The 557,634-nt window shown below is 47.8% G+C and overlaps 4 protein-coding genes, 2 long non-coding RNA genes, 1 other non-coding gene and 2 pseudogenes across 40 annotated transcripts; 3 read left to right on the forward strand and 6 right to left on the reverse strand.

Annotated features, from left to right (window-relative positions):
• Nucleotides 1-31,713: 31,713 nt before the first annotated feature.
• XXYLT1 (xyloside xylosyltransferase 1) lies at nucleotides 31,714-265,077 on the reverse strand. 8 transcript variants are annotated; one of them, XM_077884071.1, is made up of 5 exons: nucleotides 264,562-265,077; nucleotides 244,657-244,804; nucleotides 188,399-188,531; nucleotides 112,619-112,757; nucleotides 67,300-67,580 (listed from the first exon to the last, which is right to left on the reverse strand). In XM_077884071.1, exons 1-5 carry the CDS (start codon nucleotides 265,060-265,062, stop codon nucleotides 67,536-67,538), a joined length of 966 nt encoding a protein of 321 aa, XP_077740197.1. In that variant the 5' UTR covers nucleotides 265,063-265,077; the 3' UTR covers nucleotides 67,300-67,535. The 8 variants fall into 8 exon arrangements, with proteins under 8 accessions (XP_077740196.1, XP_077740197.1, XP_077740195.1 ...); XM_077884072.1 differs by lacking the exons at nucleotides 67,300-67,580; nucleotides 112,619-112,757 and adding exons at nucleotides 134,181-134,407; nucleotides 184,826-184,911; XM_077884070.1 differs by lacking the exons at nucleotides 67,300-67,580; nucleotides 112,619-112,757 and adding an exon at nucleotides 31,714-31,930.
• LOC144305034 (cytochrome b-like) lies at nucleotides 56,547-57,792 on the reverse strand (annotated as a pseudogene).
• A 4,117-nt stretch (nucleotides 265,078-269,194) lies between the features above and the next one.
• ACAP2 (ArfGAP with coiled-coil, ankyrin repeat and PH domains 2) lies at nucleotides 269,195-399,924 on the reverse strand. 8 transcript variants are annotated; one of them, XR_013372261.1, is made up of 25 exons: nucleotides 399,656-399,924; nucleotides 354,367-354,424; nucleotides 347,044-347,163; nucleotides 346,198-346,251; nucleotides 323,810-323,868; nucleotides 322,527-322,710; nucleotides 318,691-318,735; nucleotides 316,465-316,560; nucleotides 311,935-312,009; nucleotides 306,861-306,973; nucleotides 302,467-302,487; nucleotides 298,519-298,570; nucleotides 297,177-297,277; nucleotides 296,511-296,616; nucleotides 288,864-289,072; nucleotides 288,466-288,535; nucleotides 286,828-286,919; nucleotides 284,774-284,958; nucleotides 284,261-284,365; nucleotides 283,795-283,887; nucleotides 282,574-282,761; nucleotides 282,055-282,164; nucleotides 280,615-280,725; nucleotides 273,899-279,390; nucleotides 269,195-273,705 (listed from the first exon to the last, which is right to left on the reverse strand). XR_013372261.1 is itself a non-coding variant. In XM_077883870.1 (25 exons), exons 1-25 carry the CDS (start codon nucleotides 399,706-399,708, stop codon nucleotides 273,605-273,607), a joined length of 2,463 nt encoding a protein of 820 aa, XP_077739996.1. In that variant the 5' UTR covers nucleotides 399,709-399,924; the 3' UTR covers nucleotides 269,195-273,604. The 8 variants fall into 8 exon arrangements, 6 of the variants coding, with proteins under 6 accessions (XP_077739996.1, XP_077739998.1, XP_077739997.1 ...); XM_077883870.1 differs by having other exon boundaries at nucleotides 279,329-279,390; XM_077883872.1 differs by lacking the exon at nucleotides 399,656-399,924 and adding an exon at nucleotides 357,313-357,353 and having other exon boundaries at nucleotides 279,329-279,390.
• On the reverse strand, nucleotides 310,866-311,027 carry LOC144305654 (U1 spliceosomal RNA). The gene has a single exon (XR_013372669.1). It is a non-coding gene; the product is annotated as a U1 spliceosomal RNA (small nuclear RNA).
• Nucleotides 399,925-400,218: 294 nt separating the features above from the next.
• LOC144305021 (uncharacterized) lies at nucleotides 400,219-401,457 on the forward strand. Its single transcript, XR_013372047.1, has 2 exons — nucleotides 400,219-400,359; nucleotides 400,999-401,457. It is a non-coding gene; the product is annotated as an uncharacterized LOC144305021 (long non-coding RNA).
• Nucleotides 401,458-435,164: 33,707 nt separating this feature from the next.
• Nucleotides 435,165-464,889, reverse strand: PPP1R2 (protein phosphatase 1 regulatory inhibitor subunit 2). The gene is made up of 6 exons (XM_077884279.1): nucleotides 464,667-464,889; nucleotides 450,251-450,358; nucleotides 447,277-447,354; nucleotides 446,306-446,400; nucleotides 440,098-440,265; nucleotides 435,165-436,712 (listed from the first exon to the last, which is right to left on the reverse strand). Exons 1-6 carry the CDS (start codon nucleotides 464,786-464,788, stop codon nucleotides 436,666-436,668), a joined length of 618 nt encoding a protein of 205 aa, XP_077740405.1. The 5' UTR covers nucleotides 464,789-464,889; the 3' UTR covers nucleotides 435,165-436,665.
• LOC144305443 (POU domain, class 5, transcription factor 1-like) lies at nucleotides 450,799-451,840 on the forward strand (annotated as a pseudogene).
• Nucleotides 464,890-465,116: 227 nt separating the features above from the next.
• Nucleotides 465,117-507,643, forward strand: LOC144305492 (uncharacterized). Of its 20 annotated transcripts, none has more exons than XR_013372494.1 (9): nucleotides 465,117-465,585; nucleotides 466,440-466,658; nucleotides 468,232-468,381; nucleotides 469,363-469,420; nucleotides 479,673-479,762; nucleotides 492,162-492,246; nucleotides 503,725-503,805; nucleotides 504,191-504,235; nucleotides 504,981-507,643. It is a non-coding gene; the product is annotated as an uncharacterized LOC144305492 (long non-coding RNA). The 20 variants fall into 20 exon arrangements; XR_013372491.1 differs by having other exon boundaries at nucleotides 468,246-468,381; XR_013372501.1 differs by lacking the exon at nucleotides 479,673-479,762 and adding an exon at nucleotides 484,548-484,620 and having other exon boundaries at nucleotides 468,246-468,381.
• On the reverse strand, nucleotides 485,621-505,575 carry APOD (apolipoprotein D). Its single transcript, XM_077884340.1, has 5 exons — nucleotides 505,417-505,575; nucleotides 501,751-501,879; nucleotides 491,961-492,082; nucleotides 488,918-489,006; nucleotides 485,621-486,109 (listed from the first exon to the last, which is right to left on the reverse strand). Exons 1-5 carry the CDS (start codon nucleotides 505,456-505,458, stop codon nucleotides 485,874-485,876), a joined length of 618 nt encoding a protein of 205 aa, XP_077740466.1. The 5' UTR covers nucleotides 505,459-505,575; the 3' UTR covers nucleotides 485,621-485,873.
• Nucleotides 507,644-557,634: the final 49,991 nt, after the last annotated feature.

The raw sequence follows: 557,634 nt of genomic DNA on the forward strand, positions 1-557,634 counted from the left end.
GTCCTCACATCTGCCCTCTAATGTGATGTGGATGGATTCCTCCTTTTTCTATCTCTTGTTCTGGGGACAGGACATCTAACACAGCCCCCAACGCCCCGCAGACAAGAAAGCAAGAAGGCGGGGAGGGAAGGGAGGGAGACTGTGTTCTGAACAGGCAATCGATGTGACATTTCCAAGCCCTGCTGTGTCTCTGGCTGATCTGACCTGAGGTACCAAGTGACGCGACGTAGGGTGGAGGCTCCACTTCTCAGCATCTGGTGTTATCAATCTAGACCCTGCTGGCAGCACTGACTACTTCCCTTGAAAAACATTTTAAAAAGAAAAGGTCAGAACCATTTGTTTCTCTGTGTGAATGAATTCACAGAGTCCTGGCAGCTTGTCCCCAGAAGACTCAACACAAACCCAGATGACTCCTCTAAAACTTCCAGAACAAGCTTTCTGGACAAAGTGAGACTTTCTAAGGCAAATCTCCTAGATCTGAAGTTCCCGACTCACCTGCATCTAGTAACAGAGCAGACCACGGTGTGACCTCGATGAGGTCTAGGGTTGCATTGTTGGGGTTTGAATCCTGACTTCCCACCCACCAGCTGTGTGACCTTGGGCGTATTACTCGGCATCTTGGAGCCTTTCTCATATGTAAAGTAGATACAGTGAATAATAATAAATGCTGTCTCATGGGGTTCTGATGAAAATCAAATGGAATAATAAGCGTAGAGCACTTAGCATGGCATCTGACACATGGCAGGCATTAATAAAGATGGTCACAATGACTGCTAGAGACAGCATCGTCCTGACACCCGACTGTTTCGGTCATCCCCGTGCAATAAACAGCTCGAAGACTTGCGCATTTCAAATAAACATTTCTTCCTCTTTCTCACGATTCTGAGGGTTGACTGAGCTCCGCTGGGTAGTGTTTACCTGGGGTTCCTCCTGTGGTGGCAGTCGGGTGACAGCTGAGGGGCTGGAGTCATCTGAAGACTTGACTGAATGGGAACATTCAAAATGGCTTATTTACTCCCCTATTTTTGTGCCTCAGTGGGGATGGTTGGAACACCCTGGGCGGCTGCGGCCTTGTTCTCTCCCTGCAGCCTCCACCTGCTAGCTTGGGCTTCCTCCCAGCATGGCGGGCTCGGAGACGTCAGACTGCCGACAGGGTATCTGGCTCCTGTTGCGGAGGACGACCTCTCCTCTACCCTTCAAATGTTTTTCCTGCTGGTCTAAGAATTAAATCAACATGAGACAGTTTGAAGGAAAAAATAAAATCTAATCTCACACACACAGGAGCTCCACATACACGAGAGGTTGAAAGACAGAAAGGTAACATGAGGTGCACACGCCATCCTGAGACAGGAGTCGGATAGGCTCCGGCAGGGAGGTGCTCGCACGGCAGTAGGAGAGCAGGTGCTTGGTAATTCGATGCTTGCCTTGCCATGCAGGTGGGTCCTCTAGGTACAACTTGCCTCTGGTAATAATTCATATTCTGGGAAAGGCGTCCCCGTTCAGATTCCAGCGAGCTAAGGGAGGGGCGAAATCTCCCAGGCTTGCAGGGTGTCAACTGCCTTCAGCGCCAAATAGTCCACATGCCAAAGTGGCACATTCAGTGTGTGTGTGTGTGTGGGGGGGGGGGCTCTTGCTCTGAATCCCTTCACTGTTTCCAGGACAAACATTCCAAAGATCAACAAGCTGAAAGACTTCTTATGACCCAGCTTTAGAAGCCACGCAGCGTCGCTCCTGCCATATTTGTTTGGTGACACAGGCCAGCCTAGATTGGGCATGGAGACACCTGCACAAAGGTGTCCACACAGATAAATGAATTGGGTCCATCTTGGAGACTAGCAGTAGCCGCCAGCGTCTTCTAATGCATCATTTATTGAAAATAGCTCTGGATTTTGAACTGGAGACTTGGGTTTGGGGCTTCAGGAGTGACTATCACCCTGGAAGCCCCCACCTGCTCACCTGTGAAATAGGGGTAGTGATACGCATCTCACAGGCTGTAGTGGAGAGCAAGTGTCCTCACTTACGGACGGCTCCTAGCACATTGCCGGGCACACGGGGTGCACTCAAGTTCCCCTCCCCGCTCAGGGCAAGGAAACACCGTCAGCCACACTCTCCGTCCTCCTCAGAGGGCTCACCTCAACACTAGGCTGCTGACACCCCCTCGTCTCTGAACTCTGCAGGCGTGTGCCAGGAGGTTTAATTTAGCTCGTCACCTGTTGGGTTCATAGTTGGCACTGAATAAATAACGCATAATTTAGAAGGAGACTTGTCAACTCATGCGGCTATGCCACAGTCCTTCTGAATGGAATTTCTAGAGTGAGTTATTTAAATATAATTAAAAAAAAAAAAAGGTTAAGCCACCTGATCTAAGAAATCTCAGAAATGCTTTCATTTGCTCTTGACCTCTATTTTTTTGAAAGCTGCCAGGAAGCCGCACACATACTCATTTGGGATTTAACACGAATTACCGAGCGCTGGCGAGAACTCAAGGTGACAAATGAGTGACATTGGTTCTTAACGCTGCACTTAGGGCACGGGAGAAAGCCATTTACCATCTCAGTGGCTGCCTCTGTCTCTCTGCTCGGCTTTGGGCCTGCCTGGGTTGGGAGGAGTCAGAGAACTCAGCAGACGCTCTACCCAGCCTGGTGCACCTTGGGTGGGGGAGACCCTGCGGTGCCAGTCACGTATGCATCTTCTTCTCCCAAGCTCTCCCAACTCCGAGGAAACTCTTTATCAAGACAGAAAGCAGCAAAGAGTCTTGCTGCTCCTGGACATTTGGTCATCGGCTTCTCGGGGCAGGGAGGGGCAGTATTATATCATGAGACGGATGAGATGTTGATCAAAGAAGGTGTAGACTATGAAAACGTGGGACGGAAACTGAGGAGGTTTCTGTGATGCTGTGTCATCTTCCGTTGGGAATGTGGCCTCATGGAACAAACAGACCCAGGAGATGCTCTGGCTCTGCTCTTGCACGGCCAGGGGCTCTCCCTACCAGATCCTCCCTCCCATGAGTTCAGCTTCCAGAACATGTTGGTGGAATTCCACATCTCATGTTCGGTCCCGTGCTCTGAGCTTCGGGTCACACATCCCACTGCCCACACATCCCAAACAGGCTCTTCTGGGCATCCCATAAATATCTCCCCTGATGTGTATAGAGCTCATGGCCTATCCTTCCAGATCTCTACTTCCAACCCATTCCTGGTCCTGGTTATTCACCCAAGATGAATGTCTATTTACCCAGCAATCAAGTCAGGAGCTCCGAAGTCTGTCCTCTCTCTGACTCCAGTCACTACGCCGCATCAGTTCTCTCTTGGAATGGTCTTTGCATTCAAAGTTTAGCCCTCATCTTCCCTATCCACCTTGCATCCACCCCCGCACCCCATCACATCTCACCTGAACTATGGGAGTGGCTTCCAATGGAGCCTTCTTTTCTACCTCTCCTCTGCCTGAGCCAGCCCAGGCTCCTCCTCCCCAGGACCAAGGTCCAAATAAAAGGAGAGAAACTGCTGGGGCAGCTGATTAGCTGGATTTCCTACTGGCTGGGGCACATGACTTCCCCACCCTGGTCCTTTGTGTCTTCATCTGCAAAGTGAAGGAACTGGACAAAACTCTTCTAGAAGCCCCTTCCTGCTTCAAGATCCTGTGAATGTTCTGAGGAAGCTTCAGCAGAAGAGATAAAATAGCTTAGCTGATTATAAGCTTCAGGAAGCCTTGTCATATCCAAAGGGGGAAAATCACTAATGTCTCCTCAGTGCCAGTTAATGTCATTGATCCTCTCAATCTAGTTCAGCTCAGCAGAAGACAATGAATTTGGGGGAGAAAAAGAGGCTGACTTTTTCCCTTTAGAAATAGCTGATCTTTCAGAGGTATGGTGGTGAGCAGAGAGAGGCCTCTGTATACATCAAAGAGCCTTTGGGGGGCTTACGGAGCGGAGTCAGCACCTGCTCGGAGAACATGGAGCTGACTGGGAGCCCCAGGCTGTAGGGTTGGCTTTGCTGTGGGACCTGGGTAAATTATTCCCCTTCTCTGGGTCTGCTTCTCTGTCTCCGGTTGGAATCACTGATTTCTAGGCTGATACTAAGTCATCTCAAGGCAGGTAAGTGAGCATTAATGGGGTCCTAAAGTCCGTTTCAGGCCTATGGGAAGTTAAGAGTATTTCCATTTCTCTCAAAGCCTTGGTTTGAATCCAGAATACTTAATAAAGAAGAAAAGTAGAAGAAAGTACCTATGGTGCTTAATATTATGTGTCTGTCAACTTAGCTGGGCCATGGTGGTGGCCAGATATTTAGTCAAACGTTATTTTGGATATTTGCTGTGAAGGTGTTTTTGGGGAAGAGATTAATATTTAAATCAGTGGACTTGGAGTAAAGCAGGTTGCCCTCCACAATGTGGGGGGGGGGGGGGGGCTCATCCAATTAGCTGAAGGAGGGCCTGGCAAAGACTGGCTTCCCCTGAGCAAGAAGGAGCTCTGTTGGCAGACTTCCTTTGGTCTAAAACTGCAACCCTCCCCTGGGTCTTCAGCCTGCTGACTTACCCTGCAGATTTTGGACTTAAAAGGCCTCCAAAATCACATGAGCCAATTCTTCAAAATCTCTTGTATCTATCATCTATCTGCCTATCATCTATCTATGTATCGTATCCTATTGGCTCCATAGAGCCCTGACATATACAGGAGCTATCCCTACCACCTATAGTGGAATGATAGGCCTTAGAATTGTAAAAAAAATCACAGGCTCAGCCGCAGTTACCAAAAGAGTCCGGTCACACCTCCCCAACCACTTCCAGGCTGGAGAGAGATGCTCCCTACAGGGACGTGAGACAGCATAAAAGTCTGGAATCCGGGACCTTCCTACACTAAAGGAGTCTCCTTCCCACAGGTACGTGCCACAGGTAAGAGAGGAGGCCTAGAGTAGGGATGGAACACCTGTTCTGGTAACAAATAGCATTGACGAGGTTAGGTATTATTCTATGTACTCTCTTCACACCGTATGATTTGATCATCAAACTCTAGGATGCAGATCCATTAACATCCACACTCCACAGATGAGGACCCTGATGCACTGCAGGGTCAGGGCCCTACCCCTTTACCTGCAGCTGACACTGTGTGGTCTTCTCCTGGTGTGTGCCAGGAGCCCCACGTGTTAGCTTGCTTGCTGCTGACCACCCTCTGAGCTAGACATCGTTGTCCATATTGGGCACATGAAGGGCTAAGACTCAGAGAGGTGACATAGACTCATAAGGTCATACAGCTTGTAGTGGCACAATCAAGATGCGATTCCAAGTCCCTCTGACCACGTCCAAGCTCTTCCTAGCCAGCTGTTCTGCTCTCACCCATATATGTTATATGGGGACGACGGTACCTATAGGGGTGCAGGCTATCTCTGCTGTTTACAAGTCCACTGACCCTGCTGGTCACATTTCATTATAATTGTTGTCATAAATCACCATCATTTCTTTAGTAATCATACCTGTTTGCGTAATACTGTGCAGGTTGTCAGGGACCTCAAGGTACTGGCTTTACTCAGTGCTCATAACATAACATCCATAACATCCTCCATTCTGCAGGGGCTGGTTGAGGCCAAGGGCTGGAAGCTGATGTTTACCAAATACCTGCTGTATTCAGGACGGTGCTCTACAATATGCCTTCTCTAATTTATTTCTCTCCGCAATCCTGTGAGATGATTGCCTCCTTTGACAGATGAAGAAACCGAGCACATAAGAATATCCATTTCCAGGTAAGATCATGGAAAGAGTGGATTGTCCTATAAGATTTGTTAAAATTCTTTGCACTGTCCCACTTCTTGTCATTTCTGGGACCCTGGGGACCCTGCCTCCCATCGAGTTCACCCACCTTCCTTGTAAGGAAGTATTCCTAAGTCTCCCCTTCCAAATTCCAATTCCTAATTTGGTTATCTCAACTCATTGTTGAGAAGGAAACGTTGGGGATGAATGAATCCTAGAGGGGAGCAGAGAGACTGCTAGCCCCTTCCTTGTGGCTTTGTAGGGAGGAAGCACTTTCATCTTGAATCAGAAGTCATGTGACCATGTGGTTGGGAGCTGCTGAGACCATGTGAGGCATCTCCCTCACTGCTCCCCACTTCTACCCCAACTTCACTCAACCCAAAACCATAAACCTAGGGATCGTCCGTGACTCCCCCCTCTCCATCTCTGACATGTCTAATCCAGTACCACCTTGGCTAGATGTACCTGTTAGACTCTTCTAGAAGCTACAGCCCCCACCCTAGGACTGTCATCTCTCTCCAGGATTATGCCAACAACTGCCCTCAATCCCATCCCCACACACTTTACTTCTTTGTAAGCACCTGCTCCATCTGCCCTCTGGTTTGCAGTGCTGGTCGCTCTCTGACCTGTCCACACCTAGACCCCCGGCGCTCTATTCCCACCTATCTGCCTGGACGTTCACCTTGAGATTAACTTCATGTAAGCCTGTCTCACTAAGCTGAAGCCTTCATGAGAGCATAGCCATGTCTCTCTTATTTATCACTATACCCCAGGGCCTAGCACATGAAAAGACTCGATAAACATTTACTGAGTGGATGGATGAACAAATGAGCTAGCGGTATTATGGCAAGTATCTGAACACCTTGGGGTTTTTCTGCCTTCTGCTTCTTTAACCCCTAGTGAGCTTCTCTAGGACCAGGCCCCTCTGGGGACTGAGGCCTAGACTGTTGGTGTGGTACAGTTTGCATGCCACCGTGGGCCAGTTTCAGGCAACTGTTGCTCATTGAGTTTCCTTGTTCCACCCCCAGAGTATCTTGTGGCCAGCCCTCCTCCCTGCCTCTGCCCTCTAAATAGCCCAATTCATTCCCCTCCTCTGCACACGTCTCCCAACACCTGCCCCTCCTTGAACACTCAGCCACATCTCACACCCACATCCCTACGGCTGCGTTCAGATCTCTCTCCTGAGGACACACTGAATTCTATTCACTCCTCTTCCTCTTCCCCTGGATCTGATCCTCCTTGAGGCAGTTGTGGAGAGCATGCAAAGGAGACAAGTAGGTGGCTGAGAACTTTAGCAGTCGGGGCCCTCAATCCTTTTGTCGCTAATGGGTCGCTTCCCCAGGATGGCAGATGATATTTACCCCAAAGATGCAAATGTAGTGATCTGAAGGGCACTTGCACCCCGATGTTTATAGCAGCAGTGTCCACAATAGCCAAACTGTGGAAAAGGCCCAGGTGTCCACCAACAGAAGAATGGATAAAGAAGTTGTGGTCTATGTACACAATGGAATAGTACTCAGCCACCAGAATGGATGAAATCTTATCATTTGCATCAATGTGGTTGGAACTAGAAGGTATTATGCTGAGTGAAATACGTCGATCGGAGAAAGGTACTTATATTGTTTCACTAACATGTAGAATATGAGAAACAGTGCAGAGGATCATGGAGGAAGGGAGGGAAAACTGAATGGGAAGAAATCAGGAGATAAACCACGAGAGACCCTTAACTATAGGAAGGAAACAGCGTTGCTGGAGGGGTGGGGGGATGGGATAACTAGGTGATGAGCATTAAGGAGGGCACGTAAGGTGATGAGCACTGGGCGTCATATGCAACTGATGAATTACTGAACTCCACATCTGAAACTAATAATGTACTAGATGTTGGCTAATTGAAGTTAAATAAAAAAATCCATCTCTATATTATTCTCCAGCAATTTGTATCATCTCAGTTCTCTGCCACAGAGTCTAACTCCAATTGATGGAATCATTAGACACACAGCAGAGGATGATGTTCATGTTTGTGGAATGATGAAAGTGCTGAGGTCACTCTCGTTGCCCTAGGCCCTGGGCCCTAGTCTCTGGACCTGCATATCAGCCATGCTGCCATGAGATAGGGGCACTGGCCCCCGGCTCTCCCAATGTCTTGTTCCCTGCACATCTAAGTCTTGGGCTAAGGCCAGGATCGTGCGTTCTATTTTCTGACAATGACATAAGTGAGGCCATGGCAGCAGAATTACGCAACTCTTAAGCAACATGAAGAATTCTGCAATTTTCCTCCCGGGGGAAGAGAAACTGTAAGAACACACACAGGTCCTTCTCAGAATAGCCCTTAGTTGTCCCAGTGAATTGGGTATCACTGGGGTCGATAACATCAAAAAAGCATGCACTGAGTGCACTTGCCAAAAACTGCCCCTGAAATGCCCTCTCCAGGGGGATTGGTGGGAGAAGGAAGGAACATTTTAGGTTTTGCACACTTTTGTTTCACAGATCTGTTTCATTTTTATAATTTAAAACAGTAACATAAAATTTTCCTTCTCTCTTAGGCATAGAATCAGATAACTGCAGGATCTTAAGGGGTGGTAGGCCCTTGGAGACCCTCCGTCCCTGGCCCTCTTGGACAGAGGAGGAAACTGGGGTGACAAAGGGGAGGGACTTGCAAAAGGTCATGCAGCTCAAGGTCATACACCAGGCAGGAGGCTTTGGAATCCATTTCCTAGGATATTCATTTATAAAACCAATTGTCCTGCAGCTGGTCCAGTGGAACATGGGCAGCCCAGAAACTGTGGTCCGAAATTTCCCCCAAGATAAAAGAAAAGGCAATTAAAGGTGTGTTAAAAAAAACGGAGTGTGACCATTTTGGAGGCAGACTTGTTAAAGCTCAACATTGAGCGAGAAAATACTGAGAGAACATGAACAGGGTAAGGGAGGCCATTGGGACTAAGGAGCATCACTCTCTGTCTTTGTGGCTACTGGTATTTTTACACTAATTTATCTACTTTTATCTTGCTGGGCAAGAGTTCTCTAGCACAGTTCAGTTGTGTTGATGAGGATCGTAGAATAAATAACGTAGACCTTAAGCTGTGCGGGTGGAGATGGTTTCCATCTACATTGGGAAGACCACTCTGGAGTGTTATGCTCAGTTCTGGGCAACCAACTCTAAGGAATGTGAACAAATTGGGGCAGGTTCCAAGGTTAATGACCAGGACAAGGAAGCAAAGCCTGGTGGGAAATGACCAGAAGAATTGGGGGTATTCAGCTTTAGAGATTTGGGAAGTCTTAGACCCGCCCCATGGCAACGGTCTGCTGTGGGGATGAAGCAGTTGCCCTTGTTCTCTAGGGGCTTAGAAGGCGGACTTAGGACCAACAGATGAGAGACACAGAAAAAGGCCTTAGTTTAGCCTAAGAAAGAACTTTCTAAGAATTGGAAGGGTTGAGCTGTCTCAAGGTGCTCAGGCTCAGCTCTGCACCAGAAGACTACTCCGCTGGGTGATGCTGACACGACTGCAGAGGCCATTCTTGCATTTACTTATGGATTCTTCTCTTTTTAAAATACTACTCATACTTTAAGATCAAGCTCGAGGGGTGCCTGGGTGGTTCAGAGGTTTAATGTCTGCCTTCCACCTGGGGCGTTATTCTGGAGTCCCAGGATCCAGTCCCACGTCGGGCTCCCTGCATGGAGCCTGCTTCTCCCTCTGCCTGTGCTGCCTGTGTCTCTGCCTCTCTCTCTCTCTGTGTCTCTCATGAATAAATAAATAAAATCTTAAAAAAAAAAACGCTTCTATAAAAAAAAAACAAGATCAAGCTCGAATGCTACCTCTCCTCATGAAGCTGACTGATTCCTCCTCAACCAAAAATGATCAATAACCCTTATTGCCTATATTATTTCCGTGTCATTATCAGAGTCTGCTTTCCATCCTCGAGGGGCTCTGCCTCTGGCCCGCTGTGTGACTTTGAGCAGACCCATCCATCTCTCAGGCCTGGATTTCTCATCTGTAAGGTAATAGGTTTAGGTGGGAGGTTGAGTCAGCCTTGGATCAAGTGACCCGAAAAAGTAGAAAAAGCCAAGAACACAGATGGACGTGAAAGCTGTTCTCAGGGGCCTACAGAGAAGTCTTGGGAAAGAGGATGACTTGTTCTTTTTGCATCTGAAGGGCAGAAATCATGCAAGGACCTGATTCCAGTTTGGTATCAGAGGGGACACCCGCTGTTTCCAAAGGCCTCAGCTGCCTCAAGGCGAGGCGGGAAGGCAGTGAGCGCTCCATCCCGGGGGGTTGGGGTCTGGCGGAGGCCAGGGAAGGGAGTGTGAGCAACCAGGTCGAGTAGGAGGTTTGAGGCTGCAACGAACAGAATCACAAATTAGAAGTTGCCTGAACAATAAGGAATTTGTCTATCATAATAAGGAGTCCTGTCACCTAACATAATCCCGACAGGCAGCGAGTCCACTGGTGGATGGTGCAGCACATGAAGGACGTCGGGGCCCGGGGACAGCCTCTCTGGGATTCTCTGGGTTTTCCCAAGGAGGCAGCCACAGTTGCAAGTGACAGTTTCTTGCACAACTACACCCAAAATGGGAAGGAGCAAGTGTTGAGTCTCTTCTACAAATGAAGAGAATCTTCCCAGAAGCCTTCACAGGTTTCCCTTTCCACGTCACGGGCTCGGATAGAGTCACACTGGTGGGCCTTAGCCACTCACTGGCAAAAAAGACAGGAATTAGCTTAAATCAGTCCCTATGCATGGGGGGTACCCATGAAGTCACGGGCGCCCCGTACCTGACCAGGCTGGGGTACCGATAGCAAGGAAGGGGGGGCTACTGGGCCGCAGCATGAATTTCTGATTGGACAACTCCTGAAGCTGAGTCCAACTCTTTGATTCTATTTCTAGTTTTTTTTTTTCCAGTTTGAGAATCCTCATTTTTACAAGTAGCTGCTTAAAAAAAAACCCTCTGCTTTTCTGACTTTCTTACAGCCAAGTTTGCCTCGCCCACTCCCTGACTGTGAGGCTGCAGTTAGCCCCTGGTGACACATGGGGCATGTGAATGCTGGGGACACTGTCCTGATGGGCTGGGTGCAGGCCCAAGAGCAAATGAAGGCAGCTGATTACAGGTTTACTCTCTCCCTCAGCTTCTCTGCAAAAAAGAAAGAAGGGGGGGGGGGAGAGGGAGAAGGAGAGACGGAGAGAAGAATGGAGGGAGAGAGAGGAAAGGATGGAGGGAGAGAAGGAGGGAAAGAGGGAGAGAGAGAGGAAGGAAGGAAGGAAGGAAATTGGGAAGCCCAGCGTGAGCTGAGACAATGCTGTGTGCAGGGGACATACCCTCTTTGACCCAGCTCTGAACCACGTCCTTCTGGGCCCCAAGACAGGCAGACATTTCAGAAGCTGAAATAGGGTAGAAGGGTGCTTGATGGGCTGGTCCGTCTTACCAGTCTCGGATGCCCGAGATAACCGGAGACGGCCGGGGTTGTCCTGAGCAAACCAAAGCCAGCAGCCCAAAGCCAAACTCAGCCTCAGCATCCAGGCCCTGAAGGGCAGGACACAGAAAGGGGAATGGCTGGGCCTTTGCATGGTCCTCTGTGGGACAGAGCCCCACCTCCCAGGAAGACCCACACAGCCAGGATTCTTGGAGATGAGGAAGGGAGAGGCTAGATTCCGGGCAAGCAAGCAGTAAGGGGCCAGTGTCCAGCATGGGGCTTCCGAGGCTCTGGCTCTGCTCCCCACCAGCCAGTGCCCTTCACCCCGGCACACCCACTCCCTGCCCGGCTCCCTGAGTTCTCACGCGGGGACAGTCATCCACAGGGCGTGCATTTGCCAAACAGCAAGCAGGGGAGGAGGAATGCAGAACACGAGGCAGCTGTAATTTCTCCCCCATTCTGTAATTTCACATCCGAGCACACAGCCCGTGACAGATGGAGCTGGAAGGAAGGGCAGAGTTGCAGGCCGTGCTGGGGTGACGCGAGGACTGGCATTGGATCGACTGGTTGTATTGACGACGATAGGCTGCCAATGGGCATTGGTTGGAGACCCAGACACGGGAGCCTCGAGTGTGCTCGACCTTGTGCTAAGTGGAGTTGAAGTGACAGACTGGGGCGTGCCCTCAGCCGGCTGGGAGGTGAAACACACACGCAAACACGCATGAAAAAAATAAATCAGGCTGCGTGGGCTCTGGGAAGGCGGGACAACGTCCCACTGAATCACTATGGCTCCCCCAGCACTTACATGGAGATTTAATCCTTACTTATTTCTTAGTATGAGCCCAGCTCTGTGTCAAGCCTCTTACATGGGTGATTTCATTTAAACCTTTACCCAAACTCTTTGATGCAAGGGGATGCAAGACTTGGCCTGAGAGCTTCTGATTCCAGAGCTCGCAGCCTTATGCATTATACTGCGCTGCCTCTAGCATCGGGCATATAGTAGATCCTCAAAATGTATTTGCTAGATGCCAGACTGAATGCATGAGACACCAAAAGAGATGATTTTAGCAAAGCCACGTCCGTGGGAGCTCAGAAAAGAGAATTCTGGTTGGGATGGATTAAGGAGGCTTTCGCAAAATCCTATTTAGTCTCAAGGTTTGTAGAGTAGAGAGGGAGATGGAGAGAAAGGCACGTGTGGAAGAGAGATGCCAAATGGCCCCATAACCTCTCGCCTTGGTGTTCACGTCCTTGCACGCTCCCTTTCTCTTGATGGTGGGCAAGACTGGCTTGCTTCTAACCAAGAAAGTATGCAGGGGTGACTGCCCCGTGCTGCGTCCATGATTACATGACGTGGGTTGTAATGCCCGTCTTACCCGGACCCACTCCTTTGCTGGCTCTGAACAAAGGAGCCTAATGTCTGGGAGGCCCACGTGGCAAAGAGGCAGGAGCAGGCTCTGGCCAAGAACCACTAGAAATGAGGGCAGCGTCTCGACAGCCAACAAGAAGCTGAGGCCCTTCCCTTGGTCTGACCACCTGCAAGGGCCTGAATCCTACTAACAACCACGTAAGCTGGGAGGATCCTTCTCCAGGCGAATCTTGAGATGAGACCACAGGAATTATGAGACCACACGTTGTGCTGTTTGAAGCCACTGCATGTGAGGCAACATTGTTATAGGAGTGGATAAGCGTCATCGGCAGGGACAACGGCGGACGCAGAGGCCTGAGGTTGGCTCCCGGGGAGCTCCGAGGTCAATGGGAAGCCAGCAGGAAGACAGGGATCTAAGGGACCTAAGGGATCCGTGCAGGAGGCTCGGAGCACCAGGAGCACCAGGAGCACCAGGAGCACCAGGAGCCGCGGAGGCTACTCCGGGAGGAGCCAGAGAGCAGGGCCGGTGGTTGGCGGTGGCCGAGCGGAAGGCGACGGCTTGATGCAGGGGGTGGACGTGGAGGCGACGCTGGGAGGACGGTCGGGGCTACGCTGAAGCCCAAATCATATTTTCGAACAGATCAGACCACAGTCCTCCCCGCTCCTGCCCGCAGCTGTCGTGTGCTCCGGGGGAGCAGCTTGGAGGGGAGCTGGGAGCCCCAGGATGACGGGGCTGGCCGGCGTCTGCCCTGGAGCCCCTCCAGCGATGGTGAATGCCTCAGGCTCTCGTGGCTCCCGTCCCACTCCCCCTCCACACCTGGCCCAGGGGCTGGCTCCAGGGCAGCCCCGGACAAACGCGAGCTGGGCCATGACGGCCCTCGCCTTCCCCGAGCTGCGTGGCGAGGCCACCTGCTTTCCTGTGGGCCGCGCCGGCGCCGCTGCCAGCAAGGCACACACTCCTCTCCTCTCTTCTCGTCATTTCTTCTGCATCAACAGTGCCTTGGGCCTCTGTAGGGACACCTCTCGGCTCTGGGTACTCACCAGCGCTGGGGACCTTCTCCAAGCCGGGGTGGCCCTCAGGGGATAGGATGGTACTTGGTGGGCATCCTTCATCGGCAGAGCCCTGTGAGCAACGCCGACACATCCGTGTCCCCGGCGGCTGCCGTCCGATTCCCCAGCACAGGCTGGAAGCTTCTTCCTACTGGTCCCCAGGTGAGCTAAGTACCCCCTGTGAACTGAGCCTTTTCTAGGGCCGTGTGAGGCTACAAAGAGCACTTTCCTATCAAGCATCCCTTCCGAGGCTGTAAGAACTGGGATTGCTGGCTGAAGCCACGCACCCTCTTCTGCGTAGGGAGAAGAATCCAGTTAATGCCGGAGCAGCTCACGCTGTTGCAAGAACTTGGCCCTTCCCCCAGATCCCGGCCCTATTCACACAGAAGCTCAAGAGGCTCAAGAGGAAAGCCCGTGTTTTCCTCAAAAGCAAACATGAGCTCAATGGATCTTTGGCGCATCCGACGGAACCGCTAACAAGCAGGTGATTCAGAAGCGACGGGCTGAAGAGATGCCGGGAGACTGGACCCTGAGCCAGAGGCAGACGCTTGACGCCCTAGTCACCCCCTCCCCCCCCACACACCAGGGTTTCCCATTCATTATGGGAAGGTTAGATTAACTCGTGCAGGATTCGGGTGCTTCACATCACAGCCCCAATCATTCTAGTCTCATCCTCTGCTGTCCCTCTAAGCCATCGGCCACCTTGGGGCACTTGTGCTCCCAAGTAAGCCCAACTCATCACCCTACAGGTGTTTGTTCCAGCTACTGAAACATCCTTTGTTTTAGGGTGGATTTTCAGATCTGAGACATGGATTCATTTTTTTTTTTTTGAAGATTTTATTTATTTATTCATGAGAGACGCAGAGAGAGAGAGGCAGAGACACAGGCAGAGGGAGAAGCAGGCTCCACGCAGGGAGCCCGTCCCCAGCCTCGATCCCGATCCCGGGTCTCCAGGATCACTCCCTGGGCTGAAGCCTGCACCAAACTGCTGAGCCACCCGGGCTGCCCTGAGACACGGATTCAAATGCAAATATTTTGGGGAGGGAAGGTGGCGGGGATGACCGAGAAAACACCAGTGGGGATAGTGGGGAAAAGGCAGGAAATCAGTTAAGGGAATGTTAATGTGCTGATTCCTATTGTGGGCAACTAGGGCTTGCTTCTACTGGGGAACTCTGGGGTGCAATGTGCGACCCCTATCAGAGCTGTAGCCACCTGAGAGGGGGATCTGGTGTGTTTATTCACAGTCACTGGTGGTGGGCTCTGGGGGGAACGGGAGGCATCTACCTGCAGCAGCAAGTCCAGCGCGCACGGGAATGGAGTCTGCAAAGGGGATGTGAGCCAGTCATCCTCCCCCTTCAGCCCTTCTTCCCTCCCCTTCCACCCTCAGCTTCTCCAAACTGCAGACTCATGGGAGTAGTGACATCGCCTCCAAAAAGCTTTTCTGATCCTCAGGCAGGGCCAGCGGCTCCGGTATCCACAGTCACAGTCCAGCTGTTACGGCCTCCTCCTGTTCCAGCCCTTAGGTTTAGCCCTTCCCTTGGCCTGATAGCTGACGGCCGAATTGGCATCCGAGCAAGTGGTGACCCCGTGCTCCCCTTCTTTCCTCTCTGCTTTACTCACAGCCGCACTCACAACAGCTTTCATCCCAGTAAGAAAAAAAATACCTCTTTAAAGTACTATTGGTATTTCTGATGGGATCGATTCTCACTGCGAAAATGAACATTTAAGTGACGTTGTTTGAAGCGGTGCATGGTAATTGCCATGTTATTATAGAATATTACTTGATGGGATGAGCCCTGGGTGTTATTCTGTGTGGGCAAATTGAACACCGATAAAAAATAAATTTACAAAAAGTAAAAAAAAAAAAAGAATATTAACAGTTGTATTGGCAGGAGAGGTTTTAACTGTGGTCATACAAGAATAAGAATAAATAACTGAATCCAAGTTGCTCCCTCCAAGTTATCTGGAACTGTGATGTCTGCATACACTGAAACATCTACCCTCCCTCTGAAGAAAGAGGAGAGCATGCAAATTAAAAAAAAAAAAAAAAAAAAAAAGAAAAGAAAAGAAAAATAAGGAAGGGAAGAGCCTCCCCGCAAAGCACAGAGGGTTAAAAACTGGTTCATGTGGATAGTAGAGTGGGCTCTATGATCCCTGGAGTAACCCACAGAGGTGAAGCAAAGGACAGGCTGGTACAAGGCCACCTGAGTCTTCTTCTTCTTCTTCTTCTTTTTTTTTTTTTTAAGATTTATTTATTTATTTATTCGTGATAGACATAGAGAGAGAGAGAGAGGCAGAGACACAGGCAGAGGGAGAAGCAGGCTCCATACCAGGAGCCCAACGTGGGACTCGATCCAGCACTTCAGGATCATGCCCTGGGCCGAAGGCAGGCGCCAAACCGCTGAGCCACCCGGGGATCCCCCTGAGTCTGTCTTCTAAAAACAATTTCACAAAAATAAATAAAAAATAAAAATGAAATCAATGTCACTGAGTCTTGCAGTGAACCCTGGAAAAGAGCTAGGTCACCTACAGTCCCACAGAGAGAAAGAGGAGTGAGGGACGGTCTTAGTCCCCTCCGGCTGCTGCAACAGGACACAGTAGACCGAGTCACTTATAAACATCAGACGTTGTTTCTCACGTCCCGGAGGATGGAAGTCTGAGATGTGGTCTCTTGAAAGGACTTGCTTCCTGGTCCACAGACAGTCCCGTGATCTCACGTGGCAGGCGGTGTGGAGAGCTCTCCGGACCTCTTTGATAAGGGTGCAAATCCCACGCCCTCATGACCTAGTCATCCCCCAATGTCTCACCTCCTGATATCACCCATTGAGGTTAGGATTTCAAACATGAATTTGGGGCGGGGGGACCCGATCATTCAGTCTGTAGCAGGAGCCAATAGCTGTGGTCAATGGATTGATTACGAAGCTGGAACATCTACCAGAAGAAGTCAGAGACCATGTGTGATCAATAGGGGATCTGCTCACTAATGGATCTGGGTCTAACCCATGAGTTACTGTGCTTCCCCCGCTTAGAGGTTAAAGGTCCACATGACTGTGTTTCCTGAGGAGGAGCGTGGCTCTCACTCAGCTATTGACATTCCTGAGGATCAGGTCCACTGCTCACCAGCAGGTGGAAAGACCAGAAGGCTGATCAGCCCCTAAAACAAAGAAGCACCCCTGTCCACCAGGGCCACCCAGCGACAAGGGTGGCACAGAGGGTGGGTGAGCATGAGACTGGGAAGTTGTGGGGAAAGTTCTTATCTAAGGAAGGAGGCTGGACCATTCGTGTGGCCAAAAAAGATCCAACGCAAGGAGTCAAGGACTCCAGCTGAGTGGCTTCCTGTATGTGTTGCCACTTGCACTCGGAGTGAGTGACTTGCCAGCCTTACTGTCCACGTATCCCAAGCGATAGAGCGCATCAGCCCTCCTTGGAGTCGCCGTGGGCCTGCTGGTCTTCGTGGCCTTTCTTGCTAGTTGCATCCGTCTGCTTGGACCATGACTATTGTCCACAGACCCGCTATCCTCATCTTAGGGTACGCTGTTCCCAAAACAGCGCCTGTTGCAGGGAATCTTGTATTGGTGACATCAGTACGTACCACATGAGTCAGGTTTAAGCCCTTTGCAATCTCCTTCCTCTTCATGCCACCTGGCCTCTGCTGAAGCTCGAACCTTTCACCTCCTCGCCATTAGTCCCTCCACTGGCCCCTGTCCACAGAGCCCATTGATAGATGGGTTGGTTTTGACCTTAAAGGGGACAGTTACAAACACACACACCTTTTAGGGTGGGGAGTGGGTTCTGAATACCTGAAAGAAACAAAATCCACCAATACCCTTGTATTCCTAGTCATCCACCCACCCAGGAGAGAAAATATTTCCCAGAGGATTATAATAGAGACTCACATCGTCTTCCTTTTCTCCACCCAAAAATCCTACCATCGCTCAACACGCATCTCCAATACCACCTCGCATGGAGCACGTCTGATCCCCAGCCAGTCGTGACGCTGTGTTCTGGAGGCCCCCCACACACGTGCCTTGGTTATGGCACTCACAAATGGGTGTATACTCAGCCTGGAACTTTCCCTCCTGGGCTCTGGGCGAGAATCCAGCTGACCTTCCCTGTCATCTGGTAGCCCTGCCACACTCTTCAACTCGTCATATAGCTCTTGAGGAGGCTTCTTACACTTAAGAAGATGGGCTTGGGCAAGATGGCTGTAGAATCCCAGATGTGTAGAGCTGGAGGAGGGCTGTCACCCCAGAGTGCTGTCCCTTTGGCAGTGTGCCCAGTACATACACTACCAGCCTTGGCTCAGACAACCCCGCAGATGGGGAGCAAGTACCTCCGTCCTTGACCTGCTGAGCCTGGGGGAGGCTCCCTAGATACACATCCACCCTTTGAGCCCCATTCTACCCATGGGAGCTGCACAGAACAAATCTCCATCACCCAGAGCAGCCCATCAGATGTTTGGGGACAGCTCTCTTGTCCGTGTGAGTCTTCTTTCTCTCCAGACTAAATAACCCCCAGCTTTTACACTGTTTTTAGTCATCCCAATAAGGCCGTTGTTTTTAACTGCTCTTGAAAGAACATTCTCCTCAAGGTGAAATAGAAATGAGTAGTCATGTTGGTGTTGACCTGACCCTTGCCGCACCTAAGCAAGGATAAATACTTTCACGTCTCTCCAGTGGTGCAGAAATAATCGGCAAGTGTCGCATTCATACGCACACCCACTGAGGTCATGCCCGCAGGAGACCATGAGTTTGAAGAAGGTGAATGGTTTCTGGATTTGTAGAAAAACAGAAGGCTAGCCCTCACCTGAGTCTTTTTTTCCTTTATATGTAGACAAATATGAAGTGAAAAAACTCAATCAAAAACTCTCCTTTGAGAACTCTGGGGCAGGGTCTGTAGGACCAGAATGTGGGACAGCCAAGTAATAGATCATCTCAATAGGAAAAAAGGAAAACTGATGGTGAAAATTCCTGAAGGATTCCTGAAGAGGCTTTGTTATAGTGAAGTACTTGGGAATCTCATTTCCCAGAATCCTCTCTTCAGAGAACACTAGAAAGTGTTCAGTAGGTCAGATTTCTTAACCATGAATCATAAAAAACTGGAACCCATCCTTCCTTCCTCCCTCCCTTCCTTCCTTCCTTCCTCCCTTCTTCCTCCCTTCTTCCTCCCTTCCTCCCTCCCTCCCTTCCTTCCTCCTTCCTTCCTTCCTTCCTTCCTTCCTTCCTTCCTTCCTTCCTTCTCCTTCTTCCTTCCTTCCTTCCTTCCTTCCTTCCTTCCTTCCTTCCTTCCTTCCCTCCTCCCTCCCTCCCTGCTTCCTTCCTTTCTCCCTTCCTTCCTTCCTTCCTTCCTCCCTCCCTTCTTCCTTCCTTCCTTCCTTCCTTCCTTCCTTCCTTCCTTCCTTCCCTCCTCCCTCCCTCCCTTCTTCCTTCCTTTCTCCCTTCCTTCCTTCCTTCCTTCCTTCCTTCCTTCCTTCCTTCCTTCCTTCCTTCCCTCCTCCCTCCCTCCCTTCTTCCTTCCTTCCTTCCTTCCTTCCTTCCTTCCTTCCTTCCTCCCTCCCTTCTTCCTTCCTTCCTTCCTTCCTTCCTTCCTTCCTTCCTTCCTTCCTTCCTTCTCCTTCTTCCTTCCTTCCTTCCTTCCTTCCTTCCTTCCTTCCTTCCTCCCTCCCTCCCTTCTTCCTTCCTTTCTCCCTCCCTTCCTTCCTTCCTTCCTTCCTTCCTTCCTTCCTTCCTTCCTTCCTTCTTCTCTCATCTTATTCCAAAAAGTCTTTGAGGCAACAAATGCCTCAATGCTTCTGCAATCTTGCGCTTTGATTGCGTCAAATCATTTATTGCTTCACACAAAGCTGCTGATGTTTGGAGTCTGGAATCTTCTTGCAATAAAGAGCTTGTGTCAACGCTGAACCTGCAGTAATGAGGTCTAACCTGTAATCAAGCTAAACATCACAGCATTTGATTAATTCCATGCCTTACACCCACTGTGATTCCCTTCTAGTAATTCCTTAAGTTGGTACAAAAATCCCTCCCGAAAGTGAATTTTATGTAGACATATAATTTTTGAGGTCTAACGGTCTTCGTTATACCATCTTGAATCCAATCGGTGATGACTTTTGCAAAGGCGATAATGAGCTGATAACAACATCTTCACCTGTGCTTGCTCCCAAGCCCAGGGCCATGGAGGAGATGAGTACGTGCATTCAGACCATGCCAACCTTGAAGACTTTTGAAAAGCCTTGAAAGTTTTGAAAACAGAGTGTCTTCTATCTTTTTTTTTCCTTTTTTCACAATTTTTTATAATAATAAATTTATTTTTTATTGGTGTTCAATTTGCCAACATACAGAATAACACCCAGTGCTCATCCCGTCAAGTGCCCCCCTCAATGCCCGTCACCCAGTCACCCCCCCCACCCGCCCTCCTCCCCTTCCACTACCCCTAGTTCTATCTTAAACATCATAACACCAGAGCTTTCCCTGGCCTCGTCCTATACTCTCTTACAACCCCTGAAAGAGGAAGCCAGTTTTGCTGCCTGATTTAGGCTTGAGATAAGCCTGATTCATCTGAGCAACTTACAACATGTCAAAGCATGAGTCCCAGCCTGAGAGTCTGAGGAAAAGGTGCCAGAGGAGTCAAGGAAGGCTTCATAGGGCAATGGGTTAATTCCCTCCCAAGTTTCTTCCTAAGAAGCCTGGGTTTCTGGCTTGACCACACCGTCCCCCAGCCTGGAGGAGCCCCCCTAAGCCCACCAAAGTGGGGCTTAGATAATGGGTCCACCCCTTAGGTGGGGCTGCAGCCATGGGCCCTGTGCTTGGAAGGATGATGCGATGTGAGACACTCTGCCCTACTCTTTTCTGGACGCTGTGAAGTTCAACTTGAAGTGTCAGTCATGACTGATATTCCTGCGAAGGGGCCTGTGAAGTTGCTGATAGTGTTGTTTCCTTTCAAGTGCAAATACCCCGGGCAGCCCCACTGGTAGAGCTGCCCCCCAGCCCCACCCTTCTAAGGAAAGCAGCCCCTGGCAAGCCTTACACCAACATTCAGAGTGATTCCTGGGCTCCGCCAACATGACCTGGCCCTGCTCTGGGCCCTGACAAGTTCAGAAATCACTGATAATGATATTAATAGAATGGCTAATATAATCTATACTCAAAGGCCAGCATGGATTAGCTAAACTTTGATTAGCAAAGAAAGACATTGCGTGCAATCAAGGAAACATGATGCATGCAGCCGAAATGGTGAAAAGCCAAGAGGAGAGTGGTGTCCTAGCATGGGGCGTGGAGCAGCGAGGGCAACTACTTTGGGGTACAGACTAGGAGGCTGGGGAGGTGAGAACTTGCCTTGCTGTGCTAATCAGCCTAGTAACCACACAGAATCAGCTTTCTACACCTCTGTGAGAGGTCCACTAAGGCCAGGAAAGGTATATCTTAGTCCTCTGACTACGTGAGAGTGTTGTCTTATGAAAAATTTCCTAAGGAACAAGAAGATAGAAACTTTAACAGAGTTGCCTGAGGTTAGAAGAGATTTGCAGGGCCCCACAGTTCATTCCTCTGCCCCTTGCTTACATGCATCAGAACACTCTCAGACCAATTCCCATCTATCCCAATCTAGAGGAGATACCCCACCACCTTCACCACCATTACGTGCTCATCTTGCTCAGGTGAGTCTGGGGCTTCTCAACACTCTCCTCCAATTGTCTCTAATGGCAGAAGAAAAAGAAGATCCCGTGAAAGAGTCAACATCACTTCCTCTACCTGTAGGGGAGGAAAATAATTTTCCCTCTACCCTTCTGAGTTCTTGCCTGGGACTCCTGGTAATAAAAGACAGAATAATAAGAGGAAAACCAAACAGGCTTATTAACATGTATACCGCAGGTATACTGGGAGACACCCAGGGAAAAATGAGTAACTCACTGAGGTAGACTAAGCCACTGGTTCAAATACCATCTTTAGCTAAAGACAAAAGAAAGATGGGGGAGGAGGAGGCCAGTTACTACCGGAAAAAGCAGAATAACCAAGGTTAAGGTATAATTTGCAGATTTAAGTAGGAGCCTTCTCTTTGATTAGGGTCTCTCCTGATGGTCGTCCTGCTCTTCTGGTACAAGGGGGAGACACATTACAAATGGAGATTTCCTTCATTAAGTGTAAATGTCTTTTGCCAAAGGACAACTTCCACTTTTTTGTACTTCTGTTTTCAGAGCTCCTGTGTCCCTGTTTCTCAAAATAATCAGCTCCAAATAATCCTTATGCCAGAAGGCATATTTTGGGCTGGAATATTCTGCTATCCTTCATAATTGTCTTAGGTTCTCTCCAGCTGAGGCCCATAAATTAGACCGGCCACAGACAGATTCATGAGAAAAACAAACAGAAGTGTATTAACATTTGTATCACACATGTACCTACGGGCGCACTGAGTGGTGAGTCAGGGGGTGGTTAGAACTTGGGTTTAAATACCAACAAAAGAAAAGGGGTTTGGGGCTTCCTGCAGGGGGGAGGGAAGTTTTGGGAAGGTGACCAGGAAAAGAAGGGTGAGCAGATTTGTTTGGTAAGGTTTCTTATGCACATTTAAGTTGGAGCTAGAAAGTCTTGTGTTTGAGCCACTAACTATGACACTTACAGAGTGTGTGGCCTTGGGAAATACCCTTAACTTCTTAGAGGCTCTGTTCACCTGTAAAATGGGACAGTGATATCCAATTTAAGGTTGTTATTAAGATGACAGATATTCCATATGTCGGACAGATATTCAGCAAATGCTGGTGATTCCCTAATATCCACTAAAACTAATCTCTTGTTATGAAACGGAGAATAGACAGCGGATGGTGTCTGTTTCATATCTGTGAACTTCTCAGCTGAGATCCTTCTCTGGGCATCTCTAACCCCCCACCCGAGCACACAGCCCAGCTCAGGGCCTGATCCACGGCAGGTCTTAGATGAACACGTTGTAAACTCACCTCCGTCATGTCTGGTGCACAGGGAGACCCAGCAATCAAGCATATCGATTACTGCTCGCTAACAGGGTCAGGCGCACTGTCCCATTTTCCTGTGACACTGTGAGAGGGTTAGTGAAGGATGAGGCCTAGTGTGCAGACAGCTGGGAGACAAAGCACCCTGATCTCAGTAGAGGCACCATGAGTGCCTGAGGCAGAAGCTCCTCCAGCCGTATGCCTCACTCCCCTTGCACTGCTAAGCCCCCGGATGTGATGACAACCAGAATCCTGCACCAGGAATGAGTGGCTGGCATTTTCCACTGCAGTTGGGCCGACTGGCTTTTTCCTTCTTCCTTTCCCAGCCCTCTTCCCTATAGATTGCAAATGCCTAGAGAGGAAAGGCAGGGGCTCTCTGGACTAAGGTGGGGAGGAACAGGTACCTAAGCAGTCCCCAACCCCTCAGCTCCTTGGCCAGCACCTAGGAGAACATGGGGCAGCCACAGAGCAGGTCAGTGAGTGGAAAGGAAGGAAGGTCCCACTACACGGAGTGCTCAGGCCTGACTGCCCTCCACTGCTGCATGTTCATGGCAAATGACTGAGATACTGTGGATCCCAGAACCCCAGGGGTCTCGGTGACTGAAGGAGCGACAACCTTTCCAGAGTTCTGAGAAGGAGGTGGAGGGTGGAGGTCATCGCCTCTCCCTTCCTACACGGGCCATCGTTACATGACGCAGAGGTTGGTAGTGTTCATGCTTTGGAGGCCCCAGGACTGCGTCCCAGTCCCACTGCAGCCGCATGGTAGCTGCGTGGCCCTGGGCAGGGTCCTCAGTCTCTCTACGACTTCATTCCCTCTGTCATAAGGTGGTGTCAGCGATGCCAGAAACCTCCTGGGAGTATGGCGAAGTCAATCCTTCCAACTAAAGGCTGGGGGTCACCTGCCGGCTCAGGTCCTTGCTGCAGCCGCTGGCCGCACAGGTGCTGGGGGCAGGTCTGCCGCTCGGGAGGTTCGTACTCGGGAGGGGCAGCCCGGCCACGCAGCCGCTACGGCAGGAGCAAGTGTGTCAGGAACTCCAGAGATCTGCGTAGGCCAGCAAAGAGAAGCCCTGCCCAGACCGGACACTGGCCGAGTCCTCACACATTCCCGATTTAAAGTTTAAGCGTCTCTTCTGTCATAGCTTCTCCTCCACGTGCTATTCGTTGCCGAGTCCCCAGTGGTAGCCTCAACAGTTGAGCGGCTGCGCGCTTAGACGACAGATGCCCATGACGACACCCTGATGCCGCCCCCTCAACGTAAACAAGTTCATCCTACGTCAAAACAACTTCACTTAAGTCATCACCAAGGGAATTTGAACACCTAACGAACAATACACAGCAGGAGTCCACCTAAGGGCTGCGCAGCACCTGCACCTTCGGCGCAAGTTTGCGCAAGTGCTTCCCTAACGTTACTTCAGCTTCTGGGGTTCCCCCGGCCTGGAGCGATGCTCCCTGCCCCATCTCTACCAGCAAACCCTTCCTCAGTTTTCAGACCCCATGAAAAACTCCGCTCCTCTGTGATGTCTTCCACGGCTCCTCCCATTTCTCCTCGCCCCAAAGTCCCCTGCAAGTGTCCCCTCAGCGGCTATTGGCTGGCACCAGGGCCTGATCAAAAGGTTCTGAATGTAAAGGTTAAAACAAAAGCCATCCTTTCCCTTGAGAAGATCATAATCAGGGGCAAAACTGGCGAGAAACAGTTACAATCTAATATGAAAATCGCTTTGATGAAGTCACATGCAAGGTGTAGGGAGCTTTGGAGGAGAGTCACCGTGAATGCCGACAGCGGGCATCACGCCTCTGTCTGTAAGCTTGGCTTTTTAAGCTAAAGTTTGAGTTGCTCATGGATGGTGGTATTCATCTTTGTATCCTCTGCTGTGCTTGGCATGGTCCCATGTTTGATGGACGAGTGTCGCCCGTGAATGCATGAACAGATGAACAAATGAATGGTTCTTTAAAGCCTACTGCAGTGCGGGGACTTGGGTCTACCGGCCGGACCTGAAGCCCAGGCCCTGATTCAGGCTGAGGCATGCTTAATGGAGACCCACTCTGCACCCCCAGCAGATTCATGGACCATATAAAGAGTTCTGTTCCTGACTCTGCTGATGAGCATGTGTCTAAGCCTCAATTTCCCATCTACGAGGCCAGTGATGATACTTCTAGCGGCTGTCTAGCTCACGGCAGCATTGGGGAGTTCAAATGAGATTCACTCATCCAACAGTATTCACTGAGCACAGCCCTTTCCTGTTCTCTGTGTGACGGGGCATGGCCACAGAAGGCAAAATACAAGGAAGGCTACATGCAGGTGAAAAGTCAGGGTGATTTTGAAGGGAAGACAGGGAGCAGACAAGGCTAAAATGTGGCAACCCAGAACAAGACCAGTATCACCGATGGAGTCTTGGGATTCAGCCCGAGGGTCATAGCCTCCGATTTCCCCTTCTCCTGGCTAGAGCTGCTCGCAGCATGTGGTCTAGAGCCTTATCTGTTAGAAGGAAATTTAAGGGTAAGCTCCTAAGATGGGGATGCATCGAAGGGCCTAACGGGGAGTTTTTCCCAGAGTGTACTTGTCTCCTCCTTTATGCCTCTACCTTTCAGGAAGGAAGGAAGGAAAGGAAGAAAGAAGGAAAGAATATTTTTTGTGCCCGAGAGAAACAGCCATCAACAAAAAAACAAATGTTTATTGTATGTCCTTGTATAACAGGCATTGGGCTGAATGCAAGGTCAGGGAGCAAAACTGGGAAGGCGAGCGAGGAAATGAACCTGATGCAGCTATTCCTTTCCGGAAGTTCACATTACTTTAGGGGAGCATAAGACATGGAAATTCATAGGTTTCATATGAAAGAGAAAGAGGTACTTTATCTTTTTCTAACTTCTTGTTTAAATCTTGCTTTGTACGAGAAAGTATTACTACATAAAATATAACGAAGGCGCATAATTTGAAAGAAGGAATGAAAGAAACAAAATAGGGGTAAGGGCACAAAATGGGGCCAGGAATGCGACTTCACTAGAAGAACCAGAAACAAAAATACATATGCTCTGAATGAGCCACAGATCTGGCTCTAAACCTTCTAATAGCTAATAAGAAACACGAACCCGGTCAGTGACCTAGTTTCTGGTTCCGTAGAAAAAAAACTGACCAGTTGCTTAGCAGTGGTTCAGGCATCTCTCCTGAGGGTCCTAATTAAGACGGGGCTGAGCGATGAAGTGAGCGATGACCTCCTCCGTCCCCCTGATGAGGATTCTCATAGGAAGGTTGGTCAGGGCGCGTCCCAGCCCAGCCTGTGGCTTGCCCCACCCCGACCCTACCCCCACTACAACTGCACCTCACGGGGGAGTACAGAGTAAAATGTGGTCCCAGATTAGGGCACTGAGCCTTGTGGAAAGGGAGAGATGCTGACCAATTTAAGGAGAGGAGCAAGGTCAGATCCGGGCAAATGGGGAGTGGTTGGGGTGAGGGGGAGCACGCCGAGTGCGCAGAGGCCGAGAGATGAGGTTGTGCGGGTCAATAAAGAATGAATACCAGGCGACAGAGAATCGTTCGTTACCCCCACTGGCCTCCGTCAGCAGGAGCAAAGAGGGGGTCCTAGTGTCCTTCATTTTTCTGGCACAAACTGGGAGGGCCGGTCTTTCTCCAGAGGAGAAATCTAGGTCTTTTTTCAGTTTGGCCAGCAGGAAGGCTGAGGCCACCGCAGACCCGACCCCGTGAGTACCTCGTCTCTAGGACAATGTGGTGGCAATGGATTGCGGAAAACTTAAGGATGAGACTAGAGCAATTGTTTTCAACTGGGAGTAATTCTACCCCCGGGGCATTTTTGGCAATGTCTAGAGACACTTTTGGTTGTCGCAGTTGGGCAGGTGGTGCTGCTGGGATCTACTGAGCAGAGGCCTAGGGCGCTGCTAAGCATCCTGCAATGCATAGGACAGCCTGGACAACAAAGTGTTACCTGGTGCAAAATGTTAGAGGGACTGAGGTTGAGGAACCCTGGATTGGGAGAAGCAGAGACTCCGGTGGAGACAGGAATCTCTCTGCCAATCCCCTCAGTCTGCACTGTGCCGGGAGCCTGAAGACCCAAGTTCCACGCGGAAGAGAACGTTTAAGAAGATGATGTTGATGATGATGACAATGACAATGGCGACTCCATTTGTCCACGCTCTAGTTGGTAACAGAGTCTCACATTCATTGCCTCCGTGACTTACGGCAATTTGGAGCCTCCTCATGGAAGAGAAGACTGCAGCCCAGAGAACACAACTGACTTCTTCAGTGTCTGTTTTGAGCTATAGTGTTTCTTGTTTCTTCTCTTTCTCCTTCTTCCGAGATGCCAGGGTCTCACTGCCTCCTTCCACAACTACCTGTGTTGAGAGAATTCCCTAACATATACATCGGGACACTGAAGAGGACAGATACTCCATTTCCCAGTCTTCCTTGATGGTGGGGCAAATTCTTGTGATGGAGGTGGTGGTGGTGATGGAGGGGGTGGTAGTGATGGTGGTGGTAGTGGTGGTGGTATTGGTGGTGGTGATGGAGGTGGTGGTGGTGGTGGTGATGGAGGGGGTGGTGGTGGTAGAGGTGGTGGTAGTGTTGATGATGGAGGTGGAGGTGGTGGTGATGGAGGGGGTGGTGGTGGTGGTGATGGTGGTGGTAGTGGTGGTGGTATTGGTGGTGGTGATGGAGGTGGTGGTAGTGTTGATGATGGAGGTGGTGGTGGTGGTGATGGAGGGGGTGGTGGTGGTGGTGATGGTGGTGGTAGTGGTGGTGATGGTGGTGGTATTGGTGGTGGTAGTGATGGTGGTAGTGATAGGGATGGTAGTGGTGGTGGTGGTATTGGTGGTGATGATGGAGGTGGTGGTGGTGATGGAGGGGGGGTGGTGGTGGTAGAGGTGGTGGTAGTGGTGGTGATGGTGGTGGTGGTGGTGATGGAGGTGGTAGCAGTGGTGATGATGGTGGTGGTATTGGTGGTGGTGATGGAGGGGGTGGTAGTGATGGTGGTAGTGATAGTGGTAGTAGTGGTGTTGGTGATAGTGGTGGTGCTAATGGAGGTGGTGGTAGTGATGGTGGTAGTGGTGGTGGTGGTAGTGGTGGTGGTATTGGTGGTGGTGATGGAGGTGGTGGTGGTGGTGGTGATGGAGGGGGTGGTGGTGGTAGAGGTGGTGGTAGTGGTGATGATGGAGGTGGTGGTGGTGGTGATGGTGGTGGTAGTGGTGGTGATGGTGGTGGTAGTGGTGGTGATGGTGGTGGTATTGGTGGTGGTAATGATGGTGGTAGTGATAGGGATGGTAGTGGTGGTGGTGGTATTGGTGGTGATGATGGAGGTGGTGGTGGTGATGGAGGGGGTGGTGGTGGTAGAGGTGGTGGTAGTGGTGGTGATGGTGGTGGTGGTGGTGATGGTGGTGGTGGTGGTGGTGATGGAGGGGGTGGTGGTGGTGATGGTGATGATAATAGTGCTGATTGTCGTGGTGACGGTGATAGTGGTTGTGGTGGTGGTGGCAGCGGTGGCATCCAGTGTCCAAGACGGGTAATATTAGGGTCTGCTTAGCAGTCTGAGTTGGGCAGTGGAGGAGACAACGGGCTTCTCTCCAGGCTGGTTTCGTGTCTGTGGTTCCAGAGGTGGCTCTGGCTCAGTGACCAGTCGCGCGGCTGGCTGTGTGTGGGCCACGTGTTCCTTTACAACCTTCCTTCTTGGTTTTAATAGTCCGATTCAGTTTCTGTTGCCCACAGGGAAGAGTCCTGACTGCTACGCCCTGTGTATGACCCTGAGCTGGCCTAGCTAAAGTTGGGGTTTATTTTGGGTGTAGCTCCCCTAGAGCTCAAACATGAATCTAAAAAGAGACCTACGCAGGGGTCAAGTCAGAACCCAGATGCTGCTCCAATAAGACTTTGCCCCTCATTCAAGGCCCACATTCCCGGCTCCTTCTTCCCTTAGGACAGGTATTGGCTCCAGGAGGCTCCTCAGCTCCCGTCGCCCCGTCCTCTCCTGGGCCACCACTCCTCACTTCGCCAGGTGAAAGCAGGTGTATGTAAAGTCCGTCTGGGGAAACACCTCGAGAACTTTTCCCAGGAGCCATGTGGGCTCTATCACCGGCCGCTTCTAAAATTCTCCTTCTGGAGCTGAGGGCAGGGCAGTATCCAGGCCCCGCGCCCCAGGCCACTGCTCCCGGGAGGCCAGCAGCCTGTGGGTGGGGAGGGCCCAGGAGGGGGCTTGCTCTCTGCAAGGGGCGCTCGGGGAGGGGCAGCCAGCAAGGAATCGCTGGCTCCAACAGCAGTGCTCTCCCCCCGGGGCCTCCCAGCCGCCTACCAGTGAGCCCGTGAGGCACGTGGCCCAGGTGTTCCCCAGAACAGGTGGGATCATGTTTCTTGTGGGCACCGAGGCCTGGCACGGGGCGGGGGGCTATGAAGCCAGTGTGACACCAGATCCGTCCCTTATGCTCCCCAGGTGGTGAAGGCAGAACAGGAAAGACAAGCTCCCGCAGCTCCTGGGAGGGGGCCCAAGGGGCCATCTGGAGCCAGGTGGACCTCTTCATTCCTAACGGACAGACTGCCACGGGCTCTAAGTCTCAGAAAAGGCAAAGCAAACCTGGTAAAGGCTTTGTTGACAGCCAACAAGGTCGTCGCACACCTGGAGTGAGGGTGGGACAGGGCCGGACACGCACCGCGCTCAGGCTCCTCCCAGGGCACCCTCCTGGGGAGCCCGCGGTCCATCCTGGGCTGCAGGCTTCCCTCCCTCCTAGAGTTTTCTCTGAAGCTCCTGTCATCACCTCCTTCAGTAACGGGTCCAGCGTGACACGCTGAGATAATTAGGCTTTCCTACCCTTCCCTGAAGGGCTGATAGCACGCTGCGGAGTGTCTTTGGGGTCTTTGGGGTGTAGAATCTAAAAATACTTGTATGGTCAAATCTATCAGTCTCTTCCTTCATCGTAACGGCCCTAGTGTCATGCTAAGAGGGACTTTCCCGGCCTCCAGGGTCATTAGCAGTTTTATCTTTTTCTTCTAGTGCTTTTTTATTTCTTTCTTGAAACCATTTGGAATTCATATTGGTCCAGAGAGTGAGGTAGGGACGGAATGTTATTTACTTATTTTCTCAAACAGCCATTTGCTCCAGGCCTTCCGGGTGAATTTATTCTTTCTTCCCCGGCTTGAAATGTCACCCTTGTAATGAAACAACATGCTTACGTATTCTTGACTTTATTATTTATTATTTGGCTCCATTGATTTTTTTTTTTTTTTTTTTTTTTGTCTTAGCATCATTGGCTTGGGAAGATTTGTAAAGTCAAAGCAAACAGAACTGACTTAATTAGCTGGGAGTCTTTGCAAGGTTTTACAAAAGAAAAAAACACCAGCTGTTGGCAGTGTGACTTGGGGTGCTGCTCGGGGCTTCCCCCCTCCCCATCCAAGGCACTTGTCCAGTGCGTGTGAAGGGCAATGGTAGAAATGTCAGGCAGAGAGTCAGAGGAGGCTGGGGCTGGAAGGACATTTAGAAAGCTTCTGGGACGCCTGGATGGCTCAGTGGTTGAGCGCCTGCCTTCAGCTCAGGGCATGATCCTGGGTCCTGGGATCGAGTCCCGCGTCGAGCTCCCTGCAGGGAGCCTGCTTCTCCCTCTGCTGTGTCTCTGCCTCTCTCTCTCTGTGTCTCATGTGAATAAATGGATGAAATCTTAAAAATAAAAATCTTCTGGTTCAAGGTCATTAATTTCCAGCCACTGGAGTTGAGGCTCGGAGAGGTCAAGCAAGGCCCCACCGTGTAGGGCTGGCAGGTCTTGCCTGGGAACTCAGAGGGCTCCGTCTGTCAGCTGCACGTCTCGGACATCACCCTTGCCGCCTTTCCCACCCTCCTTGTCACTGCCACCCCTCTAAGTGTCACCTGGCCAGTCGCTTCTGTATTAGCCCACCTCCTTCTGGTCTCCATTTCCTGTCTGATCGATGGAACACCTCTAGGCTGGGATCATATCACTCCTCCTTGAAAATCCTGGGTCAGTGGCTCCTCATCAAAGATAAACATGGCCTGATGTTGAAGATCTCTACACTCTGGCATGCGCCTAAGTTACCTCTTATTTCTCTCTCTCACATAATTTGTGAGATCCAACGAGACAGGACTACTTGCCCCATCCTATGTGTTTCCCCATAAGCCCTGACTTGCCCCTTCCCTTCTTGGATCTTCCCCTAAACCATATCCACTCTTCAAAACCTGGTGCAAAGTTGTCCATGTTCCAGAAAGGTTAAAGAAATTGCCCGAATTCGTCTTTCTTTGTGATGCCCAAGCGAGAAGACATTCCCCTTCCCCTGGGTGTCACGTTTCCTTGGAGGTACTGCTTCTCAGACACGAAATGCTCTGTGTCTTATTGTCTGGTTATTTCCTAAAGTGTGTGCTCCACGGGGACAGAGGTGGTACCTTTCACATCCGCACATTCCATGGGGCCTCCTGTCATGGGTGCCAAGGTATACATGGCCTGCTACATAGCAGGTGCTGAGTTACATGGGACCAACGGTAAATGAAAGATTTCTCCTCCCTGCCATTCCCAGAACCTTTTTTTTTACCTCCCACAGGTGAGGATGGAATGCATTCCTCGGTTACTCAATGACAATGTGCTCGCTAAAGCACCTGAGATGATCTGGGGAGAATATGAAAAGGAGCTGACGTCCAGAAACGGCAAATCCTGCCCTGTTTTCAAAAAGATGGTGAGGAGACACTCTGAAATAAATTGATAGAAGAGTCTGAAGTCCCTCGTTCTGGACAAAGTTCTAGACCGTATTGTTAAAGGGATGGGTTAGGAGCCGTTAGCATAGGTTTATGAAGAGTACTCGGTGATGCTAACATTTATTGAAGGTTTGCTCTCATCCCAGTGATCTCATTTAATTTTCACGGCGCGGCTTATGAAGAAGACTTTGTGCTATTGTTACTCCCACTTTATAGATGAGAAAACTGAGATTCAGGGAGGTCCAGTAAGTCGCCAAAATCGCACAACTAGCAAGTAGAATTTGAATCCAAATGCTTTTTCCAAAGCCGGAGCTCTATCCGTCTTACCAGGGAAAGATAAAATCTTTGTCACACAGCAACGTAGTGCCAGAGCCACAGGAGTGATTCCCGCCTCTCGCACGGCCCTAGCAGAGGGCTCGGTACATGGTGCTTTATTTATTTATTTATTTATTTATTATTTATTTATTTATTTATTATTTATTTATTTATTTATTTATTTATTTGGTGCATGGTGTTTAGTTGGAGTCCTCCTCACTCTGGGTCAGTAATGTGAGATGCCAAAACAGTCTGCCCGCGGCTACCTTGAGAGCGGCGTTCTGGCTGGAGCAAGGAGGGAAGGGTCCTGCTCCTGGAACGCAGGCCGCAGAGGAGCCCGGCAAGCCGCGCGCGGGACGTTCCAGTCCGCCGTCTCTTGGGGCCTTCCAGGCTGGCCACCCTGGGCATCTCGCTTCTCCTGCAAAAAGTGGATGACGGTAGATGCCTCATATGGGTGAGTATAGTGACGAACCGAGGCAGTATAGAGAGAGCACTGGGCACGGCACCTGGCCCTTAGGAACCGCTCAACAAATGCTGGTCCCCGCACATTCGGGCGCTGAACCTAAGAGGGACTTGCCCAGGGGAACATGGTCAAATGAGGGCATCAGGCTGAGAAAGAGGAGCATCTCAAAACACGATTAATTGGGGAGCATCCCCTGCCGAGTTTCAGCCCGGAGGCCATTCGGATAGGATCCGACCCACATCACCGGAGCCATGAAATGGGTCCTCCGTGGCCCCAGAATCCACAGCTTCTTCCAAAGCTGCCTGGGACATAAAGGCCTCCCGGAACCCACTTTTCTCCTGGGAACTGGTGTGACTTTTTCTGGGCAACGCTAGACAAAATAACAAAGGTCTAGAAGCCAGTCATTTGTGATTGCTGATTTAATAATGCTAATAAAACTCTAATTAAAAAATTGACGCCCCCGCTTGGAAAGGTCTCTTCCAATGTTTCACAGACATGTACTTCACGTATGTTGATGTGTTTTGGGGTTTTCCCTTGCAACATAAAAATCTGGTTAGCCTGGCAGGACACCCATCCTCCCTGTGGACCCCTGCTCTGTTCTTCGCGGGGGCACAGAGAGCCCGCTTCCCTTCTAAATCCTCTTGCGAGCATCCAAGTAGCCAAGGACGAGGAAAGAAAATGTAAGGAGAAGCACCCCCCTAACCCACCCTCCAGTTTGGGGAACCCACAAAAAGCATGTGACACGTTGCAGGACAAGCGACAAATGTAAAACATCGCGTGTGCCTTCCTCCTCCTGGCACCACTTCTTGCTAATCCCGGAACACAGAGGAGACACAGCCCGTCCCCTAGAGACTCAGCCATCGACGCTTCAGTTAAGGAGAGGCTTTCGGCGCGGGAGAGGCATTTGGGACGCACTGGGAGCTGCCCCACTGGGCAGACCCTAGTGTCCGTGGCACCCGGAGGCCCCCAGCCCGCCCTGAGTGTGCACCCATGCACACCCATTCCTTTAAACTGAGTTTGGGGGAAAAATCCCTGCGTGGCTCAGTGGTTAGCGCTGTCTTCAGCCCAGGGTGTGATCCTGGAGTCCCGGGATCGAGTCCCACGTCGGGCTCCCTGCATGGAGCCTGCTTCTTCCTCCCCCTGTGTCTCTGCCTCTCTCTGTCTATCATAAATAAATAAATCTTTGAAAAAAACAACTGAGTTTGGTGTTTTACGGGTAACAGGGCTCCTCACACAGCACAGCTTGATATTGTCACTGCCAAACTTAATTATCGCTGTCACTCAGGATCACATTAAAAGTGAGAGAGGGGGGTCCCCTTTATCCTTATCATGATTAGTAGTCTTTCCGTCCGGAGTTGCCTCCCTTGAAAATGCTCACTGAAGGTATCTGCCCCGCACTAAATGGGTTCATATTAAGCTCCCGCCTCCTGTGAGGGCTGTGGGCTTCCAGTTAGAGGAGGTGAGATCATCTGCCCTCCTCCTTTCTTGGCTCCCTCCGTCCCAGGTCCGGTTACGGCCCTGACCGGGGGACACCGTGTGTGTCGCCTAAGTGCCTCCTGGGAACTAGGAGCAGTCACCAGGGGCAGGAGTACGGAGCTTTGGGGGAGCCGGCTCCATCAGGGACATCACCGTGCGACCCCGTGTGACCCAGGCGGCCACAGTTCTCTGAACCTCAGCTTTTGGTCTGTAAAACGGAGAGTCCTACCCCCCTGAGATTGTTGTGAGTATCCAAAGAGGAGAAAAAGGCATGGAAGTGCTTCAAACACCGTGAACTCTCATAAAATGTTATTTATTTCTGTTAAATGACCTCTGGATTACGAAGCGGATCGCTTTAGAAGGCTGCATGGGGGTCCGGGGCAGCCAGGCATCACTGAAAACGCTGGAAAATCCTATCCTCAGCGTCTCTGAGTCCCGGTAGAGACAAAACCCCAAACTGCCTTTTAGCAAAATAAGAGTAAGGAAAATAACACTATTAATACCCGTAACGGTAATGGGGACAGCTGATACCTGTTGGCGCTTCCTACGAGGCAGGCGCTGCCCAGGCCTTGACCCTGCGCCCCCCACTGCTGGGGGCCTGGGCGACCTCAGGGCAGCCGTCATCAGGCGCCCAGGAATTTCCGGAGCCCCCGTTAAACCAGGGCACATAAGGATTGGCCACGACGGCAGCGGGTCCACGGGAGAAACTGGGAAATGCAACGGGCCGGGGCTACTTATCTACTCAGGGAGTCTGGTTAGCACTCAGGCCCAGTCGTGTAAGAGGCGAAGTGCATGCACGAGTCTTGGGACATCACCCCTCCTCGGGGGAAGAGCCGCTCCTTCCTTCCAGGGACTCACCTGAGGTGCCGAAAGGTCCCCCAAGTGAAAGGGATGAGCAGGCACACGGTCCGCTCGGTTCACGAAGCTTCTACGACTGAAAAATAACCTGAGGAGCATTGGGAAGTCGTGTAAAAACCGAAGCCCGGAGAAGGCTTGTAGCAAATGACACGCACGGGGTAGCGCAGGGCCAGGGGTTCCCGGAGGCCTCCCCCCTGCACCCCCGCGGCCTCTCCCCCGCGCAGCCCAGAGTCCCTGCCCCCCCCGAATGTGCGTCCAGCTGCTGCTCCTGAACTTTCCCCCCTTTTCTCTTTCCCTTCCCTCCTCCATATCTCGAACGTCCAATGGCCATAGGACACGGATCCTGGCTCCCAATTCGTGCTCAGTAAATGTATTTTTGGATGGATGAACGAACAGATGATGCTATTCCTCACAGTTCTGGGCTCTGGAGTCCACATGAGTGAATGAGACATGGTCTCAGTCCTCAAGATGCCCAAAGTCAGGGGGTGGGGGTGACTGAGTGACGGGCACTGAGGGGGGCACTTGACGGGATGAGCACTGGCTGGGTGTTATGCTATATGTTGGCAAATTGAACACCAATAAAAAATAAATTTACAAAAAAAAAATATGCCCAAAGTCTAGGTAGGGTCCAGTTGGAGGTACTGGGGGTAAAACAACTACGAAAACCAGGGTCGCACTGGGCTAAATATGCATCGGAAGCTTGGCTCCACATGAAATGTGGGTAAAGGGCGCGACTTGCCTGTGCTCCAGCTTCCTCATCGGTAAAATGAAGACATTAGTGCCGAGGTCACGCGGCAGGGGTAAGATGGAAACGAGGCACGCGGTCATCTGGGGGTCCCCAGGGCGCCGTGGGGATGCGGCATTGTTCACGCCTTAGACCAAGAGTTGGGAAGCCCAGGAGCCAAGCAGACGGTCGTCCAAAGCCGAAGCCTTAAGTGGTGGCGTGTCTCGGAGAGAAATCCGAGTCATTTCCTGTGACGTCCTTTGTGGCACTTTCGGGCCAGGTGGCTACAGGCACACTCCCTGTTCAGCTGTTCTAAATGGGGCAGAGATGCTCAGACGATCCTAAATACCCAGAGACTTTGGCCCAGACCGAACTAGTGGATCTCTCTCCACACTACCACCTGGCACGTTTCCTCACTCAACGTGTAGAATTTCAGCAAACGTTTGTTAGGCAAAATGATCTTTTTAAGTGAATACACAAACGCACACACTCTTCGTCCTCCTTCCCCTTCCAGGAACACGCTTCTCTAAAATACAGATGCCCGATCCAGTGCGTAAAAATCGCTGGTTTTCCTTTTGCTAATGCTTAGCAGCTAGAGTAGCTGGGTAGGGGTTTGCCAGGGGACCCGCACCCTGTCAGTGTGTAGCACGCGCACTCATGCACACAATCGTCTATTACTGTCCTCTTGGGCTTCTTGGGTTGTTATTTTTACTGCCGCTGCAGTAGCACTACCCACGACGTAAAAGTATATGTTTATGTATTTCTAGTGTGCTCGGATTATAAGCTTCTCAAGGGGCAGCTGACTTGTCTGTTTTCTTTACCACCGAGGTGCCAAAGCCAAGCACGGAGCTGGCACTTGGGAGCAGCCAGGAAACCCATGTTGGATGAATGAGTGGGCAATGGGGCCAGGCGGGTTAGAAGCAGACGATGGTGCATTTCCTGAACTTTTGCTTTTTGAGCTGGGTGGACACTTGGTCTCCAGCGGCCTTCATCTACCTGGAGGGCCAGGTTGGGTTCCAGTTGAACATACCAGGTAGAGGGCACTGGCTTCCAAGGGCTTCCCACCCTGGGTCTGCATGAGACGATGTATTAGGGCACAAGAGGAAATATTAGGACTTCTGTCTACATTTATTTTTATCAGAATAAAAAAGGGAAGGAAGGAAGGAAGGGAAGAAGGGAGGAATTCGAGGTTTGCTGAAGTAACCACTTTACCGAGTGGCTAATCTCAGTAGGCTGCCAGCTGGAAACAGCTTCATTGTCCGCCCACTGCCGCCTTCAGCATGCCTTTGTTGGATCTCTTTTTTCTAGCCTCGATCGCATTTTATTTTATTTTATTTATTTTTATTTTTTTATATTTTTTTGATCACATTTTAGACAGATGCCTCAGCTTTCCCATCACTCTCAGCTTTCTAAATGGTCTCAACTTCAGGCCAGTTTATTTTTTTATTTTTAAAAGATTTTACCCATTTATTCATGATAGACAGAGAGAGAGAGAGAAAGAGAGAGAGGCAGAGACACAGGCAGAGGGAGAAGCAGGCTCCATGCAGGGGGCCCGACGTGGGACTCGATCCCGGGACCCTGGGGTCACGCCCTGGGCTGACACCGCTGGGTCACCCAGGCTGTCCTCAGGCCAGTTTAAATCAAGACTTTAGATTCACATCCAATTAAATAATCTTCCTCTTCCCTGTTTCAGGCCTAACTCCCGGCTTGAGGACCTGCAGGGGATTGCTTATGCTATTTTAATCTCACTGCTGGTGCCCTCTGTGGGGCTAAGCCGTCCACCAAATCCCATGTGTCATCTGGAGCTGTCCCTGTCCCTCTCTCCCTCCCCCCCCACAGTGAGACCCGCACCCCGCACTCATGCTTCCGTCACTAGTAGTGACCTCTCTGAATGACCTCTTGCAAAGCCCCCTTCTCAGTTCCCATAAATCTCCAATTTTTATCACTGGGATCTCATTAGCCCCATAGACCAGCCTCTTGGGAGATGTCCCTCCAGAAGCCTCAGCTCTGGGAGCCCTCTGGGGGCTCAGGCCCAGCCAGCCCGTGAGGCCCTCCCGCTCAGCCTCTCTCCTCGTCCCACATCACAGGCAGCCCCAGCCGGCTCCCACTTCACCCTTGTCCGGCTGCGTGGAAAGCTCCTGTCGTGGTGCTCACAGCGAGATATGCTGAAACCCCTTTCCCAATGTCCCCCTGTGACGGGGCTGTCCTCAGGAGCCCAGCAAGCCTGCGGCCAGACGGTGGATTCCACACCTCCCTTTCCTCCAGGTATTCCTCTTCCATCCCCTTCCCCACGGGGAGCAGACAGGAGGGCAAAAGACCTTTCTACTTTTATGAATTCCCAGACCACAATAACCTTTTTGAAATGTGTAGTCCTGACTTATTTAGGCCGCGAGCCTGGTGAACTCTGGACAAGTCTTGCCGTCACGAGGTCCCCCTTGAATATGTTCAGCAGCTTTCTTTAGAATGTGGGCTCCTACTCCACATCTCTTTGTGGATGCAATTGGGAGACAAGCAAACGAATAAATAAAACTTATCAAACGTGGATATTCAAACCGGTTTTACCGATAGGTGCTCATTCAGAAAGCTTACGGGGAACTTAGGGGGCTCAGTTGGTAAAACATCTGCCTCACACTCAGGTCATGATCCCAGGCTCCTGTGATGGAGCTCTGAATCTGGTATCTGGCATCTGGCTCTCCACGCAGCAGGGGGCCCACTTCTCCCTCTGCCCTCCCCTTGCCAAGCCCCATGCTAACTCTCTCTTGCTCTCTCAAAAAAAAAAAAAAAAAAAAAAAAGAAAGAAAGAAAGAAAAGAAAAAAAAAAAACAAGAAAAAAAAGAAAAAGCTTAGAAAGTCCTGGTCTTGAAAGCAGTTGCAAAAAGACATTTTGTGATATGAAGAACCAGAGTTGGTAGAAATATTTTGGAAAACACAAAATTCTGTGTCATGAATTCATTGACGATTCCATGTCACAGGTGACCCATATACGGCAGGAGACTCTTTACAATTTGAGACATATACATAACTCTTTTTGAAATGAAGAAAGTAAAACGAACTGGCTCTGACATTTGATTAAAGTTCCCAATAAATGCTCCCTCCATTTAAAGAGATGCCGTTTCTAAATATCTCCAAGGTCAGGCTAAATGATGTGCACATCCTGCTGCGGATTTCAGGGAACCATACCAAACAGATTTTGTTTTTTTGTTTGTTTGTTTTCCAGATTTTGGACACCAATTTATACATACTTGATGCAGCTTAAAGCAAAGGTAGTGAATAAATAGATGGTCCCTGGTGAGAACCAGACGAGAAAATATCAAGGATCAAGCCCGATTGAGAATCCCTGCTCAGCAGGGAACTGGTACACTGTTGTCACCAAGGGACAGTAGCCCCAAAGGTGGCAGGCCGAGGCAAACATCTTGGTAGGTCAGAGTAGAAGAACAGGCATGACATAAAAATGTTTAAAAAACAACACCAATTTTGGTTCTGGAAATACCTGCCAATCTTATAAAATATTGTGAGTTAAGTGTTCTTGTCTAGATGAAAGAATTTCGAATGGTAGGGTATTTATCCTTTTACCCCATGCCCCTGGCTGGGGACAGGGCACAGGATGGTATCTTATAAATGTGAGTGGTCAGAAAACACAAATAACATGTCAAGGAGGTGCAAACGCTGGCCTGAACAATGTCTTCCATGTGGATTACAGAAGATAAAACCATTTTGGTTGCATCTCCCCTGAAAAACACTTCACCTGAACTCGAAAATCACAAATGAAAAAAAAAAAAAAAAAAAGAAAATCACAAATGGTGACATTTATGTGCTTCTCAAAATGCGAATAAACCATTGACATTTCTGTAGACAGAAGGTAACCCCAGGGCACTTATTTCCAATCTAATCACTCCAGTTTCAGCAGGAGCATTAAGTCCACTTGCTGATGTGAAATGCTAAAAAGACATTTTTAAGAAGCAAGATCACCTAACTCTGACCAGGTTGATGTGAAATGTCTGATGTTTATTTTTTCTATGCTTTGCATTGAGTTAAAACTTCACTGCCAGAGAGAGGGGCCCAATAACCTTCTTTCACAGCTGTCTCTCTACAAAGCAATTTCACAAAGACAGGATGTTGTCCTAAAAAATGTTTTTTGGTTCTCTGCTGGGCAGGCCGGCAGCTGGATGGGTGTCACAAACAAATCGGAAAAGTATGTTCAGCGATGCTAGCCCACTGGGGAGCTGGCTGTGACTTCAAAGGCAGAGCAGCAGTGAATCCAAAAAAAAGGTAGTAAGTATCTGAGGGACATTATTGACTTCATAGCGAATCCAGGAAAGCAAAGGCTGGGAGGAGGAAGGGTCCTTGGATGGAGAGTGCCAGAAGATGGCTAGGGAACACGGGGTACACAATCAGGTGTGCATCAGGTCTCACAGGCACTTGGAAATGGAACGGAGCGCAGGTAACAGATGTTTCTCAGATCAGAAAAATCCCGTTTGACTTGCTTCCGCCAACATCAGAATTATGATCGGTAAACGTATGAAAAAGGACCTAATTATCAGCAAATGCAAATTAAAACCAACATGCAGTCTGACGACACACCCAACAGAATGGCCAAACTTAAAAAGAGGGGGGATGCCCAGTATTGGTGAGGATGTGGAACAACCAGAATTCTCAGGAGCTGGGAGTAGTTGAATCGATACGACGACTTTGGGAGATCGTTTGGCGGTATCTACTAAAGCTGAAGATACACATATGTCGTCGTCGTTGTGCACTTTTGCTTCTACTGCAGATCCAACAGAAATGTGTATATACAAATGTGTTCATCAAAAGACATATACAAGAATATTCATAACAACGCTATTCGTGACACCTGAAAAAAAACCAACTCAAATGCACATAACAATACAATGGGAAAATCATAAGTCAACAACAGAAATGCATGAACTCCAACCGCAGGCAGTAATATTTGGATCAGTCATGTACATGTGATGGTGAGTGAAAGAAGTTACATACAAATGAGTATATTCTGCATGTTTCCTTTATTTAAAGTAAGAAAACAGGCACAATTGCTCTCTGCTATTAGAAGTCAGGCTGTTAGAACATGAGAGACTCCTAACTCTGGGAAACGAACTAGGGGTGGTAGAAAGGGAGGAGGGCGGGGGTGGGGGTGACTGGGTGGCGGGCACTGAGGGGGGCACTTGACGGGATGAGCACTGGGTGTTATTCTATATGTTGGCAAATTGAACACCAATAAAAAATAAATTTATATTAAAAAAAAAAAAGGAGTCAGGCTGTTAGGTACCTAGAGAGGGGCAGAGTATTGGAATGGGGTACCAGGGAGTTGGGCTTCTCGGGTGTGATTGGTGCTCTGCTTTTTGATCTTGGTGCTGGTTGCAGTGGTGTGCTTAGTTTGTGAATATTTATTAAGCTGTGCACTCAAGATGTTAGGTGGCTGCCCCCTCACACCCAGAGGTAGACGGTCAGTATTCACTTCGTGTTGACTGGTGTATGGGTAGAGCTCCAGACGGGGCTCAGCTGGTCTTGACTGTAAGCAGTGGGATGAGGGCAAGGCTGTCCCACATGCCTTCCTCTTCCTTCAAACTGGCAGCTACTCAAGGCAAGCTCTCTAACGGTGATAGGCAGGAGCCCACAGCAGGTGGAAGGAAATACACGGGCCTCTTAAGCTCCGGGCTGGAGACTGGTATCCTCTGCTGCTCGTATCCCATTGCTTAAAGCAAGTCATACGGCCAGGCCCAGCAGCAGTGCGGTCGGGAGATATGCTTCTCTCATGGAGTCCAGGGAGACCAGCAAATATTTGGCGAACGATAATCTAATCCAGGATATTTATGATACGTACGGTTTTCTGTATCTCGTATTTCAAAAACATTCAGGGTAAACAAACAAAGAAAAAGACATAGGAACAGCTCTATTTCCCTGTCCTCACCCCTCCCCAGCCCCTAACGGAGAAGGGATATGCTTATGAAATTATTCTATACAAACGCAGGGACGAAAGGAAGGAAGAGCATGCGCTTCCTAGCACACAATGCACTTCCTGCCTGCTGGGCCTCGGAGAAGCGTCTCCTTGGTGGGCCGCGCCTGCCGCCCCTGCCGGAGAAGTGGCGCAACGATCCAGCGCTTCCTGTTGATGCAGCTGGAGGGGTCGCTGTCAAGGACTGCCAGGGTTTCCCCAGCGGCGGCTCCTTGCCTTCCGTAGTTCCCTAGGTAGTGCAGTTGCTTAACAGAGGTTGAACTTCTCTCCGGGAGAAGGAAAGAGCAGAATGTGTAAAAGGCTTGAGCCTTCTGCAAAACCAATTCTGGAACAGTCTCCCTTAGGGCAGAGGCAGCCGTTCTAAAAGCAGATCACAAATTACTGTAAGAACAACAGCCCCAGTTCCCCCAACATCCTTAACACATACACTGTCAGGGGGACCTGAGCCTTTGGAGAGGCCTGGTTCTCTCTGCAAGGACACCGGGGGAGGTTTGAGGACAGGTGCTGCACCTGCAATGTCTACGGTCAGCCCCACCCCATCTCCTGACCCCCACTCAGTACTAGGATCTGAAGCTTGTCATGGCTCCCTCAAGAGAAGGAAGAGTCTGGGATTCCGTTCCTCCTCTGCTGGTAGGTACCACCTGCATGTAACCCAGTGACAAATCGGCCCCATCACAAATTCTTGCCTATAAACACCGTCTCTGGGTTCAGACTGCTTAGTGTCAAATTCTGGCTTCTGTTATGTATTTGCTGTGTGGCCTTGGGCAGGTTGTCCTACCATTGTAACCCTCAGTTTCTCCAAATGTGATGAAAGAAATGGGATTCGTTTATTCATTCAATGGATCTTTCTTTTAAAAACCCCTAGGGCAGCCCGGGTGGCTCAGCGGTTTAGCGCTTCACCTTCAGTCCAGGGCGTGATCCTGGAGACCCGGGATCGAGTCCTGCGTCGGGCTCCCTGTGTGAGCCTGCTTCTCCCTCTGCCTGTGTCTCTGCCTCTCTCTCTCTGTCTCTCTGTGTCTATCATGAATAAATAAATAAAATCTTAAAAAAAAGAAAGAAAAGAAAATAAAAAACCCCTATGCATTGGGATACCAGGGTGGCTCAGTTGGTTAGGCGTCCAACTCTTGAACTCAGCCCCTGTCTTGATTTCAGGGTCATGAGTTCAAGTCCATGCCCAGCACGGAGCCTACTTTAAAACAAAAACCCCTGGATGTGTCAGACAGGCTGCTGGGCTCTAGGGATACGCTGACAAACGGGATTGATGCAGCCCTACCATCATGGAGTTGACATGGGGGCAGGTAGAGTAGAAAATCAAATTTATGTCAATGTAATCACAATCACGGCCATGCGCGTTATAAAGGAAACAAATCCTAAGCTGACGTGGAGACTAACAAGGGAGTCAAGGAGGTACCTAACTGAGAAGTGACGCTTCAGCTGAATCTCAGAGGAAGAGGAGCCAACCAGGCCAAGGGCCTGCCGGGTGAAGAGCATATATGCAAAGGCCCTGGGGCCAGAAAGAGCTGGGTCCTGTCAAGAAACTGAGGGAAGACCAGCGGGGCGAGAGAGGCGGAGTCCACTCCAGTCAGGAGGCTGCTGTGAGCCCTGAGACCACGGTGGCGCCAACGGAGGTGGGGAGAAGGGAACGGTCAAGTGTTGTCATGGGGGATAGACCCCTCGGGACTCGCTGACGACTGAGATAGATACGTCTGTGTTGGTGGGGCCTAAGCCAGTCGGTACAAGCAGATGGCACCTGCTGATAAGGCGGAGGGCATTTTGGGGGGAATCTAGATTTCTGATGAACCTCGTAAGTACCGAGATATTGGTGAGACAGCCAGAGGAGGCGACAACGACTGGCCGACTGGAGCCGGAGGATGGCTACGTGGGATCGAGTGACCTACACGTTAAGGAGGAGCTTCCTCTCTTGTTTTAGGCTGTTCAGGATGTTGCAGTTAGAAGGCCGTAGCCCGGGCGCTTCCACAACATTCCTGTCTCACAGCTCGGGAGGATCAAAGTCCAAGGTGAAGGCACTGATGGATTTGGTGTCTGGCGAGGACCTGCTTCCCGATCCTGCACGGCCCTCGCCTCGCTGTGTCCTCACAAGGAGAAGGCCCAAGGGGGCTCTTTGGGGTCCTAGTCTCACCACGGGGCTCTACCTTCATGACCCCATCACCTCCCAAAGGTCCTGATGCCATCGCATCGGGCATTAGGATGTCAATATATGAATTCATGCATACAGGGCTTTGGGGTGGGGGGTGGCTTTGGGAGAGAGTGCGAGGAGGGGCGGGGGAGGGGAGGGCTCAGTAACGCCCGGAAGGTCACCAGCTCTTAGACTAAGGAAGACAAAGGACCTTAGCAAGGATGACCAATTAGGCCAAAGAAAGGCCAGAAGGAGGGGTCGCAGAGAGGGGGTAGTTCAGGAAGTTGGGAGGCTCGTCTGGGTCCAGTGCTGCGGGGACAGGATGCAAGTGCCAGGATGTATTGAGAAGTGACAAGCAAGACACGGAGCCAAGTGCAATTTGTGTTTTCAAAAGGTGCATGCGTGCATGCGTGTGTGTGTGTGTGTGTGTGTGTGTGCTGGTGGCGGAGAGCACGTCAGCTGATTTGCAGGGTCACCTGTGGAGTAGCTCCGGAAGGCCCTGCAAGAACCCGGTGACAGCAGCGGCCCCGGAGGAGGGCGCTGGGTGGGCTTCGAAGGACACGGTTCACCGTGTGTCCAACCCGCCAGCAGCTCTCTGGGTCACGTGACCCCATCACTGTCCAAAATTGCCATGAAAGTGAAGGAGAAGGCCTACTACCTTCTAGAATCACGTGTCCTTGCGGCGCTGGCGGTGAGGGTCCAATGCCCGGAGGCCGCCCAGCGGGGACCTGGGCCCAGAGCTCGGCGGCGCTTGAGTGTTGCTGCTGCTTCTCAGCATAAATGGGACGAAGAGCCCCGGCCGGTGGGTTGGGGAGTCCCCGCGCTGCCCTAGTAAACTGGGGTGCTCAAAGCAGCAGAGGTGTGTTGTCCCCCAGTTGCGGAGGCCCAGAGTCTGGAGCAAGGTGCGAGCAGGCCACGCTGCCCCGGGGCTCTAGGGGGACCCCCTGCACCCCCACCCCACGTCACGTGCCCGCCCTCCCTCTGTGCCCTCCCGGGGCCCTGCTGTGAGGACGCCGCCTGGCCCTGGAGCCACCTTCCCGAGTGCGACCGCGTCTCGACTGACCACACCTGCACCGATGCCTCGGCGGGTCCCGGTCCCAGGCCCCAGGGGGACTTGAGTCTGGGTGACTCTGTTCCACCTCGTACCCGGGTCACATTCACACAGCCACACGCTTATCTCTGGGCCAGCTTGTTTTCTCCCGGGCATCCAATTCCCACCGGAGCCGTGAGGGGGGCCGTTGGAGGCGCCGCCAAGCCCCTGCAGCCACGGCACGTCGGTGGCCCTAGATGCCCCTGGAACCTTCTCAAGTGGGCACGTCAGGCAGCAGAACAGGACCAAGGAGGCCGAGACCTGCGAGTCCCGTGTTGCTTCAAGGAGGGGGGCTGTGACTGTCCCTGCAGAGCCCCCCCGAACAGGAAGCCACCGGGGCCTGACCTCAGCCCTTGGTGGGGCTTGAACCCTGGCGGGTCCCTCTGGCTTGCAGTCGGCAGGTGCAGTCCCACCTAGCGCCCTTGTCCCCTGGGTCACAGGGCGCCAGCCGACTCCCGTTCTGTCGGCAGAGGGGCAGCCCCCCCTGGGGTGGGCACAGCGGAGCCCGGGGCGCCGGGCCGTGGTGGGGCGACCTGCGGGGCCATCCCAGGCGGGACCGGGGACGGGGACGGGCTCGGGGTGGGTGGCCCTCCTGTGCCGACGCATGTTGGGCTGAGGCGAGTTCCCTCTGGAGACTGGGCAGTGACAGGCCTTTTCATTTGCACGGATCGTCCTTCCCGGCGGGGTTTGCACGACGTCCTCCCTCCGGGAGCTCTGCCCGGGCCCCTCGGAAGCCCCCGCAACGTCTCCAGGCCCGGGTCACCCCCGGAAGGCGGGGGCTGCTCTTGCGTGAGGACAGCCGTCTCCTCGTTCTCGGAGGGGTGTGAACCCTGGGTCTTCACGGGACCTTGACCGCGGGTTGATTCGGGCGCATCCGTGCAGGCGGGGCGCTCCGCAGGGGGAGGCTCCGGAGAGCTCGGCCCACCCCAGGTGGCCGCGGGGCGAGCGAGAGGATCAGGACTCCAGACGGGGGGTCCCCTCTTCATATTGGGGCACCGTGGCCTGGGCCTGCTCTTGGGCAGGGAAGACAAGACAACCAGGAATGTTTTCCGCAATAGCCTTGGCCCCACGCACCCTTGACACAGACCCTGAGCGTCAGGCCTCCCGGCCTCATCTGCTGGGGCTGCGGCTGCAGGGGAAGTTGGGCGGGAGAGGAGCGCTGCGCCTCCCCCGGGGAGGGAACGGCCAACAAGCTGCAGATCTGCTCAGCCTGCTACCTTGGCTTATTGATTCAATTTTTTCAAAGATTTTATTTTTTCAAAGATTTTATTTATTTATTATTTATTCATGAGCGACACAGCGGGAGAGGCAGAGGGAGAAGCAGGCTCCATGCAGGGAGCCCGATGCGGGACTCGATCCCGGGACTCCAGGACCACACACCCGGGCTGCAGGCGGGCGTCCAACCGTTGAGCCAACATTTTATTGAGCGTGTGCTACATGCACGACACTATCATTTTCTCAGATTGGCACGTTTACTCCTTCCTGCCCTAGGACGCAGGCGCCGTTATGATCTCTAGTTTACAGATGATGAAACTGATATTCTGAGACATTAATTACTGTGTCTGAGGCCACCTGACGCTTTTATCTAAGATCAGCCTATGGCAGATACTAGATCTCTGGGAAACCAAAGGAGGGGATCTTGGGGTGGTGTAAGCTGCTAGTGGGGAGGGAGGCGGGAGCCAGAGGGACAGAAGAGAATCGGGAAGGTTATTTTTTGGACAGTTGTCGGGGTAGATGGAAGTCACACGTTTTGAAAGCAAATTCAGACTTTAAAAACTCTGTATCTATTTCATGATCTCTTAAGAGCCTTAGCCCCTACTAGGGGATGCCCACGGAGCTTGAAGCTCAGGTGTGTCCCTGGGTTCACGGGCTATGGATAGAAGCAGACCCGCGGAGGAGACTATTCTGGAGCTGATGACTTCTAACGATAACGGGCTGTGAGGCCAAGTCTTTATGGAAAAGAAGCTCCTCAATTTAACAAAGTTTGGGGCCAGCTTTTACAGGCAGAGCCCCGCGATACTGCAGCCTGGGTCCCAGACTCCGCGGGACGGCGAGTACGGCCACCAGCAGGTGAAAGGGGTGTTTCGGTTTCCCGGGGCAGGTAACAGCTGTGCTTACGTGATGCTCTGCTCCACTGAGTGTGCAATGGCGTAAAGGCTGAGGGAACCAAGTCCAGACTTTAATGCAAAGATATTTTATTGCTAAAAAATGCTGACCATCATCTGAGCTCTCAGTGAGCTGTGGTCTGGTCACGGATCGCCATAGCGAATAGAATGATGATTTTTTTTAAAAAAAAGAGAGTTTGAAGTACTGTGAGAATTACCAAAATGTGACACAGAGACACGAAGGGAGCAAATGCTGCTGGGAAATGGTGCCGACAGACTTGCTGGATGCAGGGCCACCGCGGCCGTTGATCCACCTGAACCACAATTATCTGCGACGTGCAGCAGTGGGAAGCACAATGGAGTGGGGTGGGCCGGTGTGTGTGTGTGTGTGTGTGTGTGTGTGTGTGTGTGTTTACGATTTTCTTTATTTATTCCTGAGAGACACAGAGACCCAGAGAGAGGCAGAGACCCAGGCAGAGGGAGCAGCAGGCTCCATGCAGAGAGCCCGGTGCAGGACTCGATCCCGGGACCCCAGGGTCACGCCTGGGCCCAAGGCAGGGGCTCCGCCGCTGAGCCACCCCCCACCTCCCGCGCCCCATCTGCACCGTGTTCAGTGCGGCAAACGCTCTCAGGCCGTCGCCGGGCGCCCGTGTCTGGGCCACATCAGCTCCCCCCCAGCTCTCAGCTGGTCCACGCTGGGCTGAGCTCCGCTTTGTCTTTCCTTAGCTTGGAAAGCTCATTTGGATCTGAAGAAAGAACTGGAAAGAACCAGACTCTGCTTTACAAGTGGATTTCGAAAGACCGTCTGGGTGACCTTCCCCTGGAAGCTGAGGGGTCTGGCGGCTGAGAGAAGGCGTCCGTCAGCGCAGAGTCGCCGGGCCTCGAGGTCCCAGGGTCCTGTTCGGGGGCAGGCCCGGGAGCTGTCTTCTGACCGCGAGCCGTTTGTGGCCCTGGATCGGCCCCAGCTGCTGGGAGCTCGAGGTGGAGGAGCCGAAAGGAAGGCGCAGCTCTGGTCTAACAGCCGGGGTGGTGCCTCCCCCGGAATCTCCGATTTCTGGGTTAAGGTCAGTCGGTGCAATAGGGGAGAGGAAACCAGGGCAGCTTGGGAGGTGCTCCCTCACCCGGTCCCTGGTCTTCTGCAGAAAGCACGGCCCCCCGCAGGGGCTGGCCAGCCGCGGGGTCACTCTGCTGCGGAGCAGGAACCACTAGATCCGTGCGACAGATGAGGAACATGGGCCTGGCTGGAGGGCCCAAGAGGAGCCGTGGTGGCCCAGGCCCAGGATGCACAGCTCCTCTCATTGTCCCCCTCACTGCCCTTCCCCTGCGACTCGCATCTGAAACATGAGGCTGTGGCAGGGAGCTCAGGACACCCTGACTCCCCACCTGGACTCGGGCCCCGGGCGCAGGTGTCCCCCACGGGCACGGTGCTCTGAGAGCGGCACGCAGAGGTGGTGAAGGTGGAGACCCACGGGGAGAAAGTGCCGTTGGTCAAGACAGGAAAATGCTAGCTGGTGCTTGACCCACTGACCTGAAGCTGGGGAGCACAGGGTCTGGGGAAGAAAGAACCCAGGAGTGACTAATTCCAACCCCAGAGGCTCAAATCCACTTCCCTGTCACTTCCCCCTAGACCCGAGTGTTAATGCCCACGACCACGCAGAACACACCTCCCAGCGTTGCCAAGGGTTGGCCTCGGAGATGTGAGCCAGCAGCTCCGCCCAAGGATGGGGAGCTCAGGATGTGTTCCCTCCCACCAAGCGAACAGGCATCATGACCCGGAGCTGAACTCTACACAGTCCCTGCTCAGAGAAAACGCTTCCTAGCACAGAAATGACAAATCCACTTGGGATCAGGGGCCCCCGGGAAGGCCCAGGGAAGGCAAGGTGGGGGGGGAGGATGTACACAGACCCAGTCTTTGGCGTCTTACGTCTGTCTGTGGAATTGCTGTGTGTTTGGAAGCAAAGTGGGGTGTGGATCTGACCATCGCACTGAGCTCCTCGTTCAATCCTATTCTCGGGCTCTGGCGAAACGCGGAATCCTCAGGTTTAGGTTGTCCAGGAAGGATCACACAGAAAGGGCGTACCCGGTGTCGGGGCGCTGAGCGGCCCCCCTCTGCTTCCTGGGGGCAGTGAAGGGCTGATAAAGCTCTCAGAGCAACTACAGAGGCGGGTCTTATCCTTCGTTGAATCCCCAGGGCCTGGGCCACAGGCCGTATCCAGTCACGCCATCAGGACCCGTCTTCTTCCTCTGATCTCTACCTCCTTCCAAAATTCTAGGACAAAGTCCATTTTAGAAGTAACGTTGATGGTAAGCAGAGGCAAGTGGGCCTGCCCTGGTCCTTGCCCTCCCTCTCCACAGGCTGGCTCCCGTGAGAGCAGCGTCCCGACAGCCTTCCACTGCCCGCTGCCCACCCCCCGTCACCACACCACGTCCCCAGGGAAGCCAGGCTCCAGTGAGTCCCTTCTAGAGCTCCGCGTCCAGCTATGGATGTTAGGGGCCAGGACAAGGAGGCTGGATTGCCAGGCCCCGGCTTTCCCCTACGCGCACAAGCCCTGACCACACGGCTTCAGCAGCTCAGAGAGCAAGGACCAGCCGCCCAGCCTCCAGGACCACCTGTTTCTGGGACTTCCTGGTTCCCTCCTGATGGTGGGTTGTGAGAGGTTGCAGGGGGACGGGCACAGGTGGGGAAGGGTGCTAGGGGGGAGAGGCCTGGCTCCCCTCTCTCCTTCCAGCTCCCCCATCAACTCAGGGAACGCAGGATTTCCACAGCTGCTGCAGAAATGCCTCACCTTCAGGGACCCCAGCCGGCCAAAGCCCACCTAAGGGAAACCAAGTCCCTATGACAGAGCCTCTCTGTTTCTGTTGTCCCCAAGTCAGAAAGCAGCAGAAAACCTTCTAAAAAGTCAAAAGTTAATACTTTGAGGAGATTCCATCTTACTTCCTTGTTTCACCTGTTTACTCCCTGCTCCCCTTCTATTTTCCCCGTCTCCTGGTATATTTTCCTATAGTTCTAAATTCCCAGGTTCAAATTCTTGTAAAAAAAACCCAGCAAACTAATTGCTTCCTTTTGCTTCGTGTGTATGTAGCGTGTGTGTGTGTTTCCGTAGAGTCTTAAGCAACCTGGCTAAGAACATACACCTGGTAAGAGAAACACAAGAGCTCTCTGGAGAAACCCAGAAGGGAATTGGTAGAGGTGCCAGCCAGCGGGGCCCAGGCTCCTCCTCCCAATGCCAATCTGTTCCATTCTTCCCTCTATAGGCTCAAACCTTTCCCCTGGGGGTTTCCAAGGCTGAGCCCTTCTACCTCGATCCCACCTGTGACAGGTACAGAATGAGGCCGGGGGCCGAGAGGCCCAGACCCACACAGACCCAGCCTTCCCGCGTGGCACTCGAGGCCCTTCATAGCAGGGTTCCAACCCGCTCCTCAGCCTCTTCTCTCGATTGTGTGGACCCCTCCCCACTGTGTCTCATGCCCACCCGCCCCCCTTCCCCACTCCCTGTGCACTGGCTAGACCTGCCTACTTGCCAAACCTCTTCCCCTGCCACCCCCTCTCCACCTAAGCACCTCGAAATGTTTGTTCAGTGTTCATTCAGGGGCCAGCTGGATGTCCAGTCCCTCGGGAAAGCTTTGCCAGGCCTTCTCCCCCCGCAGGCGAGGTTCTGGGTGTTCCCACAGCCCTGGGCACACACCTTTCCCGTGACCCTCAGTGGCTGCCTCTCGGCTGTTCCATGCCTCTCTCTTCCTACTGGCCTTCAGGTTCTGTGACGCATGGCAACAGCTTGTTGAAACTCTATAAGTTGATTTTCCTGCTCAAACAACCCCCTGGTAGTGCATCGAAGAGCGTTGGAACGGATGCAGCGCCGCATTTTCAAGTCCACAAGCCAAATTGACTTTTCCAAGAACTTCATCAAATTTTGCATGAACTTAGTGGTTAAATCCGGCAGTGGCTTGAGAAACTACCAGGTCATGCTGTTACCACTTAACATTAGCATTTGCAGCTCAGAATCAGTCGCCGATAAACCTGCAAATCTTGGCAAGTCTCACATGATGCCAGCTTACCGGCGGAAGCTGGGGTGGGGGTGGGACGGGGACCCCCGGGGGAAGATTTTGTGCAATGGGTGAGCACCCTTGGTCAAGTTGGGGGCACGGAAGACACTCCAGGAGGGCAGAAAACACTTGCACGGGGTATTTATTTTTACTTTCTTTTGCTTGACTATATTTTCTTTCTTTCTTTTTTTTTTTTTGTCTATATTTTCTATGCCATACAGGTATCGCTTTTGTAGTAAGAAAAAGAAATACATTTTTTAAAGTACAAAATGATAAGCGATGAGTGTGATTAAAACTATAAAAGCTCGATGAGGAGGAAGGGAGGGAAGAAGGAAGACTCTTGATCAAAGACATTTCTGCCCCCAAGACCAAGATCTGCAGCCCTTTGCGAGAGGTCTGATTGCCGTCCCAGGGGTCACACCAAACTCCGAAGGCCAGAACCCCTGGGATGGGGGGGGCGCACACCGGGGATCGCAAGAGCCTTTCCGCTGCCCAGACAGGCTGCCGGCGGCCCCCCGGGGGGACCGGAGAAGTGGCCCATTTGGCTTTGGGACACGGCTCTGGACGTCAGGCGAAGGGCTGCTTCTTGGGGTCTTCACGTCTGCCTCCCGGGGTGTCCACGATGTGGCTCATAATCTGCACACGGGAGGGGTTCTCGTGAGTATTGTTGGCTCTGGAGGAAAGCGGGGCCGAGGGCGTGTGCGAGGAGACCCTCAGCTCCTTCTGCAGGTTCCTGGCCATTCCCGAAGCTGAAGAGCATGCGGAGCTCCACAACCGTTCAGGTAGATGCTACGATTATTCCCATTTCCCAAAGGACAAAACCGAGTCCCCAGCAAGCTGGGCGGACGGCCCAGCCTGCCACGCAGCTCGGAGCTCATGCCTGGCACCGCCTCCGGGGTCTGGCCGCATCCTGCAGTTTCAGCCTTGAATTTTGTTTCTTTAAAACCGAATTGCAAAAAAAAATAAATAAATAAATAAAAAAATAAAAAAAAATAAAACCGAATTGCCCCAATAAACTGCTATCAGTTTGCCTCTGGGGAGTGGGAATATGGGATCGGGGTGCATGAGGGGCTTCACTTTTCATTTTACACTGTTCTGTCCTGCTTCTATCCCCCTCCGTGAGCATGGGTTGTGTCTATAGAATTAATAAAAGGATACGCTGCTTCCCGTTGGTAGGACGGTGCTTCAAAACAGAAATTTTAAAGTTTAACGGAATCTTAAACTCCCTTGCCATTCACAGGTTGTGGAGCCATGTTTATCGAATGCCCCGGCTCATGGAGATCTTTCCAATTCATGTTGGAATCCAGCCTGGGTTTCCTGATTTCCTCACCTCCAGCTCTGGGCCTCAGCAGCCAAGTCAACCCAAGCCCTTCCTGTGGTTTGCAGCTCAGCCTGCCCAGTGGGAGGGAGGAGGGAGAGGGTGGGGGAGGAGGGCAAGGGAGGAGGAGGAAGATGGGGGAGGATGCCCTGCTGGGGAAGCCAGGGGCCCTGCTAGCAGGGACATCGTGCTTGATGGAAACAGGGCCAGGTCCTCCAAGACTTAATGACGGAGGCCCAGGGACAGCTAATATGCGGAGGGATCAGGATCTGAGGGCAGACAGGGTGAAAAAAAGGGAAGTGAGGTCTGGATCACCCCGTGGGAGGAGCAGGGGCCCAGCTGAAGGCACAGGGGCACAGCGTGCATCTCCGGCCTCAGCACCCTCGGTGCTGTCTCTACTGCTCTCCTTCCGGGCCCAGAGGAGTCTGAGGGGAAGAGTACACCAGGGGGGTAGATCCAGGAGGGGTCCAGGACCCTAGTCCCACCAGGCCTGAATCCGCAGGCTGCTTAAATCAGTTTCTGGAGGAACACAGACACACTTTCATGCCTTATTCCCTCAGAGCGAGGCTGTTGGGCAGGAGGGGAGAGAGGAAGAGGCCGGCCCCCTCCTGGGATGTGTACTCACTTCACAATGTCACTTTAATTTCTCACAAACATTCCCCAGCAGACCCCCTCTGAGTCCCGCTCGGGAGCCCAGCCCCGCCAACAGGCCAGCTGGGGGGCAGCTGGAACCTGTGTCCAACGTGCTTGAGGAGAATCCATTAGCCAGACAGCAGCTCTTCCGTCTCCAGAGAGCTCAGGGCTGGGGCATCCGGGTGCAAAGCGTTGAGCGTGCAGAACAGTCCCTGCCACGGGTCACAGAGCAGGAGTCCCTCCAAAGCTGAGGACACGCAGCCCCTTGTCGGACACCATCTTTGCAAAAGTTTGCACACCAACTCTGCAAAAGGCGGTTCTGAGGGTTTGGCTTTCTCCTCTGGCCACCTCCAGGGTGGTATCAGGGCTGGGCTCACCCGCTCCTGCTCTAAATGTTTGCCTGTCGGACGATGCTTAGTCATATTAACCAGGAAGCAATGAACCAGAAGCCTTTCTGCTCCCTTATTAGATGCTGTACAAGCAGGCTCTGAAATGTTATCTGCTCAAGACCTCAGATGTCTAAATATTTACCAAAAACGTGATCAACACGTCCTCATTCAGCACAGCCAGTGTCCACCGGGTGTGCAGGCCCGGGGGGGGCGGGGGACGCGGGGCTCCATCGGGAGACAGCTTCCTAATAGGAGCACCAGCTCCCTGCAGTCCTAGACCTGCCATCATACCGTCTTTGATGTACCTTTGGGGTCACCTCTCCAGCTGCACGTCACACATGGAACCCCAGACTCTGGCTACGTGCGATTTCTCCAAACACACAGGCCCTATTTCACTATTTGGGTCTATATTAATGCTCCACCTGGCATGTCCTTTCCGGAAGGCTCCTCTTGGCAGCATCAGGCACGTTTCTAAGTCAAGGATGGCAAGTGGTTGGCTTGTGGGCACGGATGGAAGCTTTGTAATGACCACGTCCACGCTGTGATGTGATTTCATGGATTTGTCATTGGTGTTTTCAATTACAGATGCCACCTCCTCCATACGCCCTCAGGACTCCCAGCCTGCAAAGCAAATGTCATCTCTTCCTCCCTACATTCCTTTGGCACCCGAGTCATTTTTCATTTTCCACCTTGTCTAACAATTATTAGAATAGCTTATTCTACTTCCCTGCGAGTCTCTAGGTTCCATAGGGTAGTGACTGTGTCCTACCTCTGCTGTCTCCTCAGAAGGGTGCGTTCCTTGCTTAGAGTCCGTGCTGCCGAGGGGGCTGGATTGAAGTTCCTTCCCGGGGACAGCCAGCTAACGGCCGACTCGTCTTGAGCACTTTTCCTGACGAGTGTATTTGGAAAGGGAGCTGGCTGATTCTGGGCTCTTGCACCGGGAGAGGCACTGCTCCAGGACAGGGATCGGGGCTACTGGGGGCCCAGGGCAGCCTCCTGGGGTGGTAGGGTTGCCAGACAAAAGACAGGCACCCAATTAAGTTGTGCATACGTATAAATGCATCCTAAGTATTGCATAGGACAGACTCGTGCTAAAAAAAAAAAAACCTGTTTGTTGTTTATTTGAAATTCAAATTTAACTGAGTGTCATGTGTTTTTAATTACTAAATTTAACCCTAGGTGGTGGTCCCAGGAAGAAGGCACTGGAGACTGGAGTCTTCACAGACTTTCTAGGACCAATTCTGTCCATGAAACTATGTCTTTCTGGAGGAATAGCCTGGGGAGACAGAGAGCATGAGTCCAACCAAGCCGACTCCCTTCTGGGGTTGTCCACACTCCCAGGTGTCCTGGTGCTTCTAGACGAGGCTCTCTGATGTCTCACCACCAGGTTCCTCATGGGCCTGGCTACCTATGAAGGCCAGCTTTAGCAAGACCCAGGTAGGGGGAAGCTGAGCATAGAAACTGTAGGAAGTTGGGACGCCTGGGTGGCTCAGCGGTTGAGCATCTGCCTTCGGCCCAGGGCGTGACCCCAGGGTCCCAGGATCGAGTCCCACATTGGGCTCCCTGCAGGGAGCCTGCTTCTCCCTCTGCCTGTGTCTCTGCCTCTCTCTGTGTCTCTCATGAGTAAATAAATAAAATCTTTTAAAAAAGAAACTGTAGGAAGCCCTTAAAAGGCATTTTTATGCCTTTAGTTGTAAGCTTCATTAGGTCTGGACCAAGCCTGTCTCATTCATCACTGCATCCCCCGCGCCTTGCATAGGCCCTGGCATAAAGCAGATACTCAGTAAATATTTACTAAATAAATAAAAAGCTTGGTGCTGCTGGGCCTTCTCCACCCATGATTGGGCTTACCTCATCCACAGTGATAAAAATGTGCAAGAACAACAGTTGGCAGCAAGCCTTCCTTTTTTAGGGGCCATCGCTAATTTCCATTACCCAGCAAAGTGTCCAAGCCTATTAGGCTGATCTGGATTTAAAATCAATTGTTGCATCCTCAGGGAATGTGGCTGCTATAAAAGCAGGATAAAACTACATCTTCCTAAGTTAATTTATTTCCATTTAAGGGTAATTAATACTTCTCATTGATGTGAATTTAGAAAACAAGGAAAAGTGCCATGTTGGGGATAAGCTCCTGCTGCCCCAGGACCACAGGCAGACTGAGTTACCAGGGTGACACTGAGTGGCACCTGTGCTTTGTGGTGTTGCCTCCTCACTTCCCTCTCCATGCAGAGTGGCTGGAAACATTCCTTTTCTCCTGTTTTCTTCTCTTCCACCTCTGCCAAAAACCCTGATGGAGGATTCAGCTGGCTTCTGGATTATGATCCAAAGGTGTTCATGGTTAAGAAGATCCCAGAAACCAGAGGAACCATCAGGCAGAGGAGAGAAGAAGTAGGCAAATGTAATGAGGGCCTGGCTTTGGATGGCTGTGGGGCCGTAGAGGTGACATCATGGGGTGGGATCAGTGGACCTCAGTAGACCAGAGACAATCAGAAAGGATGTCCAGCTTTCCGAGTTGGCGACTGAGGGAATGGTGAGGGTACCAGCCAGGACTCATTGCAAACAGTGGAAACTAATTCTGGACCTCTAAGAGGAAAGGGAATGTATTGGATATACATTAATTAGAGCTCATTGAATCAGTGTAAAGTTTGGAGAACCACACTCAGCCAACGGGCAGAAACCAGGAAAAGGTGAGATCCAGGTCATACCACAAGAGCAGCCTGGTCAGGTCATTGCCAGAGCATCCCACCATCAGACCCTTGCTCCGCTGCTGCTGGGAATAATCTCTAGCCTTGTGTCACTCTCAGGAACTAAAATCCTTTTTGGCATGGTCTGAATGGCCATGCCTGTCTTATGCTCGTGCCCCAGTCATTAGGAAGCAAGTATGGGAATGTCTGGCTCCCCTGAAACTCACACTTATTGGAATCTCCTCCAAATAGGATAAAGGATCCGATGTAGGAAATTCCCCACCTCCACCAAAAAAAGAGAGACAGCGGTGATGACATTAAAGTGGGAGAACACAGGAGGAAGAACAGGTTTGTACGGGGTGGGACATCCTTGTTTTGAGCATCCTGAGTGTGAGACACCCATCAGTATCCAGGTGGAGCTGTGGAGAGAGCTTGACATTAGAGATCCTGCTTTGGGAGCTGTCTTCAAAGAGGTGACAGGCCATTGGTATAACATCTTCCCTTGGTTTCCTGTGGCTTCTCCAGCCATCCTTGCATTCCACATCTTCAATAACTGATTTCTTCTGAGAGGCCCAACACTGAAGGCAAGGGCCCTGCAGGAGATGAAGGTTTGGCTGTGTCCTCTTTTCCCAGAAATCCCAATTCCTGGTTTGGGTTTCTAGTCATGGAACATGCCTAGCAAATGAATGAAGTTAAGCTGGCTGGGGCCAGGATGTAAGAGCAGCTTTGTCTACAGCTGATGGGAAATCCGCTAGAAGAATCTCCCCTCCTTAAGGCTCCATTACCTTAATTTCCAGGTTCAACTCATGCTTCAGAAGCAGAAAAAAACCTCAAGTTTAGCATAGGGGCTCTGGAATGTTCAGAGCCCTGAAGCCTATGAACTGCAAGGACATTTAGGGTTCGTTTATTTAGTTCAACCTCTTATTTTACACACAAGGGCCCACGGCTCAGAGGATCCCACAAACCATGGCATCCTTTAAAGTTCTCTGTGAAAAAGTGACACAACCTTTCACCCACACCTCTGCCCCATCCTGCCAACCCTGCCACCCACCTGGAAGGAAGGGAGACCTCGTGGAGGATGCAGCTGGGTGGAACACCTCCTCTTCCCCTGGAGGCAGTGACGTCTGTCACTCCTAGGAGAGGATTAAAATGCTGCTATTGTTAAATTTTGGTGAATAGATTCTGGGTTATTCTCCTATGAGGGCTGGTCATGAGTCACTATAGCACATCCTCAGGAAGAGGCTGGCTGGACTCCCAAAATGGGAGTGAACTTGGGGCCCAGTGAACTTAGGCTGTGAACTGGAAGCTCTTATGGCCACTCCTATTATGGGTGAGGGTTTGATTTACAAGTTGTATGCATGGGGCAGATCATTAATGTACAATTATGTGTAGCATGTAGTATGTAGGAGTGTAGGTATATGTATTTGTAATGTGGTAGGCACCAATGCATGAATTACCCAAGTGTGGTCTTTTTTATTGTTGGCTTTAATACTGGCATGGCACAGAGAGTAGTGCTTATCTATTTAAAGGCAAGTATCAGGCAATAGTTTAAGCAGAATTTCAGCTTTGGGTGATGGTGGAGCTGTTGCTTCTTCCTAGAGTCTCAGGGAGAATTATTGTCCTCCTCCATCACCAGTTTCCAAGACTCGTCATTTCCTAAGGAGGTGTTTTCAATGATACTTGTAATGGGTGTGAGAAATAGGATAATGAAAAAGTATAGGATTGATGCTAGTTGACTGATAATGATAAACGGGGACTCAACTAGTCCTCTGATTCATGTTAATGTTACTGGGTCTGTTATAAGAATCCGAATGAGTATTGACTTAGGGGTCAAAATATTACACTTTGCTGTTCTGATATGTGAAGGAAAGGAATAATTGCTAGAATTAAGATAGAGAAGATTGGGGCTAATAATCTAGTTTATTAGGAATCGGGTGAAGGATTGCATAGGCAAATAAGTATTATTCTGGTTTATTATGTCGTGGGGTATTTAGGGAGTTGGCTGGGGTGTAACTGTCTGGGTCTCCTATGCAGTCAGGTGGGAACAGTCCTAGAGCAGATAGTGTTAGAATAAGGAATAAGAGTCCTAGAATATATTTACTTGCGTAGTATGGGTGGGATGGGATTTTGTCTGACTCAGACGATATTCCTAATGACCCATTAGATCCTGCTTCATGGAAAAATAGTAAATGGAATGCTACAGCGGCTGAAATAATGAATGGGAGGATGAAGCGGAAGGCAAAGAATCAGGCTAGATCACTTTCTCCACTAAGAATCGTGTTCCTGTCCGTTCTACTAGGCTAGTATCCATGTAATGACAGTTGCCCCTTCGAAAGATATTTGTTCCTATGGTAGGATGTAGCCTATAACTGCTTTGGCTTTCACTATGAATAAGGATTATTCTGATGTTTCATGTTTCTGAGAAGGTGTGGGACCCACAGTACTTGCCTCACATATCATACAAAAATAAGCTGAGAAATATGGAGACTCCATCAGCATGTATGCTGATGTTCATCCGTAGTTTACATCTTGGCAGATAAGAGTTACTGATGAAAAGACGGTTATTTTATCTGATATATAATGTGTAGATAGGAAGAGGCTGTTAAAATTTGTAGAACTGAACAAACTCCTAAAAGAGAACCCAAAGTTTCATCACTCTAAGATGTCTGATGGGCTAGAAGGCAATGAAAGGTTAATGATTTTGATCAATGGGTAGGATTTTTAGATGTAGGTCGTTAATGTTCTTGTAGTTGACATACAATGATTTTTCATGTCATCAATGATAGTCAAGTTCCATGGGGGAATAATCATGTATATTGTACTTATTTTAAGTAATATTTTTATAATCGGTTTTGTAGGTTTTTCTCCAAACCTTTCTCTGATGTATGGTGGGTTAGGATTGAGGGGTGGTATTGGTTACAGTATTGTATTGCACTTGGGGGGGTTATTTTTTAGATCTAACAGCTTTTTAAATTTATTTAGGGGCAATGCTTGTGGTTTTTGGTTATACAGTGGCCAAAGCTACTGAGATTTGAATATCTAACAAGACCATTTTAGAAATATTTCTTTCAGGGATGGTAACAGATATCGTGGTAGCTCTTAATGTTTTAAAGGAAGATGATGTAGAGATTGTGTTTAAATTCAATGGTATAGGAGATTGAGTGGTCTACGACATGGGGATTCAGGATTTTAATGAAGAAGCTGTGGGGATCGCTGCATTATATAGTTATGGGACCATAGTTATGGTGGTATATAAGAGCATGAAAATATCCTAAGAGATTTGAGAATTTAAATAAGCTTGAAGGATAATAAAGTTTTGTGTTGTGAGGTTGAGTTCTAATGCCTATTAGAACTATGATTGTCACAGTGAGGGCTGTTGATTCCAGACAAAATGACATAGTTATCTGTTGAATGGTTGTTGGTGTAATATTGTAGGAGATTAAAAATCCTCCAAGGATGCTTCCACCTAGAAGGCATTTAATGGGTTAATTATGGAAGGGTTATTTTTATTGATTAAAACCCTTCTCCCCTGGGGCACCCTGGTGACTCAGGGGTTGGGCGTCTGCCTTTGCCTTAGGTCGTGATCCTGGGGTCCTGGGATCAAGTCCTGCAGGGAGCCTGCTTCTCCCTCTGCCTATGTCTCTGCCTCTCTGTCTCTCATGAATAAATAAATACAATTTTAAAAATAAATAAAACCCTCTTCCCCTCTTCCCAACTTTTATGTCAACAAACTGAATGTTTAGCTCTTTGGCAATCTGCCAGAGTTGATGAATTTGAAACCCTCAGCATCTTCTGTGGTTGCTTTCTCTCTCCATTCTAACCTTGCTTGTGCCTCTGTTAGACAAATCAGAGATTCCAGGTGTGTGGTAGTGACTGGCGAGCTGTTTAACCATTGGCTCCGTTTCTGGAGCTCAAAGTAAAAACCTTAAAGGATCTGAGCAGTTTCTGCCTTGGGTAGACATTGTCGAGAATAACCAACTTACTTTCTAAAAAGCTGGTGGGGAATTGGATCTACTGTTTCTCCAGGAACCACCATTAATCTTTCGGATGATGGTTTCAGAAACCACTTCAAGTACAGAAGTATTGGAATCTCGACTATTCATATAAGCTACCATGGAACTGCTAACAGTTCTTAGCTTCCCAGTTCTTACTGCAGTCACATTTTCAGAGAGTAAGGGGTCATGATCTTCATTTGGGGTGTCATCTGCATATTTTTGGCTTCCTTCAAAGAGTGCTAATGCCAAACCTGCTTTAACAACTTCATGACCAAAAATGACAGGGTGAGTTGACAATGAGTCCAAGCTGGTTTTCTTCGGCTTGAGTCTCTTGGATGGCATAAAGGTCTTTAAGTGAGAACTCCATCAGTTGGAAACCCTTTAAGCCTTGCAAGCTCTTGATTTCTATCCTTTGCTATTGCTAATATAATTTGCTTCAATCTACAAAAGGAATCTTTAGCATTTGAGACTTCGACAACTTCTCTTCCTCAATTCATTCAGTTCCACGTCTTTTTGAGTGCAGTTTTCCCACTAGTTCTAGAAATTATCGAAGACCTATAGTTGTCAAAAAATCCGTTCTATGAATTTTCTTAAAGCTGAAACACTTTTGCAAGAACATCAGAGTAAAGCGATAACCATAGAGGACAAGCCTCAATGATAACACAATTGACAAGGAAATTTGGTCACTACTCTGGCACACTTCAATAATTATGGTGCGACATAACAAAACCTTAGGAATTCCTGGAGCTGTTATATCTTTCACCCATACAACATAAACCAAGAAAGTTTATCAGTTATTTGACAGTGTTTCCCATGTAATTTGATATATTAAGTAAACAAGCCAGAAAGACTTCATTCGAAGTTGAATTTTGTGATATTGTCTGAAATATCAGAAAGTTTTAAAGCACATGCTAAAGAGTATTACAGATGATACAACTTAATACTTAATAGCCAAGGTAGCAATGAGGTTCAAAAGGCAATGTAGAGGGTTACATAGATGTTAATAAAATTTAACTCTTTTAATATTGAGAAGATTCAACTTTAAGTAGTCAAAGACCCAACAAAGACAAACCATCAGAACTTTGTTTTTCCAGGCAGATTAAAGATAAAAAAAAAAACCTTCTGTTCATAATTTAGACCAATATTCTAAGAAAACGGTCATTTTATTTTTTAAATGTTCAGAAAATTTTAAAAAGATAAATTAATAAATCTATTTATTTATTTATTTGAGAGAGTGCACACGTGCGCAAGCGTTGGGGCGAGGGGCAGAGGGAAAGGGAGAGAGAACCTCAAGCAGATTCCACACTGAGTGCGGAGCTCGAGGCAGGGCTCCATCTCACCTCCATCACCACCTGAGCGGAAACGAAGAGTCAGACAATCAACCAACTGTGCCACCCAGTCACCCCCTAGAAAACTGTCATTTTAACAGAAAAACCAAATTCTAATCTTATATGAGTATATATCAGATATTAAGAATCAATTCATTCCAAGAAGATGAATTTTTAAAAAAATCTATGCAGTCTCTCCTTTTTCCTCTCAGTCCTCTCCCATGTCCGTATGTCCTTATTGGGACAAAGACATCCAGGGACTGCGTGGATCTGAGTTCTCATGGTGGGCGCATGATACACTGACCAGGATCCCCATCAGGAGAAAAGGGCTCTCAGCTGTGGGGGATGCAGTCAATGGCCCTTACCTCTCAGACGCCACGGGTGTGGGGGCTGCCTTGCCAAGGGCATGCTCTCTTCCCAGGAGGTCACATCTCCAGTGATTCTTGCAAAAGTCCATCCCTTTAGCCCCAATTTAGGATGGTTCCGAAGGGTAATCTGACTTTTGGAACTCCTCAGAGACGCAGCTAAGACTTCTGTTGATATCGTATTAGTGCACAACGTTGACTAACCTTGCCCTCTGGTGTGTCCTTCTCTTTCCAGGTGTTGATCACATCCTAGTAAACGTCTTTCCATACTCCATAGTCTTAGTATCCCAACCACGCACACAAGTCCCTGCCAAAGATTCCCTTCTCACAAACCTTCTACAACTTTCCTTTTTACATTCAGATTTTGTTGTAGGTTTTCCTTCTTTAAATAACCAGTCTCATCCTCCTTGCACAGAGTCCTTTCCCTTATTATTTCACTTATTAAAATTATTCGCATCTGTTTTGTTCTTAGATTACGCATAGAACCTCATTAGACATTAGACAAAGTTTTAAGAGGTTTTTTCTTCTCTGAAAAGTTTGCAGTGGAGGTAACATGAACTTACTTGACTCTCAGTTAACAGGTGGAATAAGTTTTACATTTAATGCTGATAATTCTAAGGAAATGACCAACAACCTTAAGGTAGCTTTAATACTGCATATTTTTCAAGAGCTTGAAAAACATTTGGGTTAGTTTGTACCTTTGAGCTCTAGAATGCCCCATTCTTATAGGCGCTTGCCTTTAAATCAACTGAGTGGAGCCTTTACAAATTAGTTTTAGCAATACCGTCCAGAGGTAGAGAAAGTATTTCACATTTACAACATAAATGGACACACATAAAAATACACAAACAAGATACAAACAAAATTTAAAGGCCCAATTTCCAAATATCTCCCTTTTACACAACAAATATAACTGCAAGATGGAATTATAATTTATGGATCTATTAACTTGTCATTTTTCAATGAAGTCTAATGAATATTGTGGCCAGGCAGTGTTAAAAAATAAATAAGAAGATTGCCCAATTTTGGAGAAGACAGCCCAGAGAGAGGCATGTGGGGACTGAATGATCATTTCCTACTTTCCAATTAGAACATGGCTGGTTTTATTCAAAGACCCCAAAAGCTGCCACAACAAACGAACCAGCTGGGGCCCCGAGGACCTCCGTGAGCATTGGTTCCTTCCTAGAAGTTGGAGCTTCAGTGACCCCAACAAATGGCTTCCTAGTCAGACTTTTTTCAATCAAGCAAGTAAAGGAGGCTAAGAGAACCCAAAGCCCCTCTTTGGAAGTGACCAAATAGAAGAAACCTAAGAGAGCCAAACCAAACGGGAGGAAGAAACAAGCCCACGTACCTCGGCACCCGGAGTGCCCCCCAGGAGGTGTCTATGCAAACTGAAACCAAAACCTGTTTCCTTGCACAAAAATTATACCAGGCTCCAAAGGCGGGTGGCTCTCGGTCAGAATGGGGCCCGGGAGTGTCCCGAGGACAAGGGGCCTAGGCAGCTGCCGGACTCATCACTGGGCTCCGGTCACATCTGGGGGCCGACGAACCTCAGGCAAGGAGCTCCCGGCTGGACATGTCAGATGTTAACGGAACCCAAATCCGTGCAGCAAAGACCATCCCTGAGATGTCCAGGGGGCAGCACAGAAAGCGGGGTCAGACGGGCAGCCAGCAAGGACCCGCTGGCAAGCCTCGACTCCGCCTCGCGCCTCCCCCATGAGGGAGACTCAGGGAAATTTAAAGGCAAACAAAAAGGGGTCGGGAGGAAAAGTTGCAGCTGTGCTTATTATTATTAGGATGCAGCTGTGATTAGTCCCATTAACCTTCGGTTGCTGGTTCCACAGCCACTGTGCTCCGAGCCGCCCCCAAAGGCCTTGGCGTGTCCGTGGCCCATGCAGCCCCCTGACGGCCTCCCAGGCTTCCCAGGCCTCCCAGCGTGCGGACGGGCCTGCGCTTGGTGGCATCGGACGGTGTCAACCTTTCAACACTTCTGATTTTTGCCAAGAAACCATGAGTGTCAGGGGATGACGCCCCAGTGAAGTGGCCGCAGGTAGGAAGGAGCCCAGTGGGGCAGGGGGACCCCTCCAAACCTCCTGACTGACGACCAGTGCCCTCTGGCCTTGGCGGCCCTCCAGCCGGCTCCCCTGCCCGCCGACCATGGGACGGAACCCAAGTGGCACCCTGTCCTGGGGGCGCTGGCCTGGGGGCATGGCCGTGGCTGCCGTGGTGACCTGGGTGAGCCTTATCTCGCCCGACATCTGCTTCCCGGCCTGTGAAGATCAGGCTCTTGCTTCTGCATTCATGTGGCGTGACAGCTCTTTGTCGCATGCCTCGTCTGGGCTGGCCTGTGTCTTGTGAAGAGGACGCAGAGATGCTTGAGCCATCCTTGCCTTCCAGATGCCTGAAACCTGTGGACAAAACACTGAACGAGTAGTGACACGTAGGCCGATGTTGATGACAGAGGAATAGGGGGGCGACGGGAGTATTTAACAGGGAGGAGGCGCGGATTAGGGAAGGCTTCCTGGAGGTAGTGACCCTCAAGCCAAAGGAGGGACCTAAAGAAGAAGGCAGAGAAGAAAGGTGCTGTCGCTAAGAATGGGGATGTGCTTTCCCCAGAGCCTGAGCTTCTTTTTAAAAAATATTTTATTTATTTATTCATGAAAGACACACAGAGAGAAAGAGGCACAGACACAGGCAGAGGGAGAAGCAGGCTCCATGCAGGGAGCCTGACATGGGTCTTGATCCCGAGACTCCAGGATCAGGCCCTGGGCCAAAGGCAGGCTCTCAACCGCTGAGCCACCCAGGGATCCCCCTCATTTATTTCTAATATTGGGGTTTTCTTCTGGTTAGTCTGCCTAGAGATTTATCAAGTTTATTGATTTTTTAATCAAAACATCAGCTTTTGATTTGTTGGTTTTCTATATTGATTTTCTGTTTTCAATTTTGTTTATATATGCTTTAATTTTTATTTCTTTCCTTCTGCTTGATTTAGTATTAAATTGCTCTTCTTTCTCTAGTGTCCTACTGTAGAAGCTTAGATTATTGATTTTAAATCTTTTTTTTCTAATATATACATTCAATGCTGTAAATGTCTCTGTAAGCAGTCCTTCTTTTGCATCCCACACAGTTAGATAAGTTGTATTCTTATTCTCATTTGGTTAAAAATATTTCTCTTGAGACTTCTTCTTTGACCCAATCCATGTGTTAGAAGTGTATTGTTTAATCTTCAGGTATCTGGAGATTTTTCCAACTATCTTTCTGTTATTGATTTTTAATTTAATTCCATTGCGGTCTGAGAACACACACTGTATGATTCCTATTCCCTTACATTTGTTAAGGTTGTTTCATGGCCCAGGATGTGCTCTATCTTCACAAATGGTCCATGTAAGCTTGAGAAGAATATAAATTCTGCTGCTTTGGGGTGGAGTATTTTAGAAATGTCAATAAATCAAGTTGATTGATGATGCCATTCAGGTCAACTACACCCTTACTGATTCTCTATCTGCTTGATTTATCAATTCCTGAAAAAGGTGTGTTGAAGTCTCCAACTATAATAGTGGATTTTGTCTAGTTCTCTTTGAATTTGACTCACATATTTTGATGTTCTGTTGTTAGGTGCCCACACATTTAGGATTGTTATGTCTTGGAGAATTAATTGATCCCTTGACTATTATGTAATGACGCTTTTTATCCTTGATAGTTTTCTATATTCTGAAGTGTGCTTTGTCTAAAATTAATATAGTCATCCCAGCTCTCTTTCATTTAACATGAGCATGGTATATCTCTTTCCATCTGTTTGTGCTCAGCAAACCTGAGTTTTTATATTTAAAGTGGGTTTCAGGGTCCCTGGGTGGCTCAGTTGGTTAAGCATCTGTCTTCAGCCCAGGTCATGATCCCAGGGTCATGGGATTGAGCCCTAAGTTGGGCTCCCTGCTCCGTGGAGAGTCTGCTTCTCTCTCTCCCTTCTGCTCCCCCAGCTTGTGCTCACACACACTCTCTCTCTCAAATAAATAAGTAAAATCTTTTTTAAAATGTCAAAAAATAAATAAAATGGGTTTCTTGAAGTGACATAGTTGAGTCTTTTTTTATTCAGACAACCTTTTAATTAATATATTTAGACTATTCACATTCAAATTAATCATGGATAGCGTTAGATGAATATCTACCATATTTGTAACTTATTTCTGTTATTACATTTGTCCTTTGTTTTGGTTTTCTTTCCCTCCCTCTTTGTGGCTTTTCTGGTTGTAAATAAACATTTCATATGATTTCACTTTATCTCTTCTCTTAACATAATATTTCTTTATTACATTTTGTAATGATTGCCCTAGAGTTTGCAATATACATTTTTAAACTAATCTGGATATACCTTTATTATACCACTTTACATGTATGAGGGGTCTCTTATAACAGGGGATTCCTAATTTTTCTCTCCCATCCCTCATGACACTGCTGTCATTTGTTTCACTTACCCAGAGCTGTATCCACCCAATACTTCCTTACTATTACTACTTAAACAGTTACCTTTTATTTCACTTAAGAATAAGAAAAATTAAAGTTTTCTTTTGCTTTCATTTATTTTCTCTCATACTCTTCCTTTATGTAATACAAAACTATTTTAAAAAAATAGTGGCTCACCTTGCACCACCCCTTTCTTCTAAACGTGAATCCTCCTCCAGCTTCTATCTGCTCTTAGGTGTCTTCGACTATTATTCTTTTAAATATTTTCTTCAGAGTGTATAATTGTTGCTTCAGGAGCGTTGGCCCAATACGAGCTACTGCATTACCATGAGTAAAGCTCTTTGTTTAAGGCTATTGGATTCATTTTCATGAGAAGTGTTGGTTTGTAATGTTTCCACCTTGATCATTTTTCTCAATTAAGGTTATGCTGACTCCATAAGAAGAGTTTAACCATCATTTTCAAATATAGATTTGGGCTTTTTTTTTCTTACCCTAACTCAATTTCCTTGCATGTGTCCTCATTTAGTCATTCATCTCATCAGCATTCATTTAGATTCTACTACATGCTCCCTGGGCTAGGCGCTGGGGATCCCAAGGGGAGTAAACTCTACTCCCTACTCCTCAGGAGCTCCTGCTGGCAGCGACATGGTCTTGTTACACATGACATCATATTCAACCCCCAGAAAGCCTGTGAAATCAGCAGAATGAGTATTTTGCTCCCCACCTAGGAGCCTAGCCGGCCTCCCCAGTGTTGTTTGGAGAACCTTCAATCATTAAATCAGTGCTTCCCTGCTGCTGCTGGTCTGGAACACACTGCAGAGCCATGTGAGAAGTAGCTGGACTACAGATTAACAGTCGGAGCTCATATTTGATTGATTAATCTGTTTACGGCTTTATGGTGACTTAACATTGAGAAAATACTTCCACATAGATGGGCCCAAAGGCTGATCACTGAGCTTTTTTTTTTCCAGATGCTTTGGAGGATGAGTTCTGCTATAGACCGTGCTGCTGGTGGCCAGACATCTCACAGCCCCTCGTGTGATGCTCCTCCAGCAGGAGGACGGCACCTCCTTCCCCAGTAATGACAGGCATGGTCGCATGATTTATTTTGGCCACTGAGAAGCTCTAACACCCAGGATGTAGCTTGCCATCTCTGTTCCTTCTTCCATAAGACCAGCAATGTCCCACACAGGGGCTTTATTCTCCACCCAGGTCATGGAGTAAAGACAAGGTGAAGCAGGGCCATACCAATCCTACAAATATACAGTGTAAGAAAGAAGTTTGGGTTATATTAAGTCTCTGAGGTTGGGGAAGAACTTGTTACCAAGTCATCCCCAGGACTATCCTGATGGGTACAATGATTTCTTTGAGGTGCTCCTCACGGAGCTAATGTTACTAACATAACCTAAAGTGATCCTCCAATTCAGTGGAACTTCACCTGATTTCTTTTGTTTGATGCACTAATGACATAAATAGGATTTTTTTTGTCATAAATAGGATTTTATTTCTGGAGATGACAGTTCTGAAATTCAGAGAGGTAAATGGTAAAATCACATGGTCTATGAATCCAAGAGTTGGGTCTTGAACGCAGGTGCCCTGACTCCCAGTCCAGTCTTCTACACCATAATCTCCCTCGTTTTAAATTCCTCGGTCTTTATGGTGTGTTTTTAATGTTGTGTCATGTTTATGAGATGAGTTTGGAAAATGAGTTGTACTTTCGATCCACTTGTTTGTCGTCTCTATAAAGGAGGAAAGCAAATATGAACAGGACTCTTTCAAAAGAGGCTGGAGCAGCAGGTCAGTCCCTACCCAGAGAGAGATAGGAAAAGTCCACAGAGGCTCCCTCTAGGCTGGCCAGCTGGCCAAGTTTAATCAGAGAATATCATTAAACCAGTGAGGGTAATGAGGGCCTTCGATCCAATGTGAGTCAGTGTGGACAAGCAACCGGCCGGTTATCAACGCTGGGCAGCTGTATAAATGGACTAGTGCATTCCTGCCAGAGCAGTGCTGTGGATGGCTGTGGAATCCTGTCAGGAAACAGAGGGAACAGGGGAGATAAAGGGCACCATTATGTGAGCCAGTTCCTAACAGTATCTTTTTTATTTTATTTTTATTTATTTATTTTAACAGTATCTTTTTAAATTATTAGTATTTAGAATGTTGTCTCAATATACTCTTCCCAACTGAAATATATAGTAGTTGCAGAAGAGAAATCTGGCCAACAGCACCACGACGGAACGGTCACACGTCGCTGTCCTCTATAATGGGACAGACAGACATCTCAGTGCTGCTCCTCTCGTGAGACGCCAGCGAAGTAAACGGTATCAACCATGTACTATTCTTAAAAAAAAAAAAAAAAAAAAAACCATGTACTATTCCTGTTGAAAATGTTCAACATAAAACAAATCATGTGGAAATAAGCAGACACATTCAAATTCTCCAAAACAATTTGCCTAGACACCTCAAAAATGTCAGTGTCACGAAAGATGAAAACCCATGTTGAGGGGACTCTTCCAAATAAAAAGAGACTGGAGAGCATGGCAGCTAAATGCGGTATATGATCCTTGGTTGTATTCTGATATTTTTAAAATCCAGCTATAATGGCCACTGGGAAAACTTGAATATGGATTATACACTTGACAATAGTTTTGTATCAATGTTAAATTTCCTCAAAATGATATGGTCATGTAGGAGAAGGTCCTCCTTGTATACACAGTATAAAGGGGGAAGAATCATGATGTCTGTGACATACTCTCAAATGGTTAAACAAAATTGAGTGTGTGTGTGTACATATATACACTTTTTAATATATGTAAATGGGTATGTGTGTATGCAGAGAGAGAGAGACAAAGCAAAAATGGTAAAGCATTAAAAATTGGTGAATCTAGCTGAAGGGTATATAGGTATAGAAGAGTATAAGTATACAGCATTAGACTCTTCTTGAAACTTTTCTATAGGATTGAAAATTTTATTTTATTTATTTTTTCTTATTATTTTTTGGATTGAAAATTTTAAAATAAAATGTTTTGGGGCAAAAAGCACCAATCACAGTAGTTATATATACTAAAAACAAAAGTAGTTATACATGCTATTAAAAAGTAGGTCGTATACACCTATATACACTGTGACTTGCATGTGCTTCGGTGCACAGACCTGAAACTAATGTTACTACCACTACCAGGTGTTTCCTCTCCTTGGGGCAGATACCTGAGGCAGAGGTAAATTTCTCTGGAATAAATTTTGAGCATTAAAGTATTTGCCACAAGCCTCGAGTTCTCTAGTAAATGACACAGGAAAAATTCATGTCTCCTTGTGTCTTATGAGACCTTCCCACCACGGACACGGAATTCTACTTGGGAGTAGGGAAGGATTAAGCCTAGAATTAGTCACAGACTTGGAGATTTTCCAAATCAATCACGAGCATGTCCCTCTTCCACCCCACTGCCCTCTTCTGGGAAGGGGTTTGTACAGATCCAGGAGCCTCCTGGGGGGGAAGAGCCCCGAAGCACCCCTTGACCCTTCTTGCCTTTGAAGATCACATGATCAGAAGGTCAAGCTGAGATCCTGCAAGGACTCCAGGTAGATCCACCCCTCAGTCGGCTTGTAAGACTGCAGAGGAGCAGACCTCTCTCCTCGAGCAGAACCCTCCTCTCTTCAGTCCATACCAGGATCCTTCAGGCTAAGAATGCCGGAAAGTTCCTAGAGCATACCAGATGAGAAGACCTGAGTGGGGTGGGACTTCCCATGAATTTGCCGGCGGAGGAGGGGGGCAGGAGTGGAAAGGGGTGGGTGGCTGAAGCGATTGGTTTGGACATTACCAACACTAGTCACATTGCTCTTCCAAGCTGGTGAAGTCCATTTTTGATGCAGCAGGGGTCAAGGCATCTTCAAAGTCAAAAAACCATTATCAACATTTTCCACGTCTGCAAAACATGCACCCAAACACGTCCAACTCCAGGATATGTGTTCACGTTCTCACTTCCCCTTTTCCTGGTCTACGTGGACCTCTACACTTTCTTCTCCGCAGGTGGACGCAGGCACAAGGGCTGGGGTTGAGCCAGCGCAAGACACAGGAAGGGGAAAACTTTGCCTTCAGTCCAGTGACTCGGCTTTTCCCTACCCCATTCCCTTCCCTGCCTTTACTTCCCAATGAAAGAATGCTAGGGCTCAACGCTGCACAGGAAGCTGTGATTCAAAAAAGCGTTTCTTTCCTGGCTTCAAATAAGAGTGAGCTCTCTTTCGCAAAGTGCTTAGAGAGTAAGGATGATTCATTTCACTGACTTGATTGGGTTTTGCACTAGGTGTCTGAGCCGGGAGACATGCTTTAAGCAAAATCACACATACCCAAAGTATGTCTGTATAATTCAGTTTCCTCTGGGAAAGCCGACGACTGCTACATGAAGTGGGTTTTTTTTTTTTTGTTTTTAATTCCAAGGTGATGTATTTGGCGCTCAGTAGCCTCGAGGTGAGAATTATACTTTCCACTCTGCCTTTTTAATTGTTGACTTTATTTGTCATTATTGTGACCAATGTAAACCTATTTTAATGAAGAATTCGATCAACGGTCCATCCTAGACAGAGAAAATCACTGAATTTGACTCCCGGGAACCGTCTTTTGTTGCCAAGAACTCATCATGGGAAGAATATCAGCCAAAAGTAAAATGCTATCGAATACCTTATCGGCTTGGTGGAAGGCCAGTAGCACGAGGGGCACCGGTGTCTCCTGCCTGCCGCTGACATCGTGGTCTCCCCGTAAGACCAGGCGCGGTCCCTAGACAGAAATTCCACCCGCTGCGTGACGTCCTGCTGGAGCGTGGCTCGCCCCGGAGCCGCGGGATGGGGTCCACGGCCGGGCCCTCCGCTGCCAGCCCTGCCCCGGTTCCCTGGACGGCACCTGCGGGGCCTACGCCGCGGCCAGACTTGCTTTGTGGAGAGAAAAGCACCAGGAGGTCGCGGTGTCGACACCAGGAAGGTGCCCCGGTGTGAACAAGACTCATTTGCAGATAGACCACAACAAACGCTACATCCTTTCTTCTAGAGTGACGTGAAAAATGGCTCCATTAAAATACTGTATTTCACATTCTCGAAATAATTGAGCTTCCTGACAGGCATTCTTCTCAGAGCCGGGCAGGAAGCGTGGCTCAGCTGGGCTTTGGGGACACACGGAATCCTGAGGCCCACGCCAGCGGCAGGACGGACTTGGGCAAGACAGCGGCGGGGGCGCGGGCAGGGGCGGGCAGGGAGGAAAAGAGTGGGAAAAGCTGGACGAGAACTGATTGAAAGCCAAGGTCGTTGCTCAGATTCCGTCATTCCTTCCTGGAAAGAGCATTTTTTGTGCTTAACCTTGTGGCCCCAGATTTCCAGGATGTTGCTGGCTCTCTAGATCTCTCGGAGGCTTGCTTATTTACCAGGCTTCTAGGCCAGGGACAGAAGGATGTGAGAGGAAATTACTCAAATGGGACATAAAGAGAAGCCAAAGGCAAAGCAAGAGCTTTTAAAATGCTGCTCACACACGTTTCCCATGGGAATTAGAATCAATTAAACAGATGCCGTATTTTTATTGCCCACTACAGCATCAAAGTATATTGTATGAAGTTTCCAACTATTTTTTTTTTTTTCCTACAAGAATGCTGCTTGGAGAATGCTCTAAATGACAAAGCAGAGAGAGAAAAACAAATTTAAGACTTCTGGAAAACTCAGGTTAACATTTTGCAAACCCATTTCTGAATATGCTCAAATGTAGGCAAAATCTTTCTTAAAGTCATCAAGAGCAAGAAGGCAAAGTGTCTTCAAGGAGCCTTTCACAGTCCTCTCCTACTCAATTTTGGCTTTATCAGATCGAGTCAGGCTGTATTTTAATGCAGCACTTTGTTATCACTCAGCACGTGGGCAGGGATCTGTGAACAGATGCATCTGAGGATAGCAATGGGCATGTTGTTTTGGGCCACGGAAGCTGGAGAACCCCCAGAGTGTACTTAATAGAACTGAAGATGGGTGGGGTCTCAGCTCAAGAAGGGGTTGTCTGGTGAGAGGTCTTTCTGAAGAGAAGACCCAATCTCTGAAGATCTCCCCTGTGGACCAAAGGGCAGATTTGTGTTGTGTGGCCCCAGAGGACCAAGGCAGAACCAAAAGGGAAACAGGATTTGGTTCTTGCTACTGGGTACCTCAGGAAGTAGTGAAACCCCTGACCCTGGCGTATCAGTAACAAACACTAGATGGCCACTGCTGGAAAGCTGTAGAGGGGGCTCTTGTGTTGTGTGATGCCAGAACCAGATTAGAGAGTCTACAGGGCAATAAAAGAATATTTTCCCCTGGAAGGAAGTTTTCTGGTATCAGCATTTTGAGTTCCCAGCAAGGGCTCATTCTGAAAAGGTCAGAGCACATAAGCAAGGTGACCTCCTAAAGATGGAGACTTATCTGTTCTTATGCTCTTCTCTGGAGATTAGCACAATGTTTAATCAGTGAATGGATGGAATGAATGAATATTGATCTGCCCTGTAAGGAAGATGGTGAGGTATGTGATGCAAGCAGAGTAGTGGGGAAAGGCTAGATAAGTACGTTGGGGCAAGATTAAGAAGGACATTAGATGCCAGACAGAAGAACTTGCACTTAATATGGCAAGCTAGCACACATGTAGCCAAAACCTAGGAAATGGTTAGCTCATGCTCCCAAGTATCCCCAACTCACACATCACCTATCTTTTTGCTCACATCCCAAGTCCCCCTCATCTCACACTCTAAACTTCCCAAGGTCCCACTCCAAATATCTTCTAGCTCCAGATAGCTGTGAAGCATTTCTATGGAGTCTTTTCAAGATCTAATCCTTGCTAGAACCAACTGATCAACAGCATTGATCAGCTCACACAATCTCTCCAAGACTGTGACAAAAACAGCAAACATCAGCAAAGACTGATGTTCCCCTTCTACAGTAGAGCTGCTGCCAAAGCAGTATCTTTGTGAGAGGCTGTGTTTCCCAGTCTCTCTTTCATCTAGGAGGGGACTAGGGGATTTAATTTTCACAAATAAGACAATAAAACCAATATGTCTCACTTCTGTGTCTTTAAGTTTAAGAAGTAGGTGTGTCTTCTCCATGGTCTCTTTAATCATCAACCAGATGCGTGGAGAGGCCCTGAGCTCAACCTTAGAAAGAGCCTGGGAGGCTGTCACAGATGCCTCATTGAATTCTGCCATGAATGGGAAATAAATGTTGATTGGGTTAAGCCACTGAAAATTTGAGGTTGTTTATCAAGTTAGATTATCCCAACTCATAGACACCCAGTTGGACTCATATAGAGCCCCCAGTGGACTTAGGATCAAGGATCAAGGAGCACCTAGAAGTGCCTGGCACTAAGACAGAACTCAATAAAAACTTGGCAGATACATAAATCAAAATTCTCCGGGTCCTCAACACTTTGATAGAGTCTCTAACTGACTCATCCATTCCCCTCTGATAGATACAGCCTCAAATTAGATCCTAACTTTAGAGAAGGGCATTGAGGGAGGGCAAGCATAAATGGGCACAGATACAGGAATCTGAGGCACAAAAATTTCCGAAGACAATTTTGTGATGGTTTTTGGTCCTTCCTGGAACACTCTCTCTTTGCCAACATTTTGAGCTGCCTCACTGACCTCATGGCTGCCAGCTGCAAAGCCCATTTCATTCCACATTTAGTGATACCCTCCTCATGCCAAGTACTGAGGGTACAATAACTAAGACATGGCTCCCCAAGGAGCATGTAGATGAGAGGGGTGCATAAGCCTAATGCTCTAGAGAGACTGAGTACTGCTGAGTCATGCTGAGGAACTGGAAATAGTACTACTCCTATCCTAGGAACAAGAAGCCAGCCAAACTCCAAGATTATAACTTTTCCTAAACCCATCAAAGAGCTGAGGTTTCAAGGCAACAAAGTAGCCTGAAATCTAAGAAAACACAGAATCTTCAGAGAAGAGACAATATGGTCATTGGTTCTTCTGTGACAGGGTGTGGGAAGAAGACATACCAGGTATAAGAAGAATTCAGCTACAATTTTAAATAAATCACTGGAGCTTGAGTGTGGGCTAGCTTGGGAGACGTCGAGACAATCAAAACCACAGACATAAGAGGAATTCACACAAATTCACAAACTCTTCAAGAATCTCTACCAGGTGGTCTCAAGAAAGATGGGGTGGGGGTAGGGGACAGGTGAAACAACAGGAGAAAGTTTCCTCACTGCTGCAGTCATGAAGGTAGGAGCAGCTGATGCTACAGGGGAAAAAAGCTCTGTCCAGAACCTTTTACCCTGTGGCCTTAAGCCACCAAGGGAAGGGCAAATCCTGTCACCCCAGGGAACCCATTGTAACTGGGGAAAGAGTACAAGATGAAAACCTCTGCTTCTGAGGAGGGGCAGGAAACCAACTAGGGTCCAGATGATTAGAGGTCTTCTGCCCCCATGGGAGGAGAACAGGAAACTCTCTTTAGCACAGGAACAGTCTGAAATACATGGCAGGGTTTGGCTGCCACAGCAGGGAGGGACAAGATTACTGAGAAAGCTCAAATGCCAAAATCAAGGGGCACATCAAAACTGCTTAAGACTGAGGCTGGATCAGAACAATAAAAAAAAACCCTGCCCCTACCCCCAGCAGGCTACTCAGGCCGAGAGACACTGAATCACCAGAAACAGCAGTCTGCTGCTGAGGGGCGAGCAAGAGCATGAAGAAAGAAACTCTCTGAGGTACACAGGAAAGGCCCAGAGCTGAGGATGGAGCAGGAACGTTGAGAAAAACACTTACCCTAAGCACAAAGTAAAGCTAGAGAAATTTGAAGCCACTAGTGCACTAAAGGTAACCATGGCAACAGTAAGACCCAAAACCAGTTTAGCTAACTAGATTAATTTCAAACCCTACACATGAAGCCTAGCAGAAAAAAAGGTATGCCCGTTTCCTGGAATAAATATTATCTAGCTTCATATTTATTGTCCTGCACAGGATGTTCAGCCTTTAATCAAAGATTATGAAACCCCTGGAAGAAAGCAATAAAAAACAACTGTCAAGAAACAAAGCAATCAACAGTTTCCAAGATTACTCAGATGTTGGATCTAATAGACAAGGGATTTAAAATAGCTACAACTGATAAGTTAGAGAGTCTAATGGAAAGAGTGAACAATATGCATTAAAAAAATGGGGGAATTTCAGCAGAGAGATGGATATCTAAGGAAGAATCAGTTAGAAATGCTATAAATAAACAGCATTGTGACGGAGATGGAGAATGTCTTTGATAGCTCATCGATAGAATAGACACAGCCAAGGAATGAATCAGTGAACTTGAATATAGGTCACTAGAAATTACCCAGACTGAAAGAGAAACAGAAAAAAAAGGACAAAGAGGAATGAATGCATCTAAGAGCTATGTGACTATATCAGATGATCCCTTACATGAGTAATAGGCATCTCAGAAGGAGAAGGGAAAAATTATAGGGCAGGAAAAATATTTGAGAAGACAGCCAAAAAGAATTCTAAAAATAATGAAATACATTAAGCCACACATCCAAAAATCCTCAGGAACCTCAAGCGGAACAAGTATGAGCCTTCCAACACCGAAACTTATCCAGTCTTATAATGCAGGTCAGCTGGTAATGAATTCTCCCAGCTTTTGTTTAGCTTAAAAAGCCTTTCTGAATGTGTCATTTTAAGATGCCCCCCCCCCCATTGTCTTCTGGCTTACATAGTTTCTTGTGAGTGACCCGCTGTAATTCTTATCTTTGTTCATCTGTATTTAATATCTCTTTTTTTCTTGCCTCCTTCAATATTTCCTCTTTATCTTTGGTTTTCAGTAGCAGGAAGTAGGGATGAAGAGTGTAGTGAATTTTTTCCCACCAGTGCCTTACATTACAAATGCCATACATTCATTAAATATTATCTCCCAAACAACAGAGAAGTTGACAACAACATACAGATAGAGTCAGTAATGCATTCACGGGCATAGCACGCAGCAAGAATCAGGAGTGTGTGTGTGTGTGTGTAGGTATCTCAATTCTCAATTAGTACTCAAATCTGTTCTGAAAACACAGATGATCAAATCAAAGGATATATGTGTTTCCATCACCTATATAGAGTGAGGAGGGTAATAAGACAATCACAGTGCGCTGAGAAATATATTCAATTGAGAAATCAATAAAGGATCCTCCTGCTGGTATCACTGGGCATGTGGTGTGGTTATCCAAATTCAAGTAAGCAGTACGAAGATCTTCAGCGAGCTGCAAGTCACCCACGTCTTATTTATGGTCTGATTTGCTCAAAGTACAGGAGAGTATGTGATACTAAATATTAAATACTAGGAACGATTAAGCTGGCGTAAGGCAATGTTTCTTCTAAGGTTATGCTTTTTAGCCATCCCAAGTATCTAAGAACAGGAATGATTTCTGCCAGCTGACTAGAATGATTAAAAGGAAGGTTTTTTTTTTAAGATTTTATTTATTTATTCATGATAGACACACAGAGAGAAAGAGAGAGGCAGAGACACAGGCAGAGGGAGAAGCAGGCTCCACGCAGGAAGCCCGATGTGGGACTCGATTCTGGGTCTCCAGGATCAGGCCCTGGGCTGAAGGCGGCGCTAAACCGCTGAGCCACCCAGGAATCCCCCCCCCCTCTTTTTTTTTTTTTTTTTATATGGATCTCATTCTTGTCATAACAGATTGGATCCAGGATGGCTTGGTTTCAGAGCACCTCACATTCTTCTTTTAAGTCTTTCCATCCCTTGATAGTCTGTTTCCTTTGGAACTGGAGATCATCAGGAACACCAAATTCTCATGGTTATAGATGATCAAGTCTCAAAGGTAGTGTGCAGGTAAGGAACACCAAAGACTTCTCCTCTGCCTGTTTTAATTTCAGGTCAGTGGACATCACATGTGTCATGGAGAGACGGGCTAGGAGAAGGGCGTTAATACCAACCCATTACATTTTAACACATCAACTTTATAGGTCAGTGCTTCCTGCAGTTCAGTAAAAATATACCAAAAAAAAGGGGGGTGGGGTGGCAAAGGGCATGAGAAGTCCACAGAAAAATAAAAACAAATGACTAATAAATACATGAAAAGATTTTCAACCTCACTCCTAAACAAGGGAGAATAAGTTTAAAGAACCCAACAGCATTTTTTACTTTTCTGATTGGCAAGGATGAGAAAGTCTGGTGTTCCCCAGTGTTGACAAAGGTAGGGGGGAAATAGACCCTAGAGTCAGAAACTCTTAGTGGGAGTTTGAACTGATACGGTCTTTTGAGACAGCAATTCGATGTATCTCACAATCATTAAACCAAATTGCCATTTGACTTACTGATTTCACTCTTAGCTTCCAATGAATCTGTAGAGTCAGAGATTCATGGAAATAGCTATAAATACCTATGAATGCATGTACTGTGGGTATTCACTGCACATAGAAATCTGTAGAATCTCTTTCCAGATTGCCAGAACGGCAATAAAAGGAGAGCCCAGCCCTTTCGGAACCTCTGAACCCCCAGCCCCGCTGCACCAGCCCTGGGTGAAGGGTGACATGGAGCTTTGGTGAAAAGCTCTCTCCAAGATGGCAGGAGGAGGCCAAAAAGAGACTCTGGATCCTGGAGATTCGCTTCTTTGAAAGGTGGCCCCATCAGGGCGCAACAGGAAAGACAGCAGCAAAGGGTGATACGACTTCAGGGCAGAGCAAAAGATTATTTAACCAAATGGCCTCTAGCTAATAAGAAATCCCACCTTCTAATCAAGCAGATTTTCTTTGAGGAACCAAATGGAAATGCAGAAGCTTTGCCAACTTCCTCTCCTGCCTATTTTGGGAAGGGACAGGAGAGGACATGAGAACTTTGACAAGTGCCTTGGGATGCTCTGAAACTTAAGTCAGCACCGAAAACCTCAAGAACCCAAAGGCAGTCTCTCCACAACTGATCAATTCCCACAGCTAAAGTCTCAAGTTGTAGCTTTGATTAAACAAAAGTTTTAGCCTCAGGGAACGTTAGTTTTCAATAATTGCTAAAAAGTTCTTTCCATTGTTTTAAATAAGAGCATGTTAACTTCTTTTCCAGCTAAACGGTAATTTTTCACTCCAAATTAAAAAAAAAAAAAAAAGACCTTTTGGGAGATCTGTACTTATAAACTAAATATTAGGCATCTCCAACATCTCATGATCTCACCTGGAGACCAAATGAGTCAGGAAATGAAACAAATTAGTCTCCTGATGAGAATAACAGGTACCCTTCCGGCCTTCGGCCTGTAACTACACACACAAACCAGCTAGGGAGGAACTGGCTAGCTGCGTAGACGAGCAGCAAATTATCGACTGGACCAGATTCCTATCGTTTGATGATGTCTTTTCCTCTCATTTTCTGTCTTGCATAGGCCCAAGCTCGACATTGTACACGAACTCACCGCCTGACGTGACTCTTTACTTTCCTCTAATAAGTCCCAATTGATTTCTTACGCAGGAGAAAATCCAACACTGTTAAGTTCCACGAAGCTGGATATTGCTAGCAGCAAGAGACTAGCAGGGTAGCTGAGGACGTGGGTTTTGGAAGCAGACAGGCCTGGGTTCGGGTTCTGCTTCTGCCATGAATTAGCTTCTGTGGTTTTGGAAAAATTATTTCACCTCTTCGAGTCTCGGTCACTTCATTTGTTAAAACGAGCAATAGCCGCCTTGCAGGTGTCTAATCATAACGGCTTGAATTAAGTGAAGTCATGCAGCTTGAAGCAATCACCAAAGCTTCTGGAATGTAATAAGGGCTCCGCCTGTGTCAGCTGACGGTGCAATCCAAGGAAGATCCTGACCATTCCTAGGGGAGGTGCTTCTGCCTCTGTAAAGTCGAGCAGCCATACCAGATGGTCTGCAAAAGTCCCTCAGACCTGACACCTGAGAGGTTACTGTCGAGCCCCTTTCGGGATTAATTAACCAGATGGTCATCGTTCCCTCGTCCAGATTTTCGTGGTAGTGATTTTCCGCTGGAACAGTTAGTGTCTGGCTGTGAGAACCCTGAGGACCTGCCCTCTCATTGGAACTGACCTGCAGATACAGTGAGCTCCGCACCAGAGGTGGCATCCGAAGGGAGGCTGGAATGGGATGCGAAGCTTGCGGGGAATGGGATGGAGAAGATCCGAACGTTACCAGGAGTCAAACATAAAGTTTGGGGCAGCCCGGGGGGGCTCGGCGGTTTAGTGCCACTTTGGGCCCAGGGCATGACGCCCGGGGGCCCGGGATCGAGTCCCACATCGGGCTCCCTGCAGGGAGCCTGCTTCTCCCTCTGCCTGTGTCTCTGCCTCTCTCTCTCTCTCTCTCATGAATAAATAAATAAAATTTAAAAAAACCACCAACAACAAAATTTGGGCTTACTTCCATCTCAAAGCTCCTGTCATTCCAAGAAATAGGAAGTCACATGCTTTCAACTCTTGGAGGATCAGTGTGCTGTTAGGAGCACGGTCACCTAGAAGAGCCGTGAGTCGGGATGTACCTATTTGCTCACCCAGGCTAAGGAAACATTTCCACCCACCAAAGCCAAATCTGAGCCTTACAGGCAGGAAGGGGGTGACCAGGTCAGCTGCTTTCCCAAAAGAACCGCTGCCTCTTGCTGGGGCCCCAGCTGCGTCCCCCCGGAGATCAGAAGGGAATGCTGGGCCAGGCCTGGGGCACGGCGAGAAGCCTGCAGCCGAGCGTGGCAGCTGAGAGATGCGGGGGTGGGGGGAGTGGGGGACCTGAGAGTCTCATCTACCAAGGTGCTTCCCTCTCCCTGGAGACCCCCGACATCCTCAGGGGGAAGGAGCCCAGGAAGGCCTCGCTCGCCAGCACCCAGTCCCCAGCTCTGGCACCCAGCACCCAGTCCCCAGCACCCAGTCCCCAGCTCCGGTCTCCCTTTTCCTTCTGCACTGAGGCCTCGGGGAACCCCTCGGCACCCCGGGTTTGGTACCCTGCCCGGGCTGCTCTGTCAGCGTCTCCTGGCTCTCACCCCCACCCCACCCAAGCACTTTGCAAGATGCCCGTGCTGACTGTCACGGCAAGTGCCGGCCGGCGTCGCCGTCCTCCTGCTGACGGGCCCGGGCACGGAGGTGACGGGCTCAGGGCGGCAGAGCGTTCTCAGGCTGGTGGCGGCGTCTTGAACACTGGGCAGAAAGAGCGGAGCCAGTGCTGCCCTCGGGATCGGCAATGCTGGATCCACCCCTGTTCACCGGGTCATCTTAGACACGTCCCTCGATGTCTCGGGGCCTCGGATTCTCTAACTGTTAAGGGGTGGCAGTGGAGCCCGAGGGTTGAGAGGGGTCGAAGACGTGCGGAGGCCGGGACAGCGCGGGGCACAGGTGTCCTGGGCACCTCCCGGCGGCCGCTCCCGACCCTCGGCCGCCCAGCTCGGCGCAGACCGTGGGGACAGAGGGGCGGCCTCCGTGGCCTGTCCTGCCGTCGCTCCTGCACTTGTCCCCGCTGCCTTCCTCAGCGTCGCTGGGCTCGCCGGGCATCCAGCTCCCAAGGCCGGGCCGCTGCGGCCCGTTGACCAGTGTGGACTGGCCGAGGCTGCGCTGGGCCGCAGCGGAGAGGGACCGGGGGCGGGCCGGGCCCGGGGCTTAGAGCAGCCGCGCGCTGAGCGCGGGCACCGTCACTTCTGCTGTGGGGCCCGCAGGTCCTGGGGGAGCGGAATCTGGAATCCGGGCCGGGCCCCCACGGGGTCTGGTCGGGGCCGTGGAAACGCCGGGCTCCAGGACGTAAGGGCAGGACCCGGAAGGGCAGCTGCCCGGGGTGGGGCAGGGAGGCCTCTGGGGTCCCAGTAGCTTCGAGGACCTCCCTGCGTCTCCGCTCCTGGGCTCCCGATCCTGGTCGGTGACCCGGTGCCAGGGGACGCAAGAGGCCTGCAGGCCCTGGAGCTTTCGCATCTCATCCCGCCGGGCCCGTCCCCGCCCCCCACGCCATCCCCAGGGGCTCGGAGCAGCTCCAGGCCGCTCCCTCCTCCCACAGCGCAGGCAGGTGAGTGCGGAGGCCTGGGCCCCCCCGCTAGCAGATCCCAATGCGGAGAGGCAGGAGGGTTTCCCTTTGAAGCCCCTTCTCCGGGGTCTCTGGGTCTCTGGGACTGTGGCCCTTCGTCCCCGACCCAGCTGGGGACATGCATCTGGCAGAGTCAGGGGCGCTCGCGGCAGAGGCTGCTCTCTGCTCCGTCGATCTACGGTCGGACCCAAGCCTGGCATCTCCGGCATCCGGAGTCCAAACCTCAAAAGCACCGTCCCGGGCCCTCGGTCGCCAGCCCGCAGCCAACAAGCCATCCCGGGGGGCCAGGGGAATTGCGGGCACGCAGGATTCCGGCCCCCGTGTACTCAATTTGAATTCTGAATAAAAATTTCTCAGGTATAAATGGACCAGTATTTTTTTTTTCCAATTAATGTAAGTGCTACCGTAGCACAAATTTATGTAACAGTGTTAGAGCTCCGGGACGCCCGGGGGTGGGGGGCTCAGTCGGTGGAGCGTCTGCCTCCGGCTCGGGTCATGACCTCAGGGTCCTGGGATCGAGCCCCGCGTCGGGCTCCCTGCTCGGCACAGTCTGCTCCTCCGTCTTCCTCTCCTCCCTGCTCACGTCTCTCTCTCTCTCTCAATCCCCCTGTCTCTCAAATAAACAAATAAAATCTTAAAAAAAAAAAAAAAAAAGGTTAGAGCTCCGCGTAGCTTTTTGTAAGTCCGCAATAAATTGTTACAAGGAAGATCTACAATCACGAGGGGGTGGTCCCCAAACTGGAGACCGTGGGGGACCCTACGCTGGGACGCGCTGCCCCACGCACACAATTCCCGGGTTCCCGTGCAGAGAACAGCGCTTGCTGGGAAACTGCACGTCCCGCCTGACTGCACCCAGCTCCGCCGCCTGCCTTCCCATCGCTCCCTCCCTTCTGCTTGCCCAGCCCCGAGAGTCCCCCGCCTCCCGCCCGGGGGCGGCCCGACCTGCGCCCAAGGGACCCACCCTGGCACCGGTGAGTCGGCCCAGGGTGTCTGGGTGGAGTCAGCAAATCAGGGAGGACTCTGAAGATTGTTGACCGACGCCCTCTTCGAAAGGGGGAGACACTGTGAGCAGGGGGAGCGCGCAGCTCGGTCTGCTCCAAGTGGGTGGAACGGGGGCTTCCACCTGCCCGTCCTGTCCCCAGCCCACCACGGGGCACTGCAGGTCTCACCGTCCTCGGGCCCCCGCTAGCCTACGGTAGGCCTCCGAGCCGCCGGGCAGGGACAGGCGCGCCCATGCAGCGTCGCACTCACCCTGTGCCTGTCCCAGAGCAGCGGGGGTGACCCTGCGGCTGCACCAGCCCGCGTGCTGCCGTCCTCACCGGCCTTCAGGCCCCGCGTCCGCGCCTCCCTGGCCTCCCGCCACGCTCACCAGGAGGCCTTCGGCCTGCCCCAGCCGTGTTCTATGTTGGGCACCACCCGGCGCAACCCCGCGGAGGAGAGAAGGGGAGCCCGAGGGAATGGCCGGCAGCCGGGAGAGTCTGTCCGGCCCCGCAGACCCCACAGGCTCTCAGGGGCCGAGCCGGAGCCGGAGCCGCTGCCCCGAGAGCCCAGGGGACGCTCTGGGGCCAGAGGACTGTGCGGGGCCCGCGTGCGCCCCTCTGAGCCCCAAGGGGGCCTGGCGAGGCCGTGGAGGGACAGCGCGGCCGGAAAGGTCGGGGAGGCCCCAGGCCAAGGTCCCGCTGGACGCCTCCTCTCACGCTTTCCTCACCTTCCCTCCCTCCCTTTCCACAAATCCTCCCTGGTCTGTTTTCTCATCTGCCTTCTGGTTTCCTAGCCTCATCAATCATCTAGTCTGTTTGTTTCAACTCCAACTAAAACCTTTTTTTTTTTTTTTAAAGATTTTATTTATTTATTCCTGAGAGACGCAGAGAGAGGCAGAGACACAGGCAGAGGGAGAAGCAGGCTCCATGCGGGGAGCCCGATATGGGACTCGATTCCGGGACCCCGGGGTTACACCCTGGGCCGAAGGCAGATGCCCAACCACTGAGCCCCCAGGTGCCCCTAAAACCTTTCTTTATCCCCTTTTCTCTCTGGACTTCCATCTCTATTTGCGTGCCTGTGTTGAAAACGGAACGGGTAACGCATGGCCCCAAATCGAAGCAGAGGCCTTCTGTAGTTTCTTCTTGTCCTTCGAGGTGACCTGTGGCGTATGTGTTTGTATCTGGACTGACTTCTGGTCTAGGAGGATCTTTCTATTCTCCAACTATTCGTAGTATTTACTTATTCACCAAAATAACATATTCATTTGAGTAATGGTTAAGCATCAGGCACTTAGAGGCTAGTGACACAGAGAGGATGACCTCCTAGTCCTTGTCCTCAGAGAGGAACCTGCCTGGCAAAGGAGAATGGCAAATATGCAAGTACATTTAGATAGACTTTCGCTTACTAGTATATTTTAGTGAGCACACGCTGTGTGACAATGACTGGCACAGGTGTCGGGGTCGGTCATGGCGAAAAACGGCGAAACAGTACAGTAATTTAAAAAAGTGCTGACAATATATACCCACTGTTGCAGGCAAGCTTCTCCAAGCAAGCTGACCCTGAGATGGAGTTTCCTGTGCAGGATGTTTACTAGGAAGTAACCTTGGGATTAATATCTGCAGAAAGTGGGGGAGACCCCCCCAGTTAGAGAGAGGGAGAAGCCCAGCTACAAAACAAACCCAACCATGGCACTGGTCAACCCCAAGGGAACTGGAGCTGGTGACCCCCATGCCAGAGCTATGCTGTTTGGGGTCCAAATGACGAGGCCATAAAACTCATGGCCCGATCAGTCCCTGAATGCTGGCCGCCTCGGGAAGATGGTGACCTTGGATAAGGTGGCTCTTTGCAGCTGACGACAATTCCTACAGAGGCCGAGAGTTGAGGGCTGTCAGCAGAGAGCGCTCCCAGCAGCTGGGGCAACGGTGCTTCCTTGAAGGCAGAATTGTGTGTGTGCCCCGGTGTCCATCACACACCACGGGGAAGGAAGAGAGTGGAGAGGGACCGCTCCTGTGCGCCAATTTCCATCTTTGCATTTCTTCCTGGACTAACATAGACTGAGCTTCCAAGAGCTCTCACGTCTAGTGGGGCCACGTAACTAGGTCTTCCCATCAGTGGACAAGTCCTTGCAGGCTTGTCTTAGGAGCTTCCCACTAACTTCTTCATGATCTTCCTTCCCTCGATGCCAACCAGATGCCGTAATCCAGTGAAGTGTCTGTGGGACCCAGGAAATTTGACGACAATCCCCTACCCCTGGACAAGCAGAGCAGGACTGATTCCATTTTGTGCTGCCCCCGCCACCTCCCGTATGACCCCCACATGACCTGCTTATTGCTTAAGGCGCTGCCCCACCCTAGTTGAGCCGCTGGGCACACTCTAATCGGAAATCAGCTCATAACAATGTAACCCTGCTTTGTGCCCCCCAAAACTGTGCGCCGATTCTGACCAAAGTAATAGGCCAGCTCAAGTGGATCCTATAGGGTAAGGGGTAATTCAATCGGCTGCCTGCGTGTGGACCGACATGACTGTGCAACTTTCTGCGTATCCCATGGGCCACTGGCCCCTATAAAGCTGCTACGCCTCTTAGTCTCGGGGTCCAAGTCCCTGCTCCGCTGTGTCGGGTACACTTGGGCCCAAGCTCGAGCCTTGTGTGTTTGCATCGGTGTCGGCTCCTTGGTGGTTTCTCGGATTCGCGATCTTGGGCACAACAGTGTCTTGTGTCCTGACACATGCCTGAGCCACACAATGAAAGGATCCTGGGTCCCTAAGTGGCAGCATGGAGCAGAGCTCTCCCTCCTCCACCCCACCTCTCAGTCAATGGTTGTCCCAGGACATGAGAAAGAACAAACTTTAATATTTGTAAAGATTTTATTTATTTATTTATTCATAAGAGACACACACAGAGAGAGAGAGAGAGAGAGAGAGAGAGAGACAGGCAGAGGGAGAAGCAGGCTCCATGCAGGGAGCCCGACGTGGGACTCGATCCCAGGTCTCCAGGGTCACACCCTGGGCCAAAGGTGGTGCTAAACCACTGAGCCACCTGGGCTGCCCCAAACTTTAATTTTGTATTGACTTATATTATGTTCACTCAGATCTGGATGCTGTTTGTTTCACCAATTAGCCTTCCTTGATTAACACAAGTTTCTTGAAGTGAGGCACTCCCGTAACAAAAGCTAAAATACGATGCCATGCCGTAGTGGAGGAAGAAGGAAAGAGTTGTAGCAGGTAGGTAACTGGAGATCCATGTTGTGCTGAGACAAAACATTCAATAAAAACTGTTGCCTATGGGGGCCCCTGGGTGGCTCAGTGGTTGAGTGTCTACCTTTGGCTCAGATCATGATTCCCGGGTCCTGGGAGCCTGCTTCTCCTCCTGCCTTTGTCTCTGCCTCTCTCTCTCTCTCTCTCTGTGTCTCTTATGAATAAGTAAATAAACTCTTAAAAAAAAAACACAAAACTGTTGCCTATGATAACTTGGAAGTCAAAAACACAGGCTTTAGAAAAAGAGGATGGAAATTAATGCTGCGTCTTGGTTGTTATTGGCTGCATTCAACAAGATAGCACAAGAAAAAGACGAGCTCAGGAAAGAACTCACCAGTTTGCAAGACGAAAGGAAATGAAATAGAATCAGAAATTCAGGCCCTTGCAGCAGTGGAGAAAAAGTGTCTCTTCCAATGAATGTGTCCATTAACTTGATGGGGGAGTCCCTTCATACACATATATCAAGCCATCAGGTTGCATACTTTAACTATATTACAATTTTATTTGTCAATGGTATATTGATAATGCGATTAAAAATCCTTCCTTGGGACGCCCGGGTGGCTCAGCAGTTTAGCGCCGCTTCAGCCCAGGGTGTGATCCTGGGGTCCCGGGGAACGAGTCCCGCGTCGGGCTCCCTGCATGGAGCCTGCTTCTCCCTCTGCCTGTGTCTCTGCCTCTCTCCTGTGTCTCTCTTGAATAAATAAATGAAATCTTAAAAAAAAAATCCTCCTTTAGGAAACCATCTTTCCCTTTGGCATGTCCTTCTACCTCTTCCGATAAAATTAATCCCACTGTGTTAGTGGGTGCTGGAGCTAACTGCTATAACAAACAGTCCCAAACCTCCAGGGTTTAATGCATTGAAGGTTTTATTCTCAGACACTGTCCAATGCCTGATTTTAAAAACAAATGTCAGCAGTGTAGACCCAGTGAATCTCCTCAGCTGAACACAGTGAACCAGCAAAAATCAATCCGTAGGCTGTACCTTCCTACCAAAGCCTGACAGCCTCAGGGTAACCACCATTAAGCTGAGAAATAAGGGCATGAGGCAGCAAATAAAAACAAGGCAGTTGAGAATTGTGACTTGCAGAATGGGGGGGGGGGTTCCTTTACTGGCACACGGAATGGCCTAGAGGCAAACAGAATAGAAAGCTCCTCAGTTTTTGAGAGAATCCTATTGCCAAAGAAGCCGGGAGCCTGGACATAAAAGACCTTTGCCTACTCTAAGGCACGTGAAGATCCTAAATTTTGAGCTAGATACAGAGTGGGTGGGACTTTGCTCACGCTCTCGCTCTCCGGGGGAAGGATGAATGAATGGGAGGAGCTGCCAGTAGGTGCCTGGGGGAGAAACTGGCGATGCTCTCCCATGCTGGTGCGCGCTGGTGGAAAACAATATGCATTGCAGCAAAGTGCTACGGACGGACGGGTGGCTTAACAACAGAAATGCATCTTCTCACGGTTCTGGAGACTAGATGGCCAAGATCCAGGTGTCAGCAGGGTTACTGGGGACCCTCAGCAGGGTCCTCACGTGGCCTTCCTCTGTGCACGGTGCAGCCCTCGTGTCGGGGTGGCCAAATGTCCTCTTCTCCAAAGGACTCCAGTCTGATTGCATTACAGTCTATTCTAACGGCTTCATTTTAACTTTGTGTGTGTGCGCGTGTGTGTGTCTGCGTGTGGCATAACTGACACATAGCACCATATTAATATCAGGTATGCAGCATGATTCAAGATTTGTATATGTTGCAAAATGGTCCCCATATAAGTCTAGCTAACATCTGTCAACATATATAATTACAGAATTTTAAAAAAGATTTTGTGTATTTATTTGAGAGTGAGAGACAGAGAAAGAGACACACAAGCAGGGAGAGGGGCAGAGGGTGAAGCAGACCCCCCCTGCTGAGCCAGGAGCCCAGCATGGGGCTCGATCCCAGGACCCCGGGATCATGACCTGAGCTGAAGGCAGATGCTTAACCGATGAGCCACCCGGGCCCCCTCATTACAGAATTTTTGTCTCGTGATGAGGACTTTTGAGATTTATTCTCTTGGCAACTTTCAAATATGCAATATGGTATTATTGACGGCAGTCACCCTGCTGTCCATGACATCCCCAGGCTTCATTTGCCTTTATAACTGGAAGTTTGTACCTTCTTACTCTTTTCACCCATTTTGCCTGCTCCCCGCTCCCTGACTCGGGCAACCAGGAATGTGGTCTCTGCACGTATGAACTTGGGTTTTTTTGGTGTTGTTTTATTTATTTGTTTGTTTAGCTTCCACGTACAACTGAGACCATATAGTGTTTGTCTTTGTCTGACTTATTTCACTTAGCATCATGCCCTCAAGGTCCATCTACGTTGTTGCAAATGGCAAAATTTCATTTTTTTTTTTTTATGGCTGAACAGTATTCCACGATATATCACGTATGTCTGTGCACGTGTATATACGTCTGCACCTGTGAACGTGTGCAGGTTCCTTGTCCATTCAGCCATCGGTGGGCACCCCGATGTCTCCATAGCCTGGCTGCTGTAAACAATGCTGCAGCGAACATGGGGGAGCAGGCTCCTTTTCAAGCTGGTGTTTTTGTTCGATTTGGACAAATACCCAGTATTGCTGGGATTACTGGATCATGTAGTATTTCTGTTTTTCATATCTTGAAGAACCCTCCATATTGCTTTCCACAGCGGCTGGGCCAGTTTACATTCCCACCAACCGTGGGCGAAGGTTCCTTTTTCTCCACATCTCACCCACACTTGTTCTTGTCTTTTTTTTTTTTTTTTTTTTGTTCTTGTCTTTTTGATGCTCGCCATTCTGACTTGTGTGAGGTGACATTATTAGGGTGTTGATTTGCATTTTCCCCAATGATGAATGATGTGGAACACCTCGCCGTGTGTCTGTTGGCCATCTGTATGTCTTCTCTGGAAAAACATCTGATCAAGTCATCTACTCATTTTTTTTATTCTTTATTTTTTTGGTTGACATATACTGTATTATCAGTTTCAGGGGCAGAATTGGCATTATACCCTCTAGTTCCATCCATGTTATTGCAAATGGTAAGATCTCACTCTTTTTGATGGCTCAACAATATTCTTTATATATGAACACCACACCTTCTTGATCCATTCATCTGTTGGTGGACATCCGGGCTCTTTCCACAGTCTGGCTATTGTGGACACTGCCGGTGTGAACATTGCGGTGCAGGTGCCCCTTTGAATCACTGTTTTTGTATACTTTGGATACATCCCTAGGAGCGCAGTTGCTGGGTCATAGGGTAGCTCTATTTTTAACTGTTTGAGGAAACTCCATACTGTTTTCCAGAGCGGCTCCACCCAATTATAATCAGATTATTTGTGGGGTTTTTTATTTGATGTTGAGAATAGTGCTAGGGAAACTGGACCACTTTCTTGCAACATACAGAAAAAATAAACTCAAAATGGATTAAGGACCTAAATGTGAGACCTGAAACCATAAAACTCCCAGGAAAAAATAGAGGCGGTAAGCCCTTTGACATGGGCCGTGGGAACATTTTTCTAGATACGGCTCCCGAGGCAAGGGAAACAAAAGCAAAAATAAACTATTAGGACTACACCAAAGTAAAAAGTGAAGAAAACCATGAACAAAACAAAAAGGCAACCTGGTGAACGGGGGAAGTTTTTGTAAATGATACATCTGACCAGGGGTTAATATCCAAAATACAGTTTAAATGCTTTTAACTGCATATGTAATTGTGAATTCCTCGCATCCAGGGAAGCTTGCTGTCCCTTTCTGGTTTGGCTTCAAAGGCTGATGCTATAGAGGAGGCCCATCCGGCCCGGGTACGCAGCCTGGGGTTGAGACGTGCCCCAGGGATTAGCTGCAGGGGTCAAGGGCAGTTTCCTCAAGCAATTTCAGTCAAGTATGCTTTCCATAAACGGAAATCTTTATCATTTTAGCACCAATACGTACGTAAACACACATTACAAATGTTTGCCTTCTCAAAAAAAAAAAAAAAAAAAAAAAAAAAAACCAAACCACTTAACGGAGGGCGTGATACGGAGCAGGACTGAAGGGGAGTCAGTGCTCTGACGCCTCGTGCCTGGGACGTGTCGGGGCAGCGGGCACGGCGGCCACTCCCGGGGCTCGGGAGTCAGATCCCCCGGGGCCTGCGGAGGTCACTGCAGCTCTCCGGGCATCAGTTTCCCTGCTGATGCACGGACGCGGTGGAGGCAGCGGCATCACCCGCTCGGAAGCGGATGGGCAGGGGGGCACCCGGGGGCTCAGCGTGGAGCGCCCGCCTTGGGCCCAGGGCGTGACCCCGGGTCCCGGGATCGAGCCCCCATCAGGCTCCCTGCATGGAGCCTGTGTCTCCCTCTGCCTGGGTCTCTGCCTCCCTCTCTCTCTGGGTCTCTCATGAATCAATAAATAGAAACTTAAAAAAAAAAAAGAAGCGGGTGAGCGTGACAGTCGATCGTGCCTGGAAAGGGCGGAGGCCCGTGCGCAGCCGACACCCAGCATTAACCAGCATCACCTTCTGCTGCATCCGACGCTGCTTCCTCCACCTCCTCACTTGCTCCTGAAGCCTCAGCTGTCGCGGGGCTTGTTTGCAGCCCTGCTGCCCCCTGGCCGGTGGCCCCCCCGCCTGGGCCCTCCCCCTCTGCACAGACCCCGTCACGGGCCGTCCTGTGAACCCAGGTGGCATCTGCCCGGACACCACGCGGCCACCATTCAGGGAGCGTCCTCTTCTCTCTGGGCTTTCATTTCAGGCCATGGGAAAAACCTTTGTGCGTCATTTTATTTATTTCACAAGCGTTTAGTATGTGGGTGATGCAGTTCCGCATTTCTGGCCCATCATTGCCAGCACAGCACTTGAACTTCAATACGTCGTGTTTTTGCTGATTTTATATAAACTGTGTAATTGATCGATGAGCTGTGAACTGCCGGTTTCTGCTACGCTTTAGATGTGTTGGGCTTTGGAAATCTTGAAGAACAACCCAGCATGCTCACACAACATCAGGATATGCAAACAGGTACCTGGCAAATACAGGGGCGCGGTTGATCTCGGTCAGGGGCTCCCGGCCCGGGTCCGGTCCCCTGTGGGCGTTCATGCAAGAGGCCCCGGCGGGACGAGGTGCTCAGTCCTTGCTACCTCCCGCTCTTGCTCATCCTCTCCTAGCAAAATGGGCCGCCGTGGCTGTGGGCATCAGGCCAGCCGCCAAGCTGCAGCCCGACCCTGGACACGGGAGGACTCCAAGCAAACTTCTCACAGAATTTGCTGAAAGGGAGGAAGCAGCTTCTCCCTCCTTTAACCCTGTTGTTAGCAGCCCGGGGGGCCGAGCTCAGGGAGGGGCCACACGGGGCGCAGGTTTGCCCCTACTCTCAGGCGCGTGGATGCGGGCCAGGTTGCTCGGGGTCTCTTCGGCCTCTGTGCCTCTTACATCATTTGGCTTGCATTGTCCCGACACTCCAACCGGCGTCCCCAGGATCCTCAGCAAGGCCCAGAAAGCTGCGCTGGGAAGTCGCTCACAAACAGATGAAGCAGACACACAAGGGGCGGAGGCCGTCCCCTGACTCCCATCGTGGGGAAGGGATCTGGGCCCCGTGCACGCCCCTCCTCTCCCTTCGACCTCCGATTTCAAATAGCTTTGACCATGTCCTTCCCTGCCTGCGGCTGTGCCGGCTCCACGACAGCCGAGCTCCGACCCCCACGCCCCTACGCATCACGGGACTGGCCCCACCCGCCCCTGCACAGGCTCACTCGCCTGTTCACTGAAGAACCAGGGCCTGAGTCTTCTGCGAGGACGCGGAGCACGTGGGGGCCCGAGGGTCTGGGCCCATGGGAATAGGACTGGGAGCTGGGGTGCTGCGGGAGGGCTGGGGGCCCCGTCTGGAGGCAAAGGGGCCACTTAAGAGGCTGCTATCGATCCGATCCAGGGGGAGGAGGTTGTAGCAGAGTGGTCAGCGTGGTCGGGGACGCGCCACGGGACAAAAGGGCCAGATGCCGTGATTTTCGGCCCCGGCGCACAGTCAGACGCTTACCTCTCCCAGCTGCCCCCGCCCCGGCTGTGCCGGTTCCCAGCCTGGTGCCCCAGGCTGGGGGCCCCACCCGTGGTTAACAGCTCCTGCTCCGAGCAGCCCCTCCCAGGCCTCTGTGGTCCCCAAACCTCAGCACCTCGAGTTCACGTGGGTCTGGGGGTGCACGGTTCGGTCCGTGGAGCCGTCCTGAGGGCACTCAGCGTAGGAGGGCCTGGCCTCCCACTCCTGCTGTCCCCTGACCGCGCGGCCTTAGCTCCCCTGTGGGCGGACATGTGTGGGGAGGCGGGGGGTGAGTGGGGAGCACCAGCCCTGCCTCGAGCTTCGCCACTTGGACCCTCGCAGCTGCTGCTCACGCCTCAGCCCCACAGGACGTCGGCCCCTCTTTAAGGGCTTGGCGGCCGCATGACACTAACGGGCGACTTGGTTAAATGTCTTGAAGAGTAATCATTATTTTTCCTAACTCCTTTACCGAGGCATTTTGAAAGCCGTGTGCGTGGGTATGTGCACCCCAACCCCCCCGCCAGCCCGCCCCACGGCCCGGGGCCCTGCTCACCCCCACACACCTCCCCCCGGGCCGGGGGCCACGCATGTCACCTGTGCTTCCTGCTCTACCTCTCAACTGTCACCAGACCCGCCTGGCTGACGAGGAACCGGGCCTTGGGCCGTCAGGATCGCGGCAAAGGTCACGAGGCCGCCGAGTGCGAACCCGGATTCCAGCCCCGGCTTGTGTGAGTCCACGGCCTCAGGGCACCAGGCATCTGTGACCCCCCACGGCACACCTGGGCGCAGGGAAGGCCACCGGCCGCGGACTCCGGGGGGACAGGCGCCGCCCATGCAGGATGTGGAACCGCCACTGCCCGTCTACACTGCCCGTCACGGGAGGGAGCCGAGGGCTCATCCCCAGGTCACTGAGGCAGCGCGCAGGGAATCCACGGACGCGCACCCGTGGAGGCGCTGCCAGCGGTTCAGAAGGGACCCCAAGAGGTACAGGCAGGAGGCCCCCAGGTCCTCCCCGCACTCAGGGCGGCTGCAGCTACGTGGGCTCCGGGACGGACAGCAAGCCGGGGCGTCTGCTCCGTGCCAGGCCCCACTGCGGGTTCTGACCAGCTGCGTTCACGAATCGATGGGGTCAGAGCAGGTCCCGGGGCGCCTCGGGGGCCCTGAACCCACCCAACCAGCCCTGCCAGGTGCAGCTAAACCTGGGGCTCCTGCGCTGAGCACCCCGGCTCCCAGCCCCCCGGCTCCCAGCACCCCAGCTCCCAGCCCCCCGGCTCCCAGTCCCCTGGCTCCCAGCACCCCAGCCCCCCGCCTCCCAGCACCCCACCTCCCAGCCTCCCGGCTCCCAGCTCCCCGGCTCCCAGCTCCCCGGCTCCCCGGCTCCAGGAGCAGCGCTGGGCCGTGGCAAGGGCAGCCCGCAGTTACACCTGCAGGGGAGGAGGAGACACCCCGGCCTGTCCACCCCCAGCGTGAGGTCCGGGCCGAGGGTGCGGCGGGGTCTGGCTGCGGGGCAGCTGTGGCCTTGCAGGGACAGTGTCAGCCGTGGGGACCGCCACCGGACACCTCTCGATCGCGGCCTCGGGACAGCAAGGTGGCTGCCGATGTCTGGGCTGGATGGCAAGGCGCCGGCCCGGCCCGGCCCCGGGCTGCCCGCTGGGGGGACGGCGACAACGGCGCAGGCGGGGACGGGCGCATCCAGGGGCGCAGGTGGGGCAGCTGCCGATGCCGCCCTCCACGCTGCAGAGGTGCTACTGCCCAAGCGTTTCCCAGTCTGAAGTCACAGGACTGCGCTGAGCCCCCAACACTCCTCGAAGAGTCCCCAGATCACACTGTCACCCGCCTGGCCGAGGAGCCCCTTTTCTGTGTAACCCCCGACTCACAGTAACGTCCAGGACTTCCTGGGGGCGGCTCGGCGCAACAGCAAGCCACTACCTCCTGTGCCGCCCCAGGTGGGGGACCCGGGCTCAGGCCTTGGCTCCCGGCGCCGCGGTGCCCAGTGCCAGCCCGTGTGGCTCCTTCCTTCTCCCCCCAGCGCCAACCGCGCCCCCATCGCGACACCCGCCCTCGGTCAACGCGCACTGAACATCCCGCAGCATCCGGCCTCCCTTCCAGTCAGCCTGGTAACCACACGATGAGCGAGCGGGTCTCAATCCTGTTTTCAGATGGAGGAACCTGGGCTCGGCGCAGGCACCGGCCCTGGTCGGCGCACGGCGGCTCCCAGCGCTGCCTCCCAGCTTCTCCAGACACACGCACGTTCTTTGTCTTCTCTTCTGCTCGTCCCCGCACGCCTTCCAGGCCGCGATCTAGGACACCTGCAGGGATGGAGAACTCACTACGTCCTGGGGACACTGTCCCTGTGCTCCTTGCAGAAAGCTGAGGCCTTCCTAAAGGTCCCACCTGATCCGAATTCCAATGTTTGAGGCCAAAAAAACAAATCTGTGCCCTCTGACCTCATGGCACCCCCCCCCAAATGTTTGACGCGGGCTCTCGTTCCCCACATGGCTTTTTTTCTCTAGGCTGACCTGCCTCCCGTGCCTCTAGCCTCCCTGGGGGGACATGAATCCGCATTACTGTCCTGTGCCCTTCAGAGAGTCCCGGGATGCGCCATATGGCAAAAGACTTGGGATCTCTCAGGCAATCGGCTTTGTTTAAAAGTATTATATATCTTTTTTGTGTTTTGTTTTTTTTTTTAAAGAGAGTCTCTAAAGCAAAAAGTAAAATTTCTCCCCACCCATCCTCTTCCAAACCCAGCACCACTGCCCAGAGGACGCCTCTGTTGGAAGCTTCCATTTCATTTCTTATGACAGTTTCTGTTGTAAAATTTGAAAACACAACTAGACCTTGATTTGTTGGCTTATCCTTAGATGTCGTCTGCTGAGGGCCCTGCATGGAGGGTTGGGAATGCCGCACCCCGACGCTCTCCTCTCTCCTCCCACACACTTTGACCTCAAACTTTGGTTAGTTATATTAGTTATATTATATTAGTTATATTAGTTTTTAAAGTTGTTTTAGCACAACTGTTATATTACTATAAATAATGTGCCTAAGGAGCTGTCTCATCCATGAACTCCCCCCATCATCATGCAGGAGAGTAGTGAACCTCTTCCTTCTACTTCTCTCTTATGAACTCTCAATTTAATAATATATGTATATATATATATATATATATATATATATATATATATATATATAGACAATTGCAAGGTTTATAACATTTGCACTGTGTTCTGTAGCCATCAGTAAGCTTCCACATTTTGTCCATAAAGTAATTCTAAAAGTTAAAAGCCAATAGACAGCATCATTGTGACTCTATGAACACTATTCCCTGCAGATCCAAAGAATATGGCTGGATCCACAGGGAAGAGGAAATGTAATTCACTGCCTTGATACCTCTGACATTTGAAGGAGGCTTTGCTACGGAGCAGAGTCTAGTGGAGACTCAGTTCCCTATCGGCTCTCCTCACTTCTTCTGGGTCCATTCCACGTGCACTTTATTTTTCCTTTTTTTTTTTTTTTTTGTCTCTCATGCCATCCTCTTTTAAAATTCTTTTTTTAAGAATTTTTTTTTAATTTTTAAAAATTTTTTTGCTAGAGTGATCTTCATTTCCTGTGTATGATTGGTAACTGGTAAAGATAACCACATCTCAATCCCTGGAACCTGTGAATGTTATCTTACGCAGCAAAACAGGGGTCTTTGCAGATGTAATTACGTCAAGGATTTTGAGATGGGGGTAATAATTGCTCTAAATGCAATCATAGGGGGCCTTCTAAGACATGAGCAGATGGAGATTTCTCACACGGACACAGAGCAGGAGATGTGAAAATGGAGCAGAGAGAGATTCTCAGCCACACACCAAGGAATGCCAGTTACCACCAGAGGCTTGAAGAGGCAAGGATGGCTTCTCCCCTAGAGCCTCCGGAGGGAGTGCAGTCCTGCCAACATCTTGATTTCAGCCCAATGATACAGATTTCAAAATTCTTCCTCCATAACAGTGAGAGAATAAATGTCCCTGCTGTTAAGCCCCCAAGCTTGTGGTAATTTGTTGCGGCAGCCGCAGGAAGCTAATAGAGTAACATTTTAATTGCTTCTATCCCTGAAAATGACCGTTTTGGGTATGCCCTCTTGTTGACAGTTTGGCAAGGTATAAAATCCTATATTCTTTACTAAAAGCCATTTTCCCTTAGAATTTTGAGGACACCCGACCATGGGCTTCTAGCATCCAGGATACCTGCTGAGGAGAAATCTCACATCAGTCTGAATCTTGTTATTTTCAAAGTACCAATTTTTCCTTGCTCTACAAGCATTTGTGCATTTTCTCTGGGTCCTCAGAGTTCTGTCATTACATAAGAATGTGTCTGAATGTTGCTCTTTATTTCATAAATCCTTCTTGATATTCTGTGGCCTGTTTCAACCTGATGACTCCTGCTTTCTTCAGCTGAGGAAACGCTTCCTTAATTTTTTAAAGTGTCCATTTTCTGTTAGAACTCCTATTGGACAGATTATGGTCTGTCCTCCCTGTCTCTTGACTTTTCTCCGCTATTTAATCTCTTTGTACTTCCGCTCTATATTCTGGTGATTTCCTTTCCAAGTCACCAATTTGGTTCTCAGTCTTGTCCATTATATTATTCAGCTATCCCACCAGATTTTTTTTTTTTTTATGATAGTCACAGAGAGAGAGAGAGAGAGAGAGAGAGAGGCAGAGACAGAGGCAGAGGGAGAAGCAGGCTCCATGCACCGGGAGCCCGACGTGGGATTCGATCCCGGGTCTCCAGGATCACGCCCTGGGCCAAAGGCAGGCGCCAAACCGCTGCGCCACCCAGGGATCCCTCCCACCAGATTTTTAAATTTCATCAGTCATGCTTTGAATTACTAAAATATCTTTGTTCTAATTTTCAGATAACTTTTCACGTCTGGGAATCGAGTCTACTCTTGTTATCCTCTTGATATCTCTGAAGACACTAATTATAATTTTTAAAAAATATTCTTACTGGTTTCTGGAATTATGTTTGATTCTTCCAAGGCTAGCTGCCCTTTTTAATGACTTTAGTGCCTCTCAGTGTCAAGAGGAAGTAGGCAGAAGGGTGTGTGTTTAGAAAACACATTGACTCTCAAGACGGAGGGGCCTGCATATTTTGGAAACTGTACGTACCCTACAGATTGAAACAGCTCCAAAGATGATACTATTGTAAGTCATATCCTACCCCACACCTCTACACCATCTCCATGCCCACACTCTGAATGAGAACCACAGGGCCAGGTCAGCAATTCTCAATCCTGGTGGAAGATCAGAACAAACTAGAGAGCTTCTAAAAACCACCTGGGCCTGGGAGCCCCAGATAAAGCTTGTGTGCTTCTGAGGTTGTAAATCACTAGAACAGAGGTGACCTATCTCTAAGGTCTTGCTTTTGCAACTGTGGCCCAAGAACCAGCAGTATCTGCACCACGTGGGAACTTGTTAGACATGGAGACTCTTGGGACTCACCCCAGATGTTCTGAATCAGAATCTTTATTTAAATAAGCCCCTTGGGCAGCCGCAGTAGCTCAGTGGTTTAGCACTGCCTTCAGCCCGGGGCGTGATCCTGGAGACCCGGGATCGAGTCCTACATCGGTCTCCCTGCACGGAGCCTGCTTCTCGTTCTGCCTGTGTCCCTGCCTTTCTCTTTCCCTCTCTGTGTCTCTCCTGAATAAATAAATAAAATCTTTAAAAAAAATGCAAACAAGAGCCTCAGTGATTGGTAAGTACATTAAAATTTGAGGAACACTTCTTTACTTTATGGGGGGATCATAAGACAGTGTGGCATATTTGGGTGTGACCTCTAGAGTCCAACAGATCTGAACTTGAAGCCCAACTCTGTCTCTTAACTAACTCATGAGCACACTAAAGCTGGAGAAATGTGGCTATAGAGCACTCAGCACAGTGTCTGGCCAGTGGTAGAGTTTCAATAAATGGTCTCTCTTTCTCATTTACTTCTTCAAAGGTTCTTTTCCAGGTCTGTGACTCTTGGGCAGGCGTGCTTCTCCCGTACCTCCATTCCTCTCCTGTCTGTAAAGCAACTGATTAATCACACTCTTTGGTCTTTCCCCCTCCAGTACTGTCAGAGCTGTACCATCAAGTCACTCTTCTAGCACTGCCTTACGTGATGGCTTCTGGTCTCACTTGTAAAATTTAACAGCAAAATGCTTTTGATATGCAGCTTCTTTGAAGTTGACCCAATCTGTATCCCGGAGATAAAAAGCTGTTCTGCATCATAGCTTTTTCTCATATGAACTTTAAGTGTCAGTAGAAAAGACAGCTGTGCACTCTGCTCTGCTGGTTTCATTTTCCCTGGCTCCATTTGGAGTTCCCTGGAGAAGCATGGGGAATCGATTTTGTGTCAGGAGATGATGACACCATCCTGCAGCTGTGATTCATGTTGAGGACATCTTTGATTCATCACTAACTCCTCTTATGGATCTCACAGTGAACTTCCTCCAGGGCTTCCTAATTTGTCCTCACCACCCCCCACCCCCCAAAGCTGGGACACTTTCCAAAGAAGACACACGTGCACACACACAGTCATGATGCCTAAGTCTCTTTACCAGATTCAGCATCCCAAGAAAACTAGAGGAAATCCTGCCTCCAGCAGCTGCTAACCATAAAGTCCGGAGATAAATAACCAGCCAGCGTCCCTTCTCCAACAACTCAGGCACTTTGGCGGCCACCATCTGCTGTTGGTTGAAGCAAACTACAGGTGGCCTTCCTAGGAAACTCTCTTTTACTCTCCGCTCTGCTGTCCTCTCCATGTCACCTCAGGACACTCTTTCCCAGCCCACAGACACTGAGAGCTTGGCTTATATGCAGGTGCCAGATTACTTATGATAATTGCCCAGGGATGCTGAAGAGGCTCAAGCCCAAGGGTGCGATTCCCAGGCCTGCTCTATGTCTCTCTAACTCTGTCTGTCTGTCTCCCTCTCTTATACACACACAAACACCCTAGGACTTCTTTGAACAGCTCTTGGATGGGACTGGAAGGCTGCCCTGTTAATAAAAGAAACCGGGAGAAGCCATTATAACACTATGTCAGAGCCACGTTTCTAAGACTTTCGTGGTAATATGAATCTCCTGGGGTTGGGGTGGGTCTCGTTAAATGTCAGACTCTGATTCAGTAGGTCTAGGGTGGGGTCTGAGCTTCTGCATTTTGAATAAACTCCAATTATTCAGCGATGCTGAGGCTACTGGCCCATGGGCCACATTTGAGTAGAAGAGATTAGAATGACCTTTCCATCCGATGGGGATCTTCAGGGACCACTGGAGGGGGCGGAAGGAGTCCCGGATGGAGAGCCTGAGCGGGTGTGCCTGTTGAGGATGGAAATCCAGAAAACCATGATACTGCCACCATGTGTCTAACGGATCCACTCAGAAGACGGTTACTGAAGGAATGTTATTAATTTAATTTATTCAACACAGCATAGTAAGTATGCAGCACTGATAGTAAGTCAAAGGAAAAATTACATGAACGTGTCAGTAAGTGCTATTAAGACATTTGATGAAAGTCACATCAATTTCTGTAAAAAGAATATTCCTTTTATACAATAAAGAATATCTTTCTTAAACCAACTTCAAGCATAGTCCCTAATGGCAAGACTCTTAGAAGCAACCTTACTAAAGTCAAGGACAGACAGGAATGTTGGCTACCACCACTGCTATTAATTAAGACGTAAGATCGGGGGCCAACGCATATGACTCCGAAATAAGGAGTATAGCTTTAGAAAAGGAAGAAGAGACACAGCTAGCATCACGTGCAGATGGTCCAACCGTCAACCCACATGATTCATCTGAAAAATTTTAGCATACATAAAAAAGCTCAATAAAGTAGTAGAATATGAAACAAACACAAAAAGCAATACCTTTCATACACAAATACCCAAAAACCAGTTAGGAAATATGTGGAGGAATGTTTCCTTTCACATGTGACCCCAAAAGTAAGACCAAAATGTAGAGATTAACTTAATAATTTATGTGCAAGCTATCAATAAAGTATAAATAAATACATAAACGTTACAACGAGCCCTAAATGACTTGGGGACACAGTGAGATAGACCTTGTTTTTTAGTAGATCACAGATAAGAGTAAAGCAGAAAAATGCTGACCGTGGGCACTGAGTGTGTGATGGCTTGCTGGCTGTAGGATTCACTGTAAGATGATCTGGCTAGGCCATTTCTTGGAAAAGTCTGGATAACATTATGTTTAGGGGTTCTCCTGTCGGTCGGGTCCTGGAGAAGATTCATCAGCCTCCTGCCTGGAGTGTGTGCAACTGACTGCCATTTCCTGGGAGCTAAGTAGGGGAAGAAGGCTGGAGCGACTTGCATTCTCCACCTAAACGTTTGCAATCCAGCACCGTGCCTGCAGCTGGGCCTGAGCTGCCCCAGCCCGGCCCCTCGTGTTGCCCTTTCCAGAGATAAACAGTAGTCTTCAGGACGGGCGCAGAACCGATAGGCGTCAGGCTGCATGGAGTGAGGGAGGCATCTTGGGATCTATTCGCTTTTTAAATCAGTTTGCAACCAGTCCTCCCCTCCTCAGTGTTACTTTGCTGTCACTTTCAGAAGAATCAGGTGCCCCTCCTCCCCGGTACCACTCGGAATCCCCAGATTGGGCTGTTTCTTAGCTTCTCCCACTACTGACTCAGTATTCAGCTTTAGTGTATCTGCTAAGTAAGTTAGTGCTTGTCTAGGTGCTTCTCGGCTTCCAGATTTTGTCGCTGCAACCACGTCTCCTGGGCTATTGAATGCGTTCGTGTCTTTAAATAATCCAATTTGTTGTCCTGAATGTTTCCCAGATAGCAATCAACTCAGGGGCCCAGATGGGGAGGAAAAACTAGTGTTGACTGCATCTATTACAGTGAGAATCCACTTCCAAGGGTAAAACAGATTAGAGGAAAGGAGCGCCTAGTTTAACCCATAGGGGAATGGGGCATGTTTTTTTCTCTTAAAACATCTTTTGAGAGGCACACTGGTATATTTCTTCTGCATAGCAAGTGGCGCTAAGCATCAAAATCTAAAAAGTATTCAAGCACTTTCACCCAATAATCTCACCATTTGAACCTCTCCTAAGGAACAATCTTAAAACCTCAAGTCACCTTCACAACAAAGATGTTCATCAAAGCATATTTATGATCAGGAGAAAATGGAATGTCCAACATGTAGGGGATGTTTAAGGAGCATACAAAGCATCCACTTGGTGAAATACATGGTGTGATCATTAAAACGATATTTATCAAGAATGGAAAAAAATGTGGACAAAAAAAAGAGATAAAATTAAATACTTACTATGCTTAAAAATACATAAGATAGTTTTTTTTAAAAAGACTTTCCCTAGAAAGGGTGAAGGGAAATACCCCCAAATGATAACACTGAGTAGTTTCATTTTCCCTTCCTTTTGACTTTTCTATAATGAGCAAGTATTTCTCTTTAATAACAGCTCTATTGAGATATAATTCATATGCTATATGTACATTTAAAATGTACAACTCGAGGATATTGAGCATAGTCACAGATATAGGCAACCATTGCCACAGTTTAGAACATTTTCATCATATCAAGAGGAAATCCCGTACTCTTAAGCTGTCACTCCCCAGACCCCCAATCCCTTCTCAGCCCTAAGCAATCACAAACCTCTTACCTCCCTACAGATTTACCTACTCTGGACTAGACTCATATAATGTACGGTCTTTTGTGACCAGGTTTCTGGTCTCTTTCAACCTAGCATAATGATTTTAAAGTACATCTGTGTTGTAGTATATAGGAGTACTTCACTTCTTTTTTTTTTTTTTTTTTAGATTTTATTTATTTATTCCTGAGAGACACACACAGAGAGAGAGAGAGGCAGAGACACAGGCAGAGGGAGAAGCAGGCTCCATGCAGGGAGCCCGACGGGGGACTCGATCCCGCGTCTCCAGGATCAGGCCCTGTGCGGAAGGTGGCACCAAACCACTGGGCCACCGGGGCTGCCCGTAGTTTTGATTTTTATGTCTCTGATGGCTAATGACGTTGCCCAGTTTTGTCTGTGCTTATTGGCCATGTGTATATCTTCTTTGGAAAAATGTCTATTCAAGTCCTTTTCTGACTTTTGAATCGATTATTTGTCCTTTTATTACGGGGTTATAAACATTTCTTCTTGCGTTGATGTTAGTTTTCATTGGCCTTTTTTGTAGACATTCCTGTGATCTTTTAACAAGACAGCGCTGGTCAATTTTTCACATGCTTTCCAGGTTTTTTTTTTTTTTTTTTTTTTTTTTTTAAATGTCATTCTTCAGGCAGGAAATGTAGAAAGCATTTGTCCGTTTGTTGTTGTTGTTATTGTATGAAGGGCCCAGCATCTGGAACCCTTTCCATGCTTGTGAATTTACCACCTTCCGAGTTTTGATAGGAAGCAGAGCCTTCCTCCCACTGTGGAGCCAGAAAGGCCAGATTTGTATTTTTTCCAGCCTCCCTTCCAGCTAGGACAGGAGCACATGGTTTGGACTCAGCCAATCAGGTTCGCCTGCCCTAGACGCGAGCCAGGGTATGATGATGAAAAACAGGTGGGTCAGCAGAAGAAGCATTCAGGCAATGGCAGCCCGCAGCCGTGACATCCGGTGCCCAGGAAGGCAGCAGGGACAGCAGAGCCGCAGCATTGAGTGCTCGGTGTCCTGGGCCGGGGAGGGCAGTGGGGTCGCGGGGATGCCAGCTTGGCTTTGTGCTTCCCAGCACTTGCGACAGCGGCTCTTTCCCAGCCTGGTTCTGGGCTGTGGTTTGGCCGTGAAACTGGCCACTCCTAGTCTTCTCTGTACCAGACTGTTTTCCAAGCTCATAAGTTTCTTTCGGGTTTAAATCAGCAGAATTGCTTTCCACTGTTGCAATTAAGGAGTCTGACGAGCCAAAGATGATGTTTCTTTTCCTGAGAATGTGTCCTTTATCATGAACTCCCGTGCAATAGAACACTTACACTATAATGAGATGAGAGCCACCTGGGATCAGCTGTGTGAGCGGCTTAAACACATGTTGTGCCCTGATGATGCCCAGAAAAATATGCTTGTTGTCCGAGAAGCCCCCACCGGCACCGACGCAGGAAGCAGAGCCTCCAGCCTCAGACGGGCCTTCAGATGACTTCAGCCCTGCCTGACATCGACTGCAGCCTCAGAAGACTCTCTGAGCCAGAATTGCTCAGCCAACTGCTCCCGGCTGCCTGATCCAGAGAAAACCCAAGAGATATTAAATGATAACTGGCGTTGTAAGCCTGAGGTTTGGGTGATTTGTTTTGCAGCAACAGGTAGGTAATATGCCCACTGACAATCTATACATTTCCTCTCTATTTGGAGACCCCAGTAAATCCCACAGTCTGGGCAATGGGGCCACTCCAATAACCCCTCTCTGAGCAAGTCTATATATTTAAGAACACTGTTTTTCCAGTGTGGTATATTCCCCCACAAAATTAGCATCTCTTGCTCAATGTGAAGCTCTTAAATAAAATCAGGACTATTTCCCATATATGTTGCTGGAGATGTTCTGGGGGATTTTCCTTTTTGGGGGATGGGCCAGGGTATGTGGGTGCTGGAGCGAGGGATGCTATGAAAAGACACGACAAGGAGCCAGGGCTAAAGCCAACGGTGAGAGCCATCTGACTCAGTCAGGATCTCAGGCCTGGCCGAGACAAGTGGCCACAGACACACACCGAACACCATGAGGGCCTCTGGAGGGTCCTGCATCTGCTCCACCTCCTAAGACACAGCCATTCAATAAAACCCTTCCTAGCCCACAATAGCACACGGTAACCGTGCTCTTAGATTACTTACGCTATAAACTACTCCACATCCCCAGCCAAGAGAGTCCTCTTACCCACAAAAAAAATATATATATATATTTATAAAACTTCTAATCTCAGCCAACACTACACTTAGAAAAATGTCAACAGTGATTAAGTACATCTTACGCTGTCCTCAAGCAGCTGTGTAGGTTGGCAGGCGAAACGGTAATGAACGATCAAGTCAATCACCGAATAGGTATTTTGTTTTTAGAAATGCACCAATTTAGCGAGGCTCTAACACTGGTAAAGTACCGTCTTTAATTCACAGCCGCGCCCCGGTTGGCCCACTCCCATACACACCTAACACTTGGGGATCATTTGCAAAAAAAACCAACACAACAGTGTCTTTGCCTACGACACGAGACTCTGCAGGGACTGGAAGTAATCGTGGCCTTAGGGTACGCGGCGTGGTAGGCATCTGCCTGCTCCACGACCCCCCTCCTCTACGCACCCACGGCTGCTCCCGGGGTCCGCCCAGCAGAGCGGCAGGCACCACAGCTTTACACCTCCCACCCACTGCCCCAGGCCAGCCGCAGCAAATGGGTGAGGCTGCCTCCGCTCCTCACTCTGGGCTGCGCTCGTCCTTGCGGGTCCTGCCCACTCAGGTCCTCCACACCTTTGCAAGTGGTCTTCCCTGAAGTCCTTAAGCATCAGCACCCCCTTGCAGAGAAGGAAGAGACCCTCGGGCCTCCGAACCCTTCCCAGCTGCAGGTGCTTCGAGGACAAGCACCAGCACAGTGTCTCTTGTTGTGAGTTCCTCCGGTGGGAGCCCCGGGAGGGCCAACGGCAAGTTCTCGTCACCAGGCTGGGCTGTGCACGCTCCTCCTGGCAGCGGCAGCAGCATGAGGCCCATCCCGGCCCTTGCTCACCCCTCCACTCCCTAGACACAGCGCTGGCTCTCACCCCCCGGGGGGACCCCGACTCCGCCACTCCCATCCCTACCCCCATCCAGAAGGTGAGTCTGGTCAACCGAGAAGATGCCGGTTCACAGAGAGCGGAGAGACCAATTCACTGAGAGCCGATTTACAGAACTCAATTTGCCAAGCAAATCCTTGGCCAAATTAATTTACTTACTGGAATGTTCAGCAGGTACTTAGCACTGCTAATGGGAAGGTTAGATTTTAGTGACTGATGATGAGATACAGAGAAAAGTACATTTCAACAGCAGCAACGAAATACCAACTTTCCTATCAGAACTTTTTAGTTGTTACTGATATTTTTGGATGAGATTTTTACGGTAATCTTGACCTCTTCCTCCTCCTCCTCCTCCTCCTCCTCCTCCTCTTCCTCCTCCTCCTTCTTCTTTTTCTTTTTCTTTTTTTTAAGATTTTATATATTTTTTCATAATAGACACAGAGAGAGAGGCAGAGACACAGGCAAAGGGAGAAGCAGGCTCCGTGCAGGGAGCCCCATGCAGAACTCGATCCCAGGACCCCGGGATGATGCCCTGAGCCAAAGGCAGACGCTCAACCGCTGAGCCACCCGGGCGTCCCAATCTTGACCTGTTTCAAGCACTTTTGAATTTAAATTCGGATCACCACCCATTAGACGGATCCACCTCCAGAATTATTCAGAGCCTCCAGTCAGAGCCCATCCAGAAAACATGACTTCACGCCTCACCTCTGTGGGGTCTGCCTCTCCAGCACCTGTGCCCCGTAACTCTGTCGGAGGGGGGGGGGTCTTGGCAACAGCTGCCCAACACAGCTGGCTCTGGTAGGGGCCAGGGGTCTCCGCTGATGGTGAGGTAACTCCCAAGAGGCTGGGCCACAGCCGGGCCTGGACCTCCAGCTGCTCGGGCTGATGCCCCACCTGTGGGCGGACGGGGCTGAAGGACACAGCAGCCTAGCAGCCCCCTCTCTTGCCACTGCCTGCTGAAGGGGCTTGAGAAATTCCTGCTTTCCCAGCTACCCCTTCATCCAGGGGTGGCCAGGGGACCCAGCCCTGCAGTCAGGAGACAAGCACCCAGAGATCTGTCAATGGGGTGCTGTGGCGGTGAGCACAGTGCCCCATGGGTACAGAAGAAGGGGTGCACTGGCGTAGAGAACTTAGTGGCAGAGCTGACTGAGACCCAATCTGCTTCTCTGGCCTCCACGCACGGCAGCTCTGCACGGTGTCAGGACACGGTCCCTCCAGCGGGGGCGGACCTCGCCCCGTGCCATACGCAACCCCCCTCCACCCTGCCCGGGCTCCTGATCTAGTGCGGGACATAAATCCAGCACCGTATTAAGGGCCACAGGCTGTTCTAGATGCTAAGATGGAAGAAGCTCACCCCCTGAGCCACCCCGGTGTCCCAGGATTTGTAATTTCTTAACCACTGCACTCTTTAATCCACTTTGGATTTCAGTAGCTTGAGCTTACTTCAGAAGCCAAGATGGACAATGGAGGCAGAAGTAGCGCTTCCTCCTGGAGCAGGGTTATTTTCAGTGACGCAGCTTCTAATTTTGCCAAAGGCAACACCATTACCTGCCCAAATTATTGGGCAACTAGCACGTACGTGAAGTAGGTGCCAGTACTAATGCCTTTGTGGGTGCTGAGTGGAGCCCTGGGGGTTCACGTAGGCATTTAGCACAGGATCGAGGCAGCGCCAACCACAGAAACACAGTGATCGAGGTGAGCCGATCCTCTCCGGCAGCAGGAAGGGCCCGACTCACAAGATTTCTCCAGATTTAGGAGAAACACATGGCCTTCCATTGAGTGAACATACCAAGCCCCAAGTGGGATAAACATAAATCCGCATCTACGAAAAATAAATTACAAAGACAGAGAAAGACCTGCAACAGAATGGGTGTTGGATGCACGGCAGAGTTTCCGTCATCAACAGAGACGCCAGGAGACGATGGAATTGTATCTTCAAAGTGCTGAGGAAAAATACCTCGCAAGGGGGTTCCGGGGTGGAGCATTTCCTCTGCTCTCTTAATACGCTTAGGCTTAAGGGCATTGGTGTACGGTGTGAAGAAGCTCTTGCTGACTCCGGCACAGCCCGCTGAGCACGTGGGCTAAGAGAAGCATTCCTGGGAGGGTGGGATTTGGTGGAAGGAGGCTTACTAACCCCAGATGGCTGTGGGGCTACGAATTCTTCCTACAATCCTAGAACTCATGAAACTATCATTTAAGAGTAAGGCAAAAGAGATACTTTTAAAAAGATGTACTGAGGGGCGCCTGGGGGGCTCAGTAGGTTAAGCATCTGTCTTCAGCTCAGGTCATGATCTCAGGGTCCTAGGGTCGAGCCCCCCATCGGGCTCCCTGCACAGGGGGGAGTCTGCTTCTCCCGCTCCCTCTGCTGCTCCCCCTACTTATGCTCTCTCTCTCTCTCTCTCAAATAAATAAATAAAATCTTAAAAAAAAAGAAAGAAAGAAAGCTCCCAGGACAGTGGCCTGAGGCTGGGGCTTCCGACCCCACTCAGTTTGGCTCCCTGCCCTCTCCCCGATGCCCTCCTCACCTCCTTCCAGCGGCTGCCGCGAGCGCCCAGATCCAGAGCAGGCCCAGGTGCCTTCGTGTCGGGTCTGCCCCCGCCGAGCCTGCCCTGGCACAGACAACCGAGGATCGGCTCTGCCCCGCTCCCGCTTGTCACTCGAGGGAAAGCGCACGTCCCCCACATGTCCACGGCATGCTTGCTCCCTGCTCCCTGTGAACGTTACTTTGTGTGGAAGGAAAAGGGTGTTGTGGGTGTGATGAGATCAGGACCATGAGATGGGGGAACTACCCTGGCTTATCCGGATGCACCCAGAGTGCTTCACGGGTCTCCTGAGAGGGAGGCTGAGGGAGATTTGAAGCCACACGCACACACGTGCACACGCACACACACACCAAGGCCAGGTGAAGACAGACCAGAGAGAGATCTGCAGAGCCAGCCCGGAGGCCTGCAGCCCTAGACCAAGGAATGCTGGCAGCCGCGGCTCTCCTAGGGCCTCCAGGTCCTGGGGCCCTGCTGACACCTTGACTTTGAGCTCAGGAACTCCAGAACCGTGTGCAAGAAGTTTCCATTACCGTAAACCACACGATGTATGGTAATTTGTTAAGGCGCCCCCAGGAAACCCATGCACCCCCCTGCTCCTGACGGACTTCCCGGTGCCAAGTGCTGTGCCGCACCCTGAACCCTGCTGATCTCGCTGAAGCCTTGCCATAACTCTGATGAGGAAACTGAGGCACGGAGAGCTTAACCAGCTCGCCCAGGTGCCCAGCGTCAGGATTCCGATGCAGGCAGGCCACCGAGTCACGCGGCTCTATGAGCACGGTGTCCCGGAGCTGGTTCAGGCGGCCCAGCGGGGACGGGAAGGGGAGGTCGTCTCCCCAGCCCCCATGTGCCGGGGCCCCAGGAAGAAGCATCCAGAAGCCTGGACTCAGACACCTGTCCACCAGCCCGGCTCCCCCCGGCCAGTTCCGGGGAAGGGCAGGGGACCGGCTGGCGGGGAAGGTCTGTGCCCGGCTGCGCAGCGCGGGGGCTGGACAGGCCAGCGGCAGGGGGCCCAGGGCTGCCGGGGGACCATCCTGTCCCCTCCCGGCCCTCTTTTCTATACGTTGCCAGGCACTGGACTCTTCCTTCAAGACTGACTCGTTACAAATCAGAGTAGCAAAAGGAAGAAGGGAAGAGAGTAGAAGCCATTCCTCCTGGGCCTTGCGGAGGCGGCCGCCGCTTGGTTCGGAGGAGCCAAGGGGTCCAGGGACCGCGCCAGCCTCGGGTCCCAGTCGGCCTCCTTTGGGGTGGGGGGCACTGGGTTCGTGATGACCTTCTCTGGCGGGAAAGCAGGCCCAGCGCCTTGATCCGTCTCAGCCGCCCGCTGGGACCCCTCGCTGGGCCTCGGGACCCCCGGCCTGCCACCGCCGGGGCTGCCTCGGTGGCTCCTGGACCAGCTGCCCTCGGCTCCCTGACCCAGCGCGGGCCCCAGACACAGCCCGGCTGGAGGGGGGAGACATGGCCCCACCCCGGAGGAGCTCAAGAGGACACAAATGTGCGCACAACCCTAACCAGGCCGGGGGGCGAGCACCCCAGTGGAGCTGAGAGGCGCCATCTGCGGGCGGGGGCTTTCCCGTCCTGAGCACAGAGCTGCAGCCGGCCTGTCCCCCGGCCCCTGCCCCGCTGGCCGGCTGCTGGTGGTGCAGGGGGTGGGGGGCCCAGTGCCACGGGCCACCAGGGAGTCAGGGGCCGCAGGGAGGGGGTCAAGCACCATGAGGCTGTAGGCCACGGGGATCTAGGCCGCGAGGATCTGGGCTGCGGGGATCTGGGCCGCGGGGATCTGGGCCGGGGCCTGGCCGGTCCACCCTTGGGCTCTGCTGGGCTCCGCCGATGGGGTGCAGGAGGGCGACAGCCACCGGAGGGGGGAACCCGCTCTTCCCAGTTTGCCCCTGGCTTTCCTGTGCACCTCCCGTGTCTGAGCGCCTCTCCGGCCGCTGCGGTCCTGCCTGGTGGCCCACGCCTCAGCCAGGCCCCTGGGCAGCATTTCCAGCTCTGGCGGGACCGGTGTCACCCTGCCCTGCCCCCCAAGACACACCGTTGGGAGCTGGCTGGCACCCCTGCTCCGAGAGGAGGGCGGCTGGGCCCCTGGAGCGTGTCCTCCCCTCTGCAAGCTGAGCTCCAGCTCTGGGGGCGCCTCCTCCAGGCCCCTCAGTTTCCCCTTTGCTCCCACAGCCATAGGAAGGGGCCGCTTCCCGCGGGGGTGCCTCCGCTCCACCGTGGCGGCGTCCAGGCACCCCGTTAACGGCTCTATGCCTAACAGCCCCCTCTGCTGAATTCTCTGTGTCCCCTTTCTGGACACGGCCTGGTAGGACATCTTTAGCACGTACCTGTTGTTTTGGCCTCTCCCGGGACACCCCCTGACCCCCCGATAGCAGTATCCCCCTCATTTACAAAACTGCCCCTCCTGGGTGACCCATTCCCTCTATTTGTCCACCAGTGGCGGTCCCCTGTGGCCCTCACCAGGCCTGGATAGGCTGTTGGCCCCAGAGGCGGGTGCAGGGTGGAAAGCAGCCAGTTACAGCCTTGCCTGGCCTCGTCTACACTGAGGCCCCTTTGTTCCAGGGCCTTCCCTGGTGAGAGTCAGACCAGGCTACCTGCAGCTGCTGCTCCCTCCTCCCCCCTCCACAAAACACCCTTATCCATCGTAGAAAAGAATGAAGACCAATCCCAAGGAGAGGAATCCTTGACCGTTGGCCACGCGGCTGCGCCCGGAATCCAGTCGTGCCCTGTCCCCTCCACCCTGTCTTTCCCAGTTTCCTGAACCAAGAATTCCCCCCTTTGTTTTCAGACAAGTGTGAGCTGGGTTTCTGTCACAGTCACCGGGAAGGTCCTGACTCATGTGGCTGAGGCGAAGCTCCTCAGGTCCGAGTCGTCGCGTCGAGGTGACTCAGGACCTCGTCTCGCCAAATTCCTCCCCAGGTACAGCGGCCTCGGTGCAAAGTGTCCCCCACTTGACAGCCTGCAGCTACTGGAACACAGCTCACATGTCCCTCCGGCAGAAGCAGAGGCGCTCCGGAGAACCGAGCTGCCCGGAGCGCACCTGAGGTTCCAGGTGTGAACCTGCCCCGTAAAGGGCCTAAGTGCGGGACCAGCCATGGCAGTGCCAGCATCCAGGTAAAGACGCAAAGCGTGAGAGCAAACCAAGGGCAGGAGTCGAGAACACAGCCCGACTCCCATCCTGGGGCCCAGGGCCTAGTCCTGCCCCGCACACTCTGTCCGGCCTGCACGCGGCGTGCGATTATAGGATCACGTCGGTAACCCTGCGTGTCCTGTCGGGCCCCTTTTGGGCGCGCTTCAGAGTTTGCTAAGATAAAAGCAGTTTGAATCCAGAATATCTTTCCGCTTCCTTCAGGAAGAGCATCCCAGGGACCTCAGAGACCAGTCTACCCCCTACCCCAAGATTAGGACGTGGGGGCTCCTCACCGCAGTGCAGCTGGAGACTCGCTAGGTCAGGAGCAAAGCCCGGGTCTGCAGGGCTCTGGCTGGACAGAGATTCAGAGGAGGTAGAGGCGCTGCGGCCACCCCCGAGGCCAGTGGGCAGGGTCTTGTGCAAGGCCCTCACAGGAGGGACGGGCCGCTGAAGGCCCTGGGGTCAGCGGGCCCACAGGGCCATGCTCTCCAGCTGCGGTCATTTCTGGGGCATTTCCCAAGAGTAAGGACTTCTTGCCGTATGTGCAAAATTCTTCTCTGCACTAGAAAAACAAGACCCGATGGCACCAACCTGCTAACCCCAGCCCAAACCCGGCAGACAGGGAGATGACGAAAAAGGCCCCGGGCCAGCAGCTGGGCCCTAGGTCTGGCCCTGACTTAGTAGACGATTTGGGGCGAGTAACCTGGCCTCTCTGGGCTTCTGCTTCCCCCTTTGCCGCACGGGGAGGAGGGGAGGCATGATACTTCCGGCCTTCCTGCTTCCGAGGGCTGCTGTCTGCAACTCCCGCAGCTAAGGCACGGCCTTGACCCCGCCAGCCCCTCAGCGGAGGCCTCCCAGCCAATAGGAACGGGCCCATCGCTGGGTAGGACCCTTCCAGGGGTGCTGCTGAGGGGCACACAAGGCCCAGGGTCCACTGAGGGACACCCTGTGCCGACGCCACACACCTGCACCCCAGGCTCACCCGGTCAGGGGGCCTTGGCAGTTCCTTGTCTGCACGCACAGTGGGAGACCAGGGCGGGTGTCCGGGGGCTTGAGGGGCCGGGGTTTCCTTCCTGCCCTGCTGTGCATGCCCGTCACCGCCTGCACCACCTCGTCCCGTGTCCCGGTTGGATACTGCGAGTCAGAGGACGCCGGCCGGGCCCGTCAGAGCTGTGGAGGACAGCTCACAGGTTGTGGCCTCCTCGTTCCCCATCGCCTTCCGGATGGGGGGACGGGGAGCCGGCGGGGGAAGGGGCTCATCTGAGGCTCCAGCGGGTCGTGGCAGGGCAGGGAGCAGGGCCTAGTGCCCTGGTCGGGGCAGCTTCTCCAGGTCTAGACCTGCTCGCTCCCTTGGGAGGGTCACCGCAGCCCTGCGCCCACTTGCTCCTCCGCGGAAGCCCGGGAAGGAAGGCCGCAGGGGGTTAGCACGTGTGACATGCTTGGAACCGTGTCCGACACGCTGACCCACGACCGTGCGCCCTCGCCTTAGGGATCCGCTCCGTAAACGTAAGCTTCCCGAGCCTCGCGTGACACAAGTGCGTCTATCACACTTGGGCTGGTCTAACGCCGGCATTCCTGACCGTGGCCAGTTCCCACGCGATGCCCCAGAACCCACGCTCACTGGGCCGCGGGCTCCACCGTCCCCCAGGACCAGCCGCTGAGAAGCCCCATCAAGTTCCAAAGCCTCAGCCCCGAGGTGTTGCCCATCATTTCCCCCCAGACTCGGCGAGGGGGACCCCGTCACTCGGCCGTGCCTGCGGGCAGAGGGAGCCGGGGGGCGTCGTCACTGGCCGAGCGGCCCCCTCCCAGGAGCAGGAGCACGAACCTTCGTGAACGGGTTTCTCTGCAGCAGCTAACGGATCATCCCCAAACCTCGTGGCTTAAAACGACGGTCCACGCTTCACGCCTCCGTGCACCAGCAGTTTGGGCTGGTCTCGTGGGGACTCACTCGGGCAGTGCCAGCTGCAGCCGGGGGGGCTCACACTCCTCACACACGTGCCCTGGGCACGTCCTCAGCCAGGGGGTCCTGGGGTCCACGCGGCCTGACCGCCGGGTTAGCATTCACGGGACAGCGGAATTGCGAGGTAGCAGGAACAGGGACCGCAAGGCCTCTTGAGGCCTAGGGTGGGAACCCACGTTACATCACTCCTGCCACATGCTGTTGGCCGAAGCAAGACCTAAGGCAAGTTTTAAGAAGTAGGGAGACCTTAAGAAAGGAAACAGATGAACAGATGGGAAAGGGGAAAAAAAGGACGGAAGGAAACAAGCCGTGAGGGACACTAGATGACGGGGAACAAACCGAGGGTTGGTGGAGCGAGGTGGGCAGGGGCGGGGGTTCCGGAGGCCACTCGTGGTGAGCACTGCGTGCTGCCGTGAGCGCTGTCACGGAGTTCTACTGCAGAAACCAAGATCGCACGGGATGTTTACTAAATGGAATTAAAATAATAATAATAAAAAAAAAAAGAAGTAGGGAGACAGACGTCACTTCTTGATAGGAGGCGCTGCAAAGGGTCTGTGGTCATGAGCGATCTCTACACACAGTTGGAGGAAGAGAAAAGCAATCCCGGAGGAGGAGGGTGTATTTTAGGCCGACGGGTGACACTCTGTCCTCTGCAGGGTAGGATGGGATGAGACTGTGTCATATGCACAGGTAACCTGAGGAACCCACAAATCCACTGGGTGGGGTGGGGGGTGTAAAGAGAGAGAGAGGATTTTAAAAAAATTTTTAAAGTATGTATTTATTTATTCATGAGAGACGCAGAGAGAGAGAGAGAGAGAGGCAGAGACACAGGCAGGGGGAGAAGCAGGCTCCATGCAGGGAGCCCAACGCAGGACTTGAACCCGGGACCCTGGGGTCATGCTGAAGGCAGATGCTAAACCGCTGAGCCACCCAGGGATCCCCGAGAGAGAGGATTTAAATAGTGGCACTGATTCCAGAAAACCTGCCTTAGAGTCAACGTGAGACAAGGAAACTGGAAACTACCTCACTTGCCAAAGGATGATACTCCGTCTTTCTGGTTATCGACTGCCACTTTCTGGAAAGCGTACCAAAAGGGTTCTATTAGGACTGATGAAATGACTATTAATCACACCTGTCACTCTTTCCCTTAGAGGAACCTGATTTAAACTATTATTTTCAGGGAGGGTGGGTTTAATTTAATTAAGCCGTTACCACACAGTATTTTTTAATAAAATGCTTTTTTTAATTACCTGTTTTGAATGTTTCACGATACCTAGAAACTGCAAATTTAGCTCGTCAATCCCTGAAAAATATCTCTCAAACAAGTTGGCATTCTATACCTTACTGTTAAAGCTATCAACCAAATCAGACTTACTTCCTATCAGAAAAGTAACGCATCTCAAGGAATATCATAAAATCTACTGGAAAATAAGTTTTGGAATAAATCATGTAAGATAGTGTCCTAAAATTAGATCAAGATTTACGTGATTTGGGGGATCCTCGGGTGGCTCAGTGGTTTGGTGCCTGCCTTTGGCCCAGGGTGTGACCCCGGGGTCCCGGGATCGAGTCCCGCGTCGGGCTCCCTGCATGGAGCCTGCTTCTCCCTCTCCCTCTGCTCTCTGTCTTTTGGGGGAAAAAAAAAAATCATTAGTACTCCCGCCATCACACTCTTATCTACGGTGTCTGGATCCAGAATTTCCCAGCCTGAGCCCAGATTCCCCATTTATACTGCCAGGCTTCCCCCTTTCACAGAGGTGTGTGTAGGACCCAGAAAGCTTTATGGCCTGAGGGTTTGGGATGGTTTGATTATAACCTGGGAGGAAATCTCTTGCTTTCCTCCAGGAGGGAGAGTTAGAGTGAAGCCAGGTGCCTCCAGGACACCTGCTCTAGGGAAGAGTGCCCTGGACGTCAGGTCCTTTCTGACACCCAGTGCTGGAGCCCCCGTGGCTGCAGCCGCTACCTGCAGAGGTTTGTGTCCCTCCCTGTGAGCACCACTGCCCCAGAGCACGGGCGGCCAAGGCACCACCCAGCTCCTCCATCCGGGCCCGTGGGGCAGCCCCACCTGCCGTCCTAGGTCCAGTCACCCCTGTGCCTCACGCTTACTCAGACCCTTGGCTTCCTTCCTTTGGTCCAGACTGGGGCTGCCTCCCCGCCCGCTGGTGCAGGAAGATGACAGATGTCTCAGGTCACGTAGGCTGAATAGAACCTCCCTGGACCCAAGTGTCCTGGTGGGCAGGGCTGCTGCAGAGCAGGAGTCAGTCCAACCTTCAGGGCCTGCCCAGGGAAGGAGGGTGGGCACGGATTCCCCCTCGCCGACTCCACTAGATTCTCTGGGAATTCCTTCCTTACTACCTCTATTCCTTAAAAAAAAAAAAAAAAAAAGGAGTGTTTTATTCTCATAGCAGTGGAAAATCCACACTGTTTGGTTGTTCTACTTCCATGGCAGACTCTTGGAGCGTGCCAGGCTGGGCCGCATGAGTTCCTGGCAGTGGGGATTAGGGTACGTGCCAAGACACTGATGTCACAACAGCTGGACTCCAGGCCCAGCCCTGCTGCTCACCAGTTGTGTGACTTCGAATAAGTCGCACGGCCTCTTCGAGCCCTAATTTCCTGTGTCCAGAATGGGGATGCTAGCTTCCAACTCTCAGAGGTCGTGGAGGATTAAACGGGAGCGTACGCCTAAAGGGCCTAACACGGACACAGGAGAAGCCCCGTGCAGCCCCTGCATCCCGCTGTCCTCTGCTCCAACTCAGGCTCGGGATCCTCATGCACTCATGCCCACCCCGCAGGCGGCCTCCGCTGGGGCCGAAGCCAAGTGTCGAGAGAAAAACGCAAAGCACAAAGGAGAAGAATGAGGCCATTTTCATGTCCTTCCAGGACCATGAACTTCAGGGTAATTAGATAGATGTGAAATGAATATGGGGCCCTTTTTAAATCCTAGATCTACTTAATTGTGTCAGCTGGGAGAGTCATTAATAAATGATTAATGGAAATAGCTTCTGTAAAAAAATTGAATTATCTCAGCTGTGTTGCAACCTGCTGCCCAGATACCCTTGAGAGAACTCAGAGCTGTTAATAGCTTCAGGTGGACTATCTTTGCTTTCCATGGCAGATCATGCTTCAGGAAGATGGTCTCTCTCTCTCCCTGGAGCCAAGAATTTGGATCATCGTCAGAGGGAAAAACGAAGATCAAGGTTAAACCACTGGTTTGAAGTGCCAGAAGCAGCCGGTGTCCAAGCCCCAGCTGGTGTCCCTCCCACCCCAGGGCCTGGCCTCCCTGACCAGTAAGAGCCTGGCTGGCACAGGCTTGTCCAAAACACCTTCCCTGCCACCGTGCAGACTTCACGAAAGCCAACAAAACACCAGGCAGGTGAGGAAAAAAGACAGGAAGCATAGACCCCCCAAATGCAGCAGCCAGTCTTCAGGTGAGCCGTAGAGGCGACCTGCCTTCTGTTGTACTGTGCTGTTTTTCTGTATTGAGTCTGCATTACTTTGAAATTAGGTGGGGCAGGGCGGGGGGTACGTTTCTTTAAAGTCTACGACCCAAAGCATCTCCAAGTCCACCTGTTAATACAAAGGCAAACTAAACACAGGTGATCTGCTCAAACCATTGTTTGGGTCTGAGTAGGGCAGAGACTACAAGGACCCGCATCACATCAGGACCAGGGCAGGTGATGGCAAGAGAGTACAGACCCTCCCTGTGCTGTTTGCAGGGCTCTGTCTCATTCTCTGGAGCTCCCGCCGCCTCCAGGGACTGCCCAGCAGCTGGTTTGTGGCTGCTGAGCTAGAGAACCGCAGCTAAATGTGTTTTTAAAGTCAAGGGCAGGACTGCATCCACCTGAGCAAGCTGAGGGACATGGGAAGAACAGGAAGCCAGACACCCAAAAGTACAAGGAAGAAAAGTATTCCCTAACCAAAGCCATGCTTCCAAGGCACGCAGAGTGTTGACTGTGAAGCTTCCATGTTCAGAATTTCACCCCAGATGGCAAAGTTTGGACGGAGGCTATATGCTTTTCTGTATAAAGAGGTCACCTCCTATGTCCCTCGGTCTCACACTTTCCCTGTGATTAACTTAAGGTCCCGTTTCCATCCTTTAAAACATAATCCTGCACATTTGGAGTCAGAGAGTAGGTTAGTAGTTGTCTAGGGATGGAGATAGGAGTCAGGATTAAGTGTACTTGGTACCAGGGATCTTTGGGAGGCTGAAAAGGTTCCCAAAGTGATTTCTGCCGATACTTGTGCAACTTGGTAAAGTTACTAAAAATCACTGACTTATACATTTGTAACAGCTGAACGATGGGATGTGTGAAGTACACCTCAATAAAGCCAACAAAAAGATTGAAATTGCAAAAAAAAAAAATCCCCCCCCAAAAAACCACCTACTATTGATGTATCTCTTCCCCCAAAACTCTCCAGCTACCTTCCCTGCACAGAGCTGACTACTCCCTCCCAGAAGTCCAGAGGCCCGTGCTTGGGTCTGCTCCCACTTGATACCTTAAATTGTAATATTTGTGGCTGTGCCTGTTTCTCCATCTAGATCAGGCCTTATCATCTCCAACTGCCTCAGGTCCCCGTCCCAGGGTCACATGGGCCCTGTGCAGCAGAGAGATGCCAAAAGCCTGTCTGAAGGGAGGAGGAGCCCTGCAGGCTCTCCCTATGAGCTGCACAGGTTGCTCAGGACTTGCAGGGCTCCAGAAACTTAATGGTCCATAAGACCCATCCCTGCACGGACCTGGGTCACTGGTACCCTAAGCCACCCTATCCCAGGCCCAGTGGGACAGACAGGATCACCTGCCTTGTGACCCAAAATTCAGGGACCCTGCTGCTCCCAGGCGGAGCAGGAAGTGAACCTGAACGAAGCTTGGTATATTAAGATGTTCATCACCTTGTTATAGATAACTGTGAAAACCCAGAAATCTGAAAGACTCACCACTCAACCACTGAACCACCCAGACATCCCTAGATCTTATTTTCTTAAAGAGTGAAACAACAGGCTGGCTAGAAGCCCCTATATCCTCCTTCCCCAGTCCTAGTACCTCCCACCCTTCCTCTCCAGAGACAGCAGCTTTAAGGATGAGATGTGCATCCAGTGTTGTAGCACTTGTATTATATTAATTATCTAGAATTGGATTTTTAAAATTGTTTTTGAACTTACCAATACAACAGTTTTATACTATATATATATAACTCACACCCATCCTTACAGCTACCCATGCTGAAACAGACTTGTTTCATTCACTTCCCTGCCATATAATAATCCACTGTGTGATATGCCACAGTATCTTTCTCCTCGTCTCCACAGATGGACTTTGGGTTTCTTTCTCATATCTGCTATAAGAAATGGCATAGTGTCTGCCTTTGGCTCCGGTTGTGATCCTGGGGTCCCGGGATCGAGTCCCACGTCGGGCTCCCCGCACGGAGCCTGCTTCTCCCTCTGCCTGGGTCTCTGCCTCTCTCTGTGTGTCTCTCATGAATAAATAGATAAAATCTTTTTTTTAAATAGCATAATGGACATCACTAGGCAGGTTTCCCTGTGCACATAAGCAAGAATTTAACCGGAATAGTGGTTCTCCAAGTGTGGCCCCAAGACCAGCAGCGTCAGCATTGCCTGGGAACGAAGCAAAATGAGAATTCTCAGGCCCCACATCAGACTGAATCAGAAACCCTGGAGGTGGGCCCCGGGCACTCTGTTGTAGCGAACCCTCCCGGTGGTTTAGATGTGAACTATAGTTTGAAGACCACGGCTCTAGACTAAAATATGTATCTAGAAAGGGATCACGGTCCTTGGGTGTGCACATTTTAAGGTCAACCCTATACCCCCAAAGAGCTCTCAGTGCAGTTTACCAATTTGCCTCCTCCCTCCTGGCCCACGAGGGCCTCCCCCACCTCTTCACCAACACTGGCAGCATCAGGCCATTTGCTTTTAGCCCAGCTGATGGACAGAAATAGTATCGCATTGCTGTTTAAAGTTGCATTTCCACAATTATTAAAGAGGTTTTCATGTGGCCACTCAGGTTTCTTCTCCTCCTTCATTAGTTTTGTACTTTAAAAACCACAGATTTAAAAACACGTATACAAACTCCGAGCTGTACCTACTTGCCTCATCATCATGTTTATGAAATGGACACCTGGGCCAGACTCCAGTGCAACTGACTGCTCACTCACCTCCTGCTCAGTGCCAGGCGTCTCCAGGACCGCCTTCTGGGCGGAGGCTCACGTCTCCTGCCATAACCACGGCCATCCCATCCTGGGCCCGTCTGCCTGGAACAGCACCTGCCCCAGTTAACAGGAGAGAGAGAGACCTCCTCTCCCAGCCCGGCCCCATGGGGCACCGGGCCTAACTCAAGAGATCAGGGACAAGAGATGCTTAACAGTTCAGAGATCCACTCGTTCAATCATTTATTCATTCAGCCAAACTGGGATGGGCACAGTGATGAGCAAGAGCCACCATGTTACCTGCCTTCACAGAGCACACGGTTCCTTAGACGAGAGACATTAAATGAACAATCACACAGAATCACCTACAACTATGACAAGAGCCAGGAAGGAGAGGTCGATGTTATGATGAGACTGGCAGGAGGTCAGGGAAGGCTTCCCGCAGTGGTGATCCCTCGGCCAAGAGCTGGAGACAGCAGAGCAGCGCTTTCCAGGGGCCCAGAGTCCCCACAGCCCGCAGCCCACCCTGGCTTTGCCTGCCCGGCTCTGGGTGCACCGTGAGAGCAGGACAACAGGGCTGCCGAGCTGGGAGCCCAGACACGAGCTCAGGCCTTTCCCAGCCTCTTGGAGGGACCCCCACCACCTGGCCTCCTAGCCCGAGGGAGCCCACAGGCCTCGAGAGGACAAAGACTGCATTTTGCCAGCCACCGTCACAACTCGTGAAAGACTGTCGAGCTCAGGGATGGAAGGCCTCAGAGGCAGAGAGCCCCAGAGAGCTCGAGGGGAAGATGAGGTAGCAGCTGCCTGTCCAATCAGACGCAGTCTAATTTGTTTTAAAAGCATCATTTCTTTCCCAAGCCCTGACCACTTCTCGCGCTAGAGAGCTCTTTCTTCCCTGGGGAATTTACAATTTGCAAACGAGGCGAGGTGGAGGGGCTGATTCCCTGCTGCTCGGGTGACAGAGGACCAGCACTCATGCGGTCTCTCTCTCAATCTCTCGAGGATTGCCCTAAAACCCCGTGCCCCGCCCCCTTCCCCCGCCCCCCATTCTCCTGCACAGTGACACGGAGCATCCACGGCTCGGATTCGCAGCGGGCACACAAGGCTACCCCACTTCAGGGTCTAGAGTTCACATCTGAATGATCTTGTTTAAAACAAGTTGTTTCCGAAATGCCCACATTCTGCTCCACTGTGATGTAGAAGATCACACCTCGCCCTGCTTCTGGATGGAGGGTGCTGCTCACCCGACCCATGATGCCAAGGATCCCTGAGGAGAAGCCAAGGGCAGCAGGATGAGTTGATTCTTCTAAAGATGGTTTCATGAGACTGCATAGAAATGGTTGGAAAAATCCTCGTCTGGATTTTGGTGGTTCATGGTGACAGAGCAGAAAGAGAAATAGTTGGGATAGAGCACCTGGGTAGAGGCCCCGCGCCCACTTTACTCAGGCACCCTGACCCTTCACTCCTCTTGAAGCTTTAAATGCATTCTCTATAATTTAGGGAACAGGACCAGATCTTCTCTCAAAATTTTCCAGTTCAACAGAATGGACTATTATTAATCAATTTTCATTTTTTTGGTGTGTTCCATGTTTCATATGATTCTCGGAGGCCAACAAAACATAAATTTGGCACAAGATTTTAAAAAACTTAAGTGAGGAAACTGGAAAGGAGAGAAAAACCGGGCATGCTTTGTTAGGAGTGGACTGAAATTTGCCTCTGAGCTTCCTAGCAGCCAATTGGAGGAAGGAAATAGAGTTGGTTACAAGACTAACGGTATAGACATATGCTGGAGAAACCACTTGTGGGGGGATCAGCTCTTCTGGGGTCTAAGATCTGAGACAAATTTCTCCCGTAGGTCTTCATAGAATTTCTACTCTGTCATGTTCAATAAGATTTTTTCCAGAAACACATTAACTTTCTTATATAAGGTGACCCCGCGTTGGTCAGTGAACCGTGCCTGGTACAGTCTGACCCAGATCCAAAAACTGCAGTCCTCATCTGAAGTTCTCCGGGGGTCTTTATAAGGCAGAGAACAATAGCAGAGGACTTAGAACCGCACCTCAACTGGGGGCCCACTGACCCCAGGGCATATAATCCAGATGACCAAAGTCATTGGCTCACGGTGCGAATCTAGTATCAACATACTGGGACATGGTTGTCCCCTGGGCCCCCCGTACTCCAGCCGTCCCTCTCTCCCCGTCCTGGCACCTCCATGCTGCTGCTGTTGACCTTGCTACCTGGGGGTAATGGCAGACCAAAGACTAGCTGGGGTTGGTTTGGATAAAACAGACTCTCTTGGCTCCCAGGTGCCGCACAGAAAAAGGCTCGAACCTCTCCACCTGCTGTTCAAGGCTCTATGTGATCCGTCCCACCTCCTCCTGTGGCCTCAACAGAGAACGTCCTTGCCTTCCCCATCCGCAGGTCAGGCCCCCGGCACCCCCGGCAGGTGTTGACTTTCTTCATGTGGACACCATCCAGCCTTCCGTGTGTGTCCTTTGCTTCTCTTCCCCCACGTAAGCTTCTCTTTTGACATTTATCCCGTCCTCCAAGACCGGGCTCGGGGGCCACCAGAGCCAATCCTTCCCTACTTTTCCAGCAGACATAACCTCCACCTCTCCCCTAGCCCTTGGTCAATGCCACGTTCATTCACTCAGCCCTTGTTTCTGAGTCTTGCCAGCCCTCAGCCCACAAGAAGAATTTGAGTTTCTGGAGGTTTGGCCTCTCTCTCCAGCTTGATGGGGGGCTTCTTGAGGGTGAAGGCCTCAGTTTACAAGTCCTAGCTTTTGGGGTCTCAGCACCACTCCCCGCCCCCCCCCCCCCCCAGCAGAACTCCAGTATGTATCTGCAGAATTCACCTGCAGGAGAGAAGGGCATAGTAGGGCTGTATCAGGAGAGGGGAGACCCCAGGGGCGCCTTGCCCTGATGGATGGGGAGGAAGCCAGCAGGCAGGAGGCCACCAGCTAGGGGAGCTGGGGAGGAGCAGGGACTTCTCATCCCTTTGTCACAGCAGGGCTGGCCTGCACGGTAGCCAAAGGTGTGACTGCAGGGGTGATTGCTTCCCGGTAAATGAGCACCTGACATGCTTTGTGCTCATCAGCTTTCTTGCTGCCTCTGCCTATTTAGCCAAAGCACTCTTTTTTTTTTTTAAGATTTTATTTATTTATTCATGAGAAACACAGAGAGAGGCAGAGACCCAGGCAGAGGGAGAAGCAGGCTCCATGCAGGGAGCCCAATGTGGGACTCGATCCCAGTCACGCCCTGGGCCGAAGGCAGGTGCTCAACCCCTGAGCCACCCGGGTGCCCCTAACCAAAGTGTTCTGATCACAACAGCCATCAGAGCTTGTTGACATTTTTGAAATTGTGCATTCATGCAACTCAAGCTTCAGCCCTCCGTCCAGCAGCTGTGCCACATATTAATTACAGCAATGAATGAGGGGAGCCTGGTTGATCCTCCGGGGGAGGGTGGGGCTTATTTTTTCGGGGATATGGTTTCCACCTCAGGGTGTGCTGGTTTGCTTTTCAGGGTTCCCATGGGGCAACTGTTGAGCACCCACTGAGTCCAGGGCCTTCTGCTGGGTTCCTGAGCGTTCCCAAACACCTTGGTTCATGGGCAGGTACGTGTGGTTGTGTCCACGTATGGGTGTGTGAGGGTTTGTTAGTGTAAGAGCACACGCACGGCTGGGTCTGGACCCCTGGCAGGTCCGCGTGCCCCACGGCGCACCTCAGCGAACGCCCCGGGCGGGCAGACAGGTTCTATTTGCTCCTGACCGCATGTGAAGCACCAGGGAAGCTGTACCGCTCACGGGGGTCACTGGCGATTCAGAGAGACCTTGTGCTGGTGCCCAAGTGTCCAGGCCATCATTCCTGGGCTCTAATCTTTTGCAGCAGAACCCAACCTGGCAGGCTGGGAATACTTTATTTTGATTGTCACCAGCTCCTCACAGGAGGGTTCCGGTAACTTCCCCCAGATGAGTTAGTAACTTGTCTCTGGGCCTCGGAAGGCAGGGCCCCTGGGGCAAAGGTCTGTGGGGAAGGCTTTTACATGCAGTGGGAGGGATTGGAGCCCCCGGACCCACAAGAGGGGATGGAGCCCCGGGACCCACAGGAGGGAATGGAGCCCCCGGACCCACAGGAGGGGATGGAGCCCCCAGATCCAGGGGAGGGGATGGAGCCCCTGGACCCATGGGAGGGGATGGAGCTCCCAGATCCAGGGGAGGGGATGGAGCCCTTGGATCCACGGGAGGGGATGGAGCCCCAGATCCAGGGGAGGGGATGGAGCCCATGGACCCATGGGAGGGGATGGAGCCCCAGATCCAGGGGAGGGGATGCAGCCCCAGATCCAGGGGAGGGGATGCAGCCCCAGATCCAGGGGAGGGGATGGAGCCCATGGACCCATGGGAGGGGATGGAGCCCCAGGACCCATAGGAGGGAATGGAGCCCCAGATCCAGGGGAGGGGATGCAGCCCACATACCCATGGGAAAGGGATAGAGCCCCAGGACCCACGGGAGGGGATGGACAAAGGCAGACCCTTTTTTCTTCACACGTACAAGATGTTATATGATGTTTCATTCATTCTGCGACTCTTTTTGCTCCCAAAATGCGGTGTTTCCAGTTACCAAGACAGGAGCATCAAAAGCAAAGAGGCCTTTTGTGCCGCGGCTCCGCAGGAAGGATCGCACTGTTAGGACCTTCTGGTCCCGCTGACGCTCTGTGGTTCACCTACGCCCTTCGCAGCAACGCCCAGCGCCCAGCGGCTGGCTGAGGTCTGGGGTAGGACCCCGTTTGTCTTTGAGCAGGACACAGGCTGTTGCTGCACAGCCCCCCGCCTCAGCGGGGATGATCTCGTGATCTCTGAACGAAGGACCGCTGAAAGGTCCTCCTTCCAAGTCAGGTCACACACGCAGGCTCGAGGGATTAGGACGCCAGCGTGCCTTCCGAGGGGTAACCCAGCGTACACCTAGCGCCCGCATCTAGGACCCACAGCTCCTAGGACTGAGCTTTCGCCCGCGGTCGTCCTTCACAAAGTGCATCCTGCAAAGATCGAGTGATCTGATCCTCCAAGAGGCCCCTGAGGTCAGTAGCATCACCCCGTTCTAAACCAGGGGGTTTGAGTGATACGTCAAGATCACACCACGGGGAATCCCTCGGTGGCTCAGTGGTTAGCGCCTGCTTCACGCCCAGGGCCTGACCCAGGGGGTGATCCTGGAGACCCGGGATCGAGTCCCACATGGGGCTCCCTGCATGGAGCCTGCTTCTCCCTCTGCCTGGGTCTTGGCCTCTCTCTCTCTCTCTCTCATGAATAAATAAATAAAATCTTAAAAAAACAAACAAACAAAAAGATCACACGAGGAAGTCGGGCTCAGCCTGCCCACTGGCCCACGGGTGAGCCCAGCGATTCTTCTCTCTTTAGGGAAAGGTGCTGTTTCATTGCCAAGGAGAATGCTGGGGCTCGCGGCCTGCTGGGGGGCCTTGCCGGGGACTCGCCTCCTGTGTCTCATTACCTCCCGCCTCCCCCAGACGTGGGCCGCCTCCGGCAAGCCACCCCTCACCGCGCAAAGCCTGGGTGCAGCCTGGGTCGGTCGGAGGGGAGGTCTCGCAGGTAACGCTCCTTTTAAGAAAGAAGAAATGAAAGAATGGTCTATGCCGGTCGTCCCCCCGGAGGAGGGAGTCAGGCATCTTGTGGACCGAGCAACGTCAGGAAGACTTTTCCAGCAATTTGCATTGCCTTCCAACCGACTCACAGCGGGGGCAGTGGGGGCAGCGCCCCTGACTTTCAAGCAGAGTCCGATGGCACCCGCCAGGCCCCTGCCCCAGGTGCCGTGTGGCTCTACGTGACACCTGCAGGCTCTGGCAGCCGCGGGGCAGGGGATGCCAGCCGTGGCCGCAGCAGTGCCCTCCTGCCCGGGCCGTGGTGGCTCTTGTCGACGGGCGACCAGAGGGGCAGCCGGTGCAGAAACGCGTGCGGTGTGCGCTCAGGCCCCCTAGGAAGCAGACACCGTGATGGGTTTGGGTGTACGAGGTTCACTGGGCAAGGGTCTGAGAGGGCTCGGGAGGAGGCAGTGGGGATGGGGGAGCCCCTTCTGACCCCTGTGCAGGCCTGAGCTGGGAAGGGGGGCCCGGATCTCAGGGGACGTGCCTCCCTCCCCGTCGGTACCCGCGGCCAAAGACTGGACCCAGGCCTGTTCCAGGGTGACAGGGCTCCTCCTCCCGGCCTGGCTGCCGTCTGGGCCGTGAGGACACAGTGTGACCCACGAAGGCCTGCGGGGCTCTGGCTTCCATGGCTCTTCGAAGGCGGTTGACGGATCAATAATTCTCTGCAGAACCCATCAAGTGCTCTGAAGGCCTCGAGCGGATGCAAAGCGAGTCTCAGCGGGGAGCCCCACGCAATGACCCTCAACGGCCTGACGCTTGCTCCCTGACAGAAGCTTAGGTGCTGAGGGATTTGCAAAATTTCAAAATGGCTTAGAATTGAGCGAGTTGAGTTTTTTGCCAGTGAATTCTCATAAGAATATAAAACAGCTCCGTCAAGCTCCATCACGACGCCCTGGCCCGCGGCCTAAGCCCCACCGCAGAGCCTCCCCTCTCTCCTCCCAGACTCCGCCAATCTTTCCTGGTGCCCTGGGGTTCGGTGGAACCCGTGTGAGAACCACCACTCCCCTGTCGCCCTGTAACCTGGATTTGTCGGCCAGCGAGGTGGCCAACCAAGTCCTGCCTCACGCTCTTGCAGCTCCTAGAAGACAGGACGGCTCCGGCTCGGTGAGCCCTGGCACCGGGCACGACCGTAGGCGTTGCCTGGATGGACTGTCGCTGGACGGGGGAGGGAGGGGACAATGAGGCCAGACAGGAGAGAGGGCCCACGGAGGGCGGAGCGCAGGCGGCAGCCCGGCAGGGCAGGAAGCCAGGGCGGCGGAGGAAGAGGTGCCTTCAGTAAACGGGGGTGGGGGTACACTTCGGCCCTGGGCACGTGGCCACCAGAGACCCGCACTGGCCCCGGCCGGGCTCGCTGCCCCCTTCCCGCCCCCGTGCGCATCGAGGCCATTGCCATCGGCCAGCCCCAGCCGCCGCACCCGGCAGCAGGCCCCGCTCCAGCCGCTGTGGCTCCTGTCCTTGCTTCGCGTCGGGGGCCGCCGGGTTTCCTACCTGTGGCCACACTTGGATCTTCACTTAGGACTTTCGCCGCACGTCATCCGGCGCCTGTGGCCCAAGTGATGCTTAGCCGTCCCTTTCCTACAGTCCGTCTTCTCCCGGGACCTTCCAGAATGCGCATCGACGCCCCTGGCCACCCGCTGCTCCGCGGTACCTGTCCGATGACCCGCGCGATGACCACTGAGCTACCTCTTTGCCGCGCGGCATGCGGGGCGGTGGGGGCGGGTCTGGCAGATTGTAAGAGCCGCTGCCCGCTGCTGCAAGGCCTCTGCTCCAGCTAGGACCCGGGCACAGTCCTTTCATCTTTCCATTTGGCTGCCGAGCTCCTCCTTCCATCCTGGCTAAAGAGTCATATGGATTCTTGCTTTTTAATCGAAACCATTTAATTATACTTAAAAAAAAAAAAAAAAGAAAGAAACCATTTAATGCCCATCTTGGAAATAGCCGAGGATGGTGTCAATAAATAGATTCCCATTTTAATCCTGATGTTTTCAGGTGGAACATGGCATTTAGGGAGTTTAACCAACACGTTAGGTGGGAAAATAGGCTTTTGCTGCCTCCCCACGCAAGCAGGGAGTGATTGGAATTTTTTATTAACATTTTTGCCCTTTTGTTCTTGATCATTAGGAGCTATGAAGCTGTTTTTCAATGTCAGCTTGTTATCTGTAAACAGGGTGATAATCTGCTCTCCCTTGGATCTTAGAACATTTTCCCTGTACCTCTCCCCTGACACGTACGGTTTGTACCGTTTTGATATCCCCTAATCTACTGACCCCGGACTTGAGGGGGGCCCAAGCAGTATTTCTTAGGCCAAAGAGTGGCATAAGGCCCCACTCTGTATGGAAGTACTTCAGTTCTTTGGGCAGATGATTTATGTTGCAAGATGCTACACGCAGACTAGGAGACTGGAGACCTCCTGGGACAAACATCTCCAGATTCGGGCTGGGGCTTCTACGGGCAAGCTAATGTCTCCCAGTTCTCCCGAAAATAAATCTGCTGCTGGCCGTGGGTGGAATGGGCTGTCATGGTGATGAAGTAGTTGGGGAGAGTCAACGGAACTAGCACAGAAGTGCAAAATAGTGGTTTTGTGACCAATATAACGAGCCTTGGGGTAACCTGCTCAAAAGCTCGCCCCTTGATCTAGGCTGGGAACATAAAGCTCCACCCCAATATGAAGCAAGCATCCTGACCCTGGAACAGTCTTTGTTTCTTCCATATTATCCCAGGACTCATAGGGTAACCGGCGCTCAGCTAGGGGCCCACCATCGGTCGGAGATTCGTCAGACCCTTGGAGCCAGTGAGGACCTCGCCTCTCTCACCTGTTGCCTTCTTTGCAAATCTGCTTCCAAGATACAGGAGGTAAATACGACTCTCTAAAGAGAACGAAACTTGAGTAACACAGAGTCAGCAGGGGAAATGCTGAGTTTAGGAACAGAAAATTCAGAAAGTCACCAACAAACAAGAGGAGTACGTGTCAAACCGAGATGCCACCTCCAGCTGTTGCATCATGCCTGCTTCGTGCACACCGTGCCGGCCTGTCGGTCCGCAGGATGGTGCATCTGCTCCACCGTAATGATGTGACACTTAGGAGAAGCGGCCGGGAGGGAGGGAGAGTGCCATTCTGAGCGCACAGCACTTCTCATTCCATTCCCTTGGGGAAGCTGAAGGACAGGCCACTGGAATTTGCAGAGGCTGGAAGTCATTTGATTTGGTGAATCGGTTGCAGAATCGCGGAATCTCAAGGTTGGAAGAGAACTCGGAGGTTGTTTAGTCCATCCAGTTCGGGAATCTCCTCCACAATATCCCTACCAATTGGCTCCACGAACTCTGTTTCAAGAGCTGCCGTGATGGGGAGCTCAAGGGACCGTCTTTCCCCGCTATGAGGAGACAGAGATTTCCCGGGGAAGGTCACCATTTGCCAAAAACCAGATTTTCTACAAAATCATCCTAAACCATTGTAGCAGGTCCTCCCACTCCCTCCCAACCCTATGATTCACCCCTTGGGAGCTCCCCAAACCTGTCCCCTTTGTCTCAAAACCCTACCCTACTACTTCTCCCGTCTCTTGCCAAGGCATCCTCCCTCCTATAGTCATTGAGGAAATCAAGACAACCAGACAAAAACCATTAGCTCCCCCGCTCCTTCCTTCCAATTCTCTCTGGTGGCTTATGTTTTTCCTTCTTCCTGTGCCCGAGGAAGAAGTGTCTCTCTTCGTGTCCCAAGGTAGCCCTTCCTCTCATTGCGCTGGGGGTGGGATTTATTTTTTATTTATTTATTTTTTTAGAAGATAGTTTTTTTTTAAAAAAAAGATTTATTTATTTGTTCATGATAGAGAGAGAGAGAGAGAGAGAGAGAGAGAGAGGCAGAGGGAGAAGCAGGCTCCATGCAGGAGCCCGATGCGGGACTCGATCCCGGGACCCCAGGATCACGCACTAGGCCGAAGGCAAGTGCTAAACCCCTGAGCCACCCAGGGATTCCCCTGGGGGTGGGATTTATGGTGAGAATGTTTCTCAGCCTTTTCTACCCATTTTGATGTAGATATGTTCTTGCGCATCCAGTACATAGGAGTTGCTCAGCTGGTTTCTAGATTTCTTTCATAAAGAATTGCTCCATGCGTAGCTGCCGATTCGACGTGTCCACGGCAGAAGGTGACTTCAGGAGCCTCGTAAGTCACCATCTTGGACCAGAACCAGGAAACCTTCCCCTCTTGCTGGAAATCACACCCCCACTGCCCCCACTGCCCTGTGTCAGATCTGAACGACCAGGCAGGTCCTCGCTTTCCTGTAGCTCCAACTTCTCCGCCTCTTAAGAGCCACCCTCCTCGGCCTGTGAGTATGTTTAGGTCCTTCCTACACTTAAAAATAGACTCTCTTCACCCTGCTGCCTCTTCCATCCCTCTTGCCTCACCCTTCTTGTATTAGTTAGGATAGTCTAGGTTGTGCTGCTATAACAAACAGCCCCAAATCTAACACAACAAAGACTTGGTTTATTTTTCCTCATTCAGGCAAAGTCCACTACAGGTCAATGTGACTTTCTAGAGCAACTGTCTTCCAAGCAGGGCCCCAGCCAGGCAGGCTGCTTTAACCTTGTGGCTCCCTCTTCTCAACCCAAGACCTCCTCCACTTGGGGCAGCAGGAGAACAGATAGCCCCCTCCTATCTCCGTGGAAATAGGAAATGTTCTTCCTGTGTGCCAGGAAGGACAAAATCACAGGAAATAGAAAGTCGCTAGAAGCTTTTTACCACACCCTCACCAACCTAACTGAATGCGGATTTGGCCACGTCCACTTCCTTGCCTCCTTGTACGTTAACCGCTGAAAATGGCTTCTGCCTCCCTGCACACAGGAAATGCTTCCTCTCCCAGGGACCACCGATGAAATCTTAGACTTCTGGCTTCTCCTGCTCGGGTCACAGGAACTCAGCTCCTGCGGCATCCTCTTCACTGGTCTATGCTTTAATGTTTTGTAAAGATTTTTATTTTATTTTTTATTTATTCATGATAGACATAGAGAGAGAGAGAGACAGAGACAGAGACACAGGCAGAGGGAGAAGCAGGCTCCATGCAGGGAGCCTGATGTGGGACTCGATCCCAGGTCTCCAGGATCAGGCCCCCGGGCCAAAGGCAGGCGCCAAACTGCTGAGCCACCCAGGGATCCCCTATGCTTTAATGTTTTGTTCTGGATTATTTTGTTCACAGTCACTGTAAGAAATAACCAGAATTGATTTTGTGCATTTGCTACGAAATTTTTGCTGAGAAATTAGTCTATTATACGCCCCTATTTTCCTTATGGAAGTCTTAGGTGAAAAATAATTTTTAGGGCAGCCCCAGTGGCCCAGTGGTTTAGCATCGCCTTCGGCCCGGGGTGTGATCCTGCTGTGCCCTGCTGCACACTCGCCCCTGGAGCCCTGCAGGGTGCACGGCGTCTGACCCGGCCTTAAGTTGCCACTGGCTGGAAAAAAGGAAGAAGAGAAGAAAAAGAAACCACAATGAAATATTATACTTGTGCAGCCCAGGTGGCTCAGCGGTTAGTGCCGCCTGCAGCCCAGGGTGTGACCCCGGGTTGTGGGATCGAGTCCCACGTCGGTCTCCCTGCATGGAGCCTGCTTCTCCCTCTGCCTGTGTCTCTGCCTCTCTCTCTCTCTGTCTCATGTGAATAAATGGATGAAATCTTAAAAAAAAATAATTTTTAAATTTGGTGCCAACAAAAGTACCATCTCTCCTAAGGAAATATGTTCACACCTTTTATATAATGTTCCATGTTTTGCTTTTTAAGCTGGCCGGCAAGAAGCACAGAACCAAACCACACAGTCTGTCTTAATACTAATACTTATAAAGACCTCCCAATCAGACAGGCAGACCTAAAACCGTCTGCGTTTGCGGGCGATAGGATCTTTAATATAGAAAATCCTAAAGACTCCACCAAAAAAGTGTCAGACCTAATCAACTAATTCAGCAAAATGGCAGATTCCAAAATCAACATATAGCACACTTCTGTACGCTAGCAACGAAACTCTGGAAAAAAGAAAGAAAACAACCCCACTCACAATAGCATCAAAAACAATAAAATCCTTAGGAATACATTTAACCAAGGAGGTGAAAGATCTGTACCTGAAAACTACAAGACCCTGGTGAAAGAAATTGAGGACGCGAACAAATAGAAAGATCTCTTGTGTTTATGGATCAAAAGAATCGACGCGGCTAAAATGTCCATAGTGCTTGAAGCCATCTATGGACACAATGCAATCCTCTCAAAATTCCGGCGGCATTTTTCCCCCAGAAATAGAAAACACAATCTTCAGATTTGTATAGAGTCACAAAAGAGCCCCAACAGCTAAAGCAATCTTGAGAAAGAATAGGCTGGAGGCATCACACTGCCTGATTTCAGACCCTACAGTGAAGCTCTACAGCAGTGTGGCGCCTGGGCACCTGGGGGCTCACCTGGGGGCTCACCTGGGGGCTCACCTGGGGGCTAAGCTGCCCACCGTTGATTCCCACTCAGGTCATGACCTGAGGGCCCTGAGATCCAGCCCCATGTCGGGCTCTGTGCTGGGCAAGGGGCTTGCTTGAGATTCTCTCTCTCCCTCTCCCACGGCCCTCCCGCTCCCCCTCCCTCTCTAAAAAATAAAAATGTCTTAAAAAACCAGTATGAGGCTGGATAAAAATAGACACAAACACCGGTGGAGCAGAACAGAGAGACCAGAAACAAGCCCCTGCGTATATAGTCAACTAACAACTGGCGATGGAGCCACGAGGACTCAATGGGGAAAGGGCAGGGTCTCCGGTAACGGGTGCCGGGACGCTGGGCGGCCCCGCGCGGAGTGAAATCGGATCGCTATCCTACACGGCTCACAAACACGAACTCCTGATGCGGTGCAGACTAAACCCAAGACCTGACACGGTAAAACTCTCCGAGGAAAACACAGGGGGAGGCTCTTCGAAACTGGTCTCGGCAATGAGTTTTTGGGTATGACACCCGAGGAACCGGCAAAAAACGCGAACATCAGCAGGCCGGACGACAACAAACCGAAAAGCTTCAATGGGCAAAGGAAATCATCAACAAAATGAAAAGGCCTCTGTGGAATGGGAAAAAATATTTGCAAATCAGGATAAGGGGTTGCTATCCAAAGTATGTAAAGAACTCATGCAACGTAATAAACAATCTGATTAAAAAATGGGCAGAGGATCTGAATAGAAATTTTCCCAAAGACGTACAGATGGCCAACAGGTAGGTGGACAGAAATCGCAGTGTATTGACCGTCCGGAAGCGTCCGGCTGGGGAAGTGTGTCAGTTTGCTGGGACCACGGTACCCAATACCCCCGACCCCTGGGGGATGGGGGTGGGGCGGGGAGGGGGACTTAGCAGAAAGGTACTGTCTCATGGTTCTGGAGGCTGGAAGTCAAAGGTCAAGGGGTCTACAGGTTTGCTTTCTTCCTTTTTAAGAAAAAAAAATATTCAATTTATTTATTTGAGAGCAAGAGCACACGTGCGAGGGGCACAGAGGCAGAGGGAGAAGCAGGCTCCCCACGGTCTCACCCTGGGACTCGATCCCAGGCCCCCGGGGTCACGACCAGAGCCGAAGGCAGGTGCCTAACAAGGGAGCCAGCCAGGCGCCCCTGCAGGTTTGGGTTCCTCCGAAGCGTCCCCCCGGCTTGCCGAGGTCCCTCCTCACTGTGTGGCCACAGGGCCCTCCTCGGAGCACGTGCACGTCTGGTGTGTCCGTGCGTCCAAGTGCCCTGTTCTCACGAGGACAGCAATCGCGTCGGGGAGCGGCCGGCCAGCCGTGCACGTGTCCCGCGGGCCTCCCCAGCTGGGGCTCCGACCCCGTCCTCCGCAGGGTGAGACCGTGGGGGGCACGCGTCCTCTACTACGCGGCAGCGCCGGGGAGGGTCTTCGGGAGGTGGTGGCGTAGCCGAGCCTAGACAAGGCCCCGCTGTCCTCGCCATCAGGGCCCCACAGGCGGAGGGGCCGCGGCCCTGCATCCCTCACTGTGCCTGCTGGGACGTGGGGCAGGGCGCACACCTACCCCGTGTGCAAATCTCCATTTGAACGGTCACGAGTTCAAGCTGGAGCATGATGAGCCAAAGTCGGCAGGTCGCGCCTTGGATGTCGAGTCCCGACCACACGCACGCGTGAGCGCAGATGGGTGGTGCCCACACGTGTGCCGGGGGGTCAGCTCCAGTCCTCTGCACCCTGGTGTTGGCAGATGCAGAGGCTGAGCCCGGAGCGGGGAGGGCGCATCCCAGGAGCCCTGACCTCCCAGACGAGCCCAGGCCCCTGCAGAGTGGGGGCCGACAAACATGACCGCCTGCGGGCAAGCGTCGGGGCCCCCACCGGGCTAAGGGACGTGCCCCCAGTGGCTGCCATTCACCACGTGGGAAGAGTATTTTAAGCCGTGACCCTCAGAACCCCCTTGCGTCTGCGTGTCCTCCGCTTCCTGGGCTGGACACGTCCCGTCACCAGTGTCGACGTGGGTTAAGAGGTGGCCTTGGCTGTCCGAGATCGCCCGGCAGGTGAGGGCGCACACGGACTCAGGGGCAGGCCTCTGTCTCGGGTGCGAGGTCCTCTCCACCACAGGCCCTGCTTGCTCAGGGGCTTCTGCTTGCCTGCCGACCCCTCCCTGGGCCTCGCATGTGCAGACGGGCCTGGACACATCAGGAGGTGGGGTCGGTTAGTCGAGGCAGGTGCTGCGAGGCACAGCTCATGCGCTCTCCGAGCCCCGGCCCAGACTTCGGCTCTGCTCCGTCCGGCCGGCAGATGCTCCACAGGGAGTTTCCATCGGGCAAACGGAACGGGGCCCCGTGGGGATGGGGACGGGGACGGGACTCGAGGAGACTGGGGTTGGCTCCGGCCCATCTTCATCGACACGTACACGGTCTTTTCTCTGCAACAACAAAGGGCTCTCGTAGCTACAGAAACGCCTGAATTATTAGGGTCCGTGTAGGAAACACACCTCGGTTGTTGCCCGTCTAAAACCCTCCCGCGTATTACCCATGTTTTTCCCATCGACAGAATCGTCCGTTTTCTTTTCTGAATGTGGCCTTTAAAACACACAGTTTTCTAGGAGTTGAACTGATTAAATATAGAGGAACAGGCTCTCTTTTTACATAGACACACACACACCTACGACCTTCTGTACATAAGATCCTAGGTTTTGCATTCTCAGCACATTGTAAGCATTTCCCAAGGCATTAAATATTCTTGAAAAATAGGATTCTAATGCCTAGATTATTTTATTATATCGGTGTGGCATAATTTATCCACTCCCCTAGTCAACATTTTAGGTTGTTCCCAGTTTATTTTATTTTACTTTTTTATTTTATTTATTTTATTTTATTTTATTTTATTTTATTTATTTATTTTTTATTTATTTATTTTATTTTATTTATTTTATTTATTTTACTTTATTTTATTTTTTATTTATTTATTTATTTATTTATTTATTTACTTACTTACTTATTTAATTTTTGGTGTCTTCTATTTAAAAAAAACTGGTGTGATAATGACTCTGTCCACATCTCTTGTTGTTTTCTTACAATAAACTTTATTTTTTTGTGTTTTTTTTTTTAGTTTTAATTTTTTTTTTGTATATTTTTTTTTTATTGGCGTTCGCTTACAATAAACTGTAGGATTTCTGAATTGCCCCCATGAGGTTTTCACGAGCATTACCAAGGGTGTGCGTAAATCCCCAAAGACGATGCTCGCACACGGCAGGCACTCAGTGACTAGTGGCTCTAAATAGGGAATCAAGCACCCAGGAGGACAGAACGATTCCGTCAGAACAGAGTCCAGTGGGAGACGTGCTCCGTCCGTCAGGAGTTGACGTGACCGGAGGGTTCGGGGCAGGGCGGTGAGACGGGGAGGGGAGGGTGGGATTTGCTTCCAGGAGCAGCGGGGCTGGCCCATATGAAGAATGAAGCGACAGGACACCACTGTCCTCCCCGTCCCAGCCACGCTCCCCCAGGGCCCGCAGACACCCTCCGGGAGCTCGGCTCGCTCAGGCACGGGGACGCGGGGCCGGGCCGGGGGCTCTCAGGAACGGTGACCACACTCTTGACTCAGGCCCTCCGGGTGGCAGTAAACTGTGACCCGAGAACAGACGACATAGTCACTGTGTTCTCAAAGGTTGTTTATTAGCTATTCTCACTCACGGTGAAGAGAAATAATAATAATAAAAAAAAGTGAATGAAACCGAAATAAAAGGAGATGGAAATCCAGCGACAGTTCTTCCCCCAAGAACCCGACTAGACCTAATGGGCCGCCGGGGGCTTCCTGTCTGCATCCTGCGAGGGGACGCGCCCAGAGAGGAGCCTACCTCCTTCTAAGGTACGGGGTCTGATGCGCTGCGATACGAGGGTCACGGGATGACTTTGTAAAGAGCCTGAACGCTGGTCAGTCCTGGAGTGAACCGCGGGGTGCTCATGGAGGGCGTCTTCCGTGCACGCGACTCTGCTGCGTGTCCCCGCGGGCGGCCGAGCTCTGCTCCTTGAGGGTGGATCTGATTCCCGGGCCCCCGGGGTCCCCGAGGCCGACTGGGGGGAAGGAGGGATCGTGACGTTCTGGGGGGAAGCTGGGAGCAGGAGGCTGGGGAAGCTGCGGTAACGAGCCCGGGCTTCCATGGGCGCCGCTGCTGGCCCCCCACGCCGCACCCCAAGCCGGCAGCCGCCTTCCACCCGGGCCGCGCCGTGTGGGCATCTCGGGCGCACGCACGCAGCCTCCCGGGCGGGCTGGCATCCACGGGGCGCTGGACCTCAGAGCTCCCTGGGAGCGACAGCAGTGCTGCTTGTTCCCTCTGGCAAAACGGAAGCTTGGCCATTTAAAATAAATTCATGTTTGGTCTGAGAAAGGCCGGCTCTTGAAAGGATTTCAAGATTTGGGGGCCGAGGGCAGGGAATGGCATGTCCTGTCCGTTCTCGTCTCTAAACACCTGCTCTCTCGCCCAGAGGTCTGCGTCCGCCCTTCGCGGCGCCGCGCCCCCGGGAGCACCTGCAGCGCGGCCAGGCCTCGGGCTGGGACAGACGACGCCCCTAAGGCCCAGACGCTGCCCCGCGGCCCGCAGCCCGCAGCCGCAGAGGCTCCTAGGCGTCCGGGATGGGGGTGTTGCAGTTCCCGTGGTAGATCTTGACGTGGCCCTCGCAGCGGAAGTAAGCCTCGAAGACGTCACTGTAGCCGTGGTCCCTCCACCAGGTGCACAGCTGCCGGTTCCAGGTGCAGTCCAGCACGTGGAAGAGCTCGGGGTGCTCCATGCCGATCATGGTGAAGAAGTCCTGGTCCCCGAGGTGGCCGCGGAAGTGGTACTTGTCCGCCAGCCGCTGCACCTGCGCCGGCTCCAGCAGGCGGCCGTAGAGCAGGGACCGGCGCATGGCCTCCAGGTCCAGCAGCATCACTCCGCTGTTGAAGCCGGGGAGCCCCTCGGGGGGCGGGCCCCCGACCCGGGTCCCGGGGTTCTCGTGGCGAAACTGCCAGAATGTGTGCCTGGGAAGGGGAGAGAGAGCAGGTTTAGCCTCGCTGGCGTGGGTAAGAGTTCGCCGGCCCCGCGCTCCCGGGTCTTGACGACCAGCCCGGGGACGGGGAAGCCGTTTGCTCGGAGCCCAGCGCAGGGATGCACAGGTTCTGAGGGTCGGGGTCTGCGTCGCGGCACAGCCGTACGGGGACCCAGGCCTTCACCAAGCCTCGGGTCTTCTCAGCACGTGGCACCCGCAGGGTGACTGTGGCTCAGGCGGGCACAGGGCTCGGGGGGCAGCAGGCCGCGTGCCCACCTCCCGTGTCGCATCGCCGCTGGGGACACAGGTGCACAGAGAGGCTCTGCAGTCGCCCGGGGTCCTGCCACCAGTTAGTGGGCGGCTGAGGACTGCGGACCAGTAAACCTAGGCACCTGCCATCCCACTTTTTGGGGTGGCAACGATCCGGGTGGAACTTTCTAACACCTTGAGTTTGTGACCTTGGAGAGGAGAGGAGAGGAGGGGATGGGAGGAGAGGGGAGGAGAGGAGGGGGAGGAGGAGGGAAGCACCTGTGGGCAGCGACCTGCTGAGAGGCGGGAAGCCGAGCTCAGGCTGAAATAAAACCAGCCCCTGCTAGACGGAGCCTCCTTCATCGAGGCCCCAAGGCCGGGCGGGGGCTGCAGGCGTGAAGGAGCCCAGGGCAGGCGGCAGCGGTCGCTTGGAACCCGGCTGCCTGGAGGGAAGGTCTCAAGTCCAATTTCCCTCAAGGCAGACCTAGAATCTGACCCAGGTCTGTGGACCCTTCCAGTCCTCTGTCCAGACGCTTCCATCTGGAGAAGGGAAGACAGATCCAGAAGCCTCCCTGTGGGGACGTGGTCCGAGCGCTGACCACCCTGTCCTCCTGCCCTCCCGAAGCTCCCGGGCTGGGGCTGGGCTCTGCAGGGGCGGAGCGGGCTGGGCACTGCAGGGAGGGGGAGAGACGGCGGGCCGGGCCTTCGTGGGGACGAGGGCAGGACAGCACCCCCATCGTCAACACCCCCCTTCCCCCCAGAGGCCTCGGACCTGGAAGGGCCGTGCCTGAGCCTCCCTGGGTCCTCCCCACCCTCCTGATCCGGGGCAGGGAAGTGGGCGGTGGAGGGGAAGGCGGCGGGGGGCCCGGAGATCCACCCCGGTTCCCAGCCTGGCTCCACGGGGACTGGGGAGGCTCTGCATCACGCATCAGGAAGGGGAGGGGGAGCGCTCGCAGCGGAGGACAGGGGAGGACAGGTCTGTGGTCTGAACTCCGCCGTGAGCGGCCTGCGAGGAGCCGAGCTCCGGCGTCTGCCTGGAGATGACAACCTCGGCAAACAGAAGCTTCCAGAGCCCGGGAGAGGCTGCAGCCCCTCCAGCCACAAGAGCCTGCGGTGACGGACTCCCAGGGCCTCTGGCGGCTTGGTCCATCTGACCGTGTTTCCTCCAAATGGTCACCTTGGGTCCAGGCCGCAAGCCGCTGACATTTTACTGAAAGGATCTGGGCCGCCTGGCACCGGGAGGGGAGGAGGGGCGGGAGGGGGGAGGGGAGGGCGATGTGCTCCCCGCCACCACCTCTGCGGCCTCAGCACCGTGCACGGCGCCCCCGTGGCAGGGCCTCCCGAGCAGGGGACAACTCGACGGGGACAGGGACGCCGGGGATGCGGCTGGGGCTTGGGCTGGGGATCCTCCGGCGCCGGCCGGGGCCCAGGGCAGCTCGCCAAGGGGACAGGAAATCAGCAGGCCGCAGGGTGTGTGCAGAAGCAGCTGCACAGCCTGGAGCGGGGACCGGGGACCGGGGACCGGGCGCCCTGAAGCTCGCTGTCCCCAGGCAGGGCCACGGCAGGCGGGTCCTTGGCCTCCGCGTCACCTGTGCGGGTGCAGGAGCTGCAGCAGCTGGGGATGGAGCCCCGTGCGCCCGGCCCCGAGGGGATGCAGGGTCGGCGCACCCTGTGGTGTCCCCCGGGCAGCCCGGGGCCGTCACACCCCAACAGGGACGGGGCCGAGGCTCGCGGGCCCCACTGGGCTGCACAGCCCTGTCACCTGGGCCTTGGCTTCCCGGCAGCAGCGGCCGCATCCATGAGGCTGGCAGATGCCCCCGAGGCCGCAGGCTCTGGGGACCCGGCCGGCAGGGAGGCAGGAGCCGCGGTGCCCACCCGGACGGCGTCACCCGGGAGCCGGGCCGAGGGGCCCGCAGGGTGTGCAGAGGTACTGGCGGGGCTCGGCGGCGGCAGGAGCCTGGGTGTGAGCACGGGTGTCGGGCTCTGGGTCCGGGAGCCTCCAGACGTTGCCCCAGTCCCGGGCCCTGCGGAGGCTCGCTCCCACCCTGCAGTGTCACCTGGGACACGCGCTCGAGGGCACAGGCTCTTTCCTCTTCACACACGGCCTCGGCGGGAAGCAAGCCCTCGTGCAGGCCGAGCACTGTGAGCCCCAAGTCCTTCCCCAGCGCCGGGGCGGGGGGGCTGCTGGGAAAACAGATTAAGTGCATCCTTTCAGGTACGGGCAAGGCCTTCTCTAACTTGGTTCTACTCCCTACGCCCTAACTAACAATCACAAAAAGGACCATTTGAAAAACGAGTACAGGGGGCGCCCGGGGGCTCAGCGGTTGGGCGCCTGCCTTGGGTTCAGGTCGTCACCCCGGGTCCCGGGATCGAGTCCTGCGTCGGGCTCCCTGCGTGGAGCCTGCTTCTCCCTCTGCCTGGGTCTCTGCCTCTCTCTCTCTCTTCTCTGTGTCTCTTATGAGTAAATAGGTAAAATCTTTTTAAAAAAAGTGAAAAATAAAAAACTAGTACATTAATTTTCATGAAGAAAACCCATCTTTATGGAAAAAGGTATTCGAGACCCTTCTGGAAAGCAGTGGTTTCCTCCCTGGTGATCGCTGCCACGGCAACCAGAGCCTGGCCAGGGAATACAGAGCCGCGTGCCCGGGAAAGGACACAGGTTCTCGTGAATGACCCTTTCTCCTCCCAGCACCCCAGGGCCCTTGCACCTCCCCATCTTTGCACAATCTTCTCCTGGGTTGGTCTTTCTCAGCTTGTGAGGCTCAGCATTTGCCACTTTCGCTTCCAAGGGGGGAGAAGCAAGGACGGGAACATGCATCGGGCCTGGGCCGTCTGCATAAGGCTCCCTAAGAATGTTCCAGAAGCCCGTGCCAGCCCAGACCGAGTTCAGGCTGTTGGTTCTCCAGTAGAGAGGGCTCCGCCTCCTGAGGTTCCCGATGGTGTCACGGGCAGGCTCCTCCCTGTGGCTCGGCCCCCAGTGCTCATCGCTCAGCCCCAAGCCGCCGAGAGCAAGCGAGGCTGGGCCTCCGCCGGAGGAAGCGCGCCGTCTGGACGGTCTGACGGGCGAGGGCTGCGGTCAGGAAACACGGCTCCCTTCGTGCCCACGCTCGCCTCCCAGGACCAGTTCGCTCTTGTTTGCCTTGGAAGGGACGCTGTTTTCCAGTCCTCCGAGGGGGGAGGCCGGGGGTGAAGAGCGGCGCTCGGCGGCCCGGTGTTCCATCCCCCGCTCCCGGGGGGCGGCCGGGGGCAGCTCTGGGTGATGCGGGGCTGGGTTCAGAGCAAGGGCAGCGTCCCTCAGTCCTGCCCCGGGCCGAGGTTCTGGGAGTGGATTCAGGCCCTCGGGTTTGGGGAGCCGCCACCCTGGGGAGCCAAGCCGGAGACGACACAGGCTGCCAGGAGCAGGACGGCCACTGCGAAGCTTGACGGCCGACCCCTAGGGCGTTCCTCGGCGCCGGGGCCACAGCGGCCCCCACGGGCCCCTGACAGCACGTCAGGCCTCTGGCCCCGCTGCGCGGAAACGCTGCCGGAGTCCTGCAGGCTGGGGGTGGCGGGACCAGGAGAAGAGCCACGGGCGCCAGAACCCCAAGACGCACGGAGACTCTGAGCTGCCTTCCTATGGGGCGGACCAGGACGCTGAGGCCCGGAGATCGCCCGGCCTGTGGCCACGCGCGGGAAGGGCGGCCCCGCGCCCTGGCTGAGCACTTTGCTTTCCGCGAAGGCCTCTGCACGGAAAAGGCACCTGCTCCTCCGCCACCGCACGGGCCCCGCGGCAGCAGAGGCCACTCGGTGCCAAGCGTTCGGAGGCCCAGAGTGCACACCTGCCCTCCCGGCAGGCACGGCCTCTCCCGGCTCAATACGCAGGCCCCGGCCGCGGTGCCGGGCACCCCAGTGGTTGACGGGGCTGGCGAGGCACAGCAGGTGGATGGCGCAGAGCCTCAGAAGGAACGTGTGCTTCTTCTCAAATACCAGCCCTGTCTGCGGGCCGGCAACCTACTGTCCGACCGCCGTAGCACTCAGAGCTGGGAGGGGATCACAGGCCCGGGGAGGGGCAGGGGGCACGGGTGGGGCTGGGGGTGTTGGGGCCAGGCTGCCGGCAGGAGAGCAGGGGCATCCTGGGGCACGGGGGGGGGGGGGGGCGGGAAGGGAGGCAAGGCCCTCCGCCCGGAGGAACCAGCACCAGGCCCCCTGTGCAGCCCTCCCTGCACGGAGGCCACGGGGTTTCCTGCTAGGCAGCCTGAGGCCCCTCTGCGCTGCCCGCCCGTCTGACACAATGAGGCAGTGAGAGGCGCTGGGGGCCTGGGGGGCAGGGGGGAAGGGCTACGGTCACCCGGCACACCTGCCCGGACGCCGTTTCCCGACTGCCAAGCCGGCGGTCGCTCCAGGGTAGCGGTCATTGCCTGAGCCGAGTCTCCCCGAGAGCTCTTGGCTCCCAGCGACAAGACCACTGAGCCCCTGCATCCGTGGGCCGGGGCGGGAGGGCTCCCCAGGGCCGCGCCGGAGCTCCAGTCTCCCCGGCCTCTGGCTTCCTCCCAGAGGCCTCGCCGCCTCCACCTTCATCTTCACGCCTCCTGTGTGCGCGTCCAGGTCCAGCTCTCCGCCCTGTAAGCAGCAGCCACCCCACGGGCCGCCCTTCACCCCCTGCATCGGCGACGACCCTGCTTCCAAATAAGGCCTCGGGAACTAGGCCTTCAGCACGTGAACAGGCAGGGGGCCCACGATTCACCGAAACACGCGCCAGCAATGAGACGAAGGGAAACAGCACCCAGCCTACCTTCCCCTGTGTTCACACTGTCCAGACCAGGAGGGCGCCTCCGCGGATTCCCCACCCCCCGTGGGCTGAGACCCAGGAGACAGAGATGCCCAAAACCCCACACTGCGGTATCCCCTGGTTTCTTTCTTTCTTTTTTTCTTAAAGATCTTATTTATTTATTCACGAGAGACACAGAGAGAGAGGCAGAGGCACAGGCAGAGGGAGGAGCAGGCTCCCTGCAGGGAGCCCGACAGGGGACTGGATCCTGGGACCCCAGGGTCACGCCCTGGGCTGAAGGCAGCCGCTCCACCGCTGAGCCCCCCGGGGATCCCGTAGCTCCTAGTTCTCAGTGAGACATGCAGGAACCCCAGACAGCACACTGAGTTGAGGGGCTAATCGATCAGCAATCACTCAAATAGTTAATGGAGCGCGTACCCGACCCAACTGAGAGAATGGCAAGTACGGCATCCTGCCCTCAGGAAAGTGGTGGGCTAGCAAGGAGAGGAGACCCTGACGTGAGCGCACCTACCATGTCAGTCGTGGGATGAAGGGGCTGCCCCTGGACTCAGCAGGCCAGGGGCAAGGGCCTGGGTTTGCTCGGCCATAACGGGGTGGGGGTGAGACACCCACACGGCTGCCACGGTCTACAGGAGCAAACGTGGGCACAAACTGCCAAACGCATGCCCGTGAGGGGCGCCCTGACTGGCACAGGAGCGCAGACACCCCACCCCGCCCAGGCTCCTCCCACGGTGTGCAAGGACCCCAGATCAGCCACCTAGGCAGCCGCAAACCACCCGGGGGCTTCTGTTCCGACACAGCATCCCGCTTCATGACACCTAGAATAAAGACTGTGGCCAACACTGTCCCATCCCCAAGGCTGCACCAGCTAAGCCCAGCCATCTCTGTGAAACCTGGCACAGCAGTGGAATCACGGAGGGCGGACATCCTCGCCAGGAAGGCCCCGGGCCTGCCACAAGATGGCCCGACCCATCCTGAGCCTGGCGGCCCTCAAATGCCCACAGCCCTTCTTTCCTCCAGAGAAGGGCTGCTGATCTGTGCGAGGCCTCTGAAGGCTTGGCATGGCCAAGGCCCCAGAGCTTCCCATTTCCCGATGCCCACGGGAGGGCAGGATGCCCTTCTCTGAAGTGCCAGTCCTCTTCTCACACATCCAGGGAGCAGGCAGGTGTCCTGCCCACCCACCACGGCCCATGCCCAGCCTGCCCGGACATCTCGGCCACAGGGGCTCCCTGCCACCCCTGCTGCCCAGAGCTAGGAGTACAGGTGGGTGGGCTGGGGAGCGTGCGGTCACTCAACCTGATGGACAGGTGCAGAGCATGATGTGCTGGGCCCTGGAGGGCTGCATGGGGAGGGCTTGGAGAGGGACAAGGGGCAGATGATGGACGAAGGGGCACTGGAGGGCTCAAGCAGGCAGATGGAGCCCTGAGGGGCTGCGTGCCTGGCTTACAACAGGGGTGGCAGACGGTGACAGCCAGGGCAAGGCCGGGAGGATAAAAAGGGGAACGGCTTGTTCGGTCTTGAACAGATGCCAGCCAGAGGAACAGTGATGTGGGGAGCCCTGCAGGGGGCTGGATGCAGGTCACAGACATGAGGATGAGGCAGGCATGAGGGAACTGGGAGGTTCCAACATTCAGGGGACGGGAGAAGAGGAGCTGGGAAATGCACCCACAATAGTTCCAGTGGCTGCGGTGATGGCCTCATCACGGCCTCATGGGTCTTAGACCCCACCCGAGCTCCCCACTTGGCTGATCCTCCGTAAACTCTACTCCAGTGACGGGGAACTTGGATGGGTCCCCTGTGACTGCACTGTCCTGTGCGTGCCCCTTGGGAGCCCCTGGGAGCCACTGCTCCCTATTTCCTAGATAGTGTCCCCTGGATGCTCCTGGCTCCCCACCCAGCCTACCTCACTGCGTATGAGAATGTGATAGTACTTAAAGCTGCAGAGGATGGCAACTTGGAAACGCGACAGACTTCTGGCAGAGTAAGTGACAGAGACTAAGGAGCTGGGCACTAGGACGGAGGGACGTCCACCTGCCCAGGGAAGGGATGGGTATGCCAGACTACAGAGGTACGAAATACAGGGTGAGAGGTGGGGTGGGGACACTGAGGAGGGTAATCGCGGTGATGGCCAATACTGAGTGAGCGTACCCATGTGTCAGACCCAGTTTTAAGTCGTCATTTACTGTTGATAACAAACGAGATAAGTAGTATCACCTCCATGTTGCAGGTGAACAAAATACGGCAGGGAGATATGAAACACTGCCCAGGGTCACAGGAACCAGACAGAGGAGTTTCTCAAAATGAGGGAACTCTCAGGACACAGCTGAGACTGGAGGAAGGACATAAATGAGAAGATACAGGCTCTGAAATGGGAACTACAGAGACTGGAGACAGAGGGACCTGGGTACCAATAAAGGTTTGAGAAAGAGAAGTGGTTTACAAGGGCAATGAGGGATCAATAGAGATGGATAAAGGATCTGCCTGCGTGTGGAAGGTCTAAGTGGAAGCAGGAGCCCTGGCATCAATAACCAGCGTGTGTTATTCATCTTTATGACTTGACGGCCTGGTGTGGGCATTTGATTCACAGCAGGCCCTTGAGAACTCTAAGTTTCAAATGGATGGATGGATGGATGGATGGATGGATGGATGGATGGATGGATGGGAGGATGGGCGGGTGGGTGGATGGATGGGTGGATGGATGGATGGGTGGATGGGTGGGTGGATGGGTGGATGGGTGGGTGGATGGGAGGATGGGCGGGTGGATGGGTGGGTGGGTGGATGGATGGGTGGATGGGTGGGTGGATGGGTGGATGGATGGGTGGATGGGTGGATGGGTGGGTGGATGGGTGGATGGATGGGTGGATGGGTGGATGGGTGGGTGGGTGGGTGGGTGGATCAATAAGTGGATGGGTGGGTGGGTGGATGGGTGTGTGGATGGATAAGTGGATGGATAAGTGGATGGGTGGATGGATGGATGGAGGGGTGGGTGGATGGATAAGTGGATGGGTGGATGGGTGGGTGGGTGGGTGGATGGATGGATGGGTGGATGGATGGGTGGATGGGTGGGTGGATGGGTGGATGGATGGATGGGTGGATGGGTGGGTGGGTGGGTGGGTGGATCAATAAGTGGATGGGTGGGTGGATGGATGGGTGGGTGGATGGGTGGATGCGTGGGTGGGTGGGTGGATGGATGGGTGGATCAATAAGTGGATGGGTGGGTGGGTGGATGGGTGTGTGGATGGGTGGATGGATAAATGGATGGGTGGATGGGCGGATGGATGAGTGGATGGATAAGTGGATGGATAAGTGGATGGGTGGATGGATGGATGGAGGGGTGGGTGGATGGATAAGTGGATGGGTGGATGGGTGGGTGGGTGGGTGGATGGACGGATTAAAGAATGAACAAAGGAAAAAGGTACTGAAATCAGATGGTAGGATTTAAAGGAGGAGAATGGTGAATGAAAGTGGTACAGCAATAGTTCAGGAAGGCAGCTGGGGGAAGAATGTGCCTGGGTCCTGTGGGCTGGAGCCACCGGGGTCCTTACTGGGGGAAGCCAGGGCTCTGTTGGGAAGGAAAAACTTTCTTCTATCCTTCAACGGTTCTTCCATCCAGTCTAAGAAGTAAAGTGACGTGAAACAGATCAACAGGAGAAAACGACAATTAATTCTGTATGAACAGGAACCCGATATACACGAATGGTTCAGAGACAAAGGTGACGTGCAGGAGCCATGGCGTCCCGAGCTACAGAATGGAGCAGGGCTGGGGCATCAAAGGGGCGGAGGGTGCAATAAAAGAGAGGCGTTTAGTGATTAGAGGTTCACCGCCATACAGACGGATCGTTTAGATAAAATGTGTCCCTGGTAATGACGCTTACTGTGGGAAAGACTCTCCCTTTAGATTCTTCTAGGAAGTTAAGAGAGAAGCAAAATTTCCCTGGAGTCTGCAAATCTCAACCGCCTTCAGCCCCCAACAGTCCATCTCATCAAAGAGACACATTTGGAGGAGACTTGTTTTGCACCCCTGCGTTTCTCGCAGGGTGAGGACGGGGAAAGCGACATAGAAATGTTGGCCCCATGAGCTGAGGAATGCGTATCCACGGCAAGGTGCCACCGTGAGAGATGACCAATGAAGGGACCCGATGGTAACCCGACCCAGGCACGCCCGCGGTCCTCTGGCGAGGCCCCTCCTGGCCGGGGCGCTGGAAGATGTCCGGCCTCCAAATACAAGGCTTGTACCTCACTGCTAGGGAGGAGCTGCAATCTGGTGGAAGCCCTGAGACCTCCCCAGGGGGCTGTAGGGTATGCAGCCGGCCGGAGGGGCTGCTGAATACCCGCGTGCAGCTGGCCTGGCACGGGCGGCCAGGCCCCGGCTTAGCTCCACAGTCCTGCCCTTCCCCTGAACTGAGGCTGACGGAGGGACCTGCATCTGGGTGAAGACAAAGCCGGAGAGAGATGCCCTCAGAATCCCCCGTTAGCCCACAGCACCAGGGCACACAGAAAAGAAGTGCCCAGGAGGCACGCTAGGGCGCTTTCGGGGACAGTGGGCACAGCGCAGTCGTGTGCAGTAAGGCGGCCGGGGGAGCACGCGCGGGCCTGAGTCCTGGGCCCAGGATTAAGCCCAGGCAATCCAGCCCCACACCCTTCGCTCTACGGAGGGGCTGTTGCTACACGGGAGCTGGATGTTGGGGAGACTGTGGGCGTGGCTGAGCCAGGCACAAAGGCCACCGGGCTGCACCAAAATCTGTTATTTCTCAAGCCCAGAAAAAACAGTCTGCAAGCTTTCACACTTGCTTGAAGCTGACCTGCACCTTTGCTTGCCCCTGCTCGCTGCCATATGCCTTGGTGGCACGGGCGGTGGCACGGACTCGGTCGGGGTAAGGGCAGTGACCGCGTGGGGGCAACAGACGGAGGGCGAGGCCGTCCCCCTGGTCACCCACAGAGCAAGGGCGCAGGCACTGCCCTGCGGGGGCCTCTCCCGGGCAGACTGCACCCCGTGAGGGCTCCCTGGGATCTCGTCCAAGTGCACATTCTCAGTCAGAGGCTGCGCTTCTGCCAAGCTCTCAGGCAGTGTTGACGCTGCTGGCCCAAGGGTCGCGCTCAGAAGAGAAAGGACGGCATTGTTAGTGTTTCTATAAAGACATGAAAACCGCGGGAGTCGCGACGGTGCCATTTTATCCTGCAAATGGGTAAAGTAGGTACACGCACGGGCACTTAGAGATTTCAAAATTTCAAAATGAATGAATGAATGAATGAATGAATAAATGAATAAATAAATAAATAAATTTCATACGCAATTTATGCCGATACTTTATCACGGCCCTGGGAAGGGAGAGCGGGGAGGGGGAACTGGGCAACGGTTCCCTGGAAGCTTAAGGCACCAGGAGGGCGGCCCGGCCCTGCCGCCCTCCACCCCGGGGATGATCGGTCTGGGTCTGCGGTGGAGGGGGACGGTGCAGGGGGAGCAGGGGGACGAGGGCGGGCAAGCAGGTGTATACTAGTATCCCACTGCCTTGAAAACGTACTGGTGCATCACAGGGTGGAGAATGCGGTTCTGGGAGCAGATGCAAATCCCGACCCTCCGCTTACGAGCCCGGAAAAGGTACTGAAGCTCTTTGTGCTTCGGGGCTCCTGCACGGACACGAGGCTGTTGGAGGGGTTTTCTGGAGAAGGCACAAGATGACGGGAGCCGTGCACACGGGTCACACTTGGTGAGAAGCAATGTGGGTTCTCTGCGAACACACGCCTGCCCCCGCACCCGCTCTGCAACCGCATGTAGGGTGACCTTGCGCACGTCACTTCCCTCCCCGAGGCCCCAGTTCCTGCCTCTGTGACACAGGGTCATCAGCCCTAGGCTCCCCTTCTAATCTGAAAGCCTATGGTTCCATGTCCAGAATGATCACCGGACGTCAAGAGTTGATCTTCCTTTAAAGGTGGCACCAGGGATCCCTGGGTGGCGCAGCGGTTTGGCGCCTGCCTTTGGCCCAGGGCGCGATCCTGGAGACCCTGGATCGAATCCCACATCAGGCTCCCGGTGCATGGAGCCTGCTTCTCCCTCTGCCTATGCCTCTGCCTCTCTCTCTCTCTCTCTCTCTCTCTGTGACTATCATAAATAAATAAAAATTAAAAAAATAAAAATAAAAATAAAGGTGGCACCAGCGCGTGAGTGGATTTTGTTGTTTTGCTTTTAAAACCCGTTTCCGCATATCAACAGAGCAATGGGTGGAGGCTGGCAAGCTGGGGGATCCGGGAGTGAGGAGCAAGACTGCTGCGCTAGAGGCGGTCCTCGTGGGCACTGGGCTCGCGCCCAGGGGAGAGGCGCACAGAGGGCTGGCTGGGCCGGCCCCCTCCTCCAGGCAGCCCCCGAGCTGGCGCCCCGTCTTCCTCAGGCCTCTGAGCTGCTGGGACCTCCTACGGCTCCGTGATTCCCCAAGATGCAGGAAGACTCTTCTCAGCCTTTTAAGCCTTTCCTCGCCCAAGGGCAGTGCCTGAGGGGTCATCTGTGTATGGAGACTACATCTGGGCAAAATGTGCCTGGCCCCGGGCCACCCAGACACCCAACTTGCCCCTGGCCTGCCCGGCGCCCACACGGCTAGCTGCCCCTGGCCGCCGGAGGCCTCACCCTTGGCACTCTGCTGCATTGCCTTCAGTTTTGTTTTGTTTTTTTTTTTTAAAGAAAGGAAAAAAAGAAGGAAACCCAGAAAACAATTTGTCCTTCTGAGGCCAGCTTCGATCGCAGACACGCTAGGCTGGACCATCCCAGGGGCTTATCAGAGCTGCCTGATTCTGAAAGTAAACAATTCCTCAAAGGCAGCCTGGAGTCCCGGCTCCTCCCCCAAACCTCAGTCGCCAAACCGAGGGCCCTTCTGGTCCCTGGGCATGGCCGGCTCCGGCGGGGCCACAGGCCTGCAGGGGAGGCAGCTCCAGGCCCGAGCACAGCGTCCGAGCGGGGGAGCCAGGCGTGGGGCAGCAGGCCCGGACCAGGAGCATCCGGGAGGGCGCTCGGGGGGCTGCCTCGATGCCGGAGGGACCAAGGGGTGCGGCGAGGCAGCCGCCGGCGCAGGTGGGGGTGGCCTGCAGGAGGCAGGGTGGGGGCGAAGGAGAGGCCGAGCCGCTGCCAGGCCCAGGGCAGCTCACGGCTGGCTCCCCGACGAGGGTGGGGGACAGGGGCTCAGGGACTACTCAGTGGCAGCGTGTGGCCGCCCGGGGCCCGGCAGCAGCGGACGGAGAGCGGTCAGGAGCCCCTGCCTGGGCTTCCCTCCCGGGCACTCCGGGTGCAGCACAGGTGGCGAAGACTACTCCCCCATCACGGTGACTTCGGCACAGTGACACCGGCTGGGTCCCTGCCCCGTCTTCCCCTGCAGAACAGGGAGGCCGTCCCAGCTCGGATACGCTGCGGCTCTGGTTCTCGACACCCCGTCGCCCAGGACGGCCTCAGCACCAGCACCCGGGGGCTCTCTGTCGCCTCTGTGCGTCTCCCCGAATGCAGGGCAGGCTGGGGCTGGGGGCACGGGAAGGGGTCGGCCGTGAGGTGCCGGCCCTGCTTCCCCGAGGGCTCCACCCCAACGTGCCTCTCCCCGCTCCGTCTGCCCGGACGGCCGCCAGCCTGGGCCCCACCCGGCGCCGGTGAGCTCCTCTCCGCCTCCCTGCGGCGTGGCGCTGACTCCCCGGAGGGGTTTCCCCCTTCAAACTGGAGGTGGCCCCCGTCTAAGGCTCTCCTCCGCGCCCCCCAGACGGCTCCACGATCCCTGCAGGCTCCTCACGAGGGTCAAGGAGTGGCAGCGACCCTGGGGTGTCCTGCAGGTGCGCCTGGGCTGCCTAGACCCCTGCGGCTTCCCGGCTCCGGGGGGCAGGCACTGGGGCCTGGGCTCCCCCGCGACAGCCAACCAGGACTTGACGGGCGGGAAGAGCGGAACAGATGCTAGTCCGAGCCACCACCTGAGGACAGTGATCAGCATCCTCTGAAAATAAGAGCCGTTGTGTCGACGCTGCTCCTGGAGCCATACTTCTGGAATATTCTCCGGCCAGTCGAGGGGCAGCCCTTTGTCCTCGAGGGTTCCCGGCCACCTTCTCTCTGCCTCCTCCCCACAGCAGTCACTGGCCGCCCCCGACCTGACCCCATCCAAACCAGCTAGGTGCGTGTCTTCGCCCACTCGTACCCGGGAGGCACGCATCCCACGGGGCCCGTACCACACCCAGGGCTGCTCCGCTGTCCACTCCGCGGAGGCTGCGACGCTCCTGCTTGCTCTCAGCCCGACGGAGGAAGCGCAAGCAGCAGCCTCGGCTGCGGACACACCCTGGGAAGGGGGTGTGGGGGAGGTGGGGGGACGGGGAGGGCCCCTGTCACGGCGGCACCCGGCACGCACCCACGTGCACGCCCTGGGCAGCCCAGCGGCCCCTGTGCTCCCGTCCCCTCTCGCCAGAGGCCAGCAGACACCTGCCCACAGGTACGCAGGCCCAGCGGGGCCCTCACCGCCCACTCTGTCCAGACAGACGCGCAGGGCGGCCGGCGCGGGACGACCACCTGGCTCACCCAACAGCCCCTTCAGGGCCAGACTCCTCGTGGGACCTTGGGAAGCTCCCAGACTAAGCTCCTGGAGCCGCACGGCCCCCATGGGCGCGACACCCCAGAGGCAGGCGTCTCCCGGAGCGCGGGGTGCACGGCCTCTCCCACGGCCCCAGGCTCTGGCCTTGGGGACCATCCTCGCACGGTGGATGCCCTCCCACGTGGCGGGAACGTCGGGGCTGCGTCGTCGGGGGTTAACTAAATATTTTAGAACAGTAATTAGCCCCAGGGATATTCCTTTTGCACACTATACATTTCTGAGAGATTTGGGTAAGACGCGGTGGTTTTAGGTGTCTCTCTGATTAACATATTTTCTGAATGGAAATGAGAACCCTTGGCCCTTGGTCAAGATGAGACGTACGAAACTGAGATATGTCAGAAAATATGTCTGTTAGAGGGAATGTTTTCTGATTTTTGCCAAAGTTTTAGATTGCCAAGGAACGAAAAAGGCACGGCTCCGTTCACAGCCCGGCCCGACGGGGAGGCGGGGGCTAACCTGGCGGTCGGCGCCGTGGGCAGTGGAGGAAGGGGCAGCGGGCATGCTGTGTGGACGTGGGGGTTTTCAGGGACACAGCTTGGGATTTGGGGCCACAAGTCCGGGCCGAGCTCCTCAGCGCTGGCCACTCGATAGTTTGGTTGCAAAAAACAAAACAAAACAAAAACAGAAAACAAAAAACACAAAACAGGAGTGCAGGCCCGCGGCCCACCCGGCAGCGGCGCTCGTCGGTTCTGGATTGTCAGAGGCTGTGTGGGCCTCAGTCGCACTTGCTCAGGCCCCACAAGAACCCGTCCAGGTGAGGCGAGGAGTTAAATTTAAAAAGGGAAAATGTTCTTTGCCTTTTATTTTATTTTTAATCTTTTTAAAATATATTTTTTAAAGATTCCATTTATTTGTTCATGAGACACAGAGAGAGAGAGAGAGAGAGAGAGGCAGAGACACAGGCAGAGGGAGAAGCGGGCTCCACGCAGGGAGCCCGATGTGGGACTCGATCCCGGGACCCCGGGGCCACACCCTGGGCTGAAGGCGGCGCTAACCACTGAGCCATCCAGCGATCTCAGTTCTTTGCCTTTTAAAGGCTGTTGACATTCACTGCGTCCCTGCCTTTACCTAGATGGAGATAAACGGGGGGAAAGGCGATGATGCTCGAGACGTTTGGAATCCATCAAGGGGAAGGAATTGGGGAAACAACATAATCTTGTCACCTGACGGATCCCAGCAGCACCCTTTGACCTCAGGGAATAAAAGAGCCGTTAGGTCGCAGAAGAAAGCAGGCGGGGGTCGCGCCTCCCGAGCAGAGCTGAGCAGGGCCGCAGAGGCTCCGGGCACCTAAGGGCCCAGCCACACCGCGTGCCCCCGGCCTCCAGCCGCCGCAGAGCTCGATGCTCCAACAGCTCACAGCTCCAAGGCGTTTCTGGGACTTCTGAGCATTTTCCCATAAAAACGGTCTCCTAGTGTCATCTGGGTTCCCTTTATGCATGGGACCTTTATGCATCTGGGTCAATGGGACCCAGGGCTTGGAAGGGAGCCCATGGGGGGCGGGGGGGGGGTGGCACTCATGCTGGTGCTGCCAACAGGCCGCACGGCCCGCGTGAGGGTGGCGTGAGGGGTCCCCCACCCTGCGTGGCCCGTGTGTGCTGTTGTAGGGAGGACGGGTCGGTGAGAAGGCAGGGAAGTGGCTGAGAGACGAGGTGCCGGGCAGAGGCGACAGTTCTGTCCCCACAGCTGCTCTCGGACCCTCTTCCTGCCAGATGAGTCCTCTCTGTAAAACTGCGTCGGCCCTCAGGCGGGGACAGCGGCCAGCTGCTGCCTTGAGGCCGGGGACAGGCTCGGGCGCTGGCTCCCCGCACGGGGCGTCTGATGCAGCTTACGACGAGGAGTGCCGGGCGTGACTGCGGGGCCGCCGCGCAGGACGAAAGGCTCGATGGCCGGGAGGCCAGGCAGCAACGGGACGGGAGCGCTGGCCCCAGGAGGCCCAGGGCGCCCAGGGCCAGGCGTGCAGCACGGCGAGCCCAACACGACCCGACGTCGCACTGCGAGGAGACGCCGTCCAGTATCCTGAGCCTAGAGGCTGGCAGCACACGCACGTCAAACAAACACCGTTACGGGGAGTACAGCACCCTCCGCCCGGCCTGCTGGGCGCCCGTCGGCAGCCCCTTCCCCGGGCTCTGTGGCTTCCCGATCGCTCTGGCTGCACGTTCAGGAGGCACATCTGCAGGTCGCCCCAGCCAGGGGCAACGGGTGGGACCCCGACCCCCTCCCCCCCGCCGGGACACCTGCATGAAGGGAGCTCCCTGGGCAGTCCCGAGGCGCCGCACTGGCAGCCAGGAGCTGCGGGTTACTCCGCGTTTCTCCTTCCCTTGCATCCGCGACGATAACCACACTCACTCTGGTCCTGGACCTCTGCTCCCTAATAGCAAAGTGAGATCACAAGGCTCATAAAATGGTGCCACCCCACACGCACAGAAATACCCACCAGGGCTTCTAAAACACCCCCCGGGGGAGCGACAGGGGCCGGTGTGGAGGGACCCCAACACGGGCCGGCGCCGCGTATACAAACTTGTGACTTTTCTAGAAGATTTCTAAAACTTGGGGTGCCTGGGCGGCCCAGTCGGTTAAGCGCCTGCCGTCAGCTCACGTCAGGCCCTGGGATCGAGCCCGCACCCCGCTCCCTGCTCAGCGGGGAGCCTGCTTCCCCCTCTGCCTCTGACCCTGCCCCCTGCTCGGCTCATGCGCGCGCTCGCTCTCAAATGAATAGATAAAAAAATCTCTTAAAAAAGAGTAATAGGACTTTAACGTTCTGCTCTGTGATAGGCTCATCTGCAAGATTATAGAGCAGACTTCTATTTGAATTTCTGTTTTTTATAAAAGAATCATTAGGATCCCTGGGTAGCTTAGGGGTTTAGCGCCTGCCTTTTGCCCAGGGCGTGACCTCGGGGTCCTGGGATCGAGTCCCGCGTCGGGCTCCCTGCATGGAGCCTGCTTCTCCCTCTGCCTGAGTCTCTGCCTCTCTGTGTGTCTCTCATGAATAATAAAATCTTTAAAAAATAAAAATAAAAAACAATGAAACCAAAACCCTAATACTATTACTCCTCGATGAGCCTAAAGCCTTCCCCTTTCCTGGAGTGACAGCATTTCGGCGAGTGCGAGGATGGTTACTCTCAGGCCTCTCACTGACGTGGAGCATCTCACTACTGGAAGCCCCGGGTACTGATCCTGTAGGACAGGGGGCGTACGTGAAACGTGGGCTCCTGATGTCAACTGTCCAACTTGTCACCAATAAACTGATAACCAGGAAGACTGTATTATCACCATGAGAAAAACAGTCACACCTTGCGGAAGCCACATGTACGTCCGTCATTCACTGATGGTAACGGCAGAGACACGCTCTTGCTGGACTCTGCACCCCCCACCCCCCCACCCCGAGAAGGTTGGGGCCCAGCTTGGCTCCAGCACACCCCATCTCAGGGGATGAGCCTCGTCCTCTCTCGGATCCTCCAAACGGTGTCTCAGCCTCAGGCGCTGGAATGTTCCGGAGCCCAGGGATCCCAGCTGCAGAGGGGAGGAGCCCTGAGAAGCCGGCCCTCGGAGGGCACCCAGCTGAGACCCCTGCTGGGGAGGTGTGGACCCTCCTGGAGAGGAGGGGGTGGCCGCGCAGGAAGGGTCTAGGGTGCCCTGCACCGAGAACCTCGGAGGGTGGCCGCCCCCCTCGTCCTACTGCTGCCCCGCTGCCTTCCCAGTGCCTCGGCGGCTGCAACAGGCCGGGCAGTGGGTCCCCAGGGCGGACCCCAGGCAGCAGCGCTCCCGCCCCCCAAGGGCACTGCAGCCCCTACAGGGAGGGGAGGAGGAGAGACGGGAAGAGGACGCCCAGCCGGGGACCCACAGACCACAGACAACTGCCCCCGGCGGTACCAAGGTCAGAGGGCTCCTTAGAGTCGTCTTCTGTCGCTAACAGGATTAGAAAATAAAAATAAATCCTGAACACACAGAGCCCCCCGCCCGCCTGTGCACAGAGAAGAGAGCGTTTGTTCTGTTTTGCCGGGTCCGACCTTCCACCCACGCCTTCAGCTCAACGGGACGGAAAAGCGGCCTGCGAACTCCTTTCAAGGGGAGGCGGCGGCTCAGGCAGTGCCCAGGGGGTGGTGCCAAGGGGCAGATGAAGCCCGGCAAGCGGCATCCCCGCCGGCCCTCCCAGGCCTCCCGCCTCAAGCAGAGGATCCACATCTGGATTCCAGGGCACCCTCCCAGCCGGGGGGACGTGGGCAGAGGAAGCCCCGCCCGCCCCCGCTGCCGGCAGAGAGACCGTCGTCTGTCGGACGGTCCGACCCGGGTCACTCGGCTTAACGCCCCTCGCCCCGCGCACAGCTGCACCGCGCGGCGCTTGGGGGGAGCTGCAGCCGCCCCCTTCCCATCTCCGCAGCCCCCTCTCACCGTCCCCACGTGGGGCCCAGCCTCCTGGGGGGTGACCGGCACCCCAGTCCCAGGTCCGCGCAGGGCCCACCACACTGCCTTGCTCTGCCATTCACCCTGGGTTTTTTTATTTTTTTATTTTTTTTAAAGATTTTAATTTATTTATCCATGAGAGGCAGAGACACAGGCAGAGGGAGGAGCAGGCTCCACGCAGGGAGCCCGACATGGGACTCGATCCCAGGACCCCGGGGTCACGCCCTGGGCCTAAGGCAGGCGCTCAACCGCTGAGCCCCCCTGGGCGTCCCCATTCTGGGTTTTCTTCATTAAATATAACCGCACATTAAAACCCACCGAGGAGTAACATTAGTTAGAAACGCAAAGCACTACATTTATGAAAATGCATGCGCGTAGCGAGCTATAAAAGGAATCCTAAGAGCCAGATAGACTGGAATCTTTCCCAAGAACCTTCGACTGTTCTCAAACTGCTGACTGTCTTGCTTTACTTAAATCGAGACTTAGTAAAATACTTTTCCTTTTTGTTTTTTGTTTTTTTTTTAAAAATCAATTTCTTGGTTGTAAACTAAGTGTTCAAAGTAAAAAGGCCGAAAAATTTTATAAACCCATAAAGAAAAAAATAGCATTCTCGTGGGACGCCCTCGGTCTCGCACACGCATGTGCACGCGCGAGGCCGGAACCGGGGTAGGTCCGCCCAGACAGCGGACGGGAAGGCCCTCGCCACACGCCGCGGTCGGTGCCGTGCTCCGGGGCGCTGACGACCGCAGGGAAGGCAGCCAGCGTCTCGGGCGCTAGGTGTGCTCAGAGCTCTCCCGTAGTTTCTCCAGCTTTCACGGCCACCCCAACGATACAGCCAATCAGATGGCGAGGTCTCAAGGAAGTCAAGGATGGAAAAAAATCGCCGAGTCCAGATTTTAAATCACCGTAGTCCGTCTGCCCCTAAAGGTCATGCTCCCTGCGCTACGGCAGAGCCATTCCCTTTTCTCCGCGGATCTCCATCCCCCGCCAGGAGCTCAGGGTTTAAGAGGAGGGCCTGCGCCCGGGGCTCCCACGCAAGCAGAGGCGCCGGCCAGCCGAGCCGAGGGGCGCAAGCTGCAATGCTGAGCCCGGGGCCGGGCTGCGTGGGGGGGCGTGAGCCTGCCAGGGCTCTGTGTCCGGCACCGACGGTCTCGGGGGCTGGAGTCTGAGGTCCGGGGCAGGTGCGGTCGGTCGTCCTGGGGGCTGGAAGGAGCGGCCGCTGCATGTCTCCCGCCTCCTGCCTCGCTTCTGGTCGTGTGCCGACGCTCCCCGGCATCCCTCATGGGGCTCGATCCCGGGTCTCCAGGACCAGGCCCTGGGCCGAAGGCGGCGCTAAACCGCGAGCCACTGGGGCTGCCCTAAATTCCCCCTCTTATAAAGACAGCAGTTATCCTGGATTAGGGCCCAGCCTCATGACCTCGCCTGTGTCTGTGATGACTTCATTCCCAGGTACTGGCGTCAGGACTTCAACATACGAATTTGTAGTGAATGAGTGAATCGGGGAGAGAAGGGGTGGGGCGGGGCAGGGGGGAGAGGATGCCGGGGAAGCAGAGGGGAGGGGAAAGGGAGGACGAGACGGGGACAGGGGGAGGCCAAGCAGGGCTGCTTTTGGGGGCCCCGGGTGCTCCTGGGTGGGACAGCTCTCCAGGAGCAGGTGTGGCGGCGCGTCCGGCACCGTGAACACCTGTAGGGAAGGGACGGGCTGGCGGGACCAGCTCTGGACACCACCGTGCCGTCGCCGTCCCACCCGCCCACCACCGCCGGTGCCTTCGCACAACAGAAGCCTGCCGCCCCCAGGCCGCGAGGGCTGTCCGCCGGGCCTCTGGTAGATGCTGTCCCCACCGAGCCCTGGCGCCGTGTGACCCGCTAGAATTTTTGGAAATATAAACTCAGCTCCAAGACTTAAAATAGAGGTAAGCTGTCCTTTTTGCATGCTTCCTGGGGGCGGGGAGGGGGCGAAATATGTAAATATAAGACATCACTTGCTTGCTGAATGGCGGAAGCTTGCTTCAAATAGCGCACGCACGCCATGAGTGCAGAACGTACGTTAAGATGGGCTGCAAAAAAGAAAAAAATTTAAAAAAAAAAAAAAGATGGGCTGCAAATGCCTTAGGAACTCATTTCTTCTGCAGTTGCCTTGGCATTACTGTCGCCGCATAAACAAATCTGCTGTTATGCCAATGACGTGGGTGCTGATATCAATCACTCAACTGGCACGCTACGTCCGCTCCAGAGAGCTAAGGGTGGTTGGTTATCGTTATTCTTAAAGCCAAGAAGACAAAAAAATAAAGAAATAACTAAAAAATAGATAAATAAGAATAAAAAACCAACAAGATAAAAAAAATTAAAAATAAATAAATAAATAAGAAATTAAACAAAAACAAACAAACAAAAAACCCACAAGACCACTCTTGACTTGGAAGACACTCCCAGGTGACAGAGACGTTGGCGAGGGGCAGGCCTGCCCGGCAGCCACAGGACCAAAGGGCAGAAAGCGGAGGAAGCCAGGAGAAACGGAAAGAGACGTGCCCTGAGGGTCAGACCGGGCAAGAGGGCGCGCCTGCCGCTGCTGGACACCGAGCCTACGATGAAGGCGTGACCGAGCTGGCCCCGAAACACAGAGAGGACTGCTCAGGGTGGAGGTGGGTGAAGAGAAGCCCCCGGGTGACAGCACGAGCAGAGGTGAGAAGGTGAGAGCCCGGCACAGCCCCAGGGGACCATGAGCATCCCGTTTGGCTGGAGCCACTGAGCCACTTACACAGGCCCCGGGGATCAAAATTCAGAAACACACACACACACACACACACACAAATTCAGAGCACAGCCCCCAACCCACGTCACCAGGACGGCGCTCTGCCGCAGGAGCATCTCTGCATTCTGCTCCACCTTCCGCCCCGCACGAGCTCTGCCCCTTCCGAACGCTCCCCAGGAAAGCTGCGGGTGCCGACCTCCTGGTCTGTGCTCCACCCGGGGCCCCGCAGACGGCTGCCCCACCTCGCTCCCCCAAGACCAAGGGCCCGGGTCCTGGTGCCTGCCCGGGGAGCTGGGAGAAGGTGCCAGAGCCCAGTCTAGGGAGAGACCGAGGTCTGGCCTCCGCGCAGTCATTCGCTCGGGCGGGCGGAGGCTGGCTCTTGCCGGACAACGTGCCTGGGACACGGGGCGGGAAGGCGGCCTCTGGCTGGCGCTGCCGGTTCCAGAGTCACCGTCGCCCTGCACCGGGACGTCCTGCGCCACTTCCCGGGTATCAGGCACAGACCAGTGCCAGCCGCTTCTTGTCCAGCAACGTAAACCTCGGGCCCCAACGGACGGTGTCGACCCTTCAGGCTCCTGGAGGCCCTAGAAGCACCTACGGGGTGGGTGCTTGTCTGTCCCATCTAGGAGTCACTCAAGGCCCAGCCTAGAACCTGCGCCTCCAGCCCCTCCAACATGCTGTAAGCACCTGGTCCCAACATTCAACCCCTTCTGCTTGAAACACCTGGAGTCGTTTCTGGTTTTGTCCCTAGTCGACAAAGCAACTGCCGGGCCGCGGGCGTCCTGGGAACTTCCTGGGGCAGGCCCGGCTGCGTCTCCTGCAGGGCAGCCCGGGGCTGGGCCCGACTCGACAAGGCCCCAAGCGTCCGAGTGTGCGCCCGAGCAGCCGCGGGCTGGACGGGAGGCAGGCGGCCCAGAAGCCCCCCACCCTCGACGGCAAGAGGCCCCGGGTCTTGGCACGGAGTTCGGCGGCCCACCTCCCTCGCCCAGCGCCCGGCGGGTCCGGCCGCGACGGGGGGACCAGGGGAGGCGATGCCACCGGGTCCCCCCGAAGGTGGACGGGGCCCGGGCCCGACTCGGAATCAATCCAGGACTAGATAGACTCAGGGCTGGGGAGTCGGAACCCGCAGCCCGGGAAGAGCACGGGGTCCCTGGGGACGCGTGCCTCGGAGGAGAGCCCAGGAAGGGGTCTGGGGGCCCTGAGGGCGCCGCGTCCACACGGGGCACGTCACGGTCCCGCCGCGAGCCCTGCTCTGGTCTGAGGGTGAAGCCACGACGTCTACACACGACGCGGACACGAGGCGACGCTACTACCCAAGTGACGCACCCCGACCCAAGCAGACCTGGAAACAGCTGCGCGGCCGGGGACGCGGGGGACGCCACCGAGCCACCCCCTGGCCGACGAGGCCCCAAGTGAGGACCTGCGCCCTGCGCCGAGGGGAGCCCCAGGCCCTGGGACCCGCACATTCCAGAACCGTCGGCGGGATGCTCCCGAGGGAGGGGAGGCCGCAAGGGCCGGGGGAGCGTGCTGCGTCCCCTGAGCGCCTCTTTGTTCCACGGGCGCAAGGATCGCAGACGTTTGTGCCTCCCCCGTTTTCCTAGCCGCCCTGTTCTCCTCTCAAAGGCCCTGAGACCACAGGAAGGCTTCCAGGAACAGCAGCTGGGAGACCTGCTCCGGCCGCTGGAACAACAAGGCTGAGGGTCCTGGCCGAGGAGGGAAGGCTGGGAGGGGGCCGGGCCTGTCCCCACGCGCCCCGGGACTCGGGACGCAGGCTTCCTGCGGGGGGCCCGGGGCCCGGGCACATTCCTCCGGGATCAGATTCCAGTCCAAGCTCACACAGTCTCTCCGAACACGAGGAGCTTAGGTTTCTACCCCGACTTCCGTCTAGGGCCGACGCCGAGTCCGCAGGGACCATCTGTTCAAAGGCCACCGCCTCCCACCCTGACCCCGTGGCTGCCCCCTTGTCCCCGTGGGCCTTCCCTCCGAGGGCCACCGCTGCCCCTGGGGCTCAGATGCCCCCACGGGGGCCACAGCGAGGGCAGGCCTGGTAGGGAGCCCGACACTGTGTGCGGGATCCTAGCCCCATCACTTCCTGGCTCGGGGGCTGGCCTCGAGTGGGCTCACCAATCTGTGCCTCAGTGTTCTCATCTAGGAAATGGGGGGAGGGGGGCACTAATAATGACTTTATGGAAGCGTGATGACGGCTAAATGGCATTCCCCGGAGTCCTCAGCACAGTGCCTGGCGCGGGGTGCACCCCAGCAGCAGGGCCCATAGAAGCCACTGGTTCCATCAGCATCACTATTGCCCCTTGAGCGTCCTCCCAGAGTCCAGAGCCACGAACAGCACTTGGTAATTGCGAAAGCCAAGGCAAGCACCTGCTTCCATCATTCTGGTTCCATCCAGGATTTCCCTACGGCTCAGTGACTGAGCACCTGCTATGGGGGGGCCTGGGCAGCCCTGAAGGGGGAGCAGAAGGCAGCCGAAGCCGCAGGCCAGCACAGCTCCTCACGCCGTGTCCCTTCTCCAGCCCATTTTCCAGAGTCAGGGTCCCAGGACTTGCTTCCCAGGAGCCCCAGCCCCGGGGCCCAGGCAGTGCTCCCCTGGTATGTTGCAGGGGGTGGCCACGGCTGCAGCCGCCCGGCCGCCGCGTCCTCCCCTGTGGCCTGCACACCCGGCTGCCAAGGCGCCCTCAGCCCAGCCAGCACCTGTCCTTGGCGACACCCAGGGTCTGAGGCTACCAAGCCCACACACGTCTGTCTTTCCACCCGAGGGCACGGGCGACCCTCCACGGAGGCTGGCTTGGGCCCTGTGTGCATCTCCCTAAGCCTCTGGGCAGAAACGTGGCCAAGCACTAGCCCCAGCTAGAAATTAAAAAAAAAAAAAAAAAAAGGTTAGGAGACAGGAGGCCCCGTCTAGTGCAGGGGGGAGGCACAGAACGCCTGGGTTGACCCCTGCTTGCCTCGCCTCTGCTCCTTGACCTGCTCTGGGCCCCTCCACCCCCATCCCCCCGATCCCGCAGAGCCCAGCTGCTCCGGGCATTCGCTCCTCGGCCCGGGAAGGCTCCTCGGCTGCACGGCCCCAGCTGACCTTCCATCTCATCTCACCTGCGCTTCCCTGTAAGACACCCGTAGGCCGCACTGGAACGCCCTCTGCCCCTTTACCCTCCTCTGTACTTCCTAACCAGCGGGGTTTCAGCAATGAGACACACTGGTCCTGCCCCGGAGAACGGCACCCCGAACGAGGAAGGCTGAAGGTTCTGCAGCAGAAATACGGGAGGCGGCAGCGGGCAGCCTGGGCTTCATCCTCGCCCCGCTGTCGGCTGGCCCCGGGGTCTCGGGCCAGGGCCGCCCCCCTCCCGCCTTCATGCCCTCGTCTATAGCGTCAGTGCTGGACCCGGCCATCTCTGCAAGCACCTCTAGCACGGACTCCAGGAGAAACCCAACCTCCAGGGCCTCAGCAGTCATCCCCCCACTCTCCGCAGATGGGAGGCGGACCCCGCCCCCCGCCCCTCCGCCTTCTCTCCAGGCTCCAGGGAGAGGCGGACGAACCGGCTCAGTATCTAGCCAGAAAGGCGCCTCCACGGGAGCACCCCGGAGCCAGGCCCCGCAGAGCCTACGACGGGGTGGGAAGGCCTGGCTCCAGGCTTGCTTCCAGCTGGAGTCTGCGGGACGCCGGGGAGAGGGATGTGAAGAGGGCACGGCCAGCCCTGATCACAGGTCGGGGGGGCGGCGGACAGCAGCGCGGAGGGGGCTCGCTCTTTCATTTCGACCCTCTTGATGGCACGCAACAAACCCACCTCACGGCCCAGGGGTGTGGCGGCCGGGACAGACGTGCTGCCCCCGGCATCACAGAGCCACCGAGGGAAGCGAACGCCTGCATCCAACGTGTGGTGCCCGAGATGGGCCGCAGCACCCCCAGGAAGACGCCCTGGGACGGGCGGGGAAGGCCACGGGGCTGGAAGCCAGGGAGCCCGGGTACTGGCCTGGCTCTGCCTCGAACCAGCTGGGCGACCTTGAAGGAGTCCCTTCGCTCTGGTCTCATTTTCCTACGCTGAAAAATGCTGGAGTTGGAGGAGATGATTTCTATGTTCCCAGGCAGCTGCGACGTTCTATAATTCCACTAAATGGGGATGAGAATCGGATCTAATCAGCTAGAACTAATTCGACCAATATTTTTAGGTACCTCTAACTTGCAAAAAAAAAAAAAAAAAAAAAAGCCTCTATTTTTTTTTTTTTTTTTTCCTGAATGGCTGGGGATGCTGCAAGAGCGACCTCAGAGAGCCAGAGCCGCGTGCTGGGGCGCCCACCACCTGCGAGCCGATGCCATCAGAGCGTGATGAACCTGTACCAACCGTCCCTCCTCCAATGGGTGAGGCTTGGGGATGCGGGGCCAGCACTGGGGGCACTGACGTCTGTAGCATGGCCGAGGACCCCCCCCCGGAACATCTCTGGGGGCCCAGGACGAGTGAGCCCCAGGAGCTGGAAGGCCGGGGTCTGAAGAAGCTCGTCGCTTGAATTATTAATGGGCCTCTGAGTCCTGCTCAAGTGTCCCGTGACAGATGGTTTTGTGAGCTGGTCGTTCTGAGGCCAGTGACGAGTGATTGTGGATTCCGAGGCAGTGGCACCGCCGGTCGGTGTCTGAAAATGTCTCTGGAACCCACGGCAGGAAATTCGGTCAGCCGTCTCCCTGGACGCTGGCGGGATGATCGCAGGGGGAAGGAGGGCCGGGAGCTGCAGGGTCGGGGCCACTGCCCCACACGGGCTTCCGTCCCCAGCCCAGAGCATCACCACCGCCCTGCTCAGGCGGTGCCGGGGCGGAAGGGAACGCAGGGCACTCCGGCCCACCTGGCTGCCTGGGGCCTCAGAGCCTCGGGAAAGCAGGTGCCACGTGAAGCGAGTGATCCAGGTTCAAGAGAGCCAGGCCGGACGGCGTCCTCGCGGACTTCTGAGGGCCTTTAATGTGCTCCGGGAATCTAGAAGAGGACGGTGAAGCTCATATATTCATATGGAGAATTCACTTTCCCAAACCCACTCCATCACGAAGCCCTTTGCTCCAGTACACGTCCTGGGATCGGTATTCCCCAGAACTGACCCTAAGAAATGCGGCCCTAGACCACGGCCCTCGATCTGCAGACGAAGAGACGGCGGGCCGGAGTGGCCCCAGGGTGAGCCGGAGCTCAGGAGAGTGCCTCATGCTGGCTGCGCACATTGCAGGTGCTTTAGGGCAAACTCCAAGGCTTTCTCCAGGATCCGACCGGATGGCTGGGGACGGACATGCTTCTGGGAAACCAGTGGGTCGGGAATCCAGGCCCTGGGACCCACCTGCAGGGAGACGGTCAGCATTTACCGCAGGCGCGAGCCCCGACACCCTCCGGCTTGGCCCTGCACGTCATGTTTAATGCCGCTCTGTCCCCCCTGCTGCGCCGTGAACTCCGCGCAGCAGGGGCCACATCTTTTGTTCGCGAATGCGTCCCCAGCCCCTGGCGCGGGGCCTGGCAAACCGCGCTTGGCAACTCGCTGCCAACTGATAGACTAATGGACGCGCGCCTCAGTATGTACCTCCGAGGATCCAAGCCACCGTCAGAACGAGCCCTCTCGTTTCCAGATGCAGGAGCCCCATGGAGAAGTAGACGGAACCATTCGTCAGCACCGCGGGGAGGCCCCTCCTGCTGGGCATGAGGACAGCCAGGCTCCGGCCCCGGCTCGTCCTGGAGCCAACTCGAGTGTGGGAGGCGCTGGCTCCAGAAGGGCTGCAGTGGGAGCCAGCACGGGAACCACGTTTTCTGGACATAAGCCACATCTGCATTTCCTATCAATGATGCAGGGCGAGCGGGCAGCCACGCGTTGTCCGGAGTACGCAGCAGCAGACAGGGGCAGCAGGAACAGATGGCATCCCAGCTTCCTTTAGGCCAGCCCCGGATCCATGCCCGTCTTACAGTTTGCTAAGTAGTTACTCATGGGGCCTGGGGCGGGGGGGGGGGGGGGGGGGGGCGGTCCCTGCCTGCAGGAAGCTAAGAGCCTGGAACGAGAGAAAAGATGGGTGTAGACGTGACCACGCAGCAAGGAAGACACTGGTACCAGAGCCACACAAATAAACTCTTCCCCAAGAACAGGACGAGCAGCAGGACTTTTTTTTCGTTTGTTTGTTTTTTTAAAGATTTGATTGATTTATTCATGAGAGTCGCAGAGAGAGGCAGAGACACAGGCAGAGGGAGAAGCAGGCTCCGTGCAGGGAGCCCGATGTGGGACTCGATCCTGTGACCCAGGGTCATGCCCTGAGCCCAAGGCAGACGCTCAAGCCCTGAGCCACCCGGGCGCCCCAGATGGCACGGTGCTGATGGAAAGTTGCAGTGCTATGGAGTCTGGGTCCTGAAAAATGATGCTTTTCGCTTCATCAGTCACGACTCTGACCAGAACAGTCCCACAAAGGTGAGGGATGAGGGGAAGGGGGAGAAAGTTGGGGCCTGGGCTCCCTTCCTTCCCGTCAACATCCCCCCGGGGCTCAGGACGGAGGCAGGAGGCAGCCTGCGGACCGGAGGGTCCTCAGCAGGACGGTCCACACAAGGGGTGCATGGAGCGCTCCGCGGGCCGGGCCGGGGGCGGGGAGCGGGGAGCGGGCACGAGCCCCGGGCAGGATTCCGGGGCATCCGATCCCCGGCAGTACCAGATGGCCCCAGGCCGCCTCATGCAATTCATTCCAACAAACTGAAGGAACGACATTACTTTGCAACTGAAATCTGGGGTGAAACGGGCTGAGGTGCCCACAGTCCGAATCCGTGGCCAGGGGCGGGAGGGGGGCGGACCAAAGGGCTGTGACGATGCCCGTCCGGGGCCGGGGGCTGAGCCCCGCGTCGGGAAAGCTCCAGCGGTCACAGCAGCTTCTGTCCGTATGCACGGGTCGGACCACAGAGTCTCTAACTGGAAAACACTGGAAACAGGGCAGCCGTGGGCAAGACAAAGAGCCCAAACCACGCGTTTTCCCCTCGGTCCTGCCCTGACGTGGCGGCACAACCAGGAGCTGCTCGCTCCTGCTCGGGTGGCTGTCCACAGGTGAACACGGAATTATGGGGGCTGCCCTTGGGGCCTGGATACAGCCCTGGGGCCGGGGCTAAGCGAGCACGGCCCGAGGGAGCCCGTGCCCTGAGCGCCTGGATGGGGGCCAGGGAAACAGACGACGGCGCCCGGTGGACATGGGACACTGGGACTTGGTGTTCAAGCCCCGAGCTGGGCCCCCGGCTGACACCAGGAGATGCGCCCTTTCTCGAACAAAGTGCTCCTCAGCAGGCACAGCCCAGCGTGGTCCCCGCAGCCCGGCCACGGCGGCCGTCGGGCTCCCGGTCCCCTGTGCTCCGCTTATGCCCGTATCCTGGCCACGTGCTGTGGGGCGCGGGCAGGCGGGCGGGCCGGGGCACAGCGAGACAGGAGATTGGTGCACAGAGTGTGGGGTGATCCTAGGAGGCAGGAGAAGGGAGGAAGGGACGGAAAGGGAGAGGCCGACCCAGGGTCCGTCACCGACACGGCTGCCGTCGGCGTGGGTGCTCACTCCGGCCGGGACCCAGACGTGGGTGCGGATGTCTCCCGGTCCCCCCTCCCCAGAACAGAGCACCCGCCCCAGTTCCCAGGCTGCACGGGCCACGGGGGGGCGGGGGTGCTCAGCCTCTCCGGCCCCCGGGCTGGTCACCGGGGCGCCCGCGGCAGGTGCGGACGGGTCCCCGGGGCCCATCAGCTCTCCCAGGACTTCACCGCAGCTGCGGGTGGTCGGGAGCCGGCGAGGGCCTCTGACTGGGCGCCCAGGCCCCTGCTGCAAAACGGGCCACACGCTTCACCGTGTGTATTTTCTTTCTTGGCCTCGAAGATGCTAACAACGGCCGAGGTGAATCTTCAGTCAAAGCAACTACAACATCCAACTTTTTACTTGCTCTTTTTGCATCTTTTAATTTTATTCATTCATTCACTCATTCATTCATTCATTCATTCATTTATTATTTATTAGCATTGCCTAGCTCTCCTTTATTAGATGCCACCTTAAAAACGTTTGCCAGGGCAGCCCGGGGGCTCAGCAGTTGGTGCTGCCTTCACCCCAGGGCGTGACCCTGGGTCCCGGGATCGAGTCCTGCGTCGGGCTCCCTGCGTGGAGCCTGCTTCTCCCTCTGCCTGTGTCTCTGCCTCTCTCTCTCCCTGTGTCTCTCATGAATAAATAAATAAAATCTTTTAAAAAAAATATTTGCCAGTTGGGGCGCCTGGGTGGCGTCTGGCTTTGGGTTTCAACTCAGGCCTTGGTCCCAGGGGCCTGAGATCAAGCCCCACACTGGGCTCTACGCTCAGAACAGTGTCCAGTTGCGATTCTTTCCCTCTTTCTCTCTCTCTGCCCTTCCCCATGCTTGCAAGCTCTCTCTCTCTTTCTCTCAAATAAGTAAAATAAATAAAATCTTTAAAAAGTCTTTAAAAATAATAAAAGATGCCCTCTCCTCCTGCCCGCCCCCACCCCACTCACTCTGTCTACACATACTTACACAAAACCTTCACAACTGGGTGGGGGCTAAGGTATAACTCAATCAATAAAAGTATGTGAATTAGGATTTTGACTCAAGCAGCCATTAGCAAGTTCACAACCACCCCCGAGACCACGGGGAAAGACCCCGGGGAGCACCGCAAAACGTCCTCCAGGAACGACTGCTCCACCGTCAGCAAACGAAACACACCAGTGGTGGGAACAGCCACATCTCGCACACACACCCCCATATAGTTTTTTTTTTTTTTTAAGATTTTATCTATTTACACACAGAGAGGCAGAGACCCAGGCAGAGGGAGAAGCAGGCTCCATGCAGGGAGCCCGACGCGGGACTCGATCCCAGGACCCCGGGGTCACACCCTGGACCAAAGCCCAACCGCTGAGCCCCCCTGGTGTCCCCCATATGACTATTTTTAGATTTTTGTCCATCACAGATCTCCCCTGAGCAAGCTGACGCTGTTTTCTTTTTCTTTTCTGTTTTTCCAACGAGCGGGGTTTTACTCCTAATTCACGGAGGTGAGGCTGCCTCGTGCAGCCGGGCAGGGCAGGGGCGTGTGAAAGGCCGCTGGGGCCAGGCCCACGGAAGCGGCAGCAGCGACGTGCAGGGGCGTCAGGCCTGCGTTCATCCACCCACCGGGCGGGCCTTGGCCGCAGCCACGCTGTGTCCCCAAGAACGCGGAGCCCAAGGCACTAAGAGCTTGGGCCACCTGGTAAAGGCAGGTCGGGAGCCGTCCCCTGCCTGGGAAACCAGCTCGGCCGCCCTTCTGCTCTCCGCTCACTCACGTGGGGACCGTCCACGGAGACTGTGCCAAGGTCGTGCTGAGCGCTGGGGACACAAAGGTGCTCGAGATCCAATCCCCACTCTGCAGGGAAGAGCTCGCGGGTTGGGGCTGGGCCTTCCAGCTCTGACGTTCCTCAGTTCTGTGATAATCTTGGCAAAGGCCCCACAGGACGGAGCAGCCTCCAGGCAAGGAAGCTCGCAGGGACGGAATGTGCATTCTCGAGGGAGAGGTGAGGCAGGGTAGCAGGTCCCTCCCCTCCCTCGTCGGACGCCAACTCCGCTCTCCCTGGAGAAACACTTCAACAACCACGCCACGCTGCCCCCGCCGCGGGGACCCTCAGGCTGCCCTGCTCGCCCAGTGGAAAAACACTGGGAATCTGGTGGCAGAGGATTGGATTCTGCTGCCTGGTTGGGATGCAGTTACGATGCCATAAAGCAGAGGGGCCAAAAACCCCACCGGGAGGCAGAGGGGGCCCTTCCGACTCAGGGCAGTTCTCCGTGTGGATCTTCCGAACCAGGCCAAGAACTGAAATGAGGCGGGCCTGAGATGTAAACGTGGGGAAATGTGAAGTACCCCAGGCGAGCATCGCCTCTTAGGAGAAGCCTTTGCTTTAGGAAAAGCCCTCTCCGACCGCTTCCCAGTAAATCCAAATGTTCTGAGACTGGTGCTTGAAAGAGCGGCCTTGGGAAGGCAGGTGTGACAGCAAGACCGACATCTGAGCTCCGGGAATCCTCTACCAGGGAGGACAGGACCAGAAATGGATTCTGAAGCATCTCTGAAATGACCACGTACATCATCGAAAGGGGGACTCGTGCAAGTGCGTCATCTCCCACCATGAAGAACGACAGAGCATCAGAGCCGGAAGGAAGCCTGCAGATGAGCAAGCCCACCTGCTTGTACCAAGAGCCGGTGAACCTGGGGCCACACGTGTGCAGGAGTCCAGGCCTGCCAGGACCTGTGGGCTGGGTCGGAACCGCTGAAGCCAGCACGCACGTGCCTCACTGCTGGCCGGTGCTGGATCCAGTGACCACTGTCGCTTTCTGGCATAGGGTCCAGGGCTGGTGGCTCAGTGTGCACCGCCCCCCCCTCCCCACCCGGGAGGCGGAGGACCAACTAGCACCTCCCGGCTGACTAACAGGTACCATCACCCGCTGGAAGGTGCCGGCCAGAGCCCTGGGTGGCATCCTTGACCTGTGGCGCTCTCACCCGCCTACCATTTGCCCCTCCTTAAACCTCGCCCCCAGCCCGGGCCTTCACGTCTTCACTCCTCTGCAACCTGGTCTCCATCACGCGGCCAACGTGACCTTCCGAACGGGAAAGTGCAGCCAGGCCTCCCCGCCCACGACTAGGTAACGTCCAGGTGCTCTGTGTGGTTCATGGGGTGCTCCATGTCTGACCCTTGCTCTGTCTACGCCGGCACCCTGGACTGAGCTCTCACGGTGCCCCAAAGCACCTGGGATGCCCTGACCTCAAATGTCCTCTCTTCCTGGTCAACCAAACCCTGCCTGTCTTCTGATAAGAGACAAGGTGTCGGCCAAACCCTCAGGATACGGGTCCACGGCTTGCACCCTTGAGTGTCTTCCCCACTCACGCTGCATCCTGAGCTCTCGGCAGTTCTAAGTTCTTTTAATTGTCTCTTTAGCGACGAAGCGACCACCAGCACCGGAAGATTACTAGAGCCGTCATGTCCCGGTGGCCAACGAGGAAATCCAACTGCAAGCCGAGTCTTGGAAAGTAAAAGGGCAGCTAACTCACAAAGATGAAATAAAATTCTTAAAAAATGACCTCATACGGACCTGTCAGTGCTTATGCTTCCTGCATCCTGGAGAAAATACCGTGGGGGCGAACGGCGGGATGCTATCGCCGTCTCCTTCCAGGGCAACGGGCGCGGGCGTGCACGCTGAAGCGCGTGCTGGGCCGCAGCGACAGAACTCCTCCTCCTCATTTTTCTTCGATGACAGCTCTACGCCATATGACGCAGCTACTACGCGGTTCTTCCGTTCAATGGTTTTTATCATATTCACGGAGCCACGCACCTATCGGCACCATCCACCTTAGAACGTTTCCACCGCCTGAGAAAGGAGCCCTGTGACCCTCAGTCACCAGCCTCCACGCAACCCTCTGGGGCTCTTCTGGACGTTCCACGTCAACGGAAGCACGGAGGCGGTGGCCTTAGAAGAACGGCTCCAGGCTCCTCCACGTTGCAGCGTGTGTCAGAACTTTGCTCCTCTCTAGGGTCAGACAACGTGCCATCCCGGGAATACGTCGCCCCGCCAGCCCACCCGCCCTTCGGTGCTCACCCGGAACGCTGCTCCGTGCACACGCGCCTACAGGTTTCTGGGTGGGCCCTCGTGCGCCGTTCTCTCGGGCGTCTGCCCGGGGGATGGGACGGCAGCACCACATGCGAGCTCGGTGTCCGACTTTGAGGAAGAGCCGGCCGCTTTCCGAGGGGATCGCAGCGGTCGGAGTTCCCGCCGGCAGGGCGCGACGGCCCCAACTTCTCCACGTCCTTGCCGCCACCGTGACCCTCCCTCGTCGCAGCCATCATGCGGTGGCAGGGAGTCGCGTTTTCCCGATGACGAAGGAGGTTGAGCGTCGTTTCACATGCCTTTTGGCCACGTGTGGGTCTCTCCCGCCTTCCTGCCACCTCGGCGAATACTCAGTATGACGCACCCGAGTCCCAGGAGCTCCAGGTAGACCCCTGGGTCCCTCTGGGAGGGCTGCTGGGTAGGCTCCAGCGTTCCCCCCTGGGCAGGGCTCAGCCAGCAGCACCTCCACGGAGCAGCTGGAGCTGGCTCTCGAGGGACAGGGGCTGTGCAGCCTGTTGTCTTTGATCAACTGCTAGGCAGAGAGTGGCTGGGTGTAAGGCACAGAGATGAGGGACGTGGACCTTCTCGCATTCAAGGCCGTGGCCGTCGGGCGGGGGAGACACCAGAGCAAGAGGCAGTAAGCGCGTCCACAGAGCACAAGCAGGAGCTTCAGGGACAGAGTGAAGGGGAGGCGACTCCAGCTTCAGGGCGGGGTATGCACAGGGAAGGGCTCGCGGACGTGCCTGCGCCTGCGCCTGCGCCTGAGCTCGGCTCATAGAACAAGGAGGACTTCAATGTGGAGCTGGGGGGCAGGAGGAGGGCAGTGGATGCAGAGGAGTCTGGGGTACTGGGTCCAGGCCGGAGCCTTGGAGAACCTGAATGAATGCTCCTGTGCATACAGTTCCAGGGTGTGGGGAGGGGAGCAGGCCGGAATGGGTGTGAAAGATCGGGGTGAAGCAAGATTGAAGGGGGCCTCACACCGCCCCAGGCGTGGCTCTGTCCTCCAGCTACAGGCAGGAAGGAGGGCAGGAGCCCAGGGTGGCAGAACCCCAGGGCTCCAGGGCAGCAGGACCCCAGGGCTCCAGGGCCCCAGGGCAGCAGGACCCCAGGGCAGCAGGACCCCAGGGCTGCAGGCTCCCAGGGCAGCAGGGCCCCAGGGCTGCACCGCTTGGGAGCTGCAAGTACAACAGCCAGCCGAGGCCTGAAGTCTGCGGCTGGCAAGGCTTGGGTGCCACCCTTCGGGGGTGCACCCGGGCCCCTCGCTGCAGCCCGCCCTCCGGAGCGGCCACAGTAAGCGCTCTCCCTCATGCCCACCTGTTCCATCAGCCCGTCCTCCTCCGCGGCGGGGACAGCAGCCTCTCTCTGCCGCGGGCAACCTAGTTACCAAACGGCCGGCCTCACCTCACTCCATCGCCCCAGAATCAGAACCTGAACCAGCTGGAGAAGGTCGCTCTCCCCTGTCCTTCCCCATCCCCACGGCCTTCACGGGGGAAGGGGACACACAGGCCGCGGCCAGCCGGGCGTGCTCGCAGCCTCGATGGGGTTCTCAGCCCTAGTCCCGTCTTTCAGCAGCAGCAGCAGCAGCGGCAAGGGCAGGCCTTGGCTCCGCGGCCAGCGGTCCCAGACCCACAGCACCCGGCGTGCAGCAGCGGGACGCACCCATCGGCAGTCACAAAGGATGGCTTCGAATCTGCTGCGGCAACAAGACGCATCTTCAGAGAGCGCCGCTCCATTTGCAAGAAGGCACCGTCCCCACACTCCCTCCCCGACCGTGGCCATGCGTCCGCGGCGCAGCAACGGTTCCAACCCAGAAACGGGACCCTCCGTCAGGGAGGGCTGCTCCCTGAGCGCAGGCCGGGCAGGGCCAGGGCGGCCGAGGAGGGAAAGGGTTTGCCCGTGGCCCCGACACACGCAGACCATCCTCACCAGGGGACGCAGCACCGCAGCACAGAGCGTGTGGGCGAGGCTTGGGGCCTGCCTCCCCCATTTGCTCATTTTGCACAAATTCTGTAAAACGGATGGGGGGCAGAGACAGAGCAGCCCAGCGATGAGAGCAGCCCCTAGATTCGAACTCACGCCCACATTTACAGGCTGGGATACCCCAGGCGTGTGTTTTTGCCTGTGTCTCTGCTCCTTCACCTGTAAAACGGGCATAGAAACAGAATTAACCTCGTGGGGCCACGATAATTAAGCATCCAAGTACCATGAAGGGTGCCTGGCACACGGTGCATAATCATTAAGTATAAATTTTTCTTGTTACTATTATTATTACAAAGCATATTTGTTTTCCATTAATTTATTAATTTTTTAAAGATTTATCTGACAGAGAGAGGAGCAGCAGAGGGGGAGGGAGAAGCAGGTTCCCCGCTGAGCAGGGACCACCCGCCCCACCCCCCGATGCGGGACTCGATCCCAGGACCCCGGGATCACGGCCCGAGCCCGAGGCAGACGCTTCACCAACTGAGCCACCCGGGCGCCCCCGTTCTTCATTGATCTCAACTGCCACAGACGAAAGCGAAGTTTTGGAGGCACGACCGACATCAGCCTTCGCCGCGGTGATGATGAACGAGCCTGGGAGACGCTGCCCGTCGCCACTGCCTGTTTACTTGGAGATGTGCCGCTGCCCCCGCCACCCAGGAGAGCCCAAAAAGTTGAATTCTTAACGTCTAATAATAAAAATAACCTTCTGGAATGGAAGGTAGCTCTTTAAGGTTCCCCCTGGTCTTCCAACACGTCTGTGAGACGCACAGTAAGATTCTCATGTTGCCACTGAAGAAACCGAAGAAGACTGTAACTCAGTTTGCTTAATTCCATGAATAATTCCCAAACTGTACGTCCCGGGGGGCCTGGGATGGAGCCCTGCGCCGGCTCCCTGCTGGACGGGGAGGCTGCTTCTCCGTCTGCCCCTCCCCTGCCCGCGCTTGCTCTCTCGCTCTCTCTTTCTTTCTCTCTCTCGGTCTCCAGCAAATAAATAAAATTTCAAAAAAAACCCTGTATATTCTGATGAATGGGATTTTCTAATCGAATGAGGACAGAAGTAGCCACTTTCTATAAACCAAACCTTCCACGTGAGCTCTGGAAAAACAGAATCTGACAGCATCGTACCCAGATCTGCCGGCAGTGGAAGCGGAGGGTCGGTGTGTCTGTCCACCGACGGACACCGGGAGCCAGATGGGATGAGGATGTGCTGACGGGGAGCTAGCTTGGGGGGAGCACGGAAGGGAAGGAAGAGGCGGCTCAAGGTCCCGCTGGACGCACAGGTGGCTGCCCCCGTGGGGCACTGGCCAGGAGGGGACAGTGATGCTTCCGGAGCGACGCTAGAGTCCCGGCGGCCAGATGTGCAGGTGGACGGCTTTGTCAGCTCTGTGGGAGGAAAAGAGGGGCAGGGCCTTTCTCTCAAAGTAGGAAAAAGAGAAAATAAATGTTGGTGCATCCAGCAGGTGTCCAAGAGTTGGGCGGGAAATGTGGGCCCACACGTGACTGAAGAAATCGTCCCAGGAGTGACGGCATCTCCCGGACTCTAAAAGAATGTGCCTGCATCACGCAAAGTCATTTTTTCCGCCTCACGTGATAATGTTCCATATTTCAATCACCTCCGCTAGGAAAAACCACCACAGGCAGACGGTCTGGTGTGCAAAGGGCTCTCGGATGCAGATTCTCGGTGGACACTGTGTATTTTGGCGCAACGGCTTCACTTATTTTACGGATAGTCACACGCCGCATTTGCGCCAGCTGCTGTTCCGGGCACCCGACAACCCTTATTCATCCCTCACGGCCCCCACCCTCCACGAGGAAGTCTCTGTTTTGCAGATAATGCCAGGACACAGGAAGGCCAACGGCTCAAGGTCACGCAGGCGGTGAGCGCGGCACCAGGCACGGAACTCCAGCCTGTGGTGTGACCTGCCACGAGGCTGCGGCACCGCAGCCGAGACAGGAAGGAGGGGACCCAGCACCCCCCCCCCCCCGCCCCCGAGACGCTGGGCCCTTCCTAGTGGCGAGTGCTAGGACCCCTGCCCCCCGGACCTCCCAGTGGGCCAGGCTCGCGGGGCCCGGAAGGCATTACAGGACGACTGCCCTGCACCGCAACTCTGGGCACAGAAAGCTCCAGTTTTTCCAAATCCCTGGAGATCAGCCCAGGCGTACCCCAGAGGCATCTAGGGTTTCAGTTCACTTGCATTCCAATATGAAAGTTAACTTTTAGGTGACAAGAGAGGTGGAACGTTCTCAGAGCAGCCACGGAGAGACCCACCCAAGGCCGTGAGAAATGCCCGACGGCCACGGCTCCCAGCCCAGAGCTAACAGATGTGAAAATGCACCTCCCACCCTTGGCCGGGAAGCTGAGGGCACAGGCCCCCACCCGGACTGGCAGGGAGAAGGGAAGGCAGCTCTGGGGCACCACGGCCTGGAAAAGACCGGCCCGACTTGCACATCCCTGCTGGGAGCTGCGGACGCCCGTCTTCCGCGGGGTCCACGGTCTGAGATGGCCGAGCCAGCCCCTCCGCCAGGAACAAGGACGCAGCCACGGAAAAGTAGCTCGCTTTCCTTCAAATGGAGATGGCGACAGGACAAGGGAGGAGGGCAAGCAGGGGCACGTGGTCCGTGTGGCCAGACCTGGCGCTCAGCGCTGCTTTCGGGGATTCAGAGTCCCTGAGTCCGGGCGGCTCCCGAAAAGCTCAAACGTGTCCTCCAGATACTGGCTTTCCCAAGCCTTCCTTTTCTGTGCCTTCCTCCTTCCCGTGGGCCCAGGCATCCTGGAAACCGTGCTGGTCCCTGTGCCCCGAGCCAGGGCATGACCCTTGCTAGTCATTACGCGACGCTCCTGAGCTGCGTGCGCAGAGCGAGGCCGGAGACTGTGCCCCGCGGAGTCTGCCCACACTCCGTGTCCCTGCAGAGGACGAGGCCGGCGCGGGAGGCTGGGTGGGACACGGGCAGCTATGAACCGGGACCCTGGCTCCCCAGGGAAGACGTGTGTCTGCGTGGCCTTGCTCTAGAGAGGCCCTCTTCCTGCCTCCGGGCGTCTGCGTCAACAGCCAAGGCCTTCCACCTGCGTTTCCTACTTGTTGACGTTCAGAAGTCAATGCCCTTCCTTGAGGGGAGGAGACGGGAGGTGGTATGAGCCCGCACAAAAGAGGCCTCAAAGGGAATGAGAGCCTCCCTGCGACTCTGAGTCTCCGAAGGACCCCCGTGGGGAGGGGGAGGACGTGGAGAAACCACGGGGAAGCGGGTTGTTTGAATTTAATATACAGAAAAACACTCCAGTGAGCTTTGTCCAGAAAAGAAACTAATGGGCTATCTGGAAGCAGCAAGCTCCCCCACGGAAGGAGGCGATCAAGCTGGGACCTGGTAAGTCAGATACGCCGTCGGGGACCTCGGGCCAGAGGAAAGATGGGGGGTCCCCTACCCCCGAGGCTCTGCAACGATTCTAACAGGATCTGTAACTGTTTGCTAACGTTAGGAAAGACATTTCCATCCATCCTTCTCGTTTTATAAAAGAGGAAAACCAAGGCTGACGGGAGAGAATGTGGCCTGAATGAAGCCAGCCCGGGTCTGTGCCTCCGTCGTTGCATCGAACAAAAAGCACTCGGCAGGATGAAGGATGCGTGTCCAGCATCTCAGTGAGAGGAGAGCGGCCAGGTGCTGACGGTTCCGATATCCCAGAGCTGAGGACACACCGACGCCTCCACGGCTCCCTGGGGACCCCACACGGGCTCTGGACCCAGCCCCAGGAGGCCGAGACTCGTGGGAAGGACCCTACAGTAGAAATAGGCAATAAATAGCGGGATGGGGCTTCTGCAGGGTCAGGGGGGATGCTGAGGCTCATCAGAGTCGAAGAAACCCACAGCACCCCTTTCCCGTCGTCTTAGGGGGATGACGGCTGGATGGCGGGTGGAAGGCCGGCAGGCAAACATTACTCTGACATTTCCAAAACTGTAAGAGAAATTTTAATCCAAGTCAGGCTGCAGACCTAGCCAAAAAAAAAAAAAAAAAAAAAAAAGGCAGCCCATGTTCTTTGATAACTAGAACCATTCATTCCCTCTCTGGTGTAAAAGCCCTGGGGAGCCTGCCTCCATCCACCTGAAAACCTATACGACTGCGCGTTCCCCAACAATCAAAACCCCCAAGAAGAGACACCCGCGATGTCGTGCATTCCACACTCGTCGCAGCACCGCCGGGGAGGCCTGCGCACCAAGGAAGAAGCATTCAGGCTGTTTGTGCCGGAGGGACCGGACGTGCTGAAGCGGGAACCCAGCCTCTGCCAAATGTGACTGTGGACTGTAAGGTGCGGGGGGGACAGTCTGTACGGGGTTCAAACACCAACGCAGGAGTCTGGGTGCCCTGCGGTGTTTAAGGGGAAGATTGGGATTGTCGCGAACATGGAAGTACATTCTGTGAATCCCCAGAGAAGGGGGTGACCCGGCTGGGGGCTGGCTGCGTACGAAGCGGCCAAACTTCTCCTTACGGCTGTTTCACGACTCAGGAATTACAAAGGCGGGGGCCAGGCACCGTCCCCGAGGGTCTCAGGAGCTTAGAGGACAGGAGGGACCCCAGTTCTAGAACAGACTTAAGCGACACTGGGCAAAAGCTCACCTGCCCAAGTGCAGTCTTTTCTGCAAAATGGGATTCGGGACACCACCACCTGCCGTCCTCCTTTGAGCAATTAGTATGAGGAGCGAAGGTAAAAGCCATTTGTGACAGGTGAGCACTGTGCAAGCCTAAGGGGATGCGGCACCGTTACAACCACCGGCAGGAGCAGGGAGGCTGCAGCAGGAAGCTCAGGCCCCACGGCCTGCAGGGCAGCCCTGAGCTGCTCGGGGGTCAGCCGTTAGCTTGCCCGTCAAGGGTGTGCAGGCCCCAAAAAAGCAAATAACGCTCTTTGCCTCTGGAACGGAAGTGCACGGGACGACGAGATCTGAATCACAAGAGGCTGGATCCTGGGGCGCCCGGGTGGCTCAGCGGTTGAGCGTCTGCCTTCGGCTCAGGGCGTGATCCTGGGGACCCGGGATCGAGTCCCACGTCGGGCTCCCTGCGTGGAGCCTGCTTCTCCCTCTGCCTGTGTCTCTGCCTCTCTCTCGGTGTCTCTCGTGAATAAAAAAATAAATCTTGAAAAAAAAAAAACAAGAGTCTGGATCCAGAAGATACATTCTCCAAATGAGGACGGGCGCTAGGGAGCAAGCGTCTAGAAGGAGGTGGCCCGTCTTCAATTTGGCCAAGTCACGTGCGGCCTTCCATAGCTGCTCCGTCCCACGGTGCCCGCGTGAGGCAGACAAAGGGCTCCCACCGGGCGGCCTGGAGAAGCCGGGGCGCAGAAGGGGCCCCAAGTGACGAGAGAGCGTGGGGAGACAGACAGCAAGCGGGGTGTGACACCGGTGGGGCACGCCGGGGAGGACGCATGGGGACGGCCACGTTACAAGGAGAAGCCCGAGGCCTCTAGTAGCGCTGCTTCGGAAATCGTTGACGCCGTACCGCCGTGACCACTTCTCGGTGCGCAAGCCACGACGCCCAGGTGTACTCGCCGCTGGCTCCCGTCCGGCCACCTGCTGCCCCGCGGCCATCGCGCTCCCACACTGATCTTCTGCACCGCGGAACAGAGAAGCAAAGTCACGTTTTCCGTCACGGCCAAGGGCACACACCGGCCCATAAACCGTGAGGAGCTAAGGGCCCGGGACGGCTTCCCGGCTATGAGCACGTAGGGCAGGGGTGGCCTTCTTCCTGCCCGGCACGCTCCCTTCCCGAGTCAGGACACATCCTCTGGCTTCTAAAGCTGCACCCGCCGCCGCCACCCCCAGATGAGCAAACCGGAGCTTTAAATACGTCACGCAAGGTCACCTGGCTGGGAAGTGGTGGGACCCGGAGGCGCACAAGTTCCCCACCTTCTTGCGCACCCCGCGGTGCAACAGGAGCATGCACGTCCCCAGAAAAACGCGCGATCTGGCTTCACCCCGAAGGCTACGGGCAGCTCCCCCTGCTTCCTCCCGATACTTGGTGCCGTTATTTAAAAGTAGCCCAGCCTTCAAAATCCCAGCACGTTCTTAGCGACCCAGAGCGGGATGACGGCTGGAGGGAGGGCTGCAGTGCGCGGCCCCCAGGCCGGCCTTGTGAGGCTGGGAGGGGGGAGACGATGCTTAGCGCCGTCCTGAAAGAGCAATGAGCCCCGGCAGGGGAGACGTGCACACGCAGGAAGCACCTGTGCCCCGGGTCATGACCTGAGTGGCCTCAGAGCAGTCAGCGCTGAGGAGTGGGGGGCACGGCTAGGACCACCGAGGCCCTGGGGAGCTCTCCCGAGATGGCGGCTTCTCACTGCGCCTTGCGGGAGGAGGACGGCGAAGAGAGGGCAGGGTGGGGGGAGAGCCGCCGAGGCCCGGGGAGAGCATGCCCGAGGCCCACCCGGGAGACGCCTGGACGGCCCGTACGGTGGAGACAAAGGGTGCAGGGGAGCCAGCGGGAGAAGGTGGAGGTGGGGGCGCAGGCGGGAGGCTGCAGAGAGCCCTGAGCGGGGCCCACGTGGCGAGTGGGCTTTAGAATTAATTAATTAATTAGCACGACGCCAGTGGCCGAGCGTGGGCGCTCACAAGAGTCTGGGGGCGGGAAGTCGCATCAGCGAATCTGGGGGCAGGGACGGGGCAGCCGTCCCTTGGCTGCGGAGTGATGCGGAGCACACCGCTGGGAGCCATCCAGGAGACCGCCCGTCCTGAGACGAAACTGAAAGCCAGGTGGACAGCCGGGCTGCGGAGCCTCCGAGAGGCAGGAGCGGTGCGAGGGGGCCAGGGCCCCGGTGTCAGAATGAAGGCCAGGAGGAGGCAAGGTCCGGAGGCGCCTGCGCGTTCCGGTGGCCACAGACGCCTCAGAGGGTGCCCGGCCCTGTGCTGCAGGCAGGGTCAGCCCTCCAGGCCGTATACCCCTGAGGGAAGGCACGGAGACCACTAACGGGGACCCCCCAGCATTCTTCACAGCTGAGCCGTTGGCCACCGAGCCGGGCTGCGCAAGCCCAGATGCCCAAAGATGAGGGGCGAGGGCCACTCCCCAAAAGCATCCCGAGCTCACATCAACTGCCTACGGCCTTCTCTATCTTTTAATGCCAAGGCCGGGCCGCAGGGGCAAATCCGCAGTGTGGGCCTCAGTTTCCCTCCCCCTCCCAGAGGTGGGTTGTGCTGTCACCTGCGGCCCCTGCTGATCTCTCCCAGGACGTTCGGGAGATCCTGCTCCAGACGTACCCACGAGCCCATCTGGCAGGCACGGAGGGCATTTTCTGAGCCCTGCACCTCGGCCTGCGGAGGCCCGGCTGCCCTGCACGGGCCATCTGCTGGCTCTGGGCACGCACCAAAGCGCAGGGTCGCCTTTCCGGGCACGGGCTGACGGGGAGCAGCTCTGCCGAAGCGCTGACGTGCGGTTAATACGCAGTGAGGGGGGCGCTCGGGCGTTTCTGGGACCCGGCAAAAATCAATGGTGAAAACCAAGCATTTGCACTCCTGAGAGGCAGCTGCCTCGCCTCCACTGGTCTCCCCTGACTCCTTCTGCTTGCAAGTATGGCCCAATCCCAGTGGTGAGCCCTCGAAAGCAGCAAATTAGTCTCTCCGTGGTGTTAGTACCACCCCGCAGAGAAGCCTGAGCTTCCATTCAACGCTGGGCCAAGGGACAGCTCGTGGGCTCACCTGGACCACGGGAGAGGTGGGGGCAGGCGTGGGAGGTGCACTCAGAGACACCGGGTGCTTCTCCTCTTCCCCCTGGGAGTCCAGGCAAAGGGCAAACGGCAGCCCCGGAATGACCCGACATCCCCTCCCGGGCTCCAGCACATGGCAGGTCCTGACCCGCTGCCCAGCTCAGCCGCATCTCGGACCCTGGTACCTCGGCCTTCGTGGCCGCCTTGCCCTGCACCCCCCCCCCCCCCGGGTCTCCTCCCTCCGTCTCTCCCTGCTCTCCTGCTCTGTCCCCGGAGCTCAGTGTGAAGACGCGTCTCCGGGTGGTCCAGGAGAGTGCGCTTGACACTTGTCCCAGTGGAACCCCTACTAGTGTCCCAGGTCCACACCTGAAGGGTTGTAGCTTAAACAATGATTTATTGGTGAAATTAAACGGTCGCCCCACCTATGCTGTACTTCCCCCCAGAACCATTTCTCATGATGTTTGTCTTTACTTACTATAGTCAGGCAGATCTAGAAAACGGAATCTTTTCTTTTTTTAAGATTTTTATTTTTTTTTAATTTTTTAAAAAAATTTATTTATTCATGAGAGACACAGAGACACAGAGAGAGAGGCAGAGACCCAGGCAGAGGGAGAAGCGGGCTCTGTGCAGGGAGCCCGACGCGGGGCTCGATCCCGGGACCCCAGGATCACACCCCAGGCTGAAGGTGATGCTAAGCCGCGGAGCCACCCGGGCTGCCCTAAAGATGTTTGAAGACACAGGACACTTAAAGTAGTTGCCAGTTCTGATAACTGGTTAAGTCTGGGGATCTTTTTATTTTCTTCCAAAGTTATATTTCTGGACAAGAATTATGCTTGGCCTTGATACTTTACTATTAGGTAAGTTTGAGGCTGGTTAGAAAGACATTTGATGGAAAAAAAATTTTTTTAAGATTTTAATTATTTGAGAGAGAGCATGTGAGAGAGCATGAACGGCGGAGAAGGGCAGAGGAGGGACAGAGGGAGAAGCAGACTCTCTGCTGAGCAGGGAGCTGGACATGGGGCTCGATCCCAGGACCTCGAGATCATGATCAGAGCCAAAGGCAGACAGTTATCCAACTGAGCCATCGGGGCGCCCCCATTTGATAGAATTTTAAATTACCAATAAAATTCAACTACTTGGGGCAGCCCGGGGGGCTCAGCAGTTTAGCGCCACCTTCAGCCCAGGGCGTGACCCCGGGTCCCGGGATCGAGTTTTGCGTCGGGCTCCCTGCATGGAGCCTGCTTCTCTCTCGGCCTGTGTCTCTTCCTCTCTCTCTCTCTCTCTCTCACTGTGTGACTATCATAAATAAATAAAATTAAAAAAATAAACACCCAAACCTGTGGCCGTCAGCATCCAAGGACCAGACAACCAAAGTCTTCGGAAGGTCCAGGCCAAATGGTACAAGCCTTTGGTCAATTTTTGCCTCAGTGAATGTTAAACCCAAAGCCTCAACGTGGCAGTTCTTGGGCTGAATCTGGTGCACCACCGTGTCACTCGGCTAGCAGACTGTTGGTTTACCTATTTTGGTAATATTTGGTCAATATTTAATGATCAGAAGCTTTTACATTAACAACACAGATTTCTGGCTTCTCTTGGGAAAAAAAAAAAAAACACAAAGGTTTGGCAGCACTGGGCCCATATTCATGCAAAACAAACAAGAACATCAGAAACATCAGTCAAGACCCAAGACACAGATGGGGTTTCACTCAATTCTATCCTTCCTTGTCTTTCACAATCTGTTTCTGAATCTTCAAAAACTTGTATTACTTCTTGGAGGCATTTACCTGAAATTAAACTGCTGTGGCCTGTATCCTGAGTTTCTGAATCACAGATGGCCTCTTCTCGTGCTCGGTACAATGTGCTACGCTAACTGGATGATCCCCTTTTGAGAGCCTACCCAATACCCTCTCATGTTACAATTTAAAAAAAAAAATTTTTTTTTTTAATTTATTTATTCATGACAGACACAGAGAGAGATCCAGAGACGTAGGCAGAGGGAGAAGCAGGCTCCATGCAGGGAGCCCGATGCGGGACTCCATCCCGGGACCCCGGGGTCACGCCCTGGGCTGAAGGCAGGCGCTAACCGCTGAGCCACCAGGTGCCCCTCATGTAACAATTTTATACAAAACGACTACTCACTTTCACATGCTTTTGAATGTGATATGGCAAATGGACCGGAGACTGGGGCCCGTCTGGTCCGGTCTGGTCCGGTCTGGTCTGGGCAGGGGACTGGTGGGCACCTCCATGTGCAGCCCATCACATGCAGTCCGGATGCTGCATCTGGTCCACAAACCCCTCCCAGGTTTTGGCTGGACATCTCAGTCTCCTGGGGGCTCAGAGGCCCCAAAGACGGTCTCTACTCACTAGCTCATCTGTAGGATGCCTTTGACTTTGAGAGCAGCTGAAGGAAGGTGAGGTGTGAGGAGAGCGGTGACCTGAATGACCAAAACCACACCATAGTCTTTCCAAACCCCGATGACGTCTCGGCAGGAAGGAACAGGCAGAAAAAATTGGAGATGCTCTTCCCCCCGCTCTAGTTCTTCCTTCTAAAAAATGAGCCGACATTATGTCCCTACCTTGCTTAGACACTACTTCCCAGACTCTCTCAAAGCTCATCACCAATGAACAACCCTCACGTGGAGAACGTGAACGTCTTGTTTGCTGCCCAGACGAGTAGAATGCTACGATTACATCGCCCTCTTTAAACGGTTCCAAAGTCACGATTCTTGGGTCAAACCATATCAAACGGTCTGAGTCAGGGAAAGAGCTCCCCTTGCTTAGGGTCTGTGCAGATCCCAGGCTTCATTTTATGGAGGGTGGCAGTGTTTCCCAACAGGAACCCAGTGGAACCAGAGAAGCAGCCAAATGCACGGGTGCCTCACGCCACACAGACCGGAGGGAGGCCCCGGGAGCATCTCCCCGACCTCACATTTCTAGAAGTCTGTCGGGACCGGCAACCTCCAGCAGCAACGACATATCAAACGTTAGGGCCAAACGATACACAGAAAGCAATTCTGGTTCCTAAAAAGCTTCCTCTTTTACAAATAATGATAGAAAATTCTTGAGGACAGACACACCTGGGAAGGCTGGGTCCCTGGAGCAGTGTTCCTACGGGCAGCTCCTTGCTGTTGGGCTGAGTTACCCAGTTCAGGCCTAGGAGGCCAAGTGTTCATTTCAAACTCAGCTCCAGTTTTAAAACTTGGTATTTCTGCAACGGCTAGTTCTGCAGCGGACCCGGAGGCCGCGTACCCATTTCCCCTACGGCCGAAGGGCGGCTGCAATGCGTACCCGAGGGGCCCTGGAGTCACGGTGATCCCCTCCTCCCCCCCAGGAAGAGGCTTACAGAGGAGTCTTTTTTGCTGCCTAGATTGCAAATGAGACGTTTATTTGGCAAAAGAAACAAATTCTAGTAAGACCCTTTGGGGGGCCTCAGTGGGGAGCACCTGCCCGGGCTCATCTCCCGGTGGAGCGTCCCACCAACGGGGCCACAAACTTCCGACGGGCAGGGTTCAGTTTCCCTCTACTGCTTAGCCGGACCCTCGGCAAAAGCCGACTGCATGAGCGTTTTCTTGCGCGCAGAGCCGGGTCCACCCTGGGAGCCTCCTGCAGGCTGTGCTCACCCAGCAATCCCACTTCCCTTCCACAAATCCTTTCAGAAGGTGGACAGGGATTCGGAAAGCGGAACAGCCAGCCAGGGACGGCGTGTGCCCCACAGTCGGGGGCGCGGCTCTGCGGCAGGCATCTCCGGGCCCGGCGGAGGGAACCCGAGCGTAACAGCACCGACTCGCCACTCAGTCGCCACTGAGCTTCAGCGGCCCGACTGCCTGCATGCTGTGATCGCTTTGAAAGCAGGGACCGTGTCTCCTCCCTCGGAATTCCTCCAAGTTCACCCACGGGATGAGCCCAGCAAAACTCGAGAATAACCCTGTGTCCCCTGGACTGTCTTTAAAAGGAAGCACAGGGAAGCACTGTGTGTAGGAAGGGCGGCGGTGGGGCTGCAGAGCCTCCCCTGGCAGCGGGCACAGCTCGGGGAAGCAGCTCTCTCCGAATCAACCAGTGCTCCTTCGTGGACTCAGCAGGCATCTACTAGATGCCTGGGCCTTGGCCTGCACCCTGAGGAGAACGGGCAGTGTGCCCCCCCCCCCCCCGTCCATTCTCCCTCCTCCACGAGACATCTGCTCGGGTACCAGGCGACGGGTCTCCATGGGCTCAGCGGTGCCCCAGCACGGCTAACACGCAGGAGGAAACACACCGACCTGAGCTGTGCCTGCCGGGAAGGGAAGCCCTCCTGTGCCCGTCAGGACCCTCTACCCCCTGGGGCCAGCACAGCCCGCCCCCAGCAGCCTGCCCGCAGCCCGTGGCCCTCGGCGGGCGCTGGATGCCCACAGCTCCAGGCGCACAGCGGCAGACGGGCCACGGTTAACATTCCCAGGAACACAGCTCCATTCTGCGCTTCTGTAGACATCTTTTCCCTTTTATTTATTTATTTTTTGTAGATTTTATTTATTTATTCATGAGAGACACAGAGAGAGGCAGAGACACAGGCAGAGGGAGGAGCTGACTCCACGCAGGGAGCCCGACACGGGACTCGATCGTGCGACCTGGGGTCAACACCCTGGGCTGAAGGCGGTGCTAAACCACTGAGCCACCTGGGCTGCCCCTGTTGGGTCTTTATTTTTCTTTAATTTTTTATATTTTATGTATTTATAAGAGAGAGAGAGAGAGAGAAAGAGGGAGAGAAGCAGGCTCCATGCAGGGAGCCCGATGCAGGACTCAATCCCAGGACCCAGGGATCACGCCCTGAGCTGAAGGCAGACGCTCAACCACTGAGCCACCCAGGCATTCCCTCTTTTCCCTTTTAAAACACATTTTCCCAGTGGTGGGAGTAAAAAATGATCACCTCATAGTAGGTATTTTTATGTCGACTGCAGGGCAGGACTCTCCCTCCCCTCCTATAATTCCTGGGGGGCCCCCATCACCGCCTCTGGACCACACGGGTGAGGCCTGCAGGGGCCCGGGGACTTGAGGAAACTCTCAGCCTCTTTCTCAGCCACTATGTAAAAGGCAGCAGCCTTTTTTCCGTCACTCAGATTGAACTCTAATAGAAACTGACAGGCTCAATTTTGATTAATTAAAAAGAAAACAAAAAATAAAACAAAAAAACCACGAGCACAAGCGCCAAGCAATTCCTTTTCGGGTGTCAGATGGAAAGAGAAGCTACGATCGGAAGGGGTGGTGGCGGCAGGGCATCTCCTATGAAGCAGAACTTCGTGCCCAGTGAGGATTTCAGACCCAGGGACTTGAGGACAGAATGACACGATGAATTCACACAACCCTCCTCAGCTCCAGACCAGGCGACAGCTAATAGGATGCTTTAAAAAAAAAAAAACAAAAAAAAACAAATAATAGATGAGAGCTGACATTTACAGGTGCAGTGGTATGTACGGGCTGCGACGTGCTTCAAGACAACAGAGATCCAGAGGAGGGAGGAAGAGGAGAGGTGAGGAGTAGGGATGGAACCGGCCTGGCCACGGGCTGGGGATGCCTAAGCTCCATGAACACTGCAACACTCACGCACCCAGCGAACTGCGGGAGTCTGTCTCCTTCTGCATATGTTTGAAGTTTTCCCAGAAATACTGAGTTGGGTATAAGGGTGGCCAAGATACACTGGTAAGTGAACCAAAAAAAACATGCACAAGGGTATAAAGTATGAATCCACGTATACGCGCACATACGTGTTGGTAAATTGGCGGAAAATTTCTGGGAAAATAAGAGTCCTCATATACTTCTTGATTTTTTAATGAAAATACACTACTTTTATATAATGAATTTTTTAAATATTTTATTTATTTATTCATGAGCAACACAGAGAGAGAGAGAGAGAGAGGCAGAGGCAGAGACACAGGCAGAGGGAGAAGCAGGCTCCATGCAGGGAGCCTGATGTGGGACTCGATCCCAGGTCTCCAGGATCACGCCCTGGGCTGAAGGCGGCGCCAAACTGCTGGGCCACCGGGGCTGCCCTGAATTTTTTTTTCTTTTTTAATTCAAGCAGTGCAGCAGGGCAAAGGACAGCAGGGTTAAAACAATGAAGTGAACGTCTTGGTGGAGCAGAAAGCTCGTTGGTGATGGGTGAGCAGGGCTGGAGCCCTGGGGGGCACTGGGGTGTGGACAGCAGCTGGGCCTCTGCAGGGCACTGAGACACCCTGGTTGACACTGTGGGAAGCAGGAGGGGGCGTCGGCCCCCTTCCTTCCTCCCTGCTGGCTACCCCCACGCTGCCGTCTTCCACCTGCGCAGCTCCCCCTCTCCGAGCTCCTGGTTTCCCACGGACCAGACTGAGAGTTCCCTCCTTTATTGTGGACGGCTGATTCCTCCTTGTAACGCTGTCTTGCAAGTAGCCCACGCAGCTTCGGGTATACGGCGAGAGCATAAAACCTCCCTGCATAGACACTAAATTCACGGTGCTGATCTCAGGGGAGGGAGGGAGAGAGGGAAGGACGGTGCACAGCATCCAGCATCGCCACCCCAGCCGCCACCCCAGCCACCAGGGCAGGAAGTAAAGGATCGGCCCTCTTGTCCTCCAAAAAGGGCAGGAGGTTTATATGGCAGGGAGGTCCTACACACAGGCAGGGGGTTCAAGGGCCAAGACGCCGAAATAGTGGCACTAATTCCGCCGTCAGTCGCTCCTATTTTACACACGAGGGAACCACCCCAGGAGTTAAGGGACTTCCCTTGGGTCACAGCCCTAACTAAGGGGCTGAGCCGGGAGGAGACAAATGGCCACGACCAGTCGGGAGCGCCAGTCTCCACCAGGCACCCCGCACACGGCGGTTCCACGCTCCAGCCAACCCCACCGTGAGTACCGAGTGGCACAGGTGGGGCCGTCCCGCACGGCCGTCTCCCAGCCCTGTGCTAAGTCCTCACTCGCTCCCAGAGGCCCTCGATGGGTCAAGGCTACACCTGCGGAAAGACTGGGCATTCCAGCCACCCGGAGAGGGGCCAGGCGGGCACAGATGCTATCGATAAAAACTGCGTGGCCTAAAGAGCTGGAAGAGCAGACGTTATCACAATACCGGACGCAAAAGCAAATTCCTGCCTAGAGGTGTGTTATCAGCAGCTGACAGGACTAGCCTGCTGCTTCCACCTCATGGTGGGTTCGGGCTCAAACAGCACACAGCGGGCCCGCGGAGCCAACGGAGAAGGAGCCGGAAGCCGGCGGCCCCGCCAACAAGGCTCCCATTCAGCAGCTCCTCGGTGGCCAGCTCCACGACGGGGAGGAGAGGCCGTGGTCCCAGCTCCAGGCTCGCTCAAGCTCACGCTCACCCTCACGCTCACTCTCGGTCCAGGCTCAGCAGGAACCCCACGGCCCAAAGCCGGGCCTCCCAGCTCCAGCGCCCTCCCCGCGGACCCAGATCACAAGCCGGCCTCTAGCTGCTGCAGAGCGGTGACCCTCAGACCTGGTGCCTCGCGGAAACGTTGAGAGCGGCCGCCTACCCGCCCCCCGCACCCTGCACCCCGCTTTCCTTACAAGCTCCTGCTTCCATAAGGCTGTGCTCCTGCCCACTTGGGGATTTGTAGAGAAGCCGGATCACTCCCTTCTACTAAACAGAGGTTTTAACTCTTGGGTAGGGGTAGAGCTACCAGGTTTAGCAAAACATGCAAACCAACAAAAAACAGGGTGTCCGTGGATTTAAATTCCATATAAACAGCAAATAACTGCTCTGTAGAAGCATGTCCCCTGCAGTATTTGGAGTATACGTACACAAGGCAATTATTTGTTGTTTTTCTGAAATCCAACCTAAGTGAATGTCGTGTGCCTTAACTGACAACCCCGTATGGTTTCCTGGGGTAGAGCAGAAGTATCCAGTAGAACGAACCATCTCGAAAAGAAAACAAACAAGAGCTGGGAGGATTATGGGAGGAAAGTGAGCAAGTGCCCTCTACTGAGTGTCTCCCACGACCGCAGCTTTCCTGCACGTTGCTTCACGTACGTTCCCCAGTAATTCTATGCTTCAGGTGTAGTCATCCCCACTTACACGTTAAAAAATAAAACAAAACCGAGGCCAGGGAATCAAGTGACTTGCAAAAAGCCTCACAAATCCACAGCTTCTGAGAATGGCCCAAATGGGATTTCTTCGGCATCAAGAAGGAATCTGCATCTTCGGCATCTGCTCTGCCTGCGGATACGTATTTATAGTGTCGCAGGCTCTGCATAAGGAGGGTCCTACGGTCCTACGTTCATAAGGAAGCAGATTCAAAACGGTATCCTGGACTGACGTGTGTGTAAAATACAGCTGCCCGTTTGCAGAGAAAGCATCGGGCCCTTCTCCCCTTCGGCCGTGTATCCCAGAGTGAACACGTCACCTACGAGGAGTTACCTGTCCGGCGGTCTAGTTCTCCAACAAAGAGGCAGAGAAAGGGCCAAGACAGGGCCGTTCCACCCGAAATGACCGCGGCTCCCAATCTGCAGACAAGAAAGGTCACGGGATGTTTGACTCAACAGAATCCTAACGGGGGGCGGGGGGGGGTGCACCTGGCTGGCTCAGTTGGTTAAGTGTCCGTCTTTGGCAAACCAGGTTCCAAACCTGCTTCTCCCTCTCCTGCTCCCCCTGCTTGTGTGCTCAATCTCTCGCTTTATCAAATACATAAAATTAAGAAAAAAAGGAAAAAAAAAAAAAGAATACTAACAGGGACCCTCGAGTAAAAGGTGCCTCTACCACTAGTTCAGCATCCCACAGTCCGTCACTTCCCAGGAAGCACAGTGAGTTTATTTATTTATTTTTAAAGATTTTATTCATTTATTAGAGACGGAGACGGGGAGAGAGAGAGAGAGGCAGGGACACAGGCAGAGGGAGAAGCAGGCTCCATGCAGGGAGCCCGACGTGGGACTTGATCCCAGGACCCCAGGGTCACGCCCTGAGCTGAAGGCAGTGCTAACCACTGAGCCACCCGTGCTGCCCCGCACGGTGAGTTTAGTATACACGTGGGTGTGGAAGTGGGGGGGGGGAAGGGGATTAAAAAAGAAAAAGGCAAAGAAAGCTATTTGTCAAATGAATAATGAGAACTACTTTTTCCTCCACCCCCCTCCAAGCTGCTAACGTTCTTGGTGGCACACAATGGAGGGGAAACAACCATAAAAATGACTTAACGTGCGTCCTTTTGAAGTACAGTAACTGTCAGGCAAGGGCCTATAAACATAACACAGTCGAGGAGATGCAAGATTTATTTCTGCTCAGTGAACTTCCAGAGCAAGATGCACTCGGTGCGTCAGTCAAGTTTTTGCTCCTGTGCTGTTGTTTTGTTTCCGGATTTTCCTTTCTTTTCATAGAGGCTAGCAGATGTTGCTTATGATAAAGACCCTGCCCACCTCCCACTCGGCCACTTAGGGAGACCACGTGGTTGCGGGAACTCCCACTGGTTCCCGGTTCCTCAAGGACCGCAGGGGGTGGGCAGTGGGCAGACGCGGGCCGGGACGCCCCTCCGGCGGTGATGGCCAGGTCAGAGGCGTGGGGCCGCGGCGGCCGCTCCAGAGAAGGGCCCGGCTCCGTCTCCTTGCTACCCGTCCACACCCTGGGTCTCCTCCCACCCCTTCCCCACAAGCACCTGTACCCGGCCACAGGCTCCAAAGACACACACAACCAACACTTTTTCTTTGGGGCCACTGGAGTCTCCAGTTTTCTAGCGGAAAACAGCAAAAATTCCACAAAAACCCACAGTCCACTCCCCGTCTGACCCACCGGCACCAAACCCTTCCCAGCCCCAGCCCAAGATGGCAAAGGCTCAGAGGCAGCTGCGCCGAGCCAGTAGGGCGCACGTCTGTGCGGCGCGGTCGTTTGCAGACTTAGCTATTAAAGGCTTTATAAGCACTTCAGCGGGGGAGGGAGGGGGGAGTGCGTAAAGGGGTGTTTGTTTCTGGTGATCCTGAGCGCATGAGCCCCACAAACAGGCCAGACTCCTCCAGCAGCTGCAGGGGCCTCAGTTTTCTCACTGGACGTCATGATAATTAAAGACTGAAGGCAAGAAAAATTCAATTTCATTTTGGATCTAAAAATCTTTCTGAGATTTCTTTTGAGAAGTCCAGACAATTAAGCTGATTTAAGTTTCACTGTAAAATCCTAGATCTACAAAAACATGAATTCTGGCCAACTCTATTTAAATGGGATCATGTCTTCTCCACTTATATTAGATGGGAAGGTTCCAAGCCAGGGCTTGAAGGCGCCACTGCTCTGCCTGCATTTAACCATGGTGTGAGTATCCCGGGGACCCTGGCCCTTAGGGAGCGGCGAGGGGTCCACCAGCAGACACGCAGCCTCAGGACACAGGACAGACAACGAGGAGACGGCGGGTCAGGAGGGCGGCGTCACGGTGCCAGAGCAGGTGGACGGAGGGCTTGCGGCACACCTGCTCCCATCCTCACGTGGGAGGAGCCCAGGCCCCAAGCGCAGAGCGCAGGGCCGGCCCGTAGGGCTCTGGGCTCTCAGCTCGGTGCTCCCTCCATCGCCCTCCAGGTGTGAAGCCAAGAACCCCGAACGTAAGATCCACCTTGTATCAAGGTGAGGGAATGAGGCCCGGAGGCCGCTATGAGCTCAAGTGGCAAATGTGTGCCTGAGGCCTCCCCTCCTGTTCCCGGCAGAGTGCGAGGCTCCGCTGTGTAGGGGCGGCAGCCTGGGGAGTGTGATGTAAGGCTGAACAGCCCACAAGGCCCGGAGTTATCAGGCCACTCAGAGGCCTTGCAGGAATTTCCTGTTATGTGATCTGCGTCTTGCAAATAGTCACAAGCAAGCGAGCTGTCACTCCCCGCTCTCTTAGGGGAAGTGCAGGCTCCTGGGTCACTCGTCTCCAAAGACGGCCCGGCTCCAGGAACGTCTGCAGGGAGCTGGCAGGAGGCTCTGCTCTGAGAACAAAGAGGGCAGCGCGCTGCTGCTGCTGCTGCGTGGGCTCTGGCTCCACCGGAGGAGGATCCTCGGGGACGTGGAGCTCTCTGGACCCAGAACCACGGGTCTAGTTTTTAGCAAAGGCTTGTAGGGACTTCTGCTTTTCCTTTCCCTTGTTTCAGCTGTAAGACCTGCAGTGCACGCAGGAGAGTGTGTGCAACCGTGTGCACGGCCCCCAGGTGGAGAACTAACGACACTGAGGCGCCCCAGAGGCAGTGTGTACCCGAGGCCTGCCCCCTCCCTGCCCTCACCCCGCAGAGGGAGCGCCGTGCCGGCCCAGGGGCCCATCGCTGCCACGTGGGGTGCACCTAAGGGCCACGTTTAGCTGTGTCTGGCAGGGCGTGAGGCTGCCCCTGGCTCGTTTTTGCATTTGTACGGCACCCAGCTGGACAAACGTATTTTATGGGCCCGTCCTCTTAGCTACGGACATTCAAGTCATTCTCAGTTGTTGCCTACGGCGCACGACGCTGCAGCGGATACCCCCGACCACGTCTCCCGGCTCTCAGGCGCCGGGGTTTCTCGGGCGCGCACGTCAGGCCACGAAGCGCTGCGTCATGCATGATGCGTTCTCCTCTGCGACCAGGCATCGAAGAGCTGCGCGGCTTTCCCTCCTTCTGAGACAGAACCCGCTCTGCTCGCACGGGGCGGGGGGCGGGGGGGTGACCGGTGACTGAGGCAGGACACCTGGCTCCTCGTCAGCCCGGCAAGTCAGAGCTCCAGCCTGACACGGCCCTTACCAGGGAAAACCCGAGATCTCAAAACTGAGCTTAACCAGAGTCAACAACCAAAACAGCCCGGCTTTCTACAGGAAAAGTCTTACAAATTCCCCCAAGAGGACGAGGCGGCCTCACGGCTGCGGGGACCACCTGCCCGCACCACTGTCTGCAGCAAGTACAGGTGCGTCCGCTCGCCCACAGGTTTAAGCGAACTCCGCCTACCAATAAATCCCGCTTTGCCGTGGGCAGCAGGACACGGGAGGCGAGGGGGTGCGGCCGGGCCCTCACGGCGGCCACGTACCTGTACACCGGCTGCATCTCTCTCGCTATGCCGATGACGGCGCCCGGCAGGAAACTGTCAAACTCCTCAAACAATTCCCGGATGTTGGTCTTGTACTTCAGGTCTAGGTCCAGCTGAATTATCCGCAGGATCTCTGGAGGAAAGATAAAGAAAATGAGAGCCAGACACATATCCTGGGAGGCTCCACCACGGGCAGAAAATGAGGGAAGGCTGCAGAGACAGGTACGGGATCGCTCCCGCCGTCACCGCGCGATGCACAGTCGTCGCTGGACACCAAGGCCCGTCATCCGCCAGCGACCCACCCCGCTCCAAGTGTCCGTAAACAACTGCCCACCTTTCCTTCCACCGGCAGACAGGCCTTGGGTTCCTGACCCGGTGGCCCCATGCTCCGCGTCAGGCCCGCTGTCCGCACGATACGCTCCAGGGCCGCCCCACGGAAAGCCCAAGGCACACGGGGCTCCTCCTTGGGGCACAGGCGACCCCATAGGACAGAGGGCCGGCAACCCCCCACTCAGACTTTCTCCAGCCTACGTGTGCGTGTAGCCTGGATGCCACCAGGGCAGCTGAAAGGCCCCAGACACGGCTAGGTCCCCATCCCACGACGGAGAGACGGCGTGGCTCTAATCAGACAGACGGAGCCTCAGCATCACCCGTTTGCCCCTGTCGCCTGCAGACTCAGGGTGAGGAGGGAGGGGGAGGCACTGGCTCTGTCCGTCCCCCGCAAGCCTGACTCCGCTCTGGAGTGGCAGTGCTGGGGCCCAGCTGCCCGGGGCGTCCCCCACCAGCAAAGACACGCGGCTGCCTGGACGCAAGGAGACAGGCCCTAGTGCGGACGTGAAAAGGGAGGGGCTCCGGGGGCTCCAGGGAGGGGGCGCTCAGGGTCAAATGATGCCGGAGACCAAGGAGGGGGCCCAAGGTGGGGATCGGGGGCTCTGGAGGCTCCAGGGAGGGGGTGCTCAGGGTCAAATGATGCCGGAGACCAAGGAGGGGGCCCAAGGTGGGGATCGGGACACGCGGGTGCAAGGTCCAGCTCTGCTGCTGCTGAGCTCTGTGACCCTGGGAGAACGGCTCCTCTAAACCGTAGCTGCCTCATTTGTCAAAGTGGGGGGTGATACGATGGGCCTCCGGGGCCCCACGTCAGGCAGATGACAGGACAGGCGGGCAGCGTCCCGTATTCAGGCTGCAGGGCCCCGCGGGAATCCAGGGTTTGGAGAGCAGGGGCATCACTGACGCTGGAGGTAGTCAGGGGAGGTTTCCTGGAGGAGGAAGACATATGGGCAGGGACAGACAGATGAGGCCAGAGACCACCACCGGCCCCCGACGTGAGGCTCCGCCCGTGTCCTGAGAGGACAGCTGCCCACGGAGGCCCTGTGAGGACGGGGACCGTGTCTGTGGCACCTCGGCCTCCACCCACTCATACGCAGGCTTGGCAGTCGGTCAACGCGCAGGAATGTGTGTGGAATTCAATAGGCCCCCTCTCAATGAGCTTAGGAAGAAATCACAGCTTACGATTCCAGAAACACTGATTCATCTGTTCTTGTTCTCTTTTCCTTTGTGGCACAGCTGACGTCTGACCTGAGTGTTTTGAAAATAATCAGTGACGCTTGGCGAGAACGCAGCACCCAGGCCAGGGGAAAGGGTGGGGGTGCCAGACGCAGGCTTCCCGGGCCCCGCGGGAAGGGGCTGCAGGAGGTGGGCCGCCCACCGCGTGGACCCTGCCGCCTGCCTGCACCCACACCCCGTCCAGCAAAGCCGCTGCTCTCCCCCACCAAGCACAGCACCCAGCACTGCACCGAGGAGCCAGGGAGGTGAGGCCTCGGGGCCCCTGCAGTGGCTCGGCTGTCCCCCGGAAAGCTGCCCTGCACCAGCAGTGCAGGACGGGGGCAGCTTACAGGGCAGGGCCTCGGGCCCCCGCTGCTCTCAGAGGCGACCCTGCGAGGACCACCCACACCGTGTCCCAGGAGACGACGTGGGAACGAGAGTCCTAGCGCTCGAGAGGTCACGGTGGGGAGGCCCCGTGGCACACGCGCCGCCTGCAGTCACCGTTTTCCTCCCGGCTGCTCTGGTGCAGGGTGGAGCAGAGCTCCAATGAGACAGGGCCGGGGGCACTGCCATCCCGTCGTCCCGGGGTGAGGAACCCCATCATCGCAGGTTCTGTCGGTGAAGGGGGCGGAGGGGACAAAGGCCAAGAGAGGGGAGGCCTCGAAGAGGGACCGACGGGGCTATGGGAGGAGGGGTAGGTTGTCGTCCTGGCCCTGGGGGGACACTGTCGATGGCAGCAACGACAGCCGCAGGGAAGCACCCTCTGTGAGTGGGAGTGCCCGGCACGCACAGGCACCAGCTCAGTTCTCATTAACCACCTGAAGATGCGGAGTTGTTCTGACGTCCAGATGAAGAAACAGGCTTAGAAGAGTCAAAAACAATAGTCCGAGGCCCTGCGATAAATCGGCTGGGGCTGGGACCTGAACCTGGGTCAGCTTCGCCTGAAAGCCCAGCACGTCGTGTCTGGAGGCCTGGCATCTGCTCCGAGCAGAGAGAAGCTCCAGGGACGCAGGTCCGGCTCCCCAGGGACGCGGGTCCGGCTCCCCTGCCGCCCGCGCAGGCCCGCACAGCAGTGCCCAGGACCTTGACACACGGCAGAGCGACGAGCTGGCCACAGTGTGAGACTTAAGGCCGTCCCCACACGTAGTTCCGGGGACGCATAGAGACTCCGGGTGATGGGGAGGCCCGTCGTCAGCCTCCCTTGAGAGCCTGCCGTGTGCCACGCGCACTCCCCGGGCTCTGAGGTCACAGGAGTCCGACCTGCTGTACAAGGAGCAGCCCGAAGGCCTGGACGGGCCCTGCCCCGTGGCCCGCGTGCCCCCCGCCACAGGAGCACTCCTCGAGGACGGGGACGCACAGGAGGGCAGAGCTCAGGCACGGCTCCTGCAGAGGCCAGTCCCTTCCTCTGCGCAGAGCCCTGGCCTCGCCCTGGCCTCGCCTTAAGAAGCCCATCGGTCAGTCTGAGCACCGCCCTGCCCCTTGGGGACTGGCCGGGAGCAAAGCTGGACACGCCCGGGAATCCGGAGCCTTTTACCGTTTCACAACTCCCCACTTATAAAGTAGCTGCTTCTGCTACGAGTCGCTGCTGCTCCAAGACGGACTCCACGGAATGAGGTGAACTGGAAGGAGAAAGACAGCGGCTGCCCTCGAACGGACGTCTTCACGGCGGAGGGAGGGCCGGGCCCGGGGACACTGGCTTCTGCTCTGAGAGCCCGACCTGCGGCGCTGCACGGGCCTCTGTCCAGACGCTTACTCTGCTCTGTGACTGTGAAGATGCCAGGCTGTGACGGTCGCCGCGGGAGAGAGGGACATGCCTACGAGGAAGGCTGGAACGGCGTAGGGCGAGATTCGCGTAAAGGGCCCTGTTCCTCCGGCCCCTGGCTCTCCGTGGACTACGGGGCAGGGGCGGGGGCGGCTCCCCTGAGGAGGAGACAAGGTTGGTGCATGGTAGGAAAAGCACAGGGAGGGCCCAGGAGGGGGCTGGTCGGAGGCAGCTGTAACGACAGCCCTTAGGACCACGGAGATGGAAAGAACAGATGACTCCAAAGCGAAGAGGAGATGAAATCTCTAAAGCATGGGGAAGAACGTCTCAGAAAAAGGAGCAGACGTCTACAAAACTCAAAGCAGCGGCCGGCATCCAGGCTGTGTGAACGTCTGCCGTGTCAGGATCCCAAGAGAAAATGGTAATATTAAAAAAAAAAAAAAAAAAAAAAGACAAAGAGGACAGAATAATCTCGGATAACAGATCTGAAGGAAGAGCTGACCTACCCATTACACAGACGGGGAAACTGAGGTCCAAAGAAGCCGTGGGACTTGCCAGGGTCACAGTGTTGAGCTAAGTGGCAAAGCTGGTCCCAGAACTCGGGTGTCCCGACCGGCCGGCCGATGCTCTCAGGTCAGTCGGTGCCCCTCTTCCGCTACCCACGCCCACCGGGGGCCATGAACTCAAGAGCAGGAAACGCTGTGGCCCAAAGGGCTGTGCACAAGGCTCGCCCGTGGCTCATGGGGGATCCGCATCTCACACCGTGAAAACGCGAACCTGAAGACGAGCGGGAGTAGCTCAAGAAGAAAGAGGCCTCTGCGACCACGTCCTTGGGCGGCTTTTGGGAAACGGCCGTCCGCATCCTCGCATTAGCATCAGGCAGGGATGCTAGGAAATGAACAGGACCAAGGACTCTTCCCACTTCCCTGACAACGCACGCTGAGCCGTACGACGTCCCAAGGGAGGCAGGAGCCAGCGGCCCGGTGCCTGCGGCAACAAGCGCGGCACCAGGAGTGAGACTGGGTGCCCCTTCCCCGCCCCGCCGCTCGGCCCCCTCCTGTTCTAGGTGGACCTAAGGACGTGGGTGCCGCTACGTCCATCGGCTGGTGACGGGCCTGTCAACCGGGCCCTCGAGCCTACCGACCGCACGGCGAGGGTGGCCGGAAGCCGGGCGTGCGTTAGGGCGTGGAGGCATCTGGGGAACACCTTCGCGCTGGCCATCGTCCCGGGAGGAGTGTGGCCGCCGCCGGCCCGGCCCCTTGGTGGACACAGGCAGGGGAGCTCCTGGCAGCGTCACCTCGTGGGGCAGCCCTCAGAGCCTCAAACGCTGCTTCCCGCGTGGCACGGCGGTCTGGCAAGACCTCGGCAGGCTGAAACGGAAGACCTGCTGCGTCCCGGGACAGACCCCTCGACCCCAGGACCGGTAAACGTGCGACCGTAGGACGGGAGTCACTGATGTGGGCCGACCCCACGTGGGGAAGGACGCTGAGGACCTCGGCGGGCTTCTTGGTGGGAGACGCGGTTCCTGCCGAACGTCAACCCCAGAGGGCAGAGCCAAAGACGGTGGTGGGTACGGCCTTGCGAGGCGCCAGCCCGCTCAGCTCACCCTCCCGGGCTCCAGTTTCTAACAAGTGGCGAAAGGAAAGACGAGCCTCCAAGGGCGCGAGGAGTCCCCGGGGTTCGGGAGGGTTCGAAGCACCGGGCCACACAGCCCACGCCTCGCCCCGGCGCATCGCAACAGGCAACGCGCGCAGCCTCAGGGCGGCTGGGACTTGGCAGGTCAGCACTCCCCGGGGAAGGGCCCGCGACGGCTCCTCGCCAGCCTCCCAGGCACAGTCACAAGGCGGGTCATCTGACCACACACCACGGATGGAGTTACAGCCCAGAGGGAGTAGCTGGTGACAGCCAAGAACAAACAGAAGCGGGGAGCAGCTTCCCTTCCTCGCCCCGCCCTTCTCCCGTCCCCGGAGACTATTCCTCGCGGACGCGCCTTCCACACCGGACAGACGAGGAAAGGACGGGCACGCACAGGAGCCCGGGCCGGCACACGGGCTCACGCGGGCGCCTTCTTTCCCCTCCCGTCTCGCATGAGCGTCAGCTGCCCGGGGACGGACGTTTACGGCCCCTCAGGACAGCAGGCCCAGCTGTCGGTGACCGCGGGAGGGTGGGGGAGAAGGGGACGCCGTGACAGCCCGAGGTCCAGGGGGTGTCAGGGTGCTGGGGCCGGGCAGCCGCCTGGGAAGGAAGCTCCACGTCTCCCCGGCCGCCCGGGGACGGCACTGCTGCCTTCTCGCCCTCCGCGGCCTCGTACTTGCAGTCCGGGCCGCCCCGGCTTGCGGAGCCCAGGGCAACGGGGAACGGACCCCGTGCAGGACGGGCCCGAGGGGCAGGCCCAGCCGCAGCGGCCGGGCTCCTGCTGCCCGGGGTCTAGGCGTGCGATGGAAGCCCTGCCACCACCACGCAGACCTCAGCGGTGCCCCGACGGCGCCCGCACAGGCCCAGCTGCAGGACAGCTGGCTACCCCGGGGGACGGCTGCCACCAAGGGTCACGGTGGACCCCGGGGCCCAGGCCTGGGACAGACTCCTGGGGCTCCCCCCGCCTGCTCCAGTGCCTCCCGGGGAGCAGACACGGGGGTTTGTGGGCCAGGCCCAGGACGGGCGCTTTACACCTGCTGACATGGCCCACGAGCCCCTTCCCCGCTCACGCCACCCTGGCCCCCTGGCCACCGCACGGCCGGACGCGGCAGGCGGGCTCCGCTGGCTCTCCCCCGGCTGCGGCTGTGCACATCAGCAGCCCACCCCGCCTCTGAGGGCGGACCCGGGGTCCCTGAGAATGATTCATAGGACCTGTTAGCAGCCCTGGCGAAAGGTTTGGGGGCCCAGGCTTCGAAATTAATGACCACGGTCAGCTTTACGTATTAGCCGGACAACAGATTCTTTCTCCAGCCTTCCTCGCCCCCTCTCAAAATTAAGCATAGAAAACGGAGTGTGAGCTATGGCCTGGCCCTCACATTCTTTATGACCATCGGCTCCCGTTTTGTGGACAAGGCAAAACAAATTATTATGAAACGACAGGTTTTTGTGGGTTTTTTTGTTTTGTTTGTTTGTTTTTTGGCTTCTGCAGCAGCGTAAACATGCGTTTCTTCCTTCGCCCTCCTGCCTTCGGTGACTGGTTATATAAATCATATCTTTCGGGATAGGACACAATTTATTTCCAACTTGGCTGAAGAACTTTAGGGACGTATATAATGTACAACAACACACGCAGCACCGGGTCTCCATTTTCCTCTCATCTCTCTTGCCAGCATGAAATTATAGCTCATGTACTTCTTTATGAGTCTCAATCTGCAGAGGAAACTGGGTTTTAGGTCTGGAAGTCAGAACCGCCCCCCCCTTCTCTCATTTCCATGGCAGAGATGCCCGCGCCCCCGCTGGCCTCTCTGCAGCGTGGCTCCCGGGCGGGTGGGGGGGGGGGTGCTGCTAGAGACTTTACTTTGATCTGCAAAAGCTTAAGCCCTGCTTCCTACTGGGGCACGACCACATTCTGACTCGGGCCTGGTCTCTGCTCTCCACCAGCGAGCGAGCGTCCTTCACAGGCCCGCGGGATGGCAGCTGGAGAGCCGTCCTCCCGGCGCAGAATTCACAGGTGTCTTCTGAAAGCAGCGATACGGTTACCGCTGGTCCGCCCAAACGGTCAGCAGATCAACTTTCCAAGTTGCTCGCTCTGAGGTTCTTTATTGGAGCTGCGGGGGCCCCGGGCTCCGGTTTCTAATCTCCCCTGCCCTCGCCTTAACCTCCCCCAACCACCCTCTCCCTCTTTCCCGGCATTTGAGCCCAGGCCGTATCTGTGGATCCAAGTACAATGAGGAAAACTGACGAAGGTTCTATTCCGCCGCCTGCCACCCCCACCCCCGTGCCCTGCTGGCAAGCACTCGTGCCCGGCCCTGCCAGCCTGTCGGGGCCCGTCTGCTGCCGCCCTGCCCCCTGTGCTTTGCTCAAATGACGACGGCAACCAGAGGACTGACAGCACGTGGCAATGTTCACAGTGCATTTCCCACTCACAGAACTTTCTTATGCTTTTACCTCGCTGAAACCTTGCAACGACCCTGGGGGCAGGTGCATTCGTGTGGGTTGGGTCCAGCTGCTCTAAGGGAAGATGGAAAGCAACTGGCTTGAATAACACATAAGGGCAAAGCTAAGCCGTCCAGGGATGGCAAGGCTGCTCGGTACAGCTATCAAGGTCCCGACGCCCTCTGCGCCTCCACTCTCTTCTCCTAGATCTGGTTTCCATTCTCAAGGTCACTGCATGGCGCAGGACGGCTACTGGGATCCGCTCAATTTGGCTGCATTCCAGGCAACAAGGGGAAAGAAGGGAAAAGGTCCCCTCCCCCTGCCCCCTGCACTAAGGCAGATGCTTGAAACACCCGTCCTGGAGGTTCCGGATTTAGTCACATGGCCACACCTAGCTGCAAGGGAAGCTACGAAATTAATCCTTCTACCGGGCGCAGTGCTGCTCCCAAATGAATGGGATTTGCTTTATAAATGAGAAAGGAGAGAATGGACAGAGAGCAGCGGCCAGCAGCACTCCCAGGCTGGCACCAGCAACTGTCCCCACTGGACCCACGAGGAGACCGAGGCCCAAAGGATGAAGCTTAGCCCAGGTCACACAGGACCCCGTGCACGGCGCCTGACCCACATCCACACACCCTCCCCCGTTCACCAAGTCCCCGTGCTGCAGCGGAGCCGCAGGTGTGCTCCCGCCAGCACCCGTCTGCTCGGCCCTCACCTGTTCCCTACTGGCCCACCCCGAAGAACCCCTGCCCTCCATCTGGCCTCACACTTCACTTCCAGCCTGGCTCTCCACCCTCTGCCCCAATGTGTGTCTCTTAGAATCCAGACACGGTCACTAGGAAGGTGAACCGGGCCAGAGATGGCCAGACCCCACAGAGAGCCAGAAACACCTTTCTGAGACTTATTATGTGAAGAACTACCCGTTCCCTTACCTTTTGCAGCAGGAGAGAAAAAAAAAATACAGTTTTCTACGGTTTTCGTGTTTTCAGGAGCATGTCAAGAAACCCTCCTTCTAGCTTGTTCCCATCCCAGACCTTATGATGGAAAAGATTCTATCTACCGGACTGCACCTAAGCACTAATTAATCCATTTCCCTGCTTTAATTAAATTTTAATTTCATTTAATTAGTCCGTATTTTTTAATTAAGTAAAATTTAAGTTTTTTTGTTCTAAGTTTTAATCGAAGACATGAAACGTAATGACAAACTGACATAACTGCAGATGACGGCGAAAAAAACGGAAGCGAAACACAAAAAGAATTCAGGCTCTAAAATATTTCCGTGTGGGATCCCTGGTGGCGCAGCGGTTTGGCGCCTGCCTTTGGCCCAGGGCGCGATCCTGGAGACCCGGGATCGAATCCCACACCGGGCTCCCTGCATGGGGCCTGCTTCTCCCTCTGCCTGTGTCTCTGCCTCTCTCTCTCTCTGTGACTATCATAAATAAATAAAAATTAAAAAAAATAAAATATTTCCGTGTGTATTTCCTAAGAAACAAGGCCACCCTCATGATGACAGTACAACCCCCCAGGACCAGAAAAATCAACACTATACATTGCTGCCACTTAAGCCCCACTCGAAATCTGTCAATTGTCCAAAAACAAAAGGAAGATTTGTGGTTGGTCCAGGATGACGTACAGTTGTCACGTCTCTTCCGCCGTCTTTCCTCATTTTCTGTGGCCATTTGAGGAGCAGAGGCCAATATTTGGTAAAATCCCCCTCGACGGGCATCTGTCTGATGTTTTCTCGGGATGGGATTCAGGTTTTGCATCTCTGCCAAGAAGAGCTCAGAAGCAATGCTGTGTTCTTCTTGCTGGATCACAGCCGGGGGCACAGCATGTCAGTCTACCCCGTTATGGATGATGCTAACTCGGATCACGGTAAAGTTACCGTTGGGAACTGTGACAATGGCATAATGTGGGGAAACATTTCGAGACCAGGAAAAATACCTTCTTGCGGAACAAATTCTTGCCTGCTCTGGTTTAGCACCCACCCCTTAACGCTTCTCATCCGAATAAATTATTACTGTAACGGTTATCGCCAAATGGTGATTTTCCAAGGCCTTCATTCCCTCCGTGTTTATTTTTTTAATATATATATTTTTAATTTATTCATTCACAGAGAGAGAGAGAGAGAGGCAGAGACACAGACAGAGGGAGAAGCAGGCTCCATGCAGGGAGCCCGACGTGGGACTCGATCCCTGGTCTCCAGGATCACACCCCGGGCTGCAGGCGGCGCTAACCGCGGAGCCACCCGGGCTGCCCTCCCTCTGTGTTTATTAACTGGCATTCTACTGCAAGGAAGAACTTTCTGGCCCCCCCACTCACGGCAGGTCGTGCCAAGCAACTTCTTCCCTGGCTGGAAGGCGGGCTCTGGTGCAACCTGCCATGGGGGTGCTAGACAACGGCCCTCCTGAAAAACCTCCAGCAGCACCAGGCTAGGGGGCCCCTGCGCATCCCACAAAAGTAAGTGAAGAGAGAAACGAGCATCACGGAGAGTTTCAGAAGGGAACACCCCCACACCCACCCCCTGCACCCCGGCTTTCCCCTATTTTGTAAGACACGCAATGCCTGGGCTTGAGGAACTTTAAGGCAAGTGTGAGTAGACAGGGCACTGGGGCCGAGGCCGGGCTCCTGGGTCTGACTCTGCCCCTAAGTCCAGCCTCGGGCAAGCCGCCCCCCATCTGGGCACCAGTTCCCCTGGATGGTAAAGACAGAAGGGTTAGGACAGACGCCTTCCAAGACTCCCCGCCCTGCCACCCATGACTCTGAGCGGAGGCGGCTCCTCTCCCTCACTCAGGACCCAGCAGCTCGTGCTCACAAGAACACAAGGCCCGGAAGCTAGGCCTTGCCCTGTTGACCTCAGCCACGCCGGGCCAAGTAAGCCAGAGTCCCCTCGGTGTGCCAAGTATGTGACAGTGGGGAAAAGGGTCAGACACGGACGACGTCGTGCCGAGCCTCAGAAGTTGCAGACCCAGGAGCGTTTTCCTTATGTGTTTCCTGCTGCAGCCGCTGCCGCTGCTGTCGCCGGTATTATGGCCGTTGTCCACGGCGACAGACAGTGCATATGGAAATGACGGTGATTTAGCCCCTCCTACGTGCCGCTGCAATGCTTTTAAATCTCCAGGTTTCCATTTAACAAACGTGGAAATCGAAGGTTTATAGTAGCCGAGGACTTGCCCGAGGTCACAAAGCTAATGGGCGACAGAGCAGGGATGCACGGCAGGCCTCAGGGGTGCTCGGGTCTGAGCCCCTCTGTGTCCACGCGCTCCCTTTGAATAGGTTTACCTCGAAGTCTCCACACTCGTGCCGGGTTATCTGCGGCCGACGACAGACCCCCCCAGAGTCAGCGTCATCACACGGCGTATGCTCACCCCTCACGGATCTGTGGGTCAACTGCACTTCCCAGCAGGGCGGCTCCCACGTGGGCCTCTCTTATGGGGGCAGTGAAAGAGCGGCTAAGGCTGCATTCGGCCAAAAGGCTCAGCCAGGCTGAGGTAACAAGGCTGCCACGGACGGTCCCAGGACGGAGAGCGTACCCGAACCCCGCTCAGGGGCCCCTCTGATGACGGCAGCCCGGCCTGGGCTCCCCCGGAATGGAGTATGGAGAAAGCGGGGAAGCGGGCAGGAGGTCCCCGGGCGGCCCCGGCTTCCCGGACGCAGGCAGGCAGTGAGCCCTGTCCCGGCTCTCCCGGCAAGGCCACCCGCATCGGCGGCTCCAGGAGCCCAAGAGGCTCCCTTGTCGAGTCATGCGCCACTATTTTTACCCGGTCACTTTCTGACCATAAACCCACATTTCGAATTTCATTGTTCGGGGTGGATTAAGAAACTCAGCCTGGCCTTTCTTGTGGTTTAATTTCCTGCAAGCCTGTACGGGGGCAAGACTTGAGAATTCCTATGGAAACACGACATCTTAACCTGTTCTTGGCGGGATGGTGTCCAGGGCTTGGGCCGCCGGCTGTTGTCCAAACCCACGCTGCTCTATTCGGAAGGAGGCCTTGACCTGCCCCGTTCTCTCCTCCACTGAGGCAGACCGTTTCCCACTGTCCGTGTTTGCAGTCTGGCCACTGGAGGACTGGGTCAGGGCAAACTTATTTATGAATATTCCAGTCCGATGTCAAGAGACGAAGTCCACAGAGCACCCGTTGCGGCGTTCTTGGTGTCACGTCATTCGAGGTCAGTGACAGAAGAGCCGATGAAGCTTAAGACGACTCCCAAGTGATTTCGATCATCAAGCCGGGCACGACTCCGTGGTCACAGGAGCAGCGAACACATACCAGAAGGAAGAGGGATGTCCCTTTCCTGTGGAAGCCAGGACTCATCCTGTTTTCTTTTTAAGAAAACACCCTTTCACCCCCACGCATACCCTAAGCACAGCTGTGATGCCTGGCAACTTCCATTCCTTCGATATGAACGGTCTCTAAAACTCCAGGCTCTTCCCAACTGCCCCAAGCCCCTCGGCACAGGCCAAGCCACGACGTCCTGTTCAGACCTGGAGCCCCCTCTGCACCCGGAAACCCCAGAACTGCACCAAAGCTTCCTCCTGCATCTCACGAGAGGCTTGACCTGCGACAGGAGCAGCGGGAAGTCAACGCCGCTGCCGCAGACACGGCCCCAGGGGCTGACAGCGTGAGCTCAGCCGACCCCGCGCCGCACTCCAGCCACACACCGCAGCTCCGACACGCACGGCGACTTCCCTGTTCATAACGGGCGACGCCGCACTCGTTTGCTCACCCAGGAGTGTCTATTAGCCCCCGCCACGCGCCTGCCGCACCTGCCGCACCTGCTGCACCTGCCGCCGCAGACGAGCAGGGCCCCGCTTCCGTGTCACTCCCAGTCAGTAGGCGCTGCGGGGAGAAGCAAGCTGAGCAGGGGCGCGGCGGGGCAACAGGACTTGGGGGGGCAAGGGAAGCTGGGACACAGAGAAGGCCTTTGGAACAAGCAGCACTTGAGCGGAGACATGAACGACGGAAAGAGAAATGGCAAGATCCAGAGGAAGAGACAGAAAGGCCGCTGATGAATAACCCGGCCTGGCCCTATCGTATCAGAGTGAAGGGGGGCTGGGGGGGCAGGGCGCTCAGGGGGCAGGCTCCAGACCCACCAAGGGCCGCCGGCAGGGCAGGACGGGGCCTGACCAAACAAGCCCCCCCGCTGCAGACCTGGCGCCTCTCTGGGCCCCCGTCCTTGGCCAGAGGTCCTGGCATCGCGTGTGACGTGCGCCCCGGGCACCTGGCTCACAGGGAGGGTGCTCCATGCTCCACTGAGAGCTCCCCCGTCTAGGGGGCCGCTTCCGTCGGCGATGCACCTGTGGCCCCTCGAGGAAGGCCATACAGGGAGGGCAGAGGGACACAGACACCGTCCCCTTCCCCAGCAGCCCCTGTGGCTAAGGGCTGGTCCCGGCCTCGGCTCTCCTTTGTGCTGTCGCCAAAACAGCTGCCCGCCAACTAGGCTGGGAAAGCCACCCAAACCGGAGCATAATGAGGGTGGAAAAGAACGCTGCGGGGGCCCCTTCCTCCACCCCCGCCCCGCCCACATATCTCTCCACAGGAGGAATCCGGTTAAGGTTAAGTGGTCGTCAGGAGCAGGGACGCCAGAGAAGTGGCCATAAAAGTCTCTATGCAGCCTAGCAGCCACCTGGAAAGAAGCAGGCGTGGGGGGGGGGGGGGCGGTTAATTCATTCAACTTTCATTCAATTATTAGTCCGATATAATATCTGGCTCTCTGATTAGGCAAAGCAGAACGAGGCCTCTGCCCTGGAACTGCTCACAGCCCAGTGGTAGAGATAAAGTAACAGCAGCAACCACCACCCCAGATGCCTGTGGTCGGGACTGGGGGCTCAGGGGGACCTGGGGCACAGGGGGGGCAGCAGGGGGATCTGGGGCACAGGGAGACTTGAGGCACAGGGGGACCTGGGGCACACGGGGGTGCAGCAGGGGGACCTGGGGTGCAGGGGGACCTGGGGCACAGGGGGCTGCAGCAGGGGGATCTGGGGCACAGGGAGACTTGAGGCATAGGGGGACCTGGGGCACAGGGGGACCTGGGGCACAGGGGGATGCAGCAGGGGGATCTGGGGCACAGAGGGATGCAGCAGGGGGACCTGGGGCACAGGGGGACCTGGGGCACAGGGGGGTGCAACAGGTGGGACCTGGGGTGCAGGGGGTGCAGCAGGGGGACCTGGGGCACAGGGGGACCTGGGGCACACGGGGGTCCAGCAGGGGGACCTGGGACGCAGGGGGACTTGGGGCACACGGGGGTGCAGCAGGGGGGACCTGGGGTGCAGGGGGTGCAGCAGGGGGACCTGGGGCACAGGGGAGTGCTGCAAGGGGTGCTGCGCGTACAGAGTCGGGCACCCTGGAGGCTTGGCGCTCTCTCGGGCCTTGTCTTAACCAGCTCAGGCCACCGTAACAAAGCCCCACACACCGGGCGGCTTACAGGAGACGCGGATTTTCTCACAGTCCAAGAGGCTGGAGTCCACAGCCCAGTTTCTGCCGAGGGTCCCCCACCCTGTAGATGGCCACCTTCTCCCTGTGTCCTCGCCGCCCTTCCCTCTGTGGTGGCCAGAGACACCGTGCCCTGCGTCTCTCCCTCCTCCGTAAGGGCGCCAGTCCCATCTGACCAGGGCCCCCCCTTAGGAGCCTCGTATCCTCTCAAAGGCCATCTCCAAATACGTGACCTTAGAGGCTGGGCCTCTGTGTCTGAAGCTGAGGGGTGCACACCGCAGGCCACAACAGGCTTTGAAGCACTGACACGCACCAGAGGTCCTCTGTGTGGACGTGGAACTGTGGGAGAGCCTGGCGTCGGCGAAGGCAGGGCCGTGAGAGCCTGGAAGGCCGCTGGGAGGGCAGGAAGCAAGCCCACCGGGCGCAGTAAAGGACTTGCAGGGGGCACAGGGTGGTGAGGCTGGAGAGGTGGCCTGGGGGCCCGTGAGGGCAGGGAGCCAGAGATCTGCTGAGCAGAGGGGTCACAGGGTCAGGCCCGCGTCCCGCAAGCCCTTGCAAGCCACCTGGGGGGCCAGGCCGGGGAGATGGCTCAGAGGCAGTTGTCACAGTCGGGACAGGAGAGGACGCGGCTCCAGCGGAGGCCGTGGTTCAGCCTGGTGCGCTGCTGCCCACGGAGCTCCTCGGCCGCTCTGGACTGGCTGGTGGGAGCCCCGCCTGGGGGGTGGGAAACGAAGCTGAGGTCCCCATGCCCAGGGGTGCCTGGCCCATCCCCTCCCCGGGACCAGGAACCTGCCGACGTCGCACAGACAGACACGCCGGGGAGGGGGCCCGGCCGGCCCTGCGGGGACCGTATTCACTGAACCGGGGCCCTCTGTGCTGCTCTGAGGTCAGGCCACTTGGTCCCTCCTGACTCCTGGGACAGAGAAACCCAACAAAGGATAGCACCAGTGCTCACCAAGCCACCCACTAGGCCCAGCCTCCACACGGCCCTAAAGAAGGGCAGCCCCTTGGTCCACGCTGGGTGGGAAGGTAAGGGGAGCTTCCAGGTGTCCTGGAGCTGGACACGCGCCACTGACCCAATGGCACCTTCCCTGATTCCGCATCAGTGGCTCTGGTGAGGCCGGGGAGCGGCTGTGGCCCACGGGGTCCCGGTCACTGCGGTCGGCCTCGTGGTGGCCCCCGAGTCCACTTCCTCACCTGCAGGGCCAGGGGCTAGGCCTGGGGGTCCCTCGGGCCCGTCCCAGTTCCAGCCCCACAACCACCGACATGGCACATCCCCTGGGCGGGGGGGGGGGGGGGGGGGGGGGGGGGGGGTGGGGGGGGGGGGGAGTGGCGCGCGGGGGAGCAGCTGACCTCGGGGCTGCCTGATGCCAAACGGCCCAAAAAAGCACCACTTCTCAGGGCACACTCGACTTACGCCTAAAAACCTGGCATGAGATGGTCTTTTTATTACCCGAATCCTATTTTCTCAGTGATTAAAAGCATCATTTCAAAGCTCTTTCATTCTACTTCCTGATCTTCAAACGACCAGCGGGCCCTACTTCCCCAGAGCTCCCCGCTCCCGCATCTCTACCCTGGCGGCCAAGCGCCTCCGGCTGAACCGCGGGCTGCAGGGAAGCGCAGCTAAAGCAGCCTCTTGGGATGAAGTGGGCTTCCCTGCCTGCTCCCCACCAAGGGCGGCACGGCCCTGCCCTCCAGGACAGGCACCAGCTGTGTGCTGGGACGCCTCCCCCAGCTGGTGAGACCCCCTGTGTGGGGGGAACAGTCCTGGGCACAGTACCCGGGCTCCCTCGCTTTGCAGGCGCGCAGTCACTGTGCCAGGGGCTGGCCAGGAGGCCCGCGGGGCACTTCCCCGGGGACTGCCTATGAAGCCTGCGGACCGTCCCGTGTCAGCGTCACGCACACGCACACCAAGTCCCATGGCGGCCAGGAAGCCAGCCTTGCCAGCCGGTGTCAAGAAAACCTCACACACCCTACCCCATCTAGTCTCAGGTCAGCAGACCCTCAACAGATGCACCTTTCGGGGCACCCGGGTGGGTCAGTCACTTGAGTGTCTGACTCCTGATTTTGGCTCCCGTCATGATCCCTGCATCGGGCTCCTCACAGGATATGGGCTTGAGGTTCTCCCCCCCCTTCCTCTGCCCCTCCCACCCCCATGCTCACTCTCTCTCTTACTCTTTCTCTAATAAAAGAAAAAAAATCTGGGCAGTCCCGGTGGCACAGCGGTTTAGCGCCGCCTGCAGCTCAGGGTGTGATCCTGGAGACCCGGGATCGAGTCCCACATTGGGCTCCCTGCATGGAACCTGCTTCTCCCTCTGCCTGTGTCTCTGCCTCTCTCTCTCTGTGTCTCATGATAAAGAAATAAAATTAAAAAAAAAAAAGAAAAAAACATCTTAAAAAATGAAAATTAAAAAGATGTGTCTTTCCTTCCTTCCACAGGGCCAAGGAATGGGTCCTCGTATCAGGACCCTAAGGACCAAGCCCAAGGACTTGCTTATACACTCTTGCTCTAGGTACCCCCATTCTTTCTCTTCTTAGGACTTTTCACAATTTGTAATTATACACTTATTTGTTTACTTACTTATGGTCAGCCTCTCCCTGGAGACTGTAGGCTCCATGAGGGCGGATAACATTAGTGCTTGGCATATTCCACAACTATCTTTTTTTTTTTAATTTTATTTATTCATGAGACAGAGAGAGAAAGAGAGAGAGAGAGAGAGAGGCAGAGACACAGGCAGAGGGAGAAGCAGGCTCCATGCACCAGGAGCCCGATGCGGGACTGGATCCCGGGACCCCAGGATCACGCCCTGGGCTGAAGGCGGCACTAAACCGCTGCGCCACCCGGGCTGCCCCACAACTATCGTTTTTAAAAGGAGGAAATATAAAACTCTCCCAGAACCAGATTCGCCGTGGGGAAGCTATCCACTTAAGGAGCTGAGTGCCACAGAGCCTGTGTTCTCAGGGCCATAGAGGCAAATAGAAAATTCTCCTGCGGAGAGGGATCAGGGAAGGACACCCGGGAGGCAATCCTCAAACCAAGGACTTAAAAGACACGAGGCAGGACCTTCCAAGTAACAAGAGGGCCTACGGGTCACACAGCACAGAGTAGAGCCAAGCAAAGGATAAGTGGCTCCTGGAACGCCAGAGCAGGATGGGAGGTCGGGCTGGGCGGTAGGGGCTGCGTCAACGTACCAACCGGAATGTCAGGATTTCAAGGTTTACGGCTGCAGGAGCCCTGCGGTTTGCATGGACTGAGCACCAGCCAGAGCCGTCGAGAGAGGCGTGTGGGACCTGGTGAGACCATCCGACAGTCCCGGGGGAACGAGGGAGGAAGGGAAGGCTAAGGTGAACTCTTGGTTTCTGGCGCGGGCAACCCGTGATTTGCCAAGATGAGGAAAAGGCAAGCTTAGGAGAGGAAAACAGTCACTGCTGTGACGCATGTTGACTTTGATGTCCCCGTGGGACTTTCAGATGGAGATTTCTAGGACTGATCCTAATGGAAACTTTCTGAAAGCAGGTGTTTGGCAGAACCGGAGGTAGGAGCGCTGCTAGTGCTCACCCACATCCCGTTCTCCTGGCTCCTGGTCATCGGGCGGCCGTGTAACCAGTTCCTGGGGAGCGGACCCTGAGCAGCAAGGGTGGGTGTGACTTCCAGACTGGAGCAGTGAGCAGCCGCCCACGCCCCATCCGTCTTCGCCGGCCGTGAGCTCCAGGTGGTGCAGCGAAGGGACGGAAGTGGCCTGGACCCCGGGGGTATTGCCTGAGAGGAAGCTGCTGCCCTAGGGAGTCGTATATCCAGGACGAAATTTGCTTGGAGGGGAAAACAGTAGGTGTGAAAGCGCTGGTATTTGGTATTTCGGGGCACGTGTTACCACAGCCTGGCCCGGCCTCCCCTACTCGTGCGCGTGCATCAGCAGGTGGTAGCTCAGTCAAGGCGGAGGAGGTGAGCACGCAGGGCCTTGTACCTGCCCACACACCTAAAGACAGGACATAGTTTGAACATCAGGGTCGCACTCCAGTAGTGGCCTGTAAGGGAGGGGGACACCCTCTGCCCGCCCTGGAGTGCGTATCATAACCTTGGGTAGAGGAGGGCTACGCGGAATGTCTAAATCCCCTCCAGGTAATTCGGATGTTTTCGTGCTCCTCTAGCAGCCCTTCGATCTGAGAATAACCGGGAGGGGATGCGGAGCAGAGCCGACGTGAGTCCTGGTTCTGGGAGGCCACGCTTGGAGCCGTCGGCACGTGCCACCTCCGACACCCCGGACTGTCCGACGGGCCTGTTGTGTCTCTCAGGCTGCAGATAGGCTGATGGCGAAGGGGCTGAGGAAGCCGGGAAGCTATGACACCGCAGCCTTACGCCCACCCGGGGACTCCGAGCGGGCAAAGAGCAGAGGCCCGCAGCTGGCCCTGGCCGCACGAGTAAGCCACGGTCCCTCTGGCAATGGTCTGCACCTTGCGGGACACCCGCTGAGGATGCGGCTGCAGATACAGGACGCGGCCGCTCCGGACAACCGAAGGACGCCCAAGCCCCGGCCTGGAACCCAGTCCCCGGCCTGCGGACACAGCCGCGTCCCCTCTGCAGCACGTCGGGGCGGCCTGCACCTGCACCCGCACAGCCCGCGCCGGGCTCCTCCGGGGAAGCTCTGCCCCTTCCTCGGCCTGCGAAGGGCTCCCGCGGGCCCTCGGCCGCTGAGCGTGCAGACCTGAGGGATCCCCGCGCGCTCATGACCTAACTCGGCTGAGGCCGCCGATTCCCGCTGCAGCCCGTGGCGCCGGCCCCCGGGATCAGCATCCGGGGGCCCTGGGCGCGACCCCAGTGGCTGAAGGCAGCAGGCTCCCTGCAGAGCTGCCCGCTGACTACGCCCGCTGAGGACGCCCTGGGAGGCTCGCAACGGCCCGACAGCGCGCAGACAGGACCCGCAGCGGGATTCCGCTGACATGTCACTGCTCACGACTCCCGAGCCCCGTGCCTCCCTCTTCGCCTCCTGTCCCGAAACCTGGGCAAGCTGCTGGGTGCCCCCTTCTTGGGCACAAGCAGGAAGTTCAAGCGACGGAGCCCGGGCCTGCACACACCCTCACCCGACCCCACCGCCAACCACAAGAACCCCAGGCGGTCTCCCCTCCGTTATGTGGTCCGAGGCCGCCCGGCGGGGGCGGGGGCGGGGGCAGGGCTCTGCTGAAACCGCAAGCGCGGTTATCTCTAGCAGGATGAGCCCATCAACTACCGGTTGACACGCAGCTACATCAACAGAGGTATGGTGCCTCACACGTGGAGGTGAGGATACGGCCCTACTCCGCGCTCCAGGTTGCAGCTGTCCCTCTCACAGTGGCCACCCCTGAGGTCCTCTTGCATCCAGACCTGAGCCCCATACTGTAAGAGGAGCAGAGACCAACAGTCGCGTCCCAAAAGCGGGCGTCCGAGCCGTGGGCAGTCTCGAGGTGTCTCCTGTGGGGGACACACGGGGGAGCTGGGGCTGCTTCCCCTGACTGAAAGCTGCCTTCGAACTCCTGAAGGAAAGGAGCCAGGCTCCTCCGCCGAGGCGGAGTCGGTACAAGCATCAACAGCTAAAAGCGGGTTTGGGACAGTGCAAGAAAGAGGTTTCTGAGACGCAAACGTGTCCCAAGATGAAAGAGGCCGCCTTCGGCCGCGGCAGCTCCCCGCCTTAGGAGTCCAGGCGGTGGCTCTCGGGGTGCCCCAGGGAGACCTGAGAACCCACCGAGGCACCAGGATCCCTCCGGCCCTGAAGTTCTCGGACCCAACTCAACAGCTGCCGCAGCTCTGCCCAGAACCGCGGCGTCCGGTGGTCTGACAAGAGAAGGGTCCGGAAGTCCAAGGACGGCTCTGCAGTCCCGTCCCATTGAGGCTGAACGTGAATCCCGGCCAGACACCAGGGAGCTGAGGAGACCTGTGCGCGTGCACGGGCATGAGGGCACGGCCGGGCGACACAGAAGCCCCGGGAGGGCATCGCCGGGTCACGAGCTCACCATCAGCCCCAGGAAGCAGCAGACCGACGAGCCCGACGAGCCCGCTCACCCAGAGGAAGGCAGTTGCTAGGCGGGGACGGTCCGTCCTTCCTGCGAGGGGGCCGGTCAAGGTAGTTCCCCAGAGTTCCCCGAGGAGCAGGGGTAGGCACACACCGGAAAGCCAGCGGGCGGCTCTGGCCAGGAAGCCCGCCTGCACCCCCCGCTGAGTCACCGGGTATGCGCCCCTGAGGACGCCCCTCTGGGCTCCCCACGCTGCCTCCCACGTAGCCCGGGACCCTGCACTCCCCGGGCCTGGGAAGGGCGCAGCGCCGCAGCCGCGGGCGAGGGCCAGGAGCCCCTGAGCTACAGCAGGGCGATCCGGGGCTCCAGGGCCCCCAGGACAGCGCTCCCGACCTTTACAGAGGGGGCGGGGGGCAGATGGAGGGGTGCAGGACGGAGAGGCTGGCCATGCCGTTCTGGGGGCCCCGCTGCGAAGCCCGTGCCCAGATCTGTACACTGAAGCCGGGCTGCGAGGGGCACAGTCCCTCAGCGACCACAGGGGACACTCCCACCCTGCACACCCGGCTGGCCGGGCCGAGAGCGTCTGCAGGGGAGTCCTCCCTCTGGCCTGCCTGGTCCCCAACACTGATGTCCTCTGGCTGTAGCTTCCCTCGCTTCCCAGCTGTTTCCTGATGCTTTTCTCATCTCACTGTCCCCTTTTGAACAGTTCCTGTTCCTTTTTCTTCTTAAGGGGGCTGCTCCTCTTCCTGGCTCTGTAGCCCCGGGACTTTAGCAAACCGGGGCCAGCCCCACAGCCCCTGCGGGCCCCCAGGCACGGTGTGGCCCTGTCTGGCTCGAGGCCCAGGCAGCAGTTGTGAGGGCGGCCAGAGCAGTCGGCACCACGGCAACGGGACGGGGCTCACCTGCACCCCCCGACTGAGGGAGCCGGCTGGAAAGGCACCGTGCCCCTCCCCTGTGCATGTCAAGCAGTGTCACCAGAAGCACAGCAAGCAGGGTTTCTCCCTAGGAGGGACGGGGTACGAGAACCCTGCCACCGTCACAGGGCTTTGGGCCATTCCAAACATGAGGTGCTGGAAGACCCTTAGCTATTCTTTTTTTTTTTTTTTTTTTAAATGTGACACGGTTCAGCCCTGCCTGGCTAAAGAAAGTTGACCACAAACAAAAACATGACACCATCGAGCTGTTTGCACAAAAGAGCCGGGGGTGGAGAGTAAAGCAGGGAGCGAGACTTCCCGCCGACCCGGGCAGTGGGCCAGGTGTTTGTGACTTGGAGCCCATCTTCCTCCACCAAAGGAGAAACAAAGGTGCTCGTGTAGTTCAGGAGGCAAGGCCTGGGAAAGCTTTGCCTCCTCCTGTCTGGTGCTGAGCCGAGTAAAGGACGCGCTCCCCCTTCGGGGCTCTGCAGGGCGGACGACCGGCTTCCGCAAGCTCGCTGTCTCGGCGTCTTTCTCGGAGGGCTACGCTTCTGCTTGCTATACACTTAGCCATGGTCCTAAGCCTCCATCTGCTTTTAGCTCTTTAACTTTGTGTTATTTTAGTGAACATCTCAAATTCTCTGAGGGATAAGGGATTACGTAGGAAAATAATTATAAATATCAACAATAATAGGACTCCTTAACCATGTGCCAGGTACCGCTGTAAGCTACTCCTGTATATAAACTCATTCGGGGGCAGCCCGGCTGACCCAGCGGTTTAATGCCACCTTCGGCCCAGGGTTGTGATCCTGGAGACCCGGGATCGAGTCCCGCATCGAGCTCCCTGCATGGAGCCTGCTTCTCCCTCTGCCTAGGTCTCTGCCTCTCTCTCTCTGTGTCTCTCAGGAATAAATAGAATCTTTAAAAATAAAAACTCATTTGGTTGTCACAACAACCCTGGAGATAGGTATTTTATTACTATCCTCACTTCACAAAGCAGGGTGCTTGGGGCCTGGAGCAGTTGAGTGCCCACGGGTGGGTGCGGGCACGGGCAGGGTTTAAGCCAGTGTGTGGTTCTCACCCCCAAGCCGTACCCCGACCCACTGCAGTGTAGGTGTGAATAGGGGGGCAGATGAATGAATTAGCTAAGTAACTCAGAGACTAAGCTCCCTGGCTGACTGCGCAGGCCAGTTCCAAATGAGCTGCGGCATAGTTCTTGAGAGTCGTGGTCCTCCAAGATCTCCAGTGAAATACGCTATCACAAACACGCTTTCTACAGCAGGAGACGCCCTACTTCTCCAGTCTAATTCCAGGACAAGATGACGAAAGCCTGCTTCTGGCAGAGTTCCTGCCTTGGGCCAGACACTGTTAAGGGCACGTTAACCCATTAACCCAAATCTCTGATTCTTAGTCGTCTTCTTTCCAAATACTGTGCCAGCCACTCAACCAGGCGTATCCTCATGGGCAAGTCATCTGGCCTGTTTGTGCTGGATTTTTTATATTTAAGACGGGAAAACTCTGGTAGCCAGTTTCTGACCTCAGGCAGTGGCTGTGTGGGTCAGGGGTTCGCACTCACGGAGCACTTAGAGTAGCGGCTGGCATCTAAGAAGCGTTCGGGTAATACCAGCCATTGCTGCCGCTACTATTATCTGATGGCGACAGCGAAGCAACCTGTTTACTGGAGCAGCACTCGTGCTTCTACCACACAGGGAACTGGAACGTAGCATCTCCATTCTAAAAGTTTTAAGTCTCAAATCATCCTCCAGATAAATCAATTAGCCCTACGCTCAAGTAGGCAGGCCTCAGGCTGCAGAATCACGCCCACTGTGTTACTCTCACTGCCAAAAGCTTATAAACGGTTCTGCAGAAAAAACATCCTGCTTGGGTTTTGCATTCTCCTTCCGCCTCCTGGAAGCCTAAGCAATGAGCCAAGGTCTGCTTTCACCATCAAGGGGTGAAGATCTTAATACAAAAGTCATTGGTGGAAGGAAGGAAATTTAAAAAACATACACAAAAAGAACACACACACACACACAACAAAAACAAATAAAAAAAAGACCTTACATTTTTCATCCCTTTATGTGAAATTTATTTTTTTCCTCCCAACAATAGCAACTACCTCCTGATGAAAGGTCAGAATTTAAGGTGGTAGGTTGGGGTCTGCCAAAACAACTCCCTAAACCCAAAAAGACTTACTGAGAACCTTCTAATGTGCCTGATGCTAAAGCATGTATCAAGGACAAAAGAATTTCAAAAGCTAGAGAGAGAATAGAAAAAAAACGAACTATGTTTCTAAAGCGTGTATCATGTTTTCAGGTACTTCATCTTTGTTTTCTGGAAAACCTTGTGAGATATACATGATTATCCTCATTTTACAAATCAAGAAACTGAGGCTCAAGCATGACAAATCAGTGAAGTTCAAACAACCAGTTTGTTATGAACCTGGGATAAGAGGTTCGAGCTTGGGAATTCGAACTTCATTGCTGTTCCCACTGAACTCTTGGGACTCAGATTAGGACCGGTCTGCCCTGAGGTTCTCAGAGAAATTGGCTTCCATCTGCTGTAGCCACTGGAAGAAGGTCAAGGCATTTCCAGGAATCCAGGGGCCTCAAGTCCCTCCAGACTAGGGTCGGGGCTCTGCTGTGGTTGTGAACAAGACGGATGTGAAATTACCATGGGGCCCAGACCCCAACTGCTACTCACCCCAGTCCCCAGGAAAGGGGTGATCTGGATGGAACCAACTCAGGCCCCCACCCTCAACACGCCAAGGCTTGAACGGAAGTAGTGTGAGGGTTGAATGGCCAAAAAGTCTTAAAGGCCTGTGACTTCCCAGGGTCAAAGAGCTCTGTGAGGCATCTGTTTTGGGGAAAGGAGCACTGTCCTAAATTCTGGAATGAAAAATCTGTTGGAATATAGGCTGAGTCATCTTCTGGAGAGGAGGAGAAAGAGAAAACCAAAGATAAAAACGAATGGCCTAATTTATGCAACACTTCCTGACATTTACAAACTCCTTTCATGTCCATAATTGCCCTGTGAGGTCCAACAACAACGTTCAGACCAAGACATACAGACGAGGCCTGCACCGAAGCCACCTGTGAAGATCCCTGCCTGTGTTCTCCCACTGACGGCGAGTTAGTTCAGTGCAGGAACGGACGAGCATGGTCAGCGCTCCACTTTTACAATGTCAGGCTTCACAGGGTTTTCAGACAACACCTTCCAAAACACGCCAAGTGTGGAATGAAGAAGGGTCCTTGCACTTGGCACAACGTGGGGAGCCCGCCATATGCTTCTGCTGATTTCCTTTTGTATTTCAAACTGTCAAACACCACTGCATCATAGTAAGGGGACTAAAAGAATGGTATCCGTCTTCCCTGCCTTTGCCTTGAAGCTGAAACATGATTAAAATCCCACCTCCTCTCACTGGCTATCATCATACCCTCAGATCAGCTTAAGAAACGGCCTCCTAGGGGCGCCTGGGTGGCTGAGTTGGTTGAGCATCCATCTCTTGGATTCCGCTCAGGTCATGATGCACAGGGTTGTGAGCTGGAGCCCTTGTGAGGCTCCATGCTCAGCACGGAGTCTGCTTGAGATTCTCTCCCTCTGCCTCTCTCTCAAATCTTAAAGAGGAAAGAAAGGAAAAGAAGAAAAGAGGAGAGGAGAATAGAGAGAAGGGAGAAGAGAGAGAAGAGAGAAGAGAGAAGAGAGAAGAGAGAAGAGAGAAGAGAGAAGAGAGAAGAGAAGAGAAGAGAAGAGAAGAGAAGAGAAGAGAAGAGAAGCCTCCTAATTCAGGAGGTTAGGAAAATCTCCAAAATGATTCAGAAGAACCCCTACCCTCCACCGCCAGGAAACCTGATGAGCCTTTCTGACCCAGAATTAAGGTCACTCCCTCTTCGTGCCCCACTGGACAATCAACACAACCCCCTCCCCAACACCCACACAGCCTGTAAAACTTCCAATATTCAAATCAGCATCGACCCTGTGGGTTGAGAAAGTATTCTGGGAAATCACTAATACTGAGGGAAGTATCTGCCCTTCAGTTTAAGGAAAAAAAACTAAAGTTCCCTGTCATGTCAAGTCACTCTTACCTCTACCAATAAAACAGACATTAAAAAGAAGAGTTTTACAGTTTATCCCTGTGTCTTAATTCTTTCAGTTTCGTTTTTCCCAAAGCTGGCATCTCATGCAGGTCACTTTCTAGACTTCAGAAGTCGTAGCGAGGGGGCCTTGGCATCCTTGCTCTTGCAGAGCAGTGACAGCTCCACAAATAACTTCAGTTCAACGAAAAAGGCAGGCAGGAAGGAAATAAAAAAGGTGAAAAGGAAAGAAAGGATTAGGTGCGCAGGAGTACTGGGAAGAAAGGTCTGTTCTGGGAAACAGAGAACAACTGGGTTTGGGAATGTTCAGGGTCTTTGAACTAAGATCTTTATTCTTAGTATCTTCAGTCTTATGGGATAACAATGCCAAAGGGACATTCCCCAGACCCAACACCACAGGCACAGAAAGACTAGGGCAGAAAACAAGCCGCGGGGATCTTCTGGTCGTGCTTGGAGCACAGCTACGGTCTGGACAGGTTTTTGATCCATGTTTGTCTGAAGTCACTGAATGACCAGGAGTAATGAGGTCAATTTGTGCTGGTTTATAAAATCAGCCTTCTGACTTTAAAGCTGTGGCACAAGTCACATTAGCCCCTCACTCTGAGGTCCTGTGGTTTCCAGAACTAGACGGACCCGGCCAAGGTGGCAAGTCAACCCGCCCCTGGATGCTGAGGGACCCAGTGGGGTTGTGGCTTCACCTTCCTCCTTCAGGTCCCTCCCGAATGTTGAAAATGAGCCCTAACTCTTATTCCTCTGAGTAGGGGTTCACACACCCATCTCTATACCTGGAAGCCACCTCTCCTTTCGCAACAAGCCCTGATGCCCCCTTCCCTCCCGCTCACTCAGGTTTGCCACTCCTGGCTTCCCAGTGAAGCCCTCTTAGCATTCCAGCTCTGAAGACTCTCCAAGAGCTTCCCACTCACTATCCACATGTGCCACAGGGGTTAAACCTTCCCTCTCGCTTAGCCATGCCACACCACTTCTGTCCTAGAGTCCTCGGGCTGCCCTCTGGTACATACCAGGTCCCCCTGGACTTGAAAGCCACAGCAGAGCTGCTCCCCAGACTCTGCCAATCGCCTCTTCAAAACCTTCCAGAGCTGGCTTCCCCACCACAGCACCACACACAGAAATTCGGCTGGGCTTTGATGTGCTCTGCGGGATCCTCAAGTCCAGGCCACACTCTTGGGTCCATCCCACAAAAGAATGCACGAAGAGGCACTCAAGTCACTAGATGGAAATGCAAACCATGTTACTCCTTGGCTTCAAACTCCCATCAGCGGCTGCGAATCCCACCGTCCCCAAGAGAAAATCCCCAGCTCTCAGCACAGCTCTCAACGCTGCCCGGCCTGGCCCTGCCTACCCGAGCCCCCAGGAACACAGCGCCTGCAGTTCCCCTTCACTGCCCTTGTCACAGCTGTAATTAATTAACCATTTGCTCAATTAGCTGATTAACGTCTGTCTTCATGACACATTCCACGAGGGCTGAAACCACACCTGTCTTCCTAACCCCATATCCCTAGTGCTTGGGGCAGGGTTTGCTTCACAGGTGGAATTCAAGAAATCTTTGCTGAATGAATGAGGGGATGAAGTGCTGGTGACAGCTTCTCCGTCTACCCGAGTCCTGTCGCTGGCTGTGGAGGCTGAAGCTGTGCTCCTGATACCCCCAACTTTCTCTTGTTTTCCTTCTTTTGTGATCTGCCTCCACAGCCATTTGCCCCATTCAATTTTTTCAAGAAATTTCAAACTCTCCACGTAGCACTATGAGGAACTGTAAGAATATAGTCAATCAGAGACACAATCTCCCCCTAATATCTTGTTCTAATGTTTATTGAAATGACTTAACCAAGAACTGCAACATATAAAAGGAAAAAAGAAATGGAATACTGCCTCTGGAAACCATTTCTTTAAGCTCCTTTGATTTTAATTGCTTTGCGTGCAAATGGAAGTAGAGTCCCAGTTCACGGATATTTTTTTCATTTGCAGCCAGAGTGAATGATGCAGGCTGCATTCCAGTGAACATGCTCTTATTATAGGGAGACTTGGGGCTAAGGACATGCCTAGACATGATTAACAAAGTTGTGCACTTGCAAATTAGATGAATGCCAGGAAATATTTAAAACTTTCCTTTCTTACTAAACACTTCAAAGGCATGTCCTTGTTTATTGTCAACCTTTTACCCCCAATTTAAAACAAAAACAAAAACAAATCCTTCCTCTGTGAAAAGTTCTACTAAAGAATGTCACTGTGATATGAAATGCATCCCAAGAATAGGAGTTCAACTAATGCCTTAAGTTTCCTTAGCTCCACATTTAAAAGTAAGAGTACATACCTGAATCTAGGAAAGATCTGATCCCAGAGATAGCACTTCTAGACAGGGAAAAAAAACATCTAAGGGCCTGAATTAAACTCGTTTACTTCCAAAGGTATAGTCAATAGGAACAGTCTCTAGCCAGCAAACCACACATGTAGGACTTGACCTTTTACTCCTTGGGGAAGGAAATCCAGGAAGCAAGGCTGAAACAATCCTCTGTGCTGGCTGGAGAAGACTGTGAAGCAGCGGCGACTGCAGGGCTTACATGTTACAGCAACAGCTATATCTGATCTGCAAACTGTCTTCTGCAGTTTCCTCTCATTTCCTGAGCTGGGCAGACGGTGACGTAAGGTATGCTGGCCCCAGGGAGCTCTCAAGGAACCTAGACTCCTGTAAAGGCCCTGGTGAGATGAGCTGTGCCAGGGACTTTCCAGCCCAAGGGCCAAAGGTGCTTCCTGGGTGCACATGGTCTCCCCTACTTTAGATCCTCAGGAGTCTGAAATGCTGATCATCAGCACCAGGGGCCCATCCAGCTCAAGGGTCAACAGGTAAAACTCTTTGCTCCCATTTCTGTCCATTGAGCATTATCACAGAATCACAGAATCTTGGGGTTGAAAGGACAAAATTTCTTTCAATCCTCACTCCAGTGGTTGATTTTCCTCCACAACCAGGCTTGTGTAAACATTAAACATTTTGTGATTTAACTTGACAGAGACCTCTCAGAACCAGGAGGTGCTATTTTACCACACTGCATCAGACCGCCCTGATTCAAGCTCTGCTCTAGCTTTCAGAGATTTTGAGTCACATCTTATCCCTGAGCCTCATTTTACTCACAAAATAATAGAAAATAATAATGATGCTCACATGCATTAAGCACTTGCTATGCACCAGTCACTATGCTGAGTACTTTATACTGATTAGGTAATTTAAGCCTCCCAAGAACCTTATGAGTTGGGTACTATGTTATTCTCATTTAATATAAGAAAACCAAGATCTACAACATATGTGACATGCCTACTAAGCTACACAGACACAGGGGACAACCTCTATGAATCCAGTTTTAAAAATAAAAAAAAAAATAAGTAAAAAATACTAAGCAAACACATTAGTGGCCACACACTGGAGGTGAGACATTTCACAGATCTATCCCAGGCAACTTACTAAACAAAAAAAATAAATAAAATATAAACAGCAACCATAATGAGGAAAATATCAGAAACCAGAGTAGCTGCAATATGTTATTCAACATATTTGGTTTCCAACAAAAAATTATGAGACATGCAAAGAAACAAGAAAGTATGACCCATACTCAAGGAATACAGCAATTAGTAGAAACTATTTTTGAACGTACCCAGATGATAGATTTGGCAAATGAAAACTTCAAAACAGATATTATAAATATGTCCAAAGAATTAGGGGAAAAACATGCAAAAGGAACTTAAAAATATGAAAACCATGAGTCAACAAATATTTTCAATAAGGCTAAAAAAGTTTTTTAAGAACCAAATGAAAATTCTGGAGTTAAGGAGTTCAGTAACTGAAATGAAAAGCTACTAGAGGGGCAAATGGAAGATCAAGATGGTGAAAGAAAAATTCTGTGAACTTGTATAGAGAAAAGTAGAAAGCATCCAATCTGAAGAATAGACAAAAAAAAAAAAAAAAAAAGGGTTAAAAGTGAACAGTCTCAGAGACCAACATCAAACATACCCTATATATGCAATGAGAGTCCCAGAAGAAGTGGGCAAGGAAATGTAGAAGAAAAAAATATTTGTAGAAATAATGACTGAAAATTTCCTGAACTTGATTAAAAAAAAATCTACACATTCAAGAAGCTCCAAAAATTCTAAGTAGGATAAATATAAGGAGAACTATACCTAGAAAAAGCATAATTGAACTCTTGAAAGACAAAGAGAAAATCTTGAAGGCAACAAGAGAAAAACTCATCATGTACAAGAGAGCTTCAATATGCTAATTCACAAAACAAATCTCAAAAAAAAAAAAACCTCAATAAATTCAGAAGGTCTGAAATCATATCAAGCATATTCTGTGTTTAAAAGCTGAAATTAGGAGTGCCTAAGTGGCTTAGTTGGTTAAGCATCCAGCTCTTGTCCTCGGCTCAGGTCTTGATCTTAGGGTTGAGTTCAAGACCCATGCTGGGCTCCACACTGGGTATAGAGCCTACTTAAAAAATAAAAATAAAAATAAATAAAACAACCTTTATAAACATAGAAATTAACAATAGAAAGAAACTTAGGACATCTCCAAACATTTAGAAATTAAACTCTATACTTTTAAATAACCCACCAGTCAAAAATAAATAACAAGGAAAATTAGAAAATATTTTAAACTCAATGAAAATGAAAACACAGTATATCAAAACAAGTGGGATACAGCTCAAGCAATGCTTAGAGGAAAATATATAGCTTTCAATGCCTATGCAGAAAGGAAGTCTCTCAAACAAATAACCTAACCTTCATCTTAAGAAACTAGAAACAGAAAAACAAAAACTAAAGTAATTAGAAGAAAGGAAATAGAGAAGATTAGAACAGAAATAAATTAGAAAAAACAGAAAAACACTTGAGAAAACAAAAGTTGGTTCTTTGAAAAGATCAACGAAACTGACAAATCTTTAGCTAGGCTGATGAGAGAGAAAGGGGATACAAATTACAAAACGATGCAAGAAGGGGCACCATTACCACCCTACAGAACAACTTTATGCCACTAAATTACACAACTTAGATAAAATAGAAAGTAATGTATAGAAATACATATGTTACTAAAACTGACCCAAGAAGAAACAGATAACCTGAATAGATCTGTAACAAGAAATTGAATTTATAATTTAAAACGTTGCCACAAAGAAAAGCAGAGGCCCAGATGATTTCACAAGTGAATCCTATCAAATACTTAAAGGAAAAATAATATAGGACATCTGGGTGGCTCAGTAGATTAAGCACCCAACTCTTGATTTCAGCCCAGGTCATGATCTCAGGTTGTGAGACTGAGCTGCACTCCCCTCATCAGGCTCTGTGCTCACTGTGGAGTTTACTTGAGATTCTCTTTCTCCCTTTTCCTCCCCCCACCCCTCCCTCCATTCATGCATTTTTCTCGCAAATAAATAAAATCTTTAAAAATAAATAAATGACAAATAAAGGAGAAATAATGCCAATCTTCCACAAACCTTTCAGAAAATAGCAGGAAGAACACTACACAATTCATTGTATGAAACCAAATATATCACAAGAAAATTTTAAATCTTAACAAAATAGTAAACCCTATTTACCAACATATAAAAAAGACTATAGGGGATCCCTGGGTGGCGCAGCGGTTTGGCGCCTGCCTTTGGCCCAGGGTGCGATCCTGGAGACCCGGGATCGAATCCCACATCAGGCTCCCGGTGCATGGAGCCTGCTTCTCCCTCTCCCTCTGCCTATGTCTCTGCCTCTCTCTCTCTCTGACTATCATAAATAAATAAAAATTAAAAAAAAAAAAAAAGACTATATAAGACAGCCAAGTAGGGATTTATTCCAGGAATGCAGGGTTAGTATACAATTCAAATTTAATTAATGTAATATACCATATTAATAAAGGACAAAAACCACCAATCATCTCAATAGATAAGATAAAACTCCCAACAAACCAGGAAAATATGGAAATTTCTTCAACCTGATAAAGGGCATCAATCAGTTTTCTTAAGACCTGTAGCAATCATCATATGTAAATGCTGAGAGGCTGCTTCATCTTCCTAAGATTGGGAACAGGTTTGAGCACCTCTACTGGACTCCGTAACGTACTTATAACTAGTGAACACTGAACTTAGACCTAGTGTAATAGGGCAAAAATATTCATCATCATCATCATCATCTAATGAAAAGCATCTAGACTAGAAAGGAAGAATTAAAACTGTCTTTATTCACAGATTACATGAACCTGTATGTTAAAAATCCCAAGGAATGCAAACAGAAAAACTATTAGAATTGATCACCTCCTGCCACCTCTAAATATATTTGGAGATTAGAATTTCAACTTAAGAATTTCAGATAGACACAAACATTCAGTTCATGGTACCTAAAAACTTACCCAAGAAATCTGAAAACATATTCACACAAAAACATACACACGAATGTTCATAACAGCGTTATTCATAAGAACCCCAAACTAGAAACCATCAAAAGTCCATCAACTTGTGAATACATGAACATGATGTATATCCATACAATGGAATATTACTTAACAATTAAAAGGAATGAATGTGCTACAACATGGATAAATCTCAAAAAGATTATACTAAGTGAAAAACATCCAAATGCAAAAGGCTACATACTGTATGATTCAATTCATATGACATTTTCGAAAAGTCAAATTAATATAGAGAAAGAAAGCAGATGAGTGATTGCCTATGGGTAAGGGTAGGAGCAGGGATTAAGTGCAAACAAGCACAAGGATCACTTTCTGGAGTGATGGGAAGGTCCTAAAACTGGATTGTAGGGATAGCTGCATAACCCTATAAATTTACCAAAATCATTAAGCTGTGCGTTTATAATGGGTAAACTTTATATGGGTAAACTTATAATGGGTAAACTTTACGATATGTAAATCATATCTCAACAAGGCTGTTTGGAGAAAAAAAAGACAATGTGTGTAAAAATTATTTTTAAATCATAAAATACAGCAGCTGCTCTATTTAGCAACATCGGTTGCTGGTGTTAAATGCTATGGCTCTGGGCCTTCCCACTGGGAACCCTCCATTGATAAACTTCGTTTATTCTCATAAATGTTCTCTTAAATGAATTTCTATGAATCGCTTAGAATAGTGCCTATACTCAGAAAATATTATGTAAATATTAACTATTATCATCATTATTATTATTAATGTGACAGGCATGCCTTGAAGTGCTCAGAGAAGGCACAGCTGGGCCCTACAGGGACGGCCACGAGGGACGCCTTCTCCAGAGGCTCTCCGCTGGCCAGAACTGTTTCTGAAAAGTGGCCGTGCATTTCTTCCACTGAATAGAGCCTCTTTTAGCTTAAAAAAGGAAAAAGACCATCTTTGTCTTATTTGTCCCTTTGTTCTCGGAACCATCCTGAGTCCTGGGGGAAAGGCCACTCCTAGTGTAACTGCAAATCAAAGAGATTCAAGAATGACAAGTCTTTTATGTCTTGGTCTCCCAACTCTCAAAGCGTCCCCCACCCGCCCCCAACCGGGCCACCTCCACTCGCACAGCTCCCCGGGACAGCTCTCAGGGTCAGGGTAGTGCTGTCTCCCCTGCACGGCACATGGCACCCCTCCCAGCGGGCTCAACCCCTCTGGTAGGCAGGTTTCAGAACCCCCGGCTTCAGCTGCGGGGGTCTAGACCCAGTCTTAAAGGGTATCTCGGCTACTTCAGGAGGCCAGGGGCTTGTCACGACCTCAAGCTAGTCCCCTTCCCTCCGCAGCCAGCGGACCAGCGTGTGGGTGGTGCGGCTCAATTTCTTCACCTGGTTCTGCTGTTCCCTCCAACCTGAGGCCACAGCCTGCTTTCTCCACTTCAGGAAGCAGAACCCCACTCCCAAGGGGCTGCCAGTAAGTACCCTCAATGCTGGCCTCTCGGACCGCCCAGGAGACTGCCACACCCTCTGCAGCAGTGCTCACGGAACTTTCTGCAATGATGCAGGTGTTCCGTATCTGTACCAGTTGAGGCAGTAGCTACCAATCACGTTGAGCTATTGAGCACTTGAAATATGCTTTCTGTGACCAGGGAATTGAATTTTTTTTTTTTAATTTATTTATGATAGTCACACAGGGAGAGAGAGAGGCAGAGACACAGGCAGAGGGAGAAGCAGGCTCCATGCACCGGGAGCCCGACGTGGGATTTGATCCCGGGTCTCCAGGATCGCGCCCTGGGCCAAAGGCAGGCGCCAGACCGCTGCGCCACCCAGGGATCCCAGGAATTGAATTTTTAACGTTATTTATTTTTAATGAATTTAAATTTAAATGGCTGTATGTGACCACTGGGTATTATATCAGACAACACAGCTCAGGTTGTCGCTGGCGGCCAGGGTGGGAGCTCCCGAATCCCATTTCACCAACCCAGTCTCATCCTCCCACTGCACACAAGGGCCCTGGACTCCTCTCCATCCCTGCCAGCACTATCACCAGCCCAGCAACCCTGACTATACAAATACTCTCCCTGGGCAACAGGTGCACTCACAGAAGTCGGAGGACTCCTCCTGCAATCTTTCAGTAACACATCTTGGGTGCGGGGGGGCGGGGGAGGGACAGAGGGAGAGGGAGAGACCACAGAGATGAGCCAGCCCTGTGAACATGCAAACAGCTATACAGACATGAAGGATGGGAGAGGTCTCTGCTTTTTCTTTTTCTTTTTTTTTTTTTAAGATTTTATTTATTTATTCATGAGACAGACACACACACACACAGAGAGAGAGAGAGGCAGAGACACAGAGGGAGGGAGAAGCAGGCTCCATGCAGGGAGCCTGACGTGGGACTCGATCCCAGGACCAGGACCCGGGATCATGCCCTGGGCCGAAGACGGCACTAAACTACTGAGCCACCCAGGGATCCCCATCTGCTTTCTCTTTTTAAATCTGATAAATAACCTGCTTGGAATTTGGTCATAAGAATTAGGGCCCAAATTACATAAAACAAAACTTAAGAGTCACATCAGACAGGAAAAGGAGGATTATTATAAAATGCCTTGCAGGAACTAAAATACCAAATGAGGAATATTTGAGGAGATAAAACTAAGGTGGCTATAATTTCAAGTCATTAACTGTCACGTCATGGAAATTTTTTTTAAAGAAGCTCATTTGAAGACAGGCAGAGGAGCTAGCAGATGGAAAATCCTTTGCTTTGGGGCTGGTATGTTCTTTTAAAAAGCCAGGGTTGGTCAATTTACTTACAGCATAACCACGTTGGATTGAAAAAAATCAATATGCATCCAGGGAATTACTTTCTGCACATTCTGCTACTGAATTGGCAGCAAGTTTTCACGGCTCAATTAGCTTTTCACTTAAAATAACAGCCAGTTTCTATTTTTAATTGAAGTATTTATTAACAACAAAATGCAATGCTATTTCAAATTGTTTTTGAGAATCTGAAAAGAACAGACTGAGATTCAAATATAAATGGCATAATATTAAAATGTTTTAATAATTTGGCCCAACAATCTTACCACGATGATCACCCCTGGGAAATACGATTCAAAAGGAAAAACCGTGTGCCTAAAGATGTTCACAAGCATCGTCATCTAAAATGGCAAAAATTAAAACAATCTATACAAATTAAATGTTCTACAAAAAGGGAAGCGATTATATATCCACTCTATTCACGTTCACACTTGTCATTGCTCCAGAGAAGCCGCTCGTCAAGGTCACCGATAACTTCCACGTTGCTAAATCCAAGCCTCGTTGTACTTACCTACCATCAGCATTTGACACAGATGATCACTCTCTGTCTCAAAAAATGTTCTGCGCAGTGACCTCACTTACTCCCCTAACCTAACCAAGAGCTCATTGAAAGAAAACTCAAGAGTATTCCCCGCCCCCCCCCCCCCCCCCCCCCCGCAGGCCCCGCAGGCAGGGGTAGCTTGTCCTAGCCCCACCCGCCCACTACCTGCCACTCAAGCTGGAGACCAGCCAACCCAAGGGGACTTGGCTCACGTGCTCACCACAGGCTCACCCTTAGCTTTCCCCTGTCCATAAAATCAGACTAGCCAAAGTGTGACTAATCCATAAGAGCAGGTAATCCAATAAACATCCAACGGGGGCTGGGAGAATCAAACACATGCATGTCTGGTTCCCCCAACTATGTCTGGCCTAGATTATGAAAACTTGATGCACTTCCTGACTGCAGAGCAATGGTTGAGGAAAGCATCCCAGAAGTACGCTTGGGAAAGGAGGGATGCAAACTAAGGAGGCGGTATTTGGCCCAGATGATTCATAACCAAGATGAGCAACTCCAAGGAGGAAGTAGGCTCAAAGAGAGGAGTCATACAACACGAAACTTCTGCTCCCACTCCCCCTGAGTTCTAGAAACAAGTCAATTAGGAACAAGCCAAGCAGGTGTTTCATCCTGGGAAAGCCAAGTAAGTGCCTGGTGAAGGAGTTCTAGGTCATGGGAACTCCCCAGTAAGAAAGGTTATCAAGGGTCAGGGCCTGGATGTTCAGAGAGCTGACTTGTAGGACTATCCCACCTGAAGCCACACTAACAAGCACAGTGACAGCCAGCACTTAAGTAACACTTATTCTTGTCCCATGCCTCATATCAGCCAAGGACAGTATATGTATATTAACTCAATTAACTTTCACAAGCAGATACTATTAGTTTCAGTATTCAAACGGCGGCTGTGCCATTCCAGGGCGCTCCGTCATTATGCAAGACATAACAAAATCTTTAAACACAAACATCCCAGTCATCAGAAAGAAGTTACATGGTGTCCTCAAGGCCAGAGCATCCACAGTTCTTGATAGCCAGTTCAGGAAGTGACTCTTCCATCACGGGGAAACAAAATAACCCCTCCCATCTCCACTGAGTGCACTGATCCCTCCAGAAATTCAGATAAAAGCTGCAGAGTCCACAGGTGGAAGCGCAAAAACCAATTATTAAGTTGATGAGTAAAATTTAAAAAATAAATAAATAAAGGGATCCCTGGGTGGCACAGCAGTTTAGCGCCTGCCTTCAGCCCAGGGCCTGATCCTGGAGACCCCGGATCGAATCCCACGTCGGGCTCCCGGTGCATGGAGCCTGCTTCTCCCTCTGCCTGTGTCTCTGCCTCTCTCTCTCTCTCTCTCTATCATAAATAAATAAAAATTTAAAAAAATATATCAAGTTGATGAGTAAATATTGGTAGGCATTTTGCAAGGTGCACTGCAGAAAAGCAAATCTCTATAAAAATCAACTGACATAGGCTTTGCTGCTGGTAAATAAGTTTTGATCAACTGCATTACCGGGGACTGAAATTAATCTGCAAAGTGAATGAAGAGCTGGGATACGTGGCTGCTCCTGGGCTGGGAGTAGTGTGGGGTAGCAACAAGCAGGGTCCCCAGAAGAGGCCTTATCAGCAGGACGAGTGCAACCCATTTGTTTTCTTATCCTACCTGCTCAGAGTTCCCATCACCCTCGAGGAAGTCTGTATATCTCGAGATAGAACTAATCATTTCCAGTAAATCTTTAGGAATTTATCCAGCAAAATCCTGCATACATGTAAAATCACTTACGTACAAGAAAGTAACTCTAGCATTGTTTCTAATTAAAAAAATCTAAAAATAATCTAAAGGCACATCAACAGGAGACTAGTTAGATAAATTAAATACTGTACAATGAAATACTCTGTAGCTTTAAAAAAAAAAAAAAAAAAAGGCCACCCCCAAACATACTGATTTGAAACTACCAGCAGACATATTGTTAAGTGAAACAAAAAAATAAACAAGGTACAGAACTTTCCCACGGAGTTGAGAATTTAGTAGCAGGGGATGAGGGTAAGAAGTTTTATTTTCTTTGTATATCCTTTGGTATTTTCTGAATTTTGCACCATGTGGAGGTGGCTGCGAATAAAACAGCAAAAGCCAAAAAATAAATTTTAATGAGCCTCATCAGTGTGATACATCTATATGCACTGATAGCTACAGGTCTATCACACTGTTAAGTGGGGAGCAAAGCAAGTTGCAAGTCAAAATGTATAGTCTAAAAAAATAAAAATAAAAATAAATAAAAAATAAATTTAAAAAATGTAGAGTCTAATCCCATTTATATTAAAACAAATTTTTGTTGTGTGCTGGCCTGTGTGTTCATAAATGCATAGAAGAAGGCCTAAGATGAAACGCCCGTCTATTTACAGCGCTCACCCTTCAAGAGGGGAGTAGAATCAGGGTAGGAGAGAGGAATGATGCAATTTGCGCACTGATTACCATTAAAAATCTGCATTTTAAAGACTTTTCTAATTGACCACCCATAACTTTATTTTGATCCCTATGTTCCTCATCTCTAAAAGTTGTATTTGGTTATTTTTCAAACACGCAAGATTACTTTTGACAATTTCCTGCAGGTATTTTCAGGCCTGTCTTTTGTTTCTTTAAACATGGTTAGCAGACATTTTCTTAAGCTAGTGTCTGATAAGTCCAACAGCTGAAGTCTCTGAGAATCTACTTTTGCCGTCTCTTGTTTTTGCTGGTTCTGACTCATTGCACCTTGTTTTCTTTTGCTTGGTTATTTTTGGTTGTGCACTGTTCATTGTCCTTGAAGGTGATTTGTGAGTTCAACTAAGTTCCCATGATGTTTGTGGGTCACCTGGTCCTCTAATCCTGGTAAAGAGTGTGGGCCCTGGGTGGGGCAGTCCAAGTTCAGGTCCAGCTCCCAGTCAGGGCTGTGCCTTGGCCAATCTACTCAATCCCACTAGGCCCCATTTTCCTCACTGGTAAGCTATGGAATCGTACATCCCTCTGGGCTTACAGGGGATAAGACAGTACATGCAGTAAGGCACTCGGCACACGCCCAGCACAAGGTGAGTCTTCTCCAAATCATGGGACCTACTATTACAATCACATTGTAGAATAAAGATGTGACTGAAGGAGATGGCAGCTAGAATATGGGAAGAGGGAGGGTGGGTGAGAGAGAGTAACTGGGAACGGGGTCTCTCCCTAAGTAGCCTGTAAGCTCTGTAGGGTCCAGAACCATGGAGGGTCCAACCTGAGCACCTCTCACCGGCGACCCAGGCTGTGGTGGGCATTAATACATGGACGCCTGGGGGGCTCAGCGGTTTAGCACCTGCCTTTGGCTCAGGGCATCCAGGATCGGGTCCCGCATCAGGCTCCCTGCATGGAGCCTGCTTCTCCCCCTGCCTGTGTCTCTGCCTCTCTCTGTGTGTCTCTCATGGTAAGTAAGTAAAACCTTTAAAAAAACAAAATAAATAAAGAAATAAAAAGTGTTACAGAGCATAAGAAATGAGTTAAAGGGACTGTGTGATAAGGAATGTGCCCCCCAGGTCCTCAGGGCCTCTAAGCTTACTGCCCTGGTTGTGACTGCCCACAGAAGGGCTACTACTCATGACTGTCCACTCAGTCACAGGGACCCAACTTCGCCACCAGAGAAAGAGCCTGGCTCCTTGGAAGTCACTAGTGCCCCACGCCCAAAGACTGGAGACACGGCAGGGACAATGACACAGAAACAGCTAGGACAGCCTGAAAGAGACCTCCAACGGCCCTCTGGCTGCAGTTCTTGCTCACGTTACTTGCCTTAACATGAATGCTTATGCCAGGGTCCCACCACCCCCCGGATCTTCATCGACCCATTATTTGTTAACGGAGTGGCTTGTACCCACCCCTGCACTTCACTGAAAAACCCTTTTGGGGTCCACATATCCTCCACAAGAACAGCAGACATAATCCCAACCCCAGGCCTGTGATTAACAGCAATGTGTAAGAGGAGCATGCTGATGCTAGAGAAAACCCACAGAGGCCAATCCAACAAAATAAAAATCTCATTCTCTAAATTTGTGATTTGGCAACCACTCGGCATTTAAGTCAGGTGCAAATACCTGCTGTCTCTCCAACAGGATTCCTCTGCACAGCATTTGATTTTTTTTTCCCTTTAAGTCTATTACTTATTCCCCCCCGCCCTCCTCTGCGGTACGCTAGCAGTGTCGCTTTTGATGCTGATGAGGCCGGGAGGCCAGGAAACTGCTGTGCTTCTTGTCTGAGGTCACTAACAAACCTGGGGACGTTTAGTCAGGTCAGCCCCTGGAACAGAGGCTGCCACCAACGTCAAGGACATCAGTCAGCAGCGCAGCGAGGGAGAGGGAAGGATGACGACAGCAGAGGGAACTGCTGTCACGTTAGACACAGCACAGGGGAGGAGTCAAGGAAAACGCTTTTTAATGGCCTCACATATTTGCCACACATAGTGTCCTAGAAAACTGTCATCATCTTAAGCCGACGTGGCAGGGACCTGTGGCTACACACACGCTCATACCACACACCCTGGCATCTCTGTGTGGGCAGCAGAACTGCTGTCTGCCCAGGACGAGAAGGACGAGCAGGTCCTGGTAGCCAGAGCGGTCGTGCCAGAGCCTGCCTGGTGGTGGGCAGGGACCAAGGTCCCTGGGTTGCTTAGGCAACCTGAGTATCACATTCCTGACCCCGGTGTCTTTTAAAGCCAAGCCAAACCTGCCTGACTTGCAGCCACCCTGGTGACCCTGCCCTGTGTAGTCCGGCCAGCCTAGGAAACACAGGGGCTGTGGATAAACATCTGCAGGACTTCCCTCAGGTGCTGTGATGCCCCTTTCAGATGCTGCCGCGGGAGAAAAGCACTCAGAGTCCCAGCTAGGAACCGTCTCAATCGTGCAGGATGACCTGGGCACAAGTTTTTATCCACAGTTGGTCAGGAAACAGAGGCAAAGGGAGAGAGGACCCATGGATTAAAAGAGACTCAGGAAACACGTGTGACCAGCGGGTAAAATGGTACAGCCACCCTGCAAAAGTTTGGCAATTTCTTATAAAACTGAACGTGAAACTAGAAGACCCAGCTACTGTACTTTCAGGCCTTTACTCCGGAAAAATAAAAATGTACGGTGATGCAAAAACTCGTACCCAAATGTCAAAGCAGCTTTAATCACAAAAACCAAAAACTAGAAATGACTCGAATATCCTTAAACGAGCAAATGATTGAACTGTGATATACCCAGACCAGGAAAGACTACTCAGCAATAAAAAGGAATGTGTTGATGATATATGCAACAACTTGAACGAATCTCCGGAGAATTATGTTGAGTGAAAAAAGGCTAGTGCCAAAAGGTTGCATACTTTAGGATTCCATTTATATAATATTCTTGAAACGACAAAAGGATAGAAGCAGAAAACAGACTAGTGGTTGCCAAGGGTTAGGGGCGGGGGCAAGGGCTACAAAAGGGCCACATGAAAGATCCTTGTGATGGAAGGGTCTGTATCTTCACTGTATCAACGTCCATATCCCGGCTGCCACATTGTATTCAGTCTTGGAAGATGGCATGTTTGGGAAAAAGTGGGTAAAGGACCTCTATACCTGTACTGCTTCTTACAACTACATGTTAATCCACCTCAGAATTAAAGTTTAGGGGCGCCTGGGTGGCTCCGCTGGTTAAGCACCTGCCTTCACTCAGGTCACGATCCAGAGTCCTGGGATGGAGCCCCGCATCGGGCTCCCGGCTCGGCGGGCAGTCTGCTTCTCCCTCTCCCTCTCTCTCAAATAAATAAACAACATCTTTTTTTAAAACAACTAAAGCTTAAATGACAAAAAGAGAGGAAGAAAGAAAGACTTAAAGAGACATAGAGCCCTTGCCTGGATCCTGATTTGAACGAACCAATAAAAACACATTTCTAAGACAACTGAAGGGGATCCCTGGGTGGCGCAGCGGTTTGGCACCTGCCTTTGACCCAGGGCGCGATCCTGGAGACCCGGGATCAAATCCCATATCAGGCTCCCGGTGCATGGAGCCTGCTTCTCCCTCTGCCTATGTCTCTGCCCCTCTCTCTCTCTCTCTGTGACTATCATAAGTAAATAAATAAAAATTAAAAAAAAAAAAAAGACAACTGAAGAATGTGAATGATGCTTGGATATGAGATGACAGTCAGGAATTATGATTAATTTTGCTCAAAATGGTAAAGATACTGTGTTTATGGTAAGAGTACTTGCCTGTCCGAGATACTTATCAAAGTATTGAGAATAAAATATCATAAATGGTACTTGCTTTGAGAAACACAGGGTAGGGCAGCCCGGGTGGCTCAGTGGTTTTAGTGCCGCCCTTGGCCCAGGGCGTGATCCTGGAGTCCCCGGATCAAGTCCGATGTTGGGCTCCCTGCATGGAGCCTGCTTCTCCCCCTGCCTGTGTCTCTGCCTCTCTCTCTCTGTCTCTCATGAATAAATAAATAAATAAAATTAAAAAAAAAAAAAAAAAGAAAAACGCAGGGTTGAAGGACAGTGGGTGGGAAGACAGATAAAATGAGCCAGACCATGAGCTGCTAAGTACTGACCTGGGTGATGGACACGCAGGAGTTCATTATGCTAATCTCTCTATAGTTGTGTATGTATTTGTTAACATACAACAACAGGCCGAAGAGTAATTTTTAAAAAGTTCCACCAGGGCACTAGGGTGGTGCTGTTGCTTAAGCATCTGACTCTTGGTTTCAGCTCAGGTCGTGATCTCAGGATCATGAGACGGAGCCCCACCAAGGGCTCCGCACCCAGCATAAAGTCTGATTGAGATTCTCTTTCCCTCTCCTCCTCCCACTCACGCTCTTTCTCTAAAATGAATAATTAACTCTTTAAAAAAAAAAAAATGAAAAGTCCCTGAGAGGACACCCAGTGCCTTGTTTAAGGCCACATCATCAGTAGGGGAAACGGGGCTTTAACCCAGGTCTTCAGAGTCATCTAGCAGAGGCTGGGCCTGCCTCTTTCTGGAAGGGCCACTGAAGGCACAGCGAGAAGCTGGCCCAGCCGACTTTCAGACAGCACAGGTTCAGGAGCACCCGGGGGCCTGGCCGGTGCTCTCTAACCAGCATATGGGATGCTAAGCAGACTCGTGCACAGGTGACAGCACCGTGAATGGAGGCCACCTGGGCCGAGGAGATCCAGCCACACATCAGGCTAAGCAGGAGGCTGGATGAAACGGCCGATCCTGCCTTTCCTCCTGAGGACACGGGGGTTCCCAGAGGCCATACAAGCTGAGAGCGCTGGATCCACATCCTCCTCAAAGCCTCCCCAGGTCCCATGGCCAAGGGTGTGCCTCCTCTGCACCCCCACAGCTCTGTGCTCACACGCCCCCCAAAGCCGTCTCTCTCTCGTATTGCGGAACAAGTTAACCCCAAACTTAGCAGCTGGAAACAACAAACACTTATGATTTCCTGATCTCCCAGGTCCAGACGCACAGCTCGGCCAGGCCCTCCTGGCTCACAGGCCGCAGTCACCTCACGGTACATTCACGGGGCTGCTGCAGGCCTCCCGTCCTCCCGGCGGTTGGCCGGAGACGTCCCCCCTCTCCTGCCGGCCTCTCCACGGGGCAGCTCCTAACCCGACGGCCGGCTTCCTCCAGAGCATGAGCTCAGAGAGGGAAAAAGGTACCCAAGATGGAAGCCAGAGTCTCTTGCAACATGACCCCAGCGCTGTTACGCCACCACCTTGCACAGGCTGTTCACTAGAAGCAAGTCAACCAGCCCGGCCTGCTCCAGCAAAGGGCATGAACAGAAGGAGGAGGGGTCCCGGGAGCCACCTCACAGGCTACCTGCAACACCCTCTGTAATGCACGGTGGTTGTAGGATGGGTTTCTGATTCTTCCGCTAAAAATAAAGCCGTGAGAGCAAAGCCCCCATCCACCTACATCTCCCCCCAAGGAGAGGTATCAACCCCGCTCTGTATCCGAGGCCGCAAGCACGGGCCGGCCCACGGCCCACGCCCTTCACAAGGGGCAGGCCCAGGTGGCTGCCCGGGCACCTCAAGGCCCCACCTGCCGTCGTCCCAGCCGAATGGACTGGCAACCAAACAGCAAGTCGTGGCCTCCGGACCGGCCAGAAGAGTCTGCCGGGGCCTGAAGTGGAGAGAACCAAGAGAAGCCGCCTGATAAGGGGAAGTGCCAACAAACCGAAGCCCCCCGCAAGCTTCAGTTCCGTGGGAACAGGAAAAAACACATTTTTAAAAAGTGGCTGTAGAGACAATAAAATGGGGAAGTGCAGACAGAAACACAGAGACTAGAGAGACGGAAAGAGAAAGAGAATCGGCAAAACCGACTGGGTTTTCTCACTCCCCACCCTCCGGTAATAATCCCTTTAGAGCCTGACTTTCTCCTAAGGGAAGGGGAAGGGGAAGGGGGAGGGGAGGAGGGGGAGTAGGGAAGGAGGGCATCTAGAAGTCACACCCGGCAGGACCAGAAGGCTTGCGAGGGGGGTCACTCGAGGTCAGCCGCCCCGGTCGGAGCGTCCCGAACCTCCCAGGTCTGTGACTGAGGACTACGGACAAACTTTATTACGTGCTGGGCGATGCTTCAAAGAAAAATATCAATATTGTATCTGCCTACGCCAACTCAACACGGAAGGGAAGCCGTGACCCATTGCACCCCATGCCCACTCGTCTCTTGGGGGGCAGCTCTGTCCCCGAGCTTCAGGTGTGAGCGAGACCAGGGCAGGAGCCAGGAAAGCCTGGTTCAGGAGCGGGAAGCTGGTACGAGGGAGCCAAGTGGGAAAGCCAAGGCTGAAGGTGCGGAGGGCTCCCTGGAGACGAGACGAGCCGCCCCTCAAACAGCACTGGGTCATCAGAACCAGCCCCTCCGGGCTGAGGCTACACCCGATGGGATCACCTGGCTGCTGAGGTTCGTACCCACACCCGATGGGGATAGTCCTCACCCACCCCCCAAGCCTTTCAGATTCTATAAAGCCCAGGTTCACATCCTGTCACATGCCTGACTTGCATGGGATTTTCACGCCCCCAAGGGGCCAGGCCGAGGCCACCTGCTTGCAGAGCCTGCCCTCGGGGGCCCTGTGATCAGGCCAAAGGAAGCAATGCCCAAGCCCGGGAAGTAGGAAAGCAGCGTGTGCATTTGACCAAGGATAATTTAGGGCAGCCACTTTGGCCGGAGCATGGGACAGACGTGCAGAGCATCAAGAGGTGATGCTAAAGGGGGAACACAGGCCCGACAAGAGGAGCAGGGCCTCGATCCCTGCAGCTCTCCCACTGGAGGCCGAGGCATAGCCAGGAACACTGCCCAGAGGATGTGAAGCCAGAGTGAGTGGGTGGGAACAGAAAGGAGGAGCAGGGCCAAGGCTTCACCCAAGGTGGTTGAGCGACGGGCCCTGGCCACCCGCAAGCACACCCAGGGCTTGGAGTAGAGAAACGGGGTACTCTCCTGCCGGGGGACCAGGACAAAGCTAGGACGCGAGAAGAGGCACACACCCGTGCCGACCCCAGTCCAGCACCCTGGGCCCAGGGGTTCAGAGTCCCACGCCACCGAAGAGGCCTCTGGCCAGGCTGAGGCCCAGGCCGCCCGCCCAGCACACCCCTCGCCCAGGACGCTGGCTTCCTGCGTCTTCCCAACCATCGACTCCTCAGCCCTCGAGGCTGGCACAAACCTGCCTCCTCCTCCCCGGTGAGGCCTGCCCTCTGAAGTCTCACAGAACTGCCGGCGTCCGGTCCATTCTCCATGCAGACAACCCCACGCCATCTCCCTTAAAGCCAGGCCCGGTGCCACAGGCCCCAGCCCCTGGCTTGGTGAGCGTGCTCCCCCCCGGGCTCTCCCCCAAACCAGACGGGAGCCTCCCGAGGGCAAGGAGGCGGCACCCGCCCCGGTGCCCTGCATGCTGGGAGGACAGCCAACCCGTCACGGTGACGAGACGACGAGAGCACAGGCCGCCCGACCTCCTGGCCACAATGAGCACCGGCACTTGCCTTCGCCTGGGAGCCAGGGATTTCAAAGAGGGTCTTGAAACATTCTTTAAAAAGACAGAATCTAATAGAGGAGACCGAAACGGAAGAGATTACCGTTCGAAATCAGCTTGGCGACTATTTTTATTAGCTTACAGAGAGCTTCTGGCACCAGTGCAGAGCGGCCGACGTCACGGTACTATTCTTAGCATCTCATGACAGATTTGCTCAGCTGTCCCGCTTCAGAATAAGGGGACTCGAAGGCCTCAGATTTGCTCCATGGAGCTGCCAGAAAACAGTTTTCACTAGATCTCTAGACGCATGTTTATGACCTTTGCTCAGGACTTGCTCAGATGTGTCCACTCAGGCAAGCTCCTGCCCACGAGCTTCTCCTTTGCCTGCTTCCACGCGGGAGCTCCTGCACGTCACGCCAACCCGAGTGCAGGCATCGCGGCACCGTGTGATCCACCGGGAAACCCGCCCCCGCTGTGTCTCCTCGGGGCCTTGGGGGCCCGTCAAAAAAGGGTTGTCCAGAAAATTCAAGCTTTCGGGGGCGGCTAACCCACATGCGACATCCAGGTTCCATGGGATTTACTGGCAGCTGCCGGATCTCATCCCCGAGGTTTGGGACGGGCTTAAGGAAAAGCACTGGGGGGATCCCTGGGTGGCGCAGCGGTTTGGCGCCTGCCTTTGGCCCAGGGCGCGATCCTGGAGACCCGGGATCGAATCCCACGTCAGGCTCCTGGTGCATGGAGCCTGCTTCTCCCTCTGCCTGTGTTGTGTCTCTGCCTCCCTCCCTCCCTCTCTCTCTCTCTCTCTCTCTCTCTCTCTCTCTCTGTGTGTGTGTGTGTGACTATCATAAATAAATAAAAAATTAAAAAAAAAAAAAAGGAAAAGCACTGGGGCCGTCGGGCTGGCTCCGGGGTGTGGGGGGACCCGCAAAACAGACGCGTCCAGGTACAGGCCCGGGGAGAGCTCACTCACTCAATTCACTTGACAAATGTTTCTGGAATGCCTGCGTGCGTGGTGTTTTCTGGTCACCGAGAGCACAACCATGAACAAACACATAAGGACACCCTGTCCTCATGGAGCCTGCGTGTGGGTGGAGGAAGCAGGCAACCAGGGAAGCAGGTGGAAGGCGTTCTCTGGCAGACAGTGACGAGGACTCCTGGTGGAGCTGACCCCGGGGTCACCTGCTCTGAAGCTCTCTGGGGTTGGTGCCACCAGGGTGCCCTGCTTGCAGGGGCTCAGGACATGAATCTCCTCCTGAACGTCTCCATCCCCGGGCTCTCCCCATGGGTGGCGATCAATGCCCCTGGTTGGAGGCAAACGCTGAGGGCGACGCTGATGAGGCACCGATGGCCAAGTGCCCGGCCGCACGACGTGTTGGCCAAGCTGCAGGGCGAGGGGCCACACCGATAGGACAGGCCCCTGGCTGCGGAGGCAGAGGCTTCAGGCCCAGCGGGGGCCCAGCACACGCAGCCTCAGGACGTGAGCCCGTTCCTCCAGGGGCCCCTGAACCACGCTGCGCTGGGAAGTGCGCTCGAGGCCAGGCTGCTGGTGTCGCGGAGCTCTCCGGGAAGAGCACGGGCGCCATCTGGCTGAGGCCCTGCGACACCTCACGCAGAGCTGCCCGGTCCCTGGGTCACCAGCCCCACTTGCTAACAAGGCGGTGGCATCTTGAACAAGTTACTGCTCGCACAGGGTGCTCTTCGGGCCGGGGGCCCAGGACAGCGGGGGGACGTGTGGGGCTGGGCGAGGGCAGGAGCAGCAGCTGGGAGGGCCAAGGGCCGCCGTCTGATTAGCGGGGCGTCGCGGAGCACTCCCTGGCGAGCCGGGCTGCAGAACAGGGCTGAGGCCCAAGGTCTGGGAAGACGCTATCCTCCAGCAGAAGGGAGCAGGCGGGCCTCCCCCCTGTGCTGGGGCGCCCCTGCCTTGGCCCAGTTCCCCTGCCTCCACAGTGGGGAGGAAACTCCGCGGGAAAGAGAGCCACATGCCTACATGGGACCGTGTCCACCAGTAAGCGGGGGCCTGGATCCAGGTCCTATTCCGTCCTCTGGGGAGGATCAGGGAAGGGGGAGCCCCCGTCCCCCGACATCCGACGGCTAGGGTGGCACGGGGCACAGCGGGCCCTGACTCCCAGGGTGCTGGCCCCAGGCCCACCCTACACCACCCCGGTCTGTCCTCAGGCCACATGACCCCTGAAGGAAGCAGAGGCTGCAGAACTAACTATGTCCGGGCATGAGCCGGCCAGCACTTTCACGTCAAGGATTTCAGAGACTGGAAAATGAGCCGAAACAGCTCGCTGAGTTTAGGGGCCCTTTGTTTCTGTTTTTCTCCTAACACTGAGGCTGACGCGGGTTCGGGGAGAGAAGAGGCCAACATTCTCACTCCTTCTCCATCACACCCACACCCCCTACAGGGCCCTTCCCATCAGACCCCAATCTGCCTCGCTAATGGGTAACTCAAGGTTGATTACAGACTCCCGATTTGGTTTCGAACTGAACAAAATTATGGAGTTCCACAAACCAGCCCTTAAAACCCCTCTCTATTTTAGAAAGCTGCCATCTAGGAACAGTAGAGAACATTACAGACCTCCCGTGGTAGGAAGTGAAAATACAAAGAGCACGGAACAAAGAAATCCGAACTGAATATGGCTTTTACTACATTTGTCAAATTTCACTTCAGGAAAAACAATGAAATTTTAAAGACTTTCTTCGGAAATTTGTACACCGACCTCAGCATTTCAAAGTATGAATGAGTGAATCGAATGAACAGAGAGCCGCCCGCCCGGACTCCGCTGCTCTGGAGTCCCCGCCTGCAGGTGTCCGGCCCTGCCCCGTGCACCTGCGCTGCTTGTGCACCTGCGCTGAGCTGCACCTGCCCATGGATTACCCGACTTCCGTGCCAGCCTTTCCTTCCGGTGCCAGAGATCCAAAGTGGACCCAACACTGTCCTCCAAAGAGCCCAGCTGTGTGCCTCCAGCCTCAGGACAAGGCCCCAGAACAGACTGCTGAAATCAGGACCCCTGGGTGATGGCACCCAGGATGCAAGAAGGGGGGCAGGGAGGTCCGAGTCAACCCCTGATTCCAAACCAGCCAGTGTTTTTTTTCTTTCATTTTTAAGATTTTATTTATTTATTTGAGAGAGAGAGAGAGAGAGGTCACAAGCAGGGGGGAGGGGCAGAAGGAGAGGCAGGCTCCCCTCTGAGCCGGAAGCCCCATACAGGACTGGAGCCCAGGACCCGGGATCACGACCTCAGCGGAGGGCAGACCCTAACTGAGTGAGCCCCCCAGGCGCCCCTAAGCCCACGGCAGGTACTACCCCGCTGAACCTGTAACACCGCGTGACAGGTGAACGGCTACCTGCATTTTACGGGGGAAGGAAACCACAGACAGAGCCAAGTTCAGTAACTGAGCCAGAGTCGCACACAGCAGGCCCGCGACGGCGCTACTGGGAACACACGCAGGGGCTCCCGGCCCAGGGTTTCAGCCACGATCCCACGCGGCTTCTTTCCAGCAACTTCCTACGGTAGCGAATCTCCGGAGTCACAGGGCAGCCACCTGCACCCAGCTCGTCTGAGCCTTCACTCCTTTCCCCGTGATAACCCGACTCCCCTTCCAGCCTGCGTCCCGCCTGCCGGCTCGGGGGTCCCCGCGAACGCTGGGCCTGGGCGTCCCGGAGAGCCCCGCACGCTCACATGGGGACCGCGGCGGAGCAGGGCGCCCTCCGGCGAGGCAGCCTCTCTCGGCAGGTCCGGGCGCTCCCACCGCCCCGGCGCTCGGCTGCAGGGGGTGCGGGCCGGACGCCGCCCTCCAAGCGGCCATCGCAGTCCTTAACCGGGGCAGGGCAAACGAGAGCAACTCTGCGGTGGAGAAATCTGATAAAGGCCAGCTCCGCGGGAGCTCGAGGCAGCAGCCACCAACCACACGCCCTCCGCCCTCGGCACGCGGCACGCGGCAAGGCGCCCTTGATGCAACCCGGTGAAAGCGGCACTTGGCCGCCGCGCCCTTCCCATGGGGCCTAACTCCAGTCTCGTGACGACAGAAACGTTAGACAAATCCCGATTGGGGGACGCTCTAGATAAGACATCTGACCGGTACTCCTCCGAACCGTCGGGGCCGTCGAAAAACAATAAAGCCAGTCGGACAATGACTGCACTGCCGAAGGGACACGACACCTGAGCGTAACGGGGTATCCTGATGGGACCCTGGAGCAGGAAAGGACGTTGGGCTAAAACTAAGCTGAGCTGAATAAAGTAGGGCCTTCGGGTGGTGACAATGGATCAATGTTGGTTTATTAATTGTAATAAATGCACCACCCTAAGGTAATATGTTAATAATAACGGAAACTGGGTACGGAGTATGTGCCAGCCCTCCGTACCATCGTCATCATTTTTCTATAAATCTAAAATTTTTGCAAGGAATCCAAAACAGTGAAACGGACACGGAGGAGATGCAAAGGCCCACAGCGCCAAGGGCCCAAGGGGACTCTGAAATTAGAGTGAGGACGTATAAATAAAAAAAATAAAAATAAAAATAAAAAGGGATCCCTGGGTGGCGCAGCGGTTTGGCGCCTGCCTTTGGCCCAGGGCGCGATCCTGGAGACCCGGGATCGAATCCCACGATGGGCTCCCGGTGCATGGAGCCTGCTTCTCCCTCTGCCTGTGTCTCTGCCTCCCTCTCTCTCTCTCTGTGTGACTATCATAAATAAATAATAAAAAAAAAAATAGAGTGAGGACGTGCGCACGTGTGTGCGAATGGGAAGGGTGGACACAGCTCCAACAACTCTGGAGCACGAAAACACACACACAAGCTCCCTGGCCAGCACACCCGACACAGATCCAGAGGAGCGAGTGCCCAGGAACACTCGGAGGATGCCTGGCTGGAAGGACCTTCGACCAGCTGGGGACACGGAGGCTGCGAGAGACATGCAGTGGGACGACCTAGGTCCTACCTCTTAGTTACCAGGTGGCTTTGCTCAAGCCAACTCCCCTCTCCGGGTTTCACGTTGTCCTGTAAGACGGGCCTGTGGGATTCCTGCCTCCGCGCAGAGCGGTGAGGGGCCGAGACAGCCAGATCGAGGATCTGCTCGGCCACCTTCAGCTGTCTGTGCCCTGCAACGCAGTGTCAGCGTCCCTGTGGTATGTGCACCCCAGGCACAGGGCAGGTCCCCCAAGGCCCAGGCACAGGGCAGGTCCCCCCAAGGCCCAGGCACAGGGCAGGTCCCCCAAGGCCCAGGCACAGGGTGAGGCCCCCCAAGGCCCAGGCACAGGGTGAGGCCCCCCAAGGCCCAGGCACAGGGTGAGGCCCCCCAAAGCCCCAGGCACAGGGCAGGTCCCCCCAGGGCCCAGGCACAGGGCAGGTCCCCCCAAGGCCCAGGCACAGGGTGAGGCCCCCCAAGGCCCAGGCACAGGGTGAGGCCCCCCAAGGCCCAGGCACAGGGCAGACCCCTCCAAGGCCCCAGGCACAGGCCAGGTCCCCCCAAGGCACCAGGCACAGGGCGAGAGGCAGAGCTGGCCCGCAGCTGTTGGGTGACTGATGCAGGGCACAGAGAGAAGCTTCCAGAAGGGCACATGCCTGGAGAGCCCAGCCTCCCCAAGCCAGGGCCGCGTGGGGACCCTCTCAGTGCGCACAGGACTGAGGAGAGCGACTGTGGACAGCCCAGGCTGGGAGTCAGGGAGCCCCGGTCCTGCCCTTGCTCAAGCAGGTGCTGGGGCCCTGGAGAGTCTTTCCCCTCCCGGTGCCTCAGTTCCCTCGTCTGAAAAATGGGATCACAGTGCGTGCTGTGCCCCCTACAGGTGGACATGAGCGTCCTTCACGTAGATGAGGGGCGCTTCGTTGCTAGGCGGGCAGGGACACTGTCCGCATCCCAACGCCCCTCCTCAGGGTGGCTAAGCAGAGCCAGGCAGAGGGGCAGTCCCCACACGCCAGGATGACCCCACCTGACCCCTCCCAGGCGCACGGCACACCTCGCGGCCAGCGCCCACAGGACCCTGACCCACGGGGTCAACCCCGCCACAAACCAAGTCGGGAGAGGCCCCGCTCCTCAGCCTGCGGGGAGGCCGACCGGCTCAGGACGCCGCGGGCCCGATGGGGCAGCTGGCCCAGCCCCACGCGGGCCCAAGGTACATAAACCGCCGACGTCGTGCGGAGCTGGTTCTGCCCAAAGCTCCTCAGGGAGTCAATCAACTAGAATTTTTCTATCCCCGTCCCCCCGTCAGAAACCAGGGCAGAAAGGGTCAAGTGCCAGGCTGGCCTACAGAAGCCGAGGGGCGCACAGCACAGCCAAAGCCTAGCTCTGTCACCCGGGCCTGGGGACACCGCTTGTGTGCCCCTTGCAGAGCTCAGTCAGGTTGTTGGCCTCCCTCCCCCCAACTTCCTTCTGCCTGGACTCGGGGGTGTCAACAGAAGCCTGAGCCTCGCTCCAAAAGGCTGGGAAGTGCAAATTACCCTTTCTTCTTCACTTCTACCCTTCCTCAACCTCATTCATTTATCCAACAAATATATTTTTCATCCCATTCCCTAGGAGCATCTATCTCAGTTCAGGGTACAGAGGAAAGCAATCAGGGCTGATTCATACTAAAGTGCAAAGGACTGCTAGGCAAGTGGTTCTGTGATGGGAATATTTGCATGATTCTGCAGGCGTTTACAGTCCCCTCACTGGAGCTCCAAATGGAAGACGATCTGCTCTGTCTACTCTTAAAATTCTACTTCGCCTTGTTCTGGACCCACTGAGCTGCTGAGAGCTGCAAGTTCGGGGCTGACTTGCCCTCCGCGGCCAGTGCAATGCCGGTGTAGTAACCTGTGTGTCCCCCGGCTCTCGTGCAAAGGCGGGGTCTCACTTGGCTCTCGGCTCCCCCCATCGGGGCACACGTGTCCGGTAAACACAGGCATGCAGGCGCACACGGGGACACTGCAGCCTCGCTGCTGCCGGAAGCCCGGGAGGCCACCGGCGGGTCCCCTACAGCCCATCCCAAGTGCCCTGCCCGGCCAAGCCTCAGGACGGCTGTGCAGCTGGACCCCGGCATCTGCCTGTGACCCACTTCCCGTCTCGACACACCAGCCATCCCGAAGTACGGGTCTGCTCGGTTCCTCCGCGTCAGAAGCTGTTTCCTGTGGCCAAGGGCCCGCCCCTCGGCCTGGCATCCGGGCGCCCACGGCACAGGCCAACCTCCTGTGCCCATCTTGTCTCTTGCTACTTTCCAGCATGTGCTCTGATGCCGTCATCAAGGCGAGTGTCACTTCCCAAGCACACCCTGTAACTCCCCAACTGCCTCCACTGCTCACTACCCATTTCAAACAATAAGCCTTCCCCATCCTTCGAAGCCCACCTCAAGTACCACCTCCTCCATGAAGCCCTCCTCCTTCATGCTAAACCTAGGACTCGCCCTCCTCTAGGCTGGGGTCTCAGCGGTGTGCCCCTTGCAGGGCTCAGTCAGGTAGTTGGCCTCCCTCCCCCCAACTTCCTTCTGCCTGGACTCGGGGGTGTCAACAGAAGCCTGAGCCTCGCTCCAAAAGGCTGGGGAGTGCAAATTACCCTTTCTCTTGGGTAATTTGCTCTCCCTTGGCTCTCCCTTGTGGTTTTCTGGACCTCCCCCTATTGCCAGACCACACGACCCAGGCCACTGCTCAAGCTGTGACACGGCAGCCAGGCAAACATCCGAGGCACGCAGCAGCCAGACCTGATCATGCACACACAGGGCCCTTGGGAAAGGAGGTCTCGTAGCAAAGGGCTGAGCATGGGACAGGAGGACCTGCCAAGAAGGACTCCGGGGGCCTCTGGCCAGCCTCACCCACCCGAACCGTCTGGGCACCCGCCCTCCCCGCCCGGGGACACCACCACAAGCATGGGCCAGGTCTGTTTTCACAGCCCATGTTGCTAAGCTGGAGCTAACAGGTCCGTGGAGCTGCAGTCTGTGTCCCGCCGGCTCCAGATGGGCACACGATGCTTGCTTTCCCACTGCATACGGGTGCTTCCGAGGGTGACAAGCCTAACACCACAGGAGACAGAAGCCCTGTGAGGGGGAGTCAGGAGCAAGGGCAGCGCCGGCCGGGGGCGCGTGGGAAGCTAGGCATCCAGGCCATCAGGATGAGCGCGGGACAGGTCACCAGAAGCAAGGCTGGGAGGCCACCCAGAGGAGTGCCCTGACCTCGGCTCGGGTTTCCGGTCCGCGCCCACGGGGACAGCAACTGAGCTGAAACTCCTATGTGGCTGCCCACGGTCCCCTCGAGAGGTCAGAGGTGAAAGGACATTGAAAACTGCAGACCCTCACCTGTGCAGGCTGCCGACACTGGCTGGCTTTGTGCGGATCACCTTCGGCCCGGTGACTCCGCCCGTGGGGAGTTACCGCAAGGAAACCATCCTAATTAGAGGAAAACACCTTTCTGTACGTGGATACTAATCACCGTATAGTTTATGACTGTGGAAAAGAACACACGGCGCCAGGTAGCTGAGGACAGGGAAGTGATGAGGTTCATCTGCTCGATGGAACCACTCAAAAATCTTTCAAAGACCACGATCACACAAAAAATGGTGATGAGTCACAGTAACTGAGTGTCCTGACACAGCCTCACTTACTTGCACCGTTTCTTTTATTCTTTGAGCTTAAATGTTCGATTTCATATTGTGATGCACAGATAGACTGAGGATGTTTTAAATATACAGCATAACTCCTACGTCACCAGAGTCTTTAAAAGGCTACGTGCTGGGGAAGTATCAGGAGACACCAAAGGAGTGCAGGTTTATGCAGCAGCAGCAGCAGGACTCTTTTCTATTGTAATGTAGTTTTCAGATACTCTTATAAATGTTGCTTTTAAAAAAGAGTGAGTAAATGGGGCGCCCGGGTGGCTCAGTGGGTTAAGCCTCCGGCTCCGGTCCTGACCCTGGGGCCCTGGGGTGGAGCCCTGCATCGGGCCCCCTGCTCGGCGGGGAGCCAGCTTGTCCCTCTCCCTCTGCCCCTCTCCCTGCTGGTGCTCCTTCTCTCTGTCAAATAAATACATAAAATCTTAAAAATAAACAGGGGCATCCCAGGTGGCTCAGCGGTTTAGCGCCGCCTTCAGCCCAGGTCGTGACCCTGGGGTCCTGGGATTGAGTCCCACGTCGGGCTCCCTGCGTGGAGCCTGCTTCTCCCTCTGCCTGTGTCTGTGCCTCTTTCTCTCTGTGTGTTTCTCATGAATAAATAAATAAAAATCTTTAAAATAAATAAATAAATAAAGTAAACATGTTTTCAGGGCAGTTCTCTGCTTCAGAAGGGGAGGGCGAGGAGGGGCCTCCATATGAAGAGCTAACCGGGACACCTGGGTCAAGCACTGGAGAGAAGCTCCTGGGCCGAACGCTGCACAACGCGAGCTTTCGTGACCTGCCTTCCTAGGTGGAACCAAGGGCTTGTGACCCACCCCACTCCCTTCTCACTTTCTCAGAGGAGAAAAGAACTCTGTGAAGGAAATAAAATAACCAAAATAGCAAAAATGCACCAATTAACCAAGAACAAAACCAACAACAACGCACAAAACATCAGTAATTTCTATGATTTAAAAAAAAAAAGAAAAAGAATACCAAAAAGGCAGAAAAAAGAGCCGTGACCAACTCAAGGCGGCACTAAGGGTGAGCATCCTTCCAAAAGTTGCAGGACGTGCCGAGCTCCGGGCCGGGAGGAGCTGCCAGGGCTGTGCGGCGGCCAGACGGCTCCGCGGAGGCCCCAGGGGGCAGGCGCCCCGGCCCTCTCGCTTCACTTTGTGACCAGCAGCTGCAGTGACTCGCAGGGACCGTCTCCCTAGCCGGTGGCCTGTGGGCAGGTGGGAGAGTGACCGTCTGGCAGCACACTGTCGCTGCCCCGGAACCCAGGGAAGGATGCGGTGTTGGGCATGTCGGCTCCGCGCCCACCTGAGCCGGCCCCTCAGAGCCACGGCCGCACTTGGAGGCACGGACGTCTCGTCTCCCGCAAAGACGGCGAAGCCGTGGCTGAAGCCTCGTCCCCGCAGGCCCTGCGGCCCGGGCGAGGCCAGGCTCCAGGGCAAGGCAAGGCCAGAGAGCGCGGAGCGGCAGCTGGGGCCCCCGAACTCGTCATCGGCCGGGCCGACTCGAGTCCAGACGTCTCAGGTTCAGCTGCGATCCTCTGACCACACAGAATCCTGCTCCCAGGCTCTGTCTACGCAGCCAGCGGGACGGGCTGCCGGGGGGGCTGGAGGAGAGACCGATAGAGGCAGAAGCCCCCCTCCTCAGCTCCCCAGAAGCACAGAAGCCCCGGGGGGCTTCCTGGAGGCCTGGACTCTTCCAAATCTGAGCCAAACTAGCTCACTGGGTCGGCCCTTCGTTCTGTGGGTGGGGAGACTGCGGCCTGGAGAGGCAAGGTGGCTCACAAAGGCATGCAGGTGGCAGGCAGCAGGGCCAGGACTAGCACGTCCGTCCGCCTGCCCAGAGAAGCCCGGATGACGGGAACACCCTCCTTCCGTGGCCATTGCCCGCGGCGCCAGCACTGGTCCTACCAGAGCGACTGCTCACAGCACAGGGGAGGGAACAGGAGCTGCTGTTGGGAGAAGCAGGCCTGAGTCAGGCTGACCGGGGCCCACGCCTGGTGGTCACGTACACGGTGCGCAGCCCCGGCCCAGTCAGCTCCTTGGTCTCCCGGCTATGACGGTGCAGGGCCGCCGGGAGGACTCCCTGAGCTCCGAGCTGCACCAGCTTCCGGGGAGAATCACAGACGCTAGGTCTTCCCCACGCCCTCCTCTCTCCCTCAGACCCCACCCAGCAGATCTCCTGGAGCCCTTGCCCTCCTGCAAGGGAGCGTGCAGAGGCCCCTGGGGGGTGGACACAGGGCTCAGCCACGGGGGTGGGCTAAAACCCCCTGTGGCATCCCAGGACACCACACTAGCAAGGGAAACCCAGCTTCAAGCTGAATTCCCGCCTACAGGCCTCTGCCAACACGCGTGGCTCCGACTGCTCCCTCACTTCTGGTCCACTGGCCCGCAGCAGCAGGTCTCCTCCAACGGCCCTGCTGTGCCCCCAGCGATCAGGTTCTGCTGGCCTGACTGCTAGAAACCCGACCAGCCACAGTCAGGTTGCAGCCTCCCCAAGACCCCAGAACTCCCCTCCAGGCCCCTCGCAGGCTCAGGTCACGATGCACCATGGCCAGGAACAGGGGAATATCAGGACCACTGGGAGGAAGAGAAGCCAGCAGCTTGGGACACCCCACAACAAGAATCCTCCCCGGGTTCTGATCCCAGGACCACCAGGCCCGCCAGCATTTCCACACAAGCCCGGACCTGTCACAGACCAGCCAGTCCATCTCTTCTGCCCTGCGGGGGGGGACCAAGGCCCAGAAAATCCTCGGACCGTGCATCAAAGTGTCAGAAGGCTCTGGGTTCTAATCTGTACCTCTCACATCTGGATTGTCTGTTTTACAGGCAAGTAAGTGCAGGTACAAACTAGAGAGGACAGGGTCACAGATGCAGGGGGAGGACCCGCTAGCCCAACCTTCACAGATGAGCCAACCGAGTCAGGCGGGGGGCAGGGGGTGCATGCAGGAGCAGCATCAGGCCTGGAGCCCAGATGCCCTGCTGGGGTCTGGGGATACCACCCTGCACGGCCCCCTCTGTCCTTGGAGGGGGGCACAGCCACGTGCACCCCACTCGAGGGTGCGCAGGAAGCTCGGTCCCACAAGGGGCATGGCCGCCACCCTCTCCCCCGGGGGAGCTCTTCTCTTGGGTGCAGGGCACTCGCCACACTGGCGCCCGGGGGACAGACACAGACGTCCGAGCACAGGTTACCTTTGGGCATGATCTGATGCATGGCGACGGAGAGGAAGAAGATGGAGTCGCTGTAGTAGGTCCCCGAGCCAGCACTGAAGTGCTTCTGCATGGCCTCCACGACCGGGAAGAGCTTGTCCGTCAGCACGCCGACATCGTGGAAGACAACCTGCAGCAGGACACGAGGAGACCGCGCGGGTGAGAGGGCTGGCCCCGACCCCGGCTCAGGCTGCCTCCCTACCGCGGGCCACAAGCAGGGCGTCCCGAGTGACAGCAAGAACTCCTGGGCGGTGAGGACGGGGACCCTGCGTGGGGGCACGGTGTGGGAGACGAGTGGGGGCAGCCGGCTTCCTGCTTCTGATCCCCGCACCGGGCCTGAGATGACCAGGAAACCTGTGAAAACGTGTGGTCCTGACGTTCGGGGCCCTCTGCGCGTCTGGGCGGCTGGTACCTGCCCTGGCATCACCGCTCCCAGTGGCCCTTTGGGCGTCAGATGCTCCACCTCCTGGGCACTCGTGTGAGCAGGAGAGGACGGCACCCAGTGCCACCGCAGGCCCGTTCGGGTTCAGCCAGCGTTTCCTGGGCGTCCCAGACGCTCTGCAGGGACGCAGGAACCAGGAACCACTTCCTGCAAAAACGCTCGGGGTCTACAAGGGTCCCCAGCCCCTGAACACAGCTCTGGGGCACTGACGGGACGCTTGCGTGCACAACGATGCCCATGACGACTGGGACTTGGCGGGGGGGGGGGGGGGGGGGCAGGCGTCCCTATCACAGCTCGATCACGGCCACAGATGATTACAGCCACAAATGAGGAAGAGATGCTCAAGGGGTCACACTGCCCGAGGTCACGCGGCTCCCAGGTGGCCGGAGCTTCAGCTCTGCTCTCTAGATTCTAAGTCCCATCTGTCTCCGCCGTAAGTGCGTCCTCTTTCTCAACAGCAGCCACATGGGCACAACCAGCAAGTGGAGGCGATGAGGACCCACAGGCCCGTGAGGGGGTGCTTTTCCTTGTTTGATGTGGGTCTACGTGATAAATCCATCCCCCTGCCACCAGCCTACCAGGCACGTGCTCCCGGAGGTCTTCCGGGTCTCCTCTGCTGCTCCACATGCCCCCCAACGTCTAGAACACCCCACCGCACGCAAGAGGCATCGACTAACACAGCCCAGGCCAGAAGCTACGCGCTCCTCCTCCTCCGTGGTCAGCCCTCACAAGAGGCCGCCGCTGACCCCTCCGACCTCCCCTTGTCCCTGGGAGCGGACAGGACGGGACAGGACAAGCCTGTGAGGCCTCAGCGGAAGGAGAGCCCCCATCCCACGGCCTGGTCGGGGACCTGCCAGCAGGAGAAAAGACGGCTGTGGGCAGGCTGCCGGGAGGCCCTCAAGCAGGTGGTGGCGCGCCCCCCCGCCCCGACCCTGGCCCAGGCCCCAGGCCCAGCCCCCTCCCCGCCCAGCTACTGCGTCCAGAGCCCCAGGCCTCAGGTGGCACCCCGAGGACCAGCTGTCCAGGGCGATGGTGGTGGCGCGCGGCCCGGCCCGCTGCAGGCCCTGCTTTAGCAGAAGCTTACTTTTGTCCTGACTCCCTTACGTGTTGGCTTTGCTCTTTAGGTCGACTTGGATTTCGGCAACAGCCTTAGAAACCTCACGCTGAGCGGGCGCCACTGTTCCTACGGCTCTGTCTTTTTCAGATTCATCTCTGTTTCTCTCCTAATGAACTATTTTCCTTTATCCTTTCCCGACTCCTTTTCTTGATTTTTTTTTTTTTTTTTTTTTTTTTTTTTTGCTTCTTCAGGACGTCCCGCCAGCTCTGCTGGTCCCCGGTACAACTGCCAGAGGAGCCTCGCACCTCCCAAGCCGCCACGCTGCCCTCACCTGCCGCTGCGGCGTCCCGCTCCTCGAGCGCCTCGGGGCCCGGGCTCAGCGTCAGGTTCCTGGCTTCCCAGCCCGCTGTCCTGTGCCCTCCGCACCGGCCTCTGCTGTGCCTCCCAAATAACCTGCCAAATACCCACATTCCCCTCACCCCCTCCTTGGTCTCAAAACCTCCAATGGCTCCTGCCATCAGGACGGTGCCAACTCCCCAGCGAGGCTTCAGAGGCCCGGCCTGCGCCCCGCACTGCCTCCCTCCCCGGGCGCTGAGCAGACCCGAACCAGGCTGTCCCTATCCTGCCCCAGGGCTCTCTGCACCGTGGGGAACCCCTTCCAGCCCCCGTGTCCGGTAAACTCCTCCCCGGGCTGCCAACGTCGCTCAGACCCTGGCTCTGGCCCCGGCTTAGCCTTCCATAACTCATCACGTCCCCGTCCGCACCCTCCGCTCCCCTGCCTGACTCTACAAGACCCTGTTTCCGTGTCCGGCACATGGGGCATTCCCTGAGGCTGCGACGGCTCTGTGCCCCACGCCCAGCCCCGGGCCACAGGACAGGCCACCACAGAGCTCGTGGAACTAAATGAACTTCCTAATTTGGTAACGAAGTTACTAACCCACTGCGAGCCTCGATTACGGAAATGGTAACGCCTGCCTCCCACGTGCCTTTCAGGACTACCTGGGACAAGGAGACAACGCGCCTAGTTCAGGGGTGGCCACGCTGCACTCATTCCTAAGTGTGAGCATCCTGCCCCCGCCCCTCCCCCCGGGGCCCCTCTCCTCGCAGGACAGTCTTCACTCATAAGCCAGCCTTTCCCTCGGAGCCTCCTAACACCTCCAAGCACATCTGGAAGCGGGAATTTGACAAGAAGCTGACAAGAGGGCTCCCTAGAAATGGAAGCTTCATATTCATTAAAAAGGAGGACAGAGAGTGGGTATGCACAAGCAGACACACACGTACACGCTCAGACCAGAGCCCGCCGGAGCCGAGCTGGGAAAGACGGCTCTCAGCCGCCCGCTGGTTCCTCTAGCCGGGCCCCATCTCACCCCAGAGCTTCATGGGAGACAATTACATCCTATCAGCGCTAATAGATTTATGAGGACAAACTGTACTCGGTACATTGTTCCAAATGCTGCACAGTGAAGAACCCGCTCCGATGAATATTTCATATCATAAATCTACTCGAAGATAGATTAATATGTTCCATGGACACGTAGCAAGAGCAAACCACAGACGCTGCAAGGGAGAATCAAAACACCCAGGCCTCCCAATGTCTAAAACCAGTTTGCAAACGGTGACCTTCCAAGGGCACATTCAGAAGCCCCCGTCTGGTCCAGGGCCTGGTGTCTGGCAGGGGGCAGTGCGGCAAGAGTGACGGAAGGTGCAAAGCTGGGGCGGGGGGAGGACAGGGAAAATGTCACCCCTCCCACCCTTCCTCCCCCCTTTCTTTTTTTCCTTTTAAAGATTTTATTTATTTATTAATGAGAGACACACAGAGAGGCAGAGACACAGGCAGAGGGAGAAGCAGGCTCCATGCAGGGAGCCCGATGCGGGACTAGAACCCGGGACCCCGGGGTCATGCCCTGAGCCGTAGGTGGCGCTAAACCGTTGAGCCACCCGGGCTGCCCACCTTTCAAACGCCCGACCTCAGGGGCTGCACGAAGAATTACCATATAACCTAGAAAACCAGGAGGAATAATATAAAATAAATCCCATACTAAAGGCAATTAGCCAAGGAGAAGATCTCAAACAATGGTTTGGTTTGCACCAACTTGACTACACAATTTTGGGGGACTTAGATTAAAAAGTCAAATCACTGCTTGTGACTTCTATAAGTTTATTTATACATAAATACTTAAAATCCTATTAATCTTAAAGTATGATTTTTTCCCCACACTCAGCTTACAAAAGGATTTCTTTTTGAGCTTCTCAGGTGCATGTGCAGCATTAGTCCCCTTATCAACCTGGGTTGAGACATCCAGAGCCATACTCCGGAACACATCATCCTTGTCATCCACTTAAGGTGTTGGATACGGTTCCTTGTGAATTTATGTAGGACGGTGTCATTGGAAATGGTTCTCTAACCCACGAGAATCCACGTTCCTATCATGAAGCTGTTGGTTTTTTCATCAGCCTGTAATTACGTATTTGTAGCCACTTAGTGTCTTCCTTTTATTAGTGATCTTTAAAGGCTCACTGATACCAATATTCTACGCTTGTAATTAGGAAATCCAAACCCCAGGAATGATGACTAAATCTGTGTTAAATTTCTGCACATCCATTTATTTTTAATTAATTCTGTCAACTGACTTCCAGAAGCACTTAAATTCATCCAGGCTAAAGTGTTCTCAAGCTGTTCTTTGTGGTTCAAATAAAACACGCAGTTGAGAGACCACTGTGTACGAGAGACTCGAGAAAGACTCATCCGGGGATGCGGGCAGAGGGGGAAGCTTGCCTCGGATCCCCCAGGCACGGCATGTTCTCGGCACTTCCGACTGGAGGAGACCAAAGCACCTAGAATGGCACCGAGTCTGGAGCCGGGCAGGGGTACGTGTGTTTGCCAGCCGGGCCCTGGGCTTGCAGGCACGCGCGGCCCTGAAAAGCCAAGCCACAACTGCCCTCAACATTCACAGAAGACATAAAGCAATGCCAGGTCTTAGCTCAACTTGGTGGAGAAAACTCATTTGTCACGTGGGAGTCAGGTCACACCACGATCTGGGAGCCAAGAAACAAGGTGACAGGCGCTGGCTCTGCACACAATGCCAGGTTTCCAGGAAACACCGAGGCAAGGTCGGCCGGAAGAAGAGCAACCCCCCCAGCGCCGGACACAGTGCCACGGGATGGCGACACGGCCCGCTGTGCTCGGCTACACACTGTCCCCCGAAGTGCTGCTGGAGAAGAATGACGGCACAGAGCTGTGGGAGACCCCCCAAAACTAATATCCCTGGTGCACTTGCCACAGGCTGGAATCTATGTACTACGGGAACAGCAAATGGGTGTCGGCTTGTCCCACGGGGAGCCTAGAGCACTGGGTCGGAAGGCTTCTGCAGCTGCATCTGGACTCACGCCACCACCAGCACCAGCGTCGTCCACCAGTGGGTGGGCAAACTCACCCCCCCATGGAGCTACCCGCCCTGTGCTGCGGGTGTCCTGTTTCGGCTCCTACTTCTTAGGACGTTTAGCACTTCTGCAAGATGTCCTAGATGTAATTTAATTGTGCCAGGCAGAAGCACAAGCAGCTCAAGAAGAAAAAAACCAGCCTGCCCGTCTAATTCCCAAAGAATGTCCAATCCATTCCCGTGACCCACTTTACTAACAGCTCAAAAGCTAAAGCCGTCCTCACTACAAGGTGTCCAGTTGCTACAAAAATATCTTGTCTGGTTGCCTCCCCACCCTCATCTCCACCTCACCCCCAACTGCACCATCAGAAGTTTCCAGATAACCAGATCTGGCACTTAGGGTTCTGGAACTCACTTCTACAAGGTTCTCAGCATGTCAGCAGATTCCATTTCTCCAACAGCTCAATCTGGCCAGGTTAAGGGGGGGACAAGGAGGAAACACAATGTAGACAGACCAGACCCGCACGTCTGGAAAAGGCCCCACATGGTGGGTGACTACGGATCGAACCACAACCAGGGGGCTGCAGCTGCGCCAGCAGGAGGCTAGTAGGCACCCAAGGCTCTCCAAAGCCACTATGCAAAGGCTGTCGCTGGGGCATCCTGCAAAAATGCAGACTCCTGGGGCCTCACCCCAGGCATCAGGAGTCCGTTTGTGGGCAGGCTCAGGAATCTTCGTTGAGAAAAAACACCCCTGAGGGGCACCTGGGTGGCTCAGTGGGTTAAGCATCTGCCTTCAGCTCAGGTATGATCCCGGGGTCCTGGGATGGAGCCCCACAGAGGGCTCCCTGCTCCGTGGGGAGCCTGCTGCGTGCCCCCCTCACTCTTGTGAGCTCTCACTCTCACTCTGCTGCACCCTCTCTCTCTCCAATAAACAAACTCTTCAAAAGAAAGGAGAGAGCGTCCGAAACGCCCCAGTCACTGCCCACCTTTCCGGCACTCACCAAAGAATATGTTTCGCGAGCTCTTTAAGACAACCTGACACAGTGGTTGCTCACAATCATTCCTTAAAACTGCCTCTTTCACAAATGATGAGGTTTGGATTTTGTTTTTTGGCTTTTTACATCTAATGCTGTTTTCCCGACAGTACAAGCCAATTTACCATAATATCACGTTTCCCAGCCCAAAGGAGAAGGTAAGAGGCCAAAGGAAAGCAGCAGGAGGCTGGAAGAGGTGGAAGGGCAGAGAAGGCAGGACTGTCCTGGGAGGCCCCGGAGGAGCTGGGGGTGTCTCTGCGCCCCCAGAAGTCCGTGCCTGGGGACGTGCACAGTGTTCCTGACGGATCCCCCGGTCTCTTCCAGTCCGGGTGGTAATCCCCCACGACCTGTGGCCTCTGGAGAGCACTGCAGCTTTACCAGGAGCGACACCCAAGGGCCACACTGAGTTCCAGCCTCACCCTGGCAGGAGGAAGCGGCCGCGGGTGGGGACCAGCCCTACACCCTCTGCTCCCCCCACGGCCTCAGTCCCCAGCCGGCTCCCTGGGGCTGGGACGCAGCTGGAGCCCAAACGGGGACCCTCCACAGTCTGTGCCCCCAGCTCGGAGCAGTCAGCCTCTGGGACGGCCCCCACCACTTGCTGGCTCTCCTAGGCTTCAGGAACCCTCGTCCTGGGCTCTGCAAGCTGCAGCGACACCCGGGGGGGATGGGGGGGGTGGATACAAAAGAAAATTCTGAGAGGCACAAAGACGAACCACTCAAATACTTACAGACTGACTCTGGTGTGTAAAATACAAGAAAACACAAGTAAAAAACCATTTCAGAGCTATGATTTCACAGGTGATGGGTAAGGAGAGGCTGGGGAAAGACTCACGAAGTCGGCGTAAACTCCGCCTCGGGGGGTGATGCTGCAGCAGGTACGGGATTTGGGCAGCAGCCGCCAAGCAAACCTTCCAAGGACCAGACTCTGGAGACAGTACTCGTGCCCAGCTTTCCGGGAGGCATGATGCACTCCCAGCGCCCAGCCCGCGTGGACAGCCTGGTGCCGGCCCTCCCCAAGGCCTGCTCCCCAAGGCGGGCGTGGGAACTAGACCTCCCTGCTCCTCACAGGCTCCGCACCAAGCCCTCCTGCAGCCTGAGCCCCGAGTGCCCCGGGCACACGGACAGCACATGCCTCCGCCCCCCAGGCGCTGGCACCTGCAGGTCACCGCCCCATGAGGCACAGACACAAGCTCAGCCCACCTGGCCGTGCCTGTGCCTTCATAAAGGGGACGTCGCCTGCCCAGGGTGACCTGCTGGGCGACCCAGGCCTTTTTGATTCTAGAATGTGAACAACCTGTCTGTCCCTGGGGGGTCCCGGGAGCCCCTCTCCTCCCTCTGCTCCCCACCGCAGCCTCTTCCCTGGGCAGGACACCGGGCTCCTCACGGGCCTCGCAGGGCCTCCCCCCACCACATGCAAGGCCTTGCTGATCCCGCACAGCCAGGCCCCCCCACCTGGCCTACCCTCTTCCTCCCGGGGGCACGGCCAGCTCCCGGCCAGCTCCGCTCCTTAGGCCTCCACTCCGAGCCACCCCCAGCAATGACGGCCCTGCCTAGCGACTAGAAAGCTCAGCTGTCCCACGCTCCCGAGGCCTCTTATCCCATTAACACACCGTGTCACTTACTCGGACTCCTGGGACCCTGTACATCTTCCTCGTTTCCTGGCCATGGAGTGACACACAGGTGAAGCGGGCCCTAGCCCTTCTTTAGCTCCTCCTCCACGGTGTCCCAGGCAGAGAGCGGACACATGCGTCGGCCCGTTTAATCCCCTTCCTGCGAGAACACGAGCCGCACCAAGGCAAGAGCCTTGGCCTGTTCTGCATCTGTTACCCAGGGAGATGGCGGCCTGTCTCTGTGCCCCGGGGCAGTGCTGGCACCTACTAGCCCCGCTGCACAGTACGGCTCAGTAAGGGTTTCGGCCACGCTGCACAGGGCTCCGTGGACCTTCACTGTGTGCGTCGCGGAGAAAGCAGTGGCCCTCCTGGGCGCCCCAGCACGGCCAGCAGCAGCCTTTGGCTTCCCCTCTGTTGGCATCTCCCTGCTTTGGCCCTAAGCCCCCGGATCCGAGGATCTTCCACTCAAACTGCATAAGAGGGCAACCCAGGGAGCTCAGCGGTTTAGCGCCGCCTTCAGCCCAGGGCGTGACCCCAGGGTCCCGGGATCGAGTCCCACATCAGGCTCCCTGCATGGAGCCTGCTTCTCCTTCTGCCTGTGTCTCTGCCTGGATCCAGCCCCTGGGGCTCTGGGCTCAGCAGGGGCTCTGCTTGGGATTCTCTCTCCCCGTCTGCTCCCCTCCCGCTCAGTGCACACAGTCTCTCCCTCTAAAATAAATCAGTCTGTCTAAAAAATAGAAAGCAACAAAAAAGACGCATATATGTTTTTGTGGGCACGTGTGTATGTGGTAAAAGTACAAAAATACAGATTCCACGAAGCGTACCTGCTCCCTGTGTGTGGCAGTGAACGCTCCAAAGGGGAAGGATGGGGGAGGAGGAGGAGTGGGCTCTAAGTCAGATCTATAATGTCTTATTCCTTTAAAAAAAAGAATGTGAAAAATAAATAAATAAATAAATAAATAAATAAATAAATAAATAAATTGAAACAGATATGGCAAAACATTAGCATCTGTCTAACCCATGTAATAAGACCATAATCTATTACATTTTTCTGGGGTTTTCTATATTTTGATGGGTTGTACTTAAATTTTTAATGTATAAGAAAATAAAATACTGGGGCACCTGGTGGCTCAGTTGGCCCAGTGTCTGCTTTTGGCTCAGGTCATGATCCCGGGGTGCTGGGCCGGAGCCTCACGCCTGGATCCCACTGGGCTCCCTGCTCAGTGAGGTGTCTGGTCCCCCCCTTGCTCCCTCCTCACTGGCTCATGCTCTCCCTCTCACTCTCTCAAATAAAGTCCTTAAAAAAAATAAGTACTAAAAAAAATAAAACAGAATACTAAAAAGACACAAAGCAGCATCGTGCGATGTGAATGAGCTGAAAAACTCAGTATAAGAGAAAGCCAAGAGAGTGGGCCGTGGGTACTGAGGACGGCTGGGGCTGAGTCCTGATTTTCAGATACGACTTATGGGCACAGGACCCTTCCAACTGTGACGTGTCCCTTACGGAGAGTCAAGGAAGAGCTTTGAGAACAATCCAAAAGAGGGAAAAGAAACACGCAGACGTGGAGTTTATTTAGAGTGTGAAAAATCAGGAAGTCCCGGGACAACTTACAGGAGAAACAGGGTGACAACGGACAATACAGCCATACAAACAATAAGCACGAGACAGGGCAGAGAGATGGGAAAGCATCCTCGAGCTGCAACCCCACGCGTGGCTCTCGAGGGGAACGAGCAGACACCCACATGCCCCGGCTACACCAAAAGTCCGCCGTGGGCGGGCAAGATCCCGGTGCCAGCGGCAGAGTGACGTGGCTCCTGAGGGCGGGGCGCACAGCTACGCTACCTGAGGCAGTGGACAGGTTCTCGGGGCTCCGCTCCCTACTCCCGCCTGCCCACTCTCTCGCTCGCCCCACGGCCAGGCCTGGATCCCCGCGGAATGGAATGCTCTCAAGGGGCGGTGAGAATCCCCTCCCGCATCTCCAGGCTAGAACAGCCCCTCAAAGATTCCCATAAATCCATCCCAGGTGCTGCACAGGTCACAGCAAAGAGCTCCGGGGTCGGCGGCTCCAGAAACCAAGAGGCTCAGCAGCAGGGTCCTGTTTCACCTCCCGGGGCTTTTGCTTTAAGTAAAGAGAAATGTTCCCGTTTTGCGTTTGTTCTCACAGTTGAGCAACCAGGCGAGCAGGCCGCGTTAGGACAGACTCAGCCTGTGCACGTTTCTGCTCAAAGCGCAAGCCGTTCCGGGAGTTGGAGAAACAGACAAGTACACGCAGCCAAGCTCCGTGAACGTCTTCCTCTTCTGCAAATGCTGCTCACTAACCTCAGGTAACTCCTCGGCTGTTTGCTCTTCACCGACCAAGGGAGGCACCGGCCAGGTTGGGTGCTAAACTGGAACGCTCCGGAGTGACGCTCTCAGACGAGCCGGGGGCGCCTGCCCTGGGCTCACCGCACACGGGCTCCATGTGACTGCAGGCCCGAGGCTGGGCACCGTGTGGCTGTGCTCCCAGAGGGCGGCCGCACACTCCACCACCGGCTCCTCCGCGCAGGCACAGCTGCCCCCAAGGGGGATCAGGACCCGAGACTCCGGCGAGGACTCCGACATCAGCAGGGGCTGACCAACGCTGGCCAGTTCTCCGGTGCCCTGTCCCCAGGACCAGGGGTCACTCTGACCTTACCTGGATAAAATTCCACTACTCTGATCACAGGTCAAACTTACCTTAGAGCAGGTAGTCACCAGCCGAAATAACTACCAGAGGGCACCGGTCCCCTGCCCTGCTGGCATATTTCCAAGTCACTGTCTCCTCTGCACGAGCCGTTCTCTTCAAGTGAAGGCTTGTTCCTTTTCCACTGGGAGGAAACTGGGGACCACAGGGTCCACCCCAACAGGCTCCGTCACCATGTCACTCTTGCTTGGCAGGTACACGGGATACGATGAAGTATGTGGGCCAGGGCATCTCTCTGCCAAACTTGCTCTCTTATAAGACAAAGCTGAGCATCCATGGGCGCAGGCACCTGGAGCAGGATCCGACCTGAGAACCCGACGGGCAGGTGCAGAGGGGCAGGCCCATGAGGCGGTGCTCTAGGGCTGGGCCAGGCAGGACACAGGCCTGAGGGGCGCTCCTGGGGGTCGGGCAGCCGTGCACAAGGTCCCGAGAGGCATCTAGTATGTGCTGGGCACAAACAAGCCCGTCGTTTAATCTCATCCCCACAACGTTTTGAGGCGATGGTACTATTGTGCCCCCTCCGCAGATGAGGAAGGAGCTCAGAGAAGACAAACGACTACCCACCCGCTGCCTCCTTGACAGAGGAGATAGAGTCGCATCCCGACCCAGACTCCTCCAGAGTCAGCACCACGATCACTCAAAAAACACACGCGCCCCCTCCAGCAGGCTGCCCCCGGACGGAGATCAGACACAGACCGCATCCCTGGGCCCCGGTCCAACAGCAGCGGCCTCCGAGAGCCTTCAGCGGGAGCGGGCCCTCCAGGCAGGGTGCTTGGGCTCCCCCGTAACGGCACTACCTGCGTTCTGGGTAGCTCGGCTCACACAGTGGAGAGCCCAGGCTGCGGCAGGTGGTAGGCGGGGTGCAGGCCTGGGCAGGAGACAGCAGCGGGATCCCTTCCACCAGCACCTGCCCGAGGAGGCTGGCTCCGCTACGCGTGGCACAGCCGCTCAGTGGGCTGTGAAGCAACGCCACGGAGGGCCAATGGATGCAGGCGCGCACAGGGCACTCACGGGTGGGTGAGGCAGAGGACAGGGACAGAAGACAAAGCAGCAGAGGCCAGCACAAGCCAGAACTGGGCTCAGAAACACATAAAAGGGAAGGCAGGCGTGGCACGGCCTGGGCCCCAGACCCTTTGCCCATCGCCTGGCTGCATGAGCTCAAGCCGGTCGCTCGGCCTCCCTGGGCCCCCATTTCCTCCCAGGTAACATGCAGGGACTCCACAGCCTGCCCAGCTCGTCCGGTGCTGGCTTCCTCGGACTTGCTGCCAAACCCTGGAGGCCCTGGAGGTGGGGTTGCGACCAGCACGGTCCCGGAGGCCCCGGGCGGTTCTGCGGGGCACAACCTGGAGGAGTGAGACTGCCCCACGCAGGCTCTGAGGCTCCCCTGCTCTCCACCAGCCACCCAGCGGGCTCCCGACCTGCTGGCGGGGGGAGGATACGCGTGAGGGGCCCCAGTGAATCCGAGCACGTGCTACTGGCAAGCCAGCTCCCCGAGGGCAGAGAGCAGAGGGACCCCGACATCACGGGTGCCTGAGAGTCGGAAAGGCTGCTCCGGCGCCCTGGCCAAGGGCCCTGGGCAAGCTACTAAAGCTGCTCTGGGCTTGGGATCCTCATCTGCGAACACCTCCCCCTCGGGGGCTGACCGGTCTGAGGAGTACATAGGAGGCTGAGGGTGGGACGTGGCCTGGTGCCTGTCACTCACATGGTGGTGGCAGACGTGGAAGAGAGCTGTGGCAGGCCACACTCCGAGCCGGGGCACAGGCCCCCTGAGTCAGGACCTCGCCCAGAGACGGAGGGGAGCGTCAGCAGGGAGCACTGCTCAGAGCCATCCCGGGAACCACCCCAGAAAGAGGTGAACTGTGGCTTCAGGACCCACGGCCACCCCCATCTCCTACCCTGCCATTCAGGAAAGGTCTAGGAAGGGCCTGTTCTTTACACTCCTTAGCACCCAGGTTCCACAGGCCAGTGAGGGAGTCACACAACACTATTCCAGGCTGCAGTGTCCCTACCCATCTTACAGAGGAGAAACTGAGGCTCAACACCCTGAAAGGCCTTGGCAGAGGAAGTCAGGGTCCCAGGAACATGACCCCTGGCAGGACTCTGCCCACCGCACGCCAGCGAGTGCCAGCCCCAGGCACTGCCCACGGGCCGGGGGTCCTGGGCAGAGCACATGGCCAGGCCGAGCCTCCTCCACGTCCCTAGACCAGGATGAGTACGTCTCCTTAGTAATTCAAGGGGGAGCGTTCTGAAAGCCAAGATTCAGGACACGCCCGAATCTTCCCAGCTGGCCTCAGGCTGGATGACCTCCTGCCTGGAGAAGCTGCTGTTAAAAGCCACGAGGAAGTCTTCTCTAAATCCAGAGGCCTCCATAGGCGGTTAAGGACTGCAAATGTTGGCCAGCCACGTCCCACTCGTGTCAGAGCACGCTCACGGAATGGCGGGGAGGAGCACCAGCAGCCCACTGCCCGCCCAGAGGCCCAGGAGACCACCCCAGCGTGCATCGCACGGCGCTGCCCACCTGTGCTGGCCTGGGGCGGCCCAACCGACCCCAGCAGCTCCGCAGTCTGCCCAGAGCCCGGGGCTACACTGTGTCCAGAAAACACAGGAGGAAGGAAGACACAGCCCCGCCCTCCAGGAGCTTGCACGGGGCCAACTCCAGCCCAGCGGGAGCGCAGAGAAGAGGAACAGGTCCGGGAGGCAACCAGGGACGGCTCCCCCCACGGCTGACGTCCACCAGAACTGCAGCCTCACGAGCGAAAAGCCAGATCGATAAAGAAGGGAGGGATGCGTGTTCCGGGACAGAAAGTGGCTGAGCAAAGTCCCCGAGGCATGAATGGCTTGGGGTACAGCGGGGTCCAGGCGAGTGCTACCCCAGCCAGCCTGCGCGGCTCCTGCGGGGCTCCTGGGGGGCTCCTGCGGGGCTCCGCGGCCCCTCCCACTGCAGGGAGCCCTGCCGCCCAGGCGCTGACCACCCCAACCGGCCAGGGAGCCCCACAGACTCAGCCAGGTGGCACCCTCTCCTTCTGGTCATGACTCTCCCGGCAGCTAAAGGGGCCGAGGCCCGTCTGTGGGCCCAGCGGCCTCAGCTCCCCACCCTGTAAGGTTGGGAGGGTCACATCCTACCAACTTGCAAAGCATGTACCTCTCCAAAGTCACCCACAGGGCCACCCAGGCGCCCCGGGATTAGTGTTCTGAGGACACAGCAAGAAGCTGGGGTCTCCAACCCAGAAAGGAGCCTTGGCTGGCACCCTGGTCTTGGACCTCCAGCCTTCAAAACTGGGAGAAAAAACATCTACTGTTTATAAGGCGCCTCGTCGGTCGTGTTTTGTTACAGCAGCCCCAACAGACAGAAGCCTCAAGTAAAGCTGGGCAGAATGCAGTTTGGCAAGCTAGCTCCGCTGCCCTCCAGCCGGATCTGGAAGCTCTGCGCCTTTCCCAACTCCTCCCAACACACCTGCTCAGGTACCATGAGGAGAAGCCCCCGTTTGTTAGGCAGCCGCCTGTAACGTCGTGTGTTTGGGGAAAGAGGGCAGGGGATCACATCCAGGGCCCCACTGCTCCCAGACGTCAGGGGCTGCTTTTGGGCTCCAAGCCACGTGCTCCTGCCCTGGCTGGCACCGCGCAGAAGAGGTGGGGAGCTCCAGCCAGGAGGGGAAGGAGGCCAGGGCAGGGCAACAGGGCCAGCGTCCGACACCCGCTCCTACCCGCAGGACGGTCACTTCTTTGGAGCTGCCTAACAGTAATCACCCAATAAGTAAAACCAATGGCTTTAATTTAAAGCGCATTAGGTTAACAGCAGGCTTTGTGCCAGCTGACAGGGCTGGCTCCGCAGATGCAGGGGTGGGTGCACAGGTTGCCCACAGTAGCAGCCCGGCTCCCAGCAGCCCTGCTCCCGGCACCCCTCCCCTCCAGGCCACCCCCCACAGCTCCACCCGGCTGGGTCACCTGCAGGAGCTCCCGCAGCAGCAGGCGCCTCCCTGGTCCCGCAGGGCCCTCCCAGCTGGCTGTGATGTGGCAGGGGGGCGGGGGTGAACCCAGGAGGCGCCTGGGGGTGGCGAGCGCAGCCCAGGCCCCCAGAGGCCCTGAGGACCCCTGAGGACCTGCACCAGGGAGCCCGGGAGCAGCGGCCCGGCTCTGGCTCCCGCTCCGGCTCAGCGAGCACTGCGCCGACCCTGACCCCAGGGCTCCCCCAGGACAGACCCCGCACGGACCCTGACCCCGGGGTTCCCCCAGGTCGGACCCCACGCTGACCCTGACCCCAAGGCTCCCCCAGGTCGGACCCCGCGCCGACCCTGACCCCGGGGCTCTCCCAGGACGGACCCCACTGGGCTCAGGCACAGGGCTGCTGGAAAGCTAACGGCAGCAGCCAGCAGGGCTTGGCCTCCCCTCCCTCCGCAGCCAGAAGGCCCTGTGGGGTCACACAGGGAGGCCCGGGGGGACAGGTGAGCCCGGGCCCAGCACCTGGCAGGCACCTGCAGTGCACCCAAGAGGGAGCAGAGGCTGCGTAGCAGGGTCGCCCAGAGAGGACTCTAACCGCTGCTCTGTGTGGGCTACATGAGCCACTGCCCCCTCCACCCGGGTCTGTGGGCGCACTGGGAGGACACCACACCCCTAACGTCACAATTTCCTTCCAGCTCCAAAGCGGGGTGATCCTGCAGTGTTCTGGAAGGTGAGGGAGACCGTCGCTGCCCAGGCTCTATTCAGATTCATGTAATTATTTGAGGCTGCAGGGCAGGGAAAGCTAGATTGTGAGGTGGGCTACAGCCCAGCCCTCATGGCCCCCACTCTCCCGGGTGTCCCCTCTTCCCTAAAGCATGACACTGCCTAACCCCACGACTTACTTTGGGAGCTCAAGTAAGTCACATGATCTGTCAACCTTGGGGACCCCTTCACCTGTCACAGTGATGGTCAAATGAGATGTTTGTAAAGTGCTTTCTCAAACGTTACTATTTGTGCTGAACAATGTCACTATTATTCTCCTATCAAGTCTTCATAAAGGAACATCGCTCCACTGATTTTAGAAATAACATTTACCATATACATCAGAAATTACTACACTGGGGGCACCTAGGTGACTCAGTTGAGTATCTGCCTTTGGCTCAGGGCATGATGCCGGGGTCCTGGTATCGAGTCCCGCATCGGGCTCCCTGCATGGAGCCTGTGTCTCCCTCTGCCTGTGTCTCTGCCTCTCTCTCTCTCTCTCTCTCATTCATGTATAAATAAATGAAATCTTAAAAAAAAAAAAAAAATTCTAAACCGTATTCTTCAGAATGCAAGTGTTTCCAGAGATGCTATAACATCTTTCTGGGTAGGGAGGGGAGTCAAGGCACCAGTTTCTTGCAAAATGCATTTTGGTAAACATATAAGAAAAATATCAAATATATGTATGCAGTTGTCTTTATCGATATGTAATCATCTCACCATTAGTCATTAGGGAAATGCACATCAAAACCACAGTGAGATGCCACTTCCCACCCATGAGATCGGCTCTGATCAGAAAGATGCCGACACGTGCTGGTGGGCGCGTGGAGAATCTGGAACCCTCATACACTGCTGGTGAGAATGCAGATTGGTGCAACCACTTTGGAAAACTGCATTTCCTCAAAGGTTAAGAGACCTGAACACATACATCCACACAAGAACTCATAAACAAATGTTCACAATAGCCAACAAGTAGAAACCACCCAAATGTCCATCAAATAATGAATAAATAAATGTGGCATGGCCAGGCAATGGAGTATTCTTCAACCATTAAAAAGGATGAAGTACTATCCATGCCAAGAAAAGGAAGCCAGGGGATCCCTGGGTGGCGCAGCAGTTTGGCGCCTGCCTTTGGCCCAGGGCCTGATCCTGGAGACCCGGGATCGAATCCCACATCGGACTCCCGGTGCATGGAGCCTGCTTCTCCCTCTGCCTATGTCTCTGCCTCTCTCTCTCTCTCTCTCTCTCTCTCTCTCTGTGACTATTCTTTTGAGGGTGATGAAAAATGTCCTGGAATTACTCAGGAAGCACGTGTTGGATCCTCACTCACAGAGGCGAGGCGGATTACCCACCCAGCTAGTGACTGGCCAACCGGAGTTGAGACTCAGACCTCTCACTCCCTCAGGACCAGCTCATGCCCAACCTACTGAGTTCTGCAGCAGGACAGGATGAATGGGAGTGTGACGCTCAGCGGGGTGGGTTCCTGGATGGCAGGGGCTGTGCCTGACCCATGTCGGCGTCCCTCATAGCTGTGACTCTGGGGTCCCACATACAGCAGGTGCTCGGTCACAACCAGGCTGGGCTCCTAAGGGGTGGGGCAGGGTTGGCCAGTCGTCTACCCCCAAACCTGCTCTCCTCTCCTTATTAACTGAACCCCTCTTTTTAACTGAGTCCTCTTCTCTTGATTCTTCCTCCATCGTGCTACCACAACACAGATGTGATGGCTAACGCTGTAGCAGCCAGCCTGGCCAATGAGGACAAAGGGCCAGTCCCTAGGGACAGAGAAGCAGAGAGCTGCAAGGAGCCTAGGACCCTGCTGACTTCGGGAAGCCCCCATGCCACCAGAAATGCCTACCTCTGAACTTTTAGATGAGAAATAAAGCTCAATCTTGCGTGAGCCACCAAAATTTGGGGGTTCCACGGCATATTCTATCAAACCTGATACAGCAAGGAAGGCTATGGAAAAGGCAGGTCGCCACGTAAGGCTGAGAAGTGTAGGATTCCTCTTGACAAACAGAACGAGGCAACAGATGGCCCAGGAGCAGAGCAAGCAAAACCCCATGGGAACAGACAGCTTTTCCGCAGCCTAGGGAGGAAAGGCTGAGCAAGGAAACTGAAGCCACGCACAGTAGGTCTAGGATTTGGAATAACCTGAGAGGATGGTTAGCCAGGAGTCGGGAAGCTCTGAGTGGAAGCAATGGCATAAAAGCAGCATTTTAACAAGATGAACGTACAGCCTTTCCATGCCAGCAGAACCAGGGGAGCCAGGACAGAGAGTTGTTCAGCCAAATATTTGCTGAACACCCACTATGTGCGGGCACTGTGCTCCCAGGGAGGGCCGCACGGAAAGGATGGCTGAGCTGGGTCGGAGAGATCCGCAAGAAAGCCCCAGGAGCTCCTGTATCCCTCAGGGCAGTGACCTCCCACCTCTGCCTCTATAGCTCCATACAAATTCGGATCCAAGGCCCCAGGCCCCACCTGGGGGATTCTGATCCACAGGCTGGGGCAGGGCCCAGGATGCTGATTTTTTTTTTTTTTTTTTTGGAGGGATGCTGATTTTTTAATAAGTGTACCCGCGTGATTCTGACGCAGTATGGAGGCTATGGATGGACCGAGTATACAGGCTAGCGGCTCCTAACCCGGCAGGTGGGACACAGCACGTTTGGAGGTTCACTAAATAAGCGAAGAAATAACAGACTTCCATCCTGTTAGGAGACAAACCAGTAGATTTTGAAAGAGTTTCAATAATAATCAAAACAAGATTTTTCTGGTTAAGTGATTTTTTAATATAATATTTAGTTAACCAAAATGTAATCTAAGGTCACTAATGATGTTCTATGATCTATGTCTGCAACCATTTCAGCTAAGAAGTATTTTTATTTCACTTGAAAATAGCCTTAGGAGAGACCTCTGGGTGTGAGCACAACTTCGGTGGGGCTCCCAGGGCTTCACTGCAGTCCTGCCTTCCTCGCCTCTCCCCCTCCTCTCCGTATCTGCCCCGCCTTGGGAGGGCGGGAGGCGGGACGGGAAGTGGGACAGGAGGGGAGGACAGGAGGCGGGAGGTGGGACGGGAGGGGAGAGGAGGACGGGAGGCGGGACGGGAGGGGAGGGCGAGAGGCGGGGCGGGAGGCGGGACGGGAGGCGGAACGGGAGGGGAGGGGAGGATGGGAGGAGAAGGGAGGGCGGGACGGGAGGTGGGATCGGAGGTGGGACGGGAGGCGGAACGGGAGGGGAGGGGAGGATGGGAGGAGAAGGGAGGGGAGGACGGGAGGCGGGACGGGAGGTGGGATCGGAGGTGGGACGGGAGGTGGGACGGGAGGTGGGACGGGAGGTGGGACGGGAGGCAGAACGGGAGGGGAGGGGAGGATGGGAGGAGAAGGGAGGGCGGGACGGGAGGTGGGATCGGAGGTGGGACGGGAGGCGGAACGGGAGGGGAGGGGAGGATGGGAGGAGAAGGGAGGGGAGGACGGGAGGCGGGACGGGAGGTGGGACGGGAGGTGGGATCGGAGGTGGGACGGGAGGTGGGACGGGAGGTGGGACGGGAGGTGGGACGGGAGGTGGGACGGGAGGCAGAACGGGAGGGGAGGGGAGGATGGGAGGAGAAGGGAGGGGAGGAAGGGAGGGGAGGACGGGAGGCGGGACGGGAGGTGAGACCGGAGGTGGGACGGGAGGCAGAACGGGAGGGGATGGGAGGAGGGGAGGGGAGGGGAGGGGAGAGGAAGTGAGGGGAGGGGAGGACGGGAGGGGAGGACGGGAGGAAGGAGGACGGGAGGAGGGAGGACAGGAGGCGGGAGGGGAGGGCGAGAGGCGGGGCGGGAGGTGGGACGAGAGGCGGGACGGGAGGCGGGGTGGGAGGGGAGGATGGGAGGAGAAGGGAGGGGAGGACGGGAGGTGGGACCGGAGGCGGGACGGGAGGCGGAACGGGAGGGGATGGGAGGAGGGGAGGGGAGGGGAGAGGAAGTGAGGGGAGGGGAGGACGGGAGGGGAGGACGGGAGGAAGGAGGACGGGAGGAGGGAGGACAGGAGGCGGGAGGGGAGGGCGAGAGGCGGGGCGGGAGGTGGGACGAGAGGCGGGACGGGAGGCGGGATGGGAGGGGAGGATGGGAGGAGAAGGGAGGGGAGGACGGGAGGTGGGACCGGAGGCGGGACGGGAGGCGGGGTGGGGGAGGAGGGGCGGGCCAGGCCCCGCCCGGCCGGCGTCCTCGCGCCCGCCGAGCCCCGAGCCCCGAGCCCCGCATGTCCGGGAGGAGCCCCGCCGGCTCCCTGGGCACAGAGGCGGGGTCCAGCGGCCCCGCAGGCCCCGTGTCGCCGGCACCGCGCGGCCCCAAGGCCTAGTCTCGGTGCGAGCCGGGAGCTCAGCGCGGGGCCCGCGGCCCGACGGAGGCCAGAGCCCGAGGTGCGGCCCCGACGAGGAGCGAGGCCGGGGCCGGCCCTGCCGGTCTCCGCGGGCGGCGGCGCCTCCTAACGGGGCCGCGATCTGGGGCGTGGGGGGAGGCGGCGCTCCGGCGGCTCGGGCCGGGGGGTGGGCACCACGCGACTCCCGCTCAGGCGACCTCGGCAAGACCCCGTGCGGCCGACCCCGCGGGGCGACCGGCTGCGACCTCACAAGTCCGAGACCGAGGAGCCAGAGCTGCAGGCGCACAGGCCGCGCCCCCGCCCCGCGCCCCCGCCCCGCGCCCCCGCCCCGCGCCGGCCGAGCGGCCCCGGTCCGGGTCGCGGCAGAGCGCGGTGACGTAGGGGCGCACCGACGCAGGGGGGCACCGCCCGCCGCCCGCCCGGCCGAGCGCGGTGACGTAGAGGGGCGCCGTCGGCCGCCCGCCGCCCGCCGCCCGCCCCGCCGAGCGCGGTGACGTAGGGCCACAGGACGTAGGGGGGCGCCGCCCGCCGCCCGCCCCGCCGAGCGCGGTGACGCAGGCGCGCCGTCGCCCAGCCCCGCTCACCTTGCACTTGAAGCCGGCGGCGGGCGGCAGCAGCTCCCGCAGCAGGGCCTTGGCCACCTCGCGGCTGGCCTCCTCGCTCACGAAGTGCAGGTTGAGCACCTCGTGCGGCTCGAACTTGGCGAGACGCAGCAGCGAGCGCAGCGCCACGCGGGCCTTGGCCTGCAGCGCCGCGCTGTGCTCCGCCTTGGTGAACATCATGAGCAGGTGGTAGTCCACCGGCCCGGGCCCGCCGCCCTCCAGGCCCTTGGCCTTGGCGCCCGCGGCCGGCGCCGCCGAGCCCCGCACCACCTCCGGCGCGGGCGGCGAGGGCGCCGCGGGGGCCCCGGCGCGGGCCTCCTTCAGCCTCTTGGTGGCGCTGGAGAAGGTCTCGCGGCCCGAGCCCAGGTAGTAGAAGGCGCAGACGGCCAGCGCCGCGGCCAGCAGCAGCGCGCAGTAGTGGGAGCGCACGGCGGCCAGGCGCGCCATGGCCCGCGCGCAGGAGGGCCCGCCTCGCCGACCCATGCGCCCCGGGGCCCGCGGACCGGGCGGCGGCGGCGGCGGCGGCGGCGGCGGCGACCAGCACCCCGCAGCCGCTCAGGAGCCCGGGCGGCGGGAGGCGGCCATGGCGGGGGCGGGACCGCGCTGGCCGCAGCCAATCCGCGGGCGCTGCTGCCCGAGGGGGCGGGGCCGCGCGGCCGCCGCTGGGTCCTAGACGCGGCGGGGTTCGGGCCGCGGGGGCGGGGCCGGGGTGTGCGGCCGCCGGCCGTCCCGGATACCCGGCTCCAGGCGCCGAGCCCCGAGCGTGCAGACGCGCCGCGGCGCCGGCCCTCCGGGAGCAGGAGCCCTGAGCTGCACGCGCGAGGGGCGCAGTCGGGCTCCGACCCCCTCGCCCCCAAACGTCAGGAGGCTGCAGGTCCTCTGTCCGCCGACCCGCTGGCGCTGGGGATCCACCGAGCGAACCCCCGGCTCCTTCGCCGTCCGGGGGGCGCCGCGGGAGGGGGCGGGGTCCACCGGGGGCGGGGCCCGCGGGAGGGGGCGGGGTCTCCCCTCCCTGGGAGCGGGCCTACGTCCTGAATGGGCGTGGCCCGCGGGAGGGAGCGGGGCCTGCCGGTCCTGGATCGGCGTGGCCCGGGGGGGCCCACCGAGGGGGCGGGGTCTGCCGTCCGTGTGGGCGTGGCCCGCGCGGGGGGCGGGGCCTGCCGGTCCTGGATCGGCGTGGCCGGGGGGGGGTCCACCGAGTGGGCGGGGCCTGCCGTCCAGGTGGGCGTGGTCCGCGGGAGGGGGCGGGGCCTGCCGGTCCTGGATCGGGGGGGCCCACCGAGGGGGCGGGGTCTGCCGTCCATGTGGGCGTGGCCCGCGCGGGGGGCGGGGCCTGCCGGTCCTGGATAGGCGTGGCCGGGGGGGGTCCACCGAGGGGGCGGGGCCTGCCGTCCAGGTGGGCGTGGCCCGCGGGAGGGGGGCGGGGCCTGCCGGTCCTGGATAGGCGTGGCCGGGGGGGGGTCCACCGAGGGGGCGGGGCCTGCCGTCCAGGTGGGCGTGGCCCGCGGGAGGGGGCGGGGCCTGCCGGTCCTGGATAGGCGTGGCCCGGGGTGGGGCCCACCGAGGGGGCGGGGCCTGCCGTCCTGGTGGGCGTGGTCCGCGGGAGGGGGCGGGGCCTCGGCCTCCGGAGCCCCGAGCCTCGGGCCGCGCGGGGCGGTTCTGGTTCTGGGCTGCCGGGGAGGCGCGCCGGGGACCCGCCCGCGGCCCGGAGCCCCTGCGGCGCCGACGACGCGCGAGTCCTCACCCGCGGCCCGAGGACCGAGCGGGACGCCTGCGGCTGGAGGCTCCTGCGCGTGGCTCGAACCCGCCGCTTTCGGAGGAGACGCGGTGGGCGCCGGGGCCGCCTGACCCTCCCGCGGGCCGGCCGCGCCGGGGACCCCAGGTCCGCAGAGGCCCGGCGCGCGAGGCGGCGAGCAGGGCTCCCGGGGGGCCGCAGCCGCGGTGACGCCCCCGGGCCCCTCCCCGCTCGCTCCGGTCCTGAACGTGCCCCCAGACGCGGCGTCGTGGTGCCCAGAGGAGCCGCGGAGCGCCGGGCCCGCGCCCCCGAGAGCGCCCAACAGCGGGTCTTCGGCGGTCACGGCGGGAAGCGCGGCCCCAGGCCCGGCCCCGCCCCCCCCGCCCCCCCGCAAGCCCTGACCCAGGCCGCTGCCTTGAGCGGCCCCCAACACCCAGCACCACCCGGGGTCCGGAGAAGGCGCTGCCCGACGGCCCGTGAGGCCGCCCGTGACCCAGGCAGCCCCGTCTCTGTCGCACGAAGGCAGGACTCCAGGAAATAGCAAGTACCTCTCCCTTTCTCTTTTTTTTTTTTTGCCATAACATCTTGGATACCTGACCCGTTGAATGAACCTCAAAAATATACCCGCCCCTGACCAATCAGCGTTTCTACTTCTAGGAATTCATCCTGGGGATACAATATTTACATCTACTTATATATTCACATATTTAAATGTTGATATTAAATGTATTTAGCCAGAAGGATAAAGCAGAACTAGATTTAGGTCGGCAAGAGACTAGAATCAACAGTCGTCAATAAAGTGGTTAAACAAAAATAATGATGCTGTCATTACAAGGGATGTGTTCACCAGCTGCAAGTGGAGACATTTCAAAATAAACGGAGGAATAACTTGCAGGTTTAGAGACTCGAGATACTGATTAGCCAACTGCAATGAATGGAACCTCTATGAATTCTAATTTGAAGAATCTGTTTTTTAATTTTTATTTATTTTTTTGAAAGATTTATTTATGATAGAGAGAGAGAGGCAGAGACACAGGAGGAGGGAGAAGCAGGCTCCACGCCAGGAGCCCGACGTGGGACTCGATCCCGGGACCCCAGGATTACGCCCTGGGCCAAAGGCAGGTGCCCAACCGCTGAGCCACCCAGGGATCCCCAAGAATCTGTTTTTTAAAAGCACATTGATGACAGCCCGGGTGGCTCAGTGGTTTAGCACCACCTTCAGCCCAGGGCGTGATCCTGGAGACCCAGGATCAAGTCCCACATCAGGCTCTCTGCGTGGAGCCTGCTTCTCCCTCTGCCTGTGTCTCTGCCCCGCTCTCTCTCTCTCTGTCTCTCGTGAATGAATAAATAAAATCTTAATAAATAAATAAATAAAAGCACATTGGTACAATTGGGACAGTTTGAATAGACTGCGGTAGTTTTACAGTTCAAGGAAATACAATGTTGTGATTGGCTTTTTTCTTTTAGACATACATACTGATTTGTTAGTGAAATGTCTGAGATTTGATTCAAAGTAAAATCTGGGTAAGAGAAAAAAATGGGTGGGTAAGAGAAAAAATGGTGTTTTATTGATAAAACAATGTTAGCCATGAGCCATTAGCTATTGAAATTATTCTATTTTGTATATGTTTGAAATTTTCCATAATGAAAACTTTTTAAGATCCTCCCCCAAAGTGATGTACAACACTTGACTTAGAAATCTGTTCCCCCACCAAAAAAAGAAATCTGTTCCCCATGTGAGTGAAAGCAGCAGATAACAGTATGATCCCATTGTAGATCAACTTAAATACACACACCCAAAGTTCTAGAAAGATATATACCAAGAAAGTAAGTTTCCCCCTCAAAACTATTCAACAGAACTTCCTGCACTGATGGATGGCCATGTTCTACAATCTGTCCTGTTCAAGATGGCAGTCACTAGGCACATGGCTGAGTGCATAAAATGCAGCGGTGGAATTCAACTCTTAATTTTGTCTGACTTTAATTAATTTCAATAGGCACATGTGGCTAGTAGAGGCCATACTGGGAGCTCTGGCAGATGACGGAATGATGATCCTCTTTTTTACTTCTTGTTAAACATTTTTCTACAATGAAAGAGCATTGTTTTGCAATAGGGAGAAGTAGGTTATTTTCATTTAAAAAGATCACTATTGGTGTGGGTTCTCTTCTTCACAGAACTATTCTGAAAATGAAGTGAAGAGGAATAAAGCAAGTCACACAGAAAAGTTTTATGCGTCTGCTTTTAATTAACTTAAAAGGAAAAAGCAGATGATTCACTTCCAGGTCTGTTCTTTCAATCCTCCATTCCTTCTATCTCAATTCATAGAAAAACATGTTTTTGTTTGTTTACTAAAAGGATTGAGTGTGAATGTGCTGCCTAGATGGGGAACTTCAAAAGATGCCAATAATAATGGAAAATAATCAGACCTAGCCCCCACTTCCAGGGGGAAAAAAAAAAAAAAGCCTTTGTCATTTTTAGCTATTTTTTTTTTAAAGATTTTATTTACTTATTCATGATAGTCACACACACAGAGAGAGAGAGAGAGAGGCAGAGCAAGAAGCAGGCTCCATGCACCGGGAGCCCGACGTGGGACTCAATCCCGGGTCTCCAGGATCGCGCCCTGGGCCAAAGGCAGGCGCCAAACCGCTGCGCCACCCAGGGATCCCTCATTTTTAGCTATTGAATGCATATAGCTATGTGCTCATAGAGAAATTCTTTAAAAGATCAAAATGGATTTCCTGATTGAAGTACCAGCAAATGCGATCAACTAGGTCAATGTGACAGAGCTGGAAAGGAACAGAAGACCTTAAACAGGACAGTTCCTAACAGATATGTCTGCAGTTGTGGTTCACAATAAAGTGCAAGTCTGAGCATAAAAAAACTATGCCAGAGGTGAGATTTTTATTGACTTATTACCATAATTTTTCAGCATACAAAGTATTTTAATCCAGTATAATATTTACAATTCTTACATAATGTACATTTTAGAATGACTATAAAGATAATGAACTTTTTGCTCCATTTACAATGACAAGCTGCAGTAAAACTACATTCATGAATTAGATACAAATCCTCTACATACTAATAAAAAGTAAATGGAGTGTTGGTTATACATTCTTTAAAATGTCTTTTCACAGGTAGCAAGAAATATTACATGTAATAAGTCTTTATGACTGGAATGATCCAGAAATACCACAAAGCACAAGTAAACACATATAGAAAAGTAGCTCATCATTTTCAAAAGTTAACCTTTAGCCTTTGTGTAAAATAAATGGTGCCAGCAATCTTTATAATGTAGCAAGCTTTCCCTGTTTAACTCTCAAGGCAAGGGGCTGTTGAGGAAAAATAAGAAAATCTAAAACCTAAGACAGAGAAAAGACCAATGCAGAGAAAAGTTTATATTTAAATCAAGCCTTATTTCACTCCCCTTATTATTTCATTTTAAGTGGATAAATGTATGTAATTGGGAAAGGAGGGCCACAAAACCATGTTTACAGACTGACGGATTCAGCTAAACTGAATCCAAGCCCCTTTTAGTTACCTTTCATTTGGAAGCATCAAGAATTTGATGAATATATGGTGAGTTAAAATTACCATGTTTTGCTTTCATTAATGTTAGTACAAAAATGTAATATTTCCTACAATTTAACGTCTTCAAATCCTAATCTATTCCTTCAAGGTAATTTTATATCCAGGTTCTCCAGAACATTTGGAGTCTTTGTTATGAAAACACAAGGAAAGCTGGCGGTCATTATCAGATTTTGCTACTTTATAATAATTTCAAAACATTTCATGATACAAGTAAAGTGCCTCTGACTAGTAGTCAGTCAGACAGGGGTTCTGCTGTCGGCTATGCCACAACCAGCAAATCAATGACTCCCCTCTGTAAAACAAGAGGAGCAGCCCAGGATCAAACAAGAGAAATGCTGGCATTCTTAGATTAACATCTCAAGTCCTACTGTCAGAATCAGGTGAGATAATGTCCAAGTACACTGTGCGCAGAACAGTACACAAAAGAATGTTGTTATAGTGTCACCATGCTTCATCCACTCATTTTGTTTGTGAGGAGCTCTGAATTCAAAAAGCGTAATAACTACTAGTCAGTGCTCTTTCCACTATATCATGAAGGTGGAAGTCATTCTGGACATCATAATTCTATAAAAATACATCATTTTTTTCCTGCTCCCATCCATGATCAAAAGTGCTATCAAACAGAAAAATTAGTATGACAATATAAGAGTGCTATGGGAATGTCTTACTATTTAAAATGAGTAGTCAATTTAATCTTAAATACAATTTGGTTTGTTGTCACCACACTTTACAAGTATAAAATTATATTTTTAAAATATTGCTTAACACATCACAAACTTAAGTAGTCCAGACTGTAAAGGTATATATATATATATATATATATATATATATATATATATATTTTTTTTTTTTTTTTTTTTTTTTTTTTTTTTTTTTTTCAAAATGCACTCATGAAGAACCAAGGTACATATTCCAAATTAAATTGTATGTTTTGGAAAGTAAACATCAAAGTTCATTAAAATCTACAGTGAAGACCAGTAAAAATTAGGCAAACATTATAATGTACTGAATCCCTGGAAATTTCTGAATTTCTAAGGATTATGCCAAAGATAATTTTTAAAAGCCTTAGAAATCTTAAACATAAAAGTGTTACAAGGAAACACTGCAAATAACTACTCCATTACCTTTAGCCTAGTTCTAGCATGGGACTTCATTTTATGGGCTCTTCATAGCACTGCTATTCTTATTTTGATGTTAATCTAGCTTTTAAATTAATGTGCTAGTGACAACAGGCTAATAGAACAATGATAAGGAATCAGAAACCAATAGAAACAGATCAGTTAGGGAAAGAAAACAAAGGGCAATCACATTGACTTATGAAGCCCAAAAGCAGGATTAACATTGTTTATACTATAATGTCTCATAATGCATTGCGAATAGTTCACAGCATAATAAAAACCCAGGTTTGTTACATACTGTATAAAAGCTATTAGTTGACACAGCTAGATTCACCTTGGTAAGAGCCAATCTACTTTGTAACTACTTATAACTATTAATTTACTTTAAAGCCTTGCTTATATGTTCTGCATCATTTCTGCCAAATTTCATCCAAACTGGGTCTTGGCATATTCAAGAAGTCAAGCCACAGGAATGTATTTTTGTACTGCCAGGCTCCCTGTACTGTTAACGATTTAGTTTCTCTGAGGATATTTAGAATCATGATCATCTTCAAATATATCTCTAACCACTAAATTTAAGTAGACACTAATTACTAGCATATTAATAAAACTCATGACTCAAGCCAGAGGAGGTAAGTGTGTCATAAACAATCAATCGCCTTCACAGTCAGAGACCCCAGAGGCGATCTGAAGCACCAACCGCTGGATCCCAAAGCAAAACTGTTCAGGTTTCCTCAAAGGTTAGAAGCTTTAGAAGTGAAGCCCTAGGATTAACAGGAATAGGCACTACAAAGGAACAGGCACTCTTTCTTTCTGTTCATGTTTAACATATTTCCTTATCCTTGAATTTTTTGGACAACTTTAGAGTACACTCTGATAAAAAATGTTACAGACTAAACTTCTGCAAAGCCAGATGATCTGTGACTCTAAGGTGAAACAAGGAAGATTTAAGTTTCCCCTTACTGTTGCAATTAAAATACAAGTTTTGGAAATTAACATTTTCTTAGAAATAGTTCATAAATATATCTGATGCTTATCTAATATACAATGATTATTACAAAATAAGCATCATATGCGCACAATTTGGCCAAATATGGAAACTTCTCTGTGACATGAATTTACTTCAGTCTAATTCCTGTTTAGACAAATCCTGATTTGACATTCTATCAACTTATAAAACTCTAGCTACTAGAGGCATGGATGTTAGAAAATTTGTTTATCTACCCAATTAAATATAATTTTTCTACTTATTTGGTAACCCAAATTTTTAAAATTTATTTAGAAACTGAGTATCAGTAATACCACTTACATGTAACTTGTAAAAGAAGATTAAACTTAATTGCTGACAGTATTAGAAACAATAAGGCAAATTACTTATTTTGTACTCCTGACAAGATATATCAAAGATGGAATCAGACAAATTTATAGTGTTTATATGTAAATGAGTAGATCCATGTTTTGGAATTCCAAGATCAGTGTTTCATGTAACCACCCAATTTAAAGTAATGTACACTGTGTACAGATGTACACAGGATAAATGTTGAAAAAGTTAAAAAGCAACTTATCATTATGTATTTTAATATAAACTAAGAAAAAGTGGGCTTTTTTTCTTTTACTCAGTTCAACAGCAAAACTCTATCTTGAAAAGGAGAAACTTCAAATATAAAAATGCTCTACATTATTTTATAAATAAACTTTTCCTTTGAAAGTTACAATCTGATGAAAGCATAATTTTGCAACATTCAAGTAACCTCTGAACCTCCAATAAAACCTCATAGTTTTATTACATCAATAAATTTGTCAAGGTTTTAGGAAACCAACCCAGCTACAACTTCTATAAGTAAGGATTTTGGTTTTAAAAAAAAAAAAATTAAGGGCTTCTTTTTGCTTCATAAAATGAAATAAATCTAAAAGACTGAGTTATGTCTATTTGTACAGCCATTACACATACGTTAAAGTACATGACAATAACCAGACATCTAAAGAGTATCGCTACATTTATGAGCAAATGAGGCAAACTTACTCTCTAGCTATGGTAATTAAATTACATATTTTGTGTATGATATCTAGGACACCAGAAAACAAAACAAAAGATTGAACCACCAAAAATCATCAGGGAAGCTAAAGAAAAAACATATTCTTCAGACAGGCAGGACTGTTGGCTCCCACTTTGAAGCAGATATGTTTGGCTGAATGATCCTGGGCGTGATGCATAGAGAAAAAAAAAAAAATCAATGCTACCACTCACTGGCAAAAACCAGAGATTTTGTCCAAACTCTTAGCATCTTATAACCTAGAGATGGCCTAAGTCTAGATTTGACTTTATCTATAAAAAATAGCCCTTTAAACAGGCTTTTTTTGTTGTTTTTTTAATAACAGAGGTCTTAAAGTAAGTTCGTCTCCCAACTACTAGAACTCTAGGTTTTAATTTATAAAAATATCAGTGAATGGGTACCTTTTTTCCAAGCCATTCAATATCTACTAAAATTAAGTAGTATTAAAGCAGTAAAAATTTGTGAGATTTCAGATGTACACTTTAGGGGATCATTCAAATTAATATTTTCCCCTTCTGAAAAAAACTCAGAATTTCTGTGAATCTTGCTGGAAACGATTCAGTTTCTCTGGATTATTGGATGCCATTTGGGAAAAATCACGAAAAATATCCTGGTAGGTTTCATCACCTGCAGGAAAGTAAAATAAAGACACTTTTATAATGCATTCCATGAAAGTATTAATAAACAACATTCATTTTTTATGGCTAGTAACTATATTATAATTAATCATATTCAAGTTTTGCTCAGATGAGCATTTTTGGAAGAAAAAGGACTAATATAAATGCTGGAAAAGCATATATTGAAAGAAAAAAAGCTATACCTGAAAAAAGCACCTCAGATGCAGCCACAGAGGAAAGCTCAGAGTTAGAAAAGAGCAAAGATGCAAGTGTTTTAAAGCAATGTAAGGAAATACATTTATTTACACAGAAATAAAAGTCATTCTAAATGAGGTATAGTAAACAAGGCATTCTTTAAATAAATATTTCCCTTGATCAAGGCCAAAAGAAAAGACCAATAACAAATACTAATGCTTCTGATGGATGCAAGTTATTAATAAGACAAACCGATAATCAGGTAAGGGAAAAAAAAGCCTATTTTATCTTTTAGTTAAAAGGCATTTTAATTTAAATATCATGTGAAAAAGAAATTCTTTACTCAAACTTTAATGCTTAACTAAAATTAATGCACCTAAAACACTGCTTACTGAGCTTATGAAATAATAAAGCCTAGAAAATGACTATATAAAGTCAGTTTCACATTTAGTCAGAAGCTTTTTGTTTACTGTAGGTCACATGAGCAAGAGTGCTATGAGAAAAGGGGAATAGATACCAAAGACGTCTGTTATATTAGAGTAATACACATATGTATATACGTACAAATACGCTCGTAGAGAAGCAGAGTATAGATACTGATACTATAGCAGACTGAATACTGTTGTTCTTGCCGTGAGAAACTAAATATATGAATACATAGAGATTAATTCCCTGGACAAAGGGTTTGTATAAAGTAAAATCTTATTTTCAAGATGAATCTTTTATCATGAATATTTCCTGTTAAACATTAGCTTTACACAGAAGCTTAGCATAGTTCTGTTTTCAAGATTTAAACCATCAAATACCACTTTAAATGATTACTGCTGCAACATGGTTTTATAAGTACTTCCCATAAGATATCTTGCATCCATCTTATTACATACTCATTGCTACAGCTGATAATAGTGCAGCAAGTTTTGTCAGCTTCTAACAAGCGAGATTTTTGAGGCAATAGGTGTCATACCAAAAGCTAGAGAATCGGAAAAATGTTGGGGAAGGGAGATAAAGATCTAGTAAAAAGGTCTAACAGCATAACTCAAGATTTTCAATAAAAAAATTTTAATGTTTTTAATATTTATCACTTTTAGTATTTAGTCTATGTAAAAAGCAAATTATTAAAATCTCTATGTAGTTTTCATTTAGGCCTGGAAATTTTCTCATGACCTGTATCAATCAGTCTTCTCTAAAATGAAAAAATATAGTAAAAAGAAAATCTTAATAGGTTGGTTAAGAGTAGCATCTAATTCATATTATGTTATTAAAACAATAAAAATAAAATTTGATATACCAGAACAACTGTTAAGACAATCTAATCACACCCATGAATTCTTAAAAGCTAAACTCTCACATTAAAAGACAAACTACAAATCTATTCCCATTTTTAGCCATTCTAAAGATATAAAATAAACTGAGAAGAGACTGACATTAAATATCAATTAACAAAACATACAAAATATTAAAAAATTCTTATTCTTAGATGTTGAATTAAAATATTTAAAATATTTATTGTAAACATTATAAATATTTTTAAAATACTATTTAAACTTGAGAGTCTGGAATTTTACTTTCCAAGGAAGTGTAAAGTGCAGAATATAATACAAAAATAACACACTGATTTTACCATTCAACACCAGAAGTAACTTAAAAGGCACACATTATATACATTCAGGAAGAAACCGGGAGAAGAATCTAAGCAGACGCTAATGCCAAACAGTTTACAGATAGCACCAGATGAGCAGTCTTAAGTATTACAACAGTACAATGGCAATATATGGCTTCTACTAGTAGCAATGCATATTCTGTATAACAAACTGTGGGGTTTTTTTTCTTTTTGTGGTTTTCCGGCTTTTGTTCTTAAATCATCTAGTACCTATTACACAAGTACATTTTAGTGGAACCATTGTACCATGCAAAACAAATTATAAGATCTTTTATTCACTGAATTAAATGCTTCCTTGAAGGAAAGTGTTGGTGCTACACTAATCATTGGTTTCACGAATACATTTTAAGAGTTAGTACAATACAAAAGGAAGTCTCACCTTCACACACACAAAACTTCCTGTTAACGTTCAGTTTCTAACGAAACACTAATTAATGGACTATCAATAAAATACCTTTCTTAGGCCTCAAAATGTATTATCAAAAAGCAAACATTACAATAACAATAGTGACTAAGATATTTAGTATAGTTAACATAAACTGAACTTCAATGTGACTCTTTAAAATTTAAGTATAACTTTAATCATTTAGACTTTTGCCCAAGGCAAATATAACTTGTCTACACGAGAATACATGAACAGTAACCCAGAATATGCTGCCCTGGAAGGTTCAAAGAAGTACGTTTAATAGTTTATTACAAATGGTAAGCAACTAATCACCAATATTTGTAATGCTAAGTTATATGCTTTAAATTACTTAAATCACATTCTATTTCTCTTCGGATAGTTAACTTTTCTATGTGCCCAGACAGTTCTGAATTTTTAAAATGTGGACTGCTATATGTCCACGGATAGTTTAAAATAGTCTTTGATTTTTGGTATTCAGAAGATCTATTGCAACAGTGATTATGATGATCCAAGATTTTGTTGATTTTGCTCTTGAAACGCACTCCCCTCAAAGAGATGGCAGCACGTGAGACCCCACCCCCAGGTGATCAAGTATATGATCCCACCCTTTCTGGGCTGATTACAGCTTCCTTTTGAGAACTGATTAGATCAGTGATCAGCCTTTGCCAGCAACATATTCATATAACCAGCCCTGGTTCACTAAAGATCGTTAACTAACTGAGAAACTCTGCCAACAATCAAGAGGAGTCATAGAGCCAAAGACTGTGTGAACCACCAAAGTGGTTTCCAACAATTGAGAGCGGGGCGTGGTATTACATTCACTCACCCAGTCCTCTTAAGAGTTATAGGAACTGATACAAAGGGATCTATCTTCCCCGCAGGAAATGTGTGCTCTTATATCGCCTTGCAGAAAACAGGGAGTCTCAGGTGCTTATGGTTGTAGATAGAAGATTCACAAGTGGAGTTTCTTAGAAATAAGTCCATGATTCCCAAAAATTATATCTGAGACTTTTAAATGATAGCGCTATTTGTTATCAAAAGATTGAAAATACCTGCATTTTACCAAAATTCTGAGGTATTGCTAGGCAACAAAAAAAAGGATCTCAATAAAGCAACCAAAATTAATGAGAGAAGAGTGACAAGTGGAGGGAAAGAAAGACCTACTGCCTGAGCAAATATTTCTGCTCTCCAAAGATTCATGAAGGAAAAGAAAAGTAGCCGGAGAGCAATTGCTGTGCCATTTCACCACATCATGGCATAAGTATAAAATTGTTCCGCTTTACATATGAGACCCCCAAAATGCATTAAAAATCTATTATCAAGATCATCCTCTCATTTTATCTGTTGATACGCCATTTCCAGAATTCTGATCTATTTTAAACTCTAAAATTTGAGAGCAAGAGAAAAAATATTTGTTGTTTTTTTTTTAAGTGAGGCTTTTTTTTGTTCAAATTTTCAGTCAAATCAATTAGAAAAATTCATTTTTCTACTGAGGAAAGTAAAGTGTATACTCATAAACTTATACATAAAACAACAGTGAAAGAGACATTTGAATGCTCCTAAATGGTGGCAGCAGAAGCCCAAGCAATTTGGGTGGAACCAGAAGTTGCAAGAACATAGAGGCCCTGTCCTTTCAAGTTTCCCAACTCCAAAGGAAAGTCCACCACTGACCTTATGACTAATCAGTTGGGTGTAACTTCATCAGCAAATAGCTTAAGGAAAGAACAGCTGACCAAACATTTAATTTTAAAATTTCAGGAATAAGAATTATTTAACTTAAAATCCTGAAGTACACTCTTACCTCACAAATATCAGGTCATATCCTTTGAATAATTTTTATTTTTAAAGTGCTTAAACATAAAGGCCTCAAAAACGGCCTAGTAATACTCTCACTCAAGTGTATCTGTTACAAAATTATAACTTATTTAAAATCTAACATTCAAGTTTAAAACAAATGGGTGAAATTCAGAATTAACACTGACACTTCACCCTTAATCAGCACTCTTATATCTTGGTATATCATGATTCAATAGTATTATTTGATCCATAGGATTAAAGTGGGACACCCTAGATTAGAAGTATCTAGCTGAAGTGCCTCTATTCTCAAAGTTCTTACTTGTTCTCTATTAAACGAGACCAATAATAAATAGTAAATACAGTCCGCTGAGAAAAGAATGGCCCCCATATTTATATTAATTATATATTAATCCAATTAAAATAAAAGTTAATGGTTGAAGCTAGCATTAAACTACCAAAATTTCAAAACATAAACAGGAAGAATAGATGATATTACCAGGCCACTTTTAAAATAATACATTAATATTCATTTTTAAAAAACAAATATACTTATTGAAACTAATATTCTCAATTATTTTGGTCATGAATTGCTGCAATCTTTTTACTAATATGTGAATGAATTTAAAACAGATAAACTAGTAATTCATATACTCATATTCATGAAACTGGAGATCCAATTATTACTCTTTTCTTTGTGAAGAAGGTCTGATTAGGAATCTTAAAGACAGGAATCTGATTAGCAGCAACATTTCTTCCTTCTCCTGACATCTCGACTCAAAGGTGAAAATTACTCAAAATGAGACATGAACTGATCCTGAGTTGAAGTTTCTCTAATAAGTTTACTCGGTCATCAGGTTCATGAAATACTGTTCTAAATACTTACATTTTTCCAACAAATACTGTATAATTACTGGGGGCAAAGCTACAATATAAAGTGAGACCTTTTCTCTATACCTTTTAAACTAACTCCATTCCCATTATGGACTTCTTAAACTAATAAATTTTATTTTTAAACCTACGACTTATTTTTAGATCAGAGTACAAAACTCTTCATTCGATAAACTTTTTCTAGGTATTTTCCATACTGGCTTTTTATATGCCAAACACATGGTGATTTGTTTTTTTCCCTGAACACAATTTATAGAAATTCCCTGAATAACAAAAAGAAAACGACTCTGTTATATTCACTTGACAGCTAAAGAGAATTCCAAAATGAAAATGACTATTGTGCTGCTGTAAGGGTATAAAGATAGGTTATCATTCCGTTCGTATCACAGGAATGTATATGGAAGACATCTGTACAGCAGAAAAAGAAGTCAGCAGCCGAAGTTGGACACAGCAAGTCAATGTGTACTGTAGTTGGAATAGTTAAGGATTTTTAAAGGCTCGAGAGTTAGTCACTCCCAAGAATTCAATAGGTACAATACATAACAACTCACAATTTACAAGTTATAAAATCTCTAGAGTATTAAGTCAGTTTGCTAAAGAACTATGAGTCTTCCAACTGTAAACTAATAAATTCCTGAATGCATTTCTTATATTGCATTTCAGTATGGTTATTAGTAGAATATTGACCTGGCTGTCCATAAAGTCCTTCTGATTCCCGCATCTCTTCATTCATTCTTGCTAAACGTAACCTAAAATTAAAGGAAAGGATTTTTAGATGAAGTTCTGTAATATACTCATAAACTAGTAAATTATGTAAGCAGGTAAAAACATGCACTGATACAATTTTTTTCTTTTCCCAGCACTTGCCACTAAAATAGATGGGATTTTAGTTTTAGTTTTCCTTTATACAATTCTCATGAGAGAAGACAATTACAACATTTCTTTTTTTCTCTTTGAAGATTTTGTTTTGGAGGCACCTGGGTGGCTCAGTAGTTGAGCATCTGCCTCCGGCCCAGGGCGTGATCCTGGGGTCCCGGGATGGAGTCCCACACTGGGCTCCCTGCAGGGAGCCTGTTTCTCCATCAGCCTGTGTCTCTGCCTCTCTCTGTATGTCTCTCATGAATAAATAAATAAAATCTTTAAAAAAAATAAGATTTTACTTTTAAGTAAATCTGTATGCCCAACATGGGGCTGGAACTCACAACCCTAAGATAAAGAGTCGCATGCTCTACTGACTGAGCCAGCCAGGCTCCCTGACAATAAAAGATTTCTAACAAGAACATTTCAGCTCTGTTTAAGCAGGACCCTTGCAGCACTTCCAGTAGCTTACTTCCCTTCCTCCAGACTCCAGAGACTCTACAGCAAGCAACCTGCCATACTTTAATCGCCAACTATATAAAGTATTGTTTCTATGGTATGGAATGTCATTTGTACCTTATGAATTCATTCTGGTTCACCCTGAGGTGAGGTAGTTCTAGACATGTAAATAGCATGTGTTATGTCTAAACAGTAGAAATTTATTTTGATGTATTAAATGACCATAGGTTACCAAGATTTTCCCAAGGTTAACATTTGGTTATATATTCTTTTTTGGGTTATTCATCCTGGCAGCAGGAAGACATGCCGCACTGGATTAAGAAAACAAGAATTTCCTCCCATGACCTGAATTAAAACCGAGAGTCAGATGCTTAACTGACTATACCACCCAGGGGCCCCAAAAGGGACCGCTATTGTAAGAATTTCTTTCTCTATACCATCCCTATCTTTTATTTAATAACTTATCTTTATCCAATGGTGGATTATTTTATTTTATTTTATTTTATTTTATTTTATTTTATTTTATTTACTTTATTATTTTATTTTATTTTATTTATTTTATTTTATTTTATTTTTTATTGGAGAGGGGAGGGGAGGGGAGGGGAGGGGAGAAATACATCCTATGAGAAATAATCAAGTAAAAAGAAAACACTTACAAAGTCACTATATCAGCATTGGCTGCTTCCACAGCGATAGTCAAAGGGTCTTTCCCTTCTTCATCAGTGGCATGTTGATTGGCACCTCGTTTTAGAAATAAACATACCTGTCTGTTTAAGAAAATAGCATTTTTGAGATATTGCCAATAAGAAAAAAATTAGTATTCACCTTTAAAAAAAAAGCACTGCCTTTTAAAGAAATAACATTTTCATTAGGAAATTCTAGACTCATTCTACAACTATTTATTGAACACTGACTCTAATAATAAAAATTTACCATGATCAGCATTTTACAAATCTCAAGATGTTTTCACAATTAACTTGGTACTCTGTAGCATGGTGGGATGTATAAATTATGGCCCCTACCCTCAAATAAATAATACCAGAAAATGATGTATACACATATCCATAAGCTTAAATAAGACAGAAATCACTCAAGGTCATTATCTGGGAAAGAAGAAAGCCACAGCAATGTTAACATCATTTAACATCATATCGATCATCAATTCAACCAGCAAAGAATGGAAGGTAATCCTCCCACTGGATTCCACAAATAGCATAACTTGAAGAAACTGACAAAAATGAAAAAAATATGGAAGAATGAGCAAATGGGGTCTATGAAGAAAAATGGAAAGAAGAGTTGTTTAAGAAGAAAATGCGAAAGATGAATTAAAAACGAACATTTTTAAGCATACAAAAGTTTTTATGATGAAGTTATTGAACTCAATCTTTTTGCTAACGGACAAGAGTAAGCTATGATAAAAACAAAATGCTTTTAAAAATTGAAGATGTTTTAAGTAAACTTTAAAAAGAACAGCATCTTGCTTGTTGGAGTAATAAGAATTGGGTATCCTAAGGCAGTTTATTTAAAAACAATCACCTATGACACAAACTTTTCATTTAAGATCAACATTTTGACTTCGCTTGGATCTATTAGAAAATCCATGTTCATGGCTTTATTGTTCTGTGAATCTAAATATTGCTTCAGAAGCCTCAGCAGCAACAGTAGAGACTAAGAATTTACTTTAAAACTGGACATTAGGCACCCCATGGGAAAACTAAAATGTCCAAAGTTACAAAACTCTCCCCAAATATGTGTGCTATGCACATATGTGTGAACATGCATAAATACAAACACAGACTTAGTTGTCTGACAAAAGCACCATAATTTCAATGACAGTTTTAAATGCTAAAACTGATCTATATAAGTGGCAAGTAAAGTTCAAAATGGCTTTGCAACTTTCTTATCTGAAAAGCAACAGTAGCTTTTTTCTGCATGAGATTTCTAAAATTTCAAATTCCATGATGACAATAGAGGTCATAGGAAAGTATCATTTCACAGACTCCACTCACTGGCCTTAACTTGAGACAAAGCAAAACGTTATTTCAAAATAATTTTTCAAATAAAATCTACTTAAATATGTAAGTACTACGGTTTACCCTGTGTGTCCCAAGACAGTGGCATGGTGCAGTGGGCCCCGCCCTTGCACATCTCTCTGGTTCACATTAGCACCATTCTGTAGGAGAAACTCGCAGGTCACCAGAGAACCCTTAGCAGAAAACAGAAGATAACAATGTACAAAAAGCAAGCATCGATATATTTCTATTAAAAACAGGTATTTACTCTGATAGCCTGTTTCATTTTCCCCAAAAGAGAAAACACTCCTCAGTAAAAGCAGAGAAATTACAAATTATATTATTTTCTTTCCAAGAATGACCTCAATAGGGATTCAATTTGTAGTCTGTGATGTAGCAAAAGACAGTACATTCATCACCAAAATTCTCTTCCATTGAGAAAAAAAAAAAATTTGAACTTACGTAATCAAAAGTGATCCTCAGAAATAACTACTAGCTTTTTCTTCTACTTTCCAACCCGAATCTTAAAGCAAAAAATAATGCTAAAGCTATGTTCACAATGAATTATGATTTTTTTATGTTTTACTGTATATGAATTCATACCCCTAAGACAGCCTGAATAAGCGGTGTTGCTTTATTTTCCTCTGAATTAGCCCAGTTCACATCCGCGCCATGAGCCAAAGCCTCAGCCATTTTAGGAAGATTTTTTTCATATGAAGCCCTATAAAGCTGGAGTCCTGGATTAAGATGTTTAGAGTCGAGAAACACAGAAGAATCTTGCCTTTCTGCCTCTGAAAAGCAAACACAAATACACCAGTAAAAATAAGCAGGGTGGGCAAGGATAGGAAGTTACTGTTACTTAGGTACAGGGTTTCAGTTTCGGTAAGACAGAGAGAGCTACGTGGCTGGACAGTGGCGACAGCAGCACAAGGGTCAATGCTTCACAACTGTCCATTTGAAAATGGTGAAGATGGTAAATTTTATGTTAGGTATATCTTACCACAATTCAAAAACTAAAAATGAACTCTTACTACAGTAAAAAAATGTAAAAGAAACTACTGATTTAACAAAATGAGCGAATTGGAGATTTCCACAAAAGGATGTTATTTCCAACAGACTGATCACTTCCCAACCAGTCAAACTTCTTCTCTTATATCAATTGGTATGCTAGACCTTTGTGGTCCTGCCAGTATTCAATGCGAGATTAATTACTCTGTACTAGATTAAAATTGGGTGTATTTCTCTAAGCCTGGATTTAAGGACTCAACAAGAGCTGGTGTTGAAAAAAAAAAAAAAAAAAAAACCTGAAGAGTTTTACTACTAGACCAAACCTCGCTTTACTCCAAGAATGGTCCAATATCACCACAATTTACAGTACAAGCCATTCAAGTAATTCAAAAAATGTTCACTACTGAGTAATTTGCAAGATCAAAAATCACGGAAATCACGAAGGAGAGAATATAGGAAGACGAAACAGGTCAGAAGAAAAATATAATGTGGAAGGAGCTACTAATCTCTGTCCTGATAAAACAGCCCAAAAGCGTATTAAGTCATAGTTCATGTGCATTAGAAAGTATCCTCAAAAAAAAAAAAAAAAAAAAAAAAAAGAAAGTATCCTCAGTGACTGGGCACTTTTAGCATGTCTTATGAGGCTTAGAAGAACATACAACTAGAAGACAATGTCCAAATAGGAAAAGAAACAGCTGACTTCTCATTTGGCTTCCAAAAGGCTTCTTTAGAAATTATGTAATCAAGACTAAGGACAAAGCACATGCATTTTCCAGCCAATAGTCTCAATTAACATTGAATTTCACCAGAACTCACCAGGCTCATATAAACTATTGGCAGACACCGTGGAGGGTAAAGATTCTCTTCCATCATCAGAGCTCTGCTGGATCCCACTATCATTACTTTTGACTGTTTTAAAGAAAAATCAGCTAGTGATTAAAGTTCATGCCACTCAGAAACTAACAACAGGTTTGAAAATGAGCTCTGATACGTCAACATGAACTCAGCCACCACCAGAACACATTTAATACAATTTTAATCTTTTCAAACATTCAGCTTATCGAAATACGAATCAACCACAAAGCTGGAAAATAAACTTCTCTTCAGAGTCGCAACACATCTTATTACCCCATAATATGTCAGGCGTGGTGAAGAGCTTAATGTATTGTATGACTGCAAGTAATGTGTAATTCTGAGACAATGGGTAACATCAAGAGAAACGGCCACACTGCACAATGACCACTGGCACAGACTTGGAATGCTCCACAAGAGTAGTACTTACTACTACGTAGTTTTGAAGAAGTATCAAAGTAGGAGAAGAGTGAATCTAGCTCATCAGGACAGAACAGAGACTCCCGCCTGGCCTCGTCGCTATTTACAGCAACCACTGGGGACATGCAAGTTAGCAAAGCACAAAGCAGGCCATAAGAAGGGAAAAGGGCAGGAAAAAACATTACTGGGGGAAATTTAGGAGGAAAAAAATAGGAAGGATATTAGGTGGTTAATCAGATATTTAGGGCTTGTTGCCATGATAGATTTATAATTCCCATCTCCCCTTGCATTTTAAGCAGTTTTATTCCTTAGAATACACACATTACCTAGAGATGTGAATTACCAAGACACTATTCAATTTTAACTGTTTTAAGGCCATAGAAACCCAATTTTTCCTTAGAATACGTAGAAAGAAACAGATTTTTAGCATTTAAATAATCTGCAATGGCTACTAATTCAGAGATTAACAAAGTGACTTCAGTTTAAGAAAATATTTCTATACGCAACAAGTAAGCCATAGTACCTGAACTTTGGGGAGGCGCCCTGACTGGGTCACCCGGCCCAAGTTTAGAAATGCTCAGCCTCTTTTCTTCGCAACTTTTGGAGACCATCCTTTTTTCCTGCTCAGGAGGTGATGATGATATAGCATATTTATCCACAAATTTCCTCTCCACATATTTTGCTTTGATATATGCCTCTTTCTCCTGTCTGGTATACATAAAAATGTCATGATATTCTGTTTAATCTCTTAGCATGGCTGATACTGAAAAGAAGCCATTACATACCGAATTATTTCCCCAAAAGTCACTAAATATATTATTAGTTAAAATTAAATTTGTGATATTATGCAACATATTTCCCTTCCAAATATTTAATAACTATGATCTCATATTCAAATGAAATAACAAATAATAAACTAAATGAAAAATCACAAGTATTAACATGACACTCTCTTATTCTCTTAATTTCTGGGCTCATTCAGTTCTATATATAAATCCCCTGTGCTTTTTTACAAAATGGAAAATATTACCAAGAAAACTTTAAAAACTTATAGAAATTAACTTTGATTTCATTTTACTCCAATAGATAACATCAATAAATGAACTAGCACTACCGTCAGTCATGATTTTTCCTAGGACAGCTACTTTAAAACAACATAGCATTCTTAATTAAAGGAGAAGAAAAAAATGTCACATTTTAAACTTTTCTGATATGATCACAAAATGCCTAATCCATTCTATTCGTTTTCTTACTTATATCCTTTTAAAATAGTTAAATCTTTGCCTAAAATAGGTTATTCGAGGTCTGAAATAACTTTGGCCATACTTTAGCAAATAATCACACTTAAGTGATATTAATTCAGACAGCAATAACTTTAAAATAATATTGATTATGCATATGGATGCCTGGATGGCTCAGTTAAGCATCTGCCTCTGGCTCAGGTCATGATCCAGGGGTCTTGGGATCCAGCACAGTGTAGGGCTCCCTACTCAGCCAAGTGTACTTCTCCCTCTTCCTTTGCCCCTCCCCCTAACTTGTGTACTCTCTCTCTCAAATAACAAAATCTTTTAAAATAATAGTGATTATACATAAAGATTTAGTTGAACACAAAAACCCAACACAAGATTACGGCAAGTAAGATTTTAATGCTAAAAATAAAAAGCCATAAAGACTAAAAGCAACATCAACAATAAAAACTAATTATGTACTTTGAGGGCATTTTAGCCAACTTCATTCAATGAGCTTCCATATACAGAACTGGAAGTATAATTTCAAACACAGCAACTAAGTACTCTCCCCTACAAGAAGCTACCCTTTGACCTTTAATTCTTTACCATCATAATGCCATGTATAAATTACATGATTAACAGACACACACACACATACACATATATGTATGTGTATGTGTGTGTGTGTGTGTATATATATATATATTTTTATTTTTATTTTTTTTTAACAGATAAAGAGAGAAACAAGAGAAACAAAGCCCAGGAGGGGGGCGGGGGTGGGCACAGAGTGAGAGGGAGAGAATCTCTTTTTCTTTTTTACGGAGAGAATCTTAAGCAGTGTGGCTGCCACGCCCAGTGTGGAGCCAGAAGCAGGGTTCAATTCCTCAACCCGAACACCATGACCCGAGCCAAAATCAAGTTGGACACTCAACTGACTGAGCCACCCAGGTACAGATATTATTATTAGCAGATATTTACTGAACGAAGTCAAACAATGTAAAACCATTCATTGTTGGCAATAGAAACTTGATCCCTAGAGACATTAATGGACAGATTATCTCTTTTTAAAGACCTACCAATAACAAAATTGGTCTACTTTAACTGCTAAGAGCTTTTACATTCTATGTTGAGACTTAAGTTTTAAGATTCTCATCTGGAGCCTATAGTTGATTATCTAATCAACAAAAAAATAATTATCTAACACCTACCCAAGAAAGAGCCATATTTTAACAGAAACAGTACTGTTCTCTTCTAAATAGTCTGTCTCAATATTACATATCAAACATTACAGTGAAATAAAATCATAGCTATATTCCTGCTTATGAAAAAAAAAAGGAACACATAATACCTTTGTCCTGGTTGTGGTTTCTTTACTCCCATTTTTTCCACTTTAGCTTCATAAACTCGATTTATAACATCATTTCCCAACTCACACATAAGCTGTTTTGGCAGGAAAATACAAAAATAAGCTACAAATTCCTAAAAATGCTATAAAAGTGCTTAAAGCAAGTACAGTTAACTCACTCCTTCTGCATATTCTGCAAATGCTCATCCCACAAAGATGTTTAAAGTTAAAACAAAATAAGACAAGGACTAAGCAATATCATTTGCCATTAACAATACCTCCCGCTAGAAGACTATCACTTTTACAAGACAGGGTTTCTCCTCACTTACCTTCCCTCAACAATGGCTAGTACAATGCTGCATATTTTTCACAATGGTTAGTAAATTAAATGAAAAAAGAAGCCTAAAGCCAAATAGGTTAAGTTTTAAAATGGAAGTAAACTATTTTCTCCATATATTTATATATACAAATCTCAAAATATTTTGTTTAAAGCTCATGGTTATATTTTTTAATGTACCAGACTTGTTTCAACCAAATTTTAAAAACTGAATCTACTTGGACACCTGGGTGGCTCAGTGGTTGAGCGTCTTGCTTTGGGCCAGGGCATGATCCTGGAGACCCCGAGTCCCACATCGGACACCCTGCACGGAGCCTGCTTCTCCCTCTGCCTGTGTCTCTGCCTCTCTGTGTCTCTCATGAATAAATAAATAAATAATCTTAAAAAAAAACTGAATCTATTAAGTTCATGGCTACAAAAGTGATGTTGAGAAATTAGGTTTCTACCTCTCATCACCTACTTTCTTCTCCTTTGAATTCATAACAATTAATAGAATCGATCTAAATAGGGCTCTACTTTAGGAGCCAATTTATCACTTTCATCCAGGTGTTTATACGGTAATTTCACAAAGCAAATTTTTTACTTTACATAATTGAGAGGATTACTGGTTTTATCTGTGGATTGAAATAAAAATACAAATACATAAAGAACACAATTTCACACAAATAAATGCAGAGTATACTACAATCGTTAAACTAATATATATATTTTTTACAATATGACAAACTAAATGATGGGAATTAAAAGGAATGTATCATTAGCAAATATGAGTTTTATAAACCTTACCAGAAACCAAGTTGTGGTCTAAAATTATTTATGACATTTTCATAGATATGGATCCCCACACAAGGTGAAAGGATGTCTTAGTTGGATAACTACTACCTTGAGTAGTTACTACCTTCAAATGGTCCTATGCTAAAATGGCCCAATCATAACAACATGCTATACCCATCCATTCTGGAGCATGCTGGTATGTCTATTATATTTTCAACAAATTTATATAATCATAAAAGATTAAAATTAAGGCACAGAATTGATGGGGTTTTTTTGAGAAAACATAAAAATGTAGGAATACTGTTTTCCTTAAAAGGTAAAGTGACTTGCAATTAAAAGTGCTACATAAACTTCACAATTTAAAAAACCCATATGAAAATACCAGATTTGCCAAAATAGCCTCAGATGTGTTTCAACAGTTTAGTTTATTGTTAGCATTAAGAAGCTCATACATTTTATAAATCAAGATTCTAAAATCCTGATCTTTTATGTGAAAATTTGAAATATTTTTAAGCAATTATGTATTTTACCTTTAAAAGTTCAGGCTCCCAGGTGTCTAAAGTTAAAGATCGTACTTTTGAAAAATGAACTCCAAGACTCCTAAGAGGGAAAAAAATATATTAATATATAAAGCTATTGTCTTTATTCGCATATTATGCGAATTATTTCTCTTTTAATGGGACATAGTTACTATGTCCCCAACATATATGTAAATACGGAGAGATCGTCTGGTTAATAATAAATAGTAAAATAAAGTCCTCTAAAGCCCTCCACAAGCCAGAATTTTATTCACTTTACAAAAGTTACAAAGATACAAACAGCAGTCAAACTAAGGCAAGTGGAAAAGGTCCTCTAACCAATGAGACACGATAATTTACTATGTGTATTTATCCAAAAGACGTCTCCTACCCCGTACAGGCCTACCCACCTGTGAATCCCAGAGCACTCGATACACAGAGTGATGCCCAGGTTGATGCTGGCCCACCGTGGGTCGGCCAGACCACAGTCACAACAGCTGGCATTGCCAGGAATACACTGGACTCGCTGTAGTGCACTTTCTCCTTTCAATAATTTATCTTTTGACTCATTTCCAGAATCCAGGCTTCCTGTGGATGGAGATGATTTCTTATCCAGCTTCTAAAAAATTAAGAATTATTTGTTTAAAAAAAAAAGACTGTAATACTATGCTACACTTTACATGCTCCAAATAAAAGCTTCCAACCAATAAATTAAAGGGTTATTATGGGCCTAAGCCAGGCACTGTTCTAGGCATTACAGATTCAAGGATAAAAAGATACAGGTTTCTCCATCAACTGGCATTTAGTCTTGTCAGAAGAAACAAACATTGGAAATGACATATATACATATATATATATAAATATATGTATATATATAAGTGACACAGTGAACACATGTGCAAGATACAAGGGGACAGAAAAAGAGAAGCACTAAATTAACATGCAAGATCGTAGATAGATGGAATAAACATGAGACTATTAAGACTCTAGAATAAAATATTATTTTATACCAAGTTTTTCCAAGGTATTCAATGAACCGCAAGCAAATTGTTTCAGTTATTGTAGTGAATAACTGGAAATGGTATGGCCTTTTACCAAAGAATAAATCAATTACATAATTATAATTATATTCCCACCAAGGGAAGTGAGAGCCCCAGCAGGAAGAAGAAAACACTAGAGTGAGGTGCCTGAGCCTGAGTAGGGGCAGTTGGCAGCAAAGAAGGATGTTGGTTACATAAAGGGAGACTGATCAAATACGTAAACATGTTAAAATTAAAAAGGAGCCATTTATTTATATGGAAAGGGAGAGAATTAGAACAAACCCTGTCGTGTGTGATTAGAACTGGAGATAATAAGAGGCACATAGATGGTTTTCGTTATAAACAGATATAAAAACAAATATAAACATGTCTGTGCATATACACATATATATATTCCTTTATTTTTGTTTCTAAAACCCATTCACCAAAAAAGGAAGTTTCTTTGTAGAAACTGCTGATTGTAGCACTGGTACAGAGAAAGTGCAAGATGAACCTGGAACACCTCATCTTGCTAGAAAGTAAGGAGGAACTCAGATTGATGGGAACATGTCAAAAGGATACAGAAGCCAGGGCTCCACTGGCCAAACTTGGGTCAATTTGAACAACAAAACAAAAAATGATAGTAATGGGTTATAATACATTAAAAAAAAAATAGTGGCTTATACTAACATAAATAAAGTTTAAAGCCTGATGAGGAACAGAATATTCACATAGTCCCAAAATAACCTCCCCTACAAAATACTTATTACGTACAAAGGGAATGTAATAGTACATAAGTCTAGCAAACACCACCTTAATCAAGTGATCAAAGTTAACATCACCAATAGCAGGACAAGTCAGTTATGTGCCACCTGAGTACACAGTGAGAAGAACACAGCATCATTTATATGATACATCTGCCAAAGATGCATAACCTAGTGAGTAAACATCGGACTCACACTGAAGGACATTCTACAAAATAACTAGTTTCTATCTTCAAAACTATCAAGGTCAAGATCAAAGTAAGACTGAGGCTCTATTCCTGAGGGAGGGAAAATCAAGAGCTATGACACCTAATGTTACCTGTGCTTCCGGACTGGATCCTTCTGCTATAAAGAACAGTACTGGGACAACTGATAAACTTAAAGATGTTTGGAAATTAAATTGTAGCCATATATCCATGCTCATTTCCTCATTATGATGGCAGTACTGTGGTTTTATAGGAGAAATGTTCTAGGGTGAGGAAAGTAACACTAAAATAATGGATAACAGGGCATCATGTTAGAAACTTACTCTGAAATAGTTTTGGGGGGGCGTTATTTGTACAATACTTGGAACTTGTCTTTTTGAAATGATTTTGATATTTTTTAAATATTTGTTTTACTAGAACATGTTAATAATGTGAGTTACCCCATATGCAATTATCAGGTAGGAAAAAAGACGTCAATATAATACAGAAATCTTATTGGCTCATTCCTAGTTTATAAAAGTTAGTTTTTGTACCAAATTATAGAAGCTGAAAGCAAAGTACATTACACAGCAGAACCTGGGCTAGCCATCTTCAGGAACATAGGAATAATCATGACACTCATTCCCCCCATTCTTTTTGGCTCATTTTGGCCATGTGCTTGAACTACTTAAAAGTGTGTATTACATTCATTCTCTGATCTTTATGTATTTTGCCTTTGTCACCATGACTGAGTAATCTCAACCCTACTATATCCTTCCATGAAGCTATCTTCAACAATTTTTTAAAGTAAAGTCCTATCTATACTGTAGTATTCATTTATTATGAATTTAATTATGCTAGTATTTTTACTGAGATTCAAGTTCCTGCAAGTAATTTTAGTTACAAACTTACACAGATTGTTAGGGCAGCCCTATCCCCATTTTCCCTATAACCTCTATTATTTCAAATGTATGATTTTTCATAACACAGGTATTTCAGCAATGCCACCAGCTTCTTCATCAAGATGATCTGGATATAATACCTCTAATTTTGTTCCTTCTTAAAATTTTGCTAAAAAACATAAGAAAATATTAAAATGTATTATCCCAAGCCTTTATTGGACAAAGCTGTGATAATCTGAACATTAAAAAAAATGTACTGATGTTGAATATCTTTCTCATGTGTTTGTTGGCCATCTGTATGTCTTCTTTTTTTAAAAATAATTTTTTTAAAGATTTTATTTATTCGAGCAACACAGAGAGGAGAGAGAGAAAGAGGCAGAGACACAGGCAGAGGGAGAAGCAGGCTCCACTGCAGGGAGCCCAACGTGGGACTCGATCCTGGGTCTCCAGGATCACGCCCTGGGCTGAAGGCGGCGCTAAACCCCTGAGCCACCCGGGCTGCCCAACCATCTGTATCTCTTCTTTGGAAAAATGTCTATTCAGGTCCTCTGCCCATTTTTAGTCAGATTATTTGTAGGGTTTTTGGTGTTGAGTTGTATAAGTTCTTTATATTTTTTAGATCTTAACCCCTAACTGGATATATCATTTGCAAATACCTTCTCCCCTTCAGTAGGTTGCCTTTTTATTTTATTGTTTCCTTCACTATGCAGATGTTTTTTTATTTTAATGTAGTCCCAGTAGTTTCCGCTCTTCTTTCCCTTGCCTTTCTAGACATATCTAGAAAAATGTTGCTATGGCCAATATCACAGATATTGCTGCATATGTTCTTTTTTTAGGAGTTTCATGATTTCTGGTCTCGCATTTAGGTCTTTAATCCATTTTGAGTTTATTTCTATGTATGGTGTTAGAAAGTGGTCCAGTTTCATTCTTTTTGCATATAGTTATCCAGTTTTCTAGTACCATTTATTGAAGAGACTGCCTTTTCCTCCACTGTATAAAAGAGACTGCTTTTGCCTCCTTTGTCATAGATTAATTGACCATGTGAGTGTAGGTTTATCTCTGGGCTCTGTTTTCTATTCCTGCCTATTTTTGTGCCAGTACCATACAGCTTTGTAGTATGGCTTGAATTCTGGAATTATGACACCTCCGGCTTTATTCTTTCACAAGATTGCTTTGGCTATTCAGGATCTTTTATGGTTCCATACAAATTTTAATATTATTTGTTCTAGTTCCATGAAAAATGCTGTTGGTATTTTGACAGGGATTATACTAAATCTGTAGATTGCTTTGGGTTTTATGAACATTTTAACATTATTAATTCTTCTGATCCACGAGCATGGGATTTTAACATTATTAATTCTTAATAATAACATTATTAATTCTGATCCAAGAGCATCTTTCCATTTGTTTGTATTCTCTTCAATTTCCTTCATAAGTATTTTACAGTTTTCGGAGTATAGGTCTTTACCTCCTTGGTTAAGTTTATTCTTGGGTCTTTTATTCTTCTGGGTACAATTATAAATGGAATTGTTTTCTTCATTTCGCTTTCTGCTGCTTCATTATTAGTGTACAGAAATGCAACCAATTTCTGGGTATTAACGTCGTATCTTGCAACTTTACTGATTTCATTTATTAATCCTAATAGCTTTTTGGTGACATTTTAGGATTTTCTATATACAGTATCACGTCATCTGCAAATAGTGACAGTTTAACTTCTTCCTTACCAATACGGATGCCTCATCAGGGAAATGCAAATCAAAACCACAATGAGGTATCACCTTACACCTGTCAGATGGCTAAAATAAAAAAGACAAGAAATTACAAGTGTTGGTGAGGATGTAGGAAAAAAAAGAACCCCTGTGCAAGGTTGGTGGGAATGTTTAGTGCAGCCACTATGGAAAATAGTATGGAGATTCCTCAAAAAATTAAAAATAGAAATATGATGTAATCTAATAAATCCACTACTAGGTATTTACCACAAAGAAAATGAAAATGTTAATTCCAAAAAATATATGCAGCCCTATGTTTACAACAACATTATTTACAATAGCCAAGATATGGAAGCAACCCAAAGGATCCATTGATAGATGAATGGATATAGAAAAATATGTGTACACACACACACACACACACACACACACACACACACACACGAATATTATGCAGCCATAAAAAAGGGATGAGATCTTGCCATTTGTGACATCCTAGAGGATGGACCTAGAGGGTATTTTGTATGCTAAGTGAAATAATTCATACAGAAAAAGACAAATACCATATGATTTCATATATATGTGGAATCTAAAAAACAAACAAAAAGCAGAAACAGACCTATAAATAGAGAAAAAACTGATGGTTGCCAGAAAGGAGGGGGATGGAAGGATGGGCAAAATGGGAAGGGGAGTAGTAGATAAAGGCTTCCAGTTATGGAATGTATAAGCCACAGGGATGAAAAGTGCAACACAGGTAATACAGTCAATGGTACTGTAGTAACATTGTATGGTGAATATGGTGAGCACAGGATAATGAATAGAGTTGTTCAATCACTGTGTTCTATACCTGAAACCAATATAACAGTGTGTGTCAACTACACTCAAATAATTTTGTAAAAAAAGAATAATTAGTGTAATTAATTGGGACCTATTATACCTACAAAAATCCATGAGTCTATAACAATATCCAAAAAATTAGAGGCAGCTACTAAGGCAGCTAATAAACTAATCAAATGTGATAACTGAAAGCAAAAAATTGAGTATTTTATTACAGTAACTAAATAGCTCCAGCTGATAAACAAAAGCTATATTTAACATAAGAATTCAAGTTAATTAATATAGGTGGGATGACAGAATTAGAAAATTATCATTTTGAAATTCCTAATGAAATCATAAATTCATCTGTAAAACCATTAGATGAATGGTTGGAGGGGGAGTAGATCTTATGAGATCAAAGTAACACAAAGTAGACTTCTTACACCAAGCAACAAAGTAGACTGGGAAAAAGGGAGGGAATGTAACTTTACAGTCGAGGAGTCATATTGTCGTCTTTCTAATCCAATGGGTCACTTGGAATGTGTCACACAGAAGCCTGACAGCATTAGCAATGAATGGTTGGATAACCAAGTATTCTGTGTCTCCTGTTGCAACAGAAGTATACACATCACCTATGATTTAATTGTATCAGTCGAAATTCTATAGAACAACTAAACTTCTCTCTTCAGTAAGTTACTGTCACAAAAAAAAGGCCTTGCTCTAGACTGAAAGACGTGAGGGACATAACAACCAGATGCAATGCCCAGTCATAGATACGATGCTACTTTTTTTACAACTGGAAACATATGTGACTAGGTAATAGATGATATTAAGAAATTATTACTAGGTATGAAGTGAGATGACTGTAATCTAGTCTAGAAAGTTGTTGTGTTTTCCTTTAGTTAAAAAAAAAAAAAAAAGACATTTGCCCATAAAAATAAGGAGAACAGAGAAGCAAATAACAGCAACAAAATTTTGGAATCTGGAAGACGGATGGATGAACGGTAACTGAGCAGACCAAGGCCAAATCTTAACAACGGCAGTAGTAAGTAAATATGAGTTCATGAATTTACATGACACAGAGGGCTCCATCCAGGATTTATATAACGAGTTAACCATGGAAGTGGGAATCAAAGTGGGACAAAAGACTGTGTAAGGAGCAGATGGATCCCAAGGTGCCTTCCCCAACTCCATGCATTTTGGAACTGCTCCCACACATAAACACAAATGACTAGAATTTTATTTTATTCTCTGAGGCAGTAAAACAGAGTATCTCTCTGGACAGGATTTACCTGAAAGGTAGAAGGCAGAAGATTAAGTGAATATATACACACTGAATGCTGAGATCCCAGAAGCCCCTTACCCCTCTTCAGGAGACTGACTGATGAGACTCCTCTGGGAAATCATATCAGCTTAAAAGATTCCAAAGATCCTAACTTTCTAGTTGTTCCTCAGCAAATGGTCCAGACTTCAGAGAGGCTCATAGTCAACAAAGTCTTTACTATGTTCTTAGAGCATCCAAGAGGTTTTTAGTCTTTGACTTGTAATCAGAACAAATTACCAGATAGCCAAGAAAAACCTCTGACACAATAGTTCTCAGCATTGTGTATACATGGAAACCACCTAGAAAGCTTTTCAAGCTATTGATGCCTGGGTCCCAACTCCATTTAATTACCCTGGGGTGGAACCTATGTACTGGGATTTCAAAAAAATCCCTGTGTTATCATCACGGCAGCCAAGTTTGAAAACCATAGCTCTAACACTGTATCCGTGAAGAAAGAACAAGTTTACATGTATAAACATTCAACAAACAAAAAGAAACTCCTACAAATTTAATATGAGCTAACAGAACTAAAATATTCCATAGAAAGTTGTGAGATTAACTGAGAAAAGTCCAGAAAGCAGAGCAAAAACACACAAAAAAATCAGAAAAACTGTAAAATTAGTCCAGAAATCCCAGAAAAAGAAAACAAGAAACCGGAGAGAAGCAATACAAAAAGATCAGTAACAAGAAAGACTCCAACAGCAACACTGAAAACTAGAAAAACAATGCTGTTAAAATTCTTAAGAATAATTACTTCCAACCTATAAACTCCACACCCAACCAAACTATCAAACAAATGCAAGGATAAAATAAAGACATTTTCAAACATGTACAGACTCACAAATGCCTCATTTTCAGGAAGTTACTAGAGGAATTGGCAAGTTCCATTTCTCAAAACTTACTCATGGCGTTGCTCAAAAGTCTATAAAATCACTGGGAAGCTGAAGCCAAACTATGACCCACCACTCTATTTCAACTTATCTTCAGGTAGACTTCAATCCAGAGACAATTTGAGTTTACCTTTTTTTATTTTTACTAATTACTATTCATCCATTTTCCACTAATTTTTATTAATTAGAATAGTAAAATATTTTGGGAAAAATACTTAACACTAGAATGCTGTATGTCAACCTAGGACATATATTCAAATATTGAATTAAACATATATTAAAATGATAAAGTGAAGAGAAATAAAAATAAATCTAGATTTTAATAGTAAAACCTCTTTCAATTATAAAACTCATCATCCATTAAAAATGTTGTAACTATATAATGTTGCAACTAAAATTAAAAACTTCTGGCAATGTATCATTTTGTATTACAATATTGTTTACTAACCTCTGATTCATCACCCTTCTCTCTATAAGCAGTGGCAATACTGGTCTGAACAGCCTTAATCCATGCCTGGCGCAGCTTTTCAGAATCTGCCTGAAGCATACAACTTCTAAAAGGAAATAACATTGTTTTCTCAGACACTAAATTAACCCCTCAAAATAATAATAATGTTTACTTTGCTGTTCAATAATTTTCTAACATAAAATAATTTCTTTTGAATGGTTTTATTTCATCTATCTTTAGGACAGAGTATGTTCATGAAGAAATCAGTAGAAATGAAACAAATTGCTTAGTAGAAAAAAAAATTAAAAATCCCTGAACATTAAAAAATAACTTTAAATTTACCAAATATAACACTAATTTTTTCTATTGGGTACAAATATGGATTGATCTGGTATACGATGTTAATTCATCAACAAGGCACCCAAAAAGTTTTCATATAGCCACATCAATAATCTTTATGAAATTTAAAGAAAATGATACTGGGTAAAAGTTAACATAAATATCTCACTGTTATTACCTATAATCATTAATTATTAAAATTTACTTTTAAGGCACCTTTTTCTCTACCATAATCACAAGTAAAACAAATGTTTCTCTATTTTGTAAAGTTCTTTAAAACAAACTACAGAAACTTAAAAGCAACTCTCATTCTTTAGAACCACTTACTTTGTTGGAGAGACTACCTCAAAGCAGAAACGTCGTTCTATGTCTTCACAGTGTTTCACCGTGCAGAGCCTTAGATCTTCCACTACCACAGTGGGGTTATCCTACAAAAAGGAAACAAAACTCCTATGTTTATCAACTTAGCTATTAAGTACTACCACCAATAATAACACACTTAAAAATATTACTCAGAATGAATGGTCTAATTTTAAAGATTTATATTTATCTAATTTAGGATCAGAGATAGGAGTTATCAACATAGATACAACTATTAAAGGTAACTGTGTCCTGTTCATAATTTTATCTGTCTCATAAAATTGCTATACAAGGATTAAATGAAAGTATATGTAAAGAGCTTAGTCTAAAACATGGTAATTAATAGGTATTCAACAAATGTTAGCTTCCTACTAATTTTCTTTCATTATCCATTATTCTCCTGGTCCCCCTTCACATATAATAAAAGCTACTTTCCTCTAAAAAAGGAAGCTTATACAATCTTCTTAAAATACCTGAGAAATGAGAAAGCTTCTATCATTTTTCTAGTACTTATCAAAAATATAAAGTCAAAACCAAGTTTATCAGAGCAGAAGAAACCCTGAACTGAGTTAGAATAAAGGACTTCTGTGGAGTAAGCCTGCTAGCACAGAACGAAGCAAATAAAATTTCAGATTGTGTATCTCAAGAGTAAAGTGTGAGTACTTAAAATGTACAGTTGAATACATCATTCACAAAGACTAGGTAAAAATCAATTCATCTATTAAATAAGGGATTTTTTTCCTAATTATTTTTTAACAATTCTCAAGTCCCATATAATCTCAGTATGCCTTCCCAATAAATAAAAGTCCTCACCCTTAAAATAGGGTTCAGGAAAAGAAATGTTTAAAAACAACATTAACAAATTCAGAGGTTTCTATTTAAATCACTTCAAGCTTACATTTTAATGTCATCTTTAACAATTTTATAGTATCACCTCTGGCCCTAAGGTGATGTTTCTTAAAAGGTACCCTTTTCCTTCAGCCTCAAAATAGTAAAATGGAATGTAGTATTGTTCCTGTCACACAGCTGGTCAAAGAAAATGAAGAAATGAAAGCAATAATCCTGGGACACAGAAACACCCGTCTCAAAATTAGGAGTTAAGAATTCAAGATTCAGTATCACTCTGCTTTTAAGGATCAAAAATTGATGCTTTCCACTTTTGAGTTCTCTTATACATGCCTAAAAATAAAACTAATAAAAAATAATTTTGCACACATGAGTATTTATGGGCTTCAGTGCTTTATCAAGATGAACAGAGAACTGAAACAGGGGACTCACTGGGTTTTCACTTAATTAACAAAACACCTACCTTAAACTTTTTCTGGTAAACCAACTGATTGTTCTGTATTGAAAACCAGCGTCTAAATAAATAAAAATAGATTAAGTTTTCATAAACATAATTTATGTCAGTTGTTAGAAATATTTGGAAAAGTACTAGAAAATCAGTTGATAGTAATTATGCTTTGAGATATATATTGAGAAGTGCATTGTTTTGTTTTATATAAACTGATGTCAATGAGAATACTATTGAAAGTAAAGAACAACTTTAAACAGTTTTAAAACCACAGACTAGGAAAATAAAATTACTGTATTTTTATTAATTTTAGGTCAGAAATTTATATCCTGACAACAGCTGTTATCCTTTATGCTATCACCAAATAATAACTGTATTAAGGTAAAAATTTAGTTTTTTTGAGGTTACTCAAAAGTAACTAAAAATCTTTCCCCCAAAATAACTGTTTCTATTATAGGGTAGAAATGAATTTATGTTGCAAAAAAGACTATCCATTTGTACACAGTAAAACACTGAAATAAATGGTGCTTTGTTTTCAACTTTTCTGCAGCTAATTCAGCAAGCGTTTGTTCAACAAAACAGGAAATTAAATCATTTAGAACTGATATCAAACAAGAGATAATCGCCAATTTACTTGACCTCGCTTTAATTTAAAATACTTCTAAGCAGAATAACCAAAGTTATTATTAAAAATAATTCACCTAAATATCTACATTGTTCTGCCGCTTCTTGTAAATTATCAGGCAAACAATTTACTTGCAATCTTTTTGAAAGAAAAAGCTAAGCTATAAACGGCATATTTACTAATTCTCACTTATTAAGACAGTAAAAGAACCTAAAGATTTACAAAAAAAAAAAAAAAAATCACAGCCAAAAGCCATTCATAAAAGGAAGCAAAAATTCTCATCAAGCATGAAAGGTAAAACTATTTGAGACATTATTTCAAAATTAGTTTTACGTAAGATGATTTCTATCGTCAACATTAGTTATTAATCTATTAGCAGACAGAGATTCGACCTTTTCATTGATACTAACACAAAGCACTAGAAATTGTATTTAGACATATTTAGAAGTTCTATTTTAAAAAATTAAGTTAATTCTCCAAAGCTGTGAAAATGATTAGATGCTTTTCTATTTTTAAGCTAGACAGACTGTTAGGCTTTCTTGCTACTTAAAAAGGTATCACCTTTACCATTAAAATAGAGATTTGTTAAATAAGCATCTAAATAAAACCAAGTGACTTGCCTCTCGTGCAAATCAAGAGGCAGGCTAGAAAAGGAAGAACTCCTAGGTTTCTTTGCTCTGGGGCACACAGTTAGTTAGAAATGTTAAAGGAAATACCTATAAACAAAGAAAATGGAGCAGCCCTGCCACACGGGATGACGTGCAATGGAAACAATCTCTGATGTTGATTAAAGTAGGTCTTTAAAAATCATTTGAAATACGGCAAACTACACTAACAACAACTTTTTTTTTTTTTAACAACAACTTTTAAATAGCAAGGATATATAATTCGATGAAAAACTATAGTTTTACTGCACAATAGAAAAATACCCATATAATCACATAAACTTTTCATGCTTCTGAGGCTTTTAAAAAGTAAATTTCTTTTGAACTGGTGCATCTTAGGATAATAACCTTTAAAAATAATAACAAAATACTACATAACCCCCCCCTTTTTTGTCAAAGAGCATTTCCTCTGATAATTATTAACTTTATAGATCACATATATTTCTGAAACCTAGTTCCCCTGCCATCTATTTGCTTCTGGGTGACTCTTTCATATCATTTGAGTTTTCCCTGAGTTTTGTATACTCAAGGAAGACACTATAAATTCATCTTAATTTTGAAAACATTTCCTAAGGAACAAAATCACAATGTATCCTACATAGAAAAAGAACTTTCAATTACTAAGATCTGTAGGTTATATGACACTAACTCCCGTCTTCTGCCATTAAAAAAAAAGAAAAAAAAGAGCCAACTACGTTCATTTACATTGATCAAAACTCCAGTCAGATAAGTAAAATGGAATATAATTTTTTAAATTGCTCCTATAAAAAAATCCTAGGTATTATTAATATTTCTAATAAAAGGGGGCAGCCCGGGTGGCTCAGCGGTTTAGTGCTGCCTTCAGCCCAGGGCATGATCCTGGAGACCCGGGATCGAGTCCCGTGTCGGGCTCCCTGCGTGGAGCCTGCTTCTCCCTCTGCCTGTGTCTCTGCCTCTCTCTCTTCTCTCTCTGTGTCTCTCATGGATAAATAAATAAAATATTTTAAAAGAATATTTCTAATAAAAGGCAATATGAGACAGTTCATACCCTATGGTGTTTAAAATAATATTTCAAGTTCATGCTGCCTGCAATTTGGAGCTACTTTAAAATAATTAAATAGGGGTACCTGGCTGGCACAGAGAAGCCAGAGGAGGAGGAGGGTGGAGAAGAAGCATGCCGCTCTTCATTCTGGGGCTATGAGTTCAAGCCCCATGTTGGGTGTAGATTACTTAAATAAACTTTAAAAAAAATTAAGATAATTAAATAATAAAAAGACAAATTTTAGAAAGCACTATGCTGACAACTATTCTATATTCTACAAAATTCAGAAACTGACCACAAAGTCAAAATATAGATTTTTTTAAAAAGCAAAATTTATTGGCTCATTAAGAAAAATAATACACCACTTTATATCTATCCCAAATTGAAATAACTGAATAAATATTTTAAACCAAAGTTACTAAGTTCATAGACAGTTAGATATTACCGATTTTTAAATACATGTGAGAGCTTCCAGATAACCAAACAGGGGGGAGGGAGGAGGAAAAAATATATTAAAAAAATAAATCAGGGATCCCTGGGTGGCGCAGTGGTTTGGTGCCTGCCTTTGACCCAGGGCGCGATCCTGGAGACCCGGGATCGAATCCCATGTCGGGCTCCCGGTGCATGGAGCCTGCTTCTCCCTCTGCCTGTGTCTCTGCCTCTCCCTCTCTCTGTGTGACTATCATAAATAAATAAAAAAAAATTTTTTAAAAATCAAATAAATAAATAAATAAATAATAAATAAATAAAGTGTCTTTATCATGTTTATCATTAGTCCTAGACCTGTACTTAAAACCAAAAATAAAATGTAAAAGTCAAACTTCTAAATCTCTAGAGGCTTTCTCACTAAAACTATAAAAATGATAGATTCACGTACATATTTATTTATGTGCCAAATGGGTGAACATTTAACAAAATTAAAGGCTTTAGCACGTATGCTACAATTTTTCAAATTCAATTTAATTTTTCCCAAGGAAAAAGACCAAGATGTTAAAACAAAAAGCTCTAGGAAAATTTTTAAATTTTAAAAAAATTTTTACTTTCAGCAAAACTAATATGATTATTCCTAGCTACTGTTTAAAATTTGAAAAGTGGGGACACCTGGTGGCTCAGCAGTTAAGCTCTGCCTTTGGCTCAGGGCGTGATCCTGAAGTCCTGGGATCGAGTCCCTGCATGGAGCCTGCTTCTCCCTCTGCCTGTGTCTCTGCCTGCCTCTCTCTCTCTCTCTCTCTCTCTCTCTCTCTCTCTCTCGGTCTCTCATGAATAAACAAATAAAATCTTAAAAAAAAAAAAAAGAAAAGAAAATTTTGAATAGGGTTTCCCAGCTTATTTCCCTTAAAAAAAGATAGAAAGGCACCATATTACTCATATATATCTTTGATATATACAGATATGTAAATATCTATATATTTATTTGATAAATATATCAAATGTTATTTTCATTTTCAATTAAAACAGACTGAGGTGATTGGCAATGAAAGGATAATTCCATTTCTCAAATGAAATGTGTATATTTTCTTCCCAATTTAAAACAAGAGACATTATATCCATTGCAAGTAATCCAACTGAAATGCAGGTTAATTATGAGCTTTCTCGTGCCAAAGAGGAAACTGAAGTAAGGCAGGAATGAGGGGAAGGAAGCCATTTGGTACCTGATATGATCGGGCTTTTTCCTGTCATATGAAAAAATGGGGCAGGATTAAAACATAAAGGAAAGGTGGTAAAAGAATGAAAATGCAAATGTGCAAAATAAGCAAAGGACTAGCATGATATGAAAATAAAGCAAGAATTAAAGAAATAAGCTTAAGCTCGTAACCTAACAGAATAATCAAAAATATATTTTGCATTTTGTTCTTAAATTTATACATATATGCATTTACACAATTAATTCTAACTCTTAGGAAACTGAAATGCTAATATTTCAGAAATATTCAAAAATTTTCTTCAATTGTTATGGTATAAAAAGTTCTGGTAAGACTTAGCACACTTGAGCATACCTCTACTATTATTTTTCTGTCTCTATAGTAATAGCTATAAAATATAAATCATACTTTTCCTCATCTTAATAAGTTGCTCCTAAAAATTTAAGGGAAACAATCACTATAGATAGAGCTTCATAAACCTGAAACAAATGACAATTTTCATAGGAAAGTGGGATGACTAATTAAGAATTTCAAAGATTATAAAATATTATTAGCCAAATAAACCTACCTCCCACCTGCTCTCCCCCTTTTCATCAATGACAGCAGACACTCTAAGGCTATACACATAAGTAGGGCATCTTTAATATATGCATACATTTCTTATTTTAAAACAAAAAGCCAACAAAAGTTAAATTTATACCTGTGCTAGCAGCATATAGAATACTTTAAGAAACTGTTAATATATTTTATACTTTCAGGTATATTTACTTTCTCGTTCAACAAAGACTAATCATAGCATGCAATAATTCAGCTTCTTTATTCATTTTACCAGCTTACTACTAAATAATCGTAGAATTTAATTATTTTCCTTGTTCCTTCACCTTTTCTGAATTTATCATAGAAAGCAAAAGAGACATATAGGTATGAATAATCCACCTGGCATTGATCTGAGCCTGAGGTAAAGCTGCCAGCCACATGGAAAAAATGGCCTGATACGGAAAGATAATTTTGGTATTTCTCATGTTTTCAGAAAAATATGTATTACAGACATAAAAATCTGAGACACTACAAACTAGAAATCTGAAACCAACAAAAGACAAACTCAACAATTCACATAAGACATAGTGTCTCACTCCTTACACTCTTTCAATCACATCACACAAAATACGGTCTCTTTAGTTAAATTTCGAATTAGAGAATGATGTTTACGTTTTATGACGCACAGGGGCGAGGTTTAAAACTACCTGGGAATTCCTAGTCAAATTCACATTTCCCTCAAGAAGGAAGTCTTTTTTAAAATATGGCTTAAATGGGTGATGGGGATTAAGGAGGGCACTTGTGATGAGCCCCAGGTGTTGCATTTAAGTCTTGCATCGCAAATTCTACGCCTGAAACTAATATATTACACTGTATGGTAACTGGAATTGAAATTAAAACAAATCAATAAATGTTGGCTTTGAAAATATTACATGCCACTATTCCATAAAACTAAAGATAATGGCAAATTTGTCATCCTATGCTTGGTACCTTATAGTGACTACAAGAAAAAAATGCTCCCTAAAACTAATCTACAGACAGTCTAAAGATACTTAAACAGTAGGTAGAAAAATCATTATGCTGAAAGAGCTGGAATCCTGGATCTTTAAAGGTACAAACATTACAAATAGAGTCTTTTATTCAAAATCAAACTGAATATATGAAATCAAGCTGGATAGAGAACTAATTAGAGAAGGAGGGCAGAGATGCCTGGGTGGCTCAGTGGTTGAGCATCTGCCTCTGGCTCAGGTCATGGCCCTGAGGTCCTGGAATCGAGTCCCACATCGGGCTCCCTGCGTGGAGCCTGCTTCTCCCTCTGCCTGTGTCTCTGCCTCTCCCTGTCTGTGTCTCTCATGAATAAATAAATAAAATATTTTTTAAAAAAGAGAAAGAAGGAGGGCAGACTTTAAAGTCATATATGGGTAAAGGGAAGGTATCTGCAAGTATTTCCTGAGATTAGATTTTTTAAATAAACTTCACATAAGAAATTTAACATACATTCCAAATTGAAAAGCAGAAAAAAGTTCTAAATAATATTCAATAGATTTCTTTCTCTCCCTTTCACAGTTACTGACCTATAATCTAGAAAATATCTAAAACTTCTGTTATAAGGTTTGGAATTTTTTTTGTGAGAAGACTTTTATATAAAAAGTAATTTATGCTACATTCCTTAGAAGTCTGCTTTTTACTAGTATTTTCATTAAAATGCTCTTTTTAAAGGTATATGAAAATGAAATAATCTGCTGTTCATAATTTTTCCTAATAATGTAGACTAGGAAGTTGTTTTTAATAGTTCTTAAGCTATTTTTAAAATATCTGACATATTGTTTTATCAAAACACAAATTTATATGGAATTTCCACAGCAAGTTAAAAAAAACTTTTAAAGCCAGGTTTGGGGCCTCCATTTTGTCACAGACCAGTTGTGTGACCTTCAAAGAGTCACTATCTCTCTGCACCTTTATTTCTTTACTAAAAATTAGGGTGTTGAAACACAATCCATGACTCTAATCAATAACTGCCATCCCACTACAATTAGATGGCATCTCCTTTAAAAAGCAGCCTCATTTTCAAAGGCCAATATTGTCTCTTCCACTTTACAAATGGAAAGTAACATGTCTATAACTGAGAAATGTAATAGTTATTCCCTACTTGCTTTAGGTACACTTTATTACCTAAGCCAATTAACAGAATTCATGAAACAAATAATAAATAATGAAAGTTCCATGCTTAAATCAGAATTAATTTTTTTCCTATTGCCCTAAATGGCAATGTAATTTTCCACTAACACTTACTGTGCTTCATTTTGAAGTCTGAGATCATTTCTCATTGGAGTAGTCCATGGAAGATCATTTCATTTCTTCTTAACATAATGGTATAGTTTCTATGGATTTATTGTATTTTCACTGTGTTAAACTTTAAGTAGGTTGTTTTGAAATCTGAAGGTTAAAATTCAATTCTAACATTACCTCATGAAACCGTACTGGTTGAGAAATCTTTATTTATTATAAAAATTTGACACACTATTTTTTAGTTTTAATTTCTTATTCTGGCTATGAAAATTTAACCAGGAAAAACTTAAAATATTGTCTTAATTTAAATAGCTTAGAAGACAGAATTTTAATTTTTCATTTTCACTTTGTAACAGTTAAAAACACTAATTCTACCCAGACCGCTTTAGTTAATCCTTGTGTATTAATACATTATTTTAGAAGTTCTATATAATTCAAAAAGGTTTACTACCAAATATAATCACTTTCCAGCTTATATTCATACCCAAGTAAAGATAAATTATTTCAAATAAAACACACCCCATACATTTAAATAAATATCTGGCAATCTCAAATGCTAGGGAAATGTTCAATAAATCACTGACATTTGAAAATAGCAGTGCATGCTTCTTCCATATAAGCTCATCACCAAGAAATAAAAATCAGTGCACTAGGAATTCCTTATATTAAATATTCAAACATAATAGTTCTCATTTAAATTAACAAAAATACATACTAAATTAAATTTACCAAGAATTTTCATTTATTTTGCTAATATCCATTTTTTTAAAAAAAGAAAACAATCTTCTCTATCATTAAGTGAATTCATGTTCTATTCAAGTAGCAAATAAAACATACACATTCAACTAATAATGTAAATCAATTCACCAGAACCCAATGTTACTCTCAATTATTACAAATTGGGTTTTTCCCCCCCCCCCAAAAAAACAGAGGCATCCTTGAATAAAAGACTAAGGACGGAAGGATGATCCTGAGTCAACACAATCTTTTTTTTATGCTTTAATGTCTGAAATTATTTTACTTTATTATACTAAATTAGAAGAAAAGATAATAAAATATTTTATAATACTTAACATTCACATGATTAATATTTTATAAAAATCAGTTTAACAACAACAACAAAAAGTAACATTTTTGGTAGCCATCAAGTTTAGAAGAAAGGAGTACCAACTGCCACACATACTTCACACACAAGAACAATCACATTTCCTAAAAGTCCTGGTTAAAGTTATTCCAAAGATCAAAAGATCAGGCTCGCCTAGCTTAAAAATTCACAAGCAAACACTAAATTAAAATGTACATAAACATCATACAGAGAAGGAACCCAAAGAAGAAAAAAATTCCTGCTTCCTAGTTTAAACTTTGCTTAAATTTTACAGTTTAGATTTAGTACTAGCATTTTTCACTTGCTTCTTAGGATCCCCTTTCCTAGAAGGGAAACTTATCTTCAGTGAACTGGGTTCAAGAAAGTTATTACAAACTATGAATTTAAAGAATTATGAAAGAGTTCCCAAATCACAGGGAAGGTTGGAAAACGGAATGCGGAAGGATCAAGACTAGTATTTGAAATATATTACCTGTTCCAAGTTTTGAAGGCATTGCTGGCTCTTTTGAACAGATATCCTTCCATAACAATGCCATTTGCAGCATCTACATTATATTCTAACTTAGAATCATCACTGGAGAAATCCTAGACAAGATAAAAAAAAGTTCATATGGTTTTATTAAGTCCCCTAGACAACAAATTTATTGTAGAGAAACAGCTCAAATCACAGAAAAGCTTTGTATTAAGACAATTATATTAACAATATTCATAAGAAAAGGCGAGACTTAAATGCTGAATAATAGAAGAATGCTTCAACATATTAAAATATTTCAACTTGGGGCACTTGAGTGGCTCAGTCGGTTAAGCATCTGCCTTCTGCTCAGGTCATGGTCCTGGGGTCCTGAGATCAAGCCCCATGCTGGGCTCTTGGCTCAGCAGGGAGTCTGCTTCTGCTTCTCCCTCTCCCTCTGGGCCTCCCCCAAACTCATACTCTCTTGCTCGCTTGCTCTCTTTCAAATAAATAAATAAAATCTCTTTTAAAAAGCTAAAATAATGGGACACCTGGGTGGCTCAGCAGTTGAAAGCATGCCTTCGGCCCAGGGCATAATCATGGAGTCCCGGGATCAAGTCCCACATTGAGCTCCCTGCATGAAGCCTGCTTCTTCCTCTGCCTGTATGTCTCTGCCTCTCTCCGTGTCTCTCATGAATAAATAAATAATATTTTTTTTAATTAAAAGATTTCCTGATGAACTTAAAAGTAATTTGTACAAAACTGCAAGACTACTGCTATCCCCAATTTTAAAATTCTAAAAATCAGCCTCAGAACTTTCAAAATTACTTCTGGACCAAAAATCAAAGTTAGAATACTATCCTTTTAGGGAATAGCAAACTCTCGGGCTTGAGAAAGATTTTGGCAGAAGCTAGATGACCATCTGCAAATGATGCTAGGATGTGAAGGTTCTCCCTTAGTAGCCAGGCAGAGTGAGAATCACCTAGGGACCTTCCAAACCTAAGTGTCTACAAAGATGGAATATGGAAACAGACTAATTCAGAAAAACAAAATTTATTAAAAACAAAAACCCTGCTGACATCTCTCAAAATTTAACCATTAAAAAAAAAAAAAAGGACTAACCCAAACTAATCAAATGAAACAGAATCTATAAACAAATTGCTAAATTTTCTCCTGCTTTTCTTTGAAAAAAAAAAAATCAGGAAAATCTTAATTCCTTCATTTAAAATTTATTTGAGGCTGTAATTTATTTAATTATGCAGACAGGATTATGTCAGCAATAGATATAACTGAGTTTGGCAACACTCTAAAGGTTTCATTTGTAATACTGGCAGCTTTTTAATGACCCTGATGCTACTTAAAACATTAAAATATAACACCTCCTTAAAGTACAGTGCATTATAAGTAATTTTCTAGTTTTCAACTATATTTTTTGAGAAAGGTTGTCTTCAATTTAATTACTATTAATATCAATTAATACTGTATAGTACTTAAAGCGTGACAGATTATGATTTTATAACAAAAGCAACTAGTAACACTATATAAAATATATAATATTATAATTTAAATATATTGATGAGCTGACAAATTAGGAAGAAATACTCAAAGGCACAAGAGAAGCGAAAATAGGAGGCTTAAAGAGGTAAGCAGATCAAGGAAGCCAGATTTCACCTTAAGGGCATTTGCCTCACCAGAATTGGAAGCTTTGGTGTGAGGCTGAGGGAAAAGAAGGCAAGACCAAGACTGGCCAATAAAGAGAATCGAGCAGAAACTTTCCCTTCTGAAATTGCAAGCAAGACAAGAAGGGCCTTTATCACTTCAATTCAAGATTATGCTAGAGGTCCTAGCTGACAAGATAATAAACAAAAAGTAAGGAAGAATCGGAAAGGAAGAAACTAATATTATTTGCAGATTATATGACTTTGTACAAAGAACATCCAAAACAATCCAGAAATAAATTAGCATTAAAGAGACCTTATTAACAAGGTAACTGGTTTCAAAGTCAATACAGAAAAATCAATTTTAATATGTAATAAAAGTAAACAGTGAGAAAAAATTTTTAAGACAACATTTACAGTAACATTTGCAATATAAGTATATATGAATAAATTTAACAGAAGATGTACAACTATAAAACTTATAAAGGATATAAAAGAAAACTTAAAGAAATAAATATTTCAAGCTCATAGGTTAGAAGACATTATAAAATAAAGATATCAATTCTTCCCCATATTGATTCACAGATCCAATGCAATCAATCAAAATCCCAAAAGCTATTTTTATGCAATCTGAAAGTCTGCTCCTGAAATTTATATAACAATGCAAAATTTAGGCAATCCACTTCTGAAGCAGAGAAGGTAGGAATCTTAGCTTTGTCAGACATCAAGATTTACTATAAAGCTAAAATAATTAAGGCAGCATAGTATTGGCACAATTAAGACAAAAAGGCCAATGAAAAGAACTGAAAGCCTGAAACAGACTTCATATGTATACAAACGTGATGTAAATCAGAGGATACAACAGAGTAGTAAGGAAAGAACACATTTTTAAATAACTGATTCTGGATCATCTACATACCAGTATAAGAATACAAAGAATCTGGATCTCTACCTCACACCATAACACAAACATCCAATTACAGATGGATTTAAGGTCTAAACATAAAAGGTGAATCTATAAACACTTAGAAGATTACACCAGAGATATTTCTTCATGATCTTAGGATAGGAAGGACTTATTAAACAAGACACAAAAAGTACTAAACATAAAAGACATTAAAAAAAAAACTATGTGAAAATTAAAAACACATAGTATATCCCCCCAAGATACGCTTAATCCAGATGATATGAAGAATCTGAACAGTTAGGCAGCATGATGTAAAAATGGAAGAAAAACTAACAGACATTTCTCAAACCAAATGACCAATAAACACCAATAAGGGGAAGGTGCTTGAGTTCATTAGTAACTAAAGCATAAATTAAAACCACAATGAGATGTTAGTATCTACCCACTAAAATTAGCAAAAATTAAAAACCTTCACAATACCGTGGGGGTGGCCAAGAACACTGAGAACCCACACACAGAGCTGCCTGCCAGGAATGGCAATATCATTTTGAAAAGTAATTTAGCATTATTTACTGATAGTGAACATATATATTCCCTCTGAACCAGGAGTTTTACTCCTAGGTATAAATCCATCAGGAATATGTACACATATCCAAAAGACATGTATATGAATGTGCATAGCCATCACTGTTTCTTTAACTGATCAATTTAAATTCTTGAAAAATGTAAATAATTATATCAGACATATTTTCCCTTAATTTTTATGACTAAATCTTTTTCCCTTTTTTTTTTTTTTTTTTTTTTTTTTACCTGTAATGCAGCCTTGTGTCAGCATTTAAGGGCAGAAAAAAGCAAAAATAGCATTACTTTCTTTAAAGTACAGCGGTACCTATTACTTAAAATCAAGTAAACTAATTTTAGATTTAATAATCTACTGTTGGATTCTCAGTACAACACCGAGCTGTGTATACAACAGGGACAAATATTAAAAGATACACAATATTCATTAAATAATTCAGTTTAAGCAAAAAATCACAAGTTCCTACAAATATCATGATCTCTCATTTTAATTACAAATGATTGGTCCCAATTTTTAATAATCTCTCCATGGTAATGTCATTAACACAAATTACTCAACCAAAAGTTACTCTAACTTTAAATAAAACAAAACAGAAGTTAGTCTTACCTAACTATAACTGGAAGTAACTAAGTTAAAGATGGTCTGGTAGAAAATTTTCCCCTTTATGTTTCTCTTTTAATATTAATAACCCATCGTCAATATAATTTTCCTTACCTGTACTACTAACTTCACTTTAATTTTTTTCCACTGACATCTTTTAAGTCAGATCTTGTTCACTGGTCATTTATATTCTAAGTAAATCATAATAAAAGTTGATCTGACTAGTCAATACCACAGGAACAGATTTTTAAAGCAATGCTAGAAGGCATCTTTTTTTTTTTTAAAGGAACACACAAATAGGGTACCCCACCACCACAAATTATACGGTCAAGTTTTCCACATTTGGGGAAATTCCAAGGGTCAGCACATTTGGAGTCAGTGGATAAGCCTCACCCTGGGAAACCACTTTTGGGTTCATGCTCTCTCCCCTGCTGGGTAAGTACAGAAGGCACCTTGTCACATACTCGTATTAGATTCAATCTCCAAGTCTCTCCTTTTATTTTCAGATTACCACACAAAAATATTACTGACTATATAAGATGAAATATTATTACGTTGAGTTCCAAGTTACTTATAATCAAACCCCTCCACACACAAAAACAAAAATATCATATTTAATTTTCATTTTCAAAAATATATTTTTCAAATATCAATTTAGCTCTGCTTAGGCAAATTCACAAGAAATGCATGTGAAATTCCAACAACACATGAGAGAGGGCAAGAGCTGCCTCAGAGTAATCTAGCTGTTAGGTCCACAATACCAAACACACACACTGATGCAAAGAGATGTTCTTCTTCACCGCCCCCTCTGCCCACCCTCCACCCCATCCCTTCTCACCCACACACTTTACAGAAGTTGGTGATATCCTAACTGAATCTGTTAATAGCAGTTTAAATTTTAAGAGGCATTTTTTAATTAGTTAAGATAAGATTGTGGGCCTGGGTGGCTCAGTTGGTTAAGTATCTGCCTTCAGCTCAGGTCACGATCTCGGGGTCCTGGGATGGAGCCCTGCTCAGCGGGGAGTCTGCTTCTCTCTGTTCCTCCTCCTGCTTGCGATGTCTCTCAAGTAAGTAAGTAAGTAAGTAAATAAGTAAATAAATAATCTTTTAAAAAAAAGATCCTATGGGATTGATGTTTTTGCAAAGTGGTTCAAGAACATGGCTTTCAAATATTGCCTGACCATCCAAAAAATTTTTACTTTTCACAAAAAAAGGGAAGATTTTATCTACCCAATTTAATTATTACAGCAACTTAAAGGATTTGTTCCAACACAATGGTATCTTGCTGAAACCAGTAATTGAGCAATCGCATAAAATAGGAATTACTCTCCTTTAATTTTTCTCAAGTACCTTTTGTTGAATGGTGGAATGTTTTTGCTCCATCTCTCTTTTCTCCTTTGCTGCATCCACAACCAGTCGATCCAACTATAAAGGGAGAAAATTAGACTGAGTTAAAAATTAAAGAAAAAAAGGTATGATTATTTTTTTAAAACACTCTCAATAAGTCAGCCAATTTAAGTCTACTAAGACCAGGGTATAAAATAGCTATTGTTCAAAAAGAAAAAAAAAAAAAAAGCTATTGTTTAAAGTTCTTTTTTAAAAAGCTCAAAAAATTTAAGAAATCATAAAATCTCATTTCTTTCTTGTTCTTTCCATCAGAAAAGATGATTTTTTTGTATTACGACAAATGTCCTGGCTTCTTGAACTACTGTTCGCTAGAATAAAAAATAATTGGGTTATAAATTATGTGAGTCTACTCTTCTAGACTGTGATGTATGTCATTTCATCTTTGAATCCCCATACCTCTGATTGTGGGAAAAATGAAAAAATAAAAATGCAAATATCAATAGGAATAAGAACAATAAAGTATTAAATATCCAAATGTTTTCATTGATATCTTTTAAAAACAAAATATTAGGGCAGCCCGGGTGGCTCAGCGGTTTAGCGCCGCTTTCAGCCCAGGACGTGATCCTGGAGACCGGGGATGGAGTCCCACATTGGGCTCCCTGCATGGAGCCTGCTTCTCCCTCTGCCTGTGTCTCTGCTTCTCCCTCTCTCCTGTGTATTCTCATGAATAAATAAATAAAATCTTTAAAATAATAATAATAATTTTAAAAAGCCTTTGTAAAAAAAAAAAAAACATTTTGTCCTTCATTCACTGTATTACAAATGATGGGGTTTTTTTTTCCCCTAGCAGAGAATAACTTTGGCCACAGAATCTTTTTTTTAATTAAAAAAAAAGTTTTTAATTATTTAAATCTGCTGGTTAACACACAATATTAGTTTCAGGTGTACAACTGGCCACAGAATCTTAATTATCGCTGAATGTTAATAACCAAAAGAAAACACATTGAAACAGAATTATCACTATTATAAATATCTGATTTAGATGGCAACTATACTATACTTGAGGCTAATGCATATATGCCTTAGTGACACATAACATTGATTTAATGGCTAATGCTGGTATATGCTGCACTAGGAAAACATGCTCAATATTTTCTTATATTGGGGGCACCTGGATGGCTCAGTCAGTTAAGCATCTGCCTTTGGGTAGGGTTGTGATCCCAGGGTCTTGGGATCGAGCCCCACATCTGGCTCCTTGCTCTATGGGGAATCAGCTTCTTCCTCTCTCTCTGCTCCAACCCCCTGCTCATGTATTCACTCCCTTTTTCTCTCTGTGGAATAAATCTTTTAAAAATATTTTTTTCTTATACTGAATGAGTGAAACAACCATTATGCCATGGTTTTATAGCCTTTAATTTAATTGAATGGCATATAAATATTATTTATTCATTCTGATTGAAGAGAGGTACAAGGCAGACCCTAAGATTCAACTAATATTTATAAACTTGTGTGCATGTACCTGCTATGCTAGTACTGCAATGCAAGTGATGGTTTTCTGCCTATCAGATTGGTAGTAAATGCCTCTGCTACATCCCACCTCATTGCTATAACAACAGAAAGGGGGAAAATTCACCTTTCTCTGTTGGAGCAGAAGTATAAAGAAAAAAACTATCTCAACGCGATAAAGGGTTAGGGAAGGTACAAGTTGAAGAGATGTGAAAACTGACAGTCTTGTTTCCTACATGCTGGGACTAGATCAGCAAGAGGGAGTCTGGAGCACAACATGTCTAATAGAACATACTTCTATTAGTATTGGACAGTAGGAGTTTCACAGGTACTTATAACCAGCCAGGTGTCCCCAGTCCTCTGTGTTTGGAATCCTTTCTACTCCTACCACATCAGACATAATCACTTATCTTTCTGCTTTTGAACTTCTCCCATTTCCATCTGCTTGTATATTTGTATAAATCCTACTATCTTAAATAAAGCCTTCCTCCAACTCGTATTTCTCTCTAGCCACCACCTTCTACCTCTCTTTCCTTCACAATACAACTTCTGAAAAAATCTTCCTTGTTCTTCACTTGTCTATTTCTTATTCATCTACTCACTGTAGTTTAGCTTCTCCCACTCAGACCCTCAACTCTCACAAAGGTAACAAATAATCTTGCTGCTAAACCCAATAAGTAGTTCTCAGTCTTAGGTTTACTGGACCTTCTTTCCAATATTTGTACTGATAACCACCCTCTCCTTTTTGAGAAACTCCTTCCTTGGTCTGTGCCACCACCATCTCCCAGTTTTCTACCTCCTCTCTCATCTATGTTCTCATAGAGCTCCTCATATCTAGTCATCTCTCAAAAATATGTCATGCTTAGGGCCCTGTCTGAAATAGATTCTTTTACTCTACACTAGTGGCCCTTGACCTTAATTTAACAAAATCAAAATCTTTAAGCATAGTGTTCTAGCACTCACATTTTTCAAAAATAGCTTTCAAAATACAAAAAATGATTTGGGGATACCTATTAACTCTCCTTGAGTCAATTCACCCATTCTTGTCGTTACAATTAGCAATAATATGCTACTGACTCCTTTAACCTAGTTTTTTGTTTGTTTGAGCTGCAGATATACCCACTTAGATGTCCTATCATAAAAATTTAACACATTTAAACCTCAACTCATCATGTCCCTCTACCTTCAAAAATTGGCTGTATCTTAAATATCCCTTGAGTCTATTTGCTTCTATCCCTACTGCCATGTTCCTAGTTCCAGATGTAGTTCTCTCATAACTGAATTATTTTTTAAATTTTTTAAAAATTTTTAAAAAATTTTTATTTATTTATGATAGTCACACACACAGAGAGAGAGAGAGAGAGAGAGAGAGAGAGAGGCAGAGACACAGGCAGAGGGAGAAGCAGGCTCCATGCACCGGGAGCCCGACGTGGGATTCAATCCCGGGTCTCCAGGATCGCGCCCTGGGCCAAAGGCAGGCGCCAAACCACTGCGCCACCCAGGGATCCCCTCATAACTGAATTATTGAAAGAATATCCAAACTGGCCACCTCCAACCAGGCTATATTTTCCACTACACCAGAGCTTAGATGCTTGTCAAGGATCTGAAAGATTATGTGGGAACTGAGAGAGGGGAAACTGCAAAACTGAAATTAATAAATGTCTAAAGTATAAAGTGGACTACTCAACTGCAATCCAACTCTTTTGTTTTAAATTATATTTAATGTAAGATGAGGGTGCAACATAATGCTTCACAGAATGTGGGGGATCCCTAGAGCCGAGGAAGTTCTTGTCTTCCTCCCAAGTCTGGGCTACAGGTCCTAGATGTATGTCCCTATATACCTCTTTGATCCTCTGTTACGTGGTAGAGACAGCCAGATATCCTCCAATATCCAATCTCTTTCTTTCTTTCTTAACAAAACAACACCCAAATTCTTGTAGGTCACATGATTATCTGGCATGAAGTTTGTATCTCTCAGCTTTTCTTGTAGCCATTGTGCCATTAGGATGCACAAAAGTAACTCTAAAATTTCCAGGAGATATCAATAAAGAGAGAGAATGCATCTTTCTCCTTTCCCCTTTCCTGTTAGCTAGAATGTAGGTATGGTGACTAGAACTTGATCACCCACTTTGAACCTTGAGGTAGAATAAAAAATATATAATAAGCCTGCATCCCTACAAAGCAAGTGACAACCATACCAGGCTTTACATATGGAAATAAAATTCCATCTTGTTGAAGCCACCACTATTTTAAAGTTTCTATTTATCACATGCAAATGAGCTTAGTCTCAACTTATATACTCAGAAAGGACATTTAGCACAGGGAGTAATAGTTTGGTAACTTGCTCATTTCCTCCAATAGATTAAGTTCTACAAGTCAGGGAACAGAGTCCCACATCAGGTGGAGGAGGGGGATGAGTGAACAAAATGGGTGAAGGGGGTCACAAGGTACAAACTTCCATCTATAAAATAAATAAGTCCTGGGAATGTAATGTACAGCATGGTGACTATAGTTAATGCTTCTTATACTGTATACTTCAAAGTTACTAAACAGTAGATCTTATAAGTTCTGAAGACAAGGAAAAAAATGTTTAACTCCGTGGACTAAAAGATGTTAACTACACTTCTGAGGTGGTCATTTGACTATACACTCACACACACACACACACACGTGTGTGTGTGTGTGTGTATTAATATACACACATAGGGCAATCCCGATGGCGCAGCAGTTTAGCGCCACCTTCAGCCTGAGGTGTGATCCTGGAGACCCGGGATTGAGTCCCACGTCGGGCTCCCTGCATGGAGCCTGCTTCTCCCTCTGCCTGTGTCTCTGCCTCTCTCTCTCTCTCTCTCTCATTCTGAATAAATAAATAATCTTTAAAAAATAATAATAATATTATACACACATATATCTCAAAGTATTTTATATACCTAAACTAATGCAATACTGTATGTCAATCATATCTCAATGAAAAAAATACAGATAGCACTGTATAACACAGAACCCAGCAATACAGTACGATATTACCTGTGCACCAAGATCCTTCATGTAGGGCCCCAGTTCACTGAATAGATCATATCCTTGATGGAAGAAGGCCAAATGGGCATACATAAAAGATAACATCTAATAAGAGAAAAAAAAGTTTAGCATTTTAAAATCAATTATTAGATATTCTGAAATTTTATAAAAATCTTATCAGTTTAAAAATTCCATCAGAGTCCAAAATGTCAAGACTACTTAAAATTAAAAATGAGTCACTTTTCTTAAAAGAGTATTTCAGAAGTATTTGTGAAGTGAGAATAAGTTATATTTAAAAGAAATCTCCAAGTGGTTTATCATTTTTAAGATGCCCCAAGTTTTAGTTGTTTAGATTATATCCAGACGATCAAAATTCATATGGTAATAACCAAAAGAATCAAGTTCTTAATACTTTCACCATTTTCCCAGGTACAATATAAAATATCTATATGCCTTTCAACCAAACTCACTGGCAAAACTTTAAGTTGCAAATAAAATATTAGAAGATTAGAAGGGGAACTATGAAGCTCTCAAAATAAAGCAATCATACTTTATATACCTATTAGGATCACCAAACACAACCCAAAGTAGAAAAATGTTCATTTTCTTTATCAAGATACTGAAATGAGTCAACAGACTTTGCCAATATGGAGGTTTCTGTATATTCATTCCCAATATCCAAAAATGTTGCTAATAGGTTAAGATTTTTTCCAGGTTTCCCTACATTTTACCTATTTGTGAGAGAAAAATCACCCTTATTTTTATTTGTCGTTTTTAAATGGTTACAAATTTAATTCAATCACAATAGTGAAAGAATCTTCCAAACATCCATGTTTATTTTTAGCAAGATGAGGCATCTGTTTTAGCATATTCAATCAATCTGTGAACTATATCCAGCTCTATCATCTGTTTTTGGATGACTATGAGCTAACAGTGGTTTTTAGACATTTAAATGGCTGAAAGACAATGAAAAGAAGACATGGAATTCATGACATGTGACAATTGTATGAAATTCAAATTTCCATGTCCATAAGAAAAATCCTTATTAAAACACAGTCATGCTATTCATTTACCTGTCTTCTACGACTGCTTTCTCATTACAACATCCCAGTTAAGTAATTACAACACGGACACCACCATCTGCAAACCTAACATATTTACTTCCTGGACCTTCACAAAAAAAGCTGCCTACCCCCAGTAGATTCATGTGATAGAATTCTACATGGCCAGCAGAGTCAGCATTAAATAAAGGACATTTAATGACACATGGTGATTTGTACAAAAGAAGTTAAAAACATATGCAGCAATGATTTCCATTTGGTTTAAAGAAATTAAATGCAATTTTAAAGCACACATATACATATTTACATACATACATGCACACAGAAAGAGATGAAAAAGGATGAGAATATATGCCAAGATATTAACAGTGGTTTTCCCCTGGTAGTAAGATTCATAAGTATTTTAATTTTTTTTCTTCGTGCATTTTACTTTCCAATATTCTACAATTAACATACATTACTCTCAATCTGGAAAAGGAAGTGCAGGTAAAGAGCGTTACCTGATAAGTAATAACATACATATAGAATTTAGGGAAATGCTAGGTGGGGACAAAAACCAAAAGCAATTTAGGTACACCCTCCCAGGGAAAAAAACAAAACACTTCAGTGAACAAAGAGGAAAAATTATCTCTAAGGTTCTCAAAATATGAAAGAGTGCAGTGTCATACCACTACCATCCCCTGTCCACTTGTTGGCTTTTAAAAAAAAAAAAAAGGTCAAAAAGAAAAAAAAAAGGTCAAATAAAAAAATGGGCATATAGGATCAGGGAAAAACATTATTCTCACATTTTATACCATTTATTTTCAAATGGCATTCTAAAGAACAAACCAAAAGGTTGATACATCATCAATAACCCTGAGGAAAAATTCTCCCAATGATACAATTTATGTATGCCTTCAATCTCAAATATTTAAATGTCAATATTAAGGCACTCACAGTGTGTTAATAGAGGAGATAAACATAAATAACTCTAACATGAAGTAAACAAAAAAGTGGTTAAGTGACATAAGAAGTATACAAAGATCTGTAAGATTAATTATGAACCTGGAATAAATACATGTACATATAGATACACACATATAGATACACACACATGATGCTGTTTTAAACACTTACATAGGTACACTTAGATCATATTAAAATATTGAAAACGTCATTTCAATAAATATCTTACTGATTTTAGGATTTCTGATCTCCTTTTTGATTGAAGGACATTAATCTGAGGGAAAATACAATTAGTTAATCACTCATGCATTATTTTAAAAACTAATCTACATTGTAACATTGTAAACTTTGCTTACTGATAGTTTGATACTTTTCCAGAAAAGTAAATAAAAACAAAATTCAGGTGTTTCACCCTTTGACCAACGTTTTGCAAAAACAGTTAAACATACCAAGGAAACTCATCTGTTTTCAGATCAAAGAAAAACTGGCCATGTATAAGTCATAAATACTGTAGTGATAAAACTATCACTTTGATAAAAATTTGAATTTCTTAGAATTTCTTCTTTCCCCATTCTCCTTACCTAATTGCTCATCTAGACCCTTCAAAATATATCCTTACTGCAAATTCTCAATACTTTTCTCAATACTTTTACCACGACCAACCACCATCTCATCCTTTCTAGATTGTTACAATAGCCTACTAACTAGTCTCTCTATACTCTTGACTTTCTACAATCCATTCTCCACACAGCAAACAGTGATCTTTTCAAAGTATAAATAAGATTATGCTATATCCAACTTAAAACCTTCCAACTTCCTCCTATAGCCCGCATGACCCTTTGTGATGATCACCTCTGTAACCTAGTTTTCTACTACTTTCCTCTTTCTATGTTACAACCACAATCCAAAACTACTCCTACCTCAACACCTGCAAACTAGTTGTTCTGTCTTCATGTCATGATTGTCTGTCCAGATAGACACAAAGCTACCTCTTACTAATCAGGCCCCAGTGAAATACTATCTCCTCAGAAAGGTCTGAGGAGGCCCTATGTACTCTTTAGTACATCAACCCTATTTATTTTCTTTATAGCATTCATAACTACCTTATATTTTCTTATTTACTTATGTCTTTCCACAGCTAAAGTGTGAGCTCCGTAAGATCACGGTCTTACTTTATCCCCAGCTGCATTCCTCAAGTGGTACATAGTGAGGACTCAATATTTGTTAACCAAATTAATAGACATTAAATAATATTTTAATTAGACTGAACTTACTGAAAGACCAGTAAATTATAAAAGTTGCCTTTGTGGCATATCTCTCTTAACTCTAGAAATCCCTAGCAAATATTTTATTTTTGTCTCATAGATCAACTTAATGAAATTAGATGTTTATGCAAAAAAAGTCATTCATTTTTTGCTAATATTGTCCAAAGATTACAGAGTATTTTCCTTTTCGATATGTTCTTCCCATTGAATATTTGGCCTGTTGTTTTATAAGATAATTTAAAGCACTGATCAGAAAACTAAAAACATACCAAGAAAAAGCCAAATAGCTATGCCTAAGGAAGCACTAACTTCCTTTGTATGTCTGTTTCAAGGCCTATTCAGTTTTGAGAACTAAAATATTAACTTTCAAATGCTCTAAGTAAAAGTAGAGGCTGCGGATAACCTATTATTCAAACAACAGTTTGAACAGACACAAGAGTTCTCATCAGAAAAATCAAACAAGATAATGGTTCTGGGGGACGTGCAGGTCCTAACGTAAAACTGTTGGATGGACATCAGAGGAAATGGATAATTTATTTTTCAACCACTGGACTAAGGGAAGGGATATAACCTATAGAAAAGACATATAGATAAATAATTGCAATAAATGTGACTGCTTTAATAACAATGTGTGTGATAATGTTATGACAAAACAGAGGAAGCAGAAGCAAGAATGATTCACTTTGCCCAGAGAAACTTGTGTAACTGACCACAGAACAGAACAAATTGGTAAGAGGGCAGGAAACAATACAGACTGGTGTTAGTGCTGCAGCAGGGGTAAGAAAGAGCAGACTTAAGAGTACACAGAACTTTTTTTTTTTAGGAGGGCGGGAGAGTGCACCAGCAGGCAGTGGGGGTGTGGATCACAGAGGGAGAGAGAATCCCAAGCAAACACCATACCCAGGGCAGAGCCTGACTCAGGGCTCCACCTCATGACCCTGTGATCATGACCCGAGCTGAAATCAAGAGTCAGATGCTCAACCAACTGAGCCACTCAGGTGCCCCAGTACACAGAACTTTTTAAGGCAGTTCTGATACAGCAGCTGAGAATGAGATTATCTGATGCAATTCTCTTTGTGGATTTCTAGGATTCAGTGAGGGTGTCGCCATTCAGTTAGGGAAAGGCAGAAAGAAGCCATTTGGAAGAAGACAATTTTCAGTTGTGGATACAAAAAGAGAGATGTCTGAGAAACATAGATTCTCTCATCTATACATGACAGTAATTCAAGCTAAGGACATGAGACTGTCAGGGAATTCAAAAGATCAGAAAAAGAATAAGACCAAAGAGGAAACACTGAAAAAGCAGTTGGAAAGTTGGACAAAGGAGAGAAGCCCAACATGGAAACTGAAAAGAAACAAAAGTTAATAAAAGATAAGAAAATAGAAGCTTAATACAAGTTAATGCAACCTAAAACTGGTTTGAGATAAATCAAGACAAAAGTGTATTTCAAGAAAGAGAGAGTGGTCTACCACTGAAAAGTGAAACACAATAGTAAAATGGGTTAAAAATTAAATTGTATCTAATGAGTAAGACCTTAGCATGAGCTATTTCAGTGGAATGGGATAGGAAGACAGTACTCACACCACTGTAGGAAGTGGAGTGAATGGGAGATAGCTAGGAAACACAGACCATTCCATTCTACAAGACTCTCATTAATAAATGGAATGTCCTTCATTTTTTAAAATTTAACTTCCCACTTACTGAATAGAAACTTAAAAAATAAAAAATCACTTTCTACCGTTTTGCAAAGTTACCCAAGTAGTTTTTAATCACTAATTTGTATATGGTTATTTATGTATTTTTTTAAAGAAATGATCTGTAATTGCTATTAAGTCAACAATCTCTGGGGAGTTTACTGCCGCTTTGTAAAAGGAGACTTAGACAAACTTCCCCTAAACTTTAAAGTTTTTCAAATCCTGATATAGGAACACATCAAGTATACGTGAAATAACTTATGTGTTCCTTCACTTTTCATGTCTCTTGAATCCCTTTGGAGACCTATCATATTCAAACTGATTTCAATTATACAGAAGACCAGAAGATCTGCAGGCAACTCAACAGATACTGATCTCTAGTTTTAAAAAACAGCATGTAGGGGCAGTCCCGGTGGCTCAGCGGTTTAGTGCCTGCCTTTGGCCCAGGGCCTGATCCTGGAGACCGGGGATCGAGTCCCATGTCAGGCTCCCTGCATGGAGCCTGCTTCTCCCTCTGCCTGTGTCTCTGCCTCTCTCTCTCTGTGTCTCTCATGCATAAATAAATAAAATCTTTAAAAAAAAAACCCAGCATGTAAAGCAAATATGAGAACACTATTTCTAGAAATATTTTCATTTGGCAATATGATATACCTTGGTACCTCTAAGAATCTACTCTAAAGAAATAATCAGAAATGTGGCAAAAGATTTATAAAGAAAGATGTTATTATCATTTACAATTATTGTAAAGTATTTTCACTATTGCCAGTAGAAACTGGCAACACTATGTCTGATAATCAGTATTAATTAAATTAACACAGCCACTCCACAGAATGAAATACAGCAATTAAAAATGCTTTTTACAACATTTAAAAATGGGAGAAAGTATCATGTGAAATGAAAAGGGGAAGAAATCAGAACCAAAGGTAGACACATGTATACACATATATATGTACATACACAGATACACAGACAAGTGAAAAACCTTCATAAAAGATGATGGCCTAATTTTAAACTCAAAGAAACAGCATTAGTCTTTTCAGTAAAATAATTCAAAAGTAATGACATGTTTAGTTAAGTATTTTTGGAAAACATATAATAAATATACCTGAAGTACGTAGTCGAGGGCTATATGTCGAAAACATTTTCTTGTTGCTGTCAGAATGTTCGTGGCCTCTTCAACTTCGTGCTGTTTGTTTCTTTGTACTTGAGCATTTTTTACTAATGCATTTTCCTTTTCCTCACTGACTTTTTCAAATTGCTTCTTGGCATCTTTGAATTTTCTAAGATCTCTAAAAAATGAAAATAATAAAACTTCCATAAATCTTACTATGGCTGAGCTACAAACCATACTTTAAGAAATATCATTTTTTGTTGTTGTTGAGGGAAATTATTGGGCTTAAGGGCATGAATATATTCTTAAAACACACATATAATCTTTGGTCAAAGAATTGTAAACACATAAAGGGTAATGGTTTCCATTTCAGTATTCTGAAAATCTGAAATCCTTAATTCATTAGTCATCTTAGTTAAGTACCTTAATAATAATAATAATAAAGTAGACCTGATAAAGACTTTAAACCCTTTGTAAGAAGCCATAAATTTTCATGTATACACTCTAGAAGGAGATTCTGAATGTTAGTCTATTATTTGGAAAGAATCTCTGACACATCACTAACGGGACAACAAATTCTAACCTACTAAACAGCAGTGTGTTATGTTCATGAGATGTGCCTTTTTTTATAGCTTATAACATCTGTAATTTATCATGAATACTGCATCATAAGCAACTTTATCTGTAGTTTTATATATTCCTCAGTCAGGAATTAAAAGAGAAAAACTGAATTATCAATGTGGGAAAGGAAAATGTTCCTCTCTGGAAAGTTCAGATGTTTTTATTTCTAGTTTAATTTTATTTCACGTATAAGATGGGATGAATGTGACACAAAAGGCTCACATGTTGCAAAAAGCATGCACTTTCATGATTCATTCTCAAACATTCTATTATCTTCTCTTCAAAGAAAATATCATATTGAGACAATGGAAAACTTAGCGTCCACTATAATAAGAAATAGTATTTTCAACCACTTTTGGAGTCTGCTTTGATTTTGAAAGGTCATTAATTTATTTTATTTTTTAATCTATAACAATCGTAGTTATGTATCCTAATACAAATTTCATAGTATAAATGATTCCCTGAAAGGCACAAAATCTGATTCCCTTACATAGTAATTCAGGAAGAAATGCAATATACACTTCACAAACCAAAATTTCAAACAAAAACTCCAATATTTTCAATAAATCATAACCCATAAAATTCCTCTCAAAAGATACCAACTCCCAGATGTGATCATTAACTGGTTGCTTTTCTCTTCACTGCAATTGACTTACTCTTTAACAAAGTTCTGAAGCTGTGCTTTAATTGATCTCTGAGTTTGATCAAATAGGATCTAAAAGATAAAATGTAACATAAAACAATCAGAGAAGTAAACAAAAAATAATTTTCATGTAGGTTGATAAATAACACATCCTTCCACCAGTACCCCAATTCTAATAACACTTCTATTTCTTATTGAAAACTACATAAAAAATAAGCATTTCAAAAAAGAAACTGAAACTGATGTTCAAGCCAATTCCATCTGGCTAAAAAATAATTTTATTTCTAATTACAGGGAAAATCAAACCTGCATTACCATTTAAATAGAATGTTCAAACAACAAGAGCAATTATTTTCTCGATGTTAATTCAAGCCTTGAAAAACAACCTGAAAGAGTAATACAAATTCTACTTCATTTACTACAGAAATTTCTTTACTTTAACATATCAAAACACATCAAGTAAAAACTACTCCAGAACCGCCTTATATCTTAGTTAGAGGTTACTCATTTGGGAAGACCTAGGGATTTAAATATTTTACATTCTTAATTCAAGTAAACGTGATATAGTCCTTTAGTTTCCATGACTGCTAAGACTGGAAAACAAGAATACAATTTTATTCTTCGTGACAATATTTTGCCCCAGTTAAATAATTCCACATATTAAACTCTAGGAGCTCCATGTGTAGGAAATTTCACTGGGCTTGTCATGGAAATTCTGACTATTTTCATAATTTACAGATACTCTTCAGAGTTTGAAACAGATGTCAGATGAACAGACAAAAATCAATATTCAAAACAAAAAGAAACTCCTATGTCCTCATTAAAAACAGTACCAATATCGTTGTCTCTGAAATCTTGCTACTAGCAAAGTGTCATGTTCTTGCCTAGATACCAACACCACACACACACACACACACACACACCACCTGAATTGAGTATTACAGGATTCAAAAATCTGACAATTTACTTCCAGAGAGAAAAAAAAATGGTTTTTTGTAATATGTTAAACCCAAAGTTTTAAATCTAAATTAGCAGAAGGAAATAATAAAGAAGAGTGGGGGCAGCCTGAGTGGCTCAGCAGTTTAGCTTTTAGCACCGCCTTCAGCCCAGGGCCTGACCCTGGAGACCCAGGATCGAGTCCCACGTCGGGCTCCCTGTATGGAGCCTGCTTCTCCCTCTGCCTGTGTCTCTGCCTCTCTCTCTCTCTCTCTCTCTCTCTGTCTCTCACGAATAAATAAATAAAATCTTTAAAAAAAAAAGAAGAAGAAAAGAAAGAAGACTGGAAGTCAGCTAAACAGAAAACAAAATCAGTAACCAAAACTCAACAAAACCATAAGCTAGTTCTTTCAAAAGATCTTTAAAGTTGATAAACCTACCATCAAAGCGACCAAGGAAAACTTTTAAAACACAAACTTCAAGCTCAGTCAGTTAAGTGTCTAACTCTTGATTTTGGCTCAGGTCATGATCTCAGGGTTGTGAGATCCCTGGCTCCATGCTGGGTATGGAGCCTCTAGAGATTCTCTCCCTCCTTCTCCATCTGTCCCTCCCCAAAACACTAAAACAACAACAACAACAAAAACACTTCAAATATCAAGAAGTAGAGAGATAACAACACCACATAGTCTACAAATATTAAAAAGGATAATCAAAGGAATTGAAGAATAATTTTAATGCCTATAAATTCAACCGAGATGGGTTAATTCTTTGAAAAACAAACACTACCAAAGCTCACTCAATAAGAAATCAATAACCTAAACAGAATTAAAGAAATAGAATCTATAGTTAAAAACCTCCCATATCTGGGATGCCTGGGTGGCAGGGACGCCTAGGTGGCTCAGCAACTGGGTGTCTGCCTTTGGCTCAGGGCATGACCCCAGGATCCTGGGATCGAATCCCACATCTGGCTCCTTGCATGGAGCCTGCTCCTCCCTCTGCCTATGTCTCTGTCTCTCTCTCTCTTTGTGTCTCTCATGAATAAAGAAAGTCTTAAAAAAAAAAAAACTCCCATATCCTATAAAATTAAAGCTACACTTACATAAAACCTAGCAAACCCACTGTAGGTACTTGCCCCAGAAGAAAAACTTAGGTTTACACCAAAATCAGTATGCAAATATTTATAGCACTTCCGTTCCTAATTGCCAAAAACTGGAAAGAATCCAAATGTCCTTGAAGAAATAGACTATGGTACATCCATCATGGAATACTGCTCAGCAATAAAAAGGAACAACCGTTTTATTAATTATTATTATTAATATTATTATTATTAATACATACAACAACATAGATGAATCTCAATGGATTTAACTAACTAAAACAAGTCATCTTCAAAAGGCTACAATACAAGCCATATGATTCCATCTATATCACACTTGGGAAAAGATAAAACTATACAGATGAAGAATGAATCAGTAATTTCTAGTGGTCAAGGAGTGTAGAAGAGTACTAACAAAGGAGTAACATAAGGGTATTTTTAGGGTTGCTGAAACTGTCATGCATATAGATAGTGATATAGAGATCCAATCGTATGAGTCTGTCAAAATTCATAAAGCTAATTTATAGTATTTATCATAGAATTAGGATTAAAAATCCTAAAATTTGTATGGAACCACAAAAGACCTCAAAGACCCAAAGTAATCTTGCAAAAGAAGAACAAAATTGGAGGCATCACAATCCCTAGATTTCAAACTACACTACAAAATATCAACACAGTATGGTACTAGCACAAAAACAAACACAGATATCAGTGGAACAGAACAAAGAGCCCAGAAATAAACTCCTACTCAACTAATCTACAACAAAGGAAGCAGAATGTACAGCAAGGACAACAGTCTCTTCAACACATCCTGTTGGGAAAACGGACAGCCATGTGCAAAAGAAGGAAACTGGACCACTTTCTTACACCACACACAAAAATAAACTCAAAGTAGATTAAAAACCTAAATGAGACACCCGAAACCATAAATATCCAAAAAATACATAGACAGTAAATTCTTGGATATTGGCCTTAGTAATATTTTTCTCAATTTCTCTCTCCAGGAAAGGGAAACAAAAGAAAAATAAACAACGGGACTACATCAAACTAAAAAGCTTTCGAACAGTAAAGGAAACCATCAATTTAAAAAAATGGCAATATACTGAATGGGAAAAGAAATTTGCAAATGATATATCTGATAAGGGGTTAATACTCAAAATACATGAAGAACTCCTACACAAGGGAGCCTGGGTGACTCAGTCAAGCATCTGCCTTCAACTCAGGTCATGGTCTCTGGGTTCTGGGATCGAGCCCCGTATTGGACTCCCCAGCAATAGGGAGTCTGCTTCTCCTTTTCATTCTCCCTCTGTGATCTCTGCTGCTCTCACTTTCACTCAAATAAATAAATAAAATCTTTAAAAAAAAAAAAAAAGAACTCATACACAAAACAATCTGGTTTAAAAACTGGCAGAGAGCCTAGGTAGACATTCTTCCAAAGAATACACACAAATGGCCAACAAACACATGAAAAGAAGCTCAACATCATTCATCATCAGGGAAATACAAATCAAAAGCACAATGAGCTCTCACCTCACACAAGTCAGAATGGCTAGTACCAAGAAGACAAGAAGTGTTGGTGAGGATATGGAGATAAGGGAGCCCTCAATACCCCGCATGAACACAGATGCAAAAATTCTTTATAACAATGATATATAACAACAACAACATATAAAAAGGACAACATATCATAACTAATTGGGATTTATTCTGGAAATGCAAGATTGATTTAACTAAATTCAAAAATTAATGACTATAATTTACCCTGTTAACAAATTCAAACAAAGAAACTATATGACTATCTCAACAGAGACAAAAAAGTATTTGACAAAATCCAACATCCGTTCCTGAAAAAAAAAAAAAATTCTCAGGAATCCAAGAATAGAAGGGAACTTCCTTAAACTAATAAAAGGCACATATGAGAAACCTAACATATTTAGTGGTGAAAAGCTTCTTATCAGCAATGATCAAGAATAAGGCAAGAATGTCATTATTTCTATTCAACATAGTACTAGGAATCCTAGCAGTGCAATCAAGCAAGAAAATTGAAAATACTAAAAAGGAAGAATATAAAACTCTTTATCCACAGATGATATGATTTGCTACATAGATAATACTACGAAATTTACAGAAAACTCTACTGGAACTAGTACAGTCTAGCAGACTGTTGGTATTTAGCAAGGCCTCAGGAAAAAAAGTCAATATACATAAATCAGTGCTATGTCTATATACCAGTAACAACTAATTAGAAACTGAACTTTAAAAAATATCATTTACAATAGCATCAAAAAATAGGAAATGCTTAGGGATACATTTGACAAAAGATACATAAGACTTCTACAGTTAGGACTACAAAACATTACCAAGAGAAATTAAAGAAAACTTAAATGCAGATATACTGTGTTCATGGTTTCAAGACTCAGTATTAATACGATGTCAATTTTCACCATATTGATCTATACATCCAATGCAATACCACTCTAAATCCCAGTAAGATTTTCTCTAAAAAAAAAAAAAAAAAAGATTTTCTCTAGAAGGTGAAAATCTGATTCTAAAATTTATACCAAAATGTAAAAAACCTTCTAGGTGTTCTATAGCCCAGCCAATTTTGAAAAGAAGGAACAAAGCTGGAATAGTTAACACTACCTGACTTTAGGACTCATACTATGAAAGCTACGGTAATCGAGGCTATTGTAGTATTAGAACAGACAGGCAAAAGATCAGTGAAACAAAACAGAACCCAAAAATGACCCACACGCTTTTTTTAGACAAAAGGTACCAACACTGTGGTGCTGGTGGTATACTGATGAGCATAGCTGCCTTCGAAAGGTGCCAATATGGGAAAGATAATTTTTTGAGCAAATGATGTTAGAACAAACAACAGACAAGCCATATGCTCAAAAAAATAATAAAATTTGACCCTTCCACCATGCAACATACAGAAATATTTACTCAGAATGGATCACAAATCTAAACACAGAATAAACTAGGCAAACATTTCTTGGTGGAACACAAAAAGAAAACTATAAAAGAAAATGATAAATTGACAATCAAAATTTAAAATATTGCTCTTTAAAAGATACTGTTATAAAAGTGAAAAACAAGCCAAAACCTGGGAGAAAGTATCTGCAAAACAATTATCCAAAAGACACATCTGGAATATAGAAAGAACTCTTACAACTAAGTAGTAAGATTTTAAATATCCAAAAAATTTTAGTGAGCAACATATCTGACATTTCACCAAAGATATGCTGATGGAAAATAAACACAAAAAAAGATGCTCAGTAGGCCATCTGCATGGCTCAAAAGTCTGCCTTGGGCTAGGGTCATGATCCCAGAGACGCTAGAATTCAGGGATGGAGTCCCCACCTGACCCTACCTACTCAGCAGGGAGTCTGCTTCTCCCTCTCCCTCTGCCCCCACCAACTCATTTACTCTCTCTGCTTTCTTTCTCTCTCTAATAAATCTTTTAATTTAAATCTTTTTAAAAATGCTCAGCATCATTAGTCATTAGGAAAATTAAAACTATGATCAATTTTTATTTTTTTATTACTTTTTAAAAATTTTATTTATTCATTCATGAGAGACACAGAGACAGAGGCACAGACACAGGCAGGGGGAGAAGCAGGCTCCCTGCAGGGAGCCCGATGTGGACTTGATCCCAGGACCCCAGGATCACGCCCTGAGCTGAAGGCAGACATTCAACCACTGAGCCACCCAAGTGTCCCACTACAATAAATTTTTTTAAAGTGACCATACCAAGAGTTGTTGATCATCTGAAGCAAGTAGAACTCTCATACCTGGCTGCTGTAAAATATATAACCAACTTTGGAAAACAATTTCCAAATTTGGGGAGGTTTTCTTTAATTTCTTTGAAGAAGTTAAAACTTTTTAGAACTTTAACACAGGAAACAATATTAACATTATTATTATAAACAACAATAATAAAATAAGTTTTTTTCTTCCCTTAATTTTTCTTAGCGATGTTTTTTCTTTGTAGAGTCTTCACTTTACAAAGTTTTGTAAAAAGTTAAACATAATCCTACCTTATGAATTAGCCATTCTACTCCTAGCTATTTACAGAAGAAATAAATGCATATATCTATATAAACTTTACATATATTTTTATAAGCAGCCTTATTTTGTAATAGCCTAAACCCAGAAACAACTCAAATGTTCCTTGTGGTGGCTTTAAAATAATGTCCACAAATTTTTTAACACTCTTCCCTTCAGAAGTAGAGTCTGATGCTTTCACCTTGAGAATAGGCTGGTCATATAGTGTCTTACTTCTACCAAATGGTAATATGGAGGAAGTGACAATGTGTGACTTCTAAGACTAAGTCATGAAAAGTATTGCAGCTTTCTCTTTGCCCTTGCTCTTGGATCACTTGTTAAGGAGTAACCACACTGCAGGTAGCAGGGACACTCAGGCAGCCCAGGGAGGAGGCTCCTTGGGAGGAACTGAGGCCTGCCTGAATCCAAGAGCCATGTGCATGGCCCTATTTGGAATTGGATCCTCCAGCCCCAGTAAAGTTTTCAACTGACTGGGGCCCAGCCAACACCCTAACAGCAAGTCAGAGCAACCCAGCTATGCCTCTCTAAAAACTCCTGGCCCAGAAACCATGATGATAAATGTTTATTGTTTTAAACCACTAAATTTTGGGGTAATCCACTATATAGCAATAGATAATTAATATATCCATCAACAGGCAAATGAAAATTATGATATATCCATACAATGTAAAAACTATTAAGCAATAAAACAGAATGGATTAATGATTAACATAACACTATTGACTCAAAATACAATGATTCCATTTCTATACATTTAAGTATAGAAAATCCAAACTAATCAATAATGATAGAAAGCAGATCAGCGAATGACTAGAAATGAGAATCACAAAGTGGCAAAGGAAAACTTTGTTCATTCAGGTGACATGGAGGTTTATATATGTCAACATGTACAAAATTGTACTTTAATACGCTGTTTATATAAATTATTCCTCAATAACGCTGTCTAAAAAATTAATGTATTCCAGAGAGAAAAAACACAATGTTTTCCTGTAGCACTGTCATTGTTTTACAACCATAGAAACATTACCATCTACATCCTTGAAGACACAGCATTACCCTAAACTAAATTTAAATACATTTGAAAAGGATAAGAAGTATTTTAGGAATCTGCCAATTATCTAGGCAACATATCTTCAACACCTCTATTACAGCGAAAAGTACAGTGTTAATGCAAAAGCACCTGAGTAAAGAGCGGTCTCCTACTGGCCAGTGGCATGCCACCTGGTCACCTCCAGCTAACTACTGTATCTTCCTGTGGAGAACTTCTCCACAGGGCTGCCCGTTGGTCCCATTTCCTAGTCACTAACCTGTACTCTGCCTGAGGCTGAATTCACAGCAGTCCTTTTCATATGCAGAACATAAAAAGCTCTACAGAGAACTAGAGAATGAAATAAAAGTAGCCTTGTGGGTGTTCCTGGAAGCCAGCTACCAAATAAAGTTTGTAAGACTCTTTCCTAAGTTTTCACCTTTTATCTGATTTCCCCATTTCCCTTGTGTTGCCTTCTACTATCTTCACTAGTTGCAGATTCTGATCCAGATCTCATCTAAAGTGCTCAGGACCACCCAAAAACTTTACCTAGGCTTTAGACCAAAAAAATATGGTTTTATCCTCAGAACTGAATACATCTCGGGTCTTCTCTTTTGTTTCTATACCACAAAACCTGGAATAGTGTAATAAAGCCACAGTGGGAGATTCGGAGGGTGAGGGAAGCCACCAACACAAAAGCTAAGGTTCAGTTCCATTTCTGGAAATTAACAGTATTATTCCTAGCAAAATGTACATAAAACAAATAATCAACAATACATTATTTAACCTGTTAATTATACAAAGGATCTGACTTTAGTGTACAGATAATGTACAGCCGTTTGAAACCAATGGCTTGGGCAGCCCTGCCTGGTGGCTCAGCGGTTTAGCAGAACCTTCAGCCCGGGCCTGATCCTGGAGACCCAGGACTGAGTCCCACGTCGGGCTCCCTGCATGGAGCCTGCTTCTCCCTCTGCCTGTGTCTCTGCCTCTGTGTGTGTGTGTCTCTCTCATGAATAAATAAATTTTAAAAATCTTTAAATAAATAAAAATAAAAATAAAAATAAACCAATGGCTTTGGGGCACCTGGATGACTCAGTTGTTTAAATAGAACTCTCGATTTCAGCTCAGGTCGTGATCTCAGGTTGTCAGATCAAGCCCTGCCTCAGGCTCTGAGCTCTGGCAGAGTCCACCAGACACTCTCCCTCAGCTCCTTCCCTTTCCCCCTCTCTCAAATAAATAAAATCTTTTTTAAAAAATGAAAAAGGATCGGACTATGGTGCACAAACAACATATAGCTGTTTAAAACCAATGGCTTTGGGGTGCTTGGGTGCCTCAGTAGGTTAAGCAGCAGACTCTTCATTTCAGTTCAGGTCATGATCTTAGGGTCATGGGATCAAGCTCCACATTAGGTTCTGCACTTAGTGGAGACTCTGCTCGAGGATTCTCTCTCTCTCCCTCTCCCCGTCCCTCACTTGTTCTCTCTCACTCTCTCTCTCTCTAAAATAAATAAATAAATCTTTAAAACCAATGGCTTATACTCGCATTTATTCCCCATTCATGTCTGAATCCAGTTAAAACAACACTATTTCACCTGCTTTCAGGAAAGGATGAAAGCTGAGATGCACTTTACACATGGCAAACAGTATTCTAGGAAGGTTAGTGGAAGAAGACTACACATCCATAGTTGACATTGAAAAGTTTCCAGCTCCTACCACTTAGGTCCCAATGGCTCAAAGTATAAATTTTGTAGTTTAAAGTCTTTGTCATCCATTCAAACATTATTCAGCTACCATAGTACCCTCTTCTATAATTCTACAGGACACAATCATTCCTGTCCTTTCCAAAATCTATATAGAAGCTATGGCTGTGGACTCATTGAATTTTTTTTAAAGATTTACTTATTTTACTTATTTACTTGAGAGAAAGATCATGAGTGAGTATGATAGAGAAGGAGAGGGAGAGGGTCTCAAGCAGACTCCTAGTTCAATCCTACAACCCTAGCCAAAATCAAGTGTTGGATGCTTAACCCACTGGGCCACCCAGGCACCCCTAGACTCAATGAATCTTTTCATTAATCTCACTAGGACTGTAATAAACAGGCCAATAATAAATCAAGAGGACTCTTCTTTGCTATCATCAGAACAGGCCCCAATATACAAATGATTGTTTATTATTTGTTTCTCTTTTCTACATTCTCTGCCTGTCCTGATCTATCCATTTCTCTAAATTCTTCTTTCTCCCTTCATTCCTCTAAAGCATTGATTCTTCACTAGCTTAAGTATGAAAATCACCTGTAAAGCTAAGAGAAAATACCAAGATCCAAACTTGTTGAAGAAAGAAAGAATCCCTGGGGCACCTGGGTGGCTCAGTCAGTTGGGTATCCCACTCTTGATTTCAACCCTTTCAACTCAGGTCATGATGTCAAATAGGGAGATGGAACCCCACCTCCAGCTTGACACTGAGTTTGCTTAAGATTCTCTCCCTCTGCCCCTCCCTCCCAATACCATTCCCTACTAAAAAAAAAAAAAAAAAAAAAAAAAAAAAAAAAAAAAACACCACACACACTTCTGTATTTTTATTTTTAAAGGTTTTATTTATTTATTCATGAGACACATAGAGAGAGAGAGAGAATGAGAGAGAGGCAGAGACACAGGCAGAAGCAGGCTCCATGCAGGGAGCCCAATGTGGGACTCAATCCCGGGTCTCCAGGATCATGCCCTGGGCCAAAGGCGGCGCTAAACCACTGAGCCACCGGGGCTGCGCACTTCTGTATTTTTATTAAGTTTGCTAGGTGATCCTATTACTTAAAGATTGAGACAAATTGCTCTAATCCAGGGGTTAAATTGGTTGCACATTAGGATGTCCTAGGGAACTTTTAAATACCCTAATGCTGATAATCAGAAACACTGGGGAGACTCAAGAATCAGTAAATTTAAAGTTCCCCAGGTGTGAACCCGCATTATTCATATCACCTGGGTGCTTGTTAGAAAAGGAGAATTTCCAAAACCAAGCCAGACTCAGAATCAGAGTCCTCATTTACCAAGACTTCCAAGTAGTCTGTTTGGGGGAAGCACTGCATTATTTCTCAAACTAGGCTGCACACTGGAATGACCTGGAGACCTTTGAAAATTACTGATGCCTGGTTCCTATTTCCAGAGATTCTGGTATTAGCTAGTCTGGATTGCAGCCTTGCAGATTTCACCCACTACCACTCCACTGAGAAAACTTCATCAAGGTAGCTAGTCTTTAAATCGCTTCTACTAAAGCAGAAAAAGGTCTCTCTTCAGTAAGTGTCGTGACAGATACAGTCCCTGGAAGTACACAAAAAATAAAGTACTTCTTTAGAGCAGAGGTCAGCACAATTTTTTTCTGTTTAGGCTTGTGGGCCATGTGGTCTCTCTCACAACTACTCTTTTTGTAGTGCAAAGTAGCTGTAGACAATACAGAAAAACAGAATGTGTTGCATATAAATGAAACTTTATATGCAAAAGGAGGATGATGAGCTAGTTTTGACCTTCAAACACAAGTGGCCAGCCCCTGCTCTAAACAGTGGTTCTCAAACTTTATGGTACCTCAGAATTGCCTAGAAGGCTTGTTCAAACACGGATTGCTGGCTCCCTTCCACCCACTCCAGAACTGCTGAATCCCCAAGTGATGTTGAAGCTATTAGTCCATGAATCACAGTTTGAGAATCACTGATTTAAAGTAGTGGTTCTCAAACTTAACTACATGTCAGAATCACTTACAGAAATTTTTAAATTCTGATGCTATACTCTAGATGACATAAATTGAAATCTCTGGGGAAGGGGTCAAATATTCTACTGTAAAGGTTCCAAACACTTGGGTCATGGCACACACTACTGGTGTGTTCAAAGATAGAGTAGACAGTATACATAGATGGCCACCAACAATTCCTCTCATTCTTCCATGTGCATGGCACTCTCCCGCCAAAATGTAGAGTTTATTTCCCTTTTCCTTGAATCTGAGGTAGCCCTGTGTCTTGCTTTGACCAAAAGAAGCAGAAGTGATCCTGTGTGATTTCCAGACCTAGGCCTTAAGAAGTCTTACACCTATTGATTTCACCCACTTGAAAGCCAGCCATCATATTAAGTCTGACTACCCTGATGGAGAGAGAGCACATTTTAAGAGAAAAGCTCCAGAAAAAAGACTAGAAAGGACAGGAGATGGGGATCCCTCGGTGGCTCAGTGGCTTGGCGCCTGCCTTCAACCCAGGATGTGATCTTGGAGTCCCAGGATCAAGTCCCACGTCAGGCTCCTTGCATGGAGCCTGCTTCTCCCTCTGCCTGTGTCTCTGCCTCACTCTCAATCTCTCTCTCTCTGTCTCTAATGAATAAATGAATAAAAGGAAGGAAGGAAGGAAGGAAGGAAGGAAGGACGGACGGAAGCCTGGCCAACTCCAGACATACTAGCCACCCCAGCTGATGTACCAAATATGTTGGATCCTCCAGCCACACACAAGCCACTCAGCCAACACCAACTGAAGTAGAGACAAGCTGCCCCCCTACCCTCCAAGGCCTACTCAAACACATGACAGTAGTTGGTTTAAGTCACTACATTTTGGGGTAGTTGTTAAACAGCCAGAGATAAATAAGATGTCAACAGTCATACATAAGATATTAGTGTTTATAATGGTATTGGGGGGCCGTTTTTTTTAAGAGAGGGAGGGGAAAGGGACAAGAAGAGTGAGAGGAAGAGAGAGAATTTTAACAGGTTCCACAGTCAGCACAGAGCCCAACACCGAGCTTAATCTCACAACCCTGAGCTCATGACCTCGCTGAAATCAAGAATCAGACACTTAAACTTAAGCCACCCAGGTGCCCTAGTGTTTATAAGTTTTCATAGTGAGTCAATAAATTGTAAACTATTTGGTACAATCATTCAGAAATTACCAACTGCTAAAATTATATTTTTTTGCTAAAAATAGATTTTAATATTATTTCTCTGATTTGCTCTGTAAAGTATTTAAATGCAGTAACTACTTTTTAACAAAATTACATAACTTTCCCCTGGGTTACCATTTGAATCATCCAAAACTATTTTAGTCACAGCTTGTCATCACTTCTTTGATTTGTACCCACTGTTAAAATATTTCATCTTTCTTTGGCTTTTATTTTCACAAATGTTTGCTATTAGTTCTTTTTCACATTTTTCCCACTAAGAAGGTATGTATGACTGTTTCTTTCATATCATCATTTGTTATGAGGTATTTCTATTAGAATACAATTATTTATTTCAGTTACTTCTTGATATTTATTATTATTGGATTTTTATGTTAATTAGCCAAACTCTGACTCCTGATGAAATTTCACTGTTTTATTTTTAATTATTAAAAAACATTTATTTCTCAAGATGAAATTAAGAACACATAATCTTTATGATGAGCACTGGGTGTTATATACAAGTGATGAATCACTAAATTCCACTCCTGAAACTAATATTACACTATATGTTAACTAACTGGAATTTAAATAAAAACTTGAAACAAATAAATGCACATAATCACTTAGATGGGATTGTGGGCATTTGCAGACTTAAAAACACTTTGAGGGTAACATTTATTGCATTAACTAAAATGAATTCATATTTCCTATTTTATTTATTAAAGGTTTCATTTTATTATCTTTCAACATATTTTTAAACGTTTTAAGAATGTAGAAAAATATACACACACATATCAATTTCTGAATCTTAAAACATATATTGGTTCATTTTCATACTTAAATAGCTATTTTACTGATTGTTGTTTGCCCGCCATAATGAACCAACTTTTCAATAAATAGTGCTAAAAAGTCATTACAGTCAGAATACAAACACTATGGTCCAAATTCTCCTCTTTGACCTATCTTTTTATATCAAAGTTACTAAATGAATCAATGGTAGAAGCAACCCATACAGGACTTCAACACATAATACACAGAAAAATATTTGTACTCTAAACTTCTGTAAACACAAAATAAGAAACAAAGTTATTTTATGAGATTAGTCACAACAATATCAGATTAAGAAACTAGTTACAGAGATGCCTGGGTGGCTCAGCAGTTGAACTTCTGCCTTCTGCTCAGGGAGTGACATATTAAATATGTTAGTATTTTAACATAATTTAATTTTAAAAATCTAAACAAGGATCCCTGGGTGGTGCAGCGGTTTGGCGCCGGCCTTTGGCCCAGGGTGCGATCCTGGAGATCTGGGATCGAGTCCCACGTCGGGCTCCTGGTGCATGGAGCCTGCTTCTCCCTCTGCCTGTCTCTCTGCCTCTCTCTCTCTCTCTCTCTCTCTCTCTCTGTGTGTGTGTGTGTGTGTGACTATCATAAATAAATAAAAATTTTAAAATAAAATAAAATAAAAATAAAAATCTAAACATTTTTCATCAACACCCAGATAGGACAGGACAGTTTCATGAAATCATCTATTGAGTGAATGAGAGTGAATTATAATATGGAAACCCAAACTTATAAAAAAAACAAAGCAAAGGGATTACACATTTTATAGAATTTATGCAGCAATTCAACCTAAAAGCTTCATTCAGCAAATAGTAAAATAGATATTCAAGTTCCTTACATCAATAGCAAATTAGAATCCAAGAGAGTCATCAGTAAAATTACAGAAATCTCTATGTTCCAGAAAAACAAGTTAGTATTCAAGCTAACTCCAGTACATAATAGAATGTAACACACATGACCTGCTCTGGAAAAGTCATGAGTTGGTATCTTACAAAGACGTGAGTTAAAGAGCAACCCTAGGAAATTCTCATTCTATAAGGAACACCAATATCCATTTTTACAGAAGAAATAAACCACAAAAGAATCCAAATAATTGTTTAAATGACCAGATAATCTCATTCCAATCTATGTTTAATCTTACTTGGCTAAAAACCCAAATGGCTCTATTATTTCAAACATTTATTTAAACTCATAATGCTATTCATAAATGACATCCATAGAATACCCAGCTTTTTATCCTGACACAAAGTGATACACCAAAACTTAAGCGTTACAAAGTCTGCTTTGGAATGTACACAGATTCCAGTGATTATTACATTTTAGGAAAGCAGTTTGTTTTATCCTATAAAACTTCCTCACCCTATAATGCTATGTAATTAAAATTCATTGTAGAGAATGGTACTAAAATAAAGCATTTCATGTACGTAGGCATTTCCCACACTTTACCAAATGGTTCTGAGATCATACTTAAATCTTATAATAAGTAATGCTTTATAATCTTAGAATGTTTATAACTAAAAGTCATCTAGTAAAGTCCATTCATTTTATAGAGGAGAAACATAAAGCTCAGAAAAACTGAATGACTTCCCTATGATAAGAATTAGGCAAGTATTAGGGATATTATAGTAAAAAAGAGATGTGTCATCCTTGTCCATATTCTAGTTAAAGTGAAGTATGCAGTATTATGATGAAGAATCTTTGCCTCAAATATAAGAACTCTGACACAAGTACATACAAGTCACTCCTCCTGGGAAAAAATAAAAGTACTTGTTAACAAGAAATAAAAAGGCCAGATAGAGCAGACAGCATAACAACTTTATAAAAGGAAAGGAAATTAAAAGAAAGTAAACAGAAAAGGCTTACAATTTCATACTTGTATCTAATAGTAGGAAAATTTCTGGAAAATATGCAAATAAAATTAGAAAGGCACTGAACATCTGAGTGTAGTATCAAAGAGTTTTCTATATATACATATATAGTATACATATAAACACACACAAGCTCACTAACCTATTGTCTTAAGACCTCTAAGACACGCAAAGTAATCTCCTGTTGGTTTGCATTTTTTTTTTTTTTTAAGATTTTATTTGACAGAGCACAAGCAGACTGAGTGGCAGGCAGAGGGAGAGGAAGAAGCAGGCTCCCCACAGAGCAGGGAGCCCAATATGGAGCTCGATCTTAGGACCCCAAGATCACTACCTGAGCTGAAAGCAGATGCCTAACTGATCGAGCCACCCAGGCTCCCCTTTTGCAAATTATTTTTAAAGCAACATAAATTTACAGTCAAAACAGAGATTCTGAAGTTTTTCAAGTGCCAGAAATAATAAAAGAAAAAATTTTTAAACATTGCATTAATTATCTTCCTAGTGTGTGCTGTCACTGATTCAACAAATTTTTATTCATGTAATGATTTTTTAAAAAACACTTAAAAGAGTTTTCAGGGATCCCTGGGTGGCTCAGCCGTTTAGCATCTGCCTTCAACCCAGGGCGTGATCCTGGAGTCCCAGGATCGAGTCCCACGTTGGGCTCCCTGCATGGAGCCTGCTTCTCCCTCTGCCTGTGTCTCTGCTTCTCTCTCTTTCTCTCTCTCTCTCTCTCTGTATCTCTCATGAATAAATCAATAAAATCTTTAAAAAAAATAAAATAAAAAAATAAAAGAGTTTTACTAAGTTCATAACCTCAGTCTCCTCAACTCTGCCCTGAGTAACTACTTTCTCTTTTTTTTTTTGAAGATTTTATTTATTCAAGAGAGACACAGAGAGAGGCAGAGACACAGGCAGAGGGAGAGGCAGGCTCCCTGCAGGGAGCCCGATGTGGGACTCGATCCTGGGACCAGGGGATCAGGACCTGAGCCAAAGGCAGACACTCAATCAGTGAGCTACCAGGCATCCTGTACTTTCTACCAAGAATGTTCTAGGTGGTAGTAGCAGAAATTAATACAACAAAGTGCCTGCAGTCATGGAACTTAGAGGACACAATAAATGAAGTACATACATACATTTAAGAAGCAAACCACACATTTGTACATCATCTGTGTGTGCGTGTGTATCCTCACGTGTGTGTGTGTGTGTGTGTGTGTGTGTGTGTGTAAGGCAGGGTAAAACAACATAAAGTGACCACAGCATGGCCAAGGAAGGTTTCTCTGAGAGGTTGTGACCTAAATAAAGTAAAGGAGATCCGTAGGAAGAGAAGGAATATTGTAAGGAAAATAGCCACACATAGACATGAAGGAAGAATATTCTGCACAGAACAGACAGCAAGTGCAAAGGTCCTAAGATGAAAACTACTCTGATGTGTTAACGAACAACAAAGAGTCCAAGTAGCTAGAGCTAAGAGAGCAGAGATGAGATCAGGGAGTTAGCAGCAAAAGTCTGATCACAGAGCTTGGTAGACCACGGTTAGGATTTTACTCTGAGAGTGATGGGAAGCTAGAACAATGGAATACTATAAGTTAATTTTTATTTTTAAAGTTCTTCCTGGCAGGGTCCCTGGGTAGCTCAGTTGGTTAAGCAACTGACTCTTGATTTTGACTGGGATCATGGTCTCAGGGTTGTGAGATCGAGCCCTGCACTGGGCTCTGTGTGGAACGTGAAGCTTGCTTAGATTTTTTCTTTCCCTCTGTCCCTAGCCACCCTCCCCCGCAATCATGCTCTCTCCCAAATAAGTAAGACAAAATAAAACAAGAGTTCTTCCCCGGCTGCTGTATACAGAGCTCCTTATAGAAGAAAAGAATCAGAAACACAAGCCGGGAAGCTATGATATAAGCCTCAACAAGAGATGGTAGTAGTTCAGACTTGGAGGCGGCAGGGAGACCATTGTTAGGGCGTATTCTGCTAATATGTTGGATATGGAGGATAGGAAAGAAGAAAAGTCATACAAGAAGTTTTAAGGATAAAAATCATTAAGTTGCACAATAATTTGCCTGCCAAAAAAAATATTTTTTTCCTCAGTGCAACCGGTTCTTAGTATTAAAGCCAAGATTGGAAAACAGCCGTCCCCCTACCCTGCCATGACCCTCCCACCCAACTCCAGATCCTTCCTGTTACGTCCTGTGAAGGTGAAAACTAGATTTGTCTGGAAAAGACACAGAATGCTCATGCCTGCCAAAAATATTTTCAAATTATAGCCTTTATGGCTGGTGTGCTGGTTAATTGCTGGTTTTCACCGCTGCATCACCCTCCCATGGGCTGGGTGCTGGAAACCTGTGAAGGATACTTCCTAGGCCTCCTTGCGTACAAAGAGGTTAGGTTCTGCCAGTGGAAGCCAATGTTAGACCAAGAGCAGGGCACAGAGGAAGCCACTGGCTTTTCTGTTTCCGTTCCGACACAGCCATCAGCGACCAGCTGTGGGCCACACCAACTTTGAGCGGCACTGGTGACCCATCTGGGCAGCTTCAATGGACTGCGGGCTCCTTTGGCCCTGCAGGCAGCCACAAGAAGGCAAGCTCCCGGCCCCCTGGCCAGGTAGCAGTGACCGTATTCTCAACCGTGCAATCCTTAGCAGCTCTGGCCGACACCACTTTCCCCCTTGTTTCTCCAGCCCCAGGTGCATTAACTCCTTCCCATATTTACTTATCTCTAGGTGGCATCACCTTAACTACTTTTTATTCCTCCAGCCCTTCCAACACTTTTGTAACCAATTCACTGCATTAAAATCTCCCAGAAATATCCTAAGTGGTTTCTGTTTTCCTGAATCTATGCCAACTGACACAGTAAAGAAAGGAGTATCCCTCTCCAGAGTCTACTTTCACATACTGTGTTCCTCATAACACCCTTACATATAGGCAGGGCAAATTTTATTATTCCCTTTATATGAAACAGAAAACTGAAAAATGAAAGTGATTATTAAAATACTTTGAAGATTTCTTGACAAAAAAAGCTTCAATGTAATACACATTTAAACAATTTATTTACCAAGTGTTTACCGTAACCATTAACTTTTCACATATAAAACTATAACAAAGAGTAAGGTATTCTTATGTAAAGCAATAATTTAAGACTTAACATTGATTTTAAGATTTTATTTATTTATTTGAGAGAGACAGAGAACATGAGCAGAGAGAGGAGCAGACAGAGAGGGAGAAGCAGACTCTCTGCTGAGCATGGAGCCCAATGTGAGGCTTGATCCTGGGACCCTGAGATCCTAGGACCTGAGCCTAAGGCAGACACTGAACTAAGCACCCAGGCACCCTAACACTTACACTGATTTAAAGAAAATATCAGAAACAAGACTATTTCAAAAGACACCATATTGTGAACAAAACATTTAACCTTTCATGTTAATTTCAAATCAATAGCTTTTATCACCCCAAATTAATTCTCACTATATTAAATTTTTAAAGAAGTTTAAATACAAACAATCACTTGATTTAAAAAGAAATCAGACAGACTATATGCTGGTATCTAAATCCACTAGAAGGTAAAAAGAGATTAAGAAGTCATCAAAAAAACAAACTGGTGCAAAAGATTAGAGCTAAAACCATAAAACTCTGAAGAAAATATATAAATAAATCTTCATGATCTGGGATTTGGCAATGGATTTTTTTTTTTTTTTTTTTTTTTTAGATTTCATTTATTTGACAGAGAGTAAGAACGATCACAAGCAGGGAGAGTAGCAGGCAGAGGAAGAAGGAGAAGCAGAGTAGACTCCCCAACGAGCACGGAGCCCATTGTGGGGTTCAATCCCAGAATCTGCGGATCATGACCTGAGCCGAAGGCAGACACCTAAATACTGAGCCACCCAGGCACCGCTGGATTTTGGATATGACCCCAAAAGCAGAAGTAACAGAAGAAAAAAATAGATAAATTGAATTTCATCAAAATTTACTTTTGTAATTTACTTTTGTGTATCAAAGGACTTTATCAAAAAAGTGAAAAGACCTAGAATGGGAGAAAATATTTATGTATCATTTATCTGATAAGAGTTGAATATACAAAATACAAAGAATTCAATTTTTAAAATTCCAATTTAAAAATGGGCAAAAGAGTTGAATGGTCAACAACGATAACAATGACAAGAGATACACAAACAGCCAATAAATATATGAAAACATGCTCAACTGCATTAAGCATCAGAGAAACACAAATCAAAACCACAGTGAGACGCTACTTCATACCTACTAGGATAGATAGCTATGACCAAAAAAATGGAAAATAATAAATGTTGATAAGGATGTGAAAAACTGGAACATTCATACATTGTTAGTAGAATGTAAAATGGCACAGGTTCTGTGAAAAATAGCTTAGTGGTTCCTCAAAAAGGAATTAGTATAGAAGTACCATATGAACCAGTAATTCCACACCTGGAATATTCAAAAGAACTGAAGTCAGGAACTGAAGCATTTATTTGTACATGCTAATTTTTGTATAGATAAAATTTGAAGTACAGTTAAAGTACATATTATCAGATAACTTTATCCTTAATTTGTTGACTAAAAAACAAAAAAAGAAAATCAAATAAACTAAGAACCAAAAATCAGCAAATTTTATAAATATTAAGCGTTGATATTCTTGTTCTAAACAGCTGCTAATAAATTTTTAAAACACCAAATAATTATATGACAGCCATATATTTTAAGCTTTTTTAAAAATTATAAGAAGCATGTGACACGGGACACCCGGGTGGCTCAGTGGTTGAACACTTGCCTTCGGCTGAGGGCATGATCTGGGGTCCTGGGATCGAGTCCCACACTGGGCTTCCTGCGAGGAGCCTGCTTCTCTCTCTGCCTATGTCTTTGCCTCTCTTTCCATGTCTCTCATGAATAAATAAGTAAAATCTTTTTTAAAAATTTTAAAAAGCATATAACACAAAAATTAACTCAAACTGGACTAAAGACTTATATGTAAGATCAGAACCCATAAAACTTTTAGAAGAAAACATAGGCAGTAAGTTCCTTAACATAAGTCTTGACAATGATTTTTTTGGATTTAACACCAAAACAAAGGCAACAAAAGCAAAAATAAACAAATGAGAACTACATCAAACTAAAAAGTTTCCACACTACAAAGGAACCCAGCAACAAAATGAAAAAGCAACTTACAGAATGGCAGAAAATATTTGTAAATCATATACCTGATATGGGGTTAACATCAAAAGCAAAACAAAACAAAAAAATTCAACTCAAGAGCCAAAAAAAAAAAAAAAACTGATTAAAAAATGGGCAGAAGATCTGAATAGACATGTTTTCAAAAAAAAAAAAAAAAACCATGCAGATGCCTGATACATGAAAAGATGTTCCACATCACTGATCATCAGGGAAATGTAAATCAAAATGCAATTAAACATCCTCTCACACCTGTTAGAATGGCTATTATCAAAAAGATAAGAAATAACAAATATTGGTGAGGAAACAGAGAAAAGGGAAACCTTGTGCACTGTTGGTAACAATGCAAATTGGTGTAGCCATTATGGAAAACAGTATGGAGGTTCCTCAAAAAATTAAACTTAAAACCACTATAATCCAGCAATTCCACTTCTGAGTATTATCGGAAGAAAGTGAAAACACTAACTTGAGAAGGTATCTCCATCCCCATGTTCACAGCAGCGCTATTTACAATAGCCAGGACATAGAAACAACCTAAATGTCCATAAATGGATGAATGAATAAAGAAGATACAGATACAAAGATGGATAGATAAATGTATGTATATGTACACATACACCTACGATGGAATACTATTCAGCTATAAAAAAAAATAATGAACTCCTGCCATTTGCAGCAAGATGGATGGACCCTGCAGGCATTATGATAAGTGAAATATATCAGACAGAAAAGGATAAATACTGTACAACTCCACTCAGATGTAAAATTTTAAAAATAATAACAAAAAATAAGCTTAAGGATATAGAGAACAGATGGGTCTAGTGGCTGCCTGAGGCAGACGTAGGGGTCAAAAGGTGTAAATTTCTAGTTATAAAATGAATATGTTGTGGGAATGTAATGCACAGCATGAGGACTACAGTAATAATACTGTAACGCAGGGGTGCCTGGATGGCTTAGTCAGTTAAGTAGCCAACTTTTGATTTCAGCTCAGGTCATGATCTCGCATCTGGTTCTGAGCTCAGTGTAGAGTCTGCTTGTCCCTCTCCTTCTGCTCCTTTCCCTGCTCTCTCTCAATCAAATAAATGAATAAACAAAATCTTAAAAAAAAATACTGTACTGCATATGTTTAACGTAGGTAAAAGAGTGGGTCTTGAAAGTTCCCATCACAAGAAAAAAAATGTATGGCTATATATGGTGACACATGTTAACTGGAATTTAATGTAGTGATCATTTTGCAAATATGCAAATGTAGAATCCTTACAGAGAATCACTGTATACATGAAACTATTATGATGTCGGGATCCCTGGGTGGCGCAGCGGTTTGGCGCCTGCCTTTGGCCCAGGGCGCGATCCTGGAGACCCAGGATCGAATCCCACGTCAGGCTCCCGGTGCATGGAGCCTGCTTCTCCCTCTGCCTGTGTCTCTGCCTCTCTCTCTCTCTCTCTGTCTCTGTCTCTGTGACTATCATAAATAAATAAAAATTAAAAAAAAAATTAAAAAAAAAAAAGAAACTATTATGATGTCAATTATACCTCAATAAAAAAAATTTTTAAAGAAGTATATAACTTACAAGCTATCACATTTTTAGTAAACTTTTATTACACAATTTATAAGGAAATTTACTGACATTTTAAAGGTAGTATACATCCCTCATTCTTAAAGGATAAAAGCCCTCAAATCTTAAATGCACATATAAATAGCTCAAAGAATACAGCAGTCTTTAATACTAGCAACTGATTAGACAAAGGGGATAAATTTTTAAGTATCTTTTTTTTTTAAGATTTTATTTATTTATTCATAGACACAGAGAGAGAGAGGCAGAGACACAGGCAGAGGGAGAAGCAGGCTCCATGCAGGGAGCCTGATGTGGGACTCGATCCCGGGTCTCCAGGATCGCACCCCAGGCTGCAGGCGGTGCCAAACCGCTGTGCCACCGGGGCTGCCCAATTTGTAAGTATCTTAAAAGAAATAGCTAAATTTAGAATAATGGCTTTACTTCTTCATTCTCAAAATAATTCCTTAAAAACCCACAAAGATTGGGACGCCTGGGTGGCTCAGCAGTTGGGCTGCTGCCTTCAGCCCAGGGCGTGATTCTGGAGTCCCACATTGGGCTCCCTGCAAGGAGCCTGCTTCTCCCTCTACCTATGTCTCCACTTCTCTCTCTCTCTCTCTCTCTCTCTCTCTCTCTGTGTGTGTCTCATGAATAAATAAATAGACCTTTAAAAAAAATACAAAGATACAACTAAAACCAAGAATTAATTTTTATGGGTATATACTTCATTGATACTAATTTCACTATATTAGAATGAGAAATAAAATATCTCTTTCTCTCATACACACACATACACACATTTTAATTCCCCAACTAAAAAGCTGGCAAATCAAAGTAACTGAATTACAACTTAAGTAATTTTATAAAATGCTGCCACTCAATGAAAGTACTAAATATTTACATGGTCATAGTAACACCTACTTATTGACACTTACTGTGTGAAAATTTATCATTTCTTGAAGACTGTCAGAAAACTTGGTCAAACTTGTCTAAGAGAAAGAAACCAAAAGAAAAACAGGTCATTAAAGAACCACTAAAATAGGTCACAAAAATGTTACTTCAGCATTTCTAACAGAAAGATCAAGTTACAATGTAAACAATAATAACATTTACTTCCGAGGATGATTTCATGGCATTACTTCATGGTCATGCTCTACAAAGAGGACAAGTGTACATGTGGTAGGTAACATAAAACCCCAGAATAGTCAAAGAATTAGTATTGTCATATCAATAGCAGTAGGCTAACAAATAATAATGGTACATATAAACCTAAAGGTAAAACTGAGTATATCAGTGCCCACTTAGGAATCTGTGAATCAAAGAAACATCAAAGTACATCCATTACCTAACCAGATATTATTCCCTCATGGAAGAAATATCATAATACCACATAATATAACAAAGGGTCTAAGTTAACCCAGCATAGCTACCTGACAAGAACTTTCCTAGGCAGCCCCATACATACAGTTAGATACTATTAAGATTCAAATGCTCTCTGCTTGCCCTAAAAGCTCCTACTAATAAGTATAATCCTTCTCTCCCTCCTCACGTCCTCTTGTAGATGATTCAGCTCACTTGGCAGAAGTAAACCTATATTCACAATGCAAATCAACCATCAATTTCTAACTATGCTAGAAAACAGGATTATACAATACCAGTAGGTCATAGCTTTTTTTATTTGCAAATTTAAGGACCATTATAACTACTAATAAGGTAGATGGATGCATAGTTCTTTAATAGTTTGTTAAACTTATCATATTAATAATTTTAGAAATACTAACCTCAACTACAGCATCATTACTAGAATACTGTGCCAGGTCTCGAATCCCATTCATGAACTGTTTATTTGCAACACAGAAGGCCTTTCCGGTATCAATCATTGCAATACAAAGTTTCACAAGCTGAAAAAGAAAATCATTACACCAGATTGAAAATAATTATACAAATTAGTTGAACAAGTGCTAGCAATAGCTACGAGTTAGCCTAGATAAGATAAATAATGGTTCATCAATAAGGCCGAAAAAGACTAACTGAAAATTGTTCTTTTTAACTCTGACTTACAAAGCAAATTCATAGGAGGCTTGTACTGAAAAAAAGTTGACCCTTTGGAACCCAGAGGCTATATGGTAACAACAATAAATCATTTTATTAAGTCAAATTTGATCCCATAAATTAACTCCATAAAAATTTATTAAGCCCCTCTTAGAAGAAAAACAGGGGGGATCCCTGGATGGCGCAGCGGTTTGGCGCCTGCCTTTGGCCCAGGGCGCGATCCTGGAGATCCGGGATCGAATCCCACGTCGGGCTCCCGGTGCATGGAGCCTGCTTCTCCCTCTGCCTGTGTCTCTGCCTCTCTCTCTCTCACTGTGTGCCTATCATGAATAAATAAAAATTAAAAAAAAAAAAAAAAACCGGCAACTTCAGGCAGAACAAGCAGTATGCTAAAAAATACATGAATTAAAAACAAAACCTGTGGTATGTTGGAGGAAAAGGGAGCAAATTGGTGTGTTCGATTAGTGATGCTAGGCATTTCAGTGTCACTCTACCAACACAAACACCTGAATTGATTAACCAACCATATTTCTCCAATGCCTACTGTTTTAGGCATTGTGCTAATCATAAAATTGAGACTTTCATTTTTCTTACTCTGTAATTCTTTTCCTCCCTCTCTTTCTTTTTTCCAACCTTATTTTTCTACTTTCATTCAAACAGAATATTTTCTTTATTTATTATTTTTTTTTATTTTTTTAAAGACTTCATTTATTCATGAGAGACACACAGAGAGGCAGAGACACAGGCAGAGGGAGAAGCAGGCTCCATGCAGCGAGCCCGATGTGGAACTCGATCCCAGGACTCCAGGATCAGACCCTGGGCCAAAGACAGGCACTCAACCACTGAGCCACCCGGGCTTCCCGAACATTTTCTTTAAACAAATAAAATCTTGGGTGAATACATATATTTTAAAAAAGAAGTGAGAGAAAAAAAAATAAAAAAATAAAAAAAAAAAGAAGTGAGAAAGAAGGATACAGAAGGGACAATAGGGAACACTAAAAAGGGGGTAAAGAGAAAAAATAAACCCTTTAGAAAACATCTAAAGGATCTCAGAAGTATAATTTAAAACTGTTACCCTAGGACCTAGAGGAACAAAAATTAAAAACATAAGGTCTGCTCTCAGATGCTCTATTCTAACCAGCAGACAAGCAGATAAATTCTATGCAGCAACACAACTGCTATGCATGACAAAAAAAACCATGCATGATCAAACAAAGGAAGAACACCTAACCAGGACTTTGGACATCAGGGAAGGATTCCTGGAAAAGGTAACACTTGAAAAAAGCCCTGAAGGCCAACAAGAATTAGCCAATCAAACAAGAGTAATGGGAAGATTCTACTCTAGGAAGAGTGTGTGCTAAGGCCCAGCAGCTATGTGGGCAGGGCAAACCAGAGGCACTAAGTAGCTTAAAGCAGTATGAAAATGTAGGGCATTAAAAGTGTGATGTTGAAAATATATGCAAGTCCAGATCAGGACAAGCCTTGTATACAATGCTAAAAGGTTCACATTTTGTATAAAAGAAAATGGGAAGACACTGGTGAGTTCACCAGAGTTCCATCTTAGAATGATGATGTAAAATGATAAAACGTAAAGACAAGGAAATAGAAGATAAGGAGATTAGACCAAAAACCATGACAGGCTGAATTAGGCAGTAAGCAGGGAGAAAAACTAGGAGACAAATTCAAGAATTACAGTCAAGTACCCGTGTACAGTTATGTAGACTGCGTCCCACCAAGGGTAAAAATAGGAGCTGAAATCCAGCCTGAGCTCTGCTTGCCATGAGCTACATCTGCTAATTCCACAAAGATACATTAAACTGGCCAGCAAAGATTTTTTATTTCACTGTTAGGCCTGTGAGGTGGCCCTGAATTTAATGGGCCTGTGATATTAGCCAAGTGGAAAGTTAATCAAACACAAGTGAAAGCTGATGTCTGAAACAAAAAAGAGGAGTATGCTGTAGATACAGATATAGAAGTCATCAACAAATATACAGTTATCAGTGTTACAGTGCTATATCCTAGACAGAAAGCAGTGTTCTCCTCTAGGAAAGAGATTAAAGGATGATTAATTTTTCACTGGGTACACACTTTGAGGTTTATATCACATAAGAAATACTACTTATTCAACAAATTACATAATTAAAAAACAATTAAAAGGTTCCACAACACAACAAATTAAATAATTTTTTAAAATTAAACTAAAAGGTTCCATAAAAACAGAGAGGTTGGTACATTACGGTTAAAAACAAAGGCTTGTGGGCTTAGTTAGCTTAGGTTCAAATCCTGCTGCCAGGGCAGCCCAGGTGGCTCAGCGGTTTTAGCACCGCCTTCAGCCCAGGTCCTGATCCTGGAGACCTGGGATCAAGTCTCGCATCGGGCTCCCTGCATGGAGCCTGATTCTCCCTCTGCCTGTGTTTCTGCCTCACTCTCTCTCTCTGTGTGTCTCATGAATAAATAAAATCTTAAAAAAAGAAAAAAAATCCTGCCATATTAACCACGTAAACGATCCTGAATGACCTCAACCTTAGTAAACTTAAGTTTCTTCTCTCTGAAATGATCAGAATGGTACCAAACTATATAGTTACTAAAAAAGAATTAAAATAATGCACATAAAAATCTTAGGGCAAACCATTACTGGCACATGGTAATTACTAAAGATTTACATTTTCTTGTCAGAGTTTTCTTGTTTGCTTTTGGTTTTCTGTCTTGTTTTGTTTCTGTTGCAGGGAAGCTTGAACACTTTCTACTTAAAATAAAGAGTGGTAGAGAAAGAAAAGGAAAAAGATGGCTAAAGCAAAGTCCTGAGAAGTTAAGAGTTTGGAATTACATAAGAAAGGGGATACGATACTTTTATCACTCAAATGGGAGGAAAAGTGAAAAAAGAAAAGGACAGATTCTAAATTTCTAGGTTAGGAGTAAGAAATAAAAGTGTTCCCACCAAAAGGAAGATAGAGTCAAAGTCATGTACTAAGAAAGAAGAACAAAGTGATAAATCATAAGAAAACAGAGAAGTATAGCAGCAGTTAACAGTATAACAAGATAACCTGAATAAGTCTTGGAAAATTTGTTTAACATCAAAAATTCCAGAAATGTGAAGCTCCACCAGTTGGTTTCACCAATTGTGTAACTTCTCCTATAGAGTTCTGTAGCCCAGATATGACACAGAGAAAATACAGATGGTTAGATTAATAGAGTGAAAATTCTGTGGAGTGGGTCTTATGGAAGGGAAATGAAGGCCTTCAGGAGAAAAATATGATGGAATAAAATTAAGAGTAGACTGAAAGGGTTCACAGCAGTATTAGTCATACTAGCCAAAAAGTGGAAACCACCTAAATGTCCATTGAGTGATGAATGGATAAACAAAATGTGGCATATCCATACAAAGGCATATAACTCAGCCATAAAAAGGAAATACTGGAACATGTTACATGTGCAGACAAATCTTAAAAACATCATGCTAAGTGAAAGAAGTCAGTCACAAAAGGCCATATTATGATTCTGTTTATATGAAATGTTCAAAATAGGCAAATCCCATAGACAGAAAATAGATTAGTGGTTGCCAGAGGACGAAGGACAAAGAAAATTTGGAGTGACTGCCAACAGGTACAGGATTTCTCTTGAAGATAATAGAAATGCTCTGGAATTACAGTGGTGAGGATTGCACAATACTGTGAATATGCTGAAAACATTGAATTGTACACTTTAAAATGATGAATTTTATATTAGGTGAATTTTACCTCTAAAAATGCCCCCCCCCAAAAAAAAAAAAAAAAAAACCACACTGAAAGGGAAGTGAGTTTAAAAGGGATCTAAAATATCAGAAGTTTATAGACTGGAATACTAGAAGGCTAGCTAGGCTTGAAGATCAGAAGCAGGGACCCCTGGGTGGCTCGGTGGTTGAGCATCTGAGCATCTGAGCCTTTGGCTCAGGTCGTGAACCCCCAGTCCTGGGATCGAGTCACACGTCAAGCATGGAGCCTGCTTCTCCCCCTGCCTATGTCTCTACCTCTCTCTGTGTGCCTCTCATGAATAAAATAAGATCTTAAAAAAAAGAAGAAGATCAAAAGCAGAAGTGAAATGAGAACTGGAAAGACTAGAGTCTCAGGTAAGAAATTAAGAGATTAGCATTCCAGAGTTGCAAGATGAGAACTTTGAATGGGAAGGCATAGCTATGACCATGAAAACAGGTATGAGAATTAGAATAGAGGTCACCATTACCGGACTTGGAAAGACAATGGAATTGCATATAGCATAACCACACATATACTGCAGCTATTCAGGGGGAAAGGCTGACTTGGTGATAGAAAATTTGCCAGCTGAAAAATCCTTAGTAGATGACACTGATGGCAGGTATAACCCAATAATACAAGCCTACAAATCTTCCCTAAGAGTAAATATCAAAATAGTCAAAAATATCAAGCTAGTAGCCCCAATTCATTCAAAAGTTCTTTTTACTAAATTGATAAACATTATGTTACAGCACTTTTCCAGATGATGAGAATATAAACAACTTATCCCTGACTGTCCCGGAGTAAGTAACAACCTAAGTCTCATTTTTCTCATGAGCAAACTGGGTGTAATACCAACTTTGCAACATGTTGTGACAGTTGGAGATAATAGAAGTAAAACTTAGCACTTGATACATAGTAAGTGCACATCAAATGAGGGGGTTTTTTCCCTTCAAAAACTGTCTTCAAGGAGCTAATAATTTGTTGAAGAGATACCATCATTAACATTTACTTAGAACATACCATGTGCTAAGAACCACGAAAAGCATTTAAAATATACTAAAACACCATATTCTCATATTAACTCTCTGAGACAGATAACTCTAATTTTACCCTTTTTTGGAGATGAGAAACTGAGGCACAGGAAGGTTGAGGAACTTGCTCAACACCAAATAGCTTAGTAAGTGGTAGAGCCAGATTCAAATGCAGGCAGTCTTACTCCAGGCTTTGTGTTCTTAACTATCAGGCCATGCTACAATCCCAAGACTACAATAATATAGTAAATCTAAATGGAAGTATGTGCAAGAAAGAATACTAAGTATGAAAGAACCTAGGTATGGTAGTACTTGAACTGTGGTTTAAAGAGTATCTGCTTAACATACAGGGAACAAGCATTCCAGTGAGAAGAAGCAACAGACACAGAAATCACGTCTCGAGCACCAAGGTGCTCCTCGGTGCTGCCAAGGCTAGGACAGCTGACAGAAAGGATGTGTCTTTGGACCCAGCAGAACGAAGCCAGGCATGCAGCGCTACTCTCCACAAGGAGGAAAAGTACTGGTAACATATATTATAAGCAAAATAATGTAAGCTAAGTCATCAAGCCAGTTTATCCTGCTGGTGGCATGATTTACAGTGATATTACAGGTGGAACTAGCCTCGCACAAAGTTATGAAATCACATACTAATCCTAGGCAACCGTCCCCTCCTCTAGTCCTTCGGTGCCATCACCTTCCATGACAACCATTTCTTCCTCTTCTCTGGTTCTCCTCTCTGTGAACTCCTCAGAATTCTAAAGGAAAATGACAGATACTAACCTATGAATTGGGAGAGGGACATTTTATAAGAAATCAAGATCATAACTAGAGAAATATAAAAGTAAGTATGGACCTTCTATTCAGATGGAAAATAAGATTTTTTTAAATGTCAAAATTTCCACGATGCCTTTATTAGCCCTTTGGGTAATAAGCACTCTAGAAAGGGCTTAGAGATCTTAGTATTGATTGCCAATATTTTTTTTTAAGATTTTATGTATTTATTCATGAGAGACACACAGAGAGAAAGAGAGGCAGAGACACAGAGAGGCAGAGGGAGAAGCAGGCTCCACACAGGGAGCCCGACGTGGGACTCGACCCAGGACTCCAGGATCACACACTGGGCCGAAGGCAGATGCTCAACCTCTGAGCCACCAAGGTGTCCCAACTACCTCCCAAAATTATTGTAAAAATCAAAGAACATAGACACGTTCTAAGCATTTAGATGCTTAGAACTAAGCATATAAGCACTAAGCATATAAATCAAAGTGTTTTTGAAAACTACAGTGTACAATACAAAAATAACTTATTACTAAATATTTTCTAAAAGTTCTGTTTTACATACATGATACTACTACTTTATATAGTTTCTACACTATTTACATTATATATATATACACATACGTTTCACAATTTCAAAACATTTTAAAACCTTCAGCATATTTTATATTCTTGCTATTCAAAGTGCAGCCCATGGAACAACAGCATTGGTGTCATCTGGAATCTGATTAGAAACACAGAATCTCAGGTACCCCAGACTTACTGAATCAGGATCTGCATTTTTGCAAGATCCCCAGGTGTTTCCTATGCACAGTACAGTTTGAGAAGCACTGCTTTACACGGCATATCATTTACAATAATTAAATAAGAAGCTATTTTCAGAAAAGGTACTTCAAGCATGTGCATCTGATTTATCTCCATAAATTGTAAGAGAGATATTTCAGTAAACAATGGTTACTTGAAACCAGAAGCCATGTGTTACTCATTTTCATATTTCTTCCTGTTTTATAGCAATATTTCTTAGCTAAAGGAAAGATGATTAATAATTAATACAGAAGATAGGAATCAATGTACATTCACCGTTGAATAGAATATGAACGTTTAATATCAATTATTAAATATACACTAAGCATTTCTGGCCTTAGCTGTAAAAAATGGAATCAGTATTTTAAATTTCGTTTATACTTAATGTATCCAGATTCACACTTATAAACAAGAACAGTCAGGTTATATATGAAAACCACTGAGCACTGAAAAGACAGGCAACCTTTTGGATGGAAAAGAAAACAACAAGGGTATCTAGTTAGCTTTGAAGGCAGATTGTTCAAGTTCTTGTTCTGGCACTTGTATTTTCAAAGTCTCTCGTGTCTACAGCCTCAATCTCCCTGCGTGTAAAATTGGGATGATAGTAACATTTATCCTCATAGAGATAAAATCAAAAAGTAACATGAATCACCTAATACTAAAGGCACAAATCACTATTAATGTCTTAAAATCTTTAAGTAAAGTTCACCTTATCGAGCTTTAGTTCCAATTCGGCCACATCTCCTTCTACTTCTTCCAAAGCAGCCCTAGAAAAATCATACACGAAACAGGTTACCATGTGCTGGCTCTTCTCAGGTACCTGTCCCCCCAGGTCCACCCTCCAACCTCCTTCCTCCCCTCTAAGTTATCATGTGTTTAAATGTTACTTTACTTTTGGAAAATAACTCAATGAAAAAAGATATGAATACTTAAAAACTACACTTCACATTAAGTAATAATTACGTTAGAATGAAGTGTAAATACTCCATTAACACGCGATGTAACAGATTAATACTATTACTGTTTAAGGTAATGAGAGAACACATTAGACTGATTCAAAGCAATCATGTTACTCAAATTAATAACACTAATTTGAAGTATTTAGCACGTTTGTGGGTTTTTTTAATGAGGAAGAAATTTTAAAAGTTGAGCCTTAACAAAGCTCAGATTTCTACTCAATAAAGCGCACCTAACCAAGTAACAGAGCATCCTTGGCAACCAAAAAGGAAAGGCTTTTTACTTTTATAAATAGTTCAGAAAAATGTCAGCCTTGTTTAAGCCTTTTGTTTCCCACGTATTTTTAAGAAATCAGTAGATACTCTTAATTGTCAGGAGAATTATAACATTCTAATACTTGTTAGTACTTGGTATCACACCACAGGCAACATTCCAAAATTGGAAATTTGGAACAAAACAGAAGCAACTAGAACTTCTAAGGATAACAAGATTTTACACTTAAGAGTTAAGATATAACAAAACACAATTCATCTACTTTAAGCCATCTAACCCACTTGCAGGTACCTGCTTGATAAACTAGCAACATCCCAGTAGTTATTTTATAAATTAACCAAATTTGTTTCAAAGGACACAACAGTGGGGGATTAACCATCCAAAAAAGTTATTTTGAACTCTGAGTAAGAAATTCTCAGTTAGATAACAAATCTAAGAAAAAGATGGCTAAAATATAAGCTCTATTCCCAGAAGAACCCACTTAACCTCGGGGTCATGTCCGAATAACCATTTTTATCAGCTTGTAATTCTACTTCTCTACCTGGTAACATTTACTGAAAAAAGTTTTTAATCTCCTGATCACTGGGGAGTCTGCTTGTCCCTCTCTCTCTGGCCTTCCCCCTGCTTGTGCTCTCTCTCTTAAGTAAATGAAAAGTTTTTAAAGATTGTATTCATTTATTAGAGAAAGAGAGGGAAAGGAAATACCAATAATGTTTTATTTTGATCAGATGGGAAATTACATCTTTTCCACAGAAAAAAATCAGTACTATGATAGAAAGCTATGTTTCCATTTCACCCTCCTCCTCCAACAGCCTGAATTTCTTGTCCAGGCGGTTAGCTTATTCAAGCAGGTGAAATGCCACTATAATTACAGTGAGAATTAATATCATACTACTGTGCCACAAAAGAAGGTGGGGGAAGAGATAGCCTCTATTGTGCTGGGATCAATAAATCAACAGTGCTGAGTAACTGGTTAACAGTCCCTTCCAGCAAGTAAAGGGTATAAAGTTAGAATGAAGATACTAGTCATTTAAAAAGGGGTAAGGTCACTTTAATGAGAAAAAAAGAGGATTAAAAAACTACAAACGTGGAGACTACTACATAATGTTGTCTTCAAATGAGCCCAGAAAAATAAAACCTGAAGAAAAAGGTATTTCTGTGGTGAAATCACAATAAACTTAGGAAGATATACCTCTAAAAAAAAATTTTTTATGTTGACTTTCTACAGTCAGTCCATTCCCAAGAATCGTATCACTGCAGTTAAGTTTGAGACCATAGAGAAATAAAAGTTACCATCACTGTTGAAAGAATTAAAATCAAATGTTCACCCAAAGCAGTTAAACTACAATGCTGACCCTATTGGCGGCACCATGGTCAGTACCTTAGGGAGGAGAGAGCACGGTCCCCTGCACGGCTCATAACCGGGGTACAGTAGGCAGCTCTGAGGAAAGAACACTGTGCCTGATAATACTGTCAAGACAACCACGTATTTCAAATAAGTTGGGACTCTCAGCAGACTCACAATGGAAGAAAGGAGCAAGATGGTAGGGGACATCTAGGGCCACGCCCAGACAAAACTGTCAAAGATTATAATCAGAGACCATATTTGCCCTTTCGTGGCTGTTCCCCTTCATCCTTTTCAGGAACTGAAAATGGCACTTAAGCCACAGGATATCCTGCAAATTGGAGAAGGTAAAGATCCGCATACTGGGTCTTTCAGGGTTCTGTCTATGACATAGCTTAGGCTGCTAAACAAATCACATCTATAACTTTTCCAGGTTCCCTGTTACCAAAAGAATCCATTTTAGTACATGATGAAAAAAATTCTGCCATATATTTTCACTGTGTTTTACAATTCGCATGGGGCACCTGCATGTATGATATAGCATTTGCTATATTAATAGCACAGAATAGTAATATGAACTAATGAAGAGAAAAACCATTAACAGGAAATGAGCTACAACCCCAGAATCTTGAATTGGAAGAAACTCTTGGCAAATTGCTGAATGTCAGAACTGTTTAATGGAAGTAGAACAGCTGTGTTTAGAAAAGCATTTCATGTAGTATTTCATCTCCATTAAAACCCTGCAATATAAGGTCTGTAAACAGGATACAGAAGAACACAAATTTAAGAGCCTAATAAAGAGACTTGGGGTTTTAGAGACACTGTTCACATAGTAAATTTGTGACACTGAAGTGCCTTCTTCTCAGTGGAATGAGCACCTTACCACTACCAGCTCCACAAAGCACCCTATATTCACATCAAATAGAACACCTGGCTCTCACTACGATAATTCAACTTTTGGTCTTGTTGCCTAAACTGAGAGACATGAGTAGAGACTATAGTCCATTTAGCTATCTATCCCTAGTTTATTTAGTTACATTTGTTTACTGGATGGATAAATGCATCATTAAGAAAAATTACCTAATCTGGAGCACAAGACCACTCATGATGGCTATACCTGCATCTCAGTGCACACGTGTTTATGTGTAATTTCCCAGTTCCCTCTTTCTCCAAATTTTAGTCATTCCACTCTGCCTCTAGAGCTTCATACAGATGTTACTATAAAAGCCTTTAAAGAAAATAAAAGAAAAAAGAATCCACAAATAATTGCACAAATGTCAAAATAGATTTACAATGAGTCAGGTCTTTCCATATATAAGGATAAGTCTATATACCTTTACCTAACCATTATTATAATACCTACAACTTCTTCTACAGTTGAAAGAAAGAGGAAATTCTTGTAATGTAACACTCTAGACAGAATATACACTAATACAGGATTTGGATTTCTAAAACAGGGCTGGAAAGAAACCTCAAAGGTTCTAAGGAGGAATTCACTGTAACACCACCACAAAATTACATTAACATGATTCCATAACTACATTCAACTTATAATCAAATAGAATCCCTGAACATTTAAAAAGAAAAATCAAAATAGTTACACTAAAATGGCGCAGGAGGATTTTTTTAAAACAACTTTAAAAAACACTACCAGAGGGATCCCTGGGTGGCGCAGCGGTTTGGCGCCTGCCTTTGGCCCAGGGCGCGATCCTGGGGACCCGGGATCAAATCCCACGTCGGGCTCCGGGTAAATGGAGCCTGCTTCTCCCTCTGCCTGTCTCTCTGCCTCTCTCTCTCTCTCTCTCTCTGTGACTATCATAAATAAATAAAAATTAAAAAAAAAAAAAACACTACCAGAAAATTTCAGACAAATGAAGAAAAAAGATTTGCCTTCCTTTTCTCTAACAACAAACAGGAGCAAATATCCATTGCTTGGGATATCCAGATGAAATAAACAAAGATCCTTGCCCTCTAGACTTTACAATAGAAGAAGAAGAAAGTCAATAAACAACAAACATAATAAATACATCATTTAGATAGTACTCTGTAAGATGGTAAGTGCTATTAAAAAAAAAAAAAGTCAAAACATCAGGAGATGCAGTGCAGGGGGCAAGGATACCTACAATTTTAAGTAGGATGGTCAAGCCAGTCCTTATTGAAAAAGTGACATTTGGGCAAAGCCTGAAGAAGTAAATCACGCAAAGGATGTCATGGATGGAAAAAACAACCAATGCCATGGGTTACCCTGGTGTGTTAAAGGAATAGCAAGAAGGCTGGCATGGCTGAAACAGAACAAGCAAAGAAGAGAGGCGCAGGAGAGGAAATGAGAGAAATAATGGAAAGCCCCATCACCATTAACACTGAGGGTCTGATGCAGGGAAGAGACACAATATGACTTACTCTTTCAAGAATCATTCTGGCTACTATATGGAGAAGATTGTAGAGAAACAAACAAACAAACAAACAAAGGCAAAGAGACCAGTTAGGAAGCTGGATATCATCCAAGTAAGCAATGAAGGTGGCTTAAACTAAACACCAGTCACTGGTAAAAAAAAAAAAAAAAAAAAAAAATGCTAATCTGGATGGATTTTGAAGGTTAGAGCCGAGAGGATTTCCTCATGAATTGATGTGGTGTGTGAGTACATGTACAAGTATGCCAGTAAGCAGATAGATGTGAAATTAAGGATGGATTCTGAGTTTTTAGCTGGAACAGTCAAAAAGAGTTGCAACCAACTGAGATGGAGAGGACTATGGGAAGAACAGGTCTGGGGAGAAAAGAACTGTAGTTCAGGTTTGGACTTGATCTGAAATATTTATTAGATACGCAAGCGGTGACACCAAAGAGGTGAATAAATATGAGTCTAGAGTTTAGAGGAGTCTGAGATGGGGGTGTAAGTTTAGGAATCATGAATATAAACCGTGTTTACAGCTGTGAGACTGGATAATATTGAAAAAAGTAAAGATAAAAAAAATAATTAAGGACTGAGTTCCAGGGCACTCCAGTATTTAAGGTCAGGCAAAACAAGGAGAAACAGCAAAACAAACAGAAGAAGCAAAGAAGGAGATAATAGCAAAACCAAGAGAGTATGGTGTAGAAGGAAAATCAAGAAAATGTTAACAAGGAAGAAGAAATGATCAACAATGTCAAAAGCTACAGACACATCAAATAAGATAAGGGCTGAGAATAAACATCAATTTTAAGTCAAGTCAAAATGGTTAGGAATACAATTTTTAAATGCTGAAAAAACACTTCTGCCCTGATGCTTTTATGAACCAAGGTTGTGCTCCTATGGAAAAGATTAACATTTTAAGGGGAGCCTGGGTGGCTCAATCAGTTGAGTGTCTGCCTTCAGCTTGGGTCATGATCCCAGGGTCCTAGGCTCCCTGCTCAGCGGGAAGCCTGCTTCTCCATTTCCTCCCCTGCTTGTGCTCTCATGCTATCTCTGTCTCTCAAATAAATAAATAAAATATTTTTAATTTAATATTTTAAAATAGAAGTTCAGAAAATTTCCTAGGAATATAAGGCACAAGAATTTAAAATGAGGAAAAAAATTTCAAATAGAAACTGAAAATACATTTTAACAATCAACAAGGATGACAAATCGGTAAGTTCACCTCTTTCCCTTTCCATTCTGGAACCCAGAGGTGCTTAATTATACAAAAAAGAAATCTTCACAGTCTTTCTCCGGAAGTCTAGGGCAAAAGCTCTTAATATTAAACACAGTCTAACTCCTATAAATACAAGAACTGCAAATCCAGCTCTAACTCCTGAGATGACTGACATCAAAATTTGCACTTGTCTTTCTATAAAATTAGGATTGATTTCATTCTACTCTACCACTCATTTTGTATAGCTACAATTATCCTTTGCTGATAAACTCTCAAAATTAAAAACAACACATATACACAAGACCAATCACTTCAAATTATTTTCATTACCTCTTTAGGGACGGGTTATAATTCTGTCCCACAAATTCACCAATCTTGTTTCTCAGCACTAAACAAAACTAGAAGTCTGGGTTACTTTCATGTGAATAATCCAGCTATAGTAACCTTAATATAATCATTTTACCTATATTGCTGAAAAGCCAGTGGTCTTTATACTTCAAATTTTATTTTCTTTTTTTTTACTTTTTTTTTTTGTTTTTTTTTTTTTTTTCAAATTTTATTTTCTATAAGCAAGTCATGATCCTCACATTTAACCATCCTTACACTTTAAAGGAGATTGTACAACTTAGGTAAGAGATTGTACAACTTCAGTAATATATATATTTAAGCTGAGCATTTATTCATATTCCATAGTTCAAGAGATCTAAATCCACTGATTTACAATGGCTAAGAATGAACTACCAATACAATGGATGCCCATTAAACACCTGCGGACCTATAGCATTTTAGTTGCACACTCTTGGTGATACCTAATGTTACCATCTAAATAACAGGAAAATATTCAAAGACATCAGATGACTTAACTAAGAGAACTAAATAGGGGATCCCTGGGTGGCGCAGCGGTTTGGTGCCTGCCTTTGGCCCAGGGCGCGATCCTGGGGACCCGGGATCGAGTCCCACGTCGGGCTCCCGGTGCATGGAGCCTGCTTCTCCCTCTGCCTGTGTCTCTGCCTCTCTCTCTTTGTCTCTGTGTGACTATCATAAATAAATTAAAAAAAAAAAAAAGGAGAACTAAATAAACCAATGTGTACAATGACGATGTATTTACCTTCAGAGAACAAGCTAATGTGACATTTCCAAGTAAATATAAACTGAGACACCCTACAAGTTCAAATTATTTTGTGTTTAACACAATTCAAGGAGGAAAGAAACACAAACTACTACTTAAACTTTACAGACCTAAGAACTGGCTTAAATCTTATTTGTGCTATGTGATGACATGCAGCATATATAAATTTGGGACTAATAACCCATCTTATAAAAGGTTTCTACTGAAGTCTCAACTGTTGACAAGTCTATTTTGAGTCTAATACTGGGGAATGGAAATACATGTATATATGATGCACACTAAAATCTAAACTATATTGGGACGCCTGGGTGGCTCAGTGGTTGAGCGTCTGCCTTCGGCCCAGGGCGTAGGCTCCCTGGCTCCCTGCATGGAGCCTGCTTCTTCCTCTGCCTGTGTCTCTGCCTCTCTCTCTCTCTATCTCTCTCTCTCTCTCTCTCTCTCTCTCTGTCTCTCATGAATAAATAAGTAAAATCTTTTAAAAAAAAAAAGATGTAAATGCCATATAAAGATGGCAGTAAGAAAGTCTCTTGGAGTTATTGGTAACCACACCTATCCCTGACCAAATAGTGAATATGACAAAACACAGACTCCTAGGTCTCTAACCCAGACATATATATATATATATATATATATATATATATATATATATATATATATTTTTTTTTTTTTTTTTTTTTTTACTCTGACATATTTTAATCTTCATTAAGCTCCCAGGTAAATCTAGGATGCAGTGAGCCACAGAGAAAGTCACTACCCTCACGGTCAAAAATAAAAATACACTGTAATACATAAACATTAACTTTTTCTTATAAAACACCTAACATTTTAAATAACAAGATATAATACATATGTTAATGAGTTGGAAGCAGAAATCACCTAGTTTTAAAATTCTAGTGACTACCTTAAACTATTATTACTGTGTCCAACATTGTTATAGAAAAGTAAAAAGCTGGGTGCCTGGGTGGCTCAGTCAGTTAAGCATCTGCCTTCGACTCAGGTCAGGATTCCAGGACCAAGTCCCACATCAGGCTCCCTGCTCGTTGGGGAGTCTGTTTCTCCCTCTCCCTCTGCCCCTGCTTGTGCTTTCTGGTCCCTCTCGCGCTCTCTCTCTCTCTCTCTCTCTCTCTCTCATGAACAAATAAAATCTTTAAAAAAAGGAAAATTAAAAAGTATGTTTCTTAAGGAAACAGCCCAACACTAAATAGATGTATTTATTGTATGACCACAGAGTTGTATCATATTCTGATGAGACTATATTATTTAAAACTACAGGAATAAAACCAGATTCCTGAAGAGTAAAGTCATTCCCAGTGGCAAGAGTTAAGATAGCACCCATCATCTGGACAAGACCAGTAAAAAATCTTTAGTGTCCATTGAAAAATAAATGCTAGGTGCCTGGGTGGCTCAGTCAGGTAAATGTCCAACCTTTGATTTCAGATCAGGTCATGACCTCCAGGTCATGAGATGGAGCCCCCTGTTGTGCTCCCTGCTGGGCATGGAGACTGCTTAAGATTCTCCCTCCGCTACTCCCTGTGCTTTTCTCCTCCTCTCAAAAAGAAAAACAAACACATAAGGTGGAAATGGGGAGTTACTGTTAATTAGTACATAGTTTCACTTTTCCAAGATGAAAAGAGTTCTGGAGATAATAGTGATAATAGGTATACAACAATATAAGTGTACTTTAATACCACTGAACTGTGCACTCAACAATGGTTAAATCAATATTTTATAAGTACTTTACCACCATAAAAAATGGAAAATAAATTAAATAAGAATTTCTACACATCAAAAGACATCATACACATTTTACTTAGCTATTTCCTCAATAACCTCGAATCATTAGTCTTTTCCCTGTGACTGGCATATTCCTAATACCAACCAATTTCAGAGAAATTTCTGGGTCAAATCATTAAGAGATTTACAGATAAGTAACATAATAATTATACTGCATTAAAACTGATAGTGCATGTCAAAATTTGTTTTAAAGCTAGGTCTTGATGGTAAAGGATTACATCATATACAACCTAAACCTGCTGGTCAACTCCTTAAGAATCTATGCTTAACTTAAAAATAAAAATCAAAAAAATAAATAAATAAATAAAAAATAAAAAAATAAAAATCAGACTTTATTAAGTAAAGTAGCATAACTTTCGGCTCAGAATATAAAATTTGAAAATCTGAGCAGAGACTTAAGCCCTTTTCAGCTATACAAAGTTTTCATAAAATTAATCTTGGCAAGAAGAACATATTAAGACCATAACAATCATCTGAAATCAGCAGTAATTGTAAAATCAGTCTTGGGGATAACAAAAAAATAAGACTGTAACAATTGTTTTTGAAATCAGCAGTAATTTTTTATGTTCTAATAAACATTATTTATGGAAATAAGTTCAAATTTTATTTAATTTTCATGTCACAAAATATTATTTTTTTAATTCCAGTATACTTAACAACAGTGTTATATTAGTTTCAGGTGTACAATACAGTGATTCAGTAATTCCATATGTTTTTGGTGCTCATCTAGATAAGCATACTTGTTAATTCCCTTCACCTACTTCATCCATCTCCCCACTCACCCACTCCTCCTCTATAATCATCGGTTTGTTCTCTATAGTTGAGAGATTATTTTTTGGTTTGTCTCTTTTTTCTCCCTTTGTTTGCTTCTTAAATTCCATATATGAGGAAAATCATATGGTATTTGTCTTTCTGTGGCTGGCTTATTTCACTTAGCTCTATACCCTCTAGATCCATCCATGATGTTGCAAATGGCAAGATTTCATTCATTTTTTTTTAAGATTGTTATTTATTTATTCATGAGAGACACAGAGAGAGAGGCAGAGACATGGAAGGAGAAGCAGGCTCCCTACGGGCAGCCCAATGTGGGACTCAATCCTGGGACCGGGGGATCCCCGCCCTGAGCCAAAGGCAGACACTCAACTGCTGAGCCACCCAGGCATCCCAAGATTTCATTCTTTTTTATGGCTGAATAATATTCCATTGCATACATATACCACATCTCTTTTATCCATTCATCCAGCAATAGACACTTGGGCTGCTTCCAAAATTTAGCCATTGTAAATAACACTGCAGCAAACATAGGGTACATTTAACTTTTTGAATTAGTGTTTTCATATTCTTTGGGTAAATACCCAGTAGTGGAATCATCCAGTCAGATGGCAAATCCATTTTTAATTTTTGAAGAAATTCCATAGTGTTTTTTCAGAGTGACTGCACTTATTCGCATCCACACCAACAGTGCACAAAGTTCCTTTTTCTTCTACATCCTTGCCAACACTTGTTGTTTCCTATGTTTTTTATTTTAGCCATTCTGACAGGTGTGAGGTGATAGCCCATCGTGGTTTTGATTTGCATTTTTTTTTTATGATAGACACAGATAGAGAGAGAGAGAGAGAGAGAGGCAGAGATACAGGCAGAGGGAGAAGCAGGCTCCATGCTGGGAGCCCGACGTGAGACTCGATCCTGGGACTCCAGGATCACGCCCAGGGCCAAAGGCAGGCGCTAAACCACTGAGCCACCCAGGGATCCCCTTGATTTGCATTTTTATGATGATTAGTGATGTTGAGCATCTTTTCATGTGTCTGTTGGCCATCTGTTTGTCATCTTTGGAGAAATGTCTATTCGTGTCTTCTACCCATTTTTAATTGGATTATTTGAGGGTTTGGATGTTGAGTTGTATAAGTTGTTTATATGTGTGGAATACCAACCCTTTATCAGACATGTCATTTGCAAATATCTTCTCCCATTCGGTAGGTCGCCTTTTAGTTTTGTTGGTTGTTTCCTTTGCTGTGCGGAAGCTTTTTACCTTGATGTAGTACCAGTAGTTTATTTTTGTGTCTCCTTTGCTTCGGGAGACATGTCTGAAAAATGTTGCTATGGCTAATATCAGAGAAATTACTGCCTGTGCTCCCTCTAGGATTTTTATGATCTCAGGTGTCATATTTAGGTCTTTAATTCACTCTGAATCTATTTTTGTGTGGTATAAGACAGTGGTCCATTCTTTTGCATGTAGCTGTCCAGTTTTCCCAGCAGCATTTGTTGAGGAGACTATCTTTTTCCCTTTGCATATCCTTGCCTCTTTTGTCAAAGATTAATTGACCATATAATCATGGGTTTATTTTTGGGCTCTCTATTCTGTTCCACTGAAATCAGCCATAAGTTTTTTAAATAGCCTATATACTAAAATATGAGTCATGTTTTTTACTTATTCAATAAATATTTCTTTAACACTTATTGGATGCCAGACACTGTACAAAAAACCAGGATATAGTAGTAAACAAAATAATTAAGTTTTTACTCTCATGGAATCTACAGGGGATTATTAGGACAATTAAGGATCTCATATAAAATATGCATACATGTTATATTAGGTGGTATAAGTACTTTTTTTAAAAAATAGGATATGAGGATACAAAGTGATGAAAAGAGGTTCAAATGTTAATATTTAAGAAAAAATATCTATCATCAAAATATACTGAGGAATGAAAAGAAATTGCTTCAACAATATAAATAGTGGGATCCCTGGGTGGCGCAGCAGTTTGGCGCCTGCCTTTGGCCCAGGGCGCGATCCTGGAGACCCGGGATCGAATCCCACGTTGGGCTCCAGGTGCATGGAGCCTGCTTCTCCCTCTGCCTGTGTCTCTGCCTCTCTCTCTCTATCATAAATTAATTAATTAATTAATTAATTTTTAAAAAACCAATATAAATAGTAAGGAAAATAATTGAATAAATGCAATTTGTTACATTCCAGAGAAGGAAGTTTCATACAGACATACACACACACTTAAATTTAGATCTTAAAGCACTTAAGATTTCTTCCTTTTTTTAAAGATTTTAGTTATTAAAAAAAATAAAAATTAAAAAAATTAAAAAAAGATTTTAGTTATTTGACAGAGAGAGAGAGAGAGAGAGAGAGCTCACAAGCAGCAGATAGTGGCAGAGGAAAAGGGAGAAACAGGCTCCCCTCTGAGTAGGGAGCCCAATGTAGGGGTTGATCCCAGGACCCAGGGATCATGACCTGATCATGACCTGAGCCAACCAACTGAGCTGCCCAGGCGACCCTGAAGATTTAGTTTTATAAATATTTTTGGTTGGAAGTGTTTGTAGTTTAAAATTTTATTGATTCTTAAAAAAATTTTTTATTGATTCTGCTTTATTTGATGGGATATACCACAATCTTCATTTCTTATGTTAGGACACTAACCAATTAATTAGAAAATTATAGTCCACAAACAAAAATGTCTGACATATATTTAAAAGTAAGTGTTGCTTGGCATACTTGGGTGGCTCAGCTGGTTAAGCATCCCATTTCAAAAATGGACCTAAATCTGAATCCTCATTGAAGAAGATACACAGATGACAAAAAGGCGTATTTTAAAAGACGTTCCAGGGGGATCCCTGGGCGGCTCAACGGTTTAGTGCCTGCCTTCAGCTCAGGGCGTGATCCTGGAGTCCTGGGATCGAGTCCTGCATCAGGCTCCCTACATGGAGCCTGCTTCTCCCTCTGCCTGTATCTCTGCCTCTCTCTCTCTGTCTCTCTCATGAATAAATAAAATCTTTTTAAAAAAAATAAAGTAACTGTGGCACTAGCTGCCACATCTGAATGGAAAAAAAGAAAAGACGTTCCACATTACAATGAATATCATCAAATCATTACAGAATTGCAAATTAAAACAATGAGACACCACCATATAACTATTAGAATGGCCAAAATACTAACAAGTGCTGGTAACAATGTGGAGCAACAGGACCTCTCATTCATTGCTGGTAAGAATGCAAAATGGCCATTCTGGAAGACAGCTTGCTCATTTCTTAGAAAACTAAACAAAAAAACAAAAAAACAAAAAAACAAAAAACAAAAAAAAAAAAAGAAAACTAAACATACTCTTAACATACAATCTAGCAATTATGTTCTTTGGTATTTATCCAAATGAGTTGAAAACTTATGTCTACACAAAAATTTATACAGGAATATTATAGCAGCTTTGTTCTTAATTGCCAAAACTTAGAAGCATCCAAAATGTCCTTCAGAAGCATCCAAGATTTATTTTATTTACTTATTTACTACTGTGGTACATCTAGACAGCGGGATATTATTCAAAAAGCTAAAAAGGAATGAGCTATGAAACCATGAAAAGAGATGCAAGAAACTTAAATGCATACTAAGGGAAAGAAGCCAATCTGAAAAGGTTACACATTGAATGATTTCAACTATACAACATCCTAGAAAAGGCAAAACTATGGAGATGTTAAGAGAATCAAGGGTTAAGGAGAAGGGAGGGATAAATTAGAGCACAAAGGATTTTGAGGGCAGTGAAATTATTCTGCATGTTACTACAATGGTGGGTGCAGTCATGCATTTTTCCAAACCCAGAGAATCCACAATACCAAGAATGAACCCTAATGTAACCCATGGACTTTGGGTGATAATGACATGTCAGTATAGGTTCTTCAATTGCAACAAACATGCCATACTTGGATGCCTAAAATAGACGGGGGAAGAGGTTGTAAGTATGCTGGGTAAGGATAACATGGGAATTCTATGTACTTTCTGCTCAAGTCGGTTGTGAACCTAAAACTGCTCTAAAAAATAGTCTATTTAAAAGAACAAGGACGCCTGGGTGGCTCAGCAGTTGAGCGTCTGCCTTTGGCTCAGGCCGTGATCCTGGAGTCCCAGGATCGAGTCCCACGTCGGGCTCCCTGCATGGAGCCTGCTTCTCCCTCTGCTTGTGTCTGCCTCTCTGTCTCTCTCTCTGGGTCTCTCATAAATGAATAAATAAAATCTTTAAAAAAAAAAAAAAAAAGAACACAATATATTTGTGCTATCTGTATCATTTATAACTGTAAAATATTTTAAAATGTATGATCATTCAAAACCATTGACTGATCAAAAACTTATATATATGAAAGATAAAAGTAACTTACTAAAATTAAAAGTAAACTTATTAAAATTAAAACTTTTTTTTTTTTTTTTTTTTACTGGAGTTCAATTTGCCAACATATAGCATAACACCCAGTGCTCATCCCATCAAGTGCCCCCCTCAGTGCCCCCCCACCCCCCTCCCTTTCCACCACCCCTTGTTCGTTTCCCAGAGTTAGGAGTCTCTCATGTTCCATCTCCCTCTCTGATATTTCCCACTCATTTTCTCTCCTTTCCCCTTTATTCCCTTTCACTATTAAAATTAAAACTTATTAAAACCGATCTATTGATCGATCGATGTGGGGCACCTGGCTGGCTCAGTCAGTAGAGCATGAGACTCCTGATTTTCAGGTGGTAAGCTCAAGCCCCATGTTGGGTATAGAGATTACTTAAAAATAAAAAATTATTTTTAAAAAAGATTTATGTGAAGACACAAACCAATTAATTAGAAAATTATAGTCAACAAACAAAAATGCCTGACATTGGGCAGCCCAGGTAGCCCAGCAGTTTAGCACCACCTTCGGCCCGGGGTATGATCCTGGAGACCCGGGATCAAGTCCCGCATCAGGCTCCCTGAGTGGAGCCTGCTTCTCTCTCTACCTGTGTCTCTGCCTCTCTCTCTGTGTGTGTCTATCATGAATAAATAAATCTTAAAAAAAAAAGCCTGACATTTATTTAAAAGTATATATATGTGTGCATGAGTGTATATACATATATATGCAAAGTAAGTGTTTTTTATGAAGTAGTAAATTTTAAAATTCTCAAGTCACAAAAGGTCAAGTTTTAAGATGAAAACCAGTGAAGATGAACCATATATTGGGTAGTGAGATTTTCACTGACAAATGATTAGTTCATTTGTACAAAAATTCTATAAGTCAAAAAGAAAAGGGCGAATGAGCCAAGAGAAAATGGGCGGGGGGGGCATTATGAACAGTAACTTATAGAAGAAACCTCAATGAATAATCAACATAAGAAGATGCCCAACTTTATTAGCAATTAAGAAAAAAATTTTAAATAACAAAATTCCATTTCACATCCATCAGTTTGGAAAAAATTACAGTCTTACAATACCAAAGATAGGAGAAGATATATAACACATAATGTCTAATGGGAATACACTGAAATAACAGCTAGTGGGAGTGTACATTGAAATAACCCCTTTATATAAATCAGTTAGGCAATATCTGATAAAATTGAAGATACGTATCCACTCCCTAGCTCTCACATTTATGCAGATATCCACAGGCAATTTCAGAGATAATATGAACATGGTAGCGCTGAGAAAAAAAGAAAATAATTTAAATGTCTAACCACAGAAGGGATAAATTTCAGTAAAGAATTTTCTTACAATGGGTTCCCAAATGCTATGAAAAATTTGAAAAGAAACTAAAAGAGCAAGTATCAATTAGGTTGAATCTCACAATTATAATACCAGACATATAAACATACTCAACAGGGATGCCAGCGGGGCTCAGCAGGTGAGCGTCTGCCTTTGCCTCAGGGCGTGATCCTGGAGTCCCAGGATCCAGTCCCACATCGGGCTCCCTGCAGGGAGCCTGCTTCTCCCTCTGCCTGTGTCTCTGCTTCCCTCTCTGTCTCTCATGAATAAAGAAACAAATAATCTTTTAAATAAATAAACATATTCAACAAAACATTTTCGAAATGCCTGCTATTTGGCAAGCAGTTCTTTCAGCACAAGCTGATTACGTATCTGTCATAAACTATAAAAGGAAATTATCCCAACTTACAAAATCAACTTACCCTCAAGGAAATAGGTATCAAGATCTCAAATCTTTATCTCCACTTCAGACGGCCTACTGCACATCTCTGCCTAAATGGACCATAACTAAACAAATTCAGCATTGTCTTCTCCATCAAATCTGCCCTTTCCTATCTCAGTGAGTAGTAACAACATTGTCATACTTGATCAAGACATAAACCTAGAATCATCCCGGACTCTTTCTTCCTCATCCTCACAGCCAAGCAAACACAACGTCCTAACGCTCTACCACCTAACTACCTTGATGCTTACCCTACTTCTGTCTCCACTAACAATCTAGAGTAGACCATCACTTCCTCTCACCTGAGTTGCAGCAACCACCTTCTAAAGGACTATCCTGCTCCAGTGAAGTTAACTGCATCAACACACTGCAGTCAGGGCAGCCCCAGTGGCTCAGCGGTTTAGCGCCGCCTTCAGCCCAGGGCCTGATCCTGGAGTCTAGGGATCGAGTCCCATGTCGGGCTCCCTACATGGAGCCTGCTTCTCCCTCTGCCTGGGTCTCTGCCTCTCTCTCTCTCTCTCTCTCTCTCATAAATAAATAAAAATCTAAAAAAAAAAAAAAAAAACCACACTGGAATCAACATGTTTTTTATTAATAAGCAAAAACATGATCAAGACACACTAACCAGGATCCCTGGGTGGCGCAGCGGTTTGGCGCCTGCCTTTGGCCCAGGGCGCGATCCAGGAGACCTGGGATCAAATCCCACGTCGGGCTCCCGGTGCATGGAGCCTGCTTCTCCCTCTGCCTGTGTCTCTGCCTCTCTCTCTCTCTCTCTGTGACTATCATAAATTAATTAATTAATTAATTTTAAAAAAATAAAATAAATTTTAAAAAAAAGACACACTAACCTCCTAATTAACTTTTTTTTATGGCTCTCTACTATCCTCAGTTTAAAATCCTTAATGTGACTCAAAGGCCCATAATCTGGCCCTTATTTATGCCCCCATCTTCACCACTCTACATTCTCACCTATATTTGGAACTTTGTACATGTAGCTCTGTGCCAGAAGCTCTTCTCATAAACTCTTCTTTACCTTGGCAATTCCTAACTTGTCCTTCATCTGTCATCTTAAACATTCCTCACCTTGGGAAGCTTTACTTGACCATGCAAGACAGAGAACTTTTTTATATGCTCATAAGATTAACTTCAACTGTATCACATAATATACTGCAATTTAAGTGTCCATTTGCTCCATGGAACAGAGATTGAGTCTTGTTCACCATCAAAACTCCAAAACATAGCGTAAAGGATTTTAACAGGTTGAACTTTCTTCAAAAAGGAAGAAATTACAATTCCTTGCAATTTGCAACTATCTTGTTCTTCAGTGGTTACTTAGTCTCCCTAAAACCCATCCTAAAAATGGTGTTTACACAAATATCTGATCAAAGGGATAAACAAGAAGTCCATATAGAAACATTAATTTTATCTAAGTGTTTTGTAGACAATATTACCCTCTAAACACATGTATGTATGTATGAAACCATTCAAACTACTGAGACATTATATAACAGATAGCTGCAATAGACTATAAAAGTGAAAAAAGCCTTGGGTAAAATTCTAAAAATGGAATTGCTGAAACAAATATTTTATGAGGGTAAATATTTTAAGAGTTTTTTGTTGTTGTTATACAGTGACATATTATCTACCCTCTAACTCCTCAAAAAGGCTGAATCAAATTACACTCCCACCAGCTACATATTGGTAAACTCATCTCTTTATATTCTGGGTATTTATCATTTTCATCTTTGTCAATTGAAAGATTTAAAATAATGGCATCTCCAAGTTGATTTAATTTCCCATTTAATTAACAGAAAATATGAAAGAGATGCCTGAGTGGCTGAGTTGGTTAACCAACTGACTTCAGCTCAGGTCAGGATCTCAGGATCCGGGGACTCAGCCCCAAATCAGGCTACCCCCTCAGCAGGAGTCTACTTGTCCTTCCCCTTCTGCTCTTCCCTATACTCATGTCCTCTCTCTAATAAATGAGTTCTTTTTAAAAAAAGAAAATATGGGACACCTGCGTGGCTCAGTGGTTGAGCGTCTGCTTTTGGCTCAGGTTGTGATCCCGGGTTCCTGGGATCAAGTCCCACATCAGGCTCCCCAGAGGAAGTCTGCTTCTCCCTCTGCCTATGTCTCTGCCTCTCTCTCTGAAGCTGAAATAAGGTCTTCTGATGAACTAGAAACCAACATATGTGTATAAAATCTTCAAATTCTGCAACATTGGCAACTTCTTAATCAATATTAACTTTTACATTATGCAAACGGACACACTACATGACAAAAAAATATATATATATATGTCTAGGGACCGTATAAGACTAAGCTAGGGAATCCCTGGGTGACTCAGTGGTTGAGTGTCTGTCTGCCTTTGGTTCAGGGCGTGATCCTGGGGTTCCGGGATTGAGTCCCACATCGGGCTCCCTGCATGGAGCCTGCTTCTCCCTCTGACTGTGTCTCTGCCTCTCTGTGTGTCTCTCATGAATAAATAAAATCTTTTTTTTTTAATAAATAAAATCTTAAAAAAAAAAAGATTATGCTAGCCAGTTTGCAACCTCTGCTAGAGAGGAACAAAATAAGATTATCAATAAAATTGATCCAAGAGACAGATATCAACTAAGATTTGCACCCTACAGAGTATACCATTCTATCTAAACATTTCATGGACCACTTTAGAAAACTCAATTATTAAAAAAAAAAAAAAAGAAAAGAAAACTCAATTATTAATCCACAAAGATACTTCATAAGTTTCATGAAATAGAAATAAAATGAACCACACTGACTGACCAACACTGTCAAGAAAATAACAAATGGCAGAAGTAAACAAAAAAAAGAAATCCCAATCACTTAGGAATTTTTAAATTTTCTCCCACAGTAATGAGTTAAAGAGAAAATCAAAACTACACAGTAACACAGTAATATGATAAATAATGATAAAAATATTTCACATTAAAATGGGGAAATCCAACAAAAGCTAAGCTCAAAGAAAAACTTATATTCTTGAAGACTTTTTACTAAATATTAGACAAAGTTAGATTTATTTTGTTTTCAAAAAAAGTAGACAGAACTATGAAGACTAAGGCAGATATCAATAAAAAACAGGATTAAAAAAAAAGAATTGAACTCAAGAACTAATTTGGAAAGGTAAATAAAAAAACAAATATTATGGGACACCACATTAACAAGATTAAAAAAAAAAAGAAGAAGAAGCACCTGTACGCCTGGGTGGCTCAGCAGTTAAGCATCTGCCTTTGGCTCAGGGTATGATCCCAGAGTCCCAGGATCGAGTCCCACATCGGGCTCCCCTGCAGGGAGCCTGCTTCTCCCTCTGCCTGTGTCTTTGCCTCTCTCTACGTCTCTCATGAATAAATAAATAAAATGCTAAAAAAAAAAAAAAAAAAAAAAAACTTTAAAAAAAAGCACCAACTAAAAAGTAAAGAATGAAGAAGACAAAAAACCCACAATATTTTACATGACCCTACGTCGTACAAATTGAAAGCATGAAAGAAATACATACTGTTTCTGAAGGTTCCCGTAACAAATTACCATGAAAGGTGACTTAAAACAACAAATTTACTCTCTCACAGATCTAGAGTCTGAAAACAAAATGTTGGTAGGGCCATGCTCCCTCTGAAACTTGTAGGGGAGGATCCCTCCTTGCCTCTTCCTAGCTTCTCTCTGTGCATCTATCTTCACATTGTCTTCTGTCTTCTTCTAAGGACACTAGTTATAATGGAGAAATGGCCCAACATACCTCAGTATGACCTCATCTTAATTACATCTATTATGACCTTACTTCCAAATAAGGTCACATACTGAGATATTAGGGATTAGTACTCCAAAATATCTTCTGGGAGAACACAATTCAACCCATAACAGATACTTTTTGGTAAGACAAATTAACATAAAGTGGCAGTCAGAAAGGTCCTATGGAGGTGATTTATAAAACAACTTCAAGAACAAAAAATTTCAAAAATCAAATTACACCACAGCAGGAAAAAAGAAATGGGCATTTGGTTTTGTGGATTTGTTCTTTTTTTTTTTTTTCAAGATTTTATTTATTTATTCATGAGAGACACAGAGAGAGAGGCAGATACCCAGGCAGAGGGAGAAGCAGACTCCATGCGGGGACCCTGATGTGGGACTCGATCCCGGGACTCCAGGATCATGCCCTGGGCCGAAGGCAGGAGCTAAACCACTGGGCCACCCAGGGATCCCCAGATTTGTCCATTTTTAAAGGTCAGTATAGACACCTGGGTGGCCTAGTCAGGTGGCTGACTCTTAATTTCAGCTTAGGTCGTGATCTTACAGTCATGGGATTGAAACCTGTATTGGGCTGCCTGGGATTCTCTCTCCCTTTCTCTGCCCCACTCCTTGCTTATGCTTTCTTTCTTACTTTCCTTCTTTCTTAAATTAATTAATTAATTAATTTTAAAAATCTTTTAAAAAGTCAGTATTACACTATTACCAAAACCTAAGACAGAACAATTGTTTATTATAACTTATGAATATCAATGCAAAATAACAAATATTAACAAGTAAGATGCTACTATGTTTTTAAAAATTATAACCAAATGAAGATTATTTATGGCTATAATATTTAAATATTAAGAAATCCATTAATTTAATTTAATATGGTAATAAGTCAGAGCAATATGATTCTGCTATAGACTAGAAGTCTGTATTCCCCCAAAATTCATATGTTGAAACTCTAATCTCCAAAGTTTGAAGGTGGGGCCTTTGGCAGGTAATTAGACTTTGATTATGTCATGAGGGTGGAACTCCCATGATGGGATTAGTTCCCCTATTATAAGGAGATGAAAGGACCACAGCTCTCCCTGTACACCATGAAGAAGGTCCTCATCAAGAACCACCATGATGACACTCTGATCTTGAACTTCCAGCCTCCAGAATTGTAAAAAATATGTGTTTGCTGCTTAAGCCACTCAATTTACGGTATTCTGATATGGCAGCCCAAAATGACTAAGCCAGTCTCAAATGAGAAAAAGGCATAAGACAAAATTAAACATCCATTCCTGATCTAAAATCCTATTTAAAAATAAAGTTACTTCTTTAAGATGATACACATACACATACAGAAAAGAAAAAAAAAGGGAAAGCAAGCACTAGTATTTGGTTCAATTAGTCCTCCCTCATTTTTCTTCTTATTGAAGCAAAATTTAACAATATTTTCTAAAATTTTAGGCATGTATTCTCTTTGATACAATTATGATCCTTTTTAGGATCATAGCCAAATATACCAGGAGTACCAAAGGGAAGCTCTTAAAAAAAAAAGAAAAGAAAAACCCATCAGGTAACTAGTTATTCAAATTATTCAATAATTATTACACTGTCATTTAAAGAGTAGGCAGCCATTTAAAGAATAAGGCACGGGCAGCCCGGGTGGCCCAGCAGTTTAGCGCCGCCTTCAGCCCAGGGCGTGATCCTGGAGACCCAGGATCGAGTCCCACATTGGGCTCCCTGCATGGAGCCTGCTTCTCCCTCTGCCTGTGTCTCTGCCTCTCTCCCTCTCTCTGTTTCTCTCATGAATAAATAAATAAAATCTTTAAAAAAAAAAAAAAAAGGCAGATTTCCATGTCCTGACAAAGAAATATGAAAATCATTGTTAGGTGAAAAAAGGAAAGGTGCAGCAGACTGAATAGGATCTGATCTCATTCACACAAGAAAAATATAAATGTTAGCAGAATATCTGAAAACAGAAAAACTAAGTTGTTGGCAGTATGAGTTTATTTTAAATGTTTGTATTGTACTATTTTTCCCATATAAACCGTACAAAATTTAAAACTTGTACAACAAAAATAAAGTCTCCTAATTTTTTTTTTTTAAGACAGAAGAAAGAAAAGAGCATTACATATAAAAGTTTGAAGTGCTATGGCAAAGTTTAGGTGACACACACACACACAAAAAAAATCAGAGAGCAGAATACACAGAAGGAAGTAAATTAGAAGGCCTTAGCAAAGTGTACCTCAAAGGCAATGTAAAGACTGAGAATTTTTGTGTATAAAATTAAAAACGATGAAATGGCTATCTTAGGAAGACTACTGTTAATACACCACAATAACAATACCTGGAAGCATTGTGTTGGACAAGAACGGGTTATCTAGCAAAGTCCTATAATGAGGCTGTCTACCATGGGAGTGGAGATGGAGCTGAGGTATGACACAATACTTTTGCTACTAATAAGTGGGATACAAATGCTATCGTATCACTTGCCTCATAAAAACACTTTAATGCCTATCCATTGCAACTGTAAATGATTTACTTGTACCAGAGAAACAGAATAAGGAGAAATAGAGTTGTAGACACAGCTGGTGGAAAACTCCCTTGCCTGAAAGCACTAGGTTTAAAAAACCAAGGAGAAGGGTGCCTGGCTGGCTCAGTCAGTAGAGCATCCAACTCTTGATCTCGAGGTTGTAAGTCTGAGCTCCATGATGGGTGTAGAGATTACTTAAAATTAAGATCTTAAAAAGTAAAAAACAAGAAGACTGACAATCACTATGCTTTATCATTATCTATTTACATATATTAAAGAAAAATTCTAACACAGAGCAGTAGTCCTTGAGTAAAGGGTGAGATCACCATCACCTATAAAGGTTCTTCAAACTACCTTTGTCCCCAAAGTTCTGATCCAGTAGGTCTGGATCTGAGTCCAAGCAAAAGTATTGTAGAAAAAGCTTCCCAGGTAATTCCAATGTGCACCTCTGGTTAAAAATTGCTTATTTGATCACATGGATGGCTTCTCAAATTATCAATGCAACATTAAAAGAAAAAGAAAACATCCTTAATATAGAGGACAAAGGCCTTGACACTAAATCATCTGTTAACTTACTTAGAATCAAACACTACCTTCTAACATTGTCATATTTTTACTTCAGTGACTACTATCAGCACCTGCGACCAGAATGCAGCTGCTGGATTCAAATCAAAAGAGATGCCATTGTTTATGTCTCTTGGAATCATAGTAAAGCAGTACTAGTAATGCATTAATGCTGTATTCAAAGGGAAGATTACACATAATTTACACAATAGCTGATTGATAAGCAAGAAATCTCCACAACAGCATTCTACAACTGTGAGTGGTGGTTTGAATTAAAGTTTTGTAATTTGTACAGAATTTTTCTATTGTCATAGCTAGCTTTCTGCCATACATAAAAGATGGCAGTTTTTAAATACTGTAAGAATAAGATTATTTAATATCCTAAAATGTTGGATTCTTCTCATGAGATTCAGAAACATTATTTTTGCCATTTTTTTCTAATCAAATATTTAAAATAAGTTTCTTTGATATAGATCTTGACACTCTATATAAAGAAGTCTCCTGTAAAGTAATAAAAGTTTTCAATACCAGACAACTTTCACATTGCAAATTAAACCTTCTAGTTCATTTTTCAAGTCAAAACATGAAATGTCAGAGGACATGTCTTTTTAGCCTCTTATGAAACAAATAAAACACACATACCCATCACCTAGTTTCAACAAATGAAACAAGATCATTCTTATTTCATATAGTCCTATCCCTTTCCTGTTGTACTTTAAAGCAAATCCTAGATATTGTATTTTGTTGATCTTTAACAGATATGGAATTTTTTTTCAGATACAGAATTTTAATGGACTATCATTATCACACAATAATTCCTTCAAATATACCCATTTCATGTTGACTTTCCCAAATTGTCTCAAAAATGTATTTTTTACAGTTTTGTTCAAGGCTATCTCATTTTGTATCAAATAGTTTGATAAACTATTTTGCCTCAGAAGTTAATGCTACATATACTAACCAAATTTGAACACATCACATTCTTTTAAGAGCTTTCCATTGTCTCTATGATGAGCCAACAAAGTCTTTAACATGATAGAAAATTTTGCCCTTACCCAAATCAAGGCCTCAGAGATGACTAAGACAATCCAGTATTTTCTTAACAGTTAATTCATCCCAGTGAGAGATGATGGATTAAAAGAACAAAAAATGTATAGTCGGCTACAGGTAATGAAAAACCAATCCACTGCATAAACCTTGATTAGACGCTAGGGGAAAAAAAATTATTTATAGAAAGCATTATTGGCACAGTTGGAAAAATGTGAGTATCACTAATTACTATTAGTGTTATAATGTGGTTCTGAGGGAGAATGTCCTTTTTTTTGTTTTTAAAGATTTTATTTATTCATGAGAGAGAGAGAGAGAGAGAGAGAGGGGCAGAGATACAGGCAGAGGAAGAAGCAGGCTCCCTGCATGGAGCCTGACATGGGACTCAATCCTGGGTCTTCAGGATCACACCCTGGGCTGAAGGCGGCACTAAAACCGCTGAGCCACCCGGGCTGCCCAGAATGTCCTTATTTTCAGGAGATGCATGCTACACTTCCAAATTATTTTCTTTTAAATGTATGTGCTAAAAAAAAAATAAATAAATAAATAAATAAATAAATAAATAAATGTATGTGCTGTGTATGTGTATACACATGTGCTGTGTGTGTATGTGTTTATGTATGTAAGACAGAGCAAACAAATATGCCAAAATATTAACAACTGATAAAATCCAGACAAAGGTTAGACAGGTGTTTGTTGATCCCTTCAACTCTTAAGTCTGAATAATTTTTGAATAATTTTTAAATAAAAAGCTGTGGGGGGTGTTCAAAATTCACAAATCAATCGACATGATAAATCACAACAAGAGAAAAGAAAAGTATATGATCATTTCAATGGATGCAGAAAAAGCATTTGGCAAAATTCAACACCCACTCATGATAAAAACCCTCAACAAAGTAGGTTTAGAGGGAACATACCTCAACATAATAAAGCTCGTATGTACCAAACTCACAGCTAACATTTAGTCAAGAGAGAAAAACTAAGAGCATTTCCCCAAAGACCAAGAACAAGACAAGGATGTCTACTCTCACCACTTTTCTTCAATATAGTACTGGAAGTTCTAGCCACAGCAATCAGACAAGAAAAGGAACAGGGTAGCTCAGTCGGTTAAACATCCAGCTCTTGATTTTGGCTCAGGTAATGATCTCAGAGCATGAGATTGAGCCCTGCATGAAGCGCCACACTGGGGGTAGAGCCTGCTTAAGATTCTCTTTCTCCCTCTCCTTCTGCCCCTCCCCTGCTTGCTCTCTTGTTCTCTGCACCCCCCCCCAAAAAAAATAAATAAAAGGCATCCAAATTGTCAAGGAAGAAGTAAAACTTTCAATATTTGTAGATGATATACTATATATAGAAAAACTTGAACACTCCACCAAAAAAACTATAAAACCAATACATCAATTTGGTAAGGTTGCAAGATACAAAATCAATGTATAGAAATCCGTTACATTTTTATGTGCTAATAATGAGGCAGCAGAAAGAGAAATTAAGAAAATAATCCCACAAACCACTGCACCAAAAATAATAAAATACCTAGGAATAAGGAAGTGAAAGACCTGTACTTAGAAAACTATAATAGGGATCCCTGGGTGGCGCAGCGGTTTGGCGCCTGCCTTTGGCCCAGGGCGCGATCCTGGAGACCCGGGATCGAATCCCACGTCAGGCTCCCAGTGCATGGAGCCTGCTTCTCCCTCTGCCTGTGTCTCTGCCTCTCTCTCTCTCTGTATGACTATCATAAATTTTAAAAATAAATAAAAATAAAATACCACAAAGTCCCCAGTTTTAAAAAAAAAAAGAAAACTATAATAAACATTGATGAAAGAAATTAATGATGACACAAACAAAAAGATATTCCATCCTCATGGATTAAAAAAGAACAAATATTGTTAAAATATCCAGGGATCCCTGGGTGGCGCAGCGGTTTAGCGCCTGCCTTTGGCCCAGGGCGCGATCCTGGAGACCCGGGATCGAGTCCCACGTCGGGCTCCCAGTGCATGGAGCCTGCTTCTCTCTCTGCCTATGTCTCTGCCTCTCTCTCTCTCTCTGTGTATGACAATCATAAAAAAAAAAAAGAAAAAAAAATTTAAAATATCCATACCACCCAAAGCAGTCTACAGATTTCATGCAATGTCTATCAAAATATCAAGAGTATTTTTCAAAACAATCTTGAAAAAGAAAAATGAAACTGGGCGTATCGCAGTCCCAGATTTCAAATTATGTTACAAAGCTGTAGGGACACCTGGGTGGCTTAGTCTGTTAAGCATCTGCCTTGGGCTCAGGTCATGATCCCAGAGTCCTGGGATCAAGCCTCACATCACACTCCCTGCTCAGCAGGGAGCCTGCTTCTCCCTCTTCTGTTCCCCCTGTTTGTGCTCTATCAAATAAATAAAATCTCTTTTAAAAAATTACAAAGCTGTAGTAATCAAAACAGGATGGTACTAGCAAAAAAAAATAGACATGGATCAAAGGAACAGAATAGAAAGCAGAGAAGTAAACCCACAATTAAATGGTTAATTAGGGGCACGTGAGTGGCTAAATGGCTGAGGTCTGCCTGGGATTCAGTCTCACCATCAGGCTCCCCACAGGGAGCCTGCTTCTCCCTCTGCCTATGTCTCTGCCTCTCTCTGTGTCTCATGAATAAATAAATAACAATTTTCTTTAAAAAACGGTCAATCTTCGACAAAAGAGGCAAGAATATGCAATGGGAAAAAAGATGGTCTCCTCAACAAATGCTGCTGGGAAAACTGGACAGCTACATGCAAAAGAATGGACCACTGTCTTATACCACACAAAAATAGATTCAGAGTGAATTAAAGACCTAAATATGACACCTGAGACCATAAAAATCCTAGAGGGAGCACAGGCAGTAATTTCTCTGATATTAGCCATAGCAACATTTTTCAGACATGTCTCCTGAAGCAAAGGAGACACAAAAATAAACTACTGGTACTACATCAAGGTAAAAAGCTTCTGCACAGCAAAGGAAACAACCAACAAAACTAAAAGGCGACCTACCGAATGGGAGAAGATATTTGCAAATGACATGTCTGATAAAGGGTTGGTATTCCACATATATAAAGAACTTATACAACTCAACATCCAAAACCCCAAATAATCCAATTAAAAATGGGTAGAAGACACGAATAGACATTTCTCCAAAGACGACAGATGGCCAACAGACACATGAAAAAGATGCTCAACATCACTACTAATCATAAAAATGCAAATCAATACCACGATGGGCTATCACCTCACACCTGTCAGAATGGCTAAAATCAAAAACACAGGAAACAACAAGTGTTGGCAAGGATGTAGAAGAAAAAGGAACTTTGTGCACTGTTTGTAGCGATGCAAATATTCTACTTGCATAATTTTTTCTATATATAAGCAATCTGATAAGTATCCTTGTTCATATAATTTTGCATATTTTTCCTATTGTTCCTTTGAAGAAATTCCTAGATATAAAAACTCTGAAGCAAAGTGTGTATATTTAAGTTCTGAGATATTTTACTACTTTGCCCTTTGAAAAAGCTCTACCAAACTATATTCTTTCCAACAGTATGAGGACTGTTTCCCTAAACTTTCCCAGGAGTAGGAACTCTTAAAATTGAAGTTTGACAGACAAAACCTGCTTGCTTTTAGCTTTAAATATGCAATCTTACAGCACCTTAATTTTCCTCATAATGATTGCCAAGACACGTTTGGACACAATGTGCAGCAGCCTGTATTTTCTAAAGATGGCTACACATGGTCATCTGCCACATGACCTTGTCATTCCCCCAGCAAAATATCAATATTTCTATTTCTCTATTCTCCTGAATCTGGGTGGCCCCTGTGACTGCTCTAAAAGAATATGGTAGAAATGATGTATCTCTTCTAAACTTAGCCTTTAATCAGCCTGCTAGTTTCAACTTCCTGTCTCTTAAAAATGAGTTGCCAAGAAGCATGTGGCTGGGTCAGTAGGAAAAGCATGTTACTCTTGATCTTGAGATCATGAGTTCGAACCCTATATTGGGTGTAGAGATTACTTTAAAAAATAAATAAACAAAAAGAAAATTAGCTGCCATTTAAGTGCAATTACTCTAATACTATCATGCTGTGAGAAGCCTATTCACAAGGAAAAGCTCTAACGGATGAAATGCCATGTGAAGAGAAGACAGAAAGACCAAGAGCCAGGACATCAGATATGGAAGTGGATCTTACAGCCTCAGCCACTCAACTATCAGACCATGGACCACAGATGAACCATCCAGCCCAAACCATTCCGAACTCCTGACCTACAAACCTTGAGCAAAATAAAATGGTTGTTTCATTTTTTTAATGGTTGTTTCAAGTACCTAAGTTTTCATTTGTTACAGAGTAACAGATAAACTAGAACACAATTTTTTTTTTTTAATTTATGATAGTCACAGAGAGAGAGAGAGAGAGAGAGAGAGGCAGAGACATAGGCAGAGGGAGAAGCAGGCACCATGCACCAGGAGCCCGACGTGGGATTCAATCCCGGGTCTCCAGGATCGTACCCTGGGCCAAAGGCAGGCGCTAAACCGCTGTACCACCCAGGGATCCCTAGAACACAATTTAAAGTAATGTGTGAGGGGCACCTGGGTGGCTCAGTCAGTTGAGCATGTGACTCTTGATTTTGGTTCAGGTGGTGATCCCAGGGTTGTGCTCAGCAAGGAGTCTGCTTGAGATTCTCTCCCTCTCCCTCTGCCTCTCTCCTCTGTCTCTCTCTCTCTAAAATAAATCTTAAAAAAAAAATTAAGTAACCACTGGTAAAAATTTTAATATATCTCCAAACAAGCATGCACTTCCAAAAGTTACCTTGGAAAAAACACACTTACTCTCCTGATTTCTCAATTGCTATAAGCATCTTAGGAACAATTTTTTATGGCCGTTTATAGCTTTTAAGGAGTTTTAGTTACATTTTTTTTTCAAAGAGCTCATTTTTTTTAAAGATTTTTTTTATTCATTCATGAGAGACACAGAGACAGAGAGAGGGGCAGAGACACAGGCAGAGGGAGAAGAAGCCTAGAAAAAGATTAATCAGAGTCTCTCAACTATGACAAACTATCCAAGAGGACCTAAAGATTTTGGTTTGACTCTAATTACTACATTGGAAAAGAAAACCTAAACAATTCATATACTACTTATAGTTTTGCAATTCATCAATAGTACAGTAACACAGAAAGTCCTAAAATAAAAATTAGAGCATATTACATGAAAATAAAGAATCTAAAAAAAAAAGAAAAGAAAGAATCTATGACTATATTATGAAAGTAATTTTTGGCAATAAAAGTCTATAGCCTAAGTATCATATGCAAGGAAGTATGCTCAAAGGATATAACGCTAGTAAGCTTGGTTACAGTTTACATATAGTCTAAAAGAGAGTGTGAGAGGTGACTGCATCTGCTTGTAAAGTAGAATTACAAAAGGCTATGCAGAAGTGCCAATTTTACTTAACAGGTCCACTTGGGTGTCTATCTCAGACTCAACAAGTACAAAAATCAAATTCTTGATTTTTTTTTTTACCCCAAACCTAATCTTCCCTTGCCTTCCCCTTATCAGTTATAGCAATACCTCCATCCACCCAGTTGCTACAGCCAAAAATGTTATTTATATTCTTCTCATTCCCTACAAACAATTCAATAGCAATTTGTATTGATTCTATGATAAAAATTATCTCCACTATCTACCAAATCATCTCTTGCCTCCCCTACATTGATAACTAGTTTCTTGCAATGGCTTCCTTAACTGGTCTCTCTATATTCACTGTTGCCCCCTATGACTAATTTTCCAAACAGCAGTCAAAATATTTTTAAAATGTAAGCCTTATAATTGCTCATGACTGCTAAAAGCTTTCTAATAACTTCCTACTGCACTTCCTATTGCACTATGTATCATAAAATCCAAACATTTTTCTATGGATGACCTATAAGGCCTAACTTGATCTGGTCCCTGCTATCTCTCTGAACTTACCTCCTACCATTATCCCCTCTGCTCAGGTTGCTCCAACCTACACTAGTCTTTTTGCTCCTTGAAGATCAAGCTCCTTCTCAAGCTCAAGTCCTTTGATCTTCAATCCTCCACTCCCTCTGGTCTCCCACCCATGGCACCAGTGACCCAAATTAGCAATGCCAACAAGAAGACAAACATCATTGGTCTCCTGATGAAAATAATGCAACACCTACCACCTGTGAGTATTCTTGCTAAAAATATGTAAACAGAATCTACCGAGAGTAAACAGTCAAATTCAGAATGTGGGGTATTTTACAAGATCATTTGCCTACACTCTTCAAGAAAGTAACTAGCATGAGATTATTAGCTATCATATTATCTATAATCCAGGAAAGTGGAGGAGCAACACATCCAAAACAGGCATAAGCAATAAGTGTTATGCTGTAACATCTTGATAAAACAGGATACAACCGTTTTTAAATCATAAGAATTTTCAAAAAAAAAAAAAAAAAGAATTTTCCTAACAATCTAGAAAATGTACCACATACCACTAAACAAAAAAGTAGCAAAACTACCAAAAATTTGCAGTATGATTATAAGAAGATGATATAAATTGCAACATGGCTTGAGACTTATAGGGATGCTGGGATGGGGTGAATATATTTTGCATATAGGGCAGAGGTTAGGGATCCCTGGGTGGCGCAGCGGTTTGGCGCCTGCCTTTGGCCCAGGGCATGATCCTGGAGACCCGGGATCAAATCCCATGTCGGGCTCCCGGTGCATGGAGCCTGCTTCTCCCTCTGCCTATGTCTCTGCCTCTCTCTCTCTCTCTCTCTCTCTCTGTGACTATCATAAATAAATAAAAATAAAAATAAAAAATTTAGGGCAGAGGTTAATCTTTGGAAGCCAGAGGAAGGAACTGTGGTAGATAGAATAATGGCCCCGAAGGATGTCAACATGCTATTCCCCTGAACCTATAAATATGTTAGGTTACACTATAAAGTGAATTAAGGCAACACACAGAATTAAGGTTAATAACCATATTACTTGGGTGGGGAGAAAATGCTGGAAATATCTAAGTAGGTCAACATTGCCATGAGGGTCTTTATAAAAGTGAAAGAGGGAGGCAGAACAGAAAGTGCCCCAGTAATTGCTGGCTCTGAAGACAGAAGAGTGTCATGAGCCAAATAATGTGGACAGCCTCTTGATACTGGAAAAGGTAAAAAAAAAAAAAAAAAAATTCTCTTCTAGACCACCTAGAAAGGAATGCAGTCCTGCCAACACTTTGATTTTAGCCAAGTTAGATCTGTGTTGAAACTATAAGAATGAATTTGTATTGTTTTAGGCCACAAAGTTTGGGATAATATGTTATAGCAGCAATAGGAAATTAATAAAGCTTATTCCACGACTGGACTAAGAGGATCATCTACTACCCTACCTACCTAACAAAGGAAAGAGTGAATCATCTTAAGAGAAAGAGAACATCACCCAGAGCATTTACAGTTTTTCATACACAGCTTATAATATTACATAAAAAATGCTAGCCCACTAAAAGAAATGAAGAAGAGGAGGACGAGAATGAATGAATAAAAAACAAATAGACATAGACACACAAATTACCTAAATACTGGTTTCATTATATAGGGACTTAAAGTGGCAATAATATGTTCATGAAACTAGAGAGAAATAGGCAAGGAACAAATACAAAGGTGCCAATTTTCACCAAAGAGTCAATAAAAAACAAAACCAAATCAAATTTCCAAAAGTGAAAAACACAATTAAGGAACTCCACAGGGGGATCCCTGGGTGGCGCAGCGGTTTGGCGCCTGCCTTTGGCCCAGGGCGCGATCCTGGAGACCCGGGATCGAATCCCACATCGGGCTCCAGGTGCATGGAGCCTGCTTCTCCCTCTGCCTGTGTCTCTGCCTCTCTCTCTCTCTCTCTCTGTGACTATCATAAATAAAATAAAAAATAAAAAAAAAAAAAGGAACTCCACAGGGATCCCTGGGTGGCGCAGCGGTTTGGTGCCTGCCTTTGGCCCAGGGCGCGATCCTGGAGACCCGGGATCGAATCCCACGTCGGGCTCCCGGTGCATGGAGCCTGCTTCTCCCTCTGCCTATGTTTCTGCCTCTCTCTCTCTCTGTGTGTGACTATCATAAATAAATAAAAATTAAAAAAAAAAAAAAGGAACTCCACAGATAGGTTTCACAGGAGATTATATACAGTGGAAGATGAGCTTAATAAACAGGAACATAGATCAGTAGATAATATTCTACTTTTCTTTTTTTTTTAAAGATTTATTTTTTATTTATTTATGATAGACACACAGAGAGAGAGAGAGAGAGAGAGGCAGAGACACAGGCAGAGGGAGAAGCAGGCTCCATGCCGGGAGATGCGGGACTCGATCCCAGACTCCAGGATCGCGCCCTGGGCCAAAGGCAGGCGCGAAACCGCTGAGCCACCCAGGGATCCCCAATATTCTACTTTTCTGTGAAGCTTATCATTTCAGAAAAGAATATGAGACGTGTAGGACACAAGAGACTCTAACATGTGTAACTGAGTGCCCAGAAGGAAAGAAAAAGGCGAAACAATATTTAAGAGATAACTGCCAGGAATTTTGGAAACTGATCAAAGACATACCCTACATACCCCACATGTTGAAGAAACTCTACAAGTCCCAAGGAGGATGAATAAAACAGAAACCCTACCTACACATATAATAGTAAAACAGCTGAAAACCAGTCAAAGAAAAAAATGTTTTAAAAAGCAGAAGTGATTCAGTCAATCATCTAACTCTTGATTTCAGCTCAGGTCATGATCTCAGGATGGTGAGATCAAGCCCCACGCTGGGTGTGGAGCCTACTGGAGAATCTGTTTTTCCCTCTCCTTCTGCCCCTACCCTCTCCTCTCCTCTCCTCTCCTCTTTCTCTCTCTCCCTCCCCCACCTTTGAAAAAAAAAAGTAGAGAAAAAGATACATTATCCTTGAATAGCAACAATAAATCTAATAAAACTTGTAACAAATGACTTAAAAAACAAACAAAAGAACAAAAGATGATGAAATGACATTGTACTTTAAAAAAAAAAACCAACCTACTATTCCATACTTCAGTAAAATAGCCTTCTAATATCAAAGAAAAACAAAGTTATTTTCATACAAAAACTGACATGGGGATCGCCTGGGAGGCTCAGCAATTGAGCATCTGCCTTCAGCTCAGGGCGTGATCCTGGAGTCCCGGATCAAGTTCCACATCAGGCTCCCTGCATGGAGCCTGCTTCTCCCTCTATGTCTCTGCTTCTCTCTCTGTGTCTCTCATGAATAAATAAAATCTTTAAAAAAAGAAAAAAAAGGGATCCCTGGGTGGCGCAGCGGTTTAGCGCCTGTCTTTGGCCCAGGGCGCGATCCTGGAGACCCGGGATCGAATCCCACATCGGGCTCTCGGTGCGTGGAGCCTGCTTCTCCCTCTGCCTGTGTCTCTGCCTCTCTCTCTCACTGTGTGTGCCTATCATAAATAAATTTAAAAAATTAAAAAAAAAAAAAAGAAAAAAAGAAAAAAAAAACTGACATGGCTCTTAGCCAGAAGATAAACCCTAAAAGAAATACCAAAGAGTGTCTTCAATTAAACGATAAATGTGCTAGGAAGTATCTTGTTTTTATCCATGCAAAACTATTACTTGACAATAACCAATAAAACCCAGTCTCTTTATTATCATATTAGTGCAAAACATTGACTCAAAAATCCAAGGAGGTGGGCAGCCTGGGTGGTTCAGTGGTTTGGCACCTGCCTTCGGCCCAGGGTGTGATCCTGGAGACCTGGGATCAAGTCCCACATCAGCCTCTCTGCATGGAGCCTGCTCCTCCCTCTGCCTATGTCTCTGTCTCTGTCTCTCCCTCTCTCTCACTAATAAATAAATAAAATAAATAAATAAATACAATGCAATACAATACAGTACAATACATACAAGGGAACCAGTTTTCACCTGAGCCTTCTGCTCAGGTCGTGATCCCAGGGTCCTGGGATAGAGCCCCCAAATCAGGCTCCCACTCCCCTGCTTCTGCTCTCTCTCTCTCTCTCTCTCAAATAAATAAATAAAATATTTTTAATTTAAAAAAATAAAATACATACAAAAACAAAGTTAAATCCTTGATATTAATCATCTAAGTGACTCTCTCCACTGCCTGCCTTGGATTAAACTGTTTTATCATGTTTTACATTTCAATACTGCACTGGGTTTTTTAGCAGTGAAAGTTTTTATATTTAAATGAGTGTATCTGGGACATCACAGAAAATATAAAAACTGTAAAAGGAAAATTGACTACATTTCATTAAGGAATCCTGACTTATTTAAAAAATAATAATAAATTCCTTTAAGTAATCTCTATACCAAAGGTGGGACTTGAATTTACAACCCTGAGACCAAAAGTCACAAGCTCCACCAACTGAGCCATCTAGGTGCTCCTTGACTTACTTAAGATACAAATTACTTGGGACACCTGGTGGCTCAGCAGTTGAGCATCTGCCTTCAGCTCAGAACGTGATCCCAGAATCTGGGATCGAGTCCCACATCGGGCTCCTGCGAGGAGCCCGCTTCTCTCTCTGCCTCTCTCTGTGTCTCTCATGAATAAATAAATATAATCTTAAGAAAGAAAAAAAAAAGATACAAATTACTACAAGATGGCAATCAATTCAACTCTTTCTATGAAAATTTCTTCATCTCTGGAATAGGAATAATGATATACTAATTTAAATCACATTTCTTCTCATTTTATGTCCAGATCCTCCTAGAGATACAATTCAAAGGAAAGAGACTTCACATAATCCCAAATAAACATATATATACTTCCTCACGGGAGTTTTCTTTCATGACCTCTCAGTTTACTTACCCTTTGCTCTGACATCATTCAGATATAAATCTTCAAGGCATCATGTCCTCCGTTTTGTTTTGTTTTCTTCCTCTACTTTTGCTCACTCTACTTTCTTAAATACTCTACACATAAAATCTATAAATGGCTCTTTTTAAAGACCTATACTGCTTTACTTCTACAAAGTTCAATGAAGTTTGCCCATTTGTTTGCATTCTTTCTTAATCCACCAACTTAGACGATTTTCGTATATACAAGTAACATGCCTAATTCTAATTCTTCATGCATTCTAGACGCTCCCAACTAATAGTCTACTTCCACATGGGAAAGCCAGCATCTTTAACTAAATCATCCAAACTTCTTTTCAAGGACACAAGAGAAAGAGGAAAGGGAATTAGCATTAAGTGGGTTGTTCCCTATCTACTTCCGTGAAAGACAGTATTGTTCTCACTCACTGAGCCTGGGAAAAATTCAGAAATCTGCCCACAGATTTCACTACCAATAAATGAAAAAGACAGAAGTCCAACAGGTCATCTGCCTCCAGTGGTTGTATCCTTGGTCCATATTTACTACCCTAAAACAATGTTCTCCAGTATGAATTATGCTTTGCCTATCAACAGCACCAGAAACTTCCAGTTAAACACCGTAGGTTAGCCATACCCATTTACCTCCATTTTCTCCAAAAATCCAATTAAAATGACAGAAAAAAATTTTTTTAAAGCACTAATTCACAAAGACAAAGAAGAGAAGAGTAATAGTAGCAACACTATTCTGGAAACTGAAAGGCAGGTAAAAAAATGGGAACTCATTTAGACCAGAGAAAGCCAAAACCTAAGTCTTCAAAGTGCACTGGTAAAGCCAATTTGAAGCCAGAAGATTCAGAATACAGAGTCCCAAGATGGTTACTGAATATATGCTGAACAATGATCTTGAGTAGTTTTCATGTGCTTATTGACCATTTGTATATCTTCTTTGGAGAAACGTTTATTCAAATCCTTGCCTGCTTTTTTTTTTTTAAGATTTTATTTATTCATTCATTCATGAGACAGAGAGAGAGAGAGAGAGGCAGAGACACAGGCAGAGGGAGAAGCAGGCTCCATGCAGGGAGCCCGACGCGGGACTCGATCCTGGGTCTCCAAGATCATGCCCTGGGCGAAGGTGGCGCTAAACCGCTGAGCCACCCAGGTGTCCTCCTTTGCCTGTTTTTAATCTGGATTATTTGCTCATTTTTATTGCTGAGTTGTAGAGTTCTTTATATTCTTTGGATACATATCCCTTACATAATTTGCAAATACTTCCTACCATTCTATACATCATCCTTTCACATTCTTGATGTGTCCTTTGAAGCACAAAAGTTTTAAACTTTGATGAAATCGTATTTGCCAATTTTTTCTATACTTGCTTGTTCTTTAGGCATTGTACCTAAAAAAACCACTGCCTAATTCAAGGTAAATCTTTTGGAAACAAGACAATTCAAGTAAATATTTTGGGTACAAAGATTTACTCTTGTTTTCTTCTGAAAATTGTATAGTTTTAGCTCTTATATTTAGGTCTATGATCCCTTTTGACCTAATGTTCAGATAAGATCCAATACAGGGGTCTAACTTCATTCTTTTACATGTGGATGTCCAGTTGTTTACAGCACCACTTGTTAAAAAGACTATTCTTTCTCCACTGATTGTACTGGAACCCTTGTCAAAACCTGGTTTTTCATAAATTTAAGGGTTTCTGGACTCTATTCCATTGATCTATATATATCTTACTTAAATGCCAATTCCACACTGTCTTGATTACAATAGCTGTGTAGTGTTTTTAAAATGGGAAGTAAACCCTCCAACTTCGTTCTTTTTATGGGTTGTTTTGGCTATTCTGGTCACTTGCATTTCCATATGAATTTTAGGATGAACTTGCCAGACTTCAAAGAAATTAGCTGGAAATTTTGATAGGGGTTGCCTTTAGCCTATAAGGGAAGAGAATTTGGGGATATTGTAATCTTAACAATATTAAGTCTTCTGATCCATGAACATGAAATATCTTTCCCTTAATTTAGGTCTTTAATTTCTTTCAATGATGTTATATAGTTTTCACTGTACAATCCTTTTTTTTTTTTTTTTTTACGATAGTCACACACAGAGAGAGAGAGAGAGGCAGAGACACAGGCAGAGGGAGAAGCAGGCTCCATGCACCAGGAGCCTGACGTGGGATTCAATCCCAGGTCTCCAGGATCGTGCCCTGGGCCAAAAGCAGGCGCCAAACCGCTGCGCCACCCAGGGATCCCTGTACAATCCTATACAGTGTACAGTCTTGTACTTCTTTGGCCAGATTTATGCCTTTATATTTTATTATTGATGCCACTGTTCAATAGAATGATTTTCTTTGCTAGTACATAGAAATACAAATGACTTTTGTACACTGACCTTACATCCTGCTGGCTTGCTAAACTTATTAGCTCCAACAGATTTTTGGTGGATTCCTTAACATTTTCTATATACAAGATACATAATCTAAAAGTAGAGGGCAGCCCCAATGGCCCAGCAGTTTGGCACCACCTTCAGCCCGGGGTATGATCCTGGAGGCCGGGGATGGAGTCTGGTGTCGGGCTCCCTGCGTGGAGCCTGCTTCTCCCTCTGCCTGTGTCTCTGCCTCTCTCTCTCTCTCTGTCTTGAATAAATAAATAAAATCTTTTAAAAAATAAATAAAAGTAGAAATAGGGACACCTGGGCAGCTCAGGGTTGAATCTCTGCCTTTGGCTCGGGGTATGATTCTGGGGTCCTGGGATCAAGTCCCACATCGGGGTCCCCACAGGGAGCCTGCTTCTCCCTCTGCCTATGTCTCTGCCTCTCTATGTCTCTCATGAATAAATTAAATCTTTAAAAAAATAAAAGTAAAAATAGTTGTAGCACTACTTTTTTTTTCTTCTTTTTAATATGGATGTCTTTTATTTTTCTTTCCTGCCAAACACTTTGGCTATTACCCCTACTACATTGTGGAATAGAAGTAGAGAGAGTGGACTTTTATTCACGGTTATAGGGGAAAACTTTTAGTCTTTTACTTTTAAATATGATGTTATATAGGAATGTTCCATACATGTTCTTTACCAAGTTAAGAAAGTACTGTATTCCTGCTTTACTAAATATTTTCACTATGGAAGTGTGTTGGATTGCCAAATGCTTGTTCTGTGTCTTAAGATGATTATATAGTTTTTGTCCTTTATTCTACTTTCATTGGTATTTTGCATTCCTGGATAAATCCCATTTGGTCATGATGTACAATCTTTTTGATATGTTGCTATATTTGGCTTGCTAATATTTTGCTAAGGATTCTTGTATCTGTATTTATAAAGGATTATCAATCTGTTGTTTTCTTGTGATATCTTTGGCTTTGGTAATAACACTGACCTCACAGAATGACTTGGAGATACCTCCTCTTCTATTTCATGGAAAAGTTTGTAAAGAATTATTGCTTACTGACCTTTAAACATTTGGAAGAATTCATTGGTAAAGCCATCTTACCCTGGGCTTTTCCTTTGGGGGAAGTTTTGTTTTTGTTTTCGTTGTTTTTTAAGTAGGCTCTACATCCGGATGGAGCCTAACAGGACACCTGAACCCACAACCCCAAGATCAAGACCTGAGCCAAGACAAAGAGTCAGATGCTGAACCAACTGAGGCACTTTTTTTTTTTATTTAATTTTTTAAAGATTTTTTATTTGAGAGATCACAGAAGGAAAGGAAGAGGGAGAAGCAGGCTCACCACCAAGCAGAGCCCCACATGAGGCTTAATCCCAGGACCCTTAGATAGGACCTGAGCAGGAGGCACACAGTTAACCAACTGAACCACCTAGGAAGCTTTTGTCTTTTTAAAGATTTTATTTATTTATTTATTTATTTATTTATTTATTTATTTGAGAGAGAGAGAAAGCGCGACAGCATGAGTAGTGGGAAGGAGAAAAAAGAGCAGGGAGCGAGTCCAACACAGAGCGTCAGGATCCATCCCAGGACCCTGGGATCTTGACCTGAGCTGAAGGCAGACGCTTAACCAACTGAGCCACCCAAGCGCCCCCTAGAGGAAGCTTTTTGAGTATTAATTCAATCTCTTTATATATACATATACATGTAAAATTATATACATAAAATTATATAAATTATTGTATAAAATTATATATTTTATATATTTTTAGGTCTATTCACATTTTCCATTTCTTCCTGAGTTGGTTTCAATAGATTGCATCTTTCTAGGACTATATCCATTTCATCTAGCTTATTGTCATAGAATTATTCACAATATTCTCTTATAACCCTTTGTATTTCTGTAGGACAAAAGCAATGTCCTCCCTTCCATTCCTGAATCTAGTCATTTGGGTCTTCTTTTTCTTTTCGGTCTAGCTGAAGATGTCAATTTTACTGATCTTTTTGAAAGACTAACTTTTGGTTTTATTACTTTTTCTCCTGTTCTTCTATTCTCTTTTTAAATTTCTGCTCTAGTCTTTATCTCCTCCCTCTTCCTGCTTTGAGATCACTTCACTAGTTCCTTTTTGTAGTTTCTTTCTATGGTTTGATTATGATTTGAGATGATTTTAACACAGATGTTTGCAGGTATAAATGTTCCTCCAGGCACTGCTTTAGCTGCATCCCATAAGTTTTATACATGGTTTTGTTTTTATTTGTCTCAAAGTATTTCCTTTTTTTAAGACTTTTTTTTTTTTTTTTTTTTGAGAAAGAGTGATCAAGAGAGAGTGTACAAGCTGGGGTAGTGGCAGGCAGAGGGAGAGAGAAGCACACTCCCAGCTGAGCAAGGAGCCTGAGATGATACCCAGCCCGTCCAGCCCAGGGCTGGATAGGCTGGATGCCAGGCTCCATCCAGGACCCTGGGATCCTGACTGGAGCCAAAGACAATGCTAACCAACTGAGCCACCCAGGGAACCCTGAAAGTACTTCCTAATTTCCTTTATGATTTCTTCTTAGATTCATTGGTTATTTCAGACTGTGTTACTTAATTTCCACATATTTCTGATTTTTTTGGATTTTTTTTTAAAGATTTATTTATTCATGAGAGACACTGAGAGAGAAAGAGGCAGAGACACAGGCACAAGCTGGCTCCCCGTAAAGAGCCTGTAGCGGGACCCGATCCCGAAACCCGGGATTAGGACCTGAGCCGAAGGCAGACGTTCAACCGCTGAGCCATCCAGGCGTCCCATGATTTTCTTGTTACTGATTTCTAGTTTCATTTCATGGTGGTCAAAGAACATATTTTGCATGATCTCAAAACTTAAATTTACTGAAGCTTGCTTAATAGCCGAACATACAGTCTATGCTGAAAAATGTTTCACATGTACTTGAGAAGAATGTGAACTCACTTTTGTTGTATGACATGTTGTATAGATTATGTTTTAATTATATCTATTATACATCTATCATTTATTATGCACCTATTATTATCTTGTTGGCTTATTGTGTTATAACTCACATCTATTTCCTTGTTGATCTTCTCCTAATTGTTCCGCCCATTATTGAAAGTATTTATGTTTTCAACTCTTATTACTGAATTGTCTATTTCTTCCTTGAATTCTGTCAGTTTTTGCTTCAAGTATTTGGGGATCTGCTAAGTGAAAGTGTGTAGGTGTTAGGTCTTCCTGATGGATTGACCTTTTTATCATTATAAAATGTCCTTTATCTCTAGTAATTTTTATCTTAAGGTCTATTTTAAGTGATATTAGTATATGATTCCAACTCTCTTTTGGGTACTGTTTGCATGATTTATCTTTTTTATCCTTTTGCTTTCAACCTATTTGTGTCTTTGAATCTAAAGTATGTTTCCTGTATGAGTTCAAGCCCCACACTGGGTATAGAGAGTATTTAAAAATAAATAAATAAAAGCAAATTATCATTAAAAAACAAAAAGAAAAATACTCCTGGGTGCTCAGTCAGTTAAGCATCTGCCTTTGGCTCCAGTTGTGATCCCAGAGTCCTGGGATCAAGCCCTGCACCTGATTCCTGCTCAGCAGGGAGCCTGCTTCTCCCTCTCCCTCTGCCGCTCCCCCTGCTTGTGCTGTCAAATATGTTTTTAAAATATTTTTTAAAAATTTAAAAAAACTAAAGTATGTTTCTTGTAAACATACCTTTGTATGTAACAACACTGAAATTTTATAGAAGAAAAAGTTTTTAAAGAAATAAGGGCAGGAAGCCTTGGGTGGCTCAGTGGTTGAGTTTCCACCTTCAGCCCAGGGCGTGATCCTGGAGTCCCGGGATCGAGTCCCACGTCGGGCTCCCTGCATGGAGCCTGCTTCTCCCTCTGCCTGTGTCTCTGTGTCTCTGTCTCTCTCTCTCTCTCTGTGTGTGTCTCTCATGAATAAATAAATAAAATCTTAAAAAAAAAAAAAAGAAAAGAAAGAAGGGCAAAATACACCAGAATGGCATACCCTTTTCTGAAATTGAAGAAAGTACTACAAAAACACAATATTTAAGAATAGCCATTAAATTGGGGGGGGGGGGGATCCCTGGGTGGCGCAGCGGTTTGGTGCCTGTCTTTGGCCCAGGGCGTGATCCTGGAGACCCGGGATCGAATCCCACATCGGGCTCCCGGTGCATGGAGCCTGCTCCTCCCTCTGCCTGTGTCTCTGCCTCTCTCTCTCTCTCTGTGTGACTATCATAAATAAATAAATAAAAAATTAAAAAAAATAAAAAAATAAAAATAAATAAATAAATAAATAAATAAATAAATAAATTGGGGGGGGGGGAGACAAGGGAAAACTTGTCCCACCAGATATTACAACAGACTAGTTATGAAAAGTATTGTAACTAAAATATTAATGGTATTTGACAAATAGACAAATATATTAGTGAAAAAGAGTAGAACCCAGAAAAATATACAAAGGAGTGTGTGTGTGTGTGTGTGTGTGTGTGTGTAAATAATATTAACTATTCAATAAAAAGTGTTAGGACAAATGACTTCTATTAGGAAGAAAATAAAATTGAACTCTCTCAAAACTAAAATCCAGCTTTATTACAGGAAACTAAAAATTACTATGAAATGATAGAAAAATATCCTATAAATAATAATGGGATGGGGAGACTTTTCTAGGCAATACCCTAAAACCAGTTTTTAAATTTCTGTATGATTAAAAAAAAAAACACCATAAACCAACTTAATGCAAATTTAATTAACACAACTAAACCCTGTGGCTTGAGAGACAGCATAAAAAGAGTGAATTCACCAGGTCGAACATTTGAAAGTCCACCATTAAAAAAGTTAATTTTAACTTCTCAAGATATCAAGTTTGGGATTTCTTTTTTGAATTTTAAAAATGAAGATAATTCCTACTTCACAATATATTTTAATATTAAATGAGAGAATAGCCATAAAAGCATCTAGTATGAAATCTCTCTGAAAAAAAAAAAAAAAAAAGAAATCTGTCTGCCATATTATAGCAGCTTGTTCTTCCTTATTTCAACTTAAATTGGTATTACACTAAATGAGGAATTACAAGCTGCAATGAGGAATAGCAGGATACCTGTATTTCAGTTCACAATAGATCTACTTAATAATTCCATTCTACCACTCCAGAAATGAAAGGATGTTTCCCCACATTCCTCGCCCTCTATGTTTGCCATGCATAAAGCATCAGTTGTTAAGTCTATCTGTTCTAAAGATGGAAGGTAAATTTGCGATTTAAGAGCAAAACATAACCTAAATAGATAGATAAATATTATATTAAAGTCCTTCACCCATTAAAACCTTTCTCCCCAAAAAACCTTTTTAAGATTTTTTTCCTAAGTTCTCCAATAAAGACCATATCTGAAACAAAATCTACAAATGAAAAAACTTTCAGAACGGCACACAACAAACAGTGTTAAGGATAAAACATAAATGTGCGTCAGGTAAAAACTAAAGTTTTGAAGACTTATAAATGCCAGTATTTTTATATTTGAACACTAGTTAGAGCAAAAATGTTTTACAATTCAGAAAGCACAAATTAATTCAGCTTTTTGTTTCAAACAAAATATTCGGGGATCCCTGGGTGGCTCAGCGGTTTAGTGATCCTAGAGACCGGGGATCGAGTCCCACATCAGGTTCCCCGCAGGGAGCCTGCTTCTCCCTCTGCCTGTGTCTCTGCCTCTCTCTCTGCATCTCTCATGAATAAATAAATAAAACCTTTAAAAATAAAATATTCACTTCCTGTGTGAACCACATGTTTAAATAAAAGCACAATTTTATTAAAATTTTATAAAATTTTAAAGACCAACTGCATATACAATTTAGGGTCCAAACAAATTCAAACTTGTTCAAACAAATGTTGATCAAAATGGAAAATTCCCACTTAAAAAAAGTATACTTAGGCACATGTACTTTCTGATAGATTTTTAGATGAACAAGATGTTGACCTTTAGACTGGTTTTTAAAAAACTAAATCTGGATGCACAAAATTACACAATGAAACGTGCCTTCCAATCTAAAAACAAAACAAACAAAAAAATGTTCATAGGAATGTAAACGTAACCATTGGCTTTATTCAAATTACTACAGACAATGCTGCAATAGCAACATCCTTCTCCCCCTATTTCATCAATCTCCCCTCCAATTTTCCTTTACAACCTAGCAGGACAATTAATGATTAAAACTTGAACACTGGTGAAATTTTTCTTCAGCAAGATCTGCCTTCTGCATCAATTCTACAACACCTAAGGCATGTCCCCATGCCAGACTTAAATGCCATAAGATTTGTGTATGAAGGAACATAAAAGTAAGAATTAGTTTAAAAGCAGCACAACAGATCAGAACCCCACAAGGAATAAATGGTGCAGCTGCCTTGCAATCAAAAAGCATAAACAGGGGGTAGCCCTGGTGGCTCAGCGGTTTAGCAGCCCAGGGTGTGATCCTGGGGACCCGGGATCGAGTCCCACATCGGGCTCCCTGCATGGAGCCTGCTTATGCCACACTCTGCCTCTCTCTCCTCTCTGTGTATTCTCATGAATAAATAAGTAAAATCTTTTAAAAAAAAAAAAAAAAAAGCATAAACAGGGCGCCAGGGTGGCTCAGTCAGTTAAGTGTCTGCCTTCGGCTCACATCGTGACCTCGCGGTGCTGGGATGGAGACCAGAGGCAGCCTCTCTGCTCAGCAGGGAGTCTCTTTTCCCTCTGCAGCTGCTCCCCCCACCCGGTCCATGCCCCTGCTCATGCTCTCCCACACTCTCTCTTAAATAAAATCTAAGATTTTTTTAAAAAGCAAAAACAAAACCAAAACCACTAACAAGCTCACCCCTCACAAATCTTCTGTTCTAATACGAAAGTTTCAACATATCACTCACAACATGCAGATACTCTTAAAAGTCAAGTTTCTCTTATACATGAAGCATATGGATAAAAGAATTCTAAAACATTATTTTCAAATGCTATACAAACTTACATAGAGACTGGAAAAATTAGGAATGTGAGCGATGAGACTTTTATTTCTTGGCATACTTCCATTGCAAATCATTTTTTTTTAAGATTTTATTTATTTATTTGACAGAGAATAAGAGAAACAGCACAAGCAGGCAGAGCAGAAGGCAGAGAGAGGGAAAGAGAGAGGGAGAAGCAGGCTCCCTGCTGAGCAGAGTCAGACTCAGGAGGGGATCCCAGGACCCTGAGATCAAGACCAAGCCAAAGGAAGATGCTTAACTGATCTAGTCACCAGGGAGGCCCCCCTTCTATCGCAAATCTAATGCAGCTTTAAAAAAACGTATACCAGATACTGGAGTTCCTTCAAGCTTGACTTCTCTTCCCAATGTGCAGCCAACAATAACTGGAATACCAGAAGCAACGCTTGAAAAATCTCTAATACTGAATTAAAATAGAATATACTCAAGTTTAACAAAGTTCACCATAATATTCCATACGATCTAATCAGTATCTTTCCCTCTTATTTTATATTCAATGGTTCCTTTATTTCAAAAACAAAGACATCACAAGTTTCTGAACATCAGTGGCCACAAGTATTTCCATATCCCTTCTCTCAACTTGTTTTTTTTTTTTAATCAAACTTAATATGTGAAACAAATTGAGTATAAATCCACATTCTCCAGAGGAAAAATACTGTGCTGCTTCATTAAAAAAAAAAAAAAAAAAAAAAAGCCAAGTCATATAAACAAAAATTCACGAAAAGCAGGGTTTTCTGAGGTATACTTTAAAAATCACTTCATCTGCCACAGTCTGCACTCCAACCTGAGAAGCTGTCCTAGGCAATCCATGCGTGTCCCCTCTGGGTCCTTTTAATTCACGTGGACCATAAAACTGTCAAAAAACGAATGCCAACAACCGCGATCAAACCAGATGCAGCTTTTTACAAACAACAGCTCTAAGCTGCGAATAAAATTAACACCCTCCTCCAAAGGAAAAAAAAAAAAAAAGGCAAAACAAAACAAAATGTTCTTAGAAGTGGGAGTTCCTCGGTTTTACCAATTCTTTGCGTTTCACTGTAAAGGGAATGGGGAAATCCGTGGTAAGAAAGAGAACATGGGGCGGCCCGGGTGGCCCAGCGGTTAGCGCCGCCTGCAGCCCAGGGCGTGACCCCAGGGTCGTGGGATCGAGTCCCCCGTCGGGCTCCCTGCGTGGAGCCTGCTTCTCCCTCTGCCTGTGTCTCTCTCTATCTCTGGGTCTCTAACAAATAAATAAAATCTTTTAAAAAAAAAAAGGATGCGCACAGCTAGCTCCCAGAAGGATGCAGGCAAGCATCCCTGAGCGCCGCTCGGCCTGCAGCTGGGCAGGCTCGGACCCGGGGGCTCACCGGCTAACGCTCGTCCCAAGGCCCCCCTTACTCCCGAGCGGCCCGAGGGCAGCCGTACGAACGCGCCGGGAGATAGAACCCAGCAAAGGGGTCCCCTGGAAACCGCTCTGGAGCCCCGAGGGGCGCGCACCGGAGGCGGAGGCGGGGGCGCACGGGCTCGGGACGCCCAGGGCTGCCGCTCGGCTCGGCCGACGGAGCCCGGCCCGAGGATGGAGCCCCGGGGCCGAGGACGCAGCCTGGGCCGAGGATGGAGCCCCGGAGCCGAGGACGGAGCCGAGGACCGAGCCCCGGGCCGAGGACCGAGCCCAGCCCAGCCGGGGACGGAGCCGCCGGGAGGAGGCAGGGCGCTCCCACTTCCGCCCCCCGCAGACCCGCCGGGCGGCCGGGCCCTGGACGGGGGGCGGGGGGTGCGGGCGCCGGGCCTCGTCGGCGGGGCCGGGGGCGGAGCGCAGGCAGGGCCGCGGCGGCGGGAGGAAGCGCGCCGGGGCTCGGGGCCTGGCAGGCCGCCGGTACCTGAAGCGGGGCGAGTCCTTGAGGCACTCCTCGAAGTCCACCGCCATCCTCATCCTGCCCCCGCCTCGCGTCGCCGGCCGCGCTGGGGGGGGAGCCGAGGGGGCCGCGGGCACCCGGGCGGCGACTAGCGCTGCGCGGAGCGGCGGAGGGCGCGTCGCCCGCTGCTCATAGCCCCGCGCAGGCGGCGGCGGCGGCGGCGGCGGCGGCTGGTCGGGCCCCAGGCCGGCCCCTCCTCCTCCCGCCCCCAGCCGAGCGCCGGCCGCAGGGAAGCCGCCCGGGAGTGACAGCCTCCGCCAGCCAGCCACGGGCCCGGCGGCCGGGGGGCGGGGCTTCCGGCGGCCCCGCCCCCGCGGGCGCCGCGGCAACGCAGCCGAGCGACGGCAGCTCGAGCCAATGAGCGGCGCGGTCGTGAGCGCGCCCCGCCCCCTCGCCGGGCGCGCAGGCGTGGTGGGGCGGGCCGCGCCGGTGGCTGGGAGGCCCGCGGAGGCTCCCCCGGAAGGAAGTCACGTGGCCGAGCGCGGCGCTTCCCTCGGAGGCCCCGCCCCGCCGAGCTGCCAGCGCGTGGGGCCGCGGGGCACGCCGGGAGCGGCGGGGAGGCGGCGGGCCGGGGGCGCTCGTGGCTCTCGTCGACGGCGTCTGCCGCGCAGGGGACCGCGGATCCGGTTTGCGGGGCGAGCGGGCCTCGCTCGGGAGGGTCCCGGCAGGTAGGAGAGGGGTCGCGCGGGGGGGGCGTGGGGGGGCAGCCCCGAGACCTCCGGGGCTTTCCCCGGCTCGCAGGCGGCGGGTCGGACGGCCGGGCTCCCTGCCCCGTGGCCCGCGCCGCCCCCCTGCACACTCGCCCCCGGAGCCCTGCAGGCTGCCGGCGTCGGACCCAGCCTAAGATGCCAGTGGCCGGAGAAAAGGAAGAAAAGAAAAAAAAAAGCAGAAGAAGAAACCACGATGAACACACTATACCTGCGCAGCCCGGTGGCTCAGCGGTTAGCGCCGCCTGCAGCCCGGGGCGTGACCCCGGGTCGCGGGTTCGAGTCCCGCATCCCCGCGTGGAGCCCGCGTCTCCCTCTGCCTGCGTCTCTGCCCCCCCCCGTGTCTCATGAATAAATAAGTAAATAAAAATTTTTTTTAATTTTATTTATTTATGATAGTCACAGAGAGAGAGAGAGAGAGGCAGAGACATAGGCAGAGGGAGAAGCAGGCTCCATGCACCGGGAGCCCGACGTGGGATTTGATCCCAGGTCTCCTGGATCACGCCCTGGGCCAAAGGCAGGCGCCAAACCGCTGCGCCACCCAGGGATCCCCTAAATAAAATATTTTTTAAAAAAAACAAGCATTACACTTAAATGCAGCGCAAGCTGAAGCATGTCCATAAAACGCAACGGCAGCAGAGTGGCTGCGAGCGAGAGCCTGAAGGCAAAGAGATGGGAACGTCTGTGTGGCTGTAAAGTTGAAGGGAAAGCGCTGATGGGATGCAGTTGCCCCGAAGCCGAACTAAGAAGTCCAAGGACACGAGGCCACGGAGAAGCCACGCCGGGAGCGGGGGCTGCCAGCATCCCGGTACCGCTCTCTTCAGTGCTGTGGTCAAAGTCTAGGTGTAAGCCTCCCGGGGACGCCCGGTGGCCCAGCGGTTAGCGCCGCCTGCAGCCCGGGGCGTGACCCTGGAGACCCAGGATGGAGCCCCGCCTCGGGGCCCTGCGTGGAGCCTGCTGCTCCCTCTGCCTGGGTCTCTGCCTCTCTCTCACTCTCTCTCTGTGTCTCTCGTGAGTAAATAAATTTTATAAAAAATAAATAAATGAATAAATAATAAATGTAAGCCTCCTCACTTCCACTGCCTCAAGTTTTACATAACCGTGTCGCCCGTCTGGCTAAGTGTAGCATGATGGGATGATGGTTTACATAACCAGAGCTTGCATCTTGATCTCCTTTTGCACCATTAGAAATTAACAGTATAAAAAGGAAAGGAAAAAAGAAAAGGAATAGTGTCATTTTGAGACGTTTCTGAGACTATACAAGCAGTATATATGTTTCTGCCTTGGTTTTAAACTGGGTTTCTTTTTTTATTTTTTTTTTTTTATAGAATTTTAGTTTTTTTTTTTTTTCCAAGTTTTATTTATTTATGATAGTCACAGAGAGAGAGAGAGGCAGAGACACAGGCAGAGGGAGAAGCAGGCTCCATGCACCGGGAGCCCGATGTGGGATTCGATTCCGGGTCTCCAGAATCGCGCCCTGGGCCAAAGGCAGGCGCCAAACCGCTGCGCCACCCAGGGATCCCCTTTTTTTATTTTCTTAACCTTTTGTTTTAATTCTACTTAACAGGGCAGCCCAGGTGGCTCAGCGGTTTAGCACCGCCTTCAGCCCAGGGCCTGATCCTGGAGACCCAGGATCAAGTCCCACATCGGGCTCCCTGCATGGAGCCTGCTTCTCCCTCTGCCTGTGTCTCTGCCTCTCTCTCTCTCTCTCTCTCTGTCTCTCATGAATAAATAAGAAAAATTCTTAAAAAAAAATAATAATTCTACTTAACACACAGCTGTTATATTGGTTTCGGATGTACAGTATAGTTATCGACACTAGCAATTATCACCCTGTGCTCCTCAGGGCAAGTGCACCCCTTAGTCCCCATCACTAACCTATCCCCCCCACCCCACGATCAATTCGTTCCCTATAATTCAGAGGCTGTCTCTTGATCTCTCTCTCTTATTTTTTCTCTTTGCTTATTTGTTTTGATTCTTAAATTCCTTAAGGAATTCTTAAGGAGTTTAAGAAACATACTTACAGGGATCCCTGGGTGGCGCAGCGGTTTGACGCCTGCCTTTGGCCTGGGGCACGATCCTGGAGACCCAGGATCGAATCCCACGTCGGGCTCCCGGTGCATGGAGCCTGCTTCTCCTTCTGCCTGTGTCTCTGCCTCTCTCTCTCTCTCTCCCTCTCTGTGACTATCATAAATAAATAAAAATTTTTTTAAAAAATTTTAAAAAAAGAAACATACTTACATACTTAAATGTATAAGTGAAATCATATGGTAATTTGGTTTCTTTTTTAAATTACATATGCCTCTGGGCAGCCTGGGTGGCTTAGCACCGCTTTCAGCCCAGGTTGTGATCCTGGAGACTGGGGATCAAGTCCCAGGTCAGGCTCCTTCCCTGGAGCCTGCTTCTCCCTCTGCCTGTGTCTATCATGAATAAATAAAATCTTTAAAAAAAAATAAATTGCATATGCCTGGAATCTGCACAGCTTCTTTTGATAACTGGAAACTATTGACAGTTAAGCTTTCAGTGTCCTCAGACATTTCAGTTGGTCAAGCCAACCTCTGCCGGACTTATACCTTCTGTGTCAAATTTAGAAAGAGAGTTGGCCATTTCTACATTTAATTGTAGGGATCCCTGGGTGGCGCAGCGGTTTGGCGCCTGCCTTTGGCCCAGGGCGTGATCCTGGAGACCCGGGATCGAATCCCGCATCGGGCTCCCGGTGCATGGAGCCTGCTTCTCCCTCTGCCTGTGTCTCTGCCTCTCTCTCTCTCTCTCTCTCTGTGACTATCATGAATAAATAAAATCTTTAAAAAAAAATAACCATTTACATTTAATTGTATTGCAAATGCATGACAACTAATCTGTGTGTAAGATAATATTGTTTCAATGCTTCAACACAATGTAACCTTTTAGAAAAGGCCTAATATGACACTTGGAGATTCAAATTAAAATTCAGCTGTATGCCACTTTCAATGAAAGTAACTCAAATAAGCTAATTGTCAATAATGAACATTTTCTTAATGTGGACAGCTAAATGTATGTACATCCAGTCAGTGATAACACTGTCAAAAAATTTTTTTCTGCCCTGTGGTAAAGCAAGCACACGGGGGTTGTCAATTGTAGGATATGTTCTAAATTAAGAAATATTAGAAGTAGGGGTGCCTGGGTGGCTCAGTCAGCTAAGCGTCTGCTTTCGGCTGAGGTCGTGATCCCTGGATTGAGCTCTGCGTTGTCGGGCTCCCAGCTCAGCGGGGAGTCTGCTTCTCCCTGTCTCCCTTCCTGCTGTTACCCTTGCTGCTGTGTCAAATAAAGACTCTAACTGCAAACTGCCTGCTTCTCCTTTAGAATTTGGCCTTTATGGGTGTGGCTCTGTTTACGTATGAAACATTTCCTTTTCATGTGTTTCATTTCAGAGGTGCGGCTCAAATGCCACCTCTTTCAGGAAGCCTTCTCAGTTTGCTGAAATACAGACATCTCTTTTCAACAGGCAGTGAGAATTAGTAAGGGATATAAATGATCAAACCTTAAATCTCACAAGTGTCTTCTCCCCAGACTTCCCAATACCTTCCTCCAAAACCTCTGGAACCCTGTATGCCCATAGTCCATCCTTCCCAGGACACTTTGGATTGTCTCTGAGCATACTTTTTTTTTTTTTTAAGATTTTATTTATTTAGAGTGTGAGTGGCAGGGGCAGGGGGAGGCAGGGGGGTGTGCACACAAGCAAGAGGGAGAGAGAATCCCAAGCAGACTCTGAGCTGAGCACTGAGCCCATCATGGGGCTCCATCTCACAACTCTGAGATTATGACCTGAGCCGAAATTAAGAGTCCACTGCTCAACCAACTGAGCCACCCAGGGGCCCCTCTGTGAGGATACCTTTTTTTAGATATTTTATTTATTCATGAGAAACACAGAGAGAGAGGCAGAGGGAGAAGCAGGCTCCACGCAGGGAGCCCAATGTGGGACTCAATCCCGGGACCCGGGGTCATGCCCTGGGCCGAAGGCAGATGCTCACAGGCATCCCATGTGAGGATACTTTTAACTGTATGCTCTTCAGTAGAAGTTGTTTACTACCCCTTCCCTGATCCACCTTGGCCAGGATACTTAGCAAGAATCTAACTCTTGAGAACTTATAATTGACATTCCACCTTCATACAAGAACTTATTTTGGGGGTGGCTAATGTCATCTCGCTACACTACTGTCTTACTGTCCTCATTGCTATTCTCTACCAGTTTCCCACTCAATCGCTGACTTAGCCTGGCTCAGTGCATTGCAAATTATGTCAAGAACCAGGCGTTTTGATGAGGGAAACTGTGGGTAGCTTCTGGAACTGGGAAGCCGAAGAACCCACACACCTGTGGGAACTGGTTTCCCTCCCCTAGTGGCTCTATCCTCAGTTTTTCTCACCAACTGCCCAAGTCTCACCAGGTATCCACTCTGCTCTGTGTGGGTTCTGTTCCCCTGTGAGCCTGGCCTGGATACAATCCTCATTGCTACTGGTTCCTTCAACAAGTTGGTTGTCAGACAGCTACAGGGGCCAAGCAGATAATGTAAGTGAATGAAGCTGGCCAGGTGTAAGCAGTATGCGGGGCGGGGGAGAGGCAAGGTGAAGGGGCAAGCGTATGCCCTGTGTACTGCTCAGCTCCAGTATGTTTTTGCCATATCAAGCCTTCAGATTTTATAAGAGAAGCCAAACAGCTAGATTTTAATGTGAATCCTCCCCAATTTTCAAATGTTGGCAACACTTTCAAAATACTAGAAAACATTACGCAGGTCAGAAAAATAAATTTCAGGGCCACTATGCAATTCATATATTTTTGACAATTCTTTTTTTTTTTTTTTTTTTGACAATTCTTGATGTATCCTTTCAACCTATGCTCCTGGAGCTTATCACTTTAATCTGTTTCCTAATTCCCAGATCCCAGGAGAAAACAGATTAACCCAGCTCATCCTTCATGACAGGTCACACAGGTCCACAGTGAGCAAACAGGAGGGTCGGATTACCCAATTTAATCATCCGTACAGGAACGGGGATCAGGACGGAGGCTGCAGGACAGGTGACTGACTAGTAGACAAGGCAATTTCCCTAAAAGAGAGTATCAGGGATGTGGTCCCATAAGACACAGCTAGTAAACCCATGTTTGCCTTCTGACTCACGGTCCTCCACCCCAACTCCTGCCACCAGCTAAGGTGATTTCAACATTCACTTATTCTTTCTTCATTTAATAATGTCCATTAAGCAGATATGCAGGTCAGTCACAAAGCAGGCTCTGAGGTCTACAGGTGAAATAAACAGTGTTTCCCCTCTAGAGCCCGGGGAGCGACTCATACGGTCATTTCTTCTGTAGGAGGAACTAGGGTTCTGGTATCTTCCAGACATCAGGAATCTTGAAAAAGTAAGAACCAAGAGAAAGTGAGGAAGGTTTTCCCAAGGACCTTTAGTCGCAGTTCCAGAAGTAAACGGTGACCAGACACAAAGCATTTTGCCACCCTAAGGAATTCTATCTTAAGGCTACGGGAAGCCATCGGAAGAACTTAAGCCTGGAGTAACACAATTCAGTTTGAATTTTAAAAGAGAGTGTATCCAGGGGGCGGAGCTATGAGGACTGAGACCAAAAACACTGTTAGCAGCTGAGAGGTTTTCAACCAAGACCTTTGCAATCAAAAGATGTTTAGGCAACAAAATCAAAAGGATCTGATGGTCCACCAAATGTGAGGGAGTAAAACAAGATAAGCTCCTACGGTGTCTACAGGTTTCAAGCTGGAGAATGACTGGTGGGACGCGGTACTATCCATAAAGAGAAGAAAGTTTATCTCTGTCTCCTGTCACTTCAGGGGCACCTGGTGGGTTAGTTGGTTAAGCATCTGCCCTGGGTTCAGGTCATGATCCCAGGATCCTGGGATTGGGCTCACATCCCGCTCCCTGCTCAGCGGGGACTCTGCTTCTCTCTCTGTCCCTGCTCCTGTTCTCTCTCTCTCTCTCTCTCAAATAAGTAAATAAATAATCTTAAAAAAAAAAAAAAGTCACTTCAAACGGTCCTTAAATGTCCCCACCTTAAACCTCGTCTCACCCAGCACATTCCATACACAGACAGGCTCAACCTCAGATGTCTCCCGCTGAGGCACTCGCATACGTTCACTTCACACTCCCAACCGCACCCCAGGACCCCATCTCCTAGGCCGTTGGATCCACCTGTCCTGCCTTCAACAACTCGGGGGGCTTCCTCCGCCCGCAGAGGGCTTGTCTCAGCCCGTGCGAGAGCTGCTGGCGGCCTGTGCCGGGCGCTGCCCCCTCCGGCTGGGCCTCCTCCCTGCCCCCGAGCTCCTGTCCATTATTTAAAACTTGGCTCAACCGGAATCTCCTCGGGTGCTCCGCTCACAGTGCTCACAGTGACGTGCCGGCTCCCTGTGTCCTGGGCCTTCTCCCACCTGCTGTACCTGACTAGTAGCAGAGACTTCGGTATTAGAAGTTGAGATTTTTATGCCCAGATTATCTTCAGGCCTGGCACGTCTGGGTAGAGCCTTTATTTCCGTCTTTGTGGCTCTAGAAGCGAGCCCAGTGGCTGGCACTTAGTGTCTGGTAAAGGGATAAATGGATGTTATCTCTCTCCAGAGTGAGCTTTTCCTTACTCACATCCGCATGATTACTTGTGCACGTGCGTGGATTTCTCCAGAGATGACGAGCTCAGAGAATGATGCTCGTGTGTCGGGGTGATCCGAGGTCATGTGAGATACACACGACAGTGCCCGACAGTGCCTGGCTCCATATGTAACAGAATCCCCTAGAGAGGTTTGCTGTGCTTGTTTTAATATGGATTCGTGGGCTAAGTCGTATTTTCCAGAGGGGGTGCCGGGCAAGCGTCGCACGCGGCCTTCACTGAAACTCCGCAAACGCTAGTGTTCATTCTGTAACTCCAGGATCTGGCACAGACACTGGCAGTGTAGTAGGAGCTCACTAAGAATAGGAGATTGAACTGGAACATATAATGTTTTCAGTGTTTAGAATATAACATTTTTTTACATCTAACAAGCCACGGGTTTGAGGTAAAAGATAGATTTAGGTTAGAGGGGCCCGGATCACAACTTAATGCTCAGCCTCTCACTGCTGGCTGTGTATTCAGTGAGCCCTCTCCTGCTCCCCCTGCCTTCCACCCCCTTCCCACCCTCCTGCATGCTTCACGCAGTGGGAGGCTCAGTCTGCGCCCAAGTACCATCCCCGGGGGCCCGAAACACGGTGTTTCTAAGCAGTTGCTTCCTAACGTTTTGATTTGGCTGTGGCCTGCCTCTGAGCTCTCCTGCGCGTCTCCCCCACGTTGCACCCACCTTCCGAGCCCCAGCGCCACCGTTCATTGAGGCCTTCACATCTGGCTCACCAACACACAGCCTTCCCCGCCCGGGGACCAGCCTTCCTCAGTCCTCGGCAGGATTACTGCTGCTCACACTCATGCTCCAGAATGCGCTCCAGAGGTCAGGGCTCCAGGAAGCCTCCCTTCCGGATTTGGGCCCCCGGCCGTGCTCCCAATACACAGCGTTCCTCCTCCGCAGGCCGCGGCCCACAGGCTCACAGGCGGGAACTGGCCCCGTGATCTGTGTGACCCCCGTGCGGCCCAGCGCGCAGCTCCGAGTAGACGCAACACAAGTGTGTGTTGAAGGAGTTTATCTCCAATCCTCTTCCCACACCTTATGCTCAAGTGACGACAAACTGCTTATAGTTCCCCAGGTGTACCGTGCCGTTTCCCGGGCCCCTGCATGTGCTACCTCATGCTGCTTCCTAACCTGCCCCCTCCTCCCCACTCCACATACCCGTGTTATGTGTGTGTGCGTGAGCTCATGCTATCTGGAAATACAGAGCATAAAGAATAATACATGCCTTGTACCCACTGCCCAGGTTATGAGACAGAACGTTCCCAACACTAAGTTCCTCCCGGATTGTCTCATTACCTCCCTCTCAGAAAATATCTTGAATTTTGCATTTGTTACTCCCTCACTTTGTGTTCCACTTGTATTTGTCTCCCCAAATAACATACTGTTTACTTTTGTAGGATATTTTAACTTTACATATGTCCTCCTGTACTTTTTTTTTTAGCTCAAAATCATGTTTATGGAGTTTACCCATATTGATGTCTATAATTCTAGATCATTCATTTTCACTGCAGTATGAATATACTTTATCCATTCCCCCTGTGAATTTAAGTTGTTTACAGTTGTTTTCAGAAACAATGCTGCTGTAAGCATTCTTGTCTCTAAGTCTGGGGCCCTAATCTGACATGAGTGGTGTCCTTCTAACAAGAGGAAGGGACAGCAGGGATGCACGTGCACACAGATATGCGCACATTTACAAGAATAGCTGCAGGGCACATACCTAGGAGTGGAATTGCTGAGCCACGGAGCATGTAGACCCTGGAGATAGTTCATGGCCAAGTGTTAAACCGCTGTCTTACCTCCACCCCGCGTGGGCCCCGTTACTCCTTACCCTCTCTGATATGTGGTGCTGCCAAATGTTTTGATTCTTGCCAATCTGATGGTATAAACATCATCTCATTGAGTTTACAACTTACATATACAAGGTTTCCTTATTGATGAGGTTGAACAGCTTTTTGCATGCTATTGGCCACGTGTGTGAAACGTTTAGTCGTGTCTGTCTTGCCCAGTCTTTATTAGAGTTATTTTTTCTTTACTTGCAGAACATCGTTATATCTTTTGTCAATTATGTGTTACAACTGGGATCCCTGGGTGGCGCAGCGGTTTGGCGCCTGCCTTTGGCCCAGGGCGCGATCCTGGAGACCCGGGATCGAATCCCACATCGGGCTCCCGGTGCATGGAGCCTGCTTCTCCCTCTGCCTGTGTCTCTGCCTCTCTCTCTCTCTTTCTCTGTGTGTGTGACTATCATAAATAAATAAAAAATTTAAAAAAAAATTATGTGTTACAACTATCTTCTCTCAGTTGTGGATGCTGTTCTTTCTATATGGTGATTTTTAATAACGAGAAGTAATTACTTTTAATGTAGCCAAAACTATCTTTTTGTTTATGATTTGTGCTTTCTGTATTTGAGGGAACCTTTCATACCCTGAAATCATGAAGACATTCTCTTATACGAGCTTCAAAATTTTGTTCCTCTCGTGTAAATCTTTAATCCCACGTGGGCTCAATATTTGTGAATAGTGCAAGATAGCTACCTTAAAATATATATATATATACTGAGAGCTCACTGTCTCAGGGCTGTGCACTCAACACTCCATCCTGATAGATTACTTTGTTTACACATCTATGTTCCCTTATTAGCCCTTAATCCGTGTATATTCACAGTCTAGCAGAGTTCCTTGCATTAACATCCAATACATGTTGAGTTTGCAAATGTACTCTAAAATCCATAACATTATCTGAGCTAGAAGGAACCTAAAAACCGTGTTGTGTCCAGCTCCTTTATTTTATAGGTGAGGAAATGAAGGCCCAGTGAGTGAGTGATCTGTGCACTTATGAGACCAGGTGGGGATTCAGTGCCCAGGGCTCAGAAACCCTGTTTCCTGTTTCTCCTAAAAGCACCAAGTCCAGCTCCACTTACCATGGTCATCTAGGACCTGAACTAAGTCAAGGGCCAGTTGGCAAAGACAAAGAGGGGCACTGGAATCTGCCACAGTGGCAAAGGATTAATGTAATTAATCCTGACAAATCAGAAAGAAAAAGACCAGACCAAGAATGGTTATATTAAAAAGTGGAAGAAATGCAAAAGGGCAAAAAAATTTTGAATTCAGAAATCGAACACATGCAAGTTAGAAAGATACACTTGTCCTCCCCTCTCAGATGGTACAGATAGAAAAGAATGCCTTAGGAAATGGTCCGTTGGAGTATAAACTTCCTGAGAAGCAAAAAAAAAAGCCGGCTGTTTTGCTCACCACTATTCTCCTGTCAAGTGGCACAGGCCTGGCAGATAGTTGGAGCTCAATTACTATTTAATATTAAATACATTGGGATCCCTGGGTGGCGCAGTGGTTTGGCGCCTGCCTTTGGCCCAGGGCGTGATCCTGGAGACCCGGGATCGAATCCCACGTCGGGCTCCTGGTGCATGGAGCCTGCTTCTCCCTCTGCCTATGTCTCTCTGCCTCTCTCTCTCTCTCTCTCTGTGTGACTATCATAAATTAAAAATAATAATAATAATAATAATAAAATACATGACTAGCACTTATGTGCAGTTATGAGATGGGGCTTGCTTTACATGAAGCAGGCAAATCCCAGCCCACGGCCTGCCTTCTGGCACACACAACACAGGAGGAAATGCCTATTCTTCCAAAGAAGCATGGCTGGCGATGCTACAAGTTCTGAGAGCTCTGGCTCACGAGAAGATAAACTAGTTTCAAAAAGGAAACAGGAAACATGTATAAGGGGAAATTTTTAGTAAGAATTGGTGACACTGTGCAGACAGAGGTTCTCATAAGCTGATAGTAGGAGCATAGAACTTTTCTGGACATTTAGGCCCATAGGTATCAAAAGGCTAAATAGGTGTATCAATTCGAAAAACACAGGACTTATATACATATGCAGGTTAGCTGCAGTGTTGTTCCCAGAGGAAAAAAGGATATATCCTAAGTTTTTTACTAATACATTGGTTGAATAAATCACAATATATTCATACAGTAGAATACTATGTAACTTACTACGTAAGTTACTCTTGGGGAAAAAAAAAAAGGAAAAAAATCCAGTGCTAGGAATGATTGATTATATGTTTTGTTTCACTCCTTTATCTCTTCTTTTGTTGTAGACAGTTATATATATTTTAAGGTTTTATTACTTTTTTAAAGATTTGTTTATTTTTTTTAGGTTGGGGGAAGGGCAGAAGGAGACGGCGAGAGAAACCCTAAGCAGACCATGCACTGAGCACTGAGCACTGAGCTGTCCTGGGGCCCAGTCTCAAGCCCTGAGATCAAGACCTGAGCCAAAACCAAGAGTCAGAAGCTCAACCAACTGGGCCATCCAGGGGCCCCCTAAAGATTTTATTTTTGAGTAATCTCTACATGCATTGTTGGGCTCAAACTCATAACCCCAAGATCAAGAGTCACATGCTCTTCCAACTGAGCCAGCCAGGCGCTCCTTATATTACTATTACAATCAGAAAAACTCTTTTTTAGATTAATTATTCCAAGAATAGTAGATCCTGAAGAGTTTCAAATTTTATCTATTTGTTTTAATTATTTATATCCTGCATATTTCTTGAATTGAAAATATTAAATAATAAGGCAATTAAAATGAAAGTTTAAAACAATTAACACCTTACAGGGAAGAGAGTAAAAAGTAATGCCAAAAACCTAGGTTTTGTTTTGGACAAGGCTAATTGTTCTAATTAGTGAAAGAAAGAATTCAAAGCAGCCTGTTAAGAAAGATATTTTCTCAAGTTCCAGGAGGAATTGCTACAAGCCTAATTTCTATTCCTGTTAGCCAGCTAAGCAGCTCTTCCACTGAAGTCTGTCTCAGATGCTGAATCCACAGCTTGAAAAGTGCTTATACATGAGGATGTGGTATGGTCTCACAGAACATTCCAGCACTTCCTTTTGGTGGGCACCAAAACATATACCTTATTATCTTTGCTTTTATTTTATTTTATTTTTTTTAATTTTTATTTTATTTATGATAGTCACAGAGAGAGAGAGAGAGAGGCAGAGACACAGGCAGAGGGAGAAGCAGGCTCCATGCACCGGGAGCCCGATGTGGGATTCGATCCCGGGTCTCCAGGATCGCGCCCTGGGCCAAAGGCAGGCGCCAAACCGCTGCGCCACCCAGGGATCCCTATCTTTGCTTTTATTAAGAAAATTTGGCATTCCCAAACATGAAAATGAAGTTTAAATTGAAATATTTGGGGACTCTAGTCTTGTTGCTATTATTATTTATGACTTAAATACGTTTAAATATTTGCATATGGTACAAAGGGGTATGCAACAAAGAACAGGTCTCTCTCCTGCTGCCATTGAAGTGGGGGTCACTCAAGCCTTGACTTGAACCAACTTCACTGTTTCTCTCCTTAAATGCCAAACCATCGACAACCCTCAGCACGAACCCCTGAACTGCTTTTTTTCTGAATATCTTTCCTTTCCCTTTAATAGCCTCCAGATTGTAGGTGGAGGTGCTAGGGGATGTATTAGGCAATAGAAAAAAAATGTCTTCTTTCATGTGATAAACCTGATATTGATGGATAAACCAAGCTATTGGCTTCTGTGGCTGAAATTTAAAACATTTCTTCAATTCTTATCAATAGTACAAAGAGAGTTGAGTATGTCCCTTAAAAGCTAAGAAGCTACCTATACTGAACGATCTGCCCAGCATGGTTTATGGGTACTTCATTCCTGCATCTCTTTTTCTTTTTTAAATATTTTTTTTTATTTGAGGGAGAGAGAGAGAGAGCGTGCAGGAGCAAGGGGAGTGAGGGGGCAGAGGGAGAAGCAGACTCCCCATGGGGCACGGAGCCCGATGCGGGGCTCAATCCTAGGACCCTGGGATCGTGACCTGAGCCCAGTAGCTTAACTAAGTGGGCCACCCAGGCGCCCTTCTTGGATCTCTCCTAATGACAAAGTGACTTCTTGTTTTTAAAAAAAAAAAAAAGAAAAAGAAAAAGGTAGGGTTTGGGAACGGAGAGGACAAATTTTACCTATCAGTCCTTTGAACATATAATCCTACAGCACGGTACAGATCTACATTATAATTATGACTTCAAAAACATCTTTTAAATAGAGGTTTAGTTTCACCAGAGGGAAGTATTCATTTTTATATTTTATTTATATAGGATTATAGTTGAGGTACTCATTTTTTAAAATGTTGTCATGTCGCCGTTACTAATAGCCTTTTGCACCAAAACAAATGCTTGCCAAAGTGCTATGAATCCCGAACTGGGGCCGCCCAGGTGGCCTGGCGGTTGAGCATCCGCCTTCAGCCCAGGGGTGACCCCGGGTCCCAGGATCGAGTCCCCAGCGGGTCCCTGCGTGGAGCCTGCTTCTCCCTCGGCCTGGGTCTCGGCCTCTCTGGGTGTGTCTCTCAGGAATAAGTAAATAAAATGTTTAAAAAAAAAAAATCCCAAACTGCACATTCAAAACACCAGAATTGTGCTCTCTGAGAAGATAAGGGAGGATGTTGCAATTTAGTAAAGAATAGAGGCGCGAGGAGCGGGCGGCTCAGAGCCCGGGGCCCCCAGCCGGGGCTTCGGCGCCTGGACCCAGCGTGTCCCGACGGCCTGTCCCGGGCTGGTCGCAGCGGGGTTAGGGGCAGAGCCCGGCTCCGCCGCCGCCGCCGCCCGCCTCGACGCCGCAGGCCACCGGCAGATGCCAGAGCAGGGCCCTGACCTGGCCGCGACCTGGCCCGCGCGGCCCGCAGCCGGCTGCACCGCCTCCTTCCCCGAGGCTCTGGCCCGCGCTGGGCCCTACCTGGCGGCCCTCCCTGGCGGCGCACCTGGCGGCCCTCCCTGGCTGGGCTGTGCCCGGGGCTCCCCTGACCGCAGCCAGACCCGGGGCCACGCGCCCGAGAGCCCGCACCCCCCCCCCACCGCGACGACCCTCCGCCGCGAGCAGCTGCAGGACCGGAAAGGCCGGGGCGGCACAGCTCGGTTAGAGACCGACCTTAGGGACCGACGCCTGGGGACCGACCTTAGGGACCGACGCCTGGGGACCGATGCTTGGGGGCCAACTACGCTTAGGGACCGACGCTTGGGGACCGACGCCTGGGGACCCACGCTTGGGGACCGACCTTAGGGACCGACGCCTGGGGACCGACCTTAGGGACCGACGCCTGGGGACCGATGCTTGGGGGCCAACTACGCTTAGGGACCGACGCTTGGGGACCGACGCCTGGGGACCCACGCTTGGGGACCGACCTTAGGGACCGACCTTAGGGACCAACCTTAGGGACCGACGCTTAGGGACCGACGCTTAGGAACCGACGCCTGGGGACCGACCTTAGGGACCGACCTTAGGGACCAACAATAGGGACCGACGCCTGGGGACCGATGCTTGGGGGCCAACTACGCTTAGGGACCGACGCTTGGGGACCGACGCCTGGGGACCCACGCTTGGGGACCGACCTTAGGGACCGACCTTAGGGACCAACCTTAGGGACCGACGCTTAGGGACCGACGCTTAGGAACCGACGCCTGGGGACCGACCTTAGGGACCGACCTTAGGGACCAACAATAGGGACCGACACCTGGGGACCGATGCTTGGGGGCCAACTACGCTTAGGGACCGATGCTTAGGGACCGACGCTTAGAGACCGACGCCTGGGGACCGACGCCTGGGGACCAAGGCCGAGCGGCTGCCTCTGGGCGGACACTCCCTGCCCTGGGGCCACGCGCTGGGCGGGCGCCGGGCGTGGACCCGCCGCACTGGTCTCTGACCCCCGAGTCAGTCCCTCCCGCACTGGGAAAGTAGCTCCCACGCAAGCAAGAAGCCCTGTGCCCCGCTGAGCCACCTCACCCATTCTTAATTACGGGGTAAACTTCGCTGAAAATAAGAGTAATCACCGCTTAGTTCAAGAGGTCTCATACTTTGCGTAAAGCCCTTTTCAGAAAACAATTATTTTCCCGGCTCATCACTCCATTTCTTTTTTTTTCCCTAAGATTTATTTATTATTCATGAGACACACAGAGAGGCAGAGGCCCAGGCCGAGGGAGCAGCAGGCTCCACGCAGGGAGCCCGATGGGGACTCGATCCCGGGCCCGGGGTCACGCCCTGGGCCGGAGGCGGCGCTAACCGCTGAGCCCGGGCGCCCCACTGCCTCGGCTGCCGCAGGGCCCCGCCACGCTGTCCCCGCGTTAGGGCCCATCTGCCCGGCCTGTGCATGCGACTCCCCAGCGATAAGGAGAGCGGCCGCCGCTCCTGCTTCCCGCAGCCCGGCCTCGCTCTTCTACACATTTCACACGCTTCACTCACTTGTCCCCACGACGGCTCTGGGCCAGCGTGTTGGCCCATCTCACCATGACCAGGGACCCACTCGAAGACCCACAGGCAGGCCGAGGCGAGCTAGGATTTGAACCCGAGCAGCGTCCGCTCCCAGCGTCCGCACTGTGGGCCGCTGGCCCCGCTCCCCTTGGCAGGGCACACGCGCCCCGCTACTGAGAATACTTTCCGAGCCTCACCGAGCCACCCTGCGGGCGCCCACCTCCAGACCCACCATGCGACCTCCCACGTGCTGCTCCCCAGGCCTGAGTCCCCTCCTGCACCCGAGCCTCCCTTCAGGTGTCCTTCATTCCTTAGGGCCCTAGGCCCCGAGCTCCCGCAGGACTCCACCTCCCTCCCTCCCAGATGAGACCTACTGAGCACTGACTCCGTGCAAGGAGACACAGGAGCAGATGTGACCGAGTCCCTGGCCTCTGGAGCTCATATTTCCCAAAAGGGAGCGGGGGGTACGGGGAGGGGGGAGGTGAGGGGGGAGATAATACATGACTAAATAGGATGCCAGGTGGTGATAGTGTGAAGGAGACAAATAGAGCAGAGTCGAGCGGACAGGGCACGCGCAGGGCAAGGGAGGCGGCAGGGAAGGGCTGGCCGAGGAGGGACCTCTGCGCACAGATCGGAGGGGCCAGAGACACCACGGGGCTCTCCGGGGGAGGACGCGGCCACAGAGAACCGCCGGTTACGTGCCCGCCGTGGAGCGACGGCTGGAGCGTCCAAGAAGAGTAAGGCGGCCAGTGTGGCTGGAAGGGAGCGAGATTAGAAGGAAGGGGCCAGGCGGCCCGGGGCCCTGCTGGTCACTGTCGTCTGCCGTGAGTCACTGGACGGCTCCGAGCGGAAGGGTAGTGTGTCAGCTGTGTGTTCCCGCTGGAACCGGTGGCCACAAGTTTAGTGGCCCGATTGTCTATAGTTCTGAAGGTCAGGAGTTAGACACAGGCCTCCCTGGGTTAAACTCCGGGTGTCGGCGGGGCAGGGCTGCGGGTCTTCCGGGGGCTCCGGGGGGATGTTTCCTTGCATCTTCCAGCTCCCAGAGACCCTCCATCCTCAAAGCCAGCAATGTCCATTTCTGTGGCCATTTTTCTGTGGCCGCATCCGCCTCTGACCACAGCTACTTTTAAGGGTTCATGTGACTTAGATTGGGCCCACCTGAATGATCCAGAATAGTCTCCGCATCTCAAGGTCCTCAATCGCATCTGCAAAGTCCTTTGACAGCATATTTACAGGTGGATGCAGGGAGACCAGGTAGGAAGCCATTGGAATACTACAGGTGAGATCGATGGAGGCCCGGGCCGAACTACCACCGGGAGTGGAGAGATGGGGTCAAACTCTGGATGTTTTGTGCAGGTAGAGGTGACACAATTTGCTGACGGATTGGGTGTGGGATGTGAGAGAAGTCAAGGGTATTTCCAAGGCTGATACTCTCTGCTCGACTTAAAGTATTTGACAGAAACACTCCCTTTTAGACCGAGGGTCCCAAGGGAAGGGGGGCTCGAATCTGGCCTGTTCACGGTGGCATCCTACATCGCCAAGTGCGCGGAACACGCAATACAGCTCGGGATCACTGCTTATTGAACTACCACCATGTGTCAGGTGCTTTATCCATTTAATCATTAGAACGGCCTCTATTACTCCCGCTATTTGCCGAATGAGGAAACTGAGGCCCAGAAAGATGAAATGACATATAAATAAATAGAGGAGCCCGGATTTAAATCCACACGGAGTTAATACATTAATTCAAATTAATCAGACTTTGGGTTTAGCTAAATACTGTGACCATACGTGGAACGGGAGAGACGAGGGAAAGAAACGCAGGTTTATAAACGGTTCAGTTATAGCCACGGACCAACCATGTCCAGAAACAGCAAGAGTCAGCACAACTGACGTACGAATTCTCGAAGTGTAGTCAACTTGCCTGTGGTTGGCTGCTGCAGTGAGTGCTGCAGGTGATCATTTCAGAAATGTTTTGTAACCGCTCTGAAGGCAAAGAGGAGAAAACAGACGACGTCAGGAGACCAGGGCGGTGCAGTGGAAAATGCCCAGGCCTAAGGCGGCCTTACTCCAGCCCAAGCGCTTCTTAGCCACTATATTTGAGGTACTTAGGTCATCTTTCTGAGACCATCTCGACTCTAAAGAGGATATAATTTCTACCTTATTTACGTCACAGCCTCTTGGGAGAAACTAAACTCATTCATTTAATAAATACTGAGAAGTCCGGCCCGGCGTCGTGGCTAAGGTCCGGGGTATCACGCACGTGAGAAGAACACAAACAGCAAAGGAGGAGCGCGCCTGCTGAGAGCACGGGCTCCGCACAGCCCGAGTCAGAATCTTGCGTGCACCGCTACGTGTAGCCTCGGACAGGGGATCCCCGCCTGTGAAACAGGAGTAATAACAGCACCTACCGTGTTAGAGGTGCCTTGAAGGTTAAATGAGACATTGTGTGTGTGACCCTTAGAATAATTTCTAGAGCACAGTAACGTGCTCAGGATACGTTAGCCATCACTACTAACTTGCCATGCTGTGCAACAGCCTGAGTTCGGCGGTGCACAGTTCTCTAAGAATCTACGATTTTTGAATTTTTTTTTAAAGATTTTATTTATTTATTCATGATAGTCACAGAGAGAGAGAGAGAGAGAGGCAGAGACATAGGCAGAGGGAGAAGCAGGCTCCATGCAGGGAGCCCGACGTGGGATTCGATCCTGGGTCTCCAGGATCGCGCCCTGGGCCAAAGGCAGGCGCTAAACCGCTGCGCCACCCAGGGATCCCCCGATTTTTGAATTTTTAAAAATTTATTTGAAATGCAGAGAGAGAGAGAGCACATGCAGGGGTGGAGGGGCAGGAGGAGAGAGGGAAGCAGACACCCTGCGGAGCAGGGAGCCCGATGTGGGACTTGATCCTAGGATCCTGAGACCATGACCTGAGCCGAAGGCAGATGCTTGACCCAGGTGCCCTACAACTTATTTTTAAACAAAAAAATGGGGATCCCTGGGTGGCGCAGCGGTTTGGCGCCTGCCTTTGGCCCAGGGCGCGATCCTGGAGTCCCGGGATCGAGCCCCACGTCGGGCTCCCGGTGCATGGAGCCTGCTTCTCCCTCTGCCTGTGTCTCTGCCTCTCTCTCTCTATGTCTATCATGAATAAATAAATAAATAAATCTTTAAAAAACATTTTAAAAATTCAATACGGCTGTTACAGGATGGGTCACGATGGAAGTTAGAAATCAATTGTTAGCTTGGCTGATAAACCAAGGCACAGACTTTGTCAGTACTGTTGGTAACCCGTGCTTTCAGGTCTACAGAGGACCTCGTGCTAGTCGAGGCATCTTAGGAATGACCTGTCATATCAAGCTTTCATTATATTTGTTACTTTTCAGAGAAAGTTACTTCAGTATCGGTAAAAACTAGTAAGTGTACCATGGCGATGCTATTTTTGCATCTTTGTGTAATAATAAAAAGGCAACATCTGTTTTCAGTTGTGTGATTCCATATCCACAAATTCAACCCTATTTTATATTTTTATAACTTTCCCCTTACAATATTTAGAAAAATCTTATTTTTGCTGTTTGAATGTAGAAAGGAAATTAGAGTAACGTGTAATTGAAGTAAACAGATTAAGACCAAAGTGGTTCTAAAACCCAGCTGCCAACCAGCTACTCGGTCACCCACCTTACTTAATTTGCTCTCTTGGAATTGAGCAACAGCCAAAAACGAATTCTCTTCAAAACTGGATTAAGATGAATGTGAAAAACAAAATGCTGGGAAACAAGTCTCCTCATATCAGTAAATAGCTTGAGATGGAAGAGGCAGGTGAAGAATCCCTAGGAATTTATAAAAACTTGGCAGAGATGTTTATCATTTGGGTCACGCAGGAAAACATCCTGATAAATAAGCACACTGAGTAAGTCCTGGTGTGAAGCATAACATATTTTTACCACCATTTGAAAAGCAAACATGTTTTTGTTTTTATTTTTAACTTTTCTAAGTCCAGGCATCCAGTGCCTTTAAGAAGCTATTTCTTTCTGGTGATGGGACCGTGTTCCGACACCTTTGCTCTAAAGTAAAATTGACGCAGCTGCTGCAATTAACATCCTGATCCCCCTGGACCCACACATTACTGAAAAATATGAATATCCCTGCGTTTTCTGCTAACCAGCATTCAGAAGCAGCTGTTCAGGCCAAACCTACTCCAGTCCTCCAAGAGACGGGCTATGTTATCACTAATTCCTATCTCCTTTGAAGACTGTAAGGATTCGAACACTTGAATAGCTCAAGCCACACTGGATAAGGGTGTCTGTGGCAGCCCAAATCCCATCTGTCGGAATCCACATATAGATCACACCTTGGCAATCCAGCAAGTTTGTTTGGTGCCTAGATCTAAAGAGGAAGGAAGGGCAACTTCGCTGACATGTTTTCTTACACCCAATAATGAAACAGGTCCACGGCACTGGAATCTTTCTTCTTGGTCCCTTCGCCCATATCCAGCTAGAAGTTGACACTAGGGCTCTTTTGAGTTCCTGGACCCAACTCCGACGTGTGGAGGTGGGAGGCTTCCCCCCACATCCAATCAATGCACCAGATATCAGCTCAGTGTCCTACAATTCAAGTAAATTCTGACACTAAATACCCAGAGAGAACATCAGAGCCTATGCTGAGGCTCAGAGTCGTCTAAGACTGCTCCCCACCCCCTTCTCCAGACACTAGTCACAAGCCTCAGGCTGTTACCCATGCTTCCAACCAACAGCTATGGATTGTGGAATCCCTAGCCTCCTATTACGTTGGATTAATTTGTTAGAGCAGCTCACAGAAGTCAGGTAAACACTGTATTTACCAGCTTGTTGTAAGATAGGATAAAGGATATGAATCAACAGCCAGATGAAGATACGTGGGGCAAGGCCCGGGAAAAGGCGCAGGGCTTCCATGCTCTCTCCAGGCATGCCATGTGTTCATCAACATGGAAGCTTTCCAAACCCGGTCCTTTTGGGTTTTTATGTGTCACGATAGACTGCCATTAGCCATTGGCTGATGCACCTTCCAGCTCTGTCCTCCCAATCATCACATGGTTGATCCTCCCAGCAACCAGGCTCACCTTGGAGGGTGGCGCCCAAAAGCTACCTTCATTAATAACAAGACACTTACTTCATCTTTTCGTCTCTGAAGGATTTCCAGAACACTGGATGAAGACCAAGTATGTCTGAGAAACTTATTTTGGTCATCTGAGTGACCACGTATATATTTATTAAAATCATTACATCATAGGCTCCATCAAGAATTATTAAACATCTGTCATGCACTTTCCTACATGTTAGAACACATAAGATGTGACTAGTCCAAGAAAAGAGAAGATAGGTACACAAATAATTGTAACACAGAACATGATTAGGGAGAAATAAGCATAATGTAATAGGGACTCAAGGGGAAAGAAATCACATGGAAAAAGAAGGCTATTGAAAGAGGTGAAACAACCTAAAAGACAGAAATGGTCAGAATGATAGAGGGTTGAGAGAGAGAGAGAAAAAACAAAAAAAAGCAAGCGCTATCTTAGAGAAAAAAGAGCTGTCAGCTTCATCCAACCCAGAGGACATACAAAGAGTAGAGAGAAATATGCCTGGGAAGGTAGACCAGGGTCAAAGCATAAAGGACCTGAGGACACTGAGTTTTTATTTTATCCTGCAGGCCACAGGGAGCCCGGGGTCTCCAAACTGGGAATATTTTAACGTATGATTACATCCATTTTAAAAGGAGATTAACATCCAGGAGTAGAATATAAATTAGTACGGGTGACAGAGAGGTACTGAAGGCATGAGACCAGCTGGAAGGTGGGTACTAAAGGATCAGAGTGAGGACAGTTACAGAGAAGCTAGAAAAGGAGACATTAAAGTGAAACTTTGAAAGTTAATATTCCCAGTTTAGTAATTTAGAAGATGTAGGAGGAGGGCAAGAAGGGCATCAAGTAGGACTTTGCACAGCGTGGCTGACAGGAAGACACTGCTCCACCATTATGGCATTGTTTGGTAGAGAATTTTTGAGTTTAGTTTTGTACACATTGAGTTTAAATAAAAGGATGCAAACTTAAATCCGTATTTTTTTTTTCTGACAGCCTTTTGAAAAATTTTGCTTTCACTGTTGAGTTCCAAAATTAGCTCTGAGGTGTCTAGCTCTGTGCTCAAGTGCTTTGTTTTGGGGCATTAAAATATCCCCTTTTTCTAAGACCTGCCACTTCTACTGTCCAAAATTTCATTAAAAAAAAAAACCCAAAAAACTGGAAGTAGTAATTTTAAATGTTTTCCTTAATAGCCTTTCCCTCCCTTACCATCGGTAGAATTTTTATTACAACAAAATTTTGCATGCAATAAAAGAACCATAAAGTTTGGGGTTCTAACTTTATACCAAAGCCTCTGACTCTAAAACATATTTTTTAGTTGTTGTGCCATCTGTTTAGAAACTAATTAATGGTTTAAAAATAGATAATCTTTTGAAGGCAAATGACATGAAAATAATAGAAAATATGGCTCTCATAAACCTACGCTACAGAAAACAATGGTGTGCTTCAGGCATTGCTTTAAAAGAACAGGCTGAGAAGATGCTGCAGTGAGATGCCTAATAAAGAGTATGTGCGCTTTACAGTGTGCACAGACAAGGCGGCAGCTACGCTACAGAGCTGTAAGCACAGTTACTAATTAGGTATTTCACTGTTATTGCTGGCGATAAATTTTTAACCTTCAGGGCTGCCCGGGGGGCTCAGCAGTTTAGCACCGCCTCCAGCGCAGGGTGTGACCCTGCAGACCCGGGATCCAGTCCCACATAGGGCTCTCGGCATGGAGCCTCCCCCCCACCCCCTTTTTTTTTATGTGACTATACAAAAACTTTTATTCATTTGTACTAGAAGTTGGGTCCTTGGCCACCAAGGAACCCAGGGCCCAGAAAACTGCCAGTCAGTACCAATCACTCCATGGGGGGGGGGGGGGGGGAGGACAGCCCAGGGGAAGGTCTAGCCTCTTGTGTCTCTGCCTGTGTCTCCCTCTGCCTGTGTCTCTGTCTCTCTGTCTCTCATGAGTAAATAAAATCTTTAAAAAAAATTTTTTTTAAACTTCATCTAGTAATGTGTACATTCATACCTATATACAAAAGGTGACCCTTCTCTTCCGATCTTTTAACTCAATACTAATTTTTAAAATATAAACATAAAAATCTCTGTTCCACCTTGTCTGTTCTATCTCCATCTTCCCTTTCACAACCAAACTTCTTGGAACAAGCTACCCACACATCAAACTCTGTGTCCACACTTTCCACTCACTCCTCAGCCCCCTGTAATGCCCCAACCCCACCTTCACAAGCCCAGTGAAATCAGTTCTCACCAAGATCACCAGGATCTAGATGACGCTTAATCTAATGAAGACTGGGTCATGTTAGCCCTCTTGCTCTGGGGACTGAATAATTCTATACTGAGTACTGAGTGAAATGTTAAACATATGTTCCAAACATGTCTTTTATTGGTCTGTCTTCTACAGGTAAATCCAGCAAATGGATCTTTTCATTATTTTTTTAAAGGTTTTATTTATTTGAGAGCAAGACAGAAGGAGGAGGACAGAGAGAGAGAGCACGAGCGATGGGGAGGGACAGAGGGAGAAGAGGATTCCCCACTGAGCAAGGAGCCTGGCACGGCGCTGGATCCCAAAACTCTGGGATCATGACCTGAGCCGAAGACAGATGCTTAACCGACTGAGCCACCCAGGCACTCTTTTTCATTATTTAGAATAATTGAAAAGCCATCACATATACACTCACTTGTATTTATATAGCTACACCAGGAAAATAAAATTATAAGGTAAAGTATGCTCTTCCAGTTTAAGTCTTCAAAAGAATCTTATCAACATATAGTTTTCCAGAATTTGGGCAAAAGAGAACATTAAGCGTTCAAAGTATTCAAAATCTCGTTCTCAAAATTCATAGAACTTTCTTGACTCATGCTCTTATTTGGACTACAGAACTTGGCATTTTTTGCAAAAGTGTTCAAGACCTTATTGAAACAGGTCGGGGTGGGCACAGTTCAAGGAGTATTACATTACAGTAATAACCTATTCACCCTCGTGTGAAATTTTTGGCAATTACAGCCAGAAACAAAGACAGTAAACCAGAAATGAAAACCCTCTTGGCATCAAGGAAGAGTCATACAGCCCACACCCAGAAGCTGGTAACTACCCTTATATATTTTACTTAAATTCCTTCAATGGGCCCTGGAGGGTAAGACTTTCAGAAAACACCATGATCAATGCTCATAAAACAAATTGGAGTCAATACGTAAAGATTATGTCTGGGGTCACTAGTTGTGGACATTGTGTGGGAGAGCGGCACAGGAAGATCTGAGGGGTAGGTGGGCACTAGTACATGCAGAGAAAGCGGCAATCACTGAGGGGCTGTAAGTGTGGGGCAGCGATGCTTGCTGTTACAGATGGGGAAGGGAGAGAACGAAGTGGGGAAATCAGAAATTGTGATAGTACAAATTATAGTGGAGCTTGACCAGAACTGGAGAGGGAAGAGATAACTGGAGAGGGAAGAGATACAAGCTACATCATGGAATAATCAAAAATGTCCACTAAAGGACTGGTTTTATGTATCTGAGAGAATGTGCAAAACCAACACTGAGAAATGACGTAGAGGAAGAATGCTGAGTTGGGGAACAGTGCAAGTAAGGTTAGCTAGAGGACATAAAAAGAGCTCAGTTCTGGATGTGCTGTTCGATGTGGGGACATCTGCAAGCAACAGACATTCCGAACCCCCCCCCCCCACTTCTTGTATCTTAATGTTTTGATTTTGGTCACAGTAATTGTGTATCTTTTTTCTAAAACCATCTTTTATTTACTTTTTTTTAATGCACATTGCTCAGTACATTTGTAGGCATATAGTGGTTTTTTTTTTTTTTTGGCATATAGTGTTAAAAAACCTTTAAAATAAAAAAATTGGCATGATCATCTATTAGTGATGACCAAAGGGTATATGATAGATATAAATGTTTAATAATGTTCTCAAAAATAAACATCTTTCCCCAACTTTATATTCATCAGTGTGTTCTCATCCAAAACTTAAAATTCTGGGTAACTCCAGTCTAGGTCTACAGTACAATGCTTGAAGCTTACGATGACAGAGAATGCTACTCTGGGTCTAATTAACTTTGCGATCTGGTCAATTTTCCCCCCAAGGGCTGTTTTTATGACTCCTAGATTAGATTCTATACTTCTGTGATTTACCATGGAACATTCAAGATGCTCCCACTAGGTTAGTGGAAAGTAATTTGCTTCTTGAAGTTAGCACTGGATCACAGCACATTTCCTGATAGTTTCAAGCTAGAGTGGGACTTCCATAACTGGGATCTTGACCCAGACCTTCTTATCCCATCCTCCCCTTACCCTCGATAAACTGACTTAGGGATGGCTTAATGGACAACAGTTCATAATCTGCTTCAAATTCAAGTTCTGAAATCCAACATTTCAGAATTGGCTTAAAAAAAATCATTTGACATTTTGATTTCTGTGGGACCTAACTTGCTTAGTAACAATTTTGTGGTAGATAGACTGTACTTTGGTCCTCAGGAAACTGCGTAAAAATCTGCTCTGTATGCACACATAAACTTGAAGATCTTTAAAGGGAAGAAACCCCTTTTCATGTCCATAGCTCCCAGCTTGGCATGGTGCCCTACAATAAGTGCTTGTTTAGTTTTCAATTGGGTACCTCTTTTACGTCGGAAGATGAAAGAAAATACAGCTGACCCTTGAACAACAATTTGAACTGCATGAACATTTTCTATGCTTATGTTATTTGTAAAACTACAGTGTATTATGCATATACATAAAGTGTGTGTTAATCAATTGTTTATATTGTTGGTAGGTTTCAGGTCACCAGTAAACTATTAGTGGTTAGTTTGGGGGGAGTCAAAAGTTATACATGGATTTTCAACTGTGTAAGGAGTAGACACCCCTAACCATTGCATTATTCAAGGGTCAATTATACACTGTCTTGTAAGTAATTGCCTATATTAAGAGATACTCCAGATACCAGGGAATAAAACTAAACAAGAAGTATAACTAAGCTTTCTTATTCCTATGTTTGCTAGTTCTATTACTGCTAAGACTTTTTCAGGCTGAACCATTTTCTTAGAACAATTCATACTGCAAAGCTGCTTATAATCCCTTTTTGCTTAAAAAGTGAGGTCAAATGATATTAAGATAAAAAAGATTAGTCTGCATAATCCTCTTCTATTTCTAGTCAAATACTCTGTTATCAATTCAAAACGAATTAAACAGAGAACAAAAATTTATAGTTCTCTTTCATTTCAATAATCCTATTGGTAATAAAACTGAAATGCTGAACTCACTTGGCAGATTTACTGAAAAAAACTTCAGGTTGGGCAGTTGAGATAAAATCATGACTAAACACTTGCCAAATCCACCCTCAGTTACCTACTTTCAGCATTACCTCCCCCAAATAATTCCTCAAATAAAAAACTAGATGAGTCAACCCCCCCACCAAAATCCCCAAAACACTTTGCTGGGGCAGCTAACCAAGGCCTGGGGGTGTAAGCCACAGACCAGAGACATTTGCTATCTGCTCTTTTATTTTCCTAATGTGTAGCAGATGTGCTCCTGTCAACCAGTTATGTAAGAGCTGATAGGGAGAAGGCATTTTGGAAAATTGTTTAGAAGACCAAGTCTTTGAGTATTATTCATATCACTAGTAAACCACAGCACAAAACAGCTCCTGCCCTGTCACATCTGGTAGACAGTCTTGGTTGGGACCAGCGCTCATTTAATGGCTCCTGCCCAGGATGAAGAGGCGCCAGCCCTGACCAACAGTATACCCACAGTAGTTGTGAGCCAGCCACAGCAGGGGGGCACATGCAGCCCACAAAGGGAATGCCCTGGGAGCTCTTGGTTCTGGTTACCAAGGGTGATTGTGCTTCTGGGCCTCACAGGACTCCTACACAGACAGGTGGGCAAAATGAGAAGACAGAGGAATAAGTTCCTAACAAAAGAACAAGAAAAACCTCAGAAAAAGAACTAAATACAATGGAATAAGCAATCTATCTGATAAAGAGACCAAGGTAAAGATCATAGAGATACCACACTGGGGCAAAGCATACACATGAACACAGAACTTCAAAAAAGAAAATAAACTGATCAGAGATGAATCATACAATAACTAAAATGAAAAATACAATAGAGGAAATCAACAGCAGCTTAGAGGCTCCAGAAGAAGAGATCACTGATCTGGAAGACAGGGTACTGGAAATAACCCAAGCTGAACGATTAAAAAAAAAAAAGGAATAAATTTTAAAGATGAGGATAGAACTCTGGGCTAACATCAATCATACTAACACTCCCATTATAGGAATCCCATAAGAGGAGATAGAAAGGAGCAGAAAACTGATTTGAAAGAATAGCTGAAAGCTCCCCTAACCTGTGGAGGTAAACAGCCCCCAAACCAGATGAACCCAAAAAGGTCCATACAAAGACACATACTAATTACAATGTCAAAAGTTAAATATTAAGAGAGAATCTTAAAAACAGCAAGAGAAAAACAACTAATTATGTATAAGTAAACACCTATAAGATTATGAGCTGATTTTTCATCAGGAAGTCTGCAGGCCAGCAGGGAGCGGCATGATATGTGCTACAACCAAGAATACTCTACCTGGCAAGGTTATCACTGGCAATTAATTGAAGGAGAGATCGTCTCCCCAAGAAACAAAAGTTAAAGGAGTTCATCACCCCTACCTAACCTGCCCTTACAAAAAAATGTTGAAGGGACCTGTTTAAGCAGAAAAGAAAGGATCAAAACTAGAAGCACATCACGAAAGAAAAAACATCTCACTGGTTAAAGCAAACATATAGTAAAGATAGTGGATCAACCACTTATAAAACTGGTTTGAAGATTAAAAGATAAAAGTATATAGTAAGACCAACTATATCTACAATAATTAGTTAAGAGATACACAAGATAAAATATGTAACATTTGATATCAATTACTAAGACCTGACTGGGGAGGACGAAAAATGTAGTGCTTTTAGCATGTGTTTGAACTTGAGTGACTGCCAGCTTAAAATAGACTGCTATATACATAGGGTGTTACATACGAACTTCATGGTAACCACAAACCAAAAACCTGTAGTATATGCACAAAAATAAAGAGAAAAGAATCCAGTATAACACTGAAAGGAAGTCATCAAGTCATAAGGGAAGACAGCAAGAAAAGAAGAGAGGAAGAGAGAACTACAAAAACCATCAAAACACAATTAATAAAATGGCAATAAAAGCACACACCTGGGACGCCTGGGTGGCTCTGCGGTTGAGCACCTGCCTTCGACCTAGGGTGTGATCCTGGAGTCCTGGTATAGAGTCCCACATCGGATCGGGCTCCGTGTGGAGCCTGCTTCTCCCTCTGTGTCTATCGTGAATAAATACATTAAATATTTTATTTATTATTATTATTTTAATTTATGATAGTCACACACAGAGAGAGAGAGGCAAAGACACAGGCAGAGGGAGAAGCAGGCTCCATGCACCGGGAGCCCGACGTGGGATTCGATCCCGGGTCTCCAGGATCGCGCCCTGGGCCAAAGGCAGGCACCAAACCGCTGCGCCACCCAGGGATCCCAAATAAAATATTTTTTAAAAAGTACACACCTATCAATAATTCTTTCAAGCATAAATGGACTTGAGATGTCAGCTCCTCCACAGGTAAAACACATCCAATTTGACATATTTCTCTGGTGTGTAACTTGATGTTCAAGAACTTTGTGTAACATGTCGGCACCTGTGGGACAAAATCAATTAGCGATTTTGTCACTACTACGGTGCGCTATGCCTAGAGAATGGCCTCTCTACTCGTTGGCCCATTTCTGAACACTCACTGGAGTTGTTAGCATTCTTGGTAGAAAGTTAGAGAAGCTAACTCCAGCCAGCTCGTTAAAACGGTGGCTATAAAATCAATTTAATACAAAACACAGGATGACTGAATAAATAAAAAAACCAAGACCTATCTATGTTTCCTTTAAGAGACTCCCTTCAGACCTAAAGACACATACTAACTGAAAGTGAAGGGATAGAAAAAGATGTATATTACATACAAATGGAAACAAAAATAAAGCTGGGATAGCAACACTTTTATCAGACGAAATAGACTTAAAAAAAGAAAAAGACTGTAACAAGACACAGAAGGGCATTATATGGACACCTGAGTGCTCAGTGGTTGAGTGTCTGCTTTTGGCTCAGGTCGTGATCCTGGGGTCCCGCATTGGGCTCCCTGCAGGGAGCCTGCTTCTCCCGGTGTCTCTGCCTCTCTGTCTCTTATGAATAAATAAATAAAATCTTAGGTATTATATGATGATAAAGGTATCGATCTGAAAAGAGGATAGAATAATTTTAAGTATCTACACACTGAACACCTAAGCACCTACATGTGTAAAGCAAGTATTAACAGACATACAGGGGAAACTGACAGATAACGATAATGAATAGCTTAACACCCCATTTACATCAGTGGATAAATCATGCAGACAGAAAATCCAGCAAGGAAACAGTGGTCTTTTTTTTTTTTTTAATTTTTATTTATTTATGATAGTCACAGAGAAAGAGAGAGAGGCAGAGACACAGGCAGAGGGAGAAACAGGCTCCATGCACCGGGAGCCCGATGTAGGATTCGATCCCGGGTCTCCAGGATCATGCCCTGGGCCAAAGGCAGGCGCCAAACCGCTGCGCCACCCAGGGATCCCGAAACAGTGGTCTTGAATGACACATTAGACCAGATGGACTTAACAGATAATATACAGAACACTTTATTCCCAAACAATAGAATGCATATGCAAGTGCACATGGAACATTTTCCATGATAGACCATACTAGGCCACAAAATAAATCGCAATAAATTTAAAAATATCTAAATCGCATCAAGTATCTATTCTGACCACAACAATATGAAACCAGACATCAGTTGCGAGAACAAAACATGGAAGCTACAAAACACGTGGAGGCTAAATAACATGCTATTAAACAACCAATGGGTCACTGAAGAAATCAAGGAGGAAATAACAAAATAGCCGGAGATAAATAAAAGTAGAAACACAGCATTCCAAAATCTGTAGGATGTAGCAAAAGCAGTTTTTTTTTTTAAGATTTTATTTATTTATTCATGAAAGACACACACAGAAAGAGGCAGAGACACAGGCAGTAAGAGAAGCAGGCTCCATGCTGCTAGCCAGATGTGGGACTCGATCCCTGGACCCCAGGATCACACCCCGGACCGAAGGCAGGCGTTCTATCACTGAGCCACCGAGGCGTCCCAGTTTTGTTTTTTGTTTTTAAGATTTTATTTACTTATTCATGAGAGACAGAGGCAGAGGGAGAAGCAGGCTCCCTCTGGGTAGCCTGATGCAGGACTCGATCCCAGGACCCCAAGATCACGACCTGAGCCAAAGGCAGATGCTCAACCACTGAGCCACCCGGCGTCCCCACACACAGTTTTAAGAGGGAAGTTCAAAGCAATACGGACCTACCTCAAGAAATAAGAAAAATAATCTAAGGGAACAGCTAAGGAAACTAGACAAAGAATAAAGCCCAAAATTAGTAGACGGAAGGCAATAATAAAGATCAGGGCAGAAATAAATGAAAGAAAAACTGAAAAAGCAATAGAAAAGATCAGTGAAAATAAGAGCTGATTCTTTGAAACAACAAACAAAATTAATAAACCTTTAGTCAGACTCATTTTTCTTGATGAAACAAGGCTCAAAAAAACAGAGCCCAAAGTCAAAAATGAAGAAGTGACAACCAACACCACAGAAATACAAACAACTATGAGACTAACACAATTATATGTCAACAAATTGAACAACTTAGAAGAAATGGATACATTCCTAGAAACATATAATCTTCCAAGAATGAATAGGAAGAAACAAAATCTGAACAGACTGATTACTAACAATGAAATTGAGTCAGTAATAAAAAAAAAATCTCGCAACAAACCTAAGTCCAGGACCAGACGGCTTCACAGGTGAATTCTACCGAATATTTTAAAAAGAATTAACAATACCTGTACTACTCAAACTATTTCAAAAAACTGAAGAGGAAGGAACACTTTCAAAGCTGTTCTTTGTTCTATGAGGCTAGCATCGCCCTGATACCAAAACCAGAAAGATACTATAAAAGTGAAAACTGCAAGACAATGTGCCTGATGAACACTAATGCAAAAGTCTTCAATATGATATTAGCAAAGGATATTCAACAATACATTCAAAGGTTCAGGTAGCATGATCAATTGATTTCAGGGATGCAAAGATGGTTTAATATTTGCAAATCAATGTGATTTAACACGTTAACAAAATGATCATATGATCATCTCAACAGATGCAGGAAAAGCATGAAATAATTCAACATCCATTTATGATAAAAAAGTAGGTATAGAGGGAATATACCTCAACATGATAAAGGTCATATATAACAAACCTAAAATTAACAGCACACACAAAAGTAGAAAGCTAAAAGCTTTTCCTCTAAAATCAAGAATAAAACAAGTATATCCACTCTTACCACTTAAAAAAATTTATTTATTTATTTATTTATTCATGAGAGACACAGAGAGAGAGGTAGACATAGGCAGAGGGAGAAGCAGGCTCCATGCAGGGAGCCCAATGCGGGACTCGATCCCGGGACTCCAAGATCACGCCCTGGGCTGAAGGCAGGTGCCCAACCACTAAGCCACCCAGGAACCCCCCTCACTCTTATCACTTTTATTCAACATAGTACTAGCAGTCTTAGCCACAGCAATCAGACAAGAAAAAAGATACAAAAGTATCCAAATTGGTAAGGAAAAAGTAAAACTGTCGCAATTTGTAGATGACATGATACTATATATAGAAAACCCTGAATACTCCATACAACAAAATATTAGAATAAATGAATTCAGTAAGGTTTCAAAATACAGGGTGGCTGGGTGGCTCAGTCAGTGGAGCATCCACTTTGAGCTCAGGTCATGATCCCAGAGTCCCAGGATTGAGCCCATGTTGGGCTCCCTGCTCAGTGGGAAGTCGGCCTCTCCCTCTGCCCATCATCCTACTAGTGCTCGCTCTCTAAATAAAAAAATCTTTATGGAACTCCTGGGTGGCTCAGCAGTTGGTGTCCGCCTTTGACTCATGGTGTGATCCCAGGGTCTGGGATCAAGTCCTATATCAGGCTCCCCACAGGGAGCCTGCTTCACCCTCTGCCTGTGTTTCTGCCTCTGTGTCTCTCATGAACAAATAAAATCTTTAAAAAGTTTCAAAATACAAAATATACATAAATATGCTACATTTTAATTCACTATTAAGTATCAGAAAGAGAAATTAGTAATTCCATTTACAATTGCATGAAGCATATGATACAAAGAAATAAATTTAACCAAGGAGGTGGAAGCCCTATGCCCTGAAAATTCTAAGATGCTGATAAAAGAAACTGAAGATGACACAAATGACACAAAACCACAATTACCTCACACAAGTCAGTAACTAGTATCAAAAAGACAAGAACAACTTGTGATGAGCACAGGGTGATGTATGGAACAGTTCAATTACTGTATTGTACTCATGAAACTAATTAATTAAAAATGGGAATTAAAATTAAAACAAAAAAACGAAATGAAAAAAAAGGAGAACAAGTGTTGGTAAAGATGTGGACAAATGGAACTCTTATGCACTGTTGGTGGCCATGTAAATTGGTGCAGGCACTACGACTAACTGTATGAAGGTTCCTCAAAAAATTAAAAATGTTAACATCGGGGATCCCTGGGTGGCGCAGCAGTTTGGCGCCTGCCTTTGGCCCAGGGCGCGATCCTGGAGACCCGGGATCGAGTCCCACGTCGGGCTCCCGGTGCATGGAGCCTGCTTCTCCCTCTGCCTGTGTCTCTGCCTCTCTCTCTCTCTGTGACTATCATAAAAAATTAATTAATTAAAAAATAAATAAATAAAAATAAAAATGTTAACATCGGAAGTTCCACTTCTGGGTATTCACCTGAAGAAAATGAAAACATGAATTCAAAAATGCATATGTATTCCTTTGTTACTTCAGCATTTACAATAGCCAACATATGGAAGCAACTATGTGTCCATCAATAGATGAATCGATAAAAATATGGTATATGTATCCGATGGAGTATTAGTTAGCCATAAAAAATAAAGCAATTTGGCCACTTGTGACAACATGAATGGACCGAGGGGATATTATGCTAAGTGAAATAAGTTAGAGAAAGACAAATACATGATTTCATAGGCAGAATCTAAAAAACAAATGAATAAACAAAACAGAAAGAGACTCATATACAGAGAACTATGGTTGCCCACAGGGAGGAGAACAGGGGGATGGACAAAACACATAAAGTGGATTAAGAGGCACAAACTTCCAGGTATAAAACACACGAGTGACAGGGATGTAAGGTACAGCATAGGGAATACAGTCAATAATACTGTAATAACTACATACGGTGACAGACTTACGGTGCGATCAATTTATAATGTACATAAATGACAAATCTCTATGTTGTACAGCTAAAACTAACAGAATATTGTATGTCAACTATATTTCAATTTTAAAAATACTGAAGTATAGCAGCTTATAACCAACCACATAAACCACATCTTCACATATCCACTTGTTGGATATGTATTTTATAGTTTCTTGCATAAGTTACCAAAAATCAAAGTCTTATGTTTTACAAATTACATACAACCTATAAATACTGTACAGTTACTGCTACCATGCCTTCCCTCTTTCACTGGTAAACCATTCTCTTCTTCTATTAGGAGAAAGTTCCAACTATCATGCTCCCCTACCTCTATTTGCTATGTTACTTGAGGGAAAGGAAGTTACAGTGAAATATATTTGAAAATGGTAGTTTAAACTGTTTTAAACAGGTTATTTGTGCAGGATGCCTCAGACTCTTTAATATGATGATCAACATTATTTTAAATCTTCAAGGGAGTAGGGGAATAAAGTTATGTATGATGTGCAAAACTTATTTGCTCCTGGAATCCTTTCCATGGAACATACTGAGATAAGGGTTCCATGGAACACACTGGAAAACACTGGTTTAGGTACATGTTACATTTTTATAGGCTAGCTTGGTTCTTACTTCATAGTATTAGTTCTACGAAAAAAGTATGTCCTGAGTTTGAAACCCACTTAAAGATGAACTTGCCAAATGCAACCAAATCATATATATTTAGATATCTATTGCCATTGATTATTTGTGCTTTTGAGCTTTTTCCTAAATGGCATACTAAACTCAAACAAAATACAATTACTCTCAAGTTTTCAGTTTAAAAAAGAAAACAAAAACTCAATCCCTTGAAATATACTACTCCTTAAAACACAGAATGTTTATCAATAATTTAAATAAAGTTTATTTGTAAGGTGGAACTTCTAAAATAAGAGAATTTCAACATCTAAAAAAACATGGATAAAAAAGCATAATATTAAGTTGGTCTGGATTTGAATCCTGTCATTTAGCATTTATGAGAGATTGAGACTAAATAACTTGGCCAAGAGCTTTTTCCTCCCAGCAAAGTATTAGTAAGAATACTTGTTTTGTGTGGTTGTTTGGAACACATGCTGGATAACAACAAACAATAGGGTTTCTTCTTTTTTTTTTTTTTAAATATTTTATTTATTTATTCATAGAGACACAGAAAGAGAGAGGCAGAGACACAGGCAGAGGGAGAAGCAGGCTCCACACAGAGAGCCTGACGTGGGACTCGATCCACGGTCTCCAGGATCACGCCCTGGACTGCAGGCAGCACTAAACCACTGCGCCACTGGGGCTACCCAAATAATAGGTTTTCAAGAAATGGTAGCTCCTGTTATCATTTCCATCACAAAAAACAATTAGTTTGCAACGATATAGTCGAGGAACCTCTCATGGTTTCCAGAACATCTGGCGAATAGAACATGGTCCCAACACAGTCAGACAGCAAGAAAATAAAATCTACAGGTAGAAAACTGTTATTCTACTATAGTTTCTTACAATGTGTTTACTGTACTAAAAAATATTTGTGAATGTCTAGGGGAAAATAGTGCTTCTTTTCCTCAATATTCAATTTATTCTTAACAATCTTTCATACCACTATATTGATTTTAAAGAGGATCACTGCTCAATTTCAGACTGAAAAATGAATAAACAAAAAAGATGATAACAAAAGGATTAAGTAGAAGTGCTACTAAGAAGTTGAAAATAAAATCTACCTTGGCTAACTGAACACTAACATATAACTTTCTCCAAAGGAAAATCTAACTTGAATCCTAGACTCATTTTTTATAACAGTCCAATGCCCCATCAATGAGGAACTCATGACACGATGAAAACAGTCTTCATCCTACTGAGCATTGTCATTTTTCATGTCTTATTCCTGAGGTAATTACCTACTTCCTGAACCCAGAAATGAGAGTTTGCCTGTGATTATAGTTTCAAGACAGTTTACAGAAAACAGCCAAACAAATGAGTTACTAAAGGTCTTACCTTTTCTTCACTTATCCACATAAAGAGTATGTGGATACTTTCTCAGAACTCAAAATGACAATACCAAGAACAGAAATCTATGTGGCATGAACATATATATACACATATGTATAAGCTTAAATTCCCCAAAGTGGATTTAAACCAGTAAGAATACTTCAACATTCTAAATTCAAAAAGCAGATATAAATGCTATTTTGTTTATATATCAGAGGTATAACGAGCTAGTAAGTTTAGTTAGGACACTATATAGTTTAGAAGTACTCTGATTGGATCCCATTAAAAAAAGTCATTCAAAATGATAGGCACATTCTTCTAACAGCAAAGAATTCTCCCACTTTTTATTTATTTTGACATATTGGTATTTTCATAAACTTGCAAGTGGAAGATAAGCTCTTCAATAAAAGCCATTTCATATACACAATATACAGAAATTATTTTAAAAGTCTGTTCATATAATGAGTTCTTTTGGTACTGACAAAAAATTAAGATACAAATAATTGACTAGAAATGAAACTATCACTAAGATACGCAGGAGCTACACTTCATTTCAGGAAAAAAAAATTCAGATCTTACTGTGTTAGAAGAATAAAGCACATTTGTTATAGTTTACATTATCATATTCCCTTAAAGCAGGGACTATTTAAAGTTTTTAAATTAAAAAGTATTCAGGATTACTTCTGTCTGTACATTCAGGAACTATCATATCACTGGTTACACACAATTCTCTCATCATGCAAAAAATCTGTTGTTTTCTAAGGTCTAATCAAGTCAAACAATAAACTAGTTACAGCAATTTATTTAGAAGCTGTAAATCAAAGAGGTGCAGAAATTCCACAGTTGAATTGTGTTTCCTGTCTATATGATGGCTGCTCTTTAATATTCTCCATGTATTAGAAGAATAGGCATTGATAGTCAAATAAAAATTTCATTGTAGCAGCAAATGATAGAATATGTGAGAGAAGGAAGAGTTCCTAATTTCAAGACAATCTTTATGATCCTTTATAAAGGTAAAGGACGATGTGTGTATATGTGGAAAGGAGTAAGAAACAAAGGCAGGAGGTTAAGACAGGTGTACAAAGGGAATGTTGAGACTGTATCAGAACTTTATTTATTTATTTAAAAAACTGATCTCAAAGTCTGCCCATCAATTGTACAAAAAACAGTCAGAGCAGATGTTAGTGCAAGTTTAACCTGATAATTTATTTGTGAAAAAAGCTAGTTTTGATGAGGAAAAATTCAATCCTGCCCCTGTAAACATAAAGAAATTCAAGGGGAATTTTAAAGATAGTAGGCCAGAAAATGCAACAGTTACTCTTATAATCCTTTTCAATTAAACAGACAAATCAAGTTGAAGATACATGTTAAAATACTTTTTGCATGGAGTATTTACCAGCTTATATAATCTGTTGTTCCAACTGGACTTTGATTTAAAAAAAAAAAGAAAAAACCTTTTTATAAGAGCTATCACACCTAGAAGTGAAGAAAATAAATTAGATCCCCCCAAAAGATACTATTTTAACCTCTAAAGCATAAAAAGCTATATAATATCTTATACAAATTAACCAGTGTTCTTACAAAAGTAACGCAGTTTAGGACTGATGATATTATGCTATATTTGTGGTGAAGTACTAGGCACAAGAATATATGTATCAATTAGGCATTTTCAGTCTAATTAGTCTCTAAAGTCATTTAATTCTTGGCAATATATAATAATTGGTATGCATTTTGGTACTTAAGTCATGAATTGTTGAGAACAAGAAGCAGTGTATTATAGTAACAGGGTCTGTATCTGACAAACAATTACAGTGTTGAACAAATCTTTTCTACGAACTCTGTGATTTGTTTTGCAGTTGGTCACTTGTAGTAGATCCTGCAAAGATAAAAGAAAAAAAATCAACATAATTTATTGTGTACTGCCAACTTTGGAACTACCTGAGCTAAAGTCCTCTTTTACTGCCATGGATGATAAACATAGAAATCTAATAAACAAATAAGGTATATTTGATGTAGGCTGATTAGTTTGACATAAAAGAATCTGTATACTTCCTAAATATTCTAAAGAGCAGAACAAGAGTGTCTACTTGGTGATGGAACAAAAGGTTTCAGACTGAACATTTCTGTGAATAAATCACAATTAGACAGTTAACTCAAATATCCAAAGTTATAAAAATATTTCAAAACAAGAAAATATTTCCCTAAGAGTCTAAACATACTACTTTTCTTTTTATAAAAACAACAACAAAAAAAAACAGATGAGGATGGGCAGAGGAGGAGAATGACAATGCTCATAAAGTAATGGGCTACATAGAACATAGAGATTTTTTAAGGCTCAAAAAGACTACAGGAGAAATAAGGAGCTTACTTCCCTAAGCCTTATTACATAGTCTTTACTATCCTTGTGGACTTTATGGTGCTAAATAAAAAAATGTCTCCACTGAAGAAAAATAAGGCACTGAGCTAACACAAATTTTAATCATTATATTTATTTTTTTAAAATTATCTTTTAACGATTTTAGTTATTTATTCATGAGAGAGACAGAGAGAGAGGCAGAGACACATGCGGAGGGAGAAGCAGGCTCCATGCAGGGAGCCTGACATGGGACTTGATCCCTGGTCTCCAGGATCACACCCCGGGGCTGCAGGCGGCGCTAAACCGCTGAGCCACCCAGGCTGCCCCCATCTATTATATTTAAAAGAAAAAAATGTATTTATGTACTAAATGTGTGAAATCTAGTATCTTACCAGCAATGATAGACAAAAGGCCAAAGTTATTTTTCAAAAGCAATGGCTTAAAAACAAAACAAAACAAAACAAAAGCAATGGCTTAAAAATAAAAAGCACACAAAAAAAAACAACGAAATCTGTGGCACCTAGGTGGCACATTCACTTAAGTCTCCAACTCTTGGTTTCAGCTAAGGTCACATTCTCAGGGCCATGAGATCGAGCCCCACGTCAGGCTCTGCACGGAGAGTGGAATCTGCTTAAGATTCTCTTCCCCTCACCCTCTGTCTCCACCTCCAATCAATCAATCAATCAATCTTAAAAAAAAAAAAATCCTTTTAATCTTTGACACAATGGTACTGGTACAAATTTGCAGCAAACAAGGGACATTTCTAGTGTTTTTTTTTTTAAGATTTTATTTATTTATTCATGAGACACAGAGAGAGAGAGAGAGTGAGGCAGAGACACAGGCAGAGGGAGAAGCAGGCTCCACGCAGGGAGCCGGACGTGGGACTCGATCCCGCCCTAGGCCGAAGGCAGCGCTAAACTGCTGAGCCACCCCGGGCTGCCCCATTTCTAGTGTTTTTGAACAGAGTCACTAAAAATCAATATTGAAAGTCCAAGCAGAAATTTATGAAAAGTAGGGGATCCCTGGGTGGCGCAGCGGTTTGGCGCCTGCCTTTGGCCCAGGGCGTGATCCTGGAGACCCGGGATCGAGTCCCACGTCGGGCTCCCGGTGCATGGAGCCTGCTTCTCCCTCTGCCTGTGTCTCTGCCTCGATCTCTCTCTCTGTGTGACTATCATAAATAAATAAAAATTTATAAAAAAAAAAAAAAAAAAAAAAAAAGAAATTTATGAAAAGTTGTAACCAAAGAAACATTCATTTTGAATACATCAAAATAAATCAAGAGGGAGCCTGGGTGGCTCAGCGGTTTAGCGCCTCCTTCAGCCCAGGGCGTGATCCTGGAGACCCAGGATCGAGTCTCACATCGGGCTCCCTGCATGAAGCCTGCTTCTTCCTCTGCCTGTGTCTCTGCCTCTCTCTCTCTGTGTCTCTCATGAATAAATAAATAAAATCTTTAAAACAAAAAAACAAAAAAACCCAAAATAAATCAAGATACAGGTAAATGGGAAACAAAGATAGATTAAGGTATGTCACCTAAAAATGGATAATAAATTTTAAAAGAGGGAGAGAGAGATATATGACAATAATTACTTGAAATGAAGTTTGTTCACTTAAATATAAGCTAAAAAAAACTATGGTGAATAAAACTGAAGTGAAATGCTATATATATGAAACAAAATGAAAGGCTAACGTATAATATGGAATAAAAAATACTGTAATTAGGATATTAAATAAGGCACAGAGTCATCAGATTCTATCACAAAATCACTCATATTTTATATGTTCAACAAAACAATAATATAATAATGATCTACTTTCCTAAGACTTAAGTATTTGAGGCACCACAAATAAAATAAGTTACATCTCCAGTTTGCAGTACAAAGCATTAGTTTTCAAGTACAAAGAGTAGGTAAATGGGAACAAAATGTGCATTAGCAATAAAGAAGATTCACCTTCATTAAATACCAGAATTAAAAATAAATAAAATCTATTAGCTATGATGGATCAGGAGTTGGCAGATTGTAAGGACTGACTGTCCAAGACTTAAAAACAAATAAAAATCAGGGCAGCCCAGGTGGCTCAGCAGTTTGGCACCACCTTCAGCCCAGGGCGTGATCCTGGAGGCCAGGGATCGAGTCCCATGTCGGGCTCCCTGCATGGAGCCTGCTTCTCCCTCTGCCTGTGTCTCTGCCTCTCTCTTTCTCTGTCGCTCATGAATAAATAAATAAATAAGAATCTTAAAAAAAACAAAAAACAAAAATCAGACATATTTTGTCAATCCAACAGTCAAAAGAATCAACATTAGAAATTACACACTTTGTACTTGAAAAGATGGTAAATAACAGATCTTGTTTTATTAAAAATACTCTTCTTTTAAAAAGCTTAAACCTTAATTTAGATAAAATATAATCTGAAACATCAAAAACAAAACACAGCTTAATGTGAAGACAAACAAGGGCGCCTGGGTGGCTCAGCGACTGAACATCTGCCTTCAGCCCAGGGCGTGATCCTGGAGTCCCGAGATCAAGTCCCACATCAGGCTCCCTGCATGGAGCCTGCTTCTCCCTCTGCTTGTGTCTCTGCCTCTCTCTCTCTATGTCTCTCATGAATAAATAAAATCTTGAAAAAGAAAAAAAAAAAAGGTGAAGACAAACATCACTGTTTAAGCCAACTAAACAAAAAATCCCAGCCATATACATATGGTCTTCAATCATATCAACTCTGGGCATAAAAACTTTATTTTGAAATTGGCCAAAGGGGTTGAAATTTTAGAAAGTTTGGCATAATAAATTAAGTCAATATCAAAAATTTTTTTCTAAGGTTTTTCAAACGTGTAAAGCAAAAGAAAGTTGTTATTTAGGCACAAAGAATCACAAGTGTCTCAGTGATAATTTCAGAAACATCTAACCTTGATTTGACTCTTCCGTGTTCATGCTTTCTTCAGCTGCAGTCTCTGACATTTCTTCATCTTCCTCTTCATCATGTAGGTCTTTTGAAATTAATTGTCTAGCTAATTTAATATTCAGTCCTTCATTGTAGTGAAGCTTCCTTTTCATTTCAAACTGTCGCTTTTTTTCTACAAGATACAAAAAGTAGGCTTAGGAAATAGCTCAATGATTAGCAAACTACAGCCTGCATCTGTTTGGTAAATAAACTATTATTGGGGGCAACTGAATGGCTCAGTCGATTAAGCATCTGCTGTCAGCTCAGGTCATGATCCCAGGGTCATGGGATAGAGCCCCACATCAGGCTTTTTGCTCACTGGGGAGTCTGCTTTTCCCTCTGTCTCTCCCCACCACTCATGCTCTCTCTTCCTCTCTCTCTCTCCCAAATAAATAAAATCGTAAAAAAAAAAAAAAAAAAAAAAAAAAAAAACACAAAACACCTTATTTAGAACAAAATCATGTTCATTTGTTTCTGTAATGCTTATGGCTACTTTTGAGCTCTATGGTAGGGTTGAGTAGGTGCAATTGAGGCCATGTGGCCCATAAAACCTAAAATATTTACTATCTTGACCTTTACAGAAAAAGTTTACACACTTCTGCTTTAGACAGTTCAAGTACAACTTAATGGGAAAATAGGAATAAATACCATTGGTAGTTATATCTGTGAAGAAAATTTAAAGACATAAGAAAAATCTCCAGAAAGAGTTGAATGGGGAAAAACAAGCTATGTAATACCATATACATGTCAGGTAAAAAGTCTGCATGCATGGGTATGCATACACACAGAAAATAAGACTCAAAAATTAAGTGTTTATTCTGGATTGGGACACCTGGTGACTCAGCGGTTGAGCGTCTGCCTTTGGCTCAGGGTGTGATCCTGGGATCCAGGATTGAGTCTCACATCAGGCTCCCTGCATGGAGCCTGCTTCTCCCTCTGCCTGCGTCTTCTGCCTCTCTGTGTCTCTCATGAATAAATAAATAAAATCTTTAAAAAATTATAATAATAGGGGATCCCTGGGTGGTGCAGCGGTTTGGAGCCTGCCTTTGGTCCAGGGCACGATCCTGGAGACCTGGGATCGAATCCCACATCGGGCTCCCGGTGCATGGAGCCTGCTTCTCCCTCAGCCTGTGTCTCTGCCTCTCTCTCTCTGTGACTATCATAAATAAATAAATTGAAAAAAAAAATTGAAAAAAAGAATTAAAAATATTTAAAAAAATAAAATAAAAAATAAAAATAAAAAATAATAATTCTGGGTCAAGGAACTGTGGGGTAACTTTAGTATTTGAGCCTTCCATTTTTATAATTAACTAAAATTCCTTTAAAAATGCTTATCAGCAAAATAAATTCTCATTATCCATTAAGAAACTGCCACGATTTAAAACATTGCTAGCTGAAAACATAACCTCATTCCCTAAGTAATTTTAAGGAAAAGCTGTTACAAGAAACAGTGAAGTAATCCTAGATTATTCTTTTATTTATAGTCTTCACCAAAGAAACATAAGGTTAGCAGCAAATCAATATAACTGATCATATATATATATTTTAACTGATCATATTTTATTAACAGCACTTAAGGACTACTTACAAAGAAACAGTTCTAAGATTTTACAATTTCTTATATCAGTAAATAAAAGGGGAGGTGACATAAAATTGCCAAGTGTTTATTTTCTCAAACGAGAGCATTAAAATTCATTTATCATAGTTTTATTATAGTATTCATGAAAGTACTTTAATGCCACAAAAGCATGGAGAAATCTCTGAATAAGGCTACTCAAAGTACTCTCAATCTCCTTTAATTTAGTTCCAAGTTTTTATAATCACCTGTAAGTATAAATGACTTACACTTATTTATGTTTCAAAAGCAGACATTTATAGTTCTTGTTAATACTGATCAATCACTTTTCAGCCTCTATTTGGGTTGGGAGAAGAAAAGTTCTGAGACCACCAACCACCATCTATCTCAGTATTATTCCATAAACATTTGTTTCAAACAACCAAGATCTTGCCAGGCATCTTTCTTCTCGGCTTATGAATTACTTTTGTAATCTGTTTTACTCTTTGAGAACTTCATATGGTAGAGGGAAGTCAAATTGAAAAAAAGAGGCCAGTAAAAAGACCAAATCCACATGACATCACATAAATTTTTAGTGATGCCTTTCAAGTATTCAAATGATATAAAAACCAGTATTAAAAAAAAAAAAAAAAACAGTATTAAGGAACAAACAAAATGGTTTTACAAACTTCAGTAACAAAGTCAGTCATGGAGATGTCAAGAAAAACATAGGGAATATGGTAAAAAATACTGTAATAACACTAAATGGTGACAGACAGTGACTATAGTTATGATGAACATTAAGTAACGTACAGAATTGAATAGATATGTTGTACATCTGAAAACTAATGTAACATCAATTATACTTCAATAACTTTTTTTCAATAATAAATTTTTAAAAATGGTTCTAATTGGGCAGCCCGGGTGGCGCAGCAGTTTAGTGCCGCCTTCAGCCCGGGGTGTGATCCTGGAGACCTGGGATCAAGTCCCGCATTGGGCCCCCTGCATGGAGTCTGCTTCTCCTTCTGCCTGTGTCTCTGCCTCTCTCTCTCATGAATAAATAAATAAAATCTTTGAAAAAAAAAATGGTTCTAATTGCCTTCAATACCAGATCTATTCACTAAAAAGGTAACACTTTTTATCATTACAAAGTAACATGCGATAGAAACTTAAAAAAAAAAAAAAAAACACTTGATTTCCTCAGACAGAAATAAACATCTTATGACTTTAGACTGTTTTCTAAAAAGTTTTCTAAAAATAACTCCTATCGGGCAGCCCCGGTGGCTCAGTGGTTTAGCGCCGCCTGCCGCCCAGGGTGTGATCCTAGAGACCCGGGATCGGGTCCCAAGTCGGGCTCCCTGCATGCGGCCTGCTTCTCCTTCTGCCTGTGTTTCTGCCTTTCTCTGTGTGTGTGTCTCTCATGAATAAATAAATAAAATCTTTAAAAAATAATAATAATAAAATAAAAATAACTTTTTATATATGCTATTTTTTCACTCACCATACAGTCACAATTACAGAAGTCCCAGTTTGCCCAGGGAAGGTTCAGTTTATGCCTATCATCTGAGAAAGTGTATGACCCTTTCTTTTACCATAAAGAGATCCAGAGTCTAGACAATAAGGTACATGAAGATACAGTAAAATTCTGCAATGCACATAAAAGATTTATCTAATTTTTAAATGGTTATAATGCACTGAGTTATCATTTAATTCTCTATTCTTGGGTCAAAGATTTCTAATCTCTTCCTGTATATTTTCAATGTTTTATAGTTTTTATAGTATACAAATACATGTTATGTTTTGGTTCTATTTTCTTAATATGAACTTAGAAATATTTACAAATTGGAATAGACTCTGAGAAACTGACTGCTAGATCAAAGAGTGTCATTTCCTTTTACAGCTTTTGGCTCATATATTCAACTGCCCTCCAGAAAAGCCAAGCCAATTATTCATGCCCACCAATAGTATATGAGTAACTTATTTCTCCACAGTCACACCCAAAGAGAAACTCATTTTTTCTAATCTTTGTTAATCTGAAAATAAAGACAGAGACCATAATATTGCTTATTTACATATGTATGTACGTACTAGGTACGTATGTATGTAGGCCACATGCTCAACCAATATAAGTGGTTGAACTCACAACCCTGAGATCAAGACCTGAGCTGACATCAAGAGTCAGCTGGTAAACCAACTGAGCCACCCAGGCATCCTCATGATGCTGTTTTAATTTGCAGTTTCTTATTCCTAGGAGTTGACATTACAGTATTTCTCTCCTGTGAATAATATTTATAGTCTAAAAAAATGATTTCTTTTTTATTCTAAGAGATGCTGAACTTGGTTTTGCTTGTTATAGATACATTTTAATTTTGGAATATTCAAATTCTTTATGTAAGTTTAAAATACACAATATATTCATTTTGTAGAATGATGGTAATACAAGTGGTCTTAATCTTCTTTATTCATGTTCATTTATCTATAACCTTGTATGGCAGAGCAACATACTACAAAGAGTACAAGGACATTAAGATTTTAGGCCTGAATCTAACAATAATCAACTCTCCAGGTAAATTTCACAAGTGAATTACCTTTTTTATACTTTCTTTTACTATTCTGTAAAATAATGGAGAATACACCAATTATTTAAGTTATTAGAAGTTATTATTTACTAAACACAGTATGATGGAATCAGTGTTAAGTCCTTTAGATTCTTTATCTCATTTAATACTCACAATACCTCTAAATAATTTTATAGTTCCCAACTTGACATGAAGAAACAGGCTCAGAGAAATTACAAATTAGACAAGTGACCTATACCTGGAGTACCAACTTATATTTGTCTGACTCTACAACCAATATCTTAATTGTTATGCTATCAATTACAAGATAATTTTTCTAAGCATTTCTTTTTTTTTCTAAGCATTTCTATCAATAAACAAGGACTTTCAGATATGTAATTGTGTAAAAAGCAATAAACACCTACAGGAGTAATTCTACCAGTAGGAATAGAACTTTTGAAATTGTAACCAAACTGTTCCCCCTGCTGGCTAATTCAGAGAATTACAATTTTGGGGGGGGGAATCCCTTAACAAATACTGACAATACAGGCTAATAATAAATTCCTGTTCTCAATAGATCATATTTTTACGAAAATAATTTAAAAAAAAAAAAACAGCTCCAGGGCCGCTCCGGTGGCTCAGTGGTTTACCGCTGCCTTCAGCCCAGGGTGTGATCCTGAAGATCTGGAATCCAGTCCCATGTTGAGCTCCCTGCATGGAGCCTGCTTCTCCCTCTGCCTGTGTCTCTCTCTCTGTCTCTCTGCCTCTCTCTCTCTGTCTCTCATAAATAAATAAAATCTTTAAAAAATAAAAATTAAAAAATTAAAAACCAGCTCCAGAAACCACTTCTACTTGAAACTGTTTTCAAGGGTCTTTGGGGTATATTTTTGGATACTAAGTTAGGAAGTCACTGAGGGTACAAAACATAATAAAACTTGGGATTAGACTATATGTAAAATTTTTTTCTCTTGTACAACAATAACACTCAGAGCATTACAGTTTGTTGAATAAGCTATACTCTGAAGATGACAGACAGGAGTAGCAAATTACATCTTAGGAGTTACACATGACAAAGATCCTGACAACTAGCAAATATTCAGAATCGCAGTTCTAAAGTTTTTGAACTTCTTTATAGTTACAGGTAACATCCAAATTTCACCCACATTTCAAGGCTTCAGGCACACTACTAACTCTTCTTCTTTTTTGTGAGGGTGTGTGTTTTTCTTGCATCTTTTTTCCTATAAATAGGCTTGGTTTTTCCATTTATTTATTTATTTATTTATTTATTTATTTATTTTGGTTTTTCCTTTTAAAAATTGTTTAAGAACTATATAATTTTATTTTCTGAAAAGAGTCTACATTCAACATGGTTCAAAAAGTGGAAAAAGCAACAAGGTGAAATCTCTTCCTTTACTTCTTACCTCCACAGATAACCACTGTTACTTATAAAAACAGAAACCATGAGTAGCTGGCAATGCCTTAACTGTATGGGCTACAAGAGGATCTTCCAACCCTGTTGAGAAGGCTCTTTTATCTCCTTGCCTATGACATTACTGGTTTTTTTGTTGTTGTTCAATGGGACCTATAAAAGATCTTCACTCTACATCTGATCATCTTGGTTCACTTGGTAGACTTCATCACTATTTTAAAACAGAAAAGCACAAGCAACTGGAAATTAGCTCTTATTACTATCCATTTTAAGATCATCCAAACACTCAATGACTCTAAAAGCATTAATATTTACTGAGCATCTATTCTATAACAGATAGTAACAAAGAAAAAAGTAAAAAGAAAGAAGCACCTATAATTACTTAAAAGATAAATTAACACCTTTTCCCAAATTCGTAAAACCAAGGAGGGTGATGTGTGTATGCAGGGGAGAAGGATGCTGCTATCCAATAAACCCATAGAAGTAGAATCTGTATTTTAAAAATGTTGCTCCCTAACCTTCCATCATCCACTTCCTCAAAAGGAAAACCACTTGGCAATCTTCAAATAATAGATTTATTTTAGCAAAAATTATTAGCACACTGCTGAGAGCAGTAAAGGAAATCAACTACCTTGTTCTTCAGGTGAGAGGTCACTATCTTCATCTTCACTGCTTTCTCGTTCATGAACCCGATACTTTGGCTCCGAGCCTTCAGCAGCAGCTAATCTATACAACAATCATTTACAAAGAAATCAACACTGAATTCTTTTATTGAATGTCTCATTCATTCAACTCTTGAGTCTCATAAAAACATTTAAAAGATCATTAATATGCCAGTTATAACCTGATGAGGAAAATAAAAAGCAAGAAAGTAGGAATGAGTATAGAAACCAGTAAGCAAAAAGAACAACAGCAGAGAATGACAGAAATCAGTGTACAACAAAGAAATAGAGCTTTTTGTTTATTAATCCACTTATTTTGCCTTTCTTATTTTGAATTTTTTAAAGTTTATGTTTACATAATCTCTAGGTAGCTCAAACTCACAGCCCCAAGAGTCCCATGCTCTTCTGAGCCAGCTCCATCTTACTTCAACCTTTAAAACATAGGATGTTAATTTAAATAAAAACAAAAACAGGGATCCCTGGGTGGCGCAGCGGTTTGGCGCCTGCCTTTGGCCCAGGGCGTGATCCTGGAGACCCGGGATCGAATCCCATGTCGGGCTCCTGGTGCATGGAGCCTGCATCTCCCTCTGCCTGTGTCTCTGCCTCTCTCTCTCTCTCTCTCTGACTATCATAAATAAATAAAAACAAACAAACAAACAAACAAACAAAAACAACAACAAAAAAAAATCACTAAAAGCACGGGGATTTGACATAAGGAATCTGTGTACCAGGCTCTAGTACTCTAATCTTTCTGCTACCTGCATACTTTGATTTTAATCTAGAAACAAGACTGCAAAAGTTGCTATGAAAAACCCAAATAAATTTGGCTCATGCTTTTTATTTACATGTGTACAAATATAGCAGAATACCTTTAACTCTGTCCAATTAAAAACAAGTAAAACTGTGTAAGTGAAAATACTTCACAGTCATTAGTACTTACTTCTTAGCTAAGATATCTGGAGTCAGGGTTTCAGTGGTTTCTGAATCACTTAATGCATCTTCATCATCACCTACCATACTAGAAGAACAAGCACATTATAATTAATACCTGAACTATAATGTTTCAAGCAGAAAAACAAGGTATAATAATGATAATCCTATTGATTTAGTTATAATATCAACCTATTTATAGCTCTGTTGTCATCTTCCAGGCTTAATTTTAAATTGTTTCTATTCCATGCAAGTATCTGAAAATACAGCATCAAGAAAATCCTCCAGAGGATTTTAAAAAACCACTACTGCAACCATGAAAATAAATACTAAGAACTTGAATCATTTGTAAAAAATAAAAATACTTCAATTATTCCATCTAGTGAGAAGGAACAAATATTTGGAAAATAAAACAAAACCATTGTCTGGTTTTAGAATATGTATTTAAGTCTAGGTAAAATACCATAATTAGATCCTAAAGACCTTATTCAGGACACATTTAAAAGCTATTAGCTTTCCCAATCTACCCTCTAATAAAAAATTTTCTCCCCACTTAATTGCAGACATGAGCATATTTAATGCTCAAGCCACTGAAAGGTATATAAAAGCAGAAGTCACCTATATTAAAAAAAAATCCTGGTTAGTTTAGGAGACATGTTAAATAAGTGCTACAGTTTAGATGATGCTCTTTTTTCCATGCAAAGCTGAAATAAACTCATTTATATTATTGGATATAATTAAACAGAGCAGAATAAAATAATCTATCAATTTGTAGAAATTTTAAAGACAACTCTAGGTTATAAAATTTATAGACATATTATGTGTGTGTTTGTGTGAGTATATACAAACATACAATATATAAAATCATTAATAACTTCTGTATACTAACTGAAATTCTTAGATAATATAACATGATCTATTAAAAGCATCCTCTTCTATTGAATAAAACTCTTGAAAGAAATTGGTAAAACTGAGCACTAAATTATTAAAAGCTGGGCACATATATCGGCACATACATATAGTCTCAATTACTTAGGAACCAAGTAACTTTGGCAACTCCCAGGGGAAGGAAATGCGTAAGGTAAAGGTGGGGGGAGGAGGGAGCAGTACCAAGTAAATACCATTCAGATTTATTATATTTTAAATATAAACAGTCTAAAAAAAAAAAAAATAAATAAATAAATATAAACAGTCTAAAAATAATGCCTACGACTATTTTTTTGAGTCATGTTCAATGTTAATTCTTTTAGGATAGAGATTTCCAATCAACACAGACAAGGAAGGGTGTTTTATTTTGTTTTTGTTTTTTTTTTTTTTTTCAGTTCAACTGTTTTATTTCATTCAAGAGACCTATTTCTTTAGTTGGTTGGGCTTAACCAGTAGATAGTTATCTTTTGTTTTGTTTTGTTTTGTTTTTTTACACGGTGCATTTTAAAACCAAAACATACACAAAACTTCAACTAAACATGGCCAGGATAACTTTTAGGTATCTTTTAATCCCCAAGGGGAGATGATCGTAACAATATTTCATAGAAAATCCCCATACAAAGGTAGATGCTTCTCTTTGTTTCACCCTCATGGGGAGATGACCATAAGCAGAACTTACCAAGTCTGCTATAGTGTCACTCTATCTTTAGGTCCCAGGATGCTAAGCATCACATGATACCCTTGTCATCTTTGGGAGGATGGGAGAAATCTATCTACTACCACTACTGAAAAGGAAGAAAGCTCTAAGTGTGGCTTCTGGCACAATAAGAGCTTTAATATATGTTTTAAAGTATATTATTGTAATTAGAAGAAAAGTAAGGGTATAAATTTTTCATAAATGATATGTCTATTTCTCCCCTCAAGCTTTATTAGTATTGAGTTTCAGCACCTGTACCTATTCCATTATTTCTACCTTTGTCAAAATCTTTGTTCTTGTTTTTACTATCAAGTTATGTTATCTCAAGTTATCTTCCAAAGTTTTCATTCACTGATTCAAAATATAGACTTTCTCAACTCTACTTTATTTATTTATTTATTTTTCTTAACTCTACTTTAATAGTAACTCTTGGATTTATATTACCTTCCTTCATAGACAAGGCATTTCATTCCTGGAAATCTTTTTCAATGCAAATTTGGGCATGATCTGTATTAGGTATTTCTACTACTTAGAATCTGTATCTTTTCATAATGCTTACTGGTACAGTATTTTTGTCTTCATATTAATTATTGCCACACACTATAATCTTACAATTCATTTAAAAAATTCTGGAAGATTCAAAACTGCCAATAATCATAACGTAATTATCGGAAATTCAATATTATCTCAGTTTAAAAATAAGGACATAGAATAATAATAATGACCACTTGGTCTTTGAATGGGTTAAAAAAAAGCTGCGAAGTTATCCTTTTCTGCAGAGATTAAGCCCCTGATTTCTTAGAAAGCAAACAAGCCCAATCCTCAGATCTTCCTTTTTATAAATAAGATTATTTTAAGGAAGGCAAAAGTTACTAATTTGTGTGCATCATCAGTGGCTAGGGACCACTGAGTTGCTACAAATAAACACTTACCACTACTATAATGTACAAAATAGATTCCCAATTTTTTTTTTTTTTAAAGAGAGGGGGAGAGAAGGGAGGCTGGGGGAGGGGCAGAGTGATAGGGAAAGGGAATCTTAAGCAGGCTCCATGCCCAGTGTAGAGCCTGATTTCATGACCCTGAGATCATGATCTGAGCCTAAATCAAGTCAGGAGGCTTAACCGACTGAGCCACCCAGGCGCTCTTAGATCTCCCAAATTTTATTTTATTTTTTAATTAATTTATTTTTTTAGATCTCCAAAATTTTAAAGTTATATATTACAGAAATATGCAGTTGGTTATTGATTAGTGCTCCGGTAACAAATATAAAATCAAACAAAAACTTAAACCGGCTGTTATCTAGAAGCTCATAGGAATGCAAACTGGAAGTACAAAAGGAAGGATGCCTACAAAACATTACCTATGGTAAGGAGTGCTAGGTTCATCTATTTTCATTAAACCATAGTCTTTGTCTGCTGGATGATATGTTGCCAGGATGTTCATTTCATCCCACTTCTGGGATTTTTTACTAAAATTAAAAAGAAAAAAATGTCCTCAGTGAAGTAAAAGATAAAAAATGTACACATCTAAAATTGACAAACATCCAAATCCCACAATTCAACTATTTGCTAGCTTCTATTTTTATATATACTTTCTTGGAAAAGAAACTGACATAGGGTAAAAGCCATAAGTAATTACAATCAAATAAATATTTTATAGAATACTTAGTGCCCACATATTAAAAACACCCTATTCAGAATTTTTACCAGACACTCAAGACACCATTACATTATGACATGCTTAGTCTTCATCTGGCCTATAGAAGTAATAATAGCAAAATTACTTATACACTACATGATCTCAGTAGTTGAAAAATTTTCATCTACTCTATATTGGTAACAGTTTAATAAATTACGAGATTTTTCCACACCCCTGGCTTGGGGTGCTTCCGTTCCCATTTCTGTTGTCATGGCAGGACACCAGGCTTCCAATCTGGCCTGCTCACCCCTGTCTAGTGGTGGAGACAATGAGCCTGGAAGATCAGAACCTAGCTGGGTTGACCCTCCTCCTGATGGGTCAGGAATCAGGCCAGGGGCTGAGCCAGGCACTGAGGTGTGGGGGATTTCCCTGTGCCCTTCTGCCGTATGAGTTCTTTGAAAGGATGGCCTACTGTGGACCTCAGGTTGGAGTGGGGTTAGTGCCCCAAAGTGGCCTGGAGGGCAACCAGGGAGCCAAACAGAGAGCTCAAGTGGAGAGCAACTCTGAAGGGGCCTCCCCCACCCCTGCCCAGCCCAGCGCCACTCCACTTGGGGCTGTAAAGCTGGATAAGGAGAAGATGGAGCAAAACCCTGAGGAATCCCAGGGCGTCAAATCTCTGTAGGAAGAGGAACAATTTGCCAGTGCCTAAGGCAGAAGAAGATCACCCTGGGATATACTCAGGCCCATGTGGGCTCACCCTGGGGGGGGTTTTCTTCAGGAAGGTGTTTAGCTGAATCAAATCTGCCGTTTTGAGGCTCTGCAGCTCAGTTTCAAGAACATGTGTAAGCTATGGCCCTTGCTGCAGAAGTGGGTGGGGGAAGCTGACAACAACAAAAATCTACAAGAGATATGCAAAGCAGAGACCCTTGTGCAGGCCTGAAAGAGAAAGCTAACAAGGATTGAGAACCAAGTGAGAGGCAACCTGGAGAACACATGCCTGCAGTGCCTGACACCCACTCTGCAGCCAATCAACCACAATGCCCAGCAGCTCGGGCTTGAGAAGGATGTGGTCTGAGCATGGTTCTGCAATGGTTGGCAGAAGGGCAAACAATCAAGCAGTGACCATTAGCAATGAGAGGATTCTGAGGCTGCTGTGTGCCCTTTCTCAGGGGTACCAGGGTTCCATTTGGGTACCCCAAGCTATGGGGCCCCTCACTTCACTGAATTGTACTTCTCAGTCCCTCTCCCTGAGAGTGAAGCCTTTCCCTCTGTGTCTGTCACCACTCTGGGCTCTCCCATGGGTTCAAACTAAGATGCCAGCCTTTCTCAGGAATGGGGGCCAGAGGAAAGGGGAGAGCCAGTGAGAGAGGACCTGGGGCTTGGGGATTAAGTTCTTCATTCACCAAGAAAGGACTCGGGAATGCAAAGGTTGTGGCGGCAGGCAATTTGGAGGGAACTGGTTGGAGGGAAGGTGAAGTTCAGGGATGCTCTTGTTTTTAATCCCCATATCACTCAAAACTTTCTTAAAGGCTGCGACACAGACACAAAAAATAAATTTTTTTAAAAAAAGAATACTTCCTTCACCTAATTTTTTCAGAGCTATCCAAGAAACAATCAAAAGAATTAGAACATAAAACTACAGGGGGGGCAGCCCGGGTGGCTCGGCGGTTTGGCACCGCCTTCAGCCCAGGGCGTGATTCTGGAGACCCAGGATCGAGTCCCACATCGGGCTCCCTGCGTGGAGTCTGTTTCTCCCTCTGCCTGTGTCTCTGTCTCTCTCTCTCTCTCTGTCTCTCTCATGAACAAATAAATAAAATCCTTAAAAAAAAAAAAATAAAGCTGATAGAATAAATATATATAGATTAAAAAAATAAAACTACAGGGAATACCTCATTAAATTTAAATACCATTAATAAAGATTTAGATTGCAAACAAAATTACAGTTCAGTTTTTTTTAATCTAGAAAAATAAGAATGTGCTAAGAAATGGTACATTCAGGTTACTTGAGATAAACCTACTTAAAAATGTTTTATGAACATCCATATTAATATCCATTCAATAAAATATTTACACAGCTTTTAAGGTGCTAAGTAATTAGAGGACTTAATTACAAACTTTTCAGATCTACTCATTAAAAAGGACATCAAAGATCTTTCTGCCAACCAACAATATTTTGCTACGTGTACAGGTTGGTTGCTTACTTGAAAATAAAACTACTGTAAGAATCAATGTAGGGCAGGCAGCCCCGGTGGCTCAGCGGTTTGGCACCGCCTTCAGCCCAGGGCATGGTCCTGGGGTCTCGGGATCGAGTCCCATGTCAGGCTCCCTGCATGGAGCCTGCTTCTCCCTCTGCCTCTCTCTTTCTCTCTCTCTCTCTCTGTCTCTCATGAATAAATAAAATCTTAAAAAAAAAAAAAAAAAGAATCAATGTAGAGTTTATACATATTCACATCTTTTCTGCATTTGCCCACATTGGAGGTTTTACCGTAGATATTTTTAATCTTCCTAAATCTACCAACACCCAGATTCTGAAATGCTCTTGAAAAATGACATACTTAAACCTTAACACCATATTCCCTTCTCCATGCCCTGAGCCACCTTAAAAATACAGGTGCCTGCTCCTGACAGGTGAGCCTTTTATGTTCTCTTGCTTTCTTCTCCAAAGTATTCAGTGTCCCTATTTCAGACCAAGCACTTTTTTCTTCTTCATATTATATTGCAGTAAAACATGCATAACATAAAATTCACCATTTTAACCATCTTTAAGTGTATAGTAGTTCTGCAGCATAAAGCGCATTTACATTGTTGTGAAACCACCACCACCACCACCATCCATCTTCAGGACTTTTTCATCATCCCCAACTGAAACTACCCGCTGAACACTAACACTAACTCTCTATGCTCCCCTCTCCTAGCCCCAGGCAACCACCATTCCATTTTGTTTCTACAAATTTAACTATTCCGGATACCTCATATAAATAGACTCATACAGCATTTGTTCTTTTGTGACTAGTTTATATCACTTAATGGCTTCAAGGTTCATCTGTGCAGTAGCACAAATCAAAATTTCCTTCCTTTTCAAAGCTGATTAATATTCCACTACAGACTAAGTACACTTCAACTACAACTTCAGGTACCTATCTTTTGTTTTATCAAGAGGCAAAGGTTGGTCCAGACATACTCCACAAGTGACTGAAACTACAACTCCCACTTTTCCCCAAAAAGCAGTCAGAAGTTACCTAATGTCTCCTCACCACGAAACAGTCAAAATCTTAAAAGCTTGTTAAGAAGCTAAAAATTAAGACATATCAGTCATTAACTGAAATACAGAAACAATATTTATTAGTTTTTTTTCCCCTTTTTAAACTCAGCATGGAATGGACCTGAAATTTCAACTAATCAAATTTAAATCTTACTAGTACCAGAAAACAAAAAAAACAAACAAACAAAACAAAACAAAAATACAACACTTGAGTGAACTAAACTGGGAAAATTAAACCCTCTTTATAATATTGATTTCTTTAGGTGTGTAGCTGCTGAGTTAATACATAATTGGTCTTGTGGTAGTAAAAAAAAAAAAAACACAACAGCTTAACTGGGAGACAGATGTTTAAGGTTCAAGTTCTAGTTACCTTTCACTAGTCCTGTGACTACAGGCAAGTCCAACAACACCCACTCTTGGGCTATATTTACTCTACATGGAAATTATAATATGGGAGTTTTAGTAACAGCCTTTATTATAATACAGGATTGTTGTGAGAATCAACTGAAATAATGTCTGTGAAATCAAATTATAAAAGTACTATACAAAAAATAGAATAAAATAAAATAAAATAAAAATAAATAAATAAATAAATAATAAATAAATAAATAAAATTTAAAAGTACCGTACAAACATAAGAAGGTTTTAGGACTTTAAAACCTAAAGTTTTAGGTTAAAATTCCTGAAACTATCTCACTTAGCACTGCAGAGAATGGGTTGAGAAAGGTCATTCTGAAGAAATGTTTATTTATTTATTTAATTTTTCTCTGGAGAGACTTCTTGCTTTTGCTGATATTTATTTTTTAAAAAGTCTGCTATATGGTAATGCAGTATTTTATTTATTCTGTTCATTACTAATATTTAAAAAATTGGTTTAAAAGAACCAACTTTCTTTTTAACATTTCAATACGGTGTGTAAGAATCAAAATAATTATGGTTAAAATCATTACACCAAAAACTTAAATGCGTGTAATGTGAGTCTACATACAATTTAGTTTTTGGCATAATGTTCTTTGGTTGCAAGGAAGAACATCTGGTTTACTTCACTAACAGGAATATCCCTTAATGCTGGGATGGTCTTGAAGAAATGTTTAAAACTGCTTTTGTACTTAATGCCTTCCACCTTGCCATGCAAAATTCAGAATGAATTTTTCTAAAAAGCAACCAGTTTCGTATTCAACTAAGTCTAGTTTCAGACACTTGGCTAACTAGTTCTTATCTACAAATTTCTGTGATATTTTAGAAAGATTTGCTTTCTAAATGGCTAGGTCTACTCGCACTATATAAGGAAACTCATAGTGAAGAGATACATTTCTAAAGATTTTATGTATTTACTCATGAGAGACACAGACAGAGAGAGAGGCAGAGACACAGGCAGAGGGAGAAGCAGGCTCCATGCAGGGAGCCCGATGGGGGACTCGATCTGGGGACCCCAGGATCACACCCTGGGCCGAAGGCAGGTTCCAAACCACTGAGCTACCCAGGGATCCCGGTTTCTAAAGATTTAGACAGCAGACATGAATCATGGTGAAATGTACACATGCTTTAGGAAAATCAGAGATGTTCTAACTAGATGAACAGTGTGATATGATATACTGAGATTTATCTATTCCTGATTATGGTACGGATTCTATCCAGTTGTAATTGAACTAACCCTCAAAAAAGTTTGTGAAGAAAGGAATCCAATTAATAAGCAAAGAGAGACCCAGGATACTGTAATTAAACATTCCCTCGGGCAGCCCCCGTGGTGCAGCGGTTTAGCGCCGCCTGCAGCCTAGGACATGATCCTGGAGACCCTGGATCGAGTCCCACTTCAGGCTCCCTGCATGGAGCCTGCTTCTCCCTCTGCCTGTGTCTCTTCCTCTCTCTCTCTCTCTGTCTCTATGAATGAATAAATAAAATCTTTAAAAAAAAAAAAAAAAAAAACATTCCCTCCTGAGACAAATGCCTGAAATGAGAGCTGAGGATAAATGCCAGTCAGATACAGAAGGACAGGTAAAAGTTTCATAAAACCTGTATTAATAGAGTCCTATTAAGATTTCCTAGTAAAGATACTGTAAAACAAAGCCAGCACATCTCTATATAAAGTTCAAAAGCTGGCAAAACTAAAGAGTACAGGGATGTATACTTACTTATGTGATTACCATAAAAGTCAAGACAGTTATGTTGGGGGCCAGGAGAGGAAAGACTGAGATTGGAAACAGCAGAGGACATTCCTGAAGTGATGGAAACATTCTTTTTCTTGACTAGGAAGGCGATTACAGAGGGCATTTTATAGAATGCATAATTTATAATTTTATAATTTCTTAAACTTTAGAATTACATTTGACACACCTTCCCATGTTTGTATTACATTACATTTAAAATACTTTATTTTTTTTTAAAAGATTTTATTTATTTATGAGGGAGGGGGAGAGAGAGAGAGAGAGAGACACAGGGACACAGGCAGAGGGAGAAGCAGGCTCCATAGAGGGAGCCCGACATGGGACTCAATCCCAGGTCTCCAGGATCACACCCTAGGCTGAAGGCGGCGCTAAACCGCTAAGCCCCCTGGGCTGCCCTAAAATACTTTAAAATAGGCATACTTGGATGGCTCAGGGGTTGAGCGTCTGCCTTCGGCTCAGGGCATGATCCTGGGATCAGGATTGAATCCCATATTGGGCTCCTTGCGGGAAGCCTGCTTCTCCTTCTACCTGTATCTCTGCCTCTCTCTCTGCGTCTCTCATGAATAAATAAATAAAATCTTTAAAAAAAAAAAAAACTTTAAAATATACACATATTAATAACCTTGTTAGGTACTCCCTAACTTCAAAATGAAACAAGTTATTTCCTAAATGATGTTAACAATACTGAATTAAAAGTGGAAACTTCTCATCATTACCAATTAAGATAGAAGAATGATATAGGTCATTAGGAGTTTAAAAGGCTTCTCTAATGGGTGGAAACCCAAATACTCCATATATCTGTTTTGTAAGATAACAGGAAAAACAGAACTAAAGGATACAAGTAGAAAGGCTTTCTAAAAATTGAGGATAAAATTTAATAATGATATAATCCCACCACCCTAACCCACTAACAGTTTTGACTTCTGCAAATTCTTTCATTATATAACACATATTACATAAAATATATACGCTATCAAAATATATAATATAAATACTGTGTACATATATAAAATAATAGACACACCATATAAAAATGCATATACTAATATGGAAGCTATTAGTATACATATTTTATTATAAGCCATTTGTATTTTCTAATCTTTAGTTTTTATTTACTTATTTTTAAAAAGATTTTCTTTATTTATTTATTCATGAGAGACACAGAGACACAGTCAGAGACACAGGCAGAGGGAGAAGCAAGCTCCCTGCAGGGAGCCTGACATGGGACTGGATCCCGGGACCCCAAGATCACGCCCTGGGCCGAAGGCAGATGCTCAACTGCTGAGCCACCCAGGCATCTCAAGTCTTTAGTTTTTTTGTTTTTTTTTTTTAAAGACTTTATTTATTTCCTCATGAGAGACACAGAGAGAGAGAGAGAGAGAGAGAGAGAGGGGCAGAGACACAGGCAGAGGGAGAAGCAGGCTCCACGCAGGGAGCCTGACATGGGACTCGATCCCAGGTCCCCAGGATCACACCCCTGGCTGATGGTGGCGCCAAACCGCTGAGCCACTGGGCTGCCCTCAAATCTTTAGTTTTTAAAAACTGCATAATACTCAATAATAAACCATTCACCAAATCTTAGATATTTATATTGAACCCAAGTTTTTCCTATCAAGAATGAAGCAGAAATGAACATACTTGTGCATATTCTTTTTTTTTTTTTTAAAGATTTTATTTATTTATTCATGAGAATGCACAGAGAGGAGAGAGAGAGAGGCAGAGACACAGGCAGAGGGAGAAGCAGGCTCCATGCACTGGGAGCCCGAGGTGGGATTTGATCCCAGTCTCCAGGATCGTGCCCTGGGCCAAAGGCAGGCGCCAAACCGCTGCGCCACCCAGGGATCCCCACTTGTGCATATTCTATTCAATGATATTTTTAGGATAATTTCCTAGATCGGCATATCTGGGTTAACATTTATCAAGAGCTTTAGGGTTCACTCCACATTGCCAAATAGTTTTAAAGGAGAGAACAATATGTAATGCCCCCACTAGTTACCAAAACTTTGCCAAGATTGGGTATTTGTGTATATGTTATCTCCACCTGAGCAGGAACAAATCATCATTTAAAAACTATTTTATGAAAAAAAAAAAAAAAAAAAACTATTTTATGTTTCTTTGATCATTACCTTATAAATATGAAAAAATGCTGGTCACTTTCCCTTCCTTTTATGAATTATGTTAATATCCTTTGCCTTTCTATTGAAAACCTTCTCTTATATATCTAAGTTCTTTACATTTAAATATGAGCAAGTTCTCATACATTAATATATAGACTTACAATGTTGTAGGAAAACATAAAGAACTTACTCAAACTTAAAGACTTAAACCATGTTATGTACATGTAAACCAAAGATATATATCAGATATTAACATTATAATCACATTGTATGTAACTCAAATTCTTCCTGTCCTGTAGTTTACTTTCCACTATTAAAAGAAGTAATAAAAAAAAAGTAAAAAATAAATAAATAAATAAATAAATAAATAAATAAATAAATAAAAGAACTAAAGTTTCATATATTCAAAGATTTACTCCACTTCCTCAACACAATACTAAGAGCAATAGAAATTCTTAGAATTATTCAGCTCTAAAGAAGAGAACAATATCTTGCAAAAACATAAATTTAAAATAAGGCCATAAAACACTAGGCTACAAAGCATGCCAGGAATTCTTAGGTTGAAAGTAGTGAAGTAGAAGAAAACTGTCAGCAGAGAACACTAAATCTGGAAATTAGCATCTATAACATTTTGGCAGAATTAATGTTAGTTATAGAGTAGCAAAATCCAAAAGGCGAAGAGAGCGAGTTTAATGCCAAACTGCTTGTATGACCTTCTGTAGTTCATTATCTCTACCTAGAAAAAACAGGGGCACCACCACTTACATCACAGATCTGCTGGGAGGATGAAAGCACCCGCTGGTGTTTCATGTTCCCTCTCCCTCTTGGAAGACTGGATATCCTGCAGTCCAAATTTGGTCCAGAAAAAGTCACCCCTTCTCACTTTCACTCTGATAGCTCATATGATACCACCTCAAAGACCTACTTGTACTCCTTGTTGCTTGTGACTTGCTCATTTGATAAGTTTTAAGCCATGCTTGAAGTAGGAAGCAGGATTTTGCTTCAAGGTGTTAAACTTTAATTGCACACTTCAAGAAATGGTATTTTTCTTTATATAAAGATTCAACATACATAAGTTGACAAAATACAAGACTTTGAAGCTTGGCACAATTACTGAACAATTAAAGTAACAGTTGACAATAAAAGCAATCAGTAATCAAAAAGTCACTTTTGGAAAACTTTACTCAGCGAGGCTTTAGAACCTGTATCCCTTTAGAGGCAGAAAAAGACGAAGTTGAAGCATGTTTATTTAAAATTATATTAAAGGAAATTAATTCAAGTGCAATGTTTTCAGGCAGAAGTTGCCTACATTACCTAAGAGTACTATAGAATTTGAATAGAACATAGTGACGTCAAAGCATATTGTATAAAACAACCTACTGAGATGGGGGAAAAATTAGATTCCTGTATTTATTTCTACTTGAATAAGATTAACATTTGAGGATGAGGTACTGAGTTAAACACCTTACATTTGTTAACTTGTTTAATAATTAAACTATGCATGGATATAATGTACAAGTCACTGGAAGTCACAGAACTACTAAGTAGTAGACAGACTAACTGAATTAAAAAAAAAAGTATCCAAACCTAGGCACTCTACCCCAGATTAATCACTAATCTGTAATAACACTTCTCATAAAATAGATTTTAGTAACATTTAATTTCTTATCTTCAATTCAAAATGCACATTCTCATTTTAATCCCTCTGAAAACATTTTAAAATGGATAGCATCTTATAACTGATAGTATTTTCTTTTCTGGTGGTACATAAAATCATGATATATTTTAGAATCAATGGTTTTTTGTATTTGATGAAATGCACATAGCTACTCAATACATCTATTATTTTAGACCTTTGTAAGTTATACACCATATTCAAGGTATCCTGATAGCACGGGAGTTCTAACATCATAGATGACACTGATGTTCTAACTAATACTGTGATACAATATACCGAGATTTATCTATTCCTGATTATGGGGATTTACAGATTCTACCCAGCTGTAATTGAACTAACCCTCAAAAAATGGCATGACAAGAGACCATTCACTGAAGGTAACAGTACCAATGCAAAGCATAAATAGAAAATAACAGCACTGAGACAAAAAAAAAGTTTGACAAGAATAGGTTAAAAAAAATTTAAGACTATTTGAAATATGGCATTATACGAATCTCACTTTAAGTGTACAGTGAGCCTTGAAACATTATCTAATGATAGTAATATATGAGATATTTTATAAACAAACATATCTGAAGAATATTTGAATTTTTCCTACTAAAAAGATACATAATAAAAAAGCTTAGAGGTACTTGGAATAAGACAACTCAACTTCTGACCTTAGAAAAAATCCGTTGGTAACATCTATTCATGTTAAATACAATGATATGTTGAACAATATCCTCAGAACTAATGAAGAGGGGATGAAGTGGTATGTACAGAAAAAGGAAATTACCACTGCATTTTACTTGATAAAGGCACCAATAAAGAGTCATTTGCAGATTCTGTATTTGCAAATTTGCCTACTTGATAAAATTTGTTACCTCCAAAATCAGTACGTGAGGTACTTTCTCTCTCACAGACATGCACAGGACCAGAAAAATTCTGAGTCACTATATCTTCCCAGCTGTTAAACAAGGTGATTGATATTTTTCTTGTTGTTCTAGCTCTCAACTAGAAGTATCTCTTCTGCAGTCCATTTAGTACCATTTTTTTACTTTTTTGTGTTTTGTTGACTGCGTTGTTTTAAACGGCTCCCAAGTGTACTGCTAAAGTGCTGTCGAGTGTTCTAAGAGCAAGAAGGAAGCTAACTCTGTACTTCCCCTAGGCGCAATGGTTCAGTATTCACTAATTCAGAATTTGTGGTGATTATATAGAACAGAACTACTGAGAATAACAAGAATTGACTTAGATCCTGGTCATTTTCATAATAGGAGTCTTTTGCCTTATACTCTGTTCCAACATTTAAAGTTAAATCATTACACTACACTCACTAGTTTCTGGATTTTAAGTGTATTGTAATTAAAAAAACTATTCTCAATCCTTTTTATTTTTTTTTCTAAGATTTTATTTATTCACAACAGGTAGAGAGAGAGAGAGAGAGGCAGAGACAAAGGCAGAGGGAGAAGCAGGCTCCATGCAGGGAGCCCGACAAGGGACTTGATCCCAGGTCTTCAGGATCACACCCCGGGCGGAAGGCGGCGCTAAAGGGCTGGACCACTGGGGCTGCCCTTCTCAGTCATTTTTATAGGAAAAGGGGAATACTCGTAATTAAATGACAAACATTACAAAGAGGGTTCAATTATACTTTTATCATTTCTGCTCAAAAAGGCTCTCATAAAGTTGCTAATTATGTTTGCATAAGCTGTGACATAAATAATATGTACTGTATTAAAAGTTTTCTTTGCTTTAGTCAGATAACACTAATGAAAAAGTCCATCCCCTTTTACTAGTTAATTACAAACCTCATGAACCTCCATGAATTCGAGTTTAGTAGTTCCTTTTGAAGATTTAAGTGCTGTCTAACCCTCTAACTAGATAAGTTAATCAAAATCATCCACCTTGGAACCTTGCAAATAGTCCCCCCCTTTTAAGATTTTATTTATTCATGAGAGAGACACACACACACAGAGAGAGAGAGAGAGAGGCAGAGACACAGAGAGAGAAGCAAGGTCCATGCAGGGAGCCTGATGCAGGACTGATCTGGAGATCCCAGAATCAAGCCCTGAGCCAAATGCAGGTGCTAAAACGCTGAGCCACCCAGGGATCCGCATAAATGGCCTGTTTTATGTGAATCTGTCCTTCTGGCAGCCTAGAATAGTGGCTTTCAAGGTAGGAAGACCTGGAAGTAAACCTTAGCCAATTACAGAAAGAGGCTAACCCATTAAGACCAGGAAATTATGGCAGATGAAAGTTGAGAAAAGATAAGTAAAGATAAGAGACACCTGGGTGGCTCAGCAGTTGAGCGTCTGCCTTCCGCTCAGGGCGTGATCCTGGGTCCAGAGATCGAGTCCCACATTGGGCTCACAGGGAGCCTGCATCTCCCTCTGTCTCTGCTTCTGTGTCTCTCATGAATAAATAAATAAAATCTTAAAAAAAAATAAAAAGAATAAGTAAAGATAAGGAAGAGAAAGAGAAGAAAACAATAAGCCACTTGGTAGCCAAACAAAAAGCAGCTCACACCAAGAATAACTAACATAATGCCCGTGAGGAGGATACTCTTGCTGTCCAATACTCTGAAACTGTGCAAGAGCTTTCTAAAGTTGGCTTTGTTAACTATCTTAGTCGTCCTGCCTTCCCCATGTTCCTGGGAGATTCTGTTTTCTTAATTCAGTAACCTACAACCATCATTCCTCACCAATTCCCATTTGAAGCCGTGTACCCAAAATAGAGGCTTGAAAATTTCTTGTTAGAGAATTTAAGTCAAGCATCCAAGAGAGTGGGAGTGCAGGAGTTGTGAGACACATTAAGGTCCTTTCCAATCCCAGAGGGGCCATGATTCTAAGCTGTCATCCTACTTAATGTTTTCTTCAAGGTAAAACAAATCTCTATAAATTTACCACCACCAAGGAGTGGCTCCTTTTATAGTCCTAAACTGATTATTTAAACAGGTGTGCTCCAGTTGCAATATTCCAAGTTTTTACAAATGCCGTCGTTTTAGCTCTACAACTTTACAGATTTCGACGACGACTTCTCTTAAGCCTGGTTTCTAGAATATAGAATCTTTGTGTTTTTAGTATCTTGTAACACCCAAGGCTCCTAGCACTTCTAATCCAGGGGTGTATTTTACACTACGTGTACAGTACTACTTTCTTTCCATTGAGCATTGCACCTGGGGTATCTGCTGTGCATGGACATCTACCTTGCTCTTTTTATTTTTTTTTAAATTTTTATTTATTTGTGATAGTCACAGAGAGAGAGAGAGGCAGAGACACAGGCAGAGGGAGAAGCAGGCTCCATGCCGGGAGCCCGACGTGGGACTCGATCCCGGGTCTCCAGGATCACGCTCTGGGCCAAAGGCAGGCGCCAAACTGCTGCACCCCCCAGGGATCCCTACCTTGCTCTTTTTAAAAGAGTGGTATGTGGTTTCATTACATCAATGTACCATAATTAACAGGAGTCCTTCTTAATTGCTTAAGTCCTTGGATCGTTTCCGATCATTTCCTATCACACACAATGCTGTGGGGCATTTTTTACAGGGTGAGTATGTCCAACACCGCCGGACCACTGCAAGCTGCTCCTCCCGACTGTCCTGAGCTTAGGTCTTCCAAGAGGAACAGAGACTAGAAAACGCTCCTAACTCGTTGCAGATGCGAAACTAATCAGCAATAAGCAGATTTCCATTAAATACAGACCAAAGACTCGAAAATTCTCGGTTTCTCTTAGCGTAGAGATAATGACGAACCACGATCTAAGACGTGGGGGTGGCTTGATGCTTCGATAATGCTCCCCTAAAAAGGAACGACTGTGGAAGCTCCATGAGACAAACGGGGGGAAAGGGTCTCTTTTACGGAGGGGTCTCGTATTGGCCCCAGACTAGATCCTAAAGGGTTCTCAAGCCAAGCAAAGGTTTTTATTCCCGAAGAATTTTAGATGCCTCGGATACGAGGTTAAGAAACAGCAAACGCTTAACAGGTGAATCTTTGAAACTTTCTTGAGTCCCAATTCCCCAAAGCTCAAAGGTCAGGTGTTTGCTTAAAAAACACTCCGTGCGCGCGTACACTTTTAAAAGAGGGTTAGAAAGCGGCCAACGTCACAGCTCCTGCCTGGACCGTCCCTGGTCCCTGTACCGGCGGCCCGGCTGGCGAGCGGGGACCCGGGGGCGGGGACCGGGTGGGGTCGGGGCCGGGGCCGGGTCCGGGGGATGGTCCGCGGTCGGGGCCGGGGCAGAGGGGAGTCCGGGGTCCGGGTCCGCGGTCGGGCCCGGGGTCTGGGTCGGGGTGCGGTCGGGGCCCGGGGTCGAGGTCCGGGTCCGGGGTCGCGGCCGGGGGAGGGGGTCCGCGGTCGGGGTGGGGTCGGGGCCCGGGGTCGAGGTCGGTTGGGGGGGGGGGTGGGCAGTCTGCGGTCCGGGGTCGCAGTCGCGGCCGGGGGTGGGGGTCAGGGCCCGGGGTCGGGGAGAGGGGCCTGGGGTCGCGGTCCAGGTTCGGGTCCGGGTCCGGGTCCGGGGATGGGGCTCGGGATCCGGGGAGGGAGGCCCGGGGTCGCGGTCGGGGTCCGGGTCCGGGTCCGGGTCCGGGGGTGGGGCCCGGGGTCGGGGAGGGAGGCTCGGGGTCGCGGTCCGGGTCCGGGTCCGGGGATGGGGCTCGGGGTCCGGAGAGGGAGGCCCGGGGTCGCGGTCCGGGTCCGGGTCCGGGTCCGGGTCCGGGGATGGGGCTCGGGATCCGGGGAGGGAGGCCCGGGGTCGCGGTCGGGGTCCGGGTCCGGGTCCGGGGGTGGGGCCCGGGGTCGGGGAGGGAGGCTCGGGGTCGCGGTCCGGGTCCGGGTCCGGGTCCGGGTCCGGGGGTGAGGCCCGGGGTCGCGGTCCGGGCGGGGTCGGGGTCGGGGTCGGGCGGGGAGGGAGCGCGCCCCGGGCCCGCGGCGGCCGCGCCGGCTCTCACCTGAGCTCGTCGTCGACGCTCCTGCCGGGCTGCTCGGCCGAGGCCAGCACCGAGGAGGCCGCGGCAGCCTTGTTCTTCAGGATCCCCTTGATGGGCCGGTGCGAGGCCGTGGAGGCCGCCATTGCCCGGCGCTCCGGCGGTCGGCTCAGCGTCGCTGCCCGGCGCGGGCCGGGAGGGGGAGGCACTCGCCGGGAGCCGCGGAGCCCGCCCGGGGCCAAGGCGGCCGCGCCCGCTGCGCGGAGACGGCCCGGAGCGCTGTGGCGACGCAGGGACCCGCCGCCGCCGCCGCCGAGCACAGCCGGCCTAGCGCCCCAGCGCGGGAGCGACGCCGACGCCGACGCCGACGCCGCGCGGCCCCGCCCTCTCGCGATATCTAGGGCGGGGCGGGGCCAGCGCAGACCCCGCCCCCGCCACGCCCCGGGCCACGCCCCCGGCCCCGCTGGCCACGCCCCCGCCGGGGCGCCCAGGACCAGCGCAGCGGATCAGGGCCCCTCCCGGCCCCCGCGCTGCCCCCGTCCCGAGTCTGTGTTCCCGGTGACGTTGTTCCACGAAGCCGTTGCCTGGTTTCTAGGGCGATCACGTAGGGGCCACCTCTTCCCTTCCCTTTACCCGCAAACTTTCAGCTACCATAAATTCATGCAACATCAGCACTAGCAGGGGCCTTGGAGACCTAGCATGAAATCACGGAATACTGACTTTTGTGAGATCATAGAATGCCAGCCTGGAAATAGCCTGACCTGGTTTACCGTCGGAGCGGCTAAGGGGCCGAGGAGGGCGACCTGGCCATCACTGTCACACAACCATAGCGTGTGGTCCTACAACTGGAGACTTGGGACCTCCGGGGTCTGGGAGTCTGGTCTCTCCCCATGTGCTCCTGATCCTATGGAAGGTATCCCAGGCATAAATTTGTACAATTGTGGTACATAACTCTGTCTTCCTAAAAAAATCTAGGAAATTCACTTAAGGTACTCAGCTGTCCAACACTGGATGAAATAGGCCAGAAATCTTGGATGCTGTCTAGGTACTTGGGTCAGAAGAATCCCAAAGGAGAAAAACAAAACAAAACAAAACACCAAAACCTCACACACACACACACACCCTCCCCAAGTCCAAGTTATTCTGTGCCTGAGTGTGAAGGAAAGATCTCAGAGAAGACTTTGATGAGAGGAGAGAGCTTCAGATTCTAGGGTGTCAGGAAAAGTGGGTGTCCAGGTTGGGGGTGTTGTGGATGGTGTGAGGAGACAGGGATTCTGTGGAGAACAGGAAAGGACAGAACTTTGAAGCCCTGGGAACCACCTCAGAACTACGCTGTAAATAAAGTGAAGCTAGGGCTAGCAGAGGGAGTGTGTCCACTCCGGCCACCCAGCCTCTCTCCATTCAGTGTCAGCACCAGGAGCTGTACAGATGGGAAAAGTTGAGGTGCTAGAGATTAAGCAAGTCGCTTCCTGCTATGGATTGAATTGTGTCACCTTAAAAAATAAGATATGTTGGGGTACCTCGGAGTGAAAACTTATTTGGAAATAGGATAAATGGGGATCCCTGGGTGGCGCTGCGGTTTAGCACCTGCCTTTGGCCCAGGGCACAATCCTGGAGACCCGGAATCAAATCCCACGTCGGGCTCCTGGTGCATGGAGCCTGCTTCTCCCTCTGCCTGTGTCTCTGCCTCTCTCTCTCTGTGTGACTATCATAAATAAATAAAAATTAAAAAAAAAAAAGAAATAGGATAAATGCAGATCTAATTAGTTAAATTAACACGAGGTCATACTGGAATAGGGTGGGACCCTCATAAGATATGTCCCTGGAAGAAGCTGGCCATATGAAGACAAGGAGGACACCATGTGATGACAGAGGAGTGGAGTGATGCATCTCTAAGCCAAGGAAGTCCAGGGGCTCTCGAAAGCCGGGAGCAGGAGGGAACAGATTCTCCTTTAGAGCTCTCAGAAGACACCAGTCCTGCTGACACCTTGACTTTGGACTTCTAGCTTCAGAACAGTAAGACTCTAAATTTCTGCTGTTGAAAGGTTCCCAGTTTGTTATGGCAGCCCTATGCACCCCTTTCCCTCCTCCTCCTCCTCCAACCCCCAGTTCCCAACTCCCTCATCACCAGGCTTTCTCCTACCACCATTTCCTGGTCAGGCCTTATCATCCTCATGACCCACCAGATCAGAGCAGACCAGTTCACCCAGAGCTGCCGCCTCCAAGAGACCGGCCCCTTGGGGATTCATAGACCACAGGTCTGGAAGGGATCTTGTCAATCCCACCAGTAGCTACCTAGCCTCTTCTCCAGTACCCAGAGGCCAGGAGCTTGCCATGCCCGCCAACACAGCTCACTCTATCTGTGGACAGTTCTGACTCAGAAAGTTCTTCCTCAGGTTGAGCTGACACCTGGTTCTGAGCAATCTTGGGCCACCGGGGTAGGGAGTAGGGTGAGAGAACGTGGCCGGGGGTAATTACCCCAATGGCAGCCTGCTCGTCAACTCCTATCTCTGGGACCCACATCTCATCCTCCTTAACACAGGCTCTGTGCCTTAAGGAGCAACACAGTTCAGGTCCTTAGAACCCTGCTCCTGGGACATGACTTCAGGGTTCCTGAGAACCATTCTGCTTCTATTGTCTGGCCCCCAGCATCTCGCTGAGATCCCAGCATGGAACTGGGCCTGCTGAGTGAAGATAATGGAGGGGAAGTGAGCAGGAAGGGCAGAAAGGAATAGCTTTGTCAGCCAAGGGCCCCCTGGGGTTGCCCGCAGGGATTTCCCCAGGAGAGCCCTCCACAGCCACTCTGGGCCCCTCCTCTGTTCCAAGCACAGATTCCCGGTGGCCCTCTTCCCTCGCCACAGTTGGATCTGACCTCACACCCCAACAGCCCTGCCCAGCTCCTGGGGCAGAGGGAAGGTTCTCATTAAAGGGGAAGCAGGATGGCCACCTCCCTTCCGGAGGCCTTTCCACACGTTTTCTCACACCTGTGTTGCCTCTCTTGCCCTGTCAGCAGGAGCCCAGGTCAGCAGTGGTAATCCTGTTTTCAAGGGAATACACAAAACCTCCTACCATATTCTAAATTATTGGGCAGACTTGCTTTGTTCCTGCTTGGGCCCACAGTCACCTCCCTGAACCTGTGACTTGGCCCCTAATTAAGCACTGCCTTGCTTTGAGACCCTCTCATGAAAAGGGCTGCCATAGTATGACCTAATGCGTTTTATTACAGTTCATAAATTAAAATACATTGTAATGGGAAGTAATGAAGAGTTCTCTGAAGAACCTTGAAAAAAAGTTTCCCTCATCAAAATTCAAACTTTGTCTCTTGTATTATTTCTTCCAATCCCAACCCCCTCAAAGTGAATGCAGACAAAGAGGACTTTCTTAATATTAAAAAAAATTTTTTTTAATAAATAAATAAAAAATAATAAAATAATAATAAAATAATAAAATGTTCGTTTGCAAGACTGTGAGTGCCAGTACAGCTTTTCCTTCCTTATATTTTAAAATAATTGAACCACTTGATTGCTCAGGGTAGCCCAGAGATTTCCAAGTGTCTCTAAATAGACCTCTCCTTCTATACCTCGCCGAGATCCACTCTTACAGGACAGGAAGTCATCTGGACAAAACAGCCCAAACACTAAATTTGGCTGGATTTGTATTATTTCCTGAATGTTGAGGGTTCAGCTGCCAAGAGATGGATTGTGGATGGAATCTTCCATCGTGGATCCAGCTTCTGGAGGTAACTAGCGAGCTCAAGGCAAATCGTGTATTTAAAAATACAGTCATGGTTAAGGATTATCTCACAATTATTCCTGCTTTCTTTTTGAAGACGTCATCATGGTTGCCTGATTCAATGCTACATATGGAAAGGAGGACAGGAGATATTTTTAATGTGGCGAAGCCACTTGGTTCTCTGCTCATTGAAATTGGCTAACTGAGGCCAATACCGCTTGGTTTCTCACCAAGAACAGAGTTTCAAACCTAGCAAGGGCTTCAGTGGCTGGCTCCACCCAGGCTGCCCAAGTCATCAACCAGGTTCCATGAGCAGAGAAATGACAGTACTTGCCTCCCGACCTCTGGAACAATATCCAAAAGTTGTGCCTTAATGACCACGGGTCAGCAGCACCTCTTTCCCTGCCAAGAATAGCACATTATTCATTTCCTTTTCAAGTAATCCCTCCAACAGGACAGGAGAATCACAGATTTTGTAGTATACGTGGTAGAAATTCATAGTAGCAGGGACAAGATTATTTAAATAAAATACAAAAAGTGTTCAAAAAGAGAGAAAGCCGAGAACAAAGATGAAGCATTTTCTGCTTTATTATTTTTAAATATTTTTTTATTCGCTCGAGAGAGACCGAGTACAAGCAGGGTGGGAGCAACAGAAAGAGAAGCTGGCTCCCCACTGAGCAGGCCCCTGGGATCACGACCTGAGCCCAAGACAGACTACTGCGACCTTCTGAGCCACCAAGCACTCCTCATTTTCTGCTTTAAAAAAATGACTTTGATTTGGAACTTTTCACTGTTCTCATCAAAGACATCTACCAAGAAGATTCCTTAGCCTTACCCCAAGAGCCCCCGGGGTGCCCAAATACTCACAGAACGTAGATGTGTCAGGTATACGGAGGTTTTGTTAGTTTCCAAATGTATCCTGACCCTTTAAAAACTGGTTAAATTGAGGGAATCTCAAGAAGCATTTACTTTTCTCAAAACCTTTCAGGCTAAAAAAAGGAAAGATAAAAGAAGGCAGAAGAACTATCGTGGAGAGCCTGGGAATGGTAAGTAGGAAATGTGAATTATTTTCTTGGCTAAGCCACAAATTTATTTTGTGCCTTGCCAGAAATCACTCAGTTTTTTTGTGACTATAAATTTCCCATACGTGTCAACTGGTCTGGTTTATAAATTATCCCAAGAAGTAAGCAAGCAGTGCCATACACTGTAATTTCATTGTGCTAATGTCGCCAGGCCCTATTGTGTTTTAATATTTTGTGAACTCATAATGGAATCGGGAGTATATAGATTTTAATTCAGAATACATATGATGTCCGTATAAACACTTCATGGGAAACCTGAAATGTATTTTGAAGTCTGCACAGTCATTGTTTATGCTAGGAAGATTCCTTCCTTTAATAACTATGTTTATGCTCCCTTGGATTTGTTCTACTTTGAAATTTCTCAAATATTTAATCTTATTTGTATCTGTTAACAGTCTCCGGGTTGGTCTAGGCTCCAGTCTCCATATTCCACTGGTCTCATGTTAAAACAAAAATTGAAAAAATAAATAAATAAATAAAACAAAAATTGGGTTACATAACGAGACTGAATTTATAAGTTCAATTCTGCTTTGCCAGGTGTGGTGTTGAGCATGGAGCAAGTGGACCCTTCCCTGCTTTTATCATTTGCTCAAAGGGCTCAGTCTTCAGGGACTGCTCATCGCATAAGATAAAGTCCAATTCCTTGGGCCTTCACAATCTGGCCCCATCTGTTTCTTTTCACACCCCTTCCTTTGCCCTTTGCACCAGACACACTACCCTTTTCAAGGTGCCAGAGCACCCCACGTGCCTTCACATTTTCATGCCTTTCTCAATCTGTGTGAAATGCCATCCTCCTGGGATTGCCCCCAGCTCAGAAGTCACCTTCTTTCCCACTCCACTCGGGCCGAGTCAGTCTTTGCCTCCGCGGAGATCCCCAGGAATGATTCACGTTCCTATATCTCATAGGGTCATATTTCTGTGTCTGTCTGTCTCCTGGGGGCCTCCTGGGGCAGGTGTATTTCTCCCTTCACTTGCCAACAGCACAGCTTCATGTGGTGTCTGCCCAGAGGAGGCTCTCAACCAGTGTTGGTCAAAGCAGTGAGTAAACTGTTCTGAAATTCGCCATCCAAATGGTGATACCCTTAAAAACATGGAAAACAAGGTGATGGTACATCTTGTTCCACATGCCAGATTGTGGTATGAACAGCTGTAATGCTGGAAAGGAAATTATAGAAAAGAAGGTTACTGAACACGGTGGAGGAGGCATTGAGGAAGATGTTGTCCTGCCAACAACCAGTCAAGTCTTTATTGAGGACTTTTTAATGTGCCAGGCCCTGTCCTAGGTACTACCTGTTGCTTGGGTTTTTTTTTTTTTTTCTTAAGATTTTATTTATTTATTAATGAGAGACACGGAGAGAGGCAGAGACGCAGGCAAAGGGAGAAGCAGGCTCCATTCAGGGAGCCCAATGTGGGACTCGATCCCAGGACACTGGGATTACGCTCTGGGCCAAAGGCAGATGCTCAACCACTGAGCCATCCAGGTGTCCCCTCCTTTTTTTTTTAAAAAAAAAAGATTTTATTTATTTATTCATGAGAGACACAGAGAGAGAGAGGCAGAGACACAGGCAGAGGGAGAAGCAGACTTTTCGCAGGGAGCCCGATGTTGCTTGGTTTCAGTAACTGAACTACAGCAGTAGTTTCTTTCTTTTCACTTTTTCTTTTTTTTTTGAAGATTTTATTTATTTACTCATGAGACACACAGAGAGATTGGCAGAGGCAGGCTCGCTGCGGGGAGCCTGATGCAGGACTCAATCCTGGGACTCCAGGGATCACGATCTCAGCCAAAGGCAGATGCTCAACCACTGAGCCACCCAGGCATCCTCTTTCTTTTCACTTTAGATTCAGAATGCTTTCAAAAAAAAAAAAAAAAAAAAAAAAAAAAACAACCCAAAAAAACCCCAAAGAGATGCCTGGGTGGCTCAGCGTTTGAGCATCAGCCTTCAGCCCAGGGCGTGATCCCGGGTCCTGGGATCAAGTCCCACATGGAGCTCCCCACAGGGAGCCTGCTCCTCCTGCTTCTGTCTTTGCCTCTCTCTGTGTCTCTCATGAATAACACAAACAAACAAACAAACAAAAACTCATCATTAAAAACACATGTTCACATCCATGTGCTCACACATGCTCACATCTACTTTTTTTTTTTTTTAAACGCACATCTACTTTTAATTAGGTCTCTCCGAGCTTTGGTCCTCTGCTCTAAGAGTAAAGTTGCTGTTTTTGTGACAGTCAGGTTTCTATTACATGGGCAGGTGCTCTGGATAGGATTCCAGCCCCTCGGTGCTCTCCTGTGGCCAACACAGGTGGGGGGAAACCCTCAGTAGGACACACACAGCTCTCACAAGAGCACCTGATGTCTAGCTCTCTCCCCTGTGGACAGGAAAGTCAGGAGGAAGCAAGACAAGGGACACTGCAGAGAGAAGCTCATGTTTGGGGAAACCAACAGCAAGAGTCACGTGGGTTGGTGGTTTTTGTGCAAACATTCTCATCTGTGAAACATAAAGCAGGAAATGGTGAAGGTTTCCAATAATCTTTTTTTATATCTCTTATCAAGAATCTTCTAGGGTGCAAAAGAATCTGCTTCTCACCATTTCTCATATGGGATTTTCTGGCCAGCGTCTTGAACTAAATTGAACTAAAAATGAAGCCAAAGTAAAAACTAGTTTCATCCCCAGAATTTTTTTTTTTTTTTAACTATGGTACCTATATTGTTGTATTGTAGGTAACTAACTAGAAAGTTCCTTCTAACTGCCTGTCATTAATAGTTTACTGACTTGGAAACCCAATTCTATCCAAAATAAGACCTTAGTTCACATTAATTTTTTCTCAGTTATGAAGGTCTACCCCACCCCTAATATTCTGGTCTTCCTAAGTACACTGCTCAAGTGTACTTGTCAAAAACAATTGTATTTGCCACATTTCACAAGGGTCCAGAAGCATGTTTGATTCTCTGCTTAGAAAGGGCTGCAGTGTAGGATTGTGGAGGTTTATGGGTAATCATAGTTGAAGCTCACTTTGATCTTATTGGAGCTCTTCAAATAGAAAACAATGAATTAAGGCTACAGAATAAATTCCATCTGACTTTAAAAAAATTTTTTTAAGTAGGGTTCACTCCCCATGTGGAGCACAAGGTGGGGCTTGAACTCATGACCCTCAGATCAAGACCTGAGCTGAGATAGAGACCTGAGCTGAGACAGAGTTAGATACTTAACTGACTGAGCCATCCAGGTGTCCGCTGCCCCTGTGTTTTTTTTTTAAAGTCGAAGCAAATGCATAAATATTAACTGCTTTTGTTTAATGTTTCCTCTGTCTACATGGGGGGGGGGTGAATAGAAATAAAGAAAATTTATATGAAGTGGGTAGGGATAAAATCCTCTGGTTAATCAAGTTAGCATACCTACTAAATGTGATACAATACCTACAAATTAGGATATAATGAAATTAAGTCAATGCTAAAAGAACTCTAAGTAGAATTTAGCACAAATGTTACCCCCCACCCATCCCCAGGCATTGAACTCTGCTTTCAGTTGTTTTTTTTTTTTAATTTTTATTTATTTTATGATAGTCACAGAGAGAGAGAGAGGGGGGCAGAGACATAGGCAGAGGGAGAAGCAGGCTCCATGCACCGGGAGCCCGATGTGGGATTCGATCCCGGGTCTCCAGGATCATGCCCTGGGCCTAAGGCAGGCACCAAACCGCTGCGCCACCCAGGGATCCCTCTGCTTTCAGTTTTGCCAGGCTCTGGGACCTGGCTGAGCTCTTCCCTCCTAGGGAGCCACCTAGGAGCCAGCTAGGCTAGCAGCGTTTCTCTCCCAGCTCTGCGAGCTGTCAGAGAGTTCAAAGGGCACGGGGGCCAGCTCTTTCACACTCAAGGCCTGCTCCACTCACGAAGTCTCCTAGCCCTGTCACCCTTAGCTTCCCTGGATATGCAGCCTCTTTCTCTCTGTCATCTTCAGGCATCTCAGTGCTGCTTCCTTCCTCATCACTCCTCCACCCCAACCCACCTCTGCAGGTAAAAACTCCCTCCTGAGCTACTATGCATCTCTGTCCACCCCTTTCGGTGGTTGCCATCTCATAAGCTTTTGCCAATCTCCACACTTCCCTTTTTTTCTTTTTTAAGATTTTATTATTTGTTTATGAGAGACACCAGAGAGAGAGAGAGGTAGAGACATAGGCAGAGGGAGAGGCAGGCGCTGTGGGATCACGACCTGAGCCAAAGGCAGACGCTCAACCACTGAGCCACCCAGGTGCCCCATAATCTCCACATTTCATCAAGAACTTTGACTCATTTTTTTTTTCCTCCTTTTCACTGTGAATCAACAAGTTGTTATTCCGATTTTATTTTTAAAATGCAAGTTAAATTACTTCCTAAATTGTTCCCCTTGACAGTCACATTGAATCCCAAACTCTTTGTCATGGTTTTCATGGGGAGTGGACCCTTGGCCACCTACTAGTCTCATATTCCACTGCTCCCCCACAAACCCTGGACCCCAGATGCTGCTGAATTACGGGAGTTCTCTTGGGTGACTGTCTTTCTCCTGCCTGGGATGCCACCTCTTCCCCCTTCTAGTTCTGGCTTGCTCTAGTTTGTTCTGAATGCAGCTCAGGATTTGCTCCTGAGTGAAACCCTCTTTGACTCTTTGGCTAGGGTCAAGTGACCTTCCTCTGTGCTCCCATAATGGCCCTTTCTAACCTCAATTACAGCCTCCTATTCCTATGTGGTCTCCCAATCCTATGTTGTGATGATTGATTTTCTTGTTTATCTCTGTAGATTCTGTGGAACTCAAGTAGACTTCAGGTCAGTTCTCCTAAAAGCAGCGTGCCTAACATACTGACCCCTTTTGGCATCTGTGGGAGTATCCTGTGCTTCCTCCCCCTTATTTTTGGCATTTTTATTTTGTTTTCTCTTGATGGAATTTGATTTTTGCAATTTAGTTTGCTTTTTCTTGACGGAATTGGTGGCTTTCCATAGACATTAGATGTGGCTCTATGGCGCTCCCCTTCAAAGAGGTAGTGTTTGTGGATACCCGTGATGGAGGTTGAGCGGCAAAGTCTGAATGGCGTGGAGATGGAGCAAATAGCAGACATCTGGAAACATTGCCGTGGATGACATATTGGGATATGGAGACTCTGAAGACTGTTGTCTCTTGGTGGATCCCAAGTATAAATGCTTGAAATAACTTGCTTTGTGTCACCCATATATTTGGTAAAAAGTACTATTTATAATGAACATTTCAGAATCCAGTATATTTTATGGTGATTTTGAAATCTTGGCTCATAGTAAATAAAAGAAAAATAACAGTTATAAGGGAACTAGCAATAACACTATTCATAAGATGTTCCAAATCTGTCATGAGCTAGTTTGAAATACAAAGTTTGAGTTGCTTTTGATAAAAATATTTTTAAAGTGTTTAAAATGCCAAAAATATAGGAACAAAGAACAGAACAGATATAATAAAAAGGTGCTCAAAAAAGGGTTGACTTTTGAGCCAGGCTCCACACTCAATCACGTGTTAACTTTACTCCTCTGTGCTAGAAGTGAGAATGTAAACATGAATGTCAGAGTTTTTTCCCAATAGGCCCTCACTATCTAGTAGGACAGGTGTGCTGGCCAACCAACAGCAGAGAGTCAAGGAGATAACTTAGGTCAATTTTTAGAGTGGACACATTGGATTTATCTTTGGAGGCAGTAATTCTAAGAAGACTAGATGCCTTCCTGCCACAGCTAATATGTGAGCCATTGGAGTTCTTAGGCATGATTCAAATAATGAATCAAACCAGTCCTCAGAGCAGGTAAGTGAAAACATTGCACAGGTTGCCATTCTTTGTCCCTCAGGGAGAAAACTATCACGCTATTTCTTGACTATTATTGAATGTGGTGGCTTACTGTAATATTTTCTGGCGTGTTTTGTGGATTCTGTTTTTAGCTTTTCTACCATCTGAATAGTTTATTTTATTTTTCTGAAATAATAATTATGGGGGATCCCTGGGTGGCTCAGTGGTTTGGCGCCTGCCTTTGGCCCAGGGCGCGATCCTGGAGTCCCGGGATAGAGTCCCCCGTCAGGCTCCCGGCATGGAGCCTGCTTCTCCCTCTGCCTGTGTCTCTGCCTCTCTCTCTGTGTCTATCATAAATAAATAAATATTTTTTAAAAATGAAATAATAAGTATGCTTAATTTTAAATTGCTTTGCTTTGTGATTTTTTTTTTTGTGTGTGTGTCTTGCGTTGAACACTTAGGGTACCATCATTCCGTATTAAAATCACTCTTAGAAAGCCAGCTATTGGTTGCTCTTTGGGCTTTACAGGAGATGCTTTTCTTTAAGATGGTGGTTAGAGGTGGTTGCTGCAATACTATTAATTATAATGAATACTATCAGTTAATTATGAAGTTTGTTGGAAAGATAAGAAAATTTCTCAAAGATAGGCTATTGTTTGGTTAATCTCTCATCTTCATAGTCTTCCCTTACCGTGTGTAATTCTTTCGTTGTTGGTTAATGGCGAACTTATGTATGGGAAGATAGGGCACCTCAGGGTTTTTGTTTGTTTGAAATTATTGAAATTGAAATTATTTGAAATTCTTTCTCCTTTCAATGACAGCTATGCTTTTCTATTGTAGTTCAAAATCGATTTCAGAATGGGCAGCATTTTCAAGGAACAAGAAGATAGAAAGGATGAGTGAATGAGTTCTGGAAATGGAAAATGAGAAGTGGACACAGATAAAACATTCAGACATATTTAAAAATTAGTAATGTTTCTCAATCGATGGACTAAGTACATGCAATCAGTTTTTGCCCCTCCAGTCAAAAGGAGGCAGCCTAATCTCATGGGAGGAGGGTAAGTGGGTTTTAGGAGCTCCTATTTTTCATGCTTCCTGATCTGTCCTTGTCCAGTTGGACCTGGATGCTGGGAAGGCCTCACAAAATCAGTCGGTGTCTTGCTTCCTAGCAGAATTGCCCCTTAACTATGTGAAACAATATCCCTAATGCTAAAAATAACCAGTGTCTGAGTCCAAGACTTCCATGTTGGTCATCTTGTGTACCTCGTAGCCCCGGGAGTCCTCCTCTCACTCATCTCTAATGACATAGAGTGTCATCAAGCCTAGCCAAAGTTGCTTTCTTGATAACTGTTCCTTGTATACAACCTCCGATGTAGTTATTTACTTGCCGAGTGTAACGCTGACTTTGTACCATGTCTCCGTGAGACAAAAACTGTGGTACACTTTTCTCATAGGAGATGTTTTGTTGTTTTATTTATGAGGGAAGGAACAAAATGAGGCAAAAATCCCAAATCATTCTATGAGTAAATTACTTCTCTGATAGAAAATAGGGTCCTAGTCATAACTATAACTAGCCACATAGTTTTATTCAAGGCATTTCACTTTGCTGGGCTTCAGTTTCTCCATTTGGATGATGAATGTGCAAATGTGCATATGAATGTGCATACAGTGGTATATTATGGGAACAAAGCAGAAATAGTAAATTGGGAAGGAATCTTAGCTGAATATGTTGAAGCACATGGATATGGGATATTTATATTAATTTGGATTCTGTTTTCACTTCCAAGACTGATTCTTTTTGAGTCCTGAGGCATTTATTCAGTCTCTGCATTCATCCATTCATTGTTCACTCATTCACTTATTCATTCAGTAAACATTTGCTGTGTATTATATGTCAGGCACTATCCTAACCTCTGAGGATACAAGATATCTGTCTGTCTGTCTATCTATCTATGTATCAAAGCAGGGCTCCTGACTTCAGAAAGCCTACATTTCAGTGGGAGAGATGGACAATAAATACATAAGCAAATAAGATATAAGAAAATTGCAAATAGTGAAAAAGTGGTTAAGAAGGAAAGAGAAAGGGTTATGCAATTGAAGGTCGTGGAGACCAATGCTTGCAGGTAGATGCTTATAGGGATACCATCTGAGCTGAGACTTGACAAATGACATGCCAGACTTAAGCATCTAAGCCTGACAATGTAGAACAGTTATTCACATTAGTAATCCTAGTAATTTGTAAGTGCAAAGATGACCTGTTTAGACTGTTTCCCGTGCACCAGTAACACGCTGTACAAAATGGGCAAAATGCCCTCAGACAGGATAACACAGATGTCAGCCTCAAGGTTTTAGATGTCTATGGCCTCCTCCAATAGGGTTGGTCCTGCCCATTACCAAGTTAAGTTTAAAAATAAAATGGTCGGTTATTTTACCAGCAAAAGTGGGTTTCTTTGGGAATGACAGAGAATCACAGTCCAGGACAAGCCATCTACTGCAAAACCGTGGACAAGTCCTGAGAAAAAGGAGAAGAATTCTCTTTTATGGAGGAAAGGGGGAAGTTGGGAGGGCTGTTAAAAATCAAGAATCCATTGGAGGGCACCTGGGTGGCTCAGTGGCTGAGAGTCGGCCTTTGGCTCAGGTCGTGATCCCCGCATCAGGGCCCCTGCATGGAGCCTGCTTCTCCCTCTGCCTGTGTCTCTGCCTCTCTCTGTGTGTCTCTCATGAATAAATATAATCTTAAAAAATTAAAAAGTTCATTGGAATAAACTGGGGGTTCACAGTAGAGTGGATTTTCATTGGCTGAGTGTGACAGTCTTTCATTGGCTGGGCTGTTGCCAGGGGAGGAGTAAAAACTTTCTTCCTTTTGCTGGAATTCATGTGCAAGGTCCCCGCTCTTCCCGTTGGGTCTGCAACTGAGTGGTCGGGCCTGAGAGCTCCCCTTGCTGAGCCCCGGATTCCTCCTAAAAGAGGTTTCCTGTTACTAATTTTCCCACCAACTGCTTCCTCATTTGGGGATGGAGGATGCAGGGAGTCCGCTGACTGTGGTGCATGCTCTGGCTTCCTCAGTCCCGCTCCCACCAGGCTGCAGGCAAAGAACAAACACCTGCTTAGTCATAACTGAACCGTGCTGAGAAAAGAGTGACCACCTGCTGCTTCCTCAGCTCTGCTCACGTTGGCCAAGGAGCTTCTGAGCCCATTTGTCATCTCGTGGGAATAGAGCTGACTCAGGGCATTGGCTTCCTGTTTGCCCTGGGAGCGGTTGGAAACAGGCTTGGATAAAAGGCAGGTGGAGCTGGTGACCGCCTATGTCATACAACTGGAATTTTCTCCTCTGACCTGTCCTCAGTGCTTGAAATTTGACTGCCAGAAGTGAGCAGACAATCCACTCCACTTTGAAAGGTTTCTGTTTGTTTTCAGTCTTCAGTTTTCTCAATTTTGGAGGAGGGGCCACTCTTAAAAGATTGTAATTTTTTTTTTTTTTTATTCATGAGAGACACAGAGAGAGGCAGAGACACAGGCAGAGGGAGAAGCAGAAGCAGGTTCCCTATGGGGACCCTGATGCAGAACTTGACACCAGTACCCTGGGATCACCACCTGAGCCCAAGGCAGGTGCTCAACCACTGAGCCACCCAGGAGCCCCAAAGATTCTAATTTAACATCTTAAAAGGGACTCACAAAAAATTCTAAAAATGACAAGAGTCCGTTTATAAGTGACTTATCCAGAATTACTCCATCTCTGAAATGACAAATTCATACACTCTACTCTTTGAACAGAACTCCTAGTCTTTTGACTCACCCCCTGAGTTACTCTCATCACATTGCTCTTCAGCCTCCCAGAGCCCTCTCTTGCCATGACTGGTTCACAGTGTGTCTCATGTAAGACACAGATAACAGGAGCTCAAGATAGAGAGAGAGGTCCATGAGACCATGTCTGCTGTTTCCCACCATTCAGCTTAAGAAACAAATCAGTACTATGTAGGCTACAAGTTCCCTCTCTCCCAGAGATATCAGGTCCTAATCCCTAAAACCTACATATATTAAATTTGGGCAGAAAAAAAAAAGTCTTTGCAGGTATGATTAAGTTAAGGATCTTGATACAAGGGGATTATCCTGGACTGTCTGGATGGGTTCTAAATATCATCACAGTATCCTTATAAGGGAGGTGGCACAAACACACACACACACACACACACCTGCCCAGTGAAGACAGAGGAGGAAGAGATTGGAAGATTGGAGTGGGGAGGCCATAAACCAAGGAATGCCAGCAGCCGCCAGAAGCTGAGACAAGTCAGATTCTCCTGTAGAGCCTCCAGAAGGAGCATGGTCCTCCCGTTACCCTCATTCTGGCTCAGTGATCTTGATTTTTGGATTTTAGGCCTACAGAACTGTGAAAAAATACATTTTGGTTGTTAGAAGCCACCAAGTTTGTGATAATTTCTTACAGCAGCCATGGAAAATTATTGCCATTACCAATGCAATGAAAGCCACTGGGGTTTCCCTGCCCAACTGCAGCCCACTGCTTCTACCTCAGGAGGTAACTAAGACTTTGAACTTGGCACTTACAATTCTCTGAATTTCATTATACTTTTACTACATATGTGTGTATTCTGAAATAGTATCATCTTATGTATTCTACTATATTATTCCATGTTTTGCCTTTTGCTTTTATACTTCCACATATTTTAATTTATATATGTAAATATATATTATAAATTATATATATGATAACATATGTAGCTCTAGCTCACTTTTACTGTTGCATAGTATTTTATTTTATTATTTTATTTTTTTAAATTTTTATTTATTTATGATAGTCACACACAGAGAGGGAGAGAGAGGCAGAGACATAGGCAGAGGGAGAAGCAGGCTCCATGCACCGGGAGCCCGACGTGGGATTCGATCCCGGGTCTCCAGGATCACGCCCTGGGCCAAAGGCAAGTGCCAAACTGCTGCGCCACCCAGGGATCCCTGTTGCATAGTATTTTAGTGTGTGTGTGTGTATACCTCAATTTTAAAATCAATTCTTCTGGGGGGATCCCTGGGTGGCTCAGCAGTTGAGTGCCTGCCTTTGGCCCAGGGCATGATTCTGGAGTCCCGGGATCGAGTCCCACATTGGGCTCCCTACATGGAGCCTGCTTCTCCCTCTGCCTGTGTCTCTGCCTCTCTCTCTTTATCTGTGTCTCTCATGAATAAATAAATAAAATAAAATCTTAAAAAAATAATAAAATAAAATCAATTCTTCTGCCGATGGATATTTATTTAGGTTGTTTTATTTTAGTCTTTCGGACAGTGATGCATTGAAGATTTTTTGCACACATCTTGTGCTCGTGTATGGGGTGTTTCTAGAATATTTGCCAAAGAGTAGAATTACTAGGTCAGAGCTTATATCATCCTCAATTTTGCTAGACTCTGCCAAATTGCTCTGCAAAAGTACCAACGTACACTAGGTGGGCTGGATTTTGACAGCACTAGATTTCAGTAAGGGGAATGATGTGTGCCAAAGGTGTAGGTGTGGGAAACACAGGGAGTGCTAAGAACTCAGTTCTGTTTGACAAAGCAGCAGGTCCCATTTGAAGCCTGAAAGCAAATCTGAATTGGAGGGGACTTCTTGTAATCTTTGGCCCACATTTGCCCACCATCTCCCTATTCCGGGATGTCTCCCCAAAATGGATGTATTCTCTTAGGTCATTGTGGCGTGCCTTGGTTGAGACCGGGAGACTGGGTGCCTGAGAATAAGCGAGGGGAGAAGGGGGGGAAACTGGGCTGGGAGGGCCCCCGGGAGGGCTGAGGGGTCAGCCAGCAGCATGCAAGCAGCAGCACCCACAGTCTGCGCAGAAGTGAGCATACAGGCGAGGGGACGGGGCTGCCCGGGGAAGAGGCCGCTGGAGTGGGCTGCTAACTCACCTGGGCCCGGAGCAGCGCTCCCCCACCCCACGGCACTTGCCGCCACGCCGCCTCGGTGCTGCCAGCGCCTTCAGATCACTTATTTTGCTAAAAAATGTTAGATAATTCTTGGTGAGGCCATTTCAATTTCATATTTGGTATTTAGTCAAAATACTGATTTTAGCATAAAAGTTGACCTTATCTTATTTACCTAAAGGATACTAACATAGCGGTCTGAAGGGGCACCTGCACCCCAATGTTCATAACAGCAGTGTCCACAATAGCCAAACTATGGAAAGAGCCCGGATGTCCCTTGACAGATGAATGGATAAAGAAGAAGATACTGGAATATTACTCAGCCATCAAAAAAATAAATCTTACCATTTGCAACGATGTGGATGGAACTAGAGGGTATTATGCTAAGAGGGAATTATAAGTCAGTCAGAGAAAGACAATTCTGTGATCTCACTCATATGTGGAATTTAAGAAACAAAACAGAGGATCATAGGGGAAGAGAGGGAAAAATAAAATAAGTTGAGGGATGCCTGGGTGGCTCAGTAGTTGAGCGTCTCCCTTTGGCTCAGGGCGTGATCCTGGAGATGCAGGATCGAGTCCTGCATCGGGCTCCCTGCATGGAGCTGGCTTCTCCCTCTGCCTGGGTCTCTGCCTCTCTGTGTCTCTCATGAATAAATAAATAGAATCTTTTAAAAAAAAAAAAAGGTTGAAATCAGAGAGGGAGATAAATCATAAGAGACTCAACTCTAGGAAACAAACTGAGGGTCACTAGAGGCAAGGAGGTGGGGGATCGGGTAACCAGGTGGTGGGCATTGAGGAGGGCACGGGATGTGAGGAGCACCGGGTGTTATACGCAACCGATGAATCAGGAAGCTCTACTTCTGAAGCTAATAATATACTATGTGTTAATTAATTGAATTTAAATAAAAAGATTTTTAAAAGTTGACCATACTTGGGGATCCCTGGGTGGCACAGCGGTTTGGCACCTGCCTTTGGCCCAGGGCGCGATCCTGGAGACCCGGGATCGAATCCCACGTTGGGCTCCTGGTGCATGGAGCCTGCTTCTCCCTCTGCCTGTGTCTCTGCCTCTCTCTCTCTCTCTCTCTCTCTGTGAGACTATCATAAAAAAAAAAAAAAAAGTTGACCATACTTAACAAATATTTAGGGGTGTCTGGCTGGCTCAGTCAGTTAAGTGTCTGATTCCTGATCTTAGGATCATGAGTTCAAGCCCTGTGTTGGGCTCCATGCTGGGTGTGGAGCCTACTTAAAAAACAAAACAAAACATGGGGCACCTGGGTGGTTCAGTCAGTTAAGCATCTGACTCTTGATTTTGGCACAGGTCATGATCTCAGGGTTGTGAGGTTGGGGCCCATGATGGGCTCTGCATTCAGTGGGGAGTCTGCTTTGGGATTCTCTCTCCCTCTCCCTCTCCACCTCACTCCCTGCTGCCACGTACTCTCTCTCTAAAATAAAATAGATAAATCTTGAAACAAACAAAATCCCCCAAATATTTAAAAATTTTAATAGTATTTCATAATTATCAAGGTAAAAATGATTGCTTTTGGGGAGAATCTTTTATAAAATTGCATAATGTTTAGGGACCCCTGGGTGGCTTAGCGGTTGAGTACCTGCCTTAGGCCCAGGGCCTGATGCTCGGGTCCTGGGATCGAGTCCCGCATCGGGTTCCCCGCAGGAAGCCTGCTTCTCCCTCTGCCTGTGTCCCTGCCTCTCTCTGTGTCCCTCATGAATAAACAAAATATTTTTTTAAATTACATAATGTTTAGACAACTGTGCAAATACAAACTTTCGAATTACTTGATAACCTCCTTCATGTCTCCTAGGAGTGTACAGAGGACCTTGTTGTAGTAAATAAGGATTGCTTTAGTACCACATCCTATATTCACACAACAAACCATCCCCTCCAATGTATTAGGATTATGGTGGGATAGGAGAACAGTCCAGAAGGGTCTAGAAGTCTGAAGTAGTTACTAGAAGAAAAGGCCTATTTCATGTTCGGTGCTAGCCTTGCCAGAGGGCAGGTTGAACTGTAGGGCCTTTGCTACAAACACCGAAAGCAAAAATTACAAAGGAGGAAGATCACCTCGGAATTCTAGCATTCTAACAACGTTAATCGCTTTCATTTTCTCTGTTACTTTTAGTCCTTGATTTTATGCCTTCATTTCACATAACTATAACACAGAGACAATGCTACGTTCTTTTTTTTCACTCAACATCATAATGTGAACACTTTTGTCTTAGTGCTATTTTGGTTGCAAGGAACATTCACGCAGTCACGTTAAATTACCTGAAAAAAAAAAAAAAAAAAAAGATGTGAATGTGGCTAATCTTGCACAAATCCCAGGAGAGGAACCTAAGACAGCTAAGCTCCACAGGAATGGGATCCTGGGCGTGGCCCGCCCTCAGCTACTGGAGCTGCTCGTTAGGGGCCCTGGGCCGGGAGGGCAGGTGGAGGGGGGTCTCTGCTGGTCTCCGTATTTCTCTTCCACACTCTCGTAAGCATCAGTTGTGCATCACCAACGATGAGCGCCCCAAACCACACGACCTTGCAGTTCCGGAGTTTTCAGTCGTTCTCTCCCAATCTCTTAAAGTCAAATCCTGATTCAATTGGCCTCATTTATCTTTTCTGTCCAGTTACGCCACAAGAGTCAGAGGTGGCTGCTCAGCCCGTGGATGGGCTGTCGCTGGCTCAGGTGGACACACCTTGGTGCGATCCAGCGGGGCGAGGGAGGCACGTGCCCCAGCTACCAGCTCTGCAGGCAGCAAGGCCGCGTGCAGGGACCTTCCTCCCCCCCCCAGGGCAGTGTGGCTGGGTGGGCAGGCGCCAGCTCTCTCGGGGCTGCTCTGTCTTCATAACTACGGACTGTAGTGAACGTACTGCATCAAGCTCCACCATTCATGCTCCCGTTCCTCGGCTGCTCGTGGCAGCTTCGGTTTAGCTCCTTTTGGTTTGGGGGCTGCTACAAGTAAAACTATGGTGAACCTATTTTTTTAAAGATTTTATTTATTTATTCATGGAAGACAGAGAGAGAGAGAGAGAGAGAGAGAGGCAGAGACCCAGGCAGAGGACGAAGCAGGCTCCATGTGGGGAGTCCCATATGGGACTTGATCCCGGGGCCCTGGGGCCCCGGGGTCACGTCCTGAGCCGAAGGCAGCCGCTGAACCACTGAGCCAGCCAGGGGCCCCGATGATGAACCCTTCTGTCATGCTTCTTCCCTGTCATCTGCATTTTATCAATCTTTAAATCACATTGAAATTGCATTCTCTGAGCACCTTTAGGATATAACACGTAACCTTATGTTTTTTGTTTAAAAAGTACCCGTATTTGCTAGAGATTTGTACATGGGCAATAATGGGCAAAATAAGAGGATGTGATATCTGGGATTTTCTTCAAACCCTCTAGGAAAAACACTGGGGGGGCAATGAGAGATTGCCAAAACCAGATTGGTGAGGCGTTGACTCCCAGCCGACCACAGGTAACTGGGGATCTATTCTCCACTACTGTCTCTGTGTATTTTGCTGTTTCTCCCTCTGCCTTTCTTTTCCTCTCCCTTCTGGAATTTTTGTTCTTTTCCTCATGTTTCCTTGTGCTACTCGGTGCCCTCATGCTTCCCTCTGGATTCCCAAAATATATATATTTTTAAGATTTTATTTATTTACTCATGAGAGACACACAGAGAGAGAGGCAGAGACACAGGCAGAGGGAGAAGCAGGCTCCACGCAGGGGACCCCATGCAGGACTCGATCCCGGGACTCCAGGATCACACCCTGGGCCGAAGGCAGTCGCTCAACCACTAAGCCACCCAGGTGCCCCTAGATTTTTGCTTTTGAGCATGAATATTGAGCTAAGGTATGAATTTCCTTGAGCTCTTCAGACTCTTGGATGTTCTATATTTAAGGTTACAAAAAAACCCAAGCATCTTAAAATGTACAATTTTCCTTTTACTAAATAAATATGATATCAAATTGTAGCTTCCGGTTTGACATTCCCAAAGTCTGAAAACTACCAGGCAAAAAGGCAGTAAGAACGAGGTAGGTCCTGAAAGACGAGAAGACTCTCTCCCCAGCTCTGCCTGCCTTTATGTCCTGTGCTTTGTCATGCTGCCCACCGACCAGAGGGCACTTGGCTCCTCTTCTCAAATACTGTCATCCCCAAGAGTGTTACCTGCCTATCTCTCATCTCATGGGACAAAATAAGTTGTGACAGCTGTCCAGTAACATCAAAGACCATGAAGGTGACTATAGTTAGTACCTTTTACAGTGTTTTCAAAAAACCCAAATGATTCCGCCTAAAGGAGTGCCCACTGCAGGACGGGGACACCTGGATAGGCCACCCACAAGAGGCCTTTGCCATCAGCTTTCCCCTTCCAGAAACAGAATTGCTACCTTCCAACTGCACAGCGCTTAGTTTCTTTCAACAGAAGTGTTCGGGGATCTCCAAACATAAGCTTATAATTAAAACCCCACAATAATCAATTCAGAATCTACTGTGAGCACAGCAGGTCAGCAACAAGTTTATTATTAGACGGGCAGGGTAACAGGGTGGTGCATGGCTAAGTGTTTGGGCCAACTTTCCTTGACTTTCTCTCCATGGGCTTCCGCTGCCCAATTTCCCTTTGGTGTTTGCAAGGGTTTGCAGGGGTCGGTCTGTCTTTATGGGGGGTGGAGGGGGGGGGAAGCAAAGCAAAAGAAGTAACGTGGAGTGAACGCGGGTTCCCCCTCGAGCCTCTCACAGAGACTCGGGGCAGTTCACCTGATCTGTGATAGTCATTTTCTCGATGTCAATGTCATTAGAGGTCAGGATATCTTTCAGATAGGTCACTGTTTCTGGAGGGAGATAAGGGTTTCTTCCCAAGATCCAAACATGATCCATGTGGAAAAGCCAGACGATTGTGGTGCAGGAGTACACGAGGGCGTAGTTCTCGTAGTCGGTGGCCAGGACCCAGTATGGAGCTGATGGCATCACTGAGAACCAGAGGAGGGACATTAAGCATTAAGAAGGACCAGGGCAAGAGGAACCTTCCTCTCCAGGACTCTGGAAGCCAGGGTCCTGGTTCTTCTATATTAGTGGCTCTTAAATCTGGCTTCATGTGGGAATCCTATGGGAGCTTTGAAAAATCCTCGGCCACCTCCCTCCAGGCCTCCCCAGACTCTGATGTGGAGGTGATTGGTACCCCTGAAGGCTCCCCCGTGATTCCCACGTGCAGCCAGAGCTCAGAGCCATCATTCTAGATCCTTCCTCCCTCCCTGGTAACAGGTCGGTCTGTAGGAGGCCCGGCTCTTAGCACGGGTACCAGTGGAGATGCCACTTAGCTAAGCAGAGTCAAGAACCCGAGGTCAGAGGCCCCAGGCTTTCCACTCAGTACTTCCCAGCTTCCTCTAGAATCTGCCTGGGGAAGGAATTAAGGGCTAATGTCCCTTTGTTTGTTTTCCTGTGTGACCTGCAAAAGTTCCCCTGTTCTTAAGAATATTCTTAAGGTCAATCAGATGGTAATAGGTTTACTCTTCCTCACAAAGGGCCTACAAAGATGCATTGATTGACATCTGTATAGTATCGAAAGCCCAGCATTAAAGGGTCCTTAAGGAAAGAGAGGGAGGATTTACCTTCTCCATCTGAATCCAGAAACTGTCCTCTGTGAACTTACTACCTCCACAGCCAAGGTCCACAGTAAGGGAAACTCATAGCCCAACTTGCTAAAGTTAAGTAAAAAAATTACAGCCAAATGGGAGAAAGAAATGCGTGCTGACCTCATACGAACCAAAGATTTGGACTCCTATGCAGTCATGTGAGGTATGCTTTCCTGGGTTTCAAGCATCCCACCTCCTCCACTCAAAAATAATCCCTCTGATTGCCCAGCCAGACCAGATCTCAACACTTGTGAAGGACCATGAGAAGCCGGACAAAGGAGGCGATGTGTAAGAGGTTAGAGCTTGGCTGGGTGTCAAGGACCCAACTGGTTGTCAGGATAACACCAGAGGCCTAGTCCAGATGACCACCCAACACGGCCCCTCCTAGCTCTTACTTCTACCCGTCCATAAATATTTAAACAGAAGGACACAGAGGACATGTGGACAGAAGCCCGTACGAGGCTGTAGGGCCCGTACCGAGCACTGTTTCTGCCTTCCCTTTCTAGCACTGTTGCTGCCTGCCTGCCGGGCTCACCCACGAGGGCTCGTATTCACCGTGGGGCTGCTACCTGTGGATTTCCACTGTGTGTTCCCAGCTGGACTGAGAGCTCCGCAGCCCTGCGTCGTGTCGTATGTCCTCCCACCTCCTCTGGTGAGGGCATCATGCCCCACCTGCACACAGCCAGGCACTCACATGCTGTCTTCCTCCCACGGGGTCTAGCTCTCAAGATACATTTACCCAGACATTTCCTCTTAGCGAAGAAACCTTCCATGTCTCTGTATTAGAAAACCCCAACAGCCTCCTACTGCTTATGGAAGGCTCTTCAACCCATTAACATGGCTTTTGAGGCTCGGCCCAGTCTTGTCTCACATTCCATGTACCTGCCCCCATCTTCCGGCTCCTCTCTCGGGGCCCTTCCTTATGCCTTTCTTGCACTCAGGGCAGCCTCTCCTGTAAGTCTCACACATCCTGGAAGACCCAATGCAAACGTCTGGTCCCTTCCACTGGAATAAATCTCTTCCTCCTCTGCTTGCCCTGCTGGCAGCTCCTGCCTCTTCTAGCTCCTGTTGCAGCCTTCCTTCGGAAGGTTGTACACATAATATTTGGCCTCCACTCCCATCCCCATCCTTCATGAGAGTTTAAAGTCCGACATTTTAGTCCCAAGTCTCCAGTGACCTTGCCTACATCATCTAGCTTTTCTGCACTTTGACTTTCTTATTTGCAAGAATAAACAAGAGAAACTGGCACGTATAATGCCCCCCACGGTTCATGGGGCACACGTCATGCCATTTATCTTTGCAACACTGGGCGCAGAAGTGAAGTTAGTTGCCCATGGTCACGTGTGTGGGAAGAACTATTTTCATCTCCCAGCATTCCTATTTAGCTTCCTCTCTGCTCCACTCCGGGGTCTTGATGGGGGGTAGGAGGTGGTTATTCCTCTGCAGCTGTGACTTCAGTGTCCGCCACTTGGTGGGGAGAGGGACCCTCAGGCACTCCCAGCATTAGGAAGTCTCACGTTTCTGAGCTGGCTTCTTCAGTGTGTCTACATCAACAGGAAAGCCGGTATTTGGTGCTTCCTCTGTTGCCTGTGTTCATTCCTCAGTTAGACCAAGGCTCAGAGGGCAAATGCCTGTGACCGGATATCCCTCGGGGAACCCCACCGTGTGGCGAGAAAGTGGCAGACAGAGCCAGGGCTCAAACTTACCTTCACTCTTGTCATCTCCTGCTTCCAAGCTTTTGCACCCATCACTTGTTATGCTAATAATACCACTACTAACTACTAATTTTTCAGGCTTCCCTTTCCTCTGGGAAACAAGACAGGACTGGGTCTCTTACTGCTCAGGCCCGATGTGCTGCAATCTGTGCTTCCTCTATAGAAACATGGTAGTTTTTATACTAAATTGCGGGGGCACTTGTCCATATCCACACTGGGGTGTAAGCCCCCCCTGGGACAGGAGCCAGCTCTGTCTTGCTGATCAGCACATCTCCGGTGCTCAGCACCGAGCTTGGCATGTAGTAGGTGCTCGACAAATAATTATGTATTAAGTCACTCAGATGTGACAGGAGTACTCCAACCCAGGGCTGCAGCCTTCAGTTTGCATATCTCCTGTCCCTGAAACTTCCCGAGAGAAGTGAATACTTACACCAGAAAAACTTAACTCCCAGCTTGGCAGGCTCTGTAAGGTTGCCCTGGGTGGCTTCGCCTTCGATTTGATTCACGGTGCCATCAGATCTGCAATGAGTTCAAACAAACCAAACAAAGACCCTTAACTCATTGGAAGCCACAAATCGATGAAAGGTAAGATCTGTGACACCAAGGACCAGGGGCTCAAGGCTGTGGCTTCTAGTCCGGAAGGTTCTGTCCCCTTTCCTTTGTCACCGTCTCTGAGACTCAAGCGGAGGAAGAAGGCCTAGGAGTGAGAGGAAGCGACGACTGAAATGCTCTAGGACTGGATCCTATATTAGGCCCCTGCGCTTTAGGACTGTTTTTTAAGTTTTGCAAGACCACTTCCTGCTCTCAGTCTCCAGAAGGAGGGAATGAAAGACAAGGGGAAACCAACAGAAGAACCCAAAGCACTGAGAAGATTCGCCTCTTGAAAAATGAGACGGAGCCAAAGGAGAAAACAAGGTCTGATGTGATTACTGAGAGGCTGGGGGTCTGCAAGCTCTCCCCGCTCCTGGGGTGTCAGTGACGTCACAGGACTCCACGTGTCCCATAGAGGCGAGCGTTCGCCGAGCTCCCAGGCCCCTGTGCAGCCCACGCAGCCCCTGCCTGAGTGCGGGCCACCTGCTGCAGGCCGCAGGCCGGGAGGCGGGCAGTGGGGAGGGGAGGCATGTGATGCTCAGAGGCACTGAATGGGGAGAAGTGCACGTCCTCCGGTGCCGCCTGACACTCGCGTTGGCAGGGCCATTTCTGTCTAGGGGTCTAGGACTGGTGGCCCTGGGTCGCATGAGGCACTTGTGCCCTTTTGCAGGGAGCTGGCTCCGCTTCGGGGGAGCACGCCGGGACCCCTGGGCCTGGGCCTGGGCCAGAAGGCGAAGGCCCGGGCTACACCCGAGGAGGGCGAGGAGGGCGCTCCCGGGGCTCGGGGCCCTTCCTAGGAGGCTGACGGGGTGTGGGGGGTGTGGGGCCGCCTGTCGGGGCCCTTCCTAGGAGGCTGTCGGCCGCCTGTCTGTCCCTCGAGGGCAGCCCGAGGCGGGGCAGAGGAGGCGGACAGGGAAGGGTGGGAAGGGGGAGGTGCTGCTGCAGGCCAGGCCCGAGGGGGACACGCGCTGGGCCACCCACGAGCCCGCGGCAGCTGTCCCCACGGACGCCCTCCCTCTCCGGCTCTGTTTCGCCCGGAACAGTTCCAAGGCGCCGTCTCTGATCGTAATAAACTCAGCATCGGTTCATGGAGAAAACGCGTCTGTGTGTTCAGGCGGAGCGGGTGACAGACGGGTCGGGTCGCGCTTCCTCAGGGTTACCCGCACCAACGCCGCGTGTCGTCCGGCCCAGGCTCCCCAAGGCCGCGAAGGAGGGTCCCCGGGGGTCGCCGGCTTACGGGGGGACACAGGCCTCGTCGCCCTGACTCCCTGACCAGGGATGGGCCCAGCGTCAGGAAGCGGCCGATCCGGGCCGTGTCTGACCCTCGTCGCAGACCGGGACAACTCCTGGGGCGCAGCCTCGATGCGCCTGCACCCGGGCCCGGTCGCCGTGCCCGGGCTCTGAGATGAGCCGGTTTTCTCTCTCTCTAGGCCGCTAAGATGTGACTTCGCTTCCCGGATTCCTGCAGGGCCAGGGGCCACCCCGGGTCGGGCACAGGAAGCCTGGTGGGGACCAGGACGGCCGCAAAGCCTCCCGGAGCCGCAGGGCCTTCCAGGCTGCGCCGTGGCGGTTTCCTTGGAGCCGACACAGTTCCCAGATCCCGCAGGGGACAGGAGGGACGGCCCTGGTCCCAGCCCTCTCTCCCGGCGGCTGTTGTCTTCCACGTTCCCCTGCTCTCTGGGCTTGAACGTCGGCCTCGTTGCTTATAAGCGGTGCGGCCATCGGGCGAGTTCCCTTCCCTCCCTGTACCTCTGTTTCTTCATCTAGAAAAGTGGCCTCACTAAGAGTACCTGCCTCAGGGCCCGGAGGCGCATGCTCGTTTACATACACATCCACCCAGGTGCACGCGTGCACATACACGTACACTCACAGAATAGCGCCTTGCACGCAGGAAATGCTTAATATTTGCCACTATTGTTTACTGTTGCTCTTATCTTTTTTTTTTTAAGATTTTATTTATTTATTCATGAGAGACCCAGAGAGAGAGAGAGAGAGAGAGAGAGAGGCAGAGACCCAGGCAGAGGGAGAAGCAGGCTCCCTGCAGGGAGCCCTACTCGGGACTCGATCCCGGGACCCTGGGGTCACGCCCTGGGCTGAAGGCAGCTGCTTAACCACGGAGGCCCCAGGCATCCCTGCTCTTATCTTTGTTGATGGAAGGTAGGTAGGAGGTCTTCCTGGGGCATTTTTAAAGTTTATGTTTGCTTTCTAAAGTATGAATTTTTCTATCGAAATAGAACTCGGTTAGAAGCTCTCGGAAACAGAAAAGCATACTTCTAAAGGCTATCCTGTTCACGAACCCTAGAGTGTGGCTATGAATGTATTTGATTCTTGCTTAATGAGAACAGGCGTCTTCTAGTCGTCACGGCTGAATGAATTGCCATGAGCAACCAGTTCCTGGGAGGGTTCAAGCCGAGCTGGATGCCCTCTGTCAGTCGATGAGGTAGAAAGAGCTTCTCTCTTGGTTTGGAGATCAGATCAGATCAAAGTCTCACTTGCCCTTTGCTACCAGCGTGTCTGTTTTGCAAGGAGAGCAGGAACCCTGCAGTTTGGATTCCCGTTGAGTCCCCAGTACCTTTTACAGGGGCACACACACAACAGGCCCAGAATAAGTGTAGGTGCTCGCCGGGAACACACAATACAGTAAGTACACAATACAGTAAGATGCCCAGCAAGAGGTCTTGCAAATAAGCGAGTGGCCTCTAGTCCCCACCATCCTGCCTGCCAAAAGCCTTCATCTCAGGACCTGCTGCGAGTAGTCAGTGCAGACGCAGCCACGTCTGCCTCCCCGCTGAGCTAGGCCGCAAGGACACCCAGTCACCCGGGGACAGCTCTCTGCAGGCTGGCTCTGGGACCGTGTTGCTTTTGAAACCGCAGCCACTCACCTCAACTCCTGGTTTATCACTTTGATGTTTCCGTTTTCCATTAGCGAATAGTTGGCTTGGATGCAACTTCCCTTCTCAAAGCTCACTGGGATCTTCTCAATTTCGTACCATCGTCCAAGATACTGCAGAGATAACAATAAGCAGAGAAAACCCTGTGGCTCTCTGGGGACCTGCTAACTCTTCCCTATTGTCGTCTTTTAGAGCAGAGCCCTTTCCTGGGGAAACCACGCAAAATGGGCTGCACTGTTCCCGACAGCAACTGAGCAAGATATTGATTCAAATGAGAGTAAGTGAGTCAGATTTGCAGGCATTGGTCGAATGCCACATTTTATTCCTAAAGTGACCTTTATTTAGATATGATGTCAGTGGGCCCTCCAGCCAGAATCTATGTGAAATTTTAGGCTCTGTAAAGGAGAGGGAGCGGTCCAGATGATGTAAGGTTCCATCTCAAATATTTTGTGATTCTACGAGGCATCTTTGAATTGTGTGCAAAGCCAGATATGGTCACTCTGGGGAACTGGGACTCCAGAGTTGGTTGATTCTCCTCATAAGACCCCGGACAGGGAGTTGGTCACAAAGGCTTTTAGCAAGTGATCAGGATTCAGAAGATTGATATCATTCTTTCACTGGGGACTTGGTCTCCGTTCATAGCTTCGTGTACAGAGTCAACATTAAAGGAAGTGTGCAATGGTGTGGGTGACGGTAAGGAGAGACAAGTACTTTCATGCTTCCATGCACTGCCTTGCATGGAGACTGCTCCAATTTACAACCTGCATGGGGGGCAATCTGACAATATCTAGCAAAGAAAATACATCTAGTGCATTTATGAGGTTATTTGATGCAGTGCTATTTGTAAGAACAAAAGACAGGAAATTAGAGTCTAAGTGAACATTCGTAGGGGACTGGGTACATAAATGTGTATGGCACAACCAAACAACCGAATGTTATATAGCCTCCTTTAAAGGAGTCATGCAACTATATCCAAGATGCATTCAATGGAAAAAAAGAGCTGGGTAAAAAATAAGAGTATACGGAAAATGGGGGGAAAGGTTATTATGTTCATTTTCTATTGCTGCTATAACAAATTCCACAAGCTTACAACACAAATTTATGGTCTCATGGGTGTGTACATCAAGTGAGCTTGATTAAAATCAAGGTGTTGGCAGGACTGTGTTCCTTTCTAGGGGGTTTAGGGGACTCTGTCTTCTTGCCCTGTCCACATTTTATTTTATTTTATTTTATTTTATTAATTTTTATTTATTTATGATAGTCACAGAGAGAGAGAGAGGCAGAGACACAGGCAGAGGGAGAAGCAGGCTCCATGCACCGGGAGCCCGATGTGGGATTCGATCCTGGGTCTCCAGGATCGCGCTCTGGGCCAAAGGCAGGCGCCAAACCGCTGCGCCACCCAGGGATCCCCCTGTCCACATTTTAGAGGCCACCCACATTCTTTGGCTGGTTGAACCCCTTCCTCCATCTTCAGAGCCAGCAAAAGTGGGTGAAATCCTTCTCACATTGTATCTCTCTTTCTCTTGTTCCATCATCACACCTCTCTGACCACAGCTGGGGAAAGTTCTCTGCTTTCAATAATTAGACTGAGCCCACTGGGTAATCCACGCTCTCTGGCCATCTCCAAGTCTATAACTTTATTCACATCAGCAAAATCCTCCTTTTTGTGGAAAGTAGCATATTCGCAGGTTCCAGGGATCAGGGTGTGGACATCATTCTGCCTACTGCACTTATGTATGTATTTGTGTACGTATACACTATCTCCCAAATGATACACAATAAACTGTTTTTAACTGGTTGCTCCTAGGGAGGGAACCAGGGGTAGGTTCAATGACAAAGAACTTGTCATTGAATGTTCTTTGGCACCTTTAGAATTTGGACCCATGTGAATATATTTACTTAGTCAATATATTAATTGAAAGCATTTTAGAAACTTAAAAATCTATTACTTGGGGATCCCTGGGTGGCTCAGCGGTTCGGTGCCTGCCTTTGGCCCAGGGCACGATCCTGGAGTCCCGGGATCGAGTCCCACATTGGGCTCCTGGCATGGAGCCTGTTTCTCCCTCTGCCTGTGTCTCTGCCTCTCTCTCTCTATCTGTGTCTATCATAAATAAATAAATCTTTAAAAAAAAATCTATTACTCAAAAATTCAGAATTTGAACTGAGAGTGTACTGCAAACAGGTGGCAGTATTGCTTCAGTCACATGGCTCTTTGCTCAAACGTATACCCTTGTTTACGACCTAAATTTTCCACTCATTTATTAAAGCACATCTTTCAATTAAAACCACTGAAATGAACACTCATTTAAAGCACCACCAAAAAATAAGGTTAAAGGTCAATTGGTTTCATAGGCATTCTCAAAAAAAAGCTCCAATGTACAAAGAGCATTTAAAATAGTTCTATTATTGTTAAGGTGACTTTAGTGCTCCATAATTAAAACTGAGGAAGTGGATTTTCCAGAAAAGAAGAAACTCAGAGGTGGAAGATTGTTTTTTTATGTCATGTTCCCTTATAATTCCATAATATTTTTGTGAAAGCCCTTTCATGTTTTTGGGTCTCAGTTTCTCTGCCCATATAAGGAGAATGCAATGTTTAAAAGGAATCCTGGAGGGGCGCCTTGGTGGCTCACTGGGTTGGGCTTCTGACTCTTGATTTGGGGTTGGGTCATGATCTCAGGGTCGTGGATTCTCTCTCACTTGGGATTCTCTCTCTCTCTCTCCCTCTGCCGCTCCCCGTTTGTGTACACTCACTCTCACTCTCTCTCTTAAAAAGAGAGAAAGAGAGAGAGAAAGAAAAGAAAAGAAAAAAGAATCCTGGAAAGGAAATAGTAAAATGATCTCTATTTGCAGACAACAGGATTTTATGATAGAAAATCCTAAGGAATCTACACACACAAAAACTATTAGAACTAATAAATAAAATCAGCAAGGTTAAGGGATACAAGATCAATATACAGAAATCAAATGGGTTTCTACACTTACAATGAAAACTCTGTAAATTAAATTATGAAAATTCCATTTACAATAGCATCAAAAGAATAAAATACTTATGAATAAACTGAGCCAAAGAAACAACAGAACTTATACTCTGGAAAGTACAAAACATTGTTGAAAGAAATTAAAGACCTGGGGATCCCTGGGTGGCGCAGCAGTTTAGCGCCTGCCTTTGACCCAGGGCACGATCCTGGAGACCCGGGATCAAGTCCCACATCGGGCTCCCTGCATGGAGCCTGCTTCTAGAACCCTCTGCCTGTGTCTCTGCCTCTCTCTCTCTGTGACTATCATAAATAAATAAAAATTAAAAAAAAATTAAAGACCTAAGTAAATGGAAAGATAACCTATGTTCATGAATTGGAAACCTTAAAATTCTTTTTTTTTTTTTTAAAGATTTATTTATTTATTTATGATAGACGTAGAGAGAGAGAGAGAGAGAGAGGCAGAGACACAGGAGGAGGGAGAAGCAGGCTCCATGCCAGGAGCCCGACGTGGGACTCGATCCCGGGACTCCAGGATTGCGCCCTGGGTCAAAGGCATGCGCCAAACCGCTGTGCCACCCAGGGATCCCCAACTCTTAAAATTCTTAAGATGACAATATTCTCCAGATTGATCTAGATTCAGTGAAGTCTTTATTTAAAACAACAACAACAAAAATAAATAAAAAATAAAACAACAACAACAACAAAAACCCAACTCTGCTTCATTGTAGAAATTGACAAATGGATCCTAAAACTCATATGGAAACGCAAAGGACCCCGAATAGCCAGGACAAAGTTGAAGGCCTCATATTTTCTAATTTCAAAACTCACTCTAAAGCTATTGTAATCAATACTATATAGTGCTGGCATAAGGGCAGACATATAGAACAACAGAATAGAATTGAGAGTCCAAAGATAAACTCTTACATATATGGCCAATTGATTTTCAGCAAGGATGCCAAGACTATTTGGTTGGGTAAAGAACAGTCTTCTCAACAAATAGCTCTGGGACAATTGAATATTTATTAGCAAAATAGTAAAGTTGGACTTCTATATCACATTATATACAAAGTTTAACGTAAAATTGACGACAAACTTTAAAACTATAAATCTCTTATAAGAAAATGGAAATAAATCTTCATAACCTTGCATTAGGCAATGATTTATTTATTTTTAATTTTTTAAGATTTTTAAATATTATTTGAGAGAGAGTATGTGAGAGAGAGCGAGATCATGAGGGTGAATGGGTAGAGGGAGAGCATACTCTCCACTGAACAGGGGGCCTGACTCGGGATTTGATCCCAGGACTCTGGGATCATGACCTGAGCCAAAGGCAAACGCTAACTGACTGAGCCACCCAGATATCCAGGCAATGATTTTCTAGATACCAAAAGCACAAGCAACAAAAAGAAAGATAAATTGGATCTCATTACTGTTAAAAACCTTTATGCTGTCAATAAAGTGAAAAGACAATTCATGGGGGGAAATAATTGCAGATCATGTTTCTGATAAGAGACTCGTGTCTAAAACATATAAAGAACCCTCAGAGCTTGGGGCACCTGGGTGGCTCAGCAGTTGAGCTCCTGCCTTCGGCTCAGGGCCTGATCCTGGTCCTGGGATTAAGTCCCGCAGCATCGGGCTCCCTGCAGGGAGCCTGCTTCTCCCTCTGCCTGTGTCTCTGCCTCTCTCTCTCTCTCTGTCTCATGAATAAATAAATAAAATCTTTAAAAATAAAATAAAATAAAATTGATTGTGGTGATGGTTTCATAACTGCGATTATACGAAAAACCCAATGAAAGTGAACGTTAAGCAGGTGAACTATATGGCTTATAGTCCAATAAAACTTTTTTTTTAGATATCCTGCTTTACTCCTCAAAGGACTTTTGTAAATATAGATCAATTATCATTTTTGAAATGACTTGGGATTTTTACCCCCACATTGAAATATAATTCAAGTTCCCGATTTTTTTCAGGAAAGACTCTCGTGCCTTAGCAGGATTACCTGAATAAAGGGACGGGCCCATCATAGTTCCGGAGTAAGGCAAGGTGGACTGTGCTGTGTGTCTCCTTTCTTCCCTCCCTGGGGTGACTGTTGACAGTGCTGCTTCCCCACAGCCCTCAGGCTCTGAGCTGTCCTCCCTCACTCCTCTATCTAATCCATCCCCGAAGGGTCCCAACACTCATTCACACTGAGGAGTGGGTGACTGATAACTTTAATATTACTCATGACGAGTCCTGCCTGTTACAAAAGATCCAAACTTTCTATGAAGGAGAAAATGTCTTAAGAGGGAGATTCTAAGGGCGCCTGGGGGGCTCAGGGGTGGAGCGCCTGCCTTGGGCCCAAGGCGTGACCCCGGGGTCCCGGAATTGAGTCTTGCATTGGGCTCCCCCCATGGAGCCTGCTTCTCCCTCTGCCTGTGTCTCTGCCTCTCTCTCTCTGTGTCTCTCATGAATAAATAAATAAGATCTTTAAAACCCGCCCCTCAAAAAAAGAGGGAGCCCCTGGGCGTGAGTCCTGAGCGGTGGAAGTGCTTCCCCTGGGCCGGTTGACTCTGCTGTTCCCTGCACCTGTGCACGTATTGGCAGCAAGGCTGGGCCTGAGCCCAGGAAGGACCGCATGTGCGGGGTCTGGTCATGCGGATGTTTTCCGAGCAGGTGCCTAGCAAGTGTCCTGCGGGAGGCCTGGCCCCTTCCAGGCCCTGCGTGAGCAATTCGTGGGCGCCCTGCACCTGGGGAAGGCAGTTCTGGGTCCCACTGTGCATGCATTGGCTGGGAGGCCCGGGTGGGTCGCGAGCTCTCCGAGGCTCAGCTGCTTGGGGCACAGAAGGCGGGAGCAGCCCCAACGCCCCCCCCACCCCCGGCCTGCCTCGGCCTCCGGGGACAGCCCCCGCCCCCCTCCGCCGCCCGCACCGCGACCTCGACCTGAGGCTTTGCGGGCCCCGCGGGGAAGCCAGGGCCGCTCCCCTGGCGCCGGGCCCAATCCTGGGCGCCGCGCACATCCTCGGGGGCCCGCAGGGGCCTGTGGTCCGCAGGAGACGCAGCACCTGTGCTGCCCCGGGCTTGGCCGTTTCGCAGGTGCGCACGGTGCCTCCCGGGGGGCCGCCCCAAGCCCTGCGCTCCCGTCGGGGGGTCCCGGCAGGATGCGGAGCCGCAGCGGAGCCCGAGCCCCGGGAGGTCCCGGAGGGATGCGGACCCGCAGGGGAGCGGAGCGGAGCCCGGGGGGGGGGTCCCGGGGGATGCGGACCCGCAGGGGAGCGGAGCGGAGCCCCGGGAGATCCCGGGGGATGCAAACCCGCAGCGGAGCCCAAGCCCCGGGGGGGGGGGGGGGGATGTCCCGGGGGATGCGGACCCGCAGGGGAGCGGAGCGGAGCCCGGGGGGGGGGGGGTCCCGGGGGATGCGGACCCGCAGGGGAGCGGAGCGGAACCCGGGGGGGGTCCCGGGGGATGCGGACCCGCAGGGGAGCGGAGCGGAGCCCGGGGGGGCGGGGTCCCGGGGGATGCGGACCCGCAGGGGAGCGGAGCGGAGCCCGCGGGGGTGGTCCCGGGGGATGCGGACCCGCAGGGGAGCGGAGCGGAGCCCGGGTGGGGGTCCTGGGGGATGCGGACCCGCAGGGGAGCGGAGCGGAACCCGGGGGGGGGGGTCCCGGGGGATGCGGACCCGCAGGGGAGCGGAGCGGAGCCCGGGGGGGCGGGGTCCCGGGGGATGCGGACCCGCAGGGGAGCGGAGCGGAGCCCGCGGGGGTGGTCCCGGGGGATGCGGACCCGCAGGGGAGCGGAGCGGAGCCCGCGGGGGTGGTCCCGGGGGATGCGGACCCGCAGGGGAGCGGAGCGGAGCCCGGGTGGGGGTCCTGGGGGATGCGGACCCGCAGGGGAGCGGAGCGGAACCCGGGGGGGGGGGTCCCGGGGGATGCGGACCCGCAGGGGAGCGGAGCGGAGCCCGGGGGGGGGTCCCGGGGGATGCGGACCCGCAGGGGAGCGGAGCGGAGCCCGGGTGGGGGTCCTGGGGGATGCGGACCCGCAGGGGAGCGGAGCGGAACCCGGGGGGGGGGTCCCGGGGGATGCGGACCCGCAGGGGAGCGGAGCGGAGCCCGGGGGGGGGGGTCCCGGGGGATGCGGACCCGCAGCGGAGCCCGAGCCCCGGGGGGGGCGATGTCCCGGGGGATGTGGACCCGCAGGGGAGCGGAGCGGAGCCCGGGTGGGGGTCCCGGGGGATGCGGACCCGCAGGGGAGCGGAGCGGAGCCCGGGGGGGGGGTCCCGGGGGATGCGGACCCGCAGGGGAGCGGAGCGGAGCCCGGGTGGGGGTCCTGGGGGATGCGGACCCGCAGGGGAGCGGAGCGGAGCCCGGGGGGGGGGGTCCCGGGGGATGCGGACCCGCAGCGGAGCCCGAGCCCCGGGGGGGGCGATGTCCCGGGGGATGTGGACCCGCAGGGGAGCGGAGCGGAGCCCGGGGGGGGGGGGGTCCTGGGGGATGCGGACCCGCAGGGGAGCGGAGCGGAGCCCGGGGGGGGGGGGGGGTCCTGGGGGATGCGGACCCACAGGGGAGCGGAGCGGAGCCCGGGGGGGGGGTCCCGGGGGATGCGGACCCGCAGCGGAGCCCGAGCCCCGGGGGGGCGATGTCCCGGGGGATGTGGACCCGCAGGGGAGCGGAGCGGAGCCCGGGGGGGGGGGGTCCTGGGTGATGCGGACCCGCAGGGGAGCGGAGGGGAGCCCGTGGGGGGGGGGTTCCTGGGGGATGCGGACCCGCAGGGGAGCGGAGCGGAACCCGGGGGGGGGGGTCCCGGGGGATGCGGACCCGCAGGGGAGCGGAGCGGAGCCCGGGGGGGGGGGGTCCTGGGGGATGCGGACCCACAGGGGAGCGGAGCGGAGCCCGGGGGGGGGGTCCCGGGGGATGCGGACCCGCAGCGGAGCCCGAGCCCCGGGGGGGGCGATGTCCCGGGGGATGTGGACCCGCAGGGGAGCGGAGCGGAGCCCGGGGGGGGGGGGGTCCTGGGGGATGCGGACCCGCAGGGGAGCGGAGCGGAGCCCGGGGGGGCGGGGTCCCGGGGGATGCGGACCCGCAGGGGAGCGGAGCGGAGCCCGCGGGGGTGGTCCCGGGGGATGCGGACCCGCAGGGGAGCGGAGCGGAGCCCGGGTGGGGGTCCTGGGGGATGCGGACCCGCAGGGGAGCGGAGCGGAACCCGGGGGGGGGGGTCCCGGGGGATGCGGACCCGCAGGGGAGCGGAGCGGAGCCCGGGGGGGCGGGGTCCCGGGGGATGCGGACCCGCAGGGGAGCGGAGCGGAGCCCGCGGGGGTGGTCCCGGGGGATGCGGACCCGCAGGGGAGCGGAGCGGAGCCCGGGTGGGGGTCCTGGGGGATGCGGACCCGCAGGGGAGCGGAGCGGAACCCGGGGGGGGGGGTCCCGGGGGATGCGGACCCGCAGGGGAGCGGAGCGGAGCCCGGGGGGGGGTCCCGGGGGATGCGGACCCGCAGGGGAGCGGAGCGGAGCCCGGGTGGGGGTCCTGGGGGATGCGGACCCGCAGGGGAGCGGAGCGGAACCCGGGGGGGGGGGTCCCGGGGGATGCGGACCCGCAGGGGAGCGGAGCGGAGCCCGGGGGGGGGGGTCCCGGGGGATGCGGACCCGCAGCGGAGCCCGAGCCCCGGGGGGGGCGATGTCCCGGGGGATGTGGACCCGCAGGGGAGCGGAGCGGAGCCCGGGTGGGGGTCCCGGGGGATGCGGACCCGCAGGGGAGCGGAGCGGAGCCCGGGGGGGGGGTCCCGGGGGATGCGGACCCGCAGGGGAGCGGAGCGGAGCCCGGGTGGGGGTCCTGGGGGATGCGGACCCGCAGGGGAGCGGAGCGGAGCCCGGGGGGGGGGGTCCCGGGGGATGCGGACCCGCAGCGGAGCCCGAGCCCCGGGGGGGGCGATGTCCCGGGGGATGTGGACCCGCAGGGGAGCGGAGCGGAGCCCGGGGGGGGGGGGGGTCCTGGGGGATGCGGACCCGCAGGGGAGCGGAGCGGAGCCCGGGGGGGGGGGGGTCCTGGGGGATGCGGACCCACAGGGGAGCGGAGCGGAGCCCGGGGGGGGGGTCCCGGGGGATGCGGACCCGCAGCGGAGCCCGAGCCCCGGGGGGGGCGATGTCCCGGGGGATGTGGACCCGCAGGGGAGCGGAGCGGAGCCCGGGGGGGGGGGGGTCCTGGGTGATGCGGACCCGCAGGGGAGCGGAGGGGAGCCCGTGGGGGGGGGGTTCCTGGGGGATGCGGACCCGCAGGGGAGCGGAGCGGAACCCGGGGGGGGGGGTCCCGGGGGATGCGGACCCGCAGGGGAGCGGAGCGGAGCCCGGGGGGGGGGGGTCCTGGGGGATGCGGACCCACAGGGGAGCGGAGCGGAGCCCGGGGGGGGGGTCCCGGGGGATGCGGACCCGCAGCGGAGCCCGAGCCCCGGGGGGGGCGATGTCCCGGGGGATGTGGACCCGCAGGGGAGCGGAGCGGAGCCCGGGGGGGGGGGGGGTCCTGGGGGATGCGGACCCGCAGGGGAGCGGAGGGGAGCCCGTGGGGGGGGGGGTTCCTGGGGGATGCGGACCCGCAGGGGAGCGGAGCGGAGCCCGGGGGGGGGGGGTCCTGGGGGATGCGGACCCGCAGGGGAGCGGAGCGGAGCCCGGGGGGGGGGTCCCGGGGGATGCGGACCCGCAGGGGAGCGGAGCGGAGCCCGGGGGCGGGGTCCCGGGGGATGCGGACCCGCAGGGGAGCGGAGCGGAGCCCGGGGGGGGGTCCTGGGGGATGCGGACCCGCAGCGGAGCCCGAGCCCCGGCCCCGCGGCCCCGCCGTACCTTGTGCACGTCGAAGTTCTCCTGCACCGGCGGCGTCGGGCATCTCCCCAGGTGGAAGGCCTGTCCATCTGCGGCGGGGAGGAGGCCGGCCAGCGCGGGGAGCAGCAGCAGCGCCGTCAGCATCCTGGGCTGTGGGGGACCTGGGTCAGGGGACCCTCCGCAGGGCCGCGGGGCTCCATCCCCAGGGCGCCGCCCCCCCCCCGCCCCGGCCCCCGCCCTCCGACCCCGGGGAGCCGGCTGGGCTGCAGCTCCTGGGCCTGCTGGCTGCGCTGCCTCCGGCCCTGCGCTGCTCGGGCGGGCGCCCCGGAACCCCGCGGGGTCACGCGCAGGTGCAGGGGGGCGCGGCGGGCCAGGCGGAGGCCAGCGGGGTCTGCGGAGCCAGGGAGGCGGTGGAGGTGAAGGAGCGCGATGTGCGGGGCCTCAGGAGCCTCCCAAGGGGGCCGTCCCCCCTCCCCAGGCCCGAGGCCCCAACAGGCCAAGTGCGGGGACCCCCCCCCCCCGACCCGGGCCCCAGCTGGTCTGAGGCTGCTTTGTCCCACACTCAGCAGAACCGAACCGTGTCCACTTTACGCTCCAGTGTCCCCGTCTATTAACTGCAAATGATGATCATTCCGACCTCACGAAGTTTTACAAGAATTAAATGAGATGCTATGGAGAGAGCCCTTAGGACTGTGTCGGACACAGGCACAGGGCTTCAGGAAGGCTAGTTCTATGTTACCATGAAAAGCGGAAACAGCGAATTATTTCTTGAATTTCGTTTTGGCCTTCTGTTGGGGATATTTTTTCATAGACATGCATTTATTTTATTTATTTATTTATTTATTTATTTATTTATTTTGTCCCTGCACAGACGGGGACATGGATGTGCATTCAACTAGAGGAGGACCAGGGAGCTGGCAGCAGGCATTCCGGCCCAAGCACCCCTCCCTGCCTCTTGCCCTGACTGTTCTCTCCCTTGGGACTCCTTGCCTGTAGCTGCACAGGAGCTATTTCCAGCTCTCCGCCTTTCTCCCTCTCAATGAAGAGGACTGAATCAATGCAAGCAAAATGTTCTCAGATCTGAGCATTTAAAAGGATGTGTCATAACACGAATAACTATAACCACTTTATTATGGTTAAACCTCCAAATAACCTTTAATAATCAATAGCTTTTCTTCTGGAGGTTTCTTTGCCCCGTTTTCAAAGGAACAGTTACATAATGAGCAAAGCTGCCAGCTTGGGGGGAGGGGCGGCGGCAGGGTGGTTGCTGAGCCTCCCTTGAGCAAGCCAAGTCTATGGTGGGACCCTGCCTTCTGAAAGTCCATTCCCCATCAGCTCCTACCACCACGTACACAACACCTGTCCTTTAACCTTATGGGAGATGATGGATTCGCCTGAACTTAGAAAAATTCACACATTTCCGAGAAATTCTTAGAACCATGGAGCTTTACTCTTGGTCTTCCGTAGGCTCCAAGCTCAGTGCCTTGCCCAAAAGATCCAACCTCAAAGGATGGTCACACATTACGTACGTTCTACAGGACTTCCCAAACTGGCAGGGATTGAGGGGTCCTTTACCCAAACCCCGAGCCCGCAGGTGTACGGATGGCAGCTGAGTACCAGAAGAGGCAGAGAGCCGGGACTCGGGTGCCATCACCGGCTGTCCGTCCTGCAGCGACTGTGAGCCATGCTTCCTTCTGTACCCCACCTTTGGTGGCTTTCGATAAACACCTCCCTCCGTAACCTGGTGAGTCTCATCTCACCAGTGACAGTTACAGCAAAAGTCAGTTCCATGTCTTCCTCTGACAAATATCTTACTAGAAAATGTTCTATTGTGGGCTGAAACCTGTGCTTTAGCTCCGTAGGAGGATTTCATAGCAAGGCTAATTCTTGCTCGCATCTCTTCCAAAGATGCCTCTTTATTGAAGTAGTTTCATTCCTATGGTTAAAACTTTTTGTGAGAGAGAGGGTTGATGGCATCCCTAATTTCTTTTCCAGGCCCCTTCCGTGCCGGTTCACCCCACACTTAGTGAGCATCTGCGGAAGGTGAGGCAGGAGGGAAAGGACTCCGGAGACCAGGTGAGCAAAGTAAAACCATTTCAGTTTTAGGCTGTTTAACCCAAGGGTCGGCAGGTCATAAAAAGAATTACAAGATCTGACTCACGGAAGACCGGAAGACCGTAAGACCCCACTCTCTCTGGTAGTAAAGCCACAGAGGTCAGACATTCTTAAAATTGCTCCCTGTGGGTAATTTCACGATCCTAAAACAATGGAATAACCAACCCCCCTCCTCCCCCGTAGTAAATGATAAAGCCAACGTTAACGAGTAAGCCCCTCCTTATATGGTTAGCTAATTTAAAAAAAACTTCTAAAACCCTTTATTAGAGGCGAAGTGGTGTCTTCTTCCTCAACTGGGAGGGGAGATCTCTAAATGGCTTGCTCTTGAATTCTTTCCTATACAAAGCCGAGAATCCTCCCTCTGGGGCCTCAACTCCATCCGACATCAAAGGTAAATGACATTATTAAAGTACACTTGTGAACTCGGGTATGTGTGACCTATATTTTTGCATCATCTTCTAATACTAATGGCAAGATTGCCTTAATGAGGGGAGTTTACATATTTTAAACATAAATATAATTTAGGTGCTATTTTAACTGAATATTAAATTATTTAATAATAATTCTACTAAAGTTAAGGTGCATCCACCTTGGGCCAGCATTGACTCTCTGAACCGGTACTCACGCTCATTGAACTTCTCCACGGAGAAGCCCTGACCTCAGTATTTAAATGTGCCACACACTGCATCTCCACAATGCCCTATATCTGGAAGGATCCTACATTGACGTTCTCTGTACTCAGTGGTGTTAACGTGCCCAGGCTATTTCCTGCTAGCTCTGCAGCCAGAACTTATGCCAGGTCTCCTGGGGGCCTGTTCTCTTAATACCTGCATCTTAGTGAGGACACAGTACTTGATTTCAAAGAGCAGCAGATCATTAAGTACTAGATTTTTAGATTTCACGTGATAAAACAAAACACATTTCCACAAGTAAATGGGTCTGAAAAAAACCCATTTCACTATTGGATCTAAGAAGAAAACATGTCACTTGACGGGATGAGCACTGGGTGTTATTCTGTATGTTGGTAAATTGAACACCAATAAAAAATAAATTTATTATTTAAAAAAAAGAAGAAAACATGTCTTTTGAAGAAAATATTTTGGGGTCATATTGTTAAACGCATTTTCTATTCACAGGATGAACTCCAGTTCACTTTTCAGTTACTTTTTACTGTAATTCCCAGTTGGATGACCACTCCCTGAGACTTCATCCAGCACAGCATCGGCATAGGGAACCTTTTCTTATTGTTTCTGTAGCACAAAAGAGTTTGCATAGGGCAAGCAGAAGACTTTGAGGTGAGTCAACATTGGGCTGGCACCCCCGGCCTGGCCTCTGGCGGCGTCTTCCCTTAGACTTATGGCTTGGGATAGCTGACTGTCAATGTCATCACTGAAAAAGGCACCACTAGTGTCTACTCTGTAAAGGTGTTTGAGAAAAAAATGAGACTAAAATTGCAAAGCAGCTGGCACGAACCCTCCACCGTGTTAGTCACTATTTTTAGCTGAACAGTCAAGCCTGTGTCTATTTGAAGCATCATTCGTCATAAATGAAAATGAAAACCTCAGTACCTACCTTTTTTGTCAAGATGAAGGCAGTTTCCACATGCAAACTCATCCAAATGAGGATGCCTTCTTTTGTTGACTGGCTTTTCCCAAGCCTTTTTATAAGCTTCGTGGGGTCATTGATGTTTAATTTTAATGCATGCCACACCCCCTCCAGTTCAGGAAGGCTGGCCTAAAAGCTTAGCTCTGTACCAAACACAAAGATGGGATGTTTTGTCCATCTCCCTCCCTCCCCCAATTTCCTTCACAGCTGCTCCCTGAAAAAGAAACAATGAGAGACTGTGTGTGTGAGATAGACAGAGGGAAAGACAAAGTGCGTTTCATTCAAAACATCTTTTTTGCTGTGTGGATTTTCTAATTTAATTTTCTCAGTCAGAATGCACTTTTAAGTTCCAGGAAGATGAGTTGCAACATGTTTTCAAGCATCTGGTATTTATTTTTCATTTTTGTGTAAATGAAAGATCAACAATCTCATTTCCTGAAATGGAGCATGAATTTCCACCCCATGTGGTCCCCGCCCTGGAATGTGGCTCAGGCAAAGGAGTGAAGGTTAAGAACTAGAGATGGCTTTTCCGTGTGATCCTGGACAAGCCACCCACTTCTCTGGGCCTCGGGCGCCTCACTGTGAAGTAGACTGTCCTTTCTGCCTCCGCCGGACCTGGGCCTACAGGGGAGTTAGTGAGGGAAGAGCTGGGGCCAAGAGCTGAGGACGCCAAAGGTATCTCCTGCACCTCCTCTCCTGCACCCTCAGGCCCTTCCCAGCAGCACCTTCTCCGCAGCGTCTTCCTGCCTAGGGTGGGAGCGGGTTTAAGCTGCTCAATCCACAGAGGTTGGGCTGGGCCTCATCTCTCTGTGGAATGAGCAGCGTTGAATCTTAGGACTTGGATTCTATGCCTTTATGACAAGGCAGGAGGTGGTTTTTGTTTTTTATTTTTATTTTTAATTTTTTTGGTTTTTATTTTTTAAATAATTTATTTATTTGAGAAAGAGCGTGAGTGTGTGTGTGTGTGTGTGTGTGGACTCACAAGCAGGGGGAGGGGCAGAGGCAGAGGGCAAAGCAGACTGCTGAGCAGGGAGCCCCACATGGGGCTAGACCCCAGGACCCTGAGACCATGACCTGAGGGGAACCAGCAGATGCTTAACCAACTGAGCCACCCAGGTGCCCCAAGGCAGATGCTTTTAGGACGTGGATAAGACAGTACCTTTGTAGCAGACTTCTATTCCCAAATAAAATGCATTCTCCAATGTCTAAGCAATAGAGAGAAACTTCTAGCACGAGGCCTTATAAACATGAAAAGCAACAGCAAGAACAAAAGTGAATCCTTGACATGCCAGACCAGGAGAGCTCATTCTCTGGGATGTTCCTTACCTTTTCAAGAAAAGGAGGAATTCTGATTTCGTTCAGGGCCCTGACTTGCCGGGCTCCTCTAAGGCTTGCCCTCAGAGCTCTGCTGGCCCTCTGCCTCCCTCCTTCCATGTCCTTGCTCAAATGTCACTTCCCTTAAAAGGCCTTCCTGACCTTTGAAAAACAGTACTCCTGTCACTACCATTTTACCTGCTTTATTATAGCTTTACCTGAAATCATACCCCTGATTTTATGTATTTTTTGCTAATTGTGTTTGCCCACTAGTGTATAAGCTCCGCAAGTGCAGAGAATTCGTCTCACCTACTCACTGCTGTACCCTCAGTGCAAGACCACGTCATAAGCACTCAATAAATAAATTGGAGGGATCCCTGGGTGGCGCAGCGGTTTGGCGCCTGCCTTTGGCCCAGGGCGCGATCCTGGAGACCCGGGATCGAATCCCACGTCGGGCTCCCGGTGCATGGAGCCTGCTTCTCCCTCTGCCTGTGTCTCTGCCTCTCTCTCTCTCTGTGTGACTATCATTAATAAATAAAAATTTAAAAAATAAATAAATAAATTGGTTGGAAGGGATCTATCTATTCAAATTTACTGAGGGGCATGTGGCTGGCTCAGTCCGTAGAGCATGTGACTCTTGATCTGGAGGTTGTGAATCCCAGCCCCATGTTGGACCGTGGAGCCTACTTAAAAACAAACAAACAAACGAAAACAAGATTTTGCTGAGTATTCTAAGATCTACAGAAGGAACTAGAGGTAATATTCTAGAGACTTTATTTGAATTGTTTTTCTGGGAAACTCCTAGCCTGCAAATCTCTGTGTCTTCTTTACCTGCATCACATTTGTCACCAGGAATTGCCTGTCACTAAAGAAATACACAATAAACCTCTTTTTAACCTCATAAAAAGGATATTTTCCTTTAAATAGCTACATGGTTTTCTACAAAGCAATGTTGCTAAAGTTTCCAAATGTGTAAGTTGGAAATTGATATATTTTATCTTTTTTTCTTTAAGATTTATTTATTTATTTGAAGGAAAGAGAGAATGCAGGGTGGGGAGTGGTAGGGGGAGAAGGAAAGAGAGTCCCAAGCCAACTCTCTGCACAGAGGGTGGAGCCCAATGCAGGGCGCAATCTCACAACCCTGAGGTCAGAACTTGCGCCGAAACCAAGAGTCTGTCCGGTAACTGATTGTGCTACCCGAGTGCCCCAATATATTTTATCTTTTATTCCTCAGCTTTAATCAAGAACTGTGGAGCTGACTGTACTGGTCTAGGAGTCACAGCTTAAGAAAAATCACATTATCTTTCGGAGTCTCAGCTTATTTTTTCCTGTAAATGTTGGCAAATGATATAATTTAGGGAAATCCTCTCTTTGCATGTTTCTGGAATGTAGAGCGGAGCACGAGTTTCATAAAACAAATCAGACCTATGGTCTAAAGGAACCTTTATTTTTAAATTCCAAAATAGTACACATTTATTGTAAACCGTTAAAATAGTACCAAAATGTAGGACTCAAAAACGGGAAGTGCCTCATAATCCCACACCTTGGAGATGACCGTTGTTATGTTTGCATTTATTCTTCTTGGAATTCCTACACAGATCCTAACATAATAATAGGAGCCACAATATCCAGTATCTTGAAACTTGCTTGTTTTCACGTACTAACATATCTCTTTGTCTATCAATACACAGAGATCTACTTCATTCTTTCACCTGCTGCCAACGTTGCTTTTACCTGACAACATATTTCTTCAAGGACACTGCCTGTGGTTTTACAGGGAAGTGGTTCTTCTTTGGTTGGGTGATCTTTTATCATACAGCGATTGCTTCAAGGGTTTCACTATAAGATCCTCAGGGAAGATGAATTGGTTTTGGACTTTTTGTAGTGAGAAATAGAAAACGAAGGATCCCCGGGTGGCTCAGCGGTTGAGCATCTCCCTTAGGCTCAGGGCGTGATCCTGGAGTCCCAGGATCAAGTCCCACATCAGGTTCCCTGCGTGGAGCCTGCTTCTCCCTCTGCCTGTGTCTCTGCCTCTGTCTCTCTATGTCTCTCATGAATAAATAAATTAAATCCATTAAATCCTTAAAAAAAATAGAAAACGATTCCATTTTTTGTTAAGTGTTTCATTGGTGAAAATGTCATTAATAAGGGGTTCTCTCAAATACCGGGGTCATCCTGCCTGCCCTTTTAAAGTAATTTTTTTTGTGTGTCAATTCAAGGGAAAATACAACTGTACTTTTCATGTGAAGACTCAGACTAAGATTTCCACTAACACATACTCACGCTTTGAGACTCCGCTCACGAGTTCCACTCTCTGGGATGTCTTCCTGCCCACTCTGTTCGGCCATTCTCACTCTCTGCACGTAGGTGCTTGTCCTCAGGGTACCACAGCGTGGTAGGCAGGCATCACTGCAGGAGACGGCCAGATCCTCCAGAGTAGGTTTGGGTTTCCATCCCTAGTAAATTGTGTAACACCAGATACATAGTAAATGTTTACTAAATACTGGATGGTTGAATGAATAATAGAACGTTCCACTCCCATTCTTTGTGGGGATGATTACATACTTCATGATTTATTCAGATGCCCTCTTTCCTCTCCTTCCTGTTCCCTTATAGCCATTTCCTTTCTTGCTAAGAACTGGAAGCTGTTGACAATTGAATGGTGCCAAGCATCTGGTGAACAGCAAGAAAACAATCAAGTTGTTAAAGCTGAGGGGCCCTGGCTGACTCAGTCAGTAGAACATGTGACTCTTGATCTTGGGGCTGTGAGTTCAAGCCCCACATTGGGACTAGAGCTTACTTAAAAAAAATTAAAAATAAAAAAAGGAGTGAAGCAGCAACTTTCTCTGGCCCAGGCAAAGAACACTGAACCAGGAGATTGCAGACCTAGGTTCCGGTCCTAATTCATTTACGCATTCATTCACTCTTTCAACAAGGTATGTCAAGCACTCTTCTAAATCCTGCTGATGTAGTGGTGAAGAAGAAAGACAAGGTCCTAACTCCTGTCTTCCAGAGGAGGAGAGTCCAACACCCAGACAGTAAAAGGTGATGTGATAGGGAGTACCTGGGTGGCTGCTTCAGCTTTGTGGTCAGGAAGGGTGTCTCTGAGAACTGACATTTCAGGTGAGATGTGAGTAATAAAAGGAGCCAGTCATTCAAAGACCATTGGGATGATCATTCCAGGAAAGCTCAGCTAGGGGAAAGGTCCTAAGGTAGAAACAGACTTTGTGTTTCCAAGGGAAAGAAAGACCAGTGTGGCTGGAGTAGTGAGAGTGAGGAAGAACGTGATTGAAAACGAGTTTGAAGAGGTGGGCGGAAGCCATAATATATCCTGCTTTGAGGAATTTGGATTTTATTTCCAGTACAATGGGAAGCTACTGGAGGGTTTTAATCAAGAGGGTGAGATCATTTAAGCTGCCCTTCCAAGAATAGACTGATTTCAGGATGATTACAGAGGGATGAGCTGAGAGCATTGCTGTCATTCAGGCAGCGTGGATTTGGGTTAGGGTGAGCGTAATGAAAATGGAGAGAAGTGGATGAACTTTTTGGAATATGCTTTGTAGATAAAGTGGACAAGACTGGCTGACAGATTAAATATGGAAGATAAGGAAAGAGTGGACTCAAGACTGAATCCTAGATTCATAGGTTGAACAAATGGGTGGATGCTCGTGCTAATGACTAAAAGTAGGAAGACTGAGGAAGGAGCAAGTTTGGCAAGAAAATTCTAGTTCTTCGTGGATAAATTATGGCTGAGTTGCATATCAGACATTTGCATGGAAATGTTAAGAAGGCAGTTGGATATCCAAGTGAAGCATTGGGGAAAAATCAGGGCTGGATGTGGAGATTTGGGGATCATAAGGGCATAGATGGTCTCCAAAGCCATGAGACTAGATGGGGTTGCCAAAGGTAGTAGTAGGGGAGTAGGGAGGGGAGGGAGCCAATAAAGAAGACAGAAAGAAAAGGAGACGAAGGAAAAGAGAACAGCAGGGGATCACAGAGCCAAGAGAGAAAACATTTCAAGAAGGAGGAAATAATCAACTTTTGCTGTAAGGTCAAAGAAAATAAGAACAAAAAAAAAAAAAAAAGAAGAAAAAAGAAAATAAGAACAAAGAAGTGGCCTCTGGATTTAGCAACATGGAGTTCATTGGTGACCTGGACAATAATAGTTTCTATCGATAGTGGGGCTGAAAGCCCAATTTGAGTGCATTGAAGAGGGGACATGGAGACAACAACCCTCTTGAAAAATTGAAGGAAAGTAAAGAAATTTGGTAGTAGCTGAGAGGAGACGTGGGGGTTAAGGGAGATGCTAAGAGCATGCATATGGGGATGATCCAGTAGAGGAGAAGTGTTGACTACGTAGGGGTGGGGACTGCAGGAGGAACCTTCTACTCAGAAGAGAGGGCACGGGACCCAGAGCACAGGTGGAGAGGCTGGGTTTGGAGAGAAGGAGGGTTCTGGGCCCATAGAAACCAGAAGGGAGGCAGCAGGGAGGCAAACGGGCACAGGGAAGTATGTGGGTTTGGTGAGAAAAAGATGCAGGATTTTCCCTGTGTGTGACTGTGATTGACTCACTTACCTTGCCAACATATGTTGAAAAACTAAACAGGTCCGCTCCAATCATGCTGAATGTGCTTCTTTTACATAGTCACTCCACTAATTACACCTGCCTGAACATCTGCTTTATTCAGTAAGAGGCCTAGTGGGGAAGGTGCGGGGTTCAGCCTAGAGCTAATTACATAATAGATCCTAACTACTGAATACTATACATCAGATCCTACATGAGGGCTTCCATAAATTCACCCTCCCTGTCCCCACCACACCCTGAGAGACAGGCTTTAGTACTGTTCCCATGAGAGAGATTAAAAAGCTGAGGTAGGAAGAGATGGCCAAGCAACTTTTCTAAAATGATGCAGTGAGAATTTAAACCCCGAAGTAAATTTAAACCCTGCTTTTGGCCATTTGTATTCTATTGTCTCTGCAGGGGAAGGGGCGAAAGGGCTCAGCTAGGAGGGTCAGGGTTCCTCAGGTTAAATACCTTTCAACCTTCTCCATAGAGACAACAATAATTGCTCATTGGTTCCTAAAAATTGCCAAGGGAAGCAGGAGAGCTGAATTTTCTGTAGCAGGTTCAGAGATTAATGTTTAGACTCTTCTGTGTGGAGGCAGAAGGATTGAACACACCCATCTAAGCCTGTAGTCCAACACTGTCATCTGTGCACCTGGGACATCTGCTGCCAGTTACCCGGGCATTAGATAAATCCTCAAATTTTTGTGACCTTAGGTTTTTCCAGATGTTTGCTGGGAAACAATCTTTGTCCGGTTTTGCAATCCTCTATAAAATAAGGTCGGATCTTCTGAATACATATCGGGCAGCAGGGGGTCATCCATACCTTCCAACTCGCATAAAATTCAGGATTTTTCCATGCAGAGCTGTAAGATTTCTGCTTTCCTTTTCTCAATTGTCTAAAATAATAAGTGAATTGGTGGAAAGAGCCTAGGTTCAGGAGCGGAGAGATGAGGCCCTTGCCTTGGCTGTTTCACCTCATAGCTGGGTGACTGACCTTGGAGAGCTTCCCAAGCTTTCAGTGAGGGCTTTGACTCTCAAGGGGTCATAGTAGAGCATGGGTGGGACTCCGTGGGAAATTGATGCAATTGTATTTCGGTATAATTGAATTCCTTTGTGGTCTTGTGGTCTTTTAGTTTATGCATTCATGGACATTTTTGCCAAACAGCCAAAGGGGTCATGGCACAAAAAGGGTAGGATACTCTCAGAGGATCTCTGGGTTTCCTGTTTAATTTGATGTTAAGTGTGATTAACATACCTTCTGGGAACTAATTTTCTTTTAACAAAGTCCAACTGAATGTGGAAGAGTGAAGGGCGGTTTCCCAACTTTAGTCAGAGGGGTCAATATCACCTTAGGGCTGGGGCCCCAACCAGCAGACAGGGAAACCCAGACTCTTGGCTCTCACACGCTCTCGTCATCTGAGTAGGGGGACTGCACCATCCACACACCCGCTGTGCATCTGGGGACCACCCTGAGAGGCAGGAGCTCCCTGCCAACTGGATGTCTCGAGAACCATGTGCTGCTGCCTCGAGAGAGGAAGGAGAGGAAGAAGAACCATGACCTGGCCTGGCCTTCTACCTCCTGTGTTATTTCCACTCCCATAATACAGTTTCTGATACTAGAATTATGATGCTAGAATAGATCCTGGTTAAAAGAGTTGTCACTGACCAATAAGCCACCTATTAGATAGATCTTGGGCACCTTGGGCGCCCTACACACATTATCTCCTTTAAGCCAAGAGCAACCATGTGAGGTAAATATGATTATATCCATTTCATGGAGAAGAGAACAGGCTCAGAGAAGTTAAACAACTTCCTCAATATGGTGCAGGGAGTGGCTGAACTGGGATTCACACCCATTTCCACATTCGGCTTCCCATGGATGGGAGCCATTGGCCGGTCTCCTGGCTCAAGGTCTTCTCTCTCCCTCTCGGACTGGCACGTGCCCCAGTTTGAAGGGCAGGACTTCTGTGTCTTCATCCAAGCCTCTAAGAAGATGGCCAAGCTCGAGTCATTGACTTACTATATACTTTGTCAAAAGCAGTGTTGTAGTGTGTTCGGAGTTTTGTGCTTGATCGAAAGCATTCTTTAGAATTTTCTGAACCTAGTATTTGTAAGTAGGTCCTTATCAGAGCCATGAAAAGAGTATTATTGGATTTGAGAGCCACAGTACGCTCCTTTAAGAATGGCAAATGGTTTTCTAGGGCTGAATCTCCCGGAGGGGGCTGTCTAGCAGATCTGCTGTAGACCCAGGAGTGTACCAGTCATCCCTTGGCCTTGTGTGCTTTGCATAGGGTCTAGGAGCCAGTGTTGTAGAAGAATTGGCAGAGTGAGCTATTTTAAAAATATTTTTAAAATATTTTTTAAAATCTTTAGAGATTTTATTTATTTATTCATGAGAGACAGAGGGAGAGGCAGAGACCCAGGCAGAGGGAGAAGCAGGCTCCACGCAGCGAGCCCAACGTGGGACTCGATCCCAGGATCCCGGGATCGCACCCTGAGCCAAAGGCGGATGCTCAACCCCCCGAGCCCCCCAGGCGTCCTGCAGAGTGAGCTATTGATAACACACTCTGTGCTTTCCTTTTCTAAAGCTCTTGTGTTAGTGACTCTTCCTTAACCCCCTTAACCCACTGGTCCTTAACTCCGGCATATACACGGGGTGCTTTGGCCGAGACTGCTTCCCGGGCCCCCCTCCAAGGACTCGGACTTAATACATCTGTCTGAGAGCCTGGGGGACAGTAAATGTTGGGAGCTCTGCCGGCGGCCTCGGGGTACAGCCGGGAGGAACCACTGAGCCATGGTCTCTTGGCCCGGCCTTTGCGCTCGTGCTCCTTTACCTGGGAAGCTCGGACACCTGCTTGTCGTCCGTGAGCCTCCCCTGCAGGCCCCCTCCGGGCCCCAGGACCGCGCACCTGCTGGGCTCACATCACGCAGCACCCGTCTGTGGCTTGCGTGTCTGCCCTACGAGGCTGTTCGGGAAGGGGATGCGGCCCGAGGCTCGAGCGGGCCGAATACCTGCTGAATGCAAGTGGGGACCGAGATGTTTGCGGGGGGACGACCAGGACCGTGCTCGGACTCCGTCTAGTTTCCCCAGGGCCCCGAGGGCGTCCGGCCCGCTCAGGCGGGAGTGTGTGGGAGAGACTGAGGCTGAGTGTGACCCTGACACTCGGAACTGGTTACGCCCAGTTGTGAAGAAGGAGAAGGCGCCAGCCCAGGCCGCAGCCCGGCCCCCTGTGCCCCATCCCTCGGCGTCTGCGGGCTCCCGCGTCGGGCTGCTCTTTGTGCCTCGCAGAAGTGTGGCTTCTGTCTCAGGGTAACAAAGGGAACATTCTGGCTGTGAGAGAAGGGCTTTCAGGGTTTTCTTGGTGCAGCTCTGGAGAGAAGCCGCTTTTATTTCTGTCTGTTCCGTGGGGACCAGGAGAGGCAGAGGCACGTCGATGACCTCCAGGCCCCAAGATTCAGGCTCGGCGGTGGTGGCAAAGGCTCCTGGGCGGGAACTCGAGGTTTCCACGTGGGAGAGACTCACCGTGGGTGCAAAGGGAGAGGGACGACGAGGAGGAAAGCAGCTCCCCTTAGGAACCTGCCACCGGCCCTCCGCCACCGCCACCGCCACCATTGCGGGGACTCCTCGCCGACTCTGCTCCTTGCAGCAGCCCACGAGGGTCACCTTGAGTCACTCTTCAACACCACCTAGGCCCTGCATTCTCTTCCGCCGGCCCCCCTGAGTTTCTGTCGCATCCCCTCTGCCCAGGGGTGATGCCTCAATGCCCGCCACCACCGAGATTGCCGTGGGAAGGCTCACGTGTCCCTACACTCATGCTCTGTGACGAGACGTCAGTGGGAGTTGGGACCTGGGGCTTCATTGAAGGAACTTCTCTACTGAGTCAGTGATCCCGAGACTCAAGAGACTCATCTAAAGAAAGACCCCGGGGGCCTGAAGGAGATTCCCACCTCACAACTCTAGGTGATGAACACACACATTTTGCCTTTTTCTCTACAATGTAGCCTGAGATGATCTTCCTGTTGTCACGGTAACCACCCTGGGTTGAGAATTTCACGTCCTGGAGACTCACCCTAACGCTCAAGAGAACCCCACTGATGGCCTGAAGATTTAGGCACCAACCTCCTAACTCACCCCTTGCCCCTTTTTCTCCACTAACCAGGGTCCAGGGCCACGGAATTCTCAGAGGCTGGTGTCTCCATTTGAGGGGAAGTGACTGGATTTCCCAGGACCTTCCTGCTTCAGGAGGATCGTTTGAAAGATGTCATGGCCTGCTTAGGGAATAATTACAAGTTCTGGAGCAAGGGTGTGCTTGGGTAGGGCTGGCTTCAGCTGAGGTCCTGAGGTCCTAAGGGACTGGATTTGAAACTGAGGAGAAGGAAAAGTAAAAAAAAAACAAAAAAAACAAAAAAAAAACCACCAAACAAACCACCAAACCAACCAAAAAACAACAAAAAAAAACCCCAAACAATGGTACAAAGGAAGCACTGTCCCCATGAGCAGATGGAGTGGCAGGGTCAGCCCGGCCCAGGTCGCTGTACCAGGCCTCCCACAGCATCCGTGGGAGCTGGGAGGAAGCGCATCTCTGGTCCAGGAGATAAACGGCTACGTTCGGACATCCTGTGGAACAGAGGGCTACACACAAGACTTTGGACTGGAAAATCAGATAAGTGGAGGGCACCTCCCGGGTCTACGTTAGGGAGCCTGCAGCGTAGCCTGCCTGGTAGAATAATTCAGGTGGCAGAGTGAACATTCCAATGTGACAGACTCAGCTCCACTGCTACCCATTCTGATGAACGAACCAGATAAGCAGGTCGCTGCCAAATCTGCAGACTTCAGCAGGACCTACGCACGTGTGGCCGTGACTATCAGGAGGCCGCCTCTGGGCCTGCAGCTGCTTCACACACGTGTGGTCTTCTGTGCGCCTAGACAGTGGCTTAACCTGCATGCTCTTTAAGGCCCCTCTTGCCCCCAGAGACCTGGAGCTAAATGGTGTTGGGATGAATCACGCTGCAGATGGAAGAGGGAAGGGAGAGTTTGTGTAACTGCACATGTCCGCTGTGTCCCTAAACCGTGCTCTGATCCCCCGGGACCCTTGGGCTTGGCAGTCTGTAGTCTCCTCTCAATGATGCGATATACACTAAGTTTGTGCTAGCTTGCCTTATTCCAATTTTGGTATCTTGACAGGCCATCATAGTTGATACTATAGTTTTTATGGCTGAATGATATTCCATATATATACATATATATATTTCATCTTCTTTATCCATTAACTAATGAATAATGGGCTGCTTCCATATCTTGGCTGATAATGCTGCTGTAAAATAGGGGTGTTTTTGTATTCTTCGGATAAATACCCAATAGTCTGATTGCTGGGTCATGGGTAATACTAGTTTTAACTTTTAGAGGAAATTCCATACTGTTTTCCTTTTTTTAAAAAAACTTTTTTTTTTTTTTAAAAGACCTTATTTATTTATGCATGAGAGAGAGAGAGAGAGAGGCAGAGACACAGGCAGAGGGAGAAGCAGGCTCCATGCCGGGAGCCCCATGTGGGACCCAATCCCGGAACTCTGGGATCACGCCCTGGGCCGAAGGCGGCCACCCGGGCTGCCCCATACTGTTTTCCATAGTGGCTGAACCAATTTGCGTTCCTCCCGACAATGCAGGAGTTTCCTTTTTCTCCACATCCTTGCTAACACCTGTTGCTTCTTGTGTTAAGAATCCTCTTCGCGTTAGGGCTTCTGGAAAGAGCGCAGGTCTGTGAATCAAGACAGGAGAGTTCTAAACCCAGCTTTGTCATGACCTTGCAGCTGACCTTGGCAAGGCACCTTTTCTGCCTATGTCAAGGTTTCATCCTCTTTCTTGCTACTTTAACATTCTATGACTGTGATTTGGTCATGGGAAGAAGGAAGGTTAGGGAAGTCAGAAAGTGAGGCCAGGGGAGGGTCATATTAGCTTGAGAACTAGTAAAAATCCTTGGATCCTTACATAACTTGTTTACATCTTTAAATGTCTGAAGTCCACTGACTGTTTTCTACCCCCCAAACCATCAGCTCTCACCAGGGCCTGTGGGCTCCCTTGGAAGCACCAAGAATCACTGGGTCCCTGTTTCTTTTCTATATGCGGTCACCATGGGGGAGGAAAGCCAGAGAGAGAGACTAGTGGGTGAGGAGGGAAGGCATTTGGAAAGAACAAGGGGACGCTGCTTCTGTTTTGAAATCGTCCTGTAGACCCTTCAGCCCCAACACCAGGATAGGACTATAGTCATGGATAAATAGCATCTGCTCTTCTCTTCGGATGAAATTGTCTATCAGAAAAGGAAATGCGAAACACTGGTTCTGTTTTTCTGCACTATGTTATTCTGATGGGAGCAATACCAGTTGTGCAACCAAGAGTGTGGTTATTAAACCTATCTTAGAAGCACAAAGGAGCTCTGTAAGGAAGCCAAGAGGCACAAACTCCCCAAGGCAGGATTTGGAGATTTTGCAAATTCTGAACAGTTTTCCCGATGAACTGTAGTAACCCACCACAACACAGAAGAGATGGAGTCAAACTCTAAATGGATCCTGTCCTCACAGAGTTCTTTTTGACACCAGAAGAACTTCATTTCTGTGTCATCCTCATGGTCTTACCCCCATGAGCTTGTTCAACACTCAATCTAGTGGACAGTTGGTGAATGTAAAGGTCTGTCTCTCCAGCACAAAATCACGGATTGAGAATGGATGGGAACAGTCCATGATTCCATAGGTGAGTTTACTTGTTGGATCCAAATTATCTGGTTGGTTTTTCTCCCAAATTGCAGAACTGATTATTTGAGGGGAAGTGTTTATCAGAGACACATGACTTAGCATTGTCACTAAGAGCTCAGGCTCTTGGACTCCAGGAGGAAGGCAGTTTTTTAATGGTAAGCCTCTAGTGATCAGGTCAGAACTGGCCTGGGATATTAGTGAGAGCCCTGAGTCAATCTGGAGAAGGCAGAGAGAAGTGCCTGGGTGACTTTAGCCCGGCTTTTTATTGGGTGGGGGGTGGGGGATGGGGGGAAGGTCATTCTCTCATCTAGTACAAACCAAACCTGGAATCCAGGCACATACATACAATGGTTCCATGATTTTCCCTCACAAGAGGGCTGGACCTTCCCTGTCCACATGCTACTCAGGCAGCAAGAGTCCCTTTCCTGACTCTCCCTCTATCTTTGCCCCTCACCCCCTTCCCAAGGTGCTCATTTTATCCAATATCAGCTGGATATAAATGATGGAAGAGGGCAGTGAGCTTATCCCCACACTAGCCTTCACTCCTCCGGAGGACTTTGGACCTTGCTCAACCAAACTAGCTGAACTCCATGATAAAATCAGGAAGAAACCTGAGAAAAGAGGAGCAGAGGAAGACCAGGACTATGACTTGGGGACAGAAGTACCTCTTATTGAATCACCTCTACCAAGAATTAGAGCAGGAAGAAACTTACAAAACTTGGCTCTCCAAGGTCTAGAATGATCTTAATCTTCCATATCCACTTTTCTGAGGCCACCTCTAGTACTTTGTTTAGGGAGATTTGGGTGAAAGAAACTTTGATCCCCTTTATTGTCATAGATTTCAACCAGCCCTGAAAATAGGGTTGAATTAGAAAGCTTAGTCCTGGGCAGCCCGGGTGGCTCAGCGGTTTAGCGCCTGCCTTCGGCCCAGGGCCTGATCCTGGAGACCTGGGATCGAATCCCATGTCGGGCTCCCTGGATGGAGCCTGCTTCTCCCTCTGCCTGTGTCTCTGCCTCTCTTGCTCTATCTGTGTCTCTAATGAATAAATAAATAAAATCTTAAAAAAAAAAAAAAAAGAGAAAGCTTAGTCCTCAAATATGCCTCAAATATTCAATTTGGTTTTTATTTTTTTTTACTTTATACTGCTTATTAGATCCAGGACACGGTGATAATTGCATCTTTCATGTCTTCATGTCCTGACATCTTTAATTCTTAGCCATGCAATTCTGCAGATGCCACACATAATAAATGGAAAGTTAACTCCTTTTAATTTCTTGTTGCATTTTTTGCACACAAATAGAGCATATAGTCTTATAGTTTATATAAGGTGTAAAGATCAAAGAAAGTCTAATTCAGGTTGATAACCAACAACATTTGGCAGATGATGACCTTCCCCACGGTGCTATGCCTAGAGAAAGTACAAGCACCATGTTGTTGATATGCAATAGATATTTCACTCATGATATTGTGTCTTAGAAGTAGCATCTGCTTCAAGTTGCTCATGTGGAGCTGTAAGATGCTGCTAATATATATATTATAATATATAATAAATATATATATATATCTTTAAGTAGGCTCCAAGCTCAGCATAGAGTCCAACAGGGAGCTTGAACTCATGACCCTGAGGTCAAGACCTGAGTTAAGATCAAGAGTCAGATGCTTAACCAACTGAGCCCCCCAGGCGCTCCAAGATGTTGTTAATATTCATTTTAAAAATATCAAAAAATAGTTCTCTTGTTCATTGCCCCACTCACCCTAAGTTAAAGTACTTTAAAGCATTTTTGTAACTGTTTTTTGTGTGTGTGATCATAGAAGTAATTCATAGTCAGTGCAAAAAATGTGGAAAACGCTGGAGAGCCCAAAGAGAAACATCTATAGGAGCCAGTGATCCCAGCAGTCGGACAGAACCTGGGTAACACTCAGTATTTCTGACGTACAGAGATAGAGTCACAGAGGGAGAGAGGCAGACGTCTCTTAAAACAAAGCTGAGATCTTACGGACGGGTAGGGAGACAAAAAGGTGAGAGAGATAGTGCGGTGGCACCAGGATTCAGGCAAGACCTTTTGAGAGAAAGGTGGAGTATTTGAGTTAAACCTCAGGCCCTCCCAGGACAAAATCCCAGGAATCTGGCCTTTCTGGCTACCTCTGGGTGCAGCCTGGCTCTAACTGCACGACGCTGTTGCAGGCCAGCAGCACAGCAGCGCCCACCCGTCCGCGGCTCACAGCTCCCCAGGCCCCTAGGGTTTACTCTGCTGTGTAGCACCCCACACGGACCTTGAGGAAAGCTGTGAAGAAAATGCTTTTAGGGATCCCTGGGTGGCGCAGCGGTTTGGCGCCTGCCTTTGGCCCAGGGCGCGATCCTGGAGACCCAGGATCGAATCCCACGTCGGGCTCCCGGTGCATGGAGCCTGCTTCTCCCTCTGCCTGTGTCTCTGCCTCTCTCTCTCTCTCTGTGACTATCATGAATAAATAAATAAAATCTTAAAAAAAAAAAAAAAAAAAAAAAGAAAATGCTTTTAGCTTCTCCTCTCTCTTCTTTCCCCCTTTAGCCAGGATTCTTGACTCCCAGGAACCAGGCTTCTCCTTAATTGACTAATTATTTATGATATTTGCCCTACTGTCCCTACGATGGCTGTATATCTTGCTCCCCTTGGATGCGTTGTGAGAGAAGGAAATATGCTTTTTCCTTGGTTCCATTTTATGCTCCTTTATGCTGAATGGGTGGAAATGGTTCCTCACGGATTTCCCACGCTCTACGGTGTAGGAAAGTTTTCATTTGGTGGGGTCTTTTTTTTTTTTGTTTTGTTTTTTGTTTTTTTTTTTTTTTAGTGGTGGGGTCTTCTAGGGACTCCACACAGGTTCCTTAGACTTTGGGCCAGATCCACTCAATATTCATCGCACTTACAAAGCATGTCCTGGGCAGCCCGGGGGGGTATCCACCCAGCAGGGGTTGGCACGCAGCAGGCCCATCGTCCTGGAGCTCTCATGCTGCTGAGACCAAGCGGCCAAGTGCCTCTTGCTGCCACGCGAGGTCATCCGTTTATTCACACAATAATGGTGGGTGTGCGCGTGGGTAGGCCGAACCACATTTCCCTTTCCCGGTTTGTTGCTGGCCAGGGTAGGGCACACATAAGAGGCTTCTCCTGCGAGATCTGAAGGCTGGAGGTGAACCAGCAGCCATTCGGTAGCCACATACCTCGTCGTTTACCTAGCAGCTGGCCTCGTTGGCATGAAGCTGAGACCAGGCACGCAGTGCCCACCCTCCCGGACGCCCCCTCAGCTTCTCTGCTTTCTGGGCCACCTGTGGACAGTTCCCTCCAGTGACAGGCACGTTTATTTGACTCATCAGTCCTATCAGCTCCTTTGCACTCTGCTCCTCCCTCCCAAGATCCCATTCCGACCTATCTGGCATTGCTTACCTTCTGCTCTGCTGCACCCTGCATTTCACTTTAACTAGCTAAGGAAACCATGAGACATCACTTATTGTGAACTTTCCCCTCCCTCCCTCCCTTCCTTCCTTCCTCCCTTTCTTCCTCCATCCATCCAACAAATATTTTAATGAGATTATCTTAAATGGCAGGTGCTCTGCTAGGTTCTGGCGGTACAGTGAAGAGCAGAACAAATGGGGTCTTTCCTTGCATGAAGCTTTACAGCCCAACAGGGGAGGACAGACCAAAAAAATCAAATACGCAAATGAAACAACAACAACAACAAAAAGAGTGTGTAAATAGAGAGAAATGGGCCGGGGTGGACAGGAGGGTAGGACCTGCTCTAGATAAGATAGAGGGAGAAGGTCGTTGTATCCAAATGCATTTTTAAATATTAGAAAGTTGGGATCCCTGGGTGGTGCAGCGGTTTAGCGCCTGCCTTTGGCCCAGCGCGTGATCCGGGAGACCTGGGATCGAATCCCACGTCGGGCTCCCGGTGCATGGAGCCTGCTTCTACCTCTGCCTGTGTCTCTGCCTCTCTCTCTCTCTCTCTCTCTGTGACTATCATAAATAAATAAATAAATAAATAAATAAATAAAAAATTTAAATATTAGAAAGTCGAAAGGATATGGACCGATTAAGAAAGCAGTTTTTGTTAGAAGTTTCGTGTATTTGAAAGATACTTCATAGAGGTTAAATTTCTTAAGAGGAAATATGAGTAGGGATGGAAAGCTAGCGGTCCGAGAGACCCGTGTTCAAGGGGAAAGAGACGATCAGAAAAGATTCCGTGGGAGAATGGGAGCCGTTGAGTTTCATCTTTTTCTTTCCTTTTGTTCTGTTGGTGAAAGGGGGAAGTTTATGGGAGGCAAGTCTTTCATTCTAACAGACACTACTGCAAATGATTTATCGAGAGTGAGCCCGGGCTGTGCCATGGAACCCCTTATACAGGATAGGAGTCGGGTGAAGGGTTGGGCTAAAGGTGGACGCTGAGGACACGCAGGGTATGCTTGGGACAGGCGACTGGCATGTGTGTACGTGCGCACCCTTTTCCCTACACAGAGAACCCACTCGACCAGCCTGTGCTGGGGAGCTGAGCGGGGTGATGGCTCTGCATTTTCTCTAATGTTGCCCTGGAACCCCAGATGAATTGCTCAGACAGGCTATGAGCACCAGATACTACCTAAGTTGGAACTGCTCCCTGACTCCCCAGGGTCAGTGCCCTGGTCAAGGGTTCCTGCTGACTCTGGAACAATTCTCTGTCACCAGAGTGTAAGTACTAGGACTTTACTCCTTTTGTGCCCCCTCACAGCGCCCAGCAGGGACCTGATCCTTCTCCTTCTCGAGGCCTTTATGCAAAAGCTCTCCACCTGTGCAGAGTCAGCTTTTAAAGCTTTTAAAAGGGACTGATGTGTGGACTCCGATGCAAAGGTCCCAGCAGGGACCTGATGGGGTCTTCTAATGTTTCTCAGGGTGGTTCCAGGCCTGGTTACTGGCTTTGGATCCAGAGGAGCTGTGCTCCTTCTGTTGGGGATGCTACAGAAGAGATGAGGAGCCCCAGCTAAACCCTAGGAGACGAGCCAACGTGGGGAGGAGCAGATTAAAGCCTCTTTCTTGTCAAACAAGGACGCTGCTGTCAAAACAAGGATGAACACTGTGTTTTAGAAATTCCAAGTTCTTCTTACTGGTTTGCTCTCAGGGCAACTTCAGTAAATAAAATCCCATTGTTATTCAGCGGCTTCTCCAGGTTTCTTTTAAATTGCTTTAGTTAGGTGCCGGCCTGTTGATGGGTTATAAAAAAAATGCAGGACGAGAACTCCAAGGTAAAATTTTTATTTGAAAGTTAGTAACGTACCCTGGAACCTGACATTCTCTTCCTGGTCAGAATGTCCAGAGGTTCTGAGCTCATCTACCCTGCAGGAGACTAAGCACCAAACATTTTCCAGATTCACAAAACCCAGAGGTTTTTACAAACGTGGACCCATGCAAAAGCTCAGCCATCTCTGGTAAAAAAACAATAGTGTTCCTCAGGTTTAGAGTCTGGCTCTAATTAATAAAGACATAAATAGGGGATCCCTGGGTGGCGCAGCGGTTTGGCGCCTGCCTTTGGCCCAGGGCGCGATCCTGGAGACCCGGGATCGAATCCCACGTCAGGCTCCCGGTGCATGGAGCCTGCTTCTCCCTCTGCCTGTGTCTCTGCCTCTCTCTCTCTCTCTCTCTCTCTCTGTGTGTGACTATCATAAATAAATAAAAATTAAAAAAAAAAAGACATAAATATCATGGCCTCCAGTGTGACCATGTCACAATTCACTCACCTCGACTACTCACGACCTTCGTCTGACATAAAGCAAATTACCTGTCATGGAACAGGTGAGCAGAATAAATCATAAAAATTCACGCAAAGGGGGGGGGGGGAATGAAAGGCTTAACCCAAGGTCACCGCATCTAAAGTACCGAACAGAAAAAAATGTCAGAATCTTTGTGCCCATGAGGCACTCCCGGGTGGAAAAGGCAGGAGGCATCGAGGCATCGTCAGGGAAGTCTGGCCCCAGGGGCCTGTGACTGGCCTTACTGCGGTCCCCACGGTCCCCACGGGGAGAGGACAGCCTGAGCGCCTGCCCGCAGCACTGGGAGTGCCGGCGCCCGGGCTTCCATCGCGGTCTCAGGGGCCGCGGCCTGGAATAGCCTGGATTCACTGTCCCACCGTAGCCGGAGCTCAGAGAAGTTTAGCTCAAAACTCAGTATTTATTGCACAAAGCACTTTGTTATCGAAAGCTTTTGCCTAGAGCCTTGGACAGGATTACAAAGGAATGCTTTCTTCTCCCAGCTCATTTCTTAGGAAATTACCTCCAGACCTGCCAGAGTCACAAAGAACTGCAGGGGTTCACTGGGGTCTTCATACATGGAACACTTGGACGTCGCTCATGATTTTTTGGCACTCCTATTTCCTGAGTAGGAAACAGAAGATCTGGGAGAGAGGAACCGCCTGCCTCTGGTGTCCTGGCAGCCCTGATACAAGGCCTCGGAGGAGGAGCAGCTGCAGGAACCAGGCTGGGACTGTGAGCAGGTCGTAGCTCAGTGCTCACATCTCCTTACTTCACAGTGGGTGGCCTCTGTCCGCGAGGGCAGGGCCGCATTCGCTCTGCCTAGGGGCTTTGCCTTCACCTTTGTTTCACCACATTTCCTTCTTTTCTGCCTTCCTTCCATTTATCCATCATCCATTGTCGTAAATCCGTTCACTATCTGTCCCTCCGTCCATCCGTCCACCCATGCATCCATCCAGCCTTCTACCCATTCATCCAAAACTGACGACATATGTGCCAGGCTTTGTGTTAGAAGCTGACTCTAAAGATGAGCAAGGGGGATCCCTGGGTGGCGCAGCAGTTTGGCGCCTGCCTTTGGCCCAGGGCGCGATCCTGAAGACCCAGGATCGAGTCCCACATCGGGCTCCCGGTGCATGGAGCCTGCTTCTCCCTCTGCCTCTCTCTCTCTCTCTCTCTGTGACTATCATAAATAAATAAATAATAAAAAAAAAATAAAGATGAGCAAGAACAGTCCCTGTCCCCAACCTCGTGGGACGTATGCATGCATCTCCGTACATAAATAGCTCTAACACGGGCAGAGGTTGGGTGTGCATAAAACCAAGGGACTGTTCAGAGGAGAAGCATCACATCCACCTGTCACCTCCTGTGATGGGCTTTCTCCTAAAACGGCCCCTGCGACCCTACTTCCTGCTAGTCACTTCTTTGTGTGATCCCCTCCCGAGTGTGGGTGGGACCTGTGACTTGCTTCTAATCGATAAAATATCGCAAAGCAGGTAGGATGCGGGTGAAGGCGTGTATGCGGTGACATTCCCACGGTACCGAAAGCCGTAGCACCCATCCTGCTAGAGTCTCCATGTCCCTTGCTGGCTTTGGGGAGGCGAGTGGCCGTGCTGGGCAACCACACATGGCAAGGCAGTGGGGGGAGCTCTGGAGGCTGAGGGTAGACTCCAGCCAACAGCCAGCAGGAAACCGGAGCCCTCAGTCACACAGGAACTGCTAACAATCCGAGGCAGCTTGGAAGCAGCCCCTTCCCCGGAAAGCCACTTCGACTGTAGCCATGTGAGCCCCAAAGGAGAAGATCCAGTCAAGCTGTGCCTGGATGCCTGACCCAGAGGAACTGTGGGATAAAGACGTGTGCTGTTTTTAAACCGGACTTTGTGGTACTTTGGTATGCACCAAATGAGGACTATTACACCTCCTGCGATGTAAAGTCCTGGGGACGCCTGGGGGGCTCAGCGGTTGAGTGTCTGCCTTCGGCTCTGGGCATGACCTCGGGGTCCCGGGATCGAGTCCCACATCAGCCTCCGCATAGGGAGCCTGCTTCTCCCTCTGCCTGTGTCTCTGCCTCTCTCTGTGTCTCTCATGAATAAATAAATAAATAATCTTAAAAAAGAAAGAAAGAAATGTAAAGTTCGGGAAGGGGTGGTATGCCTCCAATCCCGATGCTCATTCATTCATTCACTCATGCATTCAACAAATATTTATTGAGTACTTACCAGTCCATGACACTGTTCTAGATACATTAATACAAAAAGAGAAAATCCCTGCTCTCATGAAGCTTATATCTCTAGTCAAGGACTACAAACCTGAAATGAGTAAGTTAATTATATAGTATGTTCTTAGATAATGAGTACGATAGAAAAAGAGAGAAGGGAGGTCGGAATACTGGGAAGTTGAATTGAAATTTTTCAGGGTAGGCCTCACTGATCAAGAAACACTGAGTAAAAGTTGAAAGAAGTGAGGAAATACTGCACGAGAAACTCTGGGCATCCTCCAGGTAGACGACAGCAAGTGTGGCCTCATGATGGGACCCTGCTCTGGGGGACGATGGGGAGTCATAGCTGCTCCTTTCAACCTCATTCCCTCTCCACTGTTTGAGTCCATCCACATCCTCACCCCCTGACCCACTACCGTTCCCTAAACCACCTGCCAAGAATCCTCACGTCTCATCCTGTTCACAAAATGCTTCTTCCCGGTAAACCTCCACCATCCCCCTCCCCCAGGCCGCCCCGCATCCCCCCATCCTGCAGAATGGCAGCCTCTCCTCTGAGTTTCCTCCAGCTTTACGAGTTTAGAGCAAACTTTCCGCTTTCCCCAGGTAGTCCAACCGGTTACCTCTGCCTCTTGGGGACTGTGGGCTTGCAGAATGCAGGGACCTTCGCCTGGTATCACTGGATTTCCACACTGGCAGGTTATAGATGGTATTTGTTGGAAAAAAAATGTAGTTAGGGCAGCCCAGGTGGCTCAGTGCTTGAGCATCTCCCTTCAGCCCAGGGCCTGATCCTGGAGACCCAGGATCGAGTTCCGCGTCGGGCTCCCTGCATGGGGCCTGCTTCTCCCTCTGCCTGTGTCTCTGCCTCTCTCTCTGTCTCTGTGTCTCTCATGAATAAATAAATAAAATCTTTAAAAAAATGTAGTTAGGTGTCACTCCGCTGTGGGTTTTTCTCTTTCTCTCATTCCATCTACCCCTTTCTTGACTCCCTTACTATCTGCTTTTCTCTGCACATCTCTCTCTGCATCTCTAGGTGCTTTTATCTGTTTCTTAGTCTGTTTCTGATTCTCATACACACATGGACATGCACACGATCATATATAGAAATTTCTTTTGAGCATCCTGTCCTCTGTGACAAGGGGGGACAGGGGAAAGGAAATGAGGGTGTGGTGGGGTAGCCTTGGGGTAGGGGAGGAACATCTACTTCAAGGGAAAAATTTAAAGTATAAAGCTGGCTCTTCTTTTTTTTTCTTTTTTAAAGATTTTATTTATTTGAGAGAGGAAGAGAGCGAGTGAGAGAGAGAGAAAAGGAGCGGGGTGGGGGCGGGGGAGCAGAGGGAGAGGGAGATGCAGATTCCCTGCAGACTGACTGACTGGGGGACAGGATCCCAGGACCCCAGGATCGTGACCCAAGCCGAAGGCAGACACTTAACTGACTGAGCCCCCCAGGTGCCCCTACAGCTGGCTCTTCTTAAATATTAGATTAAAATAATCACATTATCACCACACATCCACCAATGGAGGAAGCTCCTCCCTCTTACTATCGTGTAGCCCAGGGCTTCTCAACAGGGGCGTTATTGATATTTCGGATCAGATAATTCCGCTGTGGGAGGAGGTCCTGTGTACTGTAGGGTGTTTAGCAGCATCTCTGGCCTCTAAGCACCGCTCGCAGCCCCCCGGTCGTGACAATAAAAAAATCTGTGGACATTGCCAAATGTCCCTTGGGGGCAAGATCTCCACTGCCTTCGCCGGGAGCTGCTCCACAGCCCTCTTCTCGCAGGATCCGCAGAGGCTTTTCAGGCAGCCTCCTAAGTGTATAACTTCTATAGGGCGCAACAAAGGACACAGTGCCTCGGCTCGGGATGACGTCAGCCTGTTCTCATCCTTCCCCGAGTTTTGGGTCCGGCCCTATGGGATCTAACGTGGGCCCTGCGGTAGCTTGCGGGGCACCTGTGTGCCACCTCTTCCAGGAAGTCCTATCTCTGAGTTAGGACACCCAGCTTGGATTTCGGACCTTCTTTGCCGGCTCTGCTGGGCCTTCGTGTGCAGCGTATAAACTACACAACTGTACACTGTGGGCGCGGACACAACGGCCCCCTCTGCTGCTAAACAGTGGGGTGGCTGCCAAAGAGTCGTTCTTCTAAAATCACGGCAGGCCTACTCTTCTCTAACACACCCATGGCTGAGGTGATGGCGCCGGGGGGGCGGGGGTGGACAGGGACACTACCGGCTTCTCGAAGCCTCCGACTGTCCCTCCTGCACGCAGCTCCTCCAGCAGCCGACGCTGTGCTGCCAGATCGAGCCGGAGCCCGGGACAGCCCGGCGGCAGAGACACCGAGGACCAGGTTGCCCAACAGTTTGTGGCGCTTGGGTCACAGGAGTCCGGGGACTCACAGAGGGAAATTTGACCACACATCTGGCTCAGAGGAATCCATCCCTGGAGGGTTCACGTAGCCCGATCCTGGTCCTGCTGAGCTGCCGCCCAGCTGCGCGCTATGAGTGCTGGCATCTCACCCAAACCTAAAGTGCTTAGAGACCTTAGCGTAGTTAGAGGACGCTTGTATCGTTTGGGGTTTGGTTTGTTGCTCAGAGAGCATTTGTTTCCTTTTGAGCCAGCTCCTTCCATAGCACAGGCCAGACGCTCCCCACAGACGTGCTCCCCCTTCCAGACTCGGCCTGGGACCTGAGTCCTCCGTCCCCCAGGAGACAGAGGCCGATGACCCGGGGGCGTTACCAGTTCCCTTACCCTGGCGAACACCAGGGGACCGGCTGCCCCTCTTGAGGACCGAGCCCCAAATATGCTGATTGAAAAGTCTTGCCGTTTAGTCACTTATTGCGACTCAACATAAAGCCCCAAGGCGGCAGAAGCCTTGCTGGCGGACCTCGGCGTGGAACTCAGGCGCCCGCGTGCTTCCAGGCTCGCTCAGGCGCAGGCCAACGACCGGAGGAAACACTTGGCCTCCGATTCCAACCAACTGTCCTGAGCGACGACAATAAACCAGGCAGAAAGACCGCATGTACTTGTGGGGAGCTCCAAAAAGAGTCTGGGAAACACTTTCAATTGAGGATCCCCGAGAGGAAAGAGCAAGCAGCCGAGAGTCCCACGGGCAGAAGGCGAACGTACTTAAACCAGTCATCGGGGCGACACAAGTTAACGGGACGAAGAGGCCACCCCGTGCACCTGCTAGCTTGGCGGACGTCACAGAGCTGAGTGTCGGCCACGCATGGTGGGGCTGTGGGTGCCGGGCGCCGGGTGCCGGCAGGCAGCCGTTCTAGGGAGGAGCCGGGTCGAGTGCCCACCCCACGGGGCTGCTGTGGGGACGACATGGAATGACATGTGCACGACACTTAGCAGCTGGCAGCGCGTAGCAGGCGATTAAGGGAGGTGAACCCGTCAACGCTGGGGCGTGGGGCTGCGTTCGGGGGTCCAGGTTGTTCCCTTTGAGGGTATAAGGAAACCCCAGGGGAGGCTCCCCCACCGCAAAGGGGGGGCCTCTGCGTTCTCCCCAGCGAATGCCCCTACTCAGGGGCACCTGAACGCCGGCCCTGAGGGCTCCCTCCTTCCCGGTGGCAGGGCCTGGTCAGGTTGAGGCCAAGCTGGGGCGGGGAAGAGCAGAGACCCACGGGGAGTCCCCACAAGGGGAGCCCTGGTCCTCAGCCAGGGACCCTGATCCTGGCAGGCGGGCGCCCCGTCCCTCCTGCTGGCGGGGCACAGAAAGTCCTTGCCAGCGACCACCTCCTGCTGGACAGGCACAGGCCAGGGGCACGTGGGGGCCTCGGTGGTGAGGCTGCTCCTGGGCCCTGCAGTGGAGCCCGCGGATGGGGCCTGCCTCCCCTCCCTCTGCTGCTCCCCTGGCTTGGGCCGTCCCTGGTCCCCTGCTCTCTGTCTCTCAAACGAACAAATAAAATCTTACCAAAAAAAGCAAAAAAGAAACAAGAAAGGTACATGGCAACATGGCGAAGGCTAAAGATTTCGGAGGAGGAGGAGGAGGAGGAGGAGGAGGAGGAGGAGGGATGATTAGGCTAGTGCTGGCCCAGGCAGCCCACTGAGGGGCCCAGCCCTATTTTGAGGACGATAGGGGTACAATCAGGAGAGACATGTACATTTTTTCTCCCAGCAATGGCACCAAGGCTAAGTATCCTTTACAGGCTCAATCGCCACATAAGCTTCAACTTGATAAATGAGTTTTAAAAATAATAACTGCAGGGATCCCTGGTGGCGCAGCGGTTTAGCACCTGCCTTTGGCCCAGGGCGCGATCCTGGAGACCCGGGATCGAATCCCACGTCGGGCTCCCGGTGCATGGAGCCTGCTTCTCCCTCTGCCTCTCTCTCTCTATCATAAATAAATAAAAATTAAAAAAATAATAATAATAATAACTGCGGCCAGAACGAGGGTTTTGAATGAAAAGCAGCAACCAAGCAGGTTGTAAGTCTATGTCGAGTGGTTCAAGGAGCCTGAAGGTGGCCTGAGAAGAGGACCCTGTTCTCAGGGAAGGAGGTTGTAAGGAAACAGGGCCTGGTTATCATTCTGATATAAGTACGTGCTCATTAATTTGAGTTAACCACTCAACAGTCAATACTCCTCTCATCTCAATGGATCTTAACAGAAAAAGAAAAAAAAAGAAAAAAGAAAAATTCAATCAGCTCTAATGGAAAGCAAAAGAAAGGAAGAAGAAACGTCACCCTAGACTCCATCTCTTCCAAATTCAACCCCCTTTCTGGGTTTCCCAAATATGATCTCACTCCGTTCAGCTTATCGCATAGAGATACATTCTTATATTCAGCTTTTGCTTACCTAGCACCGAATAACACGGTCTATCGGGAGGTGCTATGCTGAATGCTGTCTACATTTAGTAACATAAGAGTAGAAATACCTCAGCAATTAAAGTACACGCAGCAATTTCTTTCACAGTCCTTTCGCCCTTTGCCTGTAAGAAGCTGGGGTCGTAAAGGTAAACTTTCTGACACTTTTTTCCAGGTGTAGTCCAGGGAAAGGGGCCACTGGGGGTTATGTTTATTCGGCTGTAGAACTGAGTCAGAGTGGTGATGCCTGCTGAGTACTTCTCGGGAACCGCCAGGTCGATGTGATGAACAGGTAAATGAATACATGCTAAAAGGGTCCTGAGGAAGCAGATTTAGGTGTGTTGCGGTCAGGGGTGGAGGAGAGAGAAAGATAGGGAAAGACAAAGAGCAGCATGGGCAGGCCCAGCCTGGCCTGGCTTCAGAGTCTGAACCTCCGGTGCGGTGGTAGCTGGTAGGGAACCCCAAACACATTGGCACCTTGACCATCTTGCCACTCTGGGGGGACATCAGCTGAAGGGGCAGTGGCAAGGGGCTTTGCATGAGGTTTTGCTGGCAGGAGCATGCAAGGTGGCTGGAGAAAAGTCTGAGGGAGATGATACTGAGCACATCTAAGGCAGTTGCGGGGGATCCCAGAAATCGGTGGTGGTGGAGGGAGATGCTGGGTGCGATGGGCTGAGGTCCTGAATCAGATGGTACGGGGTGATGGGGAAATTGAAATGTGACTTTTATGTTAACAGGCTTGGGTTTGGGGACACATTGGCAATAGAAGAAATCTTACTTTTATCCACTCATAAGAAAAATATATAAAACCCTCAGAAATATTTGTCTTATTCCCTTATTGTTTTAAAGAAGCTCTCCAAGGTCAAGAAGAGTGGGCTAAGAGCCTGTTCTCAGGGCTTAACCTTCCTTTCTGGCACAAACTGGTTTCTCAAGGGTGGTAAACTACATTGCAGAAGGCACTCTCTTGGGGAAAAAAAGTTGGTTCTTGAAAGATAAACAAAGAAGAAATATGCTAACAACAGAGGCTCTTGGGGGACACTGGGCACTGCTTGTGCAAGGTCCATTCTTCAGGAGTTAATTAAAAAAATTTAAACAGATGTCTTTAAATGGTCGTTGTGTTTCAAAATGTTGACTTGTTGTATCTGGGGATCTTCCCTGCGTTCCAGGAAAAACAATCTCCCCCAAGAGAAGTAGCCGAGGCTTAATTCAAGTCAGTGGTGAGGTTAAGAAGTGGGTTGGATTGGATGAGTACTCCCGGAAGCACACACTGAAGGCCTAGCATCTGGTTCTGTGGGGGGAAATATATCTGGATGAATCGCAGGGTCCCTGTTCTCAAGAAGCTCACACTCGAGCTGCAGAGAGAGCTACTGCTCAGCCGGGTGAGTGAATTCAACATTCACACTAAACACTTTGGTTCTGCCATTACATGGGTCTCCACCCTGAGGATGCCTGGCACGGACGGGCTGCAGAAGGAGGACCTCCAGTCATTTAACAGTTGGACAACGGATGTGCTATTCCTTCCAATGGGAAGAGGAGGGCTGGCGGCATATTATATTCATAGGCCTGCTGGGCTACCTTGGCCTTTATATGGAACCATCTCCTAACTGTTCTCCAACCAAAGACACAAATGCCTACACTTCACTTGGGGCTCATGGAACACTACTGGTGTGTAACCAGCCCTGGCTAAGGCCCGCCATTTTGTCTGGATGAAGAAAAGCTTGGAGAAGGAGTTGAACAGTTCAGGATGGTAATATAGGGAAATCCTGAACTCACCTCCTCCCTTGGATACAGTGGATTTACAGTGACTGATGGAATAATATTCCCTTAAAAAAAAAACAAACAACCCAAAGGCTAGCTGAGTAGTCATATACATCGGGTTACTGCCTGCAGGGCAGTGCACCCTAAAGCAGGTAGGAAGGCTGGAACACAAACCCACCATAAAACCCACCACTGGCACACAATTGGGAGGTAACTCAAAACCCAGAGCTTCTCCATGAGGAGCAAAGGGTTTGAAACTCCACTTCAGACATCCTAAATTTTAGGACCTGCACCCTGAGAGATGGAGCTAATTTTGAAAAGCAAATGGGGGGGATCCCTGGGTGGCTCAGTGGTTAAGCACCTGCCTTTGGCCCGGGGCATGATCCTGGAGTCCCGGGATCGAGTCCCACGTCAGGCTCCCTGTATGGAGCCTGCTTCTCCCTCTGCCTGTGTCTCTGCCTCTCTCTCTCTCTGTATCCCTCATGAATAAAAAAATAAAATAAAAAAATAAAAATAAAAATAAAAAAAAAAGAAAAGCAAATGGGCTCAGGTCCTGACACCCATAAGACTGTGATGATCTGAGAAATGGCTTGTAAAGGCCTCACACACCCCAGGCCCAGCTCAGAGGTGGTAAGTAGATTGATGGTGCCCAGGTTGAAGGTGAAGATACCTTAGAGGCAAGCATCTAATTTAACATGCACATCTCAGAGCCTGCTGGGGCACCCTCCAGGGCCAGAGATGGGTGGGCACCATCTTTGTGTTCTCCCTGTGTCACACACCAAAGCACCAGTATCTCCTGGAAGGGACCTTTTATTACATTTGTCTGGTACCCCGATTTCTGCAGCTGCCTAGAGGATGCCTCTTGATCATCTAGGCCTGGAGGCTAAAGGAGCTTACATCCCTGGTCTCATGAGACTATAACAATCAGAGTCACCCAAAAGGGAGTTTATTCCCTTGTCTTGTGCTCTGATTCTTGTAGCTGCCAGCAGGAGACACCTCTATGTCGCCTGGGTCTGATGGCCAATGGGCCTTATGCTAGAGGGTCCTACAGAACTCTATATATTTACATACTTTTAAAAGCTGGTTTTTATATTTCCTTGGTTTTTAGGTTTACTTCCCCTATTTTTATGGATGCTGCCCAGGGGATGACCCTTGATTTCCTGGCTCTGGTAGCCAGAGGACTTACATTCCTGGGATCCACAGGGCTGTGACAATCAGAGAGACAGTTGGCAGGCTACCACCCCTAGGACACTGCAGAGACAGCAGCCGGGGGTACACACCCGGTCTTTCTGTGAAGGAGCCTCTTTGCCTGTCCTGAAGCTTTGGCCTGAGGGACAGGCGTCAGGTTGATACGTATTTGGTGGCCTCCAGAGCTGCTCTCAAGGAACACAGGCTATAGATGCCATCTTGGAGCTCTTTGTCTGCCTTGCTCCAGGTCTCTGGAATCTCCCAGAGAAAAGCTTAAACACTTGCCTGGAACTCTAATTTTTGTGACTGCCATTCTGGGTGTGCTTCCAGGTTCCCTGGCTCTGGTGGCAGCAGGGCTTCTGCTTGTGGTCCCACAGGACTCTATATATTTGCATACTTTTAAGAGCTGCTGTCTCAGAGTCCAGTTTCTTTCTTTCTTTCTTTTTTTTTTTTTCAGAGTCCAGTTTCAATCAGCTTGAAACGAGGTGCTAAGATCCTCCCCTTAGGGACACAGATACTGGGTCTTGGCAGATACTGGGAGCTATTAAAAACATAATTGGGTGCTTAGATGAGCACTCAAGCTTGAGAGACAACCAAGAGCTAGGGCAGGTTTTAAACTACAAGTTTCATCTCCTACACGAACCGGTTTACACAAACTGGTCTGAACTGACTGATTACTAGCAAATTGAATCAGTGATAAAAAAAATCTTCCAACAAACAAAAGCCTAGGGCCAGGCAGCTTCACTGGTGAATTCTATCAAATATTCAAAGATTAATACCAATCCTGCTCAAGTTCTTCTAGAAAACATAAGAGGAGGGAATTCTTCCAAACTCATTTTATGAGGCCAACACTACCCTAAAAGCAAATCAGACAAGGATGCCAATATCCCTGATGAACATTTATGCAAAAATCCTCAAAATATTAGCAAACCAAATTCAACAGCATATTAAAGGGATCATACACCATGATCAAGTGGGATTTATTCCAGGAATATAAGGCCGGTTCAAATCAAATCAATCAATGCTATATGCCACATTAACAAAATGAAGGATAAAAATCATATGATCATGTCAATGGATGCAGAAAAAGCATTTAACAAAATTCAACACTCTTTTATGATAACAATTTTCCATAAAATTGGCAAAGAGGAAGTATATCTCAAAATAATAAAGATCATCTATGATAAGCCAACAGTTAACATCATGCTCAACAGCAAAAAGCTGAAAGCTTTTCCTCTAGATCAGGAGCAAGACACGGATGCCCACTCTTGCCACTTTTATTTAACATAGTACTGAAAGTCCGAGCCAGAAAAAGAACTAAAAGGCACCTAAATTGGAAATGAAAAAGTAAAATTCTTACTATGTGCAGATGACATGATATTATGTACAGAAAACCCTAAAGTTTCCACCAAAAAACTTAGAATAAACTAATTCAGTAATGTTGCAAGATACAAAATCAATATGCAAAAATCTACTGCATTTCTACATACTAACAATGAACTATCAGAAAGAAAACTTGATTTTTTTTGCCATTTACAGTTGCATCATTTCCATTTACAGTTCTATCAAAGGAGTAAAATACCTAGGAAAAAATTTAACCAAAGAGGTGAAAGACCTGTACTCCAAAAACTACAAGACGCTAAGGAAAGAAATTGAAGACATAAATGGAAACATTCCATACTCATGGCTTGAAAGAACTGGTATTGGTAAAATGTCCATAGTACCCAAAGCAATCTAGGATGTAATGCAACCCTAATGGAATTCCAATTGCATTTTTTTTTGTAGAAATAAAACAATTCTAAAATTTTTATAGAACTACAAAGACCCTGAATAGCCAAAGCAATCTTGAGAAAGAAGAGCAAAGCTAGAGACATCACACTCCCTGATTTCAAGCTCTTTTACAAAAGCTATTATAACAAAGGATGGTATCGGCATAAAAACAGACACACACACACACACACACACAAACAACAGACACACAGAAGAGTGTAACAGAATAGAGGGCCCCAAAAGAAAAAAAAAATATATATATATATTCAATTAATTTATGACCAAGGAGCTAAGGATATACAATTTGGAAAGAACAGTCTCTTCAAAAAATTATGTTGGGAAAGCTGGACTACTACATGCAAAAGAACGAAGCTGGACCACTATACACAAAAGTTAACTCAAAATGAATGAAAGAGTTGAACATAAGACCCAAAGCCATAAAACTCCTAGTAGGAAACATAGGCAGTAAGCTCCTTGACATAGGACGTGGTGATGATTTTTTAAAAAAACTGACACCAAAAGCAAAAGTAAACAATGGGAGTACTCCAAGGTACAGACGTCCTGCACAGCAAAGGAAACCATTAACAAAACGAAAAGGCAACTTACTGAGCAGGAGAAATTTTTGCAAATCATATACCTAATAAAGGATTAATGTTCAAAATATATAAATGATCCACACAACTCAATAGAAAAAAATAATAATAATTGATTAAAAACTGGGCAGAGGATCTGAAGAGACTTCTTTTCTTTTTTCTTTTTTTTTTTCTTTTTATTTATTTATGATAGTCACAGAGAGAGAGAGAGAGAGAGAGAGAGAGGCAGAGACACAGGCAGAGGGAGAAGCAGGCTCCATGCACCGGGAGCCTGACGTGGGATTCGATCCCGGGTCTCCAGGATCGCGCCCTGGGCCAAAGGCAGGCGCCAAACCGCTGCGCCACCCAGGGATCCCTCTTTCTTTTCTTTTCTTTTTTCTTCCTTTCCTTCTTTCCTTCCTTTCTTCCTTTCTTTCTTTCTTTTCTTTCTTTCTTTTTCTCCAAGTTAGAGTATTTTTTAGTTACTAGCAGTGGTTACCAAGTAAGCTGAAGGTAAATTTCTTCCAAGGAGCTGCTCGCAATTTGCTTTGTCGAGAAGAGGCGAGGAGCTGTCTCACTGTTCCTCTGTAAGATGATGCAAGTGTTTTTATCCTTGAAAGGGGTTACTGAGGTTGGTGTCCCTATCAGGAAAGGGTCACTCCTGGCGTGCTCGTCCCCTGGGACGTGAGGTCCACTGACGCCTCTGAAGCCTATATTCAGCGGAAGCTCCTTGTACGATGCTCGTGGTGCCTGCTGTTTGGCTCCACACCTTCAGTTATTGTTTTTACCTGGAACCAGTGGGCCTTCCCGTGACCCACCATTTTCAGGTTCTAAGTGGTGGACTGAACCTGCGAGCTTTCCACCAGCCTCGGGGCCCCAGGCCAGAGGGCCTGACCTCCTAGGTCTGGCTGCAGCCAGGCCTCATGATTATCAAAATCATTCCCCAGCTGATTCTAGCATCTGAAGAGACATTTTCCAAAGAAGACATCCAGATGGCCGACAGGCGAGTGAAAGGATGCTCAACATCACGAATCATCAGGAAAATCAAGTCAAAACCACAGTGAGGCATCACCTCACACCTGTCAGAATGGCTGCTATCAAAAAGACAAGAAATAAGTATTGACGAGATGTGGAGAAAAGAGAACCTTTGCGGGTTGGGGAGAATGCAAATTAGTGCCGCCGCTGCGGAAGACAGCATGGAGCTTCCTCGGAAAAATCACAAATAGAAATCCCTTTGATGCAGCAATTCCACTTTGGGGTATTTATCCAAAGAAAACAAATAACTAACTCTGGAAGATATATGGTACCCCATGTCCTTTGCAGTGTTATTTACAATCGCCAGGATATGGAAACAACTGAAGTGTTGATTGATGGATAAATGGATAAAGATACTTGGTATATATATATATAATACTCCATTGAAAAAAAAAATATATATTTTCAATGGAGTATTATTCAGCCATAAAAAAGACTGAAATATTGCCATTTGAGACAACATGGATGGGCTTCAAAGAGTTATGTTAAGTGAAATAAGTCAGAGAAAGACAAATGCTGTATGATCTATTTTATATGTAGATTCCAGGAAAAAAATCAAGCTTAGAGATACAGCGAACAGTTTGGTGGTTGTCAGCTATGGGGGTTAGAGCACAGTGGGAAAATGGGTGAATGGGCCACAAATTTTAAAAACGTAAAAAATATAGAAAGTAATAAAAACAGATTAGAAAGTATAATTGAATCACATTCTTTGAATCTACGGGTTACACACAGATGTAAATATTTGAAAAATATTCGATTCAAATAACCCATACTCCTATCTGGGTGTTACATGTGGAATTAATTAAACTAAATTTAGAAATTTATTTTTTATTTGTATTTCTCTTTAAATATTTTATTTAGGGGATCCCTGGGTGGCTCAGCGGTTCAGAGCCTGCCTTCAGCCCGGGGCGTGATCCTGGAGACCCGGGATCGAGTCCCACGTCGGGCTCCCTGCATGGAGCCTGCTTCTTCCTCTGCCTGTGTCTCTGCCTCTCTCTCTTTTCTCTGTGTGTGTGTGTGTCTCTCATGAATAAATAAAAATCTTAAAAAATATATTTTATTTATTTGAAAGAGAGAGAGAGGGAGAAAGAGCACAAGCAGGAAGGAGAGGGAGAAGCAGACTCCCGGCTAGCAGGAAGAGCCAGAGGGGTGTCATGCCAGGACCCGGGGTCAGGACCTGAGCCAAGGGCAGATGCTTCACCAATTAAGCCACCTGGGAGCCCCTAGGTAACTTTTAAAAATTCATTTATTTACTTATTTGAGAGAAAGAGAGAGAGAGACTGTGTGTGTGTGTGTGTGTGTGAGAACCTGGGGAAAGGAAAGGGCAGAGGGTGAAGCAGAGGCCCACCGAGCAGGGAGCCGGAGGCGGGGCTCCATCCCAGGACCCCAGGATCATGACCTGAGCTGGGGGCAGATGCTTAAGCGACTGAGCCACCAGGTTTTTATTTATTCATGAGACACAGGAAGAGAAAGAGGCAGAGACTCAGGCCGAGGGAGAAGCAGGCCCCATGCAGGGAGCCCGACGTGGGACTCGATCCCGGGACCCCGGGGTCACGCCCTGGGCCCAAGGCAGGCATTCACCGCTGAGCCACCCCGGGAGGCTACTTTTTAAGTGAAGCAGCGGACATTCCGCCACGGGCAGCGTCGACTACTGCTGATCCAGATGCGTGCCCGTCAGAGGCGGTTTGATGTTGAGCCTCATTAGGCCGCATCCCGGTCCCTGTGTCCTCCTCGTCGTCAGCGACTCGTCCTTCAGGACGCAGAGTCCCACCGCGGACTTGAGGCCCGAGCTCGGGTCGGAGCGCCGGGTTGAGTCAAAAAACTTCCGAAAGTCACACAATGCACGTGCTGAAAAGCGAGCAGGCAGCAGCCTGCGGGGATGGAAGCCCGAGGGCGACCACGCGGGGGTCGGGGGCGTCGGCCCGGCCCGGCCCCGGGGCCCAGGGCGCAGGGGGGGGCGCGGAGTTCGGTCCCGAGGGCCCCGCAGGCTCGGGCCGGCAGCGCGGGCGGGGCGCGGTCCCCCGTGTCCTCCCCCGAGGCCGCCGGGGCCGTCCCGCGGGCAGGGACCAGGGGCACGGGGGCTCCCCTTGGGGCGCCGGCCTCGCGGGCAGACCAGGGCAGGGAGGGGCGGGGAGCGGGAGGGCGGGACAGGTGGGCGCCGCGGGGGGCTGCGCGCTGCCGCTCCGCTCCCCCTGCGCCGCCCCGCACCCGCCACCTGCCGCCCGGGCCTCCCGCCCCCCCCTCCCGCCTCCCCCCTCCCCCCTCCCCCCCCCGCTCCGACTCCCAGCCCAGCGCCCGCCCGGCCCCTACGGCCGGGGGAGGCCCCTCCCCTAACTCCCCTCCTTACTCCTCCCTCCCCTCCCGCAGCTCCCCCCTCCCGCGGGCTCTCGAAGCAGGGCGGTCCCCCCGCGGGAGGCCCAGCCGAGGCCAGGCCCCGAGGGACCGAGGCGGGCTCCCCTCCCAGGGCGCCCCGAGCCCGCGTCCTGCCCTGCTCCCCGCCCGACGCCCGACGAGCGGCCTCGCGTGGTGGTTCCCGGGTCGACGCCGCGGCGGACCCCGCTCGGGCGCGGCCCCCGGGCGCCGTCGGGGGGAGGGGCGGGGTGTATGGGGGAGGGGCGGGGGCGTGGAGCTGCAGGGGGTACGGCGAGGGGCGCAGGGGGCAGGGGGCGGGGGCGCGGAGCTGGAGGGAGGCGGGTGGGGTGCAGGGGAGGGAGGGCGGGGGGCGCGCAGAGGTGGAGGGGGAGCGGAGCTGCAGGGGGTGCAGCAAGGAGGGGGCGGGGGCGGAGCTGGAGCGAGCGCGGCGCTGCAATGGGCGCTACGGGGGGGCAGGGGTGGCGCTAGAGGGGGTGCGGGGGGCGCGGAGGGCGGGAGCACCGGGCTGCAGGGGGCGCTGCGGGGGGGCGGGGCGGCGCTGCGGGGACGCGCGGGGCGCGTGCACGGGGCTGCAGGGGGCGCTGCAGGGGGTGCGGGGGGCGCGGAGGGCAGGAGCACGGGGCTGCAGGGGGCGCTGGGGGGGTGGGGGCGGCGCTGCGTGGGGCCCAGGGGGCGGATGCACGGGGCTGCAGGGGGCGCTGCGGGGGGTGGCGGGGGGGGGCCCTGCGGGAGGCGCGCTGGAGCCCCGGAAGCCTGCGGGCCCGGCTGGCTGGTGGGGTCCGCGGGCGCCCGGGCGCGGGGTGTGGGGTGCTGTTGGGCGCCCGGCACCCAGCCGCAGCAGCAGCGCACCCGTCCCCGCGCCCTGGGGACTAGGAGCCTCCGGCGGGAAGGCGGGCAGGGGTGCGGCAGCGGTGCGGGCAGGGACGAGGCAGCCGCGGTCCGCTGAAGCGCCGCCCTCGGTGGCCGCCACCTGGGGCTCCGGCCTTGGCGGGGTTGGGGGGCCGCGATGCGGGAGCGAGTCGGTGCTGGCCTGCCCGGGGCCTGCCTTCTGCGGGCCTCTCCATCTCCACCAACACCGCCCAGTCCTGGAGGGGGACAAGCCACAGTCACTCCGATCTGCAGTGAAGAGCTGCAGAAGTCACATGAAAGCCCCCCTTCCCCTCCAGCCTGCCCTGCCTGCGCCCCTCCTGAGCCGGTTCTGGAGCCCCCCTGCCACAGGACATTGCCACGTGCCCGGGACGCACAGGCCTCAGGACATGAAGTAGCAGTCGGTGCTTGAGGGGGGAAGGCAGGGCAGCGCGTCACCTCCCCGGATACCTTCAGAGCCTTTCCCCCTTGCTGTAGTTGCCTGAGTTACAGTCTCTCTTCAGCACTGTGGGACTTGCTGAATTTCATGAGACCCCAAATTCCTGCACCTCCAAGGTCAGATGGAGTCTTCTTTGTGCATAATTCTTAAAAGAAAAAAAAAAGGTTTTATTTATTTATTTATCCACGAGACACAGAGAGGCAGAGACCCAGGCAGAGGGAGAAGCAGGCTCCATGCAGGGAGCCTGACGTGGGACTCGATCCCCAGACCCCAGGGTCACGCCCTGGGCTGAAGGCAGACGCTCAACCCCTGAGCCACCCAGGTGTCCCAAGAGCAGGGATTTTTACATCCTGTTTGGTTTCTAGGTATATCCCCAGTACCTAAAACAAATAGTGCTCAAAAATTTTTTATTGAATGAATGAAGTTCTACTTTTGAAGGAGTAGCATAAGATAATTTGTATTTCTAGACTCCAAAAGAAGGCAGCAGGACCCTGGGAGGAGGACAGAGGCAGGAGGAATGGCAAAGACAGGTGGCTCTAGGTTCACCAAGGGCCGGAAGCCTAAGTCGCCCTGGCAACACTCCTGTGCTGGAGTTTGGTCAGGAAGTGCGGGGTCAGTAGAATAGGGATTTCGGATGTCGGTGTGGGGCGGTTGGCAGGAAGCAGTAGCAGCTTTGAGGGCCCATTTCTGCTCCATCAGCCCCAGGGCACCTCCCTGTGGCCGGCTGCTGCACTTCTGAGCAGTGTCGCTGGAGTCTTTCTGCTTCGGAGACTCCTTCCCTGATAAGAAACCCTGCTCGCCAGCAATGCCCCAGGACACTTGCTAGTCCTAAGGGATGACTGAACACCTAAGAAGAGCGGAGGTAGGATGGAAGCAACGATAAGAGAGGGAGAGTCAGCGTTAGATTTAAAGGGTGGGTGAGATTAGTGCAAAGGCAGGGACATAAGCCACAGCAGGGATGTCCAGGACAGGTCAGAGTAGACTTGGGGAGTGTGTCAGGATTCAGGGTTCTGGACAAACACCACGAACATGCAAGAGTTCTCAAGGCTCAGCAGTAAGTGTGGTGTGGTTCAGGGGCCAGGGGGCTTGGTGGTGGCGGGAAGCACGGGTACGTCTTGCGGAAGGCGGAAGGCGATACTAAGGCCTAAGTCTCCTGTCAGTTGTGCCTGCCGCCAAGGACCTGGCAGCGGCTGACTCTGATCTTTGATAGGGTCACTGGCTTTCCGGGGCTGTCATTTGGTCTGAGTCTCAAAGACCTGTATGGGAGTATTATTTTTTTTTTTAAGATTTTATTTATTCATAAGAGACACAGAGAAAGAGAGAGAGGCAGAGACGCAGGCAGAGGGAGAAGCAGGCTCTATGCAGGGACTCGATTCTGGGATTAGATCCCGGGACTCCAGAATCACGCCCTGGGCCGCAGGCAGGCGCTTAACCGCTGAGCCCCTCCCCCCCATCCCCCCCAGCTGGGAGTATTTAAACAGACTTAAGAGGGGGATCCCTGGGTGGCACAGAGGTTTGGCACCTGCCTTTGGCCCAGGGCGCGATCCTGGAGACTCGGGACTCCCCACGTCAGGCTCCTGGTGCATGGAGCCTGCTTCTCCCTCTGCCTGTGTCTCTGCCTCTCTCTCTCTCTCTGTTGTGTGACTATCATAAATAAATTAAAAAAAAAAATAAACAGACTTGAGAGATGGAGCCATAGTCAGGAAAGCAAATTTCTAAACACCCTCTTAGGGTTGAGGTTGCTACTGCTTTAAATGCCACTGAGCATTTGGGAGCAAAATGATGCATTTTTCATTTGGTAGTTTTATTAAGGGACTAAATATCTACAACTTCACGGTGCACAAAGTTGCTGCGCCTTACATTTGAGAGGCACCTTCCAAAGCCTCACTTTAATTAATTTCAGCCCATTAGGTTGAATTTTTTAGTGTTTCTGGCCTAAACTAAGTTGTCACACTCAGATTAATTTCTCCTAGAGGAAAAGCAGGGCAATTATGATCCTATATGGGGTGGGTCACTCATCCCTGGCGAAGGCTACTGGTGTTTGGAGGAGTATTTACCCGACACGGTGGCTGCTGCACCGTGGAATGATGATACTTAACTAGACCGGAAGCTCAACATACAGCCTGATGCCTTCTCGCCTGAACGGAGGGTCCTGCCTCTAGCCAGCCTGGTTCCTTGCCGTGTCTCGCCAGCGCTAGCGCCCGCGCGGCTGGGGTCCCCCTCTCTCCTGTCCCCCCACCTGGCCTGCTGTGCGCCCTGGGCCGCAGCCCTGAGCCGGGTAGGAGCCGGGCCGTCAGGGCTCCAGGTGTCGCGCTGTCGCCAAGCCTGCCTCGTCATCCTACATACAAAGAAATGGATGTTCCGTCAGCCCAGGTTTTGTTTGTTGGGTTTTGTTTTTATTCATTTGAGACAGAATGAGAGAGAGAGAGCGAGCGAGCGCATGAGCAGGGGGCAGAGGCAGGGGGAGAAGCCGACTCCCCCCCCCAGCCCAGCAGGGCGCCCAATGCGGGGCTCGATCCCAGGACCCTGAGATCACGACCTGAGCCAACGGCAGGGGCTTAACCCACGGACCCCCCAAGGGCCCCAAGAGAGGCTTTTTTTTTTTTTTTTTAAGTGTTAGTTAGAATTCCAGCGGTTACTATGCAGCGTCATGTCAGGTGCAGGTGCCGATGTAGCGGTTGGGCCGCTGCAGTTACGGGGCGGTTATCCTTAGTGGGGTGTTCAGCCCCCCTCGCGCGCTCCCCCCCATCAGCTCGTTCTCCATAGTGCAGAATCTGTTTCTTGATTTCTCTCTCTTTTACTTTGCTCCTTTGCTTTGTTTCTTAAATTCCAGCTATGAGTGAAATCGCCTGGTATTTGTGTTTCTCTGACTTATTTTACTTAGCGCTATGCCCTCTCGGTCCACCCAAGTCCTTGCAAATGGCAAGGTTTTATTCTTTCTGTGGCTGCGTGACGTTCCGCTGTGTGTATGTGCAGCACGTGCTCTCCTCGACTCGTCTGTTCCTCTGCTGGTGACCTCTCGGGCTGCTTCCGTGATTAGGCCTGGCCAGTAATGCTGCAGTCAACACACCTGTTCTCCCTGAATTAGTGTTTTCCTTTTTTTTTTTTTGGGGGGGGGTTAGATACCCAGTAATGTGAATCTGGATCATAGGGTAGTTCTATTTTTGACTTTTTGGGCAACTCCATGTTTTCCACGGTGGCTGAACCAGTTTGCATCTTCACCAACAGTGCAGGAAATTTCCTTTGTCTCCACATCCTCACCAACACTTGTTTCTTGAGTTTTTGATTTTAGCCGTTCAGGCAGGTGTGAGGTGGTCTTTCAGCGTGGTTTTGATATGCGTTTCCCCGATGATCAGTGATGTTGAGCATCTTTTTCATGCGTCTGTTGGCCACCCGGATGTCTTCTTTGGAGACATGTCTGTTCGTGTCTTCTGTGCATTTTTTGATTGGATCATTTGGTTTTGGGGTGTTGCGTTGTTTCATTTCTTTTTATACATTTTGGATACTAACCCTTTATTGCGTGTCATTTGCAACTATCTTCTCCCATTCTGTAGGTTGCCTTTTAGCTTTTTTGATTGTTTCCTTTGCTGTGCAGGAGCTTTTTAATGTCCATGTAGTCCTCATAGTTTATTTTTGCTTTTATTTCCCTTGCCTTAGGAGACACATCTAGAAAAAATGTTACTATAGCCAATATCAGAGAAATTACGACCCATGTTCTTTTCTAGGATTTTTGTGGCTTCCAGTCTCACATTTTAGGTCTTTAATCTATGTTTTAAAATTTAAAAATTTAAGATTTTTAAAATAGATTTTATATATTTATTTATATATTTGAGAGGGATTGGGGGTGAGTGTAAGCAGGAGGAGGAGCAGAGGGAAAGGGACAAGCAGACTCTGCTGAGCACGGAGCACAGCGCGGGCTTCCATCCTCCTACCTGAGATCACGATCTGAGCCGAGATTAAAAGTCAGACCCATAACTGACTGAGCCACCCAAGCACCCTTTTAATCCTTTTTGAATTTATTTTTGTGTATGGTAAATGATGTGTAAGAAAGTGGCCTAGTTTCATTCCTTTCCATGTAGCTGTCCTGTTTTCTCAACACCATTTGTTGAAGAGATTGTCTTTCTCCCACTGCATATTCTTGCCTCTTTTGTCAAAGATTCACTAACCATATAATTGTGGGTTTGTATTTGGACTTTCTCTCCTGTTCCTTTGATCTATATGTCTACTTTTGTGCCAGTGTCCTACTGTTTTGATGACTATAGCTTTGTAATATAACTTAAAATCTGGGGATCCCTGGGTGGCGCAGTGGTTTGGCGCCTGCCTTTGGCCCAGGGTGTGATCCCAGAGACCCGGGATCGAATCCCACGTCGGGCTCCCGGTGCATGGAGCCTGCTTCTCCCTCTGCCTGTGTCTCTGCCTCTTTCTCTCTCTGTGACTATCATAAATAAAAAAAAAAAAATTAAAAAAAATCTGGAATTGTAATACTTCTAGATTTGTTTTTCTTTTTTCAAGATTGCTTTGGCTTTTTTGGGGTCTTTTGTAATTCCATAAAAATTTCAGGATTATTTGTTCTACTTCTGTGAAAAATGCTGTTAGCATTTTAATAGGAATTGCGTTAAATCTATAGATTGCTTTGGGTAGTATGGCCATTTTAACAATATTTGTTCTTGCAGTCTGTGAGCATGGAATATCTTTCCACTGGTTTGTGCCGTCTTCAGTTTCTTTCATTGATGTTTTATAGTTTTCAGAGTACAGGTCTTTTACCTCCTTGGTTAAGCTATTTCTAGGTATTTTATTATTTTTAGTGTAATTGTAAACAGGATCACTTTATCAATTTTTCTGTTGCTTTGTTATTAATGTATAGAAATGCGATGGATTTCTGTACATTGATTTTTTATCCTATCCCACAACCTTAACTGAGTTCATTTATCAGTTCTAGTAGTTTTCTTGTGTGTGGAGTCTTTAGGATTTTCTGTATATAGTATCATATCATCTGTAAATAGTGGAAGCTTTACTTCCTCCTTACCAGTTTGGAGGCCTTGTTTTCATTTTTCTTGCTTGATTGTTGCGGCTAGGACTCCCAGTAATATGTTGAATAAAAGCCGTGAGAGTGGACATCCTTGTCTTGTTCCCAGGCAGGAGAGATTTTAAGGTCACATGGCAACATAGTGGCAGAAACTGGATGCTGGTTTTTTGACTCTGGAGAAGTGTTCAGACCTGCTGAACTGCTAATTTATAATTAGACTGTAGAAGAAGAGTTCTTCCCAGCTTTGTCACTTTGACACAGGCTGCCCTTGAAAAGCCTGTCTCTCAGAGCACTTTAAGAATGGGAAAAATTAGGGATGCCTGGGCGGCTCAGCGGTTAAGGGTCTGCCTTTGGCTCAGGGCGTGATCCTGGAGACCCGGGATCCAGTCCCACGTCGGGCTCCCTGCATGGAGCCTGCTTCTCCCTCTGCCTGTGCCTCTGCCGCCCCCCGCCCCATGTGTCTCTAATAAATAAATAAAATACTTAAAAAAAAAAAGAATGGGAAAAACCAGAACAGGAGTAGGCACCACCAATTTGGACTCTCTCCCGTCAGGCAAAGGGAAAGTGGTAAATAAAAGCAAAAAAGCTTGTGTTTTCTTCCATCAAGCCTCAGGAAGCAGAAACACTAGAGAGACCTCAGAAGATGAAGTAAATATGGGTACAGATGTAAGTGGCTGTTCCCAGAATAATGTGGCTGTCCCACATTAGCTGTGATCACAGCATCCTGGGTGACTCCGTTGCTGTCACCTCAGGAATCAGGTTGTCGGCATCTCATGGGGAATGTTCCTTTCAGTTTGCTCTCTGCCTCTGGCCAAGGCTGTGTAGACATTTGAACCAGTTTCAGAACAACTCTGCCCTCTTGGCCCCCGGTTGGAATTAGGGGGAAAGTGTGTACTCATGCCTGGGTGGACAGGTAAAGGGGAGGAGCCTTGGACTTACCTAAGAAGGGGATCCTGGAGGCAGGAGCAGCTGCACCCCAGAATGTTGGGGTTGTCCCTTCTCTGCCGACCTTGGAAAGTCTTACTGGAGTTTTTAATGCTGAGTAAGCAAGGTGACTGTGCCTACTTAATGTAGTTATTCCTCCATTTATTTATTCAACGAACACGTATGAAGTGCCTACTGGGTGTCTTGAGCTGTTTATAATATCCCCTTATATTCCATCCAGTTGACTCAGTTCCTTCAACTAAATCCAGCTTGCCTGTTCCAGTACGCGACAGGCATCCCCACATACTCTCTGGGTTGCCGTCTCCCTCCCTTTCTCCTACCTCCCCTTCTTCCCTTGGGGACTGTGTCTTACCCATTCCCCACCTCCACTTCTGGTTCCGTAGCCTAGTTCCTTGTATCGTGGAGGCTTCCATTTGCTGTTTGTTTTTTAACCTACTGTATATTTATTTTTTAAATATTTTATTTATTTATTCATGAGAGACACAGAAAGAGAGAGAGAGAGAGACACAGGCAGAGGGAGAAGCAGGCTCCATGCAGGGAGCCCAATGCAGGACTTGATCCCGGGTCTCCAGGCTCACCCTGGGCCGCAGGCGGCGCTAAACGGCTGAGCCACCCAGGCTGCTCTAACCTACTGTACATTTAGTATTAGTCTAGAATGTATGTTCCACGAGGGTAGGAATTTGCTGTATCCAGCGTCTACATCAGGGGCTAGGATTTCACACGGCAGGGGCTCAATATATAGTTATAGAATAAATAACTGAATATTAGAGCAATTTAAAAAAATGCATAGGGCAGCTCCTCTGTTCTCAGAAGGCTTTTTAATTTAAAATTAATATACCAGGATTAGGAGCTTAATTCCCTCCCTTTGAGCATGAGCTAGAATTAGTGACTTGTCTCCCAAGAATGAATATGGAAGAGGGAAAATAGGAACTTTTTGGGGTAGAAACCTGGCAGACATTCTAACCAAGTGCCAAGGTTAATGTCATCTATGTTCACATTAGGGGAGATTGGGTGAGGCGTATATGGGAAGTTTTCTGTACGTCTAAAATTGTTCAAAATAAAAGCTTATTAAAGCATAAATGAAGTAGTATATTCTTAGTGTAAGAAATTCAAGGAGTTTGGAAATGAAGTAAAAGTAAAAGGCCCTCACCCCTCTACCATCCTATTATTTCTACCTTAGAAATAATAACCATTGGGAGTTCGGCATCTAATATCCCACATCTTTCTTCATGCCAGTAAGTTTGTCATGTTGCATATCACACAAATAGTTCTCTTGAAATTAAAAAACAGGTTATAGAGAACCAACTGATGGTTACCAGAGGGGGGATGGGTAGAGGAATGGGTAAAACAGGTGATGGAGATTAGGGAGTGCACGTGTCCTGACGGGCCCCAGGTGTCCAACGGAAGGGTCGGATCACCATATTATACACATGAAACTGATATTACACTGTATGTTAGTTAACTAACTGGAATTTTAAAAAGCATGTGTGATTTAAAAAACACTGTCAGGGATCCCTGGGTGGCGCAGCGGTTTGGCACCTGCCTTTGGCCCAGGGTGCGATCCTGGAGACCCAGGATCTAATCCCACGTCAGGCTCCCGGTGCATGGAGCCTGCTTCTCCCTCTGCCTGTGTCTCTGCCTCTCTCTCTCTCTCACTGTATGACTATCATAAATAAATAAAAGATTAAAAAAAATAAAAAAACACTGTCAGGGGCAGCCCTGATGGCGTAGCGGTTTAGCACCACCTTCAGTCTAGGGCGTGATCCTGGAGACCTGGGGTCGAGTCCCGCGTTGGGCTCCCTGCATGGAGCCTGCTTCTCCCTCTGCCTGTGTCTCTGCCTCTCTCTGTGTCTCTCATGAATAAATAAGTAAGTCTTTATAAACAAACAAACAAACAAAAAACCACCGTCAGTGGACCATGGTGTACATATTGTTCTGTTTCTTGTTTTTTTTTCACATTACAGTATGTCTTGGATCTCTTTCCTTGTCTCTACGTATATTGGACTTCAGTGGTGTTAAGGGCTGCACGGTGTTCCGTGGCGGGGAATCAGAGTGGTTAGCACTTGCCTGGTCGTAGGTGTGACTGGATGCAGGTGTGAACTAGTTCAAGCAAGAAGAATGTCTCAGGGCGCTCGTGAGAATGAGGGACGATGGAGCCGGGGCAGGGCTCTCGGCTTCTCTACTTGCTGGTCTTCTCTGCATCTCGGCTTCACCACTCCGTTCACTCTCCCTGTGGCCGGGCCAGCGGTATTTGTCAGGTGCATGGTGTCCGAACTGTGGCTCGAGAACTCCCCAGCTACCTCCTAAGCTTCATACGTCACACCGTTAGACTGGCTCTCTTTCTTTCAATTCCAGAATTTCAGGGGATGTGTCTAATTGGCCTGCTGTGGGTCAAGGGAACCCCATAAACCCCATCATCTGTGGCCAGGAAGGCTGATTTAACAAGAATCATGTTTCAGGGGATGGAGAAGCCGGGACACGAGGAACAGTGATTCAGAAAAGTAGCCAATCTGGGCAGGTAGTATTTTTGGTATAGGTGAACCATAAGTTATTTAAACATTCCATCGTTTGATTATTTTTTATTTTTTTTCTGTTACAAATAATGTTGCATCAAATACCCATGTGCACGCGTGTCTGTAAAGTGTGTTAGTATTTTTGTAGTCTGGAGTCCTAGATCGGAATTGCCGGGTCCATGGGTATCATGCATGCTGCCAAATCATTTTCAAAAACGATTGCAATTTTCCCTCCTGCCAGAAGTGTATGGGGGTGCTGCTTCCTCACTTCTCACGAATCTGTTAATTTTCACCAATGTGATTGACAAAAATATATTTCTTTTTTGAAGATTTTATTTATTTATTCATGATAGTCACACACAGAGAGAGAGAGGCAGAGACACAGGCAGAGGGAGAAGCAGGCTCCATGCACCGGGAGCCCGACGTGGGATTCAATCCCGGATCTCCAGGATCGCGCCCTGGGCCAAAGGCAGGCGCCAAACCGCTGTGCCACCCAGGGATCCCTCAAAAATATATTTCTGATTTACACTTTAAAATTGATTCATCATCGTATTTGAGCCCATCTTCTTATGTTTATCAGCCATTCGATTTTCTTTTTTGTGATTTATCTATCTTTTGTCAATTTTTTTCAATTAGATTGTTTCTCTTTTTCTTATTCATCTGTAGGAGTATTTTATATGTTGAGGATTTTTAGCCCTTCTCTGATCTGTATGTTGCAAATGTTTTTGCTCAGCCAGTGACTTGAATGGTTGGTTCTCCTCGTACAAAAGTATACATTTTTAAGTGGTTTAATCTTTCAGTCTTTTCCTTTGTGTCTCCTGGGCATTGTGTTAGGTTTAGGAAATTCTTTTCCAACCTCAAGGTTATTGAAATAGTCTTATATTTTCTTCCAGTATTTTTATAGTTTTAGTTTTCATTTTTGAATCTTTAATCTACTTAGAATTTATTTTTGTGAATGGTATATGCATAGATAATCGTCCCCATACCATTAAATAATTCATCTTTTTTGAGGATCCAGGATCCTCACCTCCAGGATCACACCCTGGGTGATGGTATGTGTCCGCATACCATTAAATAATTCATCTTTTTTGGTTGGAAATGCTACTCTTAGGGTATATTAAATTTCCATTAACTTGTGGTTTCATTTCCGGACTGCCTATCTATTCCATTAATCTGCCTTTTTACTCATGCACCAGCACCATACTTCCTAATTAGCTTAGCTTTGTAGTATGTCTTGATCTTATGAAGCATTTCTCAAAATTATCCTGCTTAATTTTGCATATTTATTCATTCAGAATCAATGGCCAAGTTCTTCCCTCCCCCTCAAATGTCATGAATTCTAGATAAATGTAAGGAAAACCCCATCTTTTATGATGTTGTCTTCTATCTGGAAACATGGTATGGCCCCTCATTTTTCAGTTCATCTTTCATGCCTCTTAGTGAAGACCTACAACTTTTTTTTTTTTTTAAACAAAGACTTTGCAATTTCTTGTTGGCTCCAGGTACTTCGGTTTTTATTGCATTGTGATTATTATGATTTTTTTTTTACCACTACATTTTCTAAACAGGAAAGCTTTTTAAAAAAGATTTTATTTATTTATTTATTTGATACAGAGAGAGAGAGAGCAGGTGCACACACAAGGGGTGGGGAGGAACAGAGGGAGAGAAGTAGACTCCCCACTAAGCAGGGAGCCTGACAGGGGGCTCAATTCCAGGACCTTGGATCCTGAGCTGAGATGAAGGCAGATGCCTAACTGACTGAGCCACCCAGGTGCCCTAAATGGGAAGCTTTAAATTTTCTCGATTTGTCTTGTATTCAACTTCCTGAACTCCATTATTATTCTAATAACTATTATGTTAACTATCCTGAAAAGTTTGGATTGATTATCATAGGGCCTGCAGTAATGGTGGTTTTGACTCCTTTTATTTATACTTCTTTTTCTTGCCTGATTTCAGCCTTGTCATTGAGTGCCTGGGCATGGGGTCTCTCTTTGGGACAGGACACTGGGTCTCTGCCTTCCTGCTGCAAGTCCCTCAACCATGGGTGAAGCTCTATTATTATTTTGTGTGTCTGTGTGTGTGTGTTGGGGGGGGGACCCATCCCCTGATCCAGCCTCCACTTATCAGAACATACCCTTTCTGCAAGCATGGCTCTCATACTATCTTGTGGCTGCTGCAGGATCACATCACACAAGAAAATGAGCAGCCAGTTGAGGAAACACCTGCTATGCCCCGAGTCCCAGAAAACATCTCACTTCCCTTCACACTGCCAGTTTTGCCTTTGCTTCTAGCTTGTTAGTACTGGAGAACTGGGTTGGTCAGTCTGGTAGTCTTTTGCTTCTAGCTTCCTGTCCCCGTTGTCATCTCCTCATGTCCCATGCTCTCTTTGTCTCAACTCTCATTGGCCCACTAGGATGCCAACTTGTGTTTCCATCTTCGGCCACACCAGACTTGAGCCAATGATTGGGAGAGAAGAACAAGAAGGCTGGGCAATTGCACTGGAGTCTGGCTGCAGAAACTGGTGAAGTAGGAGGGATGAAGAAGGAAGGAGAGGTTCCAGAAACTCTTGGTCTGGCTGAAGTAGTTTCCAGTTATGAGGAAAACGTGCTAGGATAACCCAGGGATACCCCTGCTGGCCAGGATCCCCCAAAAGAGGACCTGGAAGAGTCATAGGAGTCAGACAGACACTGCCAAACACCATGAAATCCAAGCTTTCCAGCTCCCCACCCAACCCCACCTTACCCCAGCCGCTCCTCAGCCTCATTTCTTTAGATTCTCTTCATTTCTCTAAGCTCTTCCTTCCAGTTTGGCAACTGTCATGGCCCAAAACTAGCCTGGACTCATCAGACTGTTAATATCACAAAAGACCCTGTCCCCCAAAAGGAAAAGGCGGGGTACTGTTCTAGATTAAGAGAAACTAACCGGACCTAACTAAACATAAGTTATTTTCCTCAGTTGGAATCTTGATGGAGAGGAAAAAAAGTAAAACTACAAAAGGACATTATTAGGACAACTGAAGAAAATCTGAGTATAGATGAACTGGATCCTACTGTTATCAATGTTAAATTTCTTAAATGTGATAATATAGCGTCATGGTTATGTAGGAGAATTGCCCTATTGCTTTGTTCTTTTGAAATAGATTCTAAAACATTTGGGAGTCATATGTCATGATGTCCGTCTGCAACATACTTTCAAATGACTCCGCCAAGTGTGTAAGTGGATGTGTATTAGGGAAGGCAAATATGACCAACAATTGACAATTGTGACTCTAGATTATACTGAATGGGTGTTCATTATACTCTTCATCTTTTCTGTAAGTTTGAACTTTTCTCAAGCTAGAAATCTGGAGGAATAATATCCTATCTATCTTTGAATCTGTGATCCAAGGCAGTGACCTCCTCTATGAACCCTGTTGCTTGGCCCCAATCGGAAGGAACAGCTCCCTCTTCCATCCTCCCAGAGCTGGTGGAATCGCCTGGTAGTGGCACCCCAGCTGCCCTGGAGTGGGTAAGCTGCAGATGTGTGGGCCCCCTCCTTAGACTGTGAGCCCCGGAGGGCAGTGATTGCAGGGACAGGAGGAGAAGGAGAGGGATTTTAAGGACTTTGGCTCTTGATTATGGAGGCTTCGAAAGTTCAAAAGCATCAGCATAGGCCCGCAGGGTGGAGCCCCAGGGAAGAGTTCAAAGGTGGTCAGGAGCAGAATTTCCTCTCCTGAGGAGTCCGTCTTCTATTAAGGCCTTCGGTTAGCTGGGTGAGGCCATCCATGTTATGAAGGGTAATCTGCTTGACTCAAAGTCCACTGACTGAAACATTAAATTCATCTAAAAACACCATCACTAAAGCGTTCAGTATACAGTCTGACTAGATACACGGGCACTGTGGCTAGCCAAGCTGACATATAAAATTAACCTTCAGCAGCCACTCCATGGCAACTAGGCATCCATACGCACCTCCTTAAATCATACCTACTCTCCAGACAGAGACAGTAACATGACAGGACTATCCTGTATACAACTGAAAATGCACTAACCCTTTCCCTAAAGAGGATGCAAAGTCCTTGGCTGATGTCCACTCTTCTCCTTGGTATCCCATAACTTAAATACTATGCTGTGAGGTTAACAATACTATGGTAAATATGACATAAAGTAAAAAATAGGGGCACCTGGGGGGCTCAGTGGTTGAGTGTCTGCCTTCAGCCCAGGGTATGATCCTGGGGTCCTGGGATCGCGTCCCGCTTAGGGCTCCCCGCAGGGAGCCTGCTTCTCCCTCTGCCTGTGTCTCTGCCTCTCTCCTCTCTCTCTCTCTCTGTGTCTCTCATGAATAAATAGATAAAACCTTTAAAAAAATAAGTCAAAAATATAGTTTCCTCTATTATGTTACCTAAGGGGATAATAGAGGAAAGACAACAAAGATATTAAACACACATATGTGCGTAACAAAATACAGAAGAACTCCTTATGACAATTACAATCCTTGTTTTCTGTAACTGGTCATGCGGTTGTAGCTGGTATTTATGATTACCCTTCCCTACTGCCCATTCCATATTCCCTTTGTCCTCGGCTGGTTTTACTTCTTTGCCTGGTAAGATGCCCTGCACTTCACTCATGGAGGATCAAGGTCATTGGTAGTCCCGCCTGAATTTGATGGTCATTTTCCACTGACTTCAATCACAGGGTAGGGTAATCCTAAGGGTCACCTTTAAGAGGCCCCCTGTACTCCAGACATACTCCTCCTTACCTACATCGTGATGGTCAAGGGGTATGTTTGGTCCTCCCTTCTCGCAGCTAACCCTGTCCAAAGCTACTTGGCCATCTTGAAATCTTTCTCAGGTTCTGATTCTGGGTCATGCTCAAGGCATTCTCTGGATATTTCCGTTCAGGCCAGTTCCCATGTTCATTTATGCCTACATATACCTGGCAGGAAACGGTTAAGATGAAGTCAGCTGGAGCTGCCCTTTGGCATAAATTTTTTCTTATGTGTCCCTAAGCAATGGCATTTATTCTTGACCCTCTGCTCATCAGAGTGCCAAACTCACAGACATTTTAAGCTTAAAACAAACATTTACAAAGTTGACCTTTGTCTATTTAATGACAAACGCACCAACATCCAGAACTCTAAATATTGTGATCTATCATTAGTCGGTTTTTTTCATATGAACATGAGAATTTCCCTTCCCAGCTAAAGGCGAGAATTGAAATAAGACTTATACATTTCGGCAGAGGTTTCCAGAGGTGTGCCTTACACCCTATTAACTGAGCATTAAGAGGATTCCAGGTGTATCTGCCTTGTAGCTTACCTGGAGAGTACTCTGCGTGCTGATAGCTGAGGAGGCATTGCTATCCTACCACCAGCTAAGGTGAGTCAACACTGAATGTGAGAACTGTCAACAGAAGGAAAACTTTCAAGTCTCAGGAAGAGCCGGGTGGAGGGGAAGGAGTTGGGGAGGACCAGATATACCTTGGGAAGGAAGCTTTGGGAACCCCAAATTGAGAGGAAGCAGCTTGGCAATTTGATTTCCCTTTTGAAATAGGAGGTTCTGTCCTTGGTAATAAAAAGCAGAAAATATTTTTAAAAATATATATTCATTTGAAAAAAAAGGAAAAGATATCAATAAAAATAAGCATATGGTTTGGTATCCTGATTTTTAAGAGTGTACTATAACAGTCTTTGAAAAAACAGCATTTGAAGGTCAGGAAATTAAATCAGATTTAGATTGAGAATCTTGTCCCATCTTTTTCTCTTTCAAAGTTCATATGGTCAATTAGAATTGACCTGTAATTACTTTTCCTAGTTGAGGGCATCAGATCTTGGCATCTGTATTGTGTTTGTTGAAAAGAAATGTCCATGTAACAAGGCATTGGAGCTTCTGTGAGATCACTCACCAAAACAGTGGTTTAATGGGTCATAAAAAATTATCTACTCCAAATACTCTTATAAACTGGATTTTTTTTTTTAACAAAGCAAGAACCTTAGGACAACTGGTGGTATGCTTAAAGAGAGCCTTGGGGGGCCGGGGGGCACCCGGGTGGCTCAGTAGGTTGAGCATCCAGTTTGATTTCAGCTCAGGTCATGATCTCAGGGTCTTAAGATCAAGCCCCATACTGGAGCTCTGTGCTGAGCATGGAGCCCGCTTGAGACTCTCTCTCTCTAGCCCCCACAGGCTCCGCTTGTGAGCACTCTCTCTAAAAAAAGAAAGACTTTGGAATAGTACAGACTTATGTAGGATCTGTCTCTGCCCCTCGCTAGTTGCGTTGCTGTGGGCAATTACTTGACCTCTCTTGGCCTCAACTTCCTTAGATGCAAAATGGGGGTGATCTTAGGTCACTTTTAAGAGTAAGCAAAATAATGCACACAAAGCTCTTGACATAGTATCTGGTACATAGCAATTAACTGCTAAATTGTGTCGTTGAAAACAGGGACCCAGCATTTGGTATCGCTGCATTCGGAGAACAAAGCATAATGCCTGCGATAGAACACAGCTCAGATGTAGACTGAAAGAAGGAAGAAAGGAGATGTATGGGTTGCTCCAGCTTGGGGTGAATGGGCAGAGGTGGGGACACTGTTTTTTTTACCTTTCTCATACATTCCCTCTTCAAAGGTCCCAGTTACCTCAAAGAAACTTTGTTTAAATTTCCAAACTGCTGGAGCACCTGGCTGGCTCACCTGGCAGAGCATGTGATCTCAGGGCCCTGAGTTCAGGCCCCACGTTGGGCATGGAGCCTACTTTATTTTTATTTATTTATTTATTTATTTTTGCCTGCCATGGAGCCTACTTTAAAAAAAAAAAAAATCTAAACTACTCCTCAGGGCAAACTGTGGTTAAAAAAAAAATTAGTTAAATACATTGTAGTCAAGAGACAGAAAGAGAGTGGGGATGTGGGTGCCTGGTACTTTTCCAGAAAGGTCCAAGCTCTTGTTTTCCTTGCTCTTTCACTGCAGGGAAAAGGCTGGGCCTCCAGTTCTCATTCAGGGGAAGAATTCAGAATTATAGTCACATCACGATCCAGGGCTCTTTTCAGCGCATTTGGATTCTGAGCACCACAGCTTTTAGAATAATCCATTGGGCTTTTTCTTTGTTTCACTGTCTATGATAGAAGAAAGCTGTTCGATACTTTTAAAATTCTGCAGAATTAAGATAAGAGCACATTTCTAGGCCCCCCTCCTTTTTTTAATCCATTTGTATCCAAACAGAAGCCCTGCAAGGTTTGGAATAGTAAGTGGTTTTACTCTCCTCTCTTCCCCAGCAAGGCTCTGCCTGGAGGGCTGCACAGGTGGGCTTCCAGGGGGCTTCAAGGTGGCTGGCCCAGGGCAGGATTTAACCTGCATCACTTGATATTCAACACTTAATGCTGAGGGCAGAGGAGGCCCAGGGCATTCAGAGACAGGACAGGGCCAGATGTAGAGGGGAGGGCTGGGGCTAGGAAGAAGAGGGAATGATCAGCTTGCCTGGGATTCAGGAAGGGTGTGAACCAGGAGGCAATGAGGAACTGGAATGAACCGGAGCTGTCACTGGGGCTCTGTGCAGTGGGAGCTCTTAAGAGGGCTTCCTTCCAACTGAGAGTCTTTCAGGATGCCATCTCCTCTACAAAGCCCTTCCTTTAGTCCCATTATACTTACATGCCCCTCTTTTAGAGGATTTACAGGACTTCTAATGATTCATTAACTTATGTACATGTCTCATTTCCTTCCTTGAAGGGAACAGCTAAGGGCTGTTTCCCTCCCCAGACTAGAAGCCTTGGTGTTGCTGAAAAGTGCTAGGTGCCCAACACCCGGCCTGACACCTTGTATCTGGGTAGAGAAGCAGCTTTTGCAAGAGGGGAGGGGAAGAGGCGGGCAGAAAGGAGACAGCATGGGAGTGACTTGCGTCCCACGTGGCCTCCGCTTCCGTGTTCAACCCCAGGGCTGAGTTTCTCCCGTTTCAAAGTCAGCAGCCAGCACCTTGGAAGCAGGGGAGAAGAGGTTTAAGAGGGGTGCCCAGTGTGACCTTGTCAGGCTCTCACCCAGACCCAGGCCTTGGCTGGCCCAGCCGATCTCTTGGGAGCCCCAGTACTTCCTGCCTGTCTCTGAGAGCTCCTTAGTGAGGCCCTCGAGGGCAGAGCAGCTGGGAGATAAAGGAGCAGAAGCTCAGGCTCAACAAATGGATTCCTCCTTAGCTGACTTGCGAAAGGTCTGCTGAGAATAACCCTGAAAGGTGGGCAGGGATGCCTCTTCCGGGTTAATAATCGGCTTACTCTGGGTTCCCCAGAGAAACACCGAGCAACAATTTTTGGTACAGGTGGTTTGTTTTGGGAACAAGTCGGAGGGA

This window comes from Canis aureus, chromosome 35, assembly GCF_053574225.1.
Source record: "Canis aureus isolate CA01 chromosome 35, VMU_Caureus_v.1.0, whole genome shotgun sequence".
NCBI classification, from domain to species: Eukaryota; Metazoa; Chordata; class Mammalia; order Carnivora; family Canidae; genus Canis; species Canis aureus.

Bases quoted from the DNA above. Each gene is read 5' to 3' on its own strand.
- XXYLT1 (XM_077884069.1), bottom strand. From the start codon at position 265,062: ATGGGTCGGCGAGGCGGGCCCTCCTGCGCGCGGGCCATGGCGCGCCTG. The intron at 244,805-264,561 runs GTGAGCGGGGCT...GTCCTGCTGCAG, and splicing joins CCGCCGGCTTCAAGTGCAAG to GTTGTCTTCCACGATGTCGG. The intron at 134,408-188,398 runs GTACGTGGCCGC...TCCCCTTCCCAG, and splicing joins GAGATGCAGCCGGTGTACAG to GCACACATTCTGGCAGTTTC.
- ACAP2 (XM_077883870.1), bottom strand. From the start codon at position 399,708: ATGAGGATGGCGGTGGACTTCGAGGAGTGCCTCAAGGACTCGCCCCGC. The intron at 280,726-282,054 runs GTAAACCGTAGT...TTTCTTAAACAG, and splicing joins ACTGTCTTGGGACACACAGG to ACAGGTATGTTTATTTCTAA. The intron at 279,391-280,614 runs GTAAGTGTTTTC...CTTTAATTTTAG, and splicing joins AATGCTGATATAGTGACTTT to GTTACGTTTAGCAAGAATGA.
- PPP1R2 (XM_077884279.1), bottom strand. From the start codon at position 464,788: ATGGCGGCCTCCACGGCCTCGCACCGGCCCATCAAGGGGATCCTGAAG. The intron at 450,359-464,666 runs GTGAGAGCCGGC...TTTTAATTTTAG, and splicing joins AGCGTCGACGACGAGCTCAG to TAAAAAATCCCAGAAGTGGG. The intron at 446,401-447,276 runs GTAAGTACTAAT...ATTGTTGTATAG, and splicing joins CCAGATATCTTAGCTAAGAA to ATTAGCTGCTGCTGAAGGCT.
- APOD (XM_077884340.1), bottom strand. From the start codon at position 505,458: ATGAGTTTGCATGTGGAAACTGCCTTCATCTTGACAAAAAAG. The intron at 489,007-491,960 runs GTGAGTGGCTGC...AACTCATTGCAG, and splicing joins GTGATAAACCAGGAGTTGAG to ATCTGATGGCACCGTGAATC. The intron at 486,110-488,917 runs GTAAGTATTCAC...TCTGGTTCTCAG, and splicing joins GGGAGTTAAGTTTTTCTGGT to TGATGCCATCAGCTCCATAC.